This window comes from Enhydra lutris, unplaced genomic scaffold (assembly GCF_002288905.1).
Source record: "Enhydra lutris kenyoni isolate GAN:26980312 unplaced genomic scaffold, ASM228890v2 scaffoldscaffold12, whole genome shotgun sequence".
Classification (NCBI taxonomy): domain Eukaryota; kingdom Metazoa; phylum Chordata; class Mammalia; order Carnivora; family Mustelidae; genus Enhydra; species Enhydra lutris.
The window spans coordinates 74,887,217-75,379,535 of NW_019154096.1; the positions used below are offsets into that span (position 1 = coordinate 74,887,217).

Sequence of the window (492,319 nt, forward strand, 5' to 3'; positions counted from 1 at the left end):
CTCCTTGGTATTGAACCTGCACTCCTTGGTAGGTGAACTTGGTCCTGGCTGGGTTTCTTGTTGCTCTTCTGGGGGAGGGGCCTGTTGTAGTGATTCTCAAGTGTCTTTGCCGCAGGCGGAGTTGCACCGCCCTTACCAGGGGCCGGGCTGAATAATCCGCTCGGGTTTGCTTTCGGGAGCTTTTGTTCCCTGAGCGCTTTCCGTAGAGTTCTGGAGGGCAGAAATGAAGATGGCGGCCTCTCAGTCTCCGGCCCGGAGGAGCCGAGAGCTCGGGGCCCCACTCCTCAGTGCGCCCTCAGAACAGCGCCCAATTACTCCCGTCACCCTGCCTCTGGCCGCGCTTCAAGCTGACCGAGCCTGCTCTTACATCTATTCTTAATCAGAGTCTATTGGTTAGATTTTCTTAGTGCTTTTTTATTCTTTTCATTTTTTCATTCTTACAGCTTTTTCATGCTTTTTCATTCTCTTTTCATTCTCTTTCTTTTTATTTAAAGATTTTATTTATTTGACACAGAGAGAGAGTGAGAGAGGGAACACAAGAAGGGGGAGTGGGAGATAGAAGCAGGCTTCCTGTTGAGCAGAGAGAGCCCGATGCGGGGCTTGATCCCACAACCCTGGGATCATGACCCGAGCTGAAGGCAGACACCCAAAGGACTGAGCCACCCAGGTTCCCCAACTCTTTCTTTTGATAAGTAGAAATAATTAGCTCTAATTAGTCTAATTTATCAATCTTTTCCTTTATGGTTAATGTTTTCAATGTTCTTTATAAATTTCTTTTGCCTAATCTAAGGTCATAAATATATTCTGTTATCTTTAAGAAATATTTTCAGGTTTATATCTATCACATATGATATCACATATCATTAGATTTTTTTCATCTGGTTATTCAGGTGACTTAGCACAATTATATTAGAATGACATTTTTTCCAGGGCTCCTGGCTGGCTCATTCAGTAGAACGTGTGACTCTTGATCTTGGGCTTGTGAGTTCGAACCCCACATTTGGTGTAGAGAGTACTTCAGATGACTTCCTTTCTTCACTATTCGGCAATGCCCCCTTTATTATAAATCAAACACCATAGAGCCATATGGATGCTTTTCTGGCCTCTTAGCTCCTTAGTTGATTTGTCTGTAATTGTTCTGGGAATAAAATCATAAAACACAGCCCCTGCTCTTAAAGGTATTTACAATCTAATGTAGGAATCAGTTGAGTAGCTTAGTTCAACATAATATAGTGTGGAAGAAAACAATGTTAAAACTGCTCATGTTTAAGTTTTCAGAATTAATCTGTTAAGATTCACTTTAGTAAAGAAATTCCATAGGAAGACTGTTCTCATAACAAAGATATTTTGTGTTTCATTACTTGGATTTTCTTTATAGTTTACCATATGTGAATATATTCCTAAGCATACGTTGTTTAGTTTTACCAGTTTAACTTTGCTATAAAATGGCATTTATACCACATGGATTCTGTACTGTTTTTGTTATGGTTCAATTTAAGCTTTTAAGACCAATTATGTTTTAGTGATAGAATTTCTAGCAGTAGGGAAAATTTCATGCCAGGTGGTTTCCATTACATTGGTAGTTCCTAAGATCTAGTAAACAACATCATTTTAGGTGGTATTAAGACAAGCATTTTTAAATGATCACTTTATATTTTAATAGTTTCTATTGGTTAAAACCATACTATTAGTTTTTCATTTACTTACAGCATAAAATTTCAAGCCAACATAAGAACATTTTGGCCAATTTTGCAGGTGGTAGATACTTTGTTCCTCTTTGTAGAATGCCAGACACTTGAAGTGGGATAGAGATGGCCTGTGTGGATGACCTGGCCTTAGCTAGTGCCTTTCCTGGCCCAGGGAATGACAGAGGAGGTTTTATCATTGCCTCCTTTTGGTCAGGGGTATTCTGCAGTCAAGGCCAATTGCTCCCTAAGAAAGTTACCATTGGATGGGTTAGGAGGAGCAACTACACAATACTGTGCAAAAGGTGAAATCTGTCTCTGGTTTGCCACTCTTCTGCCATGAGTGCCTACTCACCTGAGTAGTATGAGGGAAATGAGGGAAGCCCATAATTCAATGTTAACAAATTTGTGATTTCTCTGGCTAGAAGATGAAATACCATCCATGTCTGGTCTTCTCTGACAGATGGGAAGATAAAGGGTAGTATCGGGGTGCTTGGGAGGGTTTTGGATTGAGAAGCTGGTGAGCAGATCCTATGAACTATATCTTGAGGAGGGCTTCAGTTCCAGAAGAGTATGAAGCTAGGAGTGTGGGTTTCTAAGGATAGGACAGAGGCCAAAGACCAGGCATAGAGCCAGGGTTGGGGGAGGAGGAGAGTGAGCTTTGGGGGGAATATTCCTCATCCAGAGCGACAGCATCATGCCATGGTACATTTTATGGCAGTAAATGGAGCAGAGTTTATCATTTAATGTTCAGGTCACACAGTCATCGGCCTCTGAGGAGGAAGCAGGAATCCACAAGACCTGACCCTGCATGAGGGGGAAGAAGCAGCCCACATAATTCAGGGAAGTTAGGTAAGAGTTCAAGTGTGGGAGGATAGGAGGAGGCGGAGCTCTCCACGACCACCGCTAAGAACCAGGCTGGAAGGGGAGTTGATCTGGGGGAAAAGATAAGTTCATTTTAACCTGTTAAAGGTTTGAGATTACTGGGGCCTGCACAGGAAGCTGGGATGAACAACAATGGAAAAGCTAAGCAAGAGTGCCAGGGGTGGGGTCTTACCAGGCAGGGGATAATAGCTCAGAGCTGTCCGGGCCGCGTGGGAGAGAGACCGACAGAATGGCCGATTGTGTACATAGCTAAGGAGAAGAGGAAAGGCCACAGCTAGTGAAATGATCTAGTACAATGGCTTGTATGTAGCATTTCGTATATATTTGTTGAAGTATTTTTGAAATACCTGTGCAGACATTAAAAGACTTAGGGAGACTTTAACTTCTGGAGGTCGAGCTTCTGGCAAGCTTAACCTTGGGATGTGGTTTTATACATGGAGGTAAAAGAAAAAGACGTTCAAGTTCTCACACTGGTCAGCTTACCTGAACAACGCTTTCCTTCTCAGCCTCCTGCTTTTGTCTGGTGCTGTTTAATAAGTATGACTTGAGTTCCCTCTTCCATAGAAAATTGGAAGTCCACAATGGCTATTTAAAGGCTTATCAGTGCAACTGGAGGCAACAGCTGGCAACTGGTTTGGAGGGCGGAGACTGGAAAGTAAGACTGCGGCTGCCCCACTACCTTGGATCACCAAAGAAAAGAAACAGGCGTCTTTCAGAGGTTGCATGGTAAACAGACGTCGTGGGACAGGGTGAATACGGGCAAGGTCACGGGCAGCCGCAGCCTCTCTCGGACAGAGCGCTGGGCAAGGGCTGAGAGGAGCCTGGCTCTGAGGGAAACGAGCCACAGGCAGGAAGTGTGGCTGTGCTGGGCAGGCAGATGTCTGGCTATTCAGAGGGTTGGAGCTATGGGTGGAATTCCAGTCCTGGATGAATTAAGGCTGATCCTAGAATTCAGTGGAAGGAACAAAACTGACTGGAGGGGGGAAGGATGGTCTCAGGAGGGCAGATCTTACCTATTCAGTATTGTGTATGGAGCTCTGGGCAGCTCACCCAATAGCTGGAATGTGGCAGAACCAGGATTCCATTCCCGTCTGGCTTCACACTCCTGCCCTTCCCCATCAGGCCACATCGGTCTGTTGCTGCTTATATGCCGTGAGTGCCGGCCCTGCAGCCATGTTGTCCTGGGGCTCACTGAGCTGTGGGTCCCAGCACCATGGTCTTTCCCCTCCCCGTTAGCTCAGTGCTGGAGTCCAGCTGGGTTGAGACCATTTTCCCAGCACACTGGGTCTCCTGCTGGGAGTGTGTGTGAGGGCCGACCTTCTCTCTTCTCGTTTCACCAAAGACTGCCTTCTATTCTGAAGGAGGTAGCCTGTCACGGGGCACTCTCTCCCCACCCACCCCTTTCATTCCTTTGCTGACAGTCCTCCTGTCCTATCGGATCATCTTCGGAGTCCTCTTCTGTCATTGCACTTGTCCTGGTTTGCAAGTGGGGCCTTATCCGGTTCTCCGCTCACTGCTCTGTAGAACATCAAGCTTCAGGAAGGCAGAGGCCACGTCTGTTTGCTCCCCACTGTATCTTCCTAGTTTCACACAGTTCCTGACCCCTGGAAGGTCTTTAATACTATTGATGATGGAACACAAGAGCTCAAAAACTTACCTCTGCATGTATGGTTAATTAACTGACAACAGAGGAGTCAAGAATATACAATGGGGGAAAGGATGGTCCCTTCAGCAGTATTGGGAAAAGCAGACCCCATCTTACACCACACACAGAATCCACTCAAGACGGACGAATGACTTGAATGTGAGACCTGAAACCAAAAAAGAAAACATAAGCTCCTTAACATTGGTCTTGGCGCTGATGACTTGAATGTGACACCAAATGCAAAATGAAACAGATGGGACAATATCAAAAGGAAAAACTTCTGCATAGCGGAGGAAACTAACAGATGAAAAGGCAACTTGGAGGATGGGAGAAAATATTCACAAATCCAAATTATATAAAGACCTGAAACAACTCCATAGCAAAAAAATTTTAAAAATCTGATTAAAAAATGGGCATTGGACCTGAACAGACATTTTCTCAAAGAAAATCTATGAGTGGCCAATAGGTACAGGCCTGCCTCAAAGCTCTTGCAGGTTTGGTTCCAGACCACCACCGTGGAGCAAACATTGCAATAAAACAAGTCAAAATAATTTGGTTCTTTTTTTCCCAGTACATAGAAGAGTTATGCTTACACTGTACTGTAGTCTGTTAACTGCAACAGCATTATGTCTTAAAAAAAAAAAAAAAAACCCCAAGGCAACGTACATACTTTAGTTTAAAAAGGATCGCTAAAAAAATCCCTAACCGTCATCTGAACGGTCAGTGAGTCAGAATCTCCCTATGTCTTTTAATGTCTGCATAGGTAATCCTTTTGCTGGTGCTGGCTCCGTGTTTCTGGCTGCTGACCGAGCAGGGTGGTGCCCGCTGAGTCAGGTGGGGAGCGTGGTAGTTTCTTAAAGTAAGGTGTGGAGTTTGCTGCATTGGTTGACTCTTCTTCCTTTTACACACGAATTCTCTGTATCATGTGGTGCCGTTTGACCGCATTTTCCCCACAGCAGGACTTTCAGCATTGGAGTCCGTCCTCTCAAACCCTGCTGCTGCTTCACCAGCCAAGTTAATGTGACCGTCTCAAGCCTTTGTTGGCATTTCACCAGCCTTCACAGCATCTCCACCAGGATTAGAGTCCGTTGCAAAAAACCACTCTCTGCTCATCCATCCCAAGCAAGTCCTCATCTGTTCAAGTTCTGTCGTGAGATCTTGTTCATCTGCAGATGAGCTCGGGTGATCAGGTGCCTTATCTATGAGCAGCGACGTGTTGAATCTTTTTTTTTTTTTTCCCTGAGCAGTAGGTCCCAAGAGTAGGCTTAAAATATTCTGTTAACCATGTTGTAAAGGTGTGCTGTCATCCAGGCTTTGTTCCATCGGTAGAGCCCAGGAGCGTAGACTGAGCATAATTCCTAAGCACCTTAAGATTTTTGGAATAGTGAAGGAGCACTGGCTTCAATGCAAAGCCACCAGATGTGTTAGCCTGGTGACTGGCAAGAGTCAGCTTGTCCTTTGAAGCCAGGCACTGCCTTCTCTCTGGCTATAACAGTCCTAGATGGCAACTCCTTCCAACAGAACGCTGTTTTGTCTACCTTGAAAATTTCATTGCAGGCACCTTTATTACCCTCGCCTGATGTTCAGATAACCCGCTGCAGCTCGTAGGAAGAGCTACAGCAGCTCTTGCTTCTTCACCTTGTACTTGGACGTAACGGAGGCAGCTTCTTTATTAAACCTCATGAACCAACCTCTGCTAGCTTCAGACTTTTCTTCGGCAGCTTCCCCAGCTCTCAGCCCTCACCGAACTGGAGAAGTCGGACCTTGCTCTGGCTTTGGCTTTGGCTCAAGGGAATGTTGTGGCTGGTTCCATCTTCTGTCTACTGCGAAAACTTTCTCCATATTGGCAATAAGGCTGTTTTGTTTTCTTATTATTCATGTATTCATTGGAGTAACACTCGTAATTTCCTTCGATCATCTCGCCTTTGCATTCACAGCTTGGCTGTTAGGAAGCTAAACTAGGTTTCTTGTGCCGGTCTTGGCTTTCAACATGTCTTCCTCATGAAGCTGAATCATTTCAGCTTTTGATTGGAAGTGAGAGGTGTGTGGCTTTCACTTGAACATGTAGAGGCCATTGTAAGGTTATTAATCAGCCTAATTTTAATATCGTTGTATCCCTGGGAATAGGGAGGCCCAAGGAGAAGGAGAGTGGTGGGAACGGCCAGTCAGTGGAGCAGTCAGAACCCACACAACATCAGGTTAATCTCAACTAAGTTTGTAGCCTTCTATGGGCATGGTTGGTGGATCCCCAAAAGAATGACCGTAGTAATACCAAAGATGACTGACCACGGAATATCATAGTGTAATAGTAATGAAAAATTTTAAATATTGTAAGAATTCCTGAAATGTGACATGGGGACATGAAATAAGCAAATGCTATTGGAAAAATAGCACCAATAGACCAACTTCATGTGGGGTTGCTGCAAAACTTCAATTTGTAAAAATAAATTACCACTCCCTCCCCCCAAAACCCCTCAATATCTGCAAAGCACAATAAAAGGAGATCTGCCTATACATGCAAAGATACTCAGAGTCCTTACTCATCAGAAATGCAGATCAAAACCATTTGAGCTAGCACCTCAGACCTGTTGGGATGGCTGTTTTCAAAGACAAGAGAGAACAAGAGCCGGCAAGCATGTGGAGAGCAGGGAACCGTGTGCACCGTGGGTGAGAATGTAAACTGGTGCAGCCAGTATGGAAAACAGTATGGAGGCTCCTCAAATTAAAAACAAAAATACCAGGGTACCCTGCTGACTCAGTTGGTGGGGCTTGTGACTCTTGATCTCGAGGTTGTAAGTTTGAGCCCCACGTTGGGGGTAGAATTAAAAAAATCGATCTCCGATGTGATCCAGCAATCCCGTCGTTGTGTACATATCAGAAGGAAACCAAATCACTGTCTAGAAGAAATCTCTGTGCCCCATGTTCAGTATAGCATTATAGCAGCCAAGACCTAAAACAATGTAAATGCCCAACACCAGATGAATGGATGAAGAAAATGTGCTATATTTATATATACAATGGAACATTGAGCTGTGAGAAAGAAGGAAATCCTGCCATTTGTGACATGAATGGACCTTGAGGGTGTTATGTTAAGTGAAATAAGTCAGAGGAAGACAAATACGACATGATCCCATGTATAGTGGAATCTAAAACTGAACTCACAGAAACCGAACAAATTGGTGGTTGGCAGAGGCACGGGGGTTGGGGAGATAGAGGAAGGTGGTCAAAAAATACCGACTTTCAGTTATAAGTCCTGGGGCTCTCATGAACAGCATTGATGACTACAGTTAACAGAGTGTGTTGTTTACTTGGAAGTCAGGAAGAGAGTGGATCTGAGAAGTTCTCAGCATAAGAAACATTGTAATGATGGGAGATGATGAAAGTTAACGATATATTCATTCTACGCCTGAAGCCATTATGTTATGTCAGTTAAAGGCCAGTGAAACTAGAAAACAATACCATTTGATGAATGAACACATGAGACTGCCTTCAGTTAACTTTGTTTCTTACTTCTTAGTTGCCATGTAGGTTGTTAGACCACAGCCCTGTTTTCCAAACTGCCTTGAGTGTGGTAAGAAACTGCAGGCTTGCTAGGAACTTGAATTCCATTCAGCAGCAGACCGAGGTTTTGTGAGTTCTGAAGCAATTTGAAGAGTCCTCTTTAAGAGAAAAAAGGGAAATTAGAGTCTATGTGCTGCCAGAATGAGCATAAGAATGGAAATTATGAACATAAAATTGGTTATGAAGGTGTATACTTAGTCAGAATGGCAGAAAGCACAATTAATTAAAAACACAGAAAGCTGCCCAAATTAAAATAAATGCCACAGAAATCCAGAAAGAATAACATTTTTATTAACTGATTTCTGTTCTTTTTTTTCTACATGTTCTGGCTGCGTGCCATTGTCTTCCCTTTTGTGTAACAAGTGACCTTGGAAGTTTGTGGCTAGAATAGAAAGATAAATTAGTCTTTCCATTAATGTGGTTATTAAACTTCTTACTCTAAAATTATTAGGCATTTTGCTGAATATTCTTGCTATAACAGCAGTTTTATTTTATTTTAATGCTAATGAGGGCCCCCAGCAGGATAAAGTTCTGCGTACTTCTCGGAGCAAATCCTGTGTATGCAGGGGGTCACTAGCCCAGTTAATGGAAGGTTTCTCAGACTCCAGAAAACTGTGGCATTTCTTCCTGGAGCACCAGTTTTACTTGCTAGTATATACGGTGAAACATTTTTATGCTAAAATAAAAGCCAGAATGTCCTACAGTAGAATGGAAGATCCATTAATTTTTAAAGCCTAAACACGAGACTTTATAAGGCCCTGATTTTGAGTTCATACCTCAGCACTCCTGGATCTGAGGTTGTCATCTGGTTTCCATCCTAGTTCTTCCTTTTGTGTTTACATTTACTTGATCTTAGTGATTTTGGGCTTTTACTTCTTTACTTAACTGGAACTTAAAACCTACTTTAATTGAAGTATACTGTAGTCGTGGAAATTCAGGTTGTGGTTAACTGAATGTTCACGAAGTAAACATAGCTGTACATCCAGAACTGGAGGCAAGAAACAGAACTTGACCCCAGCCCCAAAGATCTCTGTTCGGTTCCTTCCACACACTGCCTCTGCTCCATGCCCTGGTTTCTAACAGTGTAGCTTACTATTGCCTGATTTAAAAAAAAAAAAAAAATAAATATATATATATATATATATATATATATATATATATATAATGTCATATATATGTATATTATATATGTATGTGTGTGTATATATATATTTTAAAAAGAAAGTGAGTGAGTGGGGTGGGGGTGGGGTGGAAGGGGCAGAGGGAGAGGGGGAGAGAGAATCTCAAGCAGACTCCGCACTGAATGGGGAGCCTGACATGGGGCTCCATCTCCCAACCCTGAGATCATGACCTGAGCCCGAATCAAGAGTTGGACGCCTAACCAACTGAGCCACCCAGGTGCCCCTAGTTTGCCTGGTTTTGAACTTTAAGTGGAACCATCCCATCTGTACTTGTTTGGATCTGGCTTATTTACCCCTACATTGTAAGACTCACTTGTATCGTTGTGCCCAGTAGCAAACCTTTCACTCTCCTTGCTATTCTTTTGTCTGAATATACCACAACTTATGTATTTCACTGTTGGGCATTGGGATAATTTTTATATTTTGGCTGTGAATAAATACCACTATGATTATTTTAGGACCTGTCTTTTCGTGAACGTGTATATGTGTTCGTGTTGAGTGTGTGTAACTAGGAGTGGAATTGTTGGGTCCTAGGGTATGCATGTGACCAACTTCGGTTAGACATGGTGGCTGATGCGCTCCCCAGTAGCGTATGAGAGTTTCAGTTGCTCTGCCTCCTCACTCGCCCTTGGTCGTGCTTTCTGTCTCTTTAATGTTAGATTTCCTGGCACCTGTGTAGGAGTGTTTCATTACGGTTTCAATGTACACTGCAAATTTATGAAGCATTGACCGCTTAGAAAAGATTCTGCTTTGCAACTTGTTTTTGGTATCATGTAAATTTTCAGAATAGTTGTCAAATTTGGGAAGACCTGTAAATTTTATTCATGAAATTTAATATTTCAGAAAATTTTCCATACACAGAAGTCTGGATGAATAAACTGTGATACACCCATACGTCCACACAATGGAGTGCTATGTAACTGGTTTTTTTTTTTTCTTTCTTTCTTTAAAAGAATGATCTCCATGACCTGATATGGGGTGATTTATTTATTTTGTTACATGTTAGGACTGTCTGTCAAAATAGCATTACATCATGCTTTATAGAAACTGAAGACAAATTACTATCTGAGTCTCATAAGGTACCTATTAGAAGATCAGCTTGCAAACATCAGTTACTACATTTCTATGTAATAAATTGTTAGGAAGCATAATTTTAAAATATCATTATTATATAAAATTCAAAGGACCCTAGGATTACATCTAACAAAGCATGTGAGTCCTGTATGTGGAAACCACTTCATTGAAAGACATACTAATGACTTAAAAGTATAACGACTTACAGATAATTAGTATGACCAAGAATGTTCATAGCTGGACTATTTACAGTAGCAAAAACCATGCATCCATTGTTGGAATGGCTGAATAAATTATGGCATATTCACATGATAGAGTATAATGGAGCAATGAAAAGCTACTCACAACTGGATAAATGATAGTAACAAAATTTCATGAAAAAGCAAGTCTCAGAAGATAAAATACAGTTTAATATTCTTCTATAAAGTTAATATACCAGCAAAACTGAACAATAAAGAGGGACTCATACATACAATGTTAAACCACTTTTGCAAATCATAGGAATAGCGAACACACATTGGTGGTGTTCTCTCTGGAGGATTAAGGAGTAGGATGAGGACAGGACACAAGTACAGTTACTGATATTCGTACTTTTCTAGGTCTTCAGCTGGTGGTTCTTCACAGCGCCTGCTTGATTATGGGTTTATATATTCTACATACTCTAGTGATAGCAAGAGTCATAATGAAAATGATAAAATAACTAAGAAATAGCCTTGATATATCAATTTTATTTGTATATACTGTATATATTGTATATATAACATATACCATAATATATATGTTGTGTATACACACACACACACACACACACACACTAATGAATTAGAAGCTACAATGTAGGAAGGGAACTTCCTACATGGCATTCTGGAACTAAATCTGCAGGGTCTATATGAAGACAATTTTGAAAGCCTACTGAGAGCCATAAAAGGAGACTTGAAAGTGGAAAGACCTATTTCTTTCCTAGAAAAACTTATTTCATAAAGATACCAATTCTCCTTGAGTTTATAAATTTAACATTTTATAAATTTTTTAAAGTTATTTTCAGCCTAGATAGGTTAATTGTAGAATTCGTGTATGGAAAATAAGTATGTGGGTACAGGCAAAGAAATCATTAAACAAAGATAAAAGTGACTAGAACTGAATAGAAAGCTTCAGTAAACCTGCCTAGGACAGGTAGGTAAATGGACATAAAGGCCAATAAAGCAAACCAAAGTGCAGGAATAGACCCTTTATTCAAGAGACAATTCATATATGATAAAGATAACATTTCAAATCAGAGGTGGACTTGGGATTGTTCAGTACATGTTGGGGAACCAGAGAGCCATATTTTAAAACCTAATTTCAGAAGGATCAAAGATTTAAGTCTTAAAAAAGTAAATCTAAAAGAAAATATGAAATTTAAAAATAACCTTGGCCTGGGGAAGATCTTTTGAAGCATGATCAAACCATTGAAGCCATAGAAGATGAAATTGACTATGTAAGGAAGAGGAAAATAAAACTGAATAAAAATGTGTTGGTGGGAAAATGTTAGTTCATCTTAAAAATAATGTCTTTGATATGTAAAAATTCTGCAATTAATAAGACCAACTATACAGTAGTACATACAATAAGCAAGTTTCAAACAGACATTCCACATGTTTTCTAAAAGCAAATGCAAGTAGGTTTTAGACATAAAAAAAAGTTCAATCTTAAAAGTTCAATCTTAGAGAAATGTTAATTAAAATGACAAGAATGCAAAAATTGGCAAATGAACAACTCAGTTAAAAAATGGGCAGAAGATCTGACCGGACTCCTCACGCAAGAAGATACTCAGAGGGCAATGAGCATATGGAGATGCTCTGTGTCCTATGCCATTAGGGAACTGCAAATTAAAACAACAAAGGAAGTAAACAAATGAAAACGAACCACTTCATACCATTAGAATAAAGAAAATCCAAGACTCCCATAATACCCAATGCTGGTGCACATGTGGAGCAGCAAAAACTCTCGTTCATTACTATTGGGAAAGCAAAATGGTACAACCGCTCTGGGAGACGTTTCGGCAGTTTCTTATGAAACTAAAGATGCTCTTACACAGCCCCAGCAATCATGTTCTTGGTACTTAAGAGTTCAGAACTTAGGGCTACACAGAAGTCTGCTTGTGGATGTTTATGGTAGTTTTGTTTATAATTGCTAGATTTGGAAACAGCCAAGATGTCCTTCAGAGAATGGATAAATAAGCTGTGGTATATCCAGACTATGGAATATTACTCAGCACTAAGAAGAAATGAACTACTAACCCATGAAAAGACACGGAAGAACCTTGAGGGCATGTTACTAATGGAAGAAGCTGAGACTGTAAATGGAACAGTAGTTGCCGGGGATTAGGGGGAGAAGTTGGGGGTCAAAGGCTGAGGAGGCAGAGCACAGAGGATTTTTGAGGCAGTAAAACCAGTAAATCTACTCTGCGTGATACTCTAACAGTGGGTACACGTCATTATACATTTGTTCAAATCCACAGAATGTACAATGTCAAGAGTGAGTCCTAATGTGAACTACGGACTCTGGTGATGATAGACCAACGCAGGCCCATCAGTTATAACGAATGTACCCCGCTGGCCAAGGATGTGAATAGCGGAGAAGGTGGTACATGTGTAGGGTTGGGCTATGTGGGAACTCCGTACTTCCTACTCAGTTTTGCTGTGAACTTAAAATTGTTCTAAACCAGTCTATTTAAAAAATGACAAGGAGATACCGTTTTAAAATCATCTAAATATTTGACACACTGTATTCTTGAGGGTAGGGAAGTAGGCATGATTTTTGCTGGAGCATGGAAGGAGTATATTATCACTCCAACTTAAAAACGTATAATCTGACTTAGCTATTGTACTTCTAGGAATTTATCCTGCAGATACATTCCTATGTGATTGAAAATATCTATGAACCAGGATATACAATGCATCATTATTCATAATAGGTAAAAAGCTGGAGATATTCTAAATGTCCTACAAGAGGGAATGGGTCAAATAGAGTACATTCATAAAATCACATACTTGTAGGTATCAAAAGAAAAAGTAGAAGGTATTTCAGTCTTTGATCGCCTTAAAAACAATGTTTGGCAGAATTTCAGCTCTGCAACTCATTCATGGTAATGTCAGGTACTTTTTAAAGATTTTTGCTGTCAATTTTGCTGTAATTGCCATCTGGTTTCTTTCCTGTATAGTCCACATTTTCATGGGTCAGGGCAATCAGGAATAGTATTAAACAGTTGGTCATTGGGGTATTTGTAATAGCAGCAATTATGAGTTTCATTTGTCTTTAAATTATTTTTAATGAGAATCTAGCAAAATATTGAGTATTTCTCTGATGTTTGTATGATCCACTTTTCTTCATTCATTGGGTTATCAGAAATCGAGAGCCTACTCACGTTATTTGAAATCTATCCTTGCCATTTAATTACTGCTTTTACTGAGATCTGAAAATTTTCCTCTTACAATTGGTTTTCTGATGTTAGAATAATTTCCACTAAATTCACTGCTCCTTTTTAATCACTTGTTTATATTCCAATAATTTTACACTTCTGTATTTAATAGATCGAAATCCTACCTATATGTCCAAATCTGAAATTTTTAATTTAGTGAACTAGTCTAAAAGGATTTTTTCCAACTTTTACTTAAGATGGCATAGTCAACCTTTCTTAATTTTTAAAGCATTAAAATGTTTAAAAATAATCCACATATCATAACCTATGTCTTCTAAAAAATTGTACAACCCAGTGTTTAGCGGTGATACTCAATTTTAAGAGTATACTATCCAATTTCATGTATCACCCCCCAAAGACCCCCCATCCCCATCAGCCGTCACTCTCATTGTTCCCCAGCCCCTGGCAACCATAATCTACTTCTGTCTCCACGGATTTGCCTATTCTCGATGGCTCCTATCAACAGAATTCTACAATATGTGGCCCTTTGTGCAAATTTTATTAACTTTTTGAATAAACGCGTGTCTTACATTCAAGTTTTTCTTGCCATAGAAAATGTATTTCAGAGTAGTTAAAATTGCTGTTGTACTTCAAAATGTGCTGCGGGCTGGCTGGCTCAGCTGGTGGAGCTGCCTGTCTTGATCTCAGGGCTTGTGAGTTTGAGCCCCACACTGGGCATAGAGCCTACAAAAAAAGTCATAAAATGTTATGCTGTAAGATCTCACTGTGTTGTCTGTAACAGGCAAACCATCTCACTATCCTTAGACTCTTAAAAAAAAAATCCAATTTGGCATTTAAAAAAAAAAGATTTATTTATTTGAGAGAGGCAGAGAATGCGCACACACACACACATACAGAGGGAGAAGCGGACTTCCTGCTGAGCAGGGACCCCCCCTCACCCCCGCCTCCAAGGTGGGGCTCAATCCCAGGACCCGGGATCTTGACCTGAGCCAGAGGCAGCCGCTTAACTCAATGAGCCACCCAGGCACCCCTGGTATGTGTTTAAAATACTACATCTCCTGTAAGAAAGAATAATTGGTGCAAAATCCTGAAGTAGTCTTCAACTTTAGAAACTGGGAGGAGCTCTTCTTGATGTGATTTAGGGATGAGTTGCACCCAGAATGTGTTTTTAAGTGCTTACTAAGGTTTTCAAAGGGTGCTTGAAACTTTGTCATCTCTCCGGACAGTCTGGCCATTGGCTGATTGCAAGTGTGCAGCGTGGGTCACGGTTGTCCAAAACTTCATTCACTCTGGGGAATTGCCAAAACTGCATTTGACCGATTCTTGTGTGTGCTTTAATTTCAGGTCAATTTTGGTAAAAAAAAATTAAAACATGGTTTCTTGCATACCCCGGTGTTTTATATTTTAGAATTGCTCACATCATGGCATATCTGAAGCAGTTCACTACGGCAGAATCTGAAGCAGGAGAGGCTTGCTTGATGTCTGGTTTTGATTTCTCACTTCATTTTGTTCAAGATTTCCCTTAGTTTGATTGATTTTTCATGAGCCGTTTGGATCAATAAGTCAATGTAGTCTCTTCGTTTTGACAGTTTTCCAAGCACTCATGTAAAAAAGGATCAGATCTAGTGGTTATTCTGATGATTTCCTGAAGTTCTGAAGAGCATTGCTTTTTATTGTCTGATGGGTAATTCTTTTTCACTTAACAATTTAATGCCCTCAGCTACTCCTTTTAGTGCTTCAAAATAATATTGTATTTTGTCTGTTCTTCCAGGCCATGGTAAAGTACATCTTAATATATCTGTCATCCAAGTAAACACAATCTCCTTGTGTTCTGTGACACCTGATTTCTTAGAGTTCTTAATATATTTAATTCCATCTGAAAACTTATGTGGTGTAGGTGATGTAGGGCTTGTTAAAAACATTTAATATTGGCAAAAAAAAAAAACAAACCAATACATATATTCTTCAGTTGTGGAACAGACTAGCCAAGATCTTAAAATAATTTCATATTTAAATGTATAATACCTGTTTGAGAAGCATTTTAACAAACCCTCATTTTGGTTCTCTGTAAACCGAGATCACAATTTTGCAGGCGAAAAACTCGCATACGCAGTGTGTAACGGACCCAAGAGGAGCATTCACGCTACTTAATGGAAGTCAACACCTTCATTAAAAGGTGGCCATGCTGACAAATTGTTTTCTCTTTGGAAATTATTTTGTAATAATTGTATTATTATTGATTGATTCTTGTAATCTTATTTATTCTGTTGTCATTTTTATTATCAGTGTCTTCTTGACTACTATGATTCTTTTTGAAATGGTTCTGCACATCATTTCAACCATGATAGATTTAATTTCATTGTTAAATGGGAGAATCTTTTTCCTCCCCAACATTTTGAAGGTCCTGCCAGTTTATTCTGTTTCCTCTTTAGTTTCCAGTACGGTCCTTCCTTTCCAGCATATTTGAGTTTTGGAGGGATCAATAATGGTAGAAAATAGAAAACTTGTCTGAAATGAAGGCAAACACAAGAGCAGGTCAAATGTGTTTAAAAGTGGCCACTGTTTTTGATGAAACCCCATAATTGTATAATTATTCTCAGGCTACACAGAGTGAATCATTGATGGGGTCCGTGTGGGCGTTCTTCACGGGGACATGTGTTTCTTCAGGCTACTTGGCTGCACCGGTGGCAGTTCTGCATGCTGTTTTATCTGGAGCTGTCAGACTGTGAGGACGAGATGCCCTGCTAAGTGGAGGTGTGCCTAAGAACACGGCAGACATGCAGCTTGTGCGTCAGTTACGTTTGCTGTTTGAAGGAAGGCTTTGCATTTGTGTCCTGCAAACCGAGAATTTTGACATTTTATTTCATGTGACTTACTGCAAAAAAGAGAAAAATAGGGTATGTTTGTAACTGTATACGCTGCCTCTCGAGTATATTTCTGACAGGTGAAAACTTCGGTTTTAATTAGTTACCAGTGAGATCTACAACCTCTGCTTCAGATTATAAATATTTGATGTTTGGGAGAATTTTCCACAGACTGGCTTCTGGCTCTCTCCATCTCACTGTCTTTCCCTGAAGGGCGTGCTCCTAGGACAGTAGATTGGCTCACCCTGAACCTGCGTGATGGGGAGCACCCCGGGAAGCCTGTTTCCAGAAGGAGGGCATAGCAGTACCTCGGGGATACACACACGCGACTCCGAGTACTGATACCTTTGGGAAGGTATCAGTACCTTCCCAAAGCAGGTGTGTTTCTAACTCGGTGCCCCTTTGATGGTAGGGATACCAGTCCTCACAATGTCGCCAGATGTGGGGGGAGGTGGGCATAGGAGAAGTTGAAGCGGGAAGAGGGTGCACTCCTAATAATTAGGAGTTCTGACCTTTTTTGCAGATTTAACAAGAAAATGTTTTGCCATGTGAATACATTGTTAAGACCCCCAAAATTTAGGTTTCATGAACTCTGTAGAAAATCTCTTTTTGGGTCTTATTATTTCATGGCTACAGGACCCCCTCCTAAAGAATTGAATAAATATGGGTCCAGTTGGACAACGTTTGTCTGTTGGGTCACACCATGTCCCAGACCACTTTGTAAACTAAACATTTTGTGGGTCCAGCCTCTGAGTCCGGGAAATGCCTTCCTCCCGGCCGCCTCTGCTTACCGCAGGATTCCACCTGAGTCTGCCCAAGTGTTTGTGCGGTCAAGGTGCCTCAGCCCAGCCTGGGGTCTGGGGGCGAAGAAGAAGCATTTTTCTGTAGCACGGGAACCCCCTGCACCCCGCCATCCCCCTCCCCACCCATCTCGTAGAAACCTATCACCCAGTGAAGGCAAAGGTCCATATCAAGAGCATCAGACTTTCTGGCCGGACATTCTTCTGTTTTGTTTTTTTTTTCTCTCTGGGGCCAGTGGCTAATGATAATGTATCATTATTTCATTTACAAAGGTCTTGCTCAGCAAAGAGCACTTTCTTGGAACTTTCTGTACCAGTCAAGGTAAATGGTCAGGCCCTGGGCTGGCATGTGTGCCCAGAATTGCCCTTTCTTGCCCAAGGTTCCTACCACAAACCCCAAAGCTTCTTTAAAAACATTTTAAGATGATTATACTCTGAGTATACGGAAAAGCACTGAACTGTAGACTTTAAATAAAGGAGTTTTATGGCATTTCCATTCTACCTCTATAGAGCTGTTTAAAAAAATAGTTCAGAGAGGGACTCGTGGTTGCTGATTTGTACGTAGTTTTCCATTTCCTGGGGAGTCACAGCTCCAGATCCAACACAGCTTTGTTAAGAACTCGAGTCAGGCAGAGGAGGGTTCAGCCACTCCTGATCAGGCGACCTTCTACCTCTGGGAGGGCTCTGTGTTCCAGTCTCACTTTCAGGTAAGGATTCTGCTGTCCTCCATGGGTGTCGGTGAGCCTGAATGGGACTGCTGCTCTCCAGCACCCAGCACAGGACTGGCTCAATGTCAGTGCTCACATAAATACTAGGAATGCCATGATGGTTTTGTTATGTGCTAAAAAGCCTACAATTAAAATTAAAGATTAAATTTAACATTATCCTTGAGTCAAATGATTTCAAATAAAGTCAACGTGGATTCGACATCATGGAGAATTTCAGTAGTTAATGGCTTACCCCCCCTGTATTGGGCAAAATGGATTTTTAGTTAAAATAGGTAGGAAAACTTATTAATAGAGCATTTATTGAAGAGCAAAAAGCTTAAAAGAAACAATTGCCTAAAATTACAACATTAGCAGAAATCACTCTGGTACCTTTTGTTCATTGCTTTGCTTGGCAAAGAATTTCTGTGAAACACTTGTAATACTCTTATTTGATGTAAGTATCTTATTATTATTATTTTTTTTTTTTTGATTTATTTATTTTGGAGAGAGTGCATGAATGGGCAGAGGGGCAGAAGGGGAGAATCTTTAACTGGACTCCCTACTGAGCATGGGGCCCAAACTGGGGCTCTATCTCACCACCTATGAGATCATGACCTGAGCTGAAACCATGAGTCAGACCCAGGCGCCCCTAGGTATCTTAGTTTTTAAGTAATGTTTTAATAAAAACTCAGTTACTTGCTTCATCTCAAGTGATTATATAGCTCCCACACAAAATCCAGTTCCTTCCAAGAAAGAAAGAATGTGTGTTCTACAGCAGTGCCAAGCAGGCGGGTAGGGGTGTGGTGGGGGCAATTAACTCAAGGAACGTTGGAGGAATTTAAGATTGTCAAGGCTTATCTCCATGAACTATGATGACTTACCCTGGCTATGGCAGAACGCTGTGTGAGGCCACATTCTTCCTTCTTCACATTTTAAAGTTCAAATCAGGAGGAAAATGGAGATCTTAAGAAAATCGTGGAACACTTGGGCTACAAGGTGTTTGTTTTACCTACCAAGCATGCAAATATTTGATGCGTGTGGATCTTAAAGCAAAACCAGTACTTTTATTGTATTTTGGGGGGATGAAGGGCAACAGCCAGGATGAGGTTTGCCTATATTTGGATGGGAATTCAAAGTGACATGTTATTGAGGATTTCACTTTAGAAAAGAAAAAAAGAATCAAGGGCTTTCTCGAAGATTGTACAGAAAATAACATTTCCTGGAGCTCTCCCTTGCCTGTATGCTCCACCATTCAGCCGCCACGTATGATGCAAGTTCTTCAAGCATAGAAAACGGGAAGGCACCGTCAGATTTACTGCTACGTACGAGCATGAATAATCTTTATTCTTATTGCTTTCCCACTTCAAGGTGAAATTTTTTACTTTGGACCAAAGGCATTCGTTGGGTTTGTAGAAAATACAACACAGGCACCTGGGATGTAATATATTTATTGTACGTGTTTGTCGTGGTAGAAAGTGATTGTGGTAATTTTAAAGTTAAAAAAAAAAAGTTATGGTTAGGCATTTTAAATAAATTTAAAGTGAAAATTTTATAATTAACTTACAAGAGTTGAATGATAATCTGTGGGTATGTTCATTTAGCAGTTTTAGTGGCCAAGAAAGGACCCACTCATGTTCCTTAAGAAAATACCTTACAGGGGTGCCTGGGTGGCTTAGTGGGTTAAAGCCTCTGCCTTCAGCTCAGGTCATGATCTCAGGCCCTGGGATCGAGCCCCAAGTTGGGCTCTCTGCTCGGCGGGGAGCCCGCTTCCCTCTCTCTCTGCCAGCCTCTCTGCCTACTTGTGATCTCTGTCAAATACATGAATAAATCTTAAAAAAAAAAAAAAACACAACACCTTACATACTAGAGGGAAGATAGTTTTAGTAAACAGTTAAAAATGAGAAATGATAATGCATTTTAAATTTGTATACCTGGGTGGTCTAGAACTCATCAAAGTCTGTTAGGTGCGACTCATGGAAGTCACACCCCTTGACATTATGCAAAAGAACCCTGTGACCTTACACTTGTACCCCTGTCCTCCGTGCTATTGAGAGATGTTTCTTCTTTACATACTATTAACCTCAAGACACATTGTTGTTTACTTTGGGCAGATGATCTATTTACCCACATATATGCTGTTTTTAGTACTCTATTCCTTTGTGTAGATCCAGATTTTCATCTCCTAGGATTTTTCTTCTGCCTATGAAATTTTCTTTAACATTTTGTATAGTTCAGGGTTGCTGGTGATGAATTCTTTCAGCTTTTATGTGCCTAAAATAGCCTTTATTTTGCTTTTATTTATTTATTTAAGACTTTATTTATTTGGCAGAGAGAGAGAGAGATCACAAGAAGGCAGAGAGGCAGGCAGAGAGCAGAGGAAGCAGGCTCCCCGCTGAGCAGAGAGCCCGGTGTGGGGCTTGATCCCAGGACCCTGGGATCATGACCTGAGCTGAAGACAGAGGCTTTAACCCACTGAGCCACCCAGGCGCCCCATTTTGCTTTTATTTTTTTAAAGAGCTTGCCACTGGGTAAAGTATTCAGGTAGACCCTTTTTTAACTCAGGTATGTTAAAGCTGTTTCTATATTGTGTTCACTTACGTAATTTCTGAAGAAAGGTCCACTGTTTTCTTTGTCCCTCTAGTTCCCCAAGCCGCCACCAATAGTTGCTTTCAAGATTTTTCACTGAACTTCAACAACTAGATTAAAATCTAGTTGGCATGGTTTTCTTAAGTTTAAGCTTCACTGCTTGGGCTGTAGAGTTCCAGGGTTTTTGACAAATTCATAGTATCGTGTATCCACCTTTAGAGGCTCATAAAGAAGAGTTTCACTATCCTAAAAAATCTTTTGTGTCTCACCTACTCATCCCTCCATCCCTACCCTAAAACCTCTGGCAACTACTGATTTTTTATTCTCACCACAGTTTTGCCTTTGCTACAATATCCTATAATTGGAATGGTATGGATGTATCCTTTTTGGACTGGCTTCTTTCACTTAGCAATGTAAAAGTAAGATTCTTCTCGTGGCTTGTCAGGTCATTGGTTTCATTGTTGAATAACACCCACTGTAGGGGTGCACCATAGATGACCTGTCCCTTCACCTGCTGAAGGACCTATTGCTTCTAGTTGGGGACAACAATGAGTATAGCTGTCGTGTAAACATTCTCACACAAGATTTTGTGTTGATGTAAGTTTTCAAATCAACTGGGTAATTACTTGGGCTCTTGATTGATGTGTCATATGGTAAGACTACATTCAGCTTTCGAACAAAACAAAACAGCATTCAGCCAAAGAAAGATCTTGCCAAATTGTCTTCCAGAGTAGCCGGACCAACAGCAGTGATCGAGAGTTCTAGTTGCTCTGCATCTTGGCTAGCATTGGGCATTGTTGGGCGTCCAGATATTGTCTATTCTTATAGGCGCTGGGTGGCTTCATGCTGTTTTAATTTGCGGTTCCCTATTGGTGTGTCATGTTGAGCATCTTTTCATGTGCTTATTTGCCATCTGTAGGTCATTTTGGTGAGATATTGATTTAGATCTTTTGCCAATTTCTTAATTGTTTTCTTAATGTTGAATTTTAAGAAGACTGTTTATGTTTTGGATACAAGTCCTTTATCCGATAGGTTTTGCAAATATTTGCAAAATGCCCCCCCCCTTTTTTTTTTTGGAAGCACCTGAGTGGCGCAGTTGGTAGAGTGTCCAACTCTTGGGTTTGGCTCACGTCATGATCTCAGGGTGGGATCGAGCCCCCGGTCAGGTTCCTTGCTCCGTGCAGTCTGCTTGAGATTCTCTCTTACTCTCTCCCTCTGCCTCTCCCCATCCCTAAAATTAAAAAAAAAAAAAAACTTAAAAAGCCTGCCTTTTTAATTGATAAAAGCGTTTATTTCATTCTTGTTCCTGAAGAGAATTTTTAGTGAGTGTGCTGTTCAGGCTGACAGCTGCTTTTTCTCTTCCCTCTGAGATATTCCTGTGTTGTCCTTCAGAATTCTTGTCTCTTCCTGACCTTACTTTGTGAGGGGACGTGTTTTCTCTCTAGTTGCTTTTGGGATCTTGCCATTGCCTTTGATGTTCTGTAGTTTCATGTTTGTGTCTAGGTATCTTTTTATTTATCCCACTGGGGATATGTTTTTCTTCCTGAGTTGTGAATTTGTATTTTTAATTAGTTACGGTCCATTTTCAGTGGTTAGTCTTTAAATATTGCCTTTCTACTCTCTGTAGTCTTCCTTTCTGGCAGTCAGAGGGACTGTATGTTGATATTCTATTTTTCTTAACCTCTACTTTACATTTTCTATATCTGCTTCATCCTGGGTGAGTTCCTCAGACATATCTTTTTTTTTTTTTTAAAGATTTTATTTATTTATTAGACAGAGATCACAAGTAGGCAGAGAGGCAGGTAGAGAGAGAGGGGAAAGCAGGCTCCCCGCCGAGCAGAGAGCCAGATGCGGGGCTCGATCTGGGATCATGACTTGAGCTGAAGGCAGAGGCTTTAATCCACTGAGCCACCCAGGCGCCCCCCTCAGACATATCTTTATATTTCTGCTTATTTGCCACTTAATCCACTGCTTAGTTTTTATTTCAACAATTGTATTTGCATTTCTGGAATTTCCATATGCTTTTTTTGGTCAGATATTTCTGGGCATTCCTCATAGTTTTCTGTTATATGTTCAACTTTGTAAATCTTTTATTTCTTTAAAACTTATGTACATAACTCTTAGTTCATCTGAATCTGACCATTCCAACCTCTTCGGTTCTTGGAGGGCATTTTTAATGTGGGTTTGTTATTCAGTTACGGTGAGCTGCACGTCATCGGAAGAGTTTGTGACTCACAGTTTGCAGGAACAGGGGGCATGCCATGCCCTGTAGAGACGAGGACACACAGGGAAGTACCAGGTCAGTAGGAGGCAGAGGGGAGAGTAAGGACGACTGTGGACAGGACTCTTCACTGCGGTTTCTGTAGGAAAGACCGGCAGAATAAGCAGGTTTAAGATTGACTACTTTGAGGGTTCCTGGGTGGCTCTGTCAGTTTATGTCATAATCCCAGGGTCCTGGCATTGAGTCCTGCATGGGGCTCCCTGCTCAGAGGAGAGTCTGCTTCTCCTTCTCTTTTCCACCCCTCTCTCCTGCTTGTGCACTCTTTCTTTCTCTCTCAAATAAATAAATAAATAAATAAATAAATAAATAAATAAAGTATATTTTAAAAAGACTGGCTACCTTGAATAACTCCCGCAGGCTCTGGGGCATAGTGGCTGTCCCAGTTGGTCTAGTATCTGATAGGTAGTTAGGACAGGTGGATATTGGTCTAGAGTTTAAGATCTTATAGGAGGTGAGAGGAAGTGTGGGCTTTGGATTGACTACTTTTCAAATGAAAGGTGCCCTGAAAGGCAAATTCATGGCCTCTAGGAACTGGCTATAGCCCTGGGAGGGGCCGTCTCCCCAGAATCAGTAAGGCCCTGGATGTCAAAACCTTAGAATGAAAAAGGCATGCTTAATACCAGGGTCTATATTCCTCACTGTGTGGTAGCTTGCCTTCCTTTGTGTTTGCTAATCTTTATTTGATCTTAAACTGTGTGGTTAATAACTTGGAGGGGGAGTCTTTCCATCAAAGAGAATTTGCTTCTGCCCCAGAGGTAGTTGAGGGGTTTAAAGGAACCACGGCTGCTTTGGATCCCTCCCTTAGATCGGGATAGTCTGACTCCACTGCTGCGTTGTTTTCCAAGTCCAATATGGCAGTGACGTGGTTGCTGTATTGCTCTGGCCTCGTCAGTTTGAGGCCCTGCTACCTGCCGATGAGGCCAGCTCTGGTCCTCCTGTGCTCTGACTCCCTGCTTCTCTTGCTCTGGTTCTCTGCCTCAGCCGATTCTTTCTTTCCTGTTTTTTGGTTGTTCCGGAACAGTAAAGCCCAGGTTTCTGTTCCCATTGGTTCCTGATGGATTTGAGCCCTGCTCACATTTTATAGTATTTTTAAAATTGGGACAGGTGAAGAGATGGGCTGTCTCTGGATGGTAATTCTGCCTTTTGTGAGACCAAAGCATTGTGGACTGGAGGGTCCTTCAAAGAGTCCAGCAGGTTTGGTTGCTTGTATCTGATCACTTCGGACCCGGCCTCCTACCTCCCAGGTCCTCACCACCATCCTGTTTCCACCTGGGTTACTGCAGTGGCCTCCTGACTGGTCTCCCTCCTCCTGCCTTTACCTCACTTTGGTCTCTTTAAAATATGGTAGCCAGAGGGTTCCTGTTAAAACCTCAATCAGATTGTGTCAGTCCTATACTCAGAAAGCTTGAATGACTCTCTATCTCCTGCAGCACCAAAGTCAAAGATTTTGCAGTGATGAGAACATCCTGGATATTTCGTGCACCCCTTTGTGCGCCCCAGCCCGGACTTCTCTCCCCTCACCCTCTCCGAGTCTTGCTCATGATCCTCTAATATACCGGCCTTGTTGCAGTTCAGGAAACATGCCGGGCTTGCTGCTGCCTGTAAGTTGTGTTAGCTGTGCCTGCTTCTGGGAGTGCCCTTCCTCCAAATACCTCCATGACCATGTTCTCAGCTCTACCCGTTCTTGATCCAACTCTTTGATTCCAGCTCAGGTCATGAGATCGAGCCATGCGCTGGGCTCTGCACTGAGCATGGAGCCTGCTTGAGATTCTCTCTCCTGTTCTCTTTGCCCTTTGTCCCTATTTGTGCGCTTGCTTTAAAAAAAAAAAAAAAGTCACACCCCCAGTGGAGTGAGTCTTCCTCGGCTACCCCAATCTAACACCGCAACTGACCCCACCCTCTCTAGTCCCATTCCCTGCTTGAAATTTTTCCTTAGTGTTTAGGATCATATTATATATTATATATTGTTTCTTTTAAAAACTGACGTTACTGAGATTAAATAAAGTGTACCCATTTTAAGTATATAGTGAGTGGAGTTTCGACAGATGTATTCACCTGCGTAACCATTACTTCAGTCAAGATACAGAGCATTTCTATCCCCAAAAATATCCCCCTAGGCCCCTGTGCTACCTTGTGGCACATTTCCAGGCAACCACTGCTCTGATTACTGTCACTTGGGATCTTTGCGTCTTCTAGAACTCCATGTAAGTGGAGTCACTCAATGTGAACACTTCTGTCTGGTTTCTGTGACTCAGCATAATGGTTCAGAATTTTATCTGCTGCTACGTGTGTCGACAGTACAGTAACTGTCCATTGGATATTATGAATTATCTATGCATTCCTTTTTATTGCTGAGTGATATTTCAGTGTATGGCTCTATCACAATGTCTCCATTTACCCACTGATGGGCATTCGGTATGTCTTCAGGTTTTGTTGGTTTTGAACACAGTACACTGAATGTTCATGTCCAAGTCTGTAGACATGTTTCATTCACTTTGGATAGATATGTCAGGTGGAGCTGTTGTTTCAATGTTCAGTTTCTATATTTAACTTGATTAGAAACTGCCCGTTATCCAAAGTGCACAGTTTCAGATTTCCACCAATAATGTGTGAGTTACAATTCTGCATCCTTGCCAACACTTAGATTCCTCGGCTTTTTTACTTTAGTTATTCCTGGCATTTTGTTGGTTTTACCAAATAGCCAAAGCAATCTTGAAAAAGAAAAATAAAACTGGAAGTATCACAATTCCAGACTTCAAGTCATATTACAAAGCTGTAGTCATCAAGATAGCATGGCACTGGCCTACAAATAGATCAATAGAATGGAATAGAAAATCTAGAAATAAACCCAAATATGTGGTCAATTAATCTTCGACAAAGTAGGAAAGAATATCCAATGGGGAAAATGTCACTTCAACAAAAGGTATTGGGAAAACTTAAAAAAAAAGAGTAAATGTTTTTTTTTAATATGTTCTGGACGTCTGTCTTTTGTCAGATGTATGAATCACTAACATTTTCCCCCTGTTCTCTATATATCTTTTTTTAATTTTCATAATGGTGATTTTCAAAGATCAGAGGTTTTAAATTTTATTGAAACTCAAGTTATCAGTTTTTTTTTCCTTTTGTGGTTAATGCTTTCCATGTCTTGTGTAAGAAATCTTTGCATTATGTGTGGTTGTAAATTTTTGTCCTAACTTTTCCTGTATTTTGTTTATTCATTTTGTTTAGTGTCTTTCCCACAACTGCTAAACATAAACTCATCGAGGTAGAGCTTTGTGTTGAATTTATTGCGAAATCCCCAGTATTGGATTAGTGCATAGTTCATAGTAGGCTCTCAGTTAAATATTTGCTGAATAAATGCTTTCATAGTTCTTATACATGTATATGTCTGTAAATAACACATTAGATTATTTTGCATACTCAGTAAAGTTATTGACTATGAGCTGAAGTAAACACAGTAGTTTCTAAGTAGCAGACACCATTACTTACCTAAGAGAGCAACAAAATGTATTCTGTGATACAAATAAACCTCAGTTTTTCCATTTTCCTGTTGAAAAGGGTATTTCCAGTTTTTCATTACATCATTAATAACATGACCGTGGTCTTACCAGGTCTTCTTGCCCATGTGTGGGAATGTATGTCTCACTTTCAACCTGTTTTCTGGGGCAAGGGGGTTGATACAAGTCTTGTTTGTCTGGATACAGGGAAACCAGTCTCTTGCATACCCTTGGTACATTGATATATGCACCATTTAAAGGGTAATTTGGCAACATATATCAAAATGAAACCTTTACATATTCAAAGACTCCATAATTTTACTTCTACGAATGTCTTTTTTTTTTTTTAAGATTTTATTTATTCATTTGACAGAGATCACAAGTAGTCAGAGAGAGGGGAAGGCAGGCTCCCCGCTGAGCAGAGAGCTCGATGTGAGGCTCAATCCCAGGACCCTGAGATCATGACCTGAGCCGAGGGCAGAGGCTCAACCCGCTGAGCCACCCAGGCGGCCCGATTTTAGAAATGTCTTATAAGAATACTTGCATCGCTGCATAAAGTTAAATGCACCACAGTTTTTATTGAAGTATTAACTGTACAAGATTATCATATACAGAGAATAGTTTGTTTTCAAAATTTGAGTGGAAGCCACATATATTAACATGCAAGAAAACAGTAGCCTGATACTGGAAAATCTGCTATACTAATGCTCAAGAAATCTTTGAATCTTCATTGAATTGCTAGTGATCATCATTTTTTTTTTGGGGGGGGGGTATGTGTTTAGTCCAGAGAATTCTTTTTAAAAATTTCCAATATCTGAATAACCATCTTTCTTTTTGAAAACAGTAGGACATACTTTTTTTTTTTTTTTTTTTTTTAAGACAGAACAGTATACTTTTTAGAACTCATCTGATTGGACGGTAATGACTTTGCCTTTTAATTGAGGTTATGTTTGAATGCTTATGTGTGCCAATTTTCATTTGTAGGATTAATTTTATAGTCTCCATTTAGAAAGCAATATTTTTTTTCCATGAAACCGAAAGATTGCAGGAGTAAAAATAAAAGCTTGTGGTTTAAGGATAATTTCAAGTCAACATTTCCTCTGCATTTTCTGGAAATGTAAGGGACGAGTTGGGGAGGATGTAAGTGTGTGAAGAGGAAAGGACATGGAGGAAGGGAGCTGGGGAGGGTGGAAGGTAAGCAACCTGGCTCAGAGGATGCAGGAAATTTATTTGCTTCAAGCCGAGATCAAAGAGGTACATTTGTAACAGGTGCAGAGAGGGGAAGGAAGTCTATTTCAAACTGTTTTGTACACACTGGAGGAGAGGGACTTTTTGGAAGGCAACTATAACATAGTAGCTGCCTCTGAATTTTGTTTGTTGAACAGGTTTAGTTACTATGTACAGCAAAGTGTCCGATCATGAATCTTGGCCGCCAAGACCTGATGGGAGCCAAGAAACCCATGAATACGAAAACAACCCCATAATAGAAGCAGGGGATTTCTTATTTAGGACATTATTCTGATAAATGCAAAGAACAATGACCATTATTTATAATTAATGCCAGATTTATGATCCTGGTTTTTTCCATACTGGCTGCCAAAGTGCAATGTATTTTCCGGTGTAGACCCTTGTAACTTATTTAGAATGAGTGAGTTTGGAGAGAGTTAGGGTTAAAAAAGTTTGTATATGTTAAGTTCGGTCATCCCTTCTGTTCATTCTTTTTATTGCAAACCATTGCAAAGGCAAATGTTGGAGAAGCAGGGGTGTGGTTATAAGCTACAAAAGAACCCCATTTGGAAGAGCGCCAGCGTGTGGGAAATATGGATTGATGTGTAACAGAAAACCATGATGTTTTCATTAATCACAACTCGTAAGGACTCCAGTTTATCACGTACGTGATATCCCCTTCATTTCAAATGTTCACGTTATGCCTCTGCACTTTTACAAAGACCTGTGTTAGTACCTGTTTTTGCTAACTGATAGAAATCTGAAGAGGATTTTCACTTTAAGATTCCACTCAGCGTCTCCGTTTCCAGCTGCCAGAGTTGACCTGTGTCCATGAGCACCTGTGCTTCCTCTCCATTTATATTGTGTGCCTAGTAACCAGATATGTCCTAAGGTACCAGAAAAGCCTACGAGAGTGTCTTTTGGGTCTGTGAATGCTAACAATATTTTTCCATATAAATTAATGATAATTGCTTCTTTGGTTTATGCCATTTTGGCTTATAAAAAGTTTCGCAGGAACGTTCTATTTTTGGTTAGCAAGAGAGCCCTGTATGTCCATGATGAGGGTTAAATTTTTCTCTAGAGGTATTACTATTAGTTAGACTACTCAGTTGCTATTAAAATGATCCGACTCAGTTTTTGGTTTGAATTTTGCATGGGGGCAAGTTTGCACCTTATGTTACCATCAACTTAAGTGGCATGATGAGTCATTTTTCTTGCTATAATGTCATCATGGACCTTTCTGGGCTGCACCCTTGATACACGAGATCAAAGGCCTCTCAGCACGTTGGTCTGTTTCTTGTAGAGCAATGATCGGAGTTGTGATTTTTTTTTGTGGGGGGAGATGTCTTTGTGTAGTGTTTCTATCTCCTGTAAGACTGTGGACTCAGAGCTAGAAGTGTCCATCTCATCCTACCCTCTTCTCAATACTTAGAGTGCCTACCTCACAGGAACATTCAAAAGAAGATATTGAAAAGTAAAGGTCAGAGAATAGGTAGAAGAAAGAGATTGGTTGGATGAGAACAGAGCAGGAAAATAGCAGTTTCGAGAGAAATTTAAGACGATGACCCCTGGTATAATCACTTGCAACCACAAAATGTGCTCAAAAGCTGTAGGATTGCAAAGATCCTTGTCGGTACACATTGTTCCACTATATTCATGTGACGAAGAAGGGTTCAAACAATATGGTTATTTATGTTACAGGCTGGATTGAGTTAGTTTTTATGGGGCTCTGTGGAAGGCAGCTGATAAACCTCTATGTCCAGAGACAAAGTATCATCCTATGGGATGCCAGGCGTGAACTAGAAGATGGACAACACAATGATTTGTGTGTGATTTCTCACACCTGCCGGCCAGCGGCATGCTGGCGGAGCACTGACAAGCATCGATGGCTGTAGAGTAAAACATCCTGTGTTCAGACTAGTTATCTTTGATGGTTGAATGAATTGCAACCTATTTTAAGGAGTTAAAAGACAATTCCCTGAATATTTGAATAATGTCAGCTCGAATCAAGCATTTATGAAGTGGTGTTGGCTCAGTCCACACTCCTCTGGGAGCCTGGTCTCTAGCTGGATTGCATGTATCATTGGAATGTAGGGAATATTAAAGACCCACGACTCCTGGTGGTGTCTGAATTTGAAATAGAGCCACCTTTGCATAACATTTTAAGGTGATTGTGGAGTGCGGGTTATCTGGGTACCCATTCACTTAGGCAGTGAGTAAGACAAGAATAAGGATAGAAACACACCTGGGTCTGCTGCGTCTTGTTCTGTTCTTTTGTTAAGTAGTTTAGTCATAGAGTTATCACCTGCTGCCATCCAGCTTAGGAAAAACCAGCTTAGGAAACCAAGGCCAATGAAATGACTCTGCTCTTCTCTTCCTTTCCTTCCTTTTTCTCGATACAGTTTTGTTTTCTCAAGCTTTATGGAGATTGTGTCATTCTGTACACATCCTCTTACAACTTGCTCTTGGAATTCAGCTACCCTCCACCCCCCTCCCCACCGATTTATCCATGGAGATGAATTTAGACCCAATTAATTGCAAGTGTAACCTTAACTACTGTGCACTATTGCAGTGTACGATTATTTATAATTGGCTCAGGCTTCTCATGCTGGCGATGGAGGTGGTTTCCAGTGTTTTCAAAATGCAGAGTTGCTGCAAACATTCCTGCCACGTCAGGGACCATGGCTGGGAGTGGAATGGCTGGTGGTGCAGAAGGCATTTCACCTGGTCCCCGGCTCGCCGGAGAGGTTTCCCAGCTTATACTTCGCTGGCAGTCCAGGAACACCCCAACTGTTCCTTTTCCCTGCAGCCAGCAGATTGTGATTTTCATAAACTTGATTATGGTGAACTCCCCTTTGAAGTCCTTCCCTGATGATCGGTGAGGGTGCGTGTGCTTGATTGATATTCTGCTTCTGTGTATTTGGCCGTATTCTTTAGTGCAGTTTCCTTCATGGATGGAAGCTAAGCAGATGCACGGAACATCTTTCTGTTGCTGCTATTAAAATATCCCATCATATTCACTCTAAATATAGTTTAAACTTTAGTGACCTGCTCTGTGGCAATAACATATAAATAGCAAGTTGACTTTTCATATTTGGTTCGGAAAGGCTGTCATTTTTACCCAGATTCGTTACTCGTTTCCATTGAAAAGCTCAGAAACCCCGTGCCAGCTGCATGTGGGGGGGGAGCCCAGGCTCTGCAGTTAGAGACCTGGGCTGCAACTCCTGCTCCCCTCTTACCAGTTTTGTAGCCTTGAACAGGCTGCTTTACCTGTCTGAGCCTGTCCCTTCCTCCCTGTTCCTCATCTGTATATGGAGGTCATCAGATCATCAAGAGGTCTAGGCATACTGTAGCTTGAGTGTCCTGTGCAGAAAATAGTCTGGGCAAGAAATAGTGTGGAAACACATCTCCTATTTTGTCTACTACCTGTTACCCATATGGAATTCCAGGCAGGGTTTCCACATAGCAAAAAGGACGAAGTGAATGTTTTCAAAAGCATTACCCCTATCTTATGTCGAAGCTCCTTATATATTTCAAACCACTTTTCAATATTTTGTTGCTTTTTCTTTGTGGGAAATTTGGGAGGGAGGGAGGGGAAAAGGGAGGCAGTCCTCCTTATGTATCCTCTTTTTCCTGAGGCAGGAGACAAGCGGTGGATCCAGGACATGAGACTACGCTTCCAAATATTTACTCTGGGAGGTTGTATCTTTTGTTTTTTGTTAGTTGAGTTTTGCTTTATGTGTGGTTTCTGTTTTCCTCTAAAAGCTTTCTAGCAAAGTAGAGAGAAGCAGGTTTAAGCAGTTTGCATTTTATATTATTTTCTCTTAGAAGATAAGGGTGGTTGGCAATAAAAATATAAGGAAATTTTCTAAGAAAATGAAAATGTTTCTATTAAAATTTTAAAAAGATTTGTTCATTTTTGAAGGAAAGTGAGTTGAGGGGAAGGGCAGAGGCAGAGGGAGAGGGAGAGAGAGTCATAGGCAGACTCCCTACTGAGCATGGGGCCCAACAGGCTTCGAGATCCCACAACCCTGAGATCATGACCTGAGCCAAAACCAAGAGTCGGACGCTTAGCTGACTGCATCCCCCAAAGAAAATGAAAATGCTTTTTAATAGATGGTGTCCTCTCAGCCTACAGGCCCTGCTAGACTTATCCCTCTGACCCTTCACACCTCACTTGAGAGCATCTCACCACCCCTCCCAGCCGCCACTGCCCCCCCCAACCCAAGATGCACCTGCTGTCTCTCCTCTCCCTGCCTTGTGCCTCTGGTTTGCTTTTGTTTGTTTTGCTTTTGTGTTGCGTCTCTTAGCACCCTCACCCTCTCTGTCTGGGTCATGCTTGTGCCATTGGGACGTAGGCGGTGTCCCACAGATAGACTGAATGAATCGATGTAAAGTAAACTTACCCTTGGACGTACGTGCAGAATGTGTGCTTGACGCCAGCATGGTCAGTAACTTGAGCCGGAGTGTAGCTGAAGCGTCTCAGGCTACGGAGCATCCACAGTACCTCGTTGGATATTTTTATCACACTTGTTTATCAGACTTGTTTATCAGACTTGTTTCTCCAGGTACATGTAAGCTCAGGGAGAGAGAGTCGAGGCTGATCGTTGATCTTTGCTGAATTTTATTTTCATTAAGTATACGCGAAAATGTGCAATCCCATTTTGGATTTTTTTTTTCCGTATCCAATGCTGTAATGACAATAGAACTTACCCCCAAATCAGCCATAAATCCTGCTCTAATTGTCTTTCATTTTTCTAAGTTTTTCTGTGTATGCATCTGTATATTTTATACCATTATAATCAGTGTCTATGCAAATTTGGGTTCTTCCCTTAGCATATCAAACATATTGACGTTAGTATATATTCTCCCATGTGGCCTTTTAGTGGCGAAGTATTTTTGCATATAAATGATGTACCACCGTGTATACAACAGATTCCATGTTCTTGAACATTTAGATCATTTGCAGTTTTTATGGCTATCAAGGATGCTAAGGTGATTTTCTTGGTTTTTCTGTTATCATTTATGTAAGTGCGTGTGTAGTCAAATGTAGGGAGCTCGTCGGTGGTATACACAGAGGTTAAGGGCATGGCTGTGGTGTTGTGTTGCCTGCGTTCAAAGCTGCCTACTGGATGCCCCCACATAGCCTGGCAAGCTATGTGTCCTCTAACTATAGTCCATTTGTAAAATGGAGGAAATTCTAGGATTTCCTAGGGTTGTTCTAAAGATTAAGTGATATATTGTATCAGTGATGTAGGAGTGCAATATATGAGATGTGATATGCAAATTGCTTACAACACGGTCTGATACAAAGTGAATGCTCATTAAAATTTAGCTATTAAATAATCCAGGTTTGGGGGAGCAGCGGGTTAGGTGGAAGCAAAGATGAAGAGTGGCCATGGTCATGCTGATAATTGATGAAGCTGCATGCCGGGTGTGAAGACACTACACTATTTTTTCTATTTTTTTAAATGTTTGACTTTATTTTTTATTATTATTTTTTTTTAAGATTTTTTTATTTATTCATTTGACAGATAGAGATCACAAGTAGGTAGAGAGACAGGCAGAGAGAGAGGAGGAAGCAGGCTCCCCGCTGAGCAGAGAGCCCGATGCGGGGCTCGATCCCAGGACCCTGGGATCACGACCTGAGCTGAAGGCAGAGGCTTTAACCCACTGAGCCACCCAGGTGCCCCTATTTTTTATTATTTTTTACAGTATGAAGTAAAAGTACACACAATACAAAAACCCTTTAGGTTTTATATTTATTTTTTTGGTTTTGGATTATTTTCTTTGGATATGTTGCTAGGCGAAGAATCACCAGGTGGGATGTTGTATAATCCTTGTGGAACATGGCCAAATAGCTTTAGTAAAGGGTTGTGCTCAGGACTTCCCGCAATCTGTAGGTAAACCAGATTTGTCACAGCCTTAAACATGCAAGGGTAATACCCTGTGCTAATTTTCATCAAATTTTATAAATAAAATGGTACTCCAGTTATTTTAACATCCCCTCCCCACCCCCATCCTGCCTCCTTTTCATTGAAGTATAGTTGGCACAAAATGCTTCATGAGTTGTAACAGCGTGACCTACGGCATGGTGATTACGCTGTGCTCACCCCGCTGTCACCGTAAATGCGGTTGCAGGATCAGACACTGTCTTCCCTGTGCTGTGCCTTTCATTCCCATGACTTATCCGGTGCAGAACTGTAAGCCTGGATCTGGGACCACTTTGTCCCTCCCCCACCCCACCTCCCCCACCCCTAGCAGCCACCAGTTCATTCTCTTGTCCACGGATCTGTTTTTGCTTTCTCAACACTCCGTTTTGGTTAGTAGTAACTTTGAACATTTTCTTAATTGTATTTCCTGGTGGTTATAATTTTTCCAGCTTATCTACTTCTGTCCTTGGTCATTTCCTCTATTGGGGTTTTATAGGATCCCATTCTATGAAAACACTAGGATAGTTTGGTGGCGCTAAGGCCATTTTGGCTGTCGCATCTCATTTTTAAGTTAAAGGAAAGTATAAGTTAAAGGAAAAAGCCATCCTCGCTCTGTGGTTACTGTGATATTTGACTGAAAATTCCTTCTTCGGTATGTATTCATGGCAAACATTGTGGGATACTTATAAAAATCCAGGGTGTAGGAACGGTTATGATCTCCTTGTCATATTGATTTGGAATATGGTTTTGATTTATGGTTGCTATAAATAGATGTTCAAGCCATGACGAATTGCTTCGAGATGACAGTCACCACTGTCCTTTATATAATGTCCCCTCAGTGTGCTGTCATCTTCATTACAAACCATCTGCCACTTGAGGCCAGGATGCAGATGTCCCTTGTCAATGAAATTTGACCTCAGTAAATCTGCAGGTGTCTTTGGAAGGACAGGGAAAGGGCCATTCTGCTTTTGTGGTATTCTGTATCGACAGCGATGAGACTCATCATTTTCTGCTTTCTGTGACAGTAATCACGACTAATTTCAATATGGACTGTGATCATGAGTTCTCTCCGTAGCTTTTCAAATCCTATCACGTGCCCATCATCAGGAGACCTGGTTAATTGGATGTTGGTACTAATTCCTCCTTTGAATCTCCTTTTATAGGGTTGGCACATTTCTGTTTTATTATATTATTACAATCTGAATTAAAAAATTAGGGTGCTAAGGCCTAATATCGTACAGTGGCTTACTTATACCTGATAGCATTCGTGTTTAGACCTATACTTTGTAAATGATAGTTCTTAAAAAGGTGGGTTTCTTGTGTGCTTGAGAGCCATTCTTTTTACCATCTTTGTAACCACTGGGACTAATGGTGACAGTGTGTGGAGCTTCTATATTTTATGTTCATATTATTTATTACTTGACAAATGGCAGGAGGGGCATGAAACTGTCCTATTTGTCAGATTTGCATGAGAACTTTTTTACAAAGAACGTCTGTGGTGCACAACACAGGCATAAATCCTCACGCAATCATCTTTTTGCAGTCTGCCTTGTAGTATTTCCTTTTTCATAATTTGGAAAACCTTTTCTTTTGGTATTTATTTTATTGAGGTATAATTGACCTACAACATTAGTTTCAGGTGTACAACAGAGTGATTCAATATTCGTGTATGTGGCACTGGGGTCCCATAGGGAGTCTAGTTACCATCGGTTCCCACACTTAGTTACAAAACATTTTTCTTTGCTTCCTGTAATGAGGACTTTTCAAGATCTGCTCTTACCAACTTGCGAAGATGTAGAACGATGGTGTTTACCTATGTTTACAAGGTCCATGGTGCATTATGTTCTTCTGACTTACTTTGTAGCTGGAAGCTCATACATTTCTGCCCCTTTACTCCCCCCCCCCCGCCCCCACCCCACGCTCCCCCTTCCCCTGACCTCGGCCACCACCAACCTGGTTCCTATTGGAAAACTTTTCAGATAAGTTAGCCACGATGGAGAGAACCTACCAACTGTTTAAAGGAACCACACAAAGTTGAAGGTAAGGTTTGTTTCTTCCTTTTTGTTGGTATCATGAGGAAAGTTAAGTTTTAAGCCAGAGCTTGTGACATGAGATTCTGTGATTGTCTAAATTTTGACACTGGTTATCAGACTTAAGCAAAAGCATCTTTTAAGAGATCTGATACTCACAGGAAAAAGAGTTCTAAAAGTTCTGTATAAAAAGTAGCCTCTAACACTGTATATTAACTATCCTGGAATTAAAACAACAAAGTAGCATCTTGTATCTATTAGTGTCTGTTTATGGTGTGTTGTACATTCATTTTATAAAGCTTATAAAAGGCAATTCCCCAAATAGTGGTTATGATAGAAGATAAATACAAATATGGATACGAACATCTTTTTTTTTTTTTTTTAAAGATTTTATTTATTTGACAGATCACAAGTAGGCAAAGAGGCAGGCAGAGAGAGGGTGGGGGGAGGGCGGGGGGAGCAGGCTCCCCGCTGAGCAGAGAGCCCAATGCTGGACTCCATTCCAAGACCCTGAGATCATGACCTTAGCCAAAGGCAGAGGCTTTATTCCACTGAGCTACCCAGGTGCCCCTGGATACGAACATATTGGTTAAATAGCAAAAAGATGAGCTTTTGAGTTTTTAAAAATACTAATTTAAGGGCGCCTGGGTGGCTCATTTGTTTAAGTGTTTGCCTTCAGCTCAGGTTGTGATCTCAGGGTCCTGGCATAGAGTCCTGCAGTGGGCTCCCTGCTTAGCAGAGAGCCTGCTTCTCCCTCTTGCTCTCTGACCCTCCTCCCTGCTTGTTCATTTTCTCTCGAAAAAATAAAATAAAATAAAATAAAATGTTGATTTTAGTCACCTTAAGAAAGATATGTTACTTGTTATCCAGTCAGTTACTCCTAGAGTAGAGGGAGTCAGAGCTGGGATGGTAGATAAGCTCACCACCACCCCTGCCCCCCGGTTGCAATTCTAGCTTCCTCGTAAAGTGTGGGGGTGACAAAATAGAAAAATGGAGGAATCTGTGCCCGTATTGGTCGTACACTCAATGTAGCCTATTTTTCCAGTATGTTGTGTACTCTCTGGCCTGGCAGATTTCTCTAGGGGTCATCTCACTAATTGTTTACTCCAGACCTTATAATAACCTTTTCTTGGCCTCTCACTGCCATCTTTCCCTCCACATTCCATGCTGGACACAAAGAGGCACCCAGCTGTCTTCCTACTCACGTTCACAGTGTCAAGGTGAATGGCAGCCAAACCTCTCTGCCTTCTTGGCCCCTACTTAGGGTTCTGTGCTCTTCTCAGACCATGTTCTTTTTTGTGGACTGAGTTCCCGAAGATAAGCGGTCTCCCTGGCCCCAGGGCCGGGAGGGACTTCCTCTCCCTTCTCCCTCCTGTATGCAACATCCCTGCACTTCAGACAATGGGGGTCTCCATTTTTCTTGTCATGCTCATTTTCAATTTCCTGGGGGTTTAAGCGGGTTCACAAGTCAAGACTTACTTAAAATGAATGGTTTGGGGAAAAAAAAAAAAACCCGACTCTCAACTCTTAGAGAACACATTGACGGTTACCAGAAGGGAGGTGGCTGGGGGGCTGAGGGAAAAAGGGAAAGGGGATTGATGAACACCGAGTAAGATATGGAACCGCTGAGCCATTATGTTGTACACCAGAAACTAACATAACACTATGTTAATTACACTGGAGTTAAAATAAAAATAAAACGAAGGGTTCAAAGAAAACTTTAGATTGGATGAAAAGATTTTTCACCCAGGTCTACCTTTTAGATCTCTGCTCCTAGGAGGCAGTATGGTTGAGGGACTTCTGAGTCAGCTTCCCTGGTTTTGCCCAATACTATGGTCTGACCTTGGGCAAGTTCTTTGACCTCTCTGTGTCTCTGATACTTTATAAGGGTAGCAGGATTTTTGTTATCTCCACCTACAGTTGTAGGGAAGGTGAACTGGTAACTGACCGTACAGCATCTATGACAGTGCTGGCACCGAGCGGGCGTCACGGGGGTTTTGTTGTCCCCCTCCCAGCCGCTGGTCTCGTCCCGGCCATTGCTGTTGGCTTGCATGGAGGCTCAGTGCTGTCCCGGACCTGTGTGTCCTTGGCATCCCGAGGTTTGGACTTGGGCCTGTAACCTGTTTATACATATATTTTAGGATCCTAAAACCAATTCCTAAAATGTGTATCATAGCAGGTCATGACAAAAATACCAGAATCTTTATCAAAGAAAACACAAACTAAGTACAATGTCGTAAGGGTTAAAACACGCCTGTCAAATGACTGGAGGTTTGCCAAAGACCAAGACAACTTTGGTCTCATCTGTTTTATTTTGTTGGCCACCCTAAAAAAAACCAAAAAAACACAAACTTTTCCCTGATGAGAATGCTCAGTCATGGCCTGACCGTAAGTGTCCTGTCTGGCATGAATAGCTTTCCGCCCAAAGCAGTTCTTGCCCAGGTGGAGATTCGCATCGTGGGAAGCTTTGTTGTTCCGTAAGGAAGACTTAGAGTGTAGCCTCGCTGGTCTGTGCACAAACCTTCAGTGTTGGGGTATGACTGCCGTGCGGAACGGGGTCTCCGCCACAGCCTGTCTGCGGCTACCATGGCTGTGCGCTCGGTAAGCCTTTGCTCACGAGTGCTAGACTGTGGTGAGGCCGTGGGCCAGGGAGGTTTGGACCACGCCTTAAGAAAAAAAAAAAAAAAAACGAGGAACAACAACAAATCAACTTTCCCAACAGCACACCTTTTCTGGCAGGCAGATCAGGGGGAGGGGTGATAGACAGTGGGGGGACCCTGACTGTCCTGAGGCTGCTGCCAGATGTGGGCACATTGCCACATCTGGTGGAACTGGTGCCAAGTTCAGGCATAGAGATCTGATCGTCTGGGGCTGAGCTCACAGACCGAGGTCTCTCGTTAATTTACTGTATTGATGATGAGTAAAGAGCAAGGCAAGAGAAACGCTTGCATAACGGGGAATATTTTTTTAATTTAAATTCAATTAATTAACATACAATGTGTTATTAGTTTCAGAGGTAGAGGTCAGTGACCCATCAGTCTTCTATAGCACCCAGTGCTCATTACATCTCGTGCCCTCCTTAATGCCCGTCACCCAGCATGACTGGAACATTATCTTTTTATTCCTCACATAAATTCATGGTGAGCCATTTGACTTGTCCATTTCAAAATTTGGCATTAAATTCGAGTTTCTTGCCGATCTTGATTTTGACTGAGATTCTCAATCAGGCATCTTTGGAGTGGGAGTTTTACTTGGCTTCTAATTATATGGGGGTTATCCGCAATGGTCTATTAGTCCTGCTCTTTGGATGGTTCTAGAAGGCTCTGGAAAGAAAAGAAAAAAAAAAAAAAAGGGTTGCTCAGCACGGGTGTCATAATGTCAGGGTGTGAGTCTCTAATACGTGCCAGGCAGTGTTGCTGGGATTAAAGGAGATGCTGATACCAAAAGGTGAGTGTCTGGCAGGAGGTGCTCATGTGTTCTTTCCCACACAGATATTAATTAGTACGTAGGACATTGAAATAGGTTTCTCTAAGGAAACCAACAGCCCCATGAGTCATGTTAGTCATTTTTATAGTTCTTAATATTTCAAGTATTGAAAATCATACAGCCCCGTGGACCACATAAGTTTAAAATGAAGCATTTTGCCAAATAAGTCTTAAATTCTTAAAGAACTGAAACCTTACAGATACGGTGGCAAGTCTCCCTCCCCATGATCTCTCCGTCCTTTCCCCGAAGTCTTCGCCATAACTCCGTCCTGGTGGTGGGCGTTCTTCCCCATCACGTCTTCAACTTTTACTGCATGTTTGTGTATTTACAGACAATACCCAGTGTTGTGTTGTAAAAACTGAAGCGGTGCGATGTAGCAGGTCCTTTGAGCACGTGATTTTCACCCCTCATTGAGATTTACCTAGGTTGCACGCAGACCTAGCTCCTTTCAGCTGCTAGGTGAGGTACGAAGTACTCTGGAATTCGCGACTCCGTAGGCTAGTGAGTTATCACAAAACACTTTGGATATTTTTGACTGTTTCAGAGCATGAATTTAAACCCAGGTTTAGTCAACTCCATCATGCCATGCTTTGATAGATATTAGGAAAATAAAGTTGAGAAAAATGAGCTTGCAGGCTGTCCCCTGGTGTATCCAGAGGAAGTAAAGGAAATTGGTGGTTGTCTGTCCTCCTGGCCTGGAGTAGGCAAGATCAGGGCAGCCCTGCCTTCCTCAAGGACGGCTACACTGCAGGATGCCCTGGAGTCTGCGGGGAGTAGACTGTGGTCTGTGTGTCCGCTACCAAGACAGGGCTTCTGGGAAGTACAAGACCCTTTCTTAGTGAATAGTGAGTCTGCTAAATCACTGATACTTCTGAGGCCCAAAAGGCCCTGTGAGATACAGAGGGTTTTTAAGACAAGTGTCAGACATCTGGGACGCCTGGGTGGCTCTGTTGGTTAAGCGTCTGACTCTTGATTTCGGCTCAGGTCATGATCCCAGGGTTCTGAGATCAAGCCCCACATTGGGCTCTGTGCTGGGCGTGGAGCCTGCTTAAGGTTCTTTCTCTATCTCCCTCTGCCCTCTGCCTGCTTGTGTTCTCTCTCCCAATAAATAAAATCTTAAAAAAAAAAAAAAAGTGTAAGACATGGACCCAGCCCTCAAGGAACTTAAACATCTCCCAGGGGAGGCGAAGCTAATACGAAACACAACAGCCAGATGCTGACCACCCTGGTGTGCTGTGCTCCTTGTCCTCTTCCACAGCAACAGACTAACCTGTATTTTTCTCCACATCTTTCTCTGCATCTCATTCAAGAATACCTTCTGGAAATCCTTTCAGGGCATCTAGTCTAGAACTAGTTCATTTTTTTTAATGTATACATTTTTTATTATGTTATATTACAGTTCATTTTTAAAGGACCATGTAATGTCCCATGCTAGGGACATGTCATCATTTATTTGACCATTCGCTTATCAATGGGTCATCTCTTGTTTGCCGTAACCTGCTAAAAACTGCAGCATTTCCTGTCCTTGTAGAGGCGTCCCTCTGTGCTTTGGTGCTCTGATTTCTGCAGGCATGGGACGGCTGGAGAGGCGGCTATAGGTATGTTTAATTTTAATACTTGCTGCCAAATTGCTTCCTAAGAAGGCTAGAATTCCCATTTCCCTGCCAGCAATGTTTGAGACTGTCCTCTCCCTACACTGTCATCTCTCCTAGTTATGCTCTCTCGTCTGGAGCGTCTGACTGGATATGAAGTTATATACGATTGTTATCAATTTCTGTGTCTGTTGGACATTGTACGGGCTGTTTGTTTTTGATGTTTTGTGCACTGCTCATCTTTCGTCTGGTTGGTTATTAGCCTTTGGGTTTTTCCCTTGGTTAGTCTGCAAGAGCTGTTTATCTAGAAGAGATATCAATCCTTTGTCATCTACATTATAAAAAACATTTTGGAACGGTCCATAAGTGAACTATTGTATGGATGGGTTAGGATATGATCTTCTCGACGAAGTATGTCATAGCTCACTACATCAGCTGGATTTTCTGTCACTTGAGCTTTTCCGATATTCTTCAAGCAGCAGGGAGGATACTTACATCTGTGCCCGGATGTGGAGGAAAACAGTCTCATCTCTCCCTATTGTAATGCACTCAGCTGATCTCGGAGTCCTTATGGAAATGGAGTCCTGAAAGTCTGTATTGTTTTTTGTTTTTTGTTTTTTTTTTTAGAAATCACACCATCCCCAAAGCCTCATCCACCTGTTGTGGGCAAAGTGACTCATCACAGCATCGAATTATACTGGGATCTGGAAAAGCGAGCAAAACGGCAAGGACCTCAGGAGCAGTGGTTCAGGTTCTCGATCGAAGAAGAAGACCCCAAAATGCACACTTATGGTATCATTTATACGTAGGTGCAATGTTGAATTGCTTAACATTTTGCTTTGATTTCCTGATGAGCTGGAATGGTTTCTATTGTCTCTAACAAGACTCATTCTGAAATGAAAGAAAAAAGTGAGCCAGCATCATTTGCATGCATGCTGCTTATGAATTAGAAGTTTTGGAAAATCAGCATGAGTGGTCACTCTGAAACAAAACCTCCTCTACCTTCAAGAGCTTCTCTGGCTCCTGCAGTATTCTAATGGTATATTTTAAAACTCTAAAATGTAGAGACACAATCAAGAGGATTTGAGATTGGAGGAGGCTGCTGTGTTCAGAGATGTGGGCTGGGGCCCCCCTGTCTGCCCAGGATGCCTCCGGACCGCCTGGCACACTGCTGTTCTCGGTTAGCTGTTCCCAAGCAGTGCTGGTCCCCAGGGCCGGGTCTTCCTCGTTAGGTTACCCTGAGTGTGTTTCCTTCTGTTTTCACGTGGCTGTTTCCTTCATGCCATGCAAATATCAGGTTGAACATCCCTTCTGCAAAAGGCCTTCGGAAATGGCCACCCTCTCACCCAGGCATCCCCTCTGTCCTGAATTTGTCTCATGCACTCCTAACCTTCAGCTCTGCTGGAATTATCTGTCTCGTTGGCATGTTTGTTTTGTCTTCCCACTAGTATTTAAACTCTGAGAGAGGCAGGAAAGATTCCTGTTTGCATAACACCCGATGCCCCGACCCTAGGCTGCGTTGGCACGTTGTAGGCCATCTGAGTACTTGTCCCACGGATTAATAAATGAATATAACTGGGGTAATCAAGAAGTCATTTTTTTTTCCAATTCCTTTCTTCCTTTTGACTGCTTTACCACTTGTGAAATGACTATCTTAGGGATACCAAAAACACGATACAAATATGGCTGTGTGAACTCTAATTAGTCTTGAGATAATTGTAGAATCATTTCAGGTTGTAAGAAATGACAGAGATCTGGTGTACATTTTGCCCACGTCCCCCGGGGACTAATATCACTGGGCGCTGTAGGGAGGCCTCACAGACTGGGGCTGATGCTGTCAATGCCCAGGGCATCTCCGGCATTTTGCCAGTCTTTTCTCAAGGTGGCATCGTGATGATCTTGAGGGTATTAACAGAGGATTTCCCTCTTCCCTGAATGATAATATCCTGGGGATTTAATGAATGGTTGGTTGGTTGTGGTTTTGTTTTTTTACGATACAAACAACAAAAAATCCCCCAAACAACAAAAAAACCAAACACATTTATCTGAAATGTAGTTACCATCTGCAAATAATTCTGGCCCCATGACTCGAAAATGGCGTTTTAATGAGGTCATGCCATGGTATTCTCCATTTAGGTAATTTCCATCTGAAGTCTGAAAGCAGGAATTCCGGTATTGGAAGTATGAGTATGCGGAAGGGAAGAAACATCCTTTCTTTCCCGGGTCCCCTGGCGCCCACCCTGCTCTCGGGCTGCAGGTGGGGCCGCGCTCTAGGCTCCTTCCTCTTCCCTTCTCGGCCGCAGTCCCTGGAGGAGGGGGTTGGGGGACCACCTCCCCACCCCACCCCCTCACCGGAGCGCAGCCACGCACTGGCCTCTGGCCTGGGGCGTCTGTCAGGGGTGTTGCACGTTCTGCAGAGGCATGAGTGCTGCCCTGCTGGGGGCTCCGCCCGGAGGAGGGTCTGGCATCACCGAGCTGGTAGCAAGACCTGCCAACTGCCAGCCCCAGGCTTGCCTGCCCTCCGAGAAGGGACTGCGAAGCCCGCCACTAGGTGGCAGAATGAGACTGTGTTAATCTCCGCTCCGGCGCTCCTTCCCCGGCCCTCGGCCCTCTCCAGGTTTCCTCGAGACGAGCAACGTCTTCCTTTGAAAAAGTGGTTTAGAGCATCTGACCTTGGAATTAGGATTTAAGAACTTCCTTTCACTTGTCTGTTTCTGTCCCTGTTCACCGCCGGCCGATCCTGAATCGGGGATGTCCTCACAGACCCTTACCTGGTTTTGTGAGTTCTCCCTTTGCAAACGCCTCATCTGCTCCCTCCCGAGGTCGAGGCATTTATGCCCCACGAGGATGCAGACTCCATCTTCGGACTCCTTCCCTGATGAGCTCCGGAGCGCGTTTGCTGAATAAATGGGCCTCGACCGTCTTCTCTTGCCTTCCAGCCGTCCATTCTGTCTTGCTAATCATCCTTTTGTCAAGTTCTCTTCAGGGAGTCTCCATTTCTGGAAGCACGAAGGTCAGACTCCATCCATGATGCCCTTCACAGGTTGCCTACAACCTGCCTGCCTTGTTGTCTCTCTTATTTCTGAGCATGAATCCTCCACCAAGATCTGTTTACTGTCCTTTGAACAGGCCCTGATTTTTCCTGCGTGTATGTTCAGCTGTTTTCCCTGTCAGACCAGTGTCCCCTCATCCCACCTTTTCTTCCACAGGGTAGGATTCTACCTCGACCGAGAAACTTGTTACTAACCTATTGTCTGCCCCTCTAAATTCCTATGACAACTGTGCATTTCATTCATTCGATCACGATTATCCAGTATTTCATTCATTCGGTCTGCATGTATTAATGGGTATCTACTATGTTGCAGACACTGCTGGATGCAGGGGTTGTGCACTGAACAAACCGACAAAAATTCCTCCCTCATGATGAGAAAAGCAAATAAGAGATATAAGTGAAAATGCAGAGTAAGTAAAAATAGATGGTGAGAAGACCAAGGAGAAAACATAGGAAAAGTTGGGGGTTTGGAGCAGAGGTAAAGGTTTCCTTAGAAGGTCACATCTGGCTAAAGAAGCAGCTGAGGCCGATCTGGAGTCTGGAGAGCATCTGAAAGAAGAACATTCCAGGTAGAAGAAATAGCAAGTGAAGCCCCCTTGAGATGGGACTGGGCCAGGTATGTTCCAGGAACCCTGAGGAGTCGAGTGGGTGAGGAGAAGAGCAGCAGGGTATGAGGTCAGCGAGGCTGTTGCTGGGGTCCGTGGCCGGGACAGAGTGGTGGCGGGAAAGCCAGGGGTGACTTCTAAGCTGTGGAGGGGCAGGGCCTGGTTGACACTCTTGCTCTCTGATGATCATTCTAGCTGCTGAGGTGAGAACAGGCCCAGGGAGGCGCAAGGCAGCCGTTGCTTTTACAGTGAGTGAGGTCACTGCGCAAGCTGTAGCTGAGTTTAGGATGGTTTGAAAGACAGACTTGAAGACTTTGCTGGTGGCTCAGATACGAGATGGGAGAGAAAGAGGAGCATCAAGGGTTAGATCTAGACCTGCCCCTCCTGGACAGCGAGTCAGGCTGCATTAAACCTCAGCTTCAGAATCTCTGTGCTTTAGGACGACAGTTTCCCACACGACAACTCCCGGTGTGTCAGCCGTGGCTCCATTCCACGTCCGCCCGGGCTGAGGGAGCAGCCTCTGCCTGGAGGTCGCCAGTCACTGTGGCTGGGGGCAAAGGGCAGGCCACACTGTTTCTAGAAGCTTCCACCCAGAATGATACATTTTACTCCTGCTTCTGCTTCCTTGCTCAAAGCAAGTCCTACAGTCATGTCTGAGTTTGACAGGGCAGGGGGAATGGGACCCTTGTTCTGTCCCCAAATTGTCCCCAAATATTTGGGAACAATATTCTCATCTTCCACAGGTGGTGTGAGGGGACTGGGCCTGAGCATTTCCAATAACAAAGATGGGAAGATGGGGGGTGGAGAGAGGAGGAGAGACTCAGCAGGGGCATCAGGTGGTGGCCAAGTAGAGATGTCAGGGAGCAGCAGCTGGGCAAGACTGGCCTAGGGGACAGTCCCCAGCAGGAGGCTGGATTGGAACTGGGGGCGGAGGAAGCATAGAGAGAGAGGGCAAGTCTGGCAACTGGGTCTTTAGGCGTTCCAGTATTGAGTTTCTTGGGTTCCATGTTTGTTCAGCTGCCACATCAAATATTTGCTTAGGGACTAATAACAAAAATACAGGAGTGTGTTAGACTTTCATAGGCTCTGATCTACTGTGGAAAAGTCCCAAGATTGTCTCATTCATTTAGGTACCATGCCTGGGCCATGGGAACTTGCATTTTCTTTTCTTTCCTTTTTTTTTTTTTTTTTTAAAGATTTTATTTATTTATTTGACAGAGAGAGGTCACAAGTAGGCAGAGAGGCAGGCAGAGAGAGAGGGGGTGGCAGGCTCCCTGCTGAGCAGAGAGCCCGATGCGGGGCTCGATCCCAGGACACCGGAATCATGACCCAAGCTGAAGGCAGAGGCTTAACCCACTGAGCCACGCAGGCGCCCCTGACTTCTGTCTTCTGAACAGTCGTGTGATTCCTCTTTCCAGGGGGTGAAGGTGCTTCAGCACGACCAGAGGATACTTAGCAACACTGGACTTCACTGGAGCACTCTGGTTTCATGGTGGTCTGAAAGGACGCTAGGTCTTTGACACCTGACACTGAATTCCATTGAAGCTTGGATATGATACTCAAGTTTTGCTCCTCAAAATCTTTTCAGAAGCCACAAATCCAGGGCTCGGTCTCTACAAGTCCCGTAACAATAGATACGGACGCACACTCACGTAACAAGGAAATCTACCTACTCTAGAACTCACTTTGGGCTAGGTGGATCTATTTTCGCTGGTGATGATAATGATTTTTAAAACCATGTGGTTTTACTGAGTACTTATTTTGGTTTCAGAGCTTTGTTTTTGTGGTAAATATATTTATATTGACTTTTAACCATTTGTTTTCTTGGTTTCTTAACTCCGATGTTTTTCTTAATGCCACTGGTATCATTTCTTCATTGTCTTTGTGCTGGTTTCTTCTTTGTGGATGATGTGATGTATCAGTTAGTATCTGTTATCTCTTGCTGCATAACAAACCACCCCCAAACTTAGTTGTGCTTAAAGCAAAAAAAAAAAAGTCCTGTGTTTTCTCATGACTCTGCAACTGGGGCAGGGTGGGAAAGGATGGATGTGTGACTTGTCCTTTGCACTCAGGGTGCCCTCCATCTAGGGTGGGAGACTGACAGCAGCCGAGGTGGGATCATACAGGAAGTACGCAGCATTCACACATTGCTTCCTCCTGCTCTTAGCGACTTTTAGAGCGTGCTGATTTGATCACCGGGTTTCCTGATCGTGCGTGTCTCCTCCCTTCTAGGGGATACGCAACAAAGCATGTTGTGGAAGGTCTGGAACCACGAACACTGTACAAATTCCGACTGAAGGTCACCAGTCCCTCTGGAGAATATGAGTACAGCCCAGTGGTCTCCGTATCTACAACCAGTGAGTATACAAATACCACACTCCTTTATCCAGAGATCAATGAAGACAAAGAACCATATGGAGGTACAAGTACCCTGCCTTTTGCTGAGCCTTTCTGGAAGCAGAAACCCTTCTATTTTTAAAAAATTTTATTTATTTATTTGAGAGAGAGAGAGCACGCATGAGCACGCAGGAGAGGGAGAAGCAGACTCCCTGCTGAGCACAGAGCCTGATGTGGGGCTCAATCCCAGGACTCTAAGAGCATGACTTGAACTGAAGGCAGGCGCTTAATGGAGCGAGCCACTCAGGTGCCCTGAAACGCTTCCAGTACACACACACACACACACAAACACAGCCCCCACCCACACACACACAGCAAGGGGCTGGCCACGCTGCCTCTGACCTTGCGTGTCCTTCTCCCAGTCCCACCTGAGGGTGCAGATATTTTCTGTGATCGGTATTTTGGTGTTTTAAAGATGTGTGTGTATCTAGAATGTGGTAAAGATTAAAATGGTCAGAAACGCTCTTTGTGGTTCGCTTGCTGAGAGCACAAACGTCTCTTCTCAGTTGCACAACGAAGTCTTCCTCCTGTGAGTAAAAGTCATTTTAAAGTTTTAGTCCCTGTTGCGTACGGCGTGTGCGGGTGTAACACACACATATACATACGTGAACAAAACATACACTTTTCCTTCTGTGGCTTTCAATTGTGTCCTTTATGCGTTTATTTGGAGAATTTTTTTTATTTAAATTCAATTATCCAACTTACAGTACATCATTGGTTTCAGATTTCATGTTCAATAACTGACCAGTTGTGTGGAACACCCAGTGGCCATCACCTTACGTGTCTCCTTGACGCCCATCACCTGGTTACCCCATCCCTCCTCCCCCTGCCCTCCAGCAGCCCTCGGTTTGTTTCTTAGCGTTAAAAGCCTCTCAAGGTTTTTCTCATTTGGATTTTTATGTGGATTAAAGATGATTAAGGCTTTGAGTTATCATCTCTTAGTTTGCAGACAGAGCACTGGGGAGTTGGGTCTTAGTTTGGCAAACTGAGAATTCAGTGACAGCTGGGAGGGGTGTCCCTGTCCCAAGGTGCTCCGCTCTCTGCAAAGACGCATAATTTCAGAGGAGACTTTCCGAGTGCAATGGTCAGTTACAGTGATGCGGGTCAGGCAGGAGGGCTTGTCCTTCCTGTGGTGGCGGTGAAAGCATTTCCTTCCTCTGGGAGACCAGGAGCTCTGGAGCTTTTAGGGGGAAAAGGCAGAGCGGTGGAGTGTGAGTTGGTCTCCTCTGTGTTGAGGGCGGGCATGGAGAAAGGAGGAGCAGGTGCAGGAGAAGAGTCAGCAAAGGGGAACCCAGGGTTTGAATAGACTCTCTAGGGGACGCTGGGCCACTGTGCTCCCTCCTGTCCCACCGGCCCCAGCCAGCCACAGGCCCCTCCTGCACTCCTCCGCTTTTGCCTCTTTTCTCTGGAGTGTCCCACCTCGGAGCCCCCTCTTCCCGGTGCCCCTTCCCCTCCTCTGCCTGCCACTGTCCAGGCAGAGCTCTGCTTGGGGGTGGTCCCTTGTGCCTCTGCCAGTACCTGGCTGGGTCTCACCCGTTCTGATAGCACCCAGCCCATCTTATTTTATGTATCCTTCATCTTCTTTGTCTCCCACCGACTTGTGTGCTTCCAAAGTGGAGGATGTGATGGGTCAGTCATGTCTGGTGTAGAAGATCACAGTGCATGGGTGGACGGATGGGGAATGGAAACGTCCAGAGGCAGAATTAGGATGAGGAGGGAAACACTGATCTTCTCAGCTTGTACTCCCGTCTGTGGGGAGATGCACGTGTGTCCTACAGGCTGGGGAGCATCACCTTGACCTGCATGGGGAAGGCAAACAGGATGCAGAGCCAGCCACGGTGAGCCTCTGCTCGCCACTGACATCTTTGTTCCTGCCACATCCACGCCAGGACAGAGGCTGCAGGACCCTCTGGCCAGAGCTGATGTGGCGCTCGCCTACCATTCAGAGCTCTTCGGGAAGGCAGAAACCATCATAGGTTTCCATCAGCTGGCCGGGACGGTGCTGACTTCCTGCTGAGCTGGCTTCCCAGAGGCAGCTATGGAGAGGTGGTCTAGGGTCCAGAGCATTTGTCCCTGCAGCCTGTGGCTTCCGTGGGTCACTAGACCAGACCTCCTGCAAGGACCAGGGTGTGATGGAGACGTGGTTCCTGATGTTGATCTGCATACCAGGCTTCCTGCTCCTTTTGCGGTCTGGTCACAGTGCTGGGCTGCAGTGGGCAGGGCTCTCAGACTTGGGGGGGGGCTCTCCCAGGTGGGGGGCTCTCTCCTGCTGGCTGCTGCTCCCTGACACTATTATTCTATTTATAATACCCAAAGCAGACTCCCTTAAGGAGATAGATCATGCTAAACAAAGAATTAAAAATGTGCATATTTTCCAAAACAAGTAAATGCTTCTGTGGGTTGATCACTTGCATTGTTTGAAAGTGTTTTTAATGAATCCCGAGAGCGTGTACTTTGTTTGAATAAAGGATGCTCAGCTTTTTTTTAAATTATTTTTTAAATTCCAGGTAAAGTACACAAGACTCTTGCTTAAATGAGGCATGCAATTTTAATCAGTTGGGCCCTTAAAAAGAGAAAAGCAGCTGCTGCTTGTTAATTGGCAAATCTCTCCTCCAATGAGCTCATCATTTATTCACTGCTTCTAACAGAGACCTGAATTCCACCCAGAAAGGTGTTACTGCCATAGTAGAATATCTGCGGGCACATCTGCCACTAAATGACCCTCTTACAGAACAGGGTGATGGCTTTTCCCTCCTCCTGGGTGTCCCTTCTCCTGGCCCTGCCTGATGAGTTCCGTCCAGTGCGGCGCTAGGACAGGGGGGCGGTGGGGGGCACTTGCAGACGTCCTCCCCGCGGGCGGTATTGATTCAGCATTAACATCAGCCAAACAAACCCACAGAGGCACAGCCTCCCTTCTTTGTATTCGGTTGTACTTACGGATGGCGATCCCTTGGGCCAGGCCCCCCATGTCTTTGAGGATTCAGGGGTAGGAGGAGTGGAACATTTGGCTCACCCTGGAATTTCCTCTCTTTGTGACTCTTGCCTGTAGTGGGAGAAAGAACTGCTCTGCTCTGTTCTGCAAACAGGACCCTTTCAATTATTCCTCGTCCGATTCATATAAATGGAGACTTTTGCAAGCCTGGGTTGTTCTGCGTCTGGTCTGGTGCTAATCCTCAGGACTCTTTGCCTTCCCGGCAGTGGCCTGAGTGGGGTTAATGAGTCAGTGCTGAGAAAGAGCATCTGTGCCCCGAACGAGAAGTACCGCTTCCTTGTGCGGAAACTCCGCAAACAAGGAACGGTTAGCCATGGCGCTGTGCTCCTTCCCTTCCGTGAGGGCTCCTTTTGTTCTGAGGAAGTTATGAGGGCTCTGATCACCTCTTGCAGAAGCTGAAATGGGGCAATACATTCATTTCAGTGATGTCCATCAAAATACCCTGGTCTTCGCTGCGCACCGTCCTCACGCCTCTAAGCGCGAAAGGAACTTCTTTGATTTTCTACTATTTGCACGCTGCAGGGCCTCCTGGGTAGGAGGGACCAGGAAGCGCCCCCCGCCCCCCGCAGCCGAGAGCTGGAGCGGCCGGGTAAGACCGACGCTGTAGACTGGAGGTGGGTCAGAGCAGAATCACGTGGGGATGCTGCACGTGCTTTTAGAACTTTGTTTAGAATCTTAAGGAGTTTGCGCTTTTCTGAAACTTTTTAGGCTTTGGCATACCCTTTCATTTACCACTTTGTTCCGGGGGAGCGTGTTTACTTATTGAAGAAGTCTGCTTATTTTCAGAGTTTAATAAGGTTGGAAGCACGTGATGAGTTGGTCTGCTACCTCAGCATGGCAGGGGCCGTGCGAAGGCCTCGTGAGCTCTGACGTTGCCCACGCCTACCTACTTGGTCTCAGACAACTCACTCTGCCTTCCTGGCTCTCTTTTGTGGTCTGAAGAAGAATTTAAAAAAAAAAAAAAAAAGGACTGTGTAGAGTCCTAGATAGAGCTTAATGAATAAGTTTTGAGTTAGGATGTCCTATTTTAAAATTTAGTAGAAATAGGATGAGCTTCCTATGTTCTTCTAGATGATTCTATGCAAATTAGTTGTTTTTGTAATTTTGGTGGCAGTTGAAGTTTGTGAGTCACAAGAGGCAGCTGGCTGGGGGTATGTACCACCACCATCCCACTCTTCCCCTCCTTTCCAGAAGTGAGAAGGAAGGGAAACTTTCCATGGGTTTAGTTTGTCCACTAAAGCAGGGATGCGTCACCCAACAGATCATTTTAAGTCCATACTGTTCTAGCCCAGGGCTTCTCAGCCTTGGTGCGTTGATGTTTGGGGGCTGGATAATTCTCATTGTGTGCAGGTGAGATCATCAGTATCCCAGGCCTCTACCCACTAGACGCCAGTAGCACCAACCCTTAAGGTGCGACAACCAAAAAGATCTCCAGGTTTTACCAAATGTCCTCTTGGTGGTGGGGGGCCGTTCCCTTCTGTAGCCCCCAGATACAAGAGTATCAGCTAGAGGTCATTCTGCTAGTGATCAATACACTCTTCTGCCCCACCTGCCCCGGTTTCCCAGTTCATAATGTGCCCAGTTAAAATCTTCCAAGGAAACGAGTAGAAAAGGGGCTCCGGGGCCCAGGAGTTCTCCCTAGTGGAATTTGCTGACCGGGATGGGTACTGAGTTTACAATCCCCAGTTCCAGTGAGCTCCGTGGGCTCAACCCAGAGAGTTTTTCTACTGCAGGTGCAGAAAGAGGGAAGTTTTCTCCCCACCTGGTGGGGCCAGCCAGGGGATCTCTGGAGGCCAGCCTGGTGGAGGGTGATGAAGGGGTGGGTGAACCCCAGGAGTCAGACTTGGGGCAAATGCGGGAGGACAGTTGGGAGATGGGCGTTTTCTTTCAGGGTTTTAGATGATGACAGGTTCGAAGCCGGTGCTACTGTGTAAATGGCAAAGGAGAGGAACACACTGGTCTTTTTCTCTCTGGACCCTCAGGGTCAAGACTGGGCATGCGAGTGACTTAATAAACGTTTGAGTGAATGGAAGAGACCTTGGAGCTGACTGGAACTGGGGATTGTAAACTCAGTACCCATCTGGGTCAGCGAGGTCGGCTCAGGTGTGAGGGGCGGGGTGTGACAACGGTGGGGACAAGGACAGTGGCCGCTGCCCTTCCCACGGCCTCCACAGAGGACACGTGTTGGATATTCAGGACATGCCAGGTGCTCTGCTAAGTGCTTCGCGTGTGTTCCATTTACGCCAAACCATTCAAGCAACGAGAAACGCAGAGTGTGAAGCAAGCCCTGGAAGACGGGCTTCTCTCACTTGGCTGTTTATTGTCACACTCTGCACCTTTCTGCACTTCTGTCTTCCTCGAGGACCTAACGTTCCCCCCACGCAACGGGATGCCCTCCCTTCTGCCCCACTTCCCCTTGTTCCTGGAGTCGTTTGCAGGCTTCGCCTCCTGGCTCCTCTCTGCCTGGCAGGCTCTCCCCCGTCATCGCGCTTTCTCACGGTGCTCCCCCTCTGTGAACGAGCCCCTTCTGTGCCCCGGCCCCCCAGCAACTCCGGGGAGACCAGGCCAACGTGAATGTTATATCCCTGGGAAGCACTGAAATTTTGGATGTCAAATGTTACAGCAATTTATTTTTTGTCGTTTGTTCAAGTAGTTTAGAGACACTTTGGCAAACAAAACCAGCATGTTGCGACGATCATGGGGCTTTTCCTTGCTTGTAAGAGACATTTAGTAAGTCTTAGGAAATCTGGAAGGATTATTTTCACCTATCAAAATACCCTGCACAAAGCAGTGCTTTTATAACTTGAGAATGTCCCAAGTCCTTAGGACAATCTGAATGTTCTTAATATATGGAAACAAGGCCTTTCTCAGTAAAAGAAGTGGAATAGGAAATGTAAGCCACACTTCTTGGAATAGCCAAGTGCCTTCTTGGAGGGGAACGTGAACACCCGCTCAAGGCTGCGGGAGGCACGTATCCGGAACGAATATTCTCTCATTCAACTTTGGCGACTGTTTCCATCTTTCTTCAGGAGAACCCATAAGCAGTGAGCACTTTCACCGAGCGGTCAATGTGAATGATGAAGATTTGCTGGTTCGAATACTTCAAGGAGGGTGAGAGAACTCTGCCTTAAAATTAAAAAGTTTTTAATGCCCAGCAAATACATAGAATTGCACTTAACTTTATTTCCCCTCCATTTTCCATACCTTTGAAATTGCTCCAAAATAGATCTCCAGTGACTGGTGGGAGTTCAACAGAGTCAATAAAGATGACCTCTGAGCCCCATGTAAATGCTAGATTTTGTAAATATCTAATGAAAATTGAAAATGAAAATGAGAAGTCTGGGTATCTGCTTTTCTTCCCAGAAATAATTCCTGACTCTTGCTTATATGCCATAGCATTTAGGCAAATTTCACCCCTAAGTGCCCACATCTACCTAGGGAATCATTAAATCTGCTGTTTCTGATTCAAGAAGTTGGTAAAACACTAGAAGAAAAGTAGCAAATACATTTGCAGCCATGGGATATTTGATAATGAAAGGTGAACAATGTTACGTAGATTCTTTTTGAATCAGTAGTTTTGAGGACCTTAGAAGACCAGTCATTTTGCAAACAGGGCCCTTAAGTTGGAGGAGAGAAGGACCCCACAAAAAACCAAGGCTTCTGAGCTGGTATTGAAGAGCTCTGCTTTGTTCCTCCAGTAGCCTCCAGGGAGAATTGCAGGCCTCCCCCAGCCCAGACTCTTGGTGGAGCGGAGTGTGGGAGTGCCGGCACCCCTCTGTTCTAGAAGGCGGTGGTGCCCGTCCCAGTGTTTCCACTGCTTACATGGTGGTTTTGAGTTGAACGGAGAGCTGGTTTTAAGCGAAACTAGAGCAATTTCCCTTCCTGTGAATTCGAATCCTTGAAAAATATTAGGCAGGGTGGTTTAAGACAACAGAAACTTAATGGCCCAGAAGAAATGGGAATTTTTGGGGAGAATAAATTGTTTTAGTCACCTGTGTCCTGCAAGAGACCTCTGCTGTGACTGCGGAGAGCCACGCAGAGCATCTTAATCTCTTTTCTCTGTGTTTTTCCCCCAAGAAATGTTAAGGTTGATGTTCCCAATAAGTTTGGCTTTACTGCTCTGATGGTCGCTGCCCAGAAAGGTTATACCAGGTAGGCTTCCTCCTCTCATATCTCTGAGTGGCTGAACCTTTCCCTTCTCCCAAAGGCTCTGGTCAGAACATGGATGGGAGGGAAAAAGGTGTGGGCAGGAGTCCCCTTCTTCTTGCTTCCCAAAACTCTACCACGTGTGGGCTGCCCCCAAACTCGGCTGTTTGCAGCCTGAAGTTCTATACCGCACAGGAGAGAATGTAAACGTGCAGAATCCTATGGTGAGGAAGAGAGGTAGCTACTAAATTCTATTTTACAGTATATTTTATATGTCCCAGAAAACTGGTTATTGGAATAGGAGTGTCTTTAAAAAAAGAAAGAGGGAAGGATATTAATTCTGGAAAACAAACTTCCCCGAGAGGTTGCTAAGATAATTTTCCCCGATACACTCTATTATCTCTATGCCACACAGAGGCATACACACTAGTGGCTTATTTTACGACCGTATTTATATTTACTAAAGTACCATTTTGGAAAAAAGACCTATATTTTATTAAATGCTGCCATCTGAAAATATATTTAAAATGGCCACTAAAGTGACAGCAAATTAGCTTGACAATACAATGTGTTTCATGTGATATAATTTGTTTTCAATGAATAATTCATGTGAGGAAGAAGCCCTCCCGCCAACCTTTTTTTTTTGGTGTTGAAGAGGTAGTTTTCTGGTTTAATAATGTCCTTTGAAGCCAGCCGGCCTCTGAAGGTAGAAAAGGAAGTGTGGAGATGTGTCTGAAATGTACTGCTGTGTGCGCCCGCATTACCGTGGGTTCCTACCCATCAAAGCTGCGTCTCCAGTGACCTTCTGATTTGTCTCCTGCAGGCTTGTGAAAATCCTCGTTTCTAATGGCACAGACGTGAATCTGAAGAACGGAAGTGGCAAGGACAGGTGGGTGGTGGGATATGCCCCGAAACGTCCCCCTACTTCGGTTACCAGGTTTGTGCCCAGACGCTTTTTGATTTAACCCAAATATTCGCAGCAGCTTCCTTTGACAGGGCTGTATCCCAAAGGAAAGAGGTCGATGAACAAAGCCTGGCTTACTCGTTCGTTCTCGTATTCCTTCACACGCCGGAATGAAGTGGGCTATACCTTGTACAGCCGCCCCTTGCCCTCGCTCAGCGCCTGGCACATGCTAAGTGCTCAGTGACCGGTAGCCGTGATGGTAGCCATCGCCAGGGCCGTGCTGGGCATTTGGCTGTGCCTGTGACACTTGGGGCCCCCTCCAGGGATCTCCTTACACTTTGCCTTACTCTCTTAACCAAGCTTCTTAGGGGTTCCCAAAGAAGCACAAAGCAGTCATGGTGAAAGCTACGGCCCAAGAACTTCCCATGGGGGAGGCGTGGAGCGCCGCATGGGAGAAACCGACAGAAAGAGCATGACACTTGGAAACTCTATTCAGACAGATGAAAGAATGCTCTACAAAGACTTAGAAATGATCAGTATTCTAGTAAAAAGCCCTATACAATAAAATGGACTAATTTCTTATAAATCTAAGGAAAAAAAATCAATTTAGAAATAATACATGGCCACGGTTATGGAGAAAATCTTTTGGAAGTTTAGGAAGAAAAAAATAGAATTTTGGAAGGGTACCTAACAGTGCCTAATAGTGGTGATAGTAGAAACCTAAACATAGAAAGTGGTACACTGTGTCTACACCAGTACATGTGATAATTTCACTGAAATTATCTTTTCGATGGTACATTTTCTGGGAAAATGTAAATCCCCAAAACCAGCCCAAGACACAGAAAATCTGAAACAACCAATATCCGTGCAAGTACAACCAATATCTGTGCAAGCAGTTAGAAAACTTAGGAAGGGATTATGAAACAGACTCGTGGCAGGACTGTTGTGCCCATGTGCTTGGGAGGAGTGTAGGTAAAGACTAGAGATAACTTACTTAGCAGAGGGGTAGTTGAACCATCACCAAGCATAACCTTGCTGCTGAAGTCTGATCGAGAAAGAAAGCTCTTCGAATGTTCTTATGTGTGCAGATAGTTATGTCCCTTCCATCCTAACTCAGGGGGGTCATGCAGGATGTAAGGATGTCTAGAGTAGGACATTTCTCAATGCAGTAGACCAAAGGTGAAAACCTATGTATGTGCAGAGGCAAAACAGAAATTTGGTATAACTGCACACCTTTCACTAGTTAAAATATCTTTACTCTTTTAAAGTGCAGGATGCTTTCAGTCCTGGGGACAGCCTCTGGGGATAGGAGCACCAGCCCGTGGTGATGGAGGGAGTCCTTTGATTGCATCATAAAAGCTTAGTTATCATCTCAGACCACCAGCCGTCATTCCTAGTGTTGACAGATGGCTTTGAAAAGTTAGTAATGAAACCTGTAGGAGTAGGTGAGAGCCATATAGCTCGATGTCAAATCCAGACCCTGTGGTCAGGTCGTATGACCTTGGGCAGTCACTTAACCTCTGTGTGCTTTATCTACGCGATAAGGATGATAGAAGTCCTTACAGAATTGTGAGTGTTTAACAAGTCACTACAAGAAAAGTGAGTAAAAACAGTGCCTGGCATGTTTTCTTGTTTTGTCACTTCATGACTGGTATTTTGAAAGATTTTTTTTTTTTTTTTAATTCGACAGACAGAGATCACAAGTAGGCAGAGAGGCAGGCAGAGAGAGAGAGGAGGAAGCAGGCTCCCTGCCGAGCAGAGAGCCTGAGATCACGACCTGAGCCGAAGGCAGAGGCTTTACCCACTGAGCCACCCAGGCGCCCCATGACTGGTATTTCAGAGTGCTGGTCAGCCTGGTGAGAGATGAAATGTATGAGACCTGGCTCCTTTCTTGTAGTGTCCAAGTGAGTCAGCTTTCCAATACTCGGACTTAATAAGGAAATTTAGTAAAGTGGCCAGCTACTATTTAGCAAAAATTTTTTTTCTTAAATAACAGCAGTAATCAGTTAATAAGTATATTGAGGGAAATAAAATAGAATAAATATCTAATGGAAGTGAGAAATTTGTATTAAAAATCCTATAAAAATGAGATTAGAAGGTTTAAAAGAATGGCATATACCATATATGGTATACCATATGCCATACCTATATCATATGCCTGAATGGCAAGATCGAAGACTGCAAAATTTTCAGTTTTTCCTAAATGAATATATAGACCAGCATAGCCTCAAATGGAATTATTCTTGGGAGGCTGTCAAAATGATTTTGTGATTTACCTGGAAGAACCAAGGGATGACACCATCTATTAACTTTGTTGAAGAGAAATGTGGAAAGACTTTTGACAGTCATTAAAATGCCTTATAAAGTTTTAGTAATTAATGTAGTATGAGACCAGTACAAATAATTGAAAAAAAAAATCTATGGAATGAACTAGAAATAGTTCTCCATATACGTCAGAACTTAGTATGTGACGATGGGAGCAACACAAACTAATGAGTATCGGAAGGAAAAAAAAGTTAAGTTCTGGGCTTGTATGGCATGCATCAAAATAAATTCCGGATGAATTAAGAATTAAATAGAAAAGACAGAACCAGAGAAACCACAGCATGTGTCTGTCTGGTCTTCTAACAAGAAAGGCAGAATCACTGAAATAAATCACTAAGGAGAAGATTAAAAGTACATAACACGTTTTTAAAAATTAATTATGAAGTAAAGGGTAGCCTGGGGAGAGATTGGCAAATATATTATAGACAAATGACTGGCGTATTTAATGTGGGGGTGGGTGCGTGTACCCTCCCCACAAGATACACAGTAGAAATGAGCAGTTTACATGAAGACAATTCATAGCAGAATAAATTAAAAAGTTAATATGCAAAAGTGCCAGTAATAAAGACTTACTGTCCTATTGTGAATTAAAAGAGGATAGTAGCGTTGGTATAGTGAGTAAAAGGGACCCTTACTGGTGCAGTCGATACAATTGTAAATGGACATAAGGGCTCTGGAAAGCAATGCACCTAATGGGAGCCTCACGTTTGCCCTAAGCATTTGGCAGTCTGCATGGGAAGAAAGCACCACAAAGCCTGGCCGGCGAAGGGCCGCGTTTGCTCTTTTCTGGGAGCCTCCGAGACCTGCAGGCCTCGTAAGGATCCAGAGATGCGGCTCCAGAGATGCGGGTCCAGAGATGCGGGCCTCTGCTTCCACTCCAGGCGCGCTCAGGGCTGGGCCTCAGAGCTGGACGTCCTGTTGATCACTCAGAGACTTTGTAGAATTTCCCTGTTGGGAAGACTTCCTTCAGCACTGCTCCCCACCGCTACCCGCCCCCAACTCTGTTTTGAGAAGTTCAAACATTTAGAAAAGTCGAAAGAAGAGTACGGTAAATTTCTATGTACTCGCGGCTTAGGTTTGGCCGTTGTCAACATTTTGCCCTTTTTTTCGCTTCTCTTTCTATAATTCGCCTTTTTCTCCTTACTTGCCCATTTCAAGGTTAATAGGCATCCGATTCCTCAATATTTCCTTCAGTATTTCAGTGTGGGGTGTGGCCGCTAATCTCTCCTTTGTAAAGATACAGTTTCCTGCTGAAATTAGCAAATAACCTATGGGGTAATCATGGTGTGAATATCCTGTTCTCTGTTAACTTTTACCCAACGATTTTAGCACCCACTGATGGGCCTTACCCAGATCCGTTATTTAACTGGAATTGCCAAAGTGTGATTTTCTAATTCCACAATGTCGTCCATATTGACTGGCTGGCAGGCTTCGGAGAAAAGGTCTTTCCCTCATCACTCGGCGGTGGACTATATTTTCTTCTATAAAGGCAGAGTAAATGTTTTTATTTAAATACAAATATTTAGAGTATGGAATTGGCTTAATACCCATCTATAATAATGTCAAATGAGTATTTTTCTCCCCTCTGCCTTTTTTGAATATCTTCACAGACTCATGGATATTTTTAAATCCAATATTTTACTCAATTTACAGTGATTCCTTTTTTAAATTGAGATGTAATTCACACACTCCTTTAAAATTTGGCCCTTAAAGAACATATTAACGATGATGTGCCACTGTCACTGCGGTCGAATTCCGGAAGATTGTCATCAGCCAGAAAGAAGCCCTGTGCCCACCGGCAGGCACTCCCAGTTTCCTCTCTCCCAGCCCCTGGAAACAGCTACCCTGTCAGTTCGTCCCCTCGGATTTGCCTGCTCTGGGCATTTCACGTAAACAATCCTACAACGTGTAGCCTTTTGTGTCCAGCTTCCTTTGCTTAGCGTGATGTTTTTAGGTTCATTTATGTTGTGGCATAATATCAGTGATTCTTTCTCCTTTTTCTGGCCAAAGAATATTCCATTGTATGGGATGCTGCATTCTGTTAATCTGTGCATCTGTGGATGGACACGACATTTCATATGAAGAATTTTCATGGCTTTTCCACTCCCATTAGGATTGCTTGGTTTAAACCAGGCAGGGTAAAACAGGGACCGGAGTGTGGTGACTGTACTTAGAGCTGTTGCTGCCCCCTCCATGTGTTGCAGTCTGATGCTCGCGTGCTACGCGGGGCACCTAGATGTTGTGAAATATCTCCGAAGACACGGCGCGTCCTGGGAGACCAGAGACCTCGGGGGCTGCACAGCTCTGCACTGGGCTGCGGACGGAGGCCACTGCAATGTCATCGACTGGATGATAAAAGACGGCTGTGAGGTACGGGATCTCCCTTCTCAACCACACGTGTCATTAAGACCTTGCGGTGCTGATCCATGGGGTTTAGGAGAAGCAGAGCCTTATGTGGATGCCTTTGATTAGCTGAACTTAGAAATGCTGCAGAAAGCTCTCTGACTTACTTACCAGTAAGAAGGTTCCTGAAGCCCGGGAAAAAGGGTCTTTATAGAGCTGATATGATAGCTGAGGCTTCACATTGTCATGGAGGTTTGTCTTATTAGGACAAAAAGAAACTGCTGAATCCAGAGCTGGACCCGATGATGCTTCTGCTTATTTATGCCGGTGTCCATTCGTTCATTATCTCTTCGTTCAATCTGTCCACAAAGCTTTACCGAGCACCGGCCATGTACCAGTTGCTAGCTCAGGTCCTGGAGACGGGAGACGTGGAGAACTCTTACAGCCATAGGGCTTCTTACTGCTCTTAGAATGAGACTATTTTTATTCGTGGTTTGCTTTAAAGATTAACCACTACAAAACCCTTCCCAAGAGCAAACTGACCCTATCACCAACAGAGCATTTCAGCTCCTTGTGCCTTGACCTTGAAGCAGGCGTGTGGGAAACCCTTCTGGTCTTGTGTTATCAGACAGTGCAGGTTGGACGTAGTGAATAGAACCAGTGTTGTTGGGCTCCTGTAGCTGTTTGAAGATGAGTCAACAGAATTAGCTCAATTATGGTAGCGGCTGATAACTTTGGAGAACTTAAGTTCAAGGCTTGAAAGAAGTTAAATAAAAATTTCAAGGCATGGAAATAAGGAATGGTAAACAAAATGCTCTCCTAATTGAGATTGCCAGATGGTGCAGAGTATGGAGAAATTAAACTGACGACCTGGAAAATAAACTCGAATTGAGAGGAGTCGCGTCTCCTGGAAGGTGTCAGCAGCTTTGTTCTGGCCTGTCTCTGCGGTGTGACTGAAGGAAAGCCTTGCCTTGTGCGATTGTGGGGCCCCCTGGTTGCCGCTGCTGTCTGCAGAGGGCTGAAGGAAGGGCCCTTTGAAGGAAAAACCTCAGTAGCTAAGATAATTCCCTTTTATCACATTTTTTTTCTCTTTTAGAAACATGCTCGAGAAGTGGGAAGGATTAGTATGTGGGCCTCAGTGGTGGGGCGGGGCGGCACCTGCCCTGGGTGGTGATAAGAGCCGTGGTTGTCTTGTTTGCTTTATGATGAACTCTGCTCATGCTTTGGTCTCAGTAGAAGTCTGTAGTTAAAAATGAAGTTTGACCTTTGCTGAAAGAAGGGCAGGTCTCTGCCATGAGTATTTAAATTCTGTAATTTTGGAAACAAACTTTCTGGGCCTCAGATATGAGCATGTTTATTTGTAGGTAAATTCTTTTTTTTTTTTTTTTTTAAATTAAGATATCATGTATTATTTGTTTCAGGGGTACAGGTGAGTGAATCACCAGTCTTACACAATTCACAGCACTCCCCATAGCACACACCCTCCCCAATGTCCATCACCCAGCCACCCCATCCCTCCTATTTCACTCCCTTCCAGCAACCCTCAGCTTGTTTCCTGAGATTAAGAATCTCTTATCGTTTGTCTCCCTCCCCAGTCCCATCTCATTTCATTTTTCCCTCCTTTCCCCCACGGCCCCCCACCCTTGCCTCTCAAATTCCTCATATCAGGGAGATCATATGATAATTGTCTTTCTCTGATTGACTTATTTCGCTCAGCATAATACCCTCTAGTTCCATCCACATCATTGCAAATGGCAAGATTTCATTTTTTTGATGGCTGCATTCTATTCCATTGTATATATATATATACCACATCTTCTTCATTCATTCATCCGTTGATGAACATCTAGGTTCTTTCCATAGTTTGGCTCTGGTGGTCATTGCTGCTATAAACATTCGGGTGCACGTGCCCCTTCGGATCACTACATTTGTATCTTTGGGGTAAATACCCAGTAGTGCGATTGCTGGGTCATAGGGTAGCTCTATTTCCAACTTTCTGAGGAACCTCCATGCTGTTTTCTAGAGTAGCTGCACCAGCTTGCATTCTGTTTGTGGATAAATTTTATCTTAGTTACCACTTAGTTACCACTAGTTTCTGTGAGGTCGGTTGGTGGCATACCGTGGATGTCAACAGGAGTGCCTCCGTGTTCTCGGCAGAAGGGGCCGCCCCGTGTTTGGGTGGTGGTAGGAGGGGTCTGGGAGCCAAGCAGGGCACTGTGGCCACCATTCGAGAGTATCACGATTTCCTACTGACAGTGACTGAATGGCGTGGGGAACCGTCTCTATGTTTAACGAGCCATGTGACCTTAGGAAAGGCATTTGACTTCTCGGAGATTTGGTTTCATCACCGGTAGACCAACAATCAAAGCACCTACCCCATTTAACCTTCAGACCCAAAAGAGAAAATGGGGGTGAAAGTTCACGGAAGACCGCATAAAGCACCCCATAAAACAAGGCGATGATTTTATTATTTAAACACAGTGGAGTCTGCTGCTCCGAGCTTATTTGTTATTTGCATGAGAAAGAGCTGCAAATCCTGATGATGTTCAGGGGATAATCTCCTCCGTACAAATAACTTGACTTGTCCCAGGGACTTTGTGGCAGTCCTTAGTTTGTTCCTGAATTCTGGTGTTTTACTGACATGTTCAAGTAATACTCCTATAACAGAATTAGGGGCGTGTGTGTGTGTGTGTGTGTGTGTGTGTGTGCGCGCGCGCGCACGCACACACACACACCTATCGCCTTCGGTATCATTCTTCAGGGATCGGTGAGGTCTTCCCTGGAACGGGGTGGGGCGGGGGGCAACGCTCACATATTCTTATTCTAGAATATGGCTTTTACGTGACCTTGAGAGCTCCCAATCCCTGGATTACTGGGAAGTGGCCATCTTATTACTAGTCAGATTGAGTTTGGAGAAGGTACTAGGTTGGCCAACTCTCAGATTGGAATTTATGTCGTAAATCTGGATGCTTAGTGTTGATTCCACCTGTAGTTCTCCTGCTTAAAGTTAATCTGTGTTGCTAAGTGTAAGGGTGTGTGTATATGTTACTGTCTTGTTCTAGAAAGGAGTTAAAGCTGCTTACAGAGACACTAATAAGGAAACAAAATAAACTTAAAAAAAAAAGGTGATGAAATTTAGTCGAGAAAATAAGATATTTTAAAATAGACTTTATTTATTTGAGAGAAAGTGCACCCACAACAGTGGTGGGGAGAGGGGCTGAGCAGGGAGCTGGAGGCGGGGCTTACTCGCAGGACCTCCAAGATCATGACCTGAGCCGCTTAACCCACTGAGCCCCCCAGGAGCTCCCATCTTTCAACCCTTTGAACAAAATGTAGGTGATGAAGTTGCCGGCAGGATGTCCTGGGCCTCTCAGCCCCCGTAAAGTCCTAACACAGCTTCTCACCGCACGTGAACGTGAGTTAGCTCTGTTCCCTCGAGCCTTCCCAAGTCTCATCCCTTAATGGGCTATCCAGCTCAGGGGCATTTGGGCAAGGAAACGTTCCTTTATAAGTTTCTGATGGATATTTTTAAGGAAAAAGACACTGGACTAAGAGCAGCTCTTCCTCTGGCATAAAGGTAGATGCTGTGGACACAGGCTCAGGATGGACCCCCCTCATGAGAGTTTCTGCAGTCTCGGGAAACCAGAGCGTCGCGTCTGTACTGATTGAAGCTGGAGCGGATGTGAACATGAGAGATAAAGATGGAAAGACCCCGCTCATGGTATGCCTCTCTTCAGAACACAGCCTGGCTTTGCGGGATTAAGGTCAGAGCTGCTTCTAGAATTAGGTGATTCTTGTGAATTCAGCTCTGTATGAGCCCTGGGTTTTCGCTGTCTCTATATTCCCCACTAGCCTGTTAATAAAGGCATGATAATGTCACTGCAATATTTTTGTTCTTTTTACAACTATTTCTTTAAGGATTACTGGCCCCAGTCTCCTGGGCCATTGTAGCAGCCTAAACCGATCTGTTCCAACAAAGAACACGCTGCTTTCTCTTGCTGGTCTGGGCTAGCATTTCTCCTGTCCTTGCAGCGCGGGGGAAGGCGACTTGGCTCCGGTTTCCTTGCACTCAGCGTCGCAGCAGAGCGAGAGCACACGTCTGTCGTGTGAAGTCACAGCGGCCCTGGATGGCTCTGCCTTCTTGGGAAAGCCTCTGGCTGATTCCCCCAGGCCTGCCACGCATGGGGTCCACCCTGGCTGCCAGTATCCTCCTCTGTGGGAAGCGCAGACTCGCTCACACCCCACTGTCATTGGTTTTTTAGGTGGCCGTGTTAAATAATCACGAGGAGTTAGTTCAGTTACTTCTCAACAAAGGGGCAGATGCAAGTGTGAAAAATGAGGTAAGGAACTCAATCTTTATCTAAAGCCTTTCCCCGGAGAAGAAAGAAAAAAAAAAAAATATATATATATATATATATAGAGAGAGAGAGAGAGAGAGAGAGAGAGAGAGAATATTGTATTGCATATAATTGTATGTAATTGTATGTAATTGTATATTTTTATATATATATAATTTTTGTTTTCCCTTTCAGTTCGGCAAAGGTGTCCTAGAAATGGCCAGAGTTTTTGACAGACAGGTTGGGATGTTCTTTCTGATTCTCAAGGCTAACTTTGTGGTACTTTAAAGAACCGCAAACCTGGGATGACGTTCACCTGTTTTTGTTTATCCAGAACGTGGTCTCCTTATTAGAAGAAAGGAAAAGAACCCAAATGACCAAGAAGTAGTCTGTCTGCTGACCGGGGCGGCGCTACTGATTTCGAAAGCCCAAGCGAAACACAGTCAAAACGCAGCCGTTGAGCTAGAGACTAAATTCCGCATCTTTGGGGGCCATACATTTGCTTATTTATTTAGTTGAAGATTCGGTGACTTTTGTAACGTACAACTGTTCCCACTTTGAAATACATTTTTTTTTTTTTTTTTAACCTAAGCACGTGCACTGCGGTGTCGTCCTTGGGCTCTGCCGCGCGGGGATGTTTTCTTGCCCTCGTGCCTTTTGTGTTAGACACGAAGCCAAATATTTATGTATTGGAGCTGCACAGACACGGGTCCCCCGCTTCCCGCTCCTGCACCCCCCCCCCCCCGAGCTGTCCTCCGAGCCCGTCCAGGACCTTGTGGGAATTCTTCCCCTCATGTGTTCTCAATTACAACCTCGGCTCTCGACTTCAGGCCTTCCAGGCCGTGTGGTCAGGCCGGTGTTCCCTTCTGGAGGGATGCTCCTGGAAGCCCAGGAGGCCTCGTGAAAAGGTTTCTCCTCAGCTGTTGGCCTCACATCAAAGTAAAAAACAAAACAAACAAAAGTATTTCAAGACTCTGATTCCGCTCTGTTAGAGGAGTCTGGTGGAGGGTCAGTCTTTCTAGAACAGACCTGTCTGAGAATGTGTTTGCATGTCCTTATGACAAAGGAAGACCCAGCCTGCTGGCACGCTGACGACTGTGCCAAAGAGAAGTGTATTAAGTTAGCCTGCAGAGCAGAAGGGGTTTTGACAGTGGGCACGCGGTCGGAAGGCAAGCCGGCATTAACCACAGCGAGGGCTGCCGGTTGGGAGCTTAGACACACGTGTGCGGGAGCTTGAACTCGGCAGACACACGTGAACATGAGCCAAGTGAGCCAGCAGACCATATGCCTCCTGTGTCTCCAGAGACAAGTGGGTTAACTCAGCCCCAGGAGAAGACTGGCCACAAAGGTCTGCACCAGAGTGGAATTTTCTCTGCCAGAAAAGCCCGATTAAAGGGTAATTAAAGCTCCAAAGCTCTGGGGGGATGGGCACAAAGTGCAGTTGATTTTATTGATGTTGGCAATTCTCAGCTTTATTCCATACAGTTTCTAGAATGTCCAGCTCCGGAATTGGATCTGTGGGTCGTAGATCGTCCTCTCTTTACACATTTCATATGGGTTTTACCTTTTCTGCAAATACATATTCCTTTATTTCTGCTCTAATCTTATTTCCCTTCTTGCGTGTGGGGTTGGCTTAATTTGTTGTTGATTCTCCAGTTCCTTAAGGTGTAAAGAGAGCTGGTGTATTCTGGATTTTTCAATTTTTTTGAGAGAGGCTTGAATGGCTGTGTTTCCCCCTTAGGACCGCCTTTGCCGTATCCCATAGGTTTTGGACTGAAGTGTCTTCATTCTCGGTTTCCATGAATTGTTTGTAAGTTTCTTCTTTGATTTCCTGGTTGATCCAAACATTCTTAAGCATATTCCTTTAAACTTGCTAGATTAAATTTTTAAAATCTCTCTCAAAATCAGAGTGTTGTCATTACTTCCCACGGTCCTTCCCCCTCCCCCAACGATCGATGTGGACCTTCACCTTCATTTCATGTCTCGGTCTGTTATAGATCCCATTCACAAGCCCCATCTGTGGCAGGAGTACACGTCCCTTCTCGTCGACAAAATCCAGGCGATGTCGTCCCATCCTCCTGATGGGAGCCTTGGCCATACAGTGGGGTGACTTTGGTCAATGAAATGGTAATGGAAATGGATCCTGCCCCTCTGAGTGGAAGCTTTAAGAATCCCCACGTGTCTCTTCCTTCTGTCACAAGACCAGCCATGACTCAGGTGGAGGCGCTCCCTCAGCCCGGGGCCCCGCGGAAATGCCAGAGGTCACCCGCAGATGGGTGACTCATGAGAAACAATCCTCTTGTGGGGTAAGCCACTGAAATTTTTTTTTTTTTAAGATTTTATTTATTTGACAGACAGAGATCACAAGTAGGCAGAAAGGCAGGCAGAGAGAGGAGGGGAAGCAGGCTGCCCGCGGAGCAGAGAGCCCGATGAGGGCCTCGATCCCAGGACCCTGAGATCATGACCTGAGCCGAAGGCAGAGGTTTCAACGCACTGAGCCACCCAGGCGCCCCACAAGCCGCTGGAATTTAAGAGTGGTTTGCTGTTGCAGTCAAGGTAGCCGACTGTGAGCGCTGATGAGGTCTTGTGATAGGTTTGTGAGTTTAATTTTCCACAAATGACATTCGCATCTCTGGAGTCCTGTGGTTTCCAGCATATTTAAAAACTCAGGAATAGGTGCTGAATCTTCTCAAATGTCTTTTCAGTGTCTCTGGTAATCCTAATATGACCTATTTCCTGAAAACCTGTCGATGTGGTGACTTGAATGAGTAGATTTTAAAGTATTGAACCATTCTTAGAGTCCTGAGACATCTCCCTGGGTTACGGGGCCGCGCCGGAGTCTGTACGTTCAGATGCTTTGTGTGTGTGCTTTCCCTCATCTTTCCTTAGTGAGATCAGTGATTTGACTCGTGTTTTAATTTTCCCAAAGATGCAACCCATGGTCTGTTGTACTGTTTGGAACCGGAGTTTTACTTCGTGGCTTTATATGTCGTTTCACAGATAGTTCTGTGTATACAGAACCTTTTCAGAGGCACTTTGAAAGAAGGCACATTCTGTATGTTTGAAGTATCTCCATCGGATCCATTTTGATTATGTTAATTTTCTTTATTATGTTTATTTAGCTGGCATATAGTATGCTCTTAACTGGGGTCTTCTAGGTACTTATTTTTTGCCTACTTGTTTTGACATGGGTATAAGGTGTTAAGAACAAAGACCTTTGGTTACCGTTCTATATATCTATTTTTCTTTGTATTTTCTGTAGTTCTTTATGAAGTTGGGTTCTGCTTTTCAAAAATCTATGAATTTCCACTACACTCAGATTTTCATTCTGGAGAAACCTGATATCCATGTTTCTACCCCCACATGCTTGCTTTTTTGAATTTCTCTCTTTTGTAAATAAGGTGGGTTTTCAAAAAGATTGATTTGGATAGGCTATACATTTACATTATTTAAGACAAGTCTCCAGTCCCCCTCCCCAACCCTTGACCCCCACTCTTGCGTATCTGAAAAGGAGTCTTCTTTCTTGTACTGTCATCTGACTGGTGGCACCTGCCCCCGACCACCACTCTCTTTAGTTTCTTACGGACTGTTCCAGATCATCTTTGTGCCTCTGTAAATGGGGGAAAATACAGAGAAGGAGTTTCCCTTTCCCCATTTTTGTGACATCGTCAGTAATGAACAAGACACATCTTTATGTTTATCTGGGTACCATTTATTGGATATAATATTCTTAACAATGGCTTTCTCTACAGAAACAGGTGGTTACCTGTAGAACCCCAATATGAGAAATGTGTACAAAAGCAACAGACTGTAACGTAAAAGGAATGTGAAAAAAAAACAACTTAGCAAATGGAAGCTTTATAAATGGACAAAGCACGATGAACTTAAGGAACCGGTCTGTTTCGTAGCTGTAAGTGTTCTGTGCTAAGTGGCTTGCAGCCAAGCGTTCAGATGATTTACTTAACAGTTGCCGTACACGCTCAAACCATGGGTCTTCCCCACAACCTCCCAACTCGACCTGAGAGAAGGCAAAACAGACCAATTAGCTCTGCCCTTCCTCGTCCTGCCTTGGACTCTTAGAGGATTTTCTGTCTTTCCAATTTGATACTTTTTTTCTTATCAGTGTTTGCTTATAGACCACGGACGTACATGTCATTCTACTTCTTTGTGAAACTAAAAAGATCACAAGCTATTTACCATTTTGTCTGGATTTAAACTGCACTTAAATTGAGGACTGAATATATTATTTTCTGGAAGGAGACTCCTGGGGGGAGCATAAGACATGTCTTTTGTAGATGATGTGGAAAATCAGGATGGGTTCCAGAATATTCAACCTGGAAGAGCGGAATCCCGCTGAGAATCCCTTTCACTGTGTGGTAAATCTCTGGGCTATCGCTACCCATTATTGAGTGTTGTAACAATTTCATATGCAGTGTTTTGTCTCCTAGTTTTTCTCCTATAAAACAGGCTCTCAGGGCCGGACTTGCCAGCTGCCACTGCTGTCCCAGGAGCAGAGAGGGGATTTCCATCCGCGTGCAGGTAGATACAAATGGCTTCTAGCAGCATCCTCACTGCACAGAAACGGATCTTAGCCTGGGGCTCACTGATCTTTCTTAGTGTGTCACTTGTATCGTTATCGGAGTTTCCAAAAAGGTCTTAAGGGAATAGATGTGAACAGGAACTGTAGAGTGAGTCAAGGGAATTGTGCCATCGCGGGTAAATTGTGCCATCGTGGGTAAACTGATCTTCTAGGGTGGGGGATGTGCCTGTGCAAGGGATGATGCTGGATTCGAAGCTGGGGCACTGCTGGTGGGCTTCCTGCAAGCCGCCACTCTGGATGAGAGTGGGCTTTGGGCGTCCAGCGGCTGGGCTGGGGGGAGGGTAGCGACACGCCGCCACAGCCCACACCCACTTGGGTTGATCTACAGTAGCCCTGAAGGCAGAGGCTTGTCACATGGCAGGGACATCGGCACTGGGTTTGCTGTGGAAAAGCAACTGGGCTCTGGGTGATAAGACGCAAACAGATGTATTAGCCTCTGCTGTGTCCAGATGTGTATACGGGCCTATTCCTGAGTCGTGGTGGGGGGACGGGTGACTGTAGCAGCCTGGGGCAGCCTCTGTGGTGGTGGGGAGGGGAAAAGATGGCAGCTGCAGTGTCGCCCACCAGCCAGCCATAGTGTATGAAGTCAGACCTAGGGATCAGCATGGCACCGTGAGACTCCTGGAGAGGGCTGGTGCCCTGTTTATGTGGGTCACTTGTGGCTACCCGGGGTCCTACTGACAGCAGGGAGAGAGGGTTCCAGAGCGAGTCTGCCCTGGGCCTGCTGCTTCCAGAACACCGAAGGGAACCCTCCCTTGCAGAAGTTTTCAATGGAATCAGCCTCATGAGGAAAGCCCGCCCAGGGGTCAGATTGCGTGAGAAAGATCTAGTCCAGCGGCCCAGGCATCTTGCCCTTTTAGTTATTAGGGTTGCATTGGCTCAGAATGCTTAGTAAACATCAACTGAGATGGCAGGAAGGCGCTCGGGCATTCTAGCCTGCCCAGCACCAGGCTCTCTGCAGCACCAGGGAGAGCACAGCTTGACACGGATCAGAGTTTTTGCTGTTTTTCTTTGAGGGGATGCAGTGATGGCGTTGTACTGATTTGCCAGAGAACAATGGCCTGTGGTTTCAGCCTGAGAATTCATAATAAAGTTAAGAAGGCATAAAAATGTCCCCTCTGAGACCAGTCAGGAGTATTTATGCTCATGTAGTTTAATTTGTTGCTTTTGTGGTTTCTGTGATGTCATCCCACATATGTAAGCTGGAAAATTCACACTGGGAAGTGTAACCTCTGTATGCATATTTGGACAATGGAAAATGTTATGCATTGTTTCTCTTGGTTGCTACACATCTGATTCCATGTGTCAGGGAAACAAACTGTTACCAAAAAATTCAGGAGATAAACTTTTAAAGAGAATGCCTGGAAGATTAGCCCTATACTTTCCGGTAAGTGGGGTCATGTAAGCTACAATGATAACAAGACAGGGCAAGGAAAGTGACAACCCTCAGAGCCTGCTTTGGGCCTAGGCACGTTAAATTTCTCAGCGATGGCCTTATAAACTCAAATCAACCCTTATTCATGCCTATAAAACATTTAAAATATTAAAAATAGACTGCCATGGAAATAAAAGCATTGATTTTTTTGTTTCGATCATCTATAAGGATATAAAAAGGGAGAGGTACACCTCCCCACTGCTTTCCCCCACCCCCTTAAAAAAAATCCCTGGCTGTGGTTCTTTTCTTTAGTTGTATTAAAATGGAACGTATGCTAAAACGCTTCAGTTGATAGATTCTGTATCTTGGAAGTATTGTTCCTTTAATACCTATATTTGTCAAGGGATGTTAGGTTTAAACACGTTCGCACTCAATAATAACTCGCACGGCTCTATGAACGCAATTTGGGCTGTAGAGCGAGGACTGTGTCAGCTGCCGCCCGTAAATGACCACTGATGACATGTGTCATCGGAAGGTCACAGAGTTACCCTTTTTTAATACCAATCTATTCCTGGTTGTCTGAAATGGAAGCACAGGAATTCTAGCTAAGGACAGACAAAAAAAAAAAGACAAAATTCACATCTTCTTCCTGATAATAGGAGGAGGGGCAGAACGACAGATCTAAGAATCCGGGCATCTGTAAAGACAATACCCACTTAACGCACCATGAAAATTCTGTAAACTTTTCAACAGCATGTGTTTTGGCCTTGATACAGTTACCAAATGTACTATCAATTACAGTAATTCCGTAGATATTCATCAGCAGTAATACTTTCTAATATGGCTTTGCCTTTTTAAGAAAAGAATAATTGTATGACACACAGACACACTGTGTGTGTGTTGGAATGTATCAGATCTGGGCTCCCTTTTGTGTGTTTGTGACACGGATTTATTTAGTTTATCCGTGATCATGAGTACTATGTTGCCTGGATACAGTGGGGAACAAGGGGCGAGTTAAATGCAGTCTTGTTTTCCGGAAGGCAAGCTGATTCTTGGTATATTCCTGGTCTCTGTGCTTCAAGGCCCAGGCAAACTGCTGAAATGACCCCAGCTGAAGTCTTTACCATAAACCACTCGGAGTGAATTACAGAACTGTGGTCAACTGCTTTCGAGTGTGAAAAGGAGTCACATAGGACCCGACTACAACACAGAGGCATAATGGCATTTTACCTTGTCTGAGGATTTTTGTAATTTTCGTGCCATTAGTACAGGCAGGTTCAAGATCTCTTTGTGAAAACGTCTCCCCAGTCAGACATTTGAAGAGTAAAAGGTTGAAGGAGCCGCTGCCCAAGACCACATTTCATGAATATTTAGGATTAAGAATCGATTTCCTTATCACATTCTGTGATGCTCAACAGGTAGGTTGCGAGCATTAAAAAAAAAAAAAAATTCAGACATGCTGAAAACCTCTTTTAGAGAGTCCCGCAGCCAAGCTGGGAACACAGAATACCCCCGAAATAACTGACAAGTAACTTAACCAGGTGGTAGACACAGCCTGCCACATGGCGTTCTGTTTGGTTGTAGTTTTTGTGGGCATAGGGAGTCTGCCTAATTTTCAATAAGCTGAATTTTGCAAGAAGAGATTTTTATCTACAATGTTGATTCACTAGGTCTGGTTACTGGTTCACATCTGAAAATAGTTATGGTCCCATGGAAAGCCTCATCTATCTGTCCGAACACAGAATCATTGTATTACAGTTGAGAAGATAAGGTGGTAATTTGCTTAGCTCCAAGCAGTACGGGGGGCTGGAGGCTTGCCGTGCCTGGGCGCAGCCCACTTGCACTAACCCCCCTTCCCCATCTAAACAAGGTGCCGAGGCCACAGCATCATGGGAAGGGCAATGTTTCTGTAAAGCAATGGTCTTTGCTCTCCAAATGTGCTCAAGGCCTGTGAGCTCAAGGTCAAGTTTCTGCCTGGCCTTGTGTTCCAGTCTGTGCCCTGGCTCAGGTTCTCTCCAGACCTTCCCAGCCAGAAGCCAGGGCCTCCCCTTCGATCCTGGACCTTCAAGGTGTGGCTGCTGGTGGGCTGAGGCCCAGGGGCTCCCTGAAAGCCCAGCCCAGCCTGGACGTGAAGCCCCTGGCCCTGGGCTGAGATCATTGGGGGTTCCAGAGAATCACTCATGGTTCTGCCTGGGGGCTCCTGAGCTGGGTCTGTGCCATGACCACAGCCATGGAGAGATTGTTGGAGAACCATTCTGCCAATAAAGCCTAGATCAAAAAGACAACCTCCTGTCCAGAATCCCACGCAGCATGAGATTTCAAGTTCACTGAACTACTGAAAGCGCACAAGGCTTCCTTCCATGGAAAACTCAGTGATGGTTTAAAAAAAAAAAAATGCCTCCCACAGCGCACTGCACTGGAGCCAGCATTGGGCATAAATTAATAATTTACAAGTTCCTGAGCAAGTGTACAGAGCACCATAGCACAGCACAGCACCGACGGCAGTAGCTCGAGTTCAGAGAATACGGGTGTTTTAAACATTTTTAAAAAAATTCTAAAAGTTGGTACAAAAAAACGAACTCCAACTGGAGTCGAACGATAGTGCAAACATCTGTCTTCGCTGTCGAGAAAAGGTGTCGACTTGCTTCTCACTTCGTGTAGGCGGTGTGGGGGGGCCTGGGTGCTTGGTGGGGGTGCTTGGGAGCCGGTCTGTGGCAAGAGAAAAGAAAACGAGATCGTAGGCGGAGCCCCCCGAAGGCGGCTTGCAGGTCCAGGAGCTCTTCTCCTGCCCTCTGCCGAGCCTTGGGAATCAGACTCCACCCCGGTGCTGAGGGCTTGGTGCTGAGGGCTTGGGATGGCCCTGGCGGGTGGCAGGCTTGCGGGGCCCCTGGAGGAGCCCTCACCGGAGCGCCACCTCCTCCCCGCAAGGTGACTCCAGAACTGTGCCCCTGCCTAGAAAAACTGGGAGTCACGGAGGTCATGGAACCTTCTCTACGAGCCACATGAGAAAAAGCAAAACCTAGGTGAGACCAATTTTTGTGATGCATTTCACAGAACTCTCCATCGTGGCCGTACGTATCAGTACGGATGTCTCCATGGGAACAGTCCCTGAGCTACTAGGCATCTGGGACCCTGAGTGGTCCCCATCCCACGTGCGTCTACACTGATGGTGTGTCGTTCCTCCACAGCGCGCCTGCAGTGACCTGGTGAGCCCATGCACGTCTGGGGAGCAGAGCCGGGCATGTGGGAGCCCTCGGAAACGAGTTCTTCTTCTTCGAGGGCAAGACCAACACCAGCTTGTGCCGGTGTCAGCGGTCGGCATAGGCGACGACCGGCCATGGCCTGGTGGCATTTAAAAAGAGAGCCTTCCCCTAATCGTGTCCACGTAAAGCGGTGCTTTTTCTTTTGAACTAGAAAAGTAACTTTAAGACTGGCATACGAACCACAGAGAAATAATTAGCATGCTCTACAGTCTTTCTGTATTTCCACAGTTGGGACTGAAACCACAGCTCTGCCCCCTTGACCGGCATTATCTCTGGGATTTATGAGGCTGCTTGTGCTCTCACAGGCTGAACATTTTTCCCAAAAGCTGTAATGACATCACGAACGTGTTTTCTGCATTGGAGATGCTGAATTATTGAGCCCAGGGCCTGGCTAACACCCTACCTTTGGTTCCTCGGAGCTCCTACAGCAAGCTTCCTGCCAAGGGGGTATGCGTGTCAGAAGGGTGTTTTGGCTGCGGGTGTAACCCTACCCGTGGCGGGGAGGGAGGGGGGCCAACCTGTAGCCTTTGTCTGTTTCCAGGGTATAAATCCTCTGGCTGCGTGAGCAGGGAGGGGCTGCCTGCTGGCCCCCTTCCCTGGCATTTGCACCATAACGGAAATAGCTGCTTGTAACCTCTAGAACAGGTAACAGTAAAAGGTCAAAAAAAAAAAAGAGTTTTGAGTCTTTTATGTTTTTCACGTAACTTGTCTCATTAGGAGTTTATATAATAGTGGCTCAGTTTGACACCCAGCTGGCAAAATTCCTGGAAATGGGATAGCTCTTGAAAACCAGTGTGGGCCAGTCCCGGGTGGTGAACCTCCCTGGGTCCTTTGTCCTCTGGGACAGGGTAAGCGATGACCGTGGCTGGGCGACGGTCGTGAAAGGGGATTCTTTTTGTTAGTTGGATGGAGAAGCTCCCCGTTGTCCCAGGTGTGCAGGAGCTAACCCCTCACCTCACCTCTCTCATTCAGCTGTGACCACCACCCCCCAAACTCACCTCCTTTCTGGGGACCCCAGGGATGGGGCCAAGTTTATGAAGGTTTCCAGTGGTTTTGGGGGTACGATCCACCTTCACGGGATCACACCACTTGGGAGCTGTTCATCTTCACCATGTAGGGGGACAGGGCCTGGCTCACCTCACGAGCCACAGGTTTCCCAAGCTCACGATCTAGTGCTACTTGATCTTGGTTTCTCTCAGGGACACTGGGGTGCTTAGCAAGAGCCACTGCGCGACCCTGGGGGTTACAGGCTTGTGAGTGCCTCATGCTAATGTTCCTGTCAGCTTGGGCAACCCTCATGCTGTTCCCAGGTACTGGGGGACAGGAAGCCCGGCCTTAGACTATCGGCCCCCGTCCTGATGGGGCTGGGAAAGCACGGGTCAGTGTGGCTGCCGCACATGGTTCTGGGGAGAAAGGGAGGGGCTGTTACACTGACCTGAGGGGCACCAGGCGGAGCCCAGCCTCCTGCTGCCCTGGGGCCCTGGCTGAGGCACTGGCGAGCCGGCTGGTCCTGCTCAAAGGATCTGCAGGCAGAGGCTTCTGAGGAGGGTTTGGCTTGCGAGGTCCCTGCAACAAACCACAAGACCGTGCGATCACCCGTGTCTGTGAGCTGTGACCAGGCCCTCACCTCAGGGGCCGCCGGAGTCCCCTGCAACATGGCCGGAACCAGAGACTGGGGTCAGGGGCCGGGCTACACAGGTTGCACGTCTGGAGTAAACTTGCTGAACGTGTCCTCTCACCATACAAGCTGTTGACCTTTGTTCATCTTCTCGCCAACAATTCTTCTAATATTTAAAAGATGTTTCAATAGCCTCGCCTCGTTACAAAGGAGGGGCTCCAGAGGCCACCCTGGTCCCAGGCCTTGGGTGACAGTGCACACTGGCGTTTGGGGCCAGTGCTACCCGGAGGAGGTGAGCTTTCCTGTGCCTGCAAGCTTCCTTTCAATTTGTAAAGACCTAAAACTGAGAGGTTGGTAAAAATCTTAATTTTCCAGAACCGTGTAACAATTCATCCAGCCGCGAATGAATGTGCCAACACAAGTGATCATCTTCCCTCCACCATCGTGGTGTCCCTCTACTCTATGACAATCCAGACTGCTGAGTGAAACGCACTGAAATCCTTCTACCAAAATACTTAATTCAAAGAATCACAAACACAGAACATGACAACGAGGAGGAAAACCTAAGAACGTGTTTTGAGGGACAGGCATAACTCTCTAAGGAAGCTAATGGAAATGTCATATTGAGCAGAGCATGAACTTGGGAGTGACACTCTGAAGACCACGCTTTGGGACTGTGCCGGTCACTTAATATGTCTAAACCTCAATTTCTTCCTCTGTAAAATGGGAGACAAAAGCACCTATCTGAAAGCATTGTTACACAGACTACATAAAATGATGCGTGGGGGTGGGGGATGGACACCTTGGGGATTGAGGTGTCAGTCGGCGAAGCATCTGCCTTTGGCTTAGGTCACAATCCCGGGGTCCTGGGATCGAGCCCAACATCAGGCTCCCTGCTCAGTGGGGAGTCCGCTTTTCCCTCTCCCTCTGCCTCTCTCCCTGTTCTCTCTCTCTCTCAAATAAATAAAATCTTAAAAAAAAAAAAAGCTTAGGAAGCCCCCAGAATATAGATAATTATTAATACCGTCAGCATTCCCTCATGCCACAAATTTTAAAATGCTTAATGGAAATATGAGAAAAGCAACACACAGAATATAGTAAAACCACAAGTCACTTGTTTTCAGGGACCCCTTCCCCTGGCTACCCTGAGAAGAGGGGGTACGGGGGGGACCCGGGGTGGGAGGTCAGTTAAGTGTTGACCATGTTCTCCTCTCGGCCCACGGTGAACACAGGTGCCAAGACACCTTCTCCTCTGGTCTTTGGAGCCTAGAAGCACTCGCAAATGCATGGCAAGTCTGTAGGAAATGGTGTTAGAACCTCAAGGGACACAGGATGTCCTAATAAGCAGATGACCTACTTCCCTGGCATAGGCTCACTATTCCATACTTCCAAGACCACTTAAGAGGATTTTGAAACACTTGACTTGAATTTCTCACAGTACTTACCCCACTAAAATTACATTTCCTCCGCAAATGGGGCTCAGTTGAAAGAATGCAAATGTGTATAATCACCATTGAGCATATCTTTGTGAGCAGAGGAAGCAAGTCTGGAAACCACAACTGTATGGAAAGTATGCCAAGTTGAAACAGTGAGCAACGGGCCACTGACCAAGGGATAGACTTCAAAGAGGCATTTCTATACCACTTCTTATTAAAGGAAACAAAATAGAGCAAATGCCTTAAGTAGGCAGATAGACTATCTAACATGCCTACGAGGCTGCACACCGAGCATGGGCTGTTTAGAGAGTCAGCCAGGCTCTGCAAACACAGGGGTTATTTAGACTCTAAGTTATAGAGAGGGGGTGCTAACAGGACCTTCCTCAGGAGGTTGATGTGAGGACAGAACCATTACCTGGAAAGCTCTCCACACAGGTCCCAGTACACAGTGTCCAATGAGTTATGGGTAAGCTGTCTCACAGCTATTAGGAGCAAATTTACCATCTAAAGGTACTGCAATCCTAACAACAAACTTTGGGTAATAAACTATGGGAATAAATCAAACTCCATGTCCTAGAAGTTGGCGGAAAACTATGAGCAAGAGATTAGCCTGTGATGTAAAAATGAATGCACGCACCTATAAAACTGAAAAGCTTTGAGGTTTAAGTGATTCATTCCTCAATGATACTGGTTTTGCTCCTAAGAATGAATAAGTATCTGGTCTTGGTAATAAAGATAATGTCAGGTTTTTATTGCAGTGCTGGAGAAAAAGTGAGACCCCTGTTATAATGTATCATAATACATTAGGATTTATTACAGAAACTCAGGAGATAGTTAGCTTGGCCATTCATTCTAGTTTGTTGGGACATTTGCAATTTATGTTCATGGCCCTGTTTAATTATTAATCACCACCTCTCTCAGCTATGTTCTAGTTTAAAGGATAAATTGTACAGTCACCGTAGTGACCAAAGCCCAAACAGTGGAAATGTTGATTGAAAGTTCTGACCTCAAACCCTGGGATCTGCAAAACCCCGATCCACTGTGAACCGGTCACACTCACCAATGCTGCGTAGGTGAGATGTCTGCTTCCTGCCAGGCCCGAACAGGCCCAGCAGAACAGCGGAGTTAGTGAAAGAGGAAGCATCCTCCCTTCTCAGATGTCAGGCATGGCGATGGGGAGCCTACAAACAGGTGCGAGGAAGCCCTAGCCGCACAGGCCAGGACCTTGCAGGAAGAGGTAGGGTTCCCACATGCCCTGTTAGGCACTGCTTTCCCTGCTGCCTTTGCAAACCTCGGTTTCCAAGAAAAGTCCAGCTTGGCCACAAAGTGTCATCAGAATGGAGTTGAGAAAGGACTCCCGGCCAGATTGTTCATACTCAATACATATTCTTGTAGACCCATTAAAATCAGGAATTCAGACTCCCATTTTTCTCCCTTTTCAACTTCCAGATATTGGAGGAAAATCGAGATATGCCATTAGATATGCCAAGTGTCCCCATTTGTCCATGTTCTGTTCGTGTTTTAGTGGCAGCTACATATTTCAAAATTTTGAGAGGGTTGGGAATACAGTTTTAAATCTAAACAGAGTCCTCTACCTTGGCCCCCATCAACCGTTATCTACCTCTGTGTAAGCCACGGCCAATGCATCCTGCTTATCCGAGATCTCTCCACAGGAAGAGGAGATTTTATCACAGGAAAACGCCAGTGATGCTGCAGACATTGCTGATGAGCTCATACAGGGTCAGGGGATGCTGTCAGCCTCCCCGTCCATACTCAACCTCTCTCTGGCTCTGTGAGGAATATATGTCAAGAGCATGCCAAGGACAACCAGTTCTCAGGGAAATGCTGCAATTTCTTTTTATTCTTCCTTCAAAAAAGCTGAGGTCTCAACAAATCGGCTCTCTTAAAAGAACACACACCGGTCTGTAAGGTGACCTTGACCCTTCTTTCTGAGACTACCTGAAAACAGTGTAGAAAATGCATATAAAGGAACAATACTCCATCTTTAAGGAAAACTTACAACCCCAAAAAGGAGGTGAATTATCCAGCAGGCTAGCATGAAGAAAGGTCCTGGGACGCAGCAGATGTCTGCCATTGCCAATCTGACATTGGAGAGGGGAAAACCCTTGCTTAATGCAGATATGAGGAGCAAGCAGATGCCATGATATGTCTGGGCTGCACAAGCAACAGCATAGACAGGCCCAGTCATCTGTGCAGGCTTGGAGCAGTGCCAGGGCCCCCACAATCCATGCTGGGAGCAGGGAAGGCCAGACCCCTCTACCCTCAGAGCCCTGAACACTGGGCTGGCCTTTCCCTCAGCTGTCTTGTGACTGGATTTCCAGGAAGAACTGCCCACCTCTAAGGAGGAATTGGACACCCTAGGAAAAGGAAGGCAAATGAAGAACCCATCCTGCAAAAATGTCTGTCTGTAGAAATGAAAAAGAGAGGCAGCAAAACTCAAATAAAACCATGAAAACCAAGGAAGAAAATAGCACCGAACACAGGGCTGTGAGGGTCCCGGCCGAGGGAGATGAAAAGTTTCACAGTACAACAAAGACCACAGCAAAGACAACACAACATATGTACAAGAGGTGTCACTTAAGGGATCTGAGTGAAGATGGAAGAAACACCCACAATTATCTTGTAAAAACTTTCCTAACAGTGAGAGGGCCAGATCCATGGATTACAAGGGCACCCTGTTTCCCCAGGAGAATGAATTCAACTCCTCAATTGTAAGATACAAACTACGGAAGTTACCGGACAGCAAAGAGACCAAATCATTTCACTTAAAAGGACAGAAAAAAAGTGCCAGTTTCTGATTTGTCCAGGGCAGATGGAGGAAGCCCATGTATAAGAGTTCTGGGAAAACAATGTGTGACCCCTTAATTTTATACACACGCTGTGGCTGAGAAGCAAAAGTAACAGCCAAGTGTCTTTGAACATGCAAGAGTGAGGGAGTGTACCTCTGCGGGGCTCTCATGAAAGGAGGATGTGGAGAATGGGAACCTCTTGCACTTTTGGTGTGAATAGAAGTTGGTGAAGCTACTGTGGAAAAGAGTATAGATGTTCCTCACGACATTAAAATAGAAATATCATAGGATTCAGTAATTATCCTACTGGGTACTGACCCAAAGAAAACAAAGCCACTAATTTGCAAAGATATATGCACCCCTATGTTGACTGCAGCAGTATTTACAAAGCCAAGATGTGGAAGCAGCCCAGTGTCCATCGATGGATGGACGGATAAAGAAGGAGTGGTGTGTATATACAATGGAATATTACTCAGCCATAGAAAAGAATGAGATCCTAGAGAGTATTATATGAAGTGAAATAAGACAGGGAAAAACAAACACCATATAATTTCACTTGTGGAGTCTAAACGTGTTATCCCAAAAACCAAATGAATGAACAAATAAACAAAAGCAGAAACCAACCCATAAATACAGAGAATAAAATTGGTGGTTGCCAGTGGGAGGAGAAGTAGGAGAATGAGCAAAAAGGGGTGAAGGGAAATGGCGGGTCCAGGCTTCCTGTTATGGAAGGACTAAAGCCTGGGGATGAAAGGCACAGCACAGGGAACACCGTCAATGCTATTGTAATGGCAGTGTATGGGGAGAGATGGGAGCGAAGCTTCTGAGCATGGCCTCACGTACGGAGTTGTCAGAGCCCGTGTTGTGCACCAGAGACTAATGTAACATTCTGTGTCAGCTGTCCTTCCAAAAAAAAAAAAAAGAAGGAAAACACAGTTGAATGTAAGTGCAAACTGTGTGAAGCCAATTGTAGTTTGATACCATTTACATAAATTGAAAAACACGGTGTGTGATATATTCATTGGATATACGTATCTATGTGAACATATTGAAAAGGTTCTATAGAAAAATCCACACCAACCTACAAAAGTGATTATATCTGAGGTAGTCGCAGTGACATTGTCTGGACTGCCTTGTTTTTCCTTTTTTTAAAAAAATTTTTTAAAAAATTTATTTATTTGACAGACAGAGATCACAAGTAGGCAGAGAGGCAGACAGAGAGAGAGGGGGAAGCAGGCTCACCACTGAGCAGAGAGCCCAATTCGGGGCTTGATCCCAGGACCCTGGGATCATGACCTGAGCCGAAGGCAGAGGCTTTAACCCACTGAGCCACCCAGGTGCCCCTATTTTTCCTTTTTTTAAAAAAGGAAAGTGTGCATGTCACCTATCTGAGATTTAAATAGGCATGCATGAGAAAACCAATGGCCTGTACCTGTGTAGTGTAAATGAGGGTAAGTCCTACATTATTTTCACTCTTCTGTATTTCAAACGCCTTAACTCATGACAACCAAAAGGAAATTAATTTCAACCTTTGGGCCAAAGGAAAAAACAAAAGCAAAAGTGTAGGTTATTTTAAAATACGAATAGAGAGAACAGTACCAATCAGAACCAGTGAGCACAGATAATGCAGTGTTTGGAGGGAAATTCCTAGACCCCTGTGCTTATTTGGTAATGTATGCATAAAATAAATAATGAAGTATGAACAGAAATGAAGTAAGGGTCTAAGAAGTTAGAGAAAGAAATCTAGAGATGGAGGGAGATGAGAAAGGGAAAAGCACACATTAGAAAAACGAGGAGCTGTCATTTAGCAGAGACTCATTACACCACAGGCTCATGATATTAGATATTTTCATGAAATGACCATGAAGCCCAGACAGGCAGGTGCGCTCGCCATCTGGGGTGTGCTGGGGGGACTAAGGTAGTGCTGCTGTGGCCGAGGGACAGAGACTGGGAGGCTGCGTTGCTTTAAGGCTCCAGCCAGCTCCCGTGGGAGCTGCCGAGTGGCCAGAAAACGCTAATGAAACACAGGCCGGGAAGGGACAAAACAGCACACAGACTCAAGAAACAGGGTTGAGGATTACTCGGTTGGCCCTCTAGAAACAGGGAGTTGGATTCTTACTTCATTTTACACACCAACAACAATGGCAGATGGACCAAATATTCCAGTGTAGGAAAAAAAAGATCCCAAAAGAATGAGACAAAAACCTTTGTATTCTGTGGGTAGACAGGCCTCTCCAAAGACAATGAGATGGCAGAGGAGAGGAAAGAGTTTACGAAAAAGGAAAAAAAAAAAGAACACCACAAATGGATCTTATATCTTTGAAAAGAGGTTCTGCCTCATTTATGGGAAGAGAAATGTAGACACCACTTATTTTTTTAGCTATTGTATGGACAAAGAAAAGTCAACTCTCTGAATACCGTGTTGTTGGGGAGTTGGGGAGTAGAAATCGGCAGGACTCCTTTCCAGGCTGTTCTGCCTCATCAGATCTTACAGCCTTTGGATAATCCTCGTGTTCCCGGGACGTTACCCCACAGATGTCCTCTGCAGGGCCCTGAAGTCCTTGGGCAAGGACATGCCTGTTTGATGCAGCAAATGACTGGAAACAACCCAGGTGGCCCTCAGTAAAGGACAGGTTAAGTAATTTATGGGATGGCTCCACAGCGAAACACAAAGTAGCGGAAAGAATGAGGTGGACCCCCGTGTCACCACTCGGGGACAGCCAGAGTGCTAGAGATGCTGGGGTGGGCTGCCATGTGAGTTCCAAACAAGAGGCTAAGAGGAAACAAGAGGCCAGCAAGCTGGCAGGTGCTAAAGGTGGGTGTGAGGCAGACAGTGTTTCACGATACTCTTTTCTCCAATTTTGCATGTTCAAAAATTTCCAAGTTTTCAATAATTTCTCTCTGCAGAGAAAGACAGTGGAAAGGAGGCTTTCGCCTGTATTCCAAGTTGTAGTTAAAAAGCCTAGTAACACTGCTCGCTACTGGCAAAGGAAGCCCGGGGGCAGAGGTGGGAGGGAGACCAGTTGTTTTCTAAGCAACCCTCTGTTCTGTTGGAATGTGTAATTATGGGCATATATGACCTGTTAAAAAACATAAAGGGTAAAATCAGCATCATTTTTCTCAAGTACAGCTTGCATGTTTCTCATAACTCTCTAAATGAGTGGAAAGCAAACATCCCTTAGAAAACTGTGACCATCTGAATGGCTTTCTTCTGCGGTTCCTTCTCTCCAGAGAGATACAGGAAATAGATGTTTTTAAAGACAACACACGGGTTTATCACATGAATAACTGGTATAGGATATGAAACCAGAGAAATTTCAGTTAAGATTCCTAGAAGTACTGGGCAGGTGGCAAGGAGAGGTCAGCAGGCGTCCAAGACCTTGGTAGCTACATTTCAGATTTACAGGAGGAAGGGACTCAAATTTTTATGAACTTGTGACTCACGGAACGTGACAGCCACAGGGAAATAACCGATAATGGGAGGAGACTTATTTTTTACTACTTAAAATTCACATCCCCTCGGCGTATTCCTCTCGCATCTATTATGTTCAAGGGACTGGATGTGGGTGTGCCTGGAGATGCATGACCCAGTCTGCACCTCCTGACATTGGACAGAACAGATGACAAGGTCACCCCTGAGGCAGCAGGTGAGCATGGAGGCTCACGGGAGGACAGCGGAAAAGGTCAGACAGGAGGCAGCCTCGGACAGCATCTGGGAAAAGGGGGAAATTTGGAAAGCAGCGAGCAGGCATGGCCGGGGCGGCCAGGGGTGGGGGGGGGCACAATGTCCAGCACTTGTGCTCAGCTATTAGCTTTTGGGTTGCCTGGCTTAACGAAGGTTTTTAGAAAGATCCGCTTCGTTGTATTTCATCTCACTTCCTTGGGAGAACATCTTGACAAATGGATTTCCTTTTCTCATTACATATCAGCATTTCTGATGAGAAAGGATCTAAATCATCAGATTTCCAGGCCCCATGAGCACTGGTTTAAACACTAGACACCCACACAGGCCAGAAGGGTACAAGTCCTTATTCATTCAAATGCCGAGTTCATTCTGTTGAAAAGGACTTGGAAAGTCAGGGCTCTGCCTCAGAGTCCACATTAATTCATTTTGCTCACATCTATATCCTAAAGCGTTTAGGAATGAGGAACTGTTGTTTACCAGGAACAGCTCGGGGTGCGGGGGTGGAACTGTTCAGCACCCCCTCTGCGGGGCTGGGGAGGGAGGGGATTTGGAGCTCCTTGAAACAGACCCCCCACCCCCACCACAGGCCACTGAAGAAAGTCGTTCCGCAGCCCTCTCAGGCCGCAGAGACCGCACGAGAGGAGCTGGTCTCGTTTGACAAAACATGGTTGGAGTATGTTCCGCAGACACAGACAAGGCGCCGGTGAGGAGAAGCGCCTGTCAGAAACATGGAACCGACCATCTCCACCTCTGCGGAACATGCACGTGGCCTTCTTGGTATTTGAAAACGCAGCCCCAGGACCGCTCTGATTCCGAGCAAGGACCAGCTCCAGGAGAGATGAGTCAGGACCAGAAGGACACGAGCTCGCTCGCATTGCAAGCCAAAGGACAGAGAAATACAGGACTCTCGTGTTACAGACGCAAGCCTCTATAGGATGCCAGAAGGTCCACCCCCCCGCCCCCAGCACCTTGGATCTCTGCAGCAAAATGGGGGCAAAAATGAATTGAACACGGCAGAGATGGGCAGTGGTCTGAACTAGGCTAACCTGAACAGTCTTCAGCCAGAACATTGTCTGCCTCCCTCCTCTCCAGCTACCCGCCTGTCCCAGACTGAGGCAGCGACCGTGGTTTTCCCACCTCTGGGAGCCTTCCTACCAAGCTGTTCCGCCTCACTGTACCTGGTTCCATCCTCTGCAAAATGGGGCCAAGGGGGATGTCAGCTCCCAGGCTCCAGGAGATGGTCAGAAATGCCCATAAAGACACTTGGCTCAGGAATGCCGGCCGCGTCATCGGTGTTCAGTAAATGTTTGCTATGTTACAACGATTTAAAATAGAAAGCTCCTTATACCAAGACAATTAGTAAAACCGCACACCCAGACACATGCATGCCCACAGAAATACACTTCTACGCTATTCGGTTTTGAGAATAAAAATAGCAATGAATCCTGTCGCCCCCGTTTTGAGGACATCTCTGCAGTGCAGAGAAGCTGTGCCAGAAATGGGGCTGGCGAGCGTTCTTAGGGGCCTACCAGCTCTTTCAGGAAAAGACTCTGATTCAGCAAAAATCAATCTCGGGAGTGGATCCAATTGTCCTTTTTTGGTTCTTATTTTCCTGAAGAAGCTAATCTGACTAGAAAAACAATCTGAGCCAGTTCAGTATTATAATTCACTGATAAGATTGCTCAGAGGAAAAGCACTTCCTAGCATTTTCCAGGAAACTAAGGGCTTAAAGAAATCAACAAAAACGACCCTGGGGCAGATATCCTCACACAGCAGCATGTATAGTTCAAATGCCATTTTATGGGGCAAACCTTAAAATAAAATACAGATAAATGCTAAAAGAGGGACACTTGCATGAAGGTTGTGCTCCTTAGAAGAATGGCCCGGCTACGGATTGAAGGTGCCTCTTGGGCTCCCTTTAGAATCCTGGCACGTTTCAGTCCGACAGCCGAAAATTGCATTGCCGTCTGCTGCTACTTAGTACAGCCCTCGCTAGACGTAATTTTCTGTGAGCAGAAATCTTTTTTTTTTTTTTTTGACAGAAATATCTATTTCTTAGATGTGGCATTGAACACATTTTTATTTAAACTTTAAATGACTTCATTAAGCCAATTAATCAGAATAAACTGCATAAAGACATTCAGGAGGAGGACACAGGGGGGTCACAGAGGTGTGTAACTGCCTACAGTTGTGCCTTGTGTCATTGAAATCCTCGAAATCTAATGAAAAACCCCAACAGTTTGTCCCCATCTGGCTCTCTTCTCTTCCAGGAGCAAAATTACGCACACCGATGTCTGGCTGTTGAGAATACGAGTGGTCTTCCTATCTTGCAGGCTTTGGAGGGTCGCACCTCACTGTTCAGGCTTAGGTGGCTCGAGGCCCTTTCTTACGTGACAGGAGGTCGCTCGGTCTATGCCCAAACTCTTGTCATCTTCCCTGTGTGGCGTCTGTGTACTGGGCTGCTGCCTGCCTCCTCCCCTGGGCTCCTCCTCCCGACCTGGGTTTGGATCCTCTCCAAGCATCTCAGACCTGACTCTGCAGGCGCTGTCCTCCCGCTGGACATCAGCCTTGCCTCCCTACCTGGGACTGGCTGGAGGCTACTGTGATGATGGTCTGCCTGCTTCCCTGAGAGTTTAAATAGGTCAGAGGGCACCAGCACACAGATGTTTCCCCTCCAAGTTCCCTAGCTCACCCAGTGTTTCTGGGGCTTCCCTCCCTTCTGGAAGTCAGGTCAGTTGACTTCATGAACCAAGTGTGTGGTCCAGACAGTGATCCTCTGGCTGGATTCTGTGCAGGTCATCAACCGCCAGGTGTCTGTCCCTCCTGTCCCAGCCCGGGGGTCAGGCTGGAGCCTACCACCTCAAGTGGCTTCTTCCCAAGAACGTCCTTTCAGACTTCTGCTCAAGACCCACACTTGCTAGGTGCTGTATCTTCTCCCCTTACTACACATTATTCTATTTTAAAAAATGATCATAATGATAATATTGACATTTTTGGGGGGGTGCAAAGTTGAGTGATTTTTAACCCTTTCACGGAGAAAAACAACAGAGAATATCTTAAGAATGACCATCCCCAGAAGGGCTCTAAAGCCTTCTGGGATCTGTGCACAGACTTCCTTTCTTTCCTCTTCACTTCCTGCCAGACCCTGACATGAACCAGCCAGCAGCAGGACCCACGGAAAAAGGCACCTGGTGCTTCCAAAGTGGCCTGAAAGATGGAAACGTCTTTCTGATTGGTGTGATCCCTGCTGCCCTCTCCCACTCCCCGCCCTCCCCAACACACACAAGGGAGCCTTCCTGCAGGCCAGGGTCAATGCCATGCTGGGTGTGGTATTCTGTGATGCTCCCCAACGACACAGAGCGCAACATAGGCGGTCACACACCTCTATGGCCCCCCGTGTCCTCCTCCTACTCTCCTGTTCCCGAGCCTGCCTTCTGCCTTTCATGCTCTGGGGGAACTTGGCAAGTCAGCCGGCAGCCAGATGAACGTCCTGCCTTAAGTTTTCTCTAAAATAGCTGGCAGGATGAAAAGGAAATGAAGAGTTTGTTTCTTCGATCGAGGCCAAGGAGGTAGGTTGAGAAGTTTGCGTTCCAAGGGACATTCTGCTGCAAAGGAAATGGTACCTGGGAAGGGGACGTCTGTGGACAAGACGGGGAGCAGAGTCAGACATCCCCGACTTGTATAAATCACACAGAGTGCTGGACAGAAAGATCAAACATTTAGCCTTTCGATGTGAGGTGTATATCATGTTTACGGCAACATTTTCCTTCTGGAAGGTTCAGATGGTAAGTCTGGATGAACAACGCATGGCTAGCCGTGCAGCCGTGTGTTTGTCAGGTTGTGGGGGACTGGGCACAGGACTCGAAAGTGCAGTGTCAGTCAGTAGATTCGATCTGTGCTGCCAAGAATAAGCCACCTCCAAACACAGCCCACACCTGCATGGAATTAATTCCAGCTCTCTACGTGCGATGGGGGAGGAAGCATGAGCTTAATCTGTATCGTATGTCTCGGAAAAGCTCCAGACAGACACCAGCTTGCAGTGAGAAATGAGGATTTTTCAGTTCCTAATGTTTAAAGGGTAACATTTCCTTCGTTTCATAAAACAGAATGAAAGCCTTTTTCAGGACCTGTTTTTAAAGGAAATCTTGAGGGAGTGACTTCTGTAGGCATTGGCTGCTGTAAGGAAAAAAAGATACCAGCAAGTGGAAATATTTTGCCTCAGATCCCATGGTCTGTTAAAGACAGTCCCAGTTTGACATGGTGCATAGGCAAGTTGTTTAAAGAGAGACATAAAAAGCCTCAGCATGAGGGAATCCATGGGAAAAGAGCTGGCAGGCTCTGCAGATATCTGAAATTTACATGCAAAGTATTGAGTACGGGTGCATTTTCTGGGGGTTCATAGTTTTTATCAGATTCTCAAATAAGTCCATCACCCGGAAAAGTTTAGGACATGTTTGCTGCCTTCCCCCAATGTAAATCCGAGACAGGTTAGAAAAACAACTGTGGAAGAACTCTCAACAGTCAATAAAATAAACAGAAGAGACTAGAGGTAGACCTTGACTGATAGTGAAATGGAAGGGGACTTTGCAAGCACAAAGAAGGGGGAGAATTCACACAAAAGACAAATACATTTAATAGGCAAAACTGGAATTCCTTTTACACCCCAAAATATCATAAATAAAATTTAAAGGTAAGCCAGGGAAAGGTTTGCAATAAATACTGGAAGAGGGCAAATGCTCTTGGTAAGAGGATGAACTCTTACGAATCGGAAAGAACAAGTCTCTCCCAAATAGAAGAATGTACGCCAAGAGCAGGAACAATTCACGGAACAAATACAGTCAGTAGCAGCTCCATGCTGGAGCTGGCTGGTCCAAGATCATGTCAGCCAATTCTCTACTTCTCATTTGGTGACATTATGTTGATGGCCTGAAATTGGCCATGGTGGGATTTTTTACAGCAGAGAAATCACTGACAGATCAAGGCTTTTTTGTTTTTCAAGGGGCAATTTAGTGTTACACCATTAGTTAACAGATATGTAAAATGCAGTCTAAGTGTGCCAGTAATCAGAGAGATACAGAATGAGATGAGGTCTGGACAAGATGGAATAAGCCCCCTTCACACCATACCTCCCGCAAATTACAACACAAAAGTCTGGAGAAAGTCCATAGAGCAACTGAGACTCTGAAAGTTGGAGAAAAAAATAAATGGACTGGCTGTCAGACCTCAGAACTCAAGAAACTACCCAAAAGTGAGCTCTTGTTTTTGTTTTTTGTTGTTTTTATGTCTTGGTCTGTGCTCTGGAGAGGTTCCTGGTCTGGAAATGCCAGTATCACCAGAGCAAAAGGAGGCCCAAGGAAGGCCTTCTGGCTGCAGCCAATAGTTGGGGAACAGGGTGACTCAGTAAGAGCGAAATATCTTGACTGTATCCGACCTTACTCCAGTTCCAGGTGGGGAGCAGAAAAAGACATCCCCTCTGCCCCCAATTGGTCACCACATCCTGGAGATGGCAGAGCCCTGCTTCCCAATCCTGCTTACTATAACAGGCCACATCTCTTCCCTGGAACAGAGACTGTGGGCTAAACTTTTCAGTAGATTTCCAATCACCACAGAGGCCAGAAGGAAGAGGAACATTTTTCATATGTCCAAAAAAAAATAGTCAACCAAGAATTCTATATCCAGTGAAAATATCCTTCAGGAGCAAAGGTGAAATAGACATCTTTGGATGAAGGAGAAACAAAGGAGCATGTCACCAGTGGACCTGCTTTAACAGAATAGTTAATGTTTCTCAGACAGGAAAGAACTGATAACAGAAAGAAACTGAGAATATCAGGAAGAAAGGAAGATGAGAAAGGGTGGAAAAATGAGTAGAGGTAGTAGACGGGTCTTCAGTTTCAGAACTTGGTTTTAAGCAACTCTGCTTCATGGTTGAAAGCAAAATTATAGCATCTGAAGTGGTTCTGAGTGCACATAAAGGTAACACTTAAGACATCTATGTGATAAAGGGAGAAGATAAAGAGGCCTCAAAGGGGGTAATGTTTTTACACTTGAAGTGACAACATACCGATACTAGTAGACTGTGATAAATTACATCCATATGGTATAACCTTTAGAGCACCAGCTATTCAGTCAGGTGATTTTGTCCACCAGGGGACATCTGGCGAAGTTCAAAGACATGGTTCCATGTGCAACTGCCATCTTGGTAGAAACGAAGATGCTGCTAAGTGTTCCACAACACACACAACAGTCCCATAGAACAAAATGTTACCCAGCCCCAAATGCCAACAATGCTGAGGTTGCGAAAGCCTGCCCTATGGCAAATTACACAAAGACATATCTTAAAACACTGTAGATCAATCAACAGGGAACACTGAAAAATGTTCAACCAACCTATAGGAATTCAGGAAAGAGGAGCACAATAAACAAAAATCAGAGGGAACAAACAATATTAAAAAGGTAGACAGGTTCTAACACACCCATAATTGCATTAAAAGTAAGTGATCTAAACACACTTATTAAAAGACAGTGACTGACAGAATGGATGACCCAGCTACATGTGGTCTCTGAGAAACTCATTTTCAATACAATGACATAGGAAAGGTAAGAGTAGAAAGGTGGGAAAAGACACATCTTGCAAACATGAATCAAGAGAAAACTGAAGTGGGTATATGAGGATGAGATAAAGTAGACTTTAGAACAAAAGTAAATACCAGAACTAAAGAGGGCCAGGACATAATGACAAAAGAGTCCATTCACCAAGAAAACACAACAATCTTAACTGTGTACCACAAACACCAGAGCTTCAACATGCATGAAGGAAAAACTGATGGACTGAAAAGAGACACATTCATCATTGAAGACATCAACATCCCCTTTGAGTAAGCGACAGAACCACTAGACAGAAAAAAATGAGTTTTGTTTTTTTTTTTAAATATCAATTTGACAAAGCTTTGAAATGGTAAGACTTAGAACCAGCAAAGTCATGGAGACAGAGATGCTCTGTAATAATGTAGAAATACAAATATACATAGGGGTCCTGAAAAAATATTTAATTTATATGTTAAGAGGCTTAAAAGGATTATAGCACTTTTCAACCCAATACTTTCATTTTTAGAAAGTTCTCCTAAGGGAATAATTAAAGTGTCCCAAAATTTGTCTGTCTACATCTTCACAACAGAACTAATTTTAATAGAACTTAGAAACATCCAAACTTGCCCACTAATTGGCAAGTGCTTAAAAAACTATTCTACCTACATATATAGTGCTATTGTTAAAGAGACATGTTTAAGAATTTTTAGTGCTGTGGTAAATAGGAATGATCTTCAGGCAAAAAAGTAGTCTGTAAAGCAATGTACATACAGAATAATCTAATTATGTTAAAAATACACGTGAAATTCTTAAATACAACAATTACTAGAAGTATGACAATGATAACAGGGTTATCAGGGATTATGTCTCTGTGTTTTGCATGTGCTTGTTTTTACTTTCTGCCCACCTCAAATTTTAATCCTGAAGTGATGTCTTATTCATGGTCATAACAAACAGAAACCATCAACTTCCAAAACAGCATAAAAATGAGATAGATGACAGATATGGAGGATGTAATACTGTGCTGCGTCTGGGAGGGAGAGACTTGATGGATGGTAAAAGTCTTGTGAGTCATTTTGAAAATAAAAAAAGGGTAAGAAAGTATGCCCACCAATATTCCTGAGTGACCACCTTTTTTTGTTTTTAAATATTTTACTTATTTGGGGGAGAGAGAGAGAGCACAACCAAGCAGGGGCAGAGGGAGAAGGAGAAGCAGACTCCCCACTGAGCAGGGAGCCCGATGCGGGGCTCAGGACCCTGAGATCACCACCCAAGCTGAAGACAGATGCTTAACGACTGAGTCCCCCTCCCCACCCCGACCCCTGAGGTGACCATCTCTGATTTATTGTGCAGACCCTATTAGTAGCAGCATCCTGTTCTTCTGAGAGTTTGGATTAGGTGGTAAGAGGGGCAGCTGCCTCGGCTATTCTGAATGCACAGATATTCCTGATAAAACACACGTATTGTGACTACACCGAGCATTGTACTAAATGCTTGCCATGGCTTATCTCATTTAACCATCCGAGGAGCTGAGTTATCTGCATTTCACGGAGGCCCTGGCAAGCGGACCAACCAGAGGTCAGCATGAGGGCAGGTCTGGACTTGAATGACATCCATCACATCAGCTGCGAGGGCATACCTGGGCCTGCCGGAGCGCAGGGCTGGCCGGCAGGGGTCTGGCGGGGACGAGGGGTGCACGAGGTGCCTTCTGGAGGGGCGGGAGCACTCGCTGAGGAGAACTGGGCGGAGGGGCGTCGTGGGCTTGGAGGGGCCCGCTGATGTGCACGTTCTGACACGGGGACCATCTCCTGGTATTGCCCTGCAGAGGGGAGCAAAAGCCATGGTGTCACAGGAGTCACCATTCCCCGGGAGGGGGCGGTGCTGACTGGTCGGGCATTCTCCTGAGAGGGAGCCCATCGTTACTTGTGCAAACTTCACAGCTGGAGCAGAAGCACCCTCTGACCCAATCTGGAATAGTGGGTTTCTCCCAGAATTTTAAAAACTGGTTTAATTCATCAACAAATAGGCACAGGACACCTCGGCAGGCGCCAACAAGTATGACGACACAGACTACATCTGAAGGAAAGGATGGAGGAGTTGTGAACTGAGGCAGTGGGTGATGCCCTCCAGGCTCAGGGAGAACCAAGGAAACCCCTGGGAAGGACGATGGAGGCTTCTGGAAGCCGGCTGAGGTGAGGGGCCTGTACCTGGAGGGTCACCACCTACATGGTGCTTCTGCTTTTAGGGCAGATCAGAACAGATGCCTCATGCCCCCCCACCCTCCCTCTTTTCCTCCTTTCTCTTTTTCTAAAAACAACTTAATTGAGGTTCCCGGAAAGACGGCTAATTGCACATAGCGAAACCGGGAGAAGTGGGAAACTTTGACATGTGTCCACACCAGTGAAACCATCACAACGAGCAAGATAATGACATACGCTCACCATCACCCTTGCCTCCCACTCCTCCCCATCTCCCCTTCCCTCCAACTACTGGTCTGCTTTCTGCCACCGTGAAATAGTTTGCATTTTCTAGAATTCCACAGAAACGGCATCATAGAGTATGGACTCTTCTTTTTACTTGGTATAATTATCTCGAGATTCATCTATGATGTCATATATATTAATAGTTAATTCTCTCCTATTGCTGAATAGCATTGCATGTGTAAATAGACCAAAGTTTGTTTATCCTTTTACCTGTTGTTGGAAATTTGGGTCATTTCCCATTTTTTGGCTCTTCAAAAGAAAGCTGTGTCTTTGGCTCTCACCAGTAAAGCTGGTGGTTCTTGCTATATAGTCCCACATTTGGGGCTGAGAGGTGGTAAAGCATATTAGGAACCCAGTTCCTATAAACTTTTTATAGCAACGGAGATAAAATAGCTTATGATTTATCAAATAAGTGATAGTTCTATTTAAAATCATTTGTCATTTCTTGACACCAACACTGTCACTCATAATTTGGACTCTTGTTGAATGAGTCCAATATTCAAAAATTCTCATGCATACGGCAGAAATACTTGATGGGGATACCTAAATATTGGAGTGGACTCTGGTGATAATTCACAAGGAAGCAGGAAAGGTCAGAGCCAGGAGGAGACCAGCAGGTTAAGGACTTGGGGTTTGGACCGGCTCTTTGAAACCACAGGGTAGAGTAGACAGAGCTTACACAGCCCTGAGCTGGAGCAAAAGGGGCCTAGCCATGGGCTCCATGTAACACTTAGAAATGCATGGGGAGGTACAGGGCCAAAGAGGATTCAGACCTTGCTGGCGGCGTCTGAAACCAGAGGAGGGGCCCAGAGGAAGGAACCTGCTTGGGAGGCAGACCCAGTGGGCCTCCTGGGAATTAGGTCTGGGTGTTTGGAGGGATCATGGCCCATGACATACCACATAGCACATCACACCGGGGACACCGCCTCAACTGGATCTCGGAGAGCTTCCATGGGGCAGAGTGGGCCGTGGAAGAAGTGGAAGGAGCCCCCAGCCATTACGTCATGAAGTGGGTGGACTCCACATTTCAGGGATCTGGTCCCATCACAAACTATCTGTAGATCTTTGGGATCTATTCCTACTCAAGCTCTTCTGAGAAACCCATGTCACAAGGCACCCACGAACTTCTCACGTTTGTCAACAGCTTACCTTTGACATGCTGGAATGTGGCAGCTTCCTCATCAGGCCTTTGCTGAGGGGGCCGAGGTGAGCCTGACCAGGGTGGGAGCCGCGAGACGGCCGTGAAGAGCGCACACACCTGCAACACAATCGCGTTACACGTAAACAGTTGCGTTTCCCCTCTGGTTGACTTGACTTTTTCTGATCTGTTCACAATCACGCTCGAAAAAATAATTGACTTATTTTAACTCAATAAGGAAAAATTATCTAACATTCTTACGAGATTAAAAAATATATATTGATTTTTTTTTCCCCAAAGCCACTACTCTGTGAAATTAGTTTTTGCAATTTATAGACACGTGGCTCTGAGACCCCTGGGAGTTATTTGGTAGAAAGAGGCCATTTCAGCAAGATTGTCTTCGAATACATTTAGATCCCAAGCTACCCCAGCTGACGAAAATATTTTAAGATCCTGTGTCTTGCAAAAATTACTAATATAAGGGTGGGAACAAATGCATCAGTGCGATTCAGCCTGCTTACTCATGGAACGAGCAGCAAACAGTCTGAAGGGAAAGGAAAGGAGGCAGCTGGTCTGGCAAAGATTTTAAAAAACCAAAACAACGGTTTTACTATCTAAAAATCTGACCTCTTTCTTTGCTAAGGAAAACAAAGCGAGAAGAGGAGCCGTTGCCTGTGCGTTGCTTGCAAATGCCGTCTCTGGAAAAGATGACCCAAACCCAGCGTACCTTAGCTTCTCAATGGTGGTTTTTTTATCTGTAAACAGCAGGTGAATTAATGTCTTCCTTTTCAGATAAACTACAAATCCAGCAGCAAGAAGACAGAGGATGGCCACCAGAATTCCTATGGTTAAACCGTGGTTATCTGAAACAAAACACATTTTGCTCAGGCAAAGAGAGTCATGATGAAATACGGGAAGTATCAGATCGTGGCCCTCACGGCCCCGCGAGCTCTGAAGGAAGGAGCAGGAATGCCGTGAGTAGATGTACTGATATGTTGGTCTTAGTTCAAAGGTCATTGTCTGAGGTTCAGTCTGCATCGCCAGTGATGCATTTCTGACAACTCTTGATAAACGGGAATGTCGTCTGGCAGGTGGGACCATAGCCCTGACCACATGCTGCCCCCAAACCTCCCACTGCCCCGTGGACATGGTGGCCACAGATGGTGGTAGGGAGCCGGCACGTCCCTGGACAGTGACCTCTCCAGCCCCCATCACAGATACGCTCCTTCCCACGCCCTCCTCCTCTCATTCTTTAGCGCTGGGGTCTGTGTTTATTTTTTTAGACCAAGACTCTACTTCTGGACATTGTCAAAATAGGTGAGAAAGCCCCACAAAATCCATAGCTAAAAGGAAAGGCCCACGGGTTTGCTTCTGTTAGATTTCGTTGTGTTTGTTACGTTAGGGACTCAAGTTACAGGTTTTGGGGGGCAAACCCCTTTCCCTGGGAGGGTACTTTTTATTTTCTCCAAGGGAACATCCCTTTTCTGGGATTTGCTCCCATTTTGTTCAGTACAAAGACACTGAGAAGCCCCCCTGAAGGGTGTGGAAGAGAAGGGAAAGTCAAAGCTTCAGGCTGGTTTCTGGCCACAGAAAGAGCCCCGGGGATGACCCTGCCAGGCTGGAGAGGAGCTGGACCGGCAGCTCCCACTGCTCTGTGGAGTCCTTGAGAGCACAGATGTGGGGTTCATGGGTCTCTGTCCCCCACCAACAACAAGCAGGGCGCGCCTCCCCGGCAGGTGAGCCACAGTCCCCTCCGGCTGCTGGGGACAGCTGCGCAGGTGCCGGTCACCCCCCCTGCTGCTGGCTAAGATGCTCACCGGGGCTGACTGCCAGGGAAAGAACGCCTCCCACCCTGTTTCTGGACTTCATCCCCAACTGACAAGTCCTATCAGGGATGTGTCTCAGCCTAAGTAAGACAATCAACACATGACAGTCTTGATTCCCTTGTTAGTGTTACTGGAAAAGCCCTGCTTCTGGGTTTCCGGCCAAAACGTCATTCTTTTCAGACGGGGGCTCTGGCTAGAGCGCTGTTGTGTCTTCACAAAGCTAATGAATGAAGTGAGCAGCTACAGCACGAGCCACAATTTCCAGCTCCTCGCAATCAATCCGCAAGTCTTAAGCTGATCGGCGCAGCCCTCGAACCGTTCCTACGCCATGAACGTGGCTGCACCATCCGGGCCGCCTGCCGTCGTCTGTCGCAGCGCATGCCGTCACGCCGCTCAAGCCAGCAAACCGGGGCCCCCGGTCCCCTCTCCCGGTGCAAACACCAGGTCCCATGTGGCTCCCCACGTTGGCCCACCTCCAAGTCCCCTGGTCTCCCGTCCCTTGGCAGTGCTCTTGCTGGGCCACGCTGGGCCTGCTCCGTGTCTCTGGGCCCTGGAAGAGAGGCTGGCACACGGCAGGTGCTCGAGAAGTCACAGTCAGGCTGAGGGGCGGTGGGGGCAGGGAGGCTCAGGACAGAGCTCCCCACGCCTGCCTCTTTGTGTGCATTTAAGTGTACTTTCATGCAGTCATAGGGGCAGGGGACCGAGGCACGGATGCTTCCTTGCTCCAGTGAAGGACAGGCGACCTCGGACTCCCTGGCTAATGGGAAGCCCCCACACGCGAGTACCGCGGTCAGTACCAGAGCGTCCTGGCCAATCCCCTCCAACCCCGATGTCGGGGGAACGGGGGCCTGTGCCCCTATCTAAGCAAAAGCTAGAATCCTGCCAGGTGAGCACGACACACGCTTTCTGCCGGCTCCAGATGTCAACTGCAGGGCAGGGAACGTGCTGTGGTCAGGGCGGAGACGTCAGCGAGGAAAGGGGACGCCGGCCCAGGGCTGCTTTCCGGCCCCCCCCACCTCCCAGAAGGAATGCTCACTAGACAGCAAGACTTTCTGGTCCTTTTTGTACTTGCTGCGGGGCCTGGACCTGAGGGCATGGTCGCCTGGAGTCTCTGAGAGGGACGCTGAGACCCGACCGGGTTTAAGGAGAAGGATGATCAGGAACTCATGACACTTTCTGCAGATGTGCCCCTGGGGCAGGTCCTCCCTCTCCCCCCATCCCAGCACTGTCCTCACCGCCTGGCCCCGCAGAGCAGCGTTATGTCTGTCGTCTTTAAGACGTGGTGACGCCACCACCAGTTACAGCAGGACATGAGGACATGGGGTGTCCCCTGTAGCAGCACAGCCACCGAGTGAACGTCTGAGCATCACGGGGCTCAGGTGAGCACCAATTGTCAGCACAAGTGGCCTCGGGGCCGGCCCTCTGCACCTTTTTGTTTCTTTCCCTTTACAAGGGGTGTTGTTCACTTGCCTCTTCCCTGCCTGACAGGTGCTCAGAGAGAGCCGCAAGGCACCTGGAGACCATGCGTCAAGGTCACCCCGGGAGAAAAGCAGTGGGGAGCAAGCGCAGCTGCTAGGAGGGTTTCTTTTTAGGGGGAGAGGGACTTGCTCTCAATCGTAGCTGTGTGGCTTTGGGGAAGTTACTTATCTCCCCCGAGCCCCAGGTCCTTTATTTGTAAGGAAGGAAGAATGATAGTGGCTTGGGCGTGAGGCAAGCGTCTGAGGAGATCGGGCAAATGCAGCCGACGCCCAGCACGGTGACTGCACCGCACAGCTGCTCAGTGCACAGAAGCCTTCTTGCTTCCCCCAGGGACTGCTGGGGCCGCCGACCCAGACTAGGAGGTGACTCTCTAGTAGGCGTTTTAGGAGACATTTGGCCTCGCACCTCTTGGTCCTCCATGCACTGACGCTGGGCTTTACAAAGTCCTTTTATCTCACACCCAAGTTTGTACCCGTTTGGCAGCCCCCTGTCAAAATGACCTTGGCTAAGCAAAGTGTCATAGGTGAACAAGGGACAGAGTCAGCCACTCAGCCAGAGCGGAGTGAGGACCTTGGCAAAGGTCAAGACGGGACAGAGCCTGGACATGGGCCTCGGGCTGTGTCAGGCCCTTGTGGGGGTGCACTGGGCTTCCCCCTGGGGGCGGTTATACCTGCACACCCACAGACCACTGGTGAGCCCTCCGTCTTGTTTGGAAAGATCAGCACCTGCCTTCCCACAGTCCCCCTGATCACTCAGCACCCACTCCTGGGGGCATGCTGTCCCTGCTCACCTGCTCGCCGGACGGGGCCGCTGTCTGTGCTTCCCCCGAAGCCAAACTTGTCACAGAACGGAGGCGCCCAGTGGGCCTCGCAGTGGCAGTTCTTGCGGTTGTTACACACCTGTCCAGGCCACGGGGGAGGGGGACACCGAGAAAGAGGAGTAGCATTAGAACCCGCCCTCCATGAGGGGCAGTGGCAAATCTCTGAGCTCTAATTGGCTACCACACGGAAGCAAAGGCCCTGTGGTCAGAGTTCCCTCGAGCACTGAATACACAGGTGGGACCAGAGCCCAAGGCTGCGTATGTAACAATCTGCCTCTTGGCTGCTGTCAGGGCAATGCTGGAGATTGGGGGGGGGGGGGGCATCCACTGCTTCCCACCCCTTTTCCCTCCAACAACTGCTATGTCCTCGTTTTCTTTTTCTTTTTTACGTGTCTTTTCAAGTCAGAATCTTCCCCCCCGCCCAATGACCACAATGAGAAGCCCCCTCCATGGTAAGGAGCGACCCCGCTTCAGGGCTGCGGAATCCGAGCCCTCGGCCATCCCAGGCCTGACAACCTATGGGCACAGCCATGCCTCCTGCAGACACGAAGTTCGGAGAGGTGGTGGACCCGCTCCGATGTCTCATGCCTGCAATGCCCACCTGCCTGGGGAGTCTCCCAGCGGCCCCTCCTTGCCTCTCAGCCCCGCGGACTGGCCACAGCCGACCAAACCCTGGGGTCTTCGTGGCAGGAAAGGGGTGCTGAGAAAGCAGGAGGATGGGCTTCACTCTGGGATAGGGGGCCAGAGCCCCCCAGGGAGGGGCCAGCTCCAGCTCACCTGGTTAGCAAGGGTGACCGATGGAGGCGGCTCCCCTAGCCTGAGCTGGCCGTCAGACCCCCTGTCATTACTATGGAACTTACGGAGCTCCTGCACGCGCAAGGGGCACAGGAGCTCGGAAACAAGAGGATATTGTTTCTCTGAAAACGGGGGGCATGCTGTGGGCACACTGGATATGGGCAAGTCGCTAAGAAGAGCTTCTGACACATCTGGAATGGGTCACCTGCAAATGACCCTGCAGGGCTGCTCGGACCAGGAAGGATTCCGCAGTCGGGTTGCATCTGAGCATCCGGGTTCTCTTCCGCTTACAGAAGCGAACTGTGCATTGCAGATGACGGGCTTTGCGTGGTTTATATAAGTCAGTGCAGACCTACAGTCAGACACCCATCCCAGAGGCCTCAGCCCTGCATCCGACTATTGCTGGATGGGGCCGAACACATACTTCTCTATTTAAGGCAAAAATAAAATGTTTGGAGTAGAGGTCTCATTTGTGATGTTTTCCTGCTTTCACTGATTTTTGTGTTGCTATTGATGATCCAAACATCAAAAGCCCCAACTGGGTGCCTGGGTGGCTCAGTGGGTTAGAGCCTCTGCCTTCAGCTCAGGTCAAGACCTCAGGGTCCTGGGATCGAGCCCCACATCGGGCTCTCTACTCAGCAGGGAGCTTGCTTCCCCCACATGCCCCCGCCTGACTCTCTGCCTACTTGTGATCTCTTTCTCCCTGATAAATAAATAAAATCTTAAAAAAAAAAGCCCAATTCCTTAAAATAAGACCAACAGTCCAGACAACCTGTGATAAGTTGGAAGCTATATTCCTATAAAGCTAAACCCCTGCGGCATTGGTGACTGAGTGGCCCGGCCTGTGCTGACACTGAGCGTCTTGCCTGTCTCTCAAAGACGCTGTTGCTGACCTACCACCTGCCACACACCTGCGAGGATTCGGGCCCGGCGCTGCCCACTCCATTTTGCACAGTCTCCCAATGCAAACTGGAGTCAGGTGCCCTTTTGGCAGCTGACAGTAGAAAGACTGGCAGCTTTGCTGTCCCCTTTGGAGGCACAGCTGGTGAGCCTGGTCTCACTCGGGGAAGGGCTGTGGTCAAGTGACTCATCACCAAGTCACGGCAACTGTTCCGTCAGTGTGGGCCTTTCCTCTCCAACATGTGGATGGGAGCCCAGGGACGCTGTCAGGTGAGGAGCCCAGGGTCCACCCCCCAGCATGCCTGCTACCTGGTCACGTGATCTTGGACAGGCACTACTGCCTCTTGGTCCCGGGCTCCTTCATAATGAGGCTGCACCAGACTATCTCTTAGGGCCATTAGAAAGAAATCTATGATCCAACGAAGACATAAAAGGATTTTGTTTTATATTGACAAATATTTATATATTTGTATTATATTATAGTTGTCAGCTACACTCGCAGTCAACAAACCGGCCAGAGATGGCATTGCAATCCTTCATGGTTAGAGCACAATCGCCATTTTATGAAAACCCCATAATTCTATGTTAGAATCATTGGTGAGTGTCTGCAAGTTTTAAAAATAGAATTGGGAGCATGATTTCTGCAGAGAGGGTTTCAGAAAAACAAATGAACCCCTGGCATGGCTAACCAAGATTAATATGATTCCCATTGGAAATAATTAAGCCCATCAGAAAAAAACAAATTATGTTTTAAACAGTTAGAGTCCTCTTCTCTCCTAAAAAAATTCTCTGAACTAAAGTAACCACTTTCTTTAGCTGAAATGCATTGTGTGAGATTTCAAGAACACGTCATCAGTATGTTCTGTCTCCCTTGGTTTAACTGCTTTTGGAAGTGTTTCCGTTCAGACCCATGCTCTGAATCTTGGTCCTTAAGAGAGACAGCTCTGTTCGAAACCGTAAGGCAAAATCCTTTACGCAGGAAGGTGAGTTTTAAAACTACTTTGAAGATGACAAAGTCCCTTTTTAAAAATCACAGGATGCTCATCTGAGAGATAATTATGGCTCCATCTGATTTTCTCTGTTAAATAAAAGTCACATTTCTCCTGCTACGTAAAGGTCAGAGAAAATTAGTGTCTTTAGAAGAAAGCACGGAAGCGACAGCTATATTTTTTTAGAAGTTGCAGATTGCAGAATCCTTTACAAACAAACGATTTGGTGCTTTGCTTGCTAGGGACGGGCTACAGGAAGCCCACTGGGCCACTCACCCCTCTTTGGTGACACTGCTTCACACACTCCTGAACGCCGAAGACACTTGTGTTTTGACAGCGACGATTGAGGCAAATCTGCGGAAGGAGGAAAACACGGTAAACGTCTCAGCCCCTTTCCAACCACACGCACCATATCCGTGATCTCAAAAGGGAAAGCAAAGAAAAGTTTGAGGAAGATGATTTTCCTTCAGCTCCTACGGGGACAGCACAGCGATGCCCTTTCCATCTACCTCTGACCTGGATTTGAGCACCTGCTTGTGGACTTGGCACATTTCAGGACTCAGGTCAATGTGGTGCTTCATATGGTTTCGTCAATTAGGAGATGAGGATAACTGATTTTTGTTTAGAGCTTGCAACAAAACCTATGAATTACGGCATCTCCATACCCCCCCAACACTGACCCCCCACCTGCTCCTTCCATTGAAAGATAAAGAGAGAAGAAATGTACCAGCCCTCAACCTGGGGCCTGTGCAGACTCAGAGACTCCAAGAATCCAGGTCCAAAAACCTTTTAAAGGAGATACTGACACATGGGAACGTTTCCAAATTACTGACCCACAAGCACTGTCACTGCCACGAACCATCAAGGAAAAGGCTCAGTGGAGGAAAACAGACAGTTCCCTTGTGTTTCTCAAGCCTTTGCAGGGGTGGTAGTTTCCTAAACCATACCATGCTGGTTGCAGGAGTGTAGTCTTATCTTAAAGGTGCCTAACATACTCCAGACTCAAAGGATCAGACCCTTTATTTCCTCTAAGATGTTACAAATTAGTGGAGGCAGAGGAAGAGAAGTCTAATTTTTAGATTGCAGAAGCATTTCTGATTGAGTAGAACCTCCCTACGGGAAGTTCGTACCAATGACGCACTTTGAAAATAGTGCCAGTTGCCCAGGACAACTCCCAGGGCTGCTGGGAATCTTGGTCAAGGGGACTGTCACATTCCAGCTGACAAAAGAAACTGAGGTTACAGAGAACGCAGCAGGACCCGGGTCAGAACCCCTGCATACGGGTGCCGCTCTCCTCTCAACCCACGAGCAATGAAGGCCAAGGACAGCTTTCAAAGAACTCGTGTTCTGCAGGAACGGAGATGGAAGTGCATTTACTCTTGCACATGGAGGAAAAACCTCATTGACAAATCGAGGCCTTGGAATTTCAGTGTTCAGACGCACCCAGTTCTGGCTTCTGGCTGCTCAGACTACAGTTTAAAATATGAGTGTCATTCTAATGTCAATGCCAGAAAAGAAGCTGACATGTGTGGTTAAGGAGACCCCAGGAATGTACATTGTGTTTCATGTACCATCATCCCATTTCCTCCGGGACAAGACAGTTGTGGCTCAGAGTATATGACTGAACGGGGCTGAGGGCACAGAACTCTTGCTCTGGGGACTTGGCCACGGAGCTGAATCTATCTTTCTATTTTATGACTTTCTATTCTGTGACCTCCATGTTCATGAATGATTTCATAATCATTTTGAAAGTGGGGGTCCTAAAAAAAGGTATGTTGATTAATCCTCTCTCCTAAAATGTTTTATTAACTTGCTTTCATTTAGCCTGACAAGAAAGTCTGCTGAGAAAAATCAATGTGGCAGAATGTTAAAGAGAAACCTCAATTTCTTGTTTTGACTTTTCACTTTTGACTTTCTTTCTAAACCCCCAAGTATCGCTGTCCGCTTTTCCCCCTGCTCTCCAAAAGACCTCCCTTTGGCTTCAAGCTGATTCTCTCTCTCTTCCCCTCTCCTATTCTCTCTATGGGGGTCTCTGAAAATACATATGACTTCTCGCTCTGTCCAGGTGAGAACAAGCCGTCACTGTGCCAAAAACCAAGGCCGCATTTCCAAAAACAATATAATAGGCTACTGTGTTTGCTTCCAAAGTAATTTCCTGGCTGGAAACACTCCTGACGCCCAGAGTGTAGAAATGACTTACTAACACTCAAAGACTGAGAAACCGAGCTTGATTTTCCCAAATCTGCATCTCCATGGTTAGGCCAGGATCTAGGATTTATTAACTTTGCCTTCGAGGTGCAAAGAACTGGATTCCAGAGACAAAGTTCTAGGAAGGAGTAGATTTAGGAAAACAAACCGACCTCCTGAGTCAGTTCCTGGACAGGACGCTTCTCCACAGGCCCCTTCCAGACTTACTTTTATGATGCGAGTGAACATGTGGGTCTTACTTTTCCATCTGCACACTTGGTGCCGGCAAGCACAAGCCCGGGGTCCGGGAGGTCATCGCCCAAGTACACGTGGGTCCCGCGGCACAGAATCCGACCTCCTTCCCGCAGCGGGATGTTTGTTTCTATGGAGACGGCATTGGTACCAATGACGGGCCGGCTGGCACCTCCTTGACACTGGATTTTTCCACATTTAGCATCTCTGCAAGGGCGAGAACAAACAGTCCCCGAAGAGGGCAAGTCTGCGACCGGCTCTGAACCACGTGGGAAGATCAAAGCGATGACGTGCTTGGGCTGCGGGTTCCGTACCTCATCTCACATTTGGCAAATGAACTCTTGGAGTCTTTGCCACAGTTGCCGTACGGGTCACCTGCAGAGTTGACTCTCTCAAAGCAGATCCCGGGGGCAGGTTTAGCACCTGAAACAGAAGTCAAGCAGCACTTCCACCTCCTGCAAGGGTTGCTAATAATTTGTCGCTGACCGGCGCTGGGATTTCAGGTTAAGGGGAGATGGGTTTGGTGTGCAGAGAAATCACGCCTGCACCTTGGCTGACTCCTGAGATGAGCGGGCCAGGGGCAGCCTACCACCCTCGCCTGGTGTCGCTCGTGGTAAAGCCTGCATTTCCTAGCTCATTCTTCTCTGGGCGGCTCTCTGGGCCCAGGGTGCGCAGCCTTTCAGGAGATGTGGCCTGGCTATGGGACCAGACCTGACCCAGCGCAGAAAAAAGGGGGCTAGCTGGCCTCAGGCGCAAGGGAGTGTGCTCTCTTTAATGGCATCTCCTACAATTCTGGTGAGAAAACACACGCTAGAGCGGGCTCAAAGGAATAATGATGACTATGGGGGGATGCAGGGAGAGAGGGAGGGAGCAAACAAGCAACACAGAGATCTTACACAACATTTTCAGTCCTATAAAGCTCCCTCTGAGAGCAAGCCCTAGCGTCAGTTAGGGCCCATGTTAGCAAGGCAGAGAGTGCTCTCAGAGGCCAGCGTGGGACAAACCCCACAGTCATTTTGCACGGAATGACAGTGCCCAGTAGAGAGGCATGTGGGATCCAGGGAGCGCAGGACATGGGCATTCCTAGCACATCTTTTGGCCAGGGAAAGAGTGACCTTGTGCTTTGGAATTCACACGGCCAAAGCTTTAGAGAGTTCTTAGATCCTAGGCAAAGGGACACCTGTTGAAGACGATGTGAGAAATTCAGGAAAATGGTCTATACTCTTCAGAATAAACTGTGCCTTGTGGTGTGGGCTTGACCGACCTTCTTTCCTATACTGGTGTCCAGGTGGGTGCTCTTTCTAGTAACCTTTCCAACTGCCAGGATGCCCACTTCCCAGAACTCACTCTGTCCTTCACCTTTCTCTGCACCCAACTCTGGGGAAGCTCCCTACACTTCCCAAGGTGACAACTGACTTATCTAAGATACCAGTCTAACGATGGACAAGGGAACAGAAGACGTTGTTATTTCTAAAAATTTCTTTCTTTAACCTGCACCTGATTCCTCTTCATCAGGCAGGAGCAGACATGATCCCCCTCTCATTTAAAAAACAACAGACAAATCAAACCAAACAAAACCCTTGCAACAGTTGAGATGGGCTGTGGGTTCAGCCATTGGCCTCTGTGGTGAGGTACTAGAGTCCCGAACCTCTCACTTGCCCATTCTCTGTTTTTTTTTTTTAAAAACCATGTTGAGACACCTCTCCAACTCATTTTTAAGGGTATGACGGCAAACAGGACACAGTTCTCGGTCATGGGAAAAGGCCAGGTCTCTGGCTCGGAAGCATCACAGTCTTTTCCTGGTACCCTGGGTTCCCATTTCTGCTCGCAGCGTGGTTACACCACTGACCTGCTCAGCTTCTGCCTACTACAGGTCCAATTCTTCCATGTCCTCCCACCTTATTCTTGTTCCTCTACCCACTGCAGGTGGGAAGATGGGGAGGGCGTGTCGAGCCTGTGTTCTGTTTGATGGTACTTTGATCAAAATACCTGGATCTAATTGATCAGTTTTAGAAAAACTGGCATCTAGAATATATCAACAACTCAATGGTTGTTTGTGTATTCGCATGGACTCAATGTACTTGTTACTTGCCTATCTGGTTTTCTCTTTCTCTTTCCTTCTTTACTTTTTCCTATTCTTTCCTTCCTTCTGTCCATCCGTCCGTCCATCCATCCTCCCATCATGTTGCGCACTACATTCACACACACAGTTATCTGGCCCTCACTATCTGCCAGGCCCTGGGGGTGTAGGGGTTGACTACTGTGGACAAAGCCTCCTGCTTGCTCTCAAGTTGCAAGGAAAAAAGTGCAAGCAAATGAGTATCTTCCTCTCAAGTCCCGGGTTGGGGAGTGTTATGAAGGAATCAACCAAGTCGGAGCGCCCAGGGGGCTGTTGCGTTAAGCAGGCTGGTCAGGAAAGAACTCTTAGAGGAGGGACAATGAGCTGAATTCCACACCTCAATCCTACCAAGGATCCTAAGAGGCAGGTCTCATTATCCCGTTTTATGGACAAGAAAACTAGAACCCAGGAGGTTAAATATGTGGCTTAAAGCCAGGCAGCGGGGCTGCCGGAGGGTGGAGCTCAGCCTGTCCTCTCTGGTGCTCTGAGGTGTATCAAGGCCCCACCCGGTCTAGGTCCTGCACGGGCCTTGGGGACAGAGAGCAGAAGACCTGAACTGCATCCGCCCCCATTGCTGAGTGGAGAGCCATGCTGGTATGTGTGTGTAGACAGGGCAAGAGCTGTAATGGATACTCTCATGCCGCTCAAGTGATCCCAGACTTAGGCGGATGTGAGATAGGGAGCTCCTTCTACGTGCTGTAAGGCCGATGGAAAAGGCTTCAGTCCTTCTTTCCCTGCCTTGGAAGACCCGCCAGGATAAAGGAGTGCCAGCAGGTCCTGGCGGATGCTGAGCTCCGGAACTGGGGAGGCAGAATTGGTATCTCTCTGCTACTGATGCTGGGTCAATGCTTCATAGGGTCTGTCGTGCTTGCTCTTATCAAGTAATTTATCCACTGGGAAATGTGGTCACTTTAAAAAAAAAAAAAACAAAAAAAACCTTGCTGCTATTTGAATGTGTTCATTGATTAATTTGTTTTCCTGGTAGGGAAAAAAGAGATAAAAGAGATTTTATACGTGTGTGTGTGCATGCATGCGAGCGCGCGCGCGCGTGTGTGTGTAGAGATTTCCAATCCGTTTCAGACACACGAGCTCGCGAACAGCTAGAAGGTAGGATTGGAGGAGGGCTGGACTGGGGTGTGCAGAAGGGTAAGACGAAGAGGGAAAGAGACCAGTTGCCACCACGATTTAAAACAAACGGGCACATTTTATGTAGGAATACCACAGAAAGTGGCTAAAACAGGAAATCAAGCAAGGGGGTACAAATAGTATTTAAGCAAGAATAAAATGTTTAGAAGAGAAAACCAATGCTAGGTCACTGTTTGGGAATGTGGACCTGGAAATTTGATAAAACTGTGTCTTCTAGGGCAGGGGACCTTGGGATTCTAATGCCCCAAATGTCAGTGGGCTGTCTGGCCTGGAAAACCAGGTGTGTGTGTAAATCCCTAGGGGCAATAGAACAGCATTAGTGTTTTCTGATAACTGTGAAGTGCTGTGCGTGCCCCAGTAGGTCACAACACACTTAAAGAGAGTTGCCATTTTCCCACAGAGAAATGGCCCAGAAATGTTGATGGCAAATTTGAATACATGAATTTTTAGCAACATGGATGACAGATTCCAAACTACTACAACATACTATCCATTAACTTGGTGAAAAATATTGAAAAGTCCCATTTTAATAAAGAAATATTACTTTTTCTTTTACTCTCCTATATCATGAAACAAAGCTACTCAATGTCTTTACATTTCTCTTTGGTCTCAAGGTCTTTGGTTGACTGATCTTTGACAAAGGTGCCAAGAAAGCCCAACGGGAAAGAGTAATCTCTTTAACAAATGGTGCTGGGAAAACTGGATATCCATATGCAAAAGAATAAACCAAACCCTTATCTTCTACTGCTGCAAAAATGAAGTAAAAAATGGAGTCACGACTTAAATGTAAGACTTAAAACTTACAGTTTCAAGAAAATATAGGGGAAAAGCTCCTTGACATTGGTCTTGGCAAAGATTTCTTGGACATGACACAAAAAGCACAGGTAACAAAAGCAAAGATAGACAAATGGGAATACATTGAACTAAAAAGCTTCCTTACAGTAAAGGAAAAATAATCAACAAAATGGAAGGCAACCTACAGAATGGGAAGAAATGTTTGTAAACCATCTATTTGACAAGGGGATAATACACAAAATACATAGGGAACTCCTAGAACTCAACAGCAAAAGAAGAAAAAAGAAAAAAGAAAAAAGTCCCAAATAACCAGATTAAAGAATGGGCAAAGGAACTGAATAGACACGTCTTCCAAGAAGACATAAAAGGGCCAACAGTTATACAAAAAGACACTCAGCGTCTCTGATGATCAGGGAGATGCAAATCAAAAGCACAATGAGACATCACTTCATATCAGTCTGAATGGCTAGTATAAAAAAAAAAAAAAGCAAAAGATAACAAGTATTGGCAAGGATGTTGAGAAAAGGAAGCACTTGTACCCTTGTACCGTACATTGTGGGGATGCAAACTGAGATGGCCTTTGTAGAAAACAGTATGGAAATCCCTCAAAAAATTAAAAAAATAAAACTGTCATATCACCAGTGGTCCTACTTCTAGGTATATATCCAAAGGAGCTGAAATCAGGATCCGGAAGAGATTTCTCAACTCCCGTGTTCACTACAACTTTATTCACAACGCCCAAGACATGGAACCAAACTGTGTCCACTGATGGACAAATGGATAAAGAAAACGTAGTAGGCACACAGAGTGGAAGACGACTCAGCCTTAAAAAGAAGGAAATCCTGCCGTTTGAGACAACGTGGATAAGCCTGGATGACATTACCCTAAGAGAAATCAGTCAGATACAGAAAGACAAATGCTGCACCATCTCCCTTATATGTGGAATCTGAAAAAGTTGAACTGATAAAAGCAGAGAGTAGAATGGTGGTTGCCAGGAGCTGGGGGAAGGGACGTGCTTGGGGGAGGCATTAGTCAAAGAGTGCAAAGTTTCAGTTACGCAAAGCAAGTCCTAGAAATCTACTGTACAACAGAGTCTACAGTTAATAATACTCTTATGCTATGCTTAAAATTTTGCCAAGATGGTAGATTCTATGTTAAGTGTTCTCTCTCTCTCTCTCTCTCTCACACACACACACACACACACGAAGAGCCTAGGAAGAAACTTTTGGACATGATGAATGTGTTTCTGGCATCGGCCATGGTGAGGGTTTCTTGGATAAGTGTGTATTTCCAAGTTCATCAAGGCATGTGTATTCAATACCTACGGCTTCTTGTATGTCAGTCCAGTTGAGTAAAATTGTTAAAAACGAGTCTGTTTCCACAGCACATCCTCTGTACTTCTAGCTCATTAGAATGCTGACCTTTTTATTCTGTTGTGATGCTGTCCCTGGAAATCTTATTTTTAGGTACAACTACCCACTCTGCCAACAGGGAGTCTTCTGATTTTGCTTTTTTCTATCCACTCAGCAGGTGTATGTTCATGATCTCCATAGCCTAATCATTCGTCCTATTGCTCGTCAAAGTGATCTTTTAAAAGCTTTTTTACCAGAATGAAAAAAAAGTGGAGGCATGAAGTCACACCCTAGGCATAATTAAACAGGTGATAAATGCCCTTGTCTTTTCTTAAACCCAATTTTGTCAGTCAACCTCCATGAACTTCCTAAAAAGCACGGACAGACGTTCATGAGGTCCGCTGTGCCTTTTTGACTGGGCTGTGAGAATCAAAAGACATGATCGAGAGATTAAGAGGTCAGTAATAAGCCATTCTTTCCGATGCATAGATTTTTGGGGGTTTCCATGCTTTGTATCTGGGCATGTATGGGATCTAAGGAAAACAATGAACGTTTATCACGCTTCAGTTGCTTTCGGAAGGCTCCCCGCCCCCACTTTGGTCTCTCTAACCAGCCAGGCTGCAGAGTTCGAAGAGCGAGGGTCTAGGACTGAGAATAACAGTCTTCCAACCCACCGCACTCTGGCCGGACCCCTCCTAGGACAGCCTGTGCAGTGGGAGAGGCTCCTGGCAGAGCGCTCTGTGCCATAGGCCATAGACTGGGTCCATGGTGGATACGTGCCCAGGGCGAGGTAAATTCACATCTCCCTCGGAGCCTGACTGCTGGAGCTGGCTGGCTGAGGCTCCTGGGCCACTGTGTTGTCTGACATTGCTGACTGCATCCCTCGGGGCCATCTTCCATCACTCCCATCCCACGAGGCTGGGGTCCACCATCCTTCTCTCGTCCATGCCATAGGGGCTGTCCCCTCCTTGGATTTACCACACTGGCTTCTCTCTCTCTCTCTCTCTTTTTAATCTTGTGATGTCCCAAGTCTCTGGCCTCACTGTCAAAACCCAGTGGACAGGGGTGGTCCCTCAGGCCTGCACAGAGCAGATGTGTGCCAAGAATGAGTGACTGACGAGCCGCTGGGGAGAGAGTTTGGGGAAAGCATGTTCTGCCTCAGCTGCCCTCCCTAGAGGAAGCCAGTTGCAATTTCTGTAGAACAAAGCATCTTGGGTAGGTGAATCCTGTCCCCTGGCTCATCTTTCCCACGGCTCTGGATTTTCACTTACACATTTACATCAAAGGAAGTATTACCACGCTGTCCAGTGAAGAAAGAAGACAGAAGGTCATCAGGAGACAGGTTTTACAAATATAGGCAAAGAGAAGAAACCGTATGGGCAAGACAACCAGAAAGAGGGCTCGGCGCTGACCCTGGGAGCAGAAACAGCCCTTGCATTCCAAGGACACATCATTAAGGAAGAAGGACACAAGCCCCCAGAGACAAGTCCTGAGCACCTCGGCTCAGGCCAGTTCCGAGAGTGGAGTAGGGGCCAGCCAAGTGTTTCATGGGGCTCTCTCACTTAGAGACAAAATGGTCGATACTTTCAGAAGCGTAAATGACTTCTCCCCACTGGGAAGAGGTCAGGAACGCACAGAGACTAGGGTTCAAAGTTGCCACACTTAAAAGTGTCTGTCTTCACGTTTTCACGAAGAGACTTCACGTCTGTCTCTCGGAAAAAATGACAAGAGTGTTCTCATTGCTACCACCACAGCGCATCAATTTACAGCCTTTGAATTCTTAATAACAGAACACTTAGATGTTTTGCCATTATCCAAAGATAAAATTTAGCCTTTCAGAGGGAATTTTGACATCACCCTGTATTTTACAATTACACAGAAAGTGAAGGATTTTAATTACCAGTTTTATCTTCAGAGGGATAAAACTTACATTTGTAATTGTAGTTTGCAAGTTCCAATGTCATTATGTCTTTTGAAAGAGAGATGATGACATCTTGCATTAAGTTCACAATTTACTTGATCTAATCTTTTCCTTAAAATGACTCTATTATGCAAATGCACTTCTCAGGTTTGGGCGCATGGGCTCCTCCCTCTCTGTCACTAACTGTCCCACCCCCACTTCTCAGACCCACAGACAAAGCCACTCTTTGGCAAAACTGAAGGCTGTCCCATTGTTGTTGTACTTCTCCCTTTCTCTACTCCAAACTGACCTTTGCATTCAATGGAAAATGAAGCCCAAATGAACAAGTTTTATCACTTCCTTCTCATGCTGCGGGAAGAAGGGGAGACTCTCCTGCCTCTAGACAATAGGGCTCTTGGCAAAAGTCTCTTCTCTTCCCATCGCTCGTCACCAGAGTTGTGGCTGATTAGTAAATGTACTGCCCCAGGTGTATCATAATAACGCAAACTCATTTAAACCAGCCTTGTAGATAAACACTGAATATTTACCAGCCCATAAAAACTGTCTGGCCGGCTCACACTACATAAATCAAGCGACACTATTTTCTGGTGAGTGATAAAATAGATAAAACTAACATATTTCAGGACTTCCCTGATGCAAATTGTTTGTGGCTCTAGACATGTAGTTATCCGTAAGATTAATTTCCAAGTAGCGCTTTCAGTAACCATGGTTCAGATAAACAACGTTGGCAAAAGTAAATTTTCTGCCTGAAGAAAAATATCCAGCTGTATTTCAGAAGGAATAAAGGTCATGTCACAGGGACAGAAAATCTTTGTGGCCATTAAAACCAAACTGGACTAAGGGGGTGTAGCACAGGCCACAGTCTGAACTGCAGGTAACATTTCTGTGCCTGACACCAGCCCCTAAGGCCTTGAGATACAACATTTGTGGAAGAAGAATCGGGGGGCCAGCGGCGGGGAGGGGAAGAATTTAAACTCCTCGCCAACAAGAACATTATCAACACTACTTAGGAAAAGAAACAAATGAACGAAAACCCCAAAAGGTATTCTAAAAGGGTATTACCTTGCTAGCGAAGAGTTGGTTGCAGGCATATGTTTTGAATTTTCTATCATTCTATTTGTAGAAAGATTTGGAAGCAGGATTAGTTTATTGAAATCCAACGCCGGGTTGAGAAAAGTCCATTTCAAAAGGGAATAAGGGAGCTGGAAGGGAAGGCTCTGTGCGGCCAACGCGCCGACAGCCAGGCCTGGAGACGGATGGACATCCTGAGCGTAACTGGACGTTTCCGGAGGACTTGACAGTTCTCTCCAGTCACTGGGGCGCGCGTGGCACGGGCCAGCAAGCAGGAGCCCGGCGACCCTGGAGCTCTGAGTCATCGGGCCTCAGAGGGGAACGAAAATGGCCCTCCAGCAAATGTAGTCCAGAGCCCAGAGCATTTGCGAACCGTGGGGGAAATGAAATATGGCAGATGTGTTCCTGACAAGAAGCTCTCCCTCTCTGAATCACGGCTAATCTAAACCAAGCACCGTAACGCAGCGTCAGAAGGCTCTCAGCCCCGTGCATCTTGCTGGCTGGGGGCCTGGCTGTGGAAGTCACCCCCACCCCCGGGATCGCAAGGGTCACATCCCGACTCTCCTCCAGGTCCAAGCGAGAGCGCAGAGGGACGCTGGGAAGTCTGTTCCTCTGGCAGAATCAGGTTCTCGAGTCAGCAGCATCTGGTAAGAGCTGGACACCGAGGAATATGTAATAAATGAGAGAACGGGGTGAGAAGTGAGGCTCTCTGCTCTCCAGGTCGCAATCCAAGCTCTGGACAAGCCCAACTGCCTGCAGTTCCCTGGAACGCCCCCCCCCCCGCCCCCGCTGGTGTTTCTGGGCGCCTTGACCCCTGCTGTTCCACATGCAGGAAGTACCCTTCCCCTCCCACCCCTGCCAAACGGTGTCTCCAGGGCCACCTCATCTAGGACGCCCCACTCCATGCTCCGCCACTTCCCAGCACTCACGCCAGCCCCAGGACACAGGCTCATTGGTCCATGACTTCCTGTGGGCTCAGTCAGAGCCTCCTTCTAGAGTTCAGACTTCCGAGGCGCCATACACAGAGCACACAACTGCACGTGATGCAGCACACACAAGAGGTCACGGGCTGTGTTCGAGGACAACAGGATACCCGTGGTCTAGCCCAACTACAATCCCCAGTTTACAGCTGAGGCCTGAGGTCGAGTAGTCTGTTGAAGGTCACCTCGTTAGCAAGTGGTCGGTTCAACGCCCGTGGTAGACAGATAATGGCCCCTGAAGAGTCCCACATCCTAATCCTCAGAATCTGTGAGTATGTCCCCTCACATGGTAAAATGGACCTTGAGAATGTGATGAAGTTAACGATTTGGGGAGGGGTGTTTCTCCTGAAGGGTCTGGATCAGAGCAACAGGATCCCAGGGCCGTTCTAAGAGGGGGATGGGAGGGTCCGACGTGGAGAAGAAGATGGGACAGCAGAAGGAAAAGCTGGAAAGAGGTCAAGATCAGCAGATGCGTGCTGCTGGCCTTGAAGATGGAGGCGCGCCGTGAGCCCGGGAGAGCAGGAGCCTCAGGAAGCCGCAAGAGGCAGAGAAGTGTCCTCTCCCCATGAGCCTGCGAGAGTAACACTGCATCATCAACACCACCATGTGAGGACTTCCAAGCCACAGAGCTGGAAGATGACAGATTTGTGCTGGCGTATGTCACCACGTTTGTGATGATTCGTTCCAGCAGCCACAGGAAACTCGTACTGTGCCCCTGAACTAGACAATGGGCAGCTGCACAGACACAGAAGGAAAGAGCACACTGCATTCCCAGAGGAGGTGGTCAAAGGCCCTTCTGAGGACTGTGGGGGCCGCGGCTGTTTCTGACCCTCCCGAGGAAGTGTGTCCAGTGATCTGAAGGACCGAGAAAGGATTGGCTGAAGTACAGCGAACCTGGGAAGTCATGGGGCTGAGGTAGGACCCCAAGCTCGTCACTTCCAGGAACTCTGAGCACCCCTGATGCCAGGGAGGCTTAGTCTATGTGCAGTGACTCTCTCAGTCCTTAGGGGAGGCCGGGGAGAGAAGAGGCAGGCTGGGAGCTGCAGACCCACAGCCCTCTACAGCAGCTGGTGCAGGCCCCCAGGCGGTCTAGGCCACCCCCCTCACCAGCCGCCACAGGGAGGCTGAGAATTCAAAGGAGGTAACGTCCTGGTGCTCTTGCTTTTGAAAAGCTCAGGCATGACTCAGGTTGTCAGTGTGCCTGCCTGTCTGGCTCACTCTCTCTGGTCCAGCAGCTTGAGAAGGACTAATCTGATGAGATAATAAATACCAGCCTTGGTCACCAGGAATCTGAGGCGTGCGGCCAGCTGAATCACACAGTGGCGGTGGCGCGGAGAGAGCCGCGGAGTTCCATCTGACCTCACTTGGGAAACAGGGCCAGACGCTGTAATACTGCAGGGCACCAAAGAGCATATTTTACTCCAAAAGCTCCAAGTGCTGTGTGTGCTCTGGCCACAGAACGCTTTTTTGAAAGGGAGCATCGTAACATCCCCTGTAACTCAAGAAGCGGGGAGATTGCAGAGTCTGGAGAAAGGCTGGGAAGGACTAGCCCCGAGGGAGGCTTTAGGCCTCGAGGGCTGGGCCTAAAGCAGTAGCCACTGTCCCAAAGTGACCTCACTTGGCAGAAAGGTGTCCGAAGTCACGAAGCCATTCAGAGCCCATCCGGCCGCCCGACGGTGTAGAGCGAGTGCCTTCTGTGTGTTTGTCACCGCAAGGCACTCACCCAGTGGGAGACGGAGAGATCTCACCCTGGCCTGGGGTCCCCTGGCCCAGCTGGTGAGGAGGCCACACAGAGGGCTGGGCAGGGTCCAGAGATGAAGCACAAGGCCCCAGATACCACAGGACCCCCACCTCCTGTGCCCACGGACCCATGAAATCTGAGGAGCACTGGGAGAACACCCCACAGATATGACGAAAAGGCCGCCTCAGGCCCTCGATGCTGCATCTGTGCTGCTCCTCTCGCCCCTCAGGGAGGCCCAATAATGGAGGGGTATCTTTGGCTGGTGGGGCGGTGGGCTCCGTGACAGACCTGACCCTCAGAAACCTCTGTCCCCGTTCTCCCTGCTTGCTCACGGCTTTCATAGCACACTGAAAACCCAAGCTATGAGTATCTGCCCTAGTTTACTGTCTTCCTCACTCCTGAAACCAAACCCTCACAATGAACGTCTGACAGAGGCCCATATCAGATTTCCCTGCCTCTGGAGCTTGCCTGGCTCTCTGTCTGGCTGACCACAGTCATCTTGCCACAGCTGGTGTCCCTGGCCAGCGCTGAGGTCATGTCTGCAAGGCGGCGGGAGGGACAATGACAGGCACGGTAGGGACCGCACTCTTCGAAAGTGCTCTCCATGGGATTACTGGAATCCTGGAGCTGGACAGAGGCGGCAAACCCTGGGATGGGGAGTCCACTGGGCCCTGGCTGTCCCCCAGGGCCCTGGGCCTCTGGCCCCCGAAGATGGGTCAGAGGAGAGACGTGTCCAGGGGTACTGATTATTCCCTTTTGCATCCCAGCATCTGTTGGGACAGTAGAGCTTTGTTCTAGACCTGGTCTTTGGTGTGACTGCATGTGTGCATTTTCTATGGCCTTTGGGTCATCTGGCCTCGGTTCAAATCCCAGCATCACAACTTCACGAAACTGACTTCCAGTCTCTGACTTGGGGCTTTGGTTTCTCTAAACTGTAGCCATTGTCCCTATCTCTAAGTTGGGAGTCAGAAGGGGCAAGTCATACTGTGCATTGGGCCTGGCTTCCCCTACACAGGAAGCAGTGAGTCGACAGACTCTAATTACCCCAGCAGCTGCTTCCTAGCTACCTGCCCGCCCTGGTGCCTTTTTTGGAACACACAAGTCCATTACTCAGCTTTTAGAACCAAAATGGCTTTCAAAAATCTTAAACACCTGTGTCCATGTTCTTTCTCTGAGCTCTGGTATCCAGGCCTCCCATCCCAGCAGTCCCTTCTGTGTGCCTTCCCAACCCAGGGCCAGTTTGCTGCTCCTTGCATCAGGAACAACCTCTCCCTGTCCCTCCTGGTCACAGACAACTCATGCATCCAGTCTGCAGTGACTCTCTTTGGCACCCCCAGACTCCGGCTGGGGTCCTTGTTTGAGCACCAAGAAGCACTTACACATAATCAGAGTGGATGGAAGGTTCCAGCTGTCTGTCCAACTACCTGTTAAGCTATCTGAGGCCAGGGTTCATGGCTGATTCTTCCCTGTCACTCCCTAGGGCACACAGTAAGTGCTGACACATCTCTCCTCATTGGACCACAGTAAGCCCTCAGGAGAGGTTCTAGGAAGCACCCATTTTTGCCTGCCTAGTGCCCAGCACGGCCCCAGACCTACCAGGGAGCCAATCACTGCAGCTGAATGGAAGGGAGCTTTGTAGATGGAACACGAAAGGAGTGGTGCTTCTGGAAAACAAGTGAGCTCCCCAACCCCACTGCTCTGAGCCCACTGGTGGCAGCCACCTACCTGGTCCCCAGAGCGTGATGCACTGCTGCTCGTGGGTCTGACAGATGCCGTTGTAGCAGTAGCCGTCCACCCCCTGACACGGGTGCCCATCGTGCAGGTACACGTTGGCGGGGCAGTGGGGGCTGGCCCCCGTGCAGAACTCTGGGAGGTCGCAGGAGTTGCTGGAGTCCCTGCACGCTGTTCCCGCAGGTTTGAGCTGGAAGGAGAGGCTGTTTATAGCACGTGTGCTGCGGGAAAGGGGGAGCGGCTGCCCAGCAGTGCCCCTGGGGCAGAATGGAGCAAGGCCATCCTCATGAAGCCGCACATAAAAGGGCAAGGATTCCAAAGCAAGAGAGACCCAGAGAGTCATTAAGTAAACAGAACCTTGTCCTGGGCTCTGGGGTTCACCTTGTGACCCACCGAGCTCTAGCGGGGGAGCTAAGACGGAGTTTCCTGCGAGCAGAAGGCCAAAATCAATTGCTTAATTTAGAAAGATATAAAGTCCACCCTTGGAATCTTTGAATCAAAATCTCGGGCTTCCAGATCTCGGCTCTGAGTAACGAGACAGGCCCTGGAATTGCCAAAATGAACCCAGTCCTGGTGGCAGGAAGAGCCAAAGCCGGAAACTGGTGCGGTGGGCTGGGCTGGCCAGCTGGTGCCCTGTTAGGAGGACGGCAGGATCCAGATGTTGACGCGACACCCCTGGAGGAGCCCACACGGCTTCTCGGCCCCGCAGGCAGGTGCTCCTGGGGTCAAGCAGGGGTGGAGTGACAAGGGTCGGGCCCGGCTCCCCAGTTGGTCCCATTACTGGGGACATCACGCACCTCCAATGGCACAACAGGCACATTTAACACTGAGCCAGAGTTTTTCTGGATGCGTTGCTTTCACCCCACAAATAAATAACTTATCACAGCTGATGTAGCCCTCAAGTGTGCGAGGGTGATGGTGAGAGGAGGTGGTGGGGGACACCGGCTTGTGCGGTCAGGGGCCACCATTCTCACAGCCCAGGTGTCCTGTGTCCTGCCCCAGAGAGGAACCCGCGGGGCCCGGGGGTGGCCTCGGGCCGAGAGAACTCACCTGGCAGTCTCGGCAGCACAGCCCGTGGGCACACACGGCATCCGGCTTCAGGGTGCACGTGCTGGCGTTGCAGCAAAGATTCACACATCCCTGCAGAGGGGGGTGCGCTCCATGTGACACGGCTGCAGGTCACAGGGGACAACTACTCACAGAAGGCGGGACCCATAAAGGGAAGGAAGAACCAGAGGGCCTGGCCCTTGAGCTGAAAACCAGCCTGGCCGAGAGGGACTTCATCTGTGACAAAACCCAGCCTCTGGGAAGTGCTTCTGAACGGACGGGGTGAGCCCCCGGGGAGAGTCCGTGGCCCTCAGTGCCTCTGGAGGGGTGCAGGCAGGGAGCCTGCAGGAAGCCTGGCTACCGAGTCCGGCCACGCTCGCGGATGTGGCACGTCTCCCCACAGCGAACTGTATCGGGATCACCAGCAAGCTTGGAGCTGACTTAGAAACACGCAGAGACGTGCACCAACGGAACTCTTTCCAAGACTGGCCCTCTTCATCCGGAGCACGCTGGCAGGGCGTGAAGTCCCCGGTTGTGTTCGGACCACCATTCGCCGAGATCCCACCAAATGCTGTAGCCAAGACTCCTGCTCGGCCCAGCGGGGCTGCCCCACCTGACAAGGCACCTCGCAGGTCGGAAATGCATAACGACCTAGATCACTGGAAGGTCCTGTGCCCACTGATTTGCAAGGGATTTAAACAGTTAGATCAAATATTACATGCATTGTTCTCTCTGAAATGAGAGAAAACCTCCTTTGCCAAGCTGTTCTTCACAAGAACCTGCTTTTTTTTCTAGCAAAAAACCCTACAGGGGATGGACATCTTCGCTTAGCTGTCTACAAAAGGTCTACGCATAGTGCCTAGCGTAAGCATGAAGTCCTAGGACTTTAGGATATCCCAATAACCTGGACTTCACACATTTTAGAAGAAACTGAATTATCAGAAGGAAGAGGTCAGGGGCACCTGGGTGGCTCAGTGGGTTAAGCCTCTGCCTTTGGCTCGGGCCATGGTCTCAGGGTCCTGGGATTGAGCCCCGCATTGGTCAGCGGGGAGCCTGCTTCCCCTTCTCTCTCTCTACCTGCCTCTCTGCCCACTTGTGATCTCATCTGTCAAACAAATAAATTAATAAATCTTTTAAAAAAAACAAAGAAGGAAGAGGTCATAGGGTCTTTAGGATTAATTTATCAATGTCCTTCTATTTAGTATATGACATGAGCAGAAGAATGTATACACTATTAGCTAGAGGGAAGCCAACCATGTACTGTTTTAAGAGTAAAGTCGTTTAGTCCTGAAAACCATCTTCTGCAAATGAGTTTATCGTTAGGATTATAAACACAATTAACAACATTTTGTTGATAATCCAGAAGGTTTGGGACTATCCTAGATCTCTGAACTGTACCCTGTGTAAGACTGTGAATTGCAGAATTGCTCTCATGTGGTGTTTATCATTTGCCCCTGTTACACATACATCCAGAGTTATTAAATTTTAAATTTGCTCAAGGACTTTATAAACATCCGGAGTATATAACATATACAATAAGATAAAAGTGCCAACCAGAAGTCATAGCTGTAATTTTCAAGACGGCAAGGGTTTCTAACTCATGGACTTACAATCTTACAAAATTTAGGAAGTTGTTTTTTTTTTAAAGGAGTTGACTGATTGCATTCCTGATCAGTATCATCAAATATACAGCAGTGTCATGCTGCGCATTAAGGTCTAAATGGCTCTACTAATGACACACTAACCAAATCACAGATTTCCCCGAGCTTCTAAGTTAAATCAGCCCTCTGAAAACTGGGTCCTAAGATTCGTTGAGAACTACCTCCCCCCACCTCCGATCAAACCACCAGATACTATAAGCAGCCGCTCAAATGGAAACGCAGCCAAGCGGCATGGCTTTGACTTCAAAGGGGATTGATAATGTGAGAAAGATAACTAAGTTTAATGGATATTTGCAGGCTACTGGCGTTCTATTGACTTTAAACAAGGAGGCAGGGCTGCTTTCCCAACCCTGTTAGCCGGATGAAGGAGTGAGTTGTCAGGACATCCTTATGGTGGATGTAAATCCATGCCCTGCACGGAAGGCTTCAGCAGCCACTTGCCTTTGTCACAACCCAGGATCTCTTTCTTCCACAGGACTGTACTTATCAGAAGAGAAACATTCTTCCTCTGCTGATATACATATTAACTTAGCACTCAATAGCAGAGTTCAACAGAGCCAATGAACACTAGGTCTCCAAAGAAAAAAAGAATAATGAAGCCATTAGAGGATGCTGCAAAGACCCTGTCATTCTTGGGTGCGGGTGGTGGACCCGGTTCTTCACTGCAGCGCACTGGCATGTCTACGGCACTGCTTCTTGAAAACAGTGGAGGTTATTTCTGGGAGCAAAGGGGCAGAAGCCGGGTCCACTTGTGAGCTGGGGAAGTTGTTCTGATCCCATTTGCTCGCTGATATGGTGAGACACCAAGTCCCTCTATGGGTGAGGGGGTATGCGGGCCAATAGAAGCACGGGGGTAACAAGTACTTCCAGTGCCTGAGCGCTGGGGACAGACACAAAGAGCCCTGGCGAACTGAGCCCAGTTGTGACTGTAAGTTTTGGCCGCAGCGGTTTGGAAACTGGGTCCTGTAGGATGCTACCATGTTAGACGCAGTTTGAAAAGCAAAAGCTGTAGAACTGCAAATTGAAGCAAAAGTCTCGTCCATGACTTGGACAGTCCGTGACTGTCCAAGAAAGAGTTCTTGGACAAAAGGATTTTGGACTAGGAGAATGCCAGTTCTCTTCAAATATCAAGAAATTACCCTGTGAAGTAAGGACCTGAACCCCAGACATATCCAGTTGGGAACTATGTGCAGGTGGAATGTGGCTGTCCACGAGGAAGGAGTCGGATTTAATCGGCGCTACCCTGTGATACTGCATCCTGCCTGGAGAGACAGTAAGCACCCTCCCAAAGCTGAACGCCTCCTCGATGGAGGTGACGTGGAGGGTCACGGCCATGGCTGGCCAGTTGCGGGCACTCAAACATTTGCTGACGTGATGGTGGTGGGGTACTGGTGGCGGGGATGGTGCTGATGCTGGGGATGGCAGTGATGAGGAGGACAGTGGTTATGGTAGGGTGATATGGGAGGGTGATGATGGCGGGCGAGGGTGGCAGCAGGGCCGGTGTTGATACCGGAATACGGAGCGAGTCACTGCTAATGGTCATCCTAAACCTGAGAGTTCATGACTCTAAGAAGAGCTGTCAAATTTATTTAAATTAAACAAGCAATTACGAGGAGTTCAAATCAAAGACAAACCGTTTGAAGTCCGCATGGCCTCTCCTGAGAACTACGGGTAATTTAAACTAATTTTGTTTTTTTTCTTCTTCAGGTAATTAACAAAAACTCTATGGAATTTCCCCTTTGCATGCCCCATCCCATGACAGTTTCAAGTGCTCCTCCACTAATCTGAAGAAGAGTTTCTACAGCCCCATGCCTGAGGTCTCGCTCCCGCACAGCCATCCTCCCCAGCACATTGGGACCACAATTCCTGCTGCTCTGGACCAGAGCTGCTATCAGAGATGAATCCCGGATTTGGAAAGGGCACACATACATTTGACAGGACCGCCCCTACAAACCCCATCCCCTGGTACTTATTCACTCCTGACATTCTTGCAGAAATGGCCAGACTGAGTCCAAGATGGGTCCCGCTGGTTTGTGAAACCACAGAGACTGGGAGATTAGGCAGATGAAGGAGATTCTACAATCAGTTGCCTGTCTGATAAACCCAGGAATCCAAGGTTTCTGCCTCTTTCCTTCCACCCCAGCAACCCCCTTCAGAGCAGCTCTCCCAAACATGCTCTTCCTGAGCCCTCGCCAAGCCTGTCTGTCCATCCAGTGAAGCCCGCCTTGAACCCGTCTGCCATTCCAGCTGGCATCGGCTCTCGGGGAGGGGATCCCACATGCAGAAGTCTTGCGATACAAACAGCTCGCTTTGATTTATTCTAAACACAACCTCCTCCGAGCTTCCAGGAGGCACTTGCTTTTACCAGGAGGTTTCACTGTGTCCTGTCTTTCTCTTTCCTGCTCAAGATCATTCAGAGATCAGAAAGTGGGTTGTTATAATTTTTACATTGATTAACTTTATCTTGGGCCCTACAGAAACAAGAAATTTTCCTGACATTGGCTGGGAAACAGGGTTAAGTAAGCCCTTTGCTGGATAAATCTGTTTCCTGCTTTGGCTTATTGCTTCTGAAAGCTAACGAGGGAGGAGGCAGAAGCCCAGAGCCTCGGCTCGTGCATACAAAGGTGACCGTGCATCAGGCAGAGATGCAACGGGGGCGGGAGCTCTTCGTTCAAAATGAATGTTGCTTATTCAAATTCCCCTCTGGTTGCTCGCCTTACAAAGAGAAAGAAATGACGCTTATTAGCCATCTGAGGCTAGCATTCCTAAGCTTTCTTCTCTGTTAAACTCAAAGCTAAATGCTTCTCCATTGTTCTTGTCCTCAGCTCCCCTCACCTACACAGTATCCTTCAACACAGAAGATTCTTTAACATTTCCAACCAGAGCCACCATTGTCACAATTCAAGAGAGCTACCTTGGCTTGTGTGGCTGCTTGAGGTGGCCGTTTAGGACTTTGCCTCCCGAGTTTCTAGCACTTTCATTCTGCAGCATCCTTCTTCCACACACACACTGCTTTGTGAGCCACGGCCACAAGACCACGGTCCCGGGACGAGTCTCTTACCTCGGGCTCCCCGCAGTCACACTCCTCCCCTTGTTCCACATAGCCGTTCCCACACTTCTGGCCCCCAAAAGACTGCTTCACTTCCGGCAGGTTGAAGAGGCACATCCCCACGCCCTTCTCCAGGCTGACCTCCAGGTCCTTCTTGCTACAGCTGCTGAACACCATGGGGAACGGGAACCTGTGGAAAGAGCTGGAACAGTCAGCTGTCAAGGCACAGGACAGGCAGGTGTTCATGGCACCCGCTGACGATACCTGCCCACATGTCCACTGTTCATCCCCAGGAACAAAGGCTTAACGACCTCACACAAAATGAGGCTCAATCTCATGACCTTAAGATCACGATCTGAGCCGAAACCAAGAGTTGGACGCTTAACCGACTGAGCCACCCAGTTGCCCCAAGCAAACTATTTTTGAATGATAAGCAAATAGAGAATATCTGAAGTTATACTTAACCCAATGGCTCTTCCTCCAATAAACAGTAATCAGTGAGTTAAAATGATTACAAATCTCCAAAGGGAATTTGATGGCACCAAATATTAGATTCCTCTGATACAATACAATTCTAATCGATGTATATTTGAAAACGTTTACATCCAAACAGCCACTGGTTGCAGAATGTCCAGTGAACTGTTGAGGTCTTGGTTTAAGGAGTCAAAGAACAGTTCATTCATCTTGATGAAAAATGTGCCAATGGACCATGAACGAGGTATAGAAGCAACTCCCCAGCACAGTGTCAAGAACTCACGGACAGGATGTATCTATCAGCCCAGTGATTACTAAGATGGCGATTTCTTCAATTCAGTCACAAGGAAAAGAAGGACATCAGGAAGATGCTTGGCACAGCCAAGCTCATCACCCTACTTCCTAGGTACCAACTCTGCCTCTGAGCTTTGGGTGACAGCAGAATTAAAGTTTTTGGGTAGTGTGTTCACTACTCTTTCATGGAATCACTTACCCACTTCCTTACTCAAGAAGGAGTCTCCAAGAGTCTATGATAATCCAAGCTCTGAGGAGGATCCCAAATGTGGTTGGAGCCCTTCCCACTGTCCCCCTGTAGGGCCTTTGCCAAGGGAGCTACGGGACACACCCATGCCCCACACCCCCTCTCCATCCATAGAAATAAACTATGGACGCATATTTACATATGCATAAATATACCACGCATACTTATCCATCTAACATAGGATTCATATAAAAATTATAATTATATTCGGTTAACATATCTACATATTTTCAAAAATAACTAATATTGAGAAACTTCTTTAAGCTGGGTGGCATGGCGGGTGCTTTCTCAGTAATATTTCTTTCTCCCTTTATACTTTTTTTCTTTTGGACTTAAAACTTCCAAGAAAACCAGTGAGACATGTAGGACTGTTCTCATTTTGCCAGCAAGACGAAGGGTTGCTTTGTGAGTTTACAGTTAGGGGATGGAAGAACCCGGATTTGATTCCAAGTTCAGTTATTTCAAAACCCATTTCCCTCATGATGGAGGTCCGCGCACACTGCATTACCTGGAGGGGACGGCCAGAACATGGCCAGTGACCAAGACACCCTTGATGTGCTGATTTAAACACGAAGGACAGGGGCGCCTGGGTGGCTCAGTGGGTTAAAGCCTCTGCCTTCAGCTCAGGTCATGATCCCAGGGTCCTGGGATTGAGCCCCGCATCCGGCTCTCTGCTTGGCAGGGAGCCTGCTTCCTCCTCTCTCTCTCTGCCTGCCTCTCTACTCACTGTCTACTTGTGATCTCTGTCTGTCAAATAAATAAATAAAATCTTAAAAAAAACCACAAAGGACATAACCTCCCGCTGCCCACCATATGCCTGGATTGGTATTTCTCCAAGTGTGGTCCTCCCATCAGCATCACTTGGAAACCTACTGGAAACGCAAATGCCCAGGCCCCACCCAGACCTACCGAGTCAGAAAAACTCAGGGTTGGGGCCCAGCAACCTGTGTTTTAATTAGCCCTCCAGGTGATTTAAAAATAGAGGTACAATTCACATAACAGAGTCCTCCATTTAAAAGTATGCCATGTAGTAGCTGTTACAACATTCATAATATTGTACCACTGTCCCCACTAGGAGTTCCAGAACATTTATTTTCCTGAGCCCCCAAACAAAGCCCGTACCCATTAAGCCATCACTTCTCATTCCCTCCTCCCCACAGTCCCTGTCAACCACCAACCTGCTTTCTGTCTCTTTGGATTTGCCTGTTCTGGACATTTCATAGAAATGTAATCATGCAAAGTGACCTTTTATATCTGGCTATTTTCACTTAGCATAATGTTTTCAAGGTTCATCCATGCTCTGACATTATTTATCAAAATTAAGGTTTGAGAACATCTGACCTAGATTTAAAACTGAGAGGTCATAAAGGTAATAGGGATAAACCCACATCTACTTAGGTCAGAAAATAAGAAATACAATCTAGGTGCATCAAAGGTCACCTTCCACGCACTCAAATTAGAAATTGTTCTGTTTTACACCGTGGTTCCATTCTCTAAGGAAAAAAAGCCCAAATGTACAGCATTTTGAAAACATTATGTACTTTTAGGCAGATGCTAAAAATTCCATGAGTATCTATCTGTCTTTTAAAGCCAAATGCAAATCATGAATACATTTTCGGAAATCCTTCAGTGTTGCACCAGAATGATGAACCAATCATCACTATATACTAATTAAAGTGCCACGGAAGGTTCTGGTCATGGAACATGAGGTTTCTGTCTGAAGCAAGTTCCTTCCTCTTGCTTCCAACTCTGCAGTGTGGGAATTCTTCCTGCCTTTGGTTGGTTCTGTTCCTGCCTCATGGGGGAGCCGTGTTCCCCACAGCACAGATGAAAACAGCACTACACTGGGCTACATTGTTGCCCATACCATGGAAGGTCTTCTGTAGCCCAGGGTCAGTGGCTTACAAAGACAAGCCTCAGTTCCTTCCAGAGCTTTCGGGAAGCTCATCATGAAGTGCTTTTTAACACTTCTCGTAAATTATGCCAAATATGTCAGGAGAGCTGCTAATTGAATTGACATATAGCAAAGAGAGAGTGGTGCAAAGCAATAAGACGGGAACATTATTTAGAAAAGAAGGCCTTCTGCAAGACACCTGTCCTCCACACGAGAATGCTTCCCAGTGATTCTACGTCGGACCCAGAAAAAGTGCTGCTTTCGGCTCATGGGCGGACACCACGCGGAGTGACCTTCTCCTGCTCAGACGTGACCTCTGCTGTTACATCCTCCTCTGCCTCAAGTTTCACTACCAAGGGCACTTGGGGGCAAACACACCACACAGAGTGCAAGGTCAGAAATAAAACGTGGGGGGCACCTGGGTGGCTCAGTGGTTAAAACCTCTGCCTTCGGCTCAGGTCATGATCCCAGGGTCCTGGGATCGAGCCTCACATCGGGCTCTCTGCTCGGCAGGGAGCCTGCCTCTTCCTCCTCTCTCTCTCTGCCTGCCTCTCTGCCTACTTGTGCTCTGTCAAATAAATGAAAATCTTAAAAAAAAAAAATTATGTTAGAAATAAAACGTGGGCAAAACAGCTGCGGACATGGGGGGAAAACAAAACACAAAACCCACTTTTCGAAAGAGGAACCCCGCTTAAGGCTTCTCACTGTAAATGTTGCCCGGCTTCGTGCTGTAGCCGTCACAAAGCTGCCAAGTAAAACATTATTAGGGGTTATTTTACTTTGACAAATCTGCAGTCGGAAAATTCTTTGCTTGCAGGTGCCTATTGCACATTTCCCTGCTATATTCGTGGGGAGACCCATACTAGGCCAATTTATCAGCCCTGACAGTAGAAGTCGGCAGTATCTGCCTTGAGAAAGCTCTCCGGGTATTATCCGGAGACAATGGCCCTTCTTGTTGGAAATGAGGCGGCCAGGGAAAGCAGGTGTGACCAGGCTGGATTGAGGGGGACGGGAGGTGACTGTGCGCCAGGTTTCCCTAGACGTCCTCGCCTCTAATAAATGTGGGTTGGGTCCCAGAGTCCGGGTTCCCAGCTCCAAGCTCTGGGGGGGACATCAGTCTGTGCTGACTGCAGGAAAGACACAGAAGTGACCCGAGGAAGGAAGGGAAGTGGCCTGCACAGCTGCTAGGAACCCCTTGGAGGTGACACAACCGTGGGACAGGAAAAGCCAGCGTCGCAGGAAGCCGGGTCAGATGGGAAGCCTTCCAGATTTGCTTAAATCGATTGGAAGAGAGAGAACCACCACCACCGCCTCACTTTTCGCACAGCTGATAAATGATTAAGGCATAGCTAGTTCTAGAAAATGTGGTGCCGACATTCTGCTTCCTGCTGGGCTCTTTTTGCAGACTAGAGTGGAGTTTTATTTCCTCCTGACAGGAGAAGTGACATACTCCACAGGCCTGGGGGTGGGGGCACGTGTTGCACGGAGCCGGGGGAGAAAAATCCGAAGTGGAAGATGGATTCTGAGCACCCCATCTATCACAACAAAAGCCACGTTTTAAAACGGAGCCTCATTTTCACATCTGTAGGAAGGGGGTACCACGACTACTTTACATGCCACGGGTCAAGGTCAGTGAGCTTCCGGCAGAAGTGGGGCGAGCCTCCACTTACCTTCGGAGCACGGGGAGAGGCTGAGTGCCGTGTTCATAGGAAGCAGCTGTGTATTTCTTTTTAGAATCGCTGCTTTGCTACTTCAAATTACTGACTACAAGTGCCTTGTACATTCAAAGACCTAGAAACATTTCGACAGGATGGAGAATTTATCCTAATTGTGGCCCAAACATAGCAATCTTTAGACTTTAAAACCACAAGTACATGTCAGCTTGAGAGGAAAGTGACTCAGGAGGCCAAGAGATAGCAGGCAGTTAAGTACGATCCCTCAATTAAATGCATACACGGTGTGAAAGGAGCGAAAAGACCCAGCTCCAGAATGGAAGGGCTGGGTTTTCTCTCACTCAACCGGAGCAGGGACTGAGGAGCAGCAACAAACAAAAACGCACTTGGACCCCTTTTACCTGCCACACTTGGCCGTGGACCCTGGAGGCTCCTTCAGAGTCTTTCCCGAAGCTCGGGTCACGGAAGCACCCTCTCGCCGGTCCTCTAATCCCGCCCTCCACAGCCCAGGCCAGGCCCGAACAGAGCACACCTGGCCCCCGTGCTCGGAGAAACCATCTCATGACTCATTCTGGAGCATTCCCTCCACAACTAGCCCGAAGACCTTTTTTTCAAAAGCAACTCATTAGTTAACAGTTCAGAGCTGATGCCTCCTCCTCCCTCCTCCCTCCAGGAGCGCAAACCCGGTGTGGCTATCATCGTTCCTTCCTAGCTGAGCCCGAGGCCTGTGTACAGGAAGAGGGTGCAGGAGGTCACCGATAACCTGGTCAAGTTTCAAACCAAAGATTCTAGGACCGTCTTCAAAAAAACAAAACCTTTAGTTTTCTCACAGTTGTGCCCAGGACTGAAAACTCGATCAGCGAGTCCGGAATCGAAGTGCGAGCAAGAAGGCGGTGCTGTTGGGACCAGCCTGGTCTTGGGCAGCTTGGCGGGATGGAGGTGCCGCTCAGGGAGGTCCGCCCGTTGCAGGCGTTCCCCCCGCCCAGACCCCGGTCAGGGGTAACGCGCATAGATATCAATGGTCAGCGAGCCCCTGCTGTGGGCCAGGGGCTCCGGGGGCCTTCTCACTCACCCATACCCCCATGAGTCAGATTACATCATTTCTATTTTGCAGAGAGGGACACGAGGCTCTGAGAGCTTATGTACCTCCGCACAGTCATCTCAGGTCACAGAACACAGCTCTCTGACCTGACGTCCCATGGTCTGTACGGGCAGCCCACCTTGCCTCCAAGGCAGTCAGGAGGCCTTGGGGAGCAGCTTCTAGAAGTTACTTCCAGGGCGGCGGCCTCGGGGCAGTCTCAAGCAGGACCCGGAACAGATGACTGAGCCAGGTCCATCAGCATGCATGGATAGGCAGCTGTCCGAGGCCTGGGCTCCCTGAAGTCAGGTAGAGGCGGAAGCAAAACCCCAAGATCCCGCACGTACCTTCAGGGACCTCCCTGAATGTCTTTGGTGTAATGGGAAGCAGAGGCCCCGTCTCGGGATTTATCGAGAAGGCACACGCCTGGGGGAGGCTGGGAGCATGCTCCGGCCCCAACAAGCTGTGGGCAGAGGAAGGAAGGGCTCTTCCACCTGGAAAGCAGCGTGGCTCTGCTGGGAGACCCTCCCAGGTGTGTGTGGAGAGGGGCAGAAGTGACCCTGAGTCTGCCTTCTGCCCACCCGTGGGGGCACAGGGCACGACCCTGAGAACCCTGGCTCACACGCCAGAATGAAACCCGGGGTGACCGAAAGGAATTCCTCCTGTCAGCTCCAGGAACGGAAAGTGACTGCATTAGGGCCAAACGCTGACCCAGTGGGCCTACCAGATGGGCCGCAGGAGGCGAAGGAAAGCACGAGGCCAGGAGCAAATGATCAAAGACGTCCTTAGTAGGACATTTCCATTGTTAATAGCAAACACCTGGGATTCAGAAGGAAGCCATCTGGGGCACATTATAATTCATGTTTTTACATGTGAACTTTGACCTCTGCTCCTCCTCCCTGGAAAACAATTAAAGCACAAATATAATTTCCTAAAATTTTTAATAAAGAAAGAGGCCAACTGCGCTCCACCGGTCCGTTGAGAGGTACAGGGGAGGTCTCTGGACGTTTCCAGAAATCAGACCTCTCACTTCTGTGTGCTGATGGCGGTTTCCTCCTGAACCCAGGCCTGCAGAGTCGGGGGGCTCAAGGCAGGGGACCCGGCCCATCAGAGACTGTGTCTCAGGTGAGTTTCTCAGCTTCATTGTAAGAAAAGGCCCCTGTCTCTGCGTGGGCTCATCAGGGACTGAGCTCTGGCAGATGCAAACAGACCCCGAGGTGAGTCAGGGGCAGTCTGCATGCCGGAGAGAATGCTGTTCTCTTCCCGCCAGAGCAGACAGACCTTCTCATCATGGCAGGCAGATTTTGCCAGTTGCTGCTGCCTCTTAGAGTCTGTAACGGGGAAGCCACTTTGAATCAATTATGGTAGAAGAAGTAGTCATGCCAGATACCTCCAAGCCACCCAGCCAGGACTGAAGTTTGCGTGAGTCCTGTCCTTGTCTCACTGAGCTCCCGACACTGGGCTGGCCCCTGACTCCACCCCACCCTGCACCCCTGCACCCCGTGATTTGGAACCAAAGGCTCCTCTGCTCAGACACACGTGGGGAGGCGCGGAGGAATGGGCCGAGAACCAGAAGCTGTGGGCTGACGTCTGGAGTCTGATCCACACTACCTATGGGCCGGTAGGCTCCCCAAACCTCGGTTTTCTCCTATGTAAAATGGAGATGATTATATTGCCCTTTTCTCATAGGTGCGATTAAATGAGAAAGGAGATAAGAAAGCTCTCTGCAGACCAGGGAGTGGTCTGTGAAGTCTATAGGGCCTTACTCTTACCACGACTTTTAGATTTTATATTTTTGAGCCCTCTCCTCCCACTTCAGCTAAATCAAGCAAAGGCTTTCAGGAGAAGCCGCTTTGAGAAGGACTTCACTTTTTGGAAGCAAATTGCTCCTGCCACCCTGCTCTCCAGAGTACGTCTGAAAAAAAGGCAGTGGATTCCGTCACTATTTACCACCCATTTCCCTGGGTTTTCTCAGCTCTTACTATAAAAGACAGCCATCTCAGAACCTTCTCTCCAGAGGTTCAGCCATTATACAAAAGGTGGAAAGACGGCCTCACTCTGCATATATCTGATTGTGCGGCGATCACCATCTGTCCGTCTGTCTGTCCGTCCACCCATCATTCCACCCACCATTATTTATTCATCCACTGACCCATCCATCCTTCTTCCAGCCATCCATCGGTCCTTCCTTCTACAACCATTATCCATTCACCCACTGTTCCTTGCTTCCATCCATTCCTCATGATCCACTCATCCAAGCACCCATCCTTCTAGCAATTTAGCCTTTCATTCAGGAAGTACTTACTGCACTTCACCACATGTCAGGCACTGTTTTAGGTGCTGGGAACTAGGCAAGGGCAAAATACACACAATTTCTGACCTAGCGGAGCTTGAGGTGGGTTCTGCTGGATATCGTTGATGGCAGAGAGGCCTAAACGTTTACCCTTGACCTCACCCTGGAGCCTCCGTGCCATATGACCTGGGGAGAGGAGGAAGCCATGGGTGTGTGTCTGTGTGCATAGGAGGGGGAGGGAAACATTGGCAGAGTTTCAGCTATAATGTTTTCACACATGTTCTACCACAAATAAAATGCTGGATTAACGAGCAATGACAGGAAATAATTCTTTGCTGTTGTAACATAACTTGAAGGAAGTCTGACGAACTAAATGTTTTTAAAATTGGGGCAGCTCGCCTGCCTCCCAGAAGTCATCCAGGGACATTGAGCTGTACCGAGAAGGCTTCAGTCCTCACACAAAACCCAAACATGGCTGGGGCCATGTCCATGTGGCAAACTCAGAGGTAGGCTGAATGGCCCAGTTCCCCACCACTCGTCCTCAACCTTAATGCATACAGCCCAGAGGCAAGGAGGTCCCTCGAAACCTCCATCTGGAAGGTGAGCATGCTTCTCTCTGACCATTACCCCAGGACACATGCCCTTCTCCTCTTCCTGAGGTTTAGCTGCTGCAAATTTTTATTTGAGGGAAGTCCTAGGAAAGTGGGAAGGCAGGGGTTCAGTACCTGGCAACTCAGCCTTATGTCCTGGAACTTCCGGTTGGGTAGTTTTGGAAAATGTAGGCAGTTCATTCAACTTTCTGAGCCCCAGCTCTCTTCTCTTTAAAACAGACATAGCCATACCCACAGTTTACTGGGTAGTACCCAGTAATACCCACATGGTTTACCAACGCTCTAGGACACTGGAATGCAATCCTCTAGGGGCAAAGTCAAGTTTTCCTACGGGCATTTCCCCCAAACTGGGTTATTTAAGAAGCAGGGGCTATGCCGACCCAGCTCTCCAGCTTGACCTCTCTGTTTTGCGTCTAGCTTAAGAGAGGAGGAGGATTCTACTGTGCCTGGGCAGTGACTTTTAGTACTGGGGCACTGCATTAAATGTAGCCAAATGCCCGTTTATTTTCCAGCGAGTACCAGCTATTGACACAGAGAGGAGTAAGAACATTCTCCGTATCGGTGTGCTTTCTTGAACTCTTTTCAAGAATCTCTCCTGCCAGTTCCTTTCCCCATTATGATAATGTCAGGATATAGCCAACAGAATAACTCTGGCTGGATAATTAAGCCGATTCTGAGCAGCAGTGTTTAAGTGTTACTAGAGTCCCTCATTCTGTCCCCTCCTTGGATAAAGATTTCCATTTCCCCCCCTTCACTTTGAAGACTGAAGCAAAGCCTTTCTTTAACCTTTCACTGAGAAAAAGAAATAATCATCTTTAAATGAAGAGTTAATACGGGAAATGATTTCCCACAAACCCGTTCTTTTAAAATCCCCTTATGATAAATGTATTTCATGATCTCAGTTCCTCAGCGTTCAAAGGGGGGGGGTGAGTTTTAATTATGTGTATTTTGCACTCTTCAAGAATGCGAGTTCTACAAAGAGTACAGACTTCCCGAATACATCTAATTTCTATCTATTCCTAATCACATCCCAAACTCTGAGGAATCTTTCACTGAAAAACTCCCTTTAGTTCCTTGAAACACATTTTCAGATAGAGGTCTCCTCAAACAGAAAACCAGTTTTCCAGTAATGTGAGCTAGAAAATCTTGGGCAGCCTGCCCAACCCCGTTCAGTTCTTCAGGGTTCAGACTGGACTGTGTTCCTGGACATCTTCCCTGCCCACCATCCCTTTCAATGTTTTGCTCTTCGTTCACAATGAATTCTCGTTGTTTTTAAGTGTGAATTGGTATAACGGTTATGTCAAAGAATGTCTCCTTATCTTGCAGCGGCAGTACTTATCAGTGAGATGCTATGAAATCCAGGACCATGTAAAGAGACTAGATTAGGTGACCCTGCAGGGAGCCTCATGGCCCCAAAAATGTCCCCCGGCAGAGTCCTGAGGTTCTAGCACGTAATCAGCACGGTTTACTTGCCTGTCATCCCACCGCAGTATGAGTTTCCAGAAGCTTCCTGCCTTCTGTGTCTGTGCCCTCACTCTGCTCCCCGGGAGTTGGCACACAGGGGCACAGTAAATACGAGCTGAGTAAATGAGTGGTTTTGTGATGACTGGTTGCCTAACCCCATTTCCTGCAGTGGGCTGGTCCTGAGTCAGAGGCAGGCCTGATGTCTTCTTAGTTTTCATCAGAGAAGGTTGAACCCGGGTGGAGGCCATCCAGATGTGCTCCGCGTCCAGACAGCTGTGCAGCGAGTAGGTATGCAATGAATGTTTCCTGAATTGAGCTCAATGGGACTGAATGAACCGATGATACCAACTTTGGAGGACACAGCGTGGCGATGCTTTCGGCTTAAATGTGCTTCTTCGATCCAGTTGGAGATGTTACTCCTGAATGTCCAACCTGGGCTTAATGTAAACTATTTACACCACTTGAAGAGTGAGGGGCCATCCTCCTCTGATTTCCTTAACCTGTGTTATATTGGGCGCGTAACACGCTGCTCTCTGTTCTCTGTTGGCAGCCGCGGAACATTCTTTGCTCAGGAGCCATTTGCCAGTCTGGACAAAACAAACCCAAACAGCTCCAAACCCCTAATCTTAGCATCAGCCTTAAAACTATGCAGGAATTCCTTTCAGACGCACACACAAACACACACACTCGTGCACACACGGAGTGCGAGAGGGCTCTTCCACGGCTCTTTGAAGTCGAGGCCTTAAAGGATGCTTACTGTAGGGACAGCAAAGTGAACTCCTAAACAGAAGAGCACTTCGTACATCACATATGCAAGGCTGGAGAAGCGAGGGTGTTGGGGGAGGGGTGCTCCGCCCCATGTGCTAAAGCAGAACCCTTGTCACTGAATTCCAAATGCCTATTAATTACACAAAAATAGAACTAGAATTTATAGCCTATCACTTTGGCGTCTTTTTTTTTTTTTTTTTTTTTTTAAATAAGAAGCACACCCTGCCTTTTTAAAATAGACACAAACCCCTTAATTTGGCAAGCGATCCTAGCTCAGACACTGGTGATCTTAGAAGGGAAGAAAGCTTGAAAGTTTAGGTCAGATCAGATTACTGCTCTGCCTAAAACCCTGCAAGGACTTCTCACTGCCCTGGAGACAAAACCTCCTTCCAACCTGGTGGACCGGGGCTTTGCTTGCTCCTACTCCTCCGAAACCTCCTTCTCTCCAGCAGCACCAGCAACCTGTGCCCCCAGGCCCCACCCCCATCCTGACCCAGCCCCCCACAAGGCCCTGGCCTGCTGTCAGCACTGCCCCCCCCATCTCCTCCGCCCAAACCCAGGTCCGCCCCCACCCTTGCAGGCTCTCTGACCCGCCCTTCCTTTTGGTCTTCACTTCAAGGTCACCTCCAAGAGAGTTCCTCCCCAAGCCCCAATTCAAGTGGGGCCCCTCGCCCATGTGTTTCCTTTCCATCCTCTTCCTTTGTGTCTTTCAAAGCTCTTTAACCTGCGATTTTCAATGTACTGTTTTTCAAGTCTGTCTTCGCCCAGAGAGTGCAAATTCCATGAGGCGAGAAGAATGTCCTGTTCCTGGCTGTCACCCCCACTTCTAGGAGAGCGTGTGAGATCTCGGGTTAGCGTGCGTCCCAGACTCCGCCTCCTTCGCCCCACGACAGGCTCCCTTCCTCCAGCTCTTTCCAACAGAGAACTTCCCTCAAAAAAATAAAGGAAGCCCCAAGAGCACTTCTTGAATGCCAGCACTGCTTCCTGGGGATCCACTCTAGAAGTGACATTTACAGTGATGCTAAACATCTTTTTCCGCATGTGTTCAAACGATTCACATTTTTCTTACTCCCCTAAGTGTGGCTTCATCTGCCACACTTTCAGCCCCAGTGCTCCAAGCAGCTGACGAGCCAGTGGACCCCACTGAGTCTAACTCCCACTCGAACCCCCAGATACTGCTTTTGCCCAAGACTGCTTTCCAAGACAGGTCTTCACATGAACTACGCTCGCGCACACTTCTAGACCTTTCCAGGTGTTGCGGTCATTAATGGTACGACCTGTCAGGAAGCCCCTCGGACCATCCCTGCAAGGTGTTGCTGACCTCACGCCGCCACCTTGAAGCGGGCGTGGGCACGAGTGTGGTTCTCCCCGGACATCAGGTCCCATTTGTCAATGACGGGCAGGTGCTGAAGGTTCTGGAGTTCAGATTCTGGAAAGTCTCGATAAAGAAGACACAAGGCATGCTAAGGGCTATGCTTTCCCCCTTGCCACCATCTGGAATTGGTTCTTTCTGATTCGGGGCGACCTGAATATCACGAAAGCAATCAGGATTCACCTCTTTTTGGGTCCCCTTCGAGGCTAAGGCTTGAGCAACATTTTGAACGTTTGCTGCTCGTGCCTGAAACCAGGAGTGCGGAGGAAGTTGGGGGAAGGCAGGTGTCTGGCCAAGGGCCAGCCTACGCTGAGCTGTTCACACTGAGACTGTGGGTGCGTTGCTCAGTTACTATTCTGTGGCACTGGTGGTGCTTCCAGCAGCTCCGAACAGGGGTTCTGGAAGAGGCCCTCCACGATTTAGACCCCGCAAGCTAAGTAACAACAGTACTCGCGCTGCTGTGTATTTGTGGAGTGATTTACAATTTACAAAGACATGTGATCTCATTTAATCCACTCACCGCTCTCGAGGGGACCCCATGAGGTAAGGGAGAGACCACATTGGGATAATATGGCAGATTAAAAGCAGCCTGGAAGTTCTACAGTGGGTGATGGATGGCTGAGGGTTGCTTGGGCGGCCTGACCTCCCCCTCGCTGTGGGTTTTTGTGATTAATTCACCCACTTGCTTAGGAAGTTTCTTTCCATCTGAGAAAATTAAAAACACCACTCTCTGGACGGGAATGTGAGATCATAAACGAGAACCAAATAGAAAAGATTTACACAAAAGCACAAACTCAGCAAAAGAGAAAACTTAGAAATTGCTAATAAGGTATAAATCAAGTAAAGGCTATTAGAAAACCTCTGGTAAAGGGAAAAAATACACCTTTGAAATGATTTGCTGAGCTCTTAACAATAGTGCTTCTACCTATGATTTTCAAATATCTCCAGGGTAATTTGGCTCATATCCTTAAACACTGCCATGAAGACTTTCTAATTTGAAGGACTTTACACAAAATTACGGGGAGCGTCAGAAAGTAGGTCTTGCATTTGTACCTCCAGAATCACATAATTCTTAGAGCTGTAGGGTCTTCCTCGTCTGTGCCTTCCCCAGGACCATGAGCACGGGGGGTCCAAACAATTTGGTGACTATGTGAACAAGTAAGGGGAAGGATGGGTGGATGTACAGAAGAGCCAATGGAAAGATGGGTAGGTGGATGGATGGCATGAACAGTGAGGACATGGATGGGCAGATGGGTGGGTGGATAGAGTGAATATGAATCAGTAGATGGACAGACGGACGGAAGGTAGGAAGGAAGAAGACAGACTGACTCATTTTCTTGATGAAGAATGGTTGACACCAGAGGGGTTACTCCCTCGCCTGTATTACCCAAAACAACTGGTATCAGAATTGGGGCTCTCAGGGCACTTCAGTCCTACTCTAGTGTCCCCAGCCTAGATTTTCTTCTCTTCCATTTGCCAATTTTATCAAGAGTTCCGAAACATTCACGAGATCGGTCACTGGGAACCACTTCCGGAGGCATGTAAGCTGATATGTTTGTGTCTATGTGATCAGCAGGGAAATTAAGCAAGCAGTGAGTTTTCTGTAGCCACTTGGAGTTCATCAAGAAGGAGAAAGCACGAACACCACTCAGCTGTATGTTAACTTCCTACAAACCTCGTTGTCTGAGACCCTCACGGCACGCTGGCCAGTGATGCTGGGCTCTGTCGGGCCTGCTGGGATACTGGAAAAAGAAGACACCTACCGGCCGCTGGCCCAACTTCACACCCTAAGAAGGAATTCTTTGTCCCAAATGCCCCCCAAATTGTTATCCTACCTCTGCCTGGACAGTTTAAATGAGAAGGAGCACACACTTTCTCGGAGGAGCCTGCCTCCCTTTGGGGAGCTCCCTGGTTTGCATGTAGGGTTTTACAATATTTCGCTTCCTATTGGTGTTGGCCTAAGATGCTCTCGTTTTGGGCTTCGGTTCCTGGCTTCAGTTGTCACAGACACAGAGCAGATCCCTCCACTGGGTCTTGGTAACTCCCCTGAATTGTGCTTAAGACGGAACCAGGAGCAAAAAAGATGCCCGTGAAGGCTCTGTGAGTGGTGGTGGTGAAGACAAGCAATCACTTGTTAATCAGGTGACAAGGAGGTGCCGCAGGAACGTCCCTCAGGTGTGGCAATGTCCCGGATATGAGCTGTGCCCTTCTGCCCAGTCTGTGTTTCAGGGGCAACATGGAGCCCCAGGAGCCATTCGATAGGAGCCTCCCAAAGCTGTTGTTCGCAGAAGCAGAACCTCCCTCTGTAACAGTCCACCCCTTACACCTCTAGCAGGTGCCCCCCAACCTGCCCCGCCCAGGGCCAGCCCCTTGCCAGCCCGTCTCCACAAAGGCCAGTCTTAGGGCTGCCAGCCAGGATTTGCTTCCTGCTCCAGCATTTCCTTGCAGCAAACCCAGAGAGCAGGCTTCACCTGGGAAGTGCCACAAAGAGAAGCGTTGGGAAGGACTCACTTAGGTATAAAAAAAGATGATTGTAAAAAGCGTTTGTTCTCTTTTCCTAATGAACAACTCCCCACATGAGCACAGCCCTCTAGTTTGGGACAGGGCCTTGGAGGCATCGGGATCTCATCAGAATCTGTACTCGATCAGTCCACGTGCCGTCTCTTTCCACCTCATTTGGATGCTCCCTTAATGAAACTGTCTTCCTTTTTCCCTGGGCGAACAGAGTCTCGCGTTTCAGAAAGGCATTTCAAAGGGAAGAACAGCGTGATTTACTGACATAGAGATGTCACTTCATTTAAACCTCTCAAATTCGATAAGGTGATGCCTCAGAGGTGGGGACACTGCTAACCCCCCGGTCCCCGCTAATGATACACGTCAGGCACACCGGCCGCAGGGCCAACCCCAACGATGGAAGAAGCTCTCCCCAGCCAGCATGCTCTGAAGGCCATGTGACCCATCTAACCCTGCCCCCTTTGCCAAGTGAGTTTTCCCAGCCCTGGGCTGGTGGGAGCACTGGAGCTGTGGGCTCAAATAGAAAACCGGTGCTCAGACAGTAGGATAATTTGCAATTTCTAAACAAAGACACATCCATCCCTCCCCACTCGCCACTTCTCAGGGAAGAGGTCAGTCCTCCTGCCCTGTGGCAGTGCAGTCTGGTTGCCTGTGACCCACCCTCTCAGATGAGCCCAGTCTGCTCTTGCTACTTAGAAAGGGATCTCCTTCTAGAAGTTTCTATGGGTGGTCTGGTCAGAAAACCAGGGAGACTTTTGCTTAGCAGTTTCCCAACAAGCAATTCAACCTGTGGCAACTCTGAAAGCAGCTGGAGTGTTGGTACTTGCCCTGTGGAGGGGTTCATGATGCAGCCTCCTTTGTCGGCAGCCACGCTGCAACCACAGCCTCGCTCCAGCGTGTCGTGGTTCATCCCGAAGTTGTGGCCCAGCTCATGTGCCAGGGTCACGGCGGCGCCAAGGGGGCTGTCCGAATGGTCCTCAAAGCAAACACAAGAGCACATGTATAGTTCACATCTCCTTGGCTTTTTCCCCAGCCCCTGTCCATCTCTGTCCCCCACCATTGATCTTTTGTTAACATTTGACCCAATCCAATCCCCTATAAGGAACAAAACATAGAGCCTCATTATTTAGTTCAAACGTAAGTCAGAGATGTGACCTATTTTATGAAACCAGCTCAGGGGCCCTTCTGCAGAGGAATGCACACATGTAGGACTCCTTATGTCTTTACATGAAATGTTCAAGGCAATCATCTCTATTCTGTTTCCTGTAGTCTCTTACAAAACATCTTTCTTGGGACACCTAGATGGCTCAAAAAAAGTACTATTTTACCCTAGACGGAGATGAGGCTGATGAAAAGTTGGGAGGGGAAGGATACTTTGTGACATTCTCAGTAAGACCTGAGCAGGGGCTACTGAGCGTCCCCCCGCCCCCCGGCCACCCTGCCCCATCAGCTTGGTAGAGAAGGATACTTGGAAAATTCACAATAATTCACCAAAAAAGCAAGCCACATTGAGTAATCTGTTCGAAGACTCAACTGAATTAAGATTATAATCCAGTTATGTGTCACTCTTGCTGGCCCTTGTTTTGTCAAGTCAATTTTAGAGATGGGTAGAAGCACCCTGATTCTGTGACGGTTGCTGCTGGGGGCTCACTCAACTCTTCGATGGGTTTTGGAAGGTGGTCTCTCCATTCAGGGAGCATTGTGTGGCCACTCCTAACTTAATGAACTACATGGATGATGTGGCTAAGTAGATATTAGAGATTATTATTACTTAAAATATTATTAAATTACTAAATACTAATTATTAAAATATTGTTACTTAACTTGATTTAGTTACAAACTAAAATTAGCTAATTACTAAAGGTGATTTGCAGAAATTGTGCCCATCAGTGGTCTTTTTTTCTTTCTTTCTTTTTTTTTTTTTTTTTAGTTTCAGGAATTTAGTGAAAAATAAATAATAATAATTTTTTAATTATATAAATACTATAATTTCAGCTAAATAAATAAATAATTTATTCAACTGGAATTTAGTGATAAATAAATATCTATTTATTTATTTTATATTATATTTATTTTATTAATTTATAATTTAGTGATTTTAGAATTTAGTGATTCATCACTTACCTATAACACCCAGTGCTCATCACATCAAATGCCCTCCTCCATGCCCATCACCCCTTTCGCCCATCTCTCCGTCTACCTCCCCTCCAGCAACCCTCAGTTTTTCCTCCATAGTTAAGAGGCTGTTTTGGCCTTATTTTATTTTTCCTTCCTTTCTCCTTTGTTCATCTGTTTTGTTTCTTAAATTCCAGCTATGAGTGAAATCATATGATATTTGTCTTTCTCTGAATGACTTATTTCACTGAGCATAATACACTCTAGCTCCATCCATGTCATTGCAAATGGAAAGGTTTCGTTCTTTTTGATGGCTGCATAGTATTCCGTTGTATATCACTGTACATCACTTCTTTTTCTATTCACTGGTTGATGGACATAAGGGCTCTTTCCATACTTTTGCTATTGTTGATAGTGCTGCTATCAACGTTGGGGTGCATGTGCCCCTTCGAATCACTATTTTTATATCCCTCGGATAAATACCTAGTAGTGAGTCATTGGGTTGGAGGGTAGCTCTATTTTTCACTTTTTGAGGACACTCTATACTGTTTCCAGAGGGACTGCACCAGCTTGCATTCCCACCAACAGTGTAACAGGGTTCCCCTTTCTCCACATCCTCGCCAACATCTGTTGTTTCCTGTGTTGATCATTTTAGCCATTCTGACAGGTGTGAGCTGGTATCTCACTGTGGTTTGATTTGTATTTTCCTGATGATGAGTGATGCTGAGCATTTTTTCCTGTGTCTGTTGGTCATTTGTCTGTCTTCTTTGGAGAAATGTCTGTTCATGTCTTCTGCCCATTTCTTAACTGAATTCTTTATTTTTGGGGTGTTGAGTGTGGTAAGTTCTTAACAGATTTTGTATACTAGCCCTTTATCTGATACATCATTTGCAAATATCCAGGTTGCCTTTTAGTTTCATTGACTGTTTCCTTTGCTGTGCAGAGACTTTTCATCTTGATGAAGTCCCAACAGTTCATTTTTGCTTTTGTTTCCCTTGCCTCTGGAGATGTGTCAAGTAAGACATAGCTACAGCAGAGGTCACAGAGGCTGCTGTCTGAGTTCTCTAGGATTTTGATGTTTTCCTACCTCACATTTAGGTCTGTCATCCATTCTGAGTCTATTTTTGTGTGTGGTGTGAGAAAGGGGTCCAGTTTCATTCTTCTGCATGTGGCTGTCCAGTTTTCCCAACACCATTTGTCGAAGATATTGTCTCTTTTTCCATTGATATTCTTTCCTGTTTTGTCAAAGATTAGTTGACCATAGAGCGATGGCCATCAGTGATGTTTCTAAAAAGGCCTGCCAACCACAGAGCAATAAAGGCACCCAGGAAAGAGATAAGAGGTTTTCCAAAACACTTCCAGGAAAGAGTGACCCTGAGTTTTGGAGAAAGCATCGTTCCTGACACAGATAATCTTTGTGGGGCCTCTTCTAAAGGCATGTAGATAAACAATTATACAGGCTGTTGCTCGCTACAGCTGTAGCTGACTCCTTCCATAGCCCCGAGTCTCACAAGAGAATAGCATATCAAGGGATGAAGTTATTCTTAGAATAGATGAAATTCCTAATAAATTACTTTGCTTAGATTTTACAGTTTCCTGTTGTAGGAAGCGTCACAAATATGTTTCAGGAAATCAATTCTCAAGAATAACACAGGTTGGCAAACAGAATGTAGCCAACCTAGGAATGTGAAGGGTTGAATTTAGCATGCTTTGGCACAAAATTCAAGGACTTCGTCCTTTAAAAATTATTCTTTATTTGATTTTTTTGTATTACTGAGTTTCTTGGGTTTGTTTTTAATTGCCAAATTGTTTTACATTCTTTCACGGATAGGTGATTATGAACAGAATATCTCGCAAGAGACCCTGATCAACAATTTACATTTCTAATAAGAAAAAAAAAAAAACCCTACTTCTTTTTTCCCCCCTATTTCTTTATTTATAGCATTATTCCCAAACCAAGGCTGTTCTAGTCCAGTTAGATACAAGGGCATGGCTTTAAGTTACTAAAGCCAATATTTGCTCCATCTTAAAAGAATGGAGAACCAGAAGAGGAACTCATCTCTTCAATTTGATTGGGATTCCTGCTTCCTTGCTACATGATTTCCTTCCTCTTAACTTGTGAGTCCTTGAATGGGGCATGGTCACATGAACACCCACAAATTTAATTTTAGAGACACAACAGGAGAAGTCTAGAAGTTTTAGGTCTGGTCAAGAGATAGATCTCATGAATTTTGTAGAATTAAAGGAGCTGTAGACTTTTGTCCTACGTGATGCTTCTCTTGTGTGTGGCGTAGACAAAGGACGTGTTTGCTGCCAGGTTGGTCAAACGTATTTCCTGTTGATTAATTTTGGTCTTGACTTGATTACCACAGCAGTACACATATTTGCCTATAGTTCCCACGTCCATTTTCACCCACTTAAAAAAATAGCCTTTTCTGTATGTATTTTTTTATTCTGTTCAGTTAGCCACTGTATAGTACATAATTAGTTTTTGATGTAGTGCTCAGTGACTCATTAGTTAAGTAGAACACCCAGAGCTCATCACAGCACATGCTCTGTGTGCTTTCAAAGAAGGAATCTTGATCAAGTGCTTGTATGGAAACAGAATGAGGGATATGAACTGAAGAAAGCCACTTAATGTGATCAGGATGGTTATAAAAATGTTTAAACACCCCAAACAGAAGAACCTGCCATACTTATAAGGAATTTAGTTTCAGCTCTAAAAAATATTTATACCCATTTTAAGTGGCAGTCAGTAGCCACTGACCATGGAACCATAAAACAGAAAATTACTCCCTCTTAAAAATTTACAGGCTGCTCTGTAAAAATACAGTCAGGATCTGACTTGAAATTAACCCAGCAGCAACAAAAACCAATCTTTCCAATGACTTCCATAGCGGGGATCACATATAGGGCTTGTAGGTTCAAAGAAAACCAGAGGGCAGCTCCTTCGAGCCAGAAATCCAGAGTGGGTGCCATCCTCCCAGACGGCCACTCTCGCTTCGTTTAGTGCCTGTTTATATGAATTACCAGTACTTACCAGAAAAGAGGAAAACATTTGTTGTGTATATTCTCTAAGAAGATTAGGTCAGGCACTATGTGGAGAGAAAACCATAGTCAGCAGAACCTTACTCCTTCTGCTCCTTAATACAATGGAGTACTCAGCCATGTTCTGTTTGCAAAAAATGTGGAGGAAGTCATGGTTTCTTAGAAGGGCAATGTTCTGTTTGTTTAATGGAGATGCCAGAGTAGACTCAGAATACCCCCTGTCTGAGGGCTGGGGCAAAGGGGACACTACATTTTCAGAGCAGGGACGGTGCCAGAATGAGGTGAAACCTCTTCTTTAATTGATAGAATGGAGCAGGGGTCCCCTGTGGGGCAGTGTATCAAAGCTATTTCCCTCTTAAATTCATAAGAAATAAGGCCTAAATATTCTTCCAATTTTGTTCCCTTTATAAACATGTAGAGCCCCAAAATGAAAAAAAAGTTATCCTTATAGAGCAACAAACCTAGGTATCTGCCTTCCAAGGTTAATGTTATTATGAAGACAAATTGGACAGCAGCTAGGAGGTCGAGCAAGCATTTGCAGTGGTAAATAGTTAAAAAGCTCAGACTTTAGGCTATTGGGGCTAGAGGCAGAACCATTCAAAATCATTCTGGTAGTAATGTTTGGTGAGACCACAGTCCATCTAAGAAACTGAGTGATGAGGGCAACCCCAGTGCCCCAGTGCCCTGGTTCATCTCAGTGCTGGCGGGGAGGCCTGGATTGGAATGATTTGACCAAAATCCCAGTTGAAACTTTTTCTCCATAAGAGGGGTAGACAGGCTTCCACTAAGTTATTTTTTACACACTCACCTAACTTGTGTATGACCTGATGTATGGTTTGGTTTTTATAAATAGTCCCTAAAATATTATGGGATCTAGAAGACCATAAATAGAGCTAGAAAAAGGTAGAGTTACATATAAGAAGCATGAAAGGTAATGGCCTCCTTTTACAAAGTTGGTAAAAGTAGAGCTGTTGGAGAAATGCAAGGAGGTGAGTGGAACATTGCCATCAGCCCCTTGGTGCCCTCGACTTACCATGACGATTCCTCCCGACTGCTCTGCGGTACACATGCTCATGATCGGTGCCATGCCAATGGTCGTCCCTTGGAAATAAACCCCACTGAGAAACAAAAAACAAAACAACTTTCTTAAATTAATATAGAATGAGGACATTTCCTAACATTAGAAATCATTTTGGCCATCCTTGCATTCCAAAAAGAAGAGCACGGACACGTGCAAAAAGGAAGAGAGTCACAGGGGGCATGTTTACAGGTGATTTGTGTCCTTAATTCCTCTCAAATGTATTTTGCATTGTGGTACCATAATCCCTTCAGATTTTTGTTTGCAACACTCAGACCATGACCAGTCATGACCTTTGTACTTATGAGTTGTATCCTGCCTATTTCCTATGGATTAGAGGGTCCTGCTCCTTTGAAACATGTGCTGATGGAAATGGTAGGAAGAGTCACAGAGAATCACTGGCAACTAAATGAAATGCGCATGGTGGTTTACTAGATTTTCTGTTTTAGCTGAACTTGGTTTCCTGTGAACCATTACAATTAATCCAGAAACCCAAACTCTTTCAAGTGTCTTGCTAACATAGCTGGCAACAATGATGGTGGTGGAGAAATGATTGATCCTCTGGAGCCCGTGCAGAATAAAAACCCACATCGGGAGGAAGCCTCCGCACCCCCGGAGGAAGGTTCCAGTAGGGGATATTGTAGCTTAGGTGCAGGCTTCCCCCCATGAGGATTCTTAATGTGGAGTCTAATGACATGAAGCCCTGTTTAATGCCAGTGCTCTAAATGTGACCCTCGTGCATTAAAAATGAAACATTGTTTGTATTTATTGAATCTCCTTTAAATGACTTACTCATGTTACCTTGACCATGTACATACATAGCCTATACATACTCTATTTGAAAAGTCAGTTATTTTGACAGTGTTCGATTGGACAAAAGGGAATAAGTCTATATAAAATCTTATCTGTGTATATATGTATATGTTTATCCTTCCATCCCTTCCTATCATACTCATATGTGCAGTAGTTGAGGTTATAGGTTTTATATTTACATCTATATAGACCATTTTAACAGATACAATTATATATATATACTATATATATATAATAAGAGGTTAATTTATTTCCAGATGTTCAAGTTGGACAGACTCCATTTGGGAAAAAGAATTAAAACAAAATACTCTGACTCAAAATTTCTAAAATGTACTTTAAGTAGTTTGGGATTAATCAATGCATAAAATATGAGGCAACCACAAATATCCAGGGTGGGAAAAAAAACAAACAACCCCATGAAAATGACCAGAGTAAATTATCAGGAATGCTAACAGCCTTAGTTCATACATAGGCATTTTCTAAAGTGAGGATGGGGTAAGAATGGTTTTTAACTTCCCTTAATTTTTTTCAAAGGTTTTATTTATTTATTTGAGAGAAAGAGAGAGAGAGAGAGAGAGAGAGCATGCACACAAGCAGGGGAAGGGGCAGAGGGTGAGGGAGAAGCAGACCCCCCCCAAGAAGGGAGTGGGGCTTGACCCCAGGACCCTGAGATCAGGACCTGAGCTGAAGGCAGATGCTTAACTGACTGAGCCACCCAGGTGTCCCATCTTCTTATAATTTTTTAAGGAACTAGATATAACTTGCCAAAGAAAAATGTCTGACCCCGAAGCTTCCAATTCAGTGAAATGAGCTGCATGAGAACATAGGAATAACAGCATCAACCGTTTAAGGGTCTTAATAAAAAGTTGGTCAATTTGGGGAAAATCTACTCCTTACCAATATGGATGATAAGAATTTTTTTCTTTTAAATATAAAGGTGTTTGAATATCTTTCCAATATATTATATTATAGCTCTACTTTCCCTCATTTTATTATCTTCATGACCCAATACTACTGTTGCCTTCTCCCAGCAGATTGGGAACTCCTGAGAGCAGGGAGGCTTACAGTGCTGGTCATCGCTATGTTCAAAGGACCTAAAACATACTTGCTTCCTGACTGGTGCTCAATACACACTGGTTGAAAGAACGCAGACCCCTAGGGTCCTCTGATCTAGAAAACCAGAGTCACGGCGAAATAGGAGGAGGAATGAACATTTCCTTTCTCCAGGCATCTGGCAATAATTATCCTAATGCATCATCTTTACATCTTGCATAAACATTTTTCACTAATAGTGAAAGAAAATGAGCTTTTTTTTTTTTTTAATAGCCTACTCAGGACATTTTATATTAAGACAAAGACTAGAAAGATTTGCAGAGAGGAAAATGTCCAGGTGATGAAAAAAGAATATAAAGACATCTCTTACAGGGATAGGTTTCCTCAGGGATTCAAAGGAAGGCTTTCCTGATGGACCCCCAGTTTGGTCAAGATCAGTGCCCCACTGATGTGGACTGGAAAGCACCCTGGTACAAGGTTCTGCAGTTTTGGGGACTGCCAGGTGATGCTAAGAGGAGAGGGGGGTTGCTGAGGTCACTCTTTAAGCAAAGCAGAGACAATGGATCCCCCTACCTGATGAGCTGGGCATTGTCATGTGATTTGCGAGGTAGAAGCTTCATCTTTCTCCAATCCAGAAATTCATGGAGGCTTGTGAACGGGTCCTGACTTATGGAGCATTTGTCGATGTCATTCCACACCTCCACACCCACCAGCACTATCCGAATGTTCAGGGATCTGTAAAACTGACCAAGACAGGCACCCTCTGGGGATCACATTCCTAAGAGCTCAAAATGCAGAGTAGAACATATTTGCATGTTTTGAATTTCACTGACATGGGTGAGAGAAAGATCTCTGTGCTCCCTCGTTCCTGCGGCACTGGAACTTAAGAAGTATTTGCAGTGTCTGATGCAAAGTGATGTGTTCATTGGGTTTCCAATGTTGTTGACCAGTTAGATGCCAAAGTTCATAGGCTTTTTGATGTCGGCCCTTACTTGTATGGAAGTACACAGTTCACACGGTTCACTGGCGATTGAAAATGTGCAGATAAATGTGTACTATCCCTAAAGTAGCTACATTATACCTAAAGACTGCCCATGAGTAACTACTGTGGGAAAAACAATGAGGGAATTAGGATCTTTCAGACTCTCTGCCAAGGACAATAATATGTTCCTTTAAAGCAAAATGTTCTACCTATGAGTTACTGAAAATGAATCTGCAGTAATTTTTCAACAAAGACTCAGACCTGGCTGATGCGATCACATTCCATCACTTATAATCTACCTAGAAGGTTTTAGTTAAATGCACAAATCAGTCTTTTGGAACAATAAAGCCATATGCAGAACCCTTCTTCTGGAACTCAGTGACCATCTTCTTCACAGCTGGAAGTTAGCTCACCAGCGGCATCACGGGAAGGATCTTCTAGAGGAAGTTCCTGTTTCATAGGCTTGTGAAATCAAGTTTCAGATATACACCAAAGCATCTTCTCATTGCATGTCTGTCTCCTGTCTTTATATACTCCCGACTTGACTTCAAACTACAGCCCTTTCTCCACAAGCAGATCATCCCGGGGTAGAGGTAGGAGGAGCAGCTCTTCGGATGGCTAAGGGATAGTCTGGTCTGGGACAAGATGACTGGTCAGGATAGAGGGAGGATCTACCCATTGCCTCCAACTCTCCCGCTGCCCGCCATGTGCATTACAACGAGGAGGTGGCTCTGCACTTGGGGCCCAGGGGGTGAGGACATGGGATCACCGGGGTGGTGTAAACTCTTCGAGTGCCCATGATGGGTGAGGCGAGATGCAATGGGCAATGGGCACGTCCTCATTTTCTGATACTCCAGGTAGCCCAGGAGAAAGATGTAGCAGCCCAAGTCAGGCTTCAGATGTGAGCTGGTCCCATTTTATGCTACACGCATCTGGGACAAGTAGCAAAAGTCACAGAGGCTTCTCATTGGATGGTTAAGTGCCATCCGGATGTGGCGAGTTAATGGGCCATATGGTCCCCAAGTCCGAGCATCTGACCCCCGTTCTGACCCACCGGGGGCAGGCTTATCGCTTCCCCTACCGATCTTCCCGCAGTCGTCTGGTGAGCCTTAGGTTAGCCCAAGGCTGTGACTGGAACGCACACAATGTCACAGAACGTAAGCTGGCCGCAGCGGTCCCTCCGGGCTTCAAGCAGATCACAATTAATAAGTTAATGAGACAATTCTCCGACCTACATGCAGCCCAACAGCTTGTTTTCAATCAAGAAATGCTTGCTCTGTGGTATGGACTTGCAACCTCCCAGCCCAGGCTTCCCGGGCAGAATGAAGCTCCTGGACTCTTCTGGAACTCTGGCTGCCCGTGTCCGGCTGCTGCCCTTTGGCCGGGAGACCACACTTTGCACTGTGTCAGGCAGAGGTAACAGTGATCAGGAGGCGGAAACGTCCGAGCTCCAGGGCCGAGGTCCACACCAGCTCGCTAAGCCCTAACTCAGAGCCAGATGCCCCGTGTGGGCTTCATGTGGTCATCTGTGAAGGGGACACTGAGTTTGCCTCTGACAAGGACGGTTGACTAAGGTCTGTAAAAAAGCACTGTTCCTTAGAGCTAGCCTCAGTGCTGGCCAACAAAGGAGCTTGCCGTGGAATGACGGGAGAGAAGCTGGGCGGGAGCCTGGCAGCAGCCTGCCCAGCCCATGCACCCCAGAATGTGGGGGTGCAGCCCGAGAGCGGCGGCATTGAGTCACCCACGGACACCGCGGCAATGGGCATTTGCTTAGCTCCTGCTGTATACCAGGCTTGGCCCTGGCACCGAGAACAAGGATTAGGACACCCTTGTCCTTGGCTCCCCAATGCTCAGAGGTCAGCAAGAGGATCAAAGCTGGGGACACTTAGCCACTGTGACAGTCCACTCCAACAGACTGAACTACCAAGAAAGGGCGCGAACGGGAGGTTCACAGGGTGCTGTGCTGAGGGTCAACGAAGCCTTTCTGGAAGAAGAGGGTCTGAAAAAAATGAGTAGAGGAAAGAGGAGACCCGGTGGGGTCCGACGCAAGAACCTGACCCTTCAGGCGACCGGCTTGGGAGAGGGGAAAGGAGACTCCCATGAGCTGGAAAATACCTGAAGAAATTAAATGCACAGAAGATAAGCCTGTTCAGAAGCAGGTCACAGAAGGTCTGTGCCAGTGAACCTGCCGCTGGTGTTAAGTTCTTACTGGATACGAAGTGGGACTGGTGGGAGGTGAAATGTTAAAGCGGCGAAACCTGGGCAATCACATACGTCCAGCGCTCTGCCCTGCAGGCGAATCAGGACCCGGGAGCGCCTCCTCGTTCCTAGGCATGAGCTTGGCTTCCAGCTAGGAGCATCGGACCTGCTATCCATGTTTTACTTATGGGGGGGGGGGTTTCCAGGATGCTTCAGAATGTCACCTTTGTACTCAATGACTTCCTGGTCTTTCAGTCCAGGATGTCCTTCTCCCTCTTCCTTTCAGGTCAACCCAGACAGCCAAGCAGTGGTTACTTCAGAATGGCCAAGGAGAGCCAAGCTTTATGCAAATGAGGAAGTTGCCACTGGAACCGTCATTGTTTTGGGGCCTAGATACTCCTACTTGGAGAGAGACAGAGGTGAACTTTTGAACATCTGCCAGAGCTCAGGGCTGGTCAGTTGGCAGACTTGGGTGCGCAGAGTATCTGGAGGAGCCCGGGTCCCGCAGCACGCTCTTCAGGGTCTGCTGGGGGTGGCTGGATGGGTGTGCTCGGCCATTCAGCTCTCTCTTGGCCAGAAATGCAAGAACTGCCAGGCTGGCAAACTCCATGGAGTCCATCAGGTCTTTCCTGAGGTATGTGGTCCTTTAATTACTAGTGCGAGTTAACAACAACTCCCCGATTGCCAAGGTACCCAGGCAGGCATGCCTTTAAAAGTTTCCCTGTGACTCCAACGTGCGGGCAGGTGTGCGAAGCCCTGTGTTAGAGGGAGGGCGGTCAGCCCCAGGCGGCCGGATAGCTTTGTTCCTCGGGGGTGCAGCTGGGGGGCAGCGGCTCAGACAGGTTCACACTCTCCTTTCAAACAGGTAAAGAGTGTTGCTGCTTTCCTGCCCCCGGGATTAGGGGTTTCCTCCTGGTCTGGATCACCTTTGCCAAGGGTGAGCTCCCAATCTCCTTATTCTCGGTGAGCAATCTTCCAACAGTTGATTGAACCAAAAGCCAATTTCCGTGTCTCAGGATGGTGGAGCCTATGTGTCACTTGTAAATGACAGCCTGCCCTCAGGGGAACTCTGGACACAATCCAGGGATACCTGGGTTAAGAGGCCTCTTGGGAGTTCTCCAGAGAGTCAGTTTCATCCTACTGGGGTTTTGGCTCTAACTGGGGAAAGTGAGACCCACCCCCCGCCCCCAACAACACACTGGGATTCTGGCCAGAAGAGAGCCTGGAGGGAGATGTAGCCCAAGGCCACCACAGTCCAGACCGTGTGCACTGGTTGGCATCTGCCGGAGCTGCTCCAGACTGGGAATTCTGTGCTCAGAGGAAGGGCAAGTCATTGTTCCAGCCCAGGACCAGAACCCGGTCTCCCTGCCAAGTCAGACGAGGTGTGCTCCATTCCCTCCACCCTGTTTCTAAACATTTACGTGCTTTGAATGATTTAATTACCCGAAAAAGAACTTACCTTGTCAACGTGATTAGCAATCTCTATTAATCGCTGCTTAACTTTTTCCAGATCTTTTCCTTGCCTCTGAAACTTAATAATTTTAAATGTCAGCATTAACAACAGCAAGAATATCAATCAAATCTCATCTTCCCAGCTCCTGGAAACGTGAAGTCTTAAGCTTCCCAAACCACCCGGGACCCTCCACGGCTTATGGTGAAATGAGTTCCCATCCTGACGAGTAATTTCTCCGTCTGGGGACTTTCTGCAACTCCTTGAAATTTGCCCAAGTCAAGTGCTCAGAAGACAGTAACTTCTGCGATTTTTCCAGCCTCATAAATGATGGAGGCCGTGACATGTTTTGGCAGAGAAAACAGACAACGAGAAGGCAGTCCAAAGCCATTTTTCATATCATCAACTTGATTTTAACTTCCTCAGAAATTTCCTTTATATTTGTTTTTTAAAAATTAAACAGTAAAAGTAATAGAAACTCATGGCACCAAGTCAAACAGCAAGGAGAAGGGGGAAACGTTAATGAATTCCACCTCTCCCCTCTCATCTGACCTTCCTGCATGGGAACGATTCTCTGAGCAACTCTCAAGCCGGTTTCATTCATAGGTGTCGGCTGATTTCCGGAGAAGAAGTTGCCTGACTCATAACTTGGACGGGAGGAAGGAACGAGTGCAGAGAAGATCGTCTAAAATGATGGTGTTGGAATTGGAAACTAACTGGAGAAAAATCTAACCCAGCATCAAAGCAGGCTTCAGAAGGTAGGGTTTTCTGCTGTATACCCCCGCGGCCTGGATTCTTCACTTCATTTTGGGTCAGGAGGGATGGGACAATTTTGCACCAAACTTTTCTCCCAAATGTGTCAGAATATATTCTAAAGTCATCTGCCATTTCCCCCAAGTAACTTCTTCTGGAGACCTTAGCTACAGAGTAGATCTGCTTTTCCGAAGTCCTGGTTTTTACTTGGTAATATCAGATACATTTACCATATTTGGTGCTCTCCAATACCAAAAACCACTTTTTTCAATGGGTTGTTGCAATGTTTTTAAGGGCTCATAGAATATGGAGTTAATCAGAACAAGTAATAACTTGCTACACATTTTTGTTTCTGTATTTATTTATTTATTTATTTATTTATTTATTTTAACCAACTGTACTGAGAAGTTTGAGAAAGTTCTTACCTCCCGGTTGTCTGCTACGATAACCAGCTCTACGTACTTGGTCATCTTGAGGGTTTCTCTTTTATGCTGCCAAAAGCAAACACAGATTTGATTTCCCTTCACACCTCTCTGGGGCTTCCAGAACACTGCCTGTATCTCTGGACCCCAGCACTTTGCCTAAGGGGAGACTATCTTCACCACCGCCACTGGCAGCACCCACCCTGTTCCCTCTAAAAGTTCATTTCCAACCCCAGCGACCTCTGTCAAACCTCCTGCGCATGAGTGACTGGTTTCCCTTTCCATATGGGAAATCCTTAAGAAAGGAATCCAGCAAGCCTGCTGAATCACCGATGGCGGGATCAGAACAAGTCAAGATCATTATTCAATGGAACAGGCACATGGCAAACAAGACAAAACCCTCTGGAACAGGAGCCAGCTGACGGCCACTCATTCGGGCGGCACGTGGCACAGAGCAGATCCCTCCAGAAGATGACGGATTCAGTGTCTTCTATGTGTTGCTTTCCCCTTTACGATCGAGTGTTGGGATTTGAAGAAAGTGAAAGAGAATGTATTTTGAGGAGAGACTGCATGACCCTTCTGGGGAAACACTAAATAGTCCCCTTCAGGCAGCTGATTTCTTGTGGCTGATCATGTAAACATCAAGTTAGGAGCAAAGGACGATGGTGGTCTGGAGACTAGGGAACGGCCAAGCGGATAAATGGAACAGAGTCAGGTGAAGAGGTGGTGCTAGGAGTAAAACCAGAAGGAAACAGAAGAGACAGAATAGAAAGAAACAGAGTCAAGAAAAAATAAAAAGACTGAACTATTTGCCAGGGGAGCAGAGGGCTGGCGGGAGGGGGAGTGGAACAGTTGGGAGGAATAAGGAAACTGCACATCAAGGGGTACGGATGGAGAAGATGTCGAACTCCCTCTGAACTAAAGGCAGCCTCTGAAGTGGGTTACATTTTAATCAAGTTTCCTCAAAAAAACATTTGCACTCTTCCATGAATTACTGGGAGAATCCCAAAGGCATTTTTAGGAGAAAAAGAGCAATTCATGGAGGGTGGTCTCAAAAAGCAAACATTAAAAACAAAAAACAAAGCCTTCTGTTTCTGCAATAAAATGTGGTTGGAGAAAACGGGGGCTGAGGTGGGCTTGGTCCTCGCCAGCGATGGCCTGGTTTCTGCGTTAACGGCACTGTTTCACGTTTAAAACTCTCATGCTCTAACCACGCTTTCAGACAAAAGCAAAAATGACTGAGGTATGCTTTGAATCAGCTTTCCAGTCACATAATCCTGAGGGACACATCTTTTATAAAACAAATCCCCGTCAGTCCGGGATCTTCTAAACAGAGTTTTACAAGAAAAATGTTTGTATCATAGCAGTGTTCCTGTTCACTGCTCAAACGTGCTGATTCATGAATTTAGGGATCCCTCAAGAAATCTGGAAACCTTATGGAGAAGGGAAAAATAAAGTACCAGGAAAGGTATAATATCTCATACTTTTACAAGGTTATGAGAAAAAAAAAAGTCAAGCTTAGTGACTACGTGTTGCAGGCATGCTTCCTGGTGATAACTGTACACTCAGAGAGGAAGAAAAATGAACCCCAGTGGTACCCTCTGGTGTCCCCAGAATGAGCCACCTTTGAAAGGGGCGAAGATCTTACCCCTTTTCCTTCTTGAGGTGTGAAAGAAGCTGATGTCTCTGTCTGTCCCCGCCCCACCCGCCGTGCCAACTTCCCGATTACCCGTGAACAGATACAGCTAATATACAAAAGAACATAGAGCTCTGTGGCAGAAAAAAAACAATTAATCTCCCCTTGAAAAACCCGCTGAAAGGGGCTTGGTTGTTTAGATGTTTATACCTTTCAGACCACGAAGGGGTGAAATAAATGACCAGGGGATTTTTCCAAGTGGCCTTGGATCATCGTTTAGAAAATACACAATTCCAGATAATGAAAACAAACACATGAACACAATTTTCCTGTCTCTGCAGTTTTCAGAGAAGTCCAAATTTTCTCATGAATTCAGAGAAATGCAAGCTCAGAGAGCAGCCTAACCACATAATAATAAAAATCCATGGGGGAGGGGCCGGCTCATGGCCGCGAACATTCATTCTTCCATCAGCGGCACACAGAGAGGCTTAAATTACCTCCACATGACTTCGACCTATCTGGGCTGTCCGGTTAAAAAAAAAAGAAATCATATTTAAAATTTTTGATATGCAGAGCAACATTTGAAACTGGTGGCTTGACTGAATTTTCATTTTTGGGGTTATAAACAAAAGCCCTTCCCCAAACAGATAGGAGCATTAGCGTCTGAGGATGGCCCAGCGGTCTCTGTTCCAAGGCGGAGACCGAGGCGTTCTCTGAGTCTTGCTCAAGAAGGAACCAGTTCCCGGGCCTCTCAAAGTCATCACAGCCAAGTTCCCAGAGACAGACTATCCCCCGACAGGCCGCAGCAGGAACTCTGGCACGGGGGCCTTAACCCAGCCCAACTCAAGTCAGAAAAGCAAGTCGAGATTAGGATTTCAATAAACGCTTGTCATGCCTCCTCCCTCATCTGGGCCAGACTCTGTATATCTTTTATGCACCCCACAGATATCTACGATGGCTCTCTCTGCGTGTTTGGCACTAGGTTGGGTGCTGGGGACAGACGGACAGACAAGAAACCCAAGGTCCTGGGCTCATGAGGCTCCCATTCCAGGAGGGGTTAGGAGACAGGGTGACAATAAAAAAAATCAATTAAATAAAGCTTAGTCTGTAGAAGGGGCAACAATAGACATAATCAGCATTGTGCAAGGAGAATAAAGATGGGGGCGTGTGATGAAGGCAGCTGCGGCCTGAGGATGAGAGGTCTGTATGTGTGCGGAGAACAGTGTTCAGGTAGATGGAACAGCAGCTGCAGAAGTTCTGAGGCTGGGAGACCTTGGAGTGTTGTGGCAACAGGCAGGATGGCTGCATGGTCTAGAGAGGGAGGGAGGAGTGTAGCTGAGCTATGGATGGGGAAACCGTGGCCAGGGCAAGGAGGCTGAAGCATCCTCCAGTGACCTGAGCGCAACGGGGAGCCCCTGCACGGAAGCACGCTGGCTGCTGGGAGAATGGATCATGGGAAGATAGTAGTGGAAGCCAGGAGTGAAGGTGATTGCTGGTGACAGTTTGGGACAGGAACCGTGGAGATCGGCAAACAGATTCCAGCCGGGTGTGATACAACCAGCAACACAAGAACCACAACAATGAAGCCGGGGCCCATGCTTCTGTAGGTGGCCAGATGAGCAAATTAAATGAATCCAGTTTGGTTTGATTTTCATCTGAGTGAAAAAGGGTCTCTGTCGGCCCCCGTGAGGCGGGGTGCCCGGACTCTGAGGTCACTTTGTGAATATTTATGAGCTGATCCCTGGTCCCTGCCTGCCAGGCCCTCTCCGCCGTCCTGCCACTGGCTTGTGCGGGGGTCAGGGGGTGGGGGGTGAAGTGCACAGATCACACCCACGTGGGATACGGCCCCTGGGGCCCCGCTGATGGGCGAGCTGCACGAGCAACCGGCAAGGGAGACAGTGAGCCGGAGGACGGGCTCCGCCTGACCAACCGAGTGCGAACAGGCACACGGGCAACATACTGATGTGGGGTCCGCAAAGCCAATGGCAGCAGCAGCTCTGTTACTCATTGATTCAGAGTTTCAGGGGCCGTAAGTGTCAACAGGAATCTACACCTGGACAGTTTGGAGGCTCAGCTCATGCGGAGGGAGGCTCGGAGCTCAGGGCCAGAGAGGCCATGGCACTGAGCAAGGTCTGGGAGGGAGCAAGCAGTCAAGGCAGCACAAGGAGCTGATACGGGCACTCGGGCAGGTGTGGGGCACAGGTGGTCGAGTCGAGAGGCGGCAGCCGTGCCCGCTAGAAAGACGGAGGCCACGTGGTTCCGGCCCCTTCCTGATGCTCAGCTCTGCTCAGGCTCGGCACGGGCTGTAGACTCCTGTTGCTGCTGCTCCCGCCGCCGTGACTGTCATCCACCGAACGAACGGGAGAGGCTGTCTAGGGATCGAAAGCCATCACGCAGGCCCATCGCAGAAGGGCCGTGTTCGAGGACACGCAGCAGCTGGAGCGAACCCGGCTTCCTACAGGAAGTATTGCCTTTTCCATTTGACTCATAATTACCCACGCTAATGGAGGGAAACCACAGCGCAGATAATCCCCAAAGAAGGGGTAATTCAAACATAATTTACATTTGCCTTTGGGAGGCATTATGTGATTTTTCTCCCGCAGTGAATTTCCCAAGCCTTCGCCTCTCTCTGGCTCAGGGCAGTGTTAGAATCAGTCTGCCTTCTGGCCCGGCTCCTTGATGGAGGGAAGGAGCGTGGCGAGTCGGAGGGCGGCTGAGCGGGGCCAGGGCACTAGGGAGGGGTGGGGTGGGGGGGACTCCAGGACCCTGCAGAGGCGAGGTCGCATTACAAGACCGTGTGACCGCAGGCGCCCTTCCAGGAGCCACTCGGGTTCTCACTCAAATCGAACGTAGGGCCTTGTAAAAATGACAAACCATAGCTCGAGCCTGTATTATTGCTGGTGCAAACCCCTAGTGCTGATTTATTCCTGCTGCTCTGTGAAAGGAAACGCAAGTATCTGCGGAAAAACCTCAGCCTGCAAACCCGTCTTCGCCCTAGTTAACATTTAGCGGGGGCAGAAGATGCTGGCGGAAGGCTGGCACGGCTGCTGCATCGCATGAACAGGAGGAGCCCGCAGCAGTTACATTGATTTTTTTTTTTTTTTTTTAGTGTAAAATTAAGGGGTGGGAGTGAGGCAGGTGAGTGCCTCTTTCATGTTCACGGAGTTGTTGTCCCAAAGCACGTGGTCTCCCATTCCAATCCCCAAGGAGTCCCCTTATTTAAGAATCACGTTTCCTATCGTTTTCGTTATATAGATGTACTTTGTGTCATATTTTTCTCTTCCACTGAAACAATCACAAGGATTTTTAGAGAAAAATGTTGAGGACGGAGCTGTTGCCTTCCCTTTTCAATTTAAAGGTTCATTTGCACCCCAATGTGCATTATTAACAAAACAACATTGTTATTCAGGTTTTGCGCTCTCCTCTCTGAGTCGGAGTGACTGGAAATTACGGTGGCAACCACAGTCCTAGACAGCCAGAGGCTTCGTTAAGGAACTAAAATACCGCTGGCAAGCAGACACCGAGCCTTGTACTTCTGCGTGAAATGGCAAACATATTCGGGTGTCACTTAAACTGTCAAGTTATAAATCTCACAACGTGAGCCCCATACATTCAACAAGGTGATCAAAGACAAGTGCCTTGAAAACAAAATGCAAATGTCCTCCTTGTTTATGACTGGAAGACCTACAGCTTAATCACCTCTTCTCTGAGGTCCGGAATGAAGGCGAGAGTGTTTGAAGAGTAAAATAAACATGACCTGGGACCGTAGAGACTGTAGAGACGGGTCTCTGTGATTCCAAGTCTTCAATCTGTCGCTCTAAAATGGGTGGGAGGAGGGAGAAAGGCAGGACGAAACTCTCTCAAGCTGCTGTTCATGTGTGGGGGGTGATTTTTTTCAAGCTCTGATCCCTGGGTCTCCACTCCTGAGTATCTGTGTCAAGGTGGGTCACTGTCCCAGATGGGGGCTCTCCCCCTTCTGTGTGATGGGGGAGGAAGGACAAGGAGGCAGCACACACCCGCCATCGGAAACCTTGTGAGCAAACTAAGAAATAGAGGACAACAGGGTCACACAGGCAGAACACCCGGACAGGAAGAAAGAACGAAACGAAAATGAAGGTTAGGGAAACACAATTCACAGGTGCGAGGGAAATTTTACAAATGAGAAGAAATCATTTAGGATCATGTTTCCTGTTTGAACTCGGAATAAAAATGATGAGGGATGAAGAAAGAGGAATAATCGGTACGCAGTACTGAGTGTTAAGTCAGGAAAGAGGAAATGTACTGTCTTTTAAGTGGAACCTTGAAGAACATGTCTCTAGACCACCCAGTGTTAGCACATTTGACATCGTATCTATGAAATCCTGATGTTTTGTCAACAGAGGAACAGGAAAGCCAGAGACGAAAATCAGGAAATTACTCAGAATTTCCTATCTGGTTGTACTCATTCAAAGTCAGGGCCCCCAGCCAAATGTGGCTACCCTCACTCTTTTTTTAGAGTGTTCTAAGGCTGGGGCACCTGGGTGGCTCAGTGGGCTCAGCCTTCTGCTCAGGTCATGGTCCCAGATCCTGGGATCAGAGCCCCACATAGGCTCCCTGCTCAGTGGGGAGCCTGCTTCTCCCTCTTCCCCTGCCCCTCCCCCCACTCATGCACGTGCTCTCGCTCTTTCACTCACGTTCTCTCTCTCAAATAAGTAAAATCTTAAAAAAACAAGAGTGGTCTGCCGCGGCCTGTGGCACCCAAGTAATACTGGACACAAAAGGGTCAGGCAACCATTTGGGGTGGAGATTTCCTGATAACGCACCAGAGAGTACCAGAGCCCCTGTGTCTCTGTCAGCTTAGCAGGCAGGAAGATCTGTGGCCCGGGCTTCACCAGGCAATGACTCTTCCCCCTTCTGCGGCAGAAGGAGAGAAGTTTGATGAGCAGAGCCAGGAGCAGGTGGCCAGAAAACACAGGAGTGTTTGGACAGTCTCAGGAAGGAAGGAAGGACAGGCACGGGCAGCATGGACAGTAAGCAACCCTCCTTAGCCACACCGTGTGGCCAAGATTCCATTCACCTCTGCAGGGGCACGCAGGCCAAGACTGGGGATGTTATGCAAATCATAACAAAGACCCCAGCTGTAAAACAGACTTGCTAATAAAGAAGGCTCCATATTGTCTTTCTCCTCCTGAGGAAGGAGAGCTGCCCAATGGGCAGGTGCAGGTTCATTCTTGTCTTATCATTGTGGGTGCAGTAGTGGCGTGCAACCTGGGTCTAGGCCCGCAGTAGCTTCTCACTGACCACAATGAATGGTAATTTTGTCGGCCTCTGAGCCAGACTTTACGCAGCACAGGCTGATGAGTCTGAGGCCGCCATTTGCAAAAACAGTGATGGAGGTTTCGGTATTCGGTGATGCTGTGCGCACAAGATATGAACCACTCCAGGTCCCCCCCCACACACACACAACATGCAGACAACGAAACTTCTCCAGCTGTCTTCGCCCTGGAGCCCCCTAGCTAGAGCCCCCACTCCCCGGAAGCATGACCCTGATTCCCCCCTACCCTTCTTGGCCACATCTGGGAGGGTGGTGGGAGCCAGTTCCCTGCAGGGAGCGCAGACGTGCTGTGATGGGACCCGCAGGACCCCCAGGTGCCCTTCAGCTTCTCCACTGGGAAGAGCTTGTGTTTGTTTCTTTCACTTTCCACTGGTTCCAAGATATAGGTGCTATTTTCAAATGTAATAAGTCCCCTGTTGAAGAAGAAATAAGAAAAATATATATAATTTTAAGGGTAGTTTCTTGTTTATGGCCAAGGCTCTGTTCATAATGAGAGAAGAAATACAAGGAGAAAAGCCGATTTATTTATATCCTCAGGTTTTAATTGGGAAGGACATTTCTGAACCACATGTTTGCATGGATTCATCTTGCACGTGTTTTGAAAACAAGTCTGGGAAATGTTTTGTCTCAAGTATTTTACGGTAAAGAGTAGACTGTGTTTAGCCTTTTTGTGTTTTTTTTTTTAATTTTGATTTATAATTTTTTTCTTCTCAAAGATATATTTCTGGGGAAAAGAGTTGAGAGATGTTTCATCTGCTTAGAAAGTAACTCTATCTGAATTAGCAGATGGGGAGGGAAATCTTTTTCTTTAAAGGAAAATCCTTGCATGTGAATTATTCAGCCCGATGAACTACGCTTCCTAAATATTTGAAAGGATTCTATATGAGGTTGAGTATAAACTTACACTTATTTATGGGAGCCGTGAATAAAGGAAGCTGTGGAGGTGCACGAAGCATTAGAACTGCTTCTTGAAGGCTGAGCTCTGCCCTCTGCTCTTCGTTAAAGTTGGATCACTCCTCATAGGAACCAAGACAACTGGGAGATGCCGCAACCCCGAGGCTGGCGAGGCAGCCTTCAGAGTCTGGCAGTCTGGGGGTAAGCTCTAGGTGCGTGACCTTGACCTCTTTGAAGCTTGGTTTCCTTATCTGGAAAATGGGACTATAATACCTATTTCTCAGGGCTGCTATGTCATCCAGTTAAAACTTTTAGCCTTATGGAGGCCATAGATCAGTGCTTCAATGGTAGTTGTCTTCTTTGTTATTAACAAGGGCACATCCATGGATTAGGCTGCTGTTAACATGTTATTCCAAATACCAAATTCCTGACAATTTCAGGAAGATCTTGTGTTTTGATAACATGTCTGCCCACAGACTGGCCATTCATGACTCCATGACGAGAAACAGAGCAGTAGTATGATAAATCCACTTCTGGGAATGAGAATAAGAAAGAAAGAAACCTTTGAAGTAACTTTTAGATTTGGGAATAAAAGTATAAGTTCTTTTAAAAAAACAGACAAATGTGCTGAACATTCTACCTTGTAGAGACAGACAGTGGTATCAGGCCATGGACCACAATGCATGTCTGACCTTCTGGAGCAGGACAGAGCCTAGGCAGTGTCTGCTTCCCAGAAACGAGCAGCGCTAACCCAGAGGTGTCAGCTTCCTTCAAGTGTTGGGGAACATTGGCCTACATGATGGTTTTTGTCTCTCTCTTTTCCAGAGTGGGACAGTAAAGTACTTTAACTTAAAAGGCTCTTCTTGATATTGAAAGACAGATTTTCTTTGGAGAAATGGCAATGTGAGTAATAGTAAACTGGCAGTTTTAAGACTTCCCACATAATAACGGAAGCTTCTAGGGACTTCCATTCTTAAGCAAGGCAACCACAATCTCTCCACTAGAGAAATGCATCACATTTTCGAGTGAGACTTATTGCACTGTAAGCAGACATGTCTAACATAGTAAACCTTAACCTTTTTTGAGACATGAACCCTTTTATACTCTCCCTTGAAAAATACACATGTGTGTATATTGCAATATTTTGCAGATAATGTCTGAAGACTGGGGACTATGGATGAGGTTCAGGGGCTCCAGGTTTAGGGCAGTAGCTCTAATAAATAATTTATATTGCATCAACCCAAGGACTTGAGCCTGCCTTTGTCCTTAAGACATAGCTGAAAAAGTTGGTTGCTCCATCAGCTTTCTTCAGAAAATCTCAGCCTTTTTCCAAAACAGAGACCTTGTGAAATGTTCTTTTGTCATTCATTATTGCTTATTTCAGTCATTTGCTCATGTTATGCTTATCGTTCCAAGTTTAGCCTGTGTGCTGTGGAAGCAAGCACCGTTCTATGTTTACCGAAGGCCCATGTTATTTAGTTGCTTTTAGATTTTAATAGAATGATGGGATTTCAATACTCAAATAGTATGGAAGGAAGAGGTTTGAAGGAGTCAAGTGTGTATTTGGAATACAAATGGTGAGCAAATACTCTCTACTCCATTCATTGTTATTCAGCTGGTTTGCTCTATCAGTCCTATGTAATGAAGTTATAGACAAAGGCAAAGAGAAAGATCTTGCCCGGGATGCCTGTGCCCCAACTCATGTCTTTGTGTGTCTCTAGCAGATCACATGGACATGACTTTGGCCATCACCTCTGTTGGGGTGGCTTGTATCTCTCTTCTTAAAAAGTTCTTTGTGAAATAAAACTTAGATTTCTAAGTTTGGAATGGGTAACAGGGGATTTTTGTTTATTAAATTTCATTTTAAATAGCCTCAATTAAGAAAGAGTACTTAAAAATGATAGGCCAAGGGAATGTGGAAGACAGACACACTTGAAGGGAAAATATGGATTTGCTAAAAAACTGACCTTCCTGCCCTAAAACAAAGATGATACCAACATTTCATTTGATAGCACGTTTTCTCTTTTGCGTTAGCGTTAAGTAAGCTGGACGCTCACAGTAAAACATGTCACTAAGTTGTAATCTGAGAAACAAATTACTGAAAAAGTTTTTCTACTTAATGGAAAATTTTTAGAAATTGTTACTTAGTCATAAAAATGTTCTCATATCTCCTTTTATCTTTCAAGCCATCCAAAGGCCAGATGTTGAGAAACTGGGGTGAAGGCTCTCCCTTCGCTCGGAACAATTGGCAGCCTGTAGGACAACTTAATTAAATAATTGCTTTGGACTGTCGTGGGTATAATTAATCATTTAGCCCTAGAGATTGCTGGAAACAACAGTGGACACAAAATGCAAGGATTCAGGGTTTCTGAGATGTAAAATTTTGATGTTCTCACAGCCCTTGCTGGCCCCAAGCTAGATAAGCGAGTGTAATTTAAGTGGAATGTCAAAGATATTTAGCTGTAAACTTAGATTTGGAAATATCTCCGAGTATGGAATTTAAACCCAGCAGACTTTGAAGTTGGGGTTCTTTCCCCTTGCCAGAGTGGGGCAGAAAAATGAAGACCACAGGTACCTTCTCTAGGGGGAGATTAGGAGAACTGGGAGGATTGGGAGGATGCTGGAGGGTATGGGACTGGCCATCGTGGCAGGCAGGGGACTGAGTGCAGTTCATGGTGGAAGAAGAGAAAGGTGTGGTTGGGGGTGATGAGGGCCACTCCGATGGTGCTCTGCCCAGGCTGTGCCCCTTGCACTAATCACCTAGTGGATCTGCACACGGTGGCAGCCCTGGTGATCGTCCCCCTGTCCAAGGCAGGTGGGAGGCTGGAGGCAGAGCTGGGACCTGTGTGCCCCAACCCTGCACCTTTCAGCCGTCCAGCTCTCCTGTCTCCCTCTAGCGCTCTTTTGAGAGGGGTCTGGGGCCCTGCACAAGGATGAACACAACGGGGGAGAAAAAAGTCAGAGAAAACAGGTAGCCTTCCTTTAAATTTTAAAATCCTGTTATTTTTCCTTCAATAGAAACTTAGAGGAATCTATTAAAATTTTAAATTGACTTTGTGAGCTTTCAAAGTGAAAACTCAGGAGGCCTGTATTTCCTCGAGATAAGTTTTTGTTTTTCTCAAAATTCAGTTTTTAATCTCCAAAGCAACGGTGCATCAGGCAATAACATGGCTTAATGTGGTTGTTCTTATTACAATTTTTCCTGCTACTCCCAGGCAAGCCGGAGAGTGGCACGGATTTTGACTACCTGTAATAAGGTAACGATTAGAATATATGAATTACCCGGACTAGCTCCATGTTCAAATGCTAATTGAATTTTCTTGCAAAAAAAAAAAAAGACTTTTGGTCTCAATATCAGGCTGCCAATCATCAGTTGGAAATGTGGTTGGCATGAAATCTAATTTCAGCTCTTTCCTGGGGGAGCCCAGGGGTAAACACCATATCCCACCGCACCTACGCTGGGTACAGCGATGGCGGCGGTTAGTAGGGAACACGCAAGCACTGGAGGGCTTACTGCCAACAAGTAATTTCCATGGGGACTACTCATGGATGATCAGGACAAATTTGCATTGTCCCCTACTACGTGGGAAGCCCTGGGCGGGCTCTGGTAGAACCACAAAGACATCTCACCCACGGTTCTCGTTTCAAATGTAATTCATACCCAGGTCTGGGAGGCATATGACAAAAGAGGTAAAATGTTAGACTATTATAAAAGATTCTAATAGTAGTTGGGACTGGCACATTAATAATAATAATAATAGTAATAATAATAGCCGCTCGGATTTATGAAGGCACTGCACCCTGAGCCAGGCTCCTTTTAAAAAGAACAGTTGATCGAGAGATGATTCAATATACCATTAAGTTCACTCTTAAAGCAGGCAATTCAGTGATTTTTAGTACATTCGATGAGATGTGCAAACATCACCACCGACTCTAGAACATTTTCATCACCTCCTCAAAAACCATGTCCTTGCTATCAGTCACTCCATGGGCTCACCTGCCCCATGAGCCTGGCTTCTGAATCCTCTGTTTTCTCTAATAATTACAGCAATCCTTTCAGAGCAGGTACCATAAGCCCCTTTTACGAAGAAGATACCAAGGCTAAGAGCCCGAGGTCACTGTGGTGGGTGAAATTGTGTTGCCCAAAAGGATATGTCTGACTCCCAGCCCTTGAACCTGTGAAAGGGACCCTTGGAAACAGGGTCTTTGCAGATGGGGTCTTGTTAAGGATCTCAAGATGAGCTTCTCCTGGGCTGACAGTGGGCCCTAAATTCAATAACATGTGCCCCCTTCAAGAAAAAGGAGAAGACAGAGACATAGTGGGGAGGCCACGTGAAGGTGGCAGCAGAAACCTGTGACGGGGTGACCAGCCAGAGCAGGCTGGCGGTGGCCAGTAGCCACTAGGAGTCAGGAGCCAGGCATGGGGAGAAGCCTCAGTCCAATGCTGAGGACTCCTTGACCTCAGACTCCTGGCCTCGAGAAGGGGGACAATACATTTCTATGGCTCTCGGCCCCCAAGCATGTGGTGACTTCTGGTGGCTCTAGGACTCTCACACAGTCACCCAGCTGGTCAGAGGCACAGCCAGGACGGCCCAGCTGTGGACCGGGCCCCGGAGCCATTCCCTCCTCCATGGCCACGCTAGGGTGGGCCCTCTCTCCTCTGCACCAAGGACTCATTCTGAGGAGGGCACGGCTGAGTTCTGAATGCAAAGGCTGCCCACGGGCTGGACAGTCAGCTCGGTGCTGACTGAGGGAGCATCATCCATCGCCTGTGCAAAATGGGGGGCCCTGAGGGGAGTTTTGGAGGATGGGGGATCTGGAGGGTGGGGAGCATGAAGGCCAGGTGAGTGGCCTTGAAGGATCACGAGCTGAGGAGAAAGTTCAGGGTGCGCAAACACCCCACGCACACGAGGGTGTGGGTGAATGGCTGGTGGGGGCCGTGGAAGGAAGGCGGGACACAGCATTTGGACTTCCTTCTGTCTCCATCCTTCACCTTGGCTTTGGCCTTGGCTGCCCTGGGGCCTCACTGCACACGGTTCCACACCCTCCATGCAGACTAAAGGTGCCTCTTGCTCACACTTCCAACTCCCGGCTGCCGGAGCTCTGCCCTTGCTGTCCCCTCCTTCCTCGGCCTCTCCCCTCCCCCACCCGGGGGGTCTCTACAGATCCGCAGGCTCCTTCTGTGGAACCGGGGGTGCCCGGCCCTCTGGCCTGTGGGATGCAGCTGCTTCCAGGCTAGGGCCATGTTCTGTTCCTCGGGGCTCCCACCCAACGGCCTCGCACCGTTCCTGCCGCAGCCCCCTGGCTGGATCGACCTTCCAGGCCGATGCAAGCTTCCGCTCAGCCGACCTTCAGGACAGCCCGGCATCCCGGTCCCTTGCTTGGGTCTCTGGTTCTGTGCACGCCCACATCACGGCTCTCGCTCCATGGTGCCCACATGGCCTCCGGCTGCTTTCCACACCCACTGAGGTCTTCCTCATTCGCAGTGGTGGTCCCGGCCCGGCACCAGGACTGGCATGACCGGTGGGGGATCGGGATGTGAGAAGCCGGCCCGTGAGCGGTTGCACATGCGTGTGAGCGGGAACGACGGCACACGCGTGTGAGGGAGCGAGAGGCTCTGATCGCAGGCTGCAGGGAGCCCCGTGGCTCCGTGTGCGGGGGCAGTGGCAGGACTTCTGTTATCATCAGGCAGTGTTTCTGAAACACAACCTTCTGGAATGTGCAAGATGGCTGTGAAGGGAAGGGTGGAGGCAGGAAGCACGGGTGGGAGGCAGTTAAACAGTCTCAGAGCAAGGGTTGTTCTGGGGGGGTGACACGGAAGTCTGCAGGGGCTGGAGCACCAGAGGGGTCATCAAAGGTCACCACGGGCCAAGCTTCAGAGCCAGAGATGGGCTGGAACTTCCGTGGAAAAGAGGTAGGAGGGGAGCCCATCTGGGGACTGAGGAGTTTAGATTTGGACACCTTGGCATTTTGAGGGAGAGTGGGGCAGGGGAGCGCTGACACTTGACCTGGGGCGACCTTTAGGATGGACACCAGGGCACACCTGCAGACAGCGTAGATGAGCTGTGACCCCAGCACTGGCTCCCACCGATGTTCCCATAGGACCACGGAACGCACGTCTCCTCCAGAGGAGGAGGCCAGGACAAGGAGAAGCTGGGCCAGAGGTGGCAGGTACGGCCAGAGGGCTGGAGGGCAGGTAGCATAGGCCAAGTTCTAGCCTAGAAGCTGAGGGAGCAGAGGGTCTCAGTGCGGAGCTCAAGGTCGAATTGACTCTACCTCCTCTCTAGCCAATTTCTTCCTTAATATGACCTTAGAGATGTTCTAAAAATTTGGACTGGCCAAGGAACGCCTGGGTGCCTGTCGGTGAAGCTTCTGACTCTTGACTTCGGCTCAGGTCATGATCTCAGGATCGTGAGATCGAGCCCCACATCTGGCTCTGCCCTCAGCACAGAGTCTACTTGTCTCTGTCCTTCAGCTCCTTCCCCGTTCTCTCTCTCTCTCTCAAATAAATGAATTAATTTAAAAAAAATTTGGACTGGTGAAGATTGTCACTGACCACTTAATGGCTTGGAGAGAGCATGTTTTCTCCACCGAGGTTGCCTGAACACCTATAACTTTCCAGGTTCTAGGCTGAGCCCAGCGCCCCGCCTGCCCTGAACTCACAGTCTGGCAGACAGGAAAGGGAATGCAAGGTCAGCTCTGTGCGCCTGACTTTCTGGCCCATTAGGCCACTTGGTGGCAGGCCATTTAGGTTGAGCTGTGAGATCTGATAAAAAAAAACCACACCCATTCAGGTGAGAGACCTGGAGTGAAGGCGGGAGGGGCCAGGAAGGCGGTGAGCCATGGAGCTGGATGTGGGGACCTGCGAGAAGCCTGCGGCTCAGTTTCCAGCCCGCCTTGCTCCCTCCGTCTGCTCTTCCTCCTAGATTCTTTCCTCCTCTTACTTTATCAGCGGAGATTTCTGGGTGATTTTTTCAAATGGGTCAATTCAACTTGTCTGTTAAATTGTAAATAATAAAATAATAATACAGTATAAAAGCAGAACTTTTTTTTTTCTTTTACAATGGTTGCCTTTCCCTTAAATTGCAAAAGACTACTTTCATTATAATGGTTATTTCTGACTCCATGGACCATAACACTGGTTAGTTCTACCTTTGAAAAATAAATTGACTATTTTTCAGTAGTATGGGACAAGAGGTATTCCTGCATTCTGTGCTATATTTGATTTCATCATATAAAATTTGGTGCAGCAAACTTTTTTTATTATACAGTTTAAAGGAACATAATAATGTATGTCCTTACTGGGGTAACAAAGAGACTTACATCTGAATATTTGAATGCAACTGAATTTCTGAAAACATTTTGTGCTGTCTCTCACATGGAAGGTGAGTGCTGAGAGCTCCAGGCACTACAAGCAACGTATCAGAAACGTTCCCCATCGTGAAGGTCCTTACAACACAGTGTGTGAGCGTACAGCAAGGTATACCAGTCAGCTACCAACGGAGCGAGGAAGGATGGGAGCCTTAACGCAGGGATGTGAAGAGATGTTTATAAATCACCTGCTCCGTGGCAGGAAAGGGCTGCCTGTGACAGTGCAGATGACGCAGGGTTGATCTGCATGGGGAGAATCTTTGGGAGGCAGGGACGGGGCTGTATGCAGGAGACGTCATTTGATTTGTTCAAGCTTTTAAAGCCAAATGGAAGGCAGAGAGAGAAGCATGTCCCAGGCAGAAGGGCAGCAGGGACAAAGACGGGGAGATGCATGAGGAATGCTCTGGAAACAGCTAGAAAACAGTGGAATGGGGGGGGGGTCCTCGCGGTAGAGCCGTGCCTTCCCGTGGCTCTGGTGAGCGTCACAGGAGAACACCCAGAGTTGCATAAATGCAGGAGATGCCTCTTTCTCGAGACAGAATCTGTGCCTTGGAACAGCGTCGCATGGTGTGGGGACCAGCCCGCTGATGGCGGAGCCTCAGTCAGGAGCTCTCGCCATGGTGGTAGTAACACCGCCCTTACCCTCAGGAAAGCAGAAACCGTAAGGATGAAAGTCTGGCCCCCACCATGTGTCACCACTACCCCAGGGGACACGTGTGTGTGCACGTGTGTGTACATGCATCCGAGAGAGTGTTAGTATGCGTGTGTAGGTCCACAAGTGTGAGTATGCCAGCCACGGGACGACGGTGAACGACAGTGTAAGTGTGCCTGCACGCCAGGACAGAAAGCGCAGGCACAAGGTGTGAGTGGGAGTGCATGCACGCTTTGTGCTCAAGCAGCTTCAACCCATTTAAGAGTGAAATCGGTATTACAACCCGTCCTGGTTTACAACCCAAGATACCAGTGTCCTCATCTATGGAGGGAATGGTGGGCTTCAGTCTGTTAAACCACCAAATTTCCTTCAGAAATTCTGCCTCCTTTCAACCACTGAGCCTGCCGGGGATGGGAAAACACATGGCTCATCCCAGAAGTGGGAGATTCCAAGACTCCTTGGGCCAGACACTAGCAGGAGCTGAGAGGGTGCAGCAAGACAATGAGAAGAAATGGGGAGAGACAGCGTCTTCCCTCAAGGAACTCCTCATGCTCCAGCCAGAGCCGGATGGGGAGGAGAAGGTGGCATTTGTGAATAAAATCAGGACATGGGGACATGCTGTTCTGATGCTGCAGCAGGAGCGTGCCAGGGCCACACGTCTGTCCTATGACAGAACCAGGGTGGCACCTCTAGGGAGGGAGCAGACTTCTGTCCCCAGCTGGGTCCCTGTGCAGTGCGGTGTGGGGGAGTCCCTGATGCCCGTGGGGTGCTTGGGTTAGGGGCTTACGGGTAAGGGGCGTGTGAGGCAGGAAGCAGGGACAGCAAACGGGAGTCCAGAATGTCAAAGCAGAACCATGCGTCTTTGCACTGGAAACGTGCTGATGAGGACTGAGCATTCCGGGGACACACAGGCTGATGAGGACTGAGCATTCCGGGGAGATGTGTGAAAAAGCAGAAAATTAACTTACACCTGAACTTTGCCTTTGACCTGGAGTCCTTTCAAAGTAAGAACAGACTCGACGGCCGCATTCATTTTTACGACCCGTTTTCCACATTGCACTCCATCATCCCCTCTGGTAAAGAGCTGTTCCCTCGTTAATCCTGCTTTCTGCTGGGACCTTTATGCTTTTCTCTCTCCTTATCTTCCCCCCTCAAGCTTCAAATGAAGAAGGCGGACTTGCTTGCTTCCTTCCTCTCTCCTTTCTTCCAGGGCCGAGTCTTTCCTAGCTGCCACATGTGAACCAGCCTTTCTGAAGCCGTGCAGGACGTTCCTTCCCTGCTCTTTCTCTGCAAAGCTGTAATCTGACGGGCTCTAATGAATGTGTCCCCTAGGACATTTGGGTTTCCCCCCACATTCCTAGATCTGAGTATGCTTTTGGGTCACACCATACTGAACAGAATTTTTAATGCCTATTTATTCTTTTCTAAATCTGCCGGGCTGGTGCCATGAGGGCTGACTCTCCCCTTTATCTCCAGGCTCAATCGATTCTTCTTCCGGTGGGTATTTGGTCCAGCAGAGCTTTTTCTCTGGTCTGATTCTCTGCTTGCAAGGTCACAACGTTGACTCCTTAACTCCAGAATTTCTCCATGGATGCACAGTCTGCTGCTTTTGTCACAACAGCACAAAGAGCTGGTAAGTCCGAATTCTCAGGAGCGCCACCCTCCTCGGGATCTCCCATCATCGTCCCTACCCATCTTGATGGTGGACACCAGACGACATGCAGCACGTGCTCTTCTGACTTTTCCTGAAACCCCAGCCACGAGTAACTTCACAGCATTCCTCTCTGCCCGATTATGGTCTGTGCGACGTACCCTGGACAGAACATCGTCCAGGTGCTGGAGACGAGAGGTAGAGGCTGAGAAGCAGATGCTCCTCAAACCAGACAGAGAGGCTGGCCTCTCCGTGTGGGAGGACAGGTGTCTGCGCCTTTGGTGGGCAGCCCTGGTGGAAGGGTGGGTGTTGTGACCGAGGGACATGGCCAAGCACAGAAGGCAGGTTTATCCTATTCGAATATTATTCTGGGAATACACTATCCAATTGTTCCTCTTCGTTTTCTATTTTTTAAAGATTTATTTATTCGTTTGAGAGAAAGGAGAGGACAAGCAGGAGGGGCAGAGGAAGAGGGAGAGAGAATCTCAAGCAGACGGCAGCTGAGCTCAGAGCCTGACACGAGGCTTGATCCCACGACCCTGGGATTATGACCTGAGCCAAAACCAAGAGTCAGACGCTTAACTGACTGAGCCACCCAGGTGCCCCCTTCCTCTTCATTTTTTAAAACTAATTAATTAATATCACTGGTTTGTAAATGGAATACCTTGGAGAGACCCCTTTGTCTTTACCTATCAAGAGTTTGAAATGCCTATGAAAATCACCTGAAAATTACCAGACCAATCCCGATGCCTCTGTTAATGCCTGTTCTCAGTTTCGATGGTCTAAAACTTCTTCACAGATGTGTAGAAGCCATTGTTGGAAGATGCCTGTTTGTTGCTTACTGTCTTGGCCCTCATTTGCCCTTTCTCTGGCAAAAGCCCCCTGGTTTTCCTTGGAGAACTCACTCTCCCCACCCCCATCCTTGGGGTTGGGTGTGGTTCACCCCCAGCCTGACCCAGGGAGTTAAACCAGAGCATCACACCCACCACTGGCCACTGTGATTGTTTCAGGGATGGACCAATGACCCAGTAAGGGCCAATCAGAGGTATTTTAGGGGAACTCTGCTGAACTTGAAAGAGGGGTCCTCATACTTCTACTTGATCTCTGAGGATGTAAGCCTAGGGCTGCCTGCAACCCCCCCTGTGACCACACACACACACACACACACACACACACACACACACACACAAAAAGCCATATACGAAAATAAAACCAACACAGAAGAAAGTGGAGGCCAGAGTGGAGAGAGAATGGACTCTGACAGCATTAGTTAGACCCTGTATCCAGCCATGCCTGAAGCCACCTCTGGTCTTTTAAGTAGGAGGAGTCTACCTTCAAGTTTTGTTTGCTTTTTTTTGCCAGTTCGGATTAGCTTTTCTGTTCTTACACACTTTGACATTTATGTTAACTTGAAGGCTGGAAATACCCAGCCCTCAATAAATGGCCTTTGAACAAACAGGTCCATCTTTTAGGCTCTGAAGAGGAGCAACAGTAAAGTGTGGACTTGTGGATTTTCCTTTTCCAGGTATGTATTAGAAACTCTCTACTTTGAAGCATGTTGGATACCACACAGGGTAGGGTGACTGTGATTTCCATGTGTGATCTTTGCCACCATGGTCTTGTGGGTGTCCGCCATGTTTCCCCTAGGAGGAGTACCGCTCTGCATGAATTAGCGCAGAAGTACTGCATGAACACACCTCCCGAGTGGTCCAGCCACAGAATCAAAGAACACGAGACAGTCTCAAGAGTCTGATGGTTTGGTTCTTCCTTTGGCGGCTTGCTCCAAGTCAGGCACAGGACTGGCTTTCCTATAGGTCACAGGATTAATTTTCAAAACCACCACTTTAGCTGGAGACTTCATTCTATTTTAACACAAGGAAACTGGGGCTCAGAGAGGTCTGGCGACTTGTTCACTGTCACACAGCTTGTTCACTGCTAGGGCTGTTGTGGTCTAGGGTGCAAACATCTACTGTTGGCTCCAGATCATCCATCTTGAACTGGTCACACCCCTCCGTCCCAGATGCAATCAGGTCTGACCCCATCCTGTCCTTCATCTCTGTTCGCTTCTGTCTCCCCAAGGAGCCTGAGCTCTGGCTTTTCCATCAAGATGGGGCCCTGTCTCCACACAGCCCTTTAATCCTCTGACCCCATTCTCACTCCTCCCTTGGCCCCCTCACCTTCCCACTGTGCCCCTGGGACTCATGTCCATCCTCGGACTCCCCTCCCCCTGCCCTTTCGTCCTCCCTGCAGCTGGAGCCTGGCTGACCCTGCTGCCTCCAGCCCCCTGACAGCCTTTTGAAAAGACAAAAGACTCTTTCTAAGTTCTTCCCTCGTGCACCTCAGTCCACGGGGAGCTGATGTCCTCTCTGTGCATATCGTTACTTGCAAACAGTGTCCTCCTCCACCTCCTCCTCCACCGAGCACCCAGCACTCCTGCTGGGCCTGCACATGTCTGGGAGGCCCTGCCCCTTGAGGGGCTTTCCCACGGCTTCCTCAGTAACCCCTCACTCAGCGGCAGGAGCTTGGCCCCTTCGTGTATTTGTGCCCCTCACTACCCTGGCGGAGTGAGTTTCAGACACAGAGCACTTGCGGTGGAGAAGGCAATGGTCAGAAGCTTATGCAGGTGTCAGGGGCACCAGAATCTCTAAACCCTTGAAGAAGTTTCTGGACTCTTGCTTGTCCGCAAGTGCCCCCTCTGCCCAGGCTCCGGTAACCCGGCAGGATTCTTGGGAAGGTGTCTTGCTGAGCTCTGCGCCTCCGCCTGCTCCCCGTACCATCCAATTCCAGCCCAGCAGCCAGAGTGACCTTGTCAATGTCAAGTGAGACCTCAGCGCAAAGTTCCCGTGACCCTGTCATAGAGAAGGGAGAGGCCAAGGCCCTTCTCCTTCTCCTTGACCGCAGCTTCCCCTGCCTCCTCTGCCTGCTCTGTCGCAGCCACACCGGCCACCTTGTTGCTCTGCCAACCCCGGGCATTTTCCTGTGTCAGGGACTTAGCACATGCTGTTCCCTCTGCCAGGAATGTGCTTCCTGCAGACATCTGCACGGCTTGCCCCACCTCCTTCAGTGTGGCACGAGGAAGTGCTCAAGGAATGTTTGCCGAAGGAACCATTAGCAATAGGAGAGCAGCAAACCCATCAGCAACAAGATCACTCTGCTCACATACCAGATTAGCAGACGTTTCAAAGTTCAATAGTGTCCTCTAAATGGGATATCGACGTTTCATGAGAGCAACAGTGTGCAGAAACACGTGTGTGTACACACTCAAGGGAGGGAACCAAACAGAGATTTAAGTCTCTGTCTCCTGACTCGCAGAGACAGAAGAATCAGGGTAGAGTGAAGAGTATGATGTGACTCTATTTTTATAAAAATAGAGAAACACACATGCATGGGGCTTTGCCCAGGCCTGGTGCCCAGGACGAGGAGGCAAGTGGGAGGGGGATCCCCACGCTGCTGCCAGGTTCCACATGAGAGGAGTGGAAGGAGCGTGAACAGGGAAAGGTTAGCTTTTTGTACATTTTTTAAACCAGATGTCTGGGATTGGGAAGGATGTGAGGAGGGAGACTCTCAGCTCGGACGGCCAGCGCGGGCGCTGGGACAGCACTTGGAAGAAGAAGGTGGCAGAACTGTTGCTGGTAAAAGGTTGGGGCATCCACACAGCACCTGCTCTTCCCGCCCCCGTTTCCCCGGGCCCTGTGCACCGAGGCACAGACCCCCTGAGACCTCCTGAGGACCCCGCGCGGCCAGCACAGTCTGTAATTGAGCGAGGCTGGAAACCACCTAAAGGGGCACCATGGAGGGTGGGAAGAGACAAGACGCGGCGAATTCAAGCACGTCTGTCAAAGGAAGGAGCCAGCCCCACGAGAGCCGAGGAGGAAGCGTGTCAAGACAACGCTGGAGACAAAAGCAGATCGCGGAGCGAGACAGGATGTCCTCTCCTGCCACCCGTACATCGTGCAGGCGACCGGGCCGCGAGGGGCGGCGGCAGCTGGGAGGAGGCACGTCCCCCGGGGGCAGGGACGGGATGGGCCGGAGACAACGGTGCGGTGGAAGGAGCTGGCTCTGGGGGGCACGGCTGAGGGACGGCTCTGCTCCGGGCCCCTGACACGCAAGTGAAGACAGAGGGGCCCACAGAAGGGAAACGAGCGCGAGAAGCGGGGCCGAGGGTCTGACAGAAGAGCCTTGTCCCCGGGCGCCGGCCGCACACAGGGAGGGGCTCCCAGCAGGCGCGCTCGGGGCCGCGTGCCCCTGGGGAGTGACCCACAGAGCCCGGGCGGCCCATGAGGTGCGGGCCACGGGGATTCCTTATCAACTGACGCGGGTTCAACGCCTGCCGCGTGTCAGCGTGAATCTGAGAGTCCGTTTCCTGTCAGCGTTCGGTGAGCGTCCGGCTTCGTCCACAGCCGTTCACACCCTGAGGAGGCCGGGCAGCTGTCACTCCCCTCACACTCGCAGGGCTTGACCGACCTGTGTGTGTGTGTGTGTGTGTGTGTGTGTGGTATGTCACTTCTGGTATATTGTGTGTGTGTGGTATTTGGGCTACGGATGTTGTGTGTGTGAGATGCGTGGTATAGTATGTGTGTGTGATATGTCGTGTGTGGTACATTGTGTGTCACGTCTGGTGTATTCTGTACGTCGTATGTGGTATGTCACTTGTGGTTTATTGCGTCTGTGGTGTTTGTGCTGGGTATGTTGTAGTGTGTGTGTGATGCATGGTACATTGTGTGTTGTGTGTGGTATGTCACATGGAGTATATTGTGTGTGTGGTGCGTGTGCTGTTTGTGCTGTGCATGTTGTAGCGTGTGTGTGATGTCTCTGTGTGGTAGCGTGTGTGGCACACTGTGTCAGTGTGTGGTGCCGTGTATCGTGAGTGTACAGTGTCCCACATGGGACTCTCAGAGACGCGGCGTTCCCGGGACCCAGAGGGCGGCCTGGTCTCACTCAAGCTGGCGCACCCTCCCAGGCCCTCGTCCCTCTCCTCACAGAGCCCGGGGCGCAAGCGAAGCGGGACTCGGGGGATGCAGGCGGCTGGTTCACAAACCCAGTGAATGGATCCAGCAAAAAGGCTGAGGCGGCTCGTGGGGGGCGCGGGAGAGCCAGCTGGTGGCCAACGAGTGTGATCTGGAAGGACGAGCCGTGGGGGTTGGCTCGTCCAGCCACGGAAGGGAGCTGTTTCCTGACACGTGTGCAGCCTCATCGCAAAAGCCCCTACAAGCCACGCCTGGATTCAACTCTCCCCGCTCTCTGCTCGGCTGGGTGCTCTGTTTCGCCTCCTGGGAGGGGAGGCCTCTGCATGTCTCCTGAGCGACAACCTGAATGCTAGGACCCGAGCTCCTACCTTTTAACGCCAGGATTATTAAGCACAAGAGCCACATAAGCGAAAGATCGTCACAAAATCCTCGGATGTAGAAACTCAGCCCCATCCGTGGCTCTCAACCCACCAGGCCTGAGAACCTTCTAGAAGGGGCTGCTGGGGCAGAGAAGCTAAGATCCCGGGCACGCTGTGCTCCTTCGAGGTGTCTGGCGGGGCTTCTCTGTCTCACCGGAGGGAGGCTCAGGCCCTACCATTTACTCTTGATCCTTGAGAGCGAATGGGGGGAAGAAGGAGGTGGCAGTCATGCTCGGGTCCGGAGCCGGCCGCGTCAGGGTCACTTACCTGAGGCCAGAGCAAGTGCTGAAGCTGGCGGTGGAACCAGAGTGTCCTTGCACATGTCCGTGGTAGTAGCAGTGACCCTATAAAGAGGAGAAAGTCGGTTCAGTCACATAACTTCTTGCCTGCTCACAATAAGGCAACCGCCTCCGATCCACTTCTTCTGCTTTCAGCTACGGGATTCCCTCTTGGCATAAAATATTGACCCGGCGGTCTTAATATTTAATGCCAAGTCCGGCGTGACCCGGCCAGGACCTCTGGCAGGAAGGTCTGATTTACTTAGAGATGATCAATGCGGTGTTAAGAAGCGTCCCGGTCCCACTCTTGTCTCTCTGACACCCTTTAGGAAAGCTCTGATGCTGAGGGTTTCCCCAAACCCAGCAGCAGAACAGACCCCGTGGACAGCACCACCTTACCCTCCCGCAAGCTGTCTTTTGTAACGAGATGCGACCCGCGCGGCGTGTTTAAGCACATTGTGAAATGGAACAGAATGAGGCCTAAATCAATGGCTTCTGGAAACAGAACAGCAGATGAGACGGCAGCTGGAGGGGACCGCCCTGAATTGCCCAGTCGGGAGCTCACGATCTCTCTTAGCAGGAAAAGAAAAATAGGAAGGTCTTCTCGGTCTACGACAGAAGTCCCCGCGTGATGCCTGCAGAATTCCATTTCTTGAATAAGGTCACCCAGTGCAACAAGAAACCACGGCACAGACCTTCCCTTCCCGAGACAGAGATCTGTCCAGAATCCACGTAACAGAGTTATGGGGTAGCCCCCACGAAGCGGCTGACAGGCAAGAAATGCTAAGCGGGTTCCACTCGCCTCATTCGTGGCCTCTGCATGCCAGCCACGTGGTCCGGCAGCAGAGGCGGCATGGAAGGAACAGGGCCAGTGGCATCAAGCTTCAGCCCATCCCTGCGGTGTCCCCCCCAGCACATGGCCCCTTTACTCACTCGGTGCCGGTGAATTCACTTTTCCCGGGGCAGAGCTTGGTGCCCAGCTGTTCTGCTCAACAAAAATAAGATCCCAAGACCACTCTGACTTTGCTAAGAAGGAGGACTGGCTTGGGACACCTGGCTGGCTCAGTCGGCTCAGTGTCTGCCTTTGGCCCAGATCATGATCCCAGAGTCCTGGGATTGAGTCCCGCGTCAGGCTCCTTGCTCAGTGAAGAGCCAGGTTCTCCCCCTGCCTGCCGCTCCCCCGGCTTGTGTGCTCTCTCTCTCTCTCTGACAAATAAATAATCTTAAAAAAAAAAAAAGAAAGAAAGAAAGAAAGAGGACTGGATGGGATTGAATGGCCAGTGACATCCAATAACCCCCAATAAAGGGGTCAAGTTTATCTGTCCCTCAGTAGAGGACAGACTTCTGGGACCACCTGAAAGGCAACTGAAGGAGGGAGAGGAGAGTGCTGGACACTGGTTATTTTGACTTTTCTTAGCAATTCTAGAAGTTCTTCAAAAATTCAGGGTATACCTACTATGTGAGAAGTGATTTTTTTTAATTTACTTATGGTATCTTTGGTTGTACAGTTTCCCATTCTTATAAAGTCAAATTTTCCATCTTTCTCTTTATGAATGTCATGCACCGCTCAGAGTGGCTTTCTTCAAGGTTACGTGGACGTCCTTCTTTATTTTCTTCTATTTCCATAGTCTTACACTTAGCTCTTTAATCTACCTGGAACTTATTCTTTGAGGGGTGAGGTTAGAATCCGTCCACCGCAAACTGAGACCTGGTTGTCCTCTGCCACCATATTCCCTTTCCTGGTGATCGGGGGTGCTATGTGTCACCTACAGGGTGCTCACGGCTCTGCTGTTCTCCTCCATGAGCTGTCCCACGTGAGACCAACCTCCATTTGTCCATCTCCGTGCCAAGAGCGCCGCACTGTTTAGTTTCTCTTGTTCCATCCCACATTTGGATGGCAGACAGAACAGGTTCTCAGTTTTGACTAAGATTAAATTCACAGACCACAGGAGTCACCTTTTAAAAGCATGCACTTGGCAGGTTCAGAATGTTGTACAGCTGTCACCACTGTCTAATTGCAAAACATTCTCATTGCTCTGAAGAGAAACCTCGTCCCCAGGAACCCTCACTTCCCCGGACCCACCCGTCCTGCCTCAGCCCCTGGCAACGGCTCGGCTACTTCCTATCTCTAGGGATTTGCCTGTTCATTCATTTTGTGGCAGCGGATTCATACAAAACGTGGCCCTTCCTGTCTGGCTGCTTTCAGCATAATGCTTACAAGGCTCATTCAGGTTTTAGATGGGTCATTCCTTTCTATTGCTGAATAAATAATACACGGCCTGGAAATGCCAAATTTTGTTTATCCATTCATCAGTCGAGGGGAACTTGGGTTGTCTCCACTTTCTAGCAACTGTGAATAGTGCTGCCATGAACAACCGTATGCAACTCCCTGCAGTTTTGGTTCTCTTGGGTACGTGCTGTAGTATAGGGTTTGCAAATATTCTCCCCCACTTTGCGGGTTGTCCTTTCATTTTCTTAAGCATCTCTTCCGAAGCACAGAAGTTGATCACTTTGATGAGGTCCACTTCTCCCTTCGGTTGCTTATGTTTTCAGCGGTGCTATACCTAAGAAACCATGATCTCAAGGCGCTCAAGATTTCCACCCATGCTTTCCTTAGGAGTTCCACAAGTTTAACTCTTATACTCAGATCTTCAGTCTACACAGAACGAGTTTTTGTCTGTGGCTTGAAGCGGGATTCTGGTTTCATTCGTGGGCATGTGCCGAGGAGCATGACCCAGAGCTCTTTGTTCAAGGGCTATCTTGGCAAACTTGTGGATGGCAGGTGTTCTTTGGTTCTGTTCTTTTCTTCAAATGTTTCTAGGATAATGTTGCCTATTTTCTCTTCCAGGTGAATTTTGGAATCAAATTTTAAGCTTTGTAATAATCCACTGAAATTATATTAAGAATGTGGTTACTATTCCACTGTAATAGGGGCACCTGGGTGACTCAGTCGGTTAGGCGTCTGCCTTCAGTTCAGGTGATGATCCTGGGGTCCTGGGATCGAGTCCCACATTGGGCTCTTTGCTTGGTGGGGAGTTTGCTTCTTCCTCTGCCCCTCCCTCCTGCTCATGCTCCCTCTCTCTCTCTCTTTCTCAAATAAAATAAATAAAATCTTTAAAAAAGTAAAAATCCATTGTTATAATCCATCAAGATCTATTTTCCTATTCATGTACATGGTATATTTCCATTAAAAATGTTGTTTTTATGTCCTTCAGCTGAGCCTTGGATTTTTTTCATGTTGCCATTAAAAATTTTTCCATTAGGCTTATTCCTAGGTCTTGGGTAGGTCTGCTGATACCACAGACAGCATCTTATACATGGTTATTTTTAATGTAAAGGAAAACTTTTTTTTTCTTTAAGTTATCTCATAGCAGACCATCTTATTGGGTTAGTTTATAGTTTGTCCAAACTTAGTAGCCTATCTTGGATGGTTTATGTTGTTGATTATACTGACTGCAAACAAGAGAAATTTGTGGCTCTTTTTTGGCCCCCAGGCAATGTCGGGGAGTAGGGTGGCTTGTTGTCGAGGGGCAAAGGCAAGAGAGGGGACGCTCACAGAGGGGAAGCATGTGCAGAGATGGGAGGCAATGGGAGAGGGGCTGGTAGTTCAGAGACGAGAGTTAGTTCTGCTTGGCTGGAAGATTCCATGGCAGGAGCAGGGCACGGGAAGCTGACCTCTTCAGTGAGCATGAGGCTCAGGAAGGGATGTATCAGGACAGTGTCAGGGGACACAAGCCCAGACTGCCATGTCAGGTGTCCAGACCTTGCTGCCAGCTTGCCTTTTTAGCTTCCATGTGAAATTACTTTGAAAGGCTCCATGGTCCCCCTCTCTAGATAAGGGGACCGGTGTACTTAAGGGAGTTGTGATAACAAGTGTCTAATTACGAGGAGGCTACATAACTGGGTCATAATGGCCCAGGGCACCAGAGGGATCCCAGTGGGGGATTTCAGTCCTGGGTGCCCAGCAAGCACATCAGAACGGAGCAGACGCAGAAAGCAGAAGAGTGGGAGCTAATCAGTTTAGGCTGACCAGAGAGCCCAGAATCATGGTTTTTGTCTCATATCCATCATGCATCACAGATTTTGCCTCATTTTAGAGAAATATGAAATGTGGCATTGGCAGCTGAGTATTGGTTAGACAGTGAAAAACCAAATAGTGACAAAAATCTTAATTACTGACCTCTGAAATTTCAAACTCATTTATTCTCAGTCTCAATTTATTTCTTAATAGATTATTTATCAAACGTACTTTCAAATTAAATACCCAGAAATATAAGCTCATTAAAGCATGAGCCGAGAACAAATTAGTATAAAATTAATTTCCAGTTCACCAGTTAGGCGGAAGGAGTGCTGATAACAGAGGCGGGGGTGGATCCTCATTGTCATGGTCCCAAGGCCATCCCGTCTCTCTCCGTCATTAACAGAATTCATAGCTCATTTCCTAGCGCTAAAACTGCGTGAGGTTCATCCTCCAACAGCCCACAAGCCCACCGCTTGCTCTTTAACTTCTTAGATCACCAAGCATAACTACTAGAACTCCAAATTCCAGATTTTCCAGGACAATTCAAATGTCATGAAGTTTTAATTTTTTCAGTATGAGGCACTGCATGCTTCCACAAATGTGATTTCATTTTTAGGACACAATCATATGGATAAACTCAAACTCAGAAAGACATACTCATCACACCATGTGCCACATAATTGGTTGTGAATTTGATTATGAGGAGGGGAAGAGAGTAGCCTCCCGCTCTCTGGGAGGTTTCTCCCCCTTCATTGGTGGTGGAGGCAAGGGGAGCAGTGCCTGCTCTGGGGTCTCTGGGTGAGGGCTTGCCACTACACCCGAGAGCCAGGTCACCTCCCATGGACTGATGCTAAGAGGCAGGAGTCCTCCAGGCCTTGTGGACTTGCAAATGCCCGGACTGTTGGATGGGGAGGTGACCACACCAGTGAGAGACGCAACAGGCGTCCATCATGCCGAGGGAGGTCGTGTGCCCAGGGCGCACCGTGCTACTGATCCCATCGCTTTTCCTTGCAAATGTTCCCAAAGCATCCCCTTCCACAGCCTCAAGAGTGTCAACTACTGTCCCTTTTTTATCACACCCATGTCTGCAAAGGCATTGCTGAACAAGACACTGTCCCGTTAGCCTGTCGACTCTGCCTGTCCTCCTGATCCAATGCATTCTATTTCTACCAACAAAACATAACCTAGAAAACAGTCCCAAACATGCATAACCACAAAATTACATCTTTTCCCTTACAAAACCTCTAACCATGTATTTTATATACTTATTACTTAACCTAATGCATTTCCCCACTCCAATAAAATAAATTTTCCTTCTGTTTAATACGATCAATCAAATGTAATGGTGGGGAAGAGGGAGATGGAATGAAAACCCTTGAACTCGAGAAGAGCCCTCCACTGACTGCCATATGGGAAGTCAAATACAAATTCTGTTATCCAACTCTCCGGGGACTAGAAAGGAAGGAATTTTATCTGCTAAATTGTTAACAAAACCGGCCTGACCTTGTGATTCAAAAGGACTGGGAGCAGACAAAGTCTGTTAGGGAATAGGCCGAACGAAAATTACTTTCAACGCCGCTTCTCCTCGGGAGGTTCGTAGCTCCTCCCACCCCACGCCCAGCCACACCACGTGCACCGTGCCAAACTGATTTAGTATTTGAATCACACAGTGTTCTAGCTGGAGAGAAGCTTCAGGCCATCCGAGGCCAACCCTCCTCTTTCAGGCAACCCCGTTCCCGAGCAGATATGGAAACGGGGGCCCTGACTGGTCAAGCGACTGTCGAAGGCCATAGAGCTGGTCAGTGGGCTGACATTTAGCAGGGACTAACATTTAGGGCCTCGACTCCAGGCCAGACGGCTTCCCCCATCCCCAGGTCCTGCTGCTACGAACATGTGGCCTCCCCGGTGTCTCTTTTCCTAAACAAACGCTATCATGTAAAACCCACACTTAGACGGGATGCCTTCTCAAGTACCACAGAGCCCATCGCAAGGCCGCTCAGGGAGCCCTGGGAAAGTGATGCCCAAGCCGGCAGAGACCCCTGCAGAGAGAAGGGACACAAGGGTGAGTGCGTGCGTGTGGGTCCACATGGAAGCGTGTGCACGTGTGTGGGAGCGGATCTGTGTGCACGTGTGCACCTGCCTGCGCCTGTGAGCTGTCGGCCCACACGCAGATTCCAGCATGACCGCGGTCTAGACCGAGCTCCCTTGCGCGGCCCATCGGGCCCCCCACACCGCACGGTTTGCTGGAGACTGAAACACGGTGACGGTGCATCCGAGCCAAGGGAAAAGTGATTTTGCAGCCCCGCGTGCTGCTCTGGCTGAGCTACACTACGCTTAGCCTTGAGAGTGTGTGGGACGGGATGGCTGAGAAACACGCCACCACGCCCACACTCCCAGGGCTATCTCCGCTCTCAGCTCTAACGAGAACCATGTCTGCTTAAACGACTGTGAAGGACGAGCCTCAGGGGCCATTCGCATTATTTTGTCGTGCTGGAATTTTACATCAGGCAACACATGCTTAAGAAATCATGTTCACGTTCCTGGGGACCTCCCAGCACACTGGGCCTGGACACAGGATGTCTGCAGGAGTGAGAGCGCTCCATGGCTCCCGCGTCGGAAATCTTGGACTTTGAGACGTAGGGTCTCAGGTTTTCATCTGTGAAATGGGAGTGACCCTGACTGTCCAGGGCATTAGGGATCAAAGAAACATCACACAGGGGAGCAGTCTGTGATGGGAAAGGCACTGCCATAGATCACGAGCATGAAAATACACACTTTAAAACCCACTGTGCCATCAACGTAACTTTCCTCTCTGCTAAACCCTAGCTCCATGTGCTTTTGCTGAATGAGTGAGTGTGTGAGAGCAATGGACACACTGGAGAGAAGGGGGCTGATTTTCTCACACTCCCATGTGGGTTCCTAACTCCCAGCTCCAAATCCGCTCGCATGCTGGCTGGGGCTCTGCAGGGCTGTGAACACGAGCAGGAGGGGCCTGAGGGGAGTCAGGTCGGAAGAGCAGACAGGTCAGTTACCGTCTCACCAGGACACACGCGTGTTAAGAACACGACGCAGCACAGCGCATCACCCATTTTCCTGACCGTGGCCCACTTTCTCATCCTGCCATCCTGAGAGGAGGGGACTTCCAAAGCTAGGACGGTCCAGGGCGGCTGTGAACTGCTGTAGGCAGTGGCCACAGCTGGCTCACTTTTCTAAAGGCCTCACTGTGTGTCAGCTTCAAATGTCTGTTTCATGTTCACATTCACGGCTGGTTAAGTGCTTCGGCTGGGATTTGAACCTGGGCCATCTGCCTCCCTGGCTTGTGATCCTGCCTCTAGACAGAAGGAGTCACTCGGAGCCATCCCTTCCCAACAACTTTGGAAAAGGGAAGTCACCCAGACCTGCGCTCCTCTGAGGACTCATTCCAGATTCTACCCAGGTTTGGTGCTTCCATGGTGTGGCTCCTAAAGTCTCCTTACCATGGGCGCATTGTGTCATCTGTGGTCGGACTGCATGCTCCCTGAGGACAGGGGCTGTGTCCTGCTCCCTTCTGTAGACTGCCACAAAGCCTGGGACCGTTACTGATCTGCACTCAGTTGGGTTCCAGAGCAATGTGCTTAGCAAATTCCCAGAGGGCTGGTCAGGCTTCCTCTCCTATGCTCCAGGACTGAGGAGAGCAGAACACGCCCTGTGCTCCCCCAGAAGCATATGCCGGGTGCCTCCTTGCAGATGAATGCTAGTCCCTTCCCTAATCCGGCTTGTTACAGTTTTCTAGACTAATTCCACTAACTACAGATGCCCCAGCCAGGAACGTGTAACAGAGACCCTTTCGTGTTCTGTTCCAAGTGGATCAGAGGCAGGATCACAGTGGCCAGGAGCTCTGATGCTAGAGTCTGGCTACACGGGCTTGAATCTTATCAGCTGTGGGTTTGCTCTAGTTATTTAACACTCTATCTTAGATTCCTTATCCAGGTATAAAAATAGCAAACATTGATTTGTTGGGAGGATCAAACAACAAAACATCTGAAAAGCACTTTACATCATGCCTTGCGTATAGCTGATGCCGACTTGATTCGAGCTGGCATACCGGGTACTCAGCACACACCTGTCGTGGGGCCAGCATATGCGTGGGTGACCCACACATGAACAGGGAGGTGTGGCACCGCCGAGGAATGTGCAGACTGGTCTAAGAAGTCCGAGTTTGAGTGAGGGGGTTTCAGGAAGCTATTGATGATTTATCAGAATCAGATTAAGGGCAACAGGGAGCAGCACACCTAGAGAGATGTTCTGGAAGGACTGCAGGAGTAGGGGCTGGACTGAATCTAGATGAGACTGGAAATGGGAAGAAGAGGTCAAGTGGCTGTGAGGCCTTCTGGCTGGACAGAAGTTAGGGACTTGCCAGAACCTCAGATGGGTCCTTGGACAAGGAAGGGGAAGAGGGGGAAGGTGCAGTGGGGCAGTGTCTCTGTGGGCTACAGGGGGTGCCTCAGTCAGGGGAAAAACAGGGCAGTCTTCTGGGAAGAGTACACAGGTTGGATGTGTGTAGAACACAGTGAAGGCAGGGAAATTCAATCCGTTTTAAAGGGTTTCTTAGGAGGCTAATTACGAGCCTTGCTCCCACCTGCTAAATTTATGGGATATGAATGACCTGTGACTTTCCTCCGATATCCAGAGTCACCTTTTCATACGTTTCTGATGCTAACTATTGAGGAATAAGGTTGACTTCCTAATGCACTTGCCCTGGCATGTCTAGTCCAAGCCAAGTGCAGAGATTTGACCCCCCCCCCCACCTTTTTTTAAAGAAAGGAAGAGAGAGCTGGGGGGTAGGGGCAGAGGAAGAGGGAAAGAGAGAATCTCAAGTCCACTCTGTGGAGAGCATGGAGCCTGACCCTGACCTCAACCCCACAACCCTGAGTTCCTGACCTGAGTCGAAATCAAGAGTCAGACACTTAACTGACTGAGCCCCACAGGTGCCCCCAACTCCTTTTAGATAGGAAGGATTTGCCATGGAAATGGATGGGGTGTCACCCAAACAGTACTTCTGATCAGAATCCTGGATTTCACACCGATCTGACGGCCAGCCACGGTTAACACTGACTAGTCTCCTACTGGCACCCACCAAGCAAATGTTTTCATAATTTCTTTCCAAGAGAAACACATACAACAAATGGAACTTTCTGGGCACGGCTCGCACGTCTAGGGTCAGACATCTCCCTTCTCCGTCTCCATGGCCCTGACCTCAGCAGCCATGTCCTCTCCCCTGGGCTTTAGACTTTTCCAGAAGAGCCAGCTGCCTGATCTTGCCAAATCCCTGCTCTTTCTCCGATTACTCTTGGTGCTGCCGCTGGCGGGTCCTTCAAAGCCTACACTGGTCCAGACACCCCCGGGGTTGAGACCTCTTATGCCTTCCCAGTGTTCCTCCCTGACAACCAAATGTATCACCACGGCCTCCAAAGCCTCCACATTCCGGCCCCTGTCAAATTTAAACATAGCTCTGGGCCTGCCAGCAAAGCTCAGTCCCAGCCTGGACTGTCCCTCCCTCACCACCCGCTGGTTCCTGCCTCCCCAACCTTCCCATCTCAATTCACACACTCCTTCTTCCAGGAAGACCTCCATGATCCCCTAGACCAGATTAGGCCCCTCAGCCTTCTCTTTAGCACACTTATCACAGATGTTGACTAGGTGTGAGATTCTTGGAAAAATGTCAGTCTCCTCCTTCTGGCCCCATGTGGGCCCCTCGTCTATATTCAACCCCTGCTGTACCCTAAGTGGCGGCCACAGGGCCTGGCACAGTGGCGGTTCTCAGCACATGGGCGGCAGATGGGGGCCTTCCCACCGGAGCCCCAACAACACTCGGGAGACGTTCTGGATGGTTATGCTGGCCTCTCTTAGAGTTGTCTTCTGAGATGAGAGTAGCACAAATGTCATGTGCACTGTCTCCCACAGGCCTTATTATAAGAAACAATATAAAAGATAATCTTCCCTCAGATGTGGCCAGCAAAGGATAAAACCACAAATATTTCAGCCTGTCAGGACAATAGAGAGATAAAAGACAAGCGATTAATTCCAAAATTAAAATCAGCCACTACTCAGCCTGTCAACCAGCTTATACTGATGGTGGAGAGATGAAATTTTTTAAAAAAGAGGGTACTATAGCCAAAAGCCATTCTTATTTTTATATAATCTTAAATTTAGGAAAATTCATTGTGTGCTGACTTCAGGGGATAAGAAGATGAGTCAGCACATTTCTTTTTTTGTTCTCCAGCCTGATTCAATAAAAACAAAACCCCAACGGCTGAGTCTGTCTCCTCACCATGAAAGACAAGACGAGGTCATGGACTCTGCTCAAGGGGTTTCTGCTGGAAGGACAGTCTGTCTAGGGCTGCGGGTTCTCTCATGGGGAAGACTCTTCACTCCTTGTCTTCATAGTAACATGGCTGAAGGCTCAGAATGGAAGCAAAGGAAGGGGACCAAGTTGATGCTGGGTTACAGGACAAGTTGTTCTCATTCTAATTGTGTGAGCAATACGTGCTTGCTGTTTCTGGGGGCTTGGGGGTGCCAGTTAGCCTACCCTCCAACTGCTTTGCCTACAGGAGCTAGATTCAGGGTCAGAAGAAGATTAAAACACATCTTCAGCTTAATTACATTCAGAAAAAGGGGTTTCTGGTATATTCTGTTAAAGGCCACCACTTAGGTCTGGTTAGAACTGAGGCATGTGCAATTTCCAACCTTTATCCCTACCACTCTGTTCTTGCTAGTCAAGCCTTGGGGCTCATCTCAGGGAGGCTGGGGCTGCAGGACACTTTTGCTGAGAATGCTCCATGGAGGGAGCGGGCAAGCCCCAGCCACCACTGACTGAGGGAGGACACCAAGGCTCGACTCATGGCCCTTCCAGGCATGGGATCTCCCCGCTCCCCAATAAGCAGGGACTAGGGTTGTTGGGCCTGCTTACTCCTGCTCTCTTCTCCCTAAAAAAGATTGCTCCATTCAGAGGAGTGGGGGATGAGTAGAAGGACGGAGTAGACATTCACCTGTCTATACGCTGACCTTGCAGAGAAACAAGAAGAAAGAAAAACATAATCCTCCCACTCACCATATACACACAAAAATCACAGAAAATAGAAAAATCCAGAGCCTCCCCACACAGAGATGGCCACTGTTAACACCCTGGCATGCTTCCCTCTGGCTTCGTCTCTAAGATGGCTACCTCTGTAGCCTACAGCCTGCACCGTCCGAGACCCTAACAGACCCAGCAGCTGCTTTAGTACTCTGTCTCTTCTCTCTTATCATATTTGTCTTCCCACATGAGAAAAAAGGACAAAAATTGCCTAAGAAAAGGAAAATTAGTAAGGGGGGTTGAAACCAAAACCACGAATCTGGTAGAACAGCCTTGGGAGCATATCTTACACATTCTGGCTGTGTCCATGCTAGAGGACAGCCACTCACCCCCACGTACAACAGGGAAGGGGAGGACTGAAGCCTCCTGTAACTGTGATGCTCTTTTTTCTGTTTCTATTTGGAACAGCACTTACAACTGTGAAGATAGCTTTCATGATCACCATAAAACATACATTAAATGAGAGCATCCTAGGAGGAAAGAAGAGAAAAAACTGGAGAGTCAAGTGTGAAATGACAGCACCAATGTTTCTGTCCAAGGTTGATTCTCAGATCTTCATTTTTGACCCCCATCTTTCTCCTGGACTCCAGATCCATATACCCAGCTGCCGACTGAACACCTTTACTTGGCTGTCCCATTACAGACTCAATGGGGACAAACCTGTCCTCACTGACCCCTCTGCATTCCCAAACCAACAACTGCTCCTTAATGGTGCCAGTGACAACACAAGGCCTGATGTTGGTGACAACCCCCTCATCCACTATCTTGTCTCTTCTGTCTCTTCAGGTTTTCTTGACTCTGGCCAGTTCCATCCATTGCAAGGCCACTTCTGTGGGGAAAACCTTCATCAGCTACCTGAGATCCCTAACAGATTTTCTCGCCTCTGGTCTATCAGCGATTCTGCCAATCTCACTTCCATTCTGCCATCAGAGACCCTTTCTAAAGTACAGGACTGAATATGCCATTCCCCTGCATGAAAACCTTCTAGAGCTTCCAATTTTCTATAAGATCAAGTCAAAACTCTTTAGCACCAAAGGGTTTTATACCAACTTTTCTCTTCTGTACTCATTTTTAGAGACTTAAATATCATTTTCTTAATGAAGCGGCCTCCAATGAGCTAAAACGAACCACGGCCTTGATAATGTTCCAATGGTATTTTGTACACACCTCCTATGGTAGCAATTTTATTAATACATAAGTATTTCCAAGTTTTTAAAGCACTCTACTCTATGAGTAGAATATATATGCTGAAAAATATGTTTTAGTCAACCGATGTCCCCAGAGCCTAACTGTCAGCACACAGAAGGTGGTTAATAAGTGAGCGAATGGGTAAATGGATGAATGGATTCTGGGGGCATCAACCAAGGCACTGCAGGGGCTGTGTGAATGTTTTGGAAAGCCTGGTCTGTGCAAGGTGCTGCGTGAGGCTCTATGGGAATAGAAAATAGATATAAGAAATATTCCCCAACCATAAGAGTTCTTATAATATATATAAAATATATTATGGATTATATTTGAAGAAATAATATCAATTATAATAATACTTTTCATCTAGATATAGTAATACATTAAATTACATTATCAGATACATAGATGTCAAACTCTCTTTGCATTCCTTAGATGAGTCCCATTTGGTCACAAAGTAGTTTTCAAGATATGTGCTGGATATGATCTGTAAATATTTATTTAGGATTTTTGCAACTATGTTCATAATATAATATTCATATTGTGGATGGTCTTTTTCTGACTTTTGTAGTTCCTCTCTTCTCCCTTAAAAATTTTTTAAAAAGTTCAAAGGGACTATTTTTTTTTTTTATAGGTTTGGCAAGTTACCTGATAAAATATTTGGGTCTGATTTTTTTGGGGGAGGGTGGATTTTAAAAACTTTATTTTTTATTTATTTTCTTTATATAGTTATATTTACATTTTTGTTTCACCTTGAATAGCATTAAGAATTTACATTTTTAAGAAAATGGTTAGTAATGTTGATAGCATTCCTGTAATTCTCAAAAATCTCTGTATGGCAAGAGTTATGCCCGTCTTGGTGTTCTCAATACCACTGTTTGGGAATTCTTCTTTCTTCTTGATTAGATTTGTGTTTTATTAATTTTATTAAAATTTTCAAAGAGCCATCTTTTGGCTTGATTCTCTCAATTTTGGGGGGAGGGTCTTCCTTTTCATTAATTTAAGCCCATCCTTCAAAATCTTCCTTTCTGAGAGAGGTATGGTTAACTCTCCCTCTCTGGTTATGGATTTGTCAGTTTACTATAATTCTTTTGATTACTGCTTCACAGGTTTTGAGGCTATTTATTAGTACACATAGGTTCACAGTTATTCAGTTATTTTACCATTCTTTGGAATTGTTCCTTTTATCATTAAGTAATCAACCCCTTTATCCATAATAACGCCTTTTTTTTTTTTTTTGCCTTAGGATTTAGCCCATCAGATATTAATGCTACAACAGCAGCTTTCTTTAGGTTAATATTTGTCTACTATTTATTTTCTATTCCTTTCACGACCATTTTGTATTTTGAGTGTGAGTCTTGTAAAAATTATGTGGCTGGATTTTAAGTTCTAAGCAGATAATCTGTTTTTATTTTAGCAAACAGATTCATTCTATTTACATATAATTAGATTAATATGTTTGCTCATTTTTATGTACTTATTTTGTGTTTTATATTTACTCTGCTTTTCAAAACCTTTTGCTTCTTTCCTGCCCTCTACTGAGCTGATACATTATTTTTGTTCATCATTGATTATTTGGGATTAAACATTCTGCTTTTCCATTCTTTTAAGGGTCATACTTAAATTTGCAAGTTATCAAAATCTAAAGTGAACATGGATCTGTATTATTTTCAAGTACAATACAAATTCTTAAATTGTTTTAAATCTATTTGCTCATCTTGTCTTAAAACATCCAAATTTAGTCACTATTGTTGCAATTTTTAACCTAAATAGCTTGCTTAGATCTACTCACATGTGATTATTCTGCTTACTGTGGCCTCTGATGTCCCACCCTTGCCCCTTGTGTTCCATTTCTTTCTTCCTGCAAAAGTCTTTGATAGCTATTTCATTAGAATTTAAGAGCAGTAAATTCTCTTTGTGTGCAAGTGCATCTTATTATTATTTTTGTGATTTTCTGTCAGCTTTCTGGAATTTTAATTTTTTAGTTGCTGACAAGTCTGCTGTTGGTTCAACTGTCATTTCGCACAAATGTCTCTTTTCTCTCAGGCGGTTTTACGGTTTCATCCTTGCTGGTGTGCAGTTTCAGCACAAGGCTTCCTGGAGGGAATTTATTTTTCTTCTTCCTGCTTGGGACACATGTCTTTCTTCAATTCCAGGACACCCTCATCACACTCTGTTTAAACACTGCTGCTTTTTTTCCACTTTCTTTCTTTCTGTATCTTCACTCTGGAGTTTCTTTTTTTAAAAAATAGATTTTATTGATTTATTTATTTTAGAGAGAGAGTGCACGAGTAGGGGGAGGGGCAGAGGGAGAGAGAATCTTGAGCAGACTCCGCGCTGGGCGTAGAGCTGGAGGCAGGGCTCAATCTCACGCCCCTGAGATCCCAGCCTGAGCCAGAATCAAGAGTTGGACACTCCACTGACTGAGCCACCCAGGTGCACCTTCACTCTGGAATTTTATTAGGCCTATTCTGTTGTCTTTAAAATACTTACCATTTTCTCTGATTTCTCTATTATCTTGCATTCTCAGAGGTGTGGATTCTCTTGTTACTCTTGTTCACCAATGCTCACTTACAGAGGCTTTTCTCACTGTGTGTTTTGTAATTTTGATTTGGGACTCATCATTGTTCTTTGTTTTGGGGGTCTTGTGGTCTGAGCTGTAGAAATTTCTCTACAGAATTATTTTGGGTGGCTTCAGCCCAGGGGACCCCAGATTGCTAATGTGGGACCAATCATAGCCTGACTGGTTCCATTATATTTTTGAGGTCAATATATTGACTGGGAATTACATTTCCATACAGGTATTAAAATTGAGACCCTAGTCCACCGCACCACAAACATATACTTACAAGGCTAGCTGGGGTTTCAATTTCTCTAATTTTTATGGGCGTTTTCTTCAATCCAGGATACCCTGAGACAATTCTCTTTATTGTCCCTTCTCTGGACCAGAGTTTTTCTTTTTCCCTTTTTCACAGAAGAAGCATCTCTCTGGGGCCCAGCTTCTGTGGGACTCTCAGCTGTAGGTGCCCCCACTTCTCTTGCCCCAAATTCTAAGCACAGGTCGCCCTTTGAGGTATGAGCCCAACTCACCAACCTACTGCTCCGAGCTCATGTCCCCTCCTTGTTTCTGCCTCCAGGGATTTCTTGGATTCTCTTTTAAGCTTGACCAGGTTTCAAAAAAAGTTCATAGATGGTTATATTTTATCCAGGACTTCTATGTGCTTTCTTCGGGCTGGAAGGTCAGTATCAGGTCATTCCACCAAATTGCTATGAGTCTGAAGGTATCAATTTGTACTTGCTTTGTGCCAAACATGTGATAAAGAAAACAAGCCTTGGCATCATTCACAGAAGGGAGAGATCCCTGCTGCTACTCGGGGTTGCTTGACAACAATTCAATGCAAATGTAAAGCCTTCCTCTAAGCTAATTCTTTTTAAAACAAATATCCAGATTTTTTTAAAAGTAATTTTCCTAGTTCTCAGAAGGCTGCAACTCTCTTTAAATCCCTATATTCACACACACAGGCTGAGCGAACACAGAGGGTACCCAGGAAGCACTTGTTAAAGGATCAGATAGAAGTAGCCTCTTGTCTCACTTACACATAAAACTTCAAATACCAGGGAAGCTAAAAGGTGATAAAGGTCATATTATAGTAAGAACCATGATATAGAACCATATTGTTTATGGAGGATTTATCGTTTATATAAATAAATTTATATAAATATAAATATTTATGGTTGATACACTTATAATAGGTAGGTTACATTTCTAATAAGTAGGATACATTTATAGGTTCACTAGAATCAATTTTCCTTTGAGTTTTTTGAAGACACTTAAAGTGTAACACAGCGAAGTTCAGCCCAGGCTACCTCGAACTTAGGCTTTTCAAGCCACCTTGAACTTAAGCTAGGTTTTCTAGAAAGGGTTTGCCTAACTGAGCGTCCCCCTAGTGAGTAGAAGGTGGTTTCAAGGTCAGCAACACCTCATAGGCCTGTTCTGGCACAAAGCTGGCCAAGGCCAAGTTTTCCTGGAGCGGGACGCAGTGCCCGAACCCTGAGTGGCGCACCGGCTCTTGGTGGGATCTAAGTGAAGAATCCGGGCGTGTGACTTTGCTAGGAGAAAAGAGCCGCTAAGTGCAAGCCCAGATTGGATAGCACAAGATCACAGGGGTCTACTTGCTGGACTTACCGTGAGATTTCGACTGAGGGAGACGTCAGTGCCATCTTGCAGATAATGAGTTTCTGTGAAACTGCTAGCGATGAGACCTCTGTGGAAAAGTAAAAACAACAGGAAAAGATGAGTGTAGCATCGTACTGGTATGCTGCTTGGGAGTTTCTAGGCCACAGGGCGGCCAGCATCTGGCCCATCCTCATTTCACAGATGACCCAATGTGGATCCCAAAGGACCTTCCTCCTATTCAGGAAGGAGTCAGGAGACCCAGACAGGGGGATCCAGACGTATGCTCGGAACAACAGCGTCCACACTACACGGGGAGCCCTCCCTCACTCTCTTACCTCATTCCTCCCAAACACTCCCAGGCATGTGTACCCCCAGGAACACAAGCATACATGTGCACACGCAGTGGGAACGTGCACAGAACACACACTCTTCTGCAAATCACACCTGCAGGTTTCCAGGCTGGGGGACTTCACCTGCCTGGCAGTCAGCAGGCTCTCCCATCTAGAATCAATGGCGGCACCACCTGTTGGGAAAATAATTCTGGGTCCACAATATTACACCTGCTGATACCTCCTGGGGTGAGAGAAACAGCTATCGATGGGAACATGTCAAAGAAGAGAAGAAGAGTTCAGAACAACAATGAAATGTTCAAAGCGCTGCTACAGAGGCTGAGGAAAAATGATTTCGGATACACTGAAATATTGAATTTTTAAGATAAATGAAAGAGAAAAAGCTCTCTTTATCCTAACTAAAATTGTATGTGGTCTACTAGATCTTCATCAATGAGAGTAAAGCCTGAGTTCCTTTAGGTTTTCAATTATTTAGCGATTTCTTTTGTAATATGCGTTATTTTATTCTTTTTCAACAGAACTGTGACAAATAGTTCCTGTACACCTACTATGTGCGAGGTGCTGTACTAGCTGTGAGGGTATATCGGTAAATAAGGACACGGTGGCCTGAGGGGGTGACAGAGGAGACACCACCCAGCATGGGGAGGGCTCCCGCAGAGGTAGGCAGTCTCACTGGGTGAACGGAACATGGCAGGGGTGTGCTGCTGAAGGAAGTTTTGCACAGGAAGCCTGACGCTGGAACAGCAGTTGGCCAGACAAAGGAGGGGTGGGAGGAGAAGGGAATTCCAGGTGGGGGACGGCAAGCCAGGAGACCTACGGTCTGAAATCTGGGAAGCCGGGCTGGTGCGAGACGGGGAAGGAAGGGTCCGTATACATGGAGCCTGGGTGGTACCTGCTGGGGCGATGAGGATTGAGAACTGTTGTGTATAATGGACTTTGCAGGAGGTGCGGTGCCTGCCGGTGGGGGTGGGGGGCTGTCTCCCTGCCCCCCAGCCTTCAGAAAATGCACTTCGCCCCATTGGTTGTGTTGGGAGTCACTCCACTTCCCATCCAGAGATAAACCTGGGATCCAAGCGAGCCATTCGGGAACCTTCCCTACAGCATGCCAGAAGTGGGGCCTCTGGGGAGCAGTCTCGCCTCCTTGTTCGCAGAACTCCAGAAATACACTCACTGGGCTTCCCTCAGCCGGGTCCCCTCCTTTCTGAGGACCCTCCCCAGGGGACCAAGCCATCACTCGGCTTTCCAGGTGTGCGGGGGACCGACATTGCCTCTCCCCTTTCCTGGTAAAGCCCTGTCCTTGGGTTCAGTTGGCTTGGGTTAGGTTTTGCAACCAGAGCAAACAGGGAAGAGACAAACGGAAGAGATAGAAGTCGGAAGCTGTGGACGCAACAGATGAGGAACACTTCCTCACAGTCCGTCTCCCCAGCTTCTCTCACAGCCACGCCCAGAACTGAAAGCAATCCCCCTGTTCTACGTGAATTTTGAAATATTTAGGATAGACCCAGCTTCAATGAGTTAAACCTATATAGTGGTCTGATTTGTGCTCTGCTTACCAGTGAATGTTGGAGAAGCGTGTGCCTAAAACACAAAATAGACGATCTCTCACACTCACTGACAAAGGTACATGGATCCTTCTGTACGTCCCCCCCCCCCCCCCCCGCCCCCTACTCTGCACAGATCATGCTGGGTGAGGTTAACCTCCTGCTGCTTTTGGTCTCAAGTCCTCATCCTCTAAGTATCCCTCCTGTGAGCTGTCAGAGGACCCTCTGGACAGGCTCACTGCCAGGGAGACTGCAGCCCTGCTGGGATGGGCAGCGGCAGGTGGGGTAAGTGTGGGAGGCTGGTGGCCTAGACCAGGAGAGCTGTAGGGGAGGCCAAGGGGATGGGGACAGCAAAGGTCAATGAATCTTTCCAGAGGATAGTTCTGAAGGGAAGCAGAGACATGGGGTGTGAAGTCAAGAGGCAGGGGCTTGAGGGGAGAGTGTTATCTAAAGGGATGGGCTGGAGAAATGGGGACAGAGAGGAGGCAGAGCAAAGCCTCGGAAGTCAGAGGGAAGATGCTTAGTGCACAAGGGTGAGCGAGGAGGAGCCAGGCCGGCCTCAGGTAGGGCCTGTAGCAGCCCTAGTGCTCCTGCTGAAGAAGGGGCTTGGTTGGCTCCAAGTCACAGAGAGGGGAGAAAAAGAAAAACATAATATAATTCAAGTTATATTATTAGTACTTACATTGTTTACTGTTTGCTCATCATTTTATTATTCTGCTTACATTGGTTAGTATTTTAGTAATACCACTCTTGACAGTACTAGATCCTTATTTTGAAGGAACCTAATGCTAGGAGGAGTCACACACACAGGAATTTGCAGAGAGGTGATTTTTAATCCAAAGAGATACCATTTTAAGGCTTTCTAACCGAAAGCTGGTTTGAATGGATGTCCAAGGAGAAGACTCACTTCATGTATGAGAGACATGGAAAATCTGCCAGGAAGGCCAGGAATTGGAGAAGATGAGCTTCTCATAGACAACAGTCTATGAAACAGTCTTGCGGACAAGAGGGATTTGGGGGTATAACAGCAGAAAGATTAATTGTAAGGTTTTAAAACGTGACTCTTTACAGTAATACAAAGGCCCACGAACAACTTCTGCCTTTAAAAACCTACTGCTTCATTGCACTACTAGGTATTTATCCAAAGGATACAAATGTAGCGATTCAAAGGGGCACCTGTACCCCAGTGATTACAGCAGCAATGCCCACAATAGCCAAACTGTGGCGAAAGCCCAGATGTCCACCGACAGATGAATGAATAGACAAGATGAGGTGTACATATACAACGGAATATGACTCAGCCATCAAAAAGGATGAAATTTTGCCATTTGCAACGATGTGGATGGAACTAGAAGGTATTATGCTAAGGGAAATAAGCCAGTCAGAGAAAGACAAATACCATATGATTTCACTCATATGTGGAATTTAAGAAACAAAACAGAGGAACATAGAGAAAGGGAAGGAAAAATAAAATAAGATGAAATGGGGGTGGTAAGCCGTAAGAGGTGCTGAACTCCAGGGAACAAACTGAGGGCTGCTGGAGGGGAGATGGGTGGGGGATGGGGTCACTGGGGGACGGGCATGAAGGAGGCACGTGATGGAATGAGTCCTGGGTGTCATATGCAACTGATGAATCATTAAATTGTATTCCTGAAACTAATACCATGTTAACTAAATTGAATTTAAATAAAGAATTTTTAAAAATGCTACTGCATTTCCTTATTGTCCTGATGTCACTTAAACAGAAATACCACCTCAGTTGTACTCTGAGCTCTGAACTGCGTCACTGCAGTTCCCTTTATTGAAAGAGGGAGAGGCTGACTGCTGAGTCATGCCCGAGCATGTCCCCTGAAGCTAGGACAGGGATGACACTCCTTTCTGAGTTTTTCTCATAGAATCTGGGAAAGAAATGGCCTGGAGCGCAGGCGCAGGGACAGCACCGTGGGTGTTAACCTTCTCAAAGGGAGGGCGGCACACAGAACAGACGCTCAGGCTCCACAGGCATGGCCGGCACCCTGAGCTTAGGGGGGCTAGACCGGCTCATGCCTCAGTTTCCCATGAGGGACTGGGATAGGAGATGGAGGGCAGCCAGCTGGCATGGCCTCTGGGGCCCCTCTGCAATGCTCAAGCCATGGGTCTGTGAACCACATGGGGCTCCAGGAACTGGGTGTCCCTGGGCCACACGCTGCACAAAAGGTCCCATCCCACTCTCTATGCTGACCTCCTCTCATCGCCAGACCGTCCACCTCACATTTCCCTCAGGCTGCGAGGAGCTGAGGGCAGTGATGGGCTGGTCCAGATCCCACTTTGGGGTCATGCACTCCCCTGCTTAAAGCCAGAAATGCCTTCCCACTGTGCTTGGAATGAATTCCCCAGCCTTCCATGCTCTCCCAAGTGCTCACAACCTTAAACCTTAACCCCCCAACACACCGTGACTGCTTGTGACTCAGTCTACCCCAGGCTATGCTGTCTCCTGGCATGTTCTAGAACATTTCACACCCTATCCCACTTAGGGCCTTTGTATTTGTCCTGCCCTGTGCCTGGACCATCCTCCACGTGATTGTTCGTGGGGCTGGCTCCTTTTCATCTTTCGGGTATTAGTTCAATGTCTTTGCAGAGCGTCCTTTCCTGATCATCTCCCTGGAAGTGGCCTCCATCCTCACCACTCCCCACATCATAGAACGCCTCTGGTTTCCTTACTTGTCTATGTCTCCCAGTCCAGGCCCTGTGCCAAGCCCTTTATATGCACCTCATTGAATCCTGATAGTGCCTAGTATCTGGCTCTGTGGTTTAGATCCCATTTTTACCCCAATTTAAACAAGGAAACTGAGACACTGGGAGTTTAAGTGACCCACCCAGAAGCACACCTGGTTTTGGTGTGAACCTGCACTCTTAACCACTATGGGGCTCTGTCTTCACAGGCCGCCCTGGAGACGGTGCACTGACCGGCCGCAGGTGCTGGGCTGAGCGCTGGATAAGTGCGTGTCAAGGGGAAAAAGAGACAGGCGACTGGACGGACGGGTGAATGACAGGATTTCAGGAGGATACTGCAGGCAGAGTCTTTTTGCCTTGGGCTACCTCCACTGAACCCAGGTCTTCCATGTTTCATGTCTTTCTTAGTGACCATGACTTGCTGAAGAACCATAGCTGAAACTGAGAATGTGCTCACTCAAGGCTTTCTAAGTTGTGTGTCTAATTTAAAAGGGCTAGAAGTCAAAGGTCCCTTGAGAAAACAGAGAGGCAGTAGGACGATGGCCATATTGGAAATGCAATAGCAATGGGCCCATTTCCCTAGATTTCCCCAAGGAGAAAATCCAATTAGATGCATGCTCTGTGTCAGCAAATGAAAACAGAAGGTGAATGCATAATTTCATGAGAACGTTCCTTTTCTCTGGTTGTTAGATGAGCTGATCTAACATGGAATTCTGTTCCTCTCTATACCAGAAAATAAAATGCCAGGAGTTGATTTTGGTATTTTCCATATGTTTTGCTATTATAAGTGATACCTCAATATTCGCATTTAATATATACTGTGCTGGACATTGGGAATGAGACCCCCCTCGAACTCACCATCTGGTGAAGGATAGACCCAGAGAGTGATGAGAGCTCTGTGATGGGAGATACGCCCAAAGCACTGGGGGAGTTCAAGGAAAGGCTTCCAACCCAGAAGCCAGCCTGAGGGAGGTGGTACCTCATGAAAGATGGGGAAGAGGAAATCAAGTAGAGAGAGGATAGTGACCTGGGAAATGGAGAGGAATGAGGAAGAGAATAGTCGAGATATGGGTAACCACATTCTCAAAGGCACAGAGAGCACAGGAGGAGTGTGCTAGTGGGGGATGGGCACAGGAAGCAGCTTTGTGGAGTTGCAGGGGCTGGGGTATGGAGTCTGTAGCAGGGAGACACACGTGCTCAGAGGGGCAGGCTGGGAACTAATCCTATAAGTTGCAAGTGTTGCTGACTTTATTCCGTGCAACGGGGAGCCATTAAAAGTGGCTGTGATCTGAGCAGACACAAGCTTTGGAGAAAAAGGTCACTCTGACAGCCATGTAGATAACACTGGGGGAAAGCAACAGGGTGCCTGGGGGCTCAGTCAATCAAGCATTCGATTCTTGATTTCAGCTCAGGTCTTGGTCTCGGAGTTGGGAGTTCAAGCCCCACACTGGGCTCCACACTTGGCGTGGGGGAAAAAAAAAAGATGGAAAGAAACAAGGCAGCAGGAAGCTAGTGTGAGCCATCAAACAAATGACCAGACCAAGATATGAGACTTCAGGATGGGAAATTCAGACAAGGGCACAGAATTAGGAACTTGACTTGACAATGAGATGGGTAGTTCACGCAGGAGGGAAAGGAGACAGTGAGGTCTGTCTTGGCCATGTCAAATGTCAGGTACCTGGCAGTCATGGTCGTGCATGTCCCCCAAGCAGCTGATTCCCTGAGTCTAAGATTTAGGAAGTGGTTGGGAGTGAAGATAGAGATGGAAACACCTAGACAGCACATGCTCTGTTGATAGGAGAACAGGTACAATCTTGTCTTTTCCAGTCGAGCACTCTATTTTCTGAGTTCAAAGTCTTTGGGTATATCTGGCTAGAAATGATCACTTATGATTTACATTAGAACACTGTGATATAGTGTTCTTATAAAATGTCTTACCTTTCTGAAATGATTTGTATATTGAAATTTTAAAAATTACCCCAAAATTGCCTTTTTAAGTTAGGATTGAAATGATTCCACTCTAAATTTACTATTATACAATTTAATTCTGTAGTTTGAATGATATGAATTTCATCAAAATGGCATATTTTATTCCCCAAAGCATAAGAGAGCAGTAAGAAACACCTGCTTATTTTTATTTCTGGAATCACTTTCTCCGTCCTTCCTCCACTAACATCTCTCCAGTGTTCTGCTGGGACTCTGTTATGGGCCTTTCCTTGCTCAGCTTTCTCAGTGACTCGTCTTCTCCCACTTTGGGTTGAGCTAAAGGGCAGAAACTACATCCCTAAGCTAGCATAATGCCTAGCACACCGGAAGTACTTAAGAAATAAACTGTGGCAAACACAGAATCATTAGAACAGAGAAAAAACCCATTTGGACAGAATGTGTTTAGACTAATTGAGTCAATTAAAAAGAAAAGAAAAATGGCTCTAAGTTGTGGTAACTGATCTTGGAGGGGGTCTGGGATGAGAGACAGTCACTTTACTCCCTTGTTATTTCAAGAACTCTAAATGCTGTCATGTCATCAAGACCAACCCTGACAACTTGTCACCAATTTCAATTTCACGACCGCTTAAATGAGGGAAGAGAATCTAAGAGATTGGCATCAATTATTTAGAACATGAAAAACTCGTTGATGACATGTCAACTTTTTTCTATTATTTCTTTGAAGACTATACATAGGGTTTAAGGGTTTAATTATGGTGTGCAGGATAGTCATGCGAAAGCATCACAAGATAGCTCTCGTGTGGGCTGCACTCCCAGGCACCACGGACATTCCGCAGTTAAATCGCACACGCACGCGCGGTATCTCTAGCAAACCCGTTTGGTATTCACAGCACCCAACCCGGTTTTTTGCTGACGATTTACTTCACTACAAGTTATTATTCCACAAATTACCAAATGATTCATATATAAATTTGGGTAATGGTTTTCTTTACAAGAATTTGAAAATATAGCTCTGAATATGTTCTTATGAGGGATAAACCATCTGGAGCTTCAACAGGATATAACACATAATAAAAACCATAATTAAAAACCATGATCAGGATCTTTCCAGTTACTAAAATGAATATCCTTTATTGAAAATGATCTATTTCTCAACCAGAGCTAAGTAAATAGAAAAGATCGAGAGGAAAACCAATATGTACCCAAACTGGTTGTTTCACACACGCAAAGAACTCCTTCTAGTCTTCAGTGAAAACCCCACGGCGGCTGGAGTCACGGGACTCCCCAGGCTCATAGCCTGGGCTCTTCTAGACTCTTTGATGGAGAGATCAGACAACTGAATAATTCTTGATAAAGATAGTGCACTGAGGTATGAAGTGAGAGATGGAAAATGAAACCAAGAAAAAGAATCCAAGACCTGCCGTCTTCTATGTCTCAGCTCTGCTTGAACATCCTTCAGAGCCTCGTCCTTGCAAATACTTAGGCTTTTTGTTTTCCTTATAGGAAAAGTCATCCTGGCAAACAAATGATGCTCTCGGTTCTTGATTTGGGGAGTGAAAGGAAGAAAAGCCCCATCACCATGACCATTTATGACTTGTCATCTTCACCAGCAGTGCCATCTCCCCACTGATGTTCGCTCATCAAGAACTTTATGTTGGCGGAGACTCTGTAGTGTAGGGGCTGTTACCATTTGCCCGGCAAGGAAGACAGAAACACACAGAGAGGTTAAGGTACTTGTCTAAAGCCACACAGCCATGCTTGGTTCTCTTTGGCTCCAAAGTCCCCCTCATCCTAACCATGGTCAACCCTGTTTTGCCAGGAAGAAATCTCAGCACATGATTCTTAAGGTTTGAAAAATAAGCAGCAGCAAATCATACTGTATCTTCTCCTGAAATAATTGTTTCCACCCTACAAAATGGGGCTTATCCTGTTTCTCATAGCACTTCATTCAATTTAGCTACAAAATTCACATTATTTTTGGTTATAATTTTGGTATTTGGGATCCTATTTCTAGCTGTACAACTGTAAGAACAATGAAGCATTTACATCGGATGTTCTTTTGTTATTCTCTATTTGCAAAAATACTCAGAATGATTAAGCAACTTTTTCCCCCTAGAATAAAAAAAATTCCCTTTCCCCAGCTCTTTCTCATTTAGTTTCACTAACTATAATAAATAAAACTGTTGAGACAGCATTTCGGAAACTGTAAGGGACAATTAAGTTCCTTGCAAAATAATCCTTAATGTACTGCTTCCATTTTGTCACAAATACACAGACTTTTGGGTCAAATCATGGGGCATTGACTCTGAGGTATGTGATTCCCGTCCCTTGGGGTTCTTCAGATGACCCCATCCACCCACAGAGTGAGCGGATTACATGAGGCACCAGAGACAGCTGTAGACTCGGCAGAGATGTGTGTAAGGATGGAGGGAGGCATAGCTTCCAGGTGAGACGTAAGGACAGGGGAAAGATGAAGGGTTCCTGCTGCTGCTGCTCCCCAGCTTCATTCTACTTGGGCCTAAAGAGTCATCAGGCTACTCTTCTCCTCTATTACGTGGCTACCTGTGGTTCCAGTGGGTCTTTGTGTCTTAAAGATTTATTTATGGGGCACCCAGATGGCTCAGTGGGTTAAGCCTTTGCTTTTGGCTTGGGTCATAATCCCAGGGTCCTGGGATTGAGCCCTGCATCGAGCTCTCTGCTCAGCAGGGAGCCTGCTTCCTTCTCTCTCTCTGCCTGCTTCTCTGCCTACTTGTGATCTCTCTGTCTCTCTCTCTCTGTCAAATAACTAAGTAAAAATCTTTTTAAAAATAGAGATTTATTTACTTATTTTAGAGAGGAGCAAGTGGGAGAGGGGAAGGGCAAAAGGAGAGGGAGAGAGAGAATCTCAAGCAGACTCCTCATTGAGCGTGGAGCTTGACATGGGGCTCGATCCCAGGACCCCGAGATTGTGACCTGAGATGAAGTCAAGATTTGGATGCTTACCTGGCTGAGCGGCTCAGGCATCCCTCAATGTATTTTGAATGTGGGCTTATTAACTGCTCTGGGTGGTTCTTGATGGGATAGGACTGTCTTCACAGCATGAGATTTATCAAGTTTAATTAACATATTTTAAAAAAAATTATTTATTCATTTGACACAGAGAAAGGAGTACAAATAGGCAGAGTGCAGGCTGAGGGAGAGGGAGAAAGAGGCTCCCCTCTGAGCAGAGAGCCAGATGCAGGGCTCGATCCCAGGACCCTGGGATCACAACCCAAGCCGAAAGCAGACACTTAACCCACTGAGCCACTTGGGTGCCCCCAGTTTAATTAACATTTTTTTTTTTTTTTTAAGAAAAATAAGGCTGTTAAATAGGAAAAGTTGGAAACCCAGCAAACCATCCATTCTGAAGATAAATAAAGCCCCCTGGTCACTTTTTGCAGATAAGATTGCAAGAATAGATTTCCTAAGTTAGCTTACCTGGTCCCCTTCAAACATTTCTGCCCACACAGGTAAAAAAAGCTAGTTTTTTTTTTTAAGTTTTAAAATTTTTTCTTCTTTTGAAAAATAAGTTGGTTGTGACAGCAGAAGCAGGAGCTAACATTCGTTTGAACTCCTACTAAGCAAAAGTTCTTTATATGCATTATTTAATTTTTACAACAATCCTAGTGGGCTGATTCCTGTTTTGAGATGAGGAAACTAGGATCATGTAGAGGTTCAGTGACTTGTTCTAGGGTTGCCCAGCTGGAATCGGGCAGACTGACTTCAGAGCCCAAGATCCTATTGCTATGCTTACATGTGCCTTTACTGGTCATCTTTCTTTCAAGGGACATTCCATTTAATATGCCAATTCCTGACTCTGAAAACAATTGTAGTTTGTTTTGTTAGTTTGTAGTTAGTTTGTTCAGTAGACCCAAACTACAATTCCAAAAAAGGAATTGTAGTTTGGGTCTATTTCCCATTTACTGCTACAGATTCAAAATGAAAAGAGCACTTAGGGGGGAGTATGAATCAGGGTTCTGTTCACCTCTAGTCTGAAGAGTAATTCCCTGTGAGAAGCTGTTTTATGTGTACTGGCCTAGGAAAGGTTGTCACTATTCCATACGGAAAGGTGAAAAGTTCTGTAAGGTAAGTGAATGAAGAATGAAGCCCATTTATATTTTTTTGTTGGTGCTAGACATTATCTGAAAACAGTTGAGGAGGTTTGACACCTGAAGTAAAGTCAGTCTTGACTCATGTTTGAATTGCCCATTGTGCCCTATAATGCCAGTGGTATTTATGGCTGCAACTCCCTGAGCATCCACACAGTCTGTGATGGGGCAGGACATGTTCTAACTAATGGCTCTTTAAATCTTTACTGTGACCATTTCATAAAAGTAGAAACTGAGGCTCAGAGGTGTTGAGAAGTTTGTCCAAGGTCACAGGGGGATCGAGTAGACAGAGTGAGGTTGCTAGATGCTACCACATCTTATACTCAGCCTTTGGCCATCACCAGCACATGGAAAAACACGCATGCTTCTATCTCCTCCAGCCCAACAAAATTCTTGCTGGATGATTTTAAGGAAGGCAGAACCCAATGGAACAACCAAATACGGTGTGCAAGGAGATGAAAGCCAAGGGAAGTGCCTCCAAGCGCTACAAGGCTGGGGTGGGTCCTCCTTACTGACTTTGGAGGCCCCATCTCCTGCCTAGTTCCTGGCTCCCAAAGGGCTTCCAGTCAATATTTGTAGGATGCTTTGGCTAATATATTTTTGAGTAATACAAATTCAGAAGAGGAGACAAATCTACCCTCAAAATACATCGCTGACAGCAGTGTGGTAACAGTGGTTGAGGGCAAACCTGGTTCCACTTCTTTCTTCTTCGTGACCTTGGGGATAACATTTGACCTTTGTTATACTACAGTTTCCTCATCTAAGATGGGGATAATAGGAACTACTTCATAAAGTTCTTGCGAAGATAATATATGCTAAATGCTTACACACATGCCTGGCCTAGATTATGTGCTCGATAAGTGGGAACAATTATTAGGATTCATAAACTCACCAGCTTCTGTTCCACTCACCCCCAGCTCCCAGATCCAAGTCACCATCTTCCCTGGCCCAATCTTCTACGACAGCTTCTACGCCACACTCCTGTTTTCACTCTTGTTCCATCCCCATCCCTTTTCCACACAACAGCCAGAGTCAAATTTTTAAAACAAAAATCAGATTATGTCATTCTTCCACTTAAAACCCTACACTCCCTTCTGACAGAGCCTGGAGGGCAGTAAAAATCCTGGAACGTGGACGAGCCCTGCCTCCCGGTCCACAGGCCCAGCTCACCTCACTAATGCTCTGGGACCTTCCTTTGGTTTTTCGAGGCCTCCGCCCTTCTTATCTTGCTCTAGAACATTCTTCCCTCTTTCCCTGCTTGGCCAGCTAATAGTAACCCTCACTCTAAATGACATTTTCTGGAGCAGCCTTCTCTGCCTGCCCCTTTCTACATCTGGTTCTTCTTGTAGCCCCTCTTGCAGGGACCTGCCCTGTTCCCATAATGCTCACTGCCCTTCACTGCTATTTGGCTCTGTGACTTATTTGACGTTATGCCTCCTTCATTAGGACAGTGGCCCAACTCTCTGATTCCCTCTGTGTCTTCAGCCTTAGACTAGGGCCTACAACCTAACAGGTACCCAATAAACATTTTTTAAAAGATTTTATTTATTTATCTGAGAAAGAATGAGATGGCAAGAGAGCACGAGCAGGGAGGAGAGGGGAAAGCAGGCTCTTTGCTGAGCAGGGAGGCCGATGCGGACCCTGATCCCAGAACCCTGGGATCATGACCCGAGCCGAAGGCAGACGCTTAACCGACTAAGCCACCCAGGTGCCTCTCAATAAACGTTTTTTGAAGGAACCTAATAATCAAGAATGAGAAAAATACATCAAAGGTGTTCATAGACAATACAGTCATTACTGATTTGCTGGTTTTTTAGGGTGGGAGGCGTTTCTTCCTATCCCCCCAAAACAAAACCTACCACCACCAAAACCACATGAAACCTAAAAGATAAAACATACTTAAAGGTTCCATCACCTAGAACAGATCTGAACTTTTGTTCATACTGTGGAGCGAATAAATTGCTTTTTCTTTTTAATCTTCAAAGATCAGTTTCTCAATTTTTAGTATTAAAAAAAAAGGTGAGCCAGATTTGGAACCACCAAATCAAAACACCTCTTCATCCATGGACATAGAGCTTTAAGTGGAAAACAAACGACTCTGGTACGCGCGGAGCTCCCCCACCCCAGCGGGAGTCTGAGGCGGCTGCTGGTGGGAACCGGCACCTTCTGCGGAGCCCCATGTGGGGAGTCCGGCCACGTTGCAGGTCTGATGACCGGGTACGCTCTTCCACAGAAAGCTGGAGGCCGTTCAGTCTGTTTTCCTCACCCATACTGCTCGGTGAGGAACTTTTATTAATTGGTGCTCTGAGGCGAAAGAGGGGATTTTCTTGGCCCCAGAGGAAGCCGGCCAGCCAGCTCCCAGGCAGACTTGCAGATTGGCCAGCTGGGCTCTCTTAAAAACTGACCTACATTGAACCAAGCTCATAGAATGTGTGTTAGATCAAATTTGTTCCTTTCTGCTTACTCAAAGACAGTTCTGCTCTGCAAATTTCCATTGCCTCAGTGCCAAGAGAGAGATGCCAGGAGTGACCTATGGCAGGGGAAAAAGACCCCTAGCTTTCTCGAATTCTCTCCACCAGCCACTGAACTCCTCAGACTTTCTTGCTGAGCAACAGGCTGTGGTTCTGAAATGAAGGTCTTGCTCTTTCTTTTTTTTTTTTTTTAAAAGGGCCTACTGGCTGTGAAGCCGCGTGCTCAGAGCCACGGTCAGGGAAAGCACACCCTCGTTCCCGTGACGGCCTGCTGCCGTTGCCTGCTCACGTCCCCGAGGCTGAGTCACAGAGATCCCAAAAAAGCCACAGATTTCTGCCAGCACCAACAGGCACCGATGTCTGTGAGAGATCCGGTTGAAAAGAACGGATCTTTGGGGCAGTGAAGGGCTGTAAAATGTGAAACTGTAAAATGAAACCATAAGTCCCATCTGAACCCCTGTTGCTGTGTTCTTCGTAGGAAGTATTCTGTTCTCCCCCACTTTTTTTTTTTCTTTTTAAAAGCAACCACAATAAGAAGTCCTTGCAATACCTAAGGTGAATACTTCTGATTCCCAGGAGCTATTCTCTCAAAACTTACCTGATTAGCAATTTTTTTTTTTAAATATCTGGAAGCGTTTTGCATTTTGACCTAATGCCTTCGAGAACCCCCAGGGAAGAACCAAAGAGCATACCCCAGTGACAATGGGCCAGCGATGGATTTCTCTCCAGGACAGAGGCCACACCGATCAATATTCCCACAGCTGGGCCTCTGAACTACTTGCCTCCTCCACGTGGGCCCTCCAGGGGTAAAGGAGCACTTTTCATGGTGCCTTAATTCCTATTCAACTCCAGCCTCCAGGTTTATGAAGAGTTTGGCTAATTCTAACAGCTAATTTTCCACGAGCACTTAAGTGGTTGAGTCAGAACACGGCTGGGAATATTGGTTCCTGCCATCGTTCTTACCACAGGGTGACAGGAACTACCTTGTTGATTTCGTTAGCTAACACCATACATGGCAAACTAGCACCTAGGTCATGACTAATAGAGGCCTTTAACCAGCATCCCAGACTCAAACTGTACAACTGGTTAAAAACCACGACGGGGGTGCTGAGCTGGCTCATATCTGATCGAAGCCAGGACCCACTACATTTATGAAAACTTCGGAGCTCATAAGCCACCAGCCTTCCCGTGGATGACCTGCTTGGTGCTCTTTTAAAAGGCTGTTGGCATCAGAGCCGTGACAACACATGCCATGCTCAGCTAACACAGCTCTTCTCCCCTGGATGTACCTTCTGTAACCGCTGAGTGTCCAAGCTGTCCTGGGCACAGGGCACCCGACCCAGACCATTACTTCACTTCTCTGGACAGACTTTGGGCAGAGAAAAGACAAACATACTTCCAACATTTCTGGCTGCCCAGTCACGGATCTGTTACTCAGATGACAGTATTATGGTTTCTTTAAAAAAAAGAAACACAGAAGAATACTTCCTATAAAGAACCCGGCAACTAGAATTCACATGGGATTTATGGTTTCGTTTTTACAGAACAATCTTGCACGCAAAGCTGGGGATTGGGATTACATCATATGTGCTACTAAACTCATATTCTAAAAACATGCTCCAGAAAGGAGTTCTTCATTAAAAGCTGAAATCTTTCCATGTGTCTGGGGGAAAGAAACAGCGGACTATATTGAGGAGGAGGAAGGCACAACTTAATGATTAAAAAATGTAATTTATGGCGATCTGCTTCGGTAATCTTTCCTAAATAGTTTCACAGAAAAAAAATACTATAATCACCTACAAGCTTATTGAATTAATCAACGTTTCTCGGGGTCAGAAAACAGTGATATATCCTGTATGTCAGAAGGCTGCGGAAATGTATCAAACTAGGAAATGTGTAAAATGTCAAGTCAGTGCTCTTGACTTTCCCCCATAAGTGTGGATGTCTCCAGAGGGAATCAATCCCACCTCGGCTCCCTGGTGGGTCTCTGGCCCCAAGACCTGTGAACCTGGACCAGCTGTTACCTGTACCAGCCCTGGGGACTTATTATTCATTTTGCTGGGCGTGACAGTGGCACTGTAGTCTCACAAGGAAATTCCACATTATTTCAGAAACGCGTACTGACATGTTGAGGGGCGAAATGACATGGTATCTGGTGTTGGTTTAAAATGACCTCTGAGAAGCGGGGGGCCTGATAGAAGAAACAGGTGCGGCCACGTGTTTACACCTATTGATCCTGGGTCATGGCAGTGTGGGCAGGTCTCTCAAGCTCAGCTCTGCTGACAGGTGGCACTGGGGAACTCTGGCGGAGGCTGTCTCTGGCCTGCACAGGACAGTAACCATCCCCAGCTGTGACAACCCAAACTGCCTCCAGCCACTGCCCCAGCTCCCCTGCAGGGTGGGATTCCCAGAAGCACTGTGATGTGGGAGGATTCATATTATACTATTTTCTCTTCTTCTGAATACATTTAAAAGGTTTCAGAATAAAAGGCTTTGCAGTTCATGGAGGAATAAAAGTATGAAAAATCATGGTGTCAGATGAGTCTCCTGGGCTATTTGGAGAACATTCCTGAGGAACGTGGCCATCTCAGTCTGGGGCGCAGACACCAGGGGAATATCCAACTCTGGTCCTGAACACACAGGGTGGGGGGTGAAGGGGGCGGACCCACCTCAGGTCCGGGATTCAGCCCCTCGGGGGAACTGGGCCCAGGAAGGTACATTGAAAAAAGCAGCATCAGTCCCTCGTTAGGTTGTATTCCGTTTGCTTTATCCTTTGTGCCGACATGGGCTGACCGGGGTTCACTATCTCCCTCCCCACTCCCCCCACATTTTTTTTCTAAACCAAGTGAGGGCAAGTGTCACACGTCACGGCCCTTCACCCCGATGCACACTGTGGTGTATTTCCTACAAGCGCACATGGTCCCGCACGGATTGTGGTGCGGCTCCCCCACGTGAGGAGCGACACTGATTTGGGGACGCCCTCACCCGCTCTTGGGTTCACATCCTCACGTCGTCTGTGGACTCAGCGATGTTCTTTGCAGCGTTAGCCCTGCCCCCCTCCCCCCAACCACCACCCAGGACAAGATCTTGTCTAGGACCAGACATTGCTCTGGGTGCTCATGTCCCTTTATCTCTTTTTACTTTTTACTAGCAATTCTGAGAAATAATTCACATCGTTATGATCTACCCACTCAGGATGGCAGTTTTAGTCTATTCACATCATTGTCAACCACCCACCCCATCTGATTTCAGGACATCTTCGGTCTCCCTTTGCCCTTGACCCTGTACTCATCACCCTTGGCCTCCTTGAATTTAGAACATTTCTATTGCTTTTCTTTTACTTCTATGATATTTAATAAAATTCTCCTCATGTGGCCTTTGCCTGCTATTTTCTTGTGATTCAATGAAGTTGTCCATTCTCAAAGCAGCTACCTCCCACCTGATGCCATGTCTCTCTCAGGGTGTCCCAGGGGGAGACACGTGCTGTCCGTCTGTCCCTCCAGGCTGATCACCTGGCCGAGGCACTGTGGGGGTCTGCACTGTACAGTTCCACAGGGTGCTAATCTAGGGGGACATCTGGACGAGGAACACGGTATTTACGTGATCTTCGAGTCTCCTCACAGCTCACGATCTGCAAGGAGAGAAGAGGGAGCATCGACTCGGGTGCTCCCCGCCTCCCTGCTCGCGGCACGGCCCCTGCCTGGGGAGGCGGCGGGGCACTGGCTCGGCTCTGCCAACCGTCCTGCCCATTCAACCCCAAGGCTGGCTGCCTGGTCCCCGGAGCACGGCTCATTCTCTGTGTGGATTTTTACAGTCCCTCCAGGAGCTAGCCGAGGAAAAGAACACATTTCTGGAAGGAGGAAGGCAGTCCTCACGTTCCCCGGCGGCGCCGCATGCGTGGGGATGGGGACCCGGCCTGCCAGGCTGCTCTCGGCCGGGGGCCTCGGAGTCCACATCCCTGAAATATGCAGCTCAGCCGTGCTGAGCCCGAGCTACCCCCGCGGTTTCGGCTTCTCATGGCCCTGCTTCGGGCCTTTCTCTCGGCTCCTGGAACCTCCACAGGCCATGGAGGCTGCGTCGGGGGACCTGCCCGTCTTCTCCTCCAGGGTGGGAAGGGGGCCCGGGGCGAGCCTCTGATGGACCAACAGGGAGCAGGAAATCGACGGGGAACAAAATACAACGGATGCTTCAAGTGCCCTCGCGGCCTCCCGGGGTCAAGGCAAACCCCGTCCTGTTTGCTGTGCTTGACACAACCGAGTGCCCCAGACGTGAGGGCCTGGCCCAGGCGGGGAGGGCATTTCTGCCCAAGACACGTGGGCGAGGGGGGGAGCGGGCAGAGCCGCAGGGAGAGCTGGAGACCCCCTTCGGGGCGGGAGTCCCGCCGGAACGGTCAGAAACACGATGGCCCGGCCTCCGCCGACTCCTCAGGGAGCCCCACGGGGCAGACCAAGTGGCACCGAGTGGCACCGAGTGGCACACGCGAGCAGACGTGTTCACAGGAGGGGGATGAACACCGGCGAGGAGCAAACGCAGCCTCCGGGAGGCCGTTTTACCCAGAGGCCATCAGGCCACACAGCCAGGTGCTTAGAACTTCAACTGGCTTTGGCCTTGGCCTGCCTGCTCGCGGAGCAACGTTAAAAAATATTATTATTGTTTAATTGTAACAATAACAATTGCTCAGAAAATAAAAACCAAAACAGGCAAACCATTGGAACACCAAGAGGAGATTTCTAAGGGTTTTTATTTTAAACATATGTTCCTAAAACGGCCCGTGAAGAGTGCCAAAAACACAGCGTCGAGTCTGTTTTCCTTTTTCTGTGTACAGGATTTACTTTGGAAACTGCCTATAAACGCCCTGAAACTCTTTCTCTCATCAAAAACAATTGAGGAACAGGACAAGGAGTTCTGAGGCATCATCTACTCATTTCGCTGAGTGTAGGGCGAGGGAAGTGATGCTTGTGTGACACGGACCGAAGCTATGGCAGGGGCTGTCAGGAGAACGCACCCTTCCGGCTCACCCAGAAGAGGCATTGCATCGCACAGCATTCTGGAAAACCAGCCCGGCCACTTGGCTGCCCTGCATGTTGGCGGTGGAGGGAGAAGAAAGGCTCTCCCTTCCCATTCTGGAATTCCCTGGGGGCTGCGGCGTCATGTAAGGGACCCCAGACGGTGTTCAATCCCCAGAAGTAGGCAAGAGAGTCTATTCCCTTCCTTTTGACGTACGGGCCCTGGAGGGTCTCTCCCCAAAGCTGTGGGATGGAAATCCACACTCCCTGTGTGCGAGCTCAGCAGAAAGAAATGGCTGTCCCCACCCTCCCCCCACACACCACAGAGAGCTTCTCCAAGGGAGTCAGCTCACGGCGGTCCCCAGGGTTAGGGTCAAGGAACTGGGTGGCGAATAAAACAGACCACGCACTGGGTTAACTCAGTGATGTCACACATAGCAATTGCAGAACAATCCCAGGAAAGCGAAGAATGTTGTGGGGGACCCATCAGAGAGAGCATCATGAGTTAATGTGCATTCAAGGCCTTGGTGGGCCCCCCTGCCCTTTGCTTCAAAGATTCACAGCTCAAGTGAGAAGGATAAACAGTTCTCTCTGCCCAAAGCCATGATTTAAAATTCTGGCTTTGTTACCCTTCAGCGTGGGATTAATTATCACAAGGCCTTGTAGGGGATTCACTTATATATGATATGAAGTAGAGTTTACTGTCATTTTAAATAAAGACACTGGATGAAATTTAAGTCCTACGAAGGGGAGAAAGAATATAAAACCAGAAATGGTGAGACATCACAATTCTGAGGAGAATTCAGAATCATGATCTGGGGCATATTCTACTTGGTGTTCAGAATAAGTAAACAGCTGAATTAAGTACATCCCATATTATTTTATTTCAGAATAATATGATTCTTTTCTTTCTATTGCATAGGAAGCCATGGTGTAACTAAAATACAATCATCACCTTTGGGTCTAGAAATAATGACCTTATAAAAAGAAACTGGAATAAAAACTTAATTCATAAGGGCTTTTAACAAAATCTCTCATTGTCTCCTAAAGTGTGGAGGTCTACATGGTTAAATATAAGTGACTCTTCAGTGTGTATCAGTGGACCATACAATCTTTCCTCCAAGTATTTATGACCAAACCCCCCGAGAGGAGAAATTATAGAAAGAAATCTGCAGTCGTGGCTCCTAATCTTTTAGAAAAGGGCTCCTTTCATTTTAAAAGAGCCACCCTACTTGTATAATGCTACAGTGAATCTGTCATTGTATCATATTTTTAGAGCAGGGGTACGCTAAACAGAGAGAGTGGGGAGAGAGGCAGGGGGAAAAGAGAGGGACAGAGAGAGGAAGAGAGAGTAGGACAGAAGGAGACAGAGGGAGGGAAGGAGAGAGGGAGGTAGGAAGTAAGAAGGAGAGAGAGGGAGGAGAGCGTGGAAGCCAGAGGGAGAGAGAGAGAAAGATGGGGGAGGAAGAGGGAAGAGAGAGGAGACAGCCTGGTTGAATGCATTTGCTATTCATTTAAATCTGTATGTTGCTGCCACTGCATTATGGGAGATGCTTATGAAAGCCCTTTATAAAGGATAGGGCAGATTGTCAAGAAAATGTAGCATTACCTGGGAGGAAAATTTAAAATAACATCAGATTATAAATACAAAAAAAAAAAAGTGCAAAAATCAGAAGATTGAAGATCTGATGCTGGTGACGTGTGGACCAATGGTAATTACTGATTATTAACATGTTAACTGTATAACGATACTGGTCACTAGTCATCAAACCCCTACCACGTGTCATGAAGGGTGCTAAGCACACTCTCACTTACTACTTAAAAAGATCCATAAGGTCTCATAATTCTGCCCATTTTACAGAAGAGACAAATAAGGAACAAAAAGATCACTAGTTTATTCGTACTAAATAGAAGACATAGGATTGGGACCAAGATCAGTCTGACTCCAGACCGTGTTTCAAGATTTCCTATGAAGATTTGAGACTCTGACAGGAATAGGTTTTTTTCAACTGGTAATTCAAAAAAACAAAAATAAACACCATTTTGGCTTAAGAATGTGAGAAGGAAGCCTGGGGAGAACCTAGATACAAAGCTGTGAACAAACAAAACTATGATAAAATAAAGGAAATAAAATATCAAAATCAAGAGTTACCTCATGCTTGATTATACTGCAACAGAGGGTGGGATTCAGTTGCTGCAGAATTCCTTCATCACCAGGCTTTTGGCCAATAAGGAAAAAAGTTCTGCACTTAACCTGGAGGTACTAGGATACAAGCAATGTGCCAATCAAGTCTTTGGCATCTTTATTCATTCATTAAATAAGAAGAATCTGTATGCGCTCATCCAATTTAACTTGTTAACCTTAATTTGAAAAAAATTTTAGTCTCTAATTTTGGAAAATTTTTTGCTAATAATAATTGGTTAAGCTTTTTGTGTCTTATTTATGACTATCACTGACATGAAAAATGGCTTTGCTAATATCTCAGCATCTACATTAGACAAAGTCAAACACTACAGACATTTCAAAAATCTTTCCTATATAAATGGGATCTACTCTCTTATGTAGAGAATAAACATAATTTCAAGCAATCAAGGAAAAAACACCACTGTAGTTATGGAGATCCATATTAGAGGATTTTTGTTCATGAGAACATGGTACTGTTATCAATTCATATTTTCATGGATTTAAAAGATTTTTAAATCTAAAATTCAAATCAATCAAACATTTTAGAAAACCTGAGAAATACTCATTATACCTTTCTTTTGGCGCATGTCAGTGCTTACTGAAAGATCATTTTTCCCCTATAAACATCTTTAAGATGTTTCTGTAAACAGCAATTGAAAACTTACACAAGTGTCAGTCTCTTATGTACAAGAGCAATATACAAAAAGGCAACACATTCTTTGTATGCTCATAAAAATAATTCTTTATTTCTTATTGTTCTTCCATGATATCAAAAGTACTAGAACACAACAAAACCAGGCTTCAGACAGAAAAAAGAAATTAAAGGAAATAAAAAGATCAGAACACTTGATAAAGAATGTTCCTGTGGATACCTTGTAGTAAAGTAAAAGAGAAAATGTCTCCATTGCATGTGAAAAACACAACATGCAACTGTCAATATCTACTTAGGAAGCACCCAATCAACATGATTGTATCATTTATTTCGTGAACATAAATGGCGTATGTGGAAATGTTTCATTATTCCTGCCAAAAATTGTCATAAATATCCATTAAAAATGCAGCAGTTCTGAGAGGGAAGTTTATAGTGATAAATGCATATACTAAGAAAATAGATCTAAAATAAACGAAAGAACTTTATACCTCAAGGAACTATAAAAAGAACAAACTAAGCCCAAAGTCAACAGAAGGAATGAGATAACAAAAATCAACATGGAAATAAATAAAATAGAGACCAGATAAACAATAGAAAAGATTAACGAAACTAAGACTAGTTTTCAAAAGACAAACAAAACTGACAAAAGTTGAGCTAGACTAAGAAAAAAAAAGAATCCTCAAATAAGTAAAGTCAGAGATGAAAGAGGCGACATTACAATGGACACTATAGAAATACACAGGAACCTAAGACACTACTATGAACAATTATATGCCAACAAATTAGACTACCTAGAAGAAACAGATACATTTCTAGAAATGTGCAACCTACCAAGACTGAATCAGGAAGAAATAGAAATTCTGAACAGACCAATAATGAGAAAAGAGATTAAGTCAGTAATAAAAAAAGAATCTTCCAACACAGAAAAGCCTAGGATCAGATGGTTTCACCGGCGAATTCTACCAAATATCTAAAGAAAAATGAACACCCATTGTTCTCAAGCTCTTCCAAAAGAGTTGAAGAGGAAGGTACACTTCCAAACTCATTTTACAAAACCAACATCACCCTGATACCAAAGCCAAAACCAAATACTAGAGAAGAACACTATAAGAAAAGAAAACCATAGAGCAAAATCCCTGATGAAGACAGAAACAGAAATTTTCAACAGAATATTAGCAAACTGAATTCAACAACATATTAAAGGATTATACATCATGACCAAGTGGGATTTGTCCCTGGAATGCAAGGATGTTCAAATCAATAAATGTGATGCACCTCATTATTAAAAAGATAAAAAGCCACATGGTCAGCTCAATAGATGAAAAAAAAAAACCTGATAAAATATAACATCTTTCATGATTAAAAACCCTCAATAAATTGGGTATAGAAGAACATCCCTCAACATAATAAAGGTCATATACAAGCCCACAGCTAGCATCACACTCGATGAAAGACCAAAAGCTTTTCCCTTACGGAACAAAACAATGGTGCCCAGCCTCACTACTTTTATTCAACGTACTACTGGAAGTCCCAGCTAGAGTAAGCAGGCAGGACAAATAAACAAAAACATCCAAATCAGAAAGGGAGAAGTAAAATTTATAGATGATATGATCTTACATGTAGAAAATCCTAAAGAATCAACCAAAAAACTGTTGGAACTAATCAATGAATTCAATAAAGTTGCAGAATATAAAATAAATCAGTGATGTTTCTATACACTAGCAATGAAATATCTCATTTACAATTTCATCAAAAACAATAAAACACTTGGCCATAAATTTAATCAAGGAAGTGAAAGAGCTGTACAGTGAAAACTATAAGGTTTTGATGAAAGATATTTAAGGAGTCACAAATGGAAAGATACTTTGTTGTCATGGATTAGAAGAATTAGTATTGTTAAAATATCCATACTGCCTAAATCCATCTATAGATTCAAGGCAATCCCTATCAAAATTCCAAGGACATTTTTTACAGAAATAGAAAAAGTGATCCTGAAATTTATATGGAACCATAATACCCCAAAATCCAATCGCCAAAGCAGTCCTGAGAAAGAACAAAGCTGAAGGTATCACACTTCCTGATTTCAAACTATTCCACAAAGCTGTAGTAATTAAAACACTCTAGTACTGGCATAAAAATAGACACATAGACCAGTGGAACAGAATAGACACCCAGAAATAAACCCCCATATACAGTCAACTAGTATTTGACAAGGGAGCCAAGAACACTCAATGGGGAAAAGATAGTCTCTTAACAGACCGTGGTTGGAAAACTAGACAACCACATGCAGAAAAATGAAACCAGACTCTTATACCACTCACAAAAATTAACTAGAAATGGATTAAAGACTTAAATATAAGATGTGATACCATAAAACTCTTAGATGAAAATAGGGAAAAGACTTGTTGACATCCTGGTCTTGGTAATGTTTTGGTTGTTTTTTTTTTGTTTTGTTTTGTTTTTTTTTGTTTTTTTTTGCATATGGCACCAAAAGCACAAGTAACAAGCAAAAATCAACCTGTGGGACTACAACAAAAAAGCTTCTACACAGCAAAAGAAACAATCAAGAAAAGGAAAAGGGAACCTGCAGAATGGAAGAAAATAATTGCAAACCATATATCAAAAAAGAGGTTAATACCCCAAATATGTAAAGAATTCATACAACTCAAAAACCAATCTAATTTTAAAATGGCAGAAAAACTAAATAGACATTTTTTCCAAAGGAGACATCCAAATGGCCAATAGGTACAGGAAAACACTAATCATCAGGGAAAGGCAAGTCAAAACCCCAATGAGACATTGTTTCCCACCTATTAGAATGTCTACTGTTCAGAAAATAAGATAGTAAGTGTTCACAAGGATGTGGAGAAAAGGGAGCACTGTGCACTGTTCGTGGGATTGTAAATTGTGTAGCCATTATGGAAAATAGTATGGATGTTCCTCAAGAAGTTAAAAATAGAAATACTATCGGATCCAGCAATTCCACTTCTGGGTATATATCTAAAGGAAATGAAACAGGATATGCAAAAGACATCTGCACTCCCAGATTCGCTGCAGTATTATCCTCAATAACAATATACAGAAACAACCCAAGTGTCTGTCAGTAAACAAATGGATAAAGAAGGTATGGTGTATACACACACACACACACACACACACACAGGAATATCATTCAGCCACGAGAAAGCCATGAAAAGAAGGAAATCTTGCCATTTGTGACAACATGCCTTGAGTGCATTTGACTAAGCGAAGTAAATCAGAGAGTGAAAGACAAAACCATGTGATCTCACTTATGTGTGGAATATAAAAAAGCTGAACTCATAAAAACAGAACAGTGGGTGTGGGTGGGATTGAGGAGATGTTGTTTAAGGGTAGGACTTGCAACTAGTAGATGAGTGAGTCCTGGAAATCTGGTGTGGAGTTTAGTGATTTATAGTCAACCATACTGTGTTGTGAACTTCGAAGTTGCTAAGAGACCAGATCTGTATTGTTCTCACTGCAAAAGAGAAATTATAACTATGTGACGTGTTGGACTATGGAGGTAATTGTATTGCAGTATGTAAATGTATCAAAGCAACAGGCTGTACACCTTAAACTTACACAGTGTGGTATGTCCTGTTAGATCTCAGTAACAAATGAAATGGGTTTAGCAGCTCTTCTTTCCTCTCAGCTGCTTACTTTGGCACCGCGGTAGTTATTACACAGCAAGTAACTATGTCTTCCATCTGCCATGTCCCAAACTGTTTCTTTTCTGGCTTCTTTTCTGTAATCAAGTCATTCCACAAGATACAATCAATCAGCACTGCTTTCTTTATCCATTGGCCTCAAAATGAGCTGGCTGAATTGGTCAGAATCAAAGTCTTCCATCTATCAAGAGTGGCAAGGACTGTGGGATAGAACACACAAAACCAATCCTGGAGAGAAAGTTGAAGTGATTCAGAAATATTTTGACCTTGTGGGAAAAAAACAGGACATACTTTGAATGCTAAAAAGTGTTGAGTCACAGATGCTCTGTCTTTTGACTATGTTCAACCTTAAGTATTAATTCTAGAAACACTGAGTGCCTCCAAATGCCACTCTGGGGATGCTGGGGATACAAGGATGAATTAGACAAGTTCATGTATTCAAGGATGCTTTTAGTCTAGATGTATACATAGACAAATAGGGTGTTGTGGAGGCCACGCTAGAAGTTCACGCAGGACATGGTGAAGTTTGGGAGAGGAAGGTGTCATCTCTAACTGGGTAGGATAGGGACAAGGATGCAAGCTTGACCCCAATGCTCCCCTCGGTCTTATCCTTTGCCTTCAGAGAAGTTCTTTCAAGATATTCTACACCCCCATCCCCTACGCAGAAGTTATTCTTCAAGGAGAAATATTCTCTAGGCTATAAGGTCCATATAATATCCATCTAAATTATATAGATGTGATATATAGGGTATTACTATAAATAAAAAATTATCTGGGCTGATTTCCATGTCCCAGGTGTTATATTAAGCATTTTTTTATCCTTATAATAACCCCAAGCACTAATCTTATCCTAATTACACGAGAAAACTTATGCTTGGAAAGATGAAGAGCATTGTAAAGGTCACACTTGTAGTTAGCAGCTGAAATTAGATGAGTGTGTTGACCTTAGGGCTTAAGGTCTAAGCCACAGCAAGGCTTAGGCAAGGAAAACCTTTCTAAGTGTTCTGCATTCAAGAACAAGGCTTTTGATTCTGGAGGGACACGCCAGCAACAAGCTCAGCCATCATTGTATCGGTTTGGCCCTTGCAGGTGTGTACGTGTGTCTGTACATGGGTGACGTGTGAGGCTGACTCTCATACTCAGGAAAAAGCAAAGATACAGCACTGAAATGATAAACAGGAAAAATATGGCAAATCTGAATACAAAAGGTAAGCTTAGTAATTCTGACAATAAGTCTGTTTGGGTGTCTGTAACAGAATACCACAGACTGGGTGGCTTATAAATTGCAGAAAGTTATAGAAATCATAGTTTGGAGGCTCCAGCTCCAAGATCAGTCTTGCCAGCATGGTCCAGTGAGGACCTCCTTCCTGGTTCGTAGCTGGTGCCTTTCCACGGGTCCTCACCTGGTGGAAGGGGCTAGGGAGCTCTCCGGGGTCTTCTTTATAAGAACACTAACTCCTTTTATGATGAAGTTTCCACCCTCATGACCGAATCACCTCCTAAAGACCCCAGCTCCTAACCCATCACCTTTGGGGGTTAGGATTTAAACATGAATTTGGTGAGGATACAAATATCCATAGTGTATGTATCAATCTTTTCTTCAAATAATAGTAATAAACCGAGTATTCATCTGTGCAGAACCTGGTCCCAAAGAATTTAAAGCAAAGTAGCAAAGTTCCTCATGATTCTCACACAAATATTTATGAAGTTTTAATTTGCTTTCGCATTGGAAGTTATTGATCCTTTTCCCTATTCAATTGTAAAACCTTATCCTGTACAAAGCAGCCTCTCAAAAAGAAAGTTAACGAGGAGTAAATTTGTTATTCTGTTGATTTTCATTTCCCAGTATGGCATTATAGCTCTGGAGAGAGGGCCATTGTTATTGTAATTATACTTAGCATGCTTGCATTATAGAATAATTAGCCAAAAACATTCTGGAAGAAGAAGAAGTACAAATACAGTTTGAATGAGGAAATTTTAGAGGTTACTTTTAGCCTGCTAATTTAACTCATGGATACTATTTCCTAGACAAAGCTATAGTAGCTTATTAACATAAGAACAAATAAAGTATCTAATAAATATCAAAGCAGATTATGCTATATTGGGATTGTGGTCAGGGTCTCATTATTCCTCACAATAATTCCAAGAGTAATACTGATTTACGTTATATAACACCTATAGCTCCTGTTTCATCAGTACGTTGGCATTTGTATGCCCAACCATCCACTCATTTATTTATTCAAGAAACTTTAAATTACGGCCACTGGGTATCAGGCTCTGCGATGGGGAGTGAAAGACCTGTGAGTCAGAGAAGAGACAGTCCAAGGTAGAGGAGGGCCAGGAGAGAGCTGGGTTGTGGAGTTTTTTAATCCCCATTTTTTTCTGGTTAGAATTCAGCTTTGCGTTTGCCCTTATATACTTTTTAAAATTTTTTATAAACATATATTTTTATCCCCAGGGGTACAGGTCTGTGAATCGCCAGGTTTACACACTTCACATTACTCACCATAGCACATACCCTCCCCAATGTCCATAACCCCACCCCCCTTCTCCCAACCCTCCTCCCTCCAGCAACCCTCAGTTTGTTTTGTGAGATTAAGAGTCACTTATGGTTTGTCTCCCTTCCAATCCCACCTTGTCACCCTTATATTTGACATTATACCAATTCACCTAGAAATTAGCCAGAAGCTTTTGACAGTCAAAAGAGATCAGCCCTTGAGTGGCCGTCCTTCCGGTCTCCGCAGTTGTTACAGAATTTCTGCTGGCTTGGGAGCAGTGGAGATCCACTGGGAAGCTTGCCTTGCTGCCCTGCCCGGTCAGCGACCATCAGTCTGCTCCTGCAGAATGACTTTCCCTCTGGGAGCAGCAGCAGAGCATAATCCTTCTGAAGGCATTTAAAGAACTTAATTAGGGAAAGAAATCAAGGTTGAAATTCAGCCTCACAAGGTGCTGACAACGTAATTCATCCCATGAACGTGATGGCTGGGTATGGATGGCGTGTGTAGGAAATGGCGGCCCTGCTGGGCCATACTGATGGGCCTGTTGACTGGAACATTTTTATTCAAAAACACCAATATGTGGAGGTAAAGTGCATGAGGCCATCACAAATCTGATAGTTAATTTTGGAGTAATATTACAGCAGATAGTACTTATCAACAGAGTCTAGAACATAACAGATATCTAATAAAAAAAAGCCAAAGGTTCTGAAGACACTTTCATATATTCTGGTACAGATGGAAGATCTTTAAAGGGACCTGGATTTGTCCAGTAAAATAACCAAAACAATGCTCACTACAAATTATTCACTTGCATGATTCACTAATTTAATGAAGACTGACTGAACTCTTCATCTTTCCCCAGTATACTTTCCGTAGGGAGGTTACAAAAGATGTAAAATGGGTAAAAATATCAGATTTTGTCTATGGGAGGTTTAAATTTCAATGGATTTATAAGGCTTGTCCCCACACACGAGACAGAGAGAGACCCTAAACAAGGATATGAAGAGCCCAAACTTTATGCAAGCTGCTGAGGGGTTTCAAGGTCATTATTAACCATGGAGGGGCAGAAACCCTCGGAGGCCGCTAGAGGGGTTTGGGCAAGGTCAACAGAGAGGACTTGCTCACATGGCATCTCTTCTGTCAGTCTGATTTCTCAGGATATCATCGAGGTAGGTAATCTCAGGGCCATTCAATCTACCAACCAGTTCTCTGACCTTCACATCCCATATGAGCGTGACGTCTGCTAGAACACTACCGTGTGCAATCAAGGCTTTACATTTTCTTTTCAGCTTCATTGAGGTAGAATTGACAAATATAACTGCAAGATATTTAAAGCATATGATGATTTGATATCCATATACACTGGGAAGGGATTCCTCCAATCGGTTTCATTAATGTGTCCATCACTTCACATATTTCTAAATATCTACTTTCTTTGTAAATTTCAATTCATAATATGGTGTTCTCAATTATTATTAAAATGCTATACATTAGATCCTCAAATCTTATTTATTTTATAACTGAAAGTTTGTATTCTTTTAGCAACCTCTCCCTATTTCCCCCTCCTCCCCAGCCCCTGGAAACCACTTTTCTACTCTTTGTTTCTGAGTTTGACCTTTTGTTTGTTTGTTTTTAGATCCCACATAGGAGTGATACCCTGTGGTACTAGATTTGTTTCTTTCTGTCTGGTTTATTTCACTTAGCATAATTTTCTCCAGGTTCATCCATGTCGTTGCAAATGACAGAAATTCCTTTTTTTTTTTTTAAGACTGAAAAATATTTATTGTGTACACACACCACACTTTCTTGATCCACCCAACCCCTGAGGGACACTAACATTGTTCTGTATGTTGGCTATTGGGAATAAGGCTGTAATGAACGTTGGAGTGCAGAGATCTTGTTTCATTGAGAAGAGCCCCTCCTAACAGGTGTGAGGTAGTACAGCGATGTGGTTTTGAGTTTGGTTTCTTGCCTGGCCATTGAAACACCCTGTTAGCAAAGTGAAATAGAGGCAAAAAAGGCATTTGGGGGCAAACACTAAAATATCTGACAAGTATGTGGTAGTCTCTACATTTACACATTTATTTCATACTTTTAAGAAGTCTATTTTTATTAACATACTCAACGATTTCTTGAATGTCTCCTCTGTTCCCACATACTATCCTAAGTGCTGAGGACATGACAAAGATAAAGAATAAGATGAGGTTTCATCTTTCCCCCAGTGGCAGGAGCAACAGCTGTTCTCCCAGAACCCACACGACAGGCATCCAGCAAAAGTTCAGTAAATGGATGGATGGGAAAATGGATAAATGATAGCAGGTTTTGAAATCCAAACAGAGATGTTATTTACATCTACAATTTACATGTAACTATAGAAAAATCTAGTACTGAGTCCTGTGACTAACACTCAAAAACTTGGCATCACAAAATGTTCCTAAATCCACATTTAAGAAATAACTGTAGAGCATAATGAATTATCGAATATTCGAGACTTGCATTATTGCTCTCCTTATATGATGCATGTTTTTCTGCAAAAAGGCCATGAAATCTTTATTTAACACCATAACTCATGAGCTGGGGAATGAGGATTTAGTCCTACCAAATCTATCTCAGAACCAGAACTCTGTCCCATGGAAGGGACACATCTCAGCTCTTTATAAGATTTATCCTCTGTCCCTCCTTCCCAGTGTCTCCCCCCACCCCCATCCCGATCCAGGAACAGCAGAATCGAACTACCAGATACAAGTGAAACTGCTCAATTATATTTCTGTGCCATTAAACTGTTTTGACACATCAGCAACTTTTAGATCATACCAACAAATTAACCTACCACAGGCTTTATTATTTTTCCTAAGCATTGAAGTTATTCTCTACAGAAAACCCACAGCTCTTGAATGTTACATAAAAATGGACTCAAATTTTTAATGACACAAAGCTTATTAATCTTGCTCAGATTTCATGCTTAAACATTCATTATTACATTAGTCTTTGAAATATGATTTATTTAGATTTAAGTACACCCAGTTTTTATGAAGAAATGGAAAATGCTCTATCATATTTCACAAATTAGGAATGACATTTTCTAGATTAGAATAAGAGGATTCAGCATGGGACTTCAATTTTATAGCACGTGGTTTTGTCAAAAATATAGTATCCAGGGGCTCTGAGCAGCTCAGTCGGTTAAGCGTCTGCCTTTGGCTCAGATTATGATCTGGGTCCCGGGATCGAGGCCCTCATCGGGTTCCCTGCTTGGAGTCTGCTTCTACCTCTCCATCTGCTCCCCTGCTCATGTTCTCTCTCTCTCTCTCAAATAAATAAATAAAATCTTAAAAAATATATAGTATCCAAAACCCAGTAACCTTTCTGTTGCCCACCACTCATCAATGTCGTCTTTTCCAATATTTGTGCTTTGTGTGTTGACAACTGTCCTGCAGGAAAAACAACCCCCAAGGCAGCCCTGGGCAGCAGAAAGTACAGGAGATCCATCTGGGAAGACGAGAGTTCGAGCCCTGCCCAGCCACCTCCCTTCCTTCTGCATAGGCACAGCAATGGGTACCAAGACGGCATCATCCTGCCGTCCTTCCAGGGTCACGTGAGGATCAGAACACACGTGTCAGCGACCAACACCATCCCACCTGCTGGGCCGTCGGCAAGGAGAGATACCGGAAAAGATTTACAGACAAAAGCCAACACTGCAGCCTGAACACAATCTTCTATTGGATTAAATCCTCTTATCTAATAAAGCAGAGCTGGGCTCTCATCTTTTTTCTCCTTCTGAGCCTTCATCTTACTCAGGACCGCCTGACACAACGGTCTGGATTTGACAAGGCAGAGCTGAGAGCTAGCTCACGTCCCTGGGTGAAGATGGAGGACGGTTGCAGGATGCTGCAACTCTACCGCATTTGCAAACGTAGTACGTTTCTTAACCGTGGTGTAAAATGGAGAAATTCTGAATTTCCTCCTGGGCTTTTGTTTTTGGATCATCTGTTTGCCAGCCAGGGCTGTACCCTTTGGTCTAAATGAAATGACTTTGATAGAGAAGAAAACAATAGCACCTTTCTCTGAACACAGCGCTCCCACTTGGGAAGAGCCAAGGCTGCCGGAACATATAGGTTCTAGCTCCATGTGTTTTTCAGGACGGAGGAAAGTAGTTTTTAGAAAATACATAATGGAGCCAACGGTGCTCTATTATGTGCTTAAGGTGAGGCCTGCAAGGGGAAGTTACAGTGAAAGCCTTCCCAAGTGATCAGACTGACTCAGGGGAGCACATAGGAAGGGGAGCATCTAGGAGGGCAGAGGGACCAGGTGCCACCTGTGAGGGACAATGAGGGAAACACAGACGTTGTGAGTGACAAAGAGCAGCCCGGGTTCCAGGGGCTGGGAACTGCACTGGTCCCGACAATTCATCTCAAGTGACCATTTTATGGGCATTGTTAGTGTCTCATGAAACAGGCCATCTCCAGTGAGAACAAGCTCCCTGTCTCCGGGACGAATGAAACCCTGGATGGAAAGTTTTCGAAGATATCCAAAGATCAGCCAGGGGAATGAACTGAGGGACTGTCAATATCCCTTGTAAATCTGAAGTTCGATGATGCTGTGTTTAAACGTTCTGTCTGGATTTGCTCTGTAATGGTGAGCCGGTGACCTCTGTCTGGAATGTTACTGCTTGGGCCCCACCAGGGACAAGGAGCCTGGAGAGAGCTGCTGCTTCTGCCCTCCACTCCCCTGGATTCTGGCAGCAATGAGAGTTTGTTCGTGGACACCAGCCAGGCCCGGATCAGGAAACTCATCTCTGCAACTGTGTTTGACTTCCCTCTTCCAACTGTCAGTCTGTAACATGTGCCTGCCATGGGTCCCCATGCGGCAGTCCTTCTGGGACAGCAAAATTCTGTTGATGTATTTAAGCAACCATTACCTTTGGGGAATCATCTGGCTAGTAATGAACAAATGAGCAGCTGTGACTGCAGAACCGTGACATGTGCTTTGTCGGTGGAAAAGTTCAAGTGATGTGTCTGGCTGGGCAGCCATCCGAGTGAAGGAGAGTTTATTTGCCTGGAACAATCCCTCAGGCTTCAATCACAGTCTCATTAGATGAGCTGACATTTTGATAGGACCAACCGCACAGATACACTTTCGTCCATGTCCTATCTTCCTTTCATCTCCAAGACAGCTCTGAGACGCAGGTACCACCATCTTTGTTTTATAGATGGGGAAACTGAGGCTCAGTGGGCAAACATGCTTAACAAAGGCCATAGTCACCAGTTGTGGGCAGATCAATCCCTGCCTGACTTTCCATGCCAAACCGTGTGGTCTGCTCTCAGTACCAGCACCTTCCCTGACACGGTGGCTACTCCCTGTGTTGTTTTTAAGCTAATGATGTGAGTGATGTCATGATTCATTACTTCATTCATCCTAATGTCTAGGTGCTGTTTACATTTACAAATCTTTTGCATCACGGGAATTGCTACATTGATAAACTTTTTCGTTTCGTCTCAAATTACAGATACAACAAAGGACAGGCGTCCCTTGAGAAATGGCCCTCTTTGGTGAGATAGTCTCCACATGATTTCATTGTTCTCATTCCTTCTCTTTTTTAAGCTCTCCCCAACTGTGAAGGAAATGAAGTATCAAGTGTCTTTTTGCTGCTGGGGGCATTTCAGTAAATGGTTTTGACCTTCCTTCTAGCTCCTTTAGAAAGCCAAGGAAGCCAGAATGCTGACACATAGGCATTTGGGGGCTCAGCCGGCGGCTGTGTCCCACACCTGCACACAGAGCTCGGGTCAGGTGCCCAAGGGGTCTCCCCCGGGACGCCCCCGGCCAGAAGCTCCACCCCCAAGGCAACAGTCTTCCTGTCCTTGGGGGCAGTGGTAAAACCACTGGGCCTAGGTCACTTGAAAGTGACTTCAAAGAATCCATCTACCGGAGAAGGGAGCTGACCCATGCGCAGAAATGAGGGCAGCAGGCGGGAGTAAGCCAGACACCGCACAGCTGCTGGAGTCGTGGGTTTTAAGTTCCTGCTGGAGCTAAAGTTAAAGGTGCTTTGAAGACCCCTCCCTTCCTGTTCCTCTGGGTCAGAGGAAATGTGCATTCAGTAGCCATGTACCTGGGTCTCTGCTGACACCGTCCTCCAAGCTCGGAGCCCATCGTTCCTGCTAATGGCTGGAGCCAGGGCAGCCAGGTGAGCAGCGCGAGGCTCCCCGAGAGGCTTCCATCTGGTTTACCTCAGAGCCTGTTTGACTCAGATCAGGCACCTAACGAAGGCGGATCGGGTCTCCACAGAGGAGGTTTAAAATTCTGAGGGTGACGTCATTTAAAAAGCCAGACTGAAGGGATCCGTGAGTCCAGATGCTGCTGCCCTATATTTAGCAAGAGCTACTTGATGAACACGTGATCTGTTCTCAGTGTTCTCTGTCCCCTTCTTCCTCCCAATCCAAGCCTCCCTATCACACTCAGTTTTTTCCCCCCATCTAGGCTGGCTCCTAAGGAAAAATATGTTGGAAGCAGATTCTGAGAATCAAAAGTTGAATGCTTTCTAAGTTTACAACCCAAATCAAACCCTCCTCTGTGGACCTTTATTAGACACCACATGTGCCGCTGCACATGCCCTAGTTTTCTCAGCTCCATCACCATTGCACAAGTCTTCAGGATTCAGGGTGGTCTCATATTACTTCCCACAACAAAATGCTTATCACAGCTTCTCATCCAAACGCACTGAATAGGACATCAACGTATCAGACTGTCAATGCGTCTGTCACTCAGGCTTACTTTAGACCAAGTATGTATCAGGCATTCTTCCGGAAGAAGCCTTACCTGTGTGTGACCACAATCTGAACATTCTTGTTTCTTAACTTCTACTTCAGGGAGCCGAAGCAGTCATAAGCATCTTCTGTGTATGCAAGCATTTCTCTTATATTTGATCCCATGACATCTCTTTATAACCTTTTAACCTCCCATTCCATCTTTGGGATCCTTTTTTAAAAAATTTATTTATCTAAAGATTTTTATTTATTTATTTGACAGAGAGATAGAGATCACAAGTAGGCAGAGAGGCAGACGGAGAGAGAGGCAGAAGCAGGCTCCCTGCTGAGCAGAGAGCTCGATGCAGGGCTCGATCCCAGGACCCTGAGATCATGACCTGAGCCGAAGGCAGAGGCTTTAACCCACTGAGCCACCCAGGCACCTTTTTGGGATCCTTTTTTCAACAGCCTTTGAATTGTCGTCTCTGTTGCCATTGATCATCCGTCATCCATCATCCATCCATCACCCATCCCTCATCCACCCATCCATATATATCCACCCGTCATCTACCCATCCATCCATCTATCCATCCATCCATCCATCCATCCATCCATCTTCTGCCCATCCCTCATCCACCCATCCATACATGTGCATCCTCTGTATGCCAGGTACCGTGTGAGCTCAGGTTGCATGAAGGTCCCTGTCCTCAAGAAGCCTGCAGCCTAGAGCAGCGATACACACATGCTTTAGGAGCACTAAGGAGGAAGCCTTGAACTTACTCAAGAAATTCGGGAAGGCTCCACAGACCAAATGCCAAGCAAAGGGTCACAACGGAGAAGGACTCACCAGTCTAGAGGAGTGGGCGGGAGCAGCACACAGTATGGAAATGAAGCAGGAAAGAGCAGGGAGCATCTGCTGAACGGGGAGGAGCTCAGCTGGGATGAAGCCACGGCGCATAGCGGAAGGAACAATGACACCAAGAGGACAAGTTGAGGCAGAATGTAGGGGCCCCGAAGGCCAGAGTCAGTCTGAACCCTGCGGTCTTCCTTATCCCTTCCGGGATCCTAATTTTCTCATCATGACATCAGCAGCCGTAACCACGTCTGCTCTGCTCCTGATACCACAGTACTCTGACGATTTTTCAAGTGCTGACCGAGCCGGCCACGTGCTAAGTGTGCATTACTCATTCGCTCCTCTCGGTAACCTCTGGGTAGATCCTGTACTTCTTCCCCTTTCGTAGCTGGCAAAGTGAGGACAGATGGGGCTCCCTGTCCTGGGCCAGACGGCTGGTCCTCGGTGGCCCCAGAACCATGTGGCTGGTCCTCGGTGGCCCTGAAACCGATCCATGCCCAGCCTGCTGCAGAGCCACTGGTGAGGCTGACACACCTGTGGAACCTTCCTGAAGATGGCACCGTGGTGACTCCTCTCCTCTGACGGCCAGATGTGGGGATCGTTTCACTCTGTATTTCAGGCCCATGTTCCCCCTCAGTTCTTAACACCCTGTCGCCCTCCCTCTCTCATCAGATGGCTGCTAAAGGCACGGCATTCTGAGCAGGGAGGCCAGCTCTCTCTTTCAAATGGCCGCAGGACAGCAGCCACTACACTAGGCAGGCGCTGGGACCCGGGGCTTGCCTCCCCCGCCAGGCTGACATCCCCCTCCTCCCCGCCCGCTTGGGTTGGGGTGGAGGGGACCGAAACAGGGCTGCTCCGCTCCTGCCTCCAGCCAAGTGCCTACCGTGTGCTGGTTGTTGCAGGGTGGAGGGGTGCGTGAGGAAGGAGGACGCACACAGGGTTCCCGATGTTCTGGTGGGAACAACATTGTAATGACCCGTTCCTGAGTCAGAGGAGGCTGGGGTGGGGGTGATGGGGGCCAGCGGCCTGGGTTTAAACCTTGGATCTGCTAACAACAAGCTGTGTGTCTTTGGGAGGGGTGAGTAACTTCTCTGTGACTTGGATTTTTCATTTTAAAAAGAAAGATACACTCTTTGTGGTCCTTATGAGGATTACATAAGTTGACTCTACAAGGGGCTTAAGAAAAGTGCCAGGTAGACACACACACACACACACACACACACACACACACACACAGAGCAACCCAACCATTGACAGTTACTATGACTAGTAGCAAACACAGGACGAGCGCCCACTCTGCATGAGGCACCCCGTTCTGGGTGGACCGTCTTCACCTCCAAGGGGCTTCCGTGCTATCAGGTGGCAAACACATATTAGTGCATTAGATACGCTTTCAGTTACTACCTTGTATCCCTAATGGCCACTTACTACAGGCAAAGAAGATGATCAGGATCCCGAGCAAATGTGACAAGGGAATCAACGCTACCCAGCCGTCTATACCCACCCCGCTCTTTACTCTTCTGCCTCAAAGCTCCCTTTTGCAGTTCAGTAGACACGACCCTCTTTAGAGAAATGTTAAAGTTGCCTGTCTCCCATGGCTAATCTGTGACTTCTGAAGTGGTCATGAAACATTTAAAAAGATCAAATTTAAGCAAGGAGTCCAGTGGCATTTTGTACAATCTGACAAGGGCCCATTTCAGCCCGGGACTATCTGGTCCTGCTCCAGTGGCATTAGCTTAACCGGTCTCGAGCTGTTTGTCCCATGCGGTTCTGCAAGACGGAAGGACATTCGCTCACTTCCAAAAGGAAACAGTGGGCAAACTTTGCCAAAGGATTGATTGTAACAGTTTACTGGGGGGGCGGGGGGAGAAGGAAGGCAGAACATACACCATTGGGGTTAGGGTGAATAAAATTCCAGAAGACAATGAATTCAAGTGACCAAGAGGACCTGCTTCCCATTCATGTGCAAAGTCGCTGCACTCAGAGGGCTGGGAAGGAGGCACCCTCTCTAACTCCTGCCACAGCTTAATTCTCTTAAGAAAACGCACTTGCTGGATTTACTTACTGCTCACCCTAAAACTGGACACTCAAAACAAAACTCAATCATGTAACCCAGAAAAGGGACAGATTCTTTCAAAACACAAAGGAATGACCTACCATGGCATTAACATGTCTTAGGCATGCGGGGGAACACCAGAAACACAAAGCTAGTATGGAAAGATGGATATGAAAAGGGTGGGGTGTGGGCCCGGGGTTCTGCTGTACCTCAGGCTGAAATGCTTTAAAATCAGTGCTTTTCTTCCTGAAGCATTTACATTTGTGAAAGGAGGAGAAAACTACTTAATAAGCAGCCTAGGTGCTTATCAGGAGAAGATTAAAAAAGAAAAAAGGCTCTGAATGCTACAGAGTGTTATGGGGGCAAACGTTAAATCGAACATCAGAGTGACCCAGTTTCCAACCAGGAAGTATCCTTGGTGCTTCTGTCTCTGCCAAAAGTTGCAGGCACCTAATAAGAAGCTCACACACTCGGGGGGAAAAAATAAAGGCTTTCTGGAGGCTGTCAGGCCATCTGTGTGAAGACTGGAAAAGAATGCCTTAAGTTTTCAGGGACAAATCAAAGGCAAAGGGGAGAAAAGGAAGCATACACCTCGCCGTTTATGGGGAAGGAGACTCAGGTAATTTTGTGGAGTCGGTGACAGAGGAAACAGAGTCGAATGAGGCATTTCCCACAGGTGGGCAAAGATTCTCCCAATTTTAAGACACCTCCCCCCCAATGTTGAGTCAAATTATTTTTATTCTAATACCATTTAAATGTATACAAGCATAAAACAAGGTATACCCATTTGCTTTTAGCTCTTCTCCCAACCAAAGCAGATTTCTAAGCGCTGGACTGCCAACCCAAGAATGCTCAATTGAATGATACTAATTCAACCTAACAGGTAATGTGGTTTTGTAGAAACAAAATTGCTCCCATTGAATTTCCAAAATATGTGACCCTGGTTCTGTTTCTACATGTAATGTTTCTGTATTTGATTTTAATAACACCCTTGCACACAGCGGTCATTTGCATACTTACGGGATACAGAATGGTATGAAAATCCTGAGAGCTTCGGTTCCCTGAATCGGATAATCAGACCTCATCTGTCTCTGAAATTCTGCCAGGAAGCAGTCCTTGAACGCCTGTGTCCCCGAGGTGGAAACCGATCCCTTTGTTATTGGAAGCTAAGGCTTCAGGACTGTCATGTGGAAAATCTGCATTAAACACGGACCGATCTTAAATATTGTTGCACTCCAAGGAAACATTTTCTCACTATTCTATTGACCAATGATAAACGTCTGGGAACTGGTATCTAAAAGATGGAGGGTCCATGAAGTTGTGAAGAAAAATGACCTTAAACTTGAGAATAAGACGCAAAGCTTGCTGTGTGCACTCTCCAAGTCAAACCAGAACACTGACCAGGCCACCTTAGGATCCCGTGGCTAATGGGGGCAGGGGTCAGCAACCTGCCACTCAGGGCCTGCTTTTGGTAAATAAAGCTTTAGAGGAACACAGTCATGGACATGTCCCTGACAGCAGCTTTGCGCTCTGCCGGCCGAGTCATCGTGATGGGGGCCACATGGCCTGCAAAGCCCAAGATAGTTACTCTGGGGCCCTTCACAGAAGGCACCGGCTGACCCTCCTACTAGGGGATGCTACCAGGTTGGTTTACTATTTGTTTCCGATTAGGGACCAGATTCTGTAGAGTTAGATGTTAACTTGTAGAAGGCTCAGAAATTACAAGCAATTTCATCTGGTAGAAAAGATAATCCCCTAAAGTTAGGGTGTCACTGCCCAGCAGGATGCACACTGGATTTTGTGTCTAAGCCAGGGCCCTGATCAGCCATCCCCACTCCCACGAGCCAGCTCAGCCGCCCTGCTGTTCCCCTCGCTGACCAGCCGCTCACGCCTCTCACGGATGCTCATTGTACGTTTCCTCTGAGTCAAGTCTTCAACTTTCTGAAACATGCGCTTGCACATCCCTTACCTGTTTACACTCTATTGGCGGGCACACACTTACTGACCAACCCAGATGGGTCCAGTGACCAACAGAGCCCTTTCTAGGCAGAAGTGCTACGCAGGGGCCAGTAGGATACGAAAGTGAATGAGGATGGGCGTTGATGGAACAGCATGGAGAACTAACCAGTTCCCGTAACTAGTATACATCAGCCGTGTGCGTTCCGAAAAGAATGTGTGCAGTAATGCCATAGTTAATCATAACTGCTTAGTTATAATTAGTTACTGCAGGGTAAGATTATAAGTAAGGTTTTTCTCCATGCTTCTGTAGGTTCTATAAAGAGCACCTGTTGCTTCTTATAAAATTTTTTTAAAGGTGGGGGTGAGGATTTTAATTTTACCAAAATTAAAGATGAAAGAACTAGCAAAAGCACAAAGAGCTGTCTTAGTTTCAATGGGAAAGAGGGGACTTCTCTTCTCAGAAAATCATGGAAATTTGAGTAGTCTCAGTGGGAGAGCAAGAGGAGGGAGGAGAGGGCAAAATCACCTGGGGATCTTAAGAGGAGCATCAGGAAGGTCAGACAAGAACCAGGGGAGTGTGGCAACAGGATGTACCTTGAGAAAGGCTGGTCTGTTGAGCACCCTAGGACAGAGATGAGCCAAAGAAAGGCCCCTGGCTGGCACAAGAACCTGCTTGCCTATTTGGCATTTGCACACCTTTGGTGCCAACGCATGCTCCATCCATGAGCTGGAGGTACAGGGCAGGGACTGAATGAGGTCACAGAACAGTGAGGGTACAGACCAGGATGATGGGCCTGCAGACCGAGGCTGGGTGCCCAGGAGGAACAAGCAGGTGCACTGCAGAGGGTGACGAGGACGGACGGGCTGCTGAGAAGCCAAGCACAGAAAGTGTTTCTGAGTCGTGGTTATAAAAGGTCAGAACTGAGCACTGACTGTTTAATTTAATGACTCACAGGTCAGCAGTGACCCAGGAAGAGCTAATTTGGTAGAATGACTGGGACAGAAGAGAAGAGGAGGCAAGGAGTCATCAAGGAATGAGACAAATCGGGAGGTAGGCTGTAAGTGGGAGCAGTCACTGTGGTGGAGGTGAAGGGGAGGGACGTTTCATTTCTAAGAAGACGGGTTTCAGAGCATTAGGGGTTGTCCAGGATGGAACCTACACCAATGATGCTGGAGGGAGCTGGGGTGGAGAGGCTGTCCTGCAGGTGGAAGAGGATGGGACCCGGCACAGGCAGCTCGGCCATGGACTGTTGCACAGGTCATGCACAGGACCACAAACCAAGGCAGCAGCTCTTCCAGACCAAGACTTAAGTAGGGCTGGACAAGGAGATGGAGATTGTGGAAGCTTGAGGACAGGGTGAAGGGCTAGGAAACACAGCAGGGGCTCCCAGATGTGGGCGGTGATGCAATAGGAAGGGCCAGCAGCTTCAGCCAGCAGCTTCCAGAGATCGAGGAGCCAAGGGGCTCACCTGGGGTGAGGAGGGGACAGGGCGATGCGTGCACATGTGGAGGGGGCAGTTACAGACAGAGCTGTGTTGGCAGGAACATCTTTGGGGAGGTGGGGAGGATACCAATGGAGAAGAACAGTCCTCATGAGCCTAAGAGCCCCAGAAAGAGGGGGGCACCTAGAAAACCCTGAAGTTCTCCGCCAGGCATGAGGTGACATCACCTTCTGTGAGTTACTGGAGGAGACGCAGAAGGGATGGGGGCCTCCACCTGCAGGTGCAGCTCACTTGTGACATGCCTGGTTCACGAGAAACATGAAGATGTGAAAGAAGCTTCCCTTCCTGTGACAGCACCAGCTCGAAAGACAGACCAAGAGCCCGATGAGAACAGGCGGCTCTGCGGCTTTCCCTGGCGAGCCCAGAGGACCCACAAACGGGGGACGGGAGAGGGCTGGGGCCCATGCCATGTCACGTCCAGCAGCAGACACGCTTTCCAGATCTGACCTCACCCCTCAGCGGTGGCTGAGAAGTCACACCATCTGGAGGGAGGTTTGATGAGGTGTCAGATGACAGAATCTATAAGACCGGGACAAGGACCAGAAGGGCCCTGGGGAGCTCTGTGTCCCACGTGCCTCTCTGTTCCCAGCCCCTGCAAGGAAGCCACAGAGGGGCCACAGGATCCGGGTTTCAGGGACCTGGGTAGCCCAAGATGGGCTGTCTGGTTGGCCGAGGCAGAGTCTGCGGCCGGAGCAAGGGCAGCCCCCTTGCTGGATGTTACTGCCGTCACTCGGGTTTCCGGGCCTGAAGACCAAAGTCCCCCCCGACCCAGGCCCCAAACCGCATGTGCCCCCACATCAGGGCCCAGCACCTGGCATCCGGCCTTGCAAAGCAATGAACAACCCATGAGAAACAAACTCGGTTTTGCTTTTTTTTTTTTTTTTTTGTCTCGAGGTACGTCTGGGCTTCCACCTGACAATATGCTCTTTCAATCCTATTTTTCTTTAAACCCCACCAAAACTCATGTGTATTTATGAATATACTGTTACTGCCAAATTCCTGGCAATTTATTCACATTCAAAACTCCCAGCTGTGGTGAAAAAAGACGAGCATAGTTTTCAGGAGGGGAAAAAATGACTTTCCCTGGTGTATCAGAGATATGTCCCGTCTTATTACCATCCATCCGATACCACGGCGTAAGGGAGGCAGGCGGCAGATTCCAGAGTTTTCCTACAGGGACGCCTGCCCCTCTGCACCACGGGCTTCTGTGCTCTGCTGCCCTGGGAAGAAGTCCAGGCCTGCCTTGCCTGTGGAACAACCTCCTTGCCAGGCCGAGGACCCCGTGGTGCTCAGACTGAGCCCACAAAGCCTCGGTTTGGGGTGAGAATCTGGAAGATTCAGTCGGACGTAAGAACGTAAGAACAAGGGACTTGGAGGGCCGGGATGCTGTCAGTGAGGTGAGGCAGCCCAGCGACACCGGCAAAGTGACCCGCCCACCCCTGCCGGCCAGAGGAGCAGAAGCAAGTCTGCTGGAGGAAACAGCCCAGGTCGGAGTCACACCACCCGCCGGGCTGCTCCCGTGGGAGGCGTAGGTATGAGGACGCATGGCCGGTTTCCTTAGTGACTGCTTGGCCTGCTGTCCGGTGCACAGCCGGCCTGGCTGCCAGTGAACATGCCGGCTCACCTCTGGGCGCCAGGGCGGTGGCTTTAAATCCTGCCCACACCTACTCCCCGCCAGCCCCCGGGCACCGCCTTCACCACAGAAAACCTCTGCCCCACAGGCTGTTCCACGAGTCTCCAGTGTCCCCCAGTCGATATGAACTTACTTCATAAATGTGCTAGTGCAAAGCTTTGTTTCATACACTGTGTGTCTGATGAGCTTAAGCCGACTCGCTTCCTCTTTAGACCTCGAGGACTTATTTTTCATGAAGTCAGAAGAAACCAAATATTTTAAATTATAAATGATATACAAAAAATATTAACACCGTTTTTCTACATGCCATGAATATTTCCTGATAATGAAACAAGGAGAATGCATTCTTTATTTTTATTTTGTTTAAGATTTTATTTATTCATTTGAGAGACAGGGAGAGCATAAGCAGGGGAACAGCAGAGGGAGAGGGAGAAGCAGGCCCCTTGCTGAGCAGGGAGCCCGATGTGGGACTTGATCCCAGGACCCTGGGATCATGACCTGAGCTGAAGGCAGATGCTTCAGGAACTGAGCCACCCAGGTGCCCCAGAGGATGCATTCTTTTAAAGTAAATTATGCTCCTTCCACTCTAGTGAACAGAGATTGTACATGATCTTGAGACAAGAATTAAAGTTTGTTTCATCGACAAACGTAGGCAGTGATCATCTGATCAAGGGAGGCTTTGTGGTCAAACAATTGACAAATAAAAACAGAAGTTTCACTACCTGATCCTCGCACTAAATGCAGGCAACTTGACAGGGTCACAAATGATACACAGGTCAGGCCTTGCACACCCGTCGTGACCCATACCCCCTGTCAGCAGTAGGGCTGATACACTTGCAAGTGGAACATTACTGCCCATAAGACACTCCTTAATAATCATCGTTCTACATCGCCAAAGGCAAGGGAAGCAAGGGCAAAAATGAACTATTGGGATTTTATCAAGATCAAAAGCTTTTGCACAGCAAAGGAAACAGTTAACAAAACCAAAAGACAACTGACAGAATGGGAGAAGATATTTGCAAATGACATATCAGATAAAGGGCTAGTGTCCAAAATCTATAAAGAACTTAGCAAACTCAACACCCAAAGAACAAATAATCCAATCAAGAAATGGGCAGAGGACATGAACAGACATTTCTGCAAAGAAGACATCCAGATGGCCAACAGACACATGAAAAAGTGCTCCACATCACTCGGCATCAGGGAAATACAAATCAAAACCACAATGAGATATCACCTCACACCAGTCAGAATGGCTAAAATTAACAAGTCAGGAAATGACAGATGCTGGCGAGGATGTGGAAAAAGGGGAACCTTCCTACACTGTTGGTGGGAATGCAAGCTGGTGCAACCACTCTGGAAAACAGCATGGAGATTCCTCAAAATGTTGAAAATAGAACTACCCTATGACCCAGCAATTGCACTGCTGGGTATTTACCCTAAAGATACAAACGTAGTGATCCGAATGGGCACGTGCACCCGAATGTTTATAGCAGCAATGTCTACAATAGCCAAACTATGGAAAGAACCTAGATGTCCATCAACAGATGAATGGATAAAGAAGAGGTGGTATATATACACAATGGAATACTATGCAGCCATCAAAAGAAATGAAATCTTGCCATTTGTGATGACGTGGATAGAACTAGAGGGTATCATGCTTAGCGAAATAAGTCAATCGGAGAAAGACAACTATCAGATGATCTCCCTGATATGAGGGAGAGGAGATGCAACACGGGGGGTTAAGGGGGTAGGAGAAGAGTAAATGAAACAAGATGGGATTGGGAGGGAGACAAACCATAAGTGACTCTTAATCTCACAAAACAAACTGAGGGTTAATGGGGGGAGGGGGGTTGGGAGGTGGGGGTGGGATTATGGACATTGGGGAGGGTATGTGCTATGGTGAGTGCTGTGAAATGTGTAAACCTGGAGATTCACAGACCTGTACCCCTGGGGATAAAAATATATTATATGTTTATAAAAAAAAAAGAATAAAAAAAATCACCGTTCTATTAATTGCAATATTCTGCTAATTGGCATTTCCATGAGGGGTCCAACCTGAGCCACAGGGAGGTGGAACAGGTGCAAGGTGTAGGCTGGAGGGAAGTATGGCTCCCTGGGAATTGGGGGGGCAGTGGCTAGAGGGCAAAGAGAGCCCAGAAAGGACCCTGGACCTAACCTGGGGCTTTGGCTAACCCAAAGTTCACATCCTTGAAAAGTCTGAGCAACATCTTAATAGCCTCCAGCCAGATCAGATGCCTCCTGAATCACCACCACTTCTGGTGTAGCATCAACACTCAAAACGTCTATGCTCAAATTACGGACATGAAGCCCTGCCCACGGGAAAGGCACTGATACCTGCAGGAACAGTGGAGAGTGGAGGTCAAGAGCGAGGCTGCTGGAGTCAGAGAAATTGGCTGAGACTCCCGGCTCCACCTATCAAGGGTTTGTAAGATCCTGGGCAAGGTGCTCCCTTCTCTAAACTGTGGCGTGCTGGGGCGCCTGGGCGGCTAAGTGGGTTAAAGCCTTTGCCTTCGGCTCAGGTCATGATCCCAGGGTCCTGGGATCGAGCCCCGCATCGGGCTCTCTGCTCAGTGGGGAGCCTGCTTCCCTTCCTCTCTCTCTGCCTGCCTCTCTGCCTACTTGTGATCTCTGTCTGTCAAATAAATAAATAAAAATAATAATAATAATAATAAACTGCAGCATGTTAATCCACAAGGCAGAGACATAAACCTCCTTTGGGGAACTGTTGTAGGACTTACCCGAGAAAATGCATGCAAAGTGCTCAATACATGCTGAGTAAGGTCTCCGAGAAAGTTAGTTCGCAGCAAGACTAATACCGTCACCAGGAAAGCACTGCGTGATAAGCTCTGAATGGCTCAGAAAATTCAGAAGACAGACAGGTCTCCCAGTGGGTTGGAGTCCGGAAGACTCCAGAGAAAGAGACCCCAGGGTGTGGCTTTGAGACAGACCTTGCAGAGCTGTGAGGACTTAGATGTGGGGAGATGGAGGAAGGGGGGGATGGTAGTTAATTCAAAGCAATAGGGAGAGGTGCTGTGAGCAAAGACACAGATCCCGCAAATGCACGTGCGGTGTTCTGGAGACAATGAATAGGTCATTCTAGGTGGGACAGAGGGCTCTCAAATGGGGATGATGGGAAGGAAGACTGGAGAAGTAGGCTTGGCCGGGCTGGGGAAGAGTAGGAGGACCCAGTTAATGTAGCTGGAATCTCTCCCCCAGGCAAGAAGGTTTCTGAGCAACTGAGTGATAGGAAAAGGGACATTTGAGGGGGAACAACATGCTAGATGCTGTGGGTTCAATTGTGTCCATCCAGAAAGATATGTGGAAGCCCCAAGCCCAAGTGTTCATGATCGTGATCTTATTCGGACTCAGAGTCATAGCAGGTGGACTCAAGTGGAGCCGAAGGCATGTTGGAGTGGGGAGGCCCTTGTCCAGTGACTGGCATCCTCCTAAGGAGACAGACACAAACACAGATTCTTCCCTCGAGCCTTTGGAGGGAGCATGGTCCTACTGGAAATCAGAAGTCCTTGATTTTAGAGTTCTGGCCGCCAGAATGATGAGAGAATACATTTCTGTTATTTAAAGCCAAGTACAATTTGTGGTCCTTTGTCATGGCAGCCCCGGGAAATGAATAACCATAGGGCCAGGCATGTTAGAGCAGAACAGGACCTGAGCACGATCACCAGATAGGACGGTGGTGGTGGCAACCGACAGAGTTGAAGGCAAATCAACAAGATGTGAAGACTTAACAACTATGTGGAGGCAAGGAGAGGGAAACATCCTCTGTAAAGATACAGAGGGCCAAGGGGGCCTTTGTCAATGTCAAGAAAGACCAGGAGTGAGGGCACTGCTTCTGGGAGCTGGACTGGGTGGTGGGTAGAGACCCATTGGGTGTGGCAGTGTGACACTGGTTTAACGAGTACGTAATTAACCAGAGGACATCTGGGAGAAGAGGGACAGTCCTCTTTATTTGTAATGGCAGAATTCATCCAGTCCAGTGGAAAAGTAAAAAATCCATATGATGTCTGAGCACCCCCTGACTTCCCACATTTGTCCCTCTCAACGACATGCCCCACTGGGAAATCACAGCCTCGGAACATGGGGTGCAGCTATCCTCTCACGTGCCTACGGACCCACCCCATGTGGAGAAACTCAGCTCCAGAATGCATTCTCGGGGGTTTACAGCTATTAGTACCTGTGGAGAACTTTTGCTTTATTTAAAGATTTTTAGAAAAATAAACAAGGCATACCATAATTGTTGGTTAATTTGTTTTCAGTTAAGCAATTCCAGATTTTGAGCTTTCTGACTATTGCCACTTTTACCCTTTTGGGCCCACCCTTAAGTTCACGGAACTATAATTTTGTGTAAATTTAATGACTATCAAATGACATTACGAAGTCTGAAAATCTTCCTTTTTCATTTTGAGGTGACCCACCCTGTAATCCAAGGGCTTGAAAAACCCCAAAGTGCTCTATTTCTTCTCCTCCCTTTCTCTCTTTTCTAACCAGAAGAAATAAAGGTCATTCTCTAGTCAGAATAATTGCTATAGTGGAGAGAAGATATTTTTAAAAATTTTCTCTCAAAATTATAGATTTAAGACGACAAGGAAAGTAAAATTGCAGTTGAAATCCAAAGCAAAACCTTCAACTAAAAATACAAGCTACTCACACCGTGCAATTTGGCTGGGGCCAAGAGGCAAAAAGCACTTTGCTTCAACAGAATTCTCATCTCGAAGTGTCTACAGAATTCAAGTGGCTTCAGGTTGTACAAAGTTCCCAAACGACTGGAGGGAGGTTCGCATACCTAGGTACCTCTGAAATGCCTTTCTAACATTTTTCCGAAGGTCACGTTGACACTCAATCTTCAAACCACTGAAAAGAAAAACATGTCTCTGCGCGACATGCTTTTATTTCACATTGTTGCAGATGGTAGAATGCAAGGGAACTACGTATCGGCTTTTGTCCTGGTTCCTTTTAAATGTGCCATGGTAAATCACAACTTTCAAACCTCGCAGGGGAATGTGACATCTTTAACTAGACATCTTTTGCGAAAGCTCAGGTGTTAAGCAGTTCTCAGTTTTAATCAGGTAAGAGGCGAGCACAGAGAATGGGTGTAATGGGAAATGGACAGACAAGTCATTCATGGGGTGAAAAAACCATGCAGAACATTCATTTCTAAATTTAAAGTTTCGTACCTTAAAACCTACCAAGAGAATGCGTCTGATTTAATCTGGAGGAATCACAGTAGTACTTTTCTAGAAGGCGGAGGAAAGCATTCTTTGATATCTATATTAATGCTATATGCCATCCTCCAACGTCTATTCAAAAGAATTACAGTTTGAGGGAGGAAAAAATACCTCCGTTCAATTGTAACTAAAATCATATTTAAGGTAAATACTGCAACAGACGTTTTAACTTTACTTTATAAAAAGCAAGTATAGTGGAATTCCTGTGTGGAATGTAGGTGCTTCAGCCAAGAAAAATTATGTTTTACAGATTTCAGACGTTCTTTTTTGAACAAATATAGAAACATAAACATGCGGAAACACAGAAGTCAGTGAGAAAAACGATTTAGGCATAAACTCTATCAAAGCATCAAATACCATTTTACTGAAGAGCCATTCAATTTTTAGATAAGAAATCATTTTTTTCACAAACATACCCTGAATATCCTTTACTCCTCTGACAGGATCTGACTAAATATCTTTCCAGGTACAATTTTCCTTCCCACTCCACAAATTCCTCAGAAACTATTCAGAAGCGCTTTAAAAAGTTTCGTTAATTTGGGCGACGAGCGGGTCTGACCCACCCTGCCATGTCCCAGCCCTCCCTCGGGAGCCTGGCTATTCCCGATGGGCCTTCTTTTCTGTGGTGCGTGTGTTTCTGGAAAATTCGAGTAAATCAGACTTTCATTTTTATTATTGTTGTTGTTTTTTGGGAACCAAGTCATCCTCTCAGTGCCCTCAGCCGTTTGCTCGGGGGCTGCAGGGAGTCCACAGTGACCTCTTGGTGACAGCAGCAGTCATGGGTCTCGGCCTGTGACATGTGGCTGGGCTGGGCCGGGCCGCAAGCTTCCAGCTGCTAGTGTCCCTCTGTCTGTCCTCCCCGTGGTGGAGCTCCCTCCTGCCACTGAGTCTGGAGGTGGCCGTCTCTCTGTCCCTTTGATCTAGTCCTGCTCAGGGGTCTGTCGTGAGGATTTCTGGAAAGGTTTTCTCCTCTACTGGGAAGAGCAGTGTGAGGGAGGAAACATGGCTTCCTTCTCGTATCTGACCGTTGGACGCTGGACGCTGCTCAGTGAAGGTGGTGCCTGCAGCTGCCACGTCGCCTCCGACTGCAGGGAGGAAGCCGGGGGAAGCAGCGAGCAGCGGCCCAGGGGCTGTCCGGCCTTCACGGGCAGGGCCCCCAGAAATCCCGCTCATCCCTCCGGCCTTACCAACCAGCAGCTCGAGGGAGCCTGGCCTGCCCCGCGGAGGCCACACCAGTCACTCCTTCCCTGGCGCCCTGGGCACGCCTGTGGCTCAGGCGCACGAGGCTGACAGGACTTTGTGTTTGCCAGCAGGACAGCTCAGAACGTGGGCCCCAGGGCCCAGGAAAATGTGGCGGCCCCTTGCTTATAGTTCAAGAATTTCAAGACAACAACCGCAGAGCATAAACCAGGCTGGGGCCGGGGGGCGGGGGAGGCCTCCGTTTGCACACTCACGAAACTGGTCCGCTTACAAGCAAATCTTTTCTGGAAATGTCCGGATAGCAGGTATTTTAGGCTTTGCAGGCCACGCGGTCTTTTTCTCAACTGCCCCACTTGGCCCTGGTGGTATCAAAGCTGCCACAGAGAACACATAAGGGAACGGGCACGGCTGTGTTTCAATAAGTCTTTATTTATGGGAAGTTGGCCCAGGGGTCCTTGCTGGCTCCCACTGCTCTAGACCAGAGGCTCTTCAACCTCGGTGTGTACGTGAGGGTCACCTAACGGGTCATCAGAGGATCTTGTGGAGGCGGCTTCAGCAGTATGGAGTGTTAGTGCAGCCCGATCCGAATTCACAAGCTCCCAGGCACCACGTTCTGGGAAGCGCGGTCATGTCTGAGAAACAGTGGCTTAGCCTGGAGGGTGACCCATGGGATTACTCTCTGTGGTCAGTGCCCCCCCAGCAGAGAGTTCCCCCTCACGCCCCCCGCAGAGTCCCAATTCCACGAAGGCAGGAACTGGACCTGCTCCGCTCACCAGCACCGTGTAAGCAGCACCCAGCCCTGGGAAATACACATCCGGAAATGCGAATTAATTATAGGAGCTCCAAACTCATCTGCTGAATGAATTCACTAGGATGCAAGTTCTCAAGAGGCAGGAATAACTCCTAATACTTCTAGTATCTTCTAAACGTCTGTCTTCCTAGGAAAGGGGCTTCTGTATTGTAGATTTTAAGTAAGTGTTGAAGATCTTCTAAATGCATCTTATCCAGATTCGTTTTTACACGGCCACCATTGCTGCTCCTGTCATCCTTCCCCCAACCCCCTCCCGCCCCATCTATCAGCTCTTCCTCCTCTGTCTGGTAATGTCTCCTGTGGACAGCCCATTCTAGGGGGATTAGCTAAGACATCACCCACAGTCACGGGGATAGGCCTGAAAAACCGAGTTCCCACATTAATCACCATTTCCTGGCCACAGTGATGAGCTCAGGGGACAGGCACATCATCAAAGACAGGCCAAGTGGACACCATCACAAGATTTGGCTGTAGGTTCTTGAAAGAGATGGTCTTTTTCGCCTGCAATTTCAAAGCTCAGAGTGTATGAGTCAAGGGATGCCTATGGCCTTCTCGATGGTCACAGAAAAAGCCTGACCAAGAGACAGCCAGGGCGACAGGGCCCCAGTGACATTCTGAGCCCTTGGCTCCAGCCAGGCCTGAAGCAAGTTGTACCTTGCTTCCTAGTTATGTGATACAGAAATGTCTTGACATTTTCATCAAGCAGTCTGAGCTGGCTTCCTGTCACTTATAAGCAGAAGATCCCAACTTTATAGAAATAAACTCCCTCTGCACTTTGGACCAGCTTCATCCTCTTATGTTAAATTAATCACAAGAACCCACTTTACATGGGATAGCTAAAGATTTGAGTTAATCGTAATAACTATAAAACTGGAAATGATGGGACCAGCCACCTTCACTGACCTGTTACCCCACTTCTTAAGTCTCAGGTCCATCCATACCAATGCCTGATCAGTATATTTGTTAAACGTGACCTGTCCTTCATGTAGAAAATCCTTTTGAAAGAAACAGGCTTTCACAGGTCAAGCGGACTCCTGGCATCAGGCAGGTGAGAAGCAAACTCACGCTGTATTTGCTAGAAGTAAAGACAAACCCAGGCTAAGACACCTTATTCAGACTTTGCAAACCCCTTGTCTCTCTGCCCCTCCCATCAATTTTTGACTCTTGCTGGAGGTCCTAGAATGTGCCTGAATGTTACTCCCTGGGGAATGCTGTTCAGTATGTTGTGGTGATATTTCTTATTGTTGATACTTTAAAAAATTTGAAATATTCTGGTCACTAGATGATCAGTTTTATGAGCAAAAACATCACTGGTATCTGGGTGAATTCCAATAACACACACTAATACGTACACTCATCTACATTAAAAAAAAAAAAAAGAAACCAACACATCATAGTCTAAAAATTTTGGTGGGAAGGCTATAATCTTGCCTTCCCAGCAAGATTTCATGAGTCTAGAGAAATGCCTAATTTTTTTTTTTTTCCAGCAGCATCTAAACAAATTACCTCGAGTACAGCAAAACAGGGTCACACTTGAACTCAAATAACTGAGCCTCAGAAATCTCCGGCATTGTGATGTTGTTAAACTTTCCTTACTGGGGGAAAATGGAATGTAAAAACAAGGTCATCCAGCAAGTCTTCCACTGGTCTATAGAACGAGTTCATGGACCTTGAATTTCTTTTTACCCTCTCAAAAAGTACTTGCCATACATGCCAGAAATACTGAGCCTAAGAGACTTCAAGACTCCTACTGGTCTAGGGAGACAGACTAATCCAATTCTGAAAACAGTTTCAAATGTTAGCATTAAAGTAAAAGAGTTGACTCCTTAACACTCAGCCAGGGAATTAAGTAAATCATAACATCTCATGAATCAAGAGAAACACAGCCCCCTGCTTCCAAAACATACGTATTCATAGCTAATGCTGACAAACAGGCTAATCGTCTGCTCTCCAAAAAAATGTATCTTTTTCTATTGGGGGATGTTTGTCTCTATCTGCTAAGACCCGACAGGGGGTAATTATGAGACTGACTAACACCAATATTTAAAGAAAGAAACATGGAAGAATCATGCTCTAAGTTAGTGTGTTGCTGTATGTGGGTTTTCTTCTTCCCAAAGGGTTTGCAATTCTCAGCGCACACAGAGGAAGGAAAACAGGGATTAAGAATATAAACTGAAAGTCACTTCAGATGGACATTTTGTGACCCTGGATCAGAAAGCCTGGGGAAAAGGAGGAACAGGGCAAAGGCACAGAGGAAAAGGGGGAGGGTTTATGACACTCCTTTGTCCGCAGAAATCTGCTGGCTTTCAAAAAGCCAAGCAGAGTTGACAGACTTTTGATTTCATAAGTAAGAAATAATGATACATTAAAATCTTTCCTTGCAGTCTAAGTTGTGTTGCAGCAGATTACATAAATTATTACAACTTGGTTTGAGGTTAGACAGTGCCCATGGAATTGCATTAAAACGATAATTTAAGAAACAGTTCTCCGAGAAGAGCTCGACACACATTGTGTACTGCAGGCATTGTTTCACTGGATGTGAAACGCTCTTGGCATTGAGGACTTGGTCTCAGCTCTTGTCTGCCAGTAACAGACCCCATACAAACTATGATCGATCATTTCCATGCTAATTATACTAACTCACATGACAACTGGTAACTAACATGTAATTCCTTTTGTGATTCTCTAACATTGTTGCGAACCTTTCAAAGTTGATACTACTCTGGATTATTTACTGATGCTAAGAGCTGCTGTTGTTTAAATAGTTTCTGAAATACCGATAGTCTTGTCCCACTGATCTCCTTATCATCATCCCTCAGGAATTGGAGATAAAATCCCAGAGTCTATTGTTAGATAAGATTACACAAATATACCCAGACCCTTACATATTTTACCACGAATAACACTAAAAGGAAAAAGAGTGGCCAGCAAGACTTCCATGTAAGCTAACAGATTTCAATGGTCTCTGTCCATTTTTTCCCTGGTAACGTATGTTTTACAGAAAGATGGTTAGTATGCACAGAACTGCATCCTGGGTATAGGACTAGGAAGGCGTTCGCACTCGGTGTTTCTTGATGTGGGAGTCCTGCTGCTCTGAAGAAGAAATACTTCTAGCTGCTGCCCGAGACCGGGAATGGAAACCCATGGAGCATGTGAAGAAGCTGCTCTCAAATTCTTATTTTAAATCAGTGGTTCTCAGTTGGGGTGGTTTTGCCCCGCAGAGGGCATTGGTAATCTGGGAAGACATTTTTGGCTGTCACAGTGGAGAGGGCAGATGGTGGGCAGGGGTCAGGGAGGGAATGATCGCCTCCTCAGCAAAAGTCACTAGTCCTGAGGTCCAAAAACCTGTCCCAGCTTCATCGAGCTATAGCTCTTGGTCATCTGGACGGCTCTCCGAGCTCTTAAAGCATCACAGGGGCGCCTGGGTGGCTCAGTCGGTTAAACATCTGACTCTTGATTTCGGCTCAGGTCATGATCTCAGGGTCGTGGGATCCAGCCCTGTGTCAGGATCTGCGCTCTGTTTGTCCCTTGTCCCTCTCCCTCTGCTCCTCCTCCTGATTGCACTCAGTCTCTCTCTTTCTCAAATAAATAAAGAAAACCTTTAAAAAAAAGTTTCATATGTAGTTGTGCACCAGAACAAATAGATACATGAGGCACCCACACACAGAGTTCTCGAAAAAGTTACAGTAAAGAGAAAGAAATCAAATAGAATTTCTCTTTGCTTTTCCATGATAGGTGACCAGCCAACAGGAAATATAATACATACTTATTGTGGGGATAAAATCAACACATCAAATGCAGATAAAAAAAATCAAAACAAATCTAGCAGCTCACAGCACAGGAAGACTGAGCAGAAAAAGAGAACTGTCCGAGCAGTCTGGCTAAAATGATCCTCTGACCATTGCAAGGAAAGTGTATGAGGCCCAGTGGGATGAGTCAACTTCTCTGAATCTCATCCATCAGAAATCCTGGCACTGCAGCTTAGAAAGAAGAGAAAGGGGAAGAGATTTTCTCACTGCTCCCTCCCATAGCTTTCTCAGCGATCACGTCCCTTCGCCCCTACAAAGGAAGCTTTCCTCCATTCCGTGCCAACTTTTTGTCATAGGAATATTGTCTGAGAAATGTCAAATGACAGAACGTTTCTTTTCAAGGATTAATGAAACTTTTCTATTACTCATTATAGTGCTGTCAAAAGTGAGACCAGCGAGACAGCAATGAAAGCTAGAGCTCCGAAGGCGAGAACACTGTCAATCCTCAGTCAGGAATTCTGGCAAGGAAGCCGAGTCCTATCAACTGAGGACGCGCATTTTTCATCCTTTAATTGCTTCTCATGGCCACTTCCAGAAAATGCAGGGTGCTCCCACTTTGATGAAGAGAGTGGGGGAAAAAGGCAGCTTCTGAAATCTTTCATGGTAGGAGCCTTGGGTGCAAATTTTTTCAGACATCGCTGTAGAATTCTGCTGGACATGGGAAAATTGTTCCAAACTGATAGAAGTGAACAGAAGTGACCCGATGGACAGTGCTGTTCCTTTCTTGTCTTGGCATAAAGTCAAAACTGCCTTTAGCTGTGACTCCCCTTTAGACTCCATAAGGGCAATTTGTGGTGATAAGATAAATACTGGGGTGTCCTATTTTTATGCAGAATTTATTGGGATTTGGGACATCATGCTATGACGACTTGTTGTGCCTTTGATTGGGACAAATGAAACAGTCAGATTTTACAACTGTAGAGTTGGAGACCGTGGTCGTATTATTATCAGAATCACTTAGATAGTTGAGTTGCATTCCTCCCAAGAACTATTCTATTCCTCCCAAGAACTATTCAAGAAGCAAGGACCAAGCAAGGACTGTCTTATTACACCAGATGCAAGCTTTCAGCCAGAGAGGTTCCAAAACACGGATTTTCTAAAACAAGAAGCTCTTCATACAACTTTTCCTAGAGCTTCCCATCCAGGTAGCACTGAGCTCAACAGCAGAATGCACGATTCAACAGATGGAGGGGTCCGGGTCCATGAAAATTCAAAATACAGTTAGTTATCCTACCGAGCACCCAACTTCACTGTTGGATATTCTATTCAAAATAATGTATGTGTAACTTATTCCTTGATATTTTATTAATGCATAACTACATATTGGGGGTCTCCAGATACTAACTTAATTCATAGGCTTGATCCTCAGCCTTCTGTGGCTATAACAGGAATGTTATATCATCTCCCTGTCTGCTAGGTGCATCCATGCCTGCTAGCTTCCTCCTGGGGGACCCGCTATAGGGAAGATCCTTCCCTTCATCTGTGTCTGGTGAATGCCATCTCATCCTTCCAGAAATAGCACATGACAAAGCCAACATAATGGCAACTAACATTGACTATGCTTTCCTCTGTATCAGGGCTGTGCTGGGTGTTTTACAAACAATATTGCCTTTTACTCTCAACTCCTAAAGAAAGGCAGCTAGTTCCTCCCTCCCACTCCTGGGTTCCAGGCCCACCAAGTCACCTAGCTCTTGGCCCCAGCAGATCCCAGAAACAATGACCACACAGCAGGCCGCATGCTAGATGGGAAAGAACAAAGCATGATGGGGGAGGGAGGGGCACAAGGGAGAACATCCTGGAAAATATTCTGGTGACAGCATGTGTGGGCGAGTCTCTCCTAAAGGCTGAATCAATGAGTCAAACGAAGAGGATGGTAGGAGGAGGCGTACATTTGAAATGGTCGGCATGGGAAATGATGACTAGGTCATGGAGGTCACCAGGGACGAGATGTGGACATCTGTACAGGGAGGAGAGATCTCTCTCCACTGGTGCCCTGCACTTTGGGAGGCAGAGGGAGAGAGCAGAGGATGAGGCTGATCCACAGTGAGAGCTTTTCTGGAAACCAGGAATAGGGTAATAGGGAGCGAGGAAAGTCATGAGAGGTTGGACAGTCTGGGAGCTCATGGAAAGGTTGCAGTGGACATTCGTGGATGGCTTCCAGGCACGTGGCACTCATGCCCCTGTTTTCTGCCAGTGGGCCCATATTTTCTTTCAGCCAACTACCCTTTTCCCATTCACCTTTTTGGTTTGGTGGAATTGACTCCACCAATGGTGGATCTCGGTTTTCCTCTGACATGGGGGACTTCCTCTCTTCCCTGCGGGGCAGCTGTGATAGCACAATGGAAGGCACAGAGCTGCTACCGCCATTTGCAAGCACATGGGGCTGTCCAGGGAGAGGTTCTGGAGAGAATGGGGAGGACTCATCCCCGAGTCATCACATAACTGTCTCCACACCTCTGAAAGATGTTTCCTCTCAAGCTCCTTTCATAGATGGGTCCAGGGGGTTTATTGCTGTGGTCTTGCTTCCTCTCCACTGCTGTTTGCAGGGTGAGATGGGGTGCTTAACTTATCTTTTAGCCAAGGGTTGAGGGACCCTGTGGGGCTCCATGCACAACCCAACCCAGGGCATGTGCCCCGGGCCAGCCATGCAGAACACCCCACTCTCCTGGGCACAGTGAGTGGTCCTTAAGGGATGGGTGCCCTGCTTATGCTCTTTTTCCTTCAATGATTGTCACAGAGATTGTGTAAGAGAGTTGAAGTATTCTCAATGGGGAGGGGACCTAAGGCCACATGACTCTGGACATGCTGACAGCCTCCACACTTCCTGTGGGCAGAGGCAGACGGAGAAAGCCCACAAAGAGCAAAGTACTGAACGAGGGGGACCACGGGAGCTTGTGAACACCCTTTGTGCGTAAGCTATGTTGAGTTAGGCTTTCTATTATTTGAAACAAATTAGACCAAATATTCTCAGGCTGGAGCAGTTGTGAAGTCCAATGTGGAATGCCGGGTTTAGTAGACAAGAAAGGAACAGGAGTTACTGGGACTTAATTACCATCCTAAGGAATGGAAGTTGGTTCCCATGTGTTCCCAGCCCCACCACCACACAGCTCAAGAGCCTGGCTGAGCACTGTGACCGGCAGACACCACACAGATGTGGACCAGGATTCGGGCTCAGATTCCTATCTTCCAAACGAGGATTTTCTCGTCTTCGATGTGTGCTCTTCTGCAGACTTGGGAAAAAAGCTCACACAGATGTGAAAATTCATTCTGAGAATATGGTGTCGATATTAACATAACACAGCTCAGGCTTTTTACCTAGAATTTTGAAAAAATAATTTGTTCTAATAATGATCAGGATGCTGTATTTTCCGAGTGACTAAATTCTCCAACTTCACCTTGGGCTGCAGAATAAAAGGTATTTTCTGAGCACACGTGTGCCCCACTCCCCAGCCTTGAAAGACTAAGGTATACTTGTCTTGATTAAACATTAGTTTATTTTTGGTAACAATCTTCAAAAGAAAAGAAAGTGAAGTGGCAGCTCTTCTCTCTCTCTCTTTGTTTTTGTGTTTGTTTCTGTTTGGTTTTTTTGGCCCATCCATCTCTTCTCGTACATGCGAAGAGAATCAGGTTGCCCTGGTGTCTCGGGTACCGCGAGGCCTCAGGCTAGCTCTGCTGATCGAATTGTATCCGGCGCAGGGATCTGGTCTAGGTCGCTCCTGAACATAACCATTTGGGGGCTTTGAACTTAACACAGTCTTGATTATGGAGAGATTGATTCTTTTCAATTTTACTGCAGTAGTAGGCAAAGGACATTTTTTCTTTGGTCATGATCAAATACTCATAAATGCATGTGGACCTCTGAGGTCAGTCCCACCATCTGCTTCCTGTGTATTTTCCTGTATGAACCCAGAGGGACTTTTAAAAATAACAGCATTATTTTTTTTTTATTATGTTCAATTAGCCAACATATAGCACATCATTAGTTTTTGATGTAGTGTTCAACGATTCATTAGTTGTGTATAACACCCAGTGCTCATCACCACACATGCCTGCCTTAATACCCATCACCTGTTTACCCCATCCCCCCAAGCCCCTCTCTTCTGCAACCCTCAGTTTTTGTTCCCAGAGTCCAGAGTCTCTCATGGTTTGTCTCCCTCTCTGACTTCTTCCCATTCAGTTTTCCCTCCCTTCCCCTGTGGTCCTCCATGTTATCCCTTATGTTTCAAATATGAATGAAACCATGAGAAAATCATCTTTCTCTGCTTGACTTATTTCACTCAGCATAATCCACTCCAGTCCCATCCATGTCGATGCAAACGGTAGGTATTCATCCTTTCTGATGGCTGAGTCATATTCCATTGTTTTACATAACGCCAGGGGATTGTTGTGAAAGAAAACCAAAGCTGGGGCATCACGATGCCTGACTTTATGCTCTATTACAAAGCTGTGATCAACAAGACAGTATGGTACCAGCACAAAAGCAGACTCATAGATCAGTGGAACAGAAGAGACACCCCAGAAATGGTCCCTCGGCTCTAGAGTCAACTAATCTTTGACAAATCAGGAAAGAATATCCAATGGAAAAAAGTCTCTTCAATAAATGGTGCTGGAAAAATTGGACAGCCACAAGCAGAAAAATAATAGCATTATTAAAATATAATCCACATACCATAAAATTCACCCTCTTTAAAGTATGCAGGTGAGTGGTATTTTAGTATTTTTGCAGAGTTGTGGGAGGGATCTTTTTCACAACATGTGTCAGCTCTCATCCCCAACCTTAAAGCCCCACAAAAGCTGAGAGATTCACATTTTGCTTACCTTTTTTCCCTACAGTGTCCAGCACATTGGCAGAAAGGAGGTGCCCAGTAAGTACTTGTGGAAAAAATAATCCATGACTGTAGAGGCAGGCTAAGCTCAAAGACCGACAACATACAGAAACTTTGGTGTTCCGGCAATGGTATTATAAATCAGGATGTGACAGACAATAAAATGCTATAGGTTATCTTTGCCATTTAACAGTAGAATCTTTGTGTATGATGTGATGTGTATGTGCTTTGTTCTTTATTTTTTTAATTTAGTTTTTATTATGTTATGTTAATCACCACACAGTACATCATTAGTTTTTGATGCAGTGTTCTATGATTCATTGTTTGCACATAACACCTACTGCTCCATGCAATCCCTGCCCTCCTTAATACCCATCACCGGGCTCACCCACCCTCTCCCCTCTAAAACCCTCCGTTTGTTTCTTGGAGTCCGTAGTCTCTCATGGTTTGTCTCCCCCTCTGATGTCCCCCTCTTTCATTTTCTCCTTCCTTCTCCTAATGTCCTCTATGTTATTCCTTATGTCCCACAAATAAGTGAAACCGTATGGTAAGTGTCTTTCTCTGTTTGACTTATTTCACTTAGCAGAATCTCCTCCAGTTTCCTTATCTAACTTTAGCCTAGGACACTTCGGAGCTGATGTCCAGATGAAGCGGCGGGAGGGAATTAGTCAAACGTCACCGATTTTAAAGTGAGTGTTCCAGGCAGACAGGCGGAAAGAAACAACCAATAATCGATCGAGTATTTGTTTCAACAGCACATTGTGAAAAAACAGCACATATGAAATTGCTGGGTTTTACCAAATAAATAAATAAACCGCCCACTGATCACACTCAAAGATTTTTTCTACCGAGGCTGCAGAATAATTGCCAAGTATGAAAGTATGTGCAGGCTAAGTTACCTGCCAACATGAAACTGCGTATTTATTCTTAATATTAAATCTCCACGTGACTGATGCTAATTATTGTTGTGATTGGTAATCTATAGTTTGAAAAGCTCCCAGGATGCCGAAAGCACTCAGATGGAAGTAGAGCCCCAGGACGGTGTTTCAACAATGTTACAAAGTTTCCCAGCCAAAACACTAGAATGAACTCTTGTTGGCTTACGCTTAAAGCAGAGACCCTCTGCTGCCTCTCTTCTCCACGCACAGAGCAAAAGCAAATCAAAGCAGGTTCCTTCTCCTAAAAACAAGCTTTCTCAACTGAGGTGAATTCTAGGTTGAGTGATAAGCAGCTTCACAAATGCCTCATTATGACTTTTAAGAAAATGGCACAGTGACTACCAAAGTCCAAATGTATGACTTGAACCAATGAATCACTTCACAAGTATGATGAAATCACAGAACTGGAAGTAACCTAAATGCCCATTAATAAGAAGAAGCTGGTTAGGGGGATTTGAATTCATCCAGACCATGGCATTCCGTGCAGCATTAAAACCACGAGTAGAAGCGTGTGGCTGGTCACAGAGTGGCCGCCGGCAGGTGAGTGCTGGAAGCCAGAGGCAGAGACACCGGCACTGGGCACATCTCTGCCCCGCCCTGCAGCAGCGACAGGAATCAGGAAGTCATTCTCTCCTCTGGTCCCCCATCTGGAAAACCAGGGGACAGTTACAGTTCCTACCTAGACGGTTGCTAAGAGCTGTTCCTATGAGACGGTATCTGTAAAGCACTTAGGATGGGACATACTGTAAACATGACGCAAGTATTGGCCGCTCTTCTCATCCCCATTCACAGACCTGTTAACATGCACAGGGATCGCCTCTGGAAACGTATTCGAGGGACTGAAAATAGGGGTTGTATCTGAGAGAAGGCTCTGGAGGGTCTGGAGGGATATTTTCTTTTCACTGTGTGCACTTGTGACCCAACAAAAAGCCTTACATTTTTAAAAAATGAAGAAATAGGGCCCCTGACAGGAGCAAATGTTTCTGAGATGAGTGTCTATGACGTTCATAATGACTCAACTTGGACTCCTTGCTGAATGCAGGTGGCCACGTATAGGCCCTTTTTAGCCCTGGAAGAGCAAACTCCTGGGAGGGGGCCCTCAGCCCTACCATGGGCCGTGAGCCCACTTTCCGTGGCAGCTGTGTGGGTGAGGCCACTGCTCCTCAGCGGGCCTCCCACTTCCCATCCCTTCTCCTCCTCTTGCCGACTCCTGTCTGGCTGAGACCCCCACTGGGTCATCTGCCTGCTCAGAACGCTGGTCTACACCCCTGTCCCACAGTGCCAGGTCCAAACTCCTGGACCTGGCTGTGGAGGTCTCTCGGCATGGCTGACCACTGTCTGTCTGTCCAGCCCGATGTGCCTTGCCCTTCTGACACAGGCCAGCCTCACCTGTCCCCTGTCCTTACCATTCCCTCCAGCACCTTCAGGGAGGGATCATGTGGCCCCTAGCTCTGGTCCAGGCCACCTGCATCCAGATGTCACTCTGCCACTGCCAGGTTTGGCTGTCCATCCTGGGTAGGTGCCTTCCCCTCTCTGGGCCTCAGTCTCCCCAGGGGGAGACAGGGATGACACCACCCCTGGGCATCACTGGCTGGAGGGTGAGCAGAGTCACTGTGTCTTGGGCTCAGGGACAGCCCCACAGGGCTTGTCTTTCCTCTTGCCCCCTGCCTGACTCTGGTTGCTTCCCCCCTTCTCCTTCCATTGACTCACTTCCATGTGTTACATACGTGGGGGAGATCCCAGAACAGGGCCGTCCCCTCGGGGGCTGTGCAGTTCAGTTCAGCGTCACCTAAAAATCACAGCACATAGTGAACTGACTGACTGAAGGACGTAGATTCTGGGACTGTGTGGCAATCACCGGGGAGAGGGAGGACGGAGCCCCGGTGGCTGCTTTACTAGCAGCTGACATGTTAGGGCTGAGTGGGACGGGATCCCGCAGAAGGGGCCTCCCTCGGCAGGCCCAGCCCAGAGCTGCCCGCGGCAGGGGCAGGACTCACAAGGCAAAAGAGAGGGTTCCGCTCGGGGGCGAGCCTCAAGTCCACTATGAAAACGAGGCCATTCTTCAAGAACAGAGTGTGTGCCCATGAAAGCTAGTTGTCAACTGGTCACCCCCAGCAAAACCATGGCCTAAAGTGCTTATGTAAACGGGTCAGATCAGGTGTGTCAGCCGAGGGCCACAGTATCCGTGAACACGTCGACCTTTTGACCAGTGAGAGCTCACGAGCCGCCCTGCTTCTCTGGCTAACGTGTCCCCGCCGGCATGCCCTCGGGACAGCCGCAGCTGCTTCCGGACTGGACCCCACCTGGAGGCGGCGGCGGAGGTGACAGCTCTCCCCCAGTCGTCAGATTTCAGCCTTTGTTGTCCCCTTCCCGTGCTTGCTGGGCTGTTCAGGGCTAAAAACATTCGCTACAGCTTGTTCTTTTAAATAGTTTGAACATGAGAGAGAAGGTAGCGTCACCCCTCCGTCACACACCGAGGTGTCCTGTCATCCGGGCGGCCGAGCCTCCCGGTCTGCAGTCCGGGGCTCCCGACCCTGGGAGACACCGGGCGGGACTGGGGGGCGGCGGGGGAGGCTGGACTCCTGGACGCCACCCAGTGAGGACAAGACGGCCTTTCCTGAAGCAGGAAATCCCACTCAGAAGTTAAAAGGATTCCCATAAAGATTAAAACACAAACCCTACCCGAGCACCCGTCAGCCCGATGAGGCTGAGCCGTTTGCTCTCCAGCAGTGACCGCGCTTGCGGGCTCCCAGCTTCGCCGCTGGCCAGCTGTGCTCCGTCAGCGCCTGCTCCATAAACCGCGGCCGGTGGCGGGCCCCTGGTTTCAGCCTCAAGGAGCCATGGGGCCCAAGTGGCCCCAGGAAGGGCTGAGCCCCGAGGATGACAAATCTTTTCTTTCTACCATGATGGGAAGGTACCGCACTGCTCCGAGTGCCACTTCCAACCCACCCTTTAGTCACAGTGCCTTTCGCTTCAACTGTTTGGAATGCTGAACATTGATCAAAAAACCAGAGGGCTCAGTGGGTTGGGGAGGCAGCCTCCTTCCCGTCCTGGATCCCAGCCGGGAAGCCAGGATGACCCTGGTGGAAGGCCAGAGGACACCGCCTCGGGCTAAAGAGAGAATTCCAGATTCTGAAAGATGATCCTGGAGATGTCCCCAGAGGGGTTCCAGGTCCTCGTCCACACCCGCACGCTGGATCTTCAAGCCCAGTGCCTCTCCCCTATAAGTTCCCATATACTGTGTTTTCATCTGAAATCCCATGTAATGATGAAGGAGAAGATTTTTGTTTCTCCCTCTTCTCTTGGTGTTGTTTTTAGACTCTGAGCTCAAGAATCAGAGATGCTAGCAAACACATCTTTGTGCATTAGAGGAGCTTAATTAATAAGATAATGACAGTAAGTACAAGTATCTTTCACAACCGAGAAGCTGGGATAAGATAAAGGCACATTTATAATAATGACTACAAAAGGCTAGACTTTATGTACCTAATGAATGTCCTAAATGAATGTGATCTTGGAAAAGATGGACTTTATCCAGAAGACAACCTAGCTTACTGAGAAAAAAAAAAAAATTGGTCCTATAGGTCTCTACAGAAAGGAAGTACCCCCAATCTATGAAGCTATCATAGGAAAATAGCAAAAGCTTATTATATATTTGGCATATTTTTGGATCCACATAAATTACTCTATTTTCTAATAAAAATTAGAAGTTTTTAATTCCATGGAAGCATAATATAAAGGGATTCTTTTGGTTTAGTGATATTATGATAATCATTAATCATTACCAACAATCAGAGCAGAATCGATTGCTGGGTATCTAGATCTTTAGGGTGACCATCATCCAGTTTGAGACATCTATAAGAGTGAAAACCATCAGTAAACACGACCTGACGATAGGTATAAACCAGACTGTCCCAGGCACATGTCCCCAGGGGGACATGTGGTCCCCCTCACTGTGTCGTCCTGCTAACTCCACATCTACTCACTGAGGTAGGAATTATTATCCCCATTTTACAGACAGGAACGCCAAGGCTTGCTCAAGGCCGCACAGCTAATAAGTACCGGAGCTGGGTTTAGAACTAATTTCAAGGCCCTGGCCCTTCTGGGCAGACTCTCAGACAATAAGAGACACACTGGGGGTATCCTGTGCTTTGTGTCTGTTAGAAGGGCCGAAGGAGAACACTGAGAAAACTCTTGGGTTCTCTAAAAGTGCTCAGGAATGGGTGTTATGGGCAGGGGGCATGAAGGCCACTGGGCACATGGGCTGCCTTCTTGTAGTCTTTGTTCATTCACCCCACAGCAGCACCAGATCTGTACCTGCTCTCTTTTTCCGCTGTTCAAACAATACCCTCATCTAACGTCCAACTGCACCCAAAAGCCAACCCCAGAAATAAATCCTCCAAAGGGAGTATACTGCTCTCTTCCATTTCTCACGTGTCACTAGAAAGAGAATGGCATCTGACAAATTAGGATCTGTGGAGGTATTGGGGGGTGATTAATAAAAGCAAGTAGTTCAGACATTTGCCATAAATGTTGATATCAATGCCTTCCGTCAATTCCACACCTGCTCCAGGCCTGGCCTTACGCCTGAGGCCTTACAGACATTACGGGCAATCCTCCCGACCCTGCGTGGATCAGAAATGAGATGAATCAGAAATTCACAGGTGAGGAAAATGAGATGTAGAGGTCACAGGTAGTAAGTTATGGGGCTAGGATGTGGTAGCTACGTATGGAAAACTCCAGAACCCAACTGAGCAACCCTAAGGGCCCAGCCTGTTTGGGGCTGCCCTTGAATGAAAAAAGACGAAAGCAATACCAAACCCATTGCCACATGCCTCAGAAGGATTTATCACTCCAGATGTGACCCAGGTATGGTGTTGTAACTTTGAGGTCCAGGCCTGCTGCTGTCCCTCATGCTCTCCATGGCTTTCCTGGAGACCTTCAGGGAGGCTGTGCTCAGGCTGAACTATCATAACAGCCACACCACCCCTGCCCCCGTCTTCTCTCCCCGGGCAGGCCTGGAGCCTTGGCTAACCTGGACATACATTCACCTCTTTGCACTGTGGGATGCAAATAGGTCCTTTCCTTTCTGTCTCTCTCTAAGACCGGAGAGCTATAAAATGTCCACGTTTTATAGAGAAAAGGAATGTCCATAAATCCAATTGTAAGTGTTACTATGATATTATATTTTAACAACTCAGAGGAGTCTGGTGAAAATCCTTGTATAGCTGAATGACCTTAGTCAAATATAATAGCTCACAATAGAAACAGTTTGCTGTTTCTCAAAGTCATCTTTTCTCACGTAGCTCTAGGTTCTATGAGCTAATCAATAAATTTTGTCAGTTAAATCATCAATATAACAGGTTTGATAATTAACTCTGCCTATTAATTTTTTTTTTTCTGATGGACTCTCTTACTGTTATCACCAGACAAACCTAGGTGACAGAAAAATTTTTGTCAGTTTATAGGGAAATTTTCCACTGAAATTAGATAATTAATGGGCATTGACCTGGATCATAGTTGTCAAAACTAGGCCATGAGGAGTTGGAAATAAGATGAACAAATGGAGAGACAGGGGCTCGATAATTCTGGAATTGGCCATGGTAATAAGCAGCACCTTGCCATACCAAGCAGGAAGTCTGCAAACCTCCGTGGAGACCAAGCCTAGGACTCATATACACGGTGGGGCAACACAATTCTATGTGAGCTCTGGAAGGGACATATAAAATAACAATTATTGTGCTTAAGTTATTGGATTATGGGCGGTTTTAATACGTGCCAGTTTCCACTCTTTTTATAATGTTACAACATGTGGACAAGGTTAAAATACCTAAAGTAAACTCTTCACCATCTGTCTTTTCTCTCTCACTTAAGGAAAAGGAATTTGGCTACAAGTGGCTGTTCATTGTTCACATCCAACCGGAGGAAAAAGAGGTGCTGAAATCCATCTTGGGGGGGGAAATGGGAGGCAGGTCTGAAATTCAAAGACCCAGAGCCTCCCCTTTGCAAGGCAGATTAGATCTCCCTCATTCTCCCCGAAGAGCAGGTAGGCTGACCCAGATGCTAAAAACTCTATCATACTAACGAGACACCTGGTCACCAGAGCTGTCACAAACCACATGTGAAAAATGGCAGTATCTTTACTCTTCTCGATGCCAGCGTTCATCTCTGAATCACTGAACACACATAGACCCTTGGAGCTAGAAACCCAGACTGGGTCTCAAGAGGTCATCTTGTCCTGGGTGACCCAGTGGATGCCCCCCCACCACACCCACCATCCTTCTGAAGTCCCCTTTGAAGAGGGTTGGTCTCTCAGGATTCTCAGCAGATGAGTTTAGCCTCGTTTGAGCCATGATGCTGGCTAACCCAGCACATGCAAACACACACATGAGATGGAATCATGGGCCATGCTATTCTTTAAACAAAGGGGCAGCACTCAATTATAGGGACAGCTCACAGACTTCTAGCCCCCAGGATTACTGATGGTGTGCTCTCAGTTTCTGCACAAAGCCTCAGCTTGGAGAGAGGATGCTAGTTCTGAAAATCCCGGCAGCCGCGGCCATCTCCCTCATAAAAAGCACTGTGTTCAGGGCAATTTGCCTCTGAAGACTTACAAGAAATTGAATTGGCAGGTTCACAAGGCGTGGCCCCAGTCCTAGCTATGTGTCCTTGAGCAAATCCCGTAGGCCTCCGTGAGTCTGTTTCCTCATGTGAAAATGGGCAAAAGGCTAGCGTTTGTTGCCCTGGGTTTTAGGGGGGAGAACTGAGTACAGCCCCACTCACAGTAAGTACTCAGCACACAGGCTCATGAAGTCTCTTCTTGCAAAGTGCTGTTCCCAGGGTCCAGGCCACAGAATGGGTCTATTAGGCATTTTGATCTAGACACTCCCCTAAAGTTTCCATTTAGGACTTGTCCTGCATTTTGGGGTTGTTTTCTTTTCTTTCTAAGATTTTTGTTTATTTATTTGACAGACAGAGATCACAAGTAGGCAGAGATGGGGGGGGGGGGCAAGCAGGCTCCCTGCTGAGCAGAGAGCCCAACCGGGGCTCGATCCCAGGACCCTGGGATCATGACCTGAGTGGAAGGCAGAGGCTTTAACCCACTGAGCCACCCAGGCGCCCTGTTGTTTTCTAACCATAAAGAAAACAGGCATCATGGTAGTGACTTCAATTTTCAGAAACAGCCAGTGGAAGTGGAAGTTATTAAGAATCTGTAACCTCACACCATCAGAGTGTCCAAGGCAGCAGACGATCTGGCCTTCTCTTCCCGTTTTCATGTGTTCACCCTCCCAGGGATTTCTGACTCTCCTGAGAGACCTCAGCCTTTCTTCCATACATACTCCAATTTCTTGGGAAATTAGACTGGCAGCAGGAAATTTTCCATCACTTCACACAGGGCCAAGGGAACAAAGTCATTGTCAGTGATTCATCATGCTCGCTAATTGTCCTCCTGCTTCCTAGACATTCAGATTCAGTTCTGCCAAATTGAATGCAAATGCCTCATTCAAACAAAAAATAATTTTCATTTTGCCTCTGTCATTTTTCTGATCAATTTACAGTTTATAAGTTATCACAATCTCACTTATTTATCTATTTTTTGAGGCATAACTGACACAATATATTAATTTCAGGTGTACAATGTGATGGTTTCATATTGCATACATTGTGAAATGATCATAATATGTCACCAAAGTTAATATATTATTGATTATATTCCTCATGCTGTAAATTTTATCCCCACGATTTACTGATTTTATAGCTGGAAGTCTGTAATTCTTGATCTCCTTCATTCATTTCACAGCCTCCCCCAAATCCCACTTCTCCTCTGGCCACCACCAATCTGTTCTCTGTATCTATGAGTCTGGGTTTTGTTCGGTTTGTTTCTTTTGTTTTTTAGATCCCACATTTAAGTGAAATCATGTGGTATTTGTCTTTCTCTGGGTGACTTATTTCACTTACTTCAAGGTCTGTCCATGTTGTTCCAAATGGTAAGATTTTATTCTTTTTTTTTTTAAATACCTGAATAATACTCCATTGAATACATACGCCACATCTTCTTTATCCATTTGTCTGTTGATGGACATTTAGTTCGTGTCCGTATCTTGTCTACTATAAATAATGCTGCAATGCACATAGAGGTGAATATATCTTTTCACATTAGTGTTCTTGTTCTCTTCAAATAGATACCCAGTAGTGGGATTGCTGGATCATATAGTCATTCTATTTTTAATTTTTTAAGGAATCTCCATACTGTTTTCCATAGCAGCTGAACCAGTTTCCATCCCCACTAACAGGGCAGGAGGATTCCCTTCTTGCCACATCTTCAACAACACTTAATGTTTCTTGTCTTTTTGATAATAGTCACTGAGCTGATCATACACTTTTTATCTTTCACTTTGTTAATGTGGTGTATCACAATGATTGATTGATTTGCAGATATTGAACCATCCTTGCATCCCTGGGACAAATCCCACCTGGTCATGATGTACGATCCTTTTAATATACCATTGAATTTGGTTTGGCAACATTTTGTTGAGTATTTTTGCATCGTTGCTCATCAGGTGTTTTGACCTATAATTTTTTTGGTGTTATCCTTGTCTGGTTTTGCTTTTAGGGTAATGGTGGTCTTGTAAAATGAGTTTGGAAGCACTACCTCCTCTTTGATTGGAAGAGTTTGAGAAGGATAGGTATTAAATCTTCCTTGAATGTCTCATAGAACTCACCAGTGAAGCCATCTGGTCCTGGACTGTAGTTTGTTAGGAGGTTTTTGATGACTGATTCAATCTCCTTGCTAGTAATTTGTCTACTCATATTTTCTATGTTTTCATGATTCAGTCTTGGAAGATTATAAGTTTATAGGAAGTAATCCATTTCTTCTAGGTTGTTCACTGTTGTCATATAATTGTTCATAGTAGTCTCTTACGATTCTTTGCATTTCTGGGGTATCAGCTGTAACTTCTTTCATTTCTGATTCTATTTATTTGAGCACTCTTTTCTTGGTGAGTCCAACTAAAGATCTGTCCATCTTTTTTTAATCTTTTCAAAGAACAAGGTCTAGTTTCATTGAACTTTTGGGCTGTCTTTTTAGTTCTTTGGTTTATTTCCACTCTGATCTTTATTATTTACTTCCTTCAACTAACTTTGGGATTCATTTGTTCTTTTTCTAGAGGCTTTACATGTAAAGTTAAATAGTTTATTTGGGATTTCTCTCATTTCTTATGCTAGGCTTCCTTCTTTCTTACAACTGCTTCTACTGCATCTCACAGATTTTGATATGTCGCATTTCTTTTATCATTTGCCTCTAGGTACTTTTTCATTTTTACCTATGACCCAGTAGTATTCTCAGTAACATGTTGCTTAATCTCTACATATTTGTAGTTTTTCATTTTCTTCTAATAATTGACTTTTCATTTCATACAATTGTCGTTCGAAAAGATGTTTGACATGATTTCAAATTTCTTGAGTTTTTTTGGGATTTGTTTGGTGGCCTAATGTGTGATCTCTTCTGGAGAATGTTCCATGCGCATTTGAGAAGAATGTGTATTCTGCTGCTTTTGGATGGAATGTTCTGTATGTAACTACTAAGTCCATCCGGTCTAATATGTCATTTAAGGCTGATGTTTTCTTATTGATTTTCTGTTTGGATGATCTATCCAATGTTATAAGTGGGGTGTTTAAGTCCCCTACTATTGTTGTATCACAGTGACTTTCTCCCTTTAGGTCTGTTAACATTTGATTTATTTATTTTGGTGCTTCTATGTTGGATGCATTTATGTTTATAAATGTTATATCTTCTTGTTGGATTGACCCCTTTAGCTTTATGTAATGTTTATCTTTGTCTTTTATTATATCTTTCTTTTAAAGATTATTTTGTCTAATACAAGTATAGCTACACCAGCTTTCTTTTTGTTTCCATTTGCATGACACACCTTTTCCCACCCCATTCACTTTCAATGTCCATGTGTCTTTACATCTGAGATGAGTCTCTTGTAGGCTGTATACAGATGTGCCTTGTCCTTTTATCCATTCACTCATTTTATGTCTTTTGATTGAAGAAATTAGTCCATTTACATTTAAAGTAATTATTGATAGTTATGTACTTTTTGCCATCTTGTTCATTGTTTTCTGGCTGCTTTTGTAATTCCTCTCCATTACTTTCTCCTCTTTCTCTCTTCCTTTTTGGTGTGATGATTTTCTTTAGTATTACATTTACATTCCTTTCTCATTTTCTTTTGTGTATTTACTACAAGTTTTTACTTTGTGGTTACCGTGAGGTTCACATACATCATCTTATGTATACAATAGCCCCCTTTAAGTTAATAACAACTTAAATTTGAACATATTCCAAAACTACATTTTTCTCCCCCAATTTTATGTTTTTGATGTCACGTTTTACATCTTTTTATTTTATGTATCCCTCAACTAATTATTATGGCTTCAGTTAATTTTAGTACTTTTGTCTTTTCACTATCATAGTAGCTTTATAAGTGATTGATCCACTACCTTTACAATATATTTACGTTTTCCAGAGAGATTTTTACTTTTCTGTGTTTTCTTGCCAATTCTTTTCAGCTTAAACAAGTCCCTCTAATATTTGTTTTAAGGCTGGTTTAGTAGTGTTGAACTCCTTTAGCTTTTGCTGGCCTAGAAAACTCTAACTTTCCTTTGATTCTGAATGATAACCTGCAAAGTTTCTGCTGAGAAATCTGCTGAGAGTCTTATGGGGTTTCCATTATACATAACAATTTGTTTTTCTCTATTTTTAAGAATCTTTAACTTCAGACATTTTAATTATAATGTGTCTTGGTGTGAATCTCTTTGGGCTCATCTTCTTTGGAACAAAGGGCTTCCTGGACTTGGATATCTGTTTCTTTCCCTAGGTTAAGGAAGTTTTCAGCCATTATTTCTTCAAATAAGTTTTCTGCTTTTCTCTCTCTTCTCACAAATGTTATTTGGCTTGGTGGTGTCCCATAGTCCTCTGAAGTTAAAAAAAAAGTCTTTAGTTTAAAGACTGAAGTTTAAAAAAAAGTCTTCTTTTTTCTTTTTGCTGCTTTTTCTGGGTGAATTCTGTTGCTTTGTCTTCCAGCTCACTGCTCTGTTCTACTTCATCCAGTCTGTTGCTGAGCTCTTGTAGTGTATTTTTCATTTCATTACTGTATTCTTCAGCTCTGTGAGTTCTGTTCAGCAGTTTCTTATGTCTTTCATCTTTTCATTGAAGTTTTCATTGTATTAATCTATTCTCCTAAATTCAGTGAGCATCTTTAGGACCATTACCTTGAATTCTTTTTCACGTAGATTACTTATCTTCTTACCATTATGTTCTTTTTCTGAGGTCTTGTCTTGTTCTTTAATTGGGAACATATTTCTCTTTCTTCATATTGCTTGATTCTCTATGTTTTGTTTGTAACAGGTAAAACAGGCACCTCTTTCTCTCTTGAAAGAGTGGCCCTGTGTAGGTCATGAACCTTCTCATTAGACCCTCCCCTAGTTCTTAATTTCTCTCTAACCTCTGTTATTGTCTAAACTTATTCTTGATACGTCCCCATTTTTGAGGATGTGCCAAAACTTGTTCATGTTCCAAGGGAAGGAATCTCATTTAGCTCCTAGTTTCAGGCTGATTGGAAGCCAGACCCTCAGGCAGCAGCTTTTAAAACAGGCAAATATATACAGTCCTGTGAGGCCATAATCATAATCCCTCCTGGCCTATATACCAGGAGATCTAGAGGTGTCTGCTGAGTGATAGTTGTAAAAATCAGCACTCTAGATGAGTGTATAAGCTCCTTTCTGGGAGGTCTTGTAGAGCTGTAGCAAGGCCAAGGCAGTGAGAGAGGATGGTGTCTCTGTTTACATTCTCTGGGAGTGCCTCCTAAGCCTGTAGATGTGTGGGAAACCTAAGGCCTGTCCCTTAGGCAGAAGCTCCAGGCTAAGTAAATATGTTTTTTTCACAGGAAGACTGGGGTTGTGTTTCAGTCTGCTGTCTGTCTGGTGTCCGGGGGGTGGTGGACTGTCAGGAACTATCTTTACAATTGTTACTTTCCCAGGGGAGCTCAGGAATGCCAGCCTTCTTGGTCACCAGGGCTAGGTGATCCAGGGCCATCCCCTGTGCGGACTACATACACATACACATACACATTAGCTGGGGAGCAGGAGAGTGTAGAAGGTAGGGCACATTCACTGGCTTCAGAAAGGTGGTGGGAAAATAAATGTCTTGATTCCACGCACACCCCTGGGCTTTAGGAATGCAGTGGGAGAGAGTCTGGTCTATAAGATGAGACAGGGAGGATGCTACCACCACTGCTTCCACTTGTCAGCTGGAACCAGGGAGCAGGGGGAGTGTCATAACTGTCCAAGCTAAAAGACTTCAGCTGGCGGGAGACCGCGGCAACTCTTTGTATTAACCGGCGCTAGCCAGGGAACAGGGAAGGATCACAACTCCCTGTGTGTTCTGCTTTCAGAAAGATGGTAGGGTAGTGCTGCAACCACTTGCCCAAGTTTATCTCAGCAGGGTGGTAAGAGGGTGCCACTTCCAAGTTTGCCAGCCCCTCCGTCTCTAGGGAGAGTTTCAACCATTCCCTGACTCTCCAGCAGGTACTTTTAGATTAGCAAATGACTTTTCCTTTACACACAGTCTTAGGTGCTCTTCAATTGTCTATTTTTTTGCTGGGTTCTTGGGCAAGTGAGACTACTTGGTTTCCTACAGCTTTGGTCATCAGTCCCATTGGTTTTGTAAGCCAGATGTTTTAGGGGCTCATCTGTCTGGTGAAGATCCCAGGGGTTGGAGATGTGGGGCCTCCACCCCTTGCTCTGCTTCTCCAGGAGAGACCCCTGTCCCACCTCTAGATCTCCTGGTCTATGAAATCCCTTCCTATTGCATGTCTCTGTTCTGGGGCAGGGTTTTGATGATGGCTGTCTGACCTGTCTTGATGTTGTCTTTTGATCCTTTGTTATGGGGAAACAGCTCATCTTGTTTTTAGATCTCTTTCAGATGGAAATGATCCATGTGTAGCTGTAGGTTTGGTGTGTTCATGGGAGGAAGTGAGTTCAGATTCTTCCTAGGTCACCATCTTGTGGAAATCTCTCGAGCCATTCCATTTAGATAGGATAAAGTTTAAGGGCGAGGTATTAATAATACCTTATTAGGTATACTTATAATACTTATTAGAATAAGCACAATTCTAAATAACCCTGTGTAAGTGAATCCGGTAGCTTTTGCTTCCTTAATATGTCTAAAGTATAATACTCTAACAGAGATAAAATTTAATTTCAAAGAAGTATTTCCCACATTTCAGCTTCTGCCTGCCACATTCTTCTGCTCTCTCAAATCAGTCAACATTATAAGTACCAAGAATATGACCTCTAATTGAGGATGGGTGTTATTTCTCCATGGAAATCGCTTTGTTGTCTATCTTTGCTAGACATATCACATGTACTACAACATTCCATTTTCAATGTCCTTGAATGTAAGAGTTGAGAACCTACTGGGTATGTATGTAAAATTTTTAAAGGGCCATAACTCAAATTTGAGAAAGAACAATAAAAGAAAGTGGTTTTAGAAGAATTTCCCCAGCAGCAACAGAAACCTGCACCCTACAAATACAAGAAAAGCAGCTCACATGCTCCCTTCTTAATGCTGCTATAGTGTAGGAGAGTGGCCACGTCAGGCCCAGACAAAGGTACATGCCTAGCAGGTCCCAAGCAGGCTGCTGCAGCAGGAGATAAGGAAGCAATCGCTGGGGGGAGGGGGTTCTGGGCATTAGGGAAGCACCAAAGCCAAGCCGGCCCCCACCAGCCTCCCTCTTCACAAGGATGGCTTTTGTCTGGAGGCACAGATAGGTTCCTGCCACCTGTGAGTCAGGCTTGGGGGTGAGAAGCAGCTCTTTATAAGCGAAGTATGCCCAGGTGATGGAGGAGGCATCTCATCTCATGTCGCTGTTCTGATTGGTGGAGGCAGAATGCTTCTCTGGGGATGGACCATACTCCTAGCCATTCACACCTCACATGTATTGGCCCAGACCCCTTGGTAAGGGAGGAAGAGAGCTGGCTGCATTTGTTAAAGCACCATTTCCTTGTTATGGGTCACATTCCAAGGTTACAAAGCATGGAAGTGGAGGCAAAACAATGAGAAGAATTACTTAAAAATATGTCACACACTCGAGGATTACAATCTGGCAGTCATAGAATTTCGAATTAGCCGAATGAGCTCTAACTAGAGTTTTCTAGTTAAATGCTTTCATTTCACAGGTGAGGAAACAAGCCCAGAGAGGTGAAAAGACTTTTGCAGGGCCACACAGCAAATTAGTGTAAGGTCAGCATGAGAACCTCCTTGATCCTTTTATTATCTTGCCTGATCATTTGAAAAATCAGTGAGCTTTTACTTTTCACCTGGGAGCCAGACTTCTATGAATAACTGGGTGAAGCCATGTATGTTTAAGACACGGGATTGCAAAATGAGCACAAATTCAGGATGCAAAATGAGGGTAGAGGAGCTCCCCTTCACCATGCAGGCTGGTCTTGGCTGCCAGTCTGATAACCAGCTGAAATTTCAGTACATACAATTTTCATCTTTTAGCACCAAAATGAGCAAGGACTTCAATATGAACAGTTCATGGAAATATGGCTGGAAACATCACTCCTCTCTGAGCTTTCTGGAATTGTAACTGGGAATTCCCAGGGTCCCAAAGTGACGTGTTAAAATAACCTTACGACAGAGTGTAAGTGTCCACTGCACCGTAATTCTAGCTATCTCCCAAATGGAATGATGTTGAAGCTTTTCATAACTTTAACAGAAATGGGGATGTGGAGCAAAGTTCCCCTTGAAACCTGAAATGGACACCTGGGGTATGGTCCTAGTGCCCCCAGGGGGCAGCAGAGACAAGCGTCTTATTGTGGACCAGCTGTAGACCCAGGACGGCCAATACCGACAATCCACGCAAGTCAGGATCATGCTCTGTGCACATGTACAGACGATTAGAGAGGACAGCTGGACAATGGAACAATAAGCTCTGTGTGATTCCCAGGGGTCTGAGGCTGTTCTTTCAGGCCCTGGATGTCTGCCTGAACACAGCTCTCCAGGACACAATCAGAACCATGTGGGAAGGAAGGATGAGTTCAAGGACAGCAGCAAGAGGAGGAAAAGGGTACACGTGGACATGGCTGATGAGCACTGTGGTCTGGTAGATTCCATGTGAAGAGGGAAGTTTTCCTGCCTGCTGACCACACGGGCAAAGGTTTTAAGGGCCCCTTCAGCAAGGCTGAGGCACACATGGTAGCAGCTCTGCTTCCAAAATCCTTATGTTATCATAGCAGGACCAGGATGGCCAGAGGGAGAAGTTTGGGCTGTGGAATCTGATGGACCTGAGTTTGAATTCTGCCTTTGCCCCAACCTGTTGAGCAACTTTGGCCAAGATTTAGTTTCTACATCTGTAAAATGGAATTAATACTTACACCCTCCCAAGTCTGGTCACACCAAAATACATACAGAGTGCTCAGCAAATACTAAGTGTTCAACAAGTAAAGACCGTAGGCAACATTTATTGAGCATTGCTATGTGCCAGGCATTTTTGCCAGGTGCTAGGACACAGGGATAACAAAGACTGACTCCGTTTCTGCTTCTAGAACTTGCAGTCTAAAGAACTAGAGCTGGTTCACAAACTGTACAAAATGCCTGTATAGATATAAGCACCTATTTATCAGCCAACATGAATGAATTTCCTTGCTCTGTTTTCTTTGATGCTTGCTCTCTGACAATAACTCCTCCTCCTATGGCACAGTCAATGATGTTATTTCTGCTAAAATAAGTGTTTCCTGCTATTCTTAGCATAATTACCATCACCACCACCACTGCCACCAATATCGTCGCCATCATCACTACCATCATCACCATCACCACCATCACCACCATCACCACCATCATCACCATCACCACCACCACCATCATCACCATCATCACCACCATCATTGTTACTACCACCATCATCACCATCGCTATCACCACCATTATTTTCTTCATCATCTTCAAGCTCATTATTAAGCACTTACTACATATGAGACCTTTTGCTCTGCCCCTTACATGGATTCTTGCATTGATTTTCAGTTAAAACATTCCTCTCCAAGTAGGACAGTTGCTACCCAAAGCATGGGTCGGCATCACCTGGGAGCTTGTCAGAAACATAAACTCTCAGGCCCACCTCAGCCCTACTGATTGGGAATCTGCATTCCTACAACATCCCCAGTGACTCAGAGGCTTATTCAGGTTTGAAGAGTTTCCTTCATGAAGGCGGCCATCTCTTGGTAAAAAGTGACTCTCCACTCTTCCTTCCTAGGAGCCCCACCATATAATTCTGATGATCTCACAAGGCTAAGGAAGAAACCAAAGGGACAGGAAAATAAAAATCACAATAATTTTATGAGGCCAAAAGAAAGCTGGAAGCAGGGAGGAGGGTGGGAAGGAAGAGTCCCAGGCAGAGGGCTGGCGGCCCCCACAGAGCCCCACCCTCAGCATTTCCCCCAAGCCTTGAGCATTGAGGTCCCTGGAGAAAGTGTGGGCGGGCGCCTTCCTGTGGTGACATCCCTGACTCAGGGCCTGTGGTCTGGGAGGAGAGGAGCTTCCACAGGCCAGAGGAGGGAGGGCCAAGGACCGCCCTAGCAGTTCCAGTCCTCACTCCAAATGTAGACAGAAGGATGCCTAATGGGGGGTGCCCACTAGCTGGCCACTTGGGGGCCATGCACACCCCAGCATTGCCCAGTTCCTCTTGGCAAAGGCAAATCAACACTTACTGAAAGTTCCCAAAGTCTTAAGAGTGCCCCAGTGCGCCTGCAAATAATTGCTACTAATAAAAGCTTAACACTTAGAATGGGAGAGCTTTTGATACATTAAAGTATGCCCTAGGGTTTCTCCTTCATTCAGCTTCTATGAAAGGCATGATTCCCAGAGATCATTTCATTCAAGCTCAGGAACTGGCAGCTGGAGGAACAGAAGCGAAACAGATTTTCAAAAAGTAACTTCAAATGTACAATGTTGGGCTCAGATAGAAGGATTTAATTTTTATAAAACCCTAAGAAGGTTTAGTTAAATTTTTTAAGACACATGTTTTTTAGAAATACTTAAATGGAAACCATCCTACTCCAGTCTATTTCATACTAGAATGAAACCAGATAATTGGAAATCATGTTTCTGGTAGGTATTTTTACACTCTACAAGTGCAGGACAATTCCACACTAAATGAAATACTTCATTAGACATATTTGCCCTTCCCCAGAGCACTCCCAAGTTCTGGTTATCAAGAGGAAGGGTGAACTTTGTATCTGTTTCTCTGTCCATAAATCATGATCTCCAGTAAAGATAGGTCCCGCCCATGTATCATCTATTCTGCTCTAAGCCTCCTCTGTTCTTTAAATGAAAAATACTGTTTCCCTTCCAAGTAATAGTAAATCTATTTGTAAATCCAGTGACTATGTGGGGTGAGACTTTATAGAATATTTTTAGGATAAAAAAATCATATTGGCAGTGCATACAAGAGTTGTCAGAACCAATAGCAAATTGGTGGGTACAGATGGAAAGAAAAGCCAAAATCTTCTTGTGATTACCCTGTTTTTCCAGAAAACAACCACCACCACAACCACCACCACAACAGCAAAACACAAAAAACAACCTAGGATGACCATAGGTTGGTCTGGACCATAGGGGCCCAGAGATTTCCTTATTCAAGTGCTCATACATGTGGATGTCTTTGGTTCATCCCCCCCACATCCCTGGAGGTAGGTAGAGATTGGGGTTGGAAAGAAAAGCACGGTGGGGGCCAAATGCTATTAATTGATTCATAGGCTCTTACTTTTCCTTTTGAGCAAAAGTCTCTGGAAATCAAATCCAAGTATTGTCTAGTTTCTGTGGCTTTGTGCCCTCAATTTGGGGTTTGTTGGGTACTTCTTAATGGTGTAGCATGTTGAAGGATAAATTATGTTAGATGCATTAAAACTTTTATTCATCTTAATGAATTCATAAGTAGGGCTCTTTAAAAAAAATTTAAGACTAGAAAAGCAATATATGTTAACCACAGAAAATTATAAAAAAGACATTTCAAGTTCCTAATAATACACTCCAGAGAACACTATTTAACATTTTAATGCATACTTTTCCTTCCTTTCTTTTCCTATATATGGGCATGTTTTTCCTTCCTCCCTCCTCTCTGAACTTCCCTACCCTCCACTCACCCTGTCTCCTTCCAATTGTCAAGCTCACATTTTCCTTTGGGAGCAACACCCCTTCTCACCCTCGAACCTACGGTTGCGGGGGGGGGGGAGTTTTGCCTTCTAGTCTAGTTACTGTGCAGAGGTATGATCTTAAATCTTTTACTGGTTTCATTCTTTTGTTCTTACTACCGCAGGGTGAAAGCCTTCCATAGCCTTCCTGACTTGGCTCTGGGGCACCCATACGCACAGCATCCCAGAGCTTTTCTGCAGCATCATTTTTATCCCCAACATGCTGGCTTACATCCTTGGGTCTGGCCAATTCTTACCTGTCCTTTCTATGTGGCTAATTCTTCCTGATCCTTCTCATCTTGACTGAGATGTAACTGTCCCTCCGAGCCCAGAGCAGGTGTGGGCAAGCTCTGTGTGCTCTTTCCAGCCCTCCAAGTACTCGTGGCATTGGGCTGTCGTGGCTGATTGCCCTATCTGTACCTCAGACACCAGGGGCAGAGGGAGGGAGGGCAATGGCTAAGTCTGTTTCAAACCATCCCCCAATTCCTCCCCTGCACGTAACACTGCTTCTGCCTCTTAGTTGATATGCAATAAATATATCTTCAGTGACTATCATAACCAGACTGCAATGAATATATACCTTGTAATGTATTACCTACCTTCCTTAGAGTAAATCCCTGATGTGAAATTGCTCAAAGGGTACAAATATTTATTGCCAAACTGTTCTACCTCATGGTGCCCAAAGTTCCATTCTTCTGAACTGTGTCCGAATCTACCCACATTTCAGAAACCTCATCAACACTGAATAGTAGCCTTTTTTTACTTTTGCCAATCTGGTAAGTGAAAAATTGTCCCTCATTCGAGAATGCATTTTCGTATACATCAGCTTAAGGGTCTTTCCTCATATTCATTCGTCATTTGTGCTTTGTGATTGTCTTAAGCAACTTTTATCTTAGTGTGAACATCTTCTGCTTCTGGATTTAGAAAAGTTCTTTATATAGGAGCCCCTGAGTGGCTCTGTCATTAAGCGTCTGCCTTCAGCTCCGGTGGTGATCCCAGTGTCCTGGGATTGAGCCCTGCAGCAGGCTCCCTGCTCAGTGGGAAGCTTCTCCCTCTCCCCTCCCCCTGCTTGTGTTAGCTCTCTCTCTCTGTCAAATAAATAAATAAAATCTTTAAAAAAAAAAAGTTCTTTATATATTAACTAGTATTTATTTATAGTATTTATTTATACTGACAATACTTTATACTGACAATATTTATACTGACAATACTTTTTCCAGTGTATCATTTGCTCTTTGTCCTTGGATTTTATATTCTAATATCTGTAAGTTTCAAGTTTTTATTTCATTTAATATTACACTCTTACCCTTCAGAGTTGTTTCTTTTCCTTTACTGTTATGTTGAGGAAGGACATACATAAAATCTTAGGGGATTCTGTCCTATGTAAGTTGCAAAAGACTGCATTTTAAAAGATTGTTAGGTTGAATTTTAGCAACCAAAATCATTATATTAAAAACGTGAGACATCAATTTAAAAGGGATTCTTTGGTGCATTGTTCCGTAAATGGAAGCATTCTTCTGCAAGTCTCTGGGGACTTTTGCCTGCCATATACAGTAAATCTGCATATTCCTGTATCTTAATAGCTTTAGCTCAAAAAATGATTCCTTCAACCTACTAGAGACTGAGGTTTGCTGGAAGAGCACATCCTGCTCCACCAAACTGCGGCCACTGGATGTTTGCAGGACACGTAATTACAGCGCTTGCTTTTCTTTGTGTTAGAAATCTTGACCTCCTTCTCCCAGCATTTTATAATAGTAATGCTTTTCTGGAAACTTAAAAATCTTAAGAGGGAGAAAGAGGAGATTAGTAGGAAAAAAAAAAATAGCTCACACTAAATAGGTCCTTCCCGTCGTGCAAATGTGTTTCCGTAACCCCATGTTCTAGACAAAACGGCCCCATCTCCAGTTCCACTGCCGTCCCATTCCCAGGGACTCCGCTCCATGTGTTGTTCTTTTTCCCTAACCTCTCCTCACCTGCGGCAGTGCGGCTCCTGCCTTCACTGAAAGGGCACCAAGGTCACCCATTAGCCCCCAGCCAAATCTGAGAGGCACTTCTCCTCCTCCTCCTTGTGACACCGCCTTCCGCCTGGATTTCCTTCCCACCTTGCTGGCTGCTGCTTCTCCTTCTTTGTAAAGATCTTCTTCCTCTTCCCAACCTCAACATGTTGGGCCACACAGGGATCCAGGGCTCAGTCTTTGACCTGCCTCTCCTCTGTACCTTCTTTCCTTCAGTGCCTCGATTTAGCCTTAATTTCTGTTCTTTTGATCCCCAACTGTTTTCTTCCGGCTCTGAATTTGAGGCTGACATTTCAGCATCTCCATTTGAAGGTCTAGCAGACACCACGGGCTTTGTAGGCATAAAAGAGCCCGTTGGTATTAGTGTCCCCTCACCCCGTATTGCCCTGTCAGGGACTGAATAAAGGCCCCTCATAGATGTCCACGTCCCTATTCCTGGGACATGCGGACATGTTGCTTCCCCTGACGCTGGCTCTCTGTGGATGTGATGAAGGGCTCTGAGGTGGGCGAGGCGGTCCTGCACCCTCTGGCTGGGCCCAGCGCAATCCCAAAGGGTCCTTGTGAGCGAGACTGGCAGGGAGGCCCAAGTCAGAGAGGCTAGAAGACCCTGCACTGCTGGCTTCACAGCTGGAGAAGGGACCAAATGGTAAGAAACGCAGGTGCCCTTCATTAGCGGGAGAAAGCAAGAAAAAGGATTCCCCCTACCACCTCCAGAACTGCGAGGTAATCTGTGGTGCTTTAAGCCGCTAAATGTACAGTAATTTGTTCAAGCTGCAGTACGAAACCAATGCGTCTACCTCCACCACAGGCAAAATGAAACAAAAATGTGCCCCCTCCTTCATCTCAAGCAGCACCAGCAGGTTCCCTCAGCCGCGCTGCCCTACGGCTCCGGGGTCAGCTCTCTGTGGCTTTTTCTCTCCGTGTTGTCCATCCAGCAGCTCATCCACGGACCAGCCTACTGCCAAAGTCATGGGAGAACTGATCACCCTATTGCTACAGGGCTAGTACCGTGGCCCCAGGGGACACTGACCAAGGTCACAACTAGGAAAACTGCAGGAGGACAGAGGGGGGGAAAGGAACGTGAAAGATACTGAGGATGTAGAGTCCATGGGATGTCAGGAAATGAAGGGGTCAGAGGGCTCAGTGGGTGGGTGGGGGCCAGGTCCCCTGGTGGAGCCACAGAACCCAGGGGAAGGGGTCTGCGGGGCAAAGCCATGGAGGCTGGATACCTCCTGCCTGTGGACGGCACCCAGCCAGAGACCACCAAGACTCCCCTTCCAGGGCCCAGGGCCAAGGTGCTGGGATAGACACGAGCTTCAGATGTAGATTTGGGTCCCAATAGCCAAGAGGTAGGAGTTCAAATCATCCCAGAGGATGGGGCTCCCACGGGGCCATCACTTCAGACCCAGGAGGAGGAGGTATAGCCTAGGAAGAGGCAGGAAAGGAGACTGGCAGGTGGCCAGAGGGCGCTAGGAAAGCCCAAGGTCATGGAATCAGGTGCAGAGGGCACTAAAGAAGGAGAAACTGAGGAACCATGCCAAACACAATTCCCGTGGGTTGGCACCAGAAAAGGTCATGGGGGTCAAGGGAATAGAAGTAGCAAAAATGAGGGATCAGGACTGGTGTGGACATGAAGGGATGAGAGCGGGCTGGGAGGACAGAGGGAGGTGAACACACGAGGGGGCCTGGCAAGGTCAGCGTGGTTGGGGTGGGTGGGTGGAGGAAGGAGGCGTAGTTTCAAGGCTGGTGTATTTTATGGGCTACATAGGAGCTGGGAAGAAGGGAGAGGTTGGAGACCCCGGAACCAGACCCACCAGGCAAGAGGTATCAGAATAGGAAGCCCGGCCCCTCAAGAGTCTCAGAAGCCTGGCAGAAAGGGGCGCATCCTGTAGTTGTTGAACATTCGTGAGTTCGATGCTTCCAGCTGGGGGGCTCCCTTCACAAGCATACGGTACCATCGGCCACCTGTATGAGAACCACACTCACGCTGCAGTAAAGCGCTCTTTGATTTACGCTCACAGATAAAGAGGCAAGTGGCGACTCCATTTATACATTGCACTTGGTATTTTACGTCCTCTGTATACATAATTCCAAATCCCAAAGGTTCCATAAAGGAAACGAGAAGAGATGAAGCGAGGGGTAATTAATCATTGTTGCTTTTGCATGCATCAGATGAGAAAATAAACACACACCAATTTTGCAGTAAAGAAAGCAGAAGCTGCTGTAGCTATCCTTCCTGCGGGAATTGACGACGGGGTTGGTGACCCACAGCAAGCTGCACAGAGCAGAGACTCCCCCGCTCATCGGCATGAGTGCCAGGCCTACCCAAGGAAAACCGCTAGTTGTAAGTTCAGGTGAGTCACCGAAGAAAGACTGGAAGGAAATAACCAAAGAGTGATGACATTATGTGCCATTTATTTCCTTTTCCTTTTTGCTTATCTGTGCTTTCTGTATTTTATATAATTCTCATGAGTCACAGCTACAATAAAAGATAATGGCAGTTGTGACAAAATGTACATGTCAATAGAAACTCAACACTGTTCCTTAAGCAGACATTAAAGTAGCTTGGTGATTTGTGTTTCTTTGAAAGCTGGTCGGGTTGCTGTTGCCAAGTCTCAAATATAGAAACATGGAGGACACTTTACCATGGCAATCCTCTTGAACCAATACTGGCATGTATGAGAGAAAAATACACTCCTCTTTCTTGTTCACCCTTCCGTGACAACCACACTCACAGCGCTTCCGACCCCAGATATGTGGGTCCCTTCCCACACTTGGAGCAACCAGCTGGGTGTCCTAGAATTCAATTCAACCCTGACAGTGACCAGAGTGAATGCAGACCCCACAGTAGAAGGGCTCAGGCTCCCAAGACTGCCGCCCACCTCGGAGGCGGATCGTGAGCAGTAGGCCCCCAGCTTACCCACCACTTCTGTCCAACTTGACAAATCAGAGGTTCCCACAACCTCCCACCCTTGATTCATCTGCTGGAACAGCTCACAGAACTCAGGGAAATACGTTTAGCAGTTGATCATAATAAAGGGGAGGATGAAGGGTGCTGATGGAGAGACAGATGAAGACATACAGAGTGTCAGGTCCATAGGGTCCCGAGCTCAGGACCTCCTTCCACGTACTTGGGGCACATCACCCTTCCAGCACGTGGATGTGATCACCAACCCAGAAACTCTGTGAATCCCATACTGGTGGGACTTTTACGGAGGTTTCTTCATGTACTCATGATTGATCGATCAGTAACTCCATCTCTAGCACCTCTCCCCTGAGAGGTGAGGCTAAAATTTCTAGGCTTCTAATCATGGCTTAGTCTTTCTAGTGACCAGCGCCAACCCAGGAGTCCATCCACAGGCTCCTCAATAGAACAGGAGACATTCCCTCGCCTGGGAAATTTGAAGGGATTTGGGAGCTCAATGCCAGGAACCAGAGCCAAAGACCAAATATTATAGGGGCACCTGGGTGGCTCAGTCGGTTGAGCATCTCACTCTTGATTTCCACTCAGGTCATGATCTCAGGGTCCTGGGATTGAGTCCCGCATGGGGTTCTGCTGTCAACACGGAGTCTGCTTGTCCCTCTCCCTCTGCTCCTCCCCCGGCGCATGCTCACTCTCTCTCATCAATTAATCAATCAATCAAATCTTAAAAAAAAAATACTATAACAAAAGATGCTTCTAGTGCTCTTATCACATAGGAAATTACCAAGCATTTAAGAGCCTGTGTGAGGGACTGGGGCAAAGACCAATATAAATATTTTCTATTATTACACAGCACGTAAGCCACATGATCCCACATGCAAACACAGGCTCAGAAAGCAGATCATATGACAACATTTACAGTTCAACAGTATGGGTCTTTCGTTGCTTATTGAGTAGCTTAGTCTGTGCCAAAGACTGAGCTGAGTGCTATAAAGGATATAAAAACATGGCAAAATATTGAAACTGAAGACACGCCTGGCCTGGGGGAAATAGAAACATGCTTAGGTGTCCGGGCTTCTGCTGGCCCCTCTGGATGCTTAGTCTTCAAAGTCCAGATTTGCATTTGCCTCCATCCATGCAAATAAGGACAGAGATCCAAGATTGGCGGTAAGCCAGCTAGCTCTGGAAACCAGGAATAATTCCCCAAAATGGGAGGGTTGATGACACAACATTCATACCATCAAACAACCGGGGACAGTCTGACCACAAGTACCCTGGAGGAAGCCCCCTGCCTCAGGGCTGCAGAGGCACAGGGCCGGCCCACTCACTGCAGTGGGACGTTAACAAGGCGTCAGGCTGTGTGGGAAATTAAGGCTGTGCTCCTATGAGTAAGACCAGAAGGATGGGGGAGGGGAGGGGGAGGGTCATCGAGGAGCTGGAGGCCGGGACAGGAAGCACCAAAGACTGTGTCCGTGCTCCACAGGGCCACTGAGTCCGGGCCAGGCTACCAATGCCCAGTGGGTGACAGGCCAAGGGTAAGCCTGAGGAGGCTGTCACCTCGAGGGAGGGACACAACAGCCTCACAAATGCAGTCAAAGGCAAGCAAAGACATACCTGGGGGGCGTGGGGTGGGGAGACGGGACAAGCTCGGGGAGCAAGAAGCATCAAAGGCAAGGTGACAGGTCACAGAGACGCAGCCATGGCTCTGCCCTCTTTACCTTCTGCCCTTCCTCGGGTTCTGTCCGCTCCCACACAGCGTGTCCTCGCCTGGGAGATGGGCTCTGCTGCTTCACGGGGCTGGGGGCTCTGAAGGGCCGGGGCCCAGAGCTCAGCCATGTACGATTTAACTCCTCCTCCCCCAGCCGCTTCCTGTCACTGCCCCTTCCCCACGTTCTGCTCTGGGTGTCACTGGAAGGAAGGGACTCTTATTGTTTCAAAATGTTTAAAAGCAACTGGTTTACATGAGAAATAATGGAGATGTTCAAAGAGGGTGGTGACCCCAGGAACGAGAGGGTGGAACCCCAGGGCTGGGCCCTCTGTTGGACGGAAGGAGGTACAATGTGGACCAGGCGGACGTGTTCGGGGTGGTGAGCCAGTGCAGGGAGGTGGTGGCTCGCCTGCGTGTTCGCAGGACTTGGCCAGACCAGGGGCCTTGGGAGTACAAGCCGCCCAGGGGACGTCCCCAGTTCAGGGTCAGGCAGGGAGGGGAGGGCTGGGGTGCAAGAGTGAGTGCCGTTCTAGGAGGGGCGGGGTAGGTCTCATCCTAAGAGGGGCAGGGCCTCCACAAGGGAGGAGGAAGGACATGTCTGTGATCGGAGGGAACATTTTTGCTCCGTGGTGGAGGGCACCCGCAGCGGCTGTCCGGCTTCTAGAGAGGAGCGTGTGCAGCTGGGCGGGGCAGTGGCAATGCAGGTGAGAAAATCAAGGGGACCAGGAGATGTACTAAAGACAGCGTCAGGAGGCCCTGGTGCACGGAGACAATGCGCAGGCAATTCCGGGGACTCTCCAGGGTCCGACTCCAGCTGCTGGGTGGGTGGAGACGTGGAGCCTGAGATGGAGAACCCCAGAGACAACGGGCGCTAAGGAGGGCAAGACTATAGCTTAGTTTTGGATTTACTGAGTCTGAGATGCTCTGGGATGGCTGGGCATGGACATTCTGGTCTCTAGAAACTACCAGACCGATCTGGAACTCCAGAGCAATCAGAGCTAGAGACTCAGTCCGTGTGTTGGGTGGAAGCATGTGGAGAGGAAGGAGCACCAGCAAGGAGATGCCCGGGGAAGGTCAGGAGTGGTAAGATCTCAGGACACGGACAAGAGCCCTGGATGTGGCATGGCCCAGGCCAGGGAACCGGCCCCTGGAAGCAGTGGTGGTGGTGGGAGTGTCCTCCCTGGGGCGGGCAGTGCGCTGCCTCCCCTGCAGAGAACCTGAAACAGCACGGAACTGACCCCAGCCCGTCGCTTTTTACCCCCCGCGTGTGAGAAAGTAGAAGCAGAACCAGGGACGGCACGTTCCTCCCGACCTCACGACTCTCGCCCAATCGCGCCTGCCTTTATTAACACGTTTCCCAGCGCCCTCTAAACAAGTACCCTCGTGGTCTCTTTAATTTGGAGATCGCCTTTAAAACCGTTCTGCCTCCTTTTCTGGGCTCGGAGAGATACGGAACCCACTATCTTATTCTTAGTTCTAATAAGAACACTAATAGAGACATTCTTGTTGGGTTGTTTGCTGGTCTGCAGGGCCAGCCGCTGGCGATGCAGAAACCATCCAAAATATGTCTTTTAAAGTCATTAAAATGGCTTTTATTTGTAAGAATTATTTCATTCTCTGATGAGTATATGTGTTGTGTAAATTGAGGTCCCCCAAGCTCTTGCTACCGTTGTTATATCCTGAGAATTTAAGTGATAAATCTAAAACTACAGAGAACCTTCTAGAAATTAACACAAGAAGGCGGAATTTAATCTCTGGAATAGGAATTTATGTGGTATTATGCTTAAGTATCTATGTCATTATTACCTCCAGTCAATAGCTCATTTAAAAAAAAAAAAAAAAGGAAAGAAAGAAATCCATAGTTCTGTGTCGGCTAAAGAGACACAAGAACCAGAAATTCATTTTCTCTCTCAAAATCTTAGCTTGGTTTCCAAGGACAAACCTGAAATTCCACTTATTCTGCTCGATTACACTCCTCCCCCCTTTCTTTTATAAAGAGGATCTGCTTCAGAAGCTATACAGACAAATGAATTATTCAATGACAAAGAGATAAAAGAGAAGGTTTCAGGGACTAAAATATTTAGGCCTCCGGTTCTAGGAGTCTGATCACATTGACTAAGTGGGCACTCTGGGAGCTGAAATAAACCAAAATTAAGAAGTAAAAACTGTGTCAACATTTTATTAATTTTTGTGGGAGGAAGGGAAAACCATTTCCAGCAATAATGTCCCTGTTAAAGATTAACTTTTGAGGCTGAACTAATTGAAAGAGCATCGCACGTACATACCGTTCTACAGGTAGGGGATGAAAACTGCTCAAGTAAAAGGTGCACAGGAAAAAAAAAAACACATTGTTTCCATTGGAGCTCAGATGTAATCACGGGCCTATGCAGAGTCAACCCTTTCTAGGAGATGTGACCTAACGGTGAATCTGCTGGAAACGTCACCCCTGCAAGGTCAGCAGCCCTCTCCTTGTTGCTTTTTGCAAAAAAAGCAACTTCTTGGGCTTCTAACCATCAACGTTCTGAGTCATTGAGGATGTCTAGACAAATGGCTAGCTCAAAGCTTTGGTTCACAGGGAACAGATCCCCCTTCCTAAAATAAAGTTGCAGGGGTGACATGTTCTTTTTGGAAACCAATTTAAAGCATACAATATTTACTCAGCTCTGCATTTTCTCTATGAGGAGAAAGAGACCATCTTAAAGAGCAGCAAGCAGAACTCCTCACTTGCTGGACCGGAGGACTGATGCAGTGACGACTGCAACTTTTTGATTACAAATCTCAGTACCAAGTCCCAGAAAGCCTGGGAGTTGCAGGGAACCATTCCCCTCATCAGGAACTATCTGATCCTGTGTTCATGGTCCTCTGATGGGAATGGGTACCCGGGATGTCACGAATGGCAGGACGCCGATGGCCAACCCAGCCAGATGACATATAGGGGTGTCATTAAGACAGCAAATCCGAAGAGTTGTTTTCACAAGCAGAAAAATTACCCCCTTTATTCTTTTCTTCTTATTTTATCTGTACAAGAAGATGGGAGTCAGCTGAACCTGTTGGTGATCATTTCACAGGAGATGGAAACAAGTCATCACGCTCTGTGCCTTAAACTTACACAGTGTCAATCATTTCTCGATAAAACTGGACAAAAACAGATTTAAGAATGAAGAGTTGCTGGGTGTGCTCATTAACTTGTGATCATCATTTCACAATGTATACATGCATTAAGTCATCATATTGTACACTTTTTTTTAAACATCACATCGTATAACCAGAATATATATATTTTGGTGGGGGGGGTCAATCCTCAGTAAAGCTGGAAAAACTACAATAAAATCAAGGAAGCTCTATGTATAATATAAATTTTTGTATTTGGTCCCTTTCTAAAGAAAGGCCAGCATCTCCACCCATGGTGGGCAGGTGAATACACTGTCCATATCACGGTGGGAGTACTGGGGGGCTCCGCTTTGAGCAGTTTCCAAGTCAGGACTTTACACTCAGTGACTGGGTGCCCACTGCTATGCCAAGCGTCCCTACCCCGTCCTCCTGAGCCCACACGCTTCCGCAGCACCTGCCGCAGCATCTGCCCCAAGTCCATGCAGACTCCTCTGCTGGGCCTGCTCTGCCATGTGTCTACACTGCCACTGGCACACGCAATGCTTGGTGGCCCAGTGGACATCCCGTTTTTCTTACCTCCCACTCAGGCCTATGCCTGGAGTGTGCATTTCTAAGGACTCCTCCTTTGCTGAAGAAAGGTACATGGCTAAGTCACCCACACTTTGTAAAACCTCATTCAAGTACACTTAGTAAGCGGTGTGGCCCTCAGGCAGGTGATGCTCAGACATCTCTGGGAATCTCACTTATTGGGTCCCAGGGGCTCAACCATGTGCCGTAAAAAGAGTAAATGTGGGGCTATTTCCTACATCGGTGCTTTTCAAACCTAGTGTGCACCAGCAGTCCGTAAGGGCTCAGACTCCTGAGTCCCATCCCCCGGGGGTTTCTGATTCAGGAAGTCTTGGGTGGGGCCCAGGAACTGGCATCTCCAACTTGTGCCCAGGTGCTGCTGCTGGTGTGGGGAGCTCACTCTGGGTAGCACTACTCTCGACGCAAAGGGACCGTGTGGACATTGAACCCACATACAGGCCCCAGAGACATAGCAACACAAAGCCAAAGGCAGCCTGTCCATGGTGATTAGGGAGGTGGAGGAGCCCCGCATGAAGTGCATGGCCACACAACACACACAGTTACAAGTAAGAACTGCACTGTTAGCAGAAGGAAAGGGAGCACTAGGGGAAAGAACGGGGTGGCTAGAAGTTGCGTTCTCTCCACATTCAGGCTCAGGCTTGAAGGCCGAGCAGGCGGCAGCCAGGCAGGCGGGACGAGGAGGCAGAACCTTCCAGGCAGAGGACAGAACTAATGAAGACTCTGAGGTGGAAAGGACACCTGTTTGAGCACTGAGACAGCCAGACCGCTGAGAGAGAGCGAGACTGACAGGGGGACACCCTGGCCAGGAAGGTCTCGGTCAGAAGTTTCTATGTTATTTCCTGAGTGACAAGAAGCCACTGGGTGCCTAGCCAGACTGCCATCAGACCCGCGTTTGACAGGGACAGACTTGACCTTGTTGGTCAAGCACTTGCACCTAAGCCTGGAAAGAAATTTCAAGTGGCATCAAAAAAATCATTCAGAAACTGATGAAAGCATAAGCGAAGTGTGGCATATCCATACAGTGGATAGTATTCAGCCAGAAAAAGGAACAGGCTGTCCGCAAATGCTGTGATGTGAATGAACCCTCAAACATGAGGCCAAGTAACAAAGCCAGACATGAAAGGCCACACATAACTCCCTTTATAGGGAATGTCCGGAACAGGCAAATCCATAGAGACAGAAGCATCAGTGCTTGGCAGGCGGTTAAGGAGAGGGAACATGGGGACCAGGCGGTGACTTTATTAGTTATGGGGATGATGGGAATGTTCAGGAATTACACAGTGGTCATGGCCGCATGACACTGTGAATATACTAAAAACCACAGCAATTACACACTGTAAAATGCTGAGTTTTATGTTAGGTGAATTATGCCTCAATTAAAAAATCATAACTAGGAAATGAAACTTACTTCTTAAAAACTGGCATTCGGCAAATTGTTTCCTCCCCGTCTCTTAGAACATGTGACTTTACTCCGACCTGCATTCGGTAAATTGTTTCCTCCCCGTCTCTTAGAACATGTGACTTTACTCCGACCTGCAGAATCTCTGTCTTGGCTGACAGCTCTTTGTCCCGACAAGTACAACGTGGAGGTCGGGCTGAAGTCCGGGCTGCTGTCTGTCAGACAGGCTGAGGCCATGAGGTGAAGTCGCTCCTTCCTGCCCTTCACTTGCCTGGGGGGGCACTGGGAAGTTGTGGAGGAGCAGGTATGTTTCAGACCAGGGTAAAGTGAGTGGACGTTGACTTTGTCGCTCATTGGCTATGTATGTGGCCTGGGCCAAGTTGTGTAAACACTGTGAAGTGTGTCCCCGTCTCTAAAATGGGGACAGAGCGCTTGTAGGACTGTTGCGAGGAAGAGAGGTAATGTGCGCAGGGAACACATAGAAGCAACCGATACCTAGTAAACTGTGTTTTTAATAGTCTTATTGATACACTCGACAGCATCCTGGCAGTGAGTGCATTTTATAAACGCTCTTTGGAATCCCCCACAGCAAAGAAAGAGCTGGTGGGGTACATTTTGAAAAACAGAGTGTTTTTTCTTTTTCAAATCAAATAACCATCTGACATACATGTTTGGAATCTTAGACTGATTTTCCCCCCATTATGTGAGTCAGTCTGTTTGCTTCAGTTATGTTTGCAAAGCCGTGTTTCTGAGAAGTTGCATGCAAATCACATTTTTACAATTCTGATAATATTTTCCCATTGTTCCACATTCTATGCTCAGGGGTGATTTATCTTCATTTGTGATTCATTTTCGATTGGCAGCCGCTCCCTACACTCCAGTTTGAAGCCTCTTTTCTCCCCAGACTCTGTCAAGTTGTAAAAACATATTTTAAAATACCCTTGACATTTGAAGGAACCCCCACTCACCTATTTTCTAAAATCAGACCTTCAGTGCTAAGGCTTTCCCACAAGCAGGGGATAGAGCAGTAGTTCCCGTTCAGCAGTAAACACCCAGCAGGCTCGCTTACTTTCGATGGAATCCACCCAAGGCTTTCAAAATCAAGGGAAGGTGACGTAGACTGAAGGACAATGCAGGCAGCTTGGCATCGTGTTGGGGAGGGGTAAGGGTGAGACCGTGGGAACACAGCAGGGGCTCCCCCCCCACCCCGCCCCTGTCCACAGTGGGTCCCTGCAAGCCCTCCGAGAACACGCCCGGCAAACCCATGTAGTGGGGAGCAACTCCAGGGTCCCAGGTGCCTCGGGATGCCTACGTCCGGGAAGAATGGAGCAGACACAGTGTGTCCCGGCTTCGGCCTTAGACTTGCTGGGGAGGTGCTCCCATGGGCTCCTTCGCATGCCTGGTTTGGACACCCGGTGCAAAGTGCTGTGGACTGTTAGGCTCTTATGGAAGGGTACATTCCTCTGCTTTCCTCACTGAAGCTGTCCCCCAAAACGGATGTGACCCAGCCAAGGCCGGGACCCACAGAGACATACGGGTGAGCCCAAGTTGTGGCCACACTCACCCACCCATGTGGGACTGAAGACGACTCCAACCTTTTCCTTCTTCCCTTAGACAGTCATCCCATCTACACACTCAGAGCCACTGTGACAGCTGCATAATGTCCCAGGAGGAGGCCAGCACGAGCACGTGACATAGCAGGCAGCATCCGGCCACTGTCTACCACAGGAGAGCCCAGGCGTGGGGTTCCTGCCCCGCGGACTGCTGCCCCCCTGCACCAGATCCTCAGCAGCAGACTTGGGCCCAGCTCTAAGAGGCTCAAGTGACACGGAAGGATGCCTGGGGGTAATGATGATCATGGGCCTGAGTGTGTCATCGTCACCCAGCCACACCTCTACCGACCGCTCACCGTGAGCCCTGCATGGTGCTAAGCTCTGCTCGTACCTCATCCGAGGCAACTCTCTTGGCGCTTTCTGAGGCAGAGACTAGGGTCACCCTCCGTGGGGACCGGTGGGGAGCAGCTCTCTGTGTCTGCGTGTGGGGGGAGGTTGTTCAGGCGAAGTGCAAACATTGGTGGGATGTGCTTCTTACTTTCAGGGTGAATACAGTTTTACTGACTTCTTTTTGGGGGGCAATAAAAGTGGTCTTTGTACAGACACCTGTTTTAGGAAGAGAAGAATGCTGTTTTAAAAACACTCTGCATTTTAGACAAAACTCGGCGTTTCTGAGAAGCCACCAAGTGAAAGTGAAAGCAGCTTCCAACATCTGTCCTGGCGCCAGAGCCTGGCAGCTCCGCAGAGCTCAGAGGGCCTCTGGCAGGCCCAGCCTGGTGCAGACACTGCTGACGCGTAATTTAAGGCTCCATATCGTGACGGTCCTCTACATCTGAGCTCTTTTACATTCTAGAGCAAACTAGTTTAGAAGAGATTTGCAGCTCAGCTATAGTTTCATGAAGGGCACCGTACACCGACTGGATCAGGCTGGGGGCAAGAGGATTCTATTGCTCAAATTCTAGTCATTTCCAGACTCCTACTCATGTTTTGGCAGCTCTGGGGTTAGAGCATAAGGGTTCAGGATTTACGCTGTGGCTCTGATGGTCTCGCGTACTTGGAAACGAAGCACGAGATATCTAAACAACTCATCAAGTATTTGATGTACGGCTTTGTGCGTGCCAGGGGGCCGGCTTTGGCGGGGTTCAAAGCTGTCCAGCATGGCCTTTGTCTGCGCTCCGCTTGCACACGATTCTGGGAGATAAGACAAATTTGGCGAAAGACAGCTGGAGAACACGCTCCAGACTTACCCGCGCAGGGAACCGGCTGCAGGCGAACGGTCACCGTCGCACGCGTGGGACAGAGGAGGGGACAGATGGTGAGGGAGAAGGACGAGCTCCCGAGGCGGAGAGCAGACAGGGCACAAGGAACACACCCTCGTGTGTGAACGGGCCCAGGGTTTTCCGGAGAACTTGAGTCGACCGTGAGTTGGAGAATCGCCGTAAGAATGGTGGAATGTCTGTTCTGGTGAGCCAAGTCCCAGGGACCCAACCCTGTTTCTCAGCAGGAAAGTGTCATTTACATGTCACTCAAAACGTATTTATTGGCATCTATTAATTTACAGGTCTCGTGCTGGGGATTCAGAGAAGAAACCATGTGTCAGACCCCAAGTAGCTCCCACTCCATAAATACAAGCAGAGCGAGGAACACACCCCGTGGAATGCACAGACTGTGAGCTGGTTGTAAGGAGCGGAAGAGGAGGTACAGTTCCAGCTGAGGTGGGGGAGGGGTGTGGGAGCAGTAAAGCGATCAGGAAAAGCTTTGGAAAGCGATGCTGGTGTTGTCCGTTAGAACACGAGTGGGTGTGTGGATCACCACGGAAGCCAGAGAAGTGGGTCCTTCGAGGACAAGATCACAACAGGGCCGGAAGGCAAGGAGGAAGTGGACTGAGGAAAAAGGTTTTAGAGTCGACAAGAATGTGGCCCTTCCTCTGGGGTCCCTGGAAGAAGAAGGCGAGGAGGAGATGGATGGAGGGGTAGAGGCGGGTGGCAGGGGCCACTGTTCTGTGCGTGTGCCTGCAAGACGAAAGAGAAAAATCAGACTGGGGCAGGGAGGGTGGATGGATGGAAGAATGGATGGAGGGATGGACATAGACTCTTCTTTAATAATGGAGAGATCGTAGTGTTTTTAGAGAGGGAAAGGAGGGAATGATCAGGGAGGGCCTAAGAAAGATGGTAAAGGAAAAGAAAATAAACCAGGATGCAAAAATTCTGGAATTCTGGAGGAGATCACAGGCAAAAAGAAAACAAAACAAAGTAAAATAAAATAAAATAAAATAAAATGGCTCAGGGAACAAAATGTTACCCTTCTTTCTTAGAAAGTGGGAAGATTGAAAGGCATCTGCAGGCGGCTGATCTACTGATGTAAAGTTGAGAGTAATTGCTTAACTCGTCCCTTCATTCTGAAGCTCTTGGGAAACATCCCAGATTTCCCAGTTCTGTCCTCAAGAAAATGCCCACGGACAACCCTGGGTAAATCCTGCTGCTATCCAGCCATCCCGACAGATACATATTTAAACTTTTGTTTTTCTACAGGAAAGAAGAAATCCCACTTAATATTTCAGTGAAAGGGCTTTCCAAATTGTATAAGATCATTTCTCCTTGGAAAGTAACTCCAATTACCCTTTAAAACATCTGAACGCAGTTCCTAAGAAAACCCTTTCGGTGCCGAACCTCAAACTTTCCATCTCAAACCAACTGTGCTGCATAGGGAGTCAGAACGTCGGGAAGCTTAAGAAGAATCAAGTGCATGCTTGCTCTAAGCATTCCCATCTTTGGAGATGGTTTTAAGATACCATCACATAAAATGCTTGCGTATTGTATTAACCCTTCTCACCATTTCTCCTAGACAAAAGAGCTTTGATTCCACCCAAGTACAATGTCGACAACACCGGCAATGAGGAAAATCCCACTAACCAAATTCCAATCACGGATTGCAGCAGCAGCAGGAACGTGGAAGCCGTCACCCGCTTGCCTGTCACTGCGAGATACCAAGGAGGGAGCCTGTCGTCAGTGACGCATGGGCCATCCCGGCGTCTGGATCAGTCCTGAGAAACTCATGTGCTTCCTGGCCCTGAGTCATAAGGAACTGATGGCATTCCATAGCCCAAGAAGAAAGGGAATTACTTAAGACAAGGCTGGATGCTGACCCTGAAAATAAGTCATCAAGCAGGAATCCTTTTCTCTTATCTAGTTTTTGGTACTCGTAAAAACATCAACCAGAAATAATGAATGCATGACTAAAAATACCACCCAAATCAGCCTGGTGGCAACGAAGAAATAATACAGTCAGCACACAGTGGCCAGAATTTCAACTCCTCCTATGTCGGGCCATTCACTAAAATTCCAAGAAATAAAAACGAGGCCTGCTTCCTCAGCTCCCACAGTGGTCCAATGGCTCAGCAACAGGCTCTTGGAACTTGGTAATCTCTCCAAACCAAAGACTTGAGAATCAGAGGGGTCTCTGAGGGCCACGAGGACAGCAGGCCCTGGTGGAGGGCTGCAGGAGAGAGCATCTGTTGCGGGTTCGAGTCCCAGGTATTACATTCCCCTCCAGCTTCACATCATTATCCACGAAATGAGGATGGCAACCGTAGACTCTACATGTTGTCAGGTTATGGAAAGAATCAAAGGCCATAACTCATGTATTCTTCTCAAAATGAGGCCTGGTTCTATGTGCCAGGTGCTCACCTAAGCACTGGGACACAGATGAATGGAACAAGCCAAGCTCCTCACATGAGAACACTCACACAGATCCTGGTGCATCGTGAATGATCATTTCTGTCCTTCCTTGTGCTTCCCACTCCCACCTAGGACACACACATGCCACTGTGTCACCATTGGGATCTCCTGGATGCTTCCCTGCTTCCCTTTCTTCCACTCGCTGGTCCATTGCTGCCTGTCTGTGGCCAACTGGCACACATCTGTGTTCACTGACTGGTTCACCAACAGGTAAAGACTTTCCAGTGTTTGGGACCGTCCCTGAGTCTGTTTCACAAGGTAGGTCTTTCCATAAGTGATTCTCAGGTGTCCACCTAGTTTATTCCCAGAAGCACCCACTCAGTCCAATGAACTCTCGCTCATTTACAGTTTAAGGAACCTGAGACACAGCATTTCAATAGTCTGCCTGAGAACACACAGCTTCTGTGTGTGGTCCTTGCCTCTTCTTTTTCCAGTTAGGTCTGGGAGACCTTTTTTATTCTATAATCAACTTCCTCTCCCAAAACCTGGCTACATCTGTTGGTTAGTAGAGTTGAATGCAAACACTCTGGTCTCCACCACCTCCAAACCACAAAGAAGTTGCTCTGAGTGGGGGTTCATGGTGGTTGCGGGGGTGGTGGCATAGTGTGTTTGTCTGCAAGGGGACACAGAGAGCTTACGACTCTGTAGAGGTGCTTTGGAAAACCATTATCTGTATGTAGCCTTTGCCCACAACATAATTTAAACTGCAGGAACTCTAAATGTTTCCATGGCTGCATTAGCTTTTCTCCTCCTGAGCTCATCTAGCACTTTGTTGCATGTCCAGGACATACAGACCCTCTCCCTTGACTGGTGACGCTGGGCCATTTATCATGGTCCTATATCATGCTGTATATTTCTTCAAGTTGGGACTTGGGTCTTGATGTCCATTCTGCTTAGCACAGGGGCTCATGCACAGTAAATCACTGACAAATGTCGGCTGGAGGAACCAGAAAGAGAAAGAATGAATGAGCAAGAGAATGGTGTATGGCCAGATTCCACCCTAATCAGGGTAAGGGCTCCAACCCATTCCAGGATGACCACAGCAAGCAGGAAGCCAAGCACAGGGACCGAGGGGCTCTTCAAAGTTTCCAGCCAACGTTCCTTCGTGCAGCATATTTCCAGAATGTGTAAATGGGGATTCAATGAGTCAAGAGGCCCAACGACAAGTTCTCATGAGCTGGCACCCACTGTAATCAAAGGGGCCCACCTTTACTTAAATAAACTAACATTTAGGAGACAAGATTTGAGAACAAACAGCCCTAAGATAAACCAGTGGGGACAACCCAGGCTGACATTTTGTTCACATGTTTATTGGGAGGGCCGTGTGTGTGTGTGTGAGTTTATCAAATGTTCAACAATGAGTATTTTTAGAAAGGGAATGTTCTGCCCTGGCCTTGCACTTTCATTGTATCATATGTTTTAGTCAAATGCTTAAAAATAATTTTTAATCTGTCAAGACTCTTACATTTAAACAGTTTTTTTTGTTTTTGTTTTTGTTTTTGTTTTTTTTGGTGGATGGAGGTGGTGTGTGCATGGGGAATTGGAAGAATAAACTCCAATAGGGATAAAAAACTTCTTGGGAGTTTGAAGTGATTAGCTTTCTCCTTCTCCTTCCTCTTCCTGAAATTTTTATTGAAATCATTGTAGAATTACAAGCAGTTATCAAAAACTAACACAGAGAGATTTTCTGTACAGTATGCCCAATTTTCCCAGTGGTAATATTTTTGCAAAACTCTAGTACAATAGCATCACAACCAGGATGGTGACATTGATGCAACCCACCGACCCTACTCAGAATTCCCGTCTTAACTGTCCTCATTCGTGTGCACGCATCATTAGCTTTTTACTTGGAGTAGCTGATATTATTGATCTGCTATCAATCATCCCAATTTATAATTAATATACAACATCTGATTTTCCAGCTCTGAAAATGTGGCAGGCGTGGTGCCAAGAACTTTACATTCCTGATGTCAGTTAATCCCTATGACATTTTTGCCTTCCCTTCTGGTAATAGAAACTCTGCCTCCCCCACTGGCCAAAGGAAGTGCCTTGTTTTCCTCCAGCCAAGAGGTGGGGACATGTTTTAAGGGGCCATCTCTCTGGAATTTCACCTGACAGGAGGACAAAAGGACTGTCCTTATCAGACCCTGGCGAGCTGTCCACTGGTTCTCCCAGCAGGACCTAAGGGGCCCTGGTCCCCACCTGTCTGAGACCCGGTTCTTCATCCTTTCTTCTAACTGTCAGCTACTCCACAGCCTTCCTGTAGATCCCCTTCTGAAGTGGGCACCGGCTGCTCTGTTGCCTGCAGTCAAGCCCGTCAACGGAGTGCGTGCTGGGATCCTGAGTCTCTCTTTAGAACATTAAGCCAGCTGAAGACGTTAGGGAGCTTGCCCAGGCCACGTGGCTGAGAAGTGGCTGAGCGTGGACACAGACCAGCCTGCTGGTGTCAGAGCAGATGCCTTGGCCACTGGGCTTACTGCTTCTTATAGCTTGTACAGCTGGGTGGAGGTGACGTTTGTGACTCCACGATCCCTTCTTTGGGATGTTTCTAGATGGTTAAGTCCAGAGTGGATACTCGGTTAGGGCTATTTTCTCAGCACAGAACATGCCTCGCTAGGACTGACTCCTGTTTCCAATGCCATTCCAGAAGTCCTCTGCCAAACAACATGTAACACTCCGTGATTAAACGTATCCCTTCAAGTCTGTCCTTCCCTGAACCTCTCTCCCCATGGTCCAAGCACAGGAAATGTTGTTCTACCACTCTTGACATTTACTATAAAAATTTCTTACAAATAAAAAGAGAGAGAGAAAGAGAGAGCCAGAGAAAGGGGGGAATGCATACATTAAACTTTCGAGTCACCACGTTGCATTTCTGCGGCGTTACTCATGCTGTTACAACTGGTCTTCATCAAAGGGTTTTCATCTGCTTGCCAGTATGTCATCTGTCCTAATGACTCACGATGAGGGCTCGTTCCTTTTAGCACGATTTATTCTAGCTTATCATTCCCATGTACTCCAGGGGGAGGCTATGCTACAAGTGAGATCAGCCCACGGAGAAATAATCATGAACCAGCCAACTCCTCGTGTTAAGGAAACCAGCCAATGTGCTGTCCACAAATGAACCCGCTGGAAGCCTAGAAGGATACACCTGCTTATTGTCACAGGGTAGACTGGATAAGCAGGGGACAGCCCACCCTCAGGAGAGAACTCTGGGTTCTCTGACAGCCTTTGGACTCACATTCCATTAGAACATCTTTGGGGGAAGGATGGTGGGGGTCTTCACAATCATCCAGGTCGTCCTTGCAGAGGGGCTCCTGGGTGAAGGCACCATATGGGGGCAGGATAAGCCATGCACAGCCATGGTTCCTACACAGCCTGGGCTTGCCCAGGGGTGGTGAGAGAAGCTTTACACATGAGTGAGGTAGGTCCCAAGCCTTCCATGTTTCCTTACCCACATGGGCCCACCAGCCCTCAATGTCCTGCTAACCACCCAACCTGAAGCTCAAAAAGAGGTCTGCACACAGCCAGCAGATATCTGGGAGTACACGAGCCTGGGCATGGTGACATTGTCTTGGACACCTCCACCAGGAGCCAAACCCACATAGTGTGGACTGCCTCAGGGCCTCCTGAGTCCAGAGCATGGAAGGGGAGCAGGGCACTGGCAAGCTCTACCAGGCACTTAGCGCCCTGCCCAAGAGCAGCCCCTTCACGATATCTCCTGGAGACTGCTTACACCAGCCTGGGCCTCCACAGTGGCTCTCGGCCCTGCTGCCTCATCAGCTCACCTGGGACACTGAACCAAAAACAATGATGCACAGAGAGAGAGAAATCCTATCAGCTGACCTAGGGACTCTTGTTTCTGTTTTTAAACCTCTCTAGGTGATTCTAATGGGCAGCCAGGATGGACAACCACTGGTCTGGCATACAAAAATCCTATTGTCTGAATGAATGAAGGGATAGGCATTAAGCACAGAGTCGCATGACCCTGTCGCAGTCAATGGCATGTTCAGTGAACTAGGAAGCAACACCAGCTCTGGGTTTGTCATCTAGAGCTTTGCTTCAATTTCCAACTCTAGCTTCTAGTGACTTAGGTGAACCTGGGCATGTGCCTCTCTGCTCTTGGCGTCGGCATCTGCAAAATGGATCACTTGGACAAGATGACCCTTGAGGTACCTTTATTCACTGTGCACGCCATGAGTACCCACTGCGGCTCTTTTCCGTGGGTGGGGATTCAGCCAGAGACCAGACCAGCACCTGCCCCTCCAGGAGCTTGTAGTCCATTCTCTTTCCACTTCAGATGCTCTCCAAATCTAGAAGTTTACTTCATTTATCTGGATAATAGCCCAGTTCAGAGTAGCAGAGGTCATACCAAGTAAGAGTAACCAGGAGCAAGTGTCCCCTTGAGTCCCGGAGGGCTGATAGAGATGAGGTTAAGTAGGAGCCACAGGGGATGGGCAGGCTGGATCTATCCAGAAATCTCTTGTTAATATCAACACGGCAAAGGCCAGTTCTAAAGTACAATTTCAGTGTATTTATTCCTAACAAGTCCTGTTCCCATGGCTTTGAGGTGGGCATGACAATCATGACCACAAAGGGACTTCTGTGGCTTTGTACTTCCCGCACTTTGCAGAGCACTCGCTAACCCGCTCTTGGCAGCTGCACACTGGCTGCCCCATACTCCCCAACCTGCTTGTGTGTCCCTGTCCCACGTCTACAGCTCCCATGCTGCCCCTTCTTCCCCCAACATTCCACGTCCTGCACAAGTGCTCCCAGAAGGGCTTCTCCTGGCCTCGAGAGCAGCCACCTAACCCTACAACATGCCTACAAAATGCAACGACCCACAACGGTCAACCTCTAGACAGACCAGGAAGGACAGACGTGCGACAACATTGTCCACAAGCCAGGATGCCAGTTATGCCCACTCCAGTCTTCCCCCCGAAACCTCCAGAGTAAGAAACCCCAGAACATCTCCATCAGCCACAGCTCTGGGATCAAGATGGGCCACGTGAATGAAGATGGCCTCTTCCCTGCTGAGAGGAAGCAGAAGCTGCACTGATGTTAGCAAAGCAGCTCTTTCTGACCTAAATAAAATTTAGAAGCAAGGAGAGCTTCTTTAGGCACACGAGAATCTGTTACTTTCTCCAAATTTCTCAGGCATGCAGAGGTGATAATGTACTTCTATGCTGCATTAAAAAATATTTTACTGACTCTTTAAATAAAACTCTGTGCACAATAATAAAAGAAAAATAGGGAAATATGGCCTGTCATTAGGAATTACATCTCTTATAAAACACTAGAACCGCTTCACAAAATAACCTTCATCCATCAGCTGTGGAGATGAGCAGGGAAATAGGACTGTCCTCATTTTATAGAGGCGAGAACGAAGCTAAAAATATATAAATGCAGAGGTTAGAATAAAAACGAATCAGTCCTTCCAAGGATTCAGGAAAGACTCAGCTGAGCAAATGATGCTGGACGTTTATAAGCAGGGATTAGAAGTCACGGATTCCTGGGCAAAGGGAAGTGTCCTTTTGAGTACTCTGCCTGTGACAGCTAGGAAACGAGGCATCTGTCATATTTGCCCAAGATAAAGGCACTCCCGAAGAGAAAACGACTTCTCAGTTGTCACAATGGAGAGATACTAGAAGGTTCTCTGATCATGTATCTACTTATATACAATTTATATAGATACCTGCACACACTGTGGCAAGAGTCAACTGTTCACTTACAGCATTTGTTAGTTTGGTTACATACTTAAGATGTATTGTATTAGCTACTTTATTAATATTCCTTTTTCCCATTCTCACATCTCACAACACACTTATTTGAAATCTTTGTCCTTGCTGGGAGATTTTCTGAGTCACTTCACCGTTTTCTAGACTCGGCGTCTTCACCTGCATCTGAATAGTTCAGGATTCTGCAACCGTCCCCTATAACCACTTCTCAAACTCGACCTCAGCAGTCACGGTCACCACACTGAGCGCCATCGGCTCACACATGAGCCTCGGTCATGTCCCTCGGGGCCTCTGACGCCTGCTCTTGACGTCCCCCACGTCACTCACTGTGCAGCGATCAGGGTGTCATTTTTTAAGACACAGATTTCACCCTCTCGTTTCCCATGGTGTGCAGGACAGAGACCAAAATCCATCCAAGGCTTGGTGGCTGTGCTCTTTGTGGGTCCTCAGTGGGCGAGGTCAACCTCCAAACCTCCGTCTGGCCCTCTGCCGATGGCTTCTGTCCCGCTGTCCCTGTGAGCCTCCTGCTGCTCCCTGAAGCCTTCCCACCCTGCACCTGGCTCCTCCCACAGGTGACCTGGCAGAGACACACTCAAGCCTTCCTTTCGATCATACTCTCTTAGCTGTGTCCAATGCCTATAACCACAGAATGCATTGTTTGTAGCCTCTTTTCTTGGTCATCTCACTGCCTCATTAGGCTGCAAGCTTTCGGGGGGTAGGACGCCTTCTCCATCCCACACTGGACCCCAGGGTTTGCTCCGTGCTTACAGTACGGTAGCAGGTCAGACACCGAGTGACTAACAGCAGCACCCGCTAGTGTTTAAGGGAGGCTTATTACGCCTCAAGCTCTACATTAACCCTGTTCAGGGCTTATTGATTTAATTCTAAAAACAACAGGATAGTCTCAATGATCCCCATTTTGCCGACACCAAGCCAAGGCTTCCGGAGGTTAATTCCTAAATTCACATAGCACAGCCTGGCCTTCATCAAGATGATCACATCCTGCCTGATGCTTCCCGTTTATCTAGTAAAACAAATAGCCTTCTTGGGTATCTGAACAAATGGGACACAGAAGAGAAATACTTTTTTAAAAAAGCTCGCAGAAGATCGAAGAGGACAAATCAAGCTCTGTAGAGTCAAACAATAAGTTTATAAAATAAGCTGTGGCTACTGTCTCCAAAAACCCTGGTGTTCATGAGTTTTGTACAGTTTGTTTATTGAAAGAGGTATCGCACACTTTCCTTAATAACAAAAGCGGCAAGTCACTGATATTTTTTGGTGATTGTTCCCTTAAACGTTCTCAGACACATGATCTGGTCTGAAATAGCTAAATGTTCCACTATGGGAAAGTGCAATTCTAATATTTGTCTTTTACATGTAAATGTGACATTCTGGTTTCTTCTGTTCTCCATTGCAATGGCTCTGAGTACTCTCTGGGCACTGCCTACACTGGCGGCGGGGGGGGGCACCCCTCCCTCAGCCTCTATGGGAATAAAGTCACCCTCTGAGGACTAAGTCAGTACAAGTGACCCAGTTAGCTAACATCTACCTGTAGAAAAGTTTTCAAAACCCTCATAGTACAGTTTGGTGGGCCAAACACCTAATACTGAATTTTTTTTTTTTTTTTTTAAAGATAACCGAGGGTTAAAAGAGCCAGCCCACTAATGGTGGTAGGAAGTGGGGACACGCCACCATGAAGGGTCCCTGTAAGAACACAGAAATAAAGGAAACAGACATTAACTCTGCAGGTTAAACCAGTCGTGTCCATGAAAAACAGGCATTTTGGTGGACACTGCAGTCCCCTTACACAACACGCTAACTCCGGGGTCTGGAACTGGAAGGTGAGGCTGGAGACCTCAGAGGCTTGGCTGAAATCCCGGGCCAGCAGGGGCCCAATGGGCATGACCACTGTGGCCCAGGGAGCAGCTGGGACCAGAAAAGGCTTCTCCCCATGGACGGCAGAAGTGGGATGTCAATGAAACAGACAAGGAGTAAGGGGGTTCATCTAACACAGCTATGTAGAGAAAACATGGATTATGGATTACGGGGCCTGTTGTGGGCAGGATTTGTTCGTTGGTGTCCTTCGTCCCTGTGCTGAGTAAAGCTCACACTCCGAGCATTGTTGCCGGCCCAGCACTGGGAAAGATTCCATCCGCTCCACTGTAGGAGTTATTATCCCCATTTTATAGATGAGGTGGCTGAGGCGTGGAGAAATTCAGTGTTGGACTAGCATGGCACAAAGCACAGGGACTGTGGGACCTCCCATCTAACCTTCCAATAAATTCCGGATTCGCTGTCCGTCAGCAGTGAGTTTGGTCCTTGCGATTCAGGCCTCTGGATAATTTCTGGTTGTACAATTCCTGGACGCCTTCCTGGAGGTGATGGCCGTGACTTGGAGGCCAGCTGCCGGCCCAGGTGACCAGGTGACACTGGGGTGTCTGCCACACATGTGCCGTTCTCCACGCTGCTCTCCAGGTCTGTCTTGGGAAGGCGGGACCGATGGCCAGCAGCCAGCGCTGTCCTCTGGCCTTACAGGCAAACCTGGATGCGAATCTGCATTTGAAAAGCTGATCTCTGCTCCTGTCTGGGATTCTCATAAATCAAACACAGTCAGTGTTTACAGCAGAGTCCAAAGGGAGAGCTGCTGGGAGAGCCCCAAACACTTAAAAATTCTATATGGGAACCAAGAACACTTCATCTGAAGACAGGAGATTGGAAGAACTAACAGGCCCGCTTTTCATCTGCTTCTCATTTAGAAAAATTGGACTACTGGGGAAAAGGGTAAAAATAAAAATTGGAAGCAAAAAAAAATCTTTAAAGGCCAGTGGATCACCCATTCAGAAACATGTAGAGATTGATACAATCCTACCCTTTCTCGAAGACTGGTTAATTATTTGGATAACCTGTCAGGCAGGGGGTGGGGGGTCCGGGGCGGTGACATGGAAAGCTGACAGAGGGTTCGAAATGATAGCCACAGTCCCCACGGGAAGAACTGTCATTCAACAACAGGGACCATCAGTCTTAAGACGGACTGAGTCCCTATGGCAGAGCTGTGCGGGGCCGGTGTTTGCCTCAGTCAGTCCACCCCAAAGGCAGAAGCAGACCATCCACAGATCGCGCTGGGAATCAGATAATTGTGTAGCATGTCATGTGTGTTTCATTTACAGAGATATATACACACGTGCATATATACAGATATACACAAACGTATTTGTGAGTTTAAAGCAATTAGATTGTACTTAGAAGAAGGCAAAAAATAATTATTTGGAGAAGAAGGTAGGTCAAAGATGGAAAGAGGAAGAAAAGTAGATCATTAACCTAATTTTCCCTATACATTAATCAGAAATCTTATCAATACCCCTTTGTGAGTATTTGTTTTAAATCAGTTCAGACAAGCCTGTCCTTTGCTATTCTGGAAAATGGGGCTGGTTTAAGCCCTGCGAAGAACGGGGACCCCATAGGACTTCTCTCCACGTGCTACCACCCGCACAGTGTCTGAAACGCAGCCTGTCGCGTGGACCCACGGACGAGCGAACATGAACAAAAGAGCGGATCCATGACACGGAAATCAAGCACCTTAATATCAAAACACAAAAACTAAAAATGACAAAACATAACTCAGATTAAAAGCTCTTTGTGAATAAAAAGGATCATCAATCAACCAAGAGGGTTGGCGATTCTTTTTATTAATCGGGTGTTTTTTTGTTTTTTGTTCTTTTTTTTTTAAAGATTTTATTTATTTATTTGACAGAGAGAGATCACAAGTAGGCAGAGAGGCAGGCAGAGAGAGAGGAAGGGAAGCAGGCTCCCTGCTGAGCAGCGAGCCCGACGCGGGACTCGATCCCCGGACCCTGGGATCATGATCCGAGCCGAAGGCAGCGGCTCAACCCACTGAGCCACCCAGGCGCCCCTAATCGGGTGTTTTTAATGCTCCACTTTGAAAATTTTGAAGGAATCGACATTCAAATCTTACCTTCTAAGGAGCCCTGATTTCTGTGTTTAAATCAAAACCTGTAGATGATTTTCAGGGCATAAATCAAGTTTACACCGCTGTCGACTTTTTTTACTAAGTCATTGAAAATCTGACCTGAACTAACAGGTTTTTCTAAAATAGCATATAGGTTACTAGTTCCACTTAACAAAAGTGAACGATTGAGTACTATAATGACTGATATTTATGTAATACTATAACTATATAATACATTAGGAAATATAAGTATGTTTCTGTGTGTTCATGTCAATATAGAAATTTAATGACAAATATATTCTGAGAAATCCCATTCTTTATTTAATAGTTGTGTTATTTCCACTTATAGGAATACCATGCCAATGATCATAAAAGAAAATGGTGTTGATTCATTGAAATATTTATCCAGCTCCTTTCACTGCAACCAGAGGGGCTCACTTTCCTTAAACTCATCCCAATGACAGTGTCCTCTGCAAATCAATCAGGACTTCTATCCAAGGTGGTCAGAGGGAAAGAAGGAAACATGCAACTGGGTTCAAAAGGATTAGAGCAATTGTTCTTTGTGGACAAAAAAACTGTGTTAGGTTTTGCCATGAAAAAGATGATGTTTTATTTTTATGACCTATAGTGTACATAAGAATGTGAAAAAATGAACACTCATGCACCCATCACTGGTTTAAGAGATAGAACATAACTAGCATCCTGGAGACACCTTGTTCCTTTCTTCCATAACCATGTTTGTTTTAAAAATTATTTTCAAAGACTTGAAGGGGATTAAGGCAATGATCACATATATCATTGTGTTATGAAGGGTCTCCAACTTTTTAATTCTTTTTTCTTTAAGATTTTATTTATTTATTTAACAGAGAGAGAGAGCTCGTAAGTAAGTAAAGAGGCAGGCACGGGGAGGGGGGAAGCAGGCTACCTGCTGAGCAGAGAGTCCAATGTGGGACTTGATCCCAGGACCCTGAGATTATGACCTGAACCGAAGGCAGACGCTTAACTCATGGAGCCACCCAGGCGCCCCTTTTTTTTAATTCTTTATTTAAATTCAGTTTAGTTAATATATACTATATTATAAGTTACCAGGGTAGAATTCAGTGATTCATCAGTTGCATGTAACACCCAGCACTCAATTCATCATGTGCCCTCCTTAATGCCCATCATCTATTTACCTCATTCCCTGGCTCCCCTCCCCCCCAGCAAGCCTTAGCTTCTTTCCCAAACTTAATCTCTTATGGTTTGTCTCCCTCTGTTTTCATATTTTGTTCTTCTCTCCCTTCCCCTATGTTCCTCTGTTTTGTTTCTTAAAGGCCACATATGAGTGAGATCATATGGCATTTGGTTTTCTCTGACTGACTTATTTCCCTTAGCATAATACCCTCTAGTTCCAACCATGTCATTGCAAATGGCATGATTTCATTCTTTCTGATGGCTGAGTAATATTCCATTGTGTGTATATATACCATATCTTCTTTATCCATTTATCTGTTGATAAATATCTGCATTCTTTCCATAATTTGGCTATTGTGGACATGGCTGCTATTAAATTTGGGGTGCAAAGGAAAAAATTAACTATTGGGATTCATCAAGGCTCTCCAACTTCTAACAAATGCCACCTATGCCTCAGGCCAAGAGCTGATGCTTCTTGTCGTGACTCTCCCACGAGTGGTATCCCATGTTTTCTTTATTGTGTTGGCTATGAGCTTCCCCTGAGCACACACATCTCCCTTACATAATCTCACATATTTAAATCTCCCAACAGAACAGAATTCTTGGGTCTCCAGAGAGCAGAGCTCAGAGCCACATGAAAGGAGTTACTCACTCAGGGCTTCCGCATTCACTAAAATACAGCTAAATGGAAACCTTGGTTCTCACAGGAATTGCCTGATTGGTTTCGATGCTTAAATACAGTATGTGACACGTGATTCCTCATGTAGTATTGTAAATACAATTCCTCCCATATGACCAGTTCAAGAATTCCTCTGGGACAAGTAAGAATGTATTCTAATTCAGGAAATTACAGAGGCCATACATCTTAGAGGGGAAATGTGCCCCTTGACAACCATCCAACCCAGTTCCCAACTTGATAAGCCATTGTTTTCTTTTCTTTTTTTTTTAATTTGGGAAATATCTTGTTTTTAAATGTATTAATTGAAGTGCAATTGCTATATATTAAATTAATTTCAAGTGTACAGCAAAGTGATTGAACAAGCATATACATTGTGAAATGTTTGCCACAATAAAAATAATACAGTATTATCAACTATATTCCCTACACTGTATTTTTTATCCCTGTGACTTCTTTAGTTTACAACTGGAAGTCTGTATGTCTTTATCCCCTTCATTCATTTTTAGATTACAATTGAGAAAATCAGGACTAGAGAGGTTAATTAATTTGCTGAAAGTCACAAGGTTACAAATACCAGAAATTTCATGTTTCCATCTGGATTCAATGCTGCACCCCTAAACTAAACCTCTTTCCTCTTGGGGGAAAAGAGAGCAATGACAAGCATACATCATACTTCCCTAAGTGGTCATCTCATGACTTGTATCAATATGGATTAGCATTGCTGCTCTGAAAACAGAATAAAATATAGAAGCTTTAGTTGGTTTGTGGTGGGGACATTCTACAGGTCTGGAGGAAAACCATTAATTTGTGTGTCTTTTTTCACAAACTTGAATCATTTCTGGGATATGATAGAGAACAAACCAATTACTTAACGAATGTATAATATATGGCCACTATCAATATTACATGTAGGTTCTACACTAAAAAGTTACTTCGGAAAAAGCATCAATTCTGAATAAATAACTTTGTAAACAAAAAAGAGATTTGTGTAATGCCAATGCAGGTAAGTGATGGTCCAATGCGAAAATATAAACTTTTGAATGAAGAAGTATTTATGGAGCATAAGAAGTGATGTAATCAAGTCATAAGCATGACGGTATTTGGTACGACAATAAATTTGACCCAAAATTTAAGTGTATTTTAAATATATTTATTAAATTGTAGGGATAGTACTTTCAGTAAGTTTTTGGTGTCATTTTTTCAAATATATGTGAAATTTTATATATATACGTATTTCTACTTAACCAACCTCCTAGTATATGTATTTTATCAGTATGAATACATAATACCACCAGGACTTTACTAACAATGTTAATAATTCATTGCTTTGTGAGAAGCACTATACAGCCATACCCACAACTCCTAAGGGAGCTGTTGTGGCACTGAGATTTGTCACTGGGTGTTGCTTGGTCACTAACAGCGCAGAGGAACTCTCCCCTGGAGTCTGTCAGATTTTTAAAGAAAACCAGGAAACGGATCAACAAAACCCTCTGGGCCAGTTAAGATCGAAGAGGTAGCCTTAGAAGTGCGGTGAAAATAACTCTGCATAAGTACATCGTCTCTATAATAACCCTCCTGCTGTGGGGCTTGCTCTCACGGCATCGTCTATCTGCCCACCTGTTTTTCATAAGGAAGAAAATCTTAAAAAATAAAGAAATTCTGTTCTCCGCTTAGGCTAAGCCCACTTCAACCCACAGTGAAATCCACCAGCACTAAAAGAAGTGACTATTTCATAACATTTTTAGATAAATGCCCTTCTTCTATTTTTGTCAGGTGCGCTTGCATGAGTGTGGCTGGCCTTGATGTCCTTTTGGGCTGTGGGCCTTTGAAGAATTTGTTGCCACTTTCTTTTAGTCTGACTAAGTCTGCTTACCAGGGAATACTTGCCTTAACTTGCCATTGTCATTGACATGAAGATAGTCCTTGAGGGACAGGTGATGTCTGGATTCCAATTCAGAGCCCTGGTTTTCATGCCAGCAAGGCTGGGGCCCGTTCCTGCCCTCCTATTCTGACCCCTGAGTATCTGCTTCCATGAAGAGACATGTTTGTTTTTAAAAGAACAAGAAAATTAGGGTCTCTATAGAGAGATTTCAGAGTCAGGCTTATACCCTGCATTCTAGCAGCACCTCAGAGACAGGCTCTGACACACCTCTGCATCCCCGTAGAGTCTGTCATAATGTGCGTGCTCAACAGGGGACCGTGGAGTGAAGTCCCAAGTGTGCGGTGCTGAATTTGAGAAACACAGTAGCAACCAATGAGCAAAGGCAGAGCAATGATTACAGGTGTTCCTGTCTTTTTCTCAAACTTCAGGGTAACCAACAATTGATGACAGAAAGTTCTTCTCTGCAGAAGCATTCCATCTAACCAATGAAGAAGGGACGATAGAATTAGAACATCACCACTTTGCAAGACCCAAAGAAAGAACTGATCTACACATTCATTGTTATGGCCACTGACCCTGGCAGGTCATGGGGTTTTCTGACAGAAGCCTCAGGATGATTCTGAAACCCAGTGTTCAGTCCAACATCACAAAACTCCCAGTGTGATACAAGAGGACACAGCATCACCTGCGATGTAGTCCTACCAAGAAACCAGAACCTGAATCTGCTCAAGGCTGTAGCTCTAACTACTGGTTAATAGAAAACACAGGGGCCAGAGGGATGGGCTAGATGACATGGTAGGGAAGCAATCAGTCGGAATTCTACTGAGCAGCAACCCGGTTTCATCCACAGGGATTGCAAGGTTTAGAAGGCAAGAATTTAAAAGGAGGGACCATTAAAAAAGACTTAACTGTAGTAACCAAATGTAATGTGGGGGGCTGTGTTTATACACAGATGCAAGTAATCTAACCGCCAAAAAGTGTTCCAAGCTTTCTGGAGAATTAGTCTTACATCTTACCAGATCAAGGAAGAGTCATGGTGTCCCACAAACAGAAACGCTATGGCCTTTCTGTTGAGGATGAGACAACTGGAAAAAGGAAGGGACTTGTCATACATAACACCAGCCTCTGTATGTCACCATGCCAGCCACACCACAAGGAAGGGGTGGTCAGATGACAACCACAATGACAACACTGACTTGCCCCCCAGGCACCAGAGACCACCCACACATAACCAGGACAACCATTCTTACCCATTTATGATGCAGTGTTCCGGGGAGGAGCACTGAGGACGTGCAGGATTTTCATCAGAAAACCATAAACCCAAATGAAGGACGGGAAGTGATGTAATTGGACTTGGAAATCCACTTCCATATCAAAGATCCTGTCAAACCCTTTAAACTTTAAAGCAGTCAATTCAAGGACACCATACTCTCCAACTGGAATGCAGAGAGGCACCATTATGGAAAGGCTGATCTTAACCAGTTAAGGCACTTTAAAGTTAAGTCAGGTTGGGGAACAAAAACTCTAAAAATGGCATTCTGACCTTTTCCAATGCCTGTATAAACTTCAAAGACTGAAATGAGGAGAAAGCTCAAGGGAATGCAGTTCTCTTCAGCAAACAAAATTTAAGCCCAATTAGAAAGAACTTAAATGTTAAGAGACTATAACTGAATTCAGAAGGGATTTGGTCTAGTTAGAAGAGGGCTGAAGTCCATCAACAGTCACATTCTATAGTCACATTCAGAAAATTTTCAATTGTCCTTCCCTACTTGATCAAAGTGCAGAGGTGACCCCACTGATACAACCCAATGCCCTAAAGAAGGGGTCAGAGCTGACCATGGTGCAGAAATCAGACAACCTGAAAAGATGTGGTTACTTCCTGCAGGAAAGGCCATTCCCACAGGGAATTCATCAGCTAAGGCAGAAACCCTAAACTAGAAGGATCTGGTGGGTTGGCATTTCCCTGCCAGTCCCAGCACCATTCAGCACTTTCTGCCATAATGGAAGTGTTTATACAGCCATACATGGCAATAAGCATGTAAACTATGGCTAGTGTAATGAAGTAACTAAAGTTTTAATTTTATTTAAATCGATGTAAACAGCTTCGTGGGGCCACTTAATGGATATAACTCCTTGTGGAATGTGTCAAAAATACAATCCTCAGGCCCTATAACTGGGGATTCTGGTTCAACAGAGAGACATGGGGCTAGGTATCTGCCTTTGGATAAGCTCTTCAGGTGATCCTGGTGCCAGTGGTCCTGAAATACTGCACCAAACTTGAAGGAGGACAGGAGTTTCTGTTTGCACTCCTGGCACATGGAGCGTTCACCACATGGAGACAGACTACAGGAAGGGCATGGAATAAGGCCTAGAGCAAGCCTGGAGGCCACAGTCTCATCCCACCGTGTTCCCACCCAGATACCACATGAAACACTGGCATTGCCTTGGGTTGTGACAGCTGTCTAGATATTCTCAGGGCCATGGCCAGGACCTCAAGATGTCCAATCCCACCACAGGCTTCTGCTCTTCAGCTCATAGCCCCAGCTACTGCTATACTTAGGCCACAAACATCCACAGATACCAAAGAAATGTCATGCCTCTTTCCACACAATAACCTTCTACAGGTCACCTCCTGAGTCGATTCTATTAGGTCCAAAAGTTGACCCTCTGGCAAGGCTCTGAGGACTATGCCCACTATGATCTGTCTCTTGGTGTCACCAACCATTGCTCAAAGAGCAAGTTCTAGGTCCTTTGTTAGGATTCTCTATTTTAATCAAAGATCATCAATTTTCTAGCCTTTCATGGATAAGAATTATCCTTTCCATTATCCCACACATTCCAACCGCTCATCAATTTCTACCCATTCTTCCCCCTGAACATCTCTCATCTGTTCCTTTCTGTGGATTCTCCATTGCTTGGAGCCATTACTAGTACTGCCCTATGCACCAGTGATAAAAAGCCTCTTATCCCACCCACGTTTTGCTGCCCCAATCTTGTCTTAATATGTAGCCAGAATGCTATTTTAAAAACTGAATTTTATCCTGTGATTGCCCTGCTTACAGGTCCTGCTCCCATGTGGTACCATTGTCTCAATGAGAAAATACTTAGGTCCTTATGGAACACGAGGTCTTGCATGGGCTGGCTTCCACTTCTTTTACTATCCCCCTCCTGCACACTAGCACACCAACTTTCTTAGTGTTTGAAACACCTCAGAGCTCCTTCCACCTCTCCCAGGACTTTTATGCATGCTCCTCCTTCTTGGGGAACCGTCTACCTTCTGCCCTCCTTTACCTGGCTCGCTCTGATTCGTGTGTCACTCAAATGCTTTGTCACACAACTTCCTTTCCTAGGCCAGACTGGGTCTCATACTAGTCTTCCTCAGCTCTTACATTATAGCTTTGTGATGGCCTGTTTGGCATTGAGGTCCTTGACTGACCTCCAAGAAGACAAGGACTTGACCTTGTTTTCTCTGTCTCCAGCGCCAACCACAAGTATCTGGTATTCAATAAATATCCGTGAACAAATGACTAAGTGAATAAAGGTTAAAGAATTACTACTGATTAACTTATTACTAATCATTTGAAGTAATAAAGATTTGTGGATGATATAAGGGAAGTGGAGAGACAAAACCATGAAATAGAGTAGAATTTCCAAGATGTGGTTTTGTCCTTGCTAGTTCAGTCAATAATTAGAACCACTTGAGAGATTAAAGCTCGAGGTTCTAACAGGCAGGCTGGACTTCCTCTGCAAGAGTAGAAATGAAAAAAAAAAAAAATAGCACTCTATACACAAAAACTTAAAAATTTTTAATCCCTAAAGATGTTAACATTGTGAAACTAAGACTGTTGCGGCAACAGGAACCCAGAGGATTAGCTAATCCTTTCCAGCTCTTCTCAGAATTCTACTCTTTGGCCATCTTCAAGACTCATGGGCAAAGATTAGACATAATCTGATCTTCACTAATTTAGGAAGTTTGAAATAGGACATAGCTTTGGTGAACCCAAGGGTATACTTTGGTGAAATAACACATATCAGTGGGTCCACAGGAATAGGGCACTGAGTCATTCAAACCCGATTATCAAAAACAACACAAGCTCGAATCTTTCGGCACTCACTATACACAGACTTCTATTCTTTCTCACAGATGAGAAAACAGAGAATGTAAACAGCTTATTGTTGGAAGCAAAGCTGGGTTTTGAAGCCCCATTTCTTAACTCCAAACCTGTTTGGAGTCAAGCTTTCTCCTTGAACAATTAGTGTCTCACACCACCCAAGACACACCTTCAACCTCCTGGTGACTCACTTCTGGTTGGGTCCAGGCTGTCCTCATTCCACCATTCACTCATACGGTGAGGGCTCATTGAGGGCCTACTACCAGCCAGACCCTGGGAAGTGGGTGGAGGGCAAGTTGAGACCCTGGACCTAGCCTTAGGGGCATCTCTTGTTGGTGGGAGAGGGAAGGGAAGTCCAATGGTGGGAATGAGAACTATGGCAAGCAGCTCTCCAGGACTGTGTGTGCAGCAGCAAGGGGGAATATTCTGGATATGGCCCGACAGGGTCACTGCACAGCCTGATGCCAGCCACTTCAGTTTAGGGCCATGGGCACGCATGCACACACACTGGTGACAGTCACCTTAGCAGCTGCACCACCTCAGGGGCTCATGTTGAGTTTGTGGGTCCCATTCATGAGAACTACAAGGAAATTTCTTTCTGAGCTAACATTTATTTTCTGTTAACCCAAGCATAGGACTTTACATTTATCCCCATTAAATCTCATCTTGTTAGTCTTGGCCCATTGATCCAGACTGCTGAAATCTCTCTAATCCAGATCCTGAGATGCAGACAAGTTACCCCCTCCAGCGCTGCATTGCCAAGAAGTGTGATCAGTGCACCTTTTATGTCTTTATAGAGAAGGCTCTGGAAATTGTGGGCCATAACGAGGCCTTGTCCATAGCCCTAGGGCCGATGATTGCATCTTAGTCCAGTTGCCCAGCACAGTCTGGGTCAACACAAACAAGAGACTCATATCCTCTGGGTGGTTACTCGGCCAAGCCCTAATCTAGCCAGCACGATCTCTGCATCAGCTACATCCTCCCTCCTGCATCACCATACTCCAAGAGATGTCATCAAATAAACACTTTTCCAGATGTTGACGCCCACGTCTGACCAATTTAAAATGTCCTTTCTGCTACCAATTGAGCGAATATTAATTAGATTTGTCCCTTCAGAGATGTCTGGAATTATCCCAGACAGAATAAAAGCCAACGCCTGAGTTCTTCCAATGCAGAGACCCAGCAAATATAAATTCAGCGGGCCATAGACCTCCCCCAACCCCTGCCTTCTGTCAGTGATGGGCCAAGGCTGGAAAACAGAAAGCTCGGTGGGTTTGAGAGATGTGGGGGGTGTGATCTACTGCCATCACTTCTAATTATCCTAAACTGGAAAAACGGATGTCTAAGCTGGCCAGCCTGTCTAATAAAGCATTTTGATCAAAGATGCAATTGCACAGAGCACCTGTTTGAGGGATGGCCTGAGAGCCCACGGGGACTCAGGAGAGTTATGGAAGTCATAAAGCGGTCCCTGCAGTTCCGTAGGCAGACAGCAACACTGTGAAAAATGTTTCTCCAGGGAAGCTTTGAGTCTCTTTAAACATTCAATTATGGCTATACAAACACAGATTTTAAGTGAACAGCATCCGATCTTTGCACAAATTAGGGATGCTCGGAGGCAAATAGAAGAAAGCCCCCTGAAACAACTGTTTAATACAAATTCTGTCCAGCTTCAAGAAGAATTGGTGTATGTGATGAGTTTTTGAGCAGGGTTAATTAGGTGACCCTCTTTCAGCATTAGCTTTGGATTATGGCTCCTATGATTTAAGGCAATGAGGCCACCTTTATTTTGGTTATGATCTCCAAGCAGGTTTTTAATTAAAACAGATTTCTGGATATTTAAAGACCCAGTGTTCAATGTGCAGAGCTTTTTAGCCCTCTGAAAGTTGGTGGAGGTCCTTCTAAAACACATTTGCTTTTTATGAATAATAAATACTCCAATATCCTTCTTTTCAACGATTTTTAAGTTTTTACAGATTTTTTTGCTTCAGTGTTAAAAGTTTTCCTAATCTCAACAGTAATATTTTCTTGCTCTAAAACATGAATGAATGTCTTCCATAATTTTACTGGTCAGAGATACACATATATGTATATAATTTTGAAATAAAAACTCAATGTTGTGTAAAATATTATCTAACATGCTGCTTACATTGATTATATCATGAGTGCTTTTCACAGTGATGAAGATCCCATCATCTCCTCTAATTGTGAAATAGAGCTCTATTGGCTCTATATTGCTAAGTCATAATTTAATCAATCTTCTATCGATTTAGGTAAAATACTCTGCGGTGAACATCCCTGAACACAGGACCTGCAGCCATGATGTAGGGCACCCACAGGTTACCTTCTGGTTAGCCAAGATCTCTACTGTGCTGGTTAAATATTCACATTCATCTTGCTTGAACATTTGAGTTCTAATACCTTTATTTGAATAAATTCTCTAATTAGATCTATTGGGCCAAAAGCTATAGGAATTAAAAATTCTACTTTCTCCTGGACAATGGATTATATTTTGTGTTTGACAGCATCAAGAGCTGGTAGCGCATGAGCATTTCACTCTCCCCATAAAGCTCCAGAGTTCTGGTATTCATGGTCTCCAAAGTGAAGCCATATGGAACAGGCAGGTAATTTTTTTCAAAAAACATTTTATGTTCAAGTATTTTGGGGAAGTGCAACATTAAAATAGTAATATTGGCATGCTCTAATTATGAAAATGTTATTCTTAGCAGGGTAGAATCTCTACAACTGGTTTAAGTAGTATAATTGAAATAAAGCCGCGGAACGTCATAGGATCATATCAAACACTCTCCATACAATTTCTAACATGAAGGTTGACAGTGAGGTTGGGAAGAGAGATATGAATTGAGAAGAGATAGCTTTATGTTTTTGACTTTTCTAATTTTGAGATTATATTGTGAAAGGCCCAGAATTGGAAGTGAGCAAATTAAGGCACCTTTTAACCTTGTAAAATGATCTTTTATACAGATGAGCCACGGTCGAATGACTATTCGTCATTGTGTATTACACTATCTGCCTTAGTAGACAGGAAACCATTTTCAAAAGAACCAGGAATGAGACTACTGAGCCACTTCAGAGACTCAGAGAACCAGAAGGGCGCTAAGAGCTTCATTTCTATAAGGAAAAGCATGTCCAGTATAAAGCTAAGTGAAGAAGCAGGTTATCAAATGCACAGACCCAATATCCACGAGGAAGACAAAAAAAGCAAAACTTACTTGTAAGGAAAACATGACCTTGGACCATGACTAAAATATTCATCAGGATGTTGTTTGGTAATAGAAGTATTTTCTTTTGGCTCTTTGATTTTTTTTTTCCCCTACAATTTTCAATTTTCTGCACTGGACATGTATTCCTTTTAGAGTAGAAACAAGTAGATTAAGGTTTTTGTTAAGTTGATTTCCATCCTTCTACCTGCTGTCTGACTACCATCTGTGGGTCTGGAATTGGCATCATTCCTGCTGTCTAACACGTCCCCCAACACTCTGACAAAAGGAGCGGATGCCCGAATCCAGCAGCAATCCTAAAGCGCCATCAAGGCCATGCATCTCCACCAGAAACCCTAGTCCCTTTTGATCATTCAGGAAATATCCAGTTTTGTCTGTTGAGATATTTCAAAACCACATGCAAATAGCAGTCCACAAAAATTAAAATGTCCCACAGTATTCTTACATGAACAACAAAAAAAGAACATGAATATATTTACTTGGCTGAGAGAGACATACCAAAGGCAACATAGAAGTTTCTGTTCAGCTCCCTGTTCATTCAAAACGGGCACCCGAAACCTCTACTTTAAGACTATCAAGGCATGAGGAAAGCTAAAAACACATCATTTATTGCTTAAGAAAGCTTTTAATCCGTGTAATGGTTGGGGGTAAACATACAAGATATACGAAGAGGCAGGCTGCTGTCCTATTTTACATACATTCATGTTAAGTGTATTTATTTTTTAAATGTATATATTGACGTGGATCTCTCTGTTTTTTTAAAAACTGTTGTTGGCCGCAGTGTTAGAAACTGAATGTGAGAACTGGCCATGATGATCTCATTGATCTGACTTGCTTGGGGCCCTCCAATCAAAGCGCGGATACCACATGCGATCTGACTTGTCCACATGGAGACAGTCAGATTTTTGTGACATCTCTCTTGGGCAGAACTCATTCCAGTGAAACTCTCTTCTCTACAAGATCACATCAGGAAAAAGTCAGCATGTCACTGATGGGTGAGGAATAGGAACCAGTAGTTACAAAGTTAGAAATTTCTAGAGGTTTTATCTATCTATCTAGAAGATAGAAACTCCTGTTTCAAATCAAGCAGGACGTGGTAACTTCATTTACATCTTAAATACAGATTACTTATTACAAGCACACAGATCTTTTCTGGTACTAATAAGAAAGAATAGTATTGCATCTTCTCGGTCTAAGGAACCCAGGGGGCTAGCCAGGGTATAAAGGATGACAAGAACAGGGCTTGTGTTCCTTATGCCTTGAAGCAGACAGTTTTCTACTGGGAAGTCATACAAAATATGTAATAATATCCATCTGCTCCAGGAAAAAAAAATAATACCATTTTTGGAAATTCATATAATTTTGCAAAAAAAGGTCAAATTTTTAAATAAAAAGATAAAATAAATACTTTGTACCACTGGAGACAAGCTCTGAAAGATAAATAAACCCTTGGTATTTCTCAGGGAAAAAAGAGGTTCTATTCATTTGAAGCTATTTCTCCTTATATAAGCCAGGAATTGCCAGAAGTCAACTAATTATGGAACGCTGTTATTTGAACAGAAGATGCTTGAATTCTATCCTTGACAAATCAGGCTCTGGAAATGAGAGACATCAGAACTATGAGGAAAAACCTGCTGATTTACAAAGCTTTTTTTTAGAGTGATAAAATTCTTCATTTTCCACTTCATTTTTTTCAAGTTAATTCCAGCCTCAGGCCCAAATTGGGATTATGACTCTGTGCATTTCATTCTGTTTCTCTAAATGCCAATGTAGACTACACAGCACTTTGAACCCACAGCTCCTTTCTTTCTCCCATGGCACAGTATACAAGAATTAATGTGACTTACTCGTTTCTTTCCAGATGTATGATCAGTTCTTTGCTTCCCAGTTGTATTCGAAAATTCAACACTTCTGGATGATTCTGAAAGATAAATAAGAGAAATCCAGCTGAAACACATTTCACATTGACTTGCCAACATTTGAATGTTCTGAAGACATATTCGATGGAGGGAGAGAAATGTAAGTTTTCTTCTTGGGACCATTCTGATATCCCAAGTAGAGGAGACCAGGTCAACCAGGACCAGAGTCTGGAGGAAGCATCACCCTCCTAGATGGCACAAATGTGGCCTGTACACCTTTCCTTTGGCCACATAGCCCTGAGATCCATTTCGACTACCCCCACCTCCTATAATGACCTCCTCCCTCAGTTTCCCTGTCTCTATAAATAGCCCCTTCGCTTCCCCAGCTGCTCATGTCAGAAATGTGAAGTCCTGCTTGAAACCTGCTCCCTCTCCAGCTCCTCTCCATCCATGGGAGGTCCTGCAGTGTTGCTGTCAAAACCATAGCTCCTATTACGTCATACACCCCACCACCTCACTCCAGTTCAAAGCACAGTCACCTCGCATCAGGAATACCGCAACGCCCTCCTAACCTGGGTTCCTCCATATCTACCTTTGATTTCCTCCCATTTGTTCTTCAATGGCAGTAGAAGTTCAACATCAAAACTACCTCTTCATCAACGCAACTGTGCTTATAAGGAGCCTGCACTAATATCCAGCGATAAGATGCCAACCCTTTAATGTGGCCAGCGGTGCCCACACGGCTCTGGTCCTCACTCACATGGACCTTGCCAGCAACTCAAACACACCAAACTCCTCTGTAGTGCTCATTTTTTGCACATGCTGTTCCTTCTGCCTGGAATGCTTCCCCTCAGACTCCTCTAACTCAGTACGAGCTCTGACATCAATAAATCAGGGAACCCTCCTTACCTTGCTCCTCAATCTCACCACGTACCCCTCTTCCCAGGCAAGCTTTCTTCCAGTCTCCTGTCCTTTCCCTCCTTGTGGAAGGAAGAACTTCTTTCCTACTTGTGGTAACTCAGTATGTTGATTTGTGGGTCCACTTGCTTATTATGTCCACAAAGGTGTCAGACAAGTAATAGAAGCCCAATTAATATTTGGTGAATGAAGGAATTAATGACTAGGGTAAATGTCTCTACCAATCTCTTCTCCTTCTCACAAGGCTATGACATACTCCTTCTTCTCTGAGCTCCAGGGAATCCAGCTCGTGTGCGCCCATCTGTCAGTGGGAAGCAGGCAAGTACACTTTCTGTTCTGCCCTGGAAATCCCAATGAGTTTCTTGCCCTGCCCTGAGAATGTACCTATGTGACAATGTCCCTCAACTCACAACCTTACCCAAGTTCCCTTCCCACTAACCCAGGGTGGTCATGTGCGCCACACTCCTACCTTTGAGCCCAATCATTTAGAGTCCTTACCCAAGTCATAATCTACTTGCAACTCCAAGGTATTCTGTGAACCTCCCATCCCCTTTCCTGCTGTGTGATTTGGGAACAGTCACTTCCTCCTTATCCGGACCAGCATGTGTCAAATGAGGGCTCTATGTATCCATGGGGCAGTTCTCACTAGGGGAACTGAAAATTTCAGTTTTTTAAAAAACCAATTGATTTTTTAAAAACCAACGCTGCATTTTCATTCTGACCTGTCGGGACAGTCCCCCAGCACTCAGGCAGGAGATTGGCAGTGCCACCTGATGGACCAGGGGATGTGTGAAGGGCAAAGAAGGGGTTAATTCACAAATGATGCAAACTAAAGGAGGGCCAAAGGCCATCAAAGCCCAGGGCAGGAGTTAAGGCTCCTTGGGGGCTTAAAAGGAGCAAAGTAGAAAAGAGCTGGGTCATCACATGGAGCTGGCACTGCAAAGTCAAGGGCGCCCGGCTCCCCGCGGTCAGCGTTGCATCTGAGAGCCGTGCAGTGGCTCAGCCCTGCTCACAAGTCATCACTGCAGGAAATCAGGGCTGCCCCCTCAGCTGGTGTGGGTTTTCCTGCCTTTGCTCTGGAAGTTCTTTCAGATTTATCCTTGTGAAAATAAGATGTCCATATGTAGTGTTCTAATATTCCAGCGTTAAGAGTTCAAGAGACTTTTCCTACAACATAGCGTTTCATCTGTACTATGGATCAACTAATCACATGTTACTATGAGAGAAGGTGGAGTGTAAACTCCAACATCCAACCTTAGTCCAAATGAAAGGAAATTTAAACAAAAACCCTAACAACAGAAGTCACATGAGTTTTGGAAAAAGGTTAAAACAGGCGTGTCCTTGTGCCGTGAGACTGGGACAGCATCACACACGGCAAAACGCTGCTTCTTTTATTTTCACGGCTGCCCTTTGCACATCTGGATAGTTTCCGATGTCAAATATGGTAGCTGTTAGCCACATATGAATTTACATTTAAATTAATTGAAATAAAATTTAAAAATCAGTTTATCAGTCTCCCTGGACACATTTCAGACTCAAGAGCAAGATGCGGCTAGAAGCAGCCCCGTCGGACAAAGTCAAGAGACAACATTCCTACCTACCTTCCCAGAAAGGTCAGACATTTCCATCTTCATTGAGCTGGTCAGAGTCAATAATAAAGACCTAAGATTTGCATCATTCAGTTGCTGCCTGAGTAACAGACTATTTTAAATATCGGTGCCTTCAGGGGACATAATTAGGTGCAAACCCAAGTGGGTTTTTTTAAGTGCACATTTAAGAAAGCTCTTCTCAATTTTAATTGATGAGTGATATTATTTTTTAAGGAGTTACTTAAGCTTGAGAGTTAAACTGGTAAATTTCCATATAAATGAAATGCTTATCTGTATTTTCTGGGTTTAAACAGAACTTGTTTTGTACGGACTCATTCTAGCAAATGACGACACAAACATCTAGCGGTCTTGTAAAAACCACACACCGTAATTGACTTATTTTGGCACTATCTGATGTTTCTAAGAATTTTATAGGTTTCTGAGTGTTTGCTGAACTTTTCAAATATTACTGTTTCCATCCTATGCAACATTAGACATACATTATGTCTTTAAATTTTAATATAGTGCATAGAAGTGCTTATAAGTCCTGGATTTGCTATCAAGTCTGTCATGGGGACTTTTGCCCAAATTTGCTTATATTTTCTGACACTGAGATTTAACTACAAATACACATAGAATGTTCTCTCCAGAGTTTGCAACTTGTAGTTATCCATGATTTCTTAGAAAAACGGCATTATTAATTAAGTTTACAATAAAATATTAGAACAAATGTCTTGACATTTTGTCAAGATGTGCCCAATGTATGTACATGTACGCATATTTGAATGTGTTTTATATATGTGTGTGTGTAAATAACTTCCTTTAATTACAAATTGTCTTTTCCTGAAATACTGAAACATGTATCACATTTTAAAGATGAATCTTGGCCATTATATTTGTGAATAAAGATAAAATATTTGCAGTACCTCTCGCCCCCAGTTCAGCTAGTCAAAACATGACCTTTTGTGCTAATTCCACAGGAAGTCCCTCCAGGACCTGTTATAATATTCCAAAGTCAACATCTTTCAAACGAATACATTTTTCCCTAGGGAGGCAAAAAAAAGATCTTATCTGTGTATTTTAGTTGGGATTTAATGGTACAGGAGAAATCAATGGGGAAAAAGAACAGAGAGCTATTTTCATTCAAAACCACTAATTACATTGGATTGCTCAGTTTGAATGCATGTATTCATTCCATTTTCTTCTGATTTTTATACATCGAAGATAATAAACTAGTGCTGGTTAAATATAGCATTCCTTTTCTTAAACATGATATATTGATTACCTAAACGGAACTGTGTCTTTTATTGAGTGCTTAAAGAACTGCATTTGCTTAGTCAACTCAATGCTATCAATAGGCCAGAAATGTTTGGGCACTATTCTAATTCCACCTTTTTCACTGGGGAAAGTAAACCCAAAAAAGAGTGTACAAAATGTATCACTACAATTTTAATTTTAATTTTTTAAAAATATTTATTTTATTTATTATGGGAGGGAAGGGCAAAGGGAGAAAGAGAGAGAATCTCAAGCCAACTCCTTGCTGAACGCAGAGCCTGATGACACGGGGCTCAATCTCATGACCTTGAGGTTATGACCTGAGCTGAAATCAAAAGCTGGATGGTTAACTGACTGAGCCACCCAGGCTCCCCACTACAATTTTAAAAAATAATAATTCTTAGAGTACCTATAACTCAGCTGAAAAATCAAAACATTACCAGAATCTGAGAAGCCCCTTGCATTAGTTTGCGAAGGCTATCATAATCAAATACCACAGGCTGGGTAGCTTAATGAACAGAGATTTATTTCGCATGGTTCTGGAAGCTAGAAGCCCAAGGTCAAGGTGTCAACAGGGTTGGTTTCTTCTAAGGCCCCTCCTCTTGTAAACTCCTCAAGGAAACTATGTGGGCAGCCTCCCCCAGGGGCTGTGCTCAGGCTGTTCTGCCAAGAAAGGCGGCAGCCAGGACCCCACTGCCCGTTTCTGGGACCCTCAGTTGTCCTGGGCTCCCTCTGAGGTCAACCACAGCCCATCTGCCCAGCACTCTCTACTTAACTGGAATTCTGAGCAGATGTGTAAAAGTGATTTATTAATTAGCTGGGATTTCTTTCATGTTGTCTTGCTTTCCTTTAATCTGTGTAATTGGGGATCCCCCAAACTTGACTTTAAATTATTTCACCCATATTGGCTACAAAATCTCTCTAGTCAATACACAAGTAACTTCTCACAGATATAGGGATGCCTCTGACTGCTTCTTCTCTGATGGGTGGAATGATACACAGCACCATACCCTTGGTGTTTCCTTGTCTTTAAAAAACAGCCATCTTCAGCAACTTAGAAAAAATCTGAACCAGATCATGAAGTTGAAATAAGGTGGCAGTGAGCCACCAGAAGGAAGGGAATTACAGGAGAGAAAATACGATGTCGGGTCAACCGCGGAGTCCGCTCCCACCCTGGCTTCTAGGTTACCCTTTCAAAGATCATGGTCGGTTCTGACCCAGATTCACTCATCTCAGCCGTTGATACTGGAAGCTCAGAGAGATCTAATTTTTCAAGCAGAAAAACAGTATTAAGATAACTGCATTGGAGGGACTCTGAAATAACTAGATCTCTCTCCAGCACTAAATACATGCTTCAGAATACAGCCGTGGCATTCGTGGGGCACTAGAGAGTCATTTATTGCTATGAATATTTAGAGGCAATCTTGATTACCACTTTAATATGAGTGGCCAGCTCCACAGCCGGCAAGATATGCACACTGTGGAACTGCAAGAGGGCAAAATTGAATTAACTGCAGGATAGCACAGGAAGGGGCAAAGGCATTGCAGTGCCATAATGGGGTGTCCCTGGCTTGGGGCCTTTTACTTATTACATAAATGATGATAATGTTTATTCATGAGTCATTGACAATTTTTTTTCTGACAGAAACTGACCTTAGCAAATACCTTGTTAAAATATGCAGAATGGCCCATATTAATCTCAGGTAAAAACTGCTTTTGAAATATAGGTAATGTCATTTCTAAGGTTTCTGAGGGTCAACATATTGGATTATCTTTAGTACGGACTCTCCTTAAGTTATTGTGACATGAGGGGTTTACAGATTTTCAGCCTGCTTCTGCCTTCCCATGACAAAACTCACCCCCTCACCACCACCAGCATGTGTGATGCTCAGAGTTCAAGTTCTTTATCCTGTGGCTGCTGGAGTGACCACTAATATTTAAATTTGTAGCAAAATTTTTTATTTTCATTTTAGATTACTAGATGTTTTAGCCAAAACATCTTAAAAGCCTTATTTATTCATTGAAACATTGCCAGTCTCCCCCATGTGCATTTGTACATGATGGGCTCATAGTCCCCCGTGCACCGTCCTCTGTGGCTGACGACAATGGCTAATTCTGAAGCAGACATGGTCATCTGTTCCCTCCTGGAGCTCACTACTAGGTTGTAAGAGGACAGCGACAACATGCCTTAATAGAAAGCAAGCTGGAAAACCCTACAATGCAGGTTTCTCAAAATTAACACATCTAAAACTCATTTTTTATTTTATGTCCCCTCCATCCATTCCAAAGAGGAAGTTGGAGAAAATCAAATCAGTACTGGCTCTGGCGGAGAGCTGGCCCAGCGACAATGCTCTCTCTTAAAAACCCTTCATCAGGGGCACCTGGGTGGCTCAGTGGGTTAAACCTCTGCACTCGGCTCAAGTCATGGTCTCGGGGTCCTGGGATCGAGCTCCGCATCGGGCTCTCTGCTCAACAGGGAGCCTGCTTCCTCCTCTCTCTCTGCCTCCCTCTCTACTTGTGATCTCTCTCTTTCTGTCAAATAAATAACTAAAATCTTAAAAAAAAAATAATAAACCTCACCAGTAGCCCATCAGACTTAGAATAAAACCATGGCCTTCAGACCATGAAGGGTCTGGCCTCTGCTTACCAGACTTTCAGCATACCATTGAGCTGGCTAGGCTCCGGCCAGCTTCCAGGCCTCTCCACTTGATGACCCTGCGCATGGAGGTCATCCCTGGGCTCCACTGCCAGGTCTCGGGCTGGACATCACTGCCTCAGAGAAGTGGGGGCCATCTTAGTGGGGCTCTGCTCTCGCACACCGAGCTCCCACCCACCCTAGATTTCCTCATTTGTGATCATTTATTGGTGTGTTTATTTCACTTGTTGACTGTGTACCACCTAGGAAAACAGAAACTTTGCAGGCAGAGGAAATTTTTTGGCCTTGTTTCACATTCTGGCCCCAACACCTAGAACAGGAGCACCTAGAAACATCTGTGGGATGATGGAAACATCCAGAGGCTATAAGAGGTAGCAGAAGGATCACAGTCTGAGGGGTCGCAAAGAAACTCCAAAGCCACACACGTCAAGTCAGAAGGTATGAAAGAGACATCAGGACTCTCCTACCCTGTGGGAGCTGTCCCCAAGCAGAAGCCTGCTCCTCTGACCCCAAAGGGCTGCCTGCTTCACCCCTGGAGGCTGATGTCCCTCATGGGCCCAAGTGGCCATACAGAGGATCCCTGTACACTGAACAAGGAACTGGGCTTCGACTATGACTTGCATTCTGTTCCTCTGGGGAAAGGGGTTCTAGAAGCCGAATTCTTTACATTTATACTTGGGACTGACAAGAATGTCTCGTTCCTGGCACCCTCCTGCTCCTCCTGCTCAGTGTCTTTGGACCTTAGTGATAAAGAATCCAAATCAGGGCAGAGGGGCATGGAGCGGGTGGCAGGAGGAGGAGGGCACGTGATCAAGTATCAGTCACTGTGCGGTGTGAGGCAGACCATCAGAGCCGGGGGAGGGAGAGGCAGAAATCAGAGCCATGTCAGGACGGGGGCGGGTGCTGAGCAAAGTCCGGGCAGGAGGGATTCGAGGAAGACTTGTTTTGCTGGTAATAACTTATCGGTTATTAACTGTCCTGGGTGTGGGGACCATATTCCGGATGCACAGTGACATGGTGGCCTGGGAGCAGGACTGGGTGGTGACATGGTACCTCTGGGGACAAAACCATGGGGTGACAGTGTGGCGAGATCAGACCACAGCAATTCGCCTCTGAGCAGGGCTGAGCAGACACCGGACCCCACCCGGTTGTGGCACCACGTCCTCAAATCTCTGCTGTCCCCTCTCCTCTTCTGCCTTCAGACATGTCTCTTTGAAGGAGAGAATACATCATCCTTGACCTCTCTGCCTGCTGATGGTGCCGGCACAGCAGGACACCTGAGGCAGGAGGCCAGTGGCTACAATGGGACTTTCCCATCAGCCTCGCACCCAAACAACTCACAGAGCCACCCGCAGCCCCAGCACCACGTGTCCATCGTCCCCCACAACGGGGACTGGCCCCTGGTGAGTGTTCAGTGTCTGCACCTCCAGCGATGGGACCTGTGATGGGGACTGCTGTCAGGTGAAGAAGGCCCGGGCTGGGTGCCAGGGCCCAGCTTCACGTCAGCATCCTCCAACCACCTCCAACACCGCAGAAGGTCACTGTGTCCTTCTCCTAAGGGCACCCTACTCTGGGAGTTTGCACATAGGTAACAGTTTCTCCTTCTTTGATTGCAAAGGAATAATAATTTTAAATTAAAAATGAGCTATTTAATTTCATCTTAGAAACGGTGTTTTTCCACCTAGGAAGCTGCACACATCAGGGGGCGGTGGGGAGGGGGGAGCAGGGGCTGGGGATCTGCCCTCGGACTGGCTACAAGCCGCCACTCAGACCAAAGGACCACCGGCCAGTCACTGAGTTCTGCTGGGCCTCCGTTTCCACACTGGGAGAGCAGGGACGACTGTCCTGTTCCTGTCTATCAGTGCGATCAGCAGAATAACGAGGCCTCGTCCTCATCCCTGGAACCTGCAAACATGTTACCTGACTCGGGAAAAGGGGCTTTACTCATGTGACTAAGGGCAGGACTCTGAAAGAGGAAGATTATCCTGGATTACTCGGATGGACCCAGTGCAATGATGAGGCTCCTTGAAAGCCCAGAACCTCTCATTGCTGGGGTCAGAGAGATGTCATGTGCCACGGCCTCGAGAAGCTGGGAATGGCCATCAGCTCAGAGCCAGCAAGAACGCCGGGACCCGGCCCTATGGCCTCCAAGAGCAGGATTCTGTCCACACCTCAGATGAGCCAGAAACAGATCCTGCCCGAGTGCCTCCACCAAAATCAGCTGTCCTGTGAAGAGCTTGCTGTCACCCTGGCGAGATCTGAAGCATGAACACAACCGGACGTCCGATCCTCAGACCCGAGAACTGGTCCAGGCACTGCTCTGAGCCACTTAAGGTGCGGTCATTTGTCACAGCAGCACCAGGAATCGGAGAGACTTGGGAGAGATTCCAAGAGGAAAACGTCTGTTGGGAAACCATCATGGGCAATAAATGGAAAACGCTGGTCTGCGCTAGAAATCCAGTCACCAGTGAGACCGTTCTCTTATAGAGCGACTGCGACAAATGCCCTGTCATGTGTTATTTATTGCTATTTATCCAAATCGCAACTCTTTTGGGTCTTTTGAATTTAGATCTAAATAAGGCTTTTTGGTGTTTCTTTTTTTAGATTTCATTTATTATTTATTTTTTCTTATTTTTATTTATTTATTTGACAGAGAGAGAGAGAGAGAGAGCACTAGCAGGGGGAGCAGGAGAGGGAGAAACAGGCTCCCCACTGAGCAGGGATCCCGAGGTGGGACTCGATCCCAGGACTCTAGGATGGTGACCTGAGCCGAAAGTAGATGTTTAACGACTGAGCCACCCAGGCGCCCTAAGTAAGGTTTTTTAAGTTAATAAGTTTACAAAAATAAATATTATATATTTGTCAATTGGGGGCCTAGTTATGAGCCAGTATGACCCAGTTCCATTTGGGAAGATCTTATACTTGTCTGATCATAGGTATAGAAGGGATGGAAGATTCTACAGCAACCCCGGAGATACCGCACAAGACAGTGAATGCCCTTTGTTTTGAGGTGAAATATTCTAAAGGAAGCACTTTCTGAGATTGGCTTACTGATATCAGGACATACTATTAGAAAGCAGCACAGAGCACTGCTGTTTGGAATGACTTGTGTCGTCTTGAAAGACAGAGCCGTAGCATAACATGCACTCTGTGCATTAACTGGAAAGCTGGGTTTTCAATTCCAAGTTCATTTATCTAACTAATTTGATGTCTGGAAACATTCATGTACCATATTTTTCTACAACACCATTTCAAAACTGTCAGTCAGAGGAAGTTAATAGCTTAAGTTGCTGGTTTGTTTGCACGCAAGCTGTCTTCTGGGGAGAATATCCCATTCATATGTTGACTGAGGGCCATTTATAAAGCATCACTGTAATCTCTTCCAAATAAACATTAGCAGAATATAATAAGCCCTTTAAAAAATAACCCTGCTATCGATCAGAGGCACTGCCGAGTCCCTGCGTCCTAACGAAAGCCCAGAGCAAACAAGTTTTTCTATTACAAACAGAATTACAGTTAATTGCCACTTTTTTTTTAATATAAAACACGCTCTAAGTGTTCCATGAAAACCCTCGCTGGAAGCCATGCAGAGATCTAGGAGAATTTGCATTTCACAACTTCAGACAAAAACTGGAGTGGGACTCTCACCAGCTCTCCCTATAGCGTGCCTGTCACATGGATTCTTGGGGTGTTTGAACCTCAGAATCAGGAGGACGTGGGAGCAGCAGGAGCAAAGAAGCGTCAGATGGAGCAGAAGCCGCTCCCAGTCAGGAGGAGGACCGTGGAGCCCGGGCTGTGGGCCGGGGTGGTCCAGCCGGGCAGCCACGACGCAGGAAGACCAAGCCAGAGACTCAAGTGGCCTCTGGGTACCGCCATGTGAGCCTCCCTTCCCTGGGCGCACAGGACTTTATCCTCTGGAGGATATCGTTTTCTTTCCTCAACTTAGCTCTGTTCTGGGACAAAGAGATCCTCAATTGGTACACTTTTTTTTTTCCTGAAGGAAAATTCGAGTCCAACCTTCATCCTGTTAAAAATATTAGTGAAACCAACCAGTCGTCAATCTAGTGACACTTATGGCCGACTTTGTCCTCCATGTTGAAGGTTCCCAAATCCAAATCCCCGGCTCCGACCTCTCTCTAAAGCCCAGATGGGTTGCTAATGCCCCACGAGTCATGTCCAATAGAAAAATTACCAGCAACTCTAATGGGCAGGTTAAAAACCACTCTCGTCTCACCTCTCCCCAGCTGAGCACATTCAGCATCCTGTGACGCCCCCATCCCTGCTGTCGCAATCATCCTCAGAAGACCACGTGCATCCCATCCTCTGACTCCTTCCTTCCTCTTGGTCCCATGTCCAACTAGTGGCCCAACTCCAGGTTTCTCCCCCCTCCCCCAATGCATCTCTGTGACTCTGTGCTTGCTGGTGGCCCCCACCCAGCTCTGCTCTGGCCACCCCTTCCACAGCCCATGGTCCACACTGTTCTCTGGCTGCTCTAGAACGGCATGTCTCAATTACACTTCTCTCCTCCATCCTGAGTATGACATCCTGGGGAACTTCCTCAGCAGCACTGACTCCCGAGTCTGCCCACTCTCCCTCTGATGAGGGAACAGAAGGCAAGCTGAGGACAAAGCAGAAGATGACACCCCACAACCCCTCCCACCCCCACACATTCCTCCTGCACTCCCGGCTGCCCTAATCTAAGGAAAGGAAAAACAACTAGTTAACCCATAGAGACCACAATCCTGCAAGACCCGAGTCTCCCTCAGTTTACAAATTCAGCAATCTCCAAGAACAAAGCATTTCTGTCAATAACCTAGCTTCCAGAAGGGAACATAAATACAATTGAATGTCCTTATAACCTGCAGCCCATCCACAGACTCTTGAAGGGACAGAGTGTAACGTTCCTCCAGGAAGTTCCCAACTACCTTCTTGTTAATGCCTTCCTGGAGGGGTCAACAGTCTTAACTTGACAATGGCCAGGCCTCAGGTATGCAGTGAGTCTTCTTTAGCATATGAAAGTTCTTTCTTGAAACCTCCCTTTTTCCTTACCGCCCCCCCACCCCATAATATATAACCAGCTGCCCCTCTCAACCCCGGGGCAGCAGCTCTTTCTGCCCACGGGTCCTGTCCTGTCCCCGTGCTTTAATAAACCACGATTTTGCACCAATGATGTCTCAAGAGTTCTCTCTTGCCCTTGGTCTGGACTCCACCCCACCGAACCAGACCTGGATTCCAAAACCCCACCACCTCCACACCTCTTCCCTGTGCGGGAGCAGGCTGACAAACATTTTCTGGCAAGGGCCAGATAATAAGGAATCCATATTTTAAATAAAGACTTTGAGCTCCGTGGGCCCTAGGGTCCCTGCCTCAAAGCTTCGACTCTGCTGTTGTAGTACAGACACAGCCAGGAACCAAAGGTAAATGAACGAGCGAGGCTATGTGCCAGTTAAACTTTATTTATGGAAACTAAAATCTGAACTTCATATAATTTTATGTATCATAAAATATTATTCTTCTCTGGATTTTTTTTTCCAGCCAATAAAAAATGTAAAAAAACATTCTCAAACCTGACTGAGCACCAAAACCACCTGGAGGGCTTATTGACACCGACGGCAGGGCCCATCACAGAGCTTCTTTTTCCATGGCTCTGGGACGAAGCCCTGGCATTTACAATTCTAGCAAGTTCCCAGGTGATGCTGACTCTGCCCACGTGGGCGCCACGTTTTCAACACCATTGGGCTAGAAAAGGGTGGTTTTGCAGGGTGGTAATTCACGTGGTCCCCTCAGCCTGCAGCTCTTAATGGTTTGGCCCCAACTGTTTGCACTCGTTGTCGGTTTGGGTTCGTTGCTAACATCTCACAGTCAGGAGAATTCACAGACAAATCTGGACATGAAGCCTCTTGGAGGGGAAGAATCGGGGGAAAATGGCAGCCCTGAGCTTGCACATCAGGTGGCGACAATTGGCTGAAGCTAGAGAGAAGCTGCCAGTTCTCCCGGCCCCGCCATGCCCTAGTGTGTCTGTCCGTGGGGGCCACCGGGCAGAAGTAATCTACTGTCTTATGCCTGGCCTCATTCGTTCACCACACCTGCCTGGCTCCTGGTGGCATTTGAGTTCACTTGAGCCTCTGGTCTAAAGCTAGACAGGATGAGGACAGAAATAGGATGACTGTGAGAACCCACGGAGAGGCTGGATGAGCACGCCTTTTCTTTTCTTGCCTTCCCTTCTACTTGCTGAACTCTGCCCCATCCCTTGGGGTTCCTGAGATGCTCCTGATCTACCTGACCTGGCAGCTCAGGTAGAACCCTCTGCTCTTCACTTGAGACTACACATCCACATTCTGCCTGGGGTACAGCGGTTTCTGTCCACTGGCTTTATGCTCACAGGGCTATAAGCTCCTTGAAGCCTGACCCAACTCAACCCGTCGTGATGCCTCGAGTGCTGCCTTCTTGAACACACAAAACACAAAACGAATGCTTATTTGATTGCCTTGATCAACACATCAAACAGCATTGCCCACTCGCTCCTCCATCGAATATTTACATGCCTTAAGTATAGGCTATCTGCCCTGCTAGCCGATCATGACCTTTGCTACAAAGCATAAGTTTATTAAATACCTTATTTTGCTGAACAAATGAATATACTGGCTATTTTCTTGTTGATAGTGTGTTAACAGAGTGAGGTATTTAAATTCATCCTTGATACACACTATTTTCAAACCAAAATAGAAAACCTAGTCCTTGCCAGGAATGAGTCTGGAAACATCACACAGGGATGACCACCAGATCCTTAATCTGCTTTGGGCCTCCCTTAGCCCATCTTAGAGTAAATCATACGAGTGTAAATGAGGCAGCATTGAAAGGGCCACTGTGGAAACTGTAGGATTTCTACCAGGACAATACTGGCTGCCTTCAAGGGGATATGGAAAATGAAGTTCACGGTCAGTGCTGTCATTTCCATCACTGGGGCCGGCCATGGCTTTTCCTCCGGGAGGACAGCCAGGAGTGCACAGGGCCCCATCCCAGTCCTGTGGGAAGAGGAAAGGGTGGCTACACTCCTATCAACTACCTTACAACAACTATCCAAAGCTGGACGAATAGTCAACTTACCTGGGCATTAAAACTAAGTAATGTTGACCTGACAAAAAGTGAAAGAGAAAAAAAGAGATAACTCAGCTAAACCAACATAACACATAGGTATGAATAATTTATGAATGACCCACAGACTTTTAACCAAGGAAAGCCAAAATCCCCTTGTTTACTAGAGACAGAATGTCATATAGGGATATCCAAAGTCCTGCTAAAAAATCTTACTTATAATAATTTCAAAGAAAGTAGTTCAGAAAAGATTTCAGAGGAGTTACTAGTTAGAAGAAATTTGGTATAAACAAAGTGGTATGTGTCTATATTTTTCTTAAGTATAAAACAAGATCTTACTAAGGTACACTGAAATAAGGAAATGTAAAAATTGCTGCACGGTCGTCAGGTTTAAGGTAAAAGTTTTCCTGCTCATTTTTATAAATAGAAAATCTGTGTTTAGTAGAAGACAAGGGGAAGTGGCCAATTAAGCCCACCAGTAGCTTCCCCGTTGAGCAGAACTCACTTTCTCATTATAGCCTCCTCACCTCCCCAAGTAAACTCCGATCACAAGACCTGAGGTCAAATCCGAGACCCATGACTAACTATCTCTATGACTTAGTCACAGTTAAGCCTCTCTGAGCTCGTTTCCTTGCTTGTAAGTCATAATAATGCCAGCTGGGAGGATTAAGTGGCATGGTTTATGTCAACAGCTGGACAGGGCTGGCACCCGGGGAGCACTCAGTGTGACGGACGACAAGTATTACACCACACCACCATTCATATTGATCATACTTCTGCTTCCTTTGTCTAAAAACACATTTTTGCTTGCTAATGCAGCAAAACATTCCTGTTCTTATAATCTAGTTTCCATTTTGATATAAACCATAACATCTTATCACAAAAACACACATACAGACGTATTTATTTTCATTCTTCTACTGGAATTATTGAAAAAACAATTATTCACAAGAACCTCACCCAAATGGTCAGTCACAGCTATCTACTAAGAAAAGGAAGGTTAGCGAATCCCTTCTCAATAACTCTAGGGGACTCTTCCTCCCCATAAAACTACACACATGCTCCCACTGCCATTCCACTTGCACTTTATTTATTTATTTTCCTACCTACCTACCTATCCAGAAGGGTGCTGTTTGTAAAGAAAACAAAACAAAACCATGGAATGTGGAGGGGACAGAAGGCAAGCCAATCTCTTTTCATCTGACACAGTGATAAAGCACGGAATAACAGGTGAAAACACAAACATTCCATGCTTAAACCATGCATCTATACACCGTGTCTGCTATAAATGATTCCAAGTCCTGGCAGGTAGGTTCCATGATGGCAGTAGGTGGAGAGAGCAGGCTCATATCCATTCCTGTTTGTGAGAATCCTCAGGAAACATGTGCCAAATCGATTTTGAAAATAAAATACTTGGCAGGTAACTTCCTATTCCTTAATTTTAAATATCCTGTTGAAAAGAACTACATTTTCAAAGTTGCACAAAGTTATCAGTCTTTACCCCAAATACACATTTTGCAGGAACTACACACCCCTGCTCCTTCCACTGTTCTCTACCTGATATGGTTATAGACCAATCGCCATTGTGGGACTCTATTCTGGAATGTCAAGTGGGTCAGGTTCTTAAAATGCAACCATGGTTGTAATATTTCAGATATAAGTCACCTAATTTAGAGTTTGGTGAGATTCCTTGACTTCCTTGATCTTTACCGTCAAGGTCTATAAATTTGATTCAGGACTGCATTACATTTCATCCACTGCGCTCCCCATCCTCTTTACCCTATCAACTGCTCTTACATTACATTCCCCATCCTACAACCACTTACTTATATATTTTTTTAACTTCAGGCCTTGTTATTTTACTTATTGATTTATTTTATGAGTTTTGACCCATAGTTTCAAAGTATTGAGAACTTTAAAAGTCATCATTCTTTTGCCTAAGCTGGTAGCCACCTGGGGTTGTGCCAGGCTTATTAAAGTATGATATTCCAGTGTTGGTGAAGTGCCAAGAAATGGGCACTTTCATGAGCAGCTGGTACAAGTGTAAATTGGTACAGCCTTTCATGGAGCAATCTGGAAATAGTTATAATACTCCTTTAAAATGTACATATATTTGATTCAATAATTCTACTCTTAAGAACTAATCTAAATGAAATAACCAGAAAAAGCATGCACAGATATAAGCAGAAAGACACTTAGCATAGTTCATATTGAAAAGTCAGAAAATATCTACGTGTTTACCCCAGAGGAATAGTTACAAAATTGACACAGGAACCACAGGAAATGATAATACAAAGTCATTAAGTTGCTGGAATGGTAATGGGGAATTTCTGTTTCTGGTGATGATGCTCTGAATCATTTGTACTCATCCTCCCACTGAAAACAACTAGAGAAGGTGTGTAAAATGTATAAAAATTCTATTTGAAGACAACGCAGTTTCCAAAATAAGGAAGAATTATAGGACCGTGACTCGGGTAGAAAAGGAAACCCATGGTGTGATACCAGAAGTGGAGGTTAATTTTTCTGCTTATGACATCTGCAGCTATTAAAAGAGGCAGTTCAGTCTGAAACTTGAACAAATGTCCACCAGATTCACAGGGTGATGGGAACCTGGATACCAGAGTTCGCTAAAAGGTGATATGAATAAACACCCCAGACTCTGGACTTTGGGTTGGGATTTTGTGATGCTATCCTTTAGGAGAAAGGGAGAATCAGAAGTAGACTCATCCTTACAGAAACTGAAACCAGCTCAGTCCCTGATCTTGAGTGTCCCAGCTTAGACGTGAGCCATAAACAGTGTCTCAAAACTATTTTTACAAATCTCATACATGACGTCTGACACTCAGAAAATAGCCAGGTGTAAGTGGACACCAAGAAGAGGACACTGAAAATCAGGAGAAACAACAGGCAATAGAAACTGATCTACAGGAGATTTGGTTGTGGAGCCAACAGAAACTGACATTAAAATGGGTGAGCCTGGTGGTGGGTATTGTGGAGGGCATGTATTGCATGGATCATTGGATGTGGTGCATAAACAATGAATTTTGGAACACTGAAAAAAAATTTTTTTAAATGATTATGCTTAATATGTTCAGGAAGTTAAAAAATACAAAACTTTCAGGAGAGAACTAGAATTTCCTGGATAGTCTACAACTGGAAAGTACAACTCAATGAAAAAGTTCCATAGTAGTTTAAACATAGCTGAAGACAGAAAAATGATAGAGTGCAAAATAGGTCAGAAGAAAATATGCAGGACTAAAGCATAGAGACAAAGGGTGAAGAATTTAGAAAAGAGCTAAGGAGACCTATAGGATCTGGTGAATGATCTATGTGCATGCAATCAGAGGCAGAGAAAATGAGAAAAGAGAAAACACAGTGGAAGCAATATTTGAATAAAATATAATGAGGAATTTTCCAAAATTGGCAAGACATCAAGACCCACGATTTAAATAACACCATGCATTCTAAGTACTATATAAAAGGAAAATCCACACCTTAACGTAACATAGTAAGATTTCTGAAAAACAGAAATGAAGAAAAAATATAGCATCTTAAAAGGAACAATAATAATTGGCAGATGGCATCACAGAAAACAATGGAATATATGATAGCGTTTAAAGGAAATAGTTCCTACCTAGAGTTCTACATCGCATGAAATATCCTTCAAAATTGAAAGTGAAATAAAGATGTTTTCAGAAGATAAAAATTGAGAGAAGTCAAAAGCAACAGACTGCACTAAAGGAATACTAAGGTCTTTTCTTCAGGCAAAAGGAAAATTGCCCTTGACAGTTGCTTGGAGATGCAGAAAGAAATGAAGAGATAAAATTTAATGTGTGGGAACCTTTAAATGAAAATTAAAGGCTGGTTGTTATATGCAACTAATGAATCACTGAACACTCCATCAAAAACTAATGATGTACTACATGGTGGCTAACTGAACATAATAAAAGAAAAAAGAAAGTTAAAGGCAGGTTACAACAATAACAAGAGAGACAGGAAGCAAATCTAACCCAATGAATGAATTTACAGGAGTTTACACAGTTTCAACTACTTCATTTCCAGAGACGTATTGTTCAACCGGAAGAAGCAGCTTTCATGACTCCAGGTCCTCGTGTTTATACATGGAAGTTTGGTCAGTAGAGATATAGTCCAGACTTCTTCTGGCTACACCTAATTTTTTGTTGTCATGCATTTATTCAACAAATCTACTAAGCGTGTTAATACATGCCTCACACTGTGTAGGGTACTGGGACCACAGAGGTAAAGATACCCACATTATCAATGGAGAAGAAAACCTCAGGGAGATGAAGCAACTTGCTTAAGGTCACCAGGCTTCTAAGGGACAGAGCTGAACTCTGGTTCTATTTCTCTGCCATAAATTTTTTACTAAGCAGCCCTGACTCTTATTTTAAAATACCACATATACGAATGCTAACTGGAATTGATGCATGTTATTTTTTCTCTCCTGTGTTTTGTTGCCATTAACACTCAGCTTTTTTCTCTCATATCCCTGTATCACTATCACTCTCTCTACCATCTTCTAAGTATTCCCTTTAATGCTCTTTCCTATTTCCTATGCCTTTGTTGAATAAAATATTTTGAATTTATTTGTGCAATGTGCAATCTTCTGTTTAAGATGTCAGCACGCAACGTTCTCTAACTGGAAGAATTTCACTGCGATTTCTAACCATTTAATGTCTATCAGTTATACACAGCTGCTGTCCTCTCACCCTGGCAGAGAGCAGAGGTCAGGGTCCAAGGTGGCCTAGAGAGGAAGGCAGAATACTGCTTCTTCTCTCCTTCTCTTGCCTGACCCCATCCCATCTGATTAACCTTGGCACAGGTGCCCTGGTGAAATACAAAGGTGAGAAGGCCAGTGCTGGTGTTATCAGTGGGGCTCCTTCCTGCTTCTCAATCACCCAGTTCAGTAACTTGGAGCTAAGAGTTATTCCTCCTGACTCAGACAAGCATGTCTCTGTATCACAATTTAACAACATGGAGGGAAAGATTATTTTTACAGAGCAATGATCAACCACATGTTTGTATAGAATGTATGGTCAAGATATAGGTTTATAAGACTGAAATACTGCTTCGATGATTTCATCTGAGCCCCTATCTTATAGAAAGATAGTCTGCAGGCTGGAGGCCGAACTTTCCAAGTTTGGCTCAGGAACAAACATGGCGAAGCAGCACAAAGAGCTTAGAATGATGAAAGCGTGTGGGGTTAGCGTCTGAGGAACAATAAAAAAATTACGCCAAATGATTACTTGATTTAAGCATCAGAATTGGACGACCCTGAGAAACCCTCTGGAGAACATACTACAGACTGTTGCTTCTCTAGAGAATGTAGAAATTTTAGATAAGACCAGGATGCTTTTGTACACTACTTGTACTGTAGACCCTGATTTTAATTACTACAGAACTTATTAATAAAGGACCTCATATTTTATTAATAGGAAGGAGAAAAAAAAACTGACCTGACTAGAGAATAAAATTCTCAACAGAAAAATAACATTCAAGTAAAAATAGCCTGATGTAAAAGTCTCTACAGGTTGAGTATAATTCTTTCCACACGTCCGCAGATTAAGTGTTGCTCACGTACGAACATTGCTAGTATATTTCATGAGAGTCTGCAACCATATCTTGATGGAAAAGACCAACTTCTGAGGAAGCCCAGAGGTTTTTGTCAACAGGTCTTTCCCTTTTCATCTACTGAACAAAAAACAAGTATTCAAAACAAGCGACTTTTTCAGTAAGTAGGTTGAAATCACTGTTCATCAACCTGGGGTGATTTTGCCCCCAGGGGACATGTGGCAACGTGTCAAGACATTTTTGGTTCTCATGACTAGGTAAGGGGTGCTCCTGGCGTCTAGTGCATAGAGACCAGGGATGCTGGGAAACATCCTACAAAGCCAAGGATAAAACAGCCCCGCCCCCCCAGCAAAGGATTATCCTGTCCAAAATGTTAACAGTGCCACAGTTGAGAAACTCTGGTATTAAAGTCTTCTTCATGAAGAGCTGGATTTGACCAGATGGTCTATAACTCAATAAGTACTAATAACCTACTGCCCAACATAGCACTCTTTCTCGTTATTTTATTTCTATATGCAAACAGATGTGTTATGTATTTTTAAGATCACCTTTGAATGGCAGAAAACTTGACAAAATATAGCTACGTTCAATCTATATCAGTGTGAATATAGTTTCACTCAGCCCTAGAAATGACAGTACACTGGAAGAGAGATTAATGTGTATTTAATTTGGGGAGGTTTTCTGTAAGAAATAGCCTTCAGGTCTCATTTAAAGAAAGATCAGGGCATGCTGGAAGGGCAGAAGAAAAACTTTGTTTCTGAGTCAAATGTGCAGAAACTTGGAGACAGGCAAAAGGAACACAGGGGTGAGGAGTGGGGTGGCTGATATACTTGGAAGAGTGGATTTTTGGAGGGAGAAGTGTATTTATTTCAGATCAAGACTTGTAGGGTGTGACCATTTGGCAGGAAGATTGGCGGACAATCACCAAAAGTCTGTATTTAATCCTGAGCAACAGAAAGCCAGGGACCATTATAGGTTCCACTGAGAAATAAATACTCAGAAGATGAAAATATACTGGGGTCCACTCTTGTCATCCAAGTGGACAATATCGCCCTTTGTAAACACTCTTGTCTTTCCTCATTTCAAGGCACAGTTAATGCTCTGCCTCTTTAATCTTAGTTTATACTCTGTGACCAGGGATTAATCACTTATTCTATCTCAAATCTAAGGAACATACATGGATCCCATGTATCATGACAATGGGACAGCTTGAGCCACTTAAGAAAAATTTCAAGTACAAGTAGTGTACAAAAGCATCCTGGTCTTATCTAAAATTTCTACATTCTCTAGAGAAGCAACAGTCTGTAGTATGTTCTCCAGAGGGTTTCTCAGGGTCGTCCAATTCTGATGCTTAAATCAAGTAATCATTTGGCGTAATTTTTTTATTGTTCCTCAGACGCTAACCCCACACGCTTTCATCATTCTAAGCTCTTTGTGCTGCTTCGCCATGTTTGTTCCTGAGCCAAACTTGGAAAGTTCGGCCTCCAGCCTGCAGACTATCTTTCTGTAAGATGGGGGCTCAGATTAATCCCCACTAACTTGTTCTTGTGATCGCAGATGTGCTTCTGGACCCGTCTTCCTTTTACACGCAATTTCATGGAGTCTGGGCTGAAGACTGCAAGTTAGCATTTTTTAGAAAATAATTGGTCTTTTATGATATTTGTAGAATGACAAATGAGTTCCAGCAAAACCAGAAATTATTTTTGATAAAGCAGAATGCCGATAGATTGGAAGAATTCATCCCTTGCATGAGGACACTTAGGATAATGAGTAGAGGCCCAAGGTACAGGAGGGCAGAAGAGGTCTTAAGAGTTTGAAATGATCTCTATAAATTCAAGTAAAAGCACAGTTGTCTCCTATCTGAAGGCAGCTTGTATTCAGTTGTTTTTAAAAAGGAAACCACCAATGAAGAAGATCCTGTTATGCTCAATTATAAATTACCACTGAAAAGTAACTCTTAGAAAAAAAAAAAGGACAAAGGTTGGGTTTTTTTTAAATATTCTATTTATTTATTTGACAGAGAGAGATATCACAAGTAGGCAGAGAGGCAGGCAGAGAGAGAGGGGGAAGCAGGCTCCCCACTGAGCAGGGAGCCTGACGTAGGGCTCAATCCCAGGACCCTGAGACCATGACATGAGCTGAAGGCAGAGGTTTAACTCACTGAACCACCCAGGTGCCCCCAGGACAAAGGTTTTTTAATAGGCCATACTCACCACACCATTACCAAAGAATACATGTTTTCGGAATTATAAATGTCTGAAATTATTTTTGAGTCTTAATGCAATGAAATCCTCCTGACTTCTAATTTCTGCTAGCTGCTTGGGTAGAGGTGATCTGTGAGAGAGAAGAACAAGGAGAGAGGAGGAACTCATGTGGGATGGGCTGGACATTGAGGGTAAGAGGAGAATAGAATCCCAGGAAGGGACAAAGTGGAAAACTGAGTGCCTGGACCCTGGTGTGTGGGCAGAAATAGGAGAGTGGGAAGGGGGGTTGGTCTGATCATTTCTTGTATTTAATGTGCTAAGTGTCTCTACAATCGTGAAATTAATGTTTCTTTAAGTACATGGGGACCCACTGCTGCTTCAGGCAACACAGATATTCCTTTTCACATGTCACTTGATAAAATCCCCATTCATCACAATGTGCTTTTCATCCTTTTGGTATTTCCAGCTGCTCATAGTAACCTATATATGTCCCTAATATAATAGCAGCTGTTGTCACTGTTTTTGGAAAAATACAAGCATCTTTGAACAGCTTTCCCAAGCAAAACTCTCCTTTTCCTTTTTATTAAATTGGTCTTGATTAGTGGCAATAGTTAAATAACTGCAGAAACCCGATTAGAAAGAATAATGTACAGATTACACGAGGGTCCCAGGTTCTTCCCCAAGACAAGTCGTTAGATTACTCCTTAAGAAGAAAAAATTCACATACAGCATTTTCTTCTCAAGATAACTCAGGGTAATTAAGAAGGTCTTACCCTATTCCTAGCTCTTGGGAACCTTCTGAGGCAAGGTATTATGGTTAGAGCAAAACTAGGGACACTGGTAAAGGGAGATTATTTCTATACAGCAGAGCAGGGAAATAAGCCGTATGGTTGAATATTGCCCCCCCGCAACACACACACACAGCTTGAGATAGACTGTGCATAGCAAGCATCTTTCCCTGGGTAGCTGAGGTTCCTTCATTAACCCCAAGGTAATGCCTCACCTTGCTTTTCCTAATTGTGAGACCACCATTATACTATACCTCAAATTGGCTTGTTCATAAAGGGTAAAGATACTAGGCCAAAGGATGGGTTTAAATTCTCTATGATATTATTTGACAGAGGACTATGAATAAGTTAAAGAAGTATATTGGTATTTCCACATATTTTCTCAATCAGATTGCCTCTGGAGATTAAGTTGTAATGCCTTAAGATGTCCACTATACATGATGGGTTCATTTCTGCTCTATACTCTGAGAATAGTGCTGGCTATATGCCATTCTTGGGAGAATTGAGAAAACAGACACTGAAGTAATTTTTTTTTTGTCTTCTGTGGTTCAGAACTCTGGTTGAGAAAGACTACGCTGCTCACAAACACACAAAAACAAATAAATAAGGCACTGATGAAGGCAAAGAACTCGGAAACCAACAGTGAAGGAAAAAACGGAATACTGAAACCAAATAAAACAAAATGCAACCCCAAAACAAAACTTTACATTAAAAAAGTAAGGAAAATAAGCATAAAAAAATGGAAAAGTAGAAAATAAAGAGCAACCACTACAATAGGAGGCAGAGGTGGCCTTACTGAAAAGGCAAGACTTAACCATATGCTGTCAGCAAGAAATAGACTTTAAAGACGCAGGTATGTTCAAAGTCAAAGGATGCAGAATGACAGACCATAGAAAATGAGACGCTATTATTTCATAAACTGGATTTTAAATTTTAAAAATTCTGCTCCTTAAAATACATCATTAAGAAAATACAGAGTTACGCTATGGCATGAGAGAAAATACTTCAACACAAAGATTTTGTATCCAGAATATATAAAGAACTGTTACCACCCAAGAAGAAGAGTATAAACGAACCAAATAAAAATGGGTAAAACAGGGCGCCTGGGTGGCTCAGTGGGTTAAGCCACTGCCTTCGGCTCGGGTCATGATCTCAGGGTCCTGGGATCGAGTCCCGCATCGGGCTCTCTGCTCAGCAGGGAGCCTGCTTCCCTCTCTCTCTCTCTTTGCCTGCCTCTCTGTCTACTTGTGATCTCTCTCTGTCAAATAAATAAATAAAATCTTTAAAAAAAAAATGGGTAAAACATTTGAATATTTACCCTCCCAACCCCCACAAAAAATATTTGAATGGCCAATAAGTACATGTAAAAGTGGTCAATCTTATTAGATACGAAGGAACTAAAATCACAACGAGCACAAATATTCCTCCATTAGGATGACCACAATTAAAAGGACTGAGAATACTAAGTGTTGACGAGAGTCGGATCAATAGAATACACGTAACTACTGGTGGGAAAGCAAAATGGTGAGACCACTTTGGAAAACAAAGTGACAACTTGGGCATCCAAACATGTATTTACCATTTGAAATGAGAATTTCAATCCTAAATATTTTCCAAAAAAATAAAAATAAAAATATATGTCCACACAACAATGTATACAGGGATAATCATAACGGCCTATTTCTTTTTTTCAAAGATTTTATTTATTTATTTGTCAGAGAGAGAGAGAGAGAGAGCGAGAATGAGAGTGCACAAGCAGGCAGAGACGCAGGCAGAGATGGAGAGAGAAGCAGGCTCCCTGCCAAGCAAGTAGCTGGATGCAAGAATGCAGGACTCGATCCCAGGACCCTGGGATCATGACCTGAGCCAAAGGCAGTGGCTTAACTGACTGAGCCACCCAGGCATCCCAATAACAGCCTATTTCTTAATAGCTCAAAACTTGAGTCAATCCAAATGTCCATCAACAAACTGTGGCACATCCAACAACGAGTGCCTGTTCAGCAATAAAAAGGGATGGTCTGATAACACCAATGTTAACACAAATAAGTCTCAAAAACATTATGTTAATCAAAAGAAGACCTAAAGGGGTATACATTGTTTCGTTCTACATATATGAATTTCTAGAAAAGAAATATATAACCTTTAGGGATCAAAGAATAGATTGCAGCCAGGGTTAATGGAGAAACTGACTACAAAGTAAATTTGGGGGATGATGGGTGCACACATTTGTCAAAATTCATTAAACCATATACTTAAAATAGGTACATTCTATTATTTAATTGCTTTATTTCAAAGTTTATTTAAAAAAAATCTCCACTTTGATATGGTTTTGTCTATCTCCCTTTAAGTTCTACTAATTTTTGTGCTATATATTTTGAATAAATTTTAAAAAAATTTATTTTATTTTTCCAGTGTTCCAAGATTCATTGTTTATGCACCACACCCAGTGCTTCATGCAATATATGCTCTCCTCTAATAAAAATCTTCAGATCGAAGAGAAATGATTCCAAATAAAATTATGGCAGGTTAAATGACACTTTTTTCATTATGAATATCTCTATTTTTTTTTCAAGATTTTATTTATCTGAGAGAGAAAGGGAGCACGAGCCATGAGACAAGAGGCAGAGGGAGAGGGAGAAGCAGACTCCGAGCTGAGTGGGGGAGCCTGATGTGGGACTTGATCCCAGGACCCTGACCTGAGTCAAAGGCAGACACTTAATTGACTAAGCCACCCAGGTGCCCCTTGAATATCTCTCTTTATTTCTAATGATTCTTGTCTTAAATCTAGTCTATTTGATATTATTACAACTGGTGAGCTTTATTTCAAGTACATAGCATATATATTTTTTCATCCTTTTCCTTTATTTCTATAGAAATTTCTATATTTCTATATGTATTGATACTTATGGAGTGATCTTGTGAATCACATATAGAGAGTTTGGTTTCTTAACTCCATATGACAATCTTTTTAAATTTGCCCATTTAATTTTAATATAATTGCTGACACAGCCAAGTTTAAGTTTACCAACCTTCTATTTTTTCCCATTAATATTTTGTTCCTCTATTTCTCCTTTCCTTTAAAAAAAAATCATGTATTTTTCCTATTCTGTTTTTCTCCTCTAATAGCTTCTTATATTTTTTATATTTATTGTAGTGATTAGAGATTAAAATCTGCAATCCAGATTTACTACACTATATGTTAAATTAGAATCTGTACTGCTTTCAGAACAATGCAAAAATATTACGACAATTTAATTTCATTTGTTCTTCCCTTTGTAATATTGGGGTCATATATTCTACTTCTACATATGTTGTAAATCCTTAAACATCTTGTTACTGTTGTTTAACAATCAATATTTTTTAGATTTACCAACATATTAACTTTTTCATGCTCTTTGCTCTATTTTGCAGTTCTGTGCTTCCATATGGATTCATTTCCTTTCAACCTGAAACACATCCCTTCATAGTTCTTAGAGTCTGAGTCTGAATTTGTTGCAGATGAGTTTCATTACCCCTGTTTGGTCTTTAAACATTTTTATTTCTCATTCATTTCTGAAGACTATTTTCACTGTGCTGGATTGTAAGTTGGCAATTTTTCTTACTTTCTGCCCTTTCAAGTTATCATCTCATTTTCTTCCTGGTAGTGTATTTCCATTGCTAAGTCAGCTGTAAGTCTTAATTTTGCTCCTTTGAATGTCTTTTTTCCTCTGGATCTTTCAAAGCTTTTCTTGCACTTTAATTTTCAATAGTGTGATGGGATTTTCTCTCTATCTATCCTAATTGGGATTCATTGAGCTTCTTGAAAGTATGAGTTGACTGCCTCTCATTACTTCTGAAAAATTCTCAGCCATTATTTCTTTAGAGAATCCTTCTGTTTCAATCTCGCCCTTTCCTTATGGGATTCCAAGTATGTGTAAGTTAGACTTCTGACTCTTCCATATGCTTAAGTATGTTCTTTCAATTTGTTTTTATCTGTGTTTTATTTTCTTCTATTGCTGTCTTCAAGTTCACTATTCCTAAATTATTCTGTTTACATTCTGTTATTAAACTTTCCAGTGAATACTTAACATTAGATATTGTTTTATTCAGTTAAAGGATGTTTGCTTAATTTATGTTGTAGATTCCAAGCTACTGTTGAAATTCTACATATATTTCTCCATTTTCAGCTTTTTAAAAAACCATACCAATCCAAATTATTTTTAAATCCTTCTCAACTAATTCCAATATCTGGATCATTTGTTACACTGCTTCTATTACTATTTTTTTTGGTGTTGTTCTCTGGTTGTTAGTCACAATTTCTGGCTTCTTTTTGCTCGTCTAGTCAATTTTTATTTCATGACAGCCATTGTATATGAAAGTACCATAGATGTTCCTGATGATATTTGCACCAGGGAGAGGGCAGCCTTTCCTCTATGGCAAGATTCGATCAATGCAATCAGTCCCTCACCTGCCAGGAATTGAGCTGGGTCAAGGTTGGGCTGCATTCCTAATAAGACTCAGCCTACCTCCAGTTGAGAGTGACCCTCCTAGGCTTCTGATGCAGAGTCTGGAGGATCCCTGTCCTCTCAACCCTGAAAGACTACAGAAAAGGTTTGGTTCTACCTTTTGGAGGTCTGAAGCTTACTCTTTAGTTTCCTTACCCATGAAATTTTAAATCTGGCACAAAAGGGAAAACAGTCATGTGACTGTTGCAAGCCTCATTCTTCTTACTGCATCTTGTCTTCCAAGCAACATGAGTACATGGAAGATTTCACTCTGCCTTTCCAACCCATCACCCAAGCCTCCTGAACTATACCAGAACTTATGTGTAAATGTATACTACTGAAGTCAAAGAAAATTTCAACAACACAAACCTTTTCTGTACTACTTTAAACATCCCCGGAGAAATCTTACTTTCCCTACTGATTTACTTAGCACTTTAATTTTTTTTTAATTAATTTTTTATGTTCAGTTAGCCAGCATATAGTACATCATTAGTTTTTGATGTAGTGTTCAACGATTTATTAGTTGTGTATAACATCCAGTGCTCATCACAACACATGCCCTTCTTAGTACCCATAACCCCCTTACCCCATCCCCCACCCTCTTCCTTCCTGTAACCCTCCATTTGTTTCCTAGAGTCCAGCTTCTCTTGTGGTTTGTCTCCCTGTCTGATTTTTTCCCGTTCAGTTTCCCCTCCCTTCCCCTGTGGTCCTCTGTGCTTTTCTTTATGTTCCATATATGAGTGAAACCATATAATAATTGTCTTTCTCTGCTTCACTTATTTCACTTAGCATCATCCCCCCCAGTTCCATCCATGTCGATGCAAATGGTGGGTATGCATCCTTTCTGATGGCTGAGTAATATTGCATTGTATATATGGACTACATCTTCTTTATCCATTTGTCTGCTGAAGGGCATCTTGGCTCCTTCCACAGTTTGGCTCTCGATATTGCTGCTATGAACACTGGGGTGCATGTGCCCCTGCTTTTCACTACATCTTTATCTTTGGGATACCTAGTAGTGCAATTGCTGGGTCATAGGGTTTTATTTTTAAATTTTTTTGAGGGAGAGAGAAAGCATGCAGGTGAGGAGGAAGAGGCAGAGGGAGAAAGAGATTTTAGCAGGCTCCATGCCCAGCATGGAGCCCAACATGGGGCTCAATCTCATGACCCTGAGATCATGACCTGAGCTGAAATCAAGAGTCAGATGCTTAACTGAGCTGTCCAGGGGCCCCCTATTTAATATTTTTAACAGATAGTACAAAAGTGAACTTCTATAAAATCACTATTTAAAATTAATTCAAGTTTTGAGTAAGCGATATTTTGACTTTTTTCAAATATTTATTTTCTATATGAGGAAATGCCCTCAGACTATATCCTAGAAGTTTAAAAATATTCTCTGCAAATTGACTGATGCCTGGTGTGCTTTGTAGTGAAGGATACTGGAACATCTCTTTTCAGATAAGAAGCATTATCATCTCATAGTTAGCAACTGCAAATAACAGCTGTGACATGTTGAAGTCTTTTGATATTATATCCAGCTGAAGGTCAGACCTTATCACTTAGCAGTCCAGGAATGATGCATGTGTCAGCTGTCATGAAGCCTCATCTGGGATAACTGCAGAGATGCCTTTGTACAGTTGAGTAGACATTTTTCCTGCTTGCCTTCCATTCTCCTTATGTACAGTCCCAGAATCCAGAGTTCTTTTGGGGAATCACCACTCTCCCACTTGGTCCTTGTAATTATGGTTGACTCTCTCCTCATCCCCATGTCAAAGGTGGGCATATGGCCCAGGCTTTGTCAGACACTTATTCCATGCTTCTGGTTATGTTGACACATAATGCAAAATTAGTTCTTAGAGACTCAACTTGAGGATGCTTGTTTACATTGCAGAGGACTACAATGTCTATAGCTGGGGTTGCAGAGGAGGTATAAGACTGGAGCTATTGCACCCATCTTGCCACTATGAAGTTAACGCCTCTCTCAAAACAGAGCTAACAGGGAGGAATTAAGAGATGTAGAGAATAAATGCCAGCCTTGAGGACATTGGTTGAGTCCCTGGATGGAGCCTAACAAGTCTAAACCAGGAAATGCCCCAGGAATTTTCAGTTTTGTGAACAGAAAACAAAAATCCCTATTTAACATAAGTAGGCTTTAGTTGGTTTTCTGTCACTGATAACCAGGGGTCTCTTCACACTGGGTAATTCACAATAATGGATCAGCATTCTAGCTAGAGTCCATTCTAAGACAGGCCACCTGGTGAGCTTGGTGTATGGGGGGAGAAGTTAAAGTGCTCCTACTGTATTACATGAGGTGGGAATCCATGCTCAGGAACTGGCCGTGTCACAAACCAAATATGAACTTGAATAAGCCATTCAGCTTTCAAAGAGAAGCAAAGAAAATCACTTTTAAGGACTAGCAGCTGGAAAGAATGGCATAATGTCCACACCAAAATGATCTAAGACAGTTGGAAATATGGACCTGAATCTTGCAAAAGATCAGGGCTGGTGGTGAGGATTTTGTCATGTTTATAGAGGTGAGGGTAGCAACCCTTGAGGTGGTGAAGGGGTCTAGAGAGAGAATGCCATAAGAGGAAGTAGGCAGAAAACAAAACCTTATGAGTCCCATAGATTTAGAAGGTTGGTGGGGGGAGAATAGGAATGGGGGAAAGTGAGTGAGCAGTCAGGGAGGCAGGAGGAGAATCAGGGAAAACCTGGACCAAGAAATCAGGGGCAGCAGGTAAATGAGAAAGACATCACCAACTACGAATACCAAGAAGTTGAAAATCCCACTGTGGGAAGGACAAGGAATTCACCAAGGTCATTGCTGACCTTGCCAAAAGCTGTTCCAGGCAAGTGGTAGAGTAGAACACAGGCTGCAACAGTTACCCAGCAAATCCATGGTAAAAAAAAAAAAAAAAGTAGACCCTAGGAGCCATCAGCTGCCTCTGAGGTGACTGGTGGATAAAACAGGGGTAGAAAGGCAGAAGCTAGGGGCTTAACTCCAAATATATATAAATGCCATGACATTGTCTTCCATTGTAAATCACCAATCACTTGGGATGCTTGTTTTCAAAAGGAAGCGATTAAAAACAGACTCTCTAAATAAATGTGTAAGGCTATGATGCTAAGTAGCACATGCCCAGGAAATTTATCAAGAACTGAATTACCTGTTTGGTGAGAAGGGACAAAAATATAAAACTGTGGGCTACAAAAGGAAAACTACTATGATTTAGCCGAGCATCTACTGTGTATGGTGTATAGTGGATCCTAAAAAGATGAGGTTCCTGCCTTTAAGGGGTAACAGGCCACACTGAGGGTCAGTGAAAGATAAAACCTCCAGGAAACCTCCTCTGAACTATGCCTTTGAAATATTGAGATCCTAACCTGCACTGGGTGTGGGGCCCTTCCTGCTGTCCCCGTGCTGGGTGTGGTTCCAACACGCCTCTAGGAAGTACTTTCTCTACACAGGTGTTTGTCTCTTGGACTGGGCTGACAACTCCTGGGGGTCAGGGGTTACATTTATTCATCTTTATGTCACACAGTCTGGAACAGAGTAGACAGTTAGGGTTACCAGATTTAGGAAGAAAGAAAAAAATAAAATCTAGTTAAACTTGAGCTGCAAATTCAAATACTGCATGGGATATACTTTTTACTCAAAAGCTCTTTGTTGCTTATCTGAAATTCAAATTTCAATGGGCATCCTGTGCTTTATGGGGCAACTCTACACATTCCATCCATGTTTTCTGAATGAATGCAAAAGTGTAACTGGAGGAGGAGATGTGGAGAGGACAATTAACTCCTCCTAAACCCATTCTCCAAAAATGCTAATTTAAAAACAGCATGATGCCAGAGGTAAGACACTAGCAGTGCAGTTATGACCATAAGAAGAAGAAACGAGAGAAGATTTGAGAAACCTGAAGCAGGAACACCAACTGGGGGACCCCATGTAGTTGGATAGATCTGTTCCCCCACCTCTCCCACCCCCAGGATCACAACTCCTGATGTTAGAACCTGGCTGTGCCTCTGGATGAATGTGGTTGAATTTAGGTCACTGTCTCTCCTCAACACACAAAAACTAAAGGAGAAGTACTACGTGCAGCTGGGTGGTCTTGACCACATAGTTGAGGGATCCAGAGACTCTGGGGTCAGTGGAGCCTGGGTGGTCAGGGAAGGCTTCAGGGAGGAGGCGTGCCTGTGGTAAGGCCCTCAAGAAGGAAGAAAACACAAACAGGCAGAAACTCTTTTTAGGTTCTAACTCTGAATTCTTTGTAATTAAAACTAAAACATAAGCCAAACATGAGATCAAGATTGTGGCTGTCTTCCTTAAACACTTGGTTTATTTGTTACTCTAGCCTTTTCCCTGCTTCAGTAACAAGTGACTTTCCTCTCTTCTCCCAGCAGACAAGAGTTTCATCAACCCTGAGATCAGTACAGCTTAGTTTCTGACAAACTGTGAACTACGCCCCGTCATTGCAGGTCACGTTCACACATATACGTGTACCTGTGTGGAGAGGCACTGTCGGGTAACAAGCACTTGTAGCCAAGTCTTTGGACTTCGTGTTGCCTTCTTTCCTTTACTTTTAGCTGACATTTTATTAGTTACTTGCCTCTGTTTTATGTGGAAGGCAACCACTTTCGTTCAACTGAAGACAGCATTTTAGCTTACCATTTTGCTTATAGTTTCTGTAGGTAGGAACCAGATCAGGTTAGCTGAGAGGTTCTATCTTGGAGTGTCTCACGAGGGTGTGATCAGACGTCAGCGAAGACTGCTATCACCTGAGGGCTGGTCTGAGACCAGAGGACCCACTACAAGATAGTGAACTCACAGGCAAGATGGCGCATTCACATACCTGGCAGTTGGTGCAGCCTGTCAACCAGACTACTCAACTCTCCACATGGCCCTCTCCACAGGATGGCTTAAATACTTTCAGGGCTTGGGAGCTGGCTCCCTCCAAAGTGAGAGAACCATGAGACCAAGGTGAAAGGTGTAAAGTCATATGCTGTCTCTACTGCCTTATTCTGTTGGTGGCACAGACTAACCTTGACTCATCTGGGAGGAGGCTTCAGGATAATATGGGAAATGGGCCATCAGAAAACCAGTTTAGGAAACTCAACTTAGAAAATTCAAAAATATGCTAACTGGGCAATGTCTCCCATCCCAGAAATAGAAGGACATTAAGATCTTATAAGGAATAGCCAAATGCCCCAAAAAAACTACACAAAAGGGAAGCAGAGAACACAGAGGCCTCATCGGTACCATCTGCTTCAAGGGGTTGGGCCTTGTCCACCCCCACCCATTCACCCTCCAGCCATCCACCTCACATCCCTCATCTACCCACCCAGATATCACTGATATTTACCACACAAACTGCTGTGGTAGACTCTGGGGAATAGTGGTGAGCAAAAGAGATATGTCTCCATCCTCTTGTAATAGACAGTCCAGTTGGGGAGACAAACATACAAGTAGATAAATAAAATGGTGAGGCACAGTGTAAAAGAAAGAGAGAAGAATTATAGTAACCAACAGAGTCGGTACCTGCCCAAATGAGATGGCCAGGGAAGGCTTCCCTAGGGAGGTGGTTTTGAGGCAGAATTGAGAAAGTCTCTTCCAGCATTGATCAGAAGGGCAATGAAGGGACTCGCGGATGGAGGTCAGAAATGGGTGGGAGGGTTCCTAGAGCTCTTCTGGACAGAATTCCAGAGGAGAAGGCAAGTGTGGAAGATGAGACCACCAACTCTGTCCTAAGCAGCTCCCAACAGAGGGGCTGCATTTGTGACATTGCCTTGGGGCCTTTAGAGGAGGTACAGGCGGAGAAGGAGCCAAGCCCGGAAGGAGGGCGGGAACAGAGGTCCCCGCAGTATGGAGGGAAAGCCAGTCCAATTGCTGGAGAGGAGACCAGATGTCCCATGTGAGGCAAACCAGAAACCAGGTGAGGGTGGTGTGAGGACAGGATACGGTGGGAGGTGGGTATTCTAAAAGAAGTGTTGAGGCAGAGAGAGTAGAGCGGGGACAAGATCTAGTGCTTCAGGCCAAAGTCTGGCTTCTGCTTAGAGCTGCACCTCAGGGAGGCTGCACAGTGAAAGTTTCCACTCTTCATTCTGGACAAACTGGGAGCACCGTCCACTTGCAAACTGGGACATACCCAAATTGATCACAAGATATGACATACATATCTCTGGGAAAGAAGATCTGCCTAAGAGCCCACTGTTTATAGTAATATTTTCAATAATTTGAAATGCAAGTACCTGAGGGAAACGTTTGATTGTGAAACTATTTATGAAAGTGATTTTTAAGTTTTTTGTAGCATTCATCAAAACTAAATGAAAAAGCACTAGACCAAAACAAAAGCCAAGATAAAAGTAAATGAAATGAAATAACTGAAAAATGAGGGATTATTATAAACATCAACTCAAACATCTTTGGGAACCTCCTATGTATCAAGTACCAACTGACTCTGAAGATACTGACGTGAGCATTTCATGGTATTTGCCCTTCAAGACTGCAGCTTCCTTAAGAAACCAAGAAAAAAATCAGCTGTTCTGTGTGGATCACACACGCCATGATAGAGGTACTGACTGGGTGCTTGGGTAACATGCGCCATGCTGGAAGTACTGAACTAGATACTCAGGTAACGTGCTCCATGCTGGAAGTACGACTGGGTGCTTGGGTAACATGCGCCATGAAGTACTGAACCAGGTCTCAGGTAACGTGCTCCATGCTGGAAGTACTGAACTAGGTGCTCAGGTAACATGGCCCACACTGGAGGTACTGACTGGGTGGTCCACTGCACCACTGTGGAGGTACTGATTGGCTCCCTGGCAGCTAACCAGATGTTGACAAGGGGCGGTGTATGTGAGGAGTTTGGGAAAACCACCGCCTGGTCTGCTTACCGACAGGAGTGCTTAAACAACAGACAGGGTACCCCACAGTTCCAGAGGCTGGAAGTCCAGGATGAAGGTGCCAGTGTGGCTGGGTCTTGGTGAGGGCTCTCCTCCCGGCAGACTGTCACACTGTCACTGCCTTCTCATGCGGTAGAAAGAGAACTCTGGTCTCTTCCTCTTCTTATAAAGACGCTGCTCCCATGCTGGGGATCCCCACCCTCATGACCTCATCTAACCTTAACCACCTCCCTAAGGCTCCACCTCCAAATGCCATCACCTTGGAGGTTAGGGCTCCAACACGCAAGTTTTGGGGAAAAACAAACATCCAATTTCTAATGCCAACCAAGGAAGGTGACTTCTGCAGTGAATCCAGGAAAACGGAGACAGGATGTGGAAGGTGAGGGAGAGGGAAGCCAGGGAAGGTAGGAGCATGGAGAAAGTGCATGCAGAGCAGCAGTGGGACTGAGCCTCTGGGGGCCAGAGCGGAGGCGTGGGTGAGGCACAGCAGGAGGGAGGCAGAGGGCGCTCAGCTCACTGAAGGGTGCACAGGCCCCATGTTCAAGGTCTGGGTCTTATTCTGAGAGAAATGGGGAATCACTGATGATTTTTAAACAGTTCTAAGACCTGGCCAGATTTGCTGAAGAAAGACTCATTCCACGCAGTAAAGGTGTCTCTGAGGGGCCAGAGAGTGAAGGATCCACTAAGACACCATTAAAAACAGGGTTTCTGAGAACGATTTGTGGCCCGGGAAGTGTAAGTAAGAACAGTAATAAACAGTGATTCTCAGCATGTTCTGTACACTTAAACACCACCTTAGCAACAGCCCTCTGAAACAGGTACTTTTTTGGGGTTCCCTTTTTTAATGGGGAAGCAGAGGTTCAGAGAGGTTGTGTAACTTGCCAAAGGTCACAGAGCAAGGGAGTGGTGTGCAGGCCTGACCCCCTGTGAGCAGTCAGCTTTGATGACCTCAGTGCTGGAGAGGGGTCTGCAGAAAACAAGAGGCCCTCACCAGCTCCTGCTGGGGTCTCTTCACAGGCCTGACACCCTCGTTCCACCCCTAACATAACCCATCTACCGCCCTGCCACCACTTTCCTTCCTAAAACGGATGCTCTCAAATTGCTTCTAAAACCACTGCCACAAATGTCACTTCTCAGAACCTTCTGTGGCTTTCCACTGCCTTTGGAATGGAATTCTAACCCTTTAGCATGATAGTCAAGGCCTTGCTCCACCAGAAAGTTCCCATCCTAATAGTGCCTTAGCCGTCATAGGTGTTTGTCCTCTGTGAACACGAGCCGACAACACTACAACTTGCCACCCCAGGCGTGGACAGGGCGGAATGTGGCTCCAGATCTCAGCTAGGACCCTTCACACATGAGGAGACCAAGGCGGGGAGGGTTTCAACGGGCTGCCTCGGTTCGCAGAGGAGCTAGAACTCATCCCTTCCCGTTTCTTCCCGTCGGATTCAGAAATGCCAGCCAGGAAACCCAAAGGTGGGCTCTCCAGCCTCAGCTGCTTCAAATAAAACAGCTACATTAATTTGCTGTCACGGCCGTAGGAGTTTCTTGAGAGGAGGTGCCTCCGAGGCTAACGGGTGTAAGAGGCCTGTTCTGCGTGAGCTCCGATTCCTGGAATCTGCAAACACGGGCAGTTGTAACTGGTAACGTTTCACTGAAAAATGTCCATGTGCTGTCTTCAGGGGTATTTACTTAACTAAAGACATACATTTCCACGGCTTCTGGACATTTATTTTATAGGAAAAGCTCTTTAAAGCCTCTCCAACTCATTTCCCCACCTGCCAACTGCTCTGGCCGGCTCTCCCCCAGCGAACCTGGCCGGGGCCAGGAGAACAGCTCTGTGCTGCTGTCCGTTAGGCCCAGACAAAAACGCACTCGGCATTTCTGCCTCTGACTTCAGGACGCCGTTGCTGCCCTTCCCGCCTGATGGCCTCTTCTCGGCCTGGCTGGGCGGCTGCAGTCCGTGGACAGAGATCGGAAGCCGTGGTGGGGGGGGGGGGGACACCCGCTTTGCGTTCTACCCATGCAGGCCTTTCCTGCAGCCGCTGCCTTCCCAGAGACGCTTCCAGACTGAGGCAGACCAGGCCCAGGACCCGCCAGTGAAACACAGGCTGGAAAGACTCAGCTCTGGGACTGCACTGACACTGCCGTCTCTGCAGACGGCCCTGCGAAGGGTCCCCTCTCCCCTGACTGAGGCTGGGAGGCCAGGCGGTCCACAGCACCGGAATTCCTCACTCACCAACTACCCAGGATCTGACGCCTTCCCACAGATCCCACTGAAGACACTGAGACCAGCAAGAATCTGGCAAACACATTCCTGTTAGCTGAATAGGCACCACCAGAGATTACATGCCCAGTGCTCTTGTTTCCAGCTGTAAAAGGAGGGACCGGATTTCAAAGGAGCCCACATTACAATTCTCTACCCCTCGTGGGCTCTCGGCTCTTCCTGCTGTTGGGACGGCAAGAGCTGCCATTTCCTAGAGCTCTGTCTGAGCAAGCTTCAAAGTCGTTCTGGAAGGAAATTGCCGGTTTTTATGCATTTTTCTAAAAAGGGCAAAGTATGTCTAGCATCCAGCACAGGGCCTGGAACATGAAGGGCTCGCGGTAACCGCTGGCTGCTTAGATGAGATGCAGAAAGAAGTCAGAAGAGAAGGAGGGTCTTGTTGAGTCAGTGAAACTTTTCCACTGGACAGTGATATGTCGCTAGTCGTAGATGGAGCTCTACCAGACAGCGCTTGGTCCTGGCTGGGGCACCCCCGCTCCCCGCAGCGGCTGAGCACAGTGTCACAGCTCATCTCTGGGGATCCAACTGACCCTGCCGTCCAAGGGATGCAGGGCTTAATTTGCACAGCTGTCCAGAGCATCCCTGGTAAGCAACTCAATGATCATCTATTGGATGGAAAAAAGAAAGAAACCGTGAAAGGTCTTGGGCTGATTCCAAATGATATAACATCTTCCCCAATGACAGATGCATTTAGAGAGGGATACAGCACATTTCGTTTCCATCATTTATATTCCTTTTATGTGTTGGAGCAAAAAATCAGTATGTCAAGCACATATAAACTATTAAGTGTAGCTGCTTCTATAATTAGGCTGAAATCTTCCCTGGGGACCCTGGGTGACTGATGTTTGGGAAACACGGATGTGAACTATGTCACCGGCATATACAAACTGCTAAGCCAGCAGTGATGGGGAAGAGTGCACGCGACGTGTTTCCGAATTTGGGCTGTCTTCCCTCATATGTTCAGGGGTGTCCCCCCGTAGGATACTATGGGGCTCAGACATGCCAAGCAAGGGAACAGAGCCCAATTAATGGCTCCTGTGGGGACGGGGAATCCTAACAGAGACATAATGTGCGACCCTGGTCTCATTAGCTCTCTGCTCTCACCAACTCTGTTTTGGGTTTATAACCATGTCTTTAAATTACATGCTCGGAAAATGAGTAGGTTCAAGCAAAAGACTCTTAGTACCTTCAGTGAGTCAAAATTGTGTAGGAAAATGGTTATACCAGCTGAATAAAATCTTTTTGTGTGCCACTTTTAGGAAAAAGGTCAGATTAATATCCAATAATTAGCAGAAAGGCAGCCTGGAGGCACGGATCAACTCAGGGAATCTGAAAAGCCAGAGTTAGGTCAAACACTGGAAAGTTGGGTATTAATTTTTTAAAATAACATTTTAGGGGAAGGAACCTAATGATTAGGTTTGATTCTCAAGAACTGATTTAGGTTATGGAAAATTGCCATTCTTCATTTTTGCCTGAAGAGTTACAGCCATAAAAAAGCCAAATTCCTGCTATATTTTCCTCTTACTAGAATTTTTAGAATTAAAAATACTGTTTGAAAATGTACAGTGTACCTCAGCCATGACCCAGCATTTGAAGTTTGTTTCTCTCAAATCTGGTAAGAACACATACATATATTTCCTTACTCTGTCACCTGAGGAGACCCAGAAGTGTCGTTGCAGTGCTGGTGAGCCCAGCTAGCACCCATATCTTGATGTCTAACACCAACCTCCAGGGAAACAGGTTTCCCAGAGAAATGGCTGATTTTAGGGCTGGGGCAGGAAATATATAAAATGGACCTGGTGCTTCTTGTAGTGACAGAAAGTAAGGAAGTGATTACACACACGTAATGGGGGTATGTCAAAGGGACACAAAGCCAACTGAGAGAGTTCCCAATGGCCAATTTAAATAACATAAATAAAATAGTACTTAGGGGCGGGTGCCTGGCTGGCTCAGTTAAGCATCTGCTTTTGGCTCAGGTCATTTTCTCAGGGTCCTGGGATCGAGCCCCGCATCAGACTCCCTAATCAGTGGGGAGTCTGCTTCTCCCTCTGCCCCTCTTCCCCCTTCTCATGCTCTCTCTCATGTTCTTACCCTCTAAAATACAAATAAAATCTTTCAAAACTAAATAAAACAAAATAATATTGGATAACAACCCAAAACATAAATATCCATGAGTCCATCCTGATATGGATAATCAATTGAATAAATAAGTACAGAAGGAGAGTAGATAAATCTTATTTGCAAAAGAATTATATTTTATGTAGCTGCTTCACCCTCTAGGGGGTAGAGCATGACTCTTTTGAGCATGAGATGTACACCGTGACTTCCTTCCCAAGAATACAGGATGGAAAGGAGATAAACCTAGCAAACATGACCTCAGCCAGACGATCAAAGTCAACATCAACAGTAATGAGTTCTGTCGATTGTACTTGCTATGGTGTAACAAGTATGGTACTTACCTCTGCGATCTTCTCCACAACATAGATAAGTCCAGCTCAATCATGAGAAAAATATCAGACAAATCTCAAATGAGTAATGTTCCACAAAATCCCTCATGAGTATTTCTCAATGTCATTAATATTGCCAAAAATGTAGAGTCTAAGAAATTGTCAGAACCAAGTAGCAAGATATGATGACTACATGTAATGTGGGATTCTGGGTGGGATCTTCGAAAAAGGGTATTAGGTAAAAACTAAGAAAATGGAAATAAGGTATGGACTTTGGTTAGTTATCATGTACCAGCATTGGTTCCCTAATTGCAATAAAGGCACCATAATATAAGTCAGCAACAGGGGAGACATTGTGTGAGGTATAAGGGAACTCCATACTAGCTTTACAACTTTTCTGTAAATCTCAAACTGTTCTCACATAAAATACATCCTTTAAAAAATCTAGCAAGAACAGACTTTGAGAGAGGGAGAAATCAACTTTTCTTCATACCTGCCCCAAATCTCCCACAGGCAGATTTCTGCACATATATGTAGTCCTGGGAGACAGACATTTCCTTCTGCCCGTTTACATCTGGTGCCCATCATGCATTCTCAGGAAGTGGATAGTGCCCTTAATGGGGCAAAAAGTGGTACTTGGGGAGGGGTTGAAAATTCTTAGATATTACAATGATTTGTATCCCCCTGGAGCTTAACTCTAGCTAACAAATCTTATTTCTTAGTATTTAATTTCTCCCTAAAGAGAAATATAATTTAAAGTAATTTAAATTTAACTAAAATTAATTAAAATTAAATTTCACTTAAGGCAGGCAATAATGAAAACATGGCTATAAGATACTTGTGTACACCACTCAAAAACACATACCTTATGATTACAAGGAAGTGTGCAAAGAATGGGGGGGTCTAGAACATGTTAAATCAATAGGGGAGGAAAATCTCACACAAGCTCTCTACACAGGCTTTACTCTACAGTTTTTAATTGTTTTTAACATGATTTTACATACTTGGTCGCAGGCACTCTTGTCATAGATTTTAAAAGATTTCTCACTTTTTTTTTGTATTTTTATTTATTTTTATTTTTTTATTTTTTATAAATATATTTTTATCCCCAGGGGTACAGGTCTGTGAATCACCAGGTTTACACACTTCACAGCACTCACCATAGCACATACCCTCCCCAATGTCCATAACCCCACCCCCCTCTCCCAACCACCCCCCATCAACCCTCAGTTTGCTTTGTGAGATTAAGAGTCACTTATGGTTTGTCTCCCTCCCAATCCCATCTTGTTTCATTCACTCTTCTCCTACCCCCTTAACCCCCCATGTTGCATCTCCTCTCCCTCATATCAGGGAGATCATATGATAGTTGTCTTTCTCCAATTGACTTATTTCACTCAGCATCAGGGAAATACAAATCAAAACCACAATGAGATATCACCTCACACCAGTCAGAATGGCTAAAATTAACAAGTCAGGAAATGACAGATGCTGGCAAGGATGCGGAGAAAGGGGAACCCTCCTACACTGTTGGTGGGAATGCAAGCTGGTGCAACCACTCTGGAAAACAGCATGGAGGTTCCTCAAAATGTTGAAAATAGAACTACCCTATGACCCAGCAATTGCACTACTGGGTATTTACCCTAAAGATACAAACGTAGTGATCCGAAGGGGCACGTGCACCCAAATGTTTATAGCAGCAATGTCCACAATAGCCAAACTATGAAAAGAACCTAGATGTCCATCAACATCTATTTCTCTAGGGAAATAGAGTATTTCTCTAGGGACATATGTAGTTGACATGACTATTGGGGAGGGTGCTACTGGCATCTGGTGGGCAGAGGGCAGGGACGCCAAGCACCCCCCATCACACAGGACGGCCCCCTAACTATACACACAGCACAGAAGAGAGCCAGCCTTGGGCAATGGTGCCGAGCTTGAGAAACCCTGCCAGAAGGTCCAGAGTAAGTTAAGAGAAAGGAAAAGAGGCTGCAACATCATGGAGCATGCTGGGGGTGTGATGTCAGGCAGCGAGGCAACCGTTACCACCTCCTTCACAGACGAGGAACCAGGCTCCACCACGGCCGGTCCCCGGACCCACAGTACACAGCAAGGCAGAGGTGGTGCAGGAGTCTGAGTCCATTTTGGCGAGTTCCAACACCTTTCTCCTTCCGCTGTACACAGCACTGATTTTTGAAGACAGTTGGGTTCCCAAAGATACAGGGGGGCCAGCTCTTCCCTCTCTGATCCTGCTCTTCCAGAAGGGTGGGCATGGTCTTGGCTGGCTGGGTTGTGTGAGGCCGAAGCAGGAGCAGCCTATGTGCCCACGTAGCCGCAGAGCGACCGTCAAGCAAGGCATGGGGCTAGGGGGCCAGTGGGAGCTAAGTGGTTGGGGGCTGGGGATACAGGACTTCCTAGGAGACCGTACAGTCTAGAAGGAATCCATTTCTTAGGAAAAAACCTCACAGTGGGTATTTTAATAATTATATTCTTAAGAAGAAGCACTATTGGTCAGCTCGTAAGCTAATGGAAGCTCCATGTTCCCTAAGTCGGAAAGGCCAACCATTGAGCTCACTCAACCAAGAAGCAGACAACATGGGCTGGCCTGCGCAACCCCTACAATTACCAGAATAATCTCTCAGAGAAGGGGAAAGTCATTCTGTAGAGGGCTGGCCATCCCTCCTGGAATGGGGAGGCAATGTGGGGAGTTATTCCAGGTAAGACATTAGTAACCACAAAAGTGAAAAATGTAACATTGTACCAAACTATAAAAGACCTCTACAAGATTTAAAAGCCGCTGTAGTTGCTAAAGGGAGGTCAACAACATCTAAAAAGTTACGGTAGTCGGACAGCATTGCTCTCAGGCCTTAAGCGGCCTGTCTGGCAAGAGGTGGAAGGACCTGAGGGAGTGGCCGATGCAGCTGCCCCCACACGCCCACCCCTGCTGCTCCGTGGGGAGATCAGGGATATAGGGCTGATGTAGCCCTGTGTCTGCAGCATCTGTCCGTGCTGTGTGACCAGGCTTCAGCTGCATGAGTCAAGTGTGTGCATGGCATGATTGCACATCACAGAGATGCATGTGACCACGAGGACAAAGACACAGGAAGGACCGAGCTATCTGGGGGAGCTCAAGATGAGCTTCGCAAGAGATGGTACAATTTAAGCTGGGGCTTCAGGTATCAGGCATGCAGCATACGGCAATAGAGAACATGGTGTCTTTGGGCAGCAAGTGGACCAGGATGAGCTCAGTGGCTGGGAGACAGAAGTGGGGCCTTCCACATCAGGACATCCCAGCCTATACAGTATCTTGAGTATCACGCAAGGAACCCAGCTTTGAAGTCAGACATGATGGCTAAGAAGCAGGAAAGCAACGGGCTAGATCTGTGTCTTAGACAAACAGCCCTGCTTACATTTGTAGAATGTCTGGAGGCTAGAAGGCCTAACGAGGCATGGTGGGACGGGGTCATGTGTTAGACATACCCGGCCGGTGGACTCGACCTCACAACGTCTCCAACCTCATGACCCGAGGGGAAAAGGGGGATGACCATCTTATCTTCTAGGAGCTATTAAGTAAAGTAGAGGAGATGGACAGGGGGCTGGGTCCACTTTGGAGTGGAGTGCATTTAAAATAATTGGGACCTTTCAGCTGGAGGTGCCAGAAATCCCCTGGAAAGCAGGAGCGCATCTCAGAAATCAAAGCGCAGTGAGTGATGTGGATTTTAAGTCCACGTTTGTTGGAGGACTGATGGTGAGGTCACCGCATGAAAGGTGCCTGGCGGGGTACTTTCCACATGGCAGGAGCTCAGGTATGGTGGCCGGTGTCGCTGTAGTCATTCCTGGGAGCGGCCCCCCCCCCACCCCCCACTGCTCTGGAGGACAGTGAGGCCACAGAAGTGAATGAAACGGCCAGAAGGAGCCCTCCATCCGAAGAAACTCAGCAGAAACCAACAGAGACAAAGCCAAAAAGAGGAATGAAAAGCAAGAATCAAAAACATATGAGGAGAAACTAGAGAGAACAGGGTCTGAGGAGCCAGAGGAAGTGAGAATTTCAAAGGAGAGTGAATCAGTGTGAAGATAAGTGAGATAAAGGGTGAAGGGCACAGGCTGGCCGCGCAAGCTGGGAGGTTGCCTATGACCTTGCAAGGGCCTTTGTTGTGACCAAGTGCCGGGAGAAGAGGTTGCTACTGGGGGTGGGAATGCAGAGGGAGGGAGCCCTGGGTGGGGAGCCCCATGACAAGTCCCCCTGGAAAAGCTGAAGCTGATGGTCCTTCGAAGGAAATGTGGGGCTTCTTCCAATGCCTGCAGGGCATCTACTTCTGCCATTTTAACTACTCGCTATCTGATATTTGATATTTGAAACCCACAATACACTAAGGGAAGCTTTGGTTTCATGTTCTCATCCAGCTGCCTTCTTACTTTCCATTTTGCACACTGTTTCCATACATTCATTCTCATGGGAGGAAATTGGAAGTTGGAAATTTCCAGGAGCATTCAAAGGCTGGGCTCAATGGAGATCATCTCCTGATCGAGTCATGTCCTGACATGTCTTCCCTGGGTCTGGGTCCAGGGCTGAGTTTTTTCAAGACATGAAACTGGAGAGGGGTCCCTGAAACATTTTCAACTTGCAATATCACCTTATATTTGTATAGTTGGGTTTTAGTTCCTAATTGATTTTTCTAGTCATTGTTTCTTCTCATTCTTACAGTGACCCTAAGGGGGAAGAAAAGCAGATAAGCTTATCCTCAGGTTCTAGACCAAAACAACAGCAAATAAACCAGCAAAATCCTGGAAGCTCCAATGTATGTAAGGACATGCTTTCCCATCCCCTATTCTTTCAAGTAAATCATCGGCATCAATGACGGCTTGAAACTTGATTTCTAAAGGGCCTAATAATATGTCATCCAGATATATTTCAATCACAGAGCAGGAGAGAGAGAGAATGAGAGAGAGAGAGACAATGTGACAGTACTTTTTTTTTTTTTTTTTTTGAGATTTCATTTATTTATTTGAGAGAGAGAGAGGGAGATCATGAGAAGGGAGAAGGTCAGAGGGAGAAGCAGATGCTCCATGGAGCTGGAAGTCCAATGCAGGACTCGATCCAACAACTCTGGGATTATAACCTGAGCTGAAGGCAGTTGCTAAACCAACTGAACCACCCAGGCGTCCAAGACCATGAGACAGTACTTTTGCCTGAATCAGCTCAGACAGGTTGACCAGCACTCCAGCAATTTCCAGTAGTGCCATTGCTATGGTTCTACTCCTGTGTGCTCATTAGAATGTTTTGGGGGCACTTTCTAAAAAGGAAGATGCCTGGGCCTTCTCCAAAAGTAAATCAAACTCTTAAAAGACTGGTTGACCAGAAACATATAGGAGAGCAAAGAATAAAATAGTAGAGCAGAAAATCAAGAATGTATATCTAAAACTGTATTCTAAGGTACAGAGGCACAGCTGTGTGGGAAAAATAGTCATTAATGTAAGGCATACTTGAGGATATACCCATTAAAGTAGTTTAAAATTAAAATGTTGACTCTTCAATTTGAAAACAAGACACACACATACACACCATTAACCAGAATCCCTATTCTCACAACAGGTGCACACATCTGCCTCCTGGAGGGTTATGGCACACGTGTACGAGCACATTAACAGACATTTACATGCTGATATCATGAGCCCCATGGCATTATGACAAAATGCTGTTCCCCAAATCACCTAAGTCCCCATTCCCTTAAGTAATATCAGTAATCTGGAGTTATTTTGGCATACTAGGTATGTGCCTACTACCTGCATGGTTCCAGCTGGGAGGCAAAATCCCAGAGGAGCTAAGACAGTCGTCAAATAATAACGGTTTTCCAAGTTTTCTATAAAGACGGCTCTGGTGGCTCATAGTCATCAGGTTTTAAGCTTGGCGAGAAACATATCAGCCAGATGCTTCTTGTAGTCCACAAGATGGCTGGCAAAGCAGGAAGGATGAAGCTGGAGGTCAGAAACCAGAGCCCACCTGAACTGGTCCATTCCAGGGGCATGCCAAGAACCCTCATTTGGTTGTTGCTCTGATACACTTCCCGGGTAGGGTTGCCAGGTAAAACACAGGACACCAGTTAAATGTGCACTTTGATAAATAACAATCTCCCAGATACTGCTTCACCTTTATCTGAAGTCTGAGTTTCAAAGGACATGCTGTACTTTCATTTACTAAATTTGTCAACTCTCCTATCAGGGAAAGCTCCCATAACAGTTTCTACTACCCAAGAAACTTCAGATTTTTCCATATTTTTGTATCATTGATTAGCATCTATAAATATAGATGGAAGATATACTTTCCGAAATAGGATTCTTCTCTTTTTTGCATCTATCATATCATTTCTATGGACATGATGGACTATCCTTTAAGGTCTTAAGTCTTTCTTCCAGGTACCACCACCAGTACCACCATGAGTGACTTATACTTTGTATACTAAATTTGCAATAGTCTCCATGAAACATAAATATTCAAAAAGTGCAGATTTAGCATTTGGATCCTTTCCCCAAACCTCCAACCTTTCTGAATGCTCACTTTCAACTGAAAGCGTCTCTAGAAAATCATGATGTAAATCATATTATCGTTACTCACATAGAGGTGGCCCATTGCCGCCCTTCCAGAAAGCTACAGAGGATTTTTGCAATCTCAACTGCTCTTTAAAAAAAAAAATCTGTTTTCTATTATGAAAAGTAATCTAAAAATAGTTCCACATAACACAAGGATAAAACCATCTGTATGATCTCTCCAAAGAGCTCATATTTTATAGATTTTTATCACTTTCCAACTGTTCCAACAAGTTCTGAAATTTAAGAAAGTCATGTAGATTTGGCAGCTAAAACTCATTAAAGTATTAAATTTAATCACTAATATTGCAATTATTTTATGTTATTCTTTTACATCATAGAAGGTTCAAATCAAATATGTATCAAAGTAAACAAAGCACAAAACTACATTAAAACTCATGGCAGAATTTCTTAAATGTCACATTAATGTTTCCACCAATTATCAATCAATAAAACCAAAATATTGATGCAACAGAAAAATACCCAGCACTCCAGTACAACATACAGAGAGAATGTGTATCTGGAAATGTTAGCCCCAGTGTGTGTTTCACGAATAATTTCCAACAGGTGTAAATAACGCCAGGCCCCTCATTAGGACTGTCACATCAAAACTGGTGTGTATTTTCTTAAGAATCAAGATTTCACTTTCGAAGAATAAAGTCAGCATTAAAATAAAAACAAAACTTGTACAGAAAATCATGAATGCAGTTAATGTGATTTTTTAAACTTGAGCCATCGAGAAGTCCAGAAAACGAAACAACTGACCTTTGTGTGGACGTTCTCCATCGGGTCCCAGAGATCTCCATTCAAGAGAGAAACACGGACAACTTCATAAGCTCCCCCCCGGCCCCTTCTTCCAGCTGGCTGCATGGTGGGGGCTAACTTGCTTCCTGGGTTCACCGCTGCATGGAAAAGAAAACAGCCCGGTTCTTCATTCTTGTCAGGAAGACTCTGGCATCAGACACTTATGACATAAATGACTCAGTGAAAATATCTGGAAGCCCAAGGAAACCAGGGAAACACCATTATCTATTAAGCCACGGTCAAGGTTAGAAGTGATGAATACTCTTGTCAATCCAACCAAACAATTCTGTGACTTAAACAAAAGCTAACTTTTCCCTTCAAGTCCTATGGCATGTCCTGGGTGATGATCGAAGTATATAATTCTGTCCTCAACAAGCAACAAAGATCACACAAGTGGTGACTTTTTAAATGATGAATTAATGCTTTGCTTCAAATCAGCTCTCTCTTAAACATCTCAAGGCTTTAGCTGTATTAAGACTAAATCCATTTACTTAAGTCCCAGTGAATCAGCTCAACACAACGCCAATTCTCCTCCCTGTACTTACAGAGGCTAATTTTATATGCCTCACTGAGTGATTCTATAGACACAATTAATTGGCCAGTTCAGACTGACTAGACTGGTTTATGTAAAAAAATTAAGTCACTCAATAAACTATTATATGATCTTGTTTCTTGGGGTCCTGTCGAACCAGTTAATGTCCCGACACAGGTTCAACTTAGCCCCATTTCCATAAACAGTCCTAATGGAAAGTATAACTTTTTTTCTCTTCTGGACAGCGTATCGCTTTCCTAACAAGTCGGGTAATTTCTCTGGGATTGCTCTCCTATGAGGTCACGTTCCTGCTGTTTGGTGCGACCACAGCCTGTCCCTCAAGGTAAAGGATGGGAGCAGAATCCCTCACATGTTATTCCCATTTCTTCAACCAGGACTCATAATTTTCAGACCTGAGTCATAATAGCACAGTTTTAAGTTACTAAGGAGTTCACATTTATTGGGCACAAATGGTATTGAAATTTTAATCCTAGACATTTTACATTTCCCCAAATACTTTTAAATCCACACCATTTTATCATTCTTGATGTGGAAGTCTGCAGTTATGTTCAGGTTACAAAAGGATTACTCCTTGAGTATTAACTGTCTGACATAGCTGCTCCAGAAAATTCTCAAGCTGGTCGCAAAGCATTTAAAACTCCCAGTTGTTGAGGGACCACGGGAACAGGGATGAGCAGAGAGTTAGGGATATGGCCAATGGCAGAGGAGGTGAGTGGGTCCACTGGCCACGAGGGGCCGGGGCAAAGCGTTGTTGGGGGAGAGGACCATGAGCCACGTGAACAAGCAGAGGAGAGTGTGGGAGGCTCAGGCCTGGGACGAGCTGAGTGTTTTGGGATGAACCCGCATTCGAGTGATGAGGGTTCTAGCCATGTCACCAGAAGGGATGGGTGTGGGTCGTGACATCTGCAGACACTGGTGGAGGGCCTGATAGAAGTGGAAAGAATAGGTATCTGAATGGAAGATGTCAAAGCCCTTCTCCTGGCTGCAGAGAGGGCAGCCACTGGCACAGGGAGATCAGGGTTAGATGAGCCCTGACCACTGGCTTGATTTCACAGCCTTCATTGCACTCCCCAGTAGTGTGACATCACTACAGTGGGGGCTTCAGGGGAAGACATAGGCCAGCACCTGTACCCGCTCTTCCACGGGTCAGCTGCGGGTCTCTCCTCCAGTTGTTCTCCCCCCTGCTTGTTTGTTCACTCATTCACTTACTCATTCAACAACTATGTCTACCTTCTGATGGACACTCTGATGTCTTCCATTCAAAAAGCCCATCCTTTCTGCTTAGGGTCAGTGTGCGCTAATGTCACCTGGGTGGAGACAGCCCCTTTGCCTCCACAGCCAGGACCCTCATCTTGGAAATGCAGCTTAACCCCAGAAGACTCCGTTCTCTCCATCCTGTGTATCTGAGAGAGGGTCCCAGGTAAAGCTGCCATCAAGACTTGCGTTCTTGAATTGGCAGAAAGAGGAATAGCACGACCATTTCAGAGGGCGGTCAGGACTATGAAAGAACAGGGCTATGGGGGCTCAGTGTTAGCCTTGTTCTGCTTCTGTCAATCTGCAGTATCTTCCAAATACAAGATAATAAGAAAAACGAGGTGACAGTAGAGTCAAGGGGAGGGCTACTCTTGATGGAAAGGCCAGGAAAGACCATTACTTGTTGGAGGAGGGGGTGCACATTAGCCCAGATGTGAAGATGAGAACCTTCCAGCCCCACACAGAACCACAGGAAGAATGAGCCAGCAGAGGGACAGCAAGTGCTTTCCTTTTCCATAAAATGAGGCAGAGCATGGGGATGCCAAGAGAAAATAGGCGTGAAGCACAGAGAGCAACATCCACTGGTTTACCAGCATCATTCTCGCCAAGACCCAAGTCTCTTGCTCAGGACTCTCAGTGGGATTCCTATGGTGGAATTTACCAGAAGTTCATGCTGAGCCAGCCATACAGCTCATGCAGAGCCAGACTACGGAAAGCAATTAGCTGAGTGTATCTTAACAGAGAGCAGGTGTGTTCTTCGAATTGGACCAAGAAGGCTTTGAAATACCAGTAACTATGGAATAAGAATTGGAGATCTTCTGAACATTCCCCTAAACCAATGAAAACCACGCCACAGGCCAAGAGTCACCCTGGCCAGTATTTCACTTTTCAAAAGTTGGGTGAAACTGTTAAGAAAGTGATTGCAAACATTTAAAAATGTTCTGTACAAAAACAAACCAATTTGATTCTAAACTGTTCCTGGCAGTTCTGGAAGTTAAATTTCCAACACAAGTGGATTATTCACTTGAGCAGTTAGCCACAAATCCAGTTGTCCAAGGGCTTATTAAATCCAAAACAGGAGCTCTGCCTCACCCACCACTCAGCTGCCACAGGGAAGACGGGATGCTTTCCAGGGGCACTGCAGCCATGCTTCTCAAAGACCTCGGAGATCTTCACCAGCCTCAGACATTGGAAAACAACCTTCACATGCAACTAAACTCGCTTGAGAAGCCACATGTCTTAGAAGGAAGCAGATGGCACTAAGAGGTCCAGGTCTCCTGGGTGAATCCCTAGCAGGACTCTGCCATCAGGGGAGAGGTGTAGCAAGTCCACATCCTTGATTTGGGGGAAGCTGGAGAACCTTTGTGGGGCCTCCTAGATGACAATCAGGCTGCAGCTCCACAAGCCAAAGACAAGGAACGTTCTTAGTCCTCTGAGCCTTTTTCCTCCAAGACTCTTGGTAGTAGAAAATGAGAGTTATTTATTCTCCTGAAGGCAAAATGTTCCAAGAACTGAACACTTCCCTTTTCACCTACATATTCCATCGTCTTAATCCAAAAGAAGTCCTTTTTGGCTGAATTCTTTTTTGTCTAAGAGGCTTTATTTCTGAATAGTCCAAGGAGAATTTCAAGGCAGACTGTGCCAGTACTTGGAGAATGTTGTGCAACCTTTTTAAGAAACTGAGTAACTGCCCTGTTTGCCGAGTACAGTATTTATTATCTACGTACATGGATAATGAAGCTGTCCCTCAGCTTTTTAACTGGTTGCACAATACCACCCCAGCAGTATCTGTAGTCAGAAGACCGTTTCTTATGAGCTCTGCTTATGTATTTATACACTGGTATTTCTTTTAGATGATGCAAATAAAAATTTCATTTGTGCTGCACGGATAGACAGAATCAATTATACATAGCTGTGAGATATCAGAATGTATTTTACTGAGTGATCTTGTTGACAATCCATAAAAGCAGGTCCTGAATGATGTGTACATCTAAGACCTTAGAAGCCCAGGGGAAAAAATATGACCTTATAAAATATACAGTTTGCACACATTTTGTTTTTCCTAGTATTTGGGAATCAACATAACTCAGTTGCCCAAATAAAAAATGTGAATAACTTATATTAGGAAGGAGCTTCTGGCTTTTTTTTTCCTGCTGGGTAACCAGATACATTGCTTGCCATTTTGATAAAATGGTCAGTTTGCTTCAGTCTCATAGTGGGGAAAAAACCATATTAGATAGTTTGGTTTCTAACAAGATTTGCATCCATAACAATGAGCTTTACTTTCCCATGGGAAATGTGTATGTCTATTTTGCTTTTGTCTTTGCCAGAGCTTTTTACCTTTGGACTTGTGACCAGCCAACAGGGAAGGTATAAGACCCAATTCCGCAAGCAAGCAAGAATCTTTGCAGCAATGACTTTACAGTCTTGGAAAAGCCACTAATGAAGACACCTGCCCTGAAGAGATGTAGGATCCCCCCATGAGAGCCCCCCCAGAGCCTGGCTGCTCATGGAAGTCCTGCCTATCCCTGCTCTGGCCAACCCTCCTTTGCCTGTCTTACTAAGAACAACAACATGATGTCCATTGATGGGCATCAGTTATGCACAGGGAGAGACTGACGTGGAGTTCTGGGACAGTGAACAACGGACATCTTGGAGCCACAAGGCCCAGTCCTGGCCTTGAGTCCCCTGATCTACTTGCTCCAAGCCTACCTCTTGGGTTCTGCCTTCTGCAGAACAGGAAGCACATTCTCCCCCTTCCTAATTCTTACAGGGTAGAGGAAGCTCAATGCATTCAAAGAGCTTTCAAAAAGCTTTAATGCATGAAACTAGTTTAGGATATTCGAATCCACTTTCCCAAACTTCTATACAGGGTTCATCTGACCAAACCACACTAATGGTGTGAACGTGACCACGGTCCATCCATCAGTAGAAAATGCCAGGCTTAGGTACTGGTGTGTATCCACTCAGGCCACCCAGTGGGCCACTGTGGAAGCAAACTCTGATGAGATTACTACTCAAGATAAAACTTACACATCACATCTGGAATTTTGGCTTTAAAGGGAAACCAGTATGAACACCTGTGCAGACCTAAGAGAGGAGAACCAATCTGAGGCACTAGAAGTAGGATTAAGATAAATATTCTTCTGAAAATCTAGCTGGGGGGAAAAATTGAGGTAGCCATTATGAACTGTAAACCAATCTGGGGACAAGGCTCTGGAAACTCATAAAGCATTTTCCTTAGCCCACATATGTGAAAGCAAAAGACAATCTTATAGAACTGACCGAACGGCTCCTTATTTCAGGGAAATATGGTTGCAGCGCTCCCATAAAGGATGGATGTGTTTCCTTGGTTCAGATTCCTATTTGCAGTCTTACCAAATAACACTGTCACTCTTTCATTTCATCTGCAGACTCCCCGGGTGGTAATTAGGAATGTGATTTTAAAATGACACAGCTCTGGGATGCTCAAAAGAACCATGGTTAATCTGAAAAAGAGTAACTTCAGAGTGGAAAATCCTGAAAAATACTACTTCGGCCAGATGATCAAGGCAACATGAAGAGCGATGTCATACTGCCTGTGTGTACCTTTCAAAGGATGTGGTAGGAATGACGCTTTACTTCTGCAGCCTTACTCCCCAAAACCCATGGCCCCAGTCTAACCTGAGACAAATGCCAACAGAGCTATGACCTACAGTACACGTGACCAGCAGACTTTGAAATAGGCAAGGTCAAAAACAAGGGCACTCTAAGAAACCCTCGCGACCAAGAGGAGTCCAGGGAGGCAGGACAAATGTCCTTCAGGGTCACATGCTGATGGAATGGAGAAACAGAAAGGGAGATGAGATAAAAAGTAAGGAAATTTGAGTGAAGTATGAACTTTGGTTGAAAAAATGTTAATTTTGGTTTATAAGTTATGATAAAAGTATAATATGAATGTAAGATCTTTAACAACAAGGCAAATTGGGTGTCAGGAATATGGAAACGATCTATATTTTCTTCTCAATTTTCTTATATATCTATAACTGTCCTTTAAAGTCTATTAATAATCACCTTTAAAACTTAATCTGAATCTTGGAGGAGCAATGTCATTGTGGAACAATTCAGTATCCAAAGCTCGGAGATGGCCGGTGACCACGGAGGGCTCCAAACACCCGTAAACTGGAGGGCTTGCCTCTCTCTGCTCTCATCGCTCTTCATTCAGGTGGAAGAAAAGACAGGGTGACGGCAGTCAAGTGCAAAGCATCAAGTAAGTGATACGGTTTTCTAGAGCAGGAAAAGGCAGAGGTGTGTGAGAGCGGTGGATCCCCCAGCAACTGAAAGGCCCCCTACGTGCCCCCAGATACTCTAGAGGACAAAGAAACAACAAATTGCTGTAAACACTTCAACATTTTTGGATGATTGGCTCCAAGGCTCTGGGGGAGTACAGAAGTAAGAAGTTGGTTTAGGAAGGTGACACCAAGTGACAGTCACATAAACAGTTCGATAAAAGGATGTCGAAACAGAACCAGATCCTCTCAGAGCCTAAGGTTTTACTTATCCACACTGGCAGGATGAATTATCAAGACGAAGGAAGGAAGGAGCCACAGTGTCGAGTCAGAAGACACGTCCTGCACCCATCACAGGCCATTTCGGGATGCTCTTGGGCAAGTTCCTCCCGCTCGACACTCTGATTCTTTCTGAGTCCTGGAGGTTATGGGACCGTCACCTACTGCACAAGGCTGGCAGGAGGCCCAAGTGAGATCATGGATGTAAAGTGTCCTTGGGTGTCATTTAGCTTAGATTTTTTAGAATCAGTGTTTGGAAAGAAATACACGAAAATGCTCTTCCAGGTTTTTTCTGAGTGTCAGGGCTATGAATTCATTGTTTTTCTTCTTTATGTTTATATGTATCTCTGATTTTTCTATAATCAGTACATATTGCTTTTGTGATAGATAAACTTTTATGATGAATAAAAAATAAACTTAAAAAAATATCAATCATTTGGACTCATGATAACAAACCAACTGCTTGAATATTTTACTTTCTTACCAGCTTTCCTGGCATCACAGATACCAGACTTGGGCATGCCAGAGGACAGAGCCCATTTGGAAATAAAAGCAATCAAGCACTATGGAACAATTATAATTTTGAAAAGATGTTTTATATGTCATTTCCAAACTCAAAGAAAGCTGGTTATGTCTTCTCGTAAATGTTTCAAATGGATTCATATCCCAAGCATCCATTGTCTCTACTACACAGAAAAGTGATTCTCCATGCCCATAGTGTATCTGTTTGCAGGGAGCAAAATCATTTACAACATTAACTTATTTTTATACCCTTTGCTGGTCAGTGGAAAGTGGAAGCTAATGCAAGGACCATTTTACAAATGGTCAGACTGAATTACGGGATTATATAGGTTATTCTTAATGCTGCCTAATAACGAATGGCAGAATTAATGACAAAACCCAAGTGCTTTGCATTTCAAATACATTCAGTCAATTTGCCCTTCACTACAGGGACCAAGTCCTGCTACAGGAATTCATTTGATTACTCTTGGGGGTTGGAGTCAGATCAGAGTTTTCAGATCAGAATTTACCTTGTAAAAAAATTATATAAGGGGGAAAAATAGAACCAACGATTAAAATCTATACTCCAGGAGCCATTATTGGAAGTTAACAGCAAAAGGACAAGAATAAAAATGAATTTATTTCACTCACTATTATAAATTCAGCAAATGGAAGTACACAACAGTGAGGGAGCGGTCACTTTCCCCTACTAGAAGCTCACACTAGAAGCTCGGTTCTGTCTAATGGCAATCTCTAACATCCTTGGTGCACCATTTGTCACTACTGACCAACCTCTGCTAGTTGGGACAGTGAACAACGAACATCTTGGAGCCACAAGGCCCAGCTCTGGCCTTGAGTCTCCTGATCTACTTGCTCCAAGCCTACCTCTGGGGTTCTGCCTTCTGCAGAACAGGAAGCACATTCTCTCCCTTCCTAATTCTGAACACTGGTTCAGCAGCACTTGACCATCCTCTGACCAGGTCTTGCCTTGTTCCACTCATCCCCCTTTCTCTGACCTTCTCTCCCTGAGGGATTGAACAGTCCCCCAAGTCCCAGCTCGGGGTCATCTTCCCTCTGTACTCTGACTGTCCCATTAGCATTAAGCTGATGTTGCCCAAATCAATATTTTCCCATCTGGCCCACTCACCCAAGAGCAGTCTATATTACAATACCTACTGGGCATTTTAATTCCTATGTCTTGTCACCACGATCACCTCAGACTCAGCATGTGCAAAAATCAAAGGTTTCATTCCATTCCCCAGTCAGACAACAGAGCATTCTGTATCACACTTGTCTTGCTAATGCCACCACCATTCCCTGATCCTTAAGTCACATGGCCGCTTGGCTGGGTGATCTGACACAGTCCTTGTCTTATGGCCCATGGTCAACAGCTCCAAGGAGCTTTTAGCGGTGCTTTGTTTTTGTCTCCTGTTTTCTGAAAACTCTCCTATTTCTTAAGTGGATCCTTCTCTATAGCCTCAGAACCTGCAGGTTCTCCCTCTTCCAGTCTTCAAGGAGGGGTCCATCTGAGAAGAGCAAAACCCTACAGCATTGTTGTCCATCAAGAGAACATAGTGTAAATGTCCTAAGGCTACAGTGAGTGTGGCGGTCAGTATGGTTACAGTGAAGTCAGTGACTGGGACGGAGATTGCTGTGGGCAGAAGCACGGGGGGTAAACAAGGCCTGGCTCATGGCACATCTCCAAGGCAGAGTCTGGCTGTGGAGTGCAGTGGGAAGACATTCTAGAGTGGGGTCGTAGGCAGAGTAAATCATCCGTATTAGAAACATTCTCTGTATGAGAGCGGAGAGTATGAAGGCTGGAGAATAATGGAAAAACGAGAACCATTCATAGGCCCAAAATGCAGTGTTGCATTAGAACGTTGTCTATTTCTTAATTTTAAAATATGCTGATATGCCTTAAACTGTAGTTGTAGATCACTGTCATTTTGCTGTTTGAAAATAACCAATGTGTTTCTAAAAGTGTTGTGTAATCTACTTTTGGTGTTAATGCAGAATTGTTGTATGTGTAAGCTGCATGTCAGACACTTGTCTTTTTTAAAAACTAAAATAATTGTACTGAAAAAGATGATTGATTATCATAGGTGACATAATCAATAAGCACGTATCGATCACAATGGTGATCACTAACTGAACGACAGCTACACACCAAGCCCCACTCAAACTCTTTGAATCTTTAACTTGTTTAAACTTCACTATACCCCACGAAGTTTATCTTCATTTAATACATGACAAAAGAGGCCCAGAGAAATCCAGCCCACGACCAAGCAAATCAAGAAGCCAGGAGGCCAGTCCCCATAGCTAAGTTCTTGGGTCTGTGCTCCAGCCGTATTGCACGATACAGGAACAGTCCCTCGGGCCTGGAGATGCTTGGAGTAAGACTGAATCCTTCCCTGTGTCCTAAGCTCCTAGAACTCCATCCCCTGGCTGCCTCGTCTTACTCATTCTATTGTCAGTCCCCACCTCTCTACCCCTCAATCTAAAATCACAAGAAGTAGGACCTTGTCTATCAAATTCACTGTTAGAGCCTCATGTGTTAACATGTATTTATTTAGTGAATTATTACCAAACAAATGAAAAGTTCCCACAGCCTTGTTGTGATCATAATGACATAAGGGAGGGAGCCGGGGCTTGGTTCTCAGCGCGGAGGTTCTGAGAGGTGATTTTTAGCTCTCTGGCAGGTAGGTGCACAGAACAAACCCACATGTGTCTTATTTATAAGCCAGGAGCCCATTTACTTATTTTTAATGAGAAAGAACTGGCAAGTCAACCAGAACCCTCCTCTAAAGCATTTTGCTCATTATCTTCCCAGCAGGAACTCTTGCTTGAAAAGCCAAATTAAGATCAGAACAGAGAACTGAGGGACCGTAATAGAAACTGTGATCATGAAAGCCCAGCATTTCCTTTTCCACTCAAGAGTATGTACCTGCCACGCTCGCAGAGGTAGAGCTGGACCTCAGCAGGTGTGCTGCACACCCAAAGGAAGCAGGCGTAGGCTGATTACTTGAGCTTGACTCTATGGACTCCAGGAGCCCCTGAAGGCTAGCTCCCAAACCTTGTAGCTCGTAGTGTAGAGGACTCTCCTGCCACCATTTGGACACATCGCCTTCTTTACGAGAAAAACCCACTTTGAGTCTTAACTCAGATAACAGTTTATGGACATGATACCCCATGTGTGTTTATGCAGAAATATATTCAGAATTCCAGAATGCAACACCAGGGGCATAACCTATGCCTCACGCCCCTACTACAGAGCATTTCCTCCCCCTTCTCTACCTGCCGGGACACTCAACTGTGGGGACTTCTGTGGCTCTGGCGGGTTGGGGGTGGGAACGGGGCAAGACTGGGGGCTTGGCTTCAAGGTGGTACCTGGAGGAAGTCAGGATGGGGGATAATGGGAATTAGCTAGGGCACACCTGCCCAGGGGAAAGCGTGGCTCTCCGGAGGCAGGGCAGGGAGTATTTTACAACGATTACTATTCTATGTGTTGACTTTGCTGGTTGAATTGGAGGGACCCCAATGGGAATCCTAACATCAATAGTCCAATAGGACAAACAAAACTATTATGACACAGGGTTAGAGTCCTGTGTTCAGAGATGTTTCACTTCTCTGAGATTTGATAAATATTTACTAGGTACACAGAATGACTTGGGAGCACTTTTAGTAACTTCAATTAGAAATACTTTCATTCTCAGTTTTTGTCCAGGTTAGGAACTTTTAAACAATTTCCTCACAATAATACAAATCTTTATTCTGATCTAGTCCCATGAGACAACAGAACTGGCCAATACTGTACTAGCCAACAAGCATCTTACCAGAGCAAGTGCTTTTGTGGGCCGAGTGTCATTGCCCTGCTTTAAAATTCATGCTAGCGCTGCATTAATTGTTTTAAATGGATTCTTAATCTTCTATAAAATTAACGCTGATAAGCCGTCCAAGCGCCATCGCTGTGAGGGGGCCACAGTCACTACCCAGGAGCTTGCCCCGTCTTTCCCTCTCCCGGCTGGTCACACAGGGGAACCCAGTGGCATCCACAAGAGGAGGCATGAGGCTCCATGGCCTTCCTGCTCTATGGAATGTTGGGGGCAGGGGAGAAAGGGCAGGAAGTGGGCTGGGCCCCCTCCTGCCCTTTGCTGAATATGAAGCATGACTGTTTTCTGTCCATTCAGCAGGACCAGGCTCTGGCAGGTCAACATCTCAGTAGCCAATCATAGCCAAAAGTTCTCAGTAGCCAAAAGTTCTTTAAAAGCCCTCTCAAAAATATCTGAGTATTTGTGGGATGCCTGGATGGCTCAGTGGACTGGACATCCGACTCTTGATTTCAGTTTAGGTCATGACCTCAGACTCCTGGGACAGAGCCCCATGTTGAGCTCCCTGCTCAGTGGGAATCTTCTTGTCCCTCTCCCGCTGCCCCCACCCACTCTCTCTCTCTCAAATAAATAAATAAAATTTGAGCATTTGTAAAGAAAAAAAGACTCACACATTTCCTTGTTGTTTTAGTGTGCATTTGTCCCTGAAGTTAAACTTTTTCATATTTGTATCAGTCATTTTCATTTCTTAATTCAGTGATTATGATTCCCTATCTCTTGTCCATTTTTGACTGTTTGAATTTATTTCTATGAAATGTTATGTGCTAAGAATATTAAACAGGCTTATTTCTAAAATGAACAAGCCACCAAACAACACCTGGGTCAACCAGCATCTTCCCCAAGAGTGGAGGTGTCTGTCCCCTCCACTGGGGGATCCCCCCTCTGTGGCTCAGGAGAGGCCAGGAGGTGGTGTAGGGATCCACGTGGCTCAAGACCACAGGGTCCCCGGGGACCCTTCTAACACACAGAACAGAGTACACGAAAGTTAACCCCTGGGAGAGCCAAGGAGACCATAGGAGATGACTTGTGGAGAGAAAGACTTTGACTTAACACTTAGTCCGTGGCTGAGCTCCATCTGAAGTAGCCATTTGGGAGGGAAGAAAGGAAGGGAAGCGAGCTGCTCTGAGGGTCCGCTTCCCGTCAGCTTCCACGCTGCGGTTTCCCCCTTCATTCAGACTCGCTTCTGCCCTCAGAGAGCACGAGGTCCCGTGAAGAAGGCTGGGAAGCTGAGCGCCTGCGAGAGCGATCTGAGTTGAAGCGGGAAATGAGCTGCAGTTGACATGGTCCAGGATGTGGCAGGCTTCAGACAGGTACACTCAGGGCACTCACATGCGCGGGGAGGGAGGGAGGCAAGGACCATGTCCCAGGTGTGCCTGGGCTGCAGAGGGGGGACCTGTGAGGACGTGGATGTCTCTCAGGAGAAAAAGATGCTACCTCGGGTCCAGTCGCCAGTGCAGCCGATGTGCTCTATTGGTCCGCTCTTAGACTTTGTTCTAACAGACATTCTGATGTTTATGCTATGGACAGACAAACGCTTCTTCCATCTCTCTTCCCCTTGGAATTTCAAACTCACAAAACCTTCATCACTGAGGAATTTTCTTTGACAGTCTCTGTTTATGAGAACAGACAATAAATCAGGATCCGTGTAGGGCTGCCAGACGTAGGAAACAAAACCATGACGTCCAGCCCAATCTGAATCTCAGATAAACAACAAGGGGTCTTCAACAGAAGGCCGTCCCCTGCAATATTAGGCGACCGTGATGGGAAATTCAGACTGAGCTGGGTATCCTCTGTTTTATCTGGCAGCTTCAGATCCAGGTTCCTCGAATAGTTCGCTGGCCCACAAAGCCAAAACATTTCAGTCAATTCATAGGAGCACATTCTAGCTTCGGAACTTGAGGTGACCATGAGAATGCCTGGAACGTCCTTATTCTCCATCAAGTCAGAGTGGGCGACCATATTTACTGCGGCACAGAACTGGGACCAAGTAACCCAGGTGACATATTTCAAAGGGGAAAGAGAGATGGGACGCTCACTCAAGAGCCCACCTCTTCAGTAACTGGATCCTCTTAATCTCGAAGCTCGTGTAACCCAGCTGCTGGGAGACAAAATCTATACACAATAAAGAGTTTCATTCAGGGGTCCACATGACTCCATCCATTACCGAAGCACATGTTTGGCACGGACTGAAAGCCAAAAGCAGTCTAACAAATATTTCAAAACTGAATTTATATCTTTCTAACACATGGTTTATATACGGATGTAATACCTAGAGAGCTTTTCAGTTCTCAGATCATATCCTGGCTAAACTACAAATAATGTCTGCAGCAGACCACAATACCAAAATTATTTGCTTTTTAAATATGTTAAAGAAAGCTAAGTGTATGAGGGGCGGCCGCCAGAGATGCCTGCTTTAGTATGCAATCGTTAGAAGGGAGCAGAATCCACACACATGCACAGTAAGCTAAATATTTGCGTAATTCCTTACACAAAGAGGGAGCTGCTCTCTGAAGCTCCAACTTCGGGATGAAACTTACCAAGGACGCTTAGCTCATGTTTTAAAAGTTCTGAGTATGCGCTCCCTCTAGGAAAACGCTTGAAGGTCTCCTCTGTAACAGGGCACGTGGGGTGTTTGCTCCTGCTGTCCCAAGGCAGAAAGACTTAGCATAATGGCTTTCCAGGCAGGAGAGTGAGCTCAGGCATACTGGCCGGCCCTAAGTGGCTTTTCCTTATGACCAATTTCTAGATAGAACTGAAAACGACGGAAAGACAAATATTTTGTTTTTCAGCATCAAACAGCCACATGTTTGTAGACTTTCTTGTCTTCATCATTTTCAGTTTTCCTCCACCTGTGTGGTAGCTGGAGACACAGCTTCCATCCATCGGGCAGCAGACCCTATTCGCCACTGGCTGGTCAGGGTGTTCTTGTAAATACTCCAATACCCTCTCTGCTCCCAAGAGTAAAGTGGAAACACGGAAACTGTCAGCAAGCACAGTCCCCACGCCGGCACCTGCTGAAATTCTCCTAACTTTTCCCACAGATTGCTTTCTGATGAGGGCTGGGTGGGGAGCAAGGAAGTCATCACATTGATTTTCTGGGGAAATGATACAATTTATGTTTTTTAACTTGACAGTATTAGCAGAAATCAGAGCCACGGGGAGAGAAACGCTCCTCCCGAACACGCGGGCGCGCATACGCACACACGTTGGCATGCGCGCACCCTAGGGCTCTAGAGGGCAGACTCTGAGAGAGGGAGGGGGGACAGGGACAGCTGCTTGCGGGGTCATCCCCACCACGAGGCTCATCTGGCCCCACAAGGTGACCAGAATTTTAGGAAGCTGCTTCCCCAGGGCCTGACCGTGTGCATTTCTTGGAGGACATCGCTCGGTGGCTTGGGTGCAGGAAGGAGGGAGCGTCCTTGGTGGCAGTTTGATAGCCAACAACTCCCAAGAGCTCACAAAGTGCTTTACCCAACACAGACTGCCATGGTGGGTTGTACGCACCCTGTTCTCCCCACGTGCAGGAATGGGAACAGGATGGGTGGGAAGTGAGCCCTGGAGAGGCCAGGTGCCTTGCCAGAGCTCAACCCCTGGCAGGTGGCAGAGGACTGGCTCAAATCTGGGGCTTCACCTGCCTTGGCCACCTAAGACTCAGCGTCTCTTGACACCACTCTCCCCCTCTCAGGTGCATCCTGAGGTCCAGGCCCCACTCAGCAGAAGCTGGTGCCAGGCAACCTGAGCCCCCTGACCCCTCAGCCTGTCCCCTGGTCTCCCTTCCAGTTTCAGGTTTCCTGCATGACACAGACCTCATCAAATGTGGCCCAGTTATAACCAGTGCTCCTGCCAGCTCTACCCTCTACCAGCCTCATCCAAGTTACCAGGCTCTCCAAATTGATGCCCCGGCCAGTTCTCTCCCTCTCTAGAAATTACTCTGCTCCCTCGAGGTACAACAGATCCCTGTCCCACCCAGAGAGCTGCCCAGAGCCTCCCAAGAGCCCCCCTCCCCCCCAGGCACTGTGTATAGTCTTCCTGATGTGGAACCTCATGCCACAGCCTGTGGTCATCACCGGGCCATATGGGAGATGACCTCTTAACAGAAGCTTTTACTCTGAGCCCCAACTCCCAACCCCCAGGACCCACCACATGCTAAATAAGTGTGCTGAACAGATATGATAGAAGGGATGAGGTCCAGAAGTTGCCAAGTGAGATGTATGAAAATGGCCTGGCTAACAGTTTGGGTCCAGAGGGAAAATGCCAACCTCCTCATCAACAAGAAAACATCTCCATCTGTGGACTGCTTTCCCAGCATCCTCTCTTCTAATGGGGGCACTGAGCACCCTAGGGGCATTAGTTGGTTTCAGGTGTTGTCCATGTGTCCCATGATTCAGGCCTTAACCCTCACCTGGTCTTTGAACTCATACCTAAGAGTGGATGGTTGAAAGCACACACAGGTCACTGGAAGGCTCTGGTCCTTCTCCCCTCTCCTCTAGATAAAGGGTCACCAAATTATTCTGGGATCTTCACTGAAGGAACTCAGACCTCGAGGGTCTCAGCACCCTGGCACATTAGCACCACTTCTGGCTGGGGGCAAGATGCTCTTAGACAGGACACTGATCACAGGGGACACGGTATTCCCTTCCCAGACCCCTTCCAAGTCTTTTAATTGGAGCAGCATCTGTTTGGTATAATAGACCTAACACTGCCCCATCCTTCTGCTGACCACCCTTCTGCATAAAGGGAGCAGGGCTCTCGCTCACGGACATTGACAGGTGCCAGTGGCTGGGAACAATGTAATCACCCTGCTGTGTTTTCCTTCTATTTGTTTCTATACTCTTTGTGACAAGTGACACTGGCCTTCCATTTATAATATGGAAGTACACTTTCCTCCTTAAATAAATTGAAGTAGAATGTGTATATATTGACTTAAAGGAAAATGTAAGATAAATTAAGAAAAGATGTTACTTAAGTAAATGATAGCACAGGTGACATCCACATTTGAAAAAGTCATGGAGGTGTCAATGCCAAGTTGGGAAACTTGGTAGTGCATGGACGCTTAGACCACAGCTGGTCCACACTGCTATATGCTGGATTACTGAAGCGGCTCAATAAAGAAGCAGGCCCTGACCCCAGCAGAGATGAGATCCTAATTCAGGGTATAGTACCAAGTGGGGTGTGAATCTAAGTTCGTAACAAGCTCCGTGGATGATTCCAATGCAGGCCATCTGGTAGACCAGCAGTCTCAGAGACCCTGGCTTTGAATCAATAATCCTTGACCACCACTCTAAAATCAAAACATAAAGTCTCCTCTTATGATAGGAATGTCCCTATTTGGTAATCTCTACTATGATCAAAGCTGGCTTTGTTCTACTACTCCAGAACATCTATCTTTTCATCCATGAGACACTCGAGCATATCCTACACACACGATACAGCCCATAGATTGAAAGGGAATTACCACCCACTCCCTATGTTCACATGGAAGCGATACCTAATAAGTAGAGAAGTATGAGACATAAACTCCAACACCAATGAGCTCACAACATCATGAGGCCATTACTGAATCTGCCAGCCTTTACAGAGCACCAGCCATGTTGCAAGCCCTTGGGGATGAGAGTCAAAGGCCACAAGTCCAACTCTGAAAGACTTCACAGTATGCAGTGGAGCAGACAATGGTGTCAGAACAAGATGGCGGAGCACCCAGGGACAATGCCTACCACAACCTGAAGAAAAGAACTGGAGGTAGAGGTGGGAGGACAGTAGTCAAGGAGCTGTCCCAAGGGACAGAGGATCACAGGCACAAAGGGGGTAGCATGCAGAACAGCATCCAGGGCTGAGAAAGCAACATATGTAGTAAGTAGTCACATGGATGATGAAACGGGGCAGGCACTGTGGTTACCTTAGCATGTCATGCTTTTCACTTCATCTGTAGAGGACCTCAACCTGTTTACTAAAGAACCAAGTTCTAGGAGGGCCTCTGGTAGCTAAATGAACTGAACAGGATATGCCTGAGTTCTAAAGCTAACCAATGCTTGAATGGACAAAGGTAATGGAACCCAGCTCTAGCCCGACCCTGCTCATATATCTTTTCGGAGATTTCATAACGTACCCAGAGTTCCTAAAAAGATTGGGAAACTGCCTTCTGTGACAGTTGATTGCTCTGGGCCACCAGCCCTAGGCTTCCAGATGCCCTTACTTGGGAATCACACTCCCCAGGGATAAGGTCCCTTTGCAAGTCTACAGAATATTGTTAAGCCCAGCCAGGGGACTCACATGCACAGCACATTCTGCATGCCTAAATGTAGTATCAAAGGAAGGTAGTCTGTGTAAATCTGAGATGACATATTTTAAATAATTTTTATACTGATTAAAAAAAAAAAAAACCTTCTTTAAAAGAAAAAGATGTCTGGGGCGTCCGGCTGGCTCAGTCGGCGGAGCATGCGGCTCTTGATCCTGGGGTCATGGGTTTGAGCCCCAGGTTGGGGACAGAGATTAAATAAATGTTTTTTAAAAAGATATGCATGTATGTACTTATTTTCTATTGATACTTCATCTGTGCCTCCATGAAATCCTGCTCCTTCCCTAGTCTGTAGTCCTCTTTGGACAAGTCATTTGACCTTTTCAGCCTCATCAGAAAAATGACAGATTTATGGATTGTCCCTACCACTTTTTGAAGTCCCAAGAATATAGTATTGTGGTTTTAGGAGTCAATTTTATTAAAGGAAAATCCCCAGAGTGTGTCCCATCGTAAGGCTGGTTTATTGCACTTGCCTCCTGCTCTCCATCGACCTTTGGATTTTGAGTAACTAAGTGGTTCTTTGTTCTGGGAGGAGGGCAGAAGAGGATTCAGGAGGGACTGCACACACACATTGTCTCAGGCATACAGGAGGCACTCCCTGAGCATCTGGGGAGGGGATGGTGGAAAGGGTAGTGGCCATAAACTGGGTGAGTTTCTAGTTTTGCGTGCATCTCTGAAATCCCGTATTCTGTGCACCTTACTAGCACTGATACATGCAAATAACATTCCAGTTTAAATTACTTTTTTTAAAAGTAGGTTCTTAATGGAAAAAAATCGCTTAATGCTGAAAACAAACTGGTTGGCTATTTAAAAAAAAAGCTCTGTGGGAGGAGTCTCTGGGGGAGAAAATTACTCAGCACGTCCAAGTCTTCTAACATGTTTATTTGTGAAGTGAGTGGCATAGAACCAACAGAGGCAAGATCTCCAATCACGATTGATAAGACATTTTGCTTTTTAGTGGAATATTCAAAAAAGATAGTCAATCAGTGAAATTTTAAATCACTCTTCATTTTGGGGTGGTGGAACCATGAGGAGATGGAAGTTTTTCACATATTTATATTAAAACTTGCACTGGTCTGGGGTCCCTGGGTGGCTCAGTCAGTTAAGCGTCTGCCTTTGGCTCAGGTCATGATCTTGGGGTCCTGGGATTGAGCCCCAAGTCCCGTGCCAGGTTCCCCACTCAGTGGGGAGTCTGCTTCTTCCTCTCCCTCTGCACCCCTCCCCTCCCCTGTTCATGTATGCTTCCTCTTTCTCTGTCAAATAAATAAAACGGAAAAAAAAAAAAAAAACTTGCACTGGTCTTGGAATTCACATTCAGAGAAAATTTGCCCCACGGAGATCTGAGGTCAATCTTCAAACAGAAATTCTCTGCAGAAAAAGGAACTACTTTTAGATAGAAAATGTTTTAAATTCTGTCTAATGAATATTACACATCAAAATAGAAGGGAGAGAGCCAAAAATTTGCTAAAAAGCAAATGTATAGTTTTAAGTGTGTTTATTATCAAAAGATAGGAACATAAATGAGCTAGCCAAAAAAAAAAAAAAAGCTAACTGTGAAAAATAAGAGGAAGGAGTAAAAAATTAAAAGTAGAAATTACTAAATTAGAAGCCATAAATCAAAGCAATAGATTCAATGACTAAATCCAAGGCTTAATTCTTCCACACACACACACACACACACACACGCACGCACGCACACGCACACAGTCCAAGGCCGGACGCAGGAAACTTGAGGATTTGGGCTGGTTGCTGGGATGGCCCTGACGCTTTACTTCCTCCGTCTGAGCCCCGTGAGCCGCTCGCTTCAGGGGAGAGATTTAGCTCAGCAGCTCCTCTTGCCAAGCCCACGTGCCTCCATTCTGGGTTTGGCTAGAGGGTCAGACCCAAGTGGAGGCTAGAACTGGGCCTGAGCGTTCGAGATTGTCAGCCCTTGTGCCTCTCCCGGCCCCACAAGATGGTGCCTGGGCTAGCCTGCTGGAGGGATGGCAGAGACTCGGCGCAAAGCCCGATCACCACAACAGTCAGTGCGCCCGCAAACATAGGAACGGGCCTCACAAGACCGGAACTGCCCCGTGTAAACCCCTGACGCCCAGATTCCATACTTGCTTTCTGGTTTTAAGCCACTGAGTTTGGGGCCAATTTATTAAGTATATTGTTGTATCAATAAACAACGGAAGACCACTTTGCCTTCTTAATTTAAATGTGAAAAATCTTAATTAGAACACTAGGAAATTGAATTCAATAGCATATTAAAAATATGATACACCTTGAAAGAGTTAGATATGTCCATTAAATGTAAGGATGTTTTGATACTGGGAAATCCATCAATGAATAATGACATCAAAAAGTCAGTGAATATTTGGATCAGTAGATCAAAGGATTCAGAAAAAAAAAGGAAAAGATGTGGTGCCTCAGTGTCTAAAAGGCAGTTAATAAAATTCAATATCCAATGCTGATTTTTTAAAAAAAAATTCCTATTTGAAAATGAGAAATAGATCCTTCTTTAAAATAATGAAACTTCATCTTAAATCTACAGTCAATATCATAACCAGTGCCGAAAACACCAGGGGCCTTTCCACTAAAGCCCAAAACATAAGAGGGATTCCTACTATTTGCACAAGTTTTTGAAACTTCTTTATATTTGAGAGACTGCAAGAAAGCAATAAAAAAGAAATTCAGAGAAATAAATGTAACAGAAATTATTTATAAGTGATATGATCGGTTACCTAGGAAACCCAAGGAAATCAACTGAACTTCTACTAAAACCAGCAAGATATTTTAATAAACAGGCCAGTCCCAGGATGTATATATATAAATCAATACAAAAATACTATTACTGAAATAAAATTGAAAATTGGATCCCATTTACAATGACAAGAAAAGAAAAATAACCAGGAGGGGGAAAAAACCTTAAAAATCTTTTGTGAGAAATGGATGATAATGCTGTTCATCCAAAATTATGCCTCACAACAGGGTAGTGTCACAACGCATAATCCGTAAGAGAGGACAAATGCCTCAATAACAAGGTGACTCCAGGATATGAATGGACAGAGTAAAGAAGGAATCATAAGCTGTTGGTGAACACAACGGGGGAGGGATGTAGGGATTCAACTGTATGAGTAGGTATTTACAGTCTCCTTTCCCAGCTCTCCACCTGCCCCTTGCCCTTGCTTCTGAGCAGGAACTTATGCCTGGCCTCCCTCCCTGCCCAGCTTCCCCAGGAAAGGGACCATGACATCTGTGATCCAGGAGACTGGGAGGCAGAACGGCCTGCCGTGGCTCAGTTCCCTCTGGAACCCCCTCTCTTCTTGGATCTGCCCGCAGCACATTCATTCTGGCCTGCCTTCTGCCCTGCGGGAAGGGTAGTGACCCCTCCTCAAGCAAGCCCACTCAACCACAGGCCAAAAGCCAAATTCTCCCACTGGCTTCCATGTAATAGCTGGTACTTTGATCCCCAACGTTCAGCTCCTGAGCAATCAATGTACTCTGAATCTAAGAAGGGAAAAGTGTGCTGTTTATTAGACTCCCAAACCCTAATGACCATTGAAAACGTGAGTTGAGCACCTGGGTGGCTTAGTCAGTTAAGCGTCCAACTCTTGATTTTGGCTCAGGTCATGATCTCAGGGTCGTGGGACCAAGTCCATGTCAGGCTCCGTGACGAATGTGGAGCATGCTTGAGATTCTCTCTCTCCCTCTCCCTCTGTCCCCTCCCCCATGCACACATACACGGAAGCAAGAGCTCTCATAAATCAATCAACTGATCAATCAATCAACCTGCTCCATCCAAAAGAAAATAGAAAAAGGCAATCTATATTAGGCATGTATAAAAGAAATAGAAAGATAATGAATTTAAGTCCCATGTGAATAATTAATTTAAATGTAATTAGATTAAATGTTCCATTTTAAAGATTTTATTTATTTATTTGACAGACAGAGATCACAAGTAGGCAGAGAGGCAGGCAGAGAGAGAGAGGAAGGGAAGCAGGCTCCCCGCTGAGCAGAGAGCCCGATGTGGGGCTCGATCCCAGGATCCTGGGATCGTGACCTGAGCCGAAGGCAGTGGCTTTAACCCACTGAGCCACCCAGGCGCCCCTAAATGTTCCATTTTAAAGGAAGAGACCCCGAGAATGGATTAAAATGTGAGACCAACTAGTTACTGTTTATAAGAAATGAACTTTGAGTATAACTATGATAGGTAGGTTGAAAGTAAAAACAATAATAATAATAATAACAACAATATAATGGAAAAAGATGCTCCAAGCATACATATGTATCATTAAGCATAAGGAAGGTGAATTGGCTGAATGAACACCAAAGTTAACCTAAAGGAATTACTACATGAGATATGGAAGGATTTTGTAATGATGAAAGCAGACATTAACAAGGTGCAAGACCTAATAAGAGTTTCAAAACACATTGAGAAAAAAATGGATAGAACTGAAGGGAGGAAAAGTTTCTAGTTAAGGTTGTACTACTCTCTCAGCAACCAAGAGCACTGGCGAACAACAAACCAGTGAGCTTCTGGAAGATTCAGTCGCACCATCCATCAACTCTGCCACGTGTAGAGCACTCCTCCAACAGCTGCAGGAACCACTCTCTCCCCTGCTGCTGCGGAACACTCATAACACCGACCACACGCTGGGTAAAGAACTAGTCTCGGCAGATGTAAAGAACTGATCACAAAATGAAATGAGAAATTAAAAACAAAATGATACCTTCTTAAATTCTCAGGTATGTGGAAATTAAGCAACACATTTCTACGTAAGCCACAGGTCAAGGAATTAGATGACGGGGAAATTTAAAATATTTTTAGCTACACAATAATACAAACTCAGCCCTTAAAAATTTGCAATATGCAGCTAAAGATGTGCTTCTGGGGATATTTCTATTCCTACATGGTTCTATGGGAAAAGAAGAAAGGTTTTGGGCCAATAGCCTAAGGGTCACCACAAGAAGCTAGAGGAAGAGCAAAACCAAAGACAAAATAGAAAGGAATACAAAAAGGTAGAAGGCTGGAAATAGATGGTAAAAGAGAAAGTCTCTGAAACTAAAGTTGTTTGCAATACTGGTAAAACTGTTAAACCCTTAGCAAGGTGAAGGAACACACAACTTAACAATTTCTGGAATGAAAGAAAAGGACATTATTATAGAGAATTAGGGTATCACAATAAGAAAATACTATGAAATACTGTATACCAATAAATTGTACTCAGATGACATGGATATGTTCTTTAGAAGTCACAATTGACCAAACTGACACAAGAATGAGAAATATCTGTGTGGCCCTCTACCTGCTAAAAAAATTGAATTCATGACCAATGCCCTCCTCCCAACACGCACGCGCACCCATCCCTCTCAGCGGCCAGATGACTACACGGACGGATGTTGTCAGACATTTAAGAGAGAAATAATAACAATCCTACACTAATTCTTTCCCAAAATATAAGAGGAAGGAAAATCTTCCTAACCCTCATTATGAGGCACACATAACCCTTATACCAAAATCAGACAAGAATATAATGAGAAAAATATTATAAACCAATATCTCTTGAACATAGACTTAAAATCCTTAATATTAGGAAATCAAACCCAGTACTCTCTCTTTACACACACACACACACACACACACACACACACACACACGGGAGAAGAATGGGCAGTTCACTTGTGGATCTAAATTGTCCATATTCCCAGGACTAACCTAATTAGGCCACCCTGCTCTTATTTATTTAAAACTCTTCAGCCAAGTGGATTTCACTATTCCTTTGATAACCTACTTCAATATTTTGTGATCTGGGCTTAGTTTTTAGGCTATTTCTACAAAGGACTGATGGCAAACCACCAAGAGAAAAATGTATTAGAAAAATAAATAGGGCACAACCTTAAGAAATGTACTTTAAATTTACTGTGAGTTTATCAACAATGAACTTTGATGTTCCCAAACAGTTGTATATAAAAATGGTTTTCACCCAAACTGCTGAAATCATCCAGTGTGGACATAAGTAAAAGGATAACCAAGGTCAACAGAAGGAAACAATATGAAACAAAGTAAAATCTGTGAATTGCAAATTAGCCTGATGGGAGGTTTTATGTTTTTTTGTAGTTGGCTGCACTTAAGTTCTGTTTCAGAGACATTTTTCTCCCACTGTTGAATTTTCACTTCAAAGGTTTAAAACTAAATAAAGAGAGAATGAAAAGAAAAACGTGAATATATATCTGAGTTTACCTTCACCTAGTCACTAGGTGCTGGCTAGAAAAACCCACCCCACGGTAGCATACACTCATTCATACCCACCTGTGCACCCGGCTGTTTCTCAGGGAAGTCATGGGAACAAGCTGGTAGACCTCTTCTGATTTCTTATTAAAGTATCAGCTCATATCTTCTACCCAATATAAACATAATATCCCAAGTAGAATTGCATATATTTCCCGAGATGTTTCTTTTGGATCACTCAAAGATACTAAGTACCAGGCACCTGGGTGGCTCAGCCAGTGAAGCCAAAGACTCTTGATTTCAGCTCAGATCATGGTCTGGGGATCATGGGATCGAGCTCTAGACCAGCCCTATGCTCAGCACGGAGTCTGCTTGTCCCTGTCCCTCTGTCCCTCCCCCTGCTCTTTCTCTAATAAATAAATAATTTTTAAAAAAAGACATTAACTACCCTTTTTGTACCAAATATTAGGATACATGGTCTCTTTAAAGAAGATTTCCAAATGTCTGATGCATTTACATGAGAGGTTGTACACCGACAAAAAGTTTAAGTAGAGGGTAGAGTTTTAGAGAACCAGGTCAGTTGAAAAGGAAAAGCAGCGCACGGAAGGGCAGTTGGCTCACCGTGTCAGGATATACTGAGCAGCTGGGATGTGCTCAGTACAGGGGACAATGGCGAACAACACGGATGTGGTCTCTGTCATCCTGGCACTTAAATACTAACCACAAAGACAAGGGATCCAACGTGATGAGCCCTTGGAGAGGCGATGGCACTTTGAGCGCACTTAGCAGGGGGGTAACAAGAACTGAGACCCACCTGCCCTGCAGAAGTGACATTTCAGCTGGAGCCCTTCTTCAGGTGGAGAGCTCTGCCCTGAAAGGGACATGGACAGTTAAGGAATGCAGTGGCAGCCACACAGAACCACCTTCCCTAACAAGATGCTGCTACCGATTCTGACACCTGTGCCAGCCGGCTGCCAGCTGTCAGAGCCACACCAGGTGCTAACAAAGCTCGGGATCTAATGAACGCGGGCGGTAGACAGACGGCTAAGATGGCTCCTGATGACCTCTGCCACCCAGGACTGCCATCCCTGTGCAATCTCCTCCCTGGAGAGGGGGCTGACCTGCTCGCTTGCTTCTCACCGACAGAATACGGCAACACTTCCATGAGTTGATTACAAAACCTGGGGCTTGTGTCTTTCTAGCAGCCTCTCTCTGCTGCCATCTAAGTTGCTTGCTTGCTTGGCTGAAGCTGGCCGCCATGTTGGGCAGGGAAGGCAGGGAGTCCTCCTGCCAAGGGCCCGCTAGGAACGGAGACCCTCAGGCCATCAGTTCTCAGGGAACAAAATTCTGCCTGTAACCAGGTGAGCTTGGAAGCAGAGCCTTTCCCAGTGCAAACTTCAGATGGATGCGTGGCCCAGGGGTCACCTTGATGATGGCCTGTGATGGAAGCTGAAGCAGAGGGCCCAGCGGAGTCCACATTCCTGACCCACAGGAACTGTGAGGTCATAGGCTGTGCTACCTTAGACCCCTGGGGCTGTGAAACCCACCCTCTAGTTTGGTTGTTGCTCAGCCTCCTATAAGACGGAGCTGAAGCAAATTGCAAGTGCCTTATGCCTCAGTGGTCTTATCTGGAAAATGGAAATAATTAGAGCACAACCCTCCCAGGATGTAGTGAGGTTTTAAGGAGAGGGTTCACGTAGAGTCCAGCATACACTGAATGGTAGGTTCCATGCCAGGGTTTTCACAATGACTGGTACTAGAATGCCCATTTCTAGTGCTTATTTGCCTATTTGGACCATACCACTTGGGCATAATCTTTCTGCGCCACCTGCTTGTTTGTGTAACCTTGTACACATTGAACTTCCTAACTGTGGCTTTTACATCAGGAAAAGAAAGCAGTCACAGTATCTCCTTCCCAGACCCATGCACTGAGGATGCACGGAAGCTCTTGGATCAACACTGACACACATTTACAAAAGCAAACACTTCTTTATGGAATTCCTTCATTCTATCCTCAAAGTAAGAGCAAGGACCCTCAGGAAATATGGCTGTTGTCCAGACACGCAGGTAAGACTGTAAAAACTAGGAGTCGAGTGTGGTCTCGTAATGTGTTGAACTAAGACTACATGGTTATTTTTTGAAAATTCATTTGCTTCTTTGCAACTCAAGGGAAAAGGTAGCCAGAATCAGTAATTTAAGATTCAGGAGATAAACAATCTTGGTAGTGAGGGAAAACATATCTTTCCATTTACTTATCTTTTTTTTTTCTACAAATTGGGAAAAATAACATCCACATTCAGTCTTAGAGTGGAAAATTTTTGTTGGAGTCTGGAATGTTCCAAATTTTATTGACTAGAAACACAAGGATTCAGAGCCTTTAAATAGCTATACTGCAGAAATCCCATACTTTAATTGGTAATTAGCACAAAAGAGCTAAATGTATGTTCTATCCACAAAACGTAAAAGATTCCTATTTCTACTGAAATCCTAAAAACACCTATCCAGCACCGTGATAAGCATTTTGTATTTTACATTTTACTTTCCTTGTAATTCTACTCTCTGTCCTCCTCCCAAAGCTCTTTCTCAACAAGCCGGTGGAAGGTGAAGGCTGGGAAAATCACGTCCCTGGCCTGAGTCTCTGCCATCACTTGTGCTCCTTCCAGCCCTATACGGAGCCCACAGCATGTCCCATAAGTGGAGAAGAAGGACACTAATAATCATTTTGTTTGCTATAACCAAATATATCTGACATTATTAGGACAATCTCAAGTGGTCCTGGTTAACAAAGAGATACTCCAGCCTGAGACCAATAAAAATGAAGAGTGAAACATGAGATTTAAGGCTGGAGGAAAGAAAGAGAGCCATCCTACTTTCCCAAACCTCTGCTGCCCCTGTGCTGACCTCTGAGACCTGCACACCCAGCAGGAGGGACGGCAGCTCATGGAAGCTGAGAACTTTGGGCTTCCCAAGGCATGAGCCCAAACCTACATCCTTGAACTGACAGTGGTACCTACAGTGTGCCCCCCAACCGGAAGGAAGAACTCAAATTACAGAACCCTCTGCCCAACATGCCCCTACTTCAGTGCTCACAGCATCCCAGTGAGGTAGGTTGTGTGCTTCTCTCTCTCTTTCTTTAATTAAGAAAAAAAAATTAAGTAGGCTCCATGCCCAGCATGGAGCCCAACATAGGACTTGAACTCACAATCCTGAGATCAAGACCAGAGTCGGAATCAAGAGTTGGACACTTAACTGAGTCATCCAGGCACCCCTGGATCCTTAATTCTTCTTTGACAAATAAGGAAACCAAGGTTCAGAAAGATTCAGCAGTTTCCTCAGGCCACAAAGCTGTAAAGAGTCCAAGCCAGGCCTTCTCAGTCCAAGTCCGAGTTCTAGCATGCCCCCGGCGCCCTTCAATGTCATCACTGCAGCACGGGAACACACAGCTCCCTCAGCTCTCTAACTGCACATGGAGGTGACATCAGGAGAGAGAAACTAACAAGCCCTCCTTATGTGAAGTCATGTGTGCCCATAAGAGGAACAGAAGCCTCTATTAGGGTTTTGTTCATGCTTTAAAAGAATTGTCTTGAGTTGGCCTTGCAAACTCTTTCCTATCTGGTTCCTTCCGCCACTCCTTCGAAATCACTTTCCTACTGAAACTCTGGCATCAACACCGTGACCCCTCAGCTATGCTGAGTAAGAGAGAAGACTGAAAGCACTTTCTCAGGGCGAGCAGAGATACGAAGAAAGAGGAGAGATGCTGAACCACGCAGAACTGGGACAGGAAGCTTCCGGGGGACCACCTACTCCAGCTGAGTAAACTATGCTCTAAGGAACAGACTTTCCCTACTAAGAAACTGGAAGTAAGACTCCATGCATTGAGTACACTAAATCCACATTCCAGTGACAAATCAGACATCGGATTTTTTGAGAGAAATCAGTAGAGGAATCACTCTTATGAGATCATGTTATTCATTCCAAGAGTCACAAAGATGCACAGATGAGTGTTTCAGTTACCGGCTTGCCCCATTATACAATCTGCTCTCTACATTAGAACTTGAAAGTATGGAACAAATTCAATATACGTCCTGGAAAGCTCACAAGAATGGAATTCTGTTGACACCTCCGCTAGCAGAAAAGCGGCTTCTGGGAGCATATTCCGGCCTTGTTTCCCAGCTGTTCACATTCTGCCTCAGCCAGAGGAAGATGGGAACAGCTGAAGGCTTCACCCCCAAAGCTCAGCTTGGCCCCATCATTAGCATATCTCACCCCTGCAGCTGCCAAGGCAAAGTCTACCATGCCAGCAGGAAAGCAGCTGACTCGCTTTTCTGACCAAGCTTTGGAGTACTGGAAGCTGAGAACCAGGGTGCCAGGTGGGTTCAACTCATTTTTTTGTACATCTGTAGGGTCTACTCACTCTACATGCCAGGAGGTGAGCAGCTGTGTCTGTTTTTCTCACCGTCATATCCCCAGTTCCTGGCACAAACATGAGATTGCTGTTGGCAAATAAACTTGTTGACTAAGATAACCCAGCATTGGGGACTCCCCGTTCTGAAAACATGGTGGACTGAGCTGATTCAGATAGAAAACTTTCTCAAGACAAGCACATAAAAATGTTAAATAAAATGTGGGGGTTTTATAGCATGTACATAACTAAACTAGAAAGAAAGGAAAGGAAATTACCAGGACCCATAAACTAAAAAAAGAATTCATAGCCAGTGCATTCACACCCTGCCAATGCCATCAATGCCACAGAGACCAGCAGATACAGGGCTGCAGTCTAGGAACTGTCAGTTTAACGATGGGCAGTTTGATTGTTACCATAGGAGGTGGGGAACTACAGCCAAGACCCCTGCAGGATCCAAGTTCAAAGGGCTAGAAAAACTCTACCAAATGCTCCAGGGAAACTGCAAAGTGGCATGTATACCCAGAGAGCTCATAAGTGTTAGGGGGTCTCCCAGGAGAAATCAAAACCTCAAGCCTTCATCACGTGGGTGTAGACTCCAAAATTACAATAATAACATGGCACATAATTCCCAAAATGAGAAATTAACATAAAAACTGAGCTCAACTGACTGAAATCCTTGAAACGCCCATCACAACTAAATGAATTCCTCCACTAGACCTTTCATAATCTCAGATGCATAAGATTCCCCATAGGAGCAGTCGTAGTAGATGCGAAAAACTGAAAATGAGTTCACAATTCAAAATTGCAAGAAGGGATAACCCATGACTATATAGGCTCAGCACCCTAAGAAATAGAAATAATAAAATAATCTAAGAGGTATACATATATATGCATACATATGTGTGTGTATATATATAATACATATATGTATATATATGTGTGAATATATATATGTATATATATATATATTCATTCTCTATCTTCCATCTCTCCAAATGTTTTGAAAACATAAAATACATAGAAACCATAATGGAATATAATAAAAAACATTATTTGTAAATGACCTGGCAGGTTTAAAAAAGAAAAAAGTAAAGCTCCTATAAATGAAAAGTAAAAGACATTGGAAAGGCAGAGTAAGTCCACAGACAGTTTAAACAGCAATATGACATTTCTTGGAAGAGAACTAGGCAATGAGCTTTAGGCCTAGAGATACGACCCAGAGTATAAAGCAGAGTGATAGAAACAAAGAGAAATTAAAAGCAGTATGACTAAATGATAAAGTCTTGTTACATATAACAGAAGTCCAAAGAAGGTAATGGAGAAAATAAAGACAAGACAGTAACTGAAGAGATGATGATGGAGAGTTTTTAATAATTGGAGTCAAGACACATGTCAAGAGCAGAAATACACAAATTAAAAATAAATCCATATCAAAAAACGTGATACAAACTTCAGAATCACGTAACAAATAAACAAACAACAATCTTAAGAGCAACCAGAGACAAAGGCAGATTTAGTGCAAAGGAATCATTGTTAAACTAAAGGCTCCTCAACAGTAAAAGCAGAGACCAGGATACAATACATAATATCTGCTAGGCGACAATAACCATCAACCTGGAATTTTATACACAGGTAACATAACATTCATGAAAAAGGGAAAACAAACATTTTTCAGGCAAATGCAGAGATCTGTTACTCATAGATTTGTTACTTATAGTTCTTTAATGAAAGATCACTTTGAAAAGAAGCAAACTAAATCCAGGAGGCAGAAGTAGTTTGTAAGAAACCATGATGGAAGAGAGGAACTGGTTACACTGGACCAATCCGAATAATCCAGGACCATAATAAACAAAAACAGGGGCTCCCGTGTGGCTCAGTCAGTTAAGCATCTGCGTTCCACTCAGGTCACAACCCCAGGGTTCTGGGATCAAGTCCCTCATCAGGCTCCATGCTCAGCAGGGAGTCTATTCACTTGCTGCCTGCCTCTCTTTTCTTTCTTTCTTTGTCAAATGAGTAAATAAAATCTTAAAAAAAAAAAAAAAAAAAGCCTACCACTGCCCCGTGACATTTTTTGATAATGTGTTTCAAAATGATAGAATAAAATACTAGATAACAGTCAGTGAGAGAAGAGATGAAAGGCATTAAGCATTCTTAGCCTGTAGTACAATTTGAGAGGAGGCCAGAGTTACTGACCATCTTTACACTTTGGTGCCTGAGGTGCAAATGTTAAAAATTTAGCAATACTACTAAAACAGTGGAAATGGAATATATAACCTCCAAATTAATAGAATTGGACAGAAGTAGGTGTAAATAATCCTTCAGTAATATAATAGGAAACAGAAAAGGAAAAGTATCTAAAAATATCAATAATAAATAGAGTTCAAATTTTTCAAAAATCACAATAAATGTAAATGGGTAAAATTAGTTGGTTAATAGGCAGCAATTATAAAGTTTTAAAAATCCAGGAATATTTTTTTTTATGATGGACACTTGTAAAATATAACATGAAAAAATTTTAGGAAAGAGATAGGAAAAAATACACCAGAAAAACTTTAGCCAAAAGAAAATGGATATAGTAATTTTGTAGTACATAATGTGGTATATAGCAAATTATCTTATACAAATCTGAGGCTGTACACACTTGAATGGATGCAACCAACTAACCTCAAAATGCATAATGCAAAAACTGACAGAATTACAAGGAGAAACGGAAAACCCATGACTCCATTAGATTCTTAAAACCTCTGTTAGAAACAGAAATACTGAACAAAAACTATTTGTCATAATATGATGTGACATCAGCTAATAAGCTAACCTAATTGACATATCTAAAACCCTATACCCAATACATTATTTTCAAACACATATATAATTTTTACAAAAATTAACCATACATGAGCTCATAAAGAAAACCTTAAATGGATGAGAGTAAATAGGACACAGATGACTTTTTCTGACATAAGTGCAATAAAATCAGATACCAATAGCAAAGGAACTACCCTTTCTCAAGCATTTGGAAGGCAAAACACACACAGACCAATCAAAACATATATCTAAATAACTTAGTAATAAAAAACAGACACAGGGGCACCTGGATGGTTCAGATGGTTAAGCATCTGCCTTTGGCTCAGGTCATGATCCCAGGGTCCTGGGATCTAGCCCCATGTCAGGCTCCCTGCTCAGCAGAGAGTCTGCTTCTCCCTTTGCTTCTCCTCCCACCCCCCGCTCATGCTTGCATGAGCTCTCACTCCAAATAAATAAATAAAATCTTAAAAAAAAAAAAAAGACACAAAAACAAAACCCCATAATACAAATTACAGACTATTTTGGATGGAATGATAACACAAAACTGTAAGCAAAATGTGTGCAATATTGAAAGGAGTAATCAGAGGGGGTGCTTTCACCCTTTGTGACTATAACAGTAAAAGATGGTTGAAGGTGGAAGAGCTAAGCTTGCAACAGAAGTAAGAAACAGAACAGTATAAACTCCAAGAAAGTAGAAGAAAAGGACAAGGATTTCATGAAATGGAAAACAAAACAAAAGAGATCTACAAAAGAAGAAGTCAACTCTCAGATTTCTCATGAAAAAAAGCACCACATCCTGGTATGAAGTGCCAACATCTATTAAGCAAAAAATCACCTTGTATACCCACAGCTGTCCTAGGAATCAAAAAAGAAGCACCCTAGCTCCCTTTCTGAGGCTAACAGTAAAGCTTTGAAATGAAAATAAAACAGACATTTAGAGAAAGGAAAATTAGAATCTAAAGTTGGTCATGAGCATTGCCCTAGAGTGGCTAAAGTATAAATAAAATATTAATAAGTGGAATTCAACATTATATTTTAAAAATGCACCCAAATCACGGAGGATTTATCCTAGCCATTCAAGGATGGTTTAACAATATAAAATCTATTAATGCAATACATTACACTAATAACAGAAGAAAGGGGGAAAAACAACAACACATGAAAAAGTGTTCTATCCAAAAATGTTTAGGAAAAGCTTTAAAAAAAATTAAACAACCATTTATATATGTTAAAAGGAAAACATTTTAGTAAACCAGCAATATAGGGAAATGTTCTTAACATGATAAAACATATCTAACAAAATTTTACAATGAACATCATAATTGTGAAAAGCTAGTTATTCTCACTGAAGTTGAGGAAAAAAACCCAGGGACACTTCAGTCACCATTTTTGTTTATCACTGTAATGGAGGGGCTAACCAATGAAAGAAGAAAAATAAGAGGGATAGAATGAATAAGAACTGTAAAGAAAAAAAAAACAGAATTCACTATTATTTTCTGGTGATAATTCTTTTAGAATTTCTATGAAATCAATTTACAAACTATCAGAAAAAAATCAAGCAAATTTACTGAATTCAAAAACAAAGCACAAAAATCAGTAATATTTATTTACACTGAACAGAAAACATCTATGACAACTTTTTTTAAAAAGACATAATTCCACAAATAAAACAAGAATAGCCATAAGCTCGTATTTGTAGAAGCTGAGAAATAGACATGTGTGTTCATTACCAGTCTGTCTACATTTGTATGTGTTTTAAATTTTCCATACTAAAAAGTGAAAACCTAAAAATAAAAACAATTATAACATTCAGAATAACAAATCTAGTAGGTATCTAGGGTACCTCAAAATATATCTTACAGAGATGTGCAAGAGCTTTAAGGAGAAAACAATTTAAAATTTATTGAATAACATTAAAAAACAATGAATAAGGAAGTGACCAGGGATGCCTGGGTGGCTCAGTTGGTTAAGCATCTGCCTTCGGCTCAGGTCACAATCCCAGGGTCCTGGGATCAAGTCCTGCATTAGGCTCCTTGCTCAGGGAGCCTGCTTCTCCCTCTGGCTGCTACTCTCCCTGCTTGTGTTCATGTGCTCTCTCTTTCTCTCTCTGACAAATAAATAAATAAAAATCTTTAAAAAAAAAAAAAGTGCCCATATTCATGAAGCAAAGCTTCGATGTCGTGAGTTAGTCAATCCTCCCTCAAATTAATCTGTAAGTCCCCATAGGGTATCTTGCAGAAATTATCAAGATTATTCTAAAGTTCATATGAAATATTAATGTTTCAATAATAGTCCAGAGAACTTTAAAGTAGAGTTGGAAGAGTAAGAGGGGAAATTAATGTTCTTTGAGCATTTAGCACGAGCTGTCCAATACTTTCCATGTATTATCTTATTTACACCTCCCTGCACCCCTGTGGGGGCAGATACTTTATTGTCACCATTTCAAGGAAGGAGAAACTGGGGAAAAAACTTGCACGATTTGTGCAAGGTTTAGAATGATCAATCTTCATGGTTTGCCCAGTACCAAGAGTTTCCTGCAACATGGGATTTTAAGTGCTAAAACTGGGAAATTCCTGACAACATAGGATATTGACCACCTTCCCAAGGTCACGTGTCAGTTAACTGGGTGGCAGAACTGATATGTAAACACTCACAAGCTGACCTCAGTGTCTGCCCTCTACACCACTATGTGCCAACCAAGCTAAACACTTAGGGCTGATTACAAAGTTTATAGAAACCTGAACACAGGAGGATGCTGGAGATAGGATAAATAAATGTCCAACAGAACAAGGAACCCAGAAGCATATCTGTCTATACTTGGTATTTATCAGAAGGGAGAAAGGCGTCAACAAATTTTAACCCAGATGATTAGTTATCCTACCTATATGTGAAAAAAATAGATGCTGACTTCATATGACAAATAAAAAAATAAAGTCTAGTTATACTAAAAGTGAACACTGAAATGTTAAAATTTTAAATAAATTTATTATTATTATTATTATTATTTGAAGTAGGCTCCATACCCAGCATGGAACCCAAAGTGAGGCATGAACTCCCAACCCTGAGATTGAGACCTGAGCTGAAATCAAGAGTCTGGCACTTAACTGATTGAGCCACTCAGGTGCCCCTAGAAGAAATTATTTTTAAATCTCTATTGGAGCTTAGGAAAGAGAAAAATATTCAACCAGACCTAGAAAAGTGAGCAAATGATAAGACTAAATAACTCAAAGAAGAAACACAGAAAATAATATGGACACATAAAAAGAGAGTCTGAAGCAATCAGGAAATTGACAATAAAAATAATGAAATAGTTCACACCCAGCTTGGCAACATTTAAAAGTCTGAAATCGCCAGGTATTTGCAAAAAGACAGGTAATGAGAACTTTCTAACAAGTAGGCATGTCAATTGGTACAACCAATTTAGAAAGTAATGGAGCAAAACACGTAAAAGTGGAAAATTGCACATACTGCCCAATTCATTTGTAATAGATTCCCTAGAACTCGCAACTGTATTAAGGAGACAAGTGGAAGTATCCCTGCTCCACTGCAGTATCAGAAGTTGGGGAAAACAGATTTATCAATAGGAATGCGCAATGTATGGCTCATTCAATTAAAAGGAATAAAGAAAGCACATGTATCAACATGAACAAGCCTTTAAAAATACGAATTTAAAACCAGCAAGTTGCAGAAGGCAATTGTATACAGTAGGGTACTGTTCATATAATATTTAAATACAAAAAATACTGAATATTGATTAGAGATAGGTAGCAGATGAGACTGCCCAATTTTTAAAGCACTCATCTAGAAGCTAAGCTCTTAATATAGACTTGGGAGGACATAAAATCTTAAAAGATAAAAAATGTCAATATGATGCTGAATTATTCAGGTTCTCCATCCTATCTGTCAGTTGGAGGCAAGGTATATTGGGCATTAACACACAAGGATGCAGAAGGAAAAATGAGCTGGAAGAAGTACGAAGACTGAAATGGCAGCCCGTCAGACAGCATGACTTTCGATGGGCACATTTCAATTGGCAAATAAAGCATATTTGAACTGCACTGCCATTCTGCTTAAAACTAAGCTCAATTATAATCTCATTGCTCTCGATGTTATAAATTACGGCAAAGACAGAGTGCAGAGCACATGGACTACAAAATGTTCCCCAAGGCTAGGTTAAGACCTAGTCTCCATCATGAGACAGCCCCGACACTGCCCTACATCGGCAACTGAGCAGATACTCACCATCTGCCGCCATGGTTTCCTCCTCTGTAGATGGAGGGTAATAGCAGGACCCGCTGCAAGACTCTCATGAGATGGTGGGAGCAAAGAGCTTAGAACTGCCCCTGGCACCAACGCACGCAGTAAATGCCTTTTTAAGTAAGTCTGTGCTGGTATAAACACTTTGGGTTTAATAAAATACTAAACAGACACATAAAGAAAGAGCTACTTGAAATGCATAGGAACTATTTCTTGAAACATTCTGTCTAGATCATATCAACTTCACTTTCTCAATCCCAGGGAGCCGATAATTAAAGAATTGTACATACCGCAGAGTGTTTAATACAGATCTCAGTGGGTACACAGCCAAAGGGCTACGGGGCTGGCCATTTGGTATACAAGAAACATCTGAAAATGTTTCTCACACCTGTCTTTATAAATCATAGATACCGCAGGAACAGTTCAGTTTAAAAAGGCTCTTGGAACACAAAACAAAACAAAAAACATTTTTTTTTTTTTTTTTGCAATTGTAGTGAGTTCATTAAGGCATCATCTATACCAGGAAGAAAGATGGTTAGCATCTTTACATGATGCAGCTGCACTGCTTTAAAAAAAATTCTTCACAGTTTCCACAGCTCCAACATCTATCTAATTAGGTATATATTGACCTCTGGCATTTGTAGATTTTAAAAGAAAGTTTTAAAACATTTAAAAATTGATGTAATTTTTGTTTCCACAAGGAAGGAACAGAAAGAGACAAATGACAATTAAGAGAAAGAAAACGTGTCTCTATGTAGGGAGCGGTAAGCCTAGAAGCACTGGCTGACTTCTGAACGGACATGGCAGACCCACACTCCCTCCTGAAACCCCACAACAGGAATAATAACAATAATTTTTTAAAACAATACATTGGAGAGAAGATAACAGGTCAGGGAGAACAACAAAGCTTTCCAAGATGAAGGAGGATAGATGAGTGGTTCCTTACTTAGTGGAGAAGAAAGGGCTGGAACCCTGCTGCTTGGAGAGGAGGGAAGCTATCGAGAAGGGGAGATAGATGAGCAGAACATGAAAGTGCTTGGGAACAGGAGACACGAGCACCTCTGACTGCTAATACAGGCTGAGCTGTAATATCGTCCAAGAAGAAGTTAGGAGCCCTAGATCCCTTGCAAAGACACCATGGTGAGGCGATGACCCCTTCCTCTCTGACAGATGAGGAGAGTTATTTTCTGGAGACACTGAAGCAGAGAACTTCTGTGCTCAAGGACCTCAGGCATAGCTGAGGGAGGGAGGGGAAGCAAGGTGCCAAATTAAAAACAAAAGGATGAACAAACAAACAAAAGGATAAAAACAAAACAAACAAAAAAAGGCAAAGCACACTTCAGAGTGAGACATCCACTATAACCCTTTTCCCCTTTGCTCAGCTCACAGACCATCTAGTCAGGCTTCAATCTCCTCAGCAAGAGGATGCACAGTTCTCCTCTGGGAAAATGGATCAGCCTAAGAAAGAGGATACGGTCAGTGATTATGAAGGTCCCCGCAACAGAGTGGTGTTTTGGAAGCACACAGACCTTTCAATCTGCCTCTTAGTGTCATTATTAAACATAAACAACCAAAATTCAGAGATTATAACAAATGGGAGTAGGGAAGAATCTCAGGGTTAATGATGAGCATGAAGTGAACAAGAAATGCTCAAAAAATAATTAATATACTCTAAGAGTTCATCAATATCTTACTTTTTTACACAAAAAAATTAAAAACAACAAAACAGTACAAAAAAAAAGAAAAGAAAGGGAACATTCATAGAACAGAAAACATCTGCAAGGTAACTATCTGGAAGAAATGAATAACTCAGTAGCAAGGTTGGAAAACGAAACTAAACTCTCCCAGAAAATGGAACAAAAATGCAGAGATGAAAAATAAATAAAGAGGTTAGAGAATGTCTCCAGGAGAGTGGGACAGACATCCAATCCAGCTGATAGCAGTTCCATAGAAAGCATGACAAAAAACAGGAAGGAAGAAATAACTGAAGAAATACTACAAGAAAATGGACTAGAATTCCACAGCATGAATTTTCAAACTGAAAGGGCCATAGAGTTCCCACCATGATAACTGATAAGAACTTAAAGTGAATCATCATGACATATAAAAATATGATAATAGCTTCCATGGGGGAAAAAATAGTCTACATTTAAAGGACTGACAGAGTGCTATCGAGTTCTCAGGCAGCAAGGGTCACACAGACAGTAAAGGAATATCTTATCAAACCCTGAGGAAATGGGACTTCCGCCTTGGGATTTTATACCTAAACAAACTAGCAGTCAAGCGTAGAACATATACCCAGATTTTTACGCAATGTCTGGCAGGCACACATTCTGACCTTTCTTACAGAATCTGTTTTGTTTAAAATACCAATGTGCACAGCTAAAAATATGTACTTTTCTATTTTCCCAGGCCGTTAGCAGTGGCCCTGTGTCTCAGGCTGATTAACAGAAAATCTGCTACAAAGGTTTCTGGAAGTAATCATATTTTCCTCCTAAAAGAGATTTGGCTGGCTCTGCTCTTCACCTCTTCTGCCCTATTACTGCCTAGAATTCAGGTACAAAGCTAAAAGGTAGAGCAGCTGTCATGAGACCAGGGGCCAGAAACATAAAGGCAAAAGTCAACATGTAAAGATACCAGTTATAAACAAAAGTAAAATCCTGGGTCCCTGATGGTCTCATGGACCCACTACACCAGCTACTACATGGCTTACTTCACAACTGCAGGTCATATAAAGATAAAGAAAAAAAAAATTCTGTAGTCAGGTTTTCTGTCATTTGCTTTTGAATATTCCTAGCAAGTTATCAAGTGGTTTTACCTCCCATGCACCCTTCCTCAGGAAGTTACTAGAAATGTGCTCCACAAAAATAAGGGACTAAAGTAAGAAAGAGAAAGTTACAGTGCTCAGAAAACAGGTGATCCCAGAGAGGAAGGATGCAAAATGAATTGCAAGTATCTTAGTAATAAGGGTAGTCTTGAGACCACAGCTATTACTGTATCCTAAAAAGTAAGTAGTTTATATTGGAACATAAGGATAACGGGCTCCAGGAGAGAGAACACTAAATATAAATAAATAATGGATAGATTACCTGATGTGTTTGATCATGTTGAAAGGAATTTAATAGTTCTCCCAGAAAGTCTGGAAGGTAAAGATGGGTACACAGGAAATAAAGGGGCGGGGGAGGACTTTTTAAAAAAAGGCAATTATTAACTCTAGGAAAAACAAAAAGTTGCAAGAGGTATGAAATAGAATCATAGAAAACTGTGTGGCTCAACTGTGAACAATATTTGCAAAGTCTTTATAGTGTAAACATTGAATTTTGTTTTTTAAAAATTATGGCAACACTATGCTGGCAAGTTGGAGAGAAGAGAGGCCAGTGTGGCTGAAGTAGAATGAGCAAGTGGGGGAATGGTAAGAAAGGAGATCATAGAAGAAAACAGGGATTAAGTTATCCAGAAGTTTGAATTTTCTTTCCTAAGAGCCGTAGAAAGCCACTGGAGACTTTTAAACAGGAAACCAGCATGATCCAACTCATGATTGAAAATGATGACTTTGGCTGTAGGATTGGGAAGAATACAGTGTGCAGGGGCAGAGGGGAGAGCCAGCAGACCGGTTAGGAGGCTACTCTAGCAGGGATATCAAGCTTCTACGGAAGAGAGAAAAATAAATAAAAAGGAGGGCTAGGTTGGGGAAGGCATACTTCGAAATGGTGGGAAGAGGGCAGATGGGAATACATCTTGGAGGTTGGTGGTGTTTAGAGAGAAAGGGATGACTTTCTATGTGTTAGCATGAGACATCTGGAGAGACAGAGGGTGTTCTTACCGAGTTGGGAAGACTGGAGGAGGAAGGGATTGAAGAGTAGAGGGGTTGGTGTCTAGGGTGCTGTTTCGGACCTGTTAGGTACCAAGTAGGCAACCATTTTGGGTCAGAGGGGTAAAACACAGGGAGAAAACCCCAGGATATACTCTGCCTTCAACAAGTATTAATTCCTCCTTTTCTCTTGCCAACACAAAGACACGTTTTATCATAAGCTTGGATTTTTAAGCAACCTCAATGCTATGATTTGGGGCACTGATTGATTTAAGAATTGATACTGAGGGGGCGCCTGGGTGGTTCAGTGGTTAAAGCTTCTGCCTTCGGCTCAGGTCATGATCCCAGGGTCCTGGGATCGAGCCTCACATCGGGCTCTCTGCTCGGCAGGGAGCCTGCCTCCTCCTCCTCTCTCTCTCTGCCTGCCTCTCCGCCTACTTGTGATCTGTCTGTCAAATAAATAAAAATCTTTAAAAAAAAAAAAAAAGAATTGATACTGAGAATCCAAAGATAAACAAGCTGTGAATGCTGGGATATCACAACCTATCCCCATACAAAATGTTTAGGTCTAACTGGTTTTCTGTTGGAGCCAGATCTACCCCTAGGAAAATCTCTTTCCACCAAAAGTCCCCTACTCCAAGAATAATTTCCATTAACTTGATTTACTAAACGTTTTCTTATAAAACAAAGAATATTCTCCATGCTCAATGGACTTCTATGCGTATAGAGCATATACCAAGTTAAGGACCACCTCAGGCACACTTTGAGATTGTTTGAGTTTTAAAAATTTCCTTCTCAATAAACATTCAAAAAGAGCAATTTGTACAAAAGTCTTTCAAAAACACTATTGACTACTATTTTTTTTTTGACTACTATCAACGCAGGTCTTTCAACAGTCAGCAGTATTCTTTCTTGGCTTCCCCATTGTTTTTCACTGCTTTGTGCAATGCTTTTATTTAATCATTAATTCCCCAATTGGTCTTCATTGCTGTGTGGATTTTAACGAGAGCTGGGTTTTAGCCACATTACAGTAGACGTGGTGGGGGTGGAGGGTAGCAGTGGCAATTGCAAAATAAAACGTACCATAAAGTGGTAACGGCTCATGATTGAGGCCAGTTGTTGAAAAATAAATGCCTGTTACAGAGAACCATAGAAATTGAGAGTTGGAGGCTAAGGCAAGGCATTCATTGGTAGGCTGACAGCGCCTCTAGCGGCAGAAAGACCGCGTTGACGGCGTCCTGGGGAAGCTTCTGAATTTTTAAAAAGGCACCTGCTGGGTGAGTCCTCATTATGCAAAAACCAAAAGCTCCACAAGTGCCCAATTTGAAGGGGATACGACTCGAGGAAATCTAGATCCATAAAACAGCTATAATACCTACATTTCAGTTTAACTTTGAAATGAGTTGTCACTTTACACAGGTTGATTTAAGGATTATTTATAGCCGAGAAACGACGAAGTGGCGGGAGGCGGAAAAATTCTGCTCAAGCTTGGCCGCCACACACAACGAGGGAGCGATCCGGAATGGAAAAAAAAAAAAAAAAAAAAAGTGGGGAAGAAAACTAAAGAAGTAGGTGAAGAGTCAATTTCTCAAAAAATGGAGACCGCTGGGGAACGCAGCAGGCGCACCTGTGCAGGAGCGGACGGCTCACCTGCGTGATTACGGGGCCTCCTTCAAGTCCGTGGGGGAGGCGGGGTGGAAAGGAAACTTCATGGAGGGCTGCCCCAGGACGGGGGAAGTGGGGAGTGGATTCACTAAGGAGGGTGTCAGGAAGAGGACCCGACGCACACGTGTAACTATCAAGACTTGGACACCTTGGCGAAGGACACCCGAAAGGGGAGGGGACCCGAGGCTGTGCCGTCCGGGCTACGCGCCGGCGTCTTGCGGGCCCCGAGCCAAGCGTTTCCTCCTCTCCTCCCCACCCCCCGGGGAATTAGCACCTTAGGGAGGAGGGTCTCCCCTAGATGGACCCCGCGCGCCGCCCCGCCGCTGGGCGTCCCCCCACACTACCCCCTTGAGGCGCGAGGTGCCCCCGGGGGACGACCCCCAGCCCGCGGACGGCCCCGGGCGGCGGGCGGGAGAGGAGGGCCAGGGTCCGGCGGGGGAGCTGCCGGGCCTCGGCGACTTACCTCGGGCCGCGGGGGGCGACAGCAGAGCCCCGGCCAGGGCGAGCAGGAGGGCGCGGGCGGGGGGCGCGGGCGGCGGGCGCGCTGCCATGGTCGCCGGCCTTCGGTGCAGCAGCTCTCGGGGCCGGGCGGCGAGCGCTGCACCATCCCACGCGGGCGCCGAGCGGGGGCCGGGCGGCGCGACCCGAGGGACTTCCTGCCGCGGGGAGTCAGCCCCGGAGCCCTCGCGCAGCGCCCGCGCCTCGGAGGAGCGAGTCTAGGCTTTCATTTTTTTGAAAAAGTTTTCCCCCGGTGTGTGCGTGTGTGCGCGCGCGCGCGGCGCTGGCACGAGCCAGCCTTGACCGTTGCAGTAAAAGAGCGAACTGTCCGAGTTGGCCCGGGACGAGGGAGATCGTTAGTGAGAGAAGGCAGGCCTGTGAAATGGATCCACGGCCAGCAGTCACCGTTCTCATTACCACGGAACAAATTATCGTCTCCCCCGCACCCCCGCCCGCCGGCGGCGTCCCGCGGGTCCTAGAGACCGCTCGGGGGGGGGGCCCCGCCAGGGTCCCGCCCAGAGCCGGCGCTCGCCCACTCCCGGGGGTGGTGGGGTGAGGGGGATAGGGGTGAGGGGGGCGGCTCGGTGCCGGGCGCCTCGCGGGCCGCGCGCTCCGGCGGCACAGACGTGGCTCGGTGGCGGCGCGGGCGCCCGGAGCGCACACATCCCCGCCCCGGGATGATGTGGCCGCGGGGCCCCGGGCGTCCGGCTGCCAAGAGCACACGCGGCTGCACGGTCCAGCTTTCCAGGCTGAGGCTGGAAAGGATGACTCGGCTGCTCGCTCCCCAGCTCGCCCGGAGCCCGCGCAACGCGGGTAGCAGGTCTGAAAGGCGGTCCAGCGCCCGGGCGCGCGTCCCCGGGCCTGTGCCCTCCGCCGCCACACGGACACCTCGGGCCTGAGAGAGAAGCCTGGACTCGCAGGCACGCGACGACGTCTGGGCAGGACGTGTTTGATGTGCTGCTTTGGGGTGTACGTTGCGAGGTTGGCTCGCGTTTCTTTCCCTACGTACGTAGGGCATGGGACCCAGGAGAGAACCGCGTCGTCTCCCCAACTTTCCCGGTCATGAGAAGCGTCTGAGTGCGTCTGTTGGAAATACAGGTTCCCGGGCGCCCTTCCCCGCCTGTGGCTGGAGACTCCGCGGGCCTTGCCTTAGTTGAGTCCTAGTTCTTGGCGGCCTCCGCCCTTCCCGCCAGAGAGCCTGGCAGAGCCATGATGTCCGTTTTGATAACACGACTTGTCGCCCTCTCCAAGACCCTGGGGATCGACAGCGACGCAGCTACGGTCACTGAAGGAGCGGGGTGTATTAAGGACGGTGGCCAACACCCACCAGACACGGAATTCTGTCCTGTGACTTCTCACCAATTCCTGACACAGCCCGCATTCCACGGGCCAGTTAGCCAGTGTTTGAGGAAACTCCCATTACCGTCTTTTGCTACGTCCAGGAAAGTACCTTTGCTATCTCCCACCCCCTCCCGGGGTTTTGCAAACTTCTCAAGAACCACTACAACCCTCTCACAGAAGTACGGGTGTTTAAAAACAAAACAAAACAAAACCCTGAAAGCCAGAGGCTCTGGCCAAAGGCCCCACCTTCTCTGGGCCAGAGCACCCCAACGCTCCATCCGGAAACAAGGTCTGGGTGTGAGCCCCAGTATAAATCCGGCCCTGTGTACCCCTTACCACTCTGCATGGCCTTTCTCCATTCCTTCATTCATTCCCTCAATCAACAATTAGCAACGCTGTGTTAGGGCCTTGGGAAACCAAATGAAAGAGAAGAGCCTTTTGCCTTCAAAGTCTTTCCTGTCTTGTAGGACAAACTGGTAAATCAGGCCTATTGAACAGGGTGATTGGTTACTGAACCTACTTAATAATCACCGGGTTTGGGGTGCCTGGGTGGCTCAGTGGGTTAAAGCCTCTGCCTTCGGCTCAGGTCATGATCCCAGGGTCCTGGGATCGAGCCCCGCATCGGGCTCTCTGCTCAGCAGGGAGCCTGCTTCCCTTCCTCTCTCTCTGCCTGCCTCTCTGCCTACTTGTGATCTCTGTCTGTCAAATAAATAAAATCTTTAAAAAAAATGATTAAATAATCACTGGGTTGCTAGTTACCTACCACATTATTTGCTACGGGACTTCATAGGATCGCAGTATTGTGCTAAAGTAATGTAGCCAGTGCATTATTTCCATTTAAAATCCTGAATATACAGATGAGGAAACCAGTGTCTAAAGGTTAAGAGGCTTCCCCATGGTCACAGGGCAGAGGAGCAGGTCAGAGTCCACACCAGATCTTAGCAAACGCAGCCTGTGTCTTTAACGCTTGACTTCTAAGCTTCAGGTTCAGCATCTGTTAAGTGAAAGTAAAAGACAAACCTCCCAGATGGCAGAGACCATTAAATAAGCTAATACAGTGCCCCGCCCCCAACCCACGGGATTCCCAACCATTTGTTAAGAATTCAAATCCCCTGGTATTTGCACCGGACATTATTATTAGGAAGGTCTGGGAAGTCTCAACAAGTACTCAAGTGGTTCTGATACTTTGGTTCCCAGAGCGTTCAGCAACACTGTGCAGAGGAATTAAAAAATTGTTTCCTTTGAACTCAGTGGGACAGACTAGTTTGGAGATGAGTCTAGCTGCTGGCCTCTTGAATCTTTCTGACGAGGCAAATTTTTTACTCATAATGGACCTCATATGTGCTGCACACTGGGCTGGGGGCTTTCCCTACTTTCTCTTCTGATGATCCATTTCTTTTTGCTCTTCTATACTCAGCTATTACTTTTGACTGTGGAAGTCCAGTTTTTTTGTTTTCTAACCTGAAAGCTGCAAGGCTCTTTCCAAAGGATTAAATGTACCTCAAGATTGTCCTTGGTTTGTTTTTGACTGAATGAAAGAAAACAGCCAATGCAGGAGGGAAAAAATAAGGCAGGAAAGAAAATCCTAGCCACAGTCCTGGTGTCTCAACCATCTAGTTCCCCATCTCTGTGAAGCAAGGAGTCAGGACTGACACTCCGTCCATAAAGACTTCATGCTCAACCGTAACAGCCGGCCAGGCAGAGACAATCTTCCATCCGCCAGATGGTTGGCCTTTGGACGGGAGCTCTGCCTCCTCGTGCACAGGAAATGGAAGCCGACATGGCATTCAATACTGGATTGTTAGGTCATGGTATGGGGTCAGAGGCCAGGATCTGCTCATTAAAATTTCAGATAGATGGCTTGTTGTCCCTTCCTTTCCAGAAGAATTGACCTTTGCGATACCGTTTCCTGTGGGCTATTTTTGCTGAACAGCCTGGGCATTCATGAGCAGGGCACTTACTGCTCAGCCCAGCTTACATTTCCATCAAGCCACTTTGAGGACAAGCCGATGAGAAATGGAGGCAGATTTTCCTAAGTTGGGATCTTACAGGTAGCCGCTGCTGACTTCTGAAATGGGTCAGCCTCCCTGCAGCTCGACCCTTGACGGAGCTTCAGACACAGGCTCATGGAACAGCTTTTCTCTCTCCAAACACAGTTCCCAAGGCTTGCTGCAAAAGTCAACAAACACAATCGCCCGCCCCATGATGAAGATTCTTGGAAATCTTTTTAATTCCATCTCTGGGAGGCTTGAAACTCATGACCTGCTCAGTCCTTGATAACAGGGATTCCATTTTCTTTTCACAGATCTCACTTCCAGAATCCGTGCCTCACTTCATGAGGTTTCTCAGTACTCACTTCAAGGGCACCCAAAGAAGAAGAATGCTTTGGGGGAATCAGGGGCTCATGGGCGCTCCGGGTCAGAAGGGACATGAAGATCATTTAGACCATCTCCCTTCAATCCCATCTATACTCACCTGTGGCTCCCTATCAACTGACCATCCCATATCTCCTTGTATACCTACTGTGATGGGAAACTCATTACTCAAGAGAGCCCATTCTTAAGTGTCCCAAGGGACTGACAATACCCAGAAGGAACAGAGAGTCACCCCACAGCCAGAATGCCAGTCACAGAGATAACCCCACTGGCTGTACTTGCCTCTCCTTTCCCACCGTCACTGGGGCAGGCTGAATAAACAGGCCGTACTCAGAAAAAGGCAAACTGGGAATCTCAAAAACAAACATGAACTTACAAGAAGGACCAAATATTTGAAGATCCTCCTTCATTCAAGAAATAAAGCTTAATCTTCTCTTTTCGTGTGGGCTGGGCTGGGAGGCTCATTCTAATGAATAAAATATGGCCAAAGTGAGTGAGTGAGTGAGCTCTGAGACTAAATCACGAAAGGCAGGAGTGACTCAGGTCACTCACTTTGAAGAAAACCAGCTGCCGTGAGGACGCTCCAGCAGTCTAATGGGGGCGGGCGGAGGTGGGACGTGGAGGTCTGCTGCCATCGGCCATGGGAGTGAGCCGTCTTGGAAGCGGAGCTTCCCACCCAGTCAAGGTTTGGCAGCCCCAGGAAGAGACCCAATGGCCAACCCACCCAGCAAGGCTGCTCCCTAATTCCTCATCCACAGAAACTGCATGAAATGATATTTATTGTTTTGAGCCACTGATCTGGGGGGGGTAATTTTTACACAGCATTAGATAACTAATGCACACTTAACATTCTATTTCTACCGGAAAGTTTGCAAGGATTCTAATATCAAGGGCACCTGCCTTCTTGTGTGAACTTTGAATATAAGTTATAGATGGAGGGGGGCACCTGGGTGGCTCAGTCGGTTGGGTATCTGACTCTTGGTTTCGGCTCAAGCCATGATCTCAGAGTCGTGGATCAAGCCCCGAGTCCAGCTCTGTACTAGGCACAAAGTCTGCTGGAGTTTCTCTCTCCCTCTCCCTCTTTCCCTCCCCTGCTCTCCCTCTCTCTATCAATAAATAAAATCTTTAAAAATTAATTTTAAAAAAACCTTATAGGTAGATGGCCACAGGCCTCAGCTACGTACCAGCCTAATTATCAGCAGTATCCTCCATTCACTGTCGCAAGCATCATGGTTTCTGAACAAATTGTACCACTATCCTATCTGTAGGTTACCATCTTTTGTGTCGTGTTAGGGGGCAGAAGGAGGAGGCAAGCACTCAAGCTTGGTTCTACATCTTGACCCAGTTCCTCCTATGACAATGGTTGAACGTGGGACTGAACTTATGGTCCTGGATAACACAGTACAAGCAAACTGTCTAGGGGCGTGGACTTGCACACGCTTTCTGTGAGTCTTTTCACTCCTCCAGTGAGCCAGTCACGCAGCGATCTGATCTAAACTGCCACTTCCGGACACAGTGATACATTTTTACTGGCTGCCAAAGAACCCACAGGCATTTGCTGTTGACTGTATCTTGAACACATCAAAGCAAAAATGTGCTTAAAGGCCATGCTTGCCCTTCGATGGAGGGACCCACCGGAAGCAAAGATGCTCCCATCTGGCAAGGCCAGCCGCTCCCTCCCTGGGGTTCTGCTCCAAAAAGAGGCGCAGGCTCCCAGCAGCCAGGAGAGCTGGGATGGGTGGGACCTCTGGGGGGGAGCCAGGCCCTCCCTATGTACTGGCCTGGTCCCCAGCAGCTTTCCTCCTGTGGAGCAGCCAGCCCTATTTGACAATAACCCCAGGGAAGGCCATTCCAAGACGTCCATATGTTTTTGAAACTCCTTCTTTACCTAATCTCTCTGGTGGCGAATTGGGCCATTTGCGTCTTCTTCTGTGCTCTTGAAATTGGAAAATAACCAGACACTGGACCCTCTCTATGTACTTGAATGCAGTCCCCATTTCGTCTTTACTGTTTTAGGCAAATCAACCCCAATTTCTTTAACTTGTCTCTTGGGTCCTATTCTTGCTCTCTTTAATCATGTTTTTTGCTCTCCTTTGGATCCTCTCCAGTTTCCTGATTTCTCTTAAACTGTAGAGGCAAAATGTGGCTGGAGAGCTCCCAGAAGGGTCTGCACGGGGCCACGAGGAGGGGAGGCTGCTTTATTGCCTCGGCTTGACGGGCGGTGAGGTCTCTCTCTGCAGCTGAGACTCTCAAGTCCTCTTGGGGGCCTGACTACTTTCTCCTTCGGGGGTGAGGAACAATTCTGGGTGGTTCTGGGGAGGTGGGTTGCTCTGACCTGGGAGCGCCCGGCCCTCCATCCCATCACTGCACAGCCTCGCTGGCAACACACGCAGTCCTCCTTCACTGCACTTAACTCAGCCCGCTCCCTGGATCTCAGTGTCTTGGCTTCTTTGAGGGACACTTTTAGGCAGGCCTCCTTTCTCCCCTTTCTCCCCTTTCTCCCCTCACAGGACTCAGGCAGAAAAGCCAACTCAAATTTCTAGGGCCTGGGGGTCCCTTATTCTTCCTCCCACACTGAGATCTGGTCTAGAATGTGATGGAGATTTGGTTTTGTAGCAGTGACCAAACATTTGACCCTTGTTGTCATCACCACCACATCCCGGCCCAGCAGCACCCTGGCTGCCCTAAGCCTCCCAACACCTATCCGTGGGAAGGGGCCTCCCGCCCCCCATCTCCCTGGGTAGAAATACCCGCAGCGTTCCTTTCCCCACATAGTCTTAGGCAACATTCCCCAAGGAGCTTTCAGCTTTCTTTGTCCTAGACTGAGATAGAAATAAGAAGTTGAGCACTCATCCCCAGAGCCCCTCTGTGCCCTGCTGGAGGTGAGGAACAGACGACCGCCCCTGTTCTCCCGACCCACTACCCGTGTGACACAGAGTGTGGATCAGAGCCTGCCTCAATTTACCATTAATGGACAGCCTCGTCCTGAATCTGCCCGCTGCGTCCCAGGCCTCTGCGATCTCATCAACCTGTGAATCCTGTCCATTCCCCTCTTTTGAAGGAGATGGAGGGTCTGAGGAGTGACTTGGTCACAGACTTCAAAGTGGTGCAGCTCAGATCGTCTGACTCCAAAGCTCCCCCGTGTCATTTCCTCCCTGCCGACCCCTTCCTCGCTTTCTCCCTTGACCGTGTGCTTGCAATTCATAAATCCCGTCTCCTCGGCCTCAGGAATGGCTCCTGACTCTGCCTCCTCCCCCACCGCTCCAGCTGCAGGACTGGGTCACCATGACGCCTCCCCTCGGTGACAGTAACAGGCCCTTGGAGTTTGTGTGGCTCCCATTCCAGCTACTGCTATTGCAAAAGCACTTTGAAAATGAAAACCTGCCAAACCTTCACTAAATCCTCATGGCCTTTCGTGATACACGGATTCTCCTTCGTGGGATACACAAGGCCATTTGGAATCGACCACAACCATCGTCCCCAATCTCATCTCTCACCTCCTCACCCCCCCATACACAACCTCATCCTTTAGCCACATAGGACCGCTCAACATTTGCAAAGTGTCCAATGCTTTGCCGTTTTCCATGCTTCTCTTAACACCAGAATGCCCTTCTCCTCCTTTCTGATCCACCCTTCAAAGCCCAGAGTGACACCATTTCCTCCCCATGGCTTTTTCTACGACTCCAGGCAAACTGGAGACTTCTGTTCACTTGCACAGTTCTGTGCCTCCAGGGCTGGTATGGGGGGTTACCACTTTGTACTCCAAGGATCGTTGTGTGAGCCTACCTGCCTAACTCTGCAGGGAGCCCCTTGGAAGTTGGGTCCCTTGACCTATTATATCTGATATGCCCGTGACTAGCCCAGAGCCTGGCAAAAAGAAGGGACAGCAATTTCTGGTTCAGGGGATAAACGAACCAATGTGTTCCTATTCCCACTTGGGTCTTTAAAACTTTTTCTCTCCACACAGCTTTCCAATCTGGGCTCAAGGATAGTGATTCCATGTGAGCATATGTATTGCTGAGGTCCAAGAAGATAAGTAGGCAATATTTCATTTCTCTCCCAAACCATTCCCCCAATAACCTCTGTAATTACTCCTGTTAAGGCCCATTACCAGTGCAAATCAAGTTAGGACTGATTTCCACAGTGCTAACAATCTGTACCAGGACAAGTTTCGTTTTCTAAAATCTTCCATTTTTGACCAACTCTGTGACTTCTGGTACTATTTTTTTAATTTAATAGAAACAAAATCAAACTCTTTTAAAACTCCAAACAACCTCAGACTGTGTTTTGTTCTGGTAATCAGACAATGGATGAACATTGTGGTTACTCGGAGATATTGCCAACAATGGAAAAAATAAATAAGAACATGAGTCAGAATAATCTGAAACCAGAAATGTGTGTTGGTAATAACTCAGAAAGTCACGTGGAAGAGCCTTGGTCACAAAATCAACTTTTTTTTTAAAATTATAATCTATTAAGGAGCCCCTTCTACCTGGTAGAGCGCCAAGAAACCTTACGAAACCTAGTACTGGGAAATCAGAATCCTGCACCATCAGGAAAATGCTGTCTCTCTGGGGGGCGGATGCAGACAGTCTTGAGTGCCATATGGAAAAAATGACCCACAGTGGTGAGGAAGCAATGTATCACTGGAGAGGGGACCATTAAAGTAGGGTAAAAGCCATCGCTCCAGCCTAATCCTGTTAGGCACCTTTCCAGCAGCGCCCTGGTCGGGGAGATGCAACAGGACTCCATATCCTACTGCATAGCACTGGAACACCAGAAGCCTTACCCATAGTGTGGTTTCTCTATTTCAAAACCAGCTGCTTGTCCACCTCTCCATGGAGGCAGGAAACCACCCCACTCATTCATTCCCCCCACAGAACACTCTCCCCAGTCCTGTGTTGGGCATCCTCATGACATCAGGCCTAAAACTGCCCGCTTGAGGGGCTCCTGGGTGGCTCAGTGGGTTGAAGCCTCTACCTTCGGCTCAGGCCATGATCCCAGGGTCCTGGGATCGAGCCCTGCATCGGGCTCTCTGCTCAGCGGGGAGCCTGCTTCCTCCTCTGTCTCTCTGCCTGCCTCTCTGCCTACTTGTGATCTCTGTCTGTCAAGTAAATAAATAAAATCTTAAAAAAAAAAAAAAACTGCCCGCTCGGTCTCCATGCCCAGCAACCATGGTCTCCACTCTAGAGGTGGCTGTCCCAGAGAAGGAAAATGCAGGCAGTCAACAATGGCACAAGAGAGTATCCGTGTCACTCTCCCATCCCCCCCACCCCAAAGAATGGTCCTTTAGGTCTTAAGAAAACAGGGTTTAGACCAAGGGTCTACAGGTAAAATCTCTCTTGAGCTGAAACCGCACCCCCGTCTGCTTAGATTTGTGGCAACTGACCTATTTTACCCCTCTCCTACTGACCTACTTTGGAGTTCTATTTTGGAAAGTGACACAGAAGTCTCCTGTACCCCATGCAGAAGGAGAACGCGTGCACAGGCGCACACGTGTGCACACCCTGGAAATCAAGTCCACGGCTGTTTGTCACATGGGAGCTTTTTTTCTCCTGTCACACACACACACACACACACACAAACTCCCAAAACAAACAAAACAAAACAAAACAAAATTTTGCCAGCACTTTAAAAAGTGTCAATAGTCCTTTCAGACGTAAAAACACATGTGTGTTTATTTACTAGAGGCTTGTTCTCTGGTAAAATACCGGCAGGGTGATGGCCCCGCGTGCGGGCGCACAGCCTTGTCTTCCGCACAGAAACCAGCAACTGACGGAGGAGCCACGAACAGTGGAGCCGTGCGTGCTCTCTGAGCACACGCCCGGCTTCGCTTCGCATCGCTTTCACCAGAGTTTCACGCCCACCGTAAGCGGTGGGCGAACACTACGTATCTGTTTCATAACAGAACGACTGTCTTTGTAGCAGATGACCCGCACCTGGCCCCCAAGAGCCGGGTCTAGATCTGCCAACAACGATGAGATGGTAACAGTGATTGCCATTCGCTGAGCGCTTCCTGTGGTCCAGACACCTCCCGTACACAACCTATTAGCTTCTCTATTACCCTGTGAGGCATATTTTATTTAGCTTCCCATTTTACTTATGAAAAAACGAAGGCCCGGTGGCGCTAAATTATCCAAGACCTCCTACCTACTAAAAGAACCCAAACAAGGACTCCCACCATGTCTGCCCGATAAAAGTGTCTGCATTTCCACCCCCCTCCCCCGCAAACCACACTGTGGTTTGTAGAAGCGGATTCCACACAGATTTAGTTTTAAATCCTGCGATCATCCCCCTGCCAGGAAGCCATTTGGTTTCTGTCCCTTATCACCTATAAAATGGGAGCGCTCCTTAGGACTGATAGTTTTTTTTTTTTTTAGGTCAATTAAAAGGGAAAGATATTAAATGCAACGTGGTGTCCTGGATCAAATTCTGGAACAGGAAAAGGGCATTAGTGGAAAATCTAGTGAAATCTGAATAAAGTCTGGAGTTTAGTTAATAGTCATGTACCAGGGTCGGTTTCCTGGTTTTGACAAATGTAGCATGTTATTTTCGATGTTTATAGTGGGGAAAACTGGATCAGGAGTATGTGAGAACTTTCTGTACTATCTTTGCAACTTTTCTGTAAGTCTGAAATTGTTCCAAAATTTAAGCTTTTATTTTTTTAAAAAGAGACATCTAAATAAATAAAAGGAAAAGAATGGAAAAATAGTAGGTCTCTTCCTGCGGTCTCTGATTGTCGAGATTCAAACCAAGTATTTATTGTAGGCTGGATGGAGATATGGACTGACATTTTCAATTATAAATCAGTGCATCAGGATGAACACATTTATTTAAATTTGTTTCTTTAAAAGTGCAATGAAATGCACTGCCGTATTTTTGTCCTTGTATAGTTTCTTAATAAATTCCCAAAGTGGATCTATTTAATGTAAACATTTTTGACATTACGAAGCAGTCTCAAAAGCTAGGAGAAAAGCGTGGATAGCACACTACCATTTATCCAAGAAGATATGATATAAAATACGTGTATGTGTATTATATTATGCTATTATTATATTGATTTTTAAACAAAAGGATAAACCATAATTTTTTTAAATCATTCCTTATAAGGGGAGGAAAGGATCATGGCAGACAGGGAGAAGTAGGTTAGACTTCTCAAATACAGTTCGGTTTGTACATTTGCTTTGGAAACCATGAAAACATTTACACAGTTGTAAGACAAATTAAAATATTTTTAAAAATCAGCCCCTTAAAGTAAAAAGCAAAATGAAACAAACATAGCTATATATTGATTTATGGCTCTGCCACAAAGATAGAAACTATCCCATGTGACTTCAAAACGTTCATTTGTCTGTACATCCTTAGACATATGCTAAGAACAAAAAGAAGACACTAAAGGAAAAACAAAGGGTTTTTAAGGATCATATTATGGACTAGAGGGCTAGAGCTGTTATTCTGAGATTTCAGATTGACGGGATCAAGTAAAATGTATTCTTACAAACTCATTACACATTTTATTTTAAAAACTTATTTTCTAGCTCTATGTGCTGAAAAGTTCTGGATGGGGTACGTGACCTTTGTGTGGCTTCTGATTTGAACAATCTGGAAAAATCTTTTATAAGGGAAATGGGGAAATTTGAACACCAACTTGATATTTGATATTAGAAGTCACTGTTAATTTTTGAAGGGATGATAATGGTCTTGTGGTTGTATTTCGAAGAGTCCTTTCTTTAAGCAAAAAATACTCCTACACTGGGCATGAAATGTCAGTATTTGAGATTTGTTTCTACATAATTCTGGGGTGGGATGTGCAGAAACAAGTGAGGCTATGACAGAAACAAGATTTCCATGACTTCATAATTATTGAGGCTGGGTGTTGGGTGCATGGGAGCTGTTCACACCTCTCTCTCTCTCTCTCTCTCTCTCTGTTTTGTTAGTATTTCACACTTTCTATAATCAGATAGTTTTTTAAACAAGGACTCAGGAAAATAATACAGTAAATATAACAAAACGTTACAATTGTTACATGGATTGATGGATATATTAGGCTGGTTATTAAGCTTTTCTCTCTGCTTTTCTATATGCTTGAAAATATTCAAACGTAAAAACAAAAACCCTCATCAGAAATAATTTGAGGTAGGTTCTCATGCTTAAAAAGTTGGCATCACTGTAGGAAACTCAGAGATTTTCTTCTAACATTATTGACCACTTTCGTGTGCACTCTATCATGACACTGTCTCAGGTGTTACTGAGTGTGACGAGCATCAATTTAAAACTGCAGGAAGGGAGGCCCAGGGAGGCACTGACTGGGGTCACCATGCTGAGTTCAAGGTCAGGTTCCACTTTGTCTCTGTCCAGTTCAGGGCTCTTCCTACTCCTCTCCCTGCTGGAATTAGAATATCTGAGAACAAAACTCTTTTCTCCAGTGCATCAGTTTATAATTCCTGCAAGCTTGGGGGTCCTTTACGTATCCTGGGACATTAAGTGGTAACATTGTTTTGTGTATTTGTTAGTTGGGGTTTTTTTTACTTAAAAATGTTTACGGAGTTACACACAGTGCATGAATATTAAGTATACTGTTTCATGAGTTTCATTTATGTAAACTTTCACTTAGGTACTGCCGCCCTGATCAAGATCTAAAATATTGCAGCAACCCATTACCCGAGCCCCTTTTGAATCAAGACCCCGCCTCCGGGTAAGGACTCTGCTGACTTCCACCACATGGACACAAACGGGTTCCCAGTCGGTGGTCTGTGCATCTGACTACTTTCATTCATCTCTATATCCCTGAGATTCACACGTGTTGCTGCAGGAAGCAGTAGACTATCCTTCTAGTGCTGCACACTATTCCCTTGATGAAAGGATCTACCTCAAATTATCAAATCCATCCTATTTGATGGGAGTGTGAGATGTTTCCAGTTTTTAACTATTGTGAGTAAACTGTCAACGAACATTCTCATAAATGTCATCTGCTGGGCATGTGCACACACACTTACCTTGCTTGAGTGTAAACTTGGGAGTGGAATTGCAGGTCATGGGAATGTTATGACCCTCTCTACCTTTAGCAGGTAACTGGCAAAGCCATTTACAAGGTCATACCCACTTTTCCTCCCAACAGCAACATACAAAAGTCCCAGCTGGTTCCCATTTACAGTGCACAACTGCCACTGGTCTTGCCATCTTGCTATCTTTAGGAAGAACCCCTAGGAAGAGTCCTGTTTCTTCTGCAGGATTCGAGCCTCTTGCCTGGCTCGCACAGCATCTTCTCTCCCTGTTGCAACTCCTACCACCTTTGTGAGACCATTTGTTTTTTGGGTGTCACTGACATGAAGATCAAGATCCCTCAAGCATAGGGCAGTATCCTATTCTTCTCGGTATCCCAAGATGTTGGGCCTGGTGCATAGTCGTTGTTCAATGTTTGATTCACTGAGTGAATGAATGAATGAATGAATGAACCAGTCAATCAATATTCTTAAAAACCTAAAACCTACTTTCCTGGAAGGACTTGGTACACAGTTTACATGAACAACTAAACTCTTTGGACCACGTGAACCTATTTAAATGGCTGTAACACACAGAGAAAATCCATTTGGCTTGAAATTCAGAGAAGTCTCGGGGATTAGAAAATGTTTCCCAACGCCAAGTCCTCATGTGCTGCAGGACTGGAGGCACAGAGAGAAGCAGGACTCAGCGGCCAGAGGGGAGCTGCCAAGGTTGGCTCCAACCTTAGACAGTGTGGATCTCTTCCTGAAAAGTCCATCTCTTCCCCCCTGGCCACCATATTGCCATAAGCACAGAAAACAGCATTCCCACGCTCACGTTTTCAGTCCTTGCCAAGACCGGCAATCTTCTCTTTGTGGAGGTTTCATGAGATGCAAACGCTAGCCCTCCTAACCCCATCTCTGGGTTCAGAAATTCTCCAAATTGACCTCATGGTCCAGATGCACACACCAAGAGGAGAATGATCACGGAGATGCTATCTGGGTCAGCTTGGTCAGAGAGGTCTATGTAAAGGTTGCCATTAGGATGGATGGGGGATTGAGAATCCATTGCTGGGTGAATATTGTAACCACCAGCACTTAAAGGAAAATGTCCATCATTTAGGCAAATAGTTGGCTTTTGTTGACTTCCGCAAAATGATTACATCAGCGGACTGACATCGGCAACTTCAGTGGTGAACACTTCTTGAGCATTTCTGTGTGGAGGGTGCTGCAGAAGGAGAATAGGAATCATAGAGGCTGAATGCTGACAGAAGCAGGGCTACAAGGAAGACCGAGGAGACTGGAATGGATGTGCTTCTCATGCCACCAGTCTTCATTCCTCTGAGTCACACCAGCCTGGAGGTGAGGATGAGGCTGTGTTCTATTGCATTTATCTGGGTCTCCACTGCATTCTCAACTGGCTCTTGTGCCCATGAAGGCACAGGACTCAGCCCTTTACTTCCAGGTGACCCACAGGACTGTCACATGTGCGATGGGTGCAGACGTCCTTGGCCTCCCCTGTCTCCCTCCCCACCCAGGCACAGCCCTAAGCCCCATCTTCCCAAAGCTGCATACAAGGGACCACCACAAGGGCCAGATGACCTGCACTGGGCTCCCACAGCCTGGTGACATGTGACCCCAGTCAGGCCACCTTGTTTGCAAATGTCCCCTGGGAATTTTAGCAAAGATGGTACTTGTCAGTTCAAGCTGAAAAAGATATTGTCATGGGAGTCTTCTCATACCTCCCCTGTTGGCCCAAGGAAGGAAAGCCCTGTATGGATGGCCCTCGTTTCTCCAGCCTCCTGGGGATAGTTTACTTCTGCTGGGCTGACTCCTCGGCTTTGTGATCCAGAAAGAGAGGATGGGCAGAGGAGACACCAGAGAAAGGCCAGCAAGAGAGGTGAGGACTTCACTTGAAGCCCAGGGTGGTGGCATTAGGGAACATTTACATAGGAAAGCTGAAGAGTAGGGTAGAGCTAAGGGGTTGGGGAAGATAGAGTAACAGGTGCATGATGTGAGGGCAGAGAACAGCTAAAGTGGGATGAATCAAAAATGGGGATTCCAAATAATGGGGTGTAAGTTCCTAAGTGTTTTGATTTGGAGCCTCCCAGAAGACTGGACTTCCTACCAATTTGTGTGTGGCTTTTGAACCATGCTCCTTGAGTGAAGCCCAGTGGTGGCCTGAGTAGGTCACATTCACAAGACCCCTCTTCCTAGGACTGAGATGTGAACAAATCTAAAAATGGGGCAGCCTGCATGCTCAGAATGGCCCATCCTCTTCGATAATAAACCAGGCCCTCCTAGTAGACCTGCAGCCAGAAGGGCTATCTCTTCCCTCAGGATGAGTCCTGTGCAGGAGGCTGCTGGTCCAGGTCAGTGTCCCCTCTGTGAGTGATGCCTGGGGTGAAGCTGAAACAGAAATAAACATCCATGAAGGGCTTCAGCCAGCAGCTCTTCCTGTCCACCCAGGCTGGCTCTGTAGCCCCGGAAAGAGTCCATTTCACAAGAACTGCATTCTGTCCCCAGTGACCCACATGACCAATCAAAGCACAAGCCCTAGTCATTCATTCAGATAAATTTGAACAACATCTGATGGGCAGTTGGGCTTGCTTCATTTTAGCCCAACTAGGCTGACTATTTATGCCTCCGGACTCATAGGTACACAGGTTGATGAAGGAACCTGCACACATGACTGGCTATGAGTGAGACTGCAGTGTTCAAAAGACGTTTCCAAGTCAACGAACATCCTATTTTCCAGAAAGAGCCAAGGATGCAAAGTAATGCTAGTTAGTAGGGATGGGGGGAGAAAGCAAAATTTAAATTCCTTATTGTATGAATTCTGTGGGTTTCTTTCTCTTTTCAAAATTTGTCTTGGTGGGGCGCCTGGGTGGCTTAGTGGATTAAAGCCTCTGCCTTCGGCTCAGGTCATGATCCCAGGGTCCTGGGATCGAGCCCCACATCGGGCTCTCTGCTCAGCAGGGAGCCTGCTTCCTCCTTTCTCTCTGCCTGCCTCTCTGCCTACTTGTGATCTCTGTCTGTCAAAAAAATAAATAAAATCTTTAAAAAAAATTTGTCTTGGTGTTATATCTTATTTGTTTTAACTTATTTAAATTCAATTCTGTGTGGTTCTGTCATCATTTAATTTCCCTCTCTACAGCCATGCAACTAAATATAAAAATTGATAGAAAATACACCAAAATATTCACAATTGGTCACTTCTGGTTGATGGGACTGTAGGTGACTTTTGTTTTCCTTATGAAAATGTTTTGCAATTTCAAATTTTTCTTAAATTATATTCAATTAGACTTTGCCATGTAATAAACTACTCCAAAACTTAGCTGTTTCAAACAAGAGACAAGAAACATTATTCCTCATGATTCTGTGGGTCATTGGGCTGTTCACTGGGTCTGGGCTGGCTTGATGGGTCTCTGCAGTCAGCTGACAGTGAAGCTGGGTCAGGATGGCCTCATGTGACCGAATTCAAATTTCTGGTGATTGGCAAGTTAGTTGGTTTCAGGGATGGACATCTCTACATGGAGTTGGCTCTCATTTTCTGTGGGCCAGCAGAGTGTGGTGGTCTCAGGGATGCAAAGAGCATGAAGAAAGGTCAAGTCCTATGGCTAATGATTTTTCCAACCTTCTGCTTGGACCACACTTGCTCTTGTCCATTGGCCAAACAAGTGACATGCCCAGCCAGAGTGGCAGGGTAGAGGAGACTCCGCCCCATGTGGCAAAGGTCAGGCACCCAGGGAGTAAACCCATGTCCATGTGGGAGGACACACACAACATTTGAAATCAGGAAGAAAGAAGCTCATTCTTTAAGAAAGGATAGAAGAAAATTTTGTCAAGAGATTTGGAATTTAGGTTGAGAGTTCAAGAAGCCAGAGGTTTCTAAGAATATGAGATGCTCATAGAACTAGTGAGTCATTTATGGCCAAGATCAATTATTATTTATTTTAAAAAGAGATGGTGGATGTTCCTTCACTTCATTTCAAATAGTTCCTTTGCCAAGGACTTTTCCTTCATTAATTAAAAATAAATGTTTGTGGGAGGCAGTATTTTGATCCCCCAGCATTTATGCATGTGACTATGTTAAGTCACAAGTCAGAAGAGAAGGAAGCTTGCAGATGGAATTAAGGTTGCTAATCAGCTGACCTTTAAATAGAGAGATTACCTTGATTTTCTGGGTGGGCAGGAGAGACAGAGAGATGCACAGGGTGAAGAAGAAGGAGAGATTAGAGGTTTCATGGAGATCTGACTCACTGTTGTTGGTTCTGAAGATGGAGAAGTGGCCATGGGCCAATGAGTGTGAGTGTGTTCTAGCGGCTGAGGATGGCCCTCCGTGGACAGCCAGCAAGGACACGGGGACCCCAAGGGAAACCACACATAAAGAACTGACTTCTGCCAACAGCCTGGATGAGCTTGGAAGTGGATTCATCCCTAGAGCCCCCAGAAAGGAGCCCAACTTTACAGACACATTGATTTTCTCCTATTGAGACCCCTACCAGACTTCTGACCTACAGAACTATAAAATAATAAATTTGTGTTGCTTTAAGTTTGTGGTTATTTGTCACAGCAGCAATCGAAAACCAGTGCAAGGTTTTCATGATATAAATTTTAGAAACTATATAAAAGCACAAAGGAAAAAAAAGTAAAAACCATCCATATTATTATCATCTCTGGTTAATTACATTTTACTCGAGATATATTTTTATCTATTTAGCTAACTTAATGCAATCTGAGAGCATACTGGACATATATTTTATAATTCCTTTTGTTTGTTTTTTTGGTTTGTTTTTAACAGATATTGATAGTATCCTATGTCAATGGATTGTTTTCTCCATCCCTGAAAGTAGTATTTTTTAAAAAGATTCATTTATTTATTTTAGAGAGAGGACAGAGAGCACAAGTGAGGCGAGGGACAGAGAGAGAAAGACAAGCAGACTCCTTGCTGATTGCAGAGCCTGACATGGGGCTTGGTCCCAGGATCCTAAGTTCATGACCTGAGATGAAATCAAGAGTTGGATGCTTAACCGACTGAGCCACCCAGATCCCCCCTGAAAATAGAATTTTAATCAGATCTTAGAAGTGATTTTGGAGAGGTCACACAGGGTATGGGAACTTAGTCGTGGCCAGGAGCCACTTTCTGGAAGAGAGGGAGTCTTGAAGAATGAGTAGGAGTTTGGTAGGTGAAGACATTAGGGTGACTTTCCCAGTAGGAGGAATGGTGGGGACAAAGATGCATAAACATGAGCCCAGAGCATGCTTGCCCTTCTAGTCTAGAGGGTACAGCAGAGGCTGTGGGGGGGGCAGGAGGAAAGTCGGGGACAGACCCCTGAAGACCCTCAACACTGATGTGCCTAACTTCTGGGAAAGCATCCTCTGAAAGACAATCCCCTTATCTGGGTCCTGTCACTGTTTCTTTCAAGAAGATGCCTTGTGGACAACTGACTTAGGACTTCCCTATAGAAAAGAGTTGTGGCCGTTACTCCAGGTAAAATCTATGCAAACTGGATTTTCCTAGAAAAATGCTCCAACACCTGAAAACCCCATTCAATGAGAGTTGCTTCAACATAGTCATTACCTTGAAACCTTTATGGAAAGTGGAGATCGTGCTAATCGCTTGACAGCAACCCACTGCAGAACTGAAATGGCTGACACAGAAATAAACACATTTAATTACTACCAAAATACAAACGAGCCTTGGCAGAAAGACCTCAGCAAGTACAATGTTCCCACCCCACACATTCTGAAACTGCGTTTTCTGGTCTGGGTTTTCTTATAAAAGACCCTTGACTTCCAAGCAGCTGCTTAAATGGGCAGCAGAGAGTTGTGTGGGGAGTCTGTTTTCCTCCTCGGGGACACAGGTAAGACACTCAGGGACCCTCAGCAAACACTCCCTCTGTCCCCGGCCAGATTGGCCCATCTTCGGCAAGAGCTTCAGCACTGAGGTTCACCTTGCCCTGTTTGTTCCCAAGCAGAAGATGGGAACAGCAGGGTCTACTCACAAAAGTTCCAAATCTTTTTATCCTGGAATAATGAAGTAATTCCCACTCTTGTCTCCACACTGGAGGGGATGAGTCATGCTGAGCAATGCCCTCCTCTTTTCCCCCAGCAAAGCATCTTCCCAAGCAAGGGAGATAGACATGAGTCGCCATGGTCCTGGCTTTCTCTGGGGCCTGAGAGTGTTTTCTGTGTCCACGTGTCACACTGTCTGCAGACCAAAGCCTGAAACTGTAGAATGCTTTCTCCCAGCCTCTTCCCTCAACTCGCCTGCCTCCTAATCCAGCCCTAATTCCACCTGGGCACTCTTTAAAACATCAAAGGACAGCTGCTCCCTTGGACATAATGGTTGTCTTTGTTATCCCTGATGGACTGGAACCTTTAAAATGTCACTTCCTTGCAGATTTCATTTGGTATAAATGAAACTGATTTTAAAGCTAAAACTTGCACTTGGAGGTTTAATTCCTGGGGATTGTGTGTCTTTCTGCCTTTCAGCTGGCTCAGCCCTGGGGTCTGACATCCTGACATAGATGTATAGGGTGCTCAGGCAAATCCTGGAATTCTTGCAGTTTCTAAATCTCTCCTATCTGAACTTAAAGAGGCATCTCCAAGGATGTACCGCTGCTGTGACCGTGCATTTTGGCATTGAGAAGATGGCTATTTTTCAATGATTTGCTTGTCTCTTCAAGCAGCAGTTATGGTTGTGTTCATCTTAGAAATGATTGTTTCTGTAGGATAGGATGGATCTTAGTAGAGAATGACCAGTTCCTTCTTGTCCTGGACTGGCATCCACAAGACTTATGCCAGCCAAGTCTTCCTGCTCCTTGGGACAATCAGTTCTGACTGTCCCCTGCTCAGGAGGTAGAGCCTGAATTTATCCTGGACTCTGGCAAGAAGGCTGGTAAAGAACAGCATCCTGCTTTTCAAGGTCAATGCTAGGTCCCACCATGTTCACACCAAGCAAACCAGAAGTCTATGCTCAGGACATTGGAAGACAGTCATCCTTGGCCCAAAGGCACAGGCTGTGGGTCTACATGACCTCAAGTTGATATGACAATGAAAATGACCAGTCACGAAATGTCAACATGGACACTTTTCCCCAGGTTGGGGCCATTATTTCTGAAAGTTGACCTTTTTGGAGGTAAGTCTTCATTATTAGGTGTTGGTTGCTCTGGTTTTGACCAACTCACTCCCTCCTTTGTCCCCCAACCTGCCCCACCCCAAGCTTAATGGCCCATGCATCTCCATTTGCATATTTTTTACCCCCAAGACTTGGCTCAGGGGAGCAGTTTTATTCATACAGTCACTTCCAGGTGGTGCAGTAGTTTCCAGAGTGATTCCTAGGCTGAATGTGGACTTAGGAGAAGAGAAGGCACCTATTGGTTATGGAATGGTATTGAGCATAGAATGGGGAGAAAGTTAAGTCCTCTTTGTAATACTCCCGGGGAGTCACTCTGTGTTCACTGTCCCTATTAGAGGGGTCCTCTGGCAAGTGGTGTTTGAGACTCCAGACTCCCTCGTCCCATCAGGAGAGGTCAGGCTGACCTACAGACCAGAGGGCTTCCCCATTTAATGGGGCTTTGTTACAGCTTTTTCAGGATGACCCCTCCCAGACACACATCCCACCCACCCAAACTTTCAGTCCGTAACATTGCTATCTATTTTCCAGGGGTAGTAAGTACTTCATACATGACCTTTTAGTGGGCATGTAAGATTTCTTCAGATGGATATATGAGTTTCTGTAACCATTTCTCTGTTCTTGGACATTTGCCTTACTCATATTTTCCTCTCTTTTTTTCTTTAAAGATTTTATTTATTTATTTATTTATTTGAGAGAAACAGAGAGAGAGAGAAAGCTGGTGTGGGGGGAGCACAGAGGGGGAGAGAAAATCTCAAGCAGACTCCCAACTGAGCACAGATCCCAAAGAGGGGCTCAATCTCAGACCCGAGATCATGAACTGAGCTGAAACCGAGTTGGAGGGTTAACCAATTGGCCACCCAGGTGCCCCTCACATTATTTTCCTCTTAAAAAGAAAACTGTAATTTAATTTCTTACATAATGCACTTTCAAACGTTTTGAAGTTTCTAGAATGCTAGCAGTAGGATTGTTGGTTCAAAAGAAATGTACATTTTATAGCTTAGATATGTATTTCTAATTTGATTTCAGAAGAGTTGTATCAACTTATTGTCCAGACAGTCATGGATTGGAAGAATAAACATTGCTAGAATGTCAATACTGCCTAGAGCCATCTATACTTTCAATGTCATCCCGCTCAAAATTCCACCGGCATTTTTCAAAGAGCTGGAACAAACAGTCCTAAAATTTGTATGGAACCAGAAGAGAACCTGAATTGCTAAGGAAATGTTGAAAAAGTAGAACAAAACTGGGGGCATCAAGTTGCCTGGTTTCAGGCTTTACTACAAAGCTGTGATTACCAAGACAGCATGATATTTGCACAAAAACAGAAACATAGACCAGTGGAACAGAGTAGAGAGCCCAGATATGGACCCTCAACTCTATGGTCAAATAATCTTTGACAAAGTAGGGAAGAATATGCAGTGGAAAAAAGACAGTCTCTTCAATAAATGCTGCTGGGAAAATTGGACAGCTATGTGTGGAAGAATGAAACTTGACCATTCTCTTACACCATAGACAACGATAAACTTGAAATGGATAAAAAACCTCAATGTGAGGCAGGAATCTATCAAAATCCTAGAGGAGAACATAGGCAGTAACCTCTTCAACATCGGCCATAGCAACTTATTTCAAGATATGTCTCCAAAGGCAAAGGAAACAAAAGTGAAAATGAACTTTTGGGACTTAATCAAGATTAAAAGCTTCTAAATAGCAAAGGAAACAGTCAACAAAACAAAGAGGCAACCCACAGAATGGGAGAAGATATTTGTAAATGACAGTACAAAGGACTGATATCCAAGATCTATAAAGAACTCCTCAAACACACACAAAACAGATAATCATGTTAAAAAATGGGCAGAAGACATGAACAGACATTTCTCCAAAGAAGACATACAAATGGCTAACAGACACATGAAAAAATGTTCATCATCATTAGCCATCAGGGAGATTCAAATCAAAACCACATTAAGATACTACCTTACACCAGTGAGAATGGCCAACATTAACGAGACAGTAAACAAGTACTGGAATGGATGTGGAGAAAGGGGAAGCCTCTCGTACACTGTTGGTGGGAATGCAAGTTGGTGCAGCCACTTTGGAAAACAGTGTGGAGATTCCTTAAGGAATTAAAAATAGAGCTACCCTATGACCCTGCAATTGCACTACTGGGTATTTACCCCAAAGTTACAGATGTCATGAAAAGAAGGGCCATCTGTACCCCAATGTTCATAGCAGCAATGGCCACAGTCGCCAAACTGTGGAAAGAACCAAGATGCCCTTCAACGGACGAACGGATAAAGAAGATGTGGTCCATATACACTATGGAGTATGATGCCTCCATCAGAAAGGATGAATACCCAATTTTGTATCAACATGGACGGGACTGGAGGAGATTGTGCTGAGTGAAATAAGCAGAGAGAGTCAATCATCATATGGTTTCACTTACTTTTGGATCATAAGGAATAACACAAAAGACATTGGGAGATGAAGAAGAAAAGTGAGTTGGGGGAAATCGGAGGAGATGATGAACCATGAGAGACTGTGGACTCTGAGAAACAAACTGAGGGTTTTGAAGGGGTGGGGTGGGGGAAGGAGTAAGCCTGATGGTGGGTATTGTGGAGGGCATGCATTGCATGGAGCACTGGGTGTGGTGCATAAACAATGAATTTTGGAACACTGAAAAAAATTTAAATTAAATTAAAAAAATAAAAATTACTTTCAAAATTTGAGAAGTAAACAGTTGTGATTTATATCTTAAGATAACATAAATTGTTTTTAATCTAATTACAAAGGTAGAAAATTTGGAAAATATAAGTGAGAGAAAATAAAAATAAAGTGTGAAGATCACCAGTTCTAGGGAGAAGGAGATGATTTCTGCAACTTAATATCAAATAGTTCAGAAAAATAATATATACAGGTTTACATAACACATACAGTATGACACATATAACATGTATACTCATGTGCGTATATGTATATATACATATATATATATACTACATGCATATTTTATGTCATACGTAGGAAACAGAAATATCACACATATTATATACACACACCTATACAATCATATATAGATTATATAATGCACTTACATGTACATACATATTACGTATAATATATATATTATGGACAAAATCACAATATATAGTGTGTATATGTGTGTGTGTGTGTGTGTGGAGAGAGAAAGAGAGAAAAATAAAGGAAATATGGCAAAATGTTAACACAGTTGGTGAGTCTTGGGTGAAGGTCTGTGAAGGTACGTGAGCATTCCTTATACTACTCTCGGAACTTACCTATAAATATGATACTATTCTAAAATAAAACATTAATTGATTTTGGATAATATGCTTTCTGGGTTTTTTTCCTATGCATAAAACACTGTTTTCTGTTAATGTAAGTGTTCAGACTATTTTGTTTTTTTTAGCAGCAGCTTCATAGCCTCACTCTACCATAAATATGTTGCCTTGACCTTATGGTCATCCCCTTATGGATGTAAGCAGTCGCCTTCCTGTGGAACTTTTAAGTTGTTTCCAATTTGTCACTATTAAAAATAATATTTCAGTAAGTGTCCCCGGGCACAAATCTTTCATCATGTCTTTGGGAAATTTCTTGACTGGGAAAGGCTGCTAATGCAAATTGCCAAACGCCGCTGGACAAGTTGCGCTAATTCGTTCTACCAGTTGCCATGCAGGACTGCTTTGTCAGGTGCCCAAAACAGAATCCGGCTCAAAGCTGCTCAGGGGGAAAGCAGGCACTCCCGCAGGCTTGCGGCGGGTTTCAGGGGCTCCAGCCTTGGGAAGCACAGCCTGGCATTTTGGTCCCGGTGTGTCTCCTTTGGGCAGCATTTCCCCTACCCCATCCATCTCCCGGTTAATGCTTCTTTGCAAAGCTCTGTGTTCTCACCCCTCCTTCACTCCCACTCGAGGGAGCCTCTGATTCCCTATGGAGTCCACTCTGGCTCCCACTTCTGGACCTTGCAGTTTGAGCAGCTCTCCACGGTTTGCGCAGGTGGGGTAGCATGTGTTGGGCGTGGGGTGGTCGGAGCACAGATGTCTTACAATGGAGCAGGACCAGAGAGGCAATGACCCACACCTCCAACTCACACGGTTCCCTGTGCCTTTTACTACAGTTCTCTTTCACTCTTAAAAAAAAAGAGAGAGAGACAGAGACAGAGAGAGAGAGAGAGAGAAAATGGAAAATTTGATAGTTTGAAACATTTCATTAATTGCATTTCTTGGGCTGTCAGTGCTGTTTAGTATTTGTGCGTGTTCGTTGACCAATTATCTTTCTTCTGGAAAAGGCTTGTGCATGTCCTTCCAACATATATGTATTGAGCATTTTTTTTCCTTCATTGATCTGCACAAAGTCTTTATAAAGGACATAACCCTTGGTCATAGAGTTTGAATATCCGTCCCATTTTCTATTTCACTTTTTACAGCATTTACAGTGCCTTTTGACATTTGGCTATTTCTCCTCTTTGTATCATCAAATCTAAGCGGGTTTGTTTTGTTTTTCACTACAGCTCAACACTTAATAGAAATGCTTCTTTCTTTGCTTTTGCTAGAAAGGTCTGCCTTCTGTGTGCTCAGGCGTTGGAGCTCTGTACCGCATCCCCTCCTACCCCACCTATGTGGTCCCTACCAGGCAGGCCAAATAAGTGTCCAATCAGTACCTGGCTGCTGTTGACTTGAGTGAAGGGTGAAGAGTGAAAATTCTTTATGGTCTAATGATTTTGAGCATTATATGCAAGGGTGCAAATGAGAATTCAAGAAGCAATGTCCTAAATGGTACCCCAGTGCCTCTCAGAAGATCTGGCTAATTGAATTCAAACCATATGTGGGGCTGTGTTTCCCAGGACCATATTCTGAGGAGCTGCCTTTCCAGAGCCTGGGAGTCCCATAACAGGACCAAATGAAGGCTGAAGTCAACATCTTCCTTTTCTCCCTTCCGAGATTTGGATTATGAGGTGTACCTCCTAGCAGTAATGATTTCTGAAAATTCATAGAGCTGGTCATACAGGGCTCATCTGCAAGGAGCAAGACAAATGCCTTGTTTTAAAGTGGAAGGCGGTGTCCATAAGCCCGAGGCAAGGAGGTGACAATTATCACAAGTCTTTTCACGATGTCTTTAAGCACATACATGGCAACAACAAAGTCATCATGCTGGGCCCCCTTATGGCTCCAGGACTTTGGGCCTCATTTTAGAATGTGCCCACAGAAAACCAAACCAAAACCAAAACCATGTGGTACACTTCTAAAGAGGATCTTCTCCCATAGTGCCCTGAGCCTTTTCAACGTTGGGCGGGGGGTGGGGGGCAATCTCTTGTTTGAAATCTTGAGGGTTTTTTTTTTGACAGAATTGTTGATTCTGTGTTGAGTCCTTGACTACAAGATCATGAACTCTCTTGGTCATTACAAATCAACATCTGTAGAATCGTCTCTTTCACCAACATCAAGGAAAAGGGAACTTGAGTTTTCGAAATAAAGCCCTGGAGAAAACCAGTGTGCGTACCACACAGATTATGCCGTTAATAATGCATTTTTAGATGAAGTTAATATTTTATGGTCTATTAATAATATATGTGTTTGGGGAAATGCATATATTCTATAGAAGGAAGAGAAAGTTATAAACTGTGAATCTCACATCTTTGGATCACAGTGCAGTTGTGACCTATATTGGATGAAAACTTGCCATTATTTTGTATCAAGAATAAAGTTTCTTCATTGATGTAACCTGGAAGGTTCAGAATTCAGAAGTTCGTTTTTGCTTCTGGCTGAGATTGCTGCTGACAGCACCCCCTGCCCCCTCCTTACACATCACGCACTTCGGCCATGGCTCTGAGAACCGCCCATGCCAAAATGGGGGCTTTGAAGCCTCAAGCTGGGGCATGGGAATGGCCCTTACTATGTGAATACATAAGAACACATCTCACCTCAGAATGTGATTTCAACCTAAAGATGATTTTTGTTCAGAACTGGAAAGTCTCTGTCTCTCCCATTACCTTTGAGTTTGAAGAGATGAGTTACGCAATGTTCACTTTCCCAGATGGAGAGAGACACGAAAGGAAGACAAGCGAGAAGCAGCTGGTGAGGCCCAGATGTAATGAAAACCCAGCTGGTGACATGAAATGAGAACATCCTGACACCCATGGGTGCCAGGCTCCCTGCCAGGTGCTGAGGAGGAGAAGCATGGCATCACACTTGCCCCCAGGGGGCTCTCAGTCTAGCTGAATCATCACAGGACTCCATTATTCCCATGTCATGATGAACCTACTTAATTCCTTATTCGGCAGTCCTGACATCTCGCCGCTAAGGATGCAAGTATCCAAGGCAAATATTTTCTCATTTTATTTCCCTGAAGTCTTGAGGTATCCTCATCCATATGTTAAGTCGGATGGAGTTCAGAACACACAGTCCCCAAATATGGCATTTTACCATGTTTTAAGCATATGTGAAGCTGAAGGATTTTGAGAAATGCAGGTGCAGGGAAGACTCCCTCAACTGCTTTCTCCCTGAAGCAATTGTAAGACTTCGTGTGAGAGGTGCTTCCCTGTGCTCGGAGGAAAGGAACTTCCTTATTTCCGGAGACGAGGGACACCAAGAGGACCCCAGGTGAGCAGGCCTTCCTAAGTTTCCTGCCCTTTGCTCATACCCTTGGTCCACCATGTTTTCCCATGACTGTCCAGTCTTCACCAGAGTTAGTGTAAAACCACGTTAGGGGCGCGTGGGTGGCTCAGTGGGTTAAGCCTCTGCCTTCAGCTCCGGTCATGATCTCAGGGTCCTGGGATCGGGCCCTGAATTGGGCTCTTGGCTCAGCAGGGAGCCTGCTTCCCCCTCTCTCTCTGCCTGCCTCTCTGCCTACTTGTGATCTGTTGAATAAATAAATAAAATATTTTTTAAAAAACATGTTAAACACTTCTTAAAGCGTTCATTTCTCTTTTTTAAGAAAAGATTTTATTTGTCAGAGAGAGAGAGTGTGTGTGCACAAGCAGGGGGCATGGCAGACAAAGAGAGAACCAGGGTCCCTGCCGAGCAGGTAGCCCAATGCGGGGCTCAATCCCAGGACCCTGGGATCATGACCTGAGCCGAAGGCAGATGCTTAGCGGACTGAACCACCCAGGTGCCCCTTTAAGTGTTCATTATTTAATGACAGCTCATGTCACAGAAAATTTATATCAACAGGTGAGCCTGCTTATCTCCTGTGAATCTGTTTTTGTTGATTTTCAGACCCAGCCAGAGACCCTAAGAGGGTCAAAGACAAGTTTTTCCTCCAGGGGTCAGGAAATTCAGGGATGCTCCTCTTTCCACTCCAAGCCCCTGAGGACCAGCGGAGCCGTAGGATCTGTCGTCCCTTGCTTCTCAAAGTACAACCTTCTCACTGTGCTGAGTGGGGTTCTAGTACTTTAAAAGAAATTTCAGGGGCACATCAAGTACCCTAAACATGTCAATTTCTTCATCTGATGCTCAGCTGATCTGTTTCAGAGCTGGAAGAAACACTGAGAGGCTGCAGACCTTTACTGAGAGAAGTTAGTCTGTCTCGAGATGGTACCGAAGCGGTTTTCAAGAATGATTCTGAAATAATACTATTCTGCTCTTATATTAGAAGCTCTAACCCCCCCTTATGCTCATACATCGCAGCTCTAGCTCTTATGAAAAGGAAGCCAGTCCAGAGCCTACCTACCTTCCACCTGCGTGCACTATTCTGAGGAAAATGAATATGACGTGGGCATGACTTGTAAATGTCCAGACTTTCTGACTCCAAAACAAACAACAAAGGGAATATCTCAGAAAATAAAAGAGACCACTAAACAGCTCTGAGCCCTAAACCTCAGTTTCCTGATGTCTTTCATGAGACAATGGTCTTGAAGCCAAGCTTCGTGGGGGAGGAGGAAGTAATGTTCTAAATTCCTTGAGTTTCATGAGCCTATCAAGCACTCTGCCGAAGGGGCTAGATCCTGGGGATAATATGCCAGGGACAGAGAGAATCCAGGAGATGACCCAGAGGAGAAATCTATTTCCTCCAGGTGGCCCAGAGGAAAGGCATTAAGTTCAGAGAGCGCATGGGCTGTAGACACAACCCATGTGAGGTCTCATGGTCCAGAAGCTGGGAAGTCCAAGATTGAGGTGCCAGTAATCTACGTTTCATTCTGAGGTCTCCGCTCTTGGCTTGTAGACAGCTACTGGCTTTGTTGTGTGCTCACGTGACCTCTTTATGCATTTTAAGGAGCCTCAGACTCACGTCATGATCTCAGACCGTGACCTCATGACCTCACTTGGCCTTAATGACATCCTTGGAGGTGCCACCTCCAAACACGGCTGTACAGGGAGGGGGTTGGGTTTCAACACGTGAATCTGTGGGGAACACAAACACCTAATCCATAACAGGACCTTTCCTCGAGGACCCTGGAAGCAGGTGTGAAAACTGTCTTACTCCTCCTTGACCTTGTCTCATGTTTACAGATGAGACCTGAAATGCACAAATCGATAAACTTATGTTCATTTTTTATTAATTTGTCCTTTATTTCAAGCCTTAGCTGAGAGCCTAGGTCTGAGAGAGGAAAAGTTTCTCCATGCCTACAGTATACAGCACATGGCAAGCATGTGGCATGTGGCCAGCACTCAAGACAAACACAAAATCCTAAGCCTTTATTTTTAGAGACATTCAAACTGGGTCCCGGGCTCAGCAGGTCTCTGTCTGGGCTTCTCTTCTGGTCTGTTCCTGACCCATCCATCAGAAACCATTTCATCCATCAAGGGGCTGGGAAGTGGGGGAGACCTCACTCAATCACCAGCTGAGAATTAGGGTCAAAACACCCCAATCTGAAAAAAGGCTTCATTGTATTTCCCCCAATCTGAGCCGATTTCACGTCTCGAACTAACCAACATCCACACGTCCCAGTCGCCCATGCGAAAATATTCACTGTCCATTGGAGAGACAGAGGCATGGCTTTGCTAATGAAACGTCACAGGCCACCAAAGTCCTGAAAGACTATCCTGAATCATTTTGTCATTTTGATTTAATAAACATTTCAGCTAAGCGAGCAAGACTTGGAATTATAATTATGTCGGCATATAATAATTAAATCCGCCTAACCAGCCTTCACTTCATACTTTTCAACAAAAACAAGCACAAAAAATTCTGTACATGCGCTCAATAGATTTCAATGTTAAGGACATAATTGGCAACACGTAACTGTTAAGTGGCTCGTCATCACAAATTCCTCTGGTATCCATGGCACAACGTCAGTCACAAGGAGCCACAATGGATACAACACACGCTGTGGGTTTGCTTCCTTACCAATCAGCAGCAGTGAAAAGATTTATAATTTCCCTCTCCCTGACATCAGTGGGCCAGTAAGCAGGCAGCCTCGTTGGCTTTGATGAAAGGATATTACACATCGAATGTACTTAAAGCGGGTGACGGTTGTAATATCTTTTCCCTGATGTCATTCCAGCTGTTGCCCTGTTTCAGGCAGGTCAGCAGAGTACAGACACTGAACAAAGGAATCATGCTCTGCCCGTCATCGACAGGACGCTTTTCCTGTGCCTCTCACTCTTAGTGCTGTTTCATAAAAAAGATTGAAAGAAATTCATGATTGTTTTTTCTCAGCTGCCATTTGGACCATAAACTGCTTTCTCTTCCTCTGTAGGCTTGGACACGAATAAAGCAGCATTTTGAAGATCTGAGAGGCGAGTAAAGGCTCTCCCCTCCCTCCCCGGTTTCAAGCTCCTGACGTGCTCAGACCAGAGAGAGGATCCCTGCTTGGAGTCATGGTTTGGCTACGGCCTGGCTGGGACCAGCAGCATTCAGCATGGGGACTCAGGGAGCTTCTAGAGACGTGAGAAAAAAATGGACGTTTTTTCAATGCCTCCTCCCCAACACACACCCTAGACAACTACCTCAGACAGTCTCTTGGGGTCTCTGGATCAGAACTGTGCCTGAGGCAGCAGACGGACTTGGAAAAAAAAAAAAAAAAACCACCTCGATTCTCAGGGAGACCTGCCAAAGTTGTTGCTAGGTTCCATGTGGAGAAAACATTTGCGTCAAGGAGCTGCCCGACTTCGAGGAGAAAGGGGGCCCCTCATGGAATCCCAGAGTTTTCTGACAGCCCCCTCTCCCGATGAGTGGGGAGATGTCCTGGCAGCTTGCGACAGACAGACAAGGAGAAAAATCTGGAGAGATGGCCACAGCATGTGAGTCCCCGGTATGGGCTGGTTCAGCTCGGGGCCAGCACCTTCCCCAAGGCTGCCATTCAGCATGACCCTCGTGGGCACCTCTCAAGTGTGCATGAAAGGGCACAGAATGCAAGCATCTGCTGAAATTCATTTTAATCACATCACAGATCATTTCTTTCGCTCTTAATGCGCATGACAGCGCTCTCACATAAAGCCACCGTGAGTCATTTCTGTACCTCGTTCTTACTCCCTTAACCCAGAAGGCCTGGTTCCCCACTGTCGGATGGCCTCCTGCAGGCTGGTCACACCATCTCGTCCTTCTGCATTTGGCCTGCCTCCTGCTCAGACTGCTGGTCATCTGAGAAGCAGAGACCAGGTCCACAGCGTACAATCTGTACGCCAAGGGTTGAAACAGGAGAACTTCCTAAGCAATGGCATTTCAACCACTCTCTAGCAACTGGTATTTCACAAATAGTTCTTTCAAAGAGCCTCGTTTCATGTGAGCAAGCATTTGCTGACTCACCCAGGGAGCACACAGCTTCCAGGAAGTTTGGTTGGCAATCCATGCTGGCTAAGAAAACCGAGGCAATTGTTTTTCCATTATTCCATTACCAGCTGGCAGAGAGGATAAATACCAAAATAGGAATTTCTCCTTTGACATGAAGTCATGGAGACCACAGTGAGACAGGCCGGTCCTATTACCGGCCCATCTCAAATGATTTCAAATGTTGCTTGGTCTGAGCTCATGAGCTGCCCACAGCAAATCCACAACGTCCGCTCTCTGCTCCTGTCACCGGAGAGTCGTTCCAACACCGGAACTCAAACCCACTCAGATGAGAAGTCGGCTCCCGAGTGAATCTGATCATTAAAGTTACAAAAGTAGATTCTACTTAGAATTTCAAAATCATTAAAGTCTTTCCTGAAGTCTGATTTTAAGAAGAGAATCCAGCAACTGGGCCACCACTTCCTGAGAGAAATATAAAGGATGACTGCTATGTTTCAAGCTTTTTCTTCCATATTTATTAAACACTATTGTATTTCTATTATAACCTTATTAAAACATAAAAGAAATGCTGGGCATCCAAAGTCACTCATCAGCATTAAGACTTGGCATCTGCTTTGCAGAGGGGGTAAGCTCTTCATGGGCAACTTTGGGAAGGGGACTGCATCCAAGAATTCTGAGATATTTGGTTGCTAGGTGACATAAACCCACTTCTTAGAAAGCATCACAGAACAGTCTAGAAGTGGTCGGGCCCTGAATGTAAATTATTGGTTAGGAAAAGCTTTGAAACTCTCTGAAGATAGCGAAGAAAAAAATAAGAAAATGTGTGGCAGGATCTCTACCTGAGGAAGACTAGCCTGAACGCATATCATAGATTCAACTTAAACAATTTAAGAGCGCGTGAAAAGTCTGAGTAGAAATTCAGCATACCGTCTCGGAAGTTCAAGAAAGCTGGGATTAACCTTCAGGGTAAAAGCATAAAGCACAGTTGAATTTGTTTCTAAGAGGGAGAAGAGCTCGAGAGCAAAAGGACGTTTGCGGAGCATCCTGCTTGTAGGACGGATTTTTCTGCGGCAACATCCACAGGGTCGATAGTCTTTTTGGCACGTGTTCTGTGCCGAGCTGAGGGATGACGGGGATGGACAACTCACGGTCCCTGGGCCCAAGGGCTCCCGAAGACACTCAGCCTCCACTTCTGCGTCTGTGCGCGAGGAAACACCCTGGTGTGTTTGCTTTAGGCCAGGCACACTTCCAAACACCGGATCCACACGGATGGTTCCGTTCCCATAGCAACCCTGGGAGGAGGGGCTAGAATGGTCTCCCTTTTACAGCTGTGGGAGCGGGGACAGGGCTAAGGAGCTGGCTAGGCCAGTGTTGGGCGGCATGATCTTGCCCTAGCAAAGCTGCCCTTCTTGCCTCCTCTGTTGAAACGGATCCAGGCCCCCCCATGTGTTCCCTCTGCTTGCGGGCACACGGCTACGCTCTGTTGATAGACGGAACAGACACGGCGGGACGGAGGGCACTTCTTCCTAGGTCTGGGACAGTTTGCTCAGCAGGCTCCTATGGGTCAGGGGGTGCCCCTTCGCCCCCTCGGGTGGTACTGCAGCAAAATAATGCCCCCCCCCCCACCAAATCATCCTAGAGAGCTGGCTTCCAGCAAATTCCAGAGGGTGGGTTTTCAATGAGACCACAGGAACGCCGGTCACCTGCTGAACCACAACTGTTCCCTCTCCATCCTGTGGGATCTCTGCTCACGGGATGCTCCCCACGTGCTGCTCCGTGCTGCCCCCACCTGCTTGCTTTCGAGTTCCCTCTCCTTCTCGCTAGCCAATCCCTTGTTCCGCACTCCCGGTATGGTAAATAATTACGTACATCACACTTCCCCGGGCAAGTTACTGTGCGGCTTCTCTCTCCTGATTGAATCCAGACCGATACCCTTGCCTTCCAGGCACAGACTAGGGAGCAATGCGGCCAAGACCAGGATCCGGAGTCTGCAGGGGACCACGTTGTCCATCATCACTGGCTGGCAGGGTCTGAGACCATGTGCCCAAAGGGCACGGCACCGACTCATCCTGGAGGACAGGGCCGCGGGGAAGGTGTCAGGAGAGAACCTGCAGGCTGAGTTTTCAAACGGTTTTTTGGTAGACACGTAAAAAAAAAGGCGTTCCAGAAAAGGGATGGCGTATGCAGCAGGGGAAGGAGGGAAGGTGAGTGACAGCCTCGGGATGGGGACGGAAGTGTCAACAAGGCTTCTGCTGAACCCCCAAACCTCCTTCTCATTCTGGGGCGATTCCTAGTGAGCGGGAGGCCTTCGGGATCCTAAACCTTGCCCTTCCATTTCCCTGCTTCCCTCACGCCTGCTCTCCGGGGCATTGGGGCGCACAGGGCTCTGGACCTGGGGGTCGTGGTGGTGAGGAGGTGGCCGAAGAGGGTTCTGGGGCCCCTGCTGGGCTGGGACTGCATTCTCACTGTTATCCACAGCAGCTGCCGTAGTCACGGCGAGGAACACAGAGCAGAGCGATACTTCCATTTTTGTCATAATTGCATTTATTTCCATTTTTGATAAAAACTAGTTAGCTCTTCGCTCCCCAAACCCACACTGATAAACACTGAATGTCATCAGAGTTAGAAGATCATGTGGCTGAGCGGGAGCCACAGCCACGTTCAGCCACACGGCTTTTGGCTTGGGAGGAGGGGCTTTGCAGAAAACACAGAGTCGCCTGTGGTTTTTTTGTTCCCACTAATCCCGCCCTCACAGCTTCTGTGGACATAGACTCTTTTTCTAAATGAAGAGAAGCCCTCAGAGCGGGGTGGGGTCATGAGGACGGCTCTCCCCACTCTGGTCGCGGACACACAGACTGAACGCTCCCTCGTTCCTGCCCGAGTGCCCGCCTTCTTCCCAGGTCCGCTTCTGGAATCTCTTGGCCCACACATCCAAAGGGTTTTTGAGCACTGGGTGCTGACCCAAAGTCTGGAGTTTGCAGAACTGGCAGAAGTTGGGATTGATACTTCAAAAGTGACAGATGTGCGTCCCAAAACTCTGATGAATGAAAATAACCCCCTGGGATCTGGGCGCATGTGAACGTATTAGGCCTTTTTCTGCCTCGGGGGAAATGGTGGCAGCGGGTGCAGGGAATCAGAAGCAAAAGGTAAATTCCAAAGTGGAAAACTGAGAGGACTAGACCTAGTGATTTACATCATGTGGGTCACCCCTCCATGGTCTGCTGGCCCATTTCCTCAAGGGTTACTGTGTCTGTGTGGTTTGGGCAAGCAATTCAGGAGCTATGTTTTCCTTTACAAAACAAAAACAAAAGCAAAAACAAAAAACAAAAACAAACAAACAAAAAAATAAATCAAAAGTAAAGTAAGTGCTTCATATCATGAAGATAGTGGTAAGTTTAATGGTGGATCCGGTGTTTGAAGCCATCCCAGGTCCCGGGAGTGGGTCAGCCGCACGGCCTGTGGTTAGACCGCGTTCCTTTGAAGGAGCTGGTCCAGTAATTGCTAGGGAGGCAGGAGACAGACACGTCAAGGTCAGGTTCAGCATCTGCGTGCCACACACACGTCACACCTGCTGGCGGCCAGGCCATTACCTTTTTGAAGACTTCAGCACGGAGTCTGTTACTCTGTAAGATCACTCTTTTCTTTTGTTCTTCTTTTTTCTTTTTCACTTCCGGCAAGTTATTATAGATTCTGAAACAGATTCAGAAAACACTCTGAAGGGGAGCGAGACAGCGGGTGCCTGGGGTGGGTCTGTGTCCTGTCCTGTCAGCAGGCTCTTCCATTTCAAAGACAAGACCAGCTGCAGACGGGCCATCCCAGATCGGTGAGACGCCGAGACCCAGGGCTGCCCGACAGTCTCTAGAACGGGCCGCTGAGGCTGGGATGGCGCCGACAGTCAGGGGTCCCCTCCCTGCCCCAGGGCAAAGCTCAGAGGCCAGTTGTCTACTGGGTGGGCACTTCCCTGCCCCTCCATTCTTGGAGATAATTAATGACTTGCTCACATCAAGTGGGAGATTCCAAACCTCCTGCTTTCCCACTCTATAAACTTGCCCAGACGCCTTTTTGCTACACGTTTTTTTAAGCCTTCCTATGACTTAGAAAAAGAGCAGCGAATAAATGGAGGAAGTAGCAGGAACTCTACCGGGATAACACACGCGTAAATGTGTGTTTCTCTCTTAACCTGTTGCCTTCCTAATTAAACTGCTTCCAGATACATCTCAGACGTAAGTATCACGGTCTTGTCCTAGTGTAAAATTAGGAGTTTCCACATAACAAGCAGGGCCCAAGAAAGAGACTGTCTTCTGGACTCTTCTTTCCTGCCTCTTAATAGAAACTGTTTGTGTCCAGAGGCTGGAGGATATTTCTGTGGAGTCCACACACACAGTGGAGGAACAGTAGCCTGAGCTGTGGGGTTGCAGTATACATGGCCTGTGGGTAAACACTTTTTTTTTTCATTTTTTTCCCACATCCGAAAGCCAGACAAAATTTGTTTAATAGGTTCTACTTTTAAAATAATAATAACAAAGCATAAAAATATAAATGACATTATTAGCAGGTGACGTTATCTTGGTTACTGAGCATGAGGCTAATCACCAGGCATAAATGTTGTCAACCCTCACAGCAGCCGGAAGAGGCACATAGTGTCCTCTACAATATGACAGAGGAGCGCGAGGCCCAGCGAGGTCAGGAGGCTCTTGCAAAGTCCCCAGGCTGGCTCATGGTGGGCTGGGGTTCGAACCGTGGACTCCAACGCAACACTGCCCCCTAACCCCATAGTATAAAGTGTCTGGGAAATACTTGTTCCATGAGTATGGTTTGAATGAGTCCATGAACACAAACTTGCCATATCTAGGAACTATTCCAGGAAGGGCCAGGAAGAGGACCACAAGGAATCAGCAGGAGAGCTGAATGTCCCAAAGCTCCACAGTGGAAATCCCCAGATGCACAGAGACCATCTTCCTGACACCGACCGTCTGAACTATATGGGCAGTTTAAGATAAAAATTCCCAGGTCTCACTCTTGGAGCTCCTGATGTGGTATTTTGTTACAAGGGCTTCCTAAATAAATTAGGATACATCCATACAGAGCACCACACAGCAAATAGTTAGAACCAATGAGGAAAATGGTCAATTATCTGTATCTTTCATGCGATAAAAGCTACAGAAAAATAATATATATAGTATGATCCCATTTATGATTAACAAATAGATAACTGCTGATGTACAGGTGGAAGTCTATCTTCAGGCAGACAGAAGGTCCTGGAAGGATGCACAGAAGGCTGAGTACTGTGGGTCTCTTGAGAAAGGACCGGGCCCAGAGAAATGCGGTGGGAGGGAAGACTGTCGGCTAGGAGGGCCTTTAACTTTATCTTTGCTGTTTGAGTATTTAAAATGAAAATGTGATTCAACCATACAACTAATAACAAAGAATACGGAAGAAAAGAAAGCTCCAGCATGACTGTGGATGAGTGAGAGAGCCAGAGTCAGAGCCCACCCAGGACGCTGAGTGAAAACCCAAGTACGGACTCCATCCGGGGACGCACCGTGACCTAGCTCCTGCATCCTCCCTGAGCCTCTGTTTCCGCTTCCAGAAAGCCCTGGGGCCATCCTGTCGACCCCGAATGCTGCTTTGAGACCTAGTATTTTAGCTGCCAGTCTCCATAATAGCAACTTTGGGTTTGGGGACTGCAAAGGGAAAATTCAGCTGAAATTTTTTGCTAAATTGAAAAAGGAATACTTCGGGCATGAGGGACACACAACCCTGCACATCTCAAACAGCAAGTCTGAAAACCCAGTGGCCCCTCAGAACTCCCAGTTAGAATGCCATGAATCAGATCATTAATGGGATGCTCCCCTTCTCACTTCCACTATTGGACTTACAAAGAGGCTCTTGCCCGGGATCAAAGTTGGCCAATTATCATGGAAACTATCCTAAAAGCAGAGACTTTTGTGCCTGGACTGTGGAGAAACATATTCTTCTTATTTCAGTGGTTTCTCTAAGGGCTCTATCAATTGGGTTTAATTATTACTGTTCCTCCCAGTGCTAGATACTTTATTATAAACTAATGACATTTTCTTGCATGAACCTGGCCAACATAGCTGAGTTATTACCTTCTGGTTAGGCGGCCAGGGCTCCGAAAGAATGGCCGCCTTTGTGTGATCAGGTGGGTGAGAATTAGTCGGAGTCTAGAATAGCAACCAGCCAGGCAGAACAGGGAGAGTCTGTGGGCAGTGAGGCCGCCAAGCCCGCCTGGGATGGAGCGTCAGGAAGGCCAGCATGTGGCCCTGTGGCTTTGCTGGCTCCCACATGCCACGGGCTTCCAAGTTCGGAGTCATTCCTGCAGGCTCTGCCACTGCAGGGCCCTCAGGAGAAACCGTCTCGCTCTTCCTCATAAAATCACCTTCAGAGGTGCACAGTGACAAGGAGCACCTGCCCACAGAGACAATGAGAATGTGCAGAAGCTTTCCCGTTACGAGTCTGGGGATCTCTTAGAGACCAATTACTGGGTCGGCTCAGAATCCAAGACCCGCCACTTTCCTAAGGCTTTTCCAAGCACGGCATTAACATTCAGAGGCGCGACTGAACAACTTCTTTTAGCCAGCGCTCCACGTGCACGGCCAAGACGACCTCAGACATTAAAGGTGGACCTGGGAGTAGTGACCCCTCTGGACGGCGCCTGGACGCAGCAGCCACCCCTCCCCACATTTTCTGACGTCACACAATAACCAAGTACCTTTTAGATCGCATGTGCATCTCCTTCTCTGAAATGTATCTTTCTTTGGGTTTGAACAAGTTATCTGGAATGAAATAGAAAGAGGATTAATTTGGGAGGTTTGGATATCACGCATTTCTAGAGAAACATTGTAGTGGACTTTGTACACATTTTGTTATTGATCCTTAGTCTAAGGCCCAACCTGCCACTGACGGGCCGGACTCAGTAGACACGCATACACCAGAAACGCTTATGTTGAAACTGACAACCAAGATTGGTCTATTACAGGTCTAAACACAGGCAAGAGGTACAAGGTTTGACATCTAACATACTTTGCAGACAGTGACCCTTCTGCATGCTTCAGGCAGCAACTGCCACCGTGTACAGAGGGTAGTGACCGAACTGTGCCTCACGGTCACCATGGGTGCAGGACCCTGGGTGTCAGGTGGAAGATCTCCCCACGAGACTCCTGGTGCTCCTGAGGATAAGGAAATCTCCCAGCTATCACGAGAGCATTTTGAGAGCAGGAGTTGATGTTCATAACTGGGACCCTCCATCAGGGACCCTCAGCCTCCACATCCATTCTCACGGGGGACCAGCCCTTTCCAAATCAGAAAATGCAATGGACAGCAACACAGGACTAATGTCTCTCTTGTGCCCCTTGAGAGTACAGCATGACTGAAAATCACTATGAGTCTGGAATGTTTTCCAGTGAGAGGACACATTAGTAACCACAATGATGTTTACAGATAGCACACTCAGAAATAATATGTATTTTTAAAAAATTGTGTATACCCTTTTGTAATAACTCAAATTCCCACATGGCTCTCAGCCCTATAGACCAGCCAAGAGTCTGTCACACAAAAAAGCTCTTGGGGCTATGTTTTGCATGGAGTACATCTGAGAAGCTACCACAGTTTCTGGAACACCTGGACAGTGACCAGTTCACCTCCTCCATGCACATAAGCAGACAGACAAGCCAGTACCCTAGCGAATCATCACAGAGTTGACATGGGCTCCCTGTGATCCCCAGTGACGACCCCATGTACTTCCATTAATCTCCCCACGTCAGCCTGTGCCCTCACTCAGCTCTCCAGCAGAGCCCCATGATGCTTCTCGGGCTTGCAGAATTATCCACGAATATGCACAAAGGTGGGGGAGAGACAGGGATAAAACACACTTCTCCCCTCTGGAGAAACAAAACACAGCTACCGATTTACAAACTGGAAACATCACAACAGCTGACGTGTATTCTGTCTAGTTATTTAACATAAAAGAAAAAAATGGGACCATTACTTAACTTCAAAGACAAGATTCAAAGGAGAAATAAGAGAGGACCCAAAAAAAAAAAAAAAATCAATGGAATTTTCCCATCTCAGGGAAAATGTCCTCAGTGTTTGGAAAGGCATGAGAGAAAAAAGCAGTCAACACCACCGTGAAGATTTCCAAGATGCCTCCCAGTGCCCACCCTTGGCTTTCATTCCTACTAGGGCCAGCCCAGCGTGAAGAGCCTCAGAAACATCTTGATGACTTTCCCAAAGAAACAGGATGCCGCCTTCAGGCAGCCAGGTCTTGGGGAAGCAGTTCTGTGACTGCCTGAAGACTCCTACTCAGGCAAGGAGAAGGAACCTCTACAAAAAAAAAAAAAAAAAAAAAATCAGATTCAAGTCTGGAGTAGCATTCCTCAGGAGCTACTCAAAATCAGGGCACTGCCAACCCAGAGACATAATGGCGCTCCAAGGGAATAAAAATGTTACAAATATAGTTTGTAACATTTAAGAAATATATTTGTAACATTTTAAAACTCTTAATCCAATTGTATATTGTCTACTTCGGGACATTAGATTTTTTTTTTTTTAAGTTTATTTCTTTAGAGCCCCTGATACCACAATGAAGCTTTGGTTTTATTTCCAAGAGGAAACAAAAGCAAATGCAAGCTCCTTGGCACCTCCACTGTTTTGTTTTCTGAACTCTTCATGGCCTGCTGGGCCTCAGCAGAAATTTAAATTCGGGGCACAGCAGCCCGTATTAGGTGCCAAACAAGTGGGTCCGCATGCAAGAGGCCAGGTCCTCCCTCCCCAGCTGGCGGGCTCCACCCACACTCGCAGAAAGTGTTTTCTCCTTGGTGGCTGACTTCCAGTTTTCGTAACAGCACCAAACCCATCTGATGAGTAGTGAGACCTTTCTGGCGAGGAGGAAAGAAAGAGCAGTGGTTTTACCCTCCTGGAGGAAATTGTTTGAAGTAAAGCAGTGTCTTGCCAATGGTGCCCAACCTCCTCAGAGCACACGGAACCCTATCTGGTACTTAAGAGGGGGGAATGGCATGGGGTGGGGAGGGAATGGCATGTCAGACCTGAGGGGTCTGTGTTACTACTTACAACAATACTCCTAGCATCTGTTGGATGTTTCCCTACATGATCTTCATACCGACCTTGGGACATGTGCATGATTTTTTTGCATTTTAATATTGGGGAAACTTGAGCCCCAAGGGCTGTTTCCTGTCCAGGCTTATGAATTGAAAGAGTGAGTGGAAGTGCTGGGTTTCAGCCTGAGTTAGTCCAGCCCCGTCCACACACACCCTTCACCTCAGAACACAGCCCCCCAATCGTATTGCAGAATCTGTATCTGGGGGCCCTGACGAATATCAGTCCACTTCCCAAGAGACCGACCCCAAATTTCTTTTATACTCCTTCCTCCTGCGTCTAATAAGCAACTCCTATCTCACCAGGGAATGCTCAGAAGAAAGGAAAGTAGATAAGATCCTGCCACCATGAACTTCATTTGTTATGGGGGGAGGGAAGGAGGGGTGGGGATGAGATCATTAACAAGCCGGCTATCACATATCAGGCAAGTGTTCTGAAGAAATCGAAACACGGCCACATAGTAAAGGGGGGACTGGGAAGGTCGGGAGGGCCCTTTGGGGGAGGAGATATTTAAACCACAACCCAAATGACCATGGGACCAGGTGTGGGAGGATCTGGGGGAAGGGGGTGGAGAAGGGAGGCCAACGAGGGCCACGGTGGATGCAGCATGAGGGAAGGAGGGCACGAGGTGAAGTCAGGCCAGCCGGTGACAAGATCAAAGACAACAACGTCCTCCACCCAGGTACGCTTGACAACTGCTTGGGGACCTTAACCGCGATGCACATGTGCAGGCCCCAGAAACGTGACCCAGAATGTGTAGACTATGCTACTGGGCACCAAGACTGGGAACCATCTGAACTGGGTTCTGTAAGCCTGTTTAAGGAACTCCGCAAGCCCATTAAGGAGTTTTCCTTCAGAGCGAGAGAGATGGAGAGCCATGTGGGGTTTTAAAAAGGAGAGACGAGGGGCACCTGGGTAGCTCAGAGGGTTAAGCCTCTGCCTTTGGCTCAGGTCATGATCTCAGGGTCCTGAGATCAAGCCCCATATCAGGCTCTCTGCTCAGCAGGGAGCGTGCTTCCCCCCTCTCTCTGCCTGCCTCTCTGCCTACTTGTGATCTCTCTGTCAAATAAATAAATAAAATCTTAAAAAAAAAAAAAAAGGAGAGACGATCTGCATTGTTAAAAGATGACCAGCGGCTATTCACACACAAACTTGGGTCGAGGAGCTGCACACAGTCCGTGGGGAGGCAGATCAGGCATCTGGGGGGCGATCCTAGAGACGGCAGTGTTCAGAGGGTGAAGTGGGGGGACTCCAGCCTCGCCAACACTGCCTGTGGGCAAAGCGAGTTGTGGGTTGGGAGCTGATCGGGATGACTTTCAGGCAGCGGGAGGGACCGTTCATTTGATGACTGGTCGGCTTTCGCCTCTTCGGTGCTCTGCAGTAGATCCACAAAGGTTGCTAAGACAAAGGGCTCAAAGCTCAGGGTGAGAGCTAGATAAGTAAGGCCTTTGGATGCCAGGAGCAACAGTCTGCATGGGGTAGAGGGCTCCTGGGGGAGTGGTCAGCCCTCTGGTGGAGGAGCCAGTGGGCTGGAGGAAGGGTGACCCTGCGGGGGGAAATGCAGCAGGGCCCCTGGGACCTGCCTGCAGCAAAAGATGGTTCTCCAAGCACACACACATGCAACAGGACCCACTGGGGCATCGTTTCAAGGAATGGAAACCATCTTGCATGTGCTTTGTTCAGAAATACAGCAAATTGCACCTGTCAATTCTCTTCGAAGGAAATTCTGCCTTTATGAAATTAAAGTGGTGAGAAAAATATCCAGCCTGCTTGTTGGTCTTTTACGGATTTTCCTTGAAGTGCTGTTATTCCAACTCATGGATAGAGAGCAAAGAGAGCCACGGTTGTATTCACCTCTCATTAACATTCAAATAGAGGTGGTTTGGGGTTGGTTTTCAGTGTTTCCAATAAAATTACAGAGGTAAATAGCCCATTTCTGTATTTCTGGAAAATCCTTCCCCCATTCCCCCCCACGTCTGTTGTGTGTCTGGTTCATGATTGTGTCCAAGCCATGGGACCTGTTGATAATTTAATTTGGCAAAGGCCAGACATGCTTAAGCCCTTGCCTGTTTCAAGGTCAGCCAATTACTGGCTACCAAGCCTTTAGGGCCTCTGAGGCTGTCATGGGCGAGCAGCTGAGCAAAGGCTGAGTCTGGAGACCCCCTTGATCTCTGTAAACACACATGGGTGTTTATTAATGACCCTCACCTCCTGTGTGTGCACACACACACGTGGCCTCTGCAGTCGGTGCCACCAGGAGGCAGCAAGGGTCACCCACGCGCCAGTAGGATCACTTGTTTATGGGGCCTGGGTTCTTCTCCCTCCACAGAGCCCTCTCGATCTTCCTTTTCCCTATTGAACAAGTCATCTCAATGATCAAGTTCACACTGGATTTGTAACTACAGTGCCCTCCCAGAAGCTCAATCTCACAGTCACCCTGAACACTTGGAAGAATCGTCAAGTGCTTGCTTCCCCCTCCCCCTGCCCTTAGAAACACCAAAACCAAGAGATACCTGTTAGACAGAATCCAGCAGGGAGACAGCCAGCTACTTTGGTGTAGACACCAAGTCTATACCACTCGGCCTCTTCTATAAAAGACCAGGCCCCCCAAAACGAACAGAGATGGGGTGTGGGTTTTGGGGAAAAGTTTCTAAAGGTTTTCCCCTTAAAAAGGACCCCAGTATCTGTGTATTCTGAGATCACAAGACTGTTCATTATGCCAGCTTCAGAGCCAAGGAGAAGCTGACCATCCTGTCACCGGAGTAATTACATCATAGTTTTCAAGAGTTAAATCCAGTTACTTGCACATGATTCCTATTCAGCCTGCTTTGGAGGGACCTTGAATTTGCTGGACACAGGCAAGGGCAGAGTGGTCTAGCTTGGACTCATTAGCTCTCCAGAAATGAAACGGTACACACTGCCCCGTACGAAGGCAAGTGGGAAGACTCTTGGGTTGTCTGACTCCGGTGTGCTCTTATGATGGTAAAATCTTGTGCTGGGTAAACGTTCTCATTTTTCTCAGATCACTTGTAGCCTTCCGTGGAATCCTGCTCTGAATGACAGTTCCACCTGCTGGGCAGCCAACTCTGGGGCCTGGAAGGTGGGGGACATGGCAGAGATGCTGACATTGATGTGAAAAGGATGCTCATGCCAATTGCCGTCCAGCTACACAAGGGAGATGCTGACGTCAGAGATGCAGGGAGGCTCTCAGAGCCTTCCGGTGAAGGCATACACCATGGAGAAATGAAGAACAGGACCCCTGGGTGGCTCAGCCATTAAGTGTTTGCCTTTGGCCCAGGTCATGATCACAGGGTCCTGGGATCGAGTCCCGCGTCGGGTTCCCTGTTCAGTGGAAAGAATGCTTCTCTCTCCTTCTTCCCCTCCACTGCCCCAACTCATTCTCTTTAATAAATTTTAAAATTTTTTAAAAATTAAAAAAAGGAAATGAAGAATAAACCAGAGGTCCCCAGGGATATTGATTTCTCTCTTCGAATGTTCAGTTTGAGAAGCAAGGTATGAAGTCTCCTGATTCAGGAAGTGACTCTGTCTCTCCATGGAGAGCTCACCTCTTGCTCAGAGAGTTGTCCTTGAGTTTAGGGCCGGGGCAGGGGTGCTGGTGGTGAGAACAGCCCGTCAAGAACACTAGCAGCCCATGAGACACCCCCCATAGATCTTCATAATGGGAGAGTCCTTGGAGTGCCCGGGCACACAGGCCCCAGGAATGGACACTTCAGCTACCCCAGCTAGAGGAACCAGGTCCCCAAGTACCACAGGTCAATGAACAACATTTTTGGAGAGAAATGGAGTCTTTACGCAATCCCTGGTTCTATCCTGCCATCAGACCAAGAGCAGCCGCCCAAGCCCTTCCTTCCCCACTCTGTCAGGTCTTTCCCTGACAGATTCTAGGCTTGGTTTTCAGCTACCCGCCAGGCCAGCTCTCTTCCCAAGCGGCACGGAACCCCTAGAGGACAAGGGGCGGTATTTCTTCTATTTTTTTTTTTTTTTTTGCTTCCTCATCACTCCCCCACCCCATACCCCTGGCTCCTTTCCATCCACACTCCATCTCTATGGCCAAAGACAACAAATGTTAATATTTCTTGTATTACCTGGTTACTCCTCAAAGATCCAGCAAAGGAAGGGGTCCAAGGCTCTCTGCTAGCTCTCATAAAAGCCACAAAGACACAAAGGAAGGTGAACTGTATCAGTCACACCTCTCCTCTGCATTGCTCCTACCTAAGCTCTTGGCATAGACAAGGACATTCCTTCTCCCATTATTTCTTGCTGTCGCATTTGTGACATACTTTCCAAAGGGACTGTGACTGGCTCCTTTCCTCTGATGGACTTTGTGCGGTGTACCAGCATGATGGCATTGTTACGGATGCCAGGGGAACCCACATGGAGACAGGGTTAGGCAGGGCCTATCAATGGACAAGCTTCCAATGAGGCAAACCCAACCAAAGACCAGGAAGTTGGCACCAATCTACTGCCCAGAGGGGCCCAGGGCCCTCAACCCTTGCTTCCTGGCACTTCTAGACCAAAGGGATACAAGTAAGGTGAGTAAAACCTCTGTTCCATAGTCCCAGGTTTCTGTGAGAAATGCTTGGGGTTTCCTTAGCGAAGCATAGCAGCTATTTCCATAAGCAAAGATTCCTACAGCAATATTTCCAAAGAAATATTGGAACCCCAATATCTGGACTCTCATGAATCGGATAAAATCATTCCAAGGTCAAAAAAGCTTAGGGCAAACACAGTCAAATGAATGTCAGCAGACTTCATGGTTGCCAACTTATCAGTGCCTTTAACAGTTATAATCATCAGTTTTCAAAGTTACTGTGTATAACTATAGAACAAGATTTAATCTATCCTAAAAAGAAAACATGGTGTATTTTCCCCATATTTTTGAAAAAATGTGTGGGTGTTAAATGGCGAGTTTAAATTACTCATTTAAAAGAACTTTAACAATGGCTCAAATCACCCACTTCACCATAAAACAGCAACAGTTAGTGAAAATTTGAAAGATTAACTATTGATATGAGAGTCATTGTTTGCTCCAGTTCCAGGGTTTGCCAGCATTTTTAAGAGAACCACAAAATATGGTGATTTATAGATGATGAATAAACTTTCCTTCTCATTGCCAAGTAGATTTATATCCTCAGTGTCACTGCAAGGTTTACTACTGAGCTGCATTGCGAGATAAAAGGGAGATCATTTGGAAAATAGAATCCAGGCAACTGGGAGAAGGAATATCCCATAACGTTATTTTTCCCTATACCACTCTGTAATTCCTGTTTCCACCTTGAACAATTTTAATTGGAAATAACACTGTCCTTTGAATCAACAGACATAAACTGGTCTTTTCTTTCCATGTTTCTTAGAAAAAACACAACACCTTTATCATCAGTCTGTGAAGGACACCATAACAGTGTACGTGTAAATAACTCTGAATCAGGGAAACAGTCTTTTAGCCAAATCATGCTGCTGTTTTCTCTGCAGGCTGATGAAGTAAATTTACAATTACTTTTATCTGACAAGCACATTAAAAAATTCCTTTGTGAGTAATAATGGGAGAACTACCTCCAAATATTTATTCAGATGTTTTATGGGAAAACATTCCCAAGATCAGACCAGGCAATAATAGGGACAATGCTGCTGGGGCACACCACATTTCTATTACGGCGATGACTTCCCTGCCATCTCCTATCTGCTGGGTCACTTCTCTGGCTCAATGCTCTGGGAATGCAAATACATTTTAATACGCGCTCTAGCCAAGATCATCAGTCTGAAGGCAGATCTGCTGGAGGAGGATTTCTGCAGTGCCTTCAGGAGAATTCCATTCCTCTACTGGTCCGTGATCTGAATGGCTCTGACCTGGATCACCTTGGGAAGTGTGGATAATGCAATTCAGATGACTTCAGTCTGTGGCGCCGTGCAGCAGGGCTGCCCAGAGCGGCGTAGTACGGCACGCGCCCATCAGCACTTACAATCTGGGGAGACTACTGGCTTCCCCACCTGCCCATAATCCAAAGTAGAGAAGCTAAGAAAGTTGGGGATCCAGAGAGATGCAAGTGTCATGAGCGCTCAAATGGAAGAAGGAGGGGGCAGGGGACGGGATGGGAGTATCAGGGAGAGCTTCCTGGAAGAGGGGGATATTCTTCATGGGTTTTCTACACATTCGCAGGTTAGGGGGACAACCTGGGTAGGCCACGAGGAGGATCCCTTCAGGCAGAGAAGAAAGAGCTGAGGCAGAAGCACAGTGGAGAGGGAGGTGTTGGAGCATCGCTGGGTTCTGGACGGGCTGCGGTAGCAACCGCGATTCATAAAAGGCGAAGCACCCAACACCACATGGTCTAGGTCAGGCACTATGGGAAGTAGAAGGAACGGCCTTGGCAGTAAGAGATGAGAGAAGAGGCTGGACTTAGGCTGGGCCAGTGAGGTGAGGCATGATTCTGTAGGGCAGAGACAAGGAGGACAGATAAGGCTTCTATCAGGTGGTTTAGGGACCCTGACTTAAGGAAGGACAGCTAAGGAGACCACCTGGAGGGGGCAGAGTCAGGATGGGAGGGGTCCAGGTCACAGGGTGGGGATGGAAACCAGGGGGGCTCTGGGCTAGACTCCCCATGATGAAGAGGGCAAGGTTGGGTAGTGGCAGCGGGAGCAGATGAGAGCCACACACTGGCCAGCGGGGTATAGCGAGGACTGCCTACCCCTGTGGGTACTGAGCCATCTGCTCCCAGCAGGTCTGTACCCCTGCACCTGAGGGTGCTGTACCCCATGCTTTCCATTCATCCTGCCTAGACTCATTCTGTAAGGCAGAAGCAAGGCCTAACTCTGAAGCATTCCAATTCCCAGGTCAGGGGCGGCCTTTAAACATGACCAACCCCCGGAACCCCAGGAGCCATGCAGGGATGATGGGGAAGGCTTGCCTACCGCCCAGTGACTATGGTGGACTGAGCAGGAAGAGCCCTCACGTGGGGAGGTGAGGCAGACCTTCAGACTGCAGAGGCCTTGACCTCAGAGATGGCCAGCAAAGCCTGCCTCCGACCTTCCTCCTTCCGCTTCCCTGGCTCGCTCTCCTTCTTCTCCCTCCTTCTCATTCTCTTCCCTCTCTCCTCCACAATTCAGCAGTAGCCACCACATTCTATTGATTCCACAATCACAAAACCTGTCACATCTGCCACATCCTGTATCCCACTGCCCTGCCTGAAGCCAACCCGTCCCATCCTGTCCAGCCTGGAGCCAATCTTGCCTCGGCTCTTGACCTCAGAATAAGGTTACATTTGGAAGCAGCATTCACAATGCCTGTTAGCCCTCTGGGGCTCAACTGTGGCCCCTCTGTCTCCCTCTCTGCACCCCACTCTGCAGTTCAGCCCGAGCTGAACGGACACCCTCACAACCCCCCATTCCGTTCCCCCCACCCTGCACCACGATGTACTTGCACAGCTTCAGCCCAGCGTGGTCCGGAGGTCTTCCTGGCAGTAGCCTCCCCACGAGGAGGGGAGGTCCATGAGACCAGGGACTGTACCTCACAGTGAGTTCTCAAGAAAGGCTTGCTAAGTGATGGATGAGAAGGCTCCCGGGTCACTGCCATGGGCATGCAAGGTTGGCCCAGGTGGCTCCGGGCAAGGAAAGAGGGGCACCCTGTGTAAGACTTTGGGGATTCAAACTACAGGTGGCAAGACCATAAAGGCAGGTGGTGCAGGTGGCGCAGATGGGGTAGACAGAAACTTCATCAGGCTACTTCCTAGCCTCTCTGAAGTCTCAGTTGTTTGTGCAAATGCCCATCTACAAAGAGGGAGCCCAGTGAATTCACACATGCGCACACGTACACACGTGTCCCTGCCCTGAGCCTTGAAAACCGCTCAGAATTCATGAGTCAATAGGAAGCTGAGTTGGCCCCATGGCCCTCGCTGTCCTCATCCCTGCAGGTCGGGTGCCTGCTGTCCCAGCAGTCCCCGCCCCACGAGGCATTTGTTGGCCACCAGAGTGCCCATCTGAGCCAAAGACGAGACTGCTGGGCAGACCCCAAAGATGGGAGGCGGCTAGCCCTGCTCGGAAAGCAGCCCCATCTTCCTCCTGACCGACGTCTTGACGCTGTGGCCAGAGCTCGCTCGCACATATGATTTATTAACTAATTTAGCATGTAAGAAAAACATCTGCATTTCGCTTTTATCATCTTGCCAGCAGACAGGCTGAAGACAAGACGTGTACTGTAGACTTGTTTAATGGGGCCCTAAACACTCCCTTCTCCCTTGCCCCAGCTCACATAAGGCTCGGGCTCCAGACGTCGTCTGATTTAACTGACCTACACAAACAAACAGAAGCATAAAGCTCTCAGCAACACATAAATACCGCAGGGACGGGCAGAGTGGCCATAGAGTCCTGCCCGCAGCACCCTAGCTGCTGGAGCTACCTCAGAATTGGGGAGCTACAAAGGTACCTCGGTTATTTAAAAGTACTGACTAGGTCTGATCACACTTTGTTATAGATGAGTTGAAGATGTCCATTTAAAGTCAACTTCATTAAAAGATGTCACTGGATGTGAACTTGTAAGATCTGTTTAGGGGGAAATGCCATGGTTGGACAATAGTGGGTAGAAATACTTCTCCCCAAATAGACAAGTTCAAGTCCTTACCTTCCAACCCAACCTGTGATGGTGAGCTCACTGGGAAGCAGGGTCTTTGCAGATGTGTGAGAGTTAGAATGGTTCACACTGGATAAGGCTGGACCCTGATCCCGTGACTGGTATCCTTCTAAGATGAGGAAATTTGAACACAAAGTCACGCAGACAAGGGGAGACGGAGAATGCAGTGATGCATCTGGAAGCCAAGGAACACCACGGCTTGCCAGAAACCACCAGAAGCTGCCAGAAGCCACCAGGAGCCACCAGAAGCAAGAACGCAGCCAGACCGCGAATTCTCCCTCCGAGCCTCCAGAAAAAAAAAACAACCATTTAGATATATTCAGTTTGGATATTTGGCCTCTGGACTCTGAGAGAATAAATTTCCATTATTTTAGCCTCCCGGCCTGTGGTCACTTGCTAAAACAGCCCTAGGGAGGACCGCCGGGCATCTAATATTGGCGATGGTGGAAATCCTGGAGTATCCGGCACCCACCGTGGGCACAGCTGGAAGGCAGCTGGCCTGGGGGATGGAGAGCCCAGCACTTGCCGCTGAGGAACGGCCCCGCACAGAAGATGCTCCTGAGTGTCTCTGGGTCCCCATTTCTTCCCACACAAAGGGATCCGACTAAAAAGGAAGCTAATCAGATGTAATTTTTCATCTGTGGAGCCGTGGAGCTCCGAGCAGCATTGTTTGGTTTGTTGACAGCACGTTTGTTAACCATTTATTAACAGGTAGGATCCTCAAAAATGTCAAGGCCCAGGGGCCCACACATCATAAGCACCCTTGTAGTCCTTCCCGGGACAAGCGCAGATGTCCACGTGCCCGGGGGGCTCCCACGTGTGGCCGATGGTTCCTCGTGGTGACTTGAAAAGTCTGCACCTGAACCCGACCGCACGTTGTTGAGCAAGAGACTTTAGTCCCCAGGAGGACACACCCCAACTCGAGCCTGGATCTGCCATGCAGCTTGAGACGCTGGTGAGATGCATTTTCAAAGAGGAAAAGTCTTTGTGTGTTCATTTTGTTGATTTCCTTTTAAAAAAAAAATCTTTTAAAGCGTACTGGAAAATGTCACTGGGAGGGAGCAGCAAGTGTCCTGCCCAATCCTGCGCCACGAGAAGGAGGCTCCTTGCCCGAGGTCTTCTGACCTGCAGCACCACGGGTGGATGAAGGAGAAAGCCTGCCCACGGGCCGAGGAAGTGAGCAGAATTCTGGAACAACACCCTTTGTCCTCTGTCACCCAGGCTCCCCTACAATGTCTGTAATGTTCGCTAAGCTGCATTTTATTGAATATGGTTATTTCCCTGGAGGACTTTTATTCTGATTTATATCTATGATTTCACCTCCTGGGGGCGAGAACATTTTCCTAGGAAGAAAGATCCTGTTCCTCTATCCAAAGGAATAAAAGGGAGGTTCCCCCAGGCCTCCAGATTTTCAGATTTGGGTTGGCAGGCCGTCTGTATGTGCTCCGATGTCCCCATTTTTGCTCTCATCTCTTCTTGTTATTCTTGCTGCTTTAATAGTCTGTTTATAAGCTCCATGAAGAAAGGACCAAGGCCAGTCTGGCTCACGGTGCTATCCCCAGCTCCTGGCACGGTGCCTGGCCCCGAGAAGATTCCTCAGTACTCCCTGTCGAATGCACATGCATGCGGCCCCTCTCGGGGTCAGCCCAACCTTGGCTCCGCGGAGTTGGGAGAGCAGACCATCCACACTCTGAGCTCGCAGCAGGAAAGGGGTTTCAAGATGACGAATGTTGATACAGACAAGCTGGAGTCAACCTCTCACCCTGAGATCTGTTTTTGCAATCTATAAAGGGCAAAGGGGATCTCTTGCGAATGTCTGTCAGGAGCCAAGAATTTGAACTTGCTACCCTGGCTGCTACACTTGTATGGCTTCTTTCCCAGCTACGGTGGTAAATTTGTGTCCCAAGCTAGTTCTGGAGAATTCAGTGCCCTCGGTAAGCTCCCACAATGGCGGGCTTCTGGGGCAGGCTTTGGGATACTGAGATCTGGATGTGCGGTGTGACCCGAGTCTGCCCCATGTCAGGGGTATCATCTGTACCACTGCCGGGAGTGAAGGTCCCGGCCCCTCAGACACCTCCCACCCAGTCTCACCTGCCCTCCCAAGCCCCCTGTGGCTTACCACTAAGAGGGTGGGGAACGGTGAACTGCTTCTTGTTGGCGCGGACAGGAAAGAGACTCTGCTTCTGCCCCAGGTTCTCCTTCCGCTGGGCTTTTCTCTGCTGTACCATGTGTTCCAGCTTCTTCAGCCGTTCTTGGGAACGAGAAATGAACTGGGGTTTCCGGACTTGCAGCGCTTCCTGACGGCAGCAAGAAAATATTTTATTTTTTAATAGAAGTGATGCCGGCAAGTAATACATCTCTCGGATTTGGTCAAGAAGCTGACCAAAAGCACAAGCTTTAAGGACGACCGGCCACAGTGTACCCGCACCCCAAGATTGTCTGCCCCGCCTCCTGTGGAGACTGTGACAGATGTGTTGACGATGTAGATCCTGCTGGCCGTCCCCTCTTGCCCCAAGGGCCCTGATGCAGCGTGACTGCCTAGCCGCTGACAGCGAGGCGGCAAGCTTCTACCCGTCCCTTCCTCCCTGTCCGTCCATTCGGTTTCCAACAGCCTGAACTCGGAGTGCCCTGAGCTCCAAATTCCAGAGAAATGGGGTGGGGAGGGAATGAAGGCATCATGAGTCACTTGCTTCTGCTGGGGGCTGGAAGCCTCACGCGGACACGGATCACCCACCCAGCATGAAATTCATGCCTATTCAGGAGAAACTGTCATCCTGGCTAATAGGAGTGTCTATTCCCAGGGAGAAAAAGCTGGCCAAGTAGCTTTGCATATGCAAACTGGTTCTCCAAGCTTTATAGGGGAGGTCTCCATGGCCAGACCTCCGTGTCAGCCACGTCCCTCAATATACATGCCCCAACCCCTGCACTAAGCCACATACTCTGGTCCACTGACAAAGAGAAACCACCACGGAGGCATTCCACTCCGTGTCAGACCCTGGGCTACGTGCCTTACGTGGATTCATCTCTGGGAATCCCCACATAGATTCTGAACAGCATATATGCTTCTCCCCATTTAACAGATGCAAAACCCAAGGCTTGTAGTGGCTTGGTGGATCTGAGCGATGCCCATGTTTTCTCCACACTGCCTTTTGTGGTCTTAAGTCGCCATTCCTTGAAAACCTCTGTTTGGGTTATTCCACTGCCTGGACTAAGACCCCAGTCACACCCGTCAGTGAGAATCCCAGCTCTCCCAGTGAGCTCTGTCGGGCCTCCCCATTCAGCCTGAGCCCTGTGGTTCCTCACAGACCACGTTGTACAAGGGATCCATGTACACTGAGAGCCATGCTGGGCTGTGAGCTCCTGGACGGCGTGGGCCACGGCCCATCCACTCTGTGTCCCTCCCTCCACTGCCCTGAGCCCTGCACATAGTAGGTGCTTAGCAAGGCCTCTGGATATGCCACCATGGCAGACCTGTTCCTCAGCCTCACTCCTTGCCCAGCCCATTGGGAGCTCAGAGTTCCCGTGGGGAGGGCAGCGCAGACTCCACCTGCATCATGGAAGTGGCCTCAGCAGCTGCACCAGGAAAGGAGTCTTCTCGGCCACCTGGTCTCCACGGCACCATCCCTTGGTCCCAGACACGCTAGGGCTGCACAGAGAGCCCCTGGGAACAGCCTACTGGCCCAGTGTGGCTGCCCTGGGGCCATCAAGAGTCTCTTACCAGGGACTGACCGAGGACCGCCGGGATGCAGGGACCGACCAATGGCACCATGTCCACACCTGCAGGGACTTTCCTGGACGGTACGCCTGAGTATACAACATCCTGCTGGCGGGAGCTTTCTCGAGGTTGTCTGCTCTTCTTGTTTATATACCTCTATAATTTTGAACTTTAAGAAATGTGCACATATTCCTTCTACAACCAGGAACAGACACCAAGTGAAAGGTTTCATATCCTTGATCTCATGGCCATGTGATTGAGGGCAACCTCCTTAATCTTTCCAAAGCTTAATATCCTTGCATGAAGAGGGGATCATAGGGACCGGTGGCCCATTGGGGGGCGGTGCGGGTGGAAGGCTCTGATGCCTATGAGGTGACCTGCCCAGTATCACCTGTCACTTCTCGAGAAATGCTGTCCCTGCTATGATCATTGTTACTACGGGATCCTCATTCTAACCCAGCCGGAGTAGACATCATTTCTCCGTCACTCGCACTGTCAAACAGAGGCCCAGAAAGGTCAGGGGACCTGCCCAGAGTCACACAGTCATTACGGAGGGAGTTAAGCCTCCAGTCTCAGAGGTGAGAGTGAGACAATGCCCACATGGACTTGCCTGGAGAGGCGCCCCCTCCGTGGGGGTCTGGACTTACCTGCAAGGTCAAGGAGCCTGCAGGTGTTCGTGGACTCTCGGAACAGTCTTCGGACGGGTCAGGGGTCTCTGGTGGCTCAGGGGGTGCCGGCTCCGGGGGCACTGGTTTGGGGGGTGCTGGCTTGGGGGCCGCTGGCTCGGGCTCCTCGCTCTTCCTGCATTCCTTTATTTTTACAACCAAGTCACAGCACTTGTAGTCCCCTGGGGAGAAGATTTAGAATTCCATTTACAGGGGCAGCAAGGTTTTCCCCTGGCTCCTCAGCACCATGAGACACAGAAGACGATTTGGAAAATAGAAACCCCCGTGGCTTATTAATGGGCCTCGTTAAGCCGATGAGATCCTGCCTCAACAGACCGTCCCCCTCCCCCCAGCTGCCCTGGTCACGGGGAGGAATGTCCATGGGTCACCGGACTTGGCAACCGGCTACTTGCACCACGGACGTATTCCCTCGGCTTCCAGGGTTCAAAATGCCTTTGTTCACAACGAAAAGAAACTTTTCTACTCCGGGCTTCCTATTACGTGTGCCCTGTACAATTATTACAGCTCAGTTGTTTGGGACCACGTGTTAATTTATCTTACGTTTGCTACACTGATGATGTAAGACCGAAGGACGGTGCTCCGTTATTTATCTCTTCCCTTCGTTTGCCAGTGGTCACCCCTGCTTTACGTGTATAATTGGAATGATCTCCCTCTCTCTCTCTCTCTCTCACTTTCTCTCTCGATGCTGGATCTGGCCACTTGTCAACGCCATTTTGACCTTCCCTTGTGGAAAAGGTCAGGGAGCGCATGGAGTCAACAGCACTTTGGGCAGGGCAGCCTCTGGCGTATGGAAGGATGGATTAACACAGATTCACTGACCCCTTAGTGAGCAGCTGCTCCGCCAGGAACACACTGTCCCTTCCATCTGGGCCAGCCCACTCTCCCTAGGTGAGCTCCCCTGCCCCCCTCCGCACCATCCCCCGACACCGCCTCCCCCACCCCCAGCCCTGAAACTCAACAGCATCTTACTCCTCACCCATATGTCCTCCTCTTGCCACAAAGTCCCTTTGATTCCTGGACCCAGGGTCCTCCGACCTACAGGTTGAGCCCCAATCGTTAGGAAGTGCCCCCTTCCCAAAGCAGGCTCCATTCCGCCCGCCGTGTGTCCGCGCGACAGAACACGCGTCACACACCCAGCAGCACTGGTTACACGGGAGGGTCATAACAGGATGTTTTGACACCACAAGCCTGTGGCTCCTCTGAGGGCTGGACCACGTCATAGTCACCGTGCATCTCTCCATGGGGGCAGCCCAGGAGCCTGCCAGGAGCGGGCTCTGTCAGGAGTGGAGAGGGGCCCTCAGGAGGCCTGTGGGGCCGTGGGTTGCATCTCCGTGGTCCCCTGAATCTCTTACATGAAGCCCCTGCTAGAGCACCTGCTGTCCGTGCCTGGAGCCCCTCTGGCCCGAGCCAGCGGTCCTCGCTCTGACACGAGTCCACTCCATCCCCTGAGACCCTCAGGTCCCGCAGGCAGCCCGGTGGTCCCGCAGCTTGTTCGCGGCAGTTCCGTTTCCAGCTATCGCCTTGCACTCGGGCCCAACAACATACGACATGGAGGCTCCCAAATCGTTCTCTTTCCTTCCTGCAGGCATTTGCTCTTGTTCTTTCTGGAGGGTCTCCCTGTTGCTCCCCTATTCCTGCTTCCGGCCTAAGCGGCAGGTCCAGATATCCACCCCCCAAGTCCTCTGCAGCCAGAGGTAACTACACACCTCAGACCACGCTGTCCCCCTTTCCTGCCATGGATTTTCCTCTGCTTTACCTCAACCACAGGGATGCCACGGTGCCTCGCATCCTTTCCTTCCTGCACTCCACCACCAGAGCCCGCAACCCAAGGGCGGTGTAGGCATGCCCGTGTCCATCAGTGCTCACATCAGTGCTCCCTTGTGTCTTCAAAGTCTCACCACTGTGGCCTCTCCTCCAGTCTGTGCTCCTTGGCAGGGCCTCAGCCCACCGCCTTACCCTCTCTCTTCTGTCCCACACCACCCCCCATCGTCCAGGACAGAGTCTCCTTCAGAGCAAATCTAGCTGTCTGCCCCTCAAGGGCTTGGCCCCGCCTTTAGTCCAACCCTGAGTGAGTTTTAAGGATTTTCCAACTTGACCTCATGACCTCAGACTCTCATTAAGCCCCCTCCAGCCTCCTAGGACTTTGGGCCCCCTGGATCTCAAATCAATCGTACCCTATCAACTCTTTGCTTTGTGCACGGCTTTCCCTCAGTCTTCCATGCTCTCAGGTCAGATTTATAAGCTCCTAGTCAGCTTTCAAGTCCATGCTCAGAATCATTTCCTCGAGGGCATTTCTGTCCGACCCCTCCTTGGGACCCCTGTGGCTACCTGTGGCTTCCTAACAGCTTTCCACAGACACAGGTATGACTTTGCTGTCTCCAGCATTGGTGGGCAGGGAGCACCGAGCATGGTCACTGACTCACAGTAGGTATGTCTGTAGTAGGTGTTTAATAAATGCTTCTTTAACGTACTAACGGATGAAGAGCTAAAGATTGACTTGGCTCCCGAGTGAAATTAGTCTTATCAACTACCATAGCCATTTTAACCTTTGTTCCCCAGAGATCTATAACCCGTTGCCTTTGTTTCCGTCCTCACCCGTAGCGGTTTGGGAGGGTCTTCACAGTGACAGGAAATCTAAATTTTCTCCCTGAAACCGGGCACCACAGATCTCTTTTCCATTCTACGTCTATAGTCTTATATACCGGTGCTCACCGCAGTATTAGTAGGGGTTGGGGCTTGGCCTTAGAGAAGGGGTGGCTGGGTTGAGTTCTTGGTTCCTTCCTCGGTGTGAGGCTCAGACTGGGACCTGCCTGGAGGACACTGTGGGGCCTGCAGCTCTCAGCCATAATCTTTGCTAGTCAGGCACAGAAGACCACGGGCAGCCTGGTGGACCTCAGAGCAGCCACACCAGCACCACAAACCTTCCTCAGTTAGGTCTGGGAGCCTGCCATATGCCTGGGAGTGGCCTTCCTTTTGGCCTTGGTGGATATTGAGCTGGTGCACAGCAGAGCTAGGATCCCTGACCTACACAGGGGTGTCTTCTCCCTGCTTGGGAGGGAGGGCTCACCCACCACGGAATGCTGCAGGTTCTCTTGCTCATGACTCACGCGGTCCAGAAGGGACAGCTTTATGAGGTAAGATTGTGTGAACCAGGCCTCAGGAAGACATCAGACCATTTTCCTTATGAATACCAAGGAGGAATCACCTCCACCCTACCTCCCTCGCTCCTTACCTGTGGGGATCTCTCTTTCTATCTGAACATCACTGTCTTCCTGTGGAGATGTGCATAAATCTTGTAAGGGGCAAAGAAACCCAGATAAAGGGATTCCGGACTTCAGGAAGCTTTGCTGTTGACTCTCTGAGGGCTCAGAGAAGTTGCTAGACTGACAGCTGTTGCTTGGAGAGCTATACCCATCGGGAAGGAACTCTTTAACCAGCTTCTGTTCCACTGGGGGAGCAGACAAAGTCCCACGTGCTTCTCCTTGTTGCTTCTTGCTGCTTCCAGAAAACACTTTTGCTTCTACTAAAAATAAAACAAGAGTTGTGCTCAAAACATCTGATGAGTGCACCTCAAGGGTACTGACTTTGGCACACTTTGCTCGTCATGGGCTGTAGCACTCCTCCAGAAGGCCTGAGCCGTGGCAGCGGGAGTGGGGGGCAACGTTCATGGGCTTGGGCAGCATTCGTCACGTGATCACGTACTGGATAGGATCTCCCCCAGCTCACTGAGAAGCTCCACTGTATACACCATTCTCATGCATCCGGTCTAAAGACTGTGCTTGCCAGTGCCCTTAGAAACTCAGATGACTTTCTCAACACTAGGCAAGAGAGTGGGTGGGTCAGCACACCGACTGTGGGGCCAGAGTACCTGGGTTCAAATCCTACCTCTACCACTTCTAAGTTATCCGGCCCCATCTATAAAACTGAGGTAATCACATTAAATATTACTTATTTATTATTATGTCTATTTTCATAAGATGTTCATATAAGTAGTAACACATTTATACAATTTATGTAATTTTCACAGAATAACATTATATCAATTAAAATTGAGGCAATACGAAACAACAATGAACTGTGTAAGGTGTTTAGCACAGCACCTGATACACAGTAAGCTCTTAATGAATGTTACCCATCATTATTAACGCAGAAACACTGATGGAGGGTTTGTACTATGGCAAGTACAGGGGTAGGAGGTAAGTTACGAGGTCACGGTGCAGACTTCTCATAAAGCAGTGGATCGAAAATGTATACAACATGTTGCTTGTTGCCCCACTGTCCTACCAAGAGTCTAGAAGGCACCTGCTGCCTGTCAATGGGTGACTATGAGATCCTAGGGCTCCCACGCTCCTCAGCAAAAGAACAGAATAGGGCAAATGCTCTTGGGCAGATGTGGAGTACGCTCGGAAATGTGTTAACAGGTGAACGAAGCAAAATTTGAGACTGTGTATCAGGTCTGCTTCCACTGCTAAGTGCTGATATACTCAGGACATCCCCGGAAGGACCCAGAAGGTGCTGGACACCTTGGGACCTCGAGGGCAGTGCAGGACTAGGAGCTGGGAATGGAGGGAGAGACTTCCTTTTCACTGTTTGCCTCCTTTATACTCTTGGGTTTTTTGAGGGGGGAATACTCTATAAATGTTTAAAGTTTATTCACTTTAAGTAAGTTAGTGATTCTTCACCAGGCATCATCTCCTATGTTAATTCCCCCTAAGGGGTAGGGCCCCACCTCGGGGAGAGAATCCCTGCTGCCAGGAGCTTGTGTCCCCAACCTCCTTGGGTACTGGGAAGAAAAAAATCTCCTAAGGACCACTGGAATAAATAAAGACACTTAGAAGATACTTGCAGTATTTTCTCAGATGTCCTGTGCAACAAGGGAATGAGCCCACAAGCACCTGGCATTGTTCAGAACGGGGACCTGTTTTAAAATATCTCAGCTGTCTGCACTGCTCCAGCCCCTCTGTCCCTGAGCCCTGGTGTCCCCAAAAATGAGAACAGGTTGAGTGTGGCGATACGGTACAGGGCAGCGGGAAGAGCAGAGGACACAGAGGACTCTCTCAAGTGTGCTCCCTGGCTCGGGGATCTGGGGCAAGGGAATCCACAGGGGCTAAAGCTGGCTTTCCATGTTCTTATAAACAAACAGACAAAATGAAGGAAAGCACCTAGTGGGTCCCAGCACATTGGGGGTACTGTGAAAATGGCGGTTATTTTTGGTCCTGTCATTTGGAGAGGACACATGGTCTCCTCCGGTAAAGGTTGGGCTTTGCTCATTTGTACAGAAAGTATCTTTCTAAACTTTTATTTCAAAAATTGCCAATTCTGTTTAAGTATGAAATGCCATAAGCAAAAAGTCTCAAAATAGTTATTGTTTTCTATGTTGCTTCGTTTTAGGAGAAGCTCTCATTAAAGAATCAAAAATGAAATCCATGAACAGTGGGGCAGTCCCAGTCTGCTCCTCGCCCCGGTGTCGGGCTCTTTAAGGGAGACATACCTACCGCCCTACCTATCAGGTACCCATCAATCTGGTTTCATAGAAACTCTTATATGAAGCTTTCGGTGAAGGTCAGATGGGTCCCCTCATGTCTTGGAAGAGTTAAAAAGACTCCCAGAAAGTAGAACGTGGTTGGTGTGCTCCAGAAGAGAAAGATACTCGGTCCAAGAAGGACTCCCTGACAACTTATTGCTCAGATCTCTTTTCGTGGATTCTGAAAAGTACAACCATCAGCCACGGAATTACCCTCAGGCGGGCCTCACAAAGCAAAAATGTGCCCATCGTTTCTCCCATTAGGCCCTGCATGTGGGTTGGACTGAGAGTTCTCCATTCGTGCCCCCAATTTGAAACTCAGTCATCCCAGTGATGGCCCATTGCACTGCCGGCTCTGCCCTTCTTGAGAGTCTTAAGAGAAGCGTGAGTAAATCAGCCACCTCTGACAGGCATTTCTTTCTTGGACTCAAACTCAAAGCTTCCTTCCCGAGCCTGAATTTGGAAGAGTTGGAGCATTGCAGGTTTCCTTGAAATAGTAAGGTTCCCTCTGTTATTTCTTCTCAAATGCATTACCCTGGAGGATCCTGGGCAGCTCAGTCCGTGAAGCATCTGCCTGTGGCTCAGGTCATGATCCCAGGGTCCTGGGATCGAGCCCCACATCTGGCTCCCTGTGCAGGGGGATCTGCTTCTCTCTCTCTCTCCCTCCGCCCCTCCCCCCGGCTTGTGCACACGCACTCTATCTTTCTCTCAAATAAATAAAATCTTAAATAAAATAAAATGCATTACCCTACGGGTTGGTCTTCTATAGCTCTAGTACTGAGCAAACTCACCTATCCAAAATTGTGCCATGCTCCGGGAGGTGAACAGAAAGCAATGAGAGATCCTGCCCAATGAGTATCTTGTATATAATTTTCCCACCTACGTCAGTATCCATAAACAATAGGTTTCCAATACCAAGAGCAAGCTCAAAGCTAGTTGTTTTCAGGTGAGGATGTCATTGCACCTGTTACTCAAAAGCTTCCGGGAGGAGAGAGATCAGTCAGCAGGCGGGCTCGGCCACAGCTTCCCTGAGAGCTGATGGGGCACGATTCTGAGAAAGACATAGGTAAGCCACAAATGAGTCTGGAACACAAGGGGCTGACCACAGTCTGGACAGCAGGCAGGGCTGGCCAGCAGGAAGAGAGCCAGGGGAGTGGGCTGCTCTGGACTTTGTGTTCCTGCCCTCACCGGGTGTGACAGCGGGACACATCTCTGCGGTGAGATGTGGCCTCCGCTGACCCAAGCACAGGGCAGGGAAGGGAGTGAGGACCTCCGGGACACACACAGCATCTCAGCCAACCAAGATCCATGAACCTGGACCAGGAGAGGCTGCCACTAGGTCCTTAGCACAAAATGAGGACAAGGCACCCCTTCCCCAAGACACTTTGCCTCCATTGGCTGGAAAATATAATGAACCAATCTGATAGAAAAAGATACTTCACTGATTCTTTCCAAATATTAAGGCAATGCATAATCTTTTATGTTCTTTTTCTTTCTTTTTTTTTTTTTTTTTGAGAGAGAGAGAGAGAAAGAGAATCAAGTAGGGGTGTGGGGAGAAGGGGAGAGGCAGACAGAGTATCTTGAACAGGCTCCACACTCAGCACAGAGCCTGACGCGGGCTTTATTGCGGGACCCAGAGATCATGACCTGAGCAGGAATCAAGAGTCAGACACTTAACCAACCGAGCCACCCAGGTGCCCCTCTAATCTTCTATGTTCTTAGGGGAGGCCCTAATGAGCCATTATCCCCTCTCTGGCCTCCAGTCCTGCCTGTGACAACTCGGCTCAAACGGAAGCTAGAAAATGGGCAATGGTTGCTAAGAAGGACGGGCCCAGCAGTGAGAGTCCGTTAGTGAATCGCAAAGGGAGAGCTCGGTGGGGGTGGGGAACAAAAACAAAATAGGGAAACACACACATGAGCCAGAGAGGATGGTTGTCTGGGGGATGCTGAAGAGCCCAAGGCAGGCAAGTCACCAACAGAATACATTTTAGAGTCATTTATCCCCAGATTAGTTTAGATTTTGTTCTAGGTGTTTTGGCGTTGAAGATGGAACTCAGCTCCTAGGCAAGGTCCTGAGGGTTGGGGCTACTTCTGCGCACCTTCCTGCCTTCTTAAAACAGAACGAACCCAGCCAATGAGCCACAGAGACATTTCTGAACAAAGCCAGCTTCCCGGAATCCAAGGCATATATATATTTCCTCCCACATTTCAGTGTTCCTGCTGGGGATATCCCCCCTTGAAAGTTGGACCATCTTACAAATGACCGGGTCTTAGAGTAACTTAATGTCTCTGGGTCATTGATAGAAATACAAGTCTCTAAACTATAGGGCGAGCCTAAGGATCTCCTAGAGGGTGATGCTATTTGCCCTGCAGTCCCGACTGCCCTCCCCCGTCACCACCTTATTAAAGCTCTCACGTCTGCATTTTCTGTACAGTTTACCTAACTCTTCCAACAAATCCCGGAAGCCCCGCATCTCACTGGAAACCAAAGAAGTAAGCTTGACGGGCCTGTGTGTCAATCAGTCGGAAAGACACCTCGGTAGCATCCTGGGCTCAACGGCAGATTCTCCTCGCTTCCAGCAGGACTTCGCTGTCCCCAGTTTTGGCACAGGGACCCAGAAGGCTGCCACCAAGGGGGAAGACGGGGCCTTCTCTGCACAAGGCATGCTAATTTTTGGACACGGAGGCTGATGCAGGGAGAGAAGACGCAGGACAATGGACGCTCAGTGGCACCAAACTTCTTCAGCAAGGGCTCTGCTCCGTTCACCAGAGAGAGAGAGAACCTTCATCCACCTCCAACTACCATATGCAGAAGGAGAAATCAAAGAAAGTCAATTGGGGACCCACCGAGGAACCACCGAGAGAGAAAAAAGAAGAGTGTTTCACAATGAGCAAGGTCGGTGGAGGTTTTGTCCCTTTTACGTGTCAAGGCTTGATCTCTGGGCCGCCGGCAAAAGCTCACGTGGAAATGGGTCTCCTCGTGGGATGCTGCATCCCACCCAATCCAGACTTCTGTTTAAAATCAGCCCATAATTGTTTCAGCATATTTCTGCTCGGTTTCTATGCGGAGCTGTCGTGCCTGGGAAGGGAGTCCGAAGAGGAGAGGGGGGCCGGCAGCAAATGGGATAAACAGCTCCGGGCAGAGAGGATGGGGGCAGCCAGCCCCAGAGCCAAGCCACGCAGCAGGAGCCGAGCTCGAGCTGCCACCCTGGGGAAGAGAAAAGGGAAGAAACGATCGAGCGCAGGGGAACAGGCAGGCAACCCAGGAATCAGAGGGTAAAGATGAAAGGGCGTCCCAAGGCAGCTGGGCCAGAGGAAACACGTGGGGAGCAAGCCCTTTCCGGAAATGAGGCTTCCTGTCCGTGCCAGCCCTTCCTAGACAGTAAACAGGTCTCTTCTGGTATAGGCATCAAACACCAGAGCCCCGTTTCTCCCTAAAAATCGGCGAAAAGAGCCTTCCCTTTCTGGAACGTCGGCACACGGAGGGGGAGGGGAGAGTGGTTATGTTGTTAAGATGTCTAGATGGTGTCAGGACGCAAATACGCCCGTGCAGGGATCCGAAGAGCTCTGTATTCAGAGAGCAAGAGGAAAATGCAGTCCCTCCGTTGCTATTGTTCTAGGGTCAAGTTGCAAAATACCATGTGGGAAACAATGCACACAAGGCTCCCTTACGGCGAAGGCTCATATATGCAATTCCTGTGAAGAGAAATGCGTAATAGCCCTCCTTTCCCAGAGACCGTCTAGAAAAGACACTGGATAAATAGAGCTGTTTTTCCAACTATGTCATAATCCTAGAGGTCTTAAGGCTGATGAACAAAAGTCTTAGAACATACAAAAAGTATTTGGAAGGCAGAACTAAAACGCACGTGCACGGCCGTGCATGCATCACACGTATGCCTGTCCGTTTTCTGTAACGCGATTACCGTGAACACATTGTAAGTGGTGGTCGAGAGACACAAGTCCAGGGACAGATCAGATCCTTCTATCTTACCCTCAGGAAAGACAGTCCCAGGTTACTGCACTGTCCATAATCTTTTATCCCAAAATGTAACTTCTCTTCCTGAAGTACAGGAAAAGCACATTTTAAGCCTCTTCTTAAAACCTGATGCTAGGGGTGCCTGGGAGGCACAGGGGTTGGACATTGGACTCTTGGTTTCGGTGTGAGATGAGCCCTGCGCCAGGCTCCATGTGGAGGCTGCATGGGATTCTCTCTCCTTCTGCCCCTCACACTTGTGCTCTCTCTTCTTCTGTAATAATGAACACATAAATCTTAAAACAAAACAGAACAAAACAAAACTTGATGCCAACGTTCCCCAAAGCAAGCATTTGGGAAGATAATTTTCTCATGAAGGCGCACTTTCTTTAAAAAACTCTCTTCAAATTACAAAGGCAATAAATGATCAAATTTGAAATACAGGAAAGCATATAAAAAATTAAAATCATTGACAAGCTGTCACTCAAAAACCCAGTGATTTTCTCTGGGAAGTAGGGCACATTTCCTGTGGACTAATCCACTTTTCCCTTTATTTCTTTCATTCCCATTACGGATATCACTTATGACAAGATAGGATCGCCCCCTTCCACCCAGTGATACATAAAAGCCAGGTTCCTTAACATGCTATGTCTGTTGATGGCCACTCTTCCCATTTTGCTTGGTGATTCTGGCAGACTTTCATCTCACCTCCTCCTCTTGGTTTTCCTCGCTGCTCCAACAATGACCAAGCAGGTAATACCGCACATTCAAAATTGATTAAAAAAAAAATCCAGCCCATCTGCCAGGCGTTAAAGGGAACGAGAGAGGAGAATCTTAGTCAAGGTTCCTGCAGAGTGAAATGTCTGTTGGACATGTGTGTGCATGTTTGTGTGTGTGTGTTAGTGTGTGCATGTGTGTGTAGGTCCACATGGGCACACGTGTGTGTGTGTGTGTGTGTGTGTGTGTGTGTGAGAGAGAGAGAGAGAGAGAGAGAGAGAGACACGGCCAGCGGCTTCTAGGTCTTACCCCATTACCTTCATCTGAGGTTTTAGTACTCCAGAAAGTGAGAAAGCAAGGTTTTCTTTCGGTCTCTCCTGCCTCTCCAAGAAAATGCCTGACCTCTTGATCTTCAACAGCGCTTTACTGAGCACCGACTACGGGCCAGGCACTGTCATGGGGCACTTGGGATACAACAGTGAAAACAACAGAATTCCTGCCCTCATGCCAAGGACCATCCATGTCAGCCCCCCTCCTACAACCAGTGACCGTCACCCCCACGTCCACAGCCAGACGTCACTCTTGCTCCTTCAGCCAGTGAAGTCACCCCCATGCCTATAACCAGCAACATCACCCCCACTAGAGCCTACCACGTCTATAGCCAGTGACCACTGCTGCAACTATTGACCATCACCTCCCCTCCCATTCCTATAACCAATGACATCACTTCCACTGTGCCCTCTACCCTAGCAACCAATGAATGATATCACCTCCACTACAACACCCCTCCTACAATCATGACTATCACCTCCACTGCCATGCCCCTCCTAGAGCCAATGACCATCACCTCCACTCCCACAATCAATTACATCGCCTCCACTCAAGCTCCCCCTCCCACAACCACATTCCATACCTGGAATGTTTCTGCACCCAGAGCTGCTGTTCTTCTGAATTGGTAAATGGAAACCTGCCGCTCTCTGACTCCATCTGCTAACTCCCCCAGCTCACAGAATGCTTCTTCCTCCAGGCTGTTCATTCTTCATCACTGACACCTCAAGTCCCCACCAGCCCTGTGGCAGGCATGGCTGGCTCCCTACCCAATCTCCGTGTTTGTCTTTTTTCTTAGAAGATCCTCATTTTGTTCAAGATGGCCATGAGCCCAGCTAAAACAAAGATTTTGGTCTCCTAGGCTCCTCATCTGGCCAGTGACATAACAGCAGAATTCTTTTGGGAGAACTTCTATAAGGTCTCCGGAAGGACTGTTCAGCTGGTATTTACTGGGGATGGGGGTGTGAGGGCTGGGGTCCCAGCAACCATCCTATGAGCTTAATAAGGGGTCAGATCTAAAGGAAAGTAGAGCAGGAAACCAGAGGCCTGAACTCCTGATGACGCTGTCAGCCTGCCACGTCTTCCCCAGACTGCCCATCTCTGGACTTCTTTTACAACAAAAACAAATTCTTACATTTTCAAGCCACAGCTTTATGGATATCTAGTTACTCAAAGCTACGCAAAAGTCCTAAAGGATACAACGCCCATCTATCACGGCATGAATCTTGAGTGGCTGGGTTCATGGTAGCCCGTCTCTGAATCACATGGAAGTTTTGTTAAAATCCAGATTCTGGGGTACAGTTCCAAGATTTCCCACTAAGTCCATATTGGGGCCCAGATGCGCATTTTTTAGTTCCCATCATACTGAGCCTGCTGTTCCAGGAACCACACTTTGAGAGCAACTAGATTAGTTAAACAAAAAGCAAAGACGTTTTACGACTCAGCACCTTACCACTAAAAATGTGGTCAATGAATGCCATCACCTGGGAACTCTATAGACACGGAGCCTCAGACCCTGCCTCTGACCTACTTACTTAGAATCTGCCTTTGAACCAATCCCCAGGCACATCAAGCACAAGTTCCATGACCAGACTCAGCCTATCACTGTCCTCAGGACCTTGACACATGCTTCGTGACTGCTGAGGCAGACAGTCTGCACTGGCCCATCAGGGCTTCTATTCACAAGCCCTCCAATCACTCAGATTTTCATCAGCCAAAGTGTGATGTCAGAGTGGAGGGACATGCAGTCCAGCCATGTGCCCATAAGAACAAGAATGTGAAAGAACACCTTAAAGATGAAACCACGGTCGGCCTCCTGGTTTCCCAGATTTTCCAAGCCCCCCCTCCCCTGACCCAACTATTCTCAAAGTAGGGACCAAGGAAATTTTAACAGGCATAAGTACAAATGTAGCCACTAGAACAAAGATACAAACCGTCTTAAGTATCCCCCCAGAAAATTACAAATAAAAAACCCAAGAGTATATCTTAGAGAAAAAGAAATTCAGCAAAAATAACAAAATACAAATAATTATAAAATTATGATGAAGATGGACTCAAATATCAGTCCTTTCAATAAATGCAAACGGGTTTAATTTGTTGATTAAAAGAAGAAGACTTTCAACACAAAGACCAGCAAAATGGGAACCTTGGCAATACCCAGCAGAACCACATATGAACCCGCCTTTCAGCCCAGAACTCCCCCACTAGGAAACCACTCTAGTGGGCTCATGAGACAGTTTGGCCAGACCTTGCTGGTAACACTGGCCCATTTGCTCCTGTGAGACAGAGGAGAGAAACCAAGCTCAGGCAAGAGGGACAGATCTCAGGCCTGGAGGGAGTAAGAGCCCTGCTGTAGAATGCACAGACATCACTTGGGTTCGTGTTTGGGCAGACCACAGGTCAACCCCCACCCACCCAAAGAGCCAGTTGTTTTAAAAAATATTTTATTTATTTGACAGAGAGAGATAATGAGAAACAGCATAAGCAGAGGGAGCAGCAGAGGGAGAGGGAGAAGCAGGCTCTCCGCTGAGCAGGGAGCCCTACTTGGGGCTGAATCCCAGGACCCTGGGATCATGATCTGAGCTGAAGGCAGACGCTTAACCCCCTGAGTCACCCAGGCACCCCGTCAACAGCCAGTCCTGATGCCAGCACTGAACTGGGCACCTGTTCTGAGAAGTCCAACCAACCAGTGCACGGACCCGACATGTGGGAGTTGCCTGACAGAGCCCAGCAGGGTCTTCCAGCTAGTGAATGTGGCCAAAGTGATGTAGAAAAAAAAAAATCTGAAAGCCAAAGGCAGCAAAACACAAAGCACCTCTGACACGAACGCTTCCAGGCAGTCCAAGGGGGCGCAGGAGGATGTCAGCTAAACCAGCGGGCGAAGGTTCGTCTGACTAGATTAGGGCTTAATCCCTTTCAAGAGCTCTGGTGTTAGCGCCTGGGCAGTCCACACACGGGCAGGTCTTGACAGTCCTATATTCTATTTATTTATTTATTTATTAAATATTTATTTGAGAGAGAGAGAGGGAGGGTGGGGGGAGCAGCAGCAGGAGAGGGAGAGAAAGAACCCAAGCAGACTCCCCGCTGACCACGGAGCCCGATGTGGGGCCAGACGCCAGGACCTGAGCCGAAACCAAGTGTCGGACACTCACGGCGCCACCCGGGTGCCCCGACGTTCCTACATTTTAGAGCACCCCTCAACAGCGTCTGCATTTGCAGGCTGAGCGTTGACACCACAGGGGACAAACAGAACCCCGCAGGGTGATGCTTGCCTCCAGCACCAGCACGATAGCCACAGCGGCTCGCACTGCTCCTTTCCGGCCATCGTTTGAACATATGCCAGCCACACCGTCCCTGCTTTACAAAAAAGGAGTCAAAAATAGTTGCCTGAACCTGCTTAGGACTCATTTAACACAATTATGATGAAGCCGGGAATCATCGGGTCCCGAAAGCAGCAAATCTTTAACCTTCACTCTGCGGTCGTTGGACTCGAGCCAGAAAGGGATGGACTCCGCGCTGAGTTGGGAAGGAGATAAGCACAGTTAAAGAGCCAGTGCGCAGTGGTGAATGTGTACCTTGAAAGCCCGGCCGAAGGTCTGGGGTACGAAGTTAGAGGTCCTGTAATAGGGCCGAGGGCTCTGCCTGCAGGATCCCCCTTTTCCCAAGACACTTTCCAGTTCTCCCAGGCAACGGCCACTGGCGCTCCCAGGACCCTGACAGGAATCCCTGCTTTGCCGCCTCAGTGGGGTTGGGGCCAGGAAGGAGACAGGCTGGCCTGACACACAATACCTCCGCTTCCTGCCTTGCCCATTCGGTCCCGTTCCTCCCTCCAACCCCAGTCAGACACTCGTTTCCAAGATCTGGAAACATCATTTGGGGAAGATATAAATACCTCCAAGGGTTCCATGTCAGGAAAGGAAGTGAATTCCAAGGCTGGAGGATTCCCGTGGAAAAGGCTCTGGGTTCTACTTCCCAGTGCTCTTGGGACCGCGAGCAGCACTTCCTTGCCTGGCTGACATCATTTTTCTGGTTTTCTCAGTCACTTTGCACAAACCTCAATCATGTCAAGCTAAACTCAGCGGAAACACATGGTCCTGTGTGCGTCTTCTTCTAAGAACGCTGTGCCCTTTGAAGAACTATTTTTGAAAAATCAGAATTGGAGAGACTCCCCAGGGCCTCTGAAGAGAAGCACATGCCACCCGAAAATAGTAATGAAGAATAAATCAAGCAACACAAAGAGCCTGAATCTGGGCCGGGCGGACCACAGTCAACACGGGGACAGACCCCGACGCCGGCTGGCTTTCTCTGCCTTCATCTCGTAGGTACCAGGCTTCTCCACGTCCTGCCCCTTCCTCCCCTGTTCCCTCCTGAGTGACCATCATCACCCAATGAAATAAACAGGTGGTGTCACTCCAGACAAATGCTCTGTTCCCCATTACTCCCATTTAATGTGGATTTCCCGAGTTATTTATTTCTCGTCTCTGGGAGTAATTCATAAGAAACAAAACATATTTAGTTTATGGGCCTGCCCCGGGAGATCACTTAGGTACAGAAAAATGGAAATACGCTTAACTGGTCTTTAAAAGCCACAGCGAGGATTTGTAGCTCGTCAGCATCTTCCTTATGCCCACAGAGGGGAGGGATATTTGTGTGTGTGTGAAAATAAACTTATCATTGTCTTGTTAAAAATCGTCATTTTAGAGCAATGTGGGAAAGGCTAAATTGTTACAAATTACTAGCTTTTTCTGAGCTGATGTCTAATATACAAGCCTGGGGGAAGGAGAGAGACCCCATGCACTTTTACTCTTTCTAGTTGTCTCATGTTGGCCAGCAAAGTAAATAACTTCCTTCTGACCATTTCAAGTTTTCAGCTAACGCAGCTGAGCATTGTTCTACGTAAACTTGCAACACCGGCAGTGAATCATACTGAATTAGCGTAGGATTCATGTCTCTTTCCCCAAACCACTGCCTCCCCCTCTTTTTTTGGTCAGGATATTCAATTCATTCTTGATTTCAAAAGAGTAGGAAAAAAAAGATGGTTGATTGGTTTTCACTGGGCTTTTAAACCTTGCATCAGACTTTCCAAAGCCTCTCTTAGGAAGGGAAACTGCCTTTCCCACTGTTCTATCCAGTTCCTACAAACTGAGCCATCTTTGTTTCTCATCTTGATGGCTTTCAAAGAAGTCTTTTAGGTCAAGCTGTAGAGTAACTACAAGACCCTTTAAAATGTGGGTTTTCAAGCAGGGGCCTATGGGGTGCGCTGGTACTTCATTTAAGAAATTCGTTTTCTAAATGGTCATTGTCAACATCTTGTTAGCACGTGGGGAAGCAGGGTGAGGGGTGTTAGGAAACTCTTTGTATTCTATCCACACCATTCCTAAAAGTCTAGAATTAGTTTAAACTTCAATGTTTTTAAAAACAGTCATTTGTGGGAACTTAAAAAACCTTCCTCCCAGGGTTGCCTCATTCATAGAGCTGAAAGTCACTTCTCAGTAACTCTGTAATGTGGCTCTCAACCTCTGTATTTGTTGATGTCCCAGAAGGGGCATAAGCATGTTTGTAAAATCCTGCTCTGTGTTTATTAAAACATCCGAAGCATCTCAGCTCAGTTTCCAGTATCTGGCAATCTGTTGGTGAGTGGAGATGGGTCATGAGCTACTGAGAATCCCACCAAGGTCAGCTCTGTTAACAAGGTAGCTGCATGGTCCCGCAGGGCATGGCATAAATTCTCCCAGGCTGGCCAAGTTTGCAAGGTGATATCGTTTCAGAGAGATGGCAGGCCTTTGGAATACCAATGACAGGAAGGATTTGGAAAGCACTGTGATCTGCTCCAGCCTGGGTCGGCCTCCCATTAACTGTGTGACTCCACAGATCACCCAGCCCATCTGGCCTTAAGTCACTCATCTCTACAGTGAGATGAGCACCATCCTGCTTTGTGAGGGTGAGATGGGGAAACGTGCGTACTCAAGGAGAAGTGCAAGAGAGCAGTGCAAGGGGAGCCTTTGTTGGTTACCCAGCCCTAAGGTGGCCCATATCTAAGGCACAAACTTTAAAGTGATGTGGATGGACTTAATTTCAAATCCAAGGGGGGAAATATACACCCAAGGGCACGAGAGAGGCAGGAAGACAGCTCAATCTTTGACCCACGTCCCACCCCCATGCCCAGACTGCTATTTCCTGCCTATTGTGCCAAACTCACTAGAAGGCCCGTGAAGGTCAATGTGGGTTATGCTTTGTGGTCCCTTTATACGTACGACAGGATAACCAATGAGCTTTTGGTGGGGCACACTGAGCCATCTTCTTGGGCCTGCAGAGGCTCTGGGGGATGGACTCTGCTCTCCAGACCCACTGGCCTTGGTCTGTCCCTTGAACGTGCCATCTTCCCTCCTTATGCCATGTCCGGAGCTATTCCGCTGGGGAGCAGGTGAGAGAAAATGATGTGGAGGCACCACCTGCAGGTGCTGGAGAAGATCTGAGACCCTCTGGGGATCTTCAGATGAAGAGCAGGTGGAAGAGGGCATGACCAGCCCATGACCCTTCTATACCTTTCCCTTTCCCTTATGCCCTGACCACTAAGCCAGACTGAGCTGTATACAAATACCGGCACTGGGGTGGGAAAAGGGGAGAGGAACACGCAGTGAGATCCGTGCCCAGATCTCCACCCGACCCAGGCCCTGAGGGGCAACAACAGTCGTTCAAGGTCAACTGCTGCATAAAAATATTTGGGACTTTTCAGAAAAGTCTAGTCACAAAGGGACTCACTCTAGGCTCACACAGGTACGCCCTGAAACTGAGGAGGAGAAAGCACTGGGAATCAGTGACGCAGGGGGTTTCCCAACAAGCACGGCCTATCCCACCCTGCCCGGGTCTGGAGCCTCTGAGAGCTGAGCTCCCAAGGGACCCTGATGGTTCGGTCCTAACTCATCCCAAGTAAGGTCGGACTTGGACAGGACCTGCCTCTGAGGACACAGCTGATGTGTGCTGTCGTGAGGCCTCTCTGCGGTCACAGGCCCACTGTTATTTATACACTCTGGATGATTCTTTTCCTTCGTGAAGATGCCTTTCTCCCATTAAAGCTAATGGGACTCATGTGACTGAAGGCATTTCATTCTCCCGCTTTTCTAAAAATAAAATGTGGAAAAGGGAAACATATGTATTGTTTCTATTTGGGATTGTAAAAACACAAACAAAAAAGGGACCAGAGAAATTCAGGGTCCAAGAGATCCAGTTCCTTCTCGATTAGAAGACTGGGAGGTTACTTGTCCTTAAATCAGTTTGGATGTGAGATCATCTGAAATCTTGCTCAATGTGTTATATGAGCACAGTTTAATGAATGCTCTTTGTATCCCTTGAACACTACATCCCACCTTCACTCTGAGGATCAGGACACCGACAGGTCTTTGTTAGTTAATGGACCGTGGAACAGTCCTGTATTGTGGTTCACACTCAGCCATATTCCAGAAAAGTCTGCTGTAAAGGAAATTACTAAATAGGGAATTTTGTTTTCCTAATGAGTTGCATTATTCACTTGTAATTACATATGGCAAGGATGAAAAAAATACCCCTTGGATAGAACAAAATTATACTTCAAAACATAAACACTTCAAAACATCCTTTTCAAGTTAACACATTTAAAGAGACGAAGCTAATACAACGTTAACACCAACTGCGCCAGGGTCCAATCTCAAAATCTCACAAAATCACAACAACTGAAAATAAATTTCTGATCGGCCTTGTCTCACATAAGCCAAAATTGGCTACCTTTGCTCAGCCTTCTACTGGCATGAACATTTCTAGTTTTCCATCCAGGACCCTTTCTGTTTGTTTTGTTTTTCCCAACACTTGTTTGCAGGCATCTTGAAACATGGCCACGCCTCCACGGACAGTCTGATCCAGGGCTTGGGAACCCACAGATGCATCCAGTCTGGGCCTGGCAATGGATGCCTCCCCTCAAGGAACAGGGACCGGACCGCGGTCAGCTGTCTCATATATCTGAAAAGAAACTTAAGTGGGACCTAAGCCAGCCATCCTGCCCCGTAATTCAGTGAATTCATTACTCCCAAACCTAGGCATTTCCTTCCTTCCTTCCTTCCCTCCCTCTCCCACCCCATAAGGAGTCCAGCAGCAAGTTGTGTTAACTCTGTAACACCAAAACCTGTTCAACTCCCGCTCAGGTTGACTCCTGCGCTCCTGACTGTCTTGCTTCCACCTGAGATCTTGGAAAAAACATAAGTCACATCATGACAATCCTCTGCTTCAATCTCTCCAACAGCTTTCATCCTGCCTAAAATAAATCACAAACTCTCCCGACATGATCTGTCTCTTGTCCACCTTCTCGAGCTCATGTGGCCGCCCCTGGCCCCCCTGCACTCCCCCACTGGCCTTGATCTTGTCTCTCAGAAGAACCAGCTCCTTTCTGTGTCAGATCAGGGGCTCCTGACCAGCTGTTCCTTCTGTCTAAAGTGCTCGGACTCTCCGCCTCCACAAAGTAGGCTCTTATTACATAGCTCTTGACTGAGACATCCCTTCTTCAAAGACGCCTGCTAAGACCACGCCATCTGAAGAAGCCAACAAGCCAAGCCAATGACCCAGTCACACCACCTGATTCCAGGGCTCTGCTAAAGCTCTTCTCTCCGCTGGGAATTTCTCATGCAGATGCCTCATCTATTTGCCTCGGTCTCTAACCACTCGCTAGGTAAGGTCCCTGAGGGCAGGGACGTCGAATTGCTTACTGCAACACCTAACACACCTAGAGGATACCTCGCACCATCGCTAAGCCTTTGTCACATGACTCACATCATTTAGGTAATGGCTCAGGACTTCAGTAAGGGCTTATGGTCCATGAGGAGTCCAGTGAAGACTAACTTGTCTACCAAATATGAGGAGATGATGGAGAGATACGTGGTCTGCACCCAAAAGTATCGTCAGGGGAGTTCTGATAGTTTCTTAAGTGGGAACAATAATTCAATAATTCAGTAGTATTGTTTAGGTACCTCGTAGAGTCCAGATTCTTATGAATGAAGGATAGATTGTGAACAGAGACATAGTTCTTGGCCCCACAGAGTGGCCAAGTTGGGGTATTTGTGACAAAAGGATAGATGCCTCAGGCCAAGGACAGTTAATTCCATCCTCACTCTTATGGTAACAAAACTAGGTAATTCTAGAAGCACCTGGGTTCCTTCCATTCCAGTGGCCTCAAGGAAAGGAAAATTGTTTTGAGACTAAGCCTAATTCCTGAATAGAGCCATTTCTGCATGCTTACAACTTTTTCTTTTTTTTTTTTTTTTTTTTTGAATCATTCACTCCACTCAGGAAGGTGTTGGAAGCCTTGCTTGTCCTTACCTGGACAATTCTATTGGCGGGCACTGCAAATCCATTTGGTTGAAAGGGACATGGAGAGTGGAGAATCTGGTGTGAGCGTGTCCCTGTCTGACAGGAACTGGACGTTAGCTAAATTCAAATGTACAGATCTCATTATAACCACGTCCTCATGGACAATAGTTCCTGCCCCTTTCTAGTAGAAAACTTTTACAAATCAAGTGGCACAGTTCACCAATTCTAATTCACAGTTTCTGCACACTTTCTTAGCTGAAGCACGGGTGGATAGAAAATTAGACAAGAGCCAGCTGGAAGGAATAGTGGAGACAAAGAAGCAAAGAGCTCCAATACACCTTGACTGAAATCATTTACGTCCTAAAGAGCTAGAAGACATCACTCCGGCTTTCCCCACAATGTGGAATTACACATTTCCCACTTCTGACAAGACCACCCGTCTAGCCACCTGAGGGCAATGTTCAGGAAGGAAGCAGCTGATCAGCTTTGTGGGCCACAGAGGCCAGACAGAAATACTGGCGTGTCCCTGGGGAGAACAAGACGGTCAGGTTCTGTCTGAGATTAGCAGGAGATGAGCACTTCCTTATGGGAAAAATAGTTCAAATTTTAAAGGGCAGTTTCTCTTCTGAAAAGGAGTTAAGGAACAATTTTGGTTTTGGTGCTCTTACTTTTTAGTTCCCAGCACCTGTTCCATTATTCTCGCTGAAAAATACTAGCAATATGCAATGAGCAAAAATCCGCTACTTTCTAAGTTATGGTCTAGAAGCTATTGCTAGCTGAGACAACACGATGCAGGACAGTTACGGTATGTGGATTAAATCCCAATGAAGCGGTTATTCAATCACTCTTTAAAAAAAACAGGACCAGGGGCACCTGGGTGGCTCAGTGGGTTGAAGCCTCTGCCTTTGGCTCTGGTCACAATTCCCAGGGTCCTGGGATCGAGCCCCACATCGGGCTCTCTGCTCCACGGGGAGCCTGCTTCCTCCTCTCTCTGCCTGCTTCTCTGCCTACCTGTGATCTCTGTCAAATAAATAAGTAAATAAAATCTTTAAAAAAAAAAAAAAAAGAAAAGGCAGGACCATTCACCAACCTGATAGGGCATGTGGCTGGCAGGTTGTGAACAAGGTGGGGACAGGTGGGGGTTGCACCATATTAAAGAGCATTTTGGGGCTAGCATGTGAAGCCCAAGTGAAAGACACTGTAGTACACTTAGCATTCTGGTCTTTGCTAGTCTTTTGACTTGTAGTCTAATTTCCTCTGGTTGAGTAACTAATTCAACTCAGCTGCAGAGAGACTGTTTTTCATACGTTAACTTTCATGATGTAATTAACGATTCACATCCAATTACATCATGTTAAAAACCTCCTTCCAATCCTTTCTCTACTAATCCTGGACTCAGTGCCTGTGTGCTGACTTGATCAACACTCAGGAGGAAAGTGGAAAGCTCATTTGCAAGCACAGAGGTGAGCCTGGGATGATCTTTACCGGTGCTTTGGTCAAACACATGCCTGCCTTCAGTTTGTGAGTTGAGATCGGGTATGTTTTTATAAGAAAATCCTAAGGTAGTAGGTAGGCCATATTCAGAAAAAAGCTTTTACATCAGCTCCATAAACATGGCTTCCCTACCAACTGGATGCAGGTATTACCACGTGACTCCCTGCGGCCTGGGAGAGCTTCACAGTGTCCCCAGAGTGAGGCCTGAAATCCCTGCTGTGGATAGCCCTCCACATGGGGTCCTGGACTTCTTTCCATTACCATATCCTGTTTGCAACCCATCAAGTCCTCAGGGATCGAAGTACATGTTCTATTTGTCATTCTCCTAGATCTTCCGAACTTCTGCATCTGCCGCGTGCTGCTTTCCAGCCCCTGGGATGTCTTTCTCCATCCCACTGATGCCACTGAAAGTTTGCTAGTTCTCTCTTTGGAAATCAATCCCCCCTCACTCTGCCGGCTCAGCACGGGGTGTGGATTATCCCATGGGCCTGACTTTGACTCATCTTTCACACCTCTCTTTCCCTCTCGTCTGTGAGCATCTTGAGACAGAGAAAGTTCTCTTTCCCTTCACCGTACCACCAATGGCACCAAGCACAGTCATTCGTCTGTACTCTGTTCTCAGTAAAACTTTGAAATGAGTTATTTTTGCATTCAGGTCTTTCAGACACATGCCCGTTCTCTGAAAATCCATCATTATTTGTGTTGTTACAACAATTTCAATTCCCTAAGACAAAGAAGTCAGACTATTGTTGCAGAACTGTAAAATGGAAGTTCAAAATGACGTAGGGGTGACTCTACACTGACCCAATGGTGCAGGCTAATCATCATGGTCGCCGGTGACATAAAAGAGTTAGTACCTTAAAGACTCCAGGAAAAACCCTAACGGTCAAGGAGCTGAAGCAGAAGTAGAATATAGGACAGTTTCCAAAGCAGGAAATATACATGGCCAATAAACTACCCTACATCATTTGAAATTAAACATGACTAAAATACACTCTTTCACCTATCAAATTAGCAAAGCACAAAAACATATGCACTCAGGCACCTGGGTGGCTCAGTCATTGGGTGTCTGCCTTCAGCACAGGTCATGGTCCTAGGGTCCTGGAATCGAGCCCTGCATCAGGCTCCCTGCTCAGCAGGAAGCCTGCATTTCCCTCTCCCACTCCCCCTGCTTGTGTTTCCTCTCTCACTGTGTCTCTATCAAATAAATAAATAAAATCTTAAAATACATACATAAATATATATATATATGCACTCATTTTAAAGAGAACACAAGGAGACCAGTTCTGCAATGCCAATGGCTATGTTGTGGCAAGATTTTGTAAAACAACTGGTAATATGATCTCAAAAGCCTTAAAAATGTCCAAATACTTTATCCAACAATCCTCCTTCCAGGAATATAGCTAAAGAACACAAGCAGAAGTGTGGCCAAAGATGTACACATGAAGATACAGAGTAAGTATTAAGTATCATTTATAGGGGTGAAAAATTAAGAAACAAGCAAACTGCCCAACATGAGAAACATGGTTAAAAAGTTTATACCAATATATGATCTGAATATGAAACTAATATGTTTACAGAGAATTTTTAATAACATGGAAAACAAGTCACTGTGATCCATAGCTTGAGAAAAACTGTAATGATGTTAGATAAAGCCTAATCAGGTCATTAAAAAACCCAACTTAAAAGAAGCACCACTTAAGTCTCCTTGTGTAAATGAAGAGGCATACAATATACAGGCTTTAAAAATTAGTGTTGTAATGATGACCATTAGTCTAAAAATTTAATTTTTAAACATACCCCAAAATCCCAACACTTTTTTTTTTTAATGGATGGCCAACTTAAGAAAATTCTAATGAAAAAAATGAGTAAAATATTTTATTTCCTGCAACTAGATACTCAAAACACCCTTATGCTAAAAAGCAAATAAAAACCTTGGACATAGTACAAATACATATACATGGCTCAGCTTGCAGGAAAGTATGGAAACCCTTCAGAGCTCAAGAAGAAAACTGGAGACCAATCCACCTTCCCTAAGAGCAACTGCTGATTTCTGGTCACCTAAAGCTTTGGATTTAAGGACAAACAAGCTAGCAGACAAAACCTGGAAACAGAGACTGTGGGAATTCGGGGTGGAAAGCCCTGCATGAAACACCAAGTCATAATCCCAAGCTGATCCCCTCTCAGGCTTGGGGCCAAAATTCACACAACCTGCCCAGTATGAACAACCACAAGTTGGAATTTTAGCATAATGTGAGCCCACCTGAAAGAAGCATGAAAATCCCTGGAGAAACTTATCCCCAATCTAGGATGCAGAATTTCCACAGATAAAGTTCTGAAGAACATGTGCTCGGAATCACAGTAACCAAAGAGGAACCATGTATGGTGACCACGGTTACCATAGTACCCATCTACGAACCCCAAATCATAATATATGCAAGAAACAACCTCCATTAGCAAAAGCCAGCAGATAAGCTAAACCATAGATTCTGACTCATATGTGACTCAGATATTAGAAATATCAGATAGAAAATATAAAATAACTGACATGTTTGAAGGAATAAAAAATCAAAATTATCAGTAAGGAATAAGAGACTATTAAACTGACCAAAGTGATTTAAAAAAATTTTAAAGCATCACACACACACACAAATGCATTAATTGAAATTTAAGATTCAGAGGAATTTAGATAGAGCTGAGAATAGAACTAGTGAAATGGAATACTAGCCTAAGCAAGTTTAGTGAATGAATCATAGAGAGTCAAATAAATGGAAACTGAAAGGCAGGTCAGGAGGAAAGAGGATGGAAGGAGTACAAAATTCATCTGAGCAGAACTGAAAGGAGATAATAGAGGAAATAAAGGAGAAGAAATAAGGAAACAGCTGAGAAACTTCCCAAACTAATAAAAAGAATCATCGGATTCATGAAACACAACCAACCATGTAAATGATAAAAAAGAAATCCACATCCAAAATCATCATGGTGAAGCATAATCCCCCAAACCAACAGTAAATCTTAAAAAAGTTAAAAAAAAAAAAGATACAGAGATCAACAACTAGACCTACAGCTGCCTTCTACAACTGGAAGCCCAAAGTGCTGGCATAACATTTTCAAAAGGATGAGAAGAAATAATTGTCAACATAGAAGCCAATACCTTTGACAAAGTTTTCATTCAAGAATCTGGTGAAATAAAGGTGTTTTTAGAATTCCCACCTTCCCCAACCCCAGACAAATTTGGAGACTTTATCACCAAAAGTCCCTCCATTTTGATGTACCACCAAAAGGGACACCTCAAATATGTATTTTAGAAGATGAAAATCGGTATCAGCAGCAAAGATCTGGCATACATAAAGAAAAGGGGAGCCCAGGCAGTGGTAACCATGAGGTAAATTAAACACTGATTGTGTGAAAGTAACATCAGATTTGTAGGAGTCACAAAACAAAAGAAGATAGAACTATAACATGTAATAGAACTAAAACACTGGGTGGCACATGCAACGAATGAATCATTGGACACTACACCAAAAACTAATGACGCATATATGTTGGCTAAGTGAATTTAAATAAAAAAAAAAAGAACTAAAACATAATAATCAATAGGAGGGGGTAGTGGGAGTTTAGATTCTAAAGAGAAGATTAAAATATTAACTTTCAACTTTGTTAAATTCACGTTACTACTTGCAGCTGGTAAATGAAATAATAGAAATAAAAAGTATAGCCTCCAAGTAGCAGAGAAAAAATTAGAATAGAAAAAATTAATTCATTACAAGGTTATGAAAGAGATAAAAAGAAAAGGTAGGACACAAAGAGAAAGACTAAACAACATGATGGAAATAAATCCACATATACCAGTAATCAAAATAATTACAAAATTACAATTATTACAAAATAATTTTAAGTGGCCCACATTTTCTATTTAAGTAAGAATAGCCAATAACATTCTGGAAAAATGTCAGATATTAAATCCCATTATGAAAACACATAAAACAAAGTGATATTGGTGGAGGATATGCAGAAAATACTTCAAACTGAATTAAAGAGAAAAATGTATATGAAAATTAGAAGGAAATTCATATCTTGAAATAATTATGTGAAAATATTTGATAGGAACATTTGATCAAAGTCTCACCCTTAGGCTAAAAAAGTAAACAGGAGAAGAGCAAACTTAGGAAAAAGTAAATAGACGCAGGGAAATAATAAAGCTAAAAGTAGAAATCCGTGTAACAGAATATCAATAAACAATAAGAATCATCAATGGAGCAAACCCTAGATCCTTGGAAAATTTTCAGTAAAATGGATAAACCTCTAGCTAGACTGATAAGGACAAAAGAGAAGACACAAATTATGAGTACCAGAAAAAAATGAGGAAACATCATCACAGATCCAAGGATACTAACAAAAAATACTATGAACAACTTTGTGGCAATAATTTCAACAACTTTCATGAAATGGCAAATTCCCCAAAGGATACAAATTACCAAACAGACTCCAGAAGTAGTAGAAACACTGACTCGTCCTATAAAGAATTAAAGAAATTGGATTCATAATTAAAGCTTTCCCACAAAGAAAACTTCAGGCCAAGATGACTTCACTGGTGATTTCTACCAAACACCTCGAGGAAACACTTCCCAGTTCTTTGTATAAAACTAGTATTTTCCTGGTACCAAAACCAAACATTTCAAAAAAGGACACATCACTATTCCTTGAGAACAAATAAAAAAAAATTTCCTAAAAATATTAGCAAATAGAATGCAGCAATACATTTATTTTTAAAAGTATAAATGTATTGGGGCGCCTGGGTGGCTCAGTGGGTTAAAGCCTCTGCCTTCAGCTCAGGTCATGATCCCGGAGTCCTGGGATCGAGCCCCACATCGGGCTCTCTGCTCAGCAGGGAGCCTGCTTCCCTTCCTCTCTCTCTGCCTGCCTCTCTGCCTACTTGTGATCTCTCTCTCCGTCAAAAAAAAAAAAAAAAGTATAAATGTATCATGACTAGAGTTGAACCTAGAACATAATTTGTCATGAAATTTTGTATAATTCCCCCATTACAAAATAAAGGAGAGAAACGCTATTATTATTCTAATAGGTACATACAAAGCATATAAGTATTCCACAATAATAAAAGCTTTTATCAAATTAGGAATAGAAACAATGAAACAAGCAGAATAAAAAATGGGCAAAAGACTCAAATAGACATTTCTCCAAAGGGGACGTTACAAATAGCTGGTAGGCATATGAGAAGAAGCTCAACATCACTTAGGAAATCGTTAAGGAAATGCACATCAAAAACACAATGAGGGCACCTGGGTGGCTCCATGGGTTAAGCATCTGCCTTCGGCTCAGATCACGATCCCAAGGTCCTGGGACTGAGCCCAGGTCCAGCTCCCTGCTGGGTGGGGAGCCTGCTTCTCCCTCTCCCCCTGCCTGACACTCCCCCAACTTGTGCTCTCTCTCTCCCTTTCTCCCTCTCTCTCTATATCAAATAAATAAAACTTTAAGAAGAAAAAAACACAATGAGATATTGCTGCATACCCATTAGGATGGCTATTACCAAAACAATCAGAAAATGACAACTATGGACAAGGATCTAGAGAAACTGGAAGCCTTGTGCTTTGCTAGTGGAAATGTAAAGTGGTACAGCTGCTGTGGAAAATGATATGGTGGTTTCTTAGAAATTTAAACACAGAAATATATATGACTCAGCAATTCTACTTCTTGGCATATCCCCAAAAGAGTTAAAAACAAGAGACTCGAAGAAATATCTGTACACCACTGTCCACAGCAGCGTAATTAACAATGGCCAGAAGGTGGGTCCACTGACAACAAAGTGTCCATTGACAGATCAATAAAACAAAATGTGGTCTGTCCATACAGTAGACTATTATTCAGTATTATTTTTTGTCCGAATTTTTAAAAAGAGAAAAAAATCAGAATAGAACGAATCTTTTTCAAACGGGCAGACAGAATCTACCTACCTACCTACCTACCTTCCTATCTATATTTTTAAACCCCTACAGCTAACAAGGGAATAAATCAGGATGTTCACCCCCATTACTGCCATTCCACATTTTACTGGTAAGTCTTAACCTAGTGCATTAAGGCAAGAAAAAAGAAAGTAAAGACATCAAGATAGGAAAATAGTAAGTAAAATTTTAATCATACATAATACTACTGTGTACATAGGAAATCCTGGGAAATCTACAAAAAACACTGTTATAATTATTAAGTGCTTCCAATGACATTGGAGGATTCAAGGTCACCTTACAGAAAACAACATGTGTGTGTCTATGTGCAAGCAAAAAAACAAACAAAAAAAAAAAAGGAAAGGAAACAAAATGTCTAAAAATCACTATCATTCATTTTAGGGAGCATTCAGAATGTGAAATAAGTAGGGATGCATTTAATAAAATACATGAAAGATCTTTATCTTGAAAACTACAAAACACCATGGAGAGAAATTCAAGAAAGATGTCGTGATGTAGGAGAATTTTGAAAGCATTAGTTTGAGTGGAAGAAACCTTCCACAGAGAAAGCCCAATCTGCTTCCATTTATATAGATCCTAGAACAGAGACCAAGGGAAGATCGGCAGTTTTCTGGTACAGGAGCAGGGGGAAGACTGACTGGGAAGGAGCCAAATGTTTTTCTGAAATATTCTGCATCCCGCTGTGGTGCCGGACACATGGGCACATATGTAAAGGTGTGTACTTTAAGGTAAGTAAGTTAAGCCTCCATATAGCTGATTAAAAGCAAACAACAAAGTGTGGGATCAAACTGAGAGGGCTTTTTCTAAAATATAAAATTAAAATTCGAGAGAGTATGATGGCAGCCAGAGCCCCTCCACACCCGACCCCTGCAGTGACAGGACACATCAGATGTCAACAGTATTTTACCCTTAGGAGTATCTGAAAAGTTTCCCCACCTCTCAAATCCCGACATGGTAACAGAGCAGGTTCTGTGAGACACATAAAATTCGAAAGGCATGGAAATTTCTAGAAGGAAACTGCATGAGTCAGGGAAATCCTCATATAAACATAAATTTGATACAGGATCGACATTTCCAGCCAGTAGAGGAATAATGGATTACCTCATCAATAGTCCACAGACCATTGGCAAACCATTTAGGGAAAAGAGACGCCAAGCTTCCACCATCTGAGGATATCTGTCCAGAGGAATTATAGATTTACAAAAAGGAGCTGGAGAATGAGCTTAGGAAAATAATAAAAATTACTGACTGTCAAAAATTAAACAGACTTGGTGACTAGATGCAACGTGGTACCCTGGATGAGATCCTGGAACAGAAAAAGGACATTAGTGGAAAAACTGGTAAAATCTCAGTGAAGACTGGAGTTTAATCATGTTGTAGCAATATTGATTGCCTGGTTTAGGTCAGGGAATCTCAACTGTGGGTGATTTTCCTCCCTGGGGAACATGTGACAATGTCCAGAGACATTTTCCCTTTACAGCTGGGGGTGGGGGGGTACGTGCTGCTACAGTGTCAAAGTTGAGAAAGTCTGTCTCAGAGAAAAGTGCTGTGGTTGTGAAGGAGAGTAACATAAGGAGAAGCTAGATACTTGGGCTATCCAGGAACCCTCTGTATTACCTTTGAAACTCTTATGTCATTTAAATTCTCTGAAAATTCAAAGTTGAAAAAAATAGGATAAACAACATTCAAAAACACAAAAGGATATTTTAACAAAAATAAAAAGTCAAAAGAGAAAAGACTGAAGTGGACAAAGAAAATATATAGGCAATTAACAAAAGCAGAAATATAGATATGTCACATGGGAAAAGTTCAACATCAAAAAATAGGCATTATCATAAATATCACTTTTCACTTATCAAAATGGCATGGAAATTTTTGTAATGCCAGCACTGAATGTTCATGCACATTCAAGGAAGCTGGCATTTAAGTGTTGTTAGTGTCACTTCATACACCTGTTGCAGAGGACCTTGAAATTCTGCTTATCCTTTGACCCAGAAATTCTCAGGAATCAAGGTTAAGGAAATGATATGGCGTGCCCACAAAGATGTCTACACAAGGACACTTATCAACACGTTGTTACAAAAATGTAAAAATGGAAACAATCTATTCAACAAGGTTTTAAAACCAAACAATAACAGCAACAAACCCAGGTAAATCCACCCAACGAAAGCCTGGGTACCCACTACGTGGTTAACAGGAATATTGTAGGACACAAAAAGGAACTTCCCAGTCCACTGCTGAGAAGGAGCAGCCTCCAAGAATGAGGATTTACATGGTCCCCTTTCAGTTAAGGAAAGACTAGAAAAACAGACTAAAGGAAAAAAAAAGTCTGTTGCACCCAAGTAATCTATTTGGAAAGATCTACAGAAACATTCACAGTGATGTTGCCTATGGGTAGCATGCATATTATGGCTGCTCATTTTCCTCTTTTTGCTTGTCTACATTTTAACTTTTTCAGTGCACATTTTTTTTTTTTAAACAAGAGAGAAAGAAAACATTACAACAGCAGAAGAACTGAAGGAGAAACGTTAGAATTACAGCCTTTTCTAAGCATTCACACAGACACTGGGAGATGTGGGGAGAAACCACCCAGTTCCCAATGGCGCCAACAGCCAAGGAGGGCTTGTGATGGAGACAGCGAGGGTGGGCTTTGCCACACCGATTACATCAGCACGAATTCCTGCTGATGTCTAGGTAAGCGACATCACATCTCCCAAGTGTACAACCCTGGGCTAGTCAGTGCGTTTTAAGGACCACGTCTCCTCAACGCTGCTGGCTGGGATGTGATGCTCTCTCCTCATAGCTCCTTCACGATCACTTCTGAACTGAAGCCGGTTACTCTGTCTTACATGTGTATGTATGGGGGTGCAGGACAGGATGCTGCTGGAACCCAAGGTCAGTTTCACCATCTACACAGGCCATCCAATCAAAATCACAATACAGTCCACATTTACGCAAAAAATGGATAAGCCTCTATCTTCTTAAAATACCAGAGCTTCTCATCTGCTGACTATATGCCAGCCTTGCAATGCATGCTCAGGCCTTCCATTTAGTCTTCTGCCCAAAGAGGGAGCAGATTTTCAGTAAAACTATACAATTTTTCCCTTCATTTTAGCCAACTTAGGTATTTGTACACGGACAAGACAAAGCCAGAACACCGAATATTTGCCCTAAGATTCTGCATATTTACAAGAGATGGGTCTTGAATTTGGATTTTCTGGTCATGCGGAAAGGAAAACATCAGGGGCTGTGTGGACCAAATGCCCTGAAAGGTAAGAGTCACTCAGAAGACAGAGCTCTGGCAGCAAGGAACGTGGAGGTGTTATTCCTCATGGGGCCCACATAAATAGCATCGTCCAATATGACTGATCCACACCCTTCATGTAGGCTCATGACACAACACACCAAAGCACCATGAAGACAAAGGCAGTTCTACAGAAGATCAAAATGATGCAGGCCTTGCATCCCCAATGTTTCAGTTAATTAAGAAAACCTGGATTTTTATGGCTTTTGCTCCAACTTCTGAGTCTATAGAAAACCACCACTTAACAGGCCAGTTTATACAGTCCTCACCCAGACTGAGTTTTACTGAGTTCCTACGGGGCACTTATCACAAGAACGGGAGTGACGAGGGCAGGCATTTGGGGAAAATGGTTCTCACCCTACCTGGCATGACAAAGGCTCTGTTCTTGCAAAGAGAGCCCCTATCCTGTGCATCTGCCCTTCAGGACCCCTTGGGGAACCTCAAACTTGAAGAGTTTGGTCGTTAGCCCTAAGGGCCGAGAATCAAGATGCATAGTAGAAGGGACACGCTGTCCTCCAGACAGAACTGTTCCTGAAGGGTAGACACATATGCCACCCCAGAATATGTCACTTCACGTGAGGAGTATTTTGAGCTGAAAGCAACTAAGAAAAGACAGAAGAAAAGCTCTCTGCCCTCTCCCTATTTGCCTAAAAGCAGGACATAAATTTACAAAGGTGTCCCTCCTCCCTACTCCACCAGGAAGCACAGAAGTTAATCACCAGAAACAACTTTAAACCCATCAGCCAGGAGACAGCACCAGAGGAACCGACATAACAAATGTCAGCCTTTATCTGCCAGTGGTTTCCTCCCTGCTTTGCTGACCCTGGAAGCCCCAAACTGCCGGTTTTCTTTTGTTCGGGCGTTTCTTCACAGACCCATCATTCTTGTTGAAGGTCTACATCTAAGCTGGGACTCTTAAGCCCCTGTTCAGAGTCAGACTTCCCATGCACACATTTTCCCATGTATGCATGTCAATAAACAGACTTGCTTTTCTCTTGGTAATCTGCCTTTTTTTTTTTCTCATAGAGGACCCAGAGAGCACATAGGAGGGTGGGGGGATAATTATCTTCCCTCCCCTACAGCTTCAGAGAAGGGCTCTTAGCCCAGGAGACACTGGATTTCAGCAGAGAGTCCGGGGCAGGCATCTGGAAAAAGTATCTCTGGGGTGTGTGATGCCCTCCCCCGGCCGGGAACACGTTCTCCACAATGTGACGTAGCCCCTAAGCCACATGAGCTCAGCAGAATGCCCCCTGTGTGGACTGTGGTGCTTTGTCCACAGTGACGCCCTCACAGGGCTCTGACCTAATCCAGGATATAAAAGATCCCGTGTAACAATGTGGGAACAGCTTCTGCATTTAGCACAAGCTACTGCGGCAACATGGCTTAAGAGGACTTTCCAGGCTGGTCCTCCCATCTGCATTCATCTCGCCTTCTCCCTAAGTTAGGTGGTAACATGGAAAATACATTTACATTTTTTGGAAAGACCTGAGCTTCTGCCTTAAGATAATGGGGAAAATAGCAAAACTCATGAAACTGAAGGAGTTAAGCACACCACCTATTTCTCATATTTTTCTCTCCTTTTTTTCAGGGTCGTCCATTTCTGGACCACTTTTCCTTACAAAATTCACCATTATGACCACTCCTTTTTCCAAGATCGTGTCCACATGAGTTTCCCACAGACAGCTCGGGTGGCCCTAAGGTCTAAAGATAGTTCCCGCTGCACACCCACCATGCTCAGCGCTCCTCGGGGCAGAAGGTCGGCAGCTAGCACAGCCTGAACTGAAACACAGAGGGTCTCATGCCCACACCTGTGGTCTTTCTTCCACTAGGTCCCCCTGATGATCATTATTTCTCAGGCAGGTAGAGAGGCTGGCTTTGCCGTCACCTAATTTAAAAGATCAGACCATGTATCCCATCAGCCTGCCACAGCCCTTGAACCCAGGTCTCTGAATCTCATCCCTTAGGCAAACCTAAGCCAGTGGCCCATTAGAATGACCACTTCCTAAACAACAATAGGACACAAGCCACTCATTCAACTAAGGGAATTACTCGGGGAAAAAAGGGCGGGGGGGACTTTTTTTTCCATAAATTCAGTTGGGGTAGCTGACCTGAACAATTTTTAGAGATCATATACTCTAGGAGATGATCTGAACATCACAGTCAAGATTATGGGGAAAACACTATAATCCCATCAAGATTTACCAAGAGATAGATGAAAACGCACAGACACACACACACACACACCCTTCAAAATGTTTTTGCAACTCTGTCCATATGTTTTCTCTTTTAATATTAAACTTGGCTATCTAAAGGATAATAAAGGAGTTGTTCCATGATAATACTTACTCTTATTGAGTTCTTGGAGGGAAACGACAGTTGGAAACTTTTTCCCGCTAAATTTTAAAACCAAGTGGGAATATAATAATTCTCACTTCGCTTTTTTACAACCTGCCTCTAGACAGTGAATCTTACATGGCTCCCCACCCTTTCCTGGCCAGAGAGGTTTTAGATACGGCCACGGGGAGAGGTGGTTTGAGGAAAGACAAGGCAGCTGGCTTTTAAGTGACCCTGACATCAGAAAGGTTTTGTTGGGTCACCAAAGTGTCTGCCCTCCACCCAGCACACACATCCTGTGTGAGGGCTCTGTGCCTCTCTGCTGACCCTGGAGAGGTCAGTGCCAAGACTCAGGCCTGGATCCTGACCTCAAGGGCCATGCAATCTAGAGGAAGGAATAGTCCCCGCAAGATAGCAAATCCATCATCATATCAATAGGCTGTGAAAGTCCCGGAGCTGAGTACTTGAGAGATACAGCTGGGCCAGGCGCTGAGGCTGCGTCTCAGTCTGTGAGCAAAGAGCGCACAGCTGAGAGGGCTGGTCCACGATCGCCATGGGCTGAAAGGGGGTCTGGGCCCAGTGTGGGCCGACGGCTCTCAGCCACAGGGGTTTCTGATGTGCCCCGACCAACCAATTTCTGGAGATGCTGGTTTGGTCACAACAGGGAGGGGGGGCTATTGGCACCAAGGGGACAGAGGCCAGGGGGTTGCTAATCACCCGACAGTGTGCAGACAGCCCCCCGCAATAGAGCATGACCAGGCCCCAAAGGTCCAGCTGCTGAGGCCTAAAGGAGGAGGACAGGAGGGGCGGGGTCATCGGGGCGGCCACAGTCAAGGTCAAGGTGAGAAGCAGGACTGAACACCCACCAGCCATCGCAGAGTCGTCAGCTAAAACTGCAAGGCTGAACTGCAATTAGCAAAACTTAGCAGACTGGTCCCTAGTCTTGGCCAAGCACCTATGGAAAGGGCCCTCACTAAGAAAAGCAGCTTCCAACTAGGCTTCTCCTGAAGTCGAACTGGGCACCATGCCCCAAGAACCTTAAAAAGGTTGATACGTTCTGATCTGGAAATGCCAGTTAAAGGATTTTTTCCAAAAGGAAATAATCTAGCAAAGCCTTACACACCAAGTGTCCACATTAATATTAGTCCAAAAAGTGAAAAAGGAGTAAGAACTTTAAGGGCCAAGCATGAAGAAATAAACTATGGCGTGTCCAGAAAACACACCATCTCAGTCAATAATATGTTCTTTGTAAAGTACTGTTAATATCAGGAAATATTTATGACATACCGCTAAGTGGCAGAGACCCAGAGGGAAATCACATATGTAGCAGGACCTCAACTATTTAAAAGAAAAAACATAAATGCATAAAAAACAATGGAACAAATACACCAAAGTATCAACAATGATTATTAAACTTTTTATTCTGCATTTTATTATTCCCAGTTGCCTATAATGTATTAGTTTTATGGTCAGGAAAATAAATCTATCTGGGCACAGAAGTTCATGAAGGCAACACAGGCCTGGGTCGGGGTAGGGGTGTGGATGCAGGGGACAGCGGACGGCTGAGGGAGACTGTGGGCTTTGCTGGTGACTGAATAGGGCAGCAAGGGACAGGGAAAGAGTTCAAAGAGGACCCAGACTTCTGAGCCTGGAGTCCAGGAGGTGAGATGGCCATGACCAAGAACAGAAACAAATGAATCTGAGTGCAACGGTGACAACAGTGGTCTGGGATACAGCATCAGGAGGCCTGGGGGACACAGCCAGATGGATGAGCATGAAGCCTGCCCCTCCCCCACAACTAGCGGCAGCTGGGGACAAATCTATTTACCTGTTGTAACTGTTTACCTGGAACCTGGAAGTAAACAATATTTCCCCCTCATGGCCTTGAGGGAGCAGTAAAGGGATGAAAGCCATGAAGCACGTGGCCCAGCTCAGGGGGCGCTAAGACCCCAGTACGGAAAATTGGGGGTGGTCTGAGCACCACCATGCAGCGTAAATGTTGCTGCTCCTGCCAGACCTCAAATATTTGCATCCCGACCTTTTTTAGTGCCTGTCCCTCTCTTTCTCTGGACACTCTCAAACTCTCCTGCAGCATAAAACACTGACTCTAGGAAGAAGCCTCCCAACCACACCTGTAGCCTAGAACATTCTCCTGAGCTCTAGACTCACGGGCCCAACCTCCAGCTTGCCGACTGTGCTGGAAGGTCCCCCTGGCACTTCAAACGTACCCTAACCTCATAGTGGTACTCGAGTCTTTTCTGCTTGTCCTCACATCCTCCCCATCTGGATAAAACTCTTCTCCCCTGTTATCCAAAATACACAAACAACTCTTAAAGCTTGACAAGAAGAAAACAAACAGCTCCATTAAAAAAATGGGCCAAGACCTTAACAGGCACCCCACCAAAGAAGAGACACAGAGGGCAAATAAGCCTGCGGAAGGTTGCTCTGTGGCCTACGTCATCCGGGAACTGCAAAGTAAAACAAGAGTGAGATATCACTTCGCACCCATTAGAATGGCCCAGATCCAGAAGGCGGACCACACCAAATGCTAGTGAGCGCTGGAACAATAAAAGCTCTCCTTGCTTACTGATGGGAAAGCAAAATGGCACAGTCGTACCCTGGAAGACAGCGCGGCAGCTTCTTACAAAACTAAACATACTCTGGGAAAGCTTTCTGTAGAAGTAAACAAACAAACCAACAAAAACTAAACATACTCTAACCACGTGATCTGGCAATCACACTCCTTGGTGCTTCCCCAAAGGAGCTGAAAACTTACATCCACACAAAAACCACTGCCCCGATGTTTATAGCAGCTTTATTCATAATCTCCCAACTTAGAAGCCACCAAGATGTCCTTCAGGAGGTGAGCGGAGAAAGGCCGGTCTGTCCAGACAATGGCGTGTTGTTATTCAATGCTAAACACAAATGAGCCATCCAGTCTAGAAAAAAACAAAGAGGAATCTTAAATGCAAATTGCTAAGTGAAAGGAGCCGATGTGAAAAGACCACATAGCGTATGATTCCAACTACAGAACATTCCAGACATGGCAAAACTATGGTGACCGTAAAATGATCAGTGGTTGCCAGGGGTTGGTGGGAGGGAGCGATGAACAGGCAGAGCACAGAGGGTTTTTAGAGCAGTGAAACCGTTCTCTGATGCGACAGCAGCGGGTGCGTGTCAGGACACATTTGTTCCAACCCACAGCATGCACGGCACCGAGTGAACCCTCACGTAAACTACGGACTTCGTGTGATGGTAACATATCAACGTAGTTTCGCTGGTTGTGACAAATGTACCGCTCAGGTGGGGATGTTGATAGTCGGGAGGTTGTGCGTGTGTGGGATGTGAGATATGTGGGAAATCTCTGTACCTTTCTCTCAGACTTGCTGTGAACCTAAATCTGCTTTAAGAAATAGTCTATACACAAAGCAACAGCACCTTCTCTAGATGCTTTAGTCAGAAATCTAGAGTCCTCCTTGCCTCCACTCTGCCTCCCTCCTCTCGAGCTCACCAGCTCCCCGAGGCTTGCGAATTCCACCATCGGACTTTTCCTCCCTCCCCAGCTTCCAGTCCAGCCCTCACGTTCTCCACAGCAATGGCCTCACCTGCTTCCATCTCTCACCCTCTGAGAAGCAGGACCATCTTCTTACATACATTGCATCATAGCATCGCGCTACACTTAGGATAGAGTTTTAAATTCTTATTCTGGTCTCTCAGCCCCTAACCCTGACCATGACTGTGATCCAAGTTCACCTCCCAGCCTCATGGCCCCACTTACCACGTGGCGGATGCAAGGCCCTTCTCAACCACTCCGAAGTGCCACGATTCAAAGCTTTGGCACACGAAGGCTGCCCTATTTGTGCTTCAAGAATCGCTCTAAAAGCCTCTCCCTCAGAAACTTCTTGCTAACCCCCGCCTGCATCACAGAGTAACTTCTCCCTCTGCTTATTCCTGCTTTTTTTTTTCCTCTTCCCATATACGGAGGCCAAGGCTGCTCCCCAATAAATGCCCGTTAACCTCCACCTCAGAGTTGGGTTTCCAGAGGATCCCACGTGCACGACTGGCAAATAGGGTAAAGTTTGTTTCGGAGGATGAATGATTCTGAGTCTGCCGATTGCAGCCACTCGGCCAAACCAGGCCACTGCCTGTTCTTGGGAATAAAGTTTTATTAGAACATGTCCACACTCACTGATTTATGCATTGTCTGGGGCTGCTTGAGTTGAGCAGTTGCTATGGAAACCATCAGGCTCTTTACCCAAAAAAAAGCTCACAGACCTCAGTTTTAGATCATTAAAGAAAAATCCTATTTGTAAAATAAGGGCTCCTCAAATGTCTTCTGGCTCCTCTAGTAAGAAGTTCTCGTGGGACTGAAGGAGCAGAGCCTAATGCAGATTTTTCTGGTAGGCCTGATGTGTATGCATAGAGTCTGTCATTTTCCCTTGAGTGATGGAAGCCCTTTCTTCAGGACCTAAAGCTGCCTCACTAAACCTGTGTTAGATTAGCGCATCAGAACACTGGCAGACACAGTGGTCACTTTGTGAACCTGCAGGGGGTCCCGTCACTCCTCTCCAGGGAGTCCTCTCCAGCCACGCACATCTTTGATCCCCAGTGATGCTAAGCTCCACTGGGGACTTCTCAGACCAAGGCCACCAGCAGCCCAAACGCTGGCCGGGGCACAGGGCGACAGAGAGCCCATCACTGAACATCAATGTTTGGGGCAAATCAAACAAGTGCATTCGTAAGTCTCTTCTCCAAAAACATCTAACAAACTTCCATGGATGTCTTGGAAACAGGGGAAAGCTTCAGATCTAGGCCACAGATACCAGATGAAACCAGCAATAAGTAACGTACCAAAGTCAATGCTGTTTCAGGCACGCAACAACCAGCAGAGAGAGAACGACTCGGACCAATACTGCACAGCCCACAGAACAGGACAAAGAACGGGATTTCAGGCTGGGAAGGATTTCCGAGCAATAAATTCTAACTGTATACCAAATGACGTGGCTTATTGCATTTAATTAGAAATTCACTGTGTACATCACTCTCCTGATAGATTCTGGCCACCAGAGACTACTATTACTCCATACATCCACGCGTGGTCTTCAAACATTCCCAATGTGGTGACCGTGGAGACAGGGCCCACCCCCGAGAGAGCCCCCACCAATCAAACTGTTCTGCTTAGAGCCGTCACTCAGAGGGTACCGCTGGAGCCAAGTGCGCGGGACCGTTCTCAGCTCTGGCACTGAATGGCCATGTGGGCTCAAGGAGATCATTTCATCTTCAAGCCTCATTTGTCTTAGCTGCAAAGTAGGGATAATGATACTGTCTTTACAGAAGGGAGGATTCTGAGTAATGGACACGACCGATGTCAGCCAGGGCCTGGCATCTAGGACCTGCGCCATCTCTGCTGGGGTCATTGGCAAGATGAGTGCCAAAGACGATGCGACCCTTCCTCGGAGCAGGCCAGGGAGCTGAACAATGCCGGTCTGGCGGGTGCTGGCAGCAGGTGTACCCAGAGTGGAGACACAAAGAATGAACATATGGGGACTGAGAAGGGCAAAGGAGGAAGCAATTGCTCAGTCTCTAGAAAGAAAACAGGTCCCTGTGTGTCAGTTAGAACGCGACACAGTAGACGTGACCGAGGTAGACACGGTCTATCTAACCTGCACCAACTGTTTGCAAGTCTCCCCTCTTCCCTCACCTTAGTAACCTTCCTGCATGCATGTCCATTCTAGAATACAATGTATAGGACTTCCTGCCTGGTGACCTAACGACTAGAACTGAAACTGCCTTGCCTCTGTTTGTAGAATCTTCCAGACTGCACCTCCCTTGTGGCTGAATGTCAGCAAGGCAGCTAGAGAGGCTGCTGCTCATGCAGGATTTGGGGATCCTTCAGATAAAAAGAATCAAATTCAGTAATAATGAAATATGAAGACGGCTAATAGCATGTGTAACCACAGGAGGCTGTCAAGAATGTCTCCCACAAGATCCCAGTGCCAGACAGGAAACACAAACAGCTCCTCGGAGTTTTAATGAGCACGACCCCTTCCAGAAAGTACTTGCAATAAGGCTAAGAGCGCTGTGGCAGGACGGAAGGTCAGCAAGCTCACCCTCAGAGTGCTGGGTAGGTTAGCCCAGGACAGTCTGTGGTGGTCAGACCCCAGGAGTTGTGCTTAGAAATCTCAGGCAAGAATTCAGTAGTGTGGACACAAAGGGCGTTTTTGTCACTGGGAAGAAATACATCTCATTGCCCATGAGTTTCTAAGTGAGAAGGTCTGAAAGTCCGGGGAGGGCTGTGTGAGTGAGTGTGTGTACGAACGCATCTGAGGCGTGTGCCCAAAATGGTGAGTTCCAGCTTTCCGTGGTCTTGAGCTTGACGACTGAGGACCCACAGCCACATGGACACTCTCCCTCACAGATTCACCTCAGGCAAACAGAGCAGAGCTTTTTTCAAGCTAGAGAGAACCTTCGAGAACACCAAACACACCCGTTCTCTAGCCACCCAGATGAGGAAACAGGCTCCAAGAATTAGGGTTGGCTTGTCCACATTCACTGCATGAGAAAATCATGCATCAGCAACTCTCAAAAAGGTGGCCTGGCCTTGGTGAATATCTTTCCTCAAGTGGTAGAAGGACCCACACGATTCAGAACCACTCGAATCCTCCTCATGCAATCCTTGGGATCTGGAGTGATTCTGAGGGAAGTCAGCCCATGGGAAGTAGAATGAATTCAGTACTCTGCCTAAGAACACCAGTTACATGGCCAGTCGTTCCACAAAATCAAAATCAAGTATATTCTCTGCACCAAAGCCAAAATAAGTTAGGATGGGGTGGGGGGGTTTCTCTGCTCATCTTCCTCTCCTCTGAAATCAATGTCTGGGACCCGACTCTAGTGACTTTTAAAGATCCTTTCGTCAAAGTGCCATAAATCCAAATGATTATTTCACACCATGGAACCCAACATGAAGATGAGGATACGCTTCGGTGGGGGTAGGGGTGGTAGGTATACAACAATGAAGGTTGTACATTTCCAGAATCTTCATCGACGAGGAAGAGAGAGTGGCGGACTTGAGCGATTTCTTAAAAATACTAGACTGAGGCCCATCTTTGCAACACTGATAAGGGCTCACGTCCTCCTTTTTTGCAATAAGTCTTGCAGGACTCAGAGGCATTTCAATGGTCTAATCAACCTGAAAGCCATGTCAAATTGCCTTAAAAATCTCTATGCATTCAATATATACACACTTGTTAAAATTAATTACATCATTGACCATTTCTACATACATTATAGCTTAAAATGTTTTACAGTCATTTTTATTAATTAATAAAGCCTTAATGGACAAAAATTACACTATGAAATTACTGTATGTATGCTGCATTTCCAGTTTTACTGCTATTATCTTTAAATATTTCCCCCAAATGGAAAGTCACTAATTCATAAATCACAGTCTCTTCTAGAAAGTAAAACTGAAAACTGGAAGTTCATACAGAGAAAGGAATCTGGGGTCAGGTTCAGCCCTGTTTCCCTCTTCCTGGTCTCCTAAGAAAGGTAAAGGGTGCCCAGGGCTGCTCACCCTGGGACGTCTGCCTTGTCCTGGCAATGACAAAAACAGCAACAAATTCTAGCCCAGACGCCCCCAGAAAACTGCTGTTTTGCTTTTTGGCTCTCCCTGCCAACTTGCCTCTTTTTGAAAATGTCCCATAATTACTAACCATCTCCCCCCCCTTACACATAAACTCCATTATACACAATACACAATATTTCTAAGAGCAATCCATAAATGCCAGCTGTTGGAGGGAAAGGTAAAGGAGAGCAGGACTGTGGACCCTTCCAGACACCCAGATGTTCAGACAAGAGACACGAAACCTCTGGGCATGGACAGCACTTTTTCCTCTTCTCCCTGCTTTGGAGCTATATGGGCCTAAAATAACTTCATGTGGGGGCCATAGTTTCCTGCTCATGACATTACAGGGTCTGGAGCTATTGTTGGAAACAAAACTTTGAAGGAAGGTCCCTCAGAATCTATAACAGCATCTGTGAAAACCTAAGGCAGACGTCAACACTGAGCTGCCAATGGCCAACTCAGAGCAGAGCAGAGAAAGGATGCTTCTGAGAACCACCTCTTGGAATAAGTCATGCAGAAGAAACTCACCGTCCACCTTGGCGGGGGGACTCGCACAGATGACCCGCCGGCTGTGGGTATTTGGTGGCCCCACCTCCCGAGATTGTCACTCACCTGCTGTGTAACTCCAGCCAGGAATGTGGATGGAGAGTTGGCTGCCGCCACCACCACCGGTCGTGGTCCTGTGGTCTTCTCTCCCTTTTCTTCCAGTGACCTGGTGAACTGCCGCACTTGAGAATCCTTGCTTTTCCAACAAACGCGAGCCCCTCCAAGGACAGGTGCGGGGCCCCAGATGCACCTGCTCCAAGGATGGGATTTCCTGCAAGAAGCTTCCTTGCAGACCCGGGTTCCAGCGGGGGCCTAGAGGGCTCTGTTTTCCCTCTGGGAGCTTCGGCTCCCGGGCGCCGCTCCGGGGCCCCGCATTAGCCGGGCCGCCTGCGCCATCTGCTGTCGGTCCGTGTGAACTGCACTTGAGGTTGAGTGACAGGACCGACCTGTGCATTTTAGGGCCCGCAAGCTGGGGCTGCTCCACGGGGACGGAGAGGGACCGGTCTAGATAGTAAATGGAATTCAGGCACGGCTGGGTCACCCTGACGTGGACGCAGGAGCTGAACACCAGCGGCCCCTCTCCCGACCGCGCCGCGCCCGGAGGAAAGCTGCTCTCCCGGCTGTCCACATCGGTGATGCAGTACTGGGGACCCCCGCACAGCCGGTGGTCCGTCTCGGGCACCCTCAGCCTCATCACAGAGCCGTTTCCGGAGAAATCCGCGCAGGCGAACGGTCCCTGGTGCCGACGCGGATCGGCACCCCCAGCCGGCGCAGAGGCGTCCCTGAGCGAAGCGCCCTGGGCCCGGCACTCGGGGCACCGCGAGTCCCGCACGGCCTCCCACGCCACGGGGCTGAACGGGGCGCCCACGCGCCTGGCCGTGATGGTGATGGACGCAAAGCCCCTCTGGGGGCCGCTGCCCGGCTTCGCGCTGCGCGGCGGCTCCGAGTCGGGTCCTGGCCCCGTGGCCGGCGTCGGTGTGCCCAGCCCGCCCGAGAGGAGGCCGAACGCGCGGCCAAGGCAGACCCCGGGGCGGCTCCCCCGCGACGGCCGGGCCGGATGCGCGGGCAGCGCCGCCCGGTCCACCTTTGATTTACTCTCATCAATCAGCTGTGAGATGACTAGGGATGAGATCATTTCTGTGTTTTGCGATGCCAGAGCCCCCTGCAAACGGGAAAAGATGGCAGTTACGCAAACAGCCTATGGCAAGGCAGGCAGTCAACTCCCTTTCAAGGGCCAAGAGGACTTCCCAGAACCCTGTTCTCGGCCGAGGCCTTCTACCCCGCACCTGACTCCACCTCCACGTGCTCGGAAGGGCGGGAAACCCGGATCCACCTGGAATCATTCTTCTGACCCAGGGATTGGTTTTCTCGGCTGGGTGTCTATTTTCGGTTTATTTAACGATGTTTGTGTCGATGGGGGCCATCAGATTTCAAAAATCACCTTCACCAGGCCTGGGAGCACCTGAAAACAGGTCCACAGCCTCAAGGGGGAGGGAAGATATAATTCTGGAGCAGGGCTGGGACTTGGGACAAGGGTTTCTGTGGGAGATGAGTTAGCACTGGTGGTGGGGTCAGGGAAGGCCTCTCTGCCTCCGTCCCCAACCCCCTAACACAATTCTCTAACTTTGCTGATTCACAGTGGGGTTCAGTGGCTCCCCATGCCTGCCACTGTGGGGGTCAAATCCCAGGTAGTGGAACACAGGCAATCAAACACCCAAGCTGGACTAGACTAGCACAGCGACCAGGAGAATCAGTATCAGGAAGCAGCTGGACGGGACAGATGTGGTTTGTCTGCCTTTCAACGCTCAGGGGCACAGCCACGGCTTCTGTCCAGTAGAGGGATAGAGGTGTTCCATGCTCCCTTATCAGCAGATCTGTGTCCTAACAGTAAACTGCTAGTGTGTCCAAAACAATGTGCTGAGACTTTTAATAAAGCCTCTGACCAGGTCAGCACCGGGAGGACGAGTCGTTTCCTCTTGGTTTTGTTTTTGTACGTGTATGTGTAAGACACTGCAGGAAGCCACGTGGGCGGCTGAACGGAGAATGCTCCCAGGGTCGCAGGCCCCCATTTTGAAACTCAGTATTCTACGTACTTAAAACGAACTCTTGCCTGAAACAGCGCAAGACTGGAAATAACCCGGGAACCACTCAACCCCCACAGGGATCCCCACCGGGAGCCCACGGGGAGCAGAGCCTTCATGAGAAGCCTGGAGGCTTAACTGGGGCTGGGCAAGGACGCAGGAATTCTCACTCCATAATGGGCCTGAGAACCACCTGGAATGTTAACAACTACAGGTTCCCTGGGCTCCAGGGCTTCTGATCCTGTAGGCCTGTGGCTGGGGCCCCAAACTCTGCGTTTTAACCAAGATCCGGTGATTCCGATGCAGGCGAACCAACGAGCCCACTCTGAAAACCTCCAGCTGCCGGTCTTTCGAAGGAGGGGAAGGGCTTGTGTTTGAAAAGAGACAATCATCGTTCTCTTTTCCTTAGATGTGATGAGAAAGCACAAATTTTTCTTTTCTTCAGAGAAGGATTAGCACTCACTTATGACACTGAGGTCATGCTTTCCTCCACCTGGACATGTGATGGGGGGCCGGCCCATGGGACCTTAGCAGCCAAGGTGCACTGCATTCTGACTCTTAGCCACGGGAAGGTGGTCAGCTTCTCAATTTTTTTTTTCCTGTTTTTCATCAAAATCCCTATCACCTGACACTCGGTGAGATTTTTAAGGTACGTGGGAAGTTGCAAATCCAAAAGATAGCCAGAGACGGGTGAAGAAGAAACAGAGTCGTCTTAAATGTCCCTTCGTCTTATAAAAAAAATCTGACTATCACGGGCTACCCTTTCCCAGGTGGCTAGCGAGTGCTAGGCTCTGCTTGAACCCTCTTTCAAGATGGGGGGGTCTCCCCTTCAGCCTGTCTCATTACACTAACAACGTGGGAGCTTGTAGAACCTCAGCCCGGACCAAGGGCATCAGAAGCCCTGGGGTGGGGCCAGGCATCCCTGTTTTCTCCTCCAGGGTGATTATAGCAGACAGGTGAAGCAGCACCAGGGGCTTCTGAGGCACCTCCCTCTCCTTTCTAGAAGGCACTCTCCACACCTGTGGTTTACAAAGGAGAACAGTGAAATGTGCCTGGCATCTACCCCAGGCAGTTTGACTCGGTACGCAGTCCCTCCCTCGTTAAATTTAGTTCTGATAATAATTTGCCCGTGTATCCTACCAGGTGCATAGTTGAACCTGGTAGGAATTCCTTTGACATAGGTCTTTGAAAGAAAAAGCAAATATTCCTCTTGGAAAGTGTGCTGTGTTGGTCTTATTTTATACTGTATAGTAATGTTTCCCCAAGTTGGGGCCAGTGGCCACTTGCGTAAAAAAAAACCTGGTGCGGGAAGGGTTAAAAATGCAGATTTCTGGACCCTTCTTTCCCCTCCTCTAGACCTAGGGTGAATCAGGATCTCTAGGGATAAGGCCAAGCAGCTCTGTTTTTAACCAGCTTCTGGGTGATTTTCTGCACAGATAGGGAAGAAGGAATGCCAGGCCAGGACTCAGACGTCCTGTAGTCTCTCCCTGAGCACACGCTGGAGGGACGCCCTGCGGCTCCATTGGAGGTTTCAGGCACCATTGTAGGAGGCCCTAGAGGCCCAGAAGGATAGGACAGGGAATCACCCACCATCTCATTACCTTGGGCCTGGCTGGTGTAACGGACTTTGAGTCCATCAAATGCAAACGGATGAAGGAAGAGCAACAAAGACATGAATCTGAACTCAATTCTGAAGCCGGGGAATCACCATACGTCAGGGAGACGTTGTTCCTGAGGGAGGAGATGCTGGTAGAAGCCCAGTCCCGAAGGAAAGTCCGTTTGCCTCCCTACCTTACCAGGAAGTTCTGGAAACCAGAAACAAAGAAGGACGCAAAAGTACCTCTCAAAATATGGACTTGATATGTCACGGCAGGGTATGACTTTTTCTGTGATTTAGCAGAAACCGGAGGATGTCTGGTGGACTCAAACCTCTGGGTGAGTGAGGGAGTACTTACAATGAACACATTTGTGTTTATTTGAATTACACAAATGGAAATGACCTGTTACATACCCAATACGTTGAAATCTTGTCATTGTGAACGGAAGCTTTCGAGATGTAAATTCTGTCATTCTACACAGAGTCGTGATCAACCCATTTATCCATGAAATCACACAGATCTATTGAGCTCCTACTACAGGAAACGGAGGAAACTTCTTGGCCCCACGGAGTTAAATGGGAGAGAACGCCAAGCAGGCAACCAAATTGTCAGGACTGGGATTACTGGTTACATTTTACTGTGGTTTTTTCCCTGAGATGTTTACACTCGGTTTTGGAAAAAGCCCCAACCGACAGACTGAGAGAAATTAAAAAGGAAACACTGTATGCTTTGCTCATCAAAACACTAATCCTACTCTTGTAGGGGAAGTTCTATTGATCAGATCCTATTTTCTCATCAAAATCCATTAAATCATGAAAGATAAATTCCAACCTCTTAAAACTCTGGGCTGCCGGAACAAAGTGCCACGGTCTGGGTGGCTTAAAACCCCTGGGTGACTTAAAAACAGACATTTTATTTTGTCCCAGTTCTGGAGGCCGGATGTCGGAGATCAAGGAGCCGACAGGACTGGCTTCCTCTGAGTCTTCTCCCCGTGGCTTCATATTTTCCTCCCTCAGTGTGTGACCATGTCCTAACGTCCTCCTCTTGTAAGGGCATTGGTCCTACTGGATAAGGCCCACCCTAGTGTCCTCATTTAACCTGAGTGACCTCTTTAAAGATTCTGGCTCAGAACACAGTCACGCTCTGAGGTGCTGGGAGTCAGGACATCCACACACGCATTCGGAGTGGGGGAGACGGTCCACGGCAGACTACAATATAGCACTTTGTGTCCCGCTCTTCTTCTGGGGTTGGGACGCCAAGAAAGAGATGAGACAGAGGATCTATTTGATGTCCCTGACTTGGCCCACTACTTTTAAAGCAGGGCAACTTTTAAAAAAAGGGATCACATCCTTCACATCAAATATCACATCAAATATCTTTCCCAATGAAGCTATTTCAGGATGCCCCTCCATCTGTTCTTTCTATTGGGTTAACTGAACACAGCTTTGGGGGGGGGGGGGGAAGAAAGGTATCTTTCATCTAAAATAAGATTAGCTGATGGAAGATTTGATTTAAAAAGAAAATAATCTTGCATTTAAAGTAGAACATTCAAGGTCAGAGGAAGGTCAAATGAAGAGTGGGATTTTGTGTCTCGCCATGGCAATAAATCACCCATTTCCTGACCATCCTCGTACAGCACTCGCCTATATACATTTTCTTTCTCATAAATGCAACTTTAAGATATTGATTTTTTTTTAAATGTTTCAGACATGATTGTGTGAGGCTGGTAACTGCTTTCCTAGTTTTATGCATTTTATTGATTGTTTTTAACTTTATATTTATGCCTTAAGGTATTTTACTATAAAGGCACCATTTCATAAATTGAAGGAAGAAAGAGATAGGCGGCGGATGGTTGGAGAAATCAGATCCTGAGCCACTGGGATGAGGACGCATCCATTTCTGTAGCAATTTATTTCTCAAAAGGATAAGCATCTAATCCAGCCTGTGGCTTTGAAATCTATATTTTTCTCCACTTGACAATTCTTCCCTTTTCCGTGGTCACTCTGCAGCCCTCAACTATGTTTGCCAGATGATTCCTTGGCCCCATGTCTGCCCAGATCCTCTCTCCAGTCCCCACCACACGAGCTGCAAGCCTGCTCAACTCCTTTTTAGTCCGTCCAGCATCATCACCACTAAGCAATCTGTCAACCTAGTGGCGTTTCATCATGCATGCAAGAGTGCTTTCAAACGTATGAGTTCACTCTGGTACGTAGCACTAGGGGAAGACCGTTTTGAGACTGATGGAAGAATTGGAGCTTTTCTCCATCTCTGTTCTGAAACTTTTGTCTCTTTCCATGCACTTACAAGAAACCAAAGGACTCAGTGCAGTGTAATGCACAACAGTGAAAAGCTGGAAAGAATCCAAATGTCTTTTAAAAGGGGTTCGGGTAAGTAAATCATGGTAGGCACAACTGCATCGTATTCCGTAGAAATTAAAAATAAAGATTACAAAGAATTTAAATGCCATGGGAAATTGCTTGTGATAGAATGTTATGTAATAAAAGAGAGCTATAAAAGTTGATAAACATTATAGTTTTATGTAAAAAAATTGCATGGGAAAAAGAAGGGAACGAAATATATATAAATTTTCTTACTTGTATATTTCTATATTTTCCTAAGTGTCTACATGGAGCTGCCATTACTTTTGTTATCAGGAGAATTTAAACGTTGTTTTTGCAAAGATGAAAACCCTGTTCCATATTTCATCCCTTTTAAATAATCACTTGGTTGAAGAAGAGCCTGCATATCATTTCTACAGCTTCGAAGAGTTTTGAAAGGAAAAGTGATCAATCGTGCACGGGCTTGCACGGAGAGGCGGAGATTTATGGCAGTTACAAACGAAGGGCATCCGTTCCGAGTGCTTCATCATCTTACAGCATCCTTACAACACACACACGGGCACGAGCTTTAAAAGCTCAAAGTTAGGAGGAAAATTTGAAAGTCATAGTACTGATACAATCGAAGTAGATGGTCCAGATCATTCCAAAGCAGAAGTTTAGAAGGTGTGGTTTCTGGGAGTTATTTAATTCAGTCACAGAAAATGACACACACAAAGTGTGTGTGTGTGTGTGTGTGTGTGTGTGTGTGTGT

The 492,319-nt window shown here is 45.8% G+C and overlaps 3 protein-coding genes across 5 annotated transcripts in view; 1 reads left to right on the forward strand and 2 right to left on the reverse strand.

The window, feature by feature from the left end:
• LOC111145323 (fibronectin type III and ankyrin repeat domains 1) overlaps positions 1-64,134 on the forward strand; it is a 99,359-nt gene extending 35,225 nt beyond the window's left edge. The window contains exons 2-11 of the mRNA XM_022500160.1: positions 41,083-41,260; positions 46,345-46,469; positions 52,531-52,612; positions 53,579-53,653; positions 54,471-54,536; positions 59,081-59,246; positions 62,797-62,940; positions 63,482-63,559; positions 63,752-63,796; positions 63,891-64,134. Coding sequence (XP_022355868.1) covers positions 41,235-41,260; positions 46,345-46,469; positions 52,531-52,612; positions 53,579-53,653; positions 54,471-54,536; positions 59,081-59,246; positions 62,797-62,940; positions 63,482-63,559; positions 63,752-63,796; positions 63,891-63,944 — 861 coding nt within the window. The 5' untranslated portion in view covers positions 41,083-41,234 and the 3' untranslated portion in view covers positions 63,945-64,134. The remainder of the gene's footprint in view (positions 1-41,082; positions 41,261-46,344; positions 46,470-52,530; positions 52,613-53,578; positions 53,654-54,470; positions 54,537-59,080; positions 59,247-62,796; positions 62,941-63,481; positions 63,560-63,751; positions 63,797-63,890) is intronic.
• Positions 64,135-72,179: 8,045 nt separating this feature from the next.
• Positions 72,180-391,704, reverse strand: LOC111145085 (ADAM metallopeptidase domain 12). The gene is made up of 23 exons (XM_022499714.1): positions 391,661-391,704; positions 350,965-351,101; positions 305,377-305,450; positions 188,694-188,772; positions 172,177-172,253; positions 156,182-156,368; positions 149,009-149,074; positions 147,840-147,911; positions 143,773-143,942; positions 141,289-141,373; positions 135,920-136,068; positions 120,423-120,600; positions 115,704-115,793; positions 114,648-114,843; positions 102,112-102,220; positions 101,806-102,004; positions 99,635-99,712; positions 96,645-96,753; positions 93,277-93,412; positions 92,561-92,669; positions 90,568-90,747; positions 74,230-74,360; positions 72,180-72,240 (listed from the first exon to the last, which is right to left on the reverse strand). The coding sequence occupies exons 2-23, from the start codon at positions 351,067-351,069 to the stop codon at positions 72,180-72,182; spliced, it is 2,640 nt and encodes an 879-aa protein (XP_022355422.1). The 5' UTR covers positions 351,070-351,101; positions 391,661-391,704.
• Positions 391,705-425,275: 33,571 nt separating this feature from the next.
• Positions 425,276-492,319, reverse strand: part of LOC111145296 (chromosome unknown C10orf90 homolog) — a 206,619-nt gene continuing 139,575 nt past the window's right edge. For 2 of the 3 annotated variants that reach the window (XM_022500130.1, XM_022500132.1), the window contains 7 exons: positions 485,617-486,712; positions 447,626-447,916; positions 444,355-444,554; positions 442,112-442,289; positions 428,950-429,013; positions 425,807-425,906; positions 425,276-425,717 (listed from right to left, as the gene is read on the reverse strand). In XM_022500130.1, coding sequence (XP_022355838.1) covers positions 425,679-425,717; positions 425,807-425,906; positions 428,950-429,013; positions 442,112-442,289; positions 444,355-444,554; positions 447,626-447,916; positions 485,617-486,712 — 1,968 coding nt within the window. In that variant the 3' untranslated portion in view covers positions 425,276-425,678. The remainder of the gene's footprint in view (positions 425,718-425,806; positions 425,907-428,949; positions 429,014-442,111; positions 442,290-444,354; positions 444,555-447,625; positions 447,917-485,616; positions 486,713-492,319) is intronic. The other variant, XM_022500131.1, reaches the window with a different exon arrangement.

Excerpts from the sequence above, each read along its gene's own strand:
- LOC111145085 (XM_022499714.1), bottom strand. The coding sequence starts at position 351,069 with ATGCAGCCAGCTGGAAGAAGGGGCCGGGGGGGAGCTTATGAAGTTGTC. Across the intron at positions 305,451-350,964 it reads TGGAGAACGTCCACACAAAG|AATCATCCAGAAGTGTTGAA; the intron begins GTCAGTTGTTTC and ends TTTATCTTTCAG. Across the intron at positions 143,943-147,839 it reads TTGCTAATCACGTTGACAAG|TTTTACAGATCCCTGAACAT; the intron begins GTAAGTTCTTTT and ends TGTCTTGGTCAG.